We start from the raw sequence: 576,716 nt of genomic DNA, 5'->3' as shown, positions 1-576,716 counted from the left end.
GGATTTGAGGGAAGATCTCGCTGTTTGGGACGTCTTCTTGAGTGAGTTTAATGGGAAGGCTATTTGGATGGACGAGGCGGTGGCTAGCATCGATATGGAGTTTTATACTGATGCTGCTGGGGGCGTGGGTTACGGGGCTTTCTTCCAGGGTCGGTGGAGCGCGGCCTCTTGGCCCGCGGCTTGGACGGCCTCTGGGCTTTGCAAGAATCTGGTGTTCCTGGAACTCTTTCCAGTTGTGGTGGCCGTGGAACTCTGGGGGGATTTGCTGCGGAATAAGAGGGTTCGGCTTCATTGTGATAACATGGGCGTGGTGTTGGCCATTAACAATGTTTCTGCTTCCTCCCCCCCTGTGTTACGTTTGCTGCGGCATCTCGTGTTGCGCTGCCTGCAGTTGAACATGTTTTTGACGGCTGCCCATATCCCTGGCGTGGACAATTCCATAGCGGATGCTTTGTCTCGACAGCTGTGGTCGCGGTTCCGGGAGCTGGCGCCGGGAGCGTCGCAGGAGGGTCTGGCTTGCCCACCTTGGCTTTGGACCATGGGGGACGTCGCACGTTGATGTTGCTGCAGCGGTCCCTGGCTCCCTCTACTTGGACGGCCTACCAGAGGGCTTGGTCGGTGTGGGATGCGTTCCTGGCTTCGGCTGGCGACTCGTCTTCAACTGAAGGAAGAGTGTTGGCTATGTTGAGGTATCTGGGTGAGGCCTTTGAACAAGGTGTGTCGGTGTCCAGGGTCAATCAGCTGATAGCCGCGGTGTCCTTCAGGTGCAAGTTGGTTGGTGACGCTGATTTTTGTAAAGAATTTCTTGTTCGGCAGGCGCTTCGGGGTTTTCGGAAGGGTTTTCGGACGCGGGATACGCGTAGGCCGGTGACTTTTTCTATTCTGGGTCAGCTCTGTGGCCGTTTGGTTTTGGTTTGTACGGATCTCTATGAACAGGTGTTGTTTCGGGCGGCTTTTGTGGTGGCCTTTTTTGGGGCGACCCGCATTAGTGAGTTGGTCAGCCCGTCGCGAGTCCTGAGCGGTGGACTTCGTCTTGAGGATGTGTGTGTGGGTCGTGACGACGTTCGTCTGGTTATCAGGCGATCTAAAACCGATCAGTCGGGCAGGGGTTTTGCTGTCGTGCTGCGCAAGTTGGTCGGTTCTGACCTCTGTCCTGTGGATTGCTTGGTTCAATTTTTGCGGTTACGTCCGCAGGTCCCGGGCCCCCTTTTTGTTCACGCTGACGGCTCCTTTTTGTCCCGGTTTCAATTTGTGGCCGTTTTCCGTAAGGGTTTATTGGGTCTGGGCCTGTCTCCTGGGGAATTTGCCTCTCATTCCTTCCGTATTGGGGCCGCTACGGAGGCGGCTAGGTGGGGTCTTCCAGAGGCGACGATTATGAGATTGGGGCGTTGGGGTTCTGCTCGCTATCGCTCTTATGTTCGGCCTTCGTTGGTTTAGTGGTTTCTTGCTCTGATGTTTGTTGTTACTTTCTCGCTCTTTTTCAGATCGTGTGCGTTGCCGTGTCTGGATTTTCGGGCACTCCTTCGTCTACTGGGCTGAAAAGAGGGCTGCGGTGCGGGTTCAGGGTACTCAGCTGGGTCTCCCGCTCAGTGATGCTCAGGTTCGCTGGTTTGGGTTTCGGGGCAAGTCTTGGGATTTTGTTCTGTCGGAGTTTTATGCTCGGGCTGCCGTTGGTTCGCCCCCTCATGTTTTAGTGTTGCATGGGGGGGTAACGATCTTTGCGTGGTTCCTTTGCGGGTGTTAGTTCGGAATATTAAGTGCGACTTGCTGCGGTTGTGGACCCGTTTCCCTGGGCTAGTGGTGGTTTGGTCCCATATCGCCCCTCGGCTGTTTTGGAGGGGGGCAAAATCTCTTCAGGGCGTCAACAGGGCGCGGGTGAAGGTTAATAAATCTATTTCCCGTTTTGTGTCCAGGTTTGGGGGGATAGTTGTGCCCCACCCGGATCTTGAGGGTGATAATTCGTCTTTGTTTCGGCCGGATGGTGTTCATCTGACGGATATAGGTTCTGATATTTGGTTGCTGGATGTTCGTTTCGGTTTGGAGAAGGCGGTTGCTGTGTGGAGGAGCCACTGCATTCAAGTAGGTTCGAATGCATTGGCCGTGGCGGGGAACTGAGGTTCCGGTTGGCTGTTTTTAGGATACTTATTCGTGGTACCTGGTTATAATTGGGTGGTTTCTCATCCGAGGTATGGGAACCGTGTTTATTTGTCACGTTTTGTGGGCGTTTCCCACGGGCACGGTCCCAAGGGAATGAGGGGGCCGTTGTGCTTATGCCACGTGCTGGTGCGGTTTACGGCTCGTGGTTGGGGTGCACGGCAAAAGTTGGTGGCAGCTCCCGGCGGAGGTGGAGCTGTCTGGAAAGGATGTCGGTTTATCCTTAAGGGGTGTGGTAGTAACCTCCATGGGGTGAAGTGTGGTAGTAGGGGTGGAGGGACCCTAAGTCATGGAGGTTACAATGTTACAAAGTTGTGTACGTTTTAAAATTCAAATAAAGTTTTATGTGTCACAGTGATTTTACAATAAATAAAGCTGTGGCCTTTTCAAAATCCATTTGGTTGTCCGTCTCATTTATTTTATGGTACAATACATTATGTTTTAAACCCGTTAGCATGACCCACAAGCTGGCAAGTGCTCGGATCAAGTAGGCCCCGGAGACACCACAAAATAGCAGGAGGGGCCCCATGATCCGGCCTTGATTATTGTAAGGGTCAGGCTTGACCTCAGATTGGCCCTAGGCAGATCAAGTGGGCGTGTGGCCACTTGGCTATTTAAGGAAGGCCAGGGGTCGTGGCCTTCCACTTTTTAAAATTTTGGAAGCAGTGAAGAAGTTTTTCCCTCCCGCCCGCCCTACTGTTGGTGTGTTGTTTCCGGTTTGTGTCCTTGTGGTGGGGGCACGTGGGGCAGCTTGACTTCATTGGCGGGGAACTGAGGTTCCGGTTGGCTGTTTTTAGGATACTTATTCGTGGTACCTGGTTATAATTGGGTGGTTTCTCATCCGAGGTATGGGAACCGTGTTTATTTGTCACGTTTTGTGGGCGTTTCCCACGGGCACGGTCCCAAGGGAATGAGGGGGCCGTTGTGCTTATGCCACGTGCTGGTGCGGTTTACGGCTCGTGGTTGGGGTGCACGGCAAAAGTTGGTGGCAGCTCCCGGCGGAGGTGGAGCTGTCTGGAAAGGATGTCGGTTTATCCTTAAGGGGTGTGGTAGTAACCTCCATGGGGTGAAGTGTGGTAGTAGGGGTGGAGGGACCCTAAGTCATGGAGGTTACAATGTTACAAAGTTGTGTACGTTTTAAAATTCAAATAAAGTTTTATGTGTCACAGTGATTTTACAATAAATAAAGCTGTGGCCTTTTCAAAATCCATTTGGTTGTCCATCTCATTTATTTTATGGTACAATACATTATGTTTTAAACCCGTTAGCATGACCCACAAGCTGGCAAGTGCTCGGATCACGTCCCCACTAAGCCACATCGGTTTCAATTTGTTTCTTTTATATTTGTTTCCTAGTGATACATACTGAGAAGTGTACCCTGCTAATATTTGTTTGAAAACACTCAATTTTTCCTCAGTATTTTTATCCCTGAAGAGTTTTTGCCAGTCAATAAGTTGTAAAGCTGCCATTATCTTATTGAAATTGGCCTTCGTTAAAAATACGTTTTAGTATTCCCCATGGGCAATTTCTTTTTTGAGTTTATTTCAAAAGACACCATATTGTGATCACTATTACCCAAGTGCTCCCACACTTGAATGTTAGACACAAGATCAACATTGTTTGTTATCACCAGATCCAAACAAGTATCCTTTCTAGTTGGTGCTTGTACCAGTTGTGGCATGAAGGTGTCATTTAACAGGTTCAAAAGCCTGAATCCTCTTGCAGAACTACTAGTCCCTCTATCCCAATTTTTGTATCTGGGTAATTAAAATCTCCAATAATTAACGTGTTACCCAGATGTGCAGCTTTCTCAATTTGCTCTAACAGCTGCTCTTCCCCCTCATTATTAACATTAGGTGGTTTATAACATATCCCAACCAGTATTTATTTTCCTTTTTTTTTGCCCCAAGTTGATATCTACCCATAAAGCTTCCACAGATCCCTTGTCGCCTTCAGGATGCTTAATATTTGACTTTAGCTCGTTGTTAACATATAAGCATACTCCTCCTCCCTTCCTGCTTTTTCTGTCCTTCCTATATAACGTATAACCTTTTAAGTTAACTGCCCAGTCATGGGTCTCATCCCACCATGTTTCTGTTATACCTATTATATCATATTGCTTAGTGTATGCTATTGCCTATAGTTCTCCCATTTTGTTATTTAGGCTCCTTGCATTAGCAAGCATACATTTAATATTACCCTGAGTCTCTTGGATTTTATGAAACTTTTTTTATTGATACATACCTCCTTGTTCTGATCTAAAGCCCCTTTCCTTTCTGCGCTATCTCCATTTTCAAGATCTCTGCCCCCCCCCACCACCACTAGTTTAAAAACCCCTCCAGCCTTCTAGCCATCCTCTCCCCTAGCACAGCAGACCCTCTTCCGTTTAGGTGCAATCCATCACTGCTATAAAGATTGTAACCAAGCGCAAAATCAGCCCAGTGCTCTAGAAAGCCAAAACCCTTCCTACACCATGACTTTAGCCACGCATTTACCTCCCTGATCTCCCGCTGCCTTTCTACTGTTGCGCGTGGAACAGGTAATATTTCTGAAAATACTACCTTGGAGGTCCTTTTCTTCAGTTTATCTCCTAATTCCCTGAAATCATTCTTTAGGACCTTCCATTTTCCACTGACTTTGTCATTGGTACCGAAATGGACCATGACAGCCGGGTTTTCCCCAGCCCCTCCCAATGTTCTGTAGCATGTCTGAGAGTATGTGTGCAGCTTTAGTTCAAGTAACTGGAGCTAGAAATGTGCTAGCATGAAGGTCACATAGATGGGTGTTGTTAAGTCAGAGGTATGCGTAATGCTCTCAAACATCAAGGTACTTAAGTATCCAGTTTTCTCCCCTTTGGAACCTTAGTCTTTCTAGGCAAGTAGATTTTGCGTTACACCATGTTAGGGGTGTCAGAATAGTGTCATATACAATAGAAATAGGGCTTCTTACCTACATGGTTGCTGGCCCAGATGAGTCGGTTACTGAGATGGTTTTGTACTCAGCTTTATGAGCTAAGAAATATATTTTTTTCCTTTTTACCTTTCCTTTCAGCCTTTTGAAAGATGTCTTTCTCCATATGCTGGAAAAGGAGGAAAGTTAGGTACAGGGCAAGAGTGTCAAAGGGCAGGTATGTAACACCAAAGGAATATTTGGATATTTTGTATGACACATTCACAATATGTTCGAGCATCATTTTTCATGCTCTAAAGTGAACAATGAGGAAACAAAAGGAAAGGGTAGAAGAGGAAAAGGACAGAAGGAGAGAGGGGTCAACTTCAAAGTCTTGTACCTAGGCTTAGGTGTAAGCCTAATTTTTTTAAATCTATTCACACCACCGAAGCAAGAACGGAGGAGTGGCCAGCGTATCTGGACATCACCCAGGCTTCCCACTTTTTTCATATGTATGATATGCCATATTTTTTGTAAAATCTAGGCATATATCTGAAGGATTGTTTTCCATTTTTGGCAATACACACTGACCATCATGCAAATTTGGTGTATTCGTTTATTGATATGTGCTGGTACTAAAGGTGGTCTGTGGTTTCTGTTGAGAAGGGCTGTCCAGAGGTCAGGAGCAAGGGTATAACAATTGGTTAACAAGACTAAGATAGGAAGTGGAGATGACATGTTTAACAGAGGGTGCCCTAACACATGATTAAAGTATGAAGTGTAATGGTATGGTGAGGTAGGACCCCAGATGGCGGAGTGGGCCAGGCCAAACAGGAACCAGAAAGTCAGAGAACCAACTGGGTCAGACAGGTAATCAGGATAAGCCAAATCAGAATCCAGAGACGAGGTCAACAAGCCGAATCAATACCAGACGAGCAGGAATCAGGAGCCGAATCAGGAGACAGGAACGAGGTCAACAAGCCAAGTCAAACCGGAGCAGTCAGTAACAATCTAATGCGCAAGCAAATAGCAAAAATACACCAACCAAGGGTGACCCAGAAGAGGAAGTCCAGGTTTAAATAGGGACAGGAGGAGGTGTGTCCTGCATTAAGGAGGTCACCCGAGGTTATAAGAACGTGTAATATTGTGTTTTGACCACACGGTGGCGCTGTGCTACCTGTTTGCCGCATGGTCGCTGCCCGGGAAGCCGGCCGAGGAGGAAGCGTTGCGGGACCGGAGAGGCAGGTAAGTCCTTACATGAAGTGTGGAAGCCCCCCTTCACGGAGAAGTTGGAGCTACAGTGCAATAGATACAGTAATTGGTGGGAGCGCTTAAGGAGCTAAATATTTAAAAGTATATTGTTGCAACATCCATTGTTATACGATGTTACACTATATATGCGAACATTGTTTGGAAATTGTTTTTATGGCATATGTTTATTTCTAGATACATTGTTTATTTCAGATTTTTTAATTGTTTTAGTTTTAAAGATACTGCCTTGTACTTTTTACATTTTTATATGTACTATTGTTCTACTGTCTGAGTTTAAATATTTAACTCCTTAAGCGCTCCCACCAATTACTGTTTCTATATTTGTTTTATTGTGTGCATAGAGAAGCCACATAATTGGTGTTTTGAGGCCCAAGAAAAACCCTCTCTCTTCTTTCACCTACTATGCAACGCAATAGGCCAGCAGATCTTTTTAAGCTTTCTATAAAACCATTTTGTAAAGTGTTCTTAAAACATACAACTTGGGCAAGGTCCCCATCTTGACAGAGGCTTTTCTTCCCATCCAAAAGAGTTAAAAAAGAACACTTTTCCAACTCATATTTTACTGATTTCCATACTGCCTGGAAATTGTCCAATGATTTTCCTGGTTTTCTAACGCATATTGATGTAATGTGATGGGATTGAGAGTAGCTCAGTAGACAAAAAAAAAAGTCATACATGCGACACCTGAAGCCACAATTTAGTAGCACTAACCCTTTTTAATAAGATGTGCAGATAGAAATAGAGTAAATAACACAAAACCTTTACTTTTCCTCTCATTGATTTCTGGGCCTAGAGAGTTTTGTCCTCTGAAGTGACTACAAATCCAACATCCCAACACAAGCATCAGGACAGGCTCTGCCACACCGACACCCCAACACAGGCTCTGTCACACCAACACCCAAAACACATACCAGGACAGGCTCTGTCACACCAACCCACACACACCAGGCACTGACACCCACATCTAAACAGGCTAAGCTACAATTTAAAATATAAAAAAGTATTTTTCACACTGCTTTGTTGTTGTCCCCCCCTTTTGTGTTTTTGGCCCCTTGTGTATTGCCCCCAGCCAGCACGTTGTGTATTAATCCCCCAGCAGCCCCATTTGTGTATTTATGCCACCAGCCCAGATAAAATGCTGCCCTGCAGTATGAGAAAACGTATATCTGACTAGTTGGTTCCTTCCATGAGTCTATACATCCACAATACTACAGGACAGCATTTTATATGGGCTGGTCAGCAATATGTAAAAGTTTTATGTGTCCTGGAAAACATGGCCAATGTGGTCACTGTAATGCCCCCACAACCTTGTGTATTACCCCCAGTTAGCCCCACATTGTATGTTTATCCCACCACCCAGCCACCTTTAGTATTGATTTATGTGATTGGGCTTCCCAACAGAGGAACCTATTAAATAATCCACTTAAATGAGTTTAAGTATTAGTTAATTTCCACACATATTGTGGTGTCGTTTGTAAATCCTGCGCAGCACTTTATTTCTTTGTTTTATGTATTATCTTATTTTTTACACACTTGTGGTCAGTGTGCTGGTTCTGCAAGGTATTATACTTGTTTAAGTCGTGTCATTCCACCAGATATCAGGCATTTTTATCTTAAGCGCTGAATATCACTCTTTTCTTTTCATTCACTTGGGGCACCAATGCACCCTATTTATAAATTGTCTTGGTGGTGGCAGCATTATTTTGAAATTAGTTATATCATTATAGTTAATAGTGGGTGGTATTAAGGGTGGATATTTTTATCACTATTTCCGGTCTAGGGCAGACAGATAGTGAATTTTAACCCTTTTACCACCAGAACCAAGTCACACGCACGCTTGGAGTAGGGTGCTTTCGTGACATCCTGTACCCTGGGATAGATAGGAAGATAAATATAGATGTTCCCATTACTTTAAATTATAGCTGGGTAAGAAAATGAAAAAAATATAAATCGACATTGGGAGATCTTAAAGACAGATCCAAACTTGGATGATCTTCTAGGGCCACGTCCAAAAAGAAGAATTTTTCAGGAAGCACCAAAAATTAAAAATAAGTTGGCGAGGAGTTTACTAAAAGGTGCCTTTCGGAGATGTGGGTGTTGCTTAGCATGTAGAACCACCATGGGGAGGAATGCTGAGATGCCCTGTGGCTTCCAATATGTTGGACGGACTACCAGAGCCTTACACATCAGTATAGAAGAACACCTTAGAAACATAAAGAAGGGTTATGATAAACATACAGTATCCCTTCAATTTTCCACACACCACAAAAACAATCGACAATTATTGAAAAAATAGGACAGTTGGAGATGAAATGGATTTTTAATTTAAAAACTCTTCTGCCTGATGGTTTAGCCAATGATTTGGAACTATTTCATTTTTTGTAACTTCCAGATCTTCTTTCCTGTCTTTTATGGTGTTTTGTCTTTAAATAACAATAAAGAACCTCCCTTGCATATTATATTGTTTTTAATATTTCCTTATTTTAAATTCATTTCTGTATTTAAAAACATAATTCAGCATTTATACAGATTTTTAATATGGATATTTGTTTTACCTATTTATGTTTTTACATGAACTGAGAACAAGTTAAAGAGAGGCACTTTCACTTTATAAGTCATTATATACTAATTGGAAACTGCACTACACTACTTATGTCACTCCAAGGAGGACTTTTTAAAGAACAGACCTGCAGTAGAAGACGGAACCTACCTGATACGCACTTGAAGAAGCTGAAGAAGCCACGGGGGGACTGATAATCGCCTTTAGCGGGACACCTCTAAATGGATTAGTTATAGGGTCACAGTGAAAAAAACGTGACATCTCCAATGTAAGATAAAAAAAACTTAACTTACCGTATTTGCTCAATTATTAGACAACCCTGATTATAAAATGACCCCCAAAAATTCCAATATTAATTTAGGAAAAAAAGCCTGAATATAAGACTATCCTTGTCAGGCTCCATCCAGGCTGCGGAGCTGCTTCCTTTTAGTCCCCCCCATCTCGCTAGAGTTCCCCCCTTGCTGTAGTCCATTCCTGGATTTCCTTATGCTCTGACCTGTACTTTTGATTCCTTGATTCCAGTTCTGCTCTTTGCTTCAGCTCTGTTTACTTTATAAGGTGTTATGTTGGTCTCAGTCTGCAGTCTAAATGTATGTCCTTCTCTGTTCTGTGTGTAGATTTAATGTTTAGTTTCAGTTTATTAGGGATTCAGTAGGCAGAGTTTAGCGTTAGGACCCACCGAATATTGGATTACTTTGGCGTAGTGGTGGGCTAAGCATACTATGGCCGTATGATGTGACGGAATCTCAAATTGTTATCTCATAGTCCCAGGCTAGTTCCTGACACATGGCCACAGGCAAAAGGCCAGGAGTTTGCAGAGTGGAGACTGCAGTGCTTTCAGCCATTTCTGCCTGGACTTTGTTTTTCTGTTATTCTGGTTCCAGTGTTCTGTCAGCTCTTGCAAGAGTTGGCTTCCTCATTCCTGTTCAGTTAATCTTATTCCTGTCTTGGAGGAGGTCCAACCCCTGTTATTTAGTGGACTTGCACCTTGACCAGTGAGTCCGTACGTAGTAAATCAAGCCAGCAAAGCAGTAGTGCTGGTTGCCAGTGGTCTCTCTTTAAAGTGGCTTCAAGAGATTCCCCAGGCAATGCTACAGTTCCATCGTTTTTGATTTCCACAACCAACCCAGCATGTTCCTGTCTGGAAGTCTCCTTATGGTGGAAAGAACCTTCACTATGACCAGGGAATCCGTACGTGGTGAATCCATCCAGCAAAGCGGTAGTCTGCTCATTCGGAGGGAGATACTGTCAGGCTCCATCCAGGCTGCAGAGCTGCTTCCTTTTAGCTCCCCCCATCTCACTAGAGTTCCGCCTGTCTCGCTAGAGTTCCCCCTTGCTGTAATCCATTCCTGGATTTCCTTATGCTCTGACCTGTACTTCTGATTCCTTGATTCCAGTTCTGCTCTTTGCTTCAGCTCTGCTTCCTTTATAAGGTGTGCCCCACCCATTTGTTATGTTTGCCTCAGTCTGCAGTCTATAGGTATGTTTTTATGTATGTACCTATGCCCTATCATAGGGTTTAGAGTTAAGACCCACCGAATATTGGAGTACTTTGGCTTAGTGGTGGGCTAAGCATACTATGGCCATATGATGTGACGGAATCTCCAATTGTTATCTTATATTCCTAGGCTAGTCCTGTATTAATGTTTGTCTGTCTCTTATGTACCTTTGTCCTGTTTTCCCTGTATTATCTGAGGATTTCGGTTCCTCTCCCCATGCCCTAGTTTAAGATATCCTATCCTTGCTTAAAGGAAAATCGCCCGAGAATGTCAGCTCCTCACTCCATCCCCTGTGTTCCTTGCCTTGTTCCCTGTCCTTTGTTGTGTCCTGTACCATGTATGTCTGGTCTGTTATGTTCCTTGCTCCATCCCCCTTGCTTGCTATGTTTCTCATGTACTCTGCTTAGCTTCCCTACTCTCAGCCTGCAGCATCCTGTAGAGGTATGTCTCATGCCTGCTCCAGGGTGCCCAGAGGATATCACTTTGTTTTGTTCTGGACAACATCCGCTGCTATGTCAGGGCGCTGGTATGTGGCTGCACAACCCTAGGTGCTCAACACATTGGAGAGTGCAGTAGCCCTGCACCAGACCCTGTCCAACTCCGCAATAACTCCTGAACACCATCTTTGGACGCTGTGGGTCATTACAGTTGTCTGTATGGACCCAGTTCCTGACAATCCTACAGGAAAAAAAAAAGTTTTACTAGTAAATATTAATTCACATGTAAACAATTTTTTCATATTTAATAAAAACTATGATTTAAAAAAAGTTATTTTGTTTTTATTTCCTTTTATTTGCCATAGTTATGCATATCTGCCCCCCAGAAATGCCTTATACCCACTATTTGCCACTCTGCCTTCCTAATAAGCCACTCTGCCCCAGAAATGCCTTTTAACCCCCTTTTTGTTACTCTGCCCCAGATGTGCTTTATACACCCATATATGCCACTCTGCCTCCCTGACATGCATTTTAACCACCTATTTGCCAATCCCCCTCAGATATGCCTTATACACCCCTATATGCCACTTTGCCTCCCTGATATGCCTTTTAACCCCCTATATGCCACTCTGACACCAGAAAACCATTTAACCCCCCATGCCACTCGTACCCCCCGACTTACCAGTGCATCCCTTTACTTGTGACCCGTGCTTCAGACTCCCTGGTGTCTAGTGGGTCAGCCGGTGGAGGTCTGTGTGATGCAGACCTCTGCAGCTGCCAGCCAGTACTTCCGCCGGGGCTTCTATGACTGAGCTCCAGCATTACTTCCGGGGGAAGTGCCGGCAGCGGGAGAGGTTGTCTGTGCGCATCCCGCAAATGTTCACTGGCTGCGGGATACGCACAGAAAACCTCTGCTGCCACTTCTGTCAGGGCTTCTATGGTGGAGCACCGGAAGGTCATGTGATGCAGGTGCTCCGTCATAGAAGCCCTAGTGGAAGCTCCAGAAGATCAAATTTACGGTTTAGAAACATCCCGGAGAGCATAAATTAATCCATGCTTAGAGACCTTTTGACAAATATAGCAAACAGTAGTGATGGTAGTGCAAGGTTTAGAAGATAGCAACTCAAAAAACACACGTGGAATGACCCCCTATTCCACAAAGTGACAAAGTGCAAACATATATTCTGGCGCATTCGCATATATAAAATATATATGTCTGTATATAGAAATAGATAGTGTATATATATCCTACAGAGTGTGTACTCACAATTTAAACGGAGCCTTTAAAAAAAGCGCACCTGAAAAACACACGACTGTGCCCTTAAGGCGGCACTTCACCTAAACGTCTTTCTGTGGTTTCTGACAAATATGTTTAAGTAGACAATACTAGAATTAGATGAATATCACTACTCAATGGAACGGGCCCATAGATTATACAGGCCGCCTAATATTCCAGACTCGCTTCCTAGAGATATACTCTGTCAGTTGATGCCGAAAAAGGCTTTTGACAGAGTCAGGTTGAGATTCCTTAGTACCATGTTGGAGATTATGGGTCTACAGGGTTGGATACATCAGGCTATAATGTCACTCTATAAATGCTAGAACAGTAGGAGCTAACATCTGCTCTGAGTGGTTCAATTTAAGAAATGGGACAATGCAGGGTTGTCCTTTTTCTCCTATTCTATATATCATTTCAGTTGAGCCACTTGCAATTAATATAAGAAATATATATATGCTGATGACGTTCTTATTACGCTGACCAACCCTGTGGATTCATTAAGACAATTTATGGAGAAAACAGACCTCAACTGTAAATTACCAAATTACAAAATGAATATTAATAAAACAACCATACTAGATCTAAATTTGGATAAAGAGACCAAGAACTGGATGAAAACAAATATAATTTTGTATGGGCTAAGAGAGACTTGAAATACTTGGGATTAAAATATCAAAATATATACATAGGATGATAGAGATTGATTTTTTGTCATTAATGAGAAATACTAATAGTTCACTAAAAGACTGGAGGAAGGTAGAACTAACCTCGCAAGGTAAAATTAATGTAAAATAAATGTAAAATAATTAATGTAAAATAAATGTAAAATAATGTAAAATAAATGTGTCGGATTCCACAATGATCCATAGGCTAGAAAAATCTCCAAAGAAAAAACCTTGTTTAACACCTTAAGGACCGGGCTCATTTTTCGTTTTGTACACTGTGGGACCGAGGCTGTTTTGACACTTTTGTGGTGCTTGTGTTCAGCTGTAATTTTCTCCTCACCCATTTAGTGTACCCACATAAGTTATATATTTGTTTTTTTCAGGACAAGATGGCTTTCTTCAGATACCATTATTTTGATCGTACCATCTTATTTACTATAAAAAAAATAAAATAAACATGGTGAAAAATTGAAAAAAACCACATTTTATGACTTTTATTTGAAAAATCTTTTACTCACCTAAAAAAGCAAGTAAAAAAACTAGCTAAATAGATTTTACTACTTGTCCTGAGTTTAGAAATACCCAATGTTTTTATGTTTTTTTGCTGTTTTTTTGTAAGTTATAGGGCAATAAGTACAAGCAGCGTTTTATGATTTCCAAATCTTTTTTCACAAATCTGGTCAGTCTGCCTCCATCTCCTCTTTGGAATATCTTTGAAGCGGGTTAACTCAATTTAACCCATTCAAACCATATATTTTTGAAAACTAGACACCCCAGGGTATTCCAAATGCTGTTATTTTAACCCTTTCCATGCACCAATTATAGAACTACACTTTGTCAAACTTTGTAATAGTAATTTTTTTTATTTTTTTTTCACACAAATTGTACTTTAGTTATAGATATACAGGTTCTGGTATATGTCACTGTCAAACAACCCCCCAATATGTGTTCAGGAACATCTCCTGAGTGCAGTGATACCTGACATGCATGGGTTTGTCGGGTTGTTTGAGATTTAAAATGCCACATTTGGGAAGTGCGCTTTTTTTCTCCATTTTGGTCAGTGTGTACCTATGCCCTATCTTTGAGCTCGGCCACTCCAATTTACCCCATCAGCCATTTTTTTTTATATATTAGACACCCCTTGGGTATTTGAAGTGCTTTTATTTTAACTCTTTGTTGAGATTTTTGAGAAATTTTAGCACTTGCTCAAAATAATAAACTTTATTTTTTTATTTTATTTTATTTCTTTAATACTTTTTTTATATTTTTTTTACACATTTTGCTGGTACTGGATGGTTCATCAAGTGACATCACTGCATAATTATTTTTAAATGTTAGCACATTTTTTTTTCCATTTTTTTTTTCCATTTTTTTATGAATATTTTACTAATCACATAGTGATTAGAAAGCTGGGTTCCATTGACTTGCTTGGTTGAATGCAGTACCTGTATTCAACCTGCAAGTGGAGCCAGAGTTCTCTAGAGGGTCTGGAGACCATCTAGCGAACTCTTTCTTCTTTATTGTTTTTTTTCCCGGGCCGCCGCCATCTTGCTGATGGCGAAGATCACCGGCAGCTGCGGCTGTGACCGCTCTCCGGAGCGGTCACAGCCCATCCAAAGGTAAGTGTTTGGTGTCGTTGGATGCCTCCTGATTGAGGCATTCCAGCGAAACCATTTAAGTTTGATCGCCTCCTAAACGCTTTTAAAACGGGCGTCCGCCGCCATACAATGTATGGCGGCTGTTGACGCCCCGGGGAGGGGCCAGACATGGCCCCCGATGCCGATCTCGGCGTTACTGAATGCCTCGACATTGTTGATCACTTTCTAAGCTTATTTAATTTTTTGACGGTTCAGGATCGTCAAAGGTCATTTAGTGGTCATATTTCTAATATAAGAGAAATAGTGATATCTTTATTACTGCCCTGATTATTATCAATTTTTGGTTGCTGAGTGGACTGGAAATGAATTGTGTGTTAGACTAATAATAACAATTCATATTGATAACTATCGATAATATACTGTATTTGAATTGATTTATTTTTGACATGTTTTAAGAATTTTGTGTTTTATATTATGCACTGTGTGACTCATATAGATATTTTATAAATTGTGTTTACAATAAATAATATTTTATTGACTATTGTGGCGATGTCTATTTAATTCGAATTATAATTTTCGGCGATCTGAAAGAATTTAGGATCGGAGATAAAATATAGGGTATCTCCTTAAATTAATATTGTGGATGTGGTACTACAATATTTGGTAGCGTCGTTATTTTGTGTGTGTGACGAAATATTGGTTTTGCCTATTTTGTCTCATTAATATCCCTAACAATATATCATCCCAAAGTGGATTTATCTTTTTCAGATGATCAATTTGAAAGTATCAGAACATTGGTTCAATTCCAAAATAATGCCCCAGCGGGGACAAGGGTAAGTTACAACTACAAATAAACCAATCCCGTTCCCGGGATCAAAAAATACCCTTATTATAACCCCACCCTAAAACATAACTTTTATTAATATGTTTATTAAAAGGTATAACCAAAAAAAGATTTTTAAAAACACCAGTGTCACCAGTCCTACCATAAAAGGTATACGTCACTGTAACATAAGCTGTGTAACACTAATATTAGGTCATACATACTATTGATGGCTGCAGTCCTAACAACAAAAAAAATTAAATTATGACCAGTGACAGAGGCTAATTAAAAACTCAGACAAGTAGCCCCCCTGACATGTTTCGCTCCTCAGAGCTTCATCAGAGGTCTGGGCTAATGGCTTCCAAAATGGAGACTGTTTAGCCTTATATCTCCTTTGTTAGTGACATCACGGATTCGGGGAGGGAACAATCATATCCAATGGTTACCGATGTATTAGATGTGTTGCCAGATCCAGCCAATTGCTTTAAAGGTGACTAAGCATGACATCACCCACATAGTCCAATAGAATTCCATATACATGATGGGCAGTGGTTCTCTCCAATTCCCAAAGGTGAGCAGTCAAAGAAATTGACTGACAGTTATTCTCACCAATCATTGATGTTCCTTTCCACTCAGAACCACTCCTATTACTAGATCTCCTACCCATTGTAATTCTTATTGCTGGGCAGCACAGTGGCTCAGTGGCCTATACCGTTGCCCTGCAACACTGGGGTCCAGGGTTCAAATCAGTGGCCTATACCGTTGCCCTGCAAGGACACCAAAATCCATAAAGGCACCATATCCAAAAACACCTGTGCAAATTTACATCATTTTGGCATATTTACCATACATAGTTATACGCATCACAATTGAATAATTCCCTTGCCAAATATCCCTATCACAATGTAATTCTCCATAATATGGTCATACCTCCATATAAAGTAAGTAAATCATTATCAGATAATCAATATTACAAATCAGAGCCCTATTATTTAGAATCTACAAATAGACTGAGAAGAAGAAACCTTCATTTAAACCTAGAGGACTCTCCATGAAGACAAGGTAGACAATGGTTCCCCACAAGTGATACGGTGCATTGGAACTTATGACTTCTACTCTACTGAGGTGTCAATGATTTTTAAGAGGCACTGGAGATTACTGACCATTGATCCAGACCTAAAAGATGTAATCGGAAATAGACCAATGATTACATATAGACGTGGCCCTAATCTTAAAGACATGCTTGTACATAGTCATTTTATGACTGATAAAAAAGAGAAAGGAACATGGTTGAAATCCCAACTGGTTGGTTCACATTCATGTGGTAACTGTAGCTTTTGCAAATATCTACCTACTGTAAAAACATTTCGGAATCCCGTGGATGGCAGGAATTATGAAGTCAGACAATTCATAAATCTTAAAAGTAAGGGAATTGTATATGCTGCTAAATGTAGCTGTGATAAATTGTACATAGGGAAAACCATCCAGGAGTTCTGTAGACGTATATCCCAACATCTGGGCACAATTAGGAGGAAAGAAGAAACATCTTTGGCCCGTCATGTTAATTTTTTCCATGGTGGAGATCTAGAGTCTCTGAGGTTTTGGGGTATCTCTCAACCTAAACTTGGTCCACGAAAAGGGAATCTGGATCGATTACTATTAAAAGAGGAAGCCAAGTGGATCTATAGACTCAAAAGTTTGAGTCCTCTAGGGTTAAATGAAGGTTTCTCCTTCTCAGCCTATTTGTAGATTCTAAATAATAGGACTCTGATTTGTAATATTGATTATCTGATAATGATTTACTTACTTTATATGGAGGAATGACCATATTATGGAGACTTACATTGTGATAGGGATATTTGGGAAGGGAATTATTCAATTGTGATGTGTATAACTATGTACGGTAAATATGCCAAAATGATGTGAATTTGCACTGGTGTCCTTGGTGGGATTTGAACCCTGGACCCCAGTGCTGCAGGGCAACGGTATAGGCCACTGAGCCACTGTGCTGGCCAGCAATTTGCATTGGTGAACCGGGTGTAATGTGAATAATAAGAATTACAATGGGTAGGAGATCTAGTAATAGGAGTGGTTCTGAGTGGAAAGGAACATCAATGATTGGTGAGAATAACTGTCAGTCAATTTCTTTGACTGCTCACCTTTGGGAATTGGAGAGAACCACTGCCCATCATGTATATGGAATTCTATTGGACTATGTGGGTGATGTCATGCTTAGTCACCTTTAAAGCAATTGGCTGGATCTGGCAACACATCTAATACATCGGTAACCATTGGATATGATTGTTCCCTCCCCGAATCCGTGATGTCACGAACAAAGGAGATATAAGGCTAAACAGTCTCCATTTTGGAAGCCATTAGCCCAGACCTCTGATGAAGCTCTGAGGAGTGAAACATGTCAGGGGGGGCTACTTGTCTGAATTTTTTAATTTAATTATTTCTGTTGTTAGGACTGCAGCCATCAACAGTATGTATGACCTAATATTAGTGTTACACAGCTTATGTTACAGTGACGTATACCTTTTATGGTAGGACTGGTGACACGTGTGTTTTTAAAAATCTTTCTTTGGTTATACCTTTTAATAAACATATTAATAAAAGTTATGTTTTAGGGTGGGGTTATAATAAGGGTATTTTTTGATCCGGGGAACGGGATTGGTTTATTTGTAGTCAGAACATTGGTTGAATCTAATCCAAAGTAGTTTTACATCTTTCATTTGAAGAGATAAAAAACCTCGTCTTAAACAGAGCCTCTTAGCCAAAAGACAACTGAAGGAGGGATAGTGTCATGGAGCTGGCTAGTCCAATTGAATACCTCCTCTTACTTGTGCTACCTTATCCTGAGACAACACACTTTGCCCGGTTCTCCAGTCACTAGCCGAGACTCAGTGTACGGTAAAACCAAAACAAAGACTGATTTATTTCTCACACACAGGGCTGGATATATCCAGCAAAACACACATTAACATAATCAAGATATTGGGATACAAACCGCCCCCTTAATCTGCCTCCCAGAGACAACAGGGGCAGTAACGGGATTAACAATACAATAGAGTCCCAACCTCCACTATCTATTGCTGGCCAAAACCCGTTCCAGGGATGGCCAGGGGTAAAGGTCTGTAGTGGTGGAACTGGGGGAAGCAACATAATAATGCACCATGGGGTGGAGGGGTCTGATATTAAATTAAATCAATGGTGGTCAGACCCTGCTTGGAGATAATTCCCTCAGAAAGTGCTGGGATGATATACTGCTGGGGGTAGCCACAGAAGTCTTTACAAACCCAGGGCCCATATTCAATAGGGAGGAGGCTGGCAGTCAGGCCTCTCCAGTGGTCCCAGTAATGGAGGATTCGGTCGCATTTCTCCCCCTTCCGAATGGGACTGAGCCAGAAGGAGACCCCAAACGGGTTGACTCCATAGTCAGTCAGTTCACTTGGCCCACCAATGCCCTCCCAAAATTGGTGGTCCTGCTGCTGCTGGAGAGATGGGCCGGCTGCGCCATCTCCCGGGTACCGCTGGGGAGTGATGCCTCCTGCATCCCCTCCCTGGTGCTCCTGCTGCCGTTAGGGAGGGAGGTCAGGTTCCTCCGCTCCCGGAATTAGGTTCTGCCTGGGGAGATGGATCAGCTGTTCCACCATCCTGCTTCTGCTGGGAAGGCGGGTCGGCTGCTGTATCTCCCTGAATTGCTGCAGCTTTGGTAGGTGCTGGGCAGAGGCCAGCGATACTCTGCCCTGTTGCCAGTGCTTCAGCTAGGGTTAGGGAATCTTCTGGGTCGGCCTGCCGCTGGGGAGGGAGGACCGGTTCCTCCGCTCTCCGACTGGTGAGATGGGCTGGACTGTCACATCTCTCGGTTCCTCCCACTGCCGCTGGGGAGGAAAGACAAGTACCTCCGCTCCCCGACATGTGAGCTGCCACTGGGGAGATGGGCCGGCTGCCGCATCTCCCTGGATCCCTGTAGCCATTGCAGGTGTGGGGCAGAAGCCAGCTGCACTCTGCCCTGTTGCCAGCTCTTCAGCTAGAGCTAAGGGATCTGGGCAGATCTGGGCAAGACCGCAGTCTTATCCACCCCTCTTGGGTTAACATCCTCAGACAAAAAAATCTAATAAATACCCAGTCTCTGGATCCGGTTGTGGAGCACAGTCACACAGCTCCAGTATCGGATCAGGGCTCCCTACCCATTATCCCTCAGAGGTGGAGACCCCAGTCTCATTCACGCCTCCCGGGTCAACATCCTCTGATGAATAATCAATAAAATCCATGGACACTGGGGCATTAAGTTAAACACGGTCGAACAGTTTTTTATATGCCTTCTCCAGTTCCCATTCCCATGCAACTAAAAAGTGTAGATCACCTCCCAGTCCGAGTGCAGCTAGGAGTCCAACTCTCTGAGATCCTGGATGTCCTCAATCCGCCACTTCGCTGTACTGCCAAAGCCCGGATCCTTCTGGAGACTGTCCCATATTAATCCCAGGCCGCCAAAGTCATTGCCCTCCGTGGGCTCTGTACTTGGCTGTGCTGCGTACCACCACAAAGCCCGACAGCCATCATCCAACCTTACCTCTTTCTGGACCGGCACCTCCAGCTCAGACACCCTCTCCTCTTTGGGCTGCTTCCCTAAAAAAGGCATTAGCATCTTCCGCTGGAGCCAGAACTTTTCCTGGAGCCAGTAACCTTTCAAAGGTTAGGAGGTTCTTACCCTGGTAGTCCTGTTCCCATTGAAAAGCCTCCAACCAGAGATGCTGACGAATACAATCCCTCCACAGCAGCTCATCCACTGCCGATAAAGGTCCACCGAGTTTTGTCCATGCCTCCTGCACACGCCGTCTGAACTCCACTTCCAGAGCTGAGAATCCTGGCATCGCTCCTTCTCTGCCCGCAGAGTGATCAATCCCGGTGGTGGTTTGGATGTCCCGCTTGCAAGGAAGCATCCCGCCGCTTGCCACCAATGTCACGGATCTGGCTAGTCTGACCGACTACCTCTTCTTACTTGTCCTCCCTTAGCCTGGGACAACACACTTTACCCGGTTCCCCAGTCACTAGCCGAGACTCAGTGTAGGGTAAAACCAAAACAAAGACTGATTTATTTCTCACACACAGGGCTGGATATATTCAGGGAAGCAGGAAAGTGTTAACTGGAATATTCAGGGAAGCAGGGAACAAACCACTGAGTTGCTTTCAGGAACACTAAACAACAACTGAGTCCCAGAAGCTCCCTAATACCTGCCCAGTTTCCGGGATGCGGTCCCTTTAAGAGAACCGGCTTTCGCGCATGCGCGAAGCCTGCAGACCGCGTTGCTGGAGGACACGTCGAGCAGCGAGTACACGGCTGCACAGGTAAGTATAGTTCGTAGCAGCGACCAATTCGCTTGCACTGACCTTTAACTCCTGACGGTGAAACTCTGCCTGGGGAGACCATTAATCTCCATGCTCCATGAGTTAAAGGTCCGTACGAGCGACTATTGGTCACCGGCAGGGAGCTCCTCTGGGAAATCCTACTGGCGAAACTGGCCTGGGGGAGACCATTGGTCTCTCTGCTCCAAGAGTTAAAGGTCTGTATGAGTGACTCTATTGGACCAATAAAACCACATCCTCTCGTGTTCCTCCTCCCGACCAGCACTGAACCACCAACTCGGACGTCCTCCACTCTGGCATACAAGCCCTCTGCTGGTGACCAATAGGCCTGGGGACACCATTGGTCTCCATACTCCAAGAGTTAAAGGTCTGTATGAGTGACTCTATTGGTCACACTCCAGATGGACAGACCCCCTTGAGAAGCCCATAATATTAAGATTGCCTCTAACAGCCTCTAAGAATGGCTCTAGCACAAGGACAAAGAGCATGGGGGATAAGAGACCATTGGGAAAGCACACCATTCATCCTGACCCTAGCCAAGGGCCTAGAATACAGCGCAGACCAAGCATGTGCGGGCCAAAACCCAAACCCCTGAGCACATCCATCATAAAAGACCAGTCGAGCCGATCAAATGCCTTTTCGGGATCCGTTGAGAGGAGGAGAGCCTCAGACCCAGATTGTTTAATCAAGTGAATTATATTAACAGCCCGAATGGTCCCATCTAGGGCTGCAACTAACGATTATTTTAATAATCGATTAGTTGGCCGATTATTTTTTCGATTAATCAATTAATTGGATAAAAAATTAATTTTTTTTTCAATTTAAAATAATGTAATAAAAAACGTACAATTTACACTTTCATCTCTTTATCACAATGGCCTCTCTCTATTCACCTTCTTATTTTACTGACATAATAATAAAAGCTACAAGAACCCAAACACAGTGTTTCTCAAACTAGGTTTTAATACAAAGTTATTAGTAAATATTAATTCATATGTTAACTATTTTTCAGATTTAATAAAAACTATGAGAAAAAAGCCTTGTTTAAATTTTTTTTATTTACCAAACTGCCCCCGGTTATGCACATCTGACCCCCAGCTTGCCACTGTGCCCCCATATATGCCTTATACCTCTTATATGCCAGTGATATGCCACTGAGCCCCCTGATATACCTTTTACACCCAGATATGTTTTATACCCCCCTGATATGCCTAATATCGATATGCCTTATACCCCCTATATGCCCTGAAATTCATAATACCCCCCATACACCACTATAACTCACCCATACACCACTCTGGCTCCTCCCCCTCCCATATACCTCTGGCTCCTCCCCCTCCCATACACCACTCTGGCTCCTGCCCCTCCCATACACCACTCTGGCTCCTGCCCCTCCCATACACCACTCTGCCTCCTCCCCCTCCCATACATCACTTTGGCTCCTCCCCCTCCCATACTCCACTCTGCCTCCTCCCCCCTCACATACTCTACTCTGCCTCCTCCCACCTGCCATACTCCACTCTGCCTTCTCCCCCCTCCCATACACCACTCTGCCTCCTCCCCCTCCCATATCCAACTTTGCCCCTCCCATACTCCACTCTGCCTCCTCCCCCCTCCCATACATCACTCTGGCTCCTCCCCCTCCCATACATCACTTTGACTCCTCCCCCTCCCATACTCCACTCTGCCTCCTGTCAGCCACGGAGGTTCACAAGACACCAGGGAGCCGGGTAGAGAGGCAGAGTGCCGTATGGGAGGGGGAGGAGCCAGAGTGGTGTATGGGAGGGGGAGGAGCCAGAGTGGTGTATGGGAGGGTGGCTCCCATACACCCCTCTGACTCCTCCCCCCTCCCATACACCGCTCTACCTCTCTACCCGGCTCCGTTACTGACAGGAACTTTCACTGCAGCTTCATAGAAGCCTCAGCGTAAGTGAAGGTGAGTAACGGAGGCTGTCTGTGCGATGCAGACCCCCACCGGCTGACAGAGAGGATGATCCTCTGTCAGCCGGTGGGGGTCTGTACGATGCGCACAGACAGCCTCCGTTACTGCCCTTCACTTACGCTGAGGCTTCTATGAAGTCAGTAACGGAACCGGGTAGAGAGGCAGAGTGATGTATGGGAGGGGGGAGGAGTCAGAGGGGTGTATGGGAGGGGGAGAGAGACGGAAGTGAGAGACCGGCCGACAGTGAGGGGAATCCAGGTCCCCTGCAGCGTTGCGGGGGATCTGGATTCTAGTGTTATAATCCGATCTCTGTTTGAGGTCGGATTATAATTTTTATAATCGATAAAAATCGATTCGATTAATCGATAATGAAAATCGTTGACGATTTTCATTATCGATTATTATCGATTTTATCGATTAGTTGTTTCAGCCCTAGTCCCATCCCTACATTCCAGTCCCGGGACAACGTCAACGTTTAATAAAGAGATGGGCTGATAACTCCCACATAATTCAGCGTCTTTCCCCTCTTTGGGTATCACCGATATCGTGGTAGCAAGGGCATGAGGATGGAAAGAGTCTCCCTCAAGGATGGAGTTAAAAACCCCCGTCAAATGGTCTCCCAATATATTGAAAAACCTCCTGTAGTACACCAGCGAGAGCCCATCAGGTCCTGGGCATTTACCCATCTTGGTGAGCTTAAGAGCCCTCTCCATCTCCTCACACGAGATCGGAGCCTCTAATGACTGAGAGTCCTCTAAGGATAACTTACATGACAGATGCTTGGACAGGTAATGATCAATAGCTAATTATGATCTGAAACACTCATCTGACAGGCATGCGTAGGGGAATGGTTATAAAGATCTGAATAGAAAGCAACAAATTCCTGAGCAATCTCCAACAGGAGGAGGCGCGTAGTCCCATCCGAACAGCGGATCATAGGAATGTAGGAGTGCTGGCGCCTCTTAACCATTGCCCTAGCCAAGAACTTCCCCAGTTTGTTCCCATGCTCCTAGTATAGTGCCTTGAGTCTAGTATAGTGCCTCTGAGCCTGATCATTAAGTAAAGTAGCTAGCTCACCCTGGAGGGCAGTCAGCCTGGAGAAGTCATCGTCTCCAAATTCTCGATATCGGTATATAAATCACTCAACCTCTGAGCATGAAACCGCTTCCTCTCCGACCCTAACCTAACCAGATGGCCTCTGACCACACATTTATGCATCCCCCAAACCCGTCAGACCAGGTGATAGAGCCATAATGGGCACTCGTCAAGCAAGACAAGCTATAATGGGGAAGAAACAGATAATCAATACGTGTGTATCGCCTGTGAGGGACAGAAAATAAGCTATAATCTCTGTCCGTGGGATGCAGAGCTCTCCAGCAATCAACCAACTGCACCTCCATCAACAGGGCTCGTATCTTTCGCGTCACAGAGGGATGAGTCTGGGAAACTCCAGCAGAGGAGTCTAACCCCAGATGTTGGGCAACATTGAGGTCTCCCCCAAATACAAGAGACCCCTCTTGAAAATCTTGCAAGCGCCGCAGCGCCTTGGAAAGCCAAATTGGGTACGTACACATTAGCAAAGGTATACATTACACCCGCCACTCTCCCCTTAACAAAAATAAATCTACTGTCAATATCAGCCAAATGGGTAACCTCAGACAATGGGAAATGCTTAGAAATCAGTATGGCCACCCCCTTTAGAGACAGGGTTAGAGCTATAAAAGTTGAGAGGCAAATTGCTACTTAGGGTGAGTGGTGCCTCGAAAATGGGTTTCCTGAATGAAAGCTACAGACACATGGTGGCGTTGTATATCACAACGTAACACATGGCGTTTTTCTGGTACATTGAGACCTTTAGCGTTAAAGGAGAGCACTGCGAAATCCCCAGGCTGATAGGCCATGATCACCAAACCCAAAAGGGAAAGGAGAAAAGAAAGAACAGGATATTAAAAAGTAAAAAAGGGGGGCTTAGGAACACAAAAAACACACCAACAGACACACTCAGACGCTCCTGCTCACACCTAGGGGGGGATAGGGAGGGAGGAGACAATGGAGAGGAGAGGAGGGGAGGGGAAGAGGGAGGAAAACAGAGACAGAAATGGGGAAGAGCAAAGGACAAGAAAAACCAAACAAATACCAACGGCGTCAGCCACTATCTAGAGAGCACGCCGCGTAGGCCAAGGAAGCTCCCGGACATCCCTACCGGCACAACAAGGACACCAACGGTAGGCGGCGGATAGCAGCCTAGGAAGACCAAACTGTGAATTCAAAAAATTAATAAACAAACTCAAAACTGGATGCGTACACCAGCGCCGGGCAACCTAGCACGAAAGGATGGGATCCTAAGAGCTCGGAACCTGGAACATATAATTCCAGGTGTTTTACCCCTTTACGTTTCAGGGAAGAACATATAGGTGTCTTTTTATATTTCCGAGTGAATCTAAGCGAACAAGGAAAGGAGATTAACGCCCTCAGGGGACGTCGCAACCCAGGAGAGCACAAGCACTTGTAACAACTCAAAATAGATACAGTGGGGCAAAAAAGTATTTAGTCAGCTACCGATTGTGCAAGTTCTCCCACTTAAAAAGGTGAGAGAGGCCTGTAATTTTCACCATAGATACACTTCAACTAAGAGAGACAGAATGGGGGGAAAGAATACAGGAAATCACATTGTAGGATTTCTAATGAATTCATTGGTAAATTCCTCGGTAAAATAAGTATTTGGTCACCTACAAACAAGCAAGATATCTGGCTCTCACAGACCTGTAACGTCTTCTTTAAGAGTCTCCTCTGTCCTCCACTCGTTACCTGTATTAATGGCACCAGTTTGAACTTCTTATCAGTATAAAAGACAACTGTCCACAACCTCAAACCCCACTATGGCCTAGACCAAAGAGCTGTCGAAGGACGCCAGAAACAAAATTGTAGACCTGCACCAGGCTGGGAACACTGAATCTGCAATAGGCAAGCAGCTTGGTGTGAAGAAATCAACTGTGGGAGCAATTATTCGAAAATGGAAGACATACAGGACCACTGATACTCCTCGATCTGGGGATCCACGCAAGATCTCACCCCGTGGTGTCAAAATGATCTCAAGAACGGTGAGCAAAAATCCCAGAACCACACGGGGGGACCTAGTGAATGACCTGCAGAGAGCTGGGACCAAAGTAACAAAGGCTACCATCAGTAACACACTACGCCGCCAGGGACTCAAATCATGTAGTGGCAGACGTGTCCCCCTGCTTAAGCCAGTGCATGTCCGGGCCCGTCTGAAGTTTGCTAGAGAGCATTTGGATGATCCAGAAGAGGATTGGGCGACTGTCGTGTTTGGAGGAGAAAGAATGCTGAGTTGCATCCAAAGAACACCATACCTACGGTGAAGCATTGGGGTGGAAACATCATGCTTTGGGGCTGTTTTTCTGCAAAGGGACCAGGACGACTGATCCGTGTAAAGGAAAGAATGAATGGGGCCATGTATCGTGAGATTTTGAGTGAAAACCTCCTTCCATCAGCAAGGGCACTGAAGATGAAACATGGCTGGGTCTTTCAGCATGACAATGATCCCAAACACACCACCCGGGCAACGAAGGAGTGGCTTCCTAAGAAAGCATTTCAAAGTCCTGGAGTGGCCTAGCCAGTCTCCAGATCTCAACCCCATAGAAAAACTTTGGAGGGAGTTGAAAGTCTGTGTTGCCCAGCGACAGCCCCAAAACATCACTGCTCTTGAGGAGATCTGCATAGAGGAATGGTCCAAAATACTAGCAACAGTGTGTGAAAACCTTGTGAAGACTTACAGAAAACGTTTGACCTCTGTCATTGCCAACAAAGAGTATATAACAAAGTATTGATATGAACTTTTGTTATTGACCAAATACTTATTTTCCACCATAATTTGCAAATAAATTCTTTAAAAATCAGACAATGTGATTTATGGACTTTGTTGTCTCATTCTGTCTCTCATAGTTGAAGTGTACCTATGGTGAAAATTACAGGCCTCTCTCATCTTTGTAAGTGGGAGAACTTGCACAAATTGGTGGCTGACTAAACATTTTTTGCCCCACTTTTTCAACATGGAAAATTGTACAAGCATCTCAGCCCAGTAGTAAATTGGCTATGCAGATAAACTAAAACAATTTTGTAGCCACGCTTACTACTTGACACAAATAAATGAGGGGACCTTTCTGCAAGCACCGTCAGAACCTGTGACCATTGATTTGTAGCTTAAATGCTCATGGTTTCCTTTTTTTGACAGTGTCCCACTCCTGAGAAAGGCGTCTTGATGTGGTAGGCAAGGTTGCTTGGGTACATGGCTCACCCTGTGTGTGATCTAGAAGAATGAAGCATCTGGTGACTCTCTTCTGGGTTTTAGATGACCGAGGTGATCCCATCTTTATTGATGATGAACTTTCTGAGGAATCCCCATCTATATGGAGCCACATAAATTTGTGTAGAGACCTTGTTATATCAACAAATTGACATCTGGCTTTCATGGTAGATAGTGAGAGGTCTGCAAAGAGCAGCAAATTTAAGGTGTTCTGGGAGGTCTGCTTTTTCATGATTGTGTCTTTGATTTCATAGTAGTGAACCATAGTGATGACAATCGTGGGATATTTGACTGGAGACCCAGTGGTCTAGTCAGGCAATTTGTTCTCTCTAGCCTAATGTCTTGTTTGGAGGTGCCAAACAAAAGATGAGCAAATCAGGCCCGCACAAAGCTGGCCAGCTCCTCCGCCAGTTTCCTCAGAGATGCCACAAATGAGTATATTGTTACGCCTGGATCTATCCTCCTGGTCTGGTATTTTAATTTTCAACATGGCTATCTCCGTCTGGAGTTCTATCTATGAGTCAGCTATTAAATTATGTGCTGTTACAGACTCACTCATCTTGTTTTCTAGTTGGTCTGTTCTTTCTCCCAGCTCTTGTGTATCAAGTGTCGGAGTTAAAGGGATGTCTTGCATATCCTGTTTAAGAGCAGCTCTCCTTTCTTGAAATAAAGCTTTTTTTAAGTGCTTTATTACAAAGCATAAAACAGTAAAACAAACAGGTACAGTTGTATAAATTGACAAGATCAGTGGTAAATACAATTTAGAACCTTTGCGTTTAACCTAACCTTGACACCTTAGAATTACACACTAATTATGTGATGATTATTTTAATGTTTGGTTAGTATTCTTTTAGCTTAGATGCCCCAATTCTTTCATGACTCAAATTTACTACTAATGGAAGAAAATTGCTTCAGTACGCCACTTTACATTTTACATTTGCTTATAACTTGATTTTTTAAAATTTTTGTCCATGTTGGAAGTTTAGTGGTTTTCCGCTGAAAACAGGGCCGACGCTACCTATAGGCAAGGTAGGTGCCATCCTAGAACCCAGATCTGCATGGGGGTGCCTCCTGTGTGGTGGATTGGATGGGCAGTCCAGTCCTCTGCAAAGGAGGAACCCCACATAGATCCGCCAGACGAGCAGGGTCGGTTGGGGAGATCATGGATCTCCCTCCAAGCGGCCGTCAATAAATGGAGCGCAGGCTCTAAGACTGGCTGAGGCTTTCTGAGGTAGGGGCATGTATGTTAGTGTGTGCCTGTATGTAAGTGTCTGTCTGGGTATGTTAGTGTCTGCCTGTATGTTACTGCCTGCCTGTGTATGTTAGTATGTGCCTGTGTATGTATGTTAGTCTGTCTGGGCATGTTCGTGTCTGTCTGCTTGAGTATGCATGTAAGTGTCTGTCTAGGTACGTATGTTAGCGTCTGCCTGGTTATTTTATTGTGTGTGTGTCTGTATGTTAGTGTGTCTGTGTATTTATGCTAGTGTCTGTGTATGCATGTGTGTCCACCTGATTATGCATGTGTGTTTGCCTGGGTATGTTTGGGTCTGCCTATGGGCCCTGGCCTTCTAAAGACTTCTGTGTGTTGGTACATGGGGGCAGTTTCTACTGATTTTCCTATTGGGGTGGCTGTGCTGGTCTACCCAGGCAGCATCAGTGCCCCCGCAATCACCACAATTGTGGCGACGTGGGGGCAGTTTGTTTGCACGATGTAACTCCGTGTTTAATTAAAAAAATTCTGACCCTTAAGTATGTAAGCATTTCTGGGTAAATTGTATTCTTTGTAAAAAAAAAAATTGTAAAAAGTATGGAAGGTTTTTTATAGACTTGCGCATTCGTCTTCGGGCGAACATGAAAACGAGCACGAAGAGGCCGGTTTTTTGTTCGTTCCGAAGACACGCCGAAGAGAATACAGTGCCGGCAAACGTAGGAGAAGACGAAGACTCACAACCACGAAGAATCGAAGATTCTTCGTGATCGTCTTCGTTTTTGCCGCGCAGCCGCCAAAATTTCAAACAGGAGTGAGCTGATCTCGTCTGTCCAATCAGCTCACTCTTGTGACGTCACGCTAAGGGTCTCGTCCAATGCCTGTGCTGCTGTTTTTTGAATTCTGAAGGCGCCTTTATAAGACCAGAGCTTGCCTGAGAGATCCATTCATTTTTCGCTGTGACTGCTTTGGCAACACTGCTGTGCTGCATCCGAGCGTTACAGAGAGAGATTGTTCTGTTCTGTGTGAGACTGGTAAGCCTTAGCCTGCCATTTCTCACAGTGTACTTCATCCTCACTTCAGTGCTACTTAATATAATTAATAATAATAATTTGATTAATTTAATTTTTTTTATTTAATTTGTCATCAACTGTAGTGTAAGTGCTGTTGAGTTGACAGTGCACCCAGTGCCTCAGTGGCACTGGGGTGCCCTTGCCCTGGGCTGGCACTAGTGCCTATTGCCTGTCCTGCTTAAATAAATTAAATAGAATTTATAAATAATAATTTAATAGAATCTATAATTTAATAGTTCATTATTATATATATATATATATTTGTCATATATATATATATATATATATATATTCTATAGTATACTAGTGTAGAGTGTACTGTAGACATTCATCTACTAGTGTCTAATTTAAAATCAGTAATATTAATTAATATAATTAATAATTGAATTCATTATAAAATTATATATATATTTGTCAGTTATAGTTAGTAATAGTATACTAGTGTAGAGTGTACTGTAGACATTCAAGACATCTACTAGTGTCTAATCTAAAATCAGTAATATCAATAATTCTATAAATCTTTCTTGTCTTAATAGTTAATTAAATTAGCTATAAATAAAAGTAATAATATTAAATAATTACTACTAGCGTATAGTTCAGCTAATCTTATTAGTACTGGTGCTGCAGCTCTATAGTTTGTGCTTTGTTTTAGCAACAGCAAGAGACCAAGTCAATTTTTCTTAATTAATCTTTCATTTTATTTCATTTGTTTTGCTCACCTCAGTCCATCAGTGAAGTGAACTTGTTGGGCTAGTGAGTGCAGCCGCATAAGTGCTGTGTTTTTTTTTTGATCAGCAAGCAGTGACGTTAACTGTTTTGCAAAGATTTTCTCATTTATTTTACATTTTATTTCAATTTTATTAAAAGTACCCTTAGTGTTTTGCTCACCTCAGTCCATCAGTGAAGTGAACTTGTTGGGCTAGTGAGTGCAGCCAGCAGTGAAGCTAACTGTTTTGCTGTGACATTTTATTTTATTTCTAATTCTTTTCAAGAAAAATTGACTGTGACGAGCTGTACTAAGCAAAGCTTCAAGCTACTAGCTGTAGTACTAAAATAATTCTAATCTTCTTTAATCTTAATCTATAATATATTATAAATAATATATAACAATATAAATTCTAATTCATAATCTATAATATAAGTAATTCTAATTCTAAATTCTAATTCATAATCTATATTCTTCTATCTATAATACATAATATATAAGTAAATTATTTCTAATCTATTAATATTATATAACTTAATATTAATTAATAAATCATATACTGAATCTGATTTAACCTCACTTTAGCTTAGTGGGTTTGAGAGCGTCTGCCTAGAGGTAGACTTATAGTAAGGAAATATAGCTTTAGGCTAGCATAGTAGTAGGCAAAGCTCTTAGGCCCGTGTAAATTCAAATTAAAAATAAAATACTGCTAGTTATTAAATAGTTAATCTTGAGTTAATAATTTAAATAACTTTAGCACTTTGGCAGATTGCACACAGCACAGTGCAGTAGTGCATAGTTTTACTTTTTAAGCAGTAGCACTGAAGAGAACTTCCTCTAATTTTTTGTCTTTAATTCGTTTTTCCTTTTTTTTTATTTTTATTTATTTTTATTTTTTTTATAGTTTTTTAAACACTACACTACACTACACACACAACACAAAATTTGAAATGGATCCTCCTTTTGGGACTAAGGAGGGACAAGCTCCATCTACCACCGCCACCACCAGCACCACCACCAGCACCACCACCAGTTCTAAGATGCAGCCTTTGCGTCAGTCTAGTCGGCCAAGTAGGCCAAGCTCTCGCTTATCATTTGGGGAAGCATTGCTTGAAGGATCATCAAGTAAAGGAAAGGCACCAAAAGCAGGCAGTAGTAGTGCGGCTAGGCCCACAAGCTCTATGTTTTTTTACGGAAAGCCTAAAGCACCAGAAGCACGTTCAAAGTTAAAGGGTAGCACAAGTAGTACCAGCCCAGTGACTAAAAAGAAGTGCCTTTTGCCCCAAGCAGCATCTTCCCCATCCACCAGCAGCATGCAAGGTACCAAGCAGAGCCAAATTAGCAGCAAGACTCAGAGGGGTCCCAAACCAAAGCGATCTCATTCCTTTGTAGGGAAAACCACCACCACCACCACCCCCACCTCTACCGCCTCTACCACCACTAGTGCTGCGCCTACTGTTCCCACTGGTACCGCCACGCCATGTCCTCCTAGTACCTCTAGCAAGCCACCAAGTCCTTACAAAATTTTTGTAAAGACAGTTAGAGAGAGGGCTACACATAGTGGAACTCCACCTAGCGAGGTAGCAGAGGAGCCTGAGACTGAGAGGCCAAGTGCAGAGTCTATTCTTCCTGCTCGCACTACTACTAGTCACGAGTCTCACGACGATATCAGTCTTAGCTCCAGCCTAGCAGGAATTCCATTCGATCTGGCTAATGAAGAGCTAGACTATGAGCCAGAGGAAGTAGAGGAGATGAGTGGTCAGGAATCAGATTCCTCAGGGAGCAGTGTCCAAATGACTAGTGCACAATTTTCCCCTGAGCCTCCACCTTCTCCGCTACGATCATCACCACCACCACCACCACCAGCAGCAGCAGCAAAACCTAGCAAATCTAAAGCAATTAGCAGTCCCACTATGGCCAGTACTGTTACCACCAGTCCCACCACCACTAGTTCTGCCTCTGTTCATCCACCCCGAGCAGTAGGAGCAGCACCCAAGGCACACTCCAAGGCTATGCGCGCCCCAATTTGGGAGCACTTTGAAAATGTTGAAGAAGGGCGCTATGGAAAGTGCAAACATTGTGGGAAGCTAATAAGCAGAGGGAAAGTGTCTGGCCATTTTACCAGTGCTAGCATGAAGCATCACCTCAGCACTCAACACAACGCTGTGCTATTGGGGAAAGATGCAGAGGGAAAACTTAGTGCAGGCAGCATAGCTGGTGGCCGTGGAAAAACCCCAACAGCTTCTTCTTCTGAGCCAATAGCAGCAGCAGCAGCAGCAGCAGCAGCAGCAACTAGTGCTGGCAGCCAGAGACCAAGGCAGGTTGGAGCACTGCATGTCCAGCCCACCCTTGAACAATTTGTGGCATTCCAATCCAAAAGGTCAATGCCCAAACAGCAGGCCAATAAAGTAACGCGACTGATTGGTCAGTTCATTGCTGTTGGAGGGGCATCCTTCTCTATGATCGAAGGGGAGCCTTTCAAACAATTGATGGCGGCTGTGGCTCCACAATATACAGTTCCGTCACGTTCCACTTTCAGCAGGAACATTGTCCCCTCATTGTATCGGTCCTGTGTTGCAGCAGTGAAAGAGGAGCTTTCCAAGGCTGCTGGTCAGTCTGTTCATTTCACTACAGATTTGTGGAGTGCACCTAGCGGCCAGCATGCCTTTCTTTCTTTGACAGCACACTGGTGGCAGCCCGGTGTGTCTAAGGAAGCTGCTGCAGCAGGCTACCGATCTTTCCTTCTCCATGCAGAAGTGATGGATGAAAAGCACACTTCCCAAAACATTCTGCATGCGATGAGGAAAATGTTTAGCCTTTGGGTGGGAGCAGAGGCGGGCACCAATGTTGAAGTTGGTTTTGTGGTAACTGACGGAGGTGCCAATATGGTGAAAGCGCTGTGAGATGGTCATATTGTTGGTGTGCGCTGTGCAGCCCACATCATCCATCTTGTAGTGAAGGCAGCAATGTCAGAAGGAACTAATGTGGCAGCAGTAGTTCTGTCCCGCTGCAGAAAGATCGCTGGGCACTTTCACCATAGTGTTAAGGCTAGCCAACTTTTGAGGGAAGAGCAAGAGAGGTCAGGTCTTCCCGTACACTGCCTACGTCAGGATGTCAGTACACGGTGGAACTCCACGTTAGACATGCTCGAGAGGATTTTGGAGCAGCAGAGGGCAATCCATAATCTTGCCTCAGAGCACAATATTGCGATTACCTCTCCATTGAATAGGGAGGATTGGACAGTGATCGCCCAGCTAGTGGCAGTCCTTAAACCATTCAGGGATGCCACAGAAAATTTAAGCTCAAACACTGCCAGTCTGGCCCAGGTAATCCCAGTGTTCTCCCATCTAGGCAGCAAGATGGATGTGTTCCTTGGAAACCGTGAGGCTGTTCAAGGTGGCACTCTACATCCTGACATAGCAGCCATAGTCAGGAAGCTGAAGGATCTGCTAAGTACACCTTCGCAAACGAATGGAAGAGAGTCCCGAAATGATGCTAGCGTGCCTTTGCGATCCAAGAATTAAGGGAAAGCTAGCTTTGAAATGTAATGTTCTCAGTAGCTACCGGGAGCAATTGGTCAACAAGGTGCGTGACTGGCAGCGTAAAATGGGAATGCTGTCCGAGGAGGGAGAGGTGCAGGAGGAGGAAGAGATGATGTGGTCTGCTACTCCTAGCAGCAGCATCAGCAGCAGTGCCACAAGCAGCACAACACAGCTGAGTGGAGCAGCTGCGTTTTGGGAAGAGGCACTTGGGAGTATAGTTGGACCATCTGACAGAGCTAGCAGCAGAAAGGAGAGTAGTGCTGCTGAAATGGTCAAACTTTACCTCTGTGAAGTTCCTTCTGCGCCTAATGTTGATCCTCTTAGCTACTGGGATGAAAAGAAGAGTGTGTGACCTGCACTCTCATGGGTTGCGCAGCAGCTACTATCATGTCCGCCAACCACTGTTCAAAGTGAGCGCGTGTTTTCTATGACTGGAAACATACACAGCGCTCACGCATGGCACCTCATCTGATGGAGCAGATTGCCTTCCTTAAATTCAATCTGCCCAAGTTGGGTTACCCAGCTCTTAGCTTGGAAAGTTAATTTTTTTTATCTGTAATGTTTAAGGTAGTTTCTCCCCCTGGTTGCACGTGTTTGCGGTGTGGCAACGTCTGCTACCTCCGCCGGTGTAGCCAATTTACGCTAGGGCCTAGTGTCTGAGTTCTGGAAGTCCGCTCCCAAACGCCATGGACTGACAGACTTTCATGCTTTGCCCTGGGGTGAAACAGGTGAGCGGGTCGTCAATTGCCCACTCATTCACCTTTTTCCTTTTCCAACGGTGCTGCTGGTGGTGGTGCCAGCATCTTTTGCCAGTTCGCTTCCTGGCTGAAATCATGCCTCAAATGTCCCTAATGGAGAGGGTAGTTTCTCCCCCTGGTTGCACTTGCTGCGGTGTGGCAATGCCTGCTACCTCCGCCGGTGTAGCCAATTTACGCTAGGGCCTAGTGTCTGAGTTCTGGAAGTCTGCTCCCAAACGCCAAGGACTGACAGTCTTTGGATGCTTTGCCCTGGGGTGAAACAGGTGAGCGGGTCGTCAATTGCCCACTCATTCGCCTTTTCCAATGCTGCTGCTGCTGCTGCTGGTGGTGCCAGCGTCTCTTCTCTGCCAGTTCGCTTTCTGGCTAGTGTCATGCCTTAAATGTCCCTAATGGAAAGGGTAGTTTCTCCCCCCCTGGTTGCACTTGCTGCGGTGTGGCAACGCCTGCTACCTCCGCCAATGTAGCCAGCTTACGCTAGGGCGTTGTGTCTGAGTTCTGGAAGTCCGCTCCCAAACGCCAAGGACTGACAGTTTTTGGATGCTTTGCCCTGGGGTGAAACAGGTGAGCGGGTCGTCAATTGCCCACTCATTCGCCTTTTCCAATGCTGCTGCTGCTGCTGGTGGTGGTGCCAGCGTCTCTTCTCTGCCAGTTCGCTTCCTGGCTAGTGTCATGCCTTAAATGTCCCTAATGGAGAGGGTAGTTTCTCCCCCCCTGGTTGCACTTGCTGCGGTGTGGCAACGCCTGCTACCTCCGCCAATGTAGCCAGCTTACGCTAGGGCCTAGTGTCTGAGCTCTGGAAGTCTGCTGCCAAACGTCTAGGACTGACAGTGTTTGGATGCTTTGCTCTGGGGTGGAACAGGTGAGCGGGTCGCCAATTGCCCACTCATTCGCCTTACCCAATTCTGCTGCTGCTGCTGCTGGTGGTGGTGCCAGCGTCTCTTCTCTGCCAGTTCGCTTCCTGGCTAGTGTCATGCCTTAAATGTCCCTAATGGTAAGGGCAGTTTCTCCCCCCTGGCTGCGTCTGTTTGCGGTGTGGCAACGCCTGCTACCTCCGCCGGAGTGGCCAGCTTACGCTAGGGCCTAGTGTCTGAGCTCTGGAAGTCCGCTGCCAAACGTCTAGGACTGACAGTGTTTGGGTGCTTTGCCCTGGGGTGAAACAGGTGAGTGGGTCGCCAATTGCCCACTCATTCGCCTTTCCCAATTCTGCTGCTGCTGCTGGTGGTGGTGCCAGCGTCTCTTCGATGCCAGTTCGCTTCCTGGCTAGTGTCATGCCTCAAATGTCTCTAATGGTAAGGGCAGTTTCTCCCCCCTGGCTGCGTCTGTTTGCGGTGTGGCAACGCCTGCTACCTCCGCCGGAGTGGCCAGCTTACGCTAGGGCCTTGTGTCTGAGCTCTGGAAGTCCGCTGCCAAACGTCTAGGACTGACAGTGTTTGGATGCTTTGCTCTGGGGTGAAACAGGTGAGTGGGTCGCCAATTGCCCACTCATTCGCCTTTCCCATTTCCATTTCATTATTTTCCTTCTGATACACAACCAACCAAACATAACACACACAATAACACAAATAACACAGTGACATAACACATAACACACATAACACATATAACACAGTGACAAGTGACAACACACATAACACACATAACACATACACGTACAATGCAAAAATCACAAGGACCTTTCCTCTTGTTATTTGTCCTGGCCTTCATTTCTACACTCACTAGCATTAACGCTATAACTCACACTTCATACTATAACATTTTTCCATCCACATACCTGCCAACAGACCCAACTTTTTCAGGGACAGTCCTGCTTTTTTCCAGTCCTGTCCCATCTAATTTAGCTAAACTAGGTATGCAAATACACGTTGGTAGTTATAGCTCGGTAGGTAGCACTAGTATAAACATTAAATAAATATAATAAAGTACTAAATAATAAATCTAACTTTAAAATACATTTAAATAAACCCCTAATTTTTTTTTAAAACCCATTAAAATTAAATTATTATTTAGACATAATACATCTTTAACCAAAGCAGTGCACTGCTACTAATCTTAAACATAACCGTACATTAACCCTAAGCTATTTTTTAGTTCTTGTCCAACATTTTTCCATCCGCATACCTGCCAACACACCCAAGATTTTGGTGGACAGTCCTGCTTTTTTCCAGTCCTGTCCAGTAAAAGTTGGGTTGTTGCAAAGTATGCCATTGTAAATAGGTAGCAAATGTTAGGCATGTATTACAAGTGGTCCAAAATCAATTTAAAAATGTAAAATAATCCCTATTCTTTTATTAAACATCTATGGATGTGTGATTGTGTATGATAAACGGAGGCCAAGTTCCTTGGAGCATTTGTCTCTAGGTCATTTTGTGTACAGTACACCTCAGTACGTGTGTGCAACTCTATTGGTCGTTTCGGCAGGGGGCTGGCCTGCCATCAACGAATGAAGTGCGTTCTGCAATTCACTAGTTGATGCCAGACCAGCCCCCTGCCGAAACGACCAATAGAGTTGCACACACGTTCCTTCACGGCAGCTGCTGCTGCTCCGATGTGTTGTTAACCCCGTATTAACCCCTGCAAGGCAACCGGGAAGGAAACGAAGATTAAACGAGCACGAAGAATGTCCGCGAATATTCGCCCGAAGAGAAGACAGGAACGGGCGAATATTCGCGGAATACGAAGGTTTTTTCCCCCCCGAAGACGAGCACGAAGACGAACACGAAGAGCCCCCTGGTGCCCAAGTCTAGTTTTTTATGTCTTTTTTATTTACCAAATCCATTATTGCCTTTATTCCATTTAGCATTTGGATACTCCACAGTAAATGTTATCTGTGAAATAATTTGTGTTCTATTAGTTAGATAATTTATATCAGTTGTTTTTTAGACGCCAACAGATCCTTTTGCAAGTAGACTTATCACATTTCAATTCCAAAATTATAGTGTTGTTGTCACGATCTCTCCCTCGGTGTCGGGTGCTCGCGTACGCAGGACCGCTCGCGAGCAGCCACTACCAGGGGTGACGGGTATCCCTCTCGACGCGGGCGGTCGAGTCCTCGATTGCCGGCGTCGAGGAGTCTTGGTCTCTCCCCCAGTGGCGAGTGCTCTGTTGTCTCATCGAGGTTTGAAGGTGGGATCTGGGGACAGTGCTGCCGTCCGGCATCATGATGCCCGACGGAGCACTGATCCCCAGTATACGGTACTTACCCGCTCCCGGTCCAGTGGCGTTCCTCCTGTCTGTATCGATGGGGACGCGGCTAGACGGGTCCGGAGGCGGAGTTCTGGGAGATTGCCCAGAACTGTGATGACGCGGTCCAGGGGGCGGAGCTTGTAAGGGCGCCAAGTTTAAAAAAACAGGAACTGCTTCATTCTGTACCCTGTTGTGGTCTGAGTATCCAGAGCTGCTGCTGCTGTTATTATTGCTTTAGTTTTTGACCCTTGCCTGCCTGACGATTCTGTACCTTATCCTGCTTATCCTGGTTACCAGTTTTTTGGCTCGTCTGTTTACCCGCTTTGTTACCGACCTGGCTCGTCTGATTACCCGCTCTGTTACTGACCTTGCTCGTCTGATTATCCGCTCTGTTACTGTCCTGGCTCGTCTGATTACCTGCTCTGTTACTGACCCGGCCATCCTGTGCACGTTACCGGAATTAACCCCGGCTCAGCTCCTATTGCCTACCGGCTCCGGCTGTCGGGGCTTCTGCACCTTGCCCACCAACTCGGCCCTTAATTATCCACCTGCATCAGGCCTCCTCACTGTTGGAATCATCCCAGCCTCCACTCCCTGTCTCTAAGGGTCTCCCTTGGTGAGGGGTTTCGGAGCAGAAGAACTTCTGCGGTGAGTGCCTTAGTGTTCGTGGTCATGACATAACAACAGGGTCATGGATCCCACTGAGTTGGGCAAGGTGTTATCTGCGCAAGGTCAACTGTTGGAGTCCCATGAATCAAGATTCAAGGATATGCAAGACACCCTTGATCAAATGGCCCGGGCTATGCAGGTCCTAGTTCTTCGCTCTGATCCGGGTACTGGAGGACCAGTTCCCACGCCCGCCTCCGCTATGGCTGAATCTTCGGCATCGGCTGCCGCCTTCGGGTCATTTGCTGTTCCTGTTAAATTACCTGCTCCTAACAGATACAACGGAGATCCAGATTCCTGTCGGGGGTTTTTGAATCAATGTCTCATCCAGTTTGAACTTTCTCCTCATATGTTTTCGTCTGAAAAGGCTAAAGTGGGCTATGTGATATCTCTACTGACCGGGAAGGCCTTGGCGTGGGCTTCTCCAGTATGGGAGAGGGATTCTCCTTTGATTTATAATTGTAGTTCCTTCATGTCTGCCTTCCGCAAGACCTTTGACGTTCTCGGCAAAGCTGCTACTGCCTCGCTTTCTCTGCTTCATGTTTTTCAAGGATCTCGTTCGGTAGCAGAATTTGCCATTGAATTCAAGACTATAGCAGCTGAAGTTAATTGGACTAACGAAGCTCTTATAGCAGCCTTTTATGACGGTCTTTCGGAGAGATTAAAAGATGAACTTTCTACTAGAGATCAACCTAATGATTTGGAGGACTTTATAGCTTTGGCCCTACGTTTAGATAATAGGATCAGAGAAAGACGATCCCAAAAGGCCAGAAATTTTGAACAAGTGTTCTACCGTTCTCCTTCATATGTTCCTCCTTCGGCAAATACTACTCCTAATACCTTGGTGGAAGAACCTATGCAGCTAAACTTACTCCGGAAGAAAAGACCCGGCGTAGAAATGAGGGGCTCTGTTTATACTGTGGACTGAGGGGCCACTTCATTCGTTCATGTAAAAAGAGGCCGGAAAACTGAAGGAGCATTGTCTGGGTGAAGCTTCTCCTGCTCCTTCTAAAGACTGTTTACTTATCCCGGTATCTTTAGAATGGAATAATATAAAGATTTCCACGCTGGCCATGATTGACTCTGGGGCCGCTGGCTCCTTTATTGACCAAGCGTTTGCCCGTCTTCACAAGATTCCGCTCCTCCAAGTGACTCCTCCTATTGCTATTACGGCTATTGATGGCAGGCCTCTGCACCCCTCCTGTATTACGCTGCAAATTCTCCACTTCTGCTTTCAGTTGGATTGTTGCATCAAGAATCTATTCGGTTTCATGTTATCTCCTCTCCTAGATGTCAGGTCGTGCTGGGTCTCCCGTGGCTTCGTATTCATGATCCTTCTATCGGCTGGCAGTCGGGAGATATTCTAGCTTGGAGTCCTAACTGTGCTCATTCCTGCCTCTCCTCTGTAACAATCAAGAATACCACCGTTTCCTCTATTTCTCCCTCCTCTGTGCCTTGGATTTACCATGCATATATGGATGTTTTTCATAAAAAACAAGCGGAGGTTCTACCTCCCCACCGTCCATATGACTGTCCTATAGATCTTCTTCCGGGCATAATTCCCCCGAGAGGACGTACATACCCATTGTCGTTGCCGGAAAAAGGTTTTATTAGGAAATCTACTTCCCCTGCGGGGGCCGGATTTTTTTTCATATCCAAAAAAGACGGGGGTTGAGACCTTGTATAGACTATCGCGGATTGAATCTAATTACGATTAAGAATAAATATCCCTTGCCCCTCATTCCAGAACTATTCGATAGACTCAGGGGCTCAGTTGTTTTCACGAAACTCGATCTCAGAGGGGCTTATAATTTGATTCGTATACAAGCGGTGTTTCAAGAATTTATTAATGACATTTTCAGAGACATTTCGTTACAATTCGTAATTGTTTATTTGGATGATATACTGATTCACTCTCCTGATTTGCCCTCCCATCGCAATCATGTTCGCATTGTGCTCCAGCGGTTACGTCAAAATCATTTGTACGCTAAAATAAAAAAATGCGTTTTTGAGGTCCCTAAGGTGTCATTTTTGGGCTACATTATTTCGAACTCTGGTTTTGAAATGGACCCACTAAAACTCTCGGCCATTTCTGAGTGGCCTCAGCCGCAGGCCTTGAAACCTCTTCAAAGATTTCTAGGATTTGCCAATTACTACAGGAAGTTCATTCATAATTTCTCTAAGATTGTCGCGCCACTCACGTCTATGACTAAGAAAGGGGCCGACTGTCTTATTTGGTCCGAAGAGGCGATCCAAGCATTTTCTTTTTTGAAACAAGCATTTGCTTCTGCGTCAGTTTTGAGACATCCTGATGTTACTAAACCATTCGTGATTGAAGTTGATGCTTCCGAAGTGGGGGTCGGGGCAGTATTATCTCAAAGGAAGGAATTTACGGATAAACTTCATCCCTGTGCTTACTTTTCTAAAAAAATTCTCCACGGCGGAATCTCATTATGATGTTGGGAATCGAGAACTTTTGGGCATTATCATGTCCCTTCATGAATGGAGACACCTACTTGAGGGGGCCAGAAACCCTATCACAATTCTAACGGATCATAAGAATTTGAGTAGAGCTAGACGGCTCAACCCTCGGCAAGCTAGATGGTCGCTTTTTCTCTCCAGATTCCAATTTATAATTTCTTTTCGCCCAAGTTCTAAGAACATTAAAGCGGATGCTCTTTCTAGGCAATTTGACGTTGTTTCTAATACCAAACCAACTCCGGAACCCATCCTTGCTCCTTCACAGATCGTTGCTTCCATCACTACTCGGGTGACATCGCCATTAGTTTCTCGGATTCTTCTGCAGCAGTCCAAAGCTCCAGTTCACAGTAGATGGCCAGTGAATACCTTATTTGTTCCTATTGCTGATAGAGAGGAGGTGTTGCTTTGGGCCCACTCGTCCTTGCCTTCAGGACACCCTTGTGCACGACGTACTAAAGAAATTATTGAACGTCAGTTTTAGTGGCCTACCATGAATAAAGACTGTAAGGAATTTGTAGCTGCCTGTATTTCTTGCACTACTGCTAAAAGTACCCATTCAAAACCTATGGGGTTACTTCATCCTTTGCCAATCCCTTCATGCCCATGGACACACCTGGCTATGGATTTTATCGTGGAGCTATCACCATCTCAGGGTTACACTGTTATTTTGGTCGTCGTAGATCGATTTTCTAAAATGTGTCATTTTGTTCCTCTTAAAAAGTTACCTTCCGCTCCAGAACTTGTGCCAGTTTTTGTTCGGGAGATTATTCGTCTTCATGGCATTCCTCAGCAAATTGTATCGGATAGGGGAGTCCAATTTACTGCTTTATTTTGGAGAACCTTTTGTAACACCTTAGGTATATCCCTAGCATTTTCTTCAGCGTACCATCTTCAGACTGATGGCATTACGGAGCGGGTCAACCAATCCTTAGAACAATTCCTAAGATTATTTGTGGGGGATCATCAAGATGATTGGTCTCAGTTACTACCCTGGGCTGAATTTGCCAAGAATAATTCGAGGCATGAAGCCTCCCGCGTTTCGCTGTTTTTCTGTAATTATGGTTTTCACCCTACGGTGTTACCCGGCTCTTTTAAATCGTCCTCTGTCCCTGCAGTTGATTATTATGTTTCTAAGTTGCCCCCTGTGTTTAGCTCTGTCAAAGGCAGCTCAGATGTATAGGCGCCAAGCTAATCAACATCGTCGGTTGGCACCTTCCTATGCTATTGGTTATAGAGTATGGCTATCCACTAGAAACATTAAACTTAAGGTCCCCTCCATGAAGCTAGCCCCCAGGTACATTGGTCCGTTCCGTATTGACCGTAAGATTAATCCGGTTACTTACCAGTTACGTCTTCCCCCTTCTCTTCGGATTCCTCGTTCTTTTCACGTTTCTTTACTCAAACCTCTGGTATGTAATAGATTCTCTAAATATACTCCCAGTCCTCAGTCCGTCGTTGTAGATTCGCAGGAAGAATATGAGATCCAAGCCATTATTGACGCTAAAAGAATTCGTAATTCATTACGTTTCCTAGTTCATTGGAAAGGTTTTGGTCCTGAGGAGAGATCATGGATCTCTCATAAAGATCTTCATGCTCCCACGTTGCTCAAACGTTTTTATAAGAAATTTCCTCATAAACCCGGGAATTGTCGGCCTACGGCCGGCCCTCGAGAGGGGGGTACTGTCACGATCTCTCCCTCGGTGTCGGGTGCTCGCGTATGCAGGACTGCTCGCGAGCAGCCGCTACCAGGGGTGACGGGTATCCCTCTCGACGCGGGCGGTCGAGTCCTCGATTGCCGGCGTCGAGGAGTCTTGGTCTCTCCCCCGGTGGCGAGTGCTCGTGGGCGGAGAACCGCTCGCAAGCGCCCGGTTCCGGGGGTCACTGTTGTCTCCCGCGATGCTGACGATCGGGTTTCCAATCTTCGGCATCGAGGTTTGAAGGTGGGATCTGGGGACAGTGCTGCCGTCCGACATCATGATGCCCGACGGAGCACTGATCCCCAGTATACGGTACTTACCCGCTCCCGGTCCAGTGGCGTTCCTCCTGTCTGTATTGAGGGGGGCGTGGCTGGACGGGTCCGGAGGCGGAGTTCTGGGAGATTGCCCAGAACTGTGATGACGCGGTCCAGGGGGCGGAGCTTGTAAGGGCGCCAAGTTTAAAAACCTAGGAACTGCTTCATTCTGTACCCTGTTGTGGTCTGAGTATCCAGAGCTGCTGCTGCTGTTATTATTGCTTTAGTTTTTGACCCTTGCCTGCCTGACGATTCTGTACCTTATCCTGCTTATCCTGGTTACCAGTTTTTTGGCTCGTCTGATTACCCGCTTTGTTACCGACCTGGCTCGTCTGATTACCCGCTCTGTTACCGACCTGGCTCGTCTGATTATCCGCTCTGTTACTGACCTGGCTCGTCTGATTACCTGCTCTGTTACCGACCCGGACATCCTGTGCACATTACCGGAATTAACCCCGGCTCAGCTCCTATTGCCTACCGGCTCCGGCTGTCGGGGCTTTTGCACCTTGCACACCAACTCGGCCCTTAATTTATCCACCTGCATCAGGCCTCCTCAGTGTTGGAATCATCCCAGCCTCCACTCCCTGTCTCTAAGGGTCTCCCTTGGTGAGGGGTTTCGGAGCAGAAGAACTTCTGCGCTGAGTGCCTTAGTGTTCGTGGTCGTGGTCGTGACAGTTGTGATCTGACAATGTGACCTCCTAAATAAGGACCCAGGAATAAGTTTAATTTTAAGTATAATGTACTTTAGAAAAAAGGGCATTAGAAATAGTCCAGTGATACAAGTCTACTTCTAAGACCTGTTTAGAGCTATGGACACACATTTGGAAAATCAAAATATTACCACAGAAAGATTGCAGACTATTCCAAAGAGATGTTATGGTTAACTTTCAGTAATTTCACTTTAAAGATCAAATACTCAAGGCTAACAAAGTTAAATACTTTGATCGAAAAACAAGACAGCGAAAGTGAAAAACCTTTAGTCCTTAAGTTTACAAATTAAAAACAGCCTTAGGCATTACCTCCTTAACAACCTGGAAAAAAGGTCAGTAAAAGACCAATGATGTGCCTGACAATTACCGTATTTGCTCGATTATAAGACGACCCTGCTTATAAAACGACCCCCCAAATCTGAATATTAATTTAGGAAAAAAAGAAAAAGCCTGAATATAAGACGACCCTATAGGAAAAAAGTTTTACCAGTAAATGTTAATTCATGTAAACTATTTTTTTTAATGAAAGCTATGATTGAGAAAAATATTTTGGTTTTATTTCCTTCTATTTTCCAACCTGCCCCCCCCCAGTTATGCACATCTGCCCCAGAAATGCCTTATACCCCCTATATGCCACTGTGCCCCATGATATGCCTTTTAACCCTATATGCCACTGTGCCCCATATGCCTTTTGACCCCCTATGTGCCACTCTGCCTCCAGAAATGCCTTATACCCCTATATGCCACTCTGGCATTAAGGGGGTTAAAAGGCATATTATGGGGCAAAGTGGCATATAGGGAGGTTTAAGGCATTTCAGGAGGCAGAGTGGCATATAGAGAGTTAAAAAGGCATTTCTGGAGGCACAGTGGCATTAAGGGGGTTAAAAGGCATTTCATAGAACACTCTGTCTCCAGAAATGCCTTATGCCCCCCATTTAACACTCCCCCCCCCAAACTTACCGGTGCTTCTGACTTCCCTGTCATGTAGCCGGGGCAGTGTGTAGTTGTCTACGCGATTCGCGTACACAACTTACGCTGAAGCCGGAAGGAGGTGTGGCTAGCAGCGGGGGTTGTCTGCGTCCATCGCGCAGACGTTCCCCGACTGTCAGAGAGAATTCCCCGCACCGGTGCGGGAACTCTGATCTCTGACAGCCGGGGAAGGTCTGCGCGATGGACGCAGACAACCCTCGCTGTTAGCCACACCTCCTTCCGGCTGCAGCGTAAGTTGTCAATGCGAATCGCGTAGACATCTACACGCTGCCCCGGCTACACAACGGGGACTCAGAAGCACTGGTAAGTGGGGCAAGGGGGGGTAGACAGGATGATCCAGGTCCCCTGCAGCTGCGGGGGATCTGGATCTTAGTCGTCTCATAGTCATTTGATGTCTGATTATAAGACGACCCCGATTATAAGACGAGGGGTATTTTTCAGAGCATTTGCTCTGAAAAAAAACTTGTCTTATAATCGAGCAAATACGGTTATTACATTTAATGAGCTTAATCAAAGAATGCTTTCTTTGCTCAGTGTTGCTGCAATTCATTCAGCCTCGTGCAATCACTCTCTGGAGAGCTCACAGATGCCATATTCAATATGGCCGCTGTCTGATTTAAAAAAGCTTAGCACATAGGGACAGGATAACCAGATGTAAAAAGTCCAATTTGAAAAATGTAATTGCGCATGTCCCAAATGTGGCCCTTTAGCCCCCAAACAACCCGACAAGGATGCATGGGTAGTATCACTGTATTAAGATGTCGCTGAACATATATTGGGGTGTTTTAGACAGTGACACATGGGAACAGATATAAATTCATACCTCAACTACAATGAGTGTGAAACAAGCACAAACAAATACTACTTCAAATGTTAAAAAAGGCTGGAGGTAGAATTAGTGCCGGGAAAGTGTTAATATACCAGTGTTTGAAATTTCCTGGGGTGTCTACTTTTGAAAAATATATGGTTTGATGGGAGTAATTAACCTGACCTGTGTGAAACATGTCCCAAATAGGACATGGGGACTGGATTACCAGATTTGATTTATAACAGGGGTTTCCAAACTTTTTTTCGAAGAGTGCCAGATTTGATGAAGTGAACATGTGCAAGGGCCGACCATTTTGCCTGACATTCTTTGAACCATTAAAATTAAATGCAAATGAACTATTTTATGTTTTAATGAAAACGGCATACTTTTCATTTTGTGACTTGGATGACAACTCTAAACAGGTGTTAAACCACTCTGCCTTTAATATAAAAAACCCAGGAAGCTGAAATATGTAAGGAACATTGTAAAGTACATTACACAAAGTAATAAAGGTTGTCTGTCAACTTTTAAGTTAAAAAAATGTGAACAGGAACATAAGTATATATGTGTTCAAATATATTTATAACTGATTTAGACCAACTGACATTAACTGAGATTTTACAATGTATTCATCTCAATTGAAAAAAAACTTGCCTGCACTAATGTGAAGGGTGAAACTGAGATCTGAACTGCAGCACATAGACTAGGTCATCAGATAATGGAATTGTAGCACAGTCACGCACAGTCAGGGGTTAACGAAGGGTATGACAGCTTGCTACCGCAGATTCCTATTTGCTCCCTTGTCTGCTTTATACATGTATCCTGAGTGCACAGCCCTGTCTGTCTGTCAGTGTGTTGTCTGTGCAGTTACTGCTACCTGTCAAGGTGTTTGGTAGGCAGAAGTTTTTTTTCTTCTTCAATAGCCCTTAACCCCTTCGTGACAAAGGCTGATTTTACTTTTTGTACCCTTCGTGACAATGGCCGTTTTAACATTTCTGCGCTGCTCGTGTTTAGTTGTAATTTTCTTCTTTCCCGTTTACTGAACCCACACACATTAGATATTGTTTTTTTCAGGACAAGAAGGGCTTTCTTTAGATGACATTGTTTTGATTGTATCATATTATTTACTATTAAAAAAAGTATAAAATATGGTGAAAAATTTAGAAAAAAATGACTGTTTCTAACTTTTAGTTGAAAAATCTTTTACTCATCTATAAAAGGTAATGAAAAAACCTGCTAAATAGATTCTACTATTTGTCCTGAGTTTAGAAATACCCAATGTTTTTATGTTTTTTTGCTTTTTTCTACACATTATGGGGCAAAAAGTACAGGTAGCGTTTTGCTATTTCAAAGCCTTTTTTTCCAAATCTGGTAATTCTTCCCCCCATGTGCCATTTCGGGTATCTTTGAAGCCGGCCAATGCAATTTACCCCATCAAGTCATATATTTTTGAAAACTAGACAGCCCAGGGTATTCCAAGTGCTAGTATTTTAACCCTTTCCAAGCACTAATTCTACCATCAGCCTTTGTCAAACTTTATGGTAGTCATTTTTTTTGCATTTGTTTTTTCACACACTTTACTTTAGGTATGAATAAACAGGTTCTGGTATATGTCACTATCATAAAACACCCCAATATGTGTTTAGCAACATCTCCTGAGTACAGCGATACCTCACATGAATGATTTTGCCTGGGTGTTTGGGGGCAAAAGGGCCACATTTAGGGCATGCGCATTTTCAATGTTGAACTTTGGCATTTGGGGATCCACTGCCCATGCCCTATTTGGCACATCTTTGAGCCGGGCCATTTCAGTGTAACCAATAAAGCCATATATTTTTGAAAACTAGACACCCCAGGGTATTTCAAATGCTAGTATTTTAACTCTTTCCATGCACCATATCTACCACCAGTCTTTGTCAAACTTTGTGGTAGTCATTTTTTTGCATTTGTTTTGTCACACACATTTTACTTCAGGTATGAATTTAAAAGTTCTCGTATATGTCACTATCACAAAACACCCCAATATGTGTTCAGCAACATCTCCTGAGCGCAGTGATACCCCACATGAATGATTTTGCCTGGCTGGTTGGGGGCAAAAGGGCCACATTTGGAGCGTGCACATTTTTCAATGTGGAACTTTGGCATTTGGGGATCCACTGCCCATGCCCTATTTGGTACATCTTTGAGCCGGGCCATTTCAGTGTGCCCAATAAAGCCATATATTTTTGAAAACTAGACACCCCAGGGTATTTTAAATGCTGGTATTTTAACTCTTTGCATGCACAAATTTTACCACCAGCATTTTTTCAAAGTTTGCAGTAGTATTTTTGTGTGTGTATTTTTCCCACACACACCTACTTTATGTATGAATTTACAGCTCCTGGTATATGCCGCTGTCACATGACACCCCAATATCTGTTCAGCAACATCTCCTGAGTACAGTGATACCCCACATGCATGGGTTTGTCATTTTTGGGGGGAACTAAAAGGCCACATTTGGTAAATGTGCATTTTTCTAATTGGAAAGTAGATGTGTGGCCATCCTTCCCCCCCGTGTTAATTGGGACATTGTTGAATCCGGCCAATTCAATTTACCCCATCAAATCATACATTTTTTAAAAGTAGACACCCCATGGGCATTTAATATGCCAGTATTTTAACTCTTTCCATGCGAGAATTGTTTTAAGCTAATGTGCTAATTTTAGGACTTGCTCACAAAAATATATATTTTATTTTTTTTTTGCCTTTTTTAAAACATTTTTAAGATTTTTTTTCAACTTGAAGGTTCCCCTGATAGTGACATCAGAGGGAAATTATTTTTACATTTTACTGTTTTTTTACTATTTTTTTCTAATGATTATTAATTTTATTTTTAATTTATTTTTTTCTAATCACACTGTGATTAGAAAGCTGAGCTCCATTGACTTGCATGGTTGAATGCAGTACCTGTATTCAACCTGCAAGTGGAGCCAGAGTTCTCTAGAGGGTCAGGAGACCGTCTAGCGAACTTTTTCGTCTTTATTATTTTTTTTCCCGGGTCGCCGCCATCTTGCTGATCACAGCGGTCACAGTCCATCAAGAGGTAAGTGTTTGGTGTCGCTGGATGCCTCCTGATCGAGGCATTCCAGCGACACCATTTAAGTTTAGGAGGTGATCGTTGATCGCCTCCTAAACGCTTTTAAAACGGGCGTCCGCCGCCATACATTGTATGGCGGATGTTGACGCCCCGGGGAGGGGCCAGACATGGCCCCTGATTCCGATGATGGCGTTGCTGAATGCCTCGAGGTCGAGGCATTACAGCAACGCCGTTTGGGTAAAAAAAATCGATCACGGATCGATTTTTTTTTACCCGTTGTAACAAATGACGGTCCTGGCACGTCATTTGTTGTTAACGACATGATTTTCCGTGACGTGCCCGGACCGGCAATTGTCATCAAGGGGTTAATCGTCGCCCTTGTGGCTGTGTGTGGAGGCGCAGGGAGAAGGAAAGCCCAAATCTCGCGACGTCCGAGATCTCGCGAGATTTGGGCTTTCCGTCTCCCTGCGCCGGCTGATGACGTCAAGTCCCGCAGCAAGAGATCCCAGGAGTCCTGAGCGGCGCTCTGGGACTAACTGGGGGGGCCGTAAGATCTATATTTGGACAACTTATCGGTAGGGCCTTATCAGTCCAGAACACGGGCCGCAATTGGCCCGCGGAACGGACTTTGGACATGCCTGCCTTATAACTTAACAAAAAAACATACAAACATTGGATATTTCTAAACTCATGACAAAAAAGTGTAATCTTTTTTTCCAATTAGCTTTTGTAGATAAGCAAATCATTTTTTCAAAGAAAAGGTGTTTTTTCCCAAGGTTTCCTTATTTTTTTGTTTTATAGGAACTCAGATATGATTACGAAATGGCATCTGAAGAAAGCCCTTCTTGTTCTTAAACAGTCCCGGTTGCGCAGGGTACAAAAAGAAAAACACAGCCCAGTTCTTAAGCGGTTAAGAATCTTTAAGTGTAGCCCTTGCTTCGCAATTAAAGAGATATAGAGCGTTACGTTTAATAACTGCCATAAATTCCATCTGTTACCTATATAAAGTTATTCAACGTATCCTGTAATGTTGAAGGAACAAACGGCACGACACCTCCGTTTCCGTGAAGGCAGTGATACGAAACAGGAAGTGACGGGATGGCCGTTACAGTATAGCGGCCGTTATGGCGGATAACGATCTCTCTTCCTCGCGTTGGCGGTAACCTTTGCAGATTCCAGTGCAGAGGAAGCACTGAAGTGAGGTACGGCCGTTAGAAAGGCGGGTATAGCCTTAGTTAATGGGTAAAATCTGCTGCTAATGCCGTCTATTCATCTTATTCTTCTCATCTTAATATTTCGTCTGCGCCCAGTGCAACTTTTGCCCTTTCGCTTTATTTCCACTGGCCCGGAATCTTGCCACCTACGTCCCTCTCTGCCCGAATCCGTGCGCTTTATCTTGACCCGTCCTGGTTGTCGCCACTAAGACATTTACGGTTTCTTGTTAGCTGTTGTCGCCTTCAAGATGACGTGCACCTGCTGCACAAATGGCGCCTCGCATCCTCCTTATTTTCATAATGTCCTGTCCTCTTTAAGCACGTCGGTTAAACGACGTGCAAGATTCTACAAGTATATTTCCCTTTTTTATTATAGCAAGATTTAGGTAAATCGTATTGATACCTGTAATAGTTAACTAGGCTTTAAAATGTACTTTCACTTTATCTGTAGCTTATTGAGTGAACTACATTATCTGGAATGATGACGTATAGAGTAAGATCTTTAGTATCTGTAGCTGATTTAGACCCCTCAAATTGCAACACAATCCTGAACTTGTCTTCATATTCACTAAATTTGTTTAAAATGCTCCTGTAGTGTATTAATATGTTGTGTATGCTACAATCACGCCTCGGTCCTAGTAGGGTCATACATTTCCATTGGCTGAATTACTGACTGGAAAGAGAGGTATTGGTAAAACCTTGTCTCAAAATATTATATTTGTAAATAAAACAACTTTATTTTATCAGAAATAAATATGCATACCAGAAAAAATATTGGGGGTGCGGGATAAGGGTGATATATTTAAGGTGTTTGGCTTCTGTTCCTGGACCTGAAGTTTTGCAGGTGTTCTGTAAAAGCTCAGATATAATATGCACTAGTCACCCCTTTTCAAGATTCCTGAAGTGGGGGTGAGGGGGATGATAGAAGAATGCAATTGTTTATGATGCATTACAGCATTATCCCTTGTGAACCATTGTGCAGCTGCTAACCCCTTCAGTGACATAATCACAGCGTTGATCGGGGACAAAGTCGCAATCTGTGCTGTGCTCCTATTGAATGAGTTAGAAAATACAAATATTCAATAGCACTGACCTGAAAATAAAAAGTGCTTTGCAGCAGATGACCCCTCCTCCCATTAGTGTGAGCGGAGAGAGAGAGGTGTAAGCTGGGTCATTGGGTAAAATAAAATAACAAAACATACACACGATAAATAATTATTTTTAGTACATAACTGATTTCAATAATCAGAGATCAGGTAGTAATCAGTCAGTGACTAATGTAAGTGACACGTTTAGGCCACTGAAAAGTGATCGGGTAGTGGTTAGATTTATTTTGCGATATTTTTAACAGCTGTTAACCTATTAGGTTATGGGATCAATGACTGTTTAGGTCACTGCTCATTGATAAGTGTTACCCATTAGCCAGTGGTATGCTGGTAAAAAAATAAATACATGCATGGGCAGTCTTTTTAAACCTTCAGCAATAGTAGGGTATGTTCCCTCTCCAGAAATACTTCCAGCAATATACCATAGGCTGCCTGCTTTTAAGTATATGCTTGTGGGTTTTGGTTTTTTTTGCTTATGGTTAGTTACAAACCCTGTATACTATATAAAACAATTCCTATCGAAAGGACAATGTCTATCTTCCGATATCTGCCAGCAATATATAGACATTCAATAATGAATTCGGGGTAATCCCAAAACCAGAACATTTTTTGTTTAATTTTTTTTATATTTATACTAAACGTTGGACTGTTTATCAAAAGAAACCCTTGTTTAACCTTAGAATAAAAAATACTCTGCCCCCCCCCAGATATGCTTTATACCCCCAGATATGCCACTCTGACCCCCTAGATATGCTTTATACCCCCAGATATGCCACTCTGACCCCCCAGATATGCTTTATGCCCACCTGCTCCCCCAGATATGCTTTATGCCCTCTAGAAGTGCCAATCTGCTTCCTAGAAGTGCCCCCCAACTTACCAATGCACCACAGACAACCTCTGCTGCCGGCACTTCTATGCTGGAGACGAATAGGCTGAAGTGCCGACAGCAGAGGTTGTCTACGCAGAGGTTGATGAACATCTGCGCAATACGCGTAGGCCACCTTCGCTGCTGCAACTTCTATGGTGGAGCACCGGAAGGTTATGTCATGCTGGTGCGCCACCATAGAAGCCCCGGCGGAAGTTCCGGCAGTGGAGGTTGTCTACGTGCAGACGTCCACGGCTGCCAGAGAAGAGGATCCAGGTACCCTGCTGCACGTATCTGGATCCTAATCCTGCTGCTTACCCGTAGCAGGGCTAAATGAAAAAAATCCAAAAACACGCATCGGGCGATACGAACTGCGCATCCCTGCGCTAAACCCCTAATATAGGCCGCACCCCCCTTTTAAGACCAAAAGTGGGGCCTATATTCGGGCCAATACGGTATATAATTTTATGCTGGTAGCGGTACCCACTAGTTATTGGTGCTATTTAACAGGTTTCTGTGTCTCATCTCATAAACCCAAAAGAACATTGGGAACTTGACTATAAGTCAGCAGTGAGTTAATTCTGTGCTGATTGCACAAACAGAATGGACAAATCGGAGCAACCCTTAATAGCAGCAACGGTCAACCACTGCTGTGTTTACACCCAGTACAAAGGTCAACATGGGACTGCTAGAGGCAAACGCCAGAGCTTTTACCTTGGAGAAGGATTTTCAGGAGTTCAAGGCAACAGTAAGTATATAACGGCTACTTGCAGTGCATGTTAACTATTTGCAAGTTTGTTTCTAACTGTCTGAGTTTGACCCAAGGTCAACAGTCTGTGTCTATTTTTAGGTTGATTTAAGTTTAAGTGCTTGTGTGAATCAGTGGCATTAAAATGGATTTCTGATTCCACTGGTGGTCACCTGTTGAGCTTGTCATTTCGCTGTCCTCTTGGTATACGTCTAGTGTGAGATTTTCTGTTTCCCATGTACTAAGCACAGTTTGTCATTGACCTTGAACTGACCTTATCATTTCATAGAATTCACATTATTTTGTCTGACCTCAGCAGTGTTCCTCCTCTTACAATAGACAGTTACTTTAGGGCTTAACCTTAGAGGGAAAATGGACTGTATTGAGTTGTATTGTTAATGTACAGGGTTACCAATTTCTTTAGGTCTGTTTTATAAATCAGTACATTCTAGCACTCTTTCAGTGGCTGTGATTATCTCAAAATATTTCACTCTACCGTTGCATATTAAACTAAATACTTTTGAGTTCAAGTTTATTACCAGACTGATGGTACTATTGAGTTCTGAGTTTTGTTGCTTTGGAGACTTTAAGTACTTAACTAATGCAACTCAAGTTGTTTCTGTGAATAAACTAGTTGCTTTACTTTTCATAGCAATTGCTATAGGTTGTTTTAAGTTCACAGTTCAAGTCATTTGCTTTTGTAAGGCATCTGCTATGGCCTGAGATGCCAGGTCAACCTCAGGTGCAGAACAATCCTTGCAATATTCTTAGAGCCTTCATGGCAGGGACAAGTACTATGTTACTAGATCAACAGAGAGTGTCTAGGTCACAAGCCAGATGTTTAGTAACTTTTAATCAGTCACAGAGGAAGAATAATATAATGCAAAACCCAGCCTGGAAGAAGAAATGTAATCGAGAACATTGGTGATCAAAAATGCAAACTGCACTGTTCCAGCTCTGGAAGCTAAAAAAAATTAAATTTTGGAGATGGATGATTATTTTTATTTTTTTTTATTTTTTCATTTTCCTCCTTTTCCCCCATCTCATGGACAGATAATCTTGAGTGTTAAGAGTCATGTGGGACCAGCTCTAGTTAAATAATTTGAAGTGCCCTGGGGGGGAGCCATCCTCATGTCACTTATGGACCAAAGCATTGCAGTAGAGCCCTGCGCGGGACTGTTTTTTTTTTTGTTTTTTTTTTTAAATCCCGCCTGCTCCCGTAACATATGTGTCCAATCCCGCCTACCCCCTTACCTGAACTGCAGATTTCCCACGCACTCCCGCAAGGCTGCCTTTGCGTTGCTCGTACACAGCGTCCCTTCTCTTGTCCCGCCCAGGAACCGTGGAGTTACGTGAAGTGATGTAAATTCGCGTGACTCTGCTGGGTTCCGGCGCGGAACAAGAGAAAAGACGCTGTGTGCGAGCAACGCAAAGGCAGCCTTGTGGGTACATTGTCTGACCCCCCGCAACACCTGAAAAAGTGCCTGCAAGGTTTTTGACGGAATCCGCATCCCGATGCAGTCCTCAACATTGCACTTCTGGAACATCCCTAGAGAAGTGCTTTCTCATGTAAAGCGGAGAAAGAAAAACATCTATTTGCTTTTCTCATTGATGCTCCTGATCATGCAACAAACTGCATTTAACTTTTTAACACCTTGCTGCTTGAGAACAGAGACCTATCATGTAAGCTGACCTCCTATGACCCCTCCCACCAGATTAATTCATGTGAAGATGAATAAATAAAGCTGTATGATGCTATACATTTTCATAGTACAATTGATATTATGAAAATATGCCTGCAAAACCTTCTGTACATAATAAATCATATCAACCTTTGGCTCCTTTTCTTTTTCTTTTCTTTTATTTTATTGATTTGATTTGTATTTAATAAATTACAAAAATGAAAGAAACTGCTGATGGGACAATCTGCTATTACCTAATATCTCTTTATCGTAAGTGGTTCGCTTTCCTTTATTTTTCTGGCCAGTGGCTGGCTGCAGATTTCTCTGCAAGGGCAGTAGCAGCAGGAGGCGCAAGCCCTCAGAGACTCTATTAGCTTAAGTATTATGTTAAAATTAAGCTGTTAAATGGGAACACCTGCAATGTGCCAGCAAGGAGGACATGGGTAAGGAAATATATTAAAGTCTGTGTGTATATATTTATTTATTTAACTTGTTCTGATTTTTCAGTAAAAGAGTGCCATTTGGCCAGAAGGCTCATGCAGCTCATAGCCCTGCACTGATCACACAATTAGGCATGAGTTCAGAAATGAATGTTAAATGACAGTTTTGCATTCCCAAAAGCAAATATTTCAACAAAGATTTTGAATCCACTGTTTAACCTTTTTTCAAGTGTGGCGTATAACATGGCACAAAGGTATCATCCTAGGAACAGGGAATGCTGCTGACTCATTATGGAAAGTAGAATGCTGTTTTCATCAGAGTGTACCCTTGATGGTCGCATCTTATGCGCTTGTCATTAACCAGGAACAGTAGCCTGACCTCTGGAGAAATACTGGGACATAACAAGAGCCCCAACTCAATAGTAAATCATTTTCAGATTAAAATAAAAGCACACACATATCTTTGTGTATTTGTTTAATTTAAAATAAATTGAGATTTTTTGTGGGTCGTAACCAGAACGAGGAGAGTCTTGAAAGGTGTAGTTCACAAAAGTAGATGGGGAAAAAAGGTGGTATGTATTCCTAGATTGTGCTTCTTAGGAGTTGGGTATTAAACCTCCAATGTTGAGTGTCTAATGTATACAAATTTTAGGGCAAGACAGGAGGCTTCCTATTTTGCATATCTTCCTTTACTCTTACCGACAGCAGCAAAGAAAGAGTAAACATAACACTGGTAACAACCAATAAAAAAAACAAGGTATGGCAGCATATAAACCCTAAGACACTCCTAATCTTCCTCTTTCTTTGCTGCTCACCGTAGCTACAGGTCAGATCATTTGTTTATGATTCTTTCTGCTTGGTATTTATTGTCTAATTATATACATGGTAAATATGTGTGTGTATATATATAGATAGATAGATATATGTATACACACATATATTTATATAGTTTTGCTTGTTATGCATATTTTGGTGCTTATTTTCTGTCTATTTTATTTATAGTTATTTTATTGTTATACTTATATTCATTTATAATTCTTTGTATGTCTTTGGTGTAGGGGTCTTTGCCCCGTTTTGGTTCTTGGGCCCTTGGTCCGTTCCTCCCAGTGTCTTTTCTGTTTTCCACTTTTCTGAGTGTGGTAGTTCTGTTACCTCTGCCACATGTGCTCTTTTTCCTGTAGCCGTCTTGGTTTCTATATTTCATTAGATTTGACATGCTGCAATTTATACACTGTGAATTGTGTGTTACAGGTTTAATCCTGCCTTTGATTGAGGTGAGCCCTCTATATTCCATGTGCCCAGGGTGTTTGTCTATTTGGAGGTGAGCAAAACGTTTTGAATAACATCTGTTGTTTCTGAGAGTGGCAGTTCTTTTACCTCTGCCGCCTGTGCTCTCTTTCTCTGGCGGCCATCTTGGTTTCTATACTTCATTAGTTTTTTACATACTGCAATGTATACACTGAGAATTGTGTGTTACAGGTTTAATCCTGTCTTGATTGAGGCGAGCCCTCTATATTCCCTGTGGCCAGGGTGTCTGTCTATTGGGAGATGAGCCCTCCATATTTTAAAACATTCACTGTTTATAGCTTATAAACTGTCATGGGCCAGCATGCATTGCATCCTTCATCAGTAATAATGGATGCCTATATCCAGGGTAAGCCCCTGTGTGTCTTTTAGGGCAGGGCTCGACAAATCCCAGGTCGCCATGGCGACAGAGAATTTTGTCCTGGCGCCTAGGTTTTGTCAGCCTCTTACATCCATAAAAAAATGTGGATGTAAGAGGCTGAGTAACCACACGGGGGCGCTGCTGCTGCTGTCTGCCCAGGAGTCTGGGCAGACAGCACAGCCACTCAGAGCCCGCCCCCGAGCCTGAGATCACTCCCACGGAGTGATCCTGTAGGCTGAAACCGCCGTTGCTGCAAAACCAGCAATCGTGTTTTCAGCTGCCACAGGCAGCTTCAGGGAAGGGGGTTGTGTGTTGATTGGGTCCCCACACAAGTGTGGGGACCTGACCCAACACCCCCTGCTGCCTGATCGCTCCATGAGAGCGACAGCGCAGCGTTAACCCCTTCAATGCCGCGATCGCGGCATTTAGGGGTTAATTCCCATTTTGTACGGGGCTCTGCTGCTGGTGGTCTGCCTGGAAGCCCAGGCAGACCAGCAACAGCAAAAACGAGCCCCCACAAGCCCTTTGATTCCTGTAGGCATGGAAGCCTACAGCAGTCATCAGACTCCCCTCCCTGCAATGGCTGGTCTATAGACCAGCAATTGAGTCCCAGCTGCCAGAGGCAGCTTCAGGGACAGGGGAGAAGGTTCTTTGGTCTCCACATGAGTGTGGACACCAGCCCCAACACCCCCCTGCTGCCTGATCGCTCCATGAGAGCGACAGTGCAGCGTTAACCCCTTCAATGCCACACTTGTGTATGACACATTCGTGGCATTGCAGGGGTTAACATTTTTCCCCACACGCTTGTGGGGACTAAATATCAGTCAATGCTGTGCTCCAATGGAACATCAGCATCGAAAGAGTTAAAAAAAAAAAAACAAAAAAAAATACAGCACTGACCTGAAAGTCCAGGGTGCTTCCAGGTCAAACGCTGTGAGTTTAGTAAGTGGGCTGATGATGATCCGATCACTCCTAACCAACTGTTAGTTTAAAAAAATCCTGGCTCCTAACTTTTTTACCTGGCGCCTAGATTCACAACAAATTTGTCAAGCCCTGTTTTAGGGTGAGCCCCTATTATATATAATTCTCCCAGCCTCCTTTTGTGTACCATGTCTCAGGATGATACTCCCAACCAGGATACCTTTATGGCGTGGCTGGAGTCTAAATTCTCCAATTCTGTGGAGACTTTTCTTTCTAAGATGTCTGCCTTTATACCCTAGTCTGCCCAGACTCTCCCTCCTGCACCTGTGGCCCCTGCCAGTATGGATTCTGACCCCGAGAAATCTGAGGAGGCAGGCCACACTAAGCGCCCTTGGAAGGGTAATAGTGCCTCTGCTGGTGAAGGCAAGGCCCCAGCAAAGCACCCAAAAACCTCTGCCACCTCCCTGTCCTCTGGATAAGAGCGTCCTTTTCAACTCCCACTGTCTATAGTGGATGAGTGGCAGGCAGACTCTGCGGATGAGTCAGAGGTTTCCGTTAACCTGGCTTCGTCCAGGACCATGGACTCGCGCTTCTTCCGTGAGTGTCTGGTGGATGAGCCCCACCATGCTGAACCCCATTACTCTGAGAGCATCCATCACCCCCCATTTGGCTTCTACCTCGATGGACCGGCCCGATCCTTGACCCAACTGGCTCCTCTTTATTTGGTGCCACCCCAGGGCCGCTGAGTGGGCTCCACCAGAGTATATTGCACTATACTTACACAAGTGGTTGCGCAGACCCTTTCTTAAGGAGGCGCGCAACAAGCTGGCCTCTCAAATCCTCTCCCTGGCTGACCGAGCGTTCCTGCAGGCCACTCCTTTGGATCCTAAATTTATCTGGGAGTAGGCCTTGCGTGTGATCTGCCTAATAGGCACCGCCAATGTAGCTGTGGCCACGGAATGGATGACCCCCGTCTGGCAAAGCTGGGTTCGACGGGTCTCGTTGCGGCAGTGGTTTGGCAACGGTCTGCGGTTTGGGGACGCTTTTGTGAAGAAGCTTAACAGACATGTGTCCCTGATGACCTCATGAAACAAGGCGAGGTTCTCCATGAGAAAGGTGTTTCAGACTGGCCCTCGTTTTTCCCGCGGGGCCGGGTTGCTAGCCGCTCATCCTATCAAGGCTCAAGGGCTTTCCAGCAGGCACAGCCGGCCTATCGTGGTTCCTTCCAGCACCGCTCTTTAACACCTAAAGGAGGAAGTAGAGGCAGTTTTCCCCAGGGTCGCTCTGGATTCGGTAATTCCAAATGTTTCTTGTCTTTTGTCCCCTCCACAGGTTGCGGGCAGGATCTTGCATTTTTTTCCCACAACTGTGATTGGATTACTTTAGACTCCTGGGTCCTCCAGACGGTGCGCGGGTCTCCCCGCCACTCCAGGTCCGGAAACGTTCCGGCGAGTTTTGCCCGGCCATCAACCTGGCAGCCATTCCGCTGGGGCAGACAAGTATGGCAGCTCAAATTGCTCCCATTCGGTCTGTTCTGCCCCCTGGTGCTTCACGAAGCTCCTACAGCTGGTGATGGCTTTCTTCTGATCTCAAGGTATTTGATGTATTGTTTATCTTGACGATATCCTTTTTTCCAGCTGTCGGGACACCCTTAGGGGTCAGATGGTTTTCATGGTTCAGACGCTTCATCAATTGGGTTTTCATTGTCAACGCACTCGAATCTGAGCTAAACCCCAGCCAGTGCATCCTGTTGGGTTTCAAAATAGACTCCAGGGCAGCGATGTTGCAGCTTCCAAGGACAAAGATTGTTGCCATCCAGAAAAAGATCTGCACCCTGCTCAAGGAGGACACCTACTCCCTTCGCTTACTCGCGCGCGTGTGGTGGTCTACTCGTGTCTTCCATTCAGGCGATCTTCCCGGGTCCTCTATGCTACCATGTACTTCACCGCCTTAAGGTTCGACATCTACGCAGGTTGCCATTGTATGATCAGCCGGTCCACCTCACCCCAGAAGTACACTTGGAATGGGCGAGCAGTTTTTGGTTCCCATCCAGATTTCGTCTTGGAGTCCGGTGCCAGCACGCTGGGCTGGGGAGCAGCTGCCCTCATGGAGGTGACCGGTGGACGTCAGAGGGGGAGTTCCCTTCACATAAATTGCTTGGAACTGATTGCAGGATCAGGATCCTGGCGAAGGACTGGTCCGATTGCTGTGTTCTTCGGATGGACAAGGTCTTGCGGTCCGGTACATCAGTCCTTTGGGGGGCACCCGCTCTCAGCGCCTCACAGAACTGACGAAGGACATTTTCAAGTTCTGTCTGGATCTCAACATCACCCTGCAGGTGGAATATCTCCCGGAGGTGGAGAACCTCATGGTGCCCTAGTTTTCAAGGCACTGGAGGGAAATAAGTGACTGGAGGCTTCACAGACAGCCAAGGGTAATTCACTACCTTCGGTGAGCTGGAGGGTCCCTGGTTCTAGTAACTTCGCTCTGGCACGCACAGCCATGGTTCCTGGCGCTGCTTGGAATGTTGATCCAGGATCCCCAGGCTTTTCCTTTTTTTTTCCGTCTATCCTTTCAGACCCAGAAGGACAGGCTCATCCCTGCATATTGGGGGGTCGATCGTCGCTGGTGGCTTGGACGATTTCGGGGGTCCCCGAGCGGACTCTGGTTTATCAGGAGACAGCTCATTCCTTGCTCAGGGAGTCCTAGGCACCAGGAAGTCTTACCAGTCAGCTTGGAGTAGCTGGTCTGCTTGGTGTGTGGCACAACAAGTGGATCACCATTTGGCCCCAGTAGCGCTCATCCTCAATTTTTTGGGCGATCTTTTTTGAAAAGGTAAGTCATATCGAACCATTAACGTTTTCCGTTGGGTGATCTCTTTGGCCATTAAGGTTGCGCAGGTGAGTCGGTGCGGAGAGAGCTCCCTTGCTTTGTCAGTTGTTAAAGGACATCTGCCTGTCTAATCCTCTGGCTGCTCGCTATGATTCCTTGTGGGATGTCGCAGTGGTTCTGGACTTCTTCCAGTCTTGGCCGGACGACCAGTGTCTTTCGAACAGCTGTCAACTAAACTTTCACTGCTGTTATGCCTTTTATCGTTTCACAGAGTCTCTTCTATGGGGGGATTCTTTTTCGAGTCCATAGGAGAACTACGTCCCTTTCTACATCTGCGTCCTATCCGTATTGTTTGAGGATCTTAACCTATGTGTCGCCAGGTGTGTTCGTACTTTTGATCTCGTATGTCAAGCCTTTGCGGCAGTTTTCTGTTCCTACGTTAGCCAGGTGGATCCATTGGCTTCTTTCCTTGGCGAGCTCTTTTCGGGCTCATTCAGGGTGATATTTTGCGGGCGGCAACTTCCACCTCTTGTACCATCTATTTTCCCCCATTGTCTTTGGCGTTAAAACTGCAAAATAGGAAGCCTCCTGTCTTGCCTTAAAACTCTAAATTATTCTAGCCTTGGTGCCTGAATAATTGTAATTTTAATAAAGACAGGAGGCGAGTATTCCCCCCCCCCCTTCCCTTTTTGGCTCTGGGCTTGGGGTGAGTATGGTTTTGGTATTATGTTCATCTATTTGTTGCCTGTTTGCGTTATGGCTATGGGATTGTTTCGTTTAATGTTTTTCCCTTAACATCTGTCTAGGGATACGGTCCTGTTATGTTTTCTCTCTTATTTTCCAGCTTAATCACCAATCGTCTGGCTGCTGGTTTCCTGTTGGAGTGTTCTCTGGTTGCCACTCTTCGATGGTTGATGTTCCGGTCTAGTTCCCATTGGCTGGGCTGTTTCTCTGCATTCCAGGAGCATGTTCGAAGTGTTCGGGTCCGGTTCTCAGCTACCGAAAGAGGAAGATTAGGGGTGTCTTAGGGTTTATGTGCTGCTATACCTTGTTTTTTATTGGTTGTTACCAGTGTTATGTTAACTCTTTCTTTGCTGCTCTCGGTGAGAGTAAAGGAAGATATGCAAAATACTCGCCTCCTGTCTTTATTAAAATTACAATTATTTAGGCACCAAGGCTAGAATAATTTAGAATTAGTCAACTACCTATATCTAAGGGGGACATAACTTGTACATGCATACAGTGCTGTTACAATGCCTTGCATTATTTCTACAGTCGGTATACTGGTTTGTAATGGTAGCCATAAACATGCAAAAAAAAGGATAACCCCCAAATTATATAGTTATGGAAAGAAAACTACTCAAGGCTTTTGGTAGGAACATTAAGGCTCTTGCTATGGAGTAATTTGACCAATTGCTGTCAAAGTTAGCCGTTATTAATGCTCTATTTTTCCAAAAAGAAGCTTTTAGTTTGGGTAATATTTTTTTTCGCAGGTTATGTAGAAGTGCAACAAAACTGACCAATTCAGCAGCACCAAGTTACAGAAATATGCCACATGTATAGGTTATTGTATAGTTTTTTTGGGAGCATAGCAAACTGCATAACATTTGCGTCTCGCTACGTGATGGCACACAGCATAGAACAGGGTAAAACAATATAAAATAAAGCGTTAAAAGAGCCAATATACTAAATAAATACCATCTAGGTAAAAAAGGAATGAGGAATGATGAGGGTCTGAGCCTTTACATCATGAAAAAGAGGCAGACTAGAAGGGCCGAATTTGTCAAATTTTCACACCTTTTTGCTCTTGTGCTGCACTTCTATGGCTGATGGTAATAGAGTTGCAGGCCACAAAATGTCATCTGTGAAATTGAATTCTGCCAGACAATTTTACCAATGTATTAGCCCACTGATCCAGCTATAGATCAGCTGGCAACCTGCTGACACACTTGTCAATAAGAAAAGTTGAAGGGAGCTTGGTGAAGTAAAGACCTCTGATAGAACTGTTTGTAGACTGTATACCAGTATCACTGCTAATATCCTGCAGGATAGTTTAGGTGGCGCAACATTATTGATACATCAACAACTACTATGTAGTGTTGCCTGCATAAACGTGATCTGCAAGGAAGAAGTCAACATGTGATTGCAAAGTCCAGTAAGGTTAAGTTTGAACTCCAGCTACAATCACCAAACATTTGGATAAAAAAACAATTTGAAGAAAAAAGCAACCTTTTGTTATACATAGTTATGATTTTGGGCAGCCCACTGCAAGCTTAAACATCAACAAATGTAGAAAGTTAATGTCATGCTGGCAAGAAAAAGAACTGACACTGAAAAGAGGTTCCAAACATGAGATTTTGGAATGGTTTTCACAGTCCCCAGACTTAATATCATTCATTTGTAGGTAAATCTAAAAGTTAATTTTAACAATATATTTTTTTTGAACTGGAAGTTAATTAGAATAGAATAATTATTTGGATGCTGTAATTTCTAACAAATAAGGATTTACAAAGAATTAAATGATAGGGTGACCAATATTTGTACGAGATATATTTTCTGTTTTTAGTCGCCAAATAAAAAATTAAAATATGGAATTTAAACCCTATTTTATAAATATATGTTGTGAACTGTCTCTAATATCTTTGTCTTGTATTGGTTATCTGCAACTGTACTTCCTATAATATCAAGGGCTTTTAGGAAACATTTAATATCCGTTACTTTTTATTATTAGTCATGTGGGAAATAGTGGGGTTAACGGTACAACTCTTACTCTTTTTTTACTTATTCAATCCTCAATTTGATGCCAATGATATAATTTTTGCAAGATATTGTTTTGGTAGTATAGTGTAATAGAAAATGTAAGCATTTTGTGAGATTAAAACCTTAATAAATTAGAGCTGGCTTAATAAGAATTCCTTGATGGTTCTTACCATCTTCAGAATGGATAAAAACACTCAAGCAACGCATATATGGTTGTTAGAACGCTGTAGTCCCTTACCAGGTGCACTGCTCTTCAACATTCCGTGAGGCAGTTGTAGTTCAAGGATGTAGGAAACCCATAGAGGTGCAAAGAAGCAAATTGATCTAGTGACTAAAGTAAACTCCAAGTACCCACTTGTTTAACCCCTTCGTGACAAAGGCTGATTTTACTTTTTGTACCCTTCGTGACAATGGCCGTTTTAACATTTCTGCGCTGCTCGTGTTTAGCTGTAATTTTCTTCTTTCCCGTTTACTGAACCCACACACATTAGATATTGTTTTTTTCAGGACAAGAAGGGCTTTCTTTAGATGACATTGTTTTGATTGTATCATATTATTTACTATTAAAAAAAGTATAAAATATGGTGAAAAATTTAGAAAAAAAATGACTTTCTAACTTTTAGTTGAAAAATCTTTTACTCGTCTATAAAAGGTAATAAAAAAACCTGCTAAATAGATTCTACTATTTTGTCCTGAGTTTAGAAATACCCAATCTTTTTATGTTTTTTTGCTTTTTTCTACACATTATGGAGCAATAAGTACAGGTAGCGTTTTGCTATTTCAAAGCCATTTTTTCCAAATCTGGTAATTCTTCCCCCCATGTGCCATTTCGTGTATCTTTGAAGCCGGCCAATGCAATTTACCCCATCAAATCATATATTTTTGAAAACTAGACATTCCAGGGTATTCCAAATGCTAGTATTTTAACCCTTTCCAAGCACTTATTCTACCATCAGCCTTTGTCAAACTTTATGGTAGTAATTTTTTTGCATTTGTTTTTTCACACACATTTTACTTTAGGTATGAATAAACAGGTTCTGGTATATGTGTTTAGCAACATCTCCTGAGTACAGCGATACCTCACATGAATGATTTTGCCTGGCTGTTTGGGGGCAAAAGGGCCACATTTGGGGCATGCACATTTTTCAATGTTGAACTTTTGGCATTTGGGGATCCACTGCCCATGCCCAATTTGGTACATCTTTGAGCCGGGCCATTTCAGTGTGCCCAATAAAGCTATATATTTTTGAAAACTAGACACCCCAGGGTATTTCAAATGCTAGTATTTTAACTCTTTCCATGCACCATATCTACCACCAGTCTTTGTCAAACTTTGTGGTAGTCATTTTTTTGCATTTGTTTTGTCACACACATTTTACTTCAGGTATGAATTTCAAAGTTTGCAGTATTTTTCCCACACACACCTACTTTATGTATGAATTTACAGCTCCTGGTATATGCCACTGTCACACGACACCCCAATATGTGTTCAGCAACATCTCCTGAGTACAGTGATACCCCACATGCATGGGTTTGTCATTTTTGGGGGGAACTAAAAGGCCACATTTGGTACGTGTGCATTTTTCTAATTGGAAATTAGATGTGTGGCCATCCTTCCCCCCCCGTGTTAATTGGGACCTTGTTGAACCCGGCCAATTCAATTTACCCCATCAAATCATACATTTTTTAAAAGTAGACACCCCATGGGCATTTAATATGCCAGTATTTTAACTCTTTCCATGCGAGAATTGTTTTAAGCTAATGTGCTAATTTTAGGACTTGCTCACAAATATATTTTTTATATATATATTTAAAAATTTTTTTGCCTTTTTTAAAACATTTTTAAGATTTTTTTTTCAACTTGAAGGTTCCCCTGATAGTGACATCAGAGGGAAATTATTTTTACATTTTACTGGTTTTTTACTATTTTTTTTCTAATGATTATTAATTTTTTTTTATTTTTTATTTATTTTTTTCTAATCACACTGTGATTAGAAAGCTGAGCTCCATTGACTTGCATGGTTGAATGCAGTACCTGTATTCAACCTGCAAGTGGAGCCAGAGTTCTCTAGAGGGTCAGGAGACCGTCTAGCGAACTTTTTCGTCTTTATTATTTTTTTTCCCCGGGTCGCCGCCATCTTGCTGATGGCGAAGCTCACCGGCAGCTGCGGCTCACAGTCCATCAAGAGGTAAGTGTTTGGTGTCGCTGGATGCCTCCTGATCGAGGCATTCCAGCGACACCATTTAAGTTTAGGAGGTGATCGTTGATCGCCTCCTAAACGCTTTTAAAACGGGCGTCCGCCGCCATACATTGTATGGCGGATGTTGACGCCCCGGGGAGGGGCCAAACATGGCCCCTGATTCGGATCATGGCGTTGCTGAATGCCTCGAGGTCCAGGGCAGAGGACGATCAGGACTAGATTAAGCACATGTATACGAAAGGGCAAAACCCCCTTCCCAAAGGAAACTCATCTCTCCATCAAGAGAAACTCATTTACATATAGTGCCAAACTCTGCTGCCTTTGAGCCAGAGGGCCGCCAGAAAGATTAGGTAAACACCAAGAAACCAAGGAGCAAAATATCAGGTTTGCTACTAAGCCTGAAGTATTTCAGTCCCCAATATCAATCAGTTGGGCCTACATGCTTATAAGGGAGAGTTGTTAGCTGATTGTGTGCCCTGGGTAAGAATTTTCATGGCACATTTTATTTGGCTGTGATTCACAGGAGGTAAACCCCAGGGCCTTTTGTAGGGGTTCTGAATCTACCTGTGAACCTCACCAAGGGCCAGCATCACTTGAAACATAGCAAATAAATTGTCCTAATTAAAGTAATTAAATCCCTCTACCCAAGCCCCATTCCCAGCTTGCACATCTTAAAGGGGAAGTCCCATGGCAATTTTGTTTTTCTTTTGACTATTAAATGTAGTGCTGTATACATTAATGTGATTTTATTTCATTCTGTTCCACTTAACTTACTTTACCTGCAGACCAGGAGTCTGCCATTGTAGGTAGGAATGTGATATTTTAAATTTAATTTTGATGACACAATGAAGTCTGTTCCTCCGTTGACTTTAATTAGCCAAAGTGCCCATCTTAGTGATTAACAATAAGCCATTCTGTTGTTTGAAATTGAATCTTATAACTAGTCAGGGTGTTTGTCTAGTAGATTGGGTTAATATAACTTAAGTTCATTTACAAATGACTAATATGCAGTAGTCCGATGGTAAACAGAATAACCTCCAAATGTCTTCTAGCTACCATCGTAGGACAGCCATATTGCAGGAGATCTTACATTGCTTCAACATAGATGTGAGTGGGTACAAACCCCTTTATGTTTGTAGGGCAAAATCAACTACATCCTGGCACAAGACCACCAATTGCCTCTCAAAGTCCTAGCTCCTGGAGGCCCTTGCCCTCACCATAACCATCTTATTAAGCAAAAAGCTGTAGAAGTAGCAAATTACATCGGTTTTACAAAAGAAAACACCAGTTTACCTGCAGAGATTATGATATGGCCCAATCAGTCAAATCATTAAATAATGAATTAACAAAACACACATAGTAATTTTAATAAATATGTATTTTCTTTTAATCAAAAAAGTCATCAATTCACTATAACTCCAATGAAACAAAATAAACATAATGAGGGACCTTAGAGATCAGTAACTAGCAAATCCCTCGATTGGAGTATCAGGCAGAGGACATGTCAGGGTTCTGTCTATTACCCTCATGCCTACCTGCAGCCACTAGTGACCACCCTTCCTCCTAATTATTCTGGGGAGCTGAGCCACTTTACCTGGATTTTGAGCCCTGGCCTGAAATACCTGCTCTGCCCTCCAGTCTGGGACTGCATTACAGTGTTAGCAGCCTACTGCTGTGTTCTGAGGAAAAAAAACCAAAAAACTTTTAATGCATACGAAAAAGACTTATAATCATAGTCCCTCTGCTAGATATAAAGGACCTAACACAAAAGAGCAAAGTGAATATTGCAAGATGAACTGATGACCGTTAAGGCAATTAAAAAGCACCAAAGAAAATCCTCTTTCCCTTACATAATAAAGCACATTCCAGTGCTGCAGGAGCATATAAGGGTAATCCTTGCTGCCCAGAAGCATATATCAAAAATATTTCTTAGACTGGCCATGCAGAAAAAGTGTATATCCGATAAGAGGCGAATATCTACCACCGGACATCTGCGATCTGCGCAAATGCTCTTGGTTGTGAAAGACCTTAAGAATGGTCAGTGAAAATTAGCCGCCAGCAAGACTAACGGTTTTGAGAGATGTAATCGTTTGCACAGTTAAAAAAGGGACTCTTATACTCAATATGTTAAATTGTCGATGTGTTCTAAAGATTATATTTTTTGGTATGGACAGGTTCTTTTATGAGTTTACCAAAGCTCTGAACAATAACAGCATTGGGCTCAAATGAGTTAATGTTTTTCAACCTATGTATCTTTGTTGAAACAGAAAGTAAAATAGAGACCAATTTATATCAGAAGCTAACAAGCTGTCTTCTATCATGGTCAGGTAACCATCCACCACAATTTAAATATAGCATTCCTTTTGGCCAATACTTAAGGGCCAGACTTTGGAATACATTCAAAAAGAAGCTGATACTCTATGCTACATGTTTAAATTCACAGGCTAAAAAAATGATCAAATACCTTAAACCGTACCGGAGAGCATTGGATTAAAATCAGACTAAAAAAATCCTGACTCAAAAGCCGAGGACACCAAATGGAACTCAGGTCATTCATTGAAACATTTCTATTTTGCAATGCTACTGGCCCATTCCACAGTCAGAACCACTGTTGGAAGGTCGCTTATGCCAGTTTACACTATATTGACAAAAGTATCTTGTTTTTGTATTTTTCTTGACATGTCTGTTCCTTTACAGCCAATCAGCTCAGCAACAACTCAACTATTCAAGAAAACACAGGAACTAGGGTGCATAAAAAAATGGCAGTGGTGCTCTGGATTGATAAATCAAAATGTAAAACATTTGGATTTAGCAAAAGGCAGTTTGCCAGATGACAGGAGAGTAGTACAAGAATGAGTGTTTACATGGAACAGTGAAACATGGTGGAGGTTTCTTGCAAGTTTGGGGCTGCATTTCTGCAATTGGATTTGGAGATTTGTCTCCTCAATGCTGAGACATACAGACAGATACTTATCCATCAGGCATCTGATTGTCCCCAATCTTATTCTGCAGCATTAAAATGCCACCAAGCATACAGCCAAAAAACTAGCTTCAGTGTAAATAAGAACTTAGAGCCCTGGAAGTGATGGTATGACCCCCACAGAGCTCATTGAGTCTGTCTGGGATTACATGAAGAGAGAGAGAAGCAACTGAGGCTGCCTAAATTCACAAAATAACTGATTAGTTCTCCAAGATGTTTGGAGCAACCTACCTGCGAAGTTCCCTAAAAAGCTGTGTAAAAGTATACCTAGAACACACAATGCTGTTTTGAAGGCAAAGGGTGGTTACACAACATTGATTTTATTTCTATTTTTCTTCTGTTCACTTACTTAGAATTTTGTTAAATGATAAAAAATATTAACGTAAATTTTTGGAAGCATTCTTTATACCTTTTTTTCCCAACATACAGTGGCAGTACGATGGGTACTGTTCTTTTCTCGGGACAAGATGCATCTAAAGATAACAAAAACAATTAAGTGCCCCGGAACCCCTCCTCCTTACCCATAAAAACCGGGGCCGAACCGGAGGTAGACAGTTCTTTTCTTGTCCCTTTCAGGGACGGACAGGGTGTATCGTCGGTCCGGACAGGGTGTATCGTCGGTCCGGACAGGAGTTCGGCATCTCGTCAGCTGGTGAGGCGCACGGGTTGCTGCCTGGGGGTCTTCGTTGTCTCCGATTGCTCCCCGGGTGGTGAGCAGAGAGAGGCTTCCCTCCGTAGCGGTCCTCGTTACGGAGGATGTAATGGTGTCTTCCTTTCTGAGCAAGGAAGTGGGAGCATGCGCAGTTTAGGTGGAACGCACGCCCGGGTGGCGTTGCGTTCCACTGAAGATCCGATCGCGCTACTGAGCATGCGCGAATCGGATCTTCCGGAGGGCGGCAATTTTAAAATTGCATTTAAGCACTTTTGCCTGTCTGACTGCTGGAGCTTTCGTCAGTACAGTGCAGCCGTGTCACCAGCCCCCCCACACGGTTCAGAGGAGGTTAGGGTAAGATATTTTCTTTATCTTGGCTCTCTCCTATCCTCTTCCCTCCTAAAAAAAAATTAATTTCTTTTAATATACATTTTTTTCTTTTCATCAGATGTCTAGTCTGTTACCATCAGAGAATCCGGATAAGGATAAAAGACCTGCTTCCGCTCCCAAAAAGGCCACTTCCAAAGCTAAGCATTTGTCATGTGCTGAATGTGCTACTCCACTGCCGGATGGCTGCAGGAAAAAGGTGTGCAACGCCTGCTCTGCTGACCAGCTTGCTGCTGAGAAGCGCAAAGACCTTCAATCTTTCCTCGGGTGGTTCCAGGGTGGCGCAAACTTTTGAAGCATTTCAATTTTCGGCAGCTCAATCTCAGGAGAGAGTCAAGTTGGATTCCACACACAAGCGCAAGAGATCCAGGTCTTCCTCTCATTCAGACCTTTCCTCGGGTGAGGTCTCCCGGTCCTCTAGTTCTTCTAGTGATAGTTCGGAGGAAGAGATGGTTTTCCCCTCCCAGGATCTCCGTAAATTCACCAAGGAGGTGACTCGTATGCTCCTAGTAGGTGATGTGGGGAAGGTTAAAGGTTTTCCTGTACTCCCTAAAGTGGATGACCTTATCGCCAGGGAATGGAAGCACCCTGAAAAAAGAGCCTTCATTTCTAAACGCTTTAAGCAGTTGTTCAGGCTTCAGGGGGAATATTCTTGGGAAGATCCCCCCAAAGTGGACATACAAGTGTCCCAGCTCTCCAAAAAGACTACTCTCCCTATCGGTGAAGTGTCCGGGCTCAAAGACCCTATGGACAGGAGAGCAGAGACTTCATGCAGGCGTGTGTTCCAGGCGGCAGGAGCTCAATGCAAGGTGGCGGTGTCTAGTGCTGCAGTAGCTAGGGCCCAGCACATGTGGCTTCATCTTTTGCAAGATCGTCTTGCGGATGATGCTGATTCTGAGATTAATAGACTGTTGAAGAATTTAAAGCTTTCCAACGATTTTTTTGTGGATTCAGCTCAGGAGTCCCTTAAGCTCTCAGCCAAGAACATGGCCTTGTCGTCTGTGTCACGCAGAGCCCTTTGGTTACGGTCCTGGACGGCGGATTCAGCTTCTAAATCTGCTCTTTGTGACTTACCTTTAGAGAGTAAGAAGTTGTTTGGTGCTCCGTTGGAGGATCTTATTAAGCAGATTTCGGATACAAAAAGAGCTTTGCCTCAGGATCGAAGGCCAAGGTGGAACCGCAGATATCCTTATAGGAACCCGAGACCCGTTTTCCAATCCTCCAGATCTCAGAATTTTCGTGGGCCATTAGGAGATAAAAAATTCCAAGATCGGCCGAAAAAGCAGGATAAAAGAGTTCTGACTGCAAGGTGGGAGGACGCCTACGACACTTCAGCCTATCCTGGGAACAGACCACACAAGATCCGTGGGTTCGTCAGATTATTTCAGAGGGTTACAGGATAGAGTTCATTCAGCCTCCGGTCCGCCAGTTCCTGATTTCGTCCTACCCTTTGGAAAGGAAAAATTGGACTCTTTTTTCCGAAAGCATGAAGCTTCTGGGAAAAGCGGTGATAGAGAAGGTTCCTGTTCGCCAAAGATTTAAGGAGTATATTCCCGGTTGTTTCTGGTACCAAAGCCGGATGGCTCCTTGCATCCGGTTCTGGACCTGAAGTCAGTAAACCGCTGTATCCCCTACCAGCATTTCCGGATGGAGAGTATCACCTCAGTCACTCAGGTGCTAAAAAAGGGAGATTTGATGGTCACCTTAGACCTGAAAGACGCTTATCTTCATGTACCGATAACCGAAGCGTCCAGAAAGTTTCTGAGGTTTGCTTTGCGCATCAATCACAGGGTGCATCATTTCCAGTTCAAGGCCCTTCCATTCGGTCTGGCATCAGCCCCAAGGGTTTTTACAAAGATCCTTTGTCCTTTGACAGCTCATCTCAGAGAACGAGATATCTCGATAATTCCTTACCTGGACGATTGGCTGATCATGGCGGCCTCCCGGGAGAAACTTTTGTCAGACCTTTCCGCAACTATGAAGTTCCTAGAACTCCACGGCTGGTTAATCAACAAGAAAAAATCTTGCCTCATTCCCGCTTCCAGGACTCTTTTTCTGGGGTTTTTTGTGGACTCAATGTCCCTTTGCGTTTATCTTCCGCGTTCCAAACGCCTCAAGATAAAACAAGAGATCTCGTCGCTGCAAAGAAATCCGATTTGCTCTGTCAGGAAGGCTATGAGCGTTCTGGGTCTTCTCACCGCTGCCATCCCGGCGGTTCTTTGGGCAAGGTGTCAGCTTCGTCCTTTGCAATGGCAGATCCTCGCGAACTGGTCCAGGCAAGAAGAAGATCTGGAAACGTCCTTCACTATAAGTGGCCAGGTTCTCTCCCAGTTGAATTGGTGGAAGCAGTCGTCCCATCTCGCCAGAGGACTCTCTTTCCGTCCCAGAAGTTGGATTATTATCGCCACGGATGCCTCCGGCCGAGGATGGGGAGCCCATTTTCGAAGAGGAGATTGGGCTCCAGTAGATGCTGTCCGCTCGTCAAATTTCCTAGAGCTAAAAGCAATTCTTCAGGCTCTCCTGGCCTTCAGGTCATTGATAGAGGGTCAAGCTGTCAAGATCCAATCAGACAACGCAGCGGCCGTCGCATATATCAACAAGCAGGGCGGCACGCGGATCCGGAGTCTTCAGATCCTGTGCGCAGTTATTATGGAGTGGTCCCAACTTCATTTGACGGATATTTCGGCGACGCACATCAGAGGCCGCTACAATTTAATCGCGGACGATTTAAGCAGAGCAAAATGGTCACAGACAGAATGGTCTTTGACCCCTCAAACCTTCTCCACTCTGGTGTCACTCTTCGGTCTTCCGGAAGTGGATTTGATGGCGACTCGCAAGAACCGCAAGGTCCCGGTGTTCGCGTCCCTCAACCGATGGGATCTTCCTCGATTTTTGGACGGTCTTTCCATGGTGTGGCATTTCCGGTTGGCCTACATCTTCCCGCCAGTGGCATTGATTCCTCGCGTTCTGCTGAAAATCCGAAACGACAAGGCCAGGGTCTTGGCCATCCTTCCATACTGGCCCAACAGGGGTTGGTTTGTCCTCCTCCGGCAGTTGACCGTCACCTTTTGGGAGCTTCCTATTTCTCCACATCTTCTCGAGAACATCGACCTTCGTCCGGAACTTCTCAAGATGTTCCGTTTGACAGCCTGGCTGTTGCAAGGCTGATCTTGAGTGACCGGGGTTTGAACGAGGACGTCGCAGACTTTCTGTTGACTTCAGTCAGGAGTTCAAAATTTATTTTCGGGTATGGACCAAGTTCCTCCGATGGTGCACCGCTAGGCACCTTCCCATTTTTCCTCCTGCCATCAATTCCGTCATTTGTTTCTTACGGGAAGGTCTGACTTTGGGCCTTAGTGTCTCGACCCTTAAAGGGCAGATCTCGGCCCTTAGTCATTTTTTTCTTTCAGATCTGGCCTCTCACGTACTTATTAGACGTTTTTTCAAGGCCGCTACTATTCGCCGTCCTCCTAGGAGGTCCTTGTTTCCATCATGGGATCTTGCCATTGTGCTTCGAGCCTTGTGTTCAGCTCCCTTTGAACCTCTGGAGGAGGTTTCCATGAAGTTTCTTTCGCTGAAAACAGTTTTTTTTAGTGGCTATTACCTCGGCTAGGAGAGTTGGGGAAATCCAGGCGCTGTCGTCCTCTCCGGCATTCACGATTTTTCATGACGATAAAGTTGTTCTCCATGTTAAACCTTCTTTTCTCCCTAAGGTCATTTCCCGGTCCAGTCTTAGTCAGCCCTTGGTTCTTCCTACTTTTTTTCCGTGTCCTTCTTCTCCTGATGAATTGATTTGGCACACGTAAGATGTCAAGAGGGCTTTGGAGATTTATATTGCTCGTACCTCCTCCATCCGTTCTTCAGACCAGCTCTTTATCAAATTTTTTGGGCGGTCGGCCGGGACGGGAGTTTCTAAAGCTTCCATTTCTCGTTGGCTGGTGGACGCCATCCGCATGGCTTACCACTCTAGTGGTCTCACTCTACAATGGCCCATCAGGGCACATTCCACTCGGGCTATGGCGGCCTCCTGGGCTGAAAAAGCTGCAGCTTCTCCTGAGGACATTTGTACGGCTTCTACCTGGTCCTCATTTTCCACTTTCGTGCACCATTATCGGCTAGACATCTTTTCCTCCTCTGCGGCGGATTTTGGGCTTAAGGTGCTCCAGGCGGTGATCTCCAGATATGGCCCCCCCCATTTCTGGGATCTTGCTACATCCCATCGTACTGCCACTGTATGTTGGGAAAAACGGAAATTTTTACTCACCGTAAATTCCTTTTTCCTTAATACAGTGGCAGTACCAGTTTCCCTCCCTTATGTAATAAATTATGTTTGGCAAGCTATTTGGTGTCTGTCTTGTTACTTACTGTCTACCTCCGGTTCGGCCCCGGTTTTTATGGGTAAGGAGGAAGGGTTCCGGGGCACTTAATTGTTTTTGTTATCTTTAGATGCATCTTGTCCCGAGAAAAGAACAGTACCCATCGTACTGCCACTGTATTAAGGAAAAAGGAATTTACGGTGAGTAAAAATTTCCGGTTTTTTTTCCTACCTACCTACAACTTGTGCACAGTATTGTAGGGTGCAATCCTGAAATCTGTAAGAGTGCATTGGTAGTGTGTATCCATGCCTCCAAGGGACATGGACCTGATGGTTCTTTTTTCTGTTTTCTATCCTCTTCTTACTTTATAGCTCCCTGCAGAAATTGTAATACGTTATGCGAACAATCAGACCTCTATGCTGTTTCACTACCATGAAATATCCCAATATGAACAGTATAGTATTAAATATTGCCCTTTTTTTCCAACAGCCCCTTTTATTGTATATATCTTATTGTTTTAAAGTATGTGGCGTTAGGTTTCAAAGATATTGTCATGTTTTAATTCATTTATAGATGAAAAAATCTGTTGAAAGTCATTTGCTAACACAATGTTTTCATCAAATAGCCTATTCTTTGCAACTTGCAATTTATGTTTACTTTAAAATGCTATGGCTTTTGTGTAACATATATATATATATATATATATATATATATATATATATATATATATATATATATATATATAATGTAACTTATCGTGTCCAAGGAAAGGTAAAATAGAATAGTTTGCTTATTAAGATGAAATTCATTTTATTTACTAAGCACTAAGCTGTGATGAGATGAAACATTTGCAACTCTGGTAAACATCTTCTTTGAGAAGAATCAACTTGACCCTTCTTAATGTACAGAAGAAAATATATTCTTTTTAATCTCACTTCAACTCAGTATTTAGTAAATAAAAATCTTTATTCAATTACCCTTACTAACTGAAGTTGATTAGTATGGGTAATTGTTCTTGAGATCACTATAGCAACGCCACTATTGTATCCCATTTTCCTGTTTTCTCCTAACTGTCAGTTTACAAATTTCCATGGAAACCTGGAAGCTGACATTTGTTTGTCCATTAGATTAAATAAATGTTAACACCCAGAATGAAATAGAGTTGCTTACTATGTGGTCCTGGGATGAGGTTTTGTCTTGGAAGGAGGTGAGTTAAGTTTTTTTAAATAAGTTTTTTCCTTTTGATTTTCTTGGGTTTAAATTAATTTCAGTTATTTTAGTGTCTTGTAACACCATTCTTGTTGTGTTCTTTTTTTAAAGTTAGGGTGTTTGGTAAAAACAAATGCTGCTAAAAATCTAGCAATTTCACTGTCCTCCCATGTATATAATCATAAAAATGGCTGTTCTCAGATTTTGTTTTAACATATATATTTGAATAAAATAATCTGGAATGTTGCATAAAATAATCTGGAATGTGAAATATTATTAGCATGAGTGAAAGAAAGCATCATGTCGCAAATATATTGTTTTTTTATAGCCCAAAATCCATAAACCATACTCCATATAATAAGAACATGCAGTTTACTTATATTGTGAAATAGTTCTATTTAACAAGTGTGATTGTAAATGTAACGTTTTTATGTTTTGCCTACTTGATATTTTTTTAAATCGTTGGATGTCACAAAAAAACTGCGTTTATGTAACTCCAAAATGTTTTTTTAATGATTAATTAACCTTTCTAAAGTTAAACTTGAAAGCTATTCCCTTAAAATCATTATTTATTTACAACAATGTCTACACTCGATTTCTGATCCATTTGGACAAAATGTGTTTTTCTTTTAACCCCTTAACGACAATTGCCGGTCCTGGCACGACACGGAAAAGCATGTGCTTTACGACAATTGACGTGCCAGGACCGGCACGTCTTTAAACGGGTGCAGAAAGCTTTCTGCACCCAAAAAACGTTGCTGAATGCCTCGACCTCGAGGCATTCAGCAACGCCGCTATCGGAACGAAGGGGCCATCTCTGGCCCCTCCACGGGGCGTCAACATCCGCCATACTTTGTATGGCGGCGGACGCCCGTATTAAAAGCGTTTAGGAGGCGATCGCCGATCGCCTCCTAAACTTAAATGGTGTCGCTGGAATGCCTCGATCAGGAGGCATCCAGCGACACCAAACACTTACCTTTCGATGGGCTGTGACCGCTCCGGAGAGCGGTCACAGCCGCAGCTGCCGATGATCTTCGCCATCAAGCAAGATGGCCGCTGCCCTGTAACAGGAACAAACAAATTTTAAAAGTTCGCTAGACGGTCCAGACCATCTAGAGAACTTTGGCTCCACTTGCAGGTTGAATACAGGTACTGCATTCACCATGCAAGTCAATGGAAGCCAGCTTTCTAATCACAGTGTGATTAGTAAAAATAAATTAAAAAATAAAATAAAATTTATAATAATTAGAAAAAAAATAGTAAAAAACTAGTAAAATGTAGAAATCATTTCCCACTGATGTCACTGTCAGGGGAACCTCCAAGTTGAAAAAAAATGTTAAAATTTTTTTTTTAAAAAGACAAAAAATATATATATATATATATAAAAAATATATTTTTGTGAGCAAGTCCTAAAATTAGCATATTAGCTTAAAACAATTCTCGCATTGAAAGAGTTAAAATACTGGCATATTAAATGCCCGTGGGGTGTCTACTTTTAAAAAAGGTATGATTTGATGGGGTAAATTGAATTGGCCAGGTTCAACAACGTCCCAATTAACACCGGGGGAAGGATGGCCACACACCTAATTTCCAATTAGAAAAATGCACACGTACCAAATGTGGCCTTTTAGTTCCCACAAAAATGACACACCCATGCATGTGGGATATCACTGCACTCAGGAGATGTTGCTGAACACATTATGGGGTGTCGTGTGACAGCGGCATATACCAGGAGCTGTAAATTCATACATAAAGTAGGTGTGTGTGGGAAAAATACACACACAAAAATACTACTGCAAACTTTGAAAACATGCTGGTGGTAAAATGTGTGCATGCAAAGAGTTAAAATACCAGCATTTAAAATACCCTGTGGTGTCTAGTTTTGAAAAATATATGGTTTTGTTGGGCACACTGAAATGGCCCGGCTCAAAGATGTACCAAATAGGGCATGGGCAGTGGATCCCCAAATGCCAAAGTTCAACATTGAAAAATGCGCATGCCCCAAATGTGGCCCTTTTGCCCCCAAACAGCCAGGCAAAATCATTCATGTGAGGTATCGCTGTACTCAGGAGATGTTGCTGAACACATATTGGGGTGTTTTGTGATAGTGACATAAACGAGAACCTTTTAATTCATACCTGAAGTAAAATGTGTGTGACAAAACAAATGCAAAAAAATGACTACCACAAAGTTTGACAAAAACTGGTGGTAGATATGGTGCATGGAAAGAGTTAAAATACTAGCATTTGGAATACCCTGGGCTGTCTAGTTTTCAAAAATATATGATTTGATGGGGTAAATTGCATTGGCCGGGTTCAAAGATACCTGAAATGGCACATGAGGGGAAGAATTACCAGATTTGGAAAAAATGGCTTTGAAATAGCAAAACGCTACCTGTACTTATTGCCCCATAATGGGTAGAAAAAAGCAAAAAAACATAAAAACATTGGGTATTTCTAAACTCAGGACAAATAGTAGAATCCATTTAGCAGGTTTTTTCATTACCTTTTATAGATGAGTAAAAGATTTTTCAACTAAAAGTTAGAAACAGTCATTTTTTCTAAATTTTTCACCATATTTTATACTTTTTTTAGTAGTAAATAATATGATACAATCAAAACAATGTCATCTAAAGAAAGCCCTTCTTGTCCTGAAAAAAACAATATCTAATGTGTGTGGGTTCAGTAAACGGGAAAGAAGAAAATTACAACTAAACACGAGCAGCGCAGAAATGTTAAAACGGCCATTGTCACGAAGGGTACAAAAAGTAAAATCAGCCTTTGTCACGAAGGGGTTAAAAACAAGTGATTCAATGTATATTAGACTTTTAAGTTTTAAATAGGTATCACATGTTGATTGGCATTTTTAAGTAGATTTTAGGAAGCGTTTCAACAAGTTATGCACCTTAACCTCACCTACAAGAATCTTTCAGTTTATATATATGTGTTTACACAGTGTATTCTAATGGTTATATTTTAAAATCTCCACTTAATTTTTTAGAGTTACTTTACTACTTAGATGTGCTTATTGGGGTGTTCTGTTGAATCTTTTTATTTTCATTAATTTCTTTATTGTCCATTGCTAAATTTAACAATGATTGCTGCATCAACATCTTGCATTGTCATTAATTATGCTAGTTAATAATGCCAGCCCTCTGCCTGTTTAAAATTGGTTCTCAATTCACTCTTAATCCACCAGAGAGCACTATTGCTGTTAATTACGGTAGTTACGCTTGTATGGTAACATTCGACTTGTGTCAAAGTTACACTGGTAGTTATGCTTTTGGTATATGTATATATTTACTAGGTGTTCAGCACCACGCCCTGCTATATTTTTCCATAACATTAATATGATTGTATGTAATATACATATTTATTGGATGCATAAGAGTCTGGTATGTACAACTAGGCAATTCATCTCATACTCATGGCACGTCCTACCTTGCTCCCTGAGTAAAAACATTAAGCAAAAAATGTTTTTGGTTTTTTTTCTTTTCTTATATTGTCTTAGGCGGTCATCTCATATGTGAGGAAGCATTATAAATTTCATAATTATTTTTACAATTATTATTATTTTTCCCAAGCACCATACGGTAACCAACTAAACTTGTTTACTAGCTCCACAGTTTGATTCTTTCACAACCATACATGTTTGCCAGTAACTATAGTTTTCCATTTGTATTGAGCAGATTTAAACAAAGGTTAGGCAAAAGACACGCTACTGACAAGATTTAGCTTTTCAGTGTTAATAACACCGTTGTTAATAACACTGTTTTTGTAACAATATTACAAAAAAACGAGGTGAAAACAAAATGTAAAAAACCAACACAGGAAAATAAAATATTTTTTTAGTCATACATATGAACTGATTAAAAAAAGTGCTAATATAAATGTAAGTACTCTATACCAGAACTTTACTCTGTAATTCTCTTTAAAATATCATGTATTCCAGAAAATACATTCACTTCAAGCTAAGTACTAAACTCCACACTTATTTGCACACAAGATGAAGATTTGGTATTATTTTCAAATATTTTAACCGAAACTCCTCTGATAATTCCTATTTTAATCTGTTCTTATACTTTCTTAGTTTATTAAATTTTTATATTTGTGTACAATGTAATGTTCCTTTCCCCCTATAAAAAACTCCTATAGCCACCCCACTCTAGTAGTTACTGAGACCATGTTATGTTCCAATTCACCCATTTTCTACCTGGGATTGTGAGTAAAGAAAAATGTCATGTTAGCTATCATGTGTATTGTTTATACACGTTAATAAGGACAAACCGTCTGTTTTTCCGACTAACATGACATAGTGAATTTTAAAAGTCAACAAATATGAGATTAAAAACTCATTATAATATTACAATGTCTCTTGTTCCCTCTCCCAGGAAACGGCAATGGATTTACCATGTGGACGGAGCTTCATGCAGGTTCTTTGTGAAAAATACAGCCCAGAGAATTTTCCATACCGAAGAGGCCCGGGGGCTGGAGTACATGTTCCCCCAGGACCACATGTGTCTCCAATGAAAGGTATAAATAAATAAAATAAAGGCAGAAAATATTTATATACACAGTTTTCCAGGTATAGCCTTCATATTTGTTGAGTATGTCCAATGTCTAAGTTACATTGGTTTATAATTAATAGATATCATATCTAGTGGTGATATAAAAGAAACAATCGTCCATCTAGGGTGCCTTTTTATTAATATTTGTTACCTAGTAATTCATAAACCAATCTTAACATCTCAAGCTTTCTTCAATTGAAGAAGTGTGTTTACCATACCCTACTTCCTCTGGAAGTGTTCCAGCTAAAATTATGCTTTATGCATTTCTATGAGTTTAAAAGAAGGGCCTGCTTCTCCTAAACAAAATGACTTATAAGTTGTGAGGGTTTAACAAATATGGAAAAGTAGAATTATGGTTTAACAAAGATGGTAAAATGGAAAAAATACATTTGACCCTTAGGTTTTCAAAACCTGAAGAGGTTACCCAAACTTTACATCATTTGAAATTGAGATGGACAAAAGATAAAGATTCAAGTATATTTAGGATTCTCTGTTACATTTCTCAGCAGAAAGCCTGATGAAGTTGAAAATAATCCGTACCAGAAAATAAAAGATAAGAAACCATAACTTTTGACTGAAAGTTAGCTACAATATCAACGTAGCTAAATTATTATATAATTGCAGTATTGCAAGGGTTAACAGCAGTTACCTTGAAGTAAAAGATGCTTCCTGGTCAGTTGCTCAATGATGCGAAGAGGAGGGGTCATCTGCTGCAGAATATAACATTCTGCAGCAGATGACCCCTCCTCAGAGAGAGGGGTCATCCTGGGCATAATGCAAAAAATGTTTTTATTATTTATTATTATTATTACATTTTTATTACATAACATCACATTGTTTGATTTTTAGATATTTTTGTGACCACCCAGTTAAGGATGACTTGCTGCATTAACTAATATATTTAACTTCATCCAGTTTTTCCTACTTGAAACTAACACTTTTTTAATTTGCATAGGATGACAGTGTAGCTTCCTTTTCACAGCAAAGCAGTGAATATTTACCTCTATTTTCTGATCTTTCAGACCGACTTAATCTTCCCAGTGTCCTGGTCCTCAACAGCTGTGGTATTAGCTATGCTGGAGAAGAGAGTGAGATTGCTGCATTCTGCTCTCATGTATCAGAGCTGGATCTTTCTGATAATAAACTTGATGACTGGCAGGAGGTGAGAATGCCTAAAGGATTGTTATTTACACCTTATATGTGTACAGTGGAAACAATCATCTAAGATTATAGTTCTCAGGATCTGCATGAATATTGTGGTCTTTGTAAAGGTGGAGTAACAGGAAATTGATTTACATATGCTAGTTTTGCCTCTTTTGGGCACAAATCTAACCTTACATTGCAAGTAGTGAAATAGTTCCTTACTTTTAAACTAAATATCTTCAAAAAGGTAAAACAGAATGCTTAAAAACAAAATGTACAAGCTAAATGCTGTTTTAATAAATTACATCATATGTGTTAACAGCTGTGAGGCTGGCAAACCAAACTATTGTTATTTCACACAAAAGTTAAAAAACAGACATAATGGCAAGTACATACATAAGTTTTGAGGCGTGGCTGTGGCTCTGTGTTGGGTCAGAAGTAGGCTAGTGCCCATCCTAAATACATCACAGGCTTAATGCACATAGGGAAAAAAATTGAAGAATTACATTTATTTGGAGTTATATGGGGTGGGTCTTAGGTGTCCATGTCACGTGTTAGGTTTCTATGAATAAGGGAGTTTTTAGTAATAATCCAAATCATCTATTCTTGTGTTATCTTCTAATCTTCTATTTTTTTTAAATCTTCTTGGTAATTAGGAGCAATTATTGCCCACTCTAGACCAGAATACAAAAATAGTTTAGTTCTAAGAAGATTTTTTAAAATATAATCAAAAATATAATCAAATATGTAATCACTATTTAATGTATGTAAACAGGGGTTTGAGTTTGCGCAACACCTTTCATCTTTATTCCATTTAGTATATTGATCATTGGAAGAGGTACTATTCATGCTATAAGCGGAAGTATGTTTTATTTAGTATTACATTGAGCATGATAAGGTGGACCACACTTTTAACTAAGTCCCTTTTTTATTTTGCTTATCAAAACCAGGTAAGCAAGATTGTGTCCAATGTTCCCCAGTTGCAGTTCCTGAATTTGAGCTCAAATCCTCTGCATCTGTCAGTTCTCGGCCGGGCTAGTGCTGTAACATTCTCTGGTATCCGTAAGCTGGTCCTCAATAATTGCAAAGCATCATGGGAAACAGTACACACACTGCTGATGGAGATCCCAGAGTAAGCATACAATTATTGTGGGTGAGATGGGAATTTTAGTGTACCATGGGATGGCTTTTTCAATCACGCTGACAGACACAAACAAATCCATTGCAGGCATATTTTGGGGAAAAGTAGGCAGAACACATATTCATATTTGCAGAACTTCTGTACGTGTTGTGAGTTAATTTGCACATTAGAATTTTTAGTTTATTTATTGCACACCGACATGTCGATTACTGCATACCATCACTCATTTCATTATAAGCAGGAGAGAGTCTTGACTGTTAAATGTCTACATCCAAAACAATAAAAAATGATTTACCTAAATGTCTACATGCACCATTTATTAAGCTTTGACTTATGGGGAAACTTGTCTTGGGTCTGTATCAGGGTATCCTACTTAAGAATGTTATCGTGATTGTACACTGTTAGGATTAGTAACCTATTCAAGTCTTGTAATAAATTGTATATGTAAATAGACTGAGTAGACGAGTGAGACTTGTATTCTCTCTTTCAGATTGGAAGAACTGTTCTTGTGCCTTAATGATTATAAAACAGTGTTATGTTCATCTGTTTGCTTCCGATCCCTAAAGCTGCTCCATATAACTGACAATAACCTCCAAGACTGGTCAGAGGTCCGCAAGTTGGGAATAATGTTTCCATGTCTGGATACCCTTGTTCTTGCAAATAACAACATCTCAGCCATCGATGATTCTGAAGACTCTCTACCACGACTCTTTCCAAACCTCCGATCAATAAGTCTCCATAAATCTGGTGAGCTATAGGTAGTGATAACTTGACACTAATTAATATGTATAGCTGTTGCAACAGTAATGTTTCAGCCCCAATCAGTATACAACTATTTATAAAGTGAATTTTTTGTTTTGGTGCACATACTGCACCTAAAAATTTTTTGACTTTTGAATCGTTCGCTAGTCTTCTTCAAAATGTTGTTTATCTACATTACTGTGTTTTCGTTTTAGGTTTGCATTGTTGGGAAGACATTGAAAAATTAAACTTTCTACCAAAACTTGAAGAAATAAGGTTATTAGGTATTCCTTTGGTTGAGCCATATAGTACAGAGGAGCGCAGGAAATTAGTAATAGCAAGGTATGTTGTGCAAAACACACACATCAAAAATTTGATGTTTTTATCTGGTCCCTTCTACACTACACACCTTTTCACAAACAACAATAGGAACAAGACAAACTTTTTTCATTGACTTTAATATTAAGTTAAAAATATTTAAAATATTTAAAAATATTAAGGCTAATAAAGTGGTGGCATTGAAATGTCCCCAACTCTCCTTTTAATTATTCTTTTGAACAAGGTAAAACTAATAAATATACCACTGGTTAACATTTCCATACTGTTTAAAATCAATTCCTATGAGATACATCTAGTGTTTCATCTTGCATCATGGAACCTCTTCTTTTTTCTGTAGTTATATCAAGTCAACCGCTGCAAAATATCTGAATATTTAACTAATACATATTTAGCAAACAAAGACCATGTGAAGTGCTTAAGATCACAATAGCATGCTGTACCTGGTGCCATGCTTCTTTCAGAGGTGGAACGCCGGGAGATAACATCTTTAATAAATTTTTTGCACTATACACAGGTTTATGTGCATATTCTAACAGATGGTTTCACTTTGATTTTAAATAAAATAAGGACTGTTGATCCTGCTGTGTCAGCATGATCTTGACTAAACCAATATATATATTTTTTTTTATTTGTGAGTGTCCATAATGGCCAAGATTAGTTGCCTTAGAATAGTGCAGTATTTCCCCATTTTAGAAAAATTTGGGGTCTAAAAATTGGGTGCGTCCTATACAGTGGTGGTAGATTTTTTAATTTTTTTTTTTTTACTAGAAAGGGGACCTGCTGCTTACCTGTTTTGCTCAGCAGCGTCTCTTGATCCGTCACGGCGAAACAGGCACCCAGTGGAGTCACGTGAATGCGCATCGCATCACATGACTCCGCTCAGTTCCTGTTCCTGCTTGAGCAACGCAGAGGGAAACAGCGGGCCCCCACGGAAGTCTGCTTTAAAATTAAGGTGCGTCTTATACTTGAGGAAATACGGTAATCATGGCTAAATACAGGTTTCTTAGCAGGTTAGTGTGACTGTACCTCGAACAAGACAATGGCTAATAGTCTTACTTGAGCATATTTGTCAAGTTAGTTAATCTTGGCCTGTGCTCAATATTATGAGATACATTTATCCCCCAGTAATAATCTACATATTTCAATATAGGACTCAATTTGGTTACATGGAATAAAATTATCTCTGGAAATTAAATACCCTTTCTCCCATGCAGCACAACAGAAAAATCTGAGCCAAAATACATTGATATAAGTTTATCAAATATTTATTTTCAGACACAAAGAATGTGTGTGTTATATACAGTCTGCTTTTTTAACATGTGCATAACATTTTCTTGTAAAACTGATGTGTAAAGCAGTGGAAATTATAGGTTTACAAATCCAACTCGGTTCATTGATCTAATGGCAAAACAGTCTTATCTGTATAGGCCCACGGTATTATGAAGGCAAACATTTATTAATTGTGCATATTATTGTCAAACCTGTCTCTGCTAAGCAAAATTGATCATGTACAAATCATGAAAGTAAAGGCTGATTAATATACATTCTTCTTTAGCTCTTTCTAATTAGTGCCTGCCTTGGATAATATCAAAACATTTAAGCATTTTGGCAAAGAGATCTGAGAAAGAAAGCATATTGGTTTCATTAAAGACAGATAAGCACATTCTCTTCTCCTTCAGTTTTGTTGCAGTTTAACGGTGGCCTAGCTAATCTTTTCCTCTCATGTGAACTCCTAGATTGCGGTCTGTTTCTAAACTGAATGGCAGTGTTGTCACAGAGGGTGAAAGAGAAGACTCAGAGAGATTCTTCCTGCGTTACTATATGAATCTCCCAAAGGAAGACGTTCCATTAAGGTGAGACCTTGAACAAAAGGCTAATGAAAGCGAGAGCAAATGATATCAGTAGAGACTGATGCCTAGACACAATTTACTTTCTTGGGTTGAGGGAATGCTCCATAGTGTATGGAAAAAAGATCTCATATTGGTCAGGTGGTATAATAGTGACTATTGTAGTCATCTCATATCTTATCCTTCAGTCAGAGTGATCAAATCCAGGAAGCCTGTTAACTTATACCATTTAATTAGATGCATACTGATGAAAGATGTCAGTCTTGTTATGTATAGGTCTGGTTACTTAGTTGCTTCCTCTATAAGGGATTGACAGCCATTGAACTGCTTAAAATTTTAATTTAGATGGCTGTTGTGAAATAATACAATGTTTTTTCAGAATTAATCATAAGCACAATTTTAAGTGAAGGCAAAAGCTAGGTAATGCTTTCAGTCAATAAAGATCAGCATAAGACAGAAATCAGAGATGTTTTATAGTTGTAGCTTAATCACAGGTTAGACAAATTTTTCACTAAGTAGAACTTACCTTTAAATGTCACAAAAAATGGATGTTGTCACTTGGTCCCAAAGACGATACATTGTGTTGCATTTTTGTGATACATTTTAGTAGACAATGTTCCGAGCAAGATGAAAAGTTACACAACAATCAATTAACTGTTTTAACCCCTTCAGTACCGGGACGTACCTGGTACTTCCTGGTTAACAGTCACTGGTAGACCGGGACGTACCAGGTACGTCTCCTCCAAAAAACGCCCCCACAATCGCGGTGATCGTGGGGGCGCTGCTGCTGCTGTCTGCCCAGGACTCCTGGGCAGACAGCACAGCCTGTCTAAGACCGCCCCCAAGCCTACGATCGCTCCCACGGAGTGATTTTGTAGGCAGAGACAGAGATTGCAGAAAAATCTGCAATCGCGGTTTCAGCTGCCACATGCAGCTTCAGGGAAGCGGGGGGGGTGTTGAATGGGTCACCACACAAGTGTGGGGACCTGATCCAACACCCCCCTGCTGCCTGATCGCTCCATGAGAGTGTCAGTGCAGCGTTAACCCCTTCAATGCCGCGATCGCGGCATTGAAGGGGTTAATTCCCGTTTTGTAGGGGGCTCTGCTGCTGGTGGTCTGCCTGGAAGCCCAGGCAGACCAGCAACAGCAAAACCGACCCCCCAGAAGTCCTCTGATCAGTCCTGTAGGACTGATCAGAGAGACTCCTCCCCTACAATCTCCAGTCTATTGGAGATTGTGTACCAGCTGCCAGAGGCAGCTTCAGGGACAGGGAGACAGGGTTCTTTGGTCTCATGTGGAGACCAGACCCCCCCACCCTTCCTCAGTTAACCCCTACCCCACCTCTTCCTCAATTAACCCCTTCAATGCTGCGATTGTGTATGACCCCCATCGCAGCATTGCAGGGGTTAATATTAGTCCCCACAAGCTTGTGGGGACTAAATATCAGTCAATGCTGTGCTTCAATGGAGCATCAGCATTGAAAGAGTTAAAAAAAAAATTGTAAAAAAAAATAATAATAATAATAAAAATAAATTAAAAAAATTAATAAAATAATAATAATAAAAAAAAATAACAGCACTGACCTGAAAGTCCAGGGTGCTTCCAGGTCAAATGCTGGGCTGGGCTGATCAGATCGCTCCTGGCCAATAGGAGTGATCGGATCATTATGGCAGCCCACGGATGACCCTGCTCTACAAAGAGAGAGGGGTCATCTAGGGTAATTATGAAAAAACACAAATTTTTAATAAATGAAATAATCATAATTATTACCTGATCACTTGTCGGTGACATTTTAAGTCACTGATTATTGATCGGTCTCCCTGATTGATGTCAGCGGCCTAAACCTGTCACTTACAAGTAATCTGATGAAAAAAAATATTTAAAAAAATGTAAATGCGCATGTTCCAGTTTTGCCCCGATAGCTTCCTCAAAAAATGCATGAACCATGCATGTGAGGTCTTGTTGGAATCAGGGGATCTTGGTGAACAAAATGTGGTGTTTTCTTCCACTGTTGCACTTATGGTGTGCAAGAAATTCAGTGCAACATTGAAATGTATGCGTTAAAAAAGCAGTAAAATAATTTCCCTGTGAAGTTTGGCAGACATAAGTGAAGAAATGGCTAGCTGAAAACTGTCAAAACTACCCTAGTTGAACACCTTGACTTGTCTACTGTTCATAAATATATACTTTTATGGGGTAATTTACAGTGGGGGGCTTCTAAAATGTCCCAAATGGGATATGGGCCCAGGAAACCAATTTCTGAAAATTCCAAATGTGAAAAACGAAAATGCGCATGTTCCAGTTTTGCCCTCATAGCTTCCTCAAAAAATGCATGAACCATGCATGTGAGGCCTTGTTGGAACCAGGGGATGTTGGTGAACACAATTTGGTGTTTTTTTCTGCAGTTGCACATATTCTATACAAAATATAATATGAAATCTAAAGCAACATTGCAACATATGCAAAAAACAAAAAAAAATATAAAAATACCTCAAAATTTGGCAGCAATTGGCGATAAAATCCCTGTTTGAAAAGTGTCAAAATGACCCTAGTTGTACACCTTGACTTATCTACTTTTCCTAAACATATAATTTTGGGGGGATAATCAGCATCTGTGACAACTATTGCAATTATTAGACTACCATGCCAAATTTGAAAAAAATAACATTTCAAAAACGTGATGCATGCCTTGCAATATTTGCCCTATACTGGTCAAAATAGATAAAAATCCTGGCCATGTTGGGTGGTTTCCAAATCAGGACAACTTAATGAATATACTTGGGATAATTTTTTCCCATTGGTTCAATGTGTGTACAATTTGTATGTATACAAAACTGTAAAAAAATGCGTTTTTTTCATTTTTTCCCCACTTTTTCCAGTTTATTTCAAACAAAACAATGTACTACCCAGCTTAATATGGTTTCAAATGAAAGCCCTACTTGTGCTGAAAAAAAACAATATATGATTTGTGTGGGTGCACCAATTGATAAGAGAGAAATTACAGTTGAAGGAAGACACAAAAACGGCTCCGGTCCTTTAGCGACACGTTAGTATCAAAATCCCGGTCCTGAAGGGGTTAAAGCATTCAAATCATCTGTATTCCAGTGCAAAATAAACAAGCTGGAATATGTTCTCTGTAAAATAGCCAAAAGCCAAGAAACGAGATATTTTTCGGATGTATGTAAAAGTAATTTTAATTGAAATATTAAAGCAAATTGAAAATGAAAAAAAGCTCTAGTTTTTTGCATGTTGTATCCAATGTGTTTCCCCTTTATACCCCTGAGGTTGTGAAGTTTAGCAAAACGTGTTTGGTATGCAGCATGACAGCTATAGGGTATCCCTTCCAAATCCTGCATTTTACAGTTACAATAGGTAACCTAGGCATTGTTGTTTGCAAATTAAAATAAGAAATATACTTGTATTAGAACCCCGACATAAATGTATGCTATGGAAGCAGGTGGTTGGCAAGAGGGTTTCAAAATACAAAACCAATTAATATGCACATTTTGTCATTTATATCTTATTGTTTAAAGTAAAATAATCTTATTGTAAATCAAATATCTTCACAGGAATTAAAAGCTGGTACTTAATGTCTGTGCACAAAATATTTGAACTTTTGGCCCTTTCAATGCCATCCAGATATTTCAGAGGCAGATCAAGGTCAGGTGGGGCCCTGGGGCAATACTGTTACAAAGGGACCCCTCCAAAATAATTTGTTTATATATACACAGTACTGTTCAAAAGTTTTAGGCAGGTGTGAGAAATTCTGTTGAGCAAGAATACTTTCAAAAAAGACATATAAATAGTTTGTTTTCATTATTAAACAAAAGTCAAAGTAAGTGAACAGAGGAAAAATCTAAATCCAATCAATATTTAGTGTGACCATCCTTTGTCTTCAAAACAGCATTCCCAGGAATCCTAATTAGGGGACAGGGAGGGAACCACAGAACATGGGGACTATCATGCAAAGCAAGAACACACTCACTCCACCCCCCACATCTACATTTAGGACCCCCTCCCAGCTTGCCTATCTTTGTTGGCTAAGGAGGAGGCTCATCCCTGTTGGTCTAGAGGCTGGTCTGTTCTGTTGCTCCCTCCCAGTCATAACATTCGACCTGCATCTGAGCACCAGGAAATGATGTCATATCGCTCAGCATATGCTGATGGCCACACTTACTTCTATCAGTCCCTGCATGTACAGTTGATTGAGGGACTGATCAGTGGGGTGAGAGAGGGCCTGCCGGCTCAACAGTATACTTGGCCCAGGGGACAAATGCCGCTTCAGGCATGTAGTGAAAGAAATACCTAGTCCATGGGAATAGGTATTATTGGCACTTTCAATTACAGGGTCTATCCATTATTCCATTTTGGATGACAACACTCAGCCAAGCACAGTGCTCGATGACAATTGTAGTGGTCTAAATATGTTGAGGAAATGCAATGAGTGCGTAGAGCAAAATAGTATTTGATAAAATGAAGTGGCATATAAATGGGAAAACATGCAGATGAAGGCATTTTACAGATAGTCATGGCAGTGGAAAAGGGCACCCAAAAGTCACTTTTCATCAGCGATGTTACTATTTCATGGGTGTGGTTTTGAAGGGAGGAATATATAATAGGTAGTAGACCTAAATATGCTTGACTCATGTATTAGCCAGAGGGTAACTTCTTGCTTGATGCAACTGCAAAACAAGTGCGACCAGCAAAGATTTCCGTGGCGCTGTAATGATTGTAAACAAATGTTTGCTTTCATTGTATTAGCTTCATTGTTGGTGTCTATACGCTATGTGAACATAATATTTGTGGACAATTTTGATGTCTTGTCTCCAATCTGGTTTTGTTTAGAGGCACAAAATGGTGCTTTTCGCATAACAACTAGCACTTACATAGATCTGTACTTCACAAGGCTCTTGTTGTCCTATTTATAGTATGTGGGGAAAGTGCACTTTGCAAATGATATGACCTCTAATAAGATGCAAATCCCTGCATACAACTGATAAGATAAGTAAGATTTGTCTACTTCTATTAAATGGCCCTTAATATGACAAATGCATTTACTTTTAATGAAGCCTCTTTGTCAACTTAATTTCTTGACACTCATAGTTCGGTATGATGCACAGAACAATTAGCTAAAAATGGCAATAATAATAATGATAAGGCCTGCAACCATAGGGCAGGGCGGCATGAGGTTGTGGGGGCAAATAAAGGTCACTGTTATAATAGCTAAGTATAGGCTGTGGGGTCATTGAAGGGTCAGGTAATTCAATAAAAAAAAATAAAAAAATGTGAAGCTTATATAATTTTGTTTGCGTTTGCGCATGCGCTAGCGCTTTGCCGCGTTTTTTAAGTGTCGCGTGCGGCCGCGTGCCTGCCTCGCGGGTGCTTTGCGCGGCGCAATGGGCGGGAAAATCACCTATAAATAGGTGGTTTTTGACGGACTAATTTCACTTACCTGGCTTTCAGCGGAGCCGATACTGCACTGACCTCTGAGTCTGGTGAGCAGTGGCGAAGCTGACAAGCTGAAGAAGCGATGGAGCAATTAATGAAGATGCTGCAGGAACGGGTTGCCGAGCAGGGAGGAGAGGAATGGCTTCGCGGTTGTCTTCAAGCTTCTTCATTTGAAGACGTGATGGTTCCTGCTAATCCGAGCGGAGCTGAAGACGAAGTGGCTGAGGAGGAGCCGGAGGAAGCTTTTATACCGGCGAAGGTCCCGCAAGATGGCGCTCTCTCGCGGGATAACGCCGGGTCAGTGGAAACAGCTGATCGGGTCATGGTTACGTCGGACAGACGTTGCAGACCCGGAAGAAGAGTGTCTGACTCCGTTCAGATGAAGAAAAGGCCCGCTTCTCGGGTGAAGGAGGTGGCAAAAAGATCCAAGTCCGTGCAGGACCCGGGTGAGGGCTGCAGCAGCCATACGAGCAGCCGGGGCAGGCGTCTGTCACAGGCTGTTCCAGCTGCTGCAGAACATCTTGAGTCTGGACGAAGAGATGAAGGCAGAGCTGGTGAATCTGGTGAGTCTTTTGGTTTGCCTGACAATTCTTTTAATGATGCTGTTTCAGCTTTAATGGTTATTTTAAAGGGTTTGCAAAAACAAAGTCCAGCTCAGGCTTGGGTGCAGAATGACAATGTTGGTCGGAGTGACAATGTTGGTATAAGGAGTAGTGTAGTTCATGAAGCCTGCATGAAGGAAGTTATGTCATGTGAGGTTTCTCCTTTGGGTTTTCATTTAAGTAAAAGTGTTAAAGAGAAAATTTGGAACAATGAATATTTGGACATTTTATCGTTATTACCTGCGTCAAAGGATTTTTTAATGAAGCAAGATAAGGATGAGGACCGGCGTAGGCCGGTAGTGAGATCTTTTAACAATTGGCTACAGGCGTTTTGTATATTTTCAAGTGTCTATTGCGAGAAGCATAAGGACAGCAGTGCAGGTCTTTTTCAACATCTTGATGCGGTTTTAGAGGCTTACAAAAATTTTGGAGGCTTAGCGTGGTTTCATTATGACGAGACTTTTAGACAAAAAATGTCTGTTCACAAAAATTTGAAATGGGGGATGAAGGATGTAGGCTCGTGGGTAAGCATTATGCTACCACAGAAAAATGTTAGCAGTTTTAGGTCAATGAGTAATGTGTCACAACCTAATAGACAGAAAGGTTTTTGTTGGTCCTTTAATGAGAGTCAATGTAAGTGGCCCAATACTTGCAAGTTTAAACATGAATGTTCTGTTTGTTCGGGTAATCACCCGGCTTTCCGTTGTTTTCGCAAAAATTTGTTCCATGCAGGAAAAGACCTTCCAAAAGGCAATGACGCCGGTGAGGGTAGCAAGTCTGCTCCCCTTTTTAGGCAGATATCCAAACCGACAGATAGCTAAATTGCTTTATGGTGGTTTTAATGAGGGTTTTCAGATTCCTATCTATGATAAGGAAGGTACTGTTTGGGTTGATAATTTGAAGTCAGTTAAGTTGAATGAAGATGTAGTAAGAGATAAAATAGGTAAAGAGTTGCGTTTAGGTAGGATTGAGGGTCCTTTCACTGAGCCTCCATTCTCTGGCTTTCGTTTATCACCGCTTGGTCTAGTACCCAAAAAAGAACCTGGTACTTTTAGGTTAATTCATCATTTATCATTTCCGCATGGTAGTTCCTTAAATGATGAAATAATAAAAGAAGATTTTTCTGTACATTACGCGTCTTTTGATGATGCTCTTAGATGGGTTAGATTGATGGGCAAAAATGCATTGTTGGCTAAAGTTGATATAGAAGCGGCTTTCAGGTTGCTTCCTATACATCCCAATTGTTTTCGTTCCTTAGGTTTCCAATTTAATAGTTTATTTTACTTCGATAAATGTTTGCCGATGGGTTGCGCAGTATCTTGTTTTTATTTTGAGGCGTTTTCAACATTTTTAGAGTGGGTTTTTAAGGATGTTTCAGGTTTTGAATCAGTGGTACATTATTTGGATGATTTTTTATTTATTGGTAAAGCAGAGTCTGATGATTGTTTGTTTATGCTTAATACGTTTTTACAGTTAACTGATAGTTTTGGCGTCCCGTTAGCTAGAGATAAGACTGTTTTTCCGGCTACAGAATTGCAATTCTTAGGAATTGTGATTGATACTGGAAATATGTGCTTTAGGCTGCCTGATGATAAGATTAAGAAGTTGAGATGGTTTGTTGCTAAGGTTTTAAGTAGTCATAAGTTGAAGGTTAAGGAATTTCAGTCATTGTTAGGGATGTTTAATTTTGCTTCCAGGGTGATGCCGATGGGTAGGGTTTTCTCTAGGCATATTGCGAGAGCTATTTCAGGGAAAAAGATGCCTCATCATAGGGTCCGGATCACTAAACAGATAAAAGAGGATCTTAAAATCTGGGATTTGTTTTTGAGTGATTTTAACGGTTCTGCTATTTGGCAGGAAGATTTTGTGGATAGTGATGCTATGGAATTTTATACTGACGCTGCGGGAGCTACGGGTTTTGGAATATTTTGGAGTGGGCATTGGGCAGTTGCTGAGTGGCCGATCACGTGGGTGGAAGCTGGTTGGACTAAGAATATGGTTTTATTAGAATTATTTCCAGTTGTAGTGGCATTTGTAATATGGTCTCAACATTGGGTTAATCGGCGGATTCTGCTTCACTGTGATAATATGGGTGTGGTTTGGGTGGTTAATACTTTGAGGGCTAAATCGAGCCCCGTAATTAATTTATTGAGACATTTAGTGTATTTATGTTTAAAAGGTAACATATGGCTTAAAGCTAAACATATTCCTGGTAGTAGGAACGTTTTAGCTGATGCACTGTCTCGTTTTAATTTTAAGCTGTTCAGGACGTTGGCACCGCAAGCGGACAGAGACGGTCTTGTAATTCCGGAGTCGGTTTGGGATCTAACTTCACCCTGCTGAGTGATCTGTTGGTGAAATCTGTATCAAAAAATACATGGGAGATTTATTCCAAGGCTTGGAAGGCTTGGACGGTTTTTGTTCAACAAAGGGATTTGGATATTTTTGAAGGGAGTGTGGATGGAGCTTTATCGTTTGTGCTTAGTTTGATTGATAAGGGTACTGCTAAGTCTAGTATAGATAGACATTTATTCGGTGTAGCTTTCTTTTTTAAATTAGCTGGTAAGCAGCACTCATTTCGTGATTTCATTATTAAGCAGGTGCTTAAGGGTTATAGTAATTACACTAGGAGGCCTGATAACAGGAGACCTTTGTCATCCAAGGTTTTACAAAGTCTGATAAGTATTTTGTATAGAATTTGTTGGGATGAATTTGAATGCGTTTTGTTTAAAACAGCTTTTGTGGTGGCCTTTTTCGGAGCGTTTAGAATTAGTGAATTGGTGGCACATAATAAGTTTGGCGGATCTGGGTTGCGGGATAGAGATGTTATTTGTGATGTGAATTTGAAATTGTTTGTCAGGGCTTCTAAAACAGACAAGGATACCAAGGGTTGTTGGGTTATATTAAATAGGTTGGTGGGTTCGGATATTTGTCCTGTTAGAGCTGCAGAGGTTTTTAATGAAGTGCGGCCTGAGGTTAGAGGAAATTGGTTGGTGCACCGGTCTGGGTTACCCTTAACTAGGTTCCAATTTAGAAGGGTTTTGGAGTTAGGTTTAAAGGAATTGGGTTTAGCTAATGAAAGATTTACGTCACATTCTTTCAGGATTGGTGCCGCTACTGAAGCTGCTTTACTAGGTTTAGACCATTCAATTATTAAGAGGTTGGGGAGGTGGCAATCTGACCGTTTTAAAATATATGTTAGGCCAAATTTATTATAAAGTGTTATATTTTTTAGCTGGTTAACTCTACATTTTTTGCAGGTCGAGCAACTTTTATAGTTTGGATTGTTGGTCATTCTTTCGTATTTTGGGCACAAAGAAGAGCAGCTGCAAGAAGCTATGGAGAGAATTTAGGTTTTGATAAGAATGATATTGTTATTTATTGGTTGGGGGTAAGAGGTTTAAGGGTTAATAATTTGAAAGATTGTCTAGAAGAAGGTATTGCGCATTTTCCATGGCCCAATGCAATTATCATACATTGTGGTGGTAATGACATGGGTACAATGAAGTCATTAGAATTAATTATGTGTTGTAAAAGTTTAATGTTATGTTTAAAAGAATTCTTTCAGGATGTTTTATTGGTTTGGTCTGAGGTTATTCCACGCCTTCTGTGGCTAAAGAGGCCAGAATTAAAGGCGTTGGAAAGGGTACGTCGTAAGTTCAACAGAGCAATGCAAAAATTTATGATTTTGGAAGGTAGTTTTTCTTTTCGACATGCAGATTTGGAAGGAGGGTGTCTGGGTTTTTATAGACAGGATGGCATTCATCTGTCTGATATTGGAAATGATATCTTTAATGTTGACTTGCAGTGTATGGTTGAACAGGCCGTGGTGTGGGGTAGGGCCTCAAATGGTCGTTAGGGCCCATTTGAGGCGGATGGGTGAACTGTAAGTTTAAGTTATGCCGGCTGGCTTTTATGGCGGTTGGCAAGATTAAGTGATTTAAGTAGGTTGCTCTGGGCTTGTGCCAAGGGCTTATTATGTTGTTACAATGGTTGCAAATCAGTTCGCTACATTTGAAGTTGTATGTTTGTTAAACTAAATAAAAGCCACGGCCTGTTTCATCCAAGCATGGTGTTTGTGTTTTATTTATATAGGAATAGTTTATTTTGGTTATATATATATGGTTAATGTCCCTTACAACCTCATGATAAGGCCTGCAACCATAGGGCAGGGCGGCATGAGGTTGTGGGGGCAAATAAAGGTCACTGTTATAATAGCTAAGTATAGGCTGTGGGGTCATTGAAGGGTCAGGTAATTCAATAAAAAAAAATAAAAAAATGTGAAGCTTATATAATTTTGTTTGCGTTTGCGCATGCGCTAGCGCTTTGCCGCGTTTTTTAAGTGTCGCGTGCGGCCGCGTGCCTGCCTCGCGGGTGCTTTGCGCGGCGCAATGGGCGGGAAAATCACCTATAAATAGGTGGTTTTTGACGGACTAATTTCACTTACCTGGCTTTCAGCGGAGCCGATACTGCACTGACCTCTGAGTCTGGTGAGCAGTGGCGAAGCTGACAAGCTGAAGAAGCGATGGAGCAATTAATGAAGATGCGCCCTCCCACCCTCCCTGTATTTTATCCTCTTCTTTGTCGTGGCTTTTGTCGGGGTATAGTTATCCTATAGCTTTAGGGTGAACTGTAAGTTTAAGTTATGCCGGCTGGCTTTTATGGCGGTTGGCAAGATTAAGTGATTTAAGTAGGTTGCTCTGGGCTTGTGCCAAGGGCTTATTATGTTGTTACAATGGTTGCAAATCAGTTCGCTACATTTGAAGTTGTATGTTTGTTAAACTAAATAAAAGCCACGGCCTGTTTCATCCAAGCATGGTGTTTGTGTTTTATTTATATAGGAATAGTTTATTTTGGTTATATATATATGGTTAATGTCCCTTACAACCTCATGCAGAGGTAGTCTGAGTATACCTTAAGTGTTAATGTAGTTTTTTTATTTTAGAGATTACCAGGGTGCATGTTAACAAAGACCTAAATACAGTCTTTGCTCACATCGTTTATTCAATAGGATGGGAATCTGCTTCTAAATAATATGCAGCTTTGGTCTGAACCTCTACACAGAGACCAACCTCTCAGCCATCAATGAATCCTTTGTTTGGAGCTTTCCATCTGTACAATGTGAAAAGGAGACACCGAGAAGACTTGTGCAGCCATTAATGGTTGAGTCTTTCCAGTTCACAGAACCAGTGTGCTTTCCCTGGCTGCCTTTTTCTCAGGTTACAGGTTACTGGGCTGTTCTCCCCTGTGCATCGTCAAATTACTGTGCTGAACATTTCAAGGTCTGCCACATACCACACATTTACCAATTTCTAACAATTTCAGCTTAAACAAGTTTATTATATATTATGAATAATAGAGATGTCAAGGGTAGGTTTATCAATATAAGTATGTAATAGTACATACAAGCTTTTCTGTGATCATTTTCAGTATGATTTATCTTTTGTATATCCCATATGTTGTGTGACATTATCAATGGAAAAAAGGTTTAAAGATAGCACCCTTATTATTTTCACAGCATTATTTAATGCCTTTATATGAAATAGACTCTCTTCTATTGTTTGTATTTCTTCCAGTAAGTTCCAACTTTTGTTTCATAATCTTCTTCTACTTTGACATTTTACTTCAATGTACTAGCTTTAAAGGGACATTCCAACAATATACATTTTATGATATGATAGCCAAGTGTTTCCATTACATTTTTGTGCTGCCCCTTGCAAATGCATGGGGGAATTTTGCAGAATCCACTCATATGCATTTGCCTTTCCGCCACCTCCGGCTATTTGCCATGCTGGACATGAGGTTAGGTTTGTCATGTAGGATCTCTTGACAGGTGATACACTTGCCGCCAGTCAGTTCCAGCATTGGCTCAGCATGTGTTGCAGGGGACTCTGACAAGACTCCCATGCACATATGTACAAACCACTCACATGATGTTAGAGCTGTAAGCAGTCAGTGGCGTGAATCTTTAGACCAAGGGGGCACATTCTGCTTCGTTCTGGAGCTGCCTCTTCTCTCCAAGATAAGTAACCCCTTTTTTTGCGGGCAAAATAAATATGTCTGGGCCTGCTTCAATACATAACATTTAAAAATGTTTATTTGTTAACAAGCTGTTAATTATGGAAGGAGGCATTGGGAGTTTTATTCAAAAATTGATGTTTTAAAATAGGGCATTACATGACAATAAATGACTTGTCATTCTTCTATACTAAGGAGATTCAAGTAGCTTATAAAGGTGACATCATACTTTTACACAAGGAGCTGCTTTGTTGTTAACATTCCTACATTTAAGATAAATCATCAGGGAAATACTAAGCAGATAGTCATCTGCCAAATAAATGTCCTAACAGTTTAACCTCCAGAACTTAAAAAGGCTAATATAAGGTTTCCCTATGTTTCCTATTGTTCTGGATTCTGCAGTATAAATTGTATCTTATAAATTAGTAGCACTGAAACATACTTAGTATTTGCCAAGTGGTAGTAAATATTATAATTGTAAATAAAGGTGATATCAGCAGTCTTAAGTCTTAAAATGTGGGAAAAAGTATAGTTTGCATGAAACAATTTTACTAGACTTTATGTATCGTAATGCTTCAGTAAAGCTTTTCTTATCCAGATGCATGTGTTTCTAAAAAATATTTTAGTATTTTATATAATATGTATATCTGTGTGATTCACACAAAAAAATGCAATGAAAGATAATATGCAAGACACTATACAACTCTGCAGGGTTTATTTATTGAAGGTGAGTTGTAATTTCAGTTAAAAAACTTTATCAAGAGCGGCCTCAGGCAAATTTTTCTTTAAAAAAGCCTGAGCTGGCCCTGCATAATGCATTGTTCAGTGAGTTGCATTTTAGGAGGTCTCATTCATTTAACTATGCACCATACTGAACCAACCAAGCTCTTGTTACAGGAAAAGCTCGCTGATTTGGCCTTTCATAATGGATAGTACTATCAGAAAGCTGAAATGTTTAAGCTCCCACTTTAGCTAATAAAGGTTTGCTTCAGATATCTCCCTGCTAATGTGAGCATTATGGACTTATCTTAGTTTGGTCCACTTTACTTTATTGTACATTTTACTGGCTGATTTAGTTTGTATCATTTTACATTCTGAAATCTGAAAAACAATGCAACCCAGAATTTTCTTATGAAGCATAGGAAAATAGATGGAAGGATACAGAAGTTTGTGATGTTGAATTGGTGATTACATTAAGCAGATTTCTACAGTAAATGAGAAACCTGCCTGCATAAAACTTGTGTGTACTCTTTGAATGTTTGGATATTTAAAATTTCTTGTAACCAGGAGGCTGGACCAGTTCTCTGTGTTTTTAAATTTTTAGCAAGTTTGTAATATTTAGGATCTCAACATTATATACAGCTTACACTTTACAAAAAGAAACTGATACATGATTTTAGGGCTGAAACAACGAATCGATAAAATCGATAATAATCGATAACAGAAATCGTTGTCGACGATTTCCGTTATCGATTAATCGAGTGATCGATTCGTTGTTGGAGCACTCGGCTCCTTTTACTTACCTCCGCGAGCGTTCCCCGCTTCCGCTACACGCGCCTTTTTTTAGTTGCGGTTCGCTCTGTGCGAGTGGCTCCGTTCGCACAGAGTGATTCGCTCTGTGCGAGTGGCTCCGTTCGCACAGAGCGATTCGCTCTGTGCGAGTGGCTCCGTTCGCACAGAGCGATTCGCTCTGTGCGAGTGGCTCCGTTCGCACAGAGCGATTCGCTCTGTGCGAGTGGCTCCGTTCGCACAGAGCGGTTCGCTCTGTGCGAGTGGCTCCGTTCGCACAGAGCGGTTCGCTCTGTGCGAGTGGCTCCATTCCCACAGAGCGGTTCGCTCTGTGCGAGTGGCTCCGTTCGCACAGAGCGGTTCGCTCTGTGCGAGTGGCTCCATTCGCACAGAGCGAACCGCTCTGTGCGAGTGGCTCCATTCGCACAGAGCGAACCGCTCTGTGCGAGTGGCTCCATTCGCACAGAGCGATTCGCGGGGGTGGGGGTGGGGTTTCAGGGGATGCAGGGCAGAGTGGGGGTGGGGGGGCAGGCCAGGGTAGGAGACTGAGTGCAGGGTGGGGGTGGGGATGCAGGGCAGGGTGTGAGTGTGGGGGCAGGGCAGGAGACTGGGTGCAGGGCAGAGTGGGGGTGCAGGGCAGAGTTGGAGACTGGGTGCAGGGCAGAGTGTGAGTGTGGGTGCAGAGCAGAGTGGGTGCAGGGTGTGAGTGTGGGGGCAGGGCAGAATGTGGGGGCAGGGCTGGGTGCAGGGCAGAGTTGGAGACTGGGTGCAGGGGCACAGTGCAAAGTGCTGGGTGCAAAGTGCCAGGGCTGGGTGCAAAGTGCCAGGGCTGGGTGCAAAGTGCTGGGTGCAAAGTGCCGGGTGCAAAGTGCTGGGTGCAAAGTGCCAGGGCTGGGTGCAAAGTGCCAGGGCTGGGTGCAAAGTGCCGGGTGCAAAGTGCCAGGGCTGGGTGCAAAGTGCCAGGGCTGGGTGCAAAGTTCTGGGTGCAAAGTGCCAGGGCTGGGTGCAAAGTGCTGGGTGCAAAGTTCTGGGTGCAAAGTGCCAGGGCTGGGGCAAAGTGCCAGGGCTGGGGCAAAGTGCCAGGGCTGGGTGCAAAGTGCCAGGGCTGGGTGCAAAGTGCCAGGGCTGGGTGCAAAGTGCCAGGGCTGGGTGCAAAGTGCTGGGTGCAAAGTGCCAGGGCTGGGTGCAAAGTGCCGGGTGCAAAGTGCTGGGTGCAAAGTGCCAGGGCTGGGTGCAAAGTTCTGGGTGCAAAGTGCCAGGGCTGGGTGCAAAGTGCCGGGTGCAAAGTGCTGGGTGCAAAGTGCCAGGGCTGGGTGCAAAGTTCTGGGTGCAAAGTGCCAGGGCTGGGTGCAAAGTGCTGGGTGCAAAGTTCTGGGTGCAAAGTGCCAGGGCTGGGGCAAAGTGCCGGGTGCAAAGTGCCAGGGGTGGGGCAAAGTGCTGGGTGCAAAGTGCCAGGGCTGGGTGCAAAGTGCCGGGTGCAAAGTTTCTTGAACAGTAATAGTCCACCTCTTTTCAGAATGTTTGGGGTTATTTTGTTTCATAAATATTGTGTTTGGGTTTTTGTACTTTGAAAATATTGTTTTTTTATTACATCATAACAAAATAAGAATGTTAATGTAAATTTTAAGTTGTTTTTTAACATCCAGTTCATTAAATTATTTTAAATAAACAAAAAATTTGCATATTGTTTTTTTTATCCGATTAATCGATTAATCGAAAAAATAATCGGCCAACTAATCGATTATTAAAATAATCGTTAGTTGCAGCCCTACATGATTTTCTTTTTCCAATTCAAAGTCAGGTTTTCATAATTGTTTAGTTTTAAGGTTAAAAAAAAAAAAAGCTAAAACATATTTCCTCATTATTCTCCAGCATTCAGCAAATTAAATCATCAAAGTAACAGATTTGTTTTCTGATAAATCATAACCAGCCTTTAGTATATTTGTCAAATATATGACTTTTTTCTCCTTTTAATGTTTTCATTTTTCTAGATATCAGGAGCTGGTTGCAAAGTATGGAAAACTGGAACCTTTGGCAGAAGTTGACCTTAGGCCACAGTGTAGAGCAAATGTTGATATTCACTTTGCCGAAAAGGTGGAAAGAATGAGCATTCGAGTAGACCAAACTGTTGCCGAGTTCAAGAAGCAGCTTAAGACTTTGGTGCCGCTATCTAGAAACAACATGCGGGTCTATTATTTAGCCCATGAAGCTCCTTTTGGGCCAGAGGAGATGAAATTAAGTACACGGGCCTTACATTCATACAACGTTCGTGATGGAGATAAATTTTACATAGAACCCAAAATTAAATGATCATGCCTGCTTACTCTTATATGAACATAACAATATGTATATTATACCTGTAATTTGTTTCAATTGCTTTTATATATAAACCTGCACCTTGGCCCCAGTAGTGCACATTTCATTTATTTTAACTAATTTCTTTATACAAACTAGCACCTTGGGCTCACTACTGAGCAGTATACTACTAGGACTGCATTTGGTGTTTAATGGGGTAAAAAAATGTATACAGACCATTCTCCTTACTTGACGAATGAAAGGGTACATTCAATCCATAATAAATGTCTCTCTATACGTGAAAACGAAGTTGGATGACTCAGGCCATATGCAGCAGTGGTTAGCAAATGTTTTGCTATTCAGTACTGTAACCACTGGACTAGCAAATGCAGAATGCTAGAATGTGAATTTTGACCTTCAGTCAAAAATTCAGATTTTATTGTAAGGGATTATTTACTCTTAAATTGATGGATAAACAAGTCTTATTAAGTATTTTTATTTTAGCATTTATAATGCTACTTTAGGACTATATATGCATATTGATTTTATGTAACATACACTCTTACCATTTCTCTCAGTGTTTAAATGAAAGTTATATTTTCACATACATATCTGAAGTACCTTAAGATATTGTAAACCATGAAAAGGGAGGTGTTGTCACAGTTTAATAAAGTACAGCGCCAGACATGTCAATCACAAATTAACAGTGCAACTTGTAATGCTTTAAAATGAGTGCAAAAAAGACTAATAATAATCATAAAAATTTACTCTACAAAGATTGGCTTGATATATTAAAATACTTTTTTGTTAATACCATTTTTGTCTTTTGATTATATACGTAAGTTAGCTTTAAAGTGGCTTTCTTTGGAAGGATCTCAAGGTTTATCTGTTGAGGCACAGGCAAAGTTCCCTTTTACTTATCCTCCTAATGTCCCTTTATCCCATTCTGAACTCTTACATTCCTTTTTTTTTATTTTGTTATATTTTTTGTAATCATGGTGAAAAGAGGTTCACTAGTGAAAATTAATCATTTAATCTTTTTTGTCAGGTTCTGGTTTTTTTTTCCCAGCTTAACAAAAACTAAAAACAGCAACACTTGGAATTAAGCATTTTCAACTCTCATTTCACTCTAAGAGGTCAAAGATATAAGTTCCTAACTTGTTGAAGACAAACAGTGTGATTGAAAAGCACAACAAAAAAAATAACAGATTTACTTGAAAACCAGTGAGCCATTGACCTTAGCATGCTGCAAAAATTCCATAACAGGAATTAAAGATGGGTGTAAGAGTCCTCGCTCTGGCACTCAACATAAACAGAAGCCCGATTCATCTTGCTATTTTAATGTCTAAATGTATCTTTAAATATAGAAGGAGCCTAAAGTTCTGCCTGCTTTAATTGGCCACTATAACATATCTCCAAAAGTTTCAAGTAAATAAAACAAAGTGTGCCATAATTTTGAACTACACTATGTCCAAAGCAGCCGTTTTCAGTCCCATTTGGGAACTCTGATCTCTGACAGCCGGGGAAGGTCTGCGCGATGACAGACAACCCCCGCTTCTAGCCACACCTCCTTCGTGCTGCAGCGGAAGTTGTCTACGCGAATCGCGTAGACATCTACAGGCTGCCCCAGCTACACACCGGGGACTCAGAAGTGCTGGTAAGTGGGGCGGGGGGGGACAGGAGGGTCCAGGTCCCCTGTAGCTGCCGGGGATCTGGATCTTAGTCGTCTCATAGTCAGACCTATTTGAGGTCTGATTATAAGACGAGGGGTATTTTTCAGAGCATTTGCTCTGAAAAAAAACCCTTGTCTTTTAATCGAGCAAATACGGTAATTTGTTGGCTTTAAAGTACTAGGGCAACTTTATCATCCCTGGTCTGGCCCTAGCCATGTTGCATATGTAAAATCTATGTAGTTAAGGTAATGTTTCTCCAAACAAATGCATTTAACATGAAGCAGTAAGAAAATATGGGTTTTTTATGCAAAATCGAAATAAAAAAAATTAGAAGGCATTTTGTATTCTGTGATTGCCATGCCGCTAAAGAGCAATAATATTCACACATAGAAAAAGGCCACAATTAGCTCATGAATATTTTGATAAATAATGTTTTAATAACATATAGAGTGGACTTGGTGTATATAGCTGGAAATAAAATCATCAGAATTTGTTTACTTTGTTCAGGTAACATCCTTTGGATATGTAACTTTGAGTAGTTATTAATAGCATTAGGCAAGGTAAGTAGTTTTGGAGGGTAGAATTGGAACCTACATTCATATTAAGATCAATTTATAATTATTGGAAAACCTGGTAGATTTCTTTAAAATATTAGCTCATTATTCACCAACGTAAGCTGACTAGCAATTCAATTTCATAACACTAAGCGGTTGTAATGCTACATTTCTACAAAACAGGCACCTAACACAAAGGAAGTAATATTATGTCCTCAAATATCTTTAATTGGTAAGGAAAACCCCCAGGCCACATTGCTAGGTCCTCACAGATAGTAACAAAGCAAAACCCTATATACGGTATATATACAGCTTTGTATGTTTCTGATTACAGAGCAAACATTAGAATGGGAAACTCCAGCCATCATATGCACTTTAATGCATGTGATAACTGTGTGGACCCTTTACATTTTCTTGCAAAAGCATGTTGGTATTCTGCAAAATCCCTTCATCCGCATTTTCCCCTTTCACCACTTCTCAGCTAAATACTGTGCAAGAGATTTATTTGGCCAAACACGTCTCCCTGCACTTGATTTACTTACCTCTAGTCAGCTTCAGCGATCTCTTTTTGCTGAGGGCATGGTCTGTTTAGACCTCCTTGCCTTTGTGCAGCCATGGAGAAGGAGGGTGGCTAAAGAACTGCCACTTTTGTGACATGTCAGTGGCTTTTTTATTTTATTTTTTAAAGAACATAAAAAAACATTTTAGCAGATTTGCCGGCTACACCCTTCTCAACAGAAGGCAGACCAAAATCTAGATGTAAATTGGACCCCTCTGACAGAGACCTGGCTCTCACATAGTATCTTCAGGAAGGGTAATTTCTTAGTGAGGGTCATGCACCTGCCTTTCCATTTTGACAAGCGGAGCGGAACGTGGTATGGAGTTGGAACCCGGCAAAGAAGAGGGCCCATCTGGCTTGTCTGGGGCACAGTCTACGTGCCTTTTCAAAGTATTCAAGATTATGACGGTCTGTGAATATGGTGACTGAGTGATGAGCCCCCTCTAGCAGATGCCCCCCACTCTTGTAAGGCCATTCTGATGATCAGTATTTCATGATCACCTACACTATAGTTGAATTTAGCAGGGTTGAAGCCTTTCAAATAAAATGACACAAGGTGGAGTTCTTTGTCCCTTTGTTGAGCTAAAACAGCTGCTACTGCAGTTTCTGAGGCATCCAGGTCCATAAAGATCCAGTAAGATGAGCACAGATACACTAGTAAATCTTTGTTTCAGATCCTCAAATGCTTGTGGAGCATGAGTTGTCTATGAGAAGGGAGCATTCTTTTTTGTATGATCCAGGACAGGGCCGGCCCTACAATGGAGCCGAGTGGGGCAATTGAAGCGGAAGAGAGAGACCCTTTACAAAAAAAATACTGCAGTTTTTTGGACATGAAAAAACTGCAATACTGCACTTTTACTGCAGTATTACTTCACATTTACTGCACTTTTACTGCATTTGTACTTCACTGTACTGCAGTTGTACTGCAGTTATTTTTGTACGGAAGTACAAATGCAATAATAACTTTGAAGTACAACTGTAGGTTTGCAGTATAAAAAAAAAAGTGCAGTAAATGTGCAGTAATACTGCAGTAAAAGTGCAGTAATACTGCAGTAAAAGTGCAGTATTGCAGTTTTTTCATGTCCAAAAAACTGCAGTATTACTTCAGAAAAAACTGCAGTAATTTTTCGTAAGGGGAGGGGCGCTGAGTGGTTTTCGCTTACCCGGTTGGCGCCCCTTTCTCTCCTCTGCGAGCCCTCCAGCTCGGTCTTGGTGCCGGCTTGTAATGCTGTGCGCCGAAAGTGACGTCAATTTCCGGCGCTCAGCATTACAAGCTGGCACCGTGGCAGAGCAGGGAGACTCGCCGCAGGACTGTTTAACGGTAAGTACAAAGGGGGAGGGTAGATAATGGCGTTGGCGAAGTTTAAAGTGCCGGCGTCACCAGGGGGGGGGCGACATTTTAAACTTCGCCCCTGACGGTATTAAGTCTTGGGCCGGCCCTGATCCTGGAGAAGCCATAGTGTAAGGATGAAATATATGCAGAGTCCGGTTTGCAGGAAGAGGCACTGAAGATTTTTCATGGAGCACCATTTATGCAATCGTGCCCGGAAACAAGCTGAGATCGGGGGTATCAGAGAGGTAGCAGTCCGTTGAGCGAGCCGAGGTCAGGGTATCCAGAAAATAAGCAGAGTTGTTTAGCAATCCGGGGTCAATAACGATAAGCAAGTGACCAGCAGCAGGTTTTAAATGTTCCCGGGCTGGATGACATCACTGGGAGCGCGCGCCGCAGACAGCCTCCCGATAGCAGAAAAAGGGGCGCCGGCCAGATGAGTGAGGACCGACCTGCGGGTATTCCGGTGAGTGGCTGCGGGTCGGATGCTGACAGATCCCCTCCTAAGGCGAGACCTCCAGATATGCAAAGGGCCAGGATGATCAGGATGTCTTGAATGGAAGGCATGAACCAATGCAGGAGCATGCACATCTTTCGCCAGTTCCCATGATCTATCCACTGCCGCATAGCCCTTCCAGTGAATGAGATACTGTAACTTTTTTTGTTTATTCTAGAATCCAATACCTCCTCCACCTCATATTCTTCTGCGCCGTCCAAAACAATATGTTCCGGTGGGGAGATCTATCTTCCCGGAAACCGATTTTCAACCCGTGGTTTTAATAAAGAGACATGGAACACTGGGTGAATTTTCATGGTGCATGGGAGACATAGCATGATGGCTAACGGGGAAATTATCTCGCAGATGGAATAAGGAACGACAAATCTCGGTCCCAACTTCCTTGTGGGACCGGATACTTTAAGATGTCTAGTGGATAGCCATACTTTGTCCCCAACTTGATACATAGGTGCTGGAGATCGGTGCGAATCCGCAAACCATTTGTAGCATTTTAATGTGTTATGAATCTTTGTGTAAGTATGTGTGAGATTGCGTAGATGTTCTGTGACGGAGGGAATGGTACTGAGGATAGGGGATCCCGGAAGCATAGAGGGGTGGTATCCGTAGCAGGCAAAAAATGGAGACATCTTAACAGAACTATGAATATGGGTATTATAGGCAAATTCAGCAAGAGGAAGAAACAGCCCAATCATCCTGCAAGTATTGTTCCAAGGTTTGGTTTATACACTCGGTTTGACCATTCTTTTGTGGATGAAAGGCAGTAGAGAGGCAACGTTGAACATGGAGTTCCTGACAAAAAGCCTTCCAGAAATTAGAGGTTAATTGCTTCCTCTAATTTTTCTTAGGTGGTGTGGGCAGAAAATTTCTGTTGTGCAAAAATTTTCCCAGAGCCAAAATTTTGTGCGCACAATATGCTTCTACAGTCCATATAAAGTGCAGTTGGTGGAGCTGCAAAAAAATCACATTGCAAGGGAGTGGAGCTATATATTTCTAACCCTTTTGACTCCATGGTCTATTTTAAAGGTGAAATTCTCACTGCAAAAGTTAATTATGAGCGAATCACGAGCGGGGGCTCCAGGCTGCATAAAGGATCAATATATATATATATATATTTATTTATTTTTATTGGGAAAGACTGTTGTTCGCAGGGGGGGAACCTAGAGTGGCACCCCCACACACACTTTAAAACTGCATAGTTCTGTCGTTAGGCAACCATTGACAGGGGTACAGCATAACACCTATCACTATATACTGAGGCACACATTGACAGTGGGGCAGCATAACACCTATCACTATATACTGAGGCACGCACTGACGGTGGTACAGCATAACACCTATCACTATATACGAGGCACAACACTTATCACTATACATTGAGCCAGACATTGCCAATAATGCAGCATAACCCCTATCACTATATACTAAGCCAAACATTGATGTGGTGTAGGCCTACCGCTTCAGTGTCTGGCTTAGTATATAGGGATGCACCGAAATGAAAATTCTGGACCGAAACCGAAAATTCAGCATTCACTTGACCGAAACCGAAAACAACCCCCCCTTTTAAAAAAACAACCCACTTTATTAAAAGTAACACACCAAAATTGGACAAAAAAATCAACAACAATATTATATATAACAGCAATCACACTCCTATCATGCCCAGGCAGCCAGTACATGCTGGGCATCATATGAATGTGATTACAGTTTCCCTATGCCATGCTATCCCCCCTCCAACTTACACATCCATGCTATCACACACAGACTCATTCACAAACATTCAGCATAAACTACAGCATAACACCCATCACTCTCACACACTTACTAATCCACTGTCACTTAATGTTTTCCTACCTTTCCTCTGTTAGTTACTGTTAGTTCCTCTTCGTTCTTCCTCTTGACTCTTCTTCTGTGTCCTGTCCTTCCGGTGCAGTGAAGGCAGTGGGCGTGGCTTCAGTGCTGTGCGCCGGGATATGACATCAAATTCAGATGCACAGCATCAGTTGCCGTGCTCATCGCAAGGGAGCAGGATCGGAGGCCTGCATTAACAGACCTCCCGCTCCCTTGATTGATTTTAAGCTGGTTGGAGGGAGATCCTTGATCTCCCCAACTGAGCTTGCTCCTCCAGCGGTGGACATTACTGTCTGTCTCTAGAGAAGTGCCAGCGTGGTGCCACCCCCCTGATGAGCGGCACCCTGGAAAGACTGCCCGCCCCCCCAGCTCCCCGTTAGGTACACTACTGGTTGTGTGCACAATTTTAGGACGTGTACGCGCTCTCTAAAAGTTATGTGCGCGCGCACAAGCGCGTCGGCTTTACCATTGCGGGATCCTGGGCGATATGTGATGTGCAACTGAAATGGTGAGAAGAAGAGTGCCCATCTGGCCTGCCTGGGCTGCAGATGTTTGGCTGTACACAGATATTCCAGATTTTTATGGTCAGTAAAGACAGTGACGGGGTGAATCGCTCCTTCTAACAGATGTCTCCACTCCTCCAAAGCCAACTTAATTGCCAATAATTCTCGTTCTCGTACATCGTAGTTATGTTCAGGTGGAGTTAGAGTCTGGGAGAAAGCCACTGGGTGTAGTTGACCATCATTCTCTTGGCGTTGAGATAAAATAGCTTTAACAGCCGAGTGAGAGGCATCAACCTCCAAAATGTATGGAGAATAGGGGGGGGTAGTAAATTTTCTCTTTAATGTTTCGAATGCTACCTGAGTGGCCGGAGTCCAATGGAAGGCAGAGTGTTTGGACGTAAGCGCAGTGATTGGTTGGACAACATTAGAAAAGTCTCTTATGAATCTCCGATAAAAGTTAGCAAATCCCACGAAGCCTTGGACCCCCTTACATCAGTGGGCAGAGGCCATTGTAAAATAGCTGACACCTTTTTAGGATCCATCTTGACACATTTGGGGAATAGAATAAATCCCCAAAACTCCACAGTAGAGGCCTCAAATACACGTCTCAGTTTTGGCATATAACTGATGTTGTCTCAGACGGTTAAGTACTATTTGTACATGCTCTCGGTGAGTGATCAAGGAGGAGAAATAAATGAGAATATCGTCCAGGTAAATAATAACAAATTTATTCAGAATATCCTGAAATATATAATTTATGAAATGCTGAAATGTGGCAGGTGCATTGCAAAGTCCAAATGGCATGACCAAATATTGCAAATGACCATATCGAGATCTGAAGGCCGTCTTTCATTTGTCCCCACTACTTATTCTCATGAGATTATAGGCGCCTCGTAAATAAATTTTTGTGAATACTTGAGCTGTGCGTCATGATTCATCAGTTCAGAGATCAACGGAAGAGGATAACGATTCTTAATAGTTATATTGTTTAATTCTCTGTAGTCTTTGCACGGGCATAACTCCCCACCCTTCTTTTTGACAAAGAAGATGCCGGCCCCCGCAGGGGAAGTAGAAGGCCGTATAAAACCCTTTGGCCAGATTCTCATCAATATAGTCTTTGAGGGTGGAAAGTTCAGGTTCAGAGAGAGGATAAATCCTCCTGAAATGAATGGACTCTCCAGGAAGAAGATCAATCGGGCAATCATACGGGCGATGAGGAGGCAACATATCGGCTTTATTCTTTTCGAATACATCCAGAAATTGATGATCCCGCGAGGAATGATGGTGGATAAGGTATAATGAGCAGTTAGACACAACGTTGGAGAGGATAGACATTTATTGGTACAAAATGTTGAAGGAAAGGCTAAAGTCCTTGATGAAGGGGTTATGTTTACGAAGCCCATTATGACAGGAAACGTGGGTGCTGGGACTATGTCAAATTGAAGAAATTCTTGATGTCTGTCACCGATGAAAACTATTAATGGAATGGTCTCATGGGTGAGGGGGCTGCCATCGACCAATTGGATATGGATAGGGTTTGTTTTCACTTGCGTAGGAATCACCCAGGTTTTGGCTAGATCCACATACAAAAAACACCCACTGCCTCCAGAATCATTAATAGCAGACAGGCAGATAGGCCCGTTATTCCAGTGCAAGGAAATAAGGATGGATAAGTGGGGTGTACAAACTTGGGGTGATATAAGTCTTTTTTGGCTATGGATGGGAGAGAACTTACCATCATAATGACGGTGACAGTTGCGGCAGTCCTTAAATGCATATCCTGGTTTACCACAATAGAGGCACACGTTCAGTGATCTGCGTCTTGTCTTCTCCTCAGGTGTCAAGTGACCTCTTACAAGGCCAATCTGCATAGGTTCCTCGGTAGAAGCAGGTGGCGGTGGAGGCTGAAATGATGCCAAGAAGCGGGGGAAAAATGGAGTGGAAGACGTGGACCCCATTCGGCCTTTCTTTGTCTCAGGCGGCGGTCAATCTGGGTAGCCAGGTGGGTAAGTTCATCTAAGGAGTTGGGAATACCGACGCGTGCCAACTCATCTTTCATTGCATCAGATAACCCTAGACGGAATTGATCCAGTAATGCAGATTCATTCCACGTGGTCTCAAGAGATATGCGGCGGATTCTGTGATGTATTGCTCCACAGGACGGCGTCCTTGTATAAGGGCCCGTAGGTTAGAAGTAGAGGTGGACACTCTGAATGGATCCTCGTACGTGGAGTCCAGAGTTTGCCGAAATTATGCCCAAGACTCCAGGACTGGACTCTGGGTATGCAGCAAATGATGAGCCCATAGCTGTGTTCCTCCCTGAACAGAGATATCACTGTATGGATCCTGACGTAGTCAGTGGCATACGTTTGTGGCAGGCTGTGGCAGAAAATTTGTCAGGGAGAACCACTTGAGGTTCTAGAGCCGCGGCCCCCTCCTGGTATGTTAACAGGTGGATTACCCGAAGCCGAAGGAGCCGACTGGAGGAGTTGAATTAAGCAACCTGCTGAGTGAGAGCGGATATAGCGTCATATAAGCCTGCGGGCTCCATGGGTGACTTGGTATAATGTAAGGAACGAAATATATGCAGAGTCCGGTATGCAGGAAGACGCATTGAAGATTTTTCAAGGGGCACCGTTTATACAATCGTGCCCAAAAACAAGCCGAGGCCGGGGGTATCAGAGAAGTAGCAGTCCGTTGAGCAAGCCGAGGTCAGGGTATCCAGAAATAAATCAGAGTCCGTAAAACAAGCCAGGATCAGGATATCCTGAAAATAAGCAGAGTCTTTAGCAATCCGGGGTCAATAACGATAAGCAGAATACAAATGCAGGAACTAACAGATGAAAGATGCCAAGTGACCAGCAGCAGGAGCTGCTGGGTTTTAAATGTTCCCGGGCTGGATGACGTCATCGGGAGCGTGTGCCACAGACCACTTCGCGAGGACCGACCCGCGGGTATTCCAGTGAGTGTCTGCAGGTCGGTTGCTGACACATAGATGCCACCACACAGGAATCCAACATGTCACATAACATGTAATTGAGGAAATGTTGGAACATGGCTGGGGCATTGCAAAGACCAGGTATTCAAAGTGGCCATATCTGTTTCGGAAGGCACGCTCATCCTTTTTTTGTGTTCTGACAAGGTTGGAAGCCACAAGAGGTCAATTTTCGTATATATTTGAACAACACAAAGATGGTCCATCGGGTCAGGTATCAGAGGGAATGGGTATTTTTTTTATGGTGATATTATTTTGTTCCCTGACATCCACACGGTGATGGAGGCCTTCATCCTTTTTTCCACACAAAAATATGCCTGCTCCTACAGGCAATGTAGAAGGCCAAAAAAGCCTACACAGAGGCTGTCATTGAGGTATTCCTTTAGAGTGGCTAGTTCAGTCTCGGAGAGTGAGAATATCCTACCAAACAGTATGACTGCTCCCAGTAGTAGATCAATGGGCAGTCTATAGTGTCTGTTAGGTGGTAGTTATTTGGATTATTTTTTGTCAAATATGTATTTAAAGTGCTAATAGTTTGTAGGTATCAGTTGTGATCGAAGTTTCTTATGTGTACTTGCAGGAATGAACTAGACAATGTTGACGAGAGTAATGGAAGGGAAAAAAGTAACTCCTACCATGGACAATTTAATTACTGGATCGTGATTGTTGAAGCCAAAGTACTCGCAGGGTAAAGGTAAAGAGATATGATTAGACCAAATTGAAGCGTATAATTTTATGTTAAAGTAAGAGTTTCTGAAGGGACTGGTACAAACTGTATGGGATCACCTTCTACCAAGTGTACCTCCAAAGAATGAGTCTTAAATTGAGTAAGAATTCAAAAAGAATTAAGCAGAGAGATGTCCTCACGCCATGGATGGTTTCTTCTGTAGCGGCTGATGGTGCGGCCTGGACAGTTGAGTGAATAGACAGGGCTGGATGAATAGACGGTCTGGTTGCTATGGCTTATGCCAACCGATATTCCTGAAGTCTCTGGTCCATCTGAGTTTTTTGAACCAGGTACTTCCACACGAGCCAGTTCATATTTTTAAAGTCTTGGACAGATACAAGTAGAACTGATGGAGCAAAACTGGTTCATCCCGTCTTCCGCGAATATTCGCCCGTTCGTGTATTCTCTTCGGGCGAATATTCGTGGACATTCTTCGTGTTCGTTTTTTTCTTCGTTTTTTTTTCCGGTTTTGTAGAAGGGATTTATACGGGGTTAACGCGGTATGGACTACGCAGCAGCTTGTATGAGCAACTCTATTGGTCGCCAGCAGGTGTACCCTTCGTGTACGTTTTCATGTTCGCCCGAATACGAATGCACAAGTCTAGTAATCATTGATGTCAAGAGGCCACCCCTTAAGCATGCTGTATGGAAAATATTGTTTCATATTCAAGACAATGTACAAATTGACTTCTGAAATGTGTTAAAATACCTTATATCAGTATTGCCAGTATTTTTCAACAATAATGTCGGTACTAGCAATAATTTAAAATCCTGCTTTAGGAATCCTGATGTTTTATATATGTGTAAAACAATTCTGCAACTTAGGGTCTAAACTGCACAAATAAACAATTTGACTATGTTATTACATTATTTTTTATAAAATACAAGTACTTCCACAGTGTTAAGTAGCTGTGCGGTAAATAAAATGGATTACCAAAGACAGAATAAGGTGTATTTAATCATCTTGTATTCTTAGAGCTAGCAAAAATAGTGCAAATGCCTGTTTAGAGGGGGGGGGGGGATTTAGCAGACTATTTCAAAGTTCTATACTTCCTTTCTTATAAAATGAGATGAAAAAAGATAGAAATCAATTTGCTAGATTGTTTTTGCACAAAAAGACATCTATGCAAAATTGACTTGCTCATTTAAATGCAAAGTCAACGTCCTTTGTTTACTGTTTTAAACTGATGCTAATTTAGTAATTTAATAGGACCCATTTTTTTATTGGATAAAGGTGAAAGAGTTTTCTCTTTTGTGTCCTGTAGTTGAAAGTAGTTCTGGTCAGAAAGAGTAAAAGACCAGTCCAAGGAGTTGACATTTTCATCGGAATTCTTTTTTTAAAGAGGTAAGATTTCAGGGAAACAATCTCACTCCAATTTCACAGCCCAAAAAACCAAACTATTGTTAGTTTAACTTAATCAATAGGAATAAACTAGATGCCTGCTCCTCTCTCAGATACCTCTTCTTATACCATCAATCTGAACATTTCATTTTGGGGCAAGGGCCACTGGAATTGATTTTATTTCCAAAAACTTCATGCTGAAGAACAGAAGACTGGAACTGAAAACTTTATATAGTTAAAGGTTATGTTTTCGGCAATCAAGTCTATTCACAGTCAGGTTTGTAATTTTCAAATTATGTGAAGGATTAATTAAAAATATATATACCTAAATATATGTGTTTATTTAAATATATATATTGATATAGATATCTGTGTTATTTATTTGTTGTCTCTGTAAGATTGTAAGTGATTTAAACAAATTTTGTGTTTTTAAAGAAAAATGTATCAGGAATTTAATATTGTTTCACAAAAATATCACACACCAACTTTATTTGAGTACAGATTGTCATCGCACCTCAACCATGTTATGGCTGCACAGAACATTTAGTAACAAGACCAGAGTTAAATGTAGGCATGATTTAAATTACTATAAATGAAGTGAATATGAAGAAGGAGCTGCTTGTATGTTGATGATTCCCTTTAAGAATATGTTATAAGGAATGGTTCTGATTAATATTGAACAGGTACAGTAAAATCATTGTGACAAGACTGTTGGGTGAGGATGCAGAAAGAATAAACAACTTTGTATAATCAGGTATGGTTTGAAATTCTTATGTTTGAAATTCTTTATCTTTGTATATTATAAAGTAAATTTTATAGTTTATGCTGAACTACTATGTACATATCATAAGTAGTGCAAATGTCGAATTACTGCTCTATATTTTGACTGCAATTGTATAGTTCTAGCTTACAAACCTGTCTGTTTAGTCAGATATTGATTGATTATGTGTAAAACCTGAATGTCTTTTATTCCAGTTTGGTTTATATGAACTATTTGGTTTATATGCACTTCTAGGCTTTATTAATCTTTTTTTATCTTGACACTTGACACTTGGCACTACAGTGTTCCCCAGACTTTTTTCTAGCACCACTAAAATTAGTAGCATATTTTACAACCAGGTGTTTCTAATATAGTATATTATTGTACTGTATTAGCTGTAGAAAGAAAAAAAACCTTTATTGACTAACTGAAGTATAATAGATTGCAAGACTACCTAGGTCTCTTCTCTTTATGCATATTCTTGAACGTTTGTAATTTATTATATTTCAGTTAGCCAATACAAGTATCAAATTATTAAAGGTACTTCTAAAATACATTTTATTTCCTAATATACAGCAAATAGTAAGTGTGTCCTAGCAACACATCACTTATCACCCTATTGCTGACAGAATTACTCAAATGAATATATAGGTGACAGTATTAGACACTATTAGAATAACAGAGCAGATTGGATCCAAGGCATGTGTGTGTATTTATATATATTTTTAAATAGGGAATGTATACAGTATTTATTGCTGTAAACAAACAAATGTATGAATACAAAAAGTAGTGACTTATTAAGTAATTAGGTAATTGTTTAGCTGGAGACAACAAAAGCTTATTTTGTTGCTCATAGGCCCAGACAGTTAAAAAAGTATCTATTGTCTGGCTCTCAAAGAATGGTTCAAAAGCAGAGCCAGACAAAGTCTTCTAGTCTTATGATCACACGACAACTTAACCAATTATAGTTTGTTAATAGCTTTTTTCACACATAATATAATTTTTTATGATGTAATATACAACATATAAAAAATGGTAGGGATGAATGTAAACACTAGGGATGTACCCTGAAGGTTTTAAGCAGGGCTGGACTGGGGATGACAAGCGGCCAGCATGTCAAGTCGGAGGGCGCACACTGCAACACCTGATTTTTCATTTCTATTAATCAGTCAAATACCGTATTTGTTCGATTATAAGACAAGGTTTTTTCCAGAGCAAATCGGGGGTGGTCTTATAATCAGACCTCAACTATGTCTGACTATGAGACTAAGATCCAGATCCCCCGAAGCGATGCAGGGGACCTGGATCTTCCTATCTCCCCCCCCCATCCACACACACTTACCGGTACTTCTGAGTCCCCGGTACTTAGTCCGGGCAGCGTGTAGAGCTCTACACGATTCGTGTACACAACTTCCACTGCAGCCGGGAGGAGGTGCGGTTTGCAGCGGGGGTTGTCTGCGTCTATCTCGCAGACCTTCCCCGGCTGTCAGAGATCAGAGTTCCCCGTGATCTCTGACAGCCGGGGAAGGTCTGCGCGATGGACGCAGACAACCCCCGCTGTTAACCGCACCTCCTCCCGGCTGCAGTGGAAGTTGTCTACGGGAATCACGTAGAGCTCTACACGCTGCCCGGACTACGCACCGGGCACTCAGAAGCTCCGGTAAGTTTGGAGGAGGGAGGGAGTGTTAAATGGGAGGCATAAGACATTTCTGGAGGAAGAGTGCTCTGTGAAATGCCTTTTAGCCCCCTTAATGCCACTCTGCCTCCAGAAATGCCTTTTAACCCTCTATACGCCACTCTGCCTCCTGAAATGCCTTATACCTCCCTATATGCCACTCTGCCATATAGGGGTATAAGGCAATTCTGGAGGCATAGTGGCACATAGGGGGTCAAAAAGCATATCATGGGGCAGAGTGGCATTTAGAGGATTAAAAGGCATATCATGGGGCATAGTGGCATATAGCGGGTATAAGGCATTTCTGGGGCAGAGTGGCAAGCCAGGGGGCAGAGTGGCAAGCCAGGGGGCAGATGTGCATAACTGGGGGGCAGGTTGAAAAAAAAAGGAAATACAATTTTCTCAATCATAGCTTTTATTAAAAAAAAAATTGTTCACATAGTTTACATGAATTAAATGTACTGGTAAAACTTTTTTCCTATAGGGTCATCTTATATTCAGGCTTTTTCTTTTTTTCATAAATTAATATTCAGATTTTGGGGGGTCGTCTTATAATTGAGCAAATACGGTAAATCAATGATTCCCTATGGCCTTCAAAATTAGTTTCTGACAAATAAAATAACTTCCACTAAGTTTACCCTTTTTACATTTGTAACCCTAGGAATATATTCACTGGAAATTTGCAGGATAGACACACTGTTTAACTTCCTGGTATCAGGGTTGCTTTTAGTATTATAGTGGTGTTGGCACCAAGTCAAACAAGGTACCACTAAATGAAGAAGGACCAGTTAGAGAGATCTATAAACTCAATGCTGCCTGTGTAGCATTTGTTGGAAAAATTCTGAGATATGAGGTCACATATTGGTGCTTAGCATCACCAGCATGCATATTGTGAGAGCAAGCTGTGGTGTTAGTGTCTGGTCTTGCACAGACTATGTTTCTCTGCTCCGTGTTATTTTTGTTTCAGATGCTACAAGCCGATTGACAGGGAGACAATAGATCACAACTGGTCCTGATCCATGCATACACCTAGTAGTGGTGCCTATTACCCAATGTTTCTATGTATATGGGGGCAGCTTTGAGTTTCACATTCTCGTGATGGGCTGAACTAGCTTTGCATAATGCAATTGCAAATATTTCTTCATATTCACCCTCACTGTGGACTATGCATAAGTTATAAAAGCTGTAGTGAAAGCTATTCTTTTGAATTTTCATGTCAAAGTAGTCATAAAATCTCTTGCTAGGACAGATTGAGTACAAATTCATAAAATTGAGAGATAAAGTTGAGAGCTTTCCTGAAGTGAACATCTCAGAATACTGTGATTTCCCCCTTCACTAAGTACTACAATTGGTGGTACCAATGAAAAACCACAGATTGTAAATTTACTAAACCTTTAGGCTTTATGGTAGAATACCAAAGAAACTGTCCACTTTTTAAAGCAAAACAAATTTAATTTATTAAAACTGTGTAGAGCTTGTTCTTTTTGTTTTGCAATTAAAGTAATTCTGTTGGACATATATGTTTTAAGAGACTATTGTACATGAAAGCTGAGATCTATAACCCAAAGGGGCACAACTAAACTAATTTCCTGTCCTAAAGTTAACTCCCCTTCTATTAACTGCATCCAACAAAGTCTGCCGGAATCAATCAGCTGCCACCAAAGAGGACAATTACATTTAAAAAAGGTAAAAATGATCTAATGGGGAGCAATGCTGATGCAAATCCTAGGAACAGCAATTTAAATTTGCTGCTGTCCAGTATGCACATAAATTGTGTTTATAATACAAATATTTATTTTAAACTCTAGACCATATTGCAAAGGGTTATATAGTGTACCAATCACTTAAATGTAATATATGGGAAATTTAATGGATCTGCTTTAACATGAATTAATCTGAGATCAACTATTATACATGTAGTTTGCAAATTTTAAATTGTGTTTTTTAAAATCCCTTAATACATACCAATTATAGTGTATAATGCTATGGAATCTGCTGGTACTTAATACATTTTATATAATGTAGAGGGTGTTATATGTAGAAATATAGTGAAGTGAAAGGGACAGTTAAATGTCCTCAACAGCCCCTCTAAAGAAGAATGCATATTAAATTACTCTGTGTATACTTAATTTGACTGCACTGTATCCAAGGTAAATTATCTGTTTGTACTAAAAAGGAAAGTAGTCTTGGATTCCTCTAGATATTTTCTTTGCTTCTCTAAGTGCCTTAATCTGATTTTATCAGTAGATGACTTGGCTCATGGTGAAATTATGTAAATGAACTGTGTGGCTAAAGTTAGACAACATGAGAATTGTTATCCAGGGTGCAGGTCACTGAGTTTCTTTCCTTTATAGCCTCTAGTAGACTTCTTCATTAGGATTTGTCCAAATTTTAGTTTTAATAAAATTGACACAAATGTCTGAAAACAGGGAGGGACCCCCAACTAAACAAATGCAAAAGAAGCAGCAAACCCATAATTTTAATTTGCACTTTGTTAAAAATGCTCTCTCATGCTCGTTGTCTGTGTCTCCCTACCTTCTCGCTTGGCCACATGTGCTTGTCTCTTTTTTCCAAAGCTCTGCTCCTTCTTTTGCCTCTTCTTGTTCTCTTCTTTTTTGGTCAGCTTCTCCCTGGTGTCAGCTCTGTTAACGAGACAAAAGGGCCCAGCCTCCGCGCACACCTTCTCCCCTGATTGGAGGAACAAGGGAGAGGCTGTTCCTGTGGTGCGCCCTTTGGCTCAGCTCTCTTGCGGTAGTACCTCCAATCGAGTCCCTTACGCGGAAACACTCCGGGAGGCCCAGTTAATGGAGCTGATACTTGAGGGAAGCTGACCAAGAAAGAAGAAAAGAGAAGACACAGAGCAGTGCTTAAGTAGACAGAGACACATAAGTGGTTAGTGGAGAAGGTAGGGAGACATTGAGAGAGAGAGCTTGACAGAAAATGAATGAGATTGTGAGATTATGAATTAGAGTATAAGAAACTGAGAGGGAGCTTGAGAGAGTGTGAGAGAGTATGATTCACAAAATGTTTTGGTTCCGAATGGAAGAAGCCCTCCAAATTTCTCAAAAAATAAACAAAAAATGTGTCCAAATTGTTCTTCGCCACAAGTCTATTCTCTAGATTAAAGAATTTGCATAATTTAATTAATGTCATGCTAATGCTAGGATACATGATGACATCCTTGCAAGTTTCATATGTCTTTACTAGACTTGTGCTTAGGAATCTACATTGATTAGGACAACATTTTTGTTTCAGTTTTGCCACAATTCTTTTTTCGGACAACAAATGTCTTTTTCTGACCAAATTAGGAGGCCTTTTTTTATACAAAATTTGAGGAACATTTCCAAAGGAGGAAGTCCCTGACACCTTCTGGATTTGCCTTTCAATTATAGAAGCAGCATCTCATAGTTTAGGAAGAGATCTGCACTGCAGTACTGCCAGCAACAGCAGTATTGCACCAGTAGGGACACATATCCAACTGCATGCTATGGGATTGAATTTCTCCATAAATTAGACCATTTTCATAATGTTATCCCTCAAAGTAAGAAGGTGATAATCAGACAGCATTGAACTGATTCCTCAGAGTAAGGAAAGACACAGAGCTGCAGCAGCAACAGAGGCAGAGCGGTTCCAGGGCAGGCACGGGCAGTCAGAAACACCCAGCCACATGGTACAACACTACAATTTCCCCAATGTTGAAAAAACAAAACAAGAATTGATCATCCCTGAGTAATGAAGGAAGCAGAGGAAAGCAGTGGTAAGGCATGTGGCTTGGGCAGGCAATGGTACATTTAACCCCTTGATGCAAAACTGACTTTCCCCAATAAACAACAAAATATTGGGAGAAGAAGGAGACAAAAGATAATTTGCAGTAGGACACTGGGCCTAGGCAGGCAGACAGTCACACCCAGTTACCTAGTACATGACTGAATTTCCACAATATATGAAAATAATCAAGCTGATCCCACAGAGTAAGAAAGGAGATAGAGCAACAATCAGGGCCGGCCCAAGGCAAAATGCCGCCTGGGGTGAATTTTAAAATGCCGCCCCCCCTTATCTACCCTTCCTCTCCCCCCCCTGCCCCCCCCATTATCTACCCTTCCTCTCCCCCCCCCCCCTTGTACTTACCTTTCAGCAGTCCTGCGGAGATCTTCCGGCACTCAGCATTACAAGCCGGCACCGAGACTGAACAGGGAGACTCGCCACAGAGGAGAGAGAGAGAGGGGCGCCGAGCGGGTACTGACAGCTTGGTACGCGAAAACCACTCGCGCCCCTTTCTCTCTTTCGCTTAAAAAAAAAAAAAAAAAAGGGCTTGGGGCGGCAAAGTGCCGCCCCTTCAAAAGTGCCGCCTGGAGCGGTTGCCCCACTTGGCTCCATTGTCGGGCCGGCCCTGGCAACAATACTAGAACCTCATTCACTTTGAATATTGAGTGTTGGGTAATCTAATTTGTGCAGGTGTGGGGAGAATTGTGTTTTCTGGGGTTGAGTAGTTTCTTGTCACAGAGAAAACATCTTGGTTTGGAGACTAGTGGGTTAGCATCAAAGCCGCTTCTTGGACCAATAAGGAGATGCCCGAATAGCTAACATCTTTCTGGTCTCAATAACTTCAAGGTAGGCTTTAACAATTTCAGAGATGTTAGTCTGACTTTGGGGAGTTTGGGTGATATCCACCAAAGTATCATTGGCCTTTGCCCAAATGGCTGCTGCTCTGGTGGATCTAGTGCTGCTTCTCTGCATTTGTAAAAAAGATTGGTAATTCAACATGTGGGTGGCTCTACTGCCACTACTGCTGGGAATTTCCATTTCTGATTCATGCATCTCTCTTTTTGTGCTGTATCTCGTGCACCCTATGTGACAACATATACCTTAAAATTTTAAAATTATTTTAAGGGCCAAATTGCCCTTAACCCTTGGGACACAGAGGGTGGCCAGAATGTACCCTGGGGTATCCTTGATGGCGGTCTGTCAGCATCTATATCAGCCTCCTGATCAGGATTCAATCTCGACATGTTATCTATTGCCCAGGAATATCTCATTTAGTTCCAGGAAGTGAAGTCCAATCAACTGCACCAGCATCTTCCTATGAGCTGCCAAAATGTGAGCTGATGTGTGCTGCTCATCCATAACTTCAGCATTGAGTAGGCATGATCTATAACCTAGGTTTTTTATTCCTGCTCCCCTTCTGACCCAGTTCCACCTCCCCTGTCACCCTGTGTGCCTTCATCAGTTACAGTGGTACTGTCCTCCAAATATTTTGGCAGCAACCAGTGTGCTGTCAGTAAAAGAAAAGCATGCTGTGCACTAGTGGCGCTCCATATGCCAGAGGTGAAGTAGATGTTTTCTCCTTCTGCCTTGGACAACTCATCCTTCAACAATGACACTGAAAACAGGTAAAATAATTGCACTACAGTCCTGTGCTGAAGATGGTGCAACTAGGGAGGTGGTAGTTGGAAGCAAGGTCCTCAAGCAGCCCCCTGAAGTTCTCCCCTTAATCATGGAGGAGGAAGCAGTTATACCATCTTATTTGACATGACCCTCGAAGGGAAAGCCCCAAAGTGTCCTAAGGTAGATTGGTGGAGTGGATCTCTCTGCCCCATCTGTCTCTGGGAATTAGTCACAGTCAAGAAGTCAACCGCCTCATCACGTCCTTTGCTCTGGGAAAGTGGTAGTAGTGCCAGTGGATGTAGGGGGGTCTGTGGTATAGCTATGCTGTTGCTTCTGCAGAGTGGAAAAAGCAACACATTTAACAGAGAAACTGTTACCGGAAGACTTTCCCACATCTGGCTCATAATCTAAATCCAGGTAAAACAAGTAAAACACACTATGTGCAAGCAGTCAAATGCCTAATTTTGTCACAAATAGAAACTAAAAATGTTTCTAAAATGTAAGAAAAAAACCCCATGGAAACATCAATCACAGCCATAACCACTTATTTGGCTACTTCTACCTATCAGTCATTGATAGGTACCCTCCTACACAGTCCTTCTTTATCTCATCAAAAGGCACCGAAACAGCTTGTAATGGCACCTGCATGTAGCAAACGAATGACATTTGGGGACTACGTTGCTTTAGAAAGAGTAATGCTGTTGCATTTGTTATATCTCTTTCACTATGTGATATAGATGGCAATGAGGAGAGCTTGTTGCTTATGTGATTATGTTATATAACCATGTGTACTCTTGTATACATAACAAATATTTTCATGTCTCTGTTTTACCCTTGTTGTCATGGCTCTCATAGAAAGTTACTTTCATAACATAGAAATCAGCTCATCTTTAGTTACAAATGAAAACTAAAATTTTACATAATTTTAACTCTAAGGGAGTGTTGTTACTACTCCTTAATTAAAGTTTATTGCAATGTTTAAAAACTTTAATAACACAGATTTATTGTTCCAGAATGAACTGTCCGTCTCTGTTAGGAGTCTGGTGTACTCTTATCTTTCTGCAAGGTTGGTATTCCTCTAAAATACTCACTTGAGAAATAAATCTATGGGTATTTTAGATAAATAAATGTTGATATTTATCTATTCTTCCCACAGCTCAGTCCAAGGAAATATTATACCCCTTCTGGCAGAATGATACAAAAACACCAAAGGTCGATGATGGAAGCTCAGCTGAAATTAAATTGTCTATTCCTTTTATATTCTTTGGAGTTCCTTATAGAGCACTATATGTAAGTAGTTTACTTAACTGACATTTGAAGTAGCTAAATATTGGGACATCTCATTTTCTTATTTCTTTTAATTGTTGGGCGAACAATTTGTTATGGATGTAGGTGGCAAACATTTTGTTACCAAGGATATAACAAAGACATTTACAGGAGCACAATCTTATATACACAATATGTTGATGGTATTTTGAGGCTTGTCGATATTATGAGCTGGTGGATGTTAGAGACCTTGAGCTGCCCCACCTTTCGTTTGAGGATGCCCCACAGATGCTCAATAGGGTTTAGGTCTGGAGACATGCTTGGCCAGTCCATCACCTTTACCCTCAGCTTCTTTAGCAAGGCAGTGGTCGTCTTGGAGATGTGTTTGGGGGAGAAAATTAACAGAATTTGCAAGAATGTGATAAAATAAGTTGATTTCACCAACCCATCAGAAGAAAACTGTGCAATATTGAGGCTATCATAGGAAACATATTTCTATTTGCCAAACTAGAAATCAGCATCAGTGTATCATACCTGGCCTTGAACAAAAACATTGAGGAGAGAAACAGAAGTGGTACCATTGCTAATCCAATATTAATTATCGAAATGATCTCTAACTTTTTCTTAAAGGTATCTGCAGATAGCATCTAGCCATATAGCTCCTTCAATAATTGCCATTTCTTCACTAAGACTCTTACCATTGTTGATTTTGAAACCCCCATTTGTTCTAGCCTTAAAAATTGTCCTATTGTTTATTTGTTTTATGTACTAACATATTTTTGTCTGGTTAATTCATAATATAGATAGCTTGTGAATCAATATATAGAAGTGATAACCTACTTCACTTTTCTGGTCTAGTGGAATTCATTAATGAACAAGTCTATCCTTGCCTTGCTTTAGCTCACAATGGGGACCAACCCATGATTTTGTGTAATCTCGGCTATAGGGTAATGTGAGGTAGTAGAACTCAACTGCAATAACCATCTAAAATGAAGACTGATCTAAGAGATCAGAGGAAAAAAGAATAGGAAGAGAAAAGTCATATAAATACACTAATATGCTTGAAATGAGAAACATGTCAGTGATTAAAGAGGAGCCTAACTGGTGTTAAAAACTGGGTTTGATATCAAGCAAGGTGGCATGAAAATAATATAATTACATGATATCTTTACATAGAAAGACTCCATTCAATAGTGTATATTCTTAAATCAACTGAACAATGAATTTTTGCTATTCTGTTTATTTTCCATTTTGAATAATCTTGCTGTTTTATTACTTAATGCTTACAGGTTAACAACAATGGAGTGATTTCATTTAATGTTCTTGTCAGCCAGTTCACTCCAGAAGCATTCCCTCTGTCAGATGGTCGTGCTTTTATTGCGCCATTCTGGGCTGATGTTCATAATGGAATAAGAGGGGAGATCTACTACAGGGAGACCACAGACCCTGATATTCTAAAGAAAACATCCAAGGAAATCAGGAAGCACTTCAAAAATGTGCTGTTTTTCTCAGCAACCTGGGTTTTTATTGTCACATGGGATGAAGTTACCTTCTATGGAGGAAGCAGTACTACTCCTGTAAGGCCACCATTATCTATAATTTACTTAATTTATATTCAAACATTTGAGAGCAAATGTTAATGGTTAATTACAGTTTAATTACAGTTTTTGACAGAAAAAATTAAAGGCAGTTTTTCAAAATCAAATGAACCAAAAACGTTTATTGCAGAGGATATACATATTTAATATCTGCCATTCATGCATAAAGCTTGCTACTTATTTCCGCCCATGAGTTTTAATTATTTGATCTTATGGGTTGACATTCTACCAGGAATAATGAACCTTTTTCATTTAAAATTTGTCACTTTGTATTTTTTTTATGAGTTACGTTGCATGATATGTGTGGTTTGTTGTAATTATGCCCTTGCTTTTTTCTCCCTTATTTGGGGCTATTTTTGCTAAAAGTGATATTTCATTACTTATAAATCCTGCTTTCTTTGGGGTTTTTTGCCCTTCTGCATCTCAGTTCCTGTACTTTTCTGTTTCTTTTAAGGAGTTGCCAAACCTCTGTTGGTTTCATTACCCCACAAGTAGTTTTGGATGGCAGTAGATTATTTGGTACATTATATGTTGTAATAATTGAGGGGGGGGGCTGCTGCTTATCAGTTAAAGTTTCCATATAATTTGTATAATTCTGTAAATAAAAATACTTTAGATTTTATACTTCAAATACTTCAAGTACCTGAAATACTTGTTTTCGTACTTAGTGCTTTCACTTACTATGGTGAATTGTAACTAAATACAGCCTTAGAAACATTATTCCTTATGCTAGCAAATGTCTAAAATGTTAAAATCATTTAAATGTTTGCTTTGTTTGGTATTTGGAAATGCTAAATTGTCATGAAAAAAGGCCATTAATGGGTTGTTGCCATAAACAAAATAAACTAAAGCAAAAAGATTATGAGGAGAACCAATGTACTCCAAAAATAGTGTGTGCTAAATAAGTAAATCTCTTAAAAATACTTCCCTTTTGTTTTCTCACAACTCCCGCCTTAAAAACACCCCTCTCCAGGTGTTGTGAAGTATAGGTTAAATTTCAATAGGGGGCGCTCATGTAAGAAAAACAGACAAAACATCAACAATAGTGTAGACTGTTCAGACGATACAGTGTTAATTATATTGCGTTAGTTGCACTCACAATAGTTCTGAAGATTTGCGTGTATTTCTCATTCCCCTCTCATAGCAGGATTAAACGTCACTGAAGAGAGAGAGAGAGAGAGATAGAGAGAGAGAGAAAAGGCATAACCAATACTGTGATACTGTTTGCAAAAGCTTGTGAATAAGGTAGTAAATGGTTGCACTCCTGTGAGTGTGACCATTTACTACCTTATTTACAAGCTTTTGTAAGCTGTACATGATGGCTGGAGTCAGGCCCGGCCCTGCCATGGAGCAGAGTGGGGCAATTGCCCCAGGCGGCACTTCTGAAGAGGTTGCACTTTGCCGCCCCAAGTGGAGGAGAGGGGCACCGAGTGGTTTTCGCTTATCAAGTTTTCAGTACCTCTAGCTCGGTCTCGTTGCCGGCTTGTAACGCTGAGCGCCGGAATATGATGTCATTTCCGGTGCTCAGCAGTGAAGCAGCATGCACCGCTGTGGAGCAGGGAGACTCTGCATAGTAAGTGAAGTGCAAAGGTAGGGGTCGAATAGGGTAGATAATAGGGAGGGAGGGGGGTAGATAATGAGAAGGTAGGGGGAGGAAGGGTAGATAATGAGCAGTGGCGTCGGCGACACTATGTCTTGGGCCGGCCCTGGCTGGAGTGTCCATTTAATGTTTATTTAAAACAGAACATCCGCTCCACCCTGCAGGACAGGAATGGACGCAAAGTAAGAGGCACAGGATGGATCTTTGCTTCTTGAAAGCGATATTTGGCAAGGGTCTTTTTATTATTATTTCATTTTACTGAGCACTAGCTTGTGTTAGGGGTGTATAACCAGGTTCTATACTACCCTAGGTGGATTTATAACCCTCTGCCTCTAAGAAAAAGTTGCATGCACTTGCACACAATTTGTATGTTAATTAATATACACATTTTTGTGTAAGTGTTAGCATGCAAGTGCATGTGACTGAAATTTAAGACAGTAACCTAAACAAATTTGTACATATAGTTAAACCTGATCATTAATAATTTTTGCTTTATAGTTTTATTTATTTAAGTGTAATGAAAGATGTCTTTCTTACTGAGTCCATAAGCAATACAATATATTTAAGAAGTGAATGAGTAGAATAGAACCCCAATGGCATCCTTTCAGATGGCCATTGTAATAATTAGGATTAATTCCTTAAACCTAAAGAAATAATAATTTGATGCGGTGGTTAGTTCACTGAGTGTTGAGTTATATCGTTGTTTTCATTTTGTTGTTTCGGATTTGGGGGAGTCCTGCTCAAGGAACCAAGAATTTGAGTGCTGCCTGACATGAAGATAATTAATGAAATAAGTTTTTGTGTTTGTATGATTATATAGGTCAGTGTATATGTAACAAGAGCACTTAAAAGAAAGATTGATTATTTTTATCATATTCTTCTAAAGGTGTGGCAAGTATTTATTTTGTGTTTTCTTTGTGTTTTCGAAACGTAGCTATACCTAGGTTTCTTGAGAACATATATTTAAATATCTGTGAGAATTATCCAACCTTCTCTTGAGATAATATAAATCATGCCCACAGATGCATTGTACTTTGGCCATATAGATATAATCACTGTTTTTCATATACAATTTAATTGTGCATTAATTATATGATACATACAGCCTAACAAACATCTCTTTGTTAATTGTTTTATTATCATATCATCTTCCTGATCTGTGCTTTCCCATATTGGAATGTAACCTGCCAATCAAGAATAAATGATAAGCGACAAAAATGCTCACAATGCTTTAATTACATTGTCAGGTGAATACCTTTCAAGCTCTGCTGATATCAGATGGAATATCAAGCTTTGCTATGTTCAATTATGCAGAGATCACTTGGACAACAGGGACGGCAAGTGGAGGAGACCCTCTTACTGGTCTTGGTGGAGTAATGGCTCAGGTAAGCAAACCCTTATCTCTATGAAAAAGAAAAAGAATCCTAAAGGGAAAGAAAATCCCAGGAGAGAGTTAGTTCTGAAAACTGAGACCAGGCAAATATACTAAGGGTCAGCCTTAGACACTCAGATCCCCTGTTAAAGTTCATAATGTTTAATATTTGTTTTTTATTAACTTTGTTTTTACAGTAAAACTTTTTTTTCATATAAAACGCAGTGCATTGTGATATATATCATGACACGCAATAAAAGTTCCACTCTGAGGAGTCTTGTTTGTCCCTTCCATCCTTATCTATTGCTTCCTGAGGGAAGATGAATCCCAGAGGTGTGGTTGTTGCCTCTTTGGGACGAAACTTTGTTTGCGGAATACTAATGCCCTGTCGTCCTGTACATTAGTATCCTCCTCTTGTGGTAGATAAGTTGACGGTTTGCCGTAAAGTGGTGTTTTACATATGCAGTATCCTGTGTGTTGTTCTTTAATTTGGAGCATTGAGTTACATTGTGTGACATCACCGAAACCATGTGTTACAATTCACTGCATATAAATACAGAGATAGTTATTATCTTTTTTGTAATGCATAAACTAATAACATTAACACGAAAAGGAAAAAAGGAGAAACATAAATGAGCAACAAAACATATACTTAGAGGTCTTTGGGAGTCTGAATCTGTCCCACGATTAACTTTTTTAAAGATCTTTAAACCCCAGGGGTCTCTTATGTAACTAGTAACTACAATTATTGATTATTATTGTTATTATCCTTTTTTCAGCCCTCCCCATGCCTTTGCCTGCTGATCACATAAACAGTGAACAGCAGCAGAGGATCATCTCTGTAGACTCCGTACAGACCTTATAGGATCTATTTTATATAGAAGGCTCTGTACTGTGGGAAATGAACGTTGGAACTTCCTTTCAATGTAAAAGCACTTAGTGTGAGTGTGTTTCATTATATTTGTCATGCTAAAAGAAGGAAATCAGGCTATAAGGGACAAATCCTACTCATTGTGACCGCAGGACTGAAAATGTTAAAGTAAACAGGCAGCTTAATGAGCCACTTTAGCATCTTGGGGCCACCTTTTAATATTATACCCAGGCAAAACCAGCCTAATATGTCCCCCACTACTTTGACTAATCATGGTTTATTGTAGCTTCAATTGGTGGCAGGGCCTCTGCTGCTGGGAGCCTGGAGACCCACGCAGACCAGCAGCAGCAGCAGCAGCCAATGGGATGCAACATTACATTACATTATATTTATTTATAAAGCGCCGACCGATATTGCAGCACTGTTACATTCATTAGAACAATTTATAAACACATACAATAACACATACAATAACAAACTGGTGCAAAGGAGAAGATGGCCCTTGCGAGCTTACAATCTAGTCGGTGGTTGAGGGGAGTGAGACAATAGGAGAGGACTGCTTGGATGGGGATGAGTTGATCTGGTTGTGATGATGTGTTGAAGCTATTTGTTCCGATGGCTTTGATTAGGAGGATGGTTGGGAGCACTGTAAAGGAATGTTTTATGCTTCCCTGAGGGTTTTCAGAGAGGTTTTGAAAGTCACGTACGAGACAGAAAGTCTGACGGAACGGGGAAGGGAATTCCACAGGAGGGGAACGGCACGGGTGAAATCCTGAATACGGGAGTGAGAAGAGGTAACAACAGTAGAAGAAAGCCGCAGGTCGTGAGAGGAGGGAAGAGGGTGGGTAGGGGTGTATTTGGATAGGAGGATAGAGATGTAAGGGGGTGCTGAGGGCTCTATAGGTCAGGGTTAGAAGTTTAAATTTGATTCTGAAGGGTATGGGGAGCCAATTAAGTGATTGGCATAGTGGAGCAGCAGATGAGGAGCGGCGGCAGAGAAAGATTAATCTAGCTGCAGTGTTGAGGATAGATTGAAGCGGTGAAAGGCGGGAGAGGGGGAGACCGGTTAGTAGGCAGTTGCAATAATCCAGGCGGGATATCACAAGGGAGTGGATTAGTAATTTGGTGGTGTCTTGCGTGAGGAAAGGGCGGATTTGGGAGATGTTTTTCAGGTGGAGGCGGCAGGATTTGGTGAGGGACTAGATGTGAGGGATGAAGGAGAGAGCAGAGTCGAGGGTGACACCAAGGCAGCGAACCTGGTCAATTGGTTGGGCAGTGGAGTTATCAACGGTAATAGAGAAGTCAGGAAAAGTGGACATAGCAGATGGCGGGATTACATTAAATTCGATATTAGAGATGTTGAGCTTTAGGTAACAGGACGCCGTCCATGATGCAATTCCTGATAGACAGTAAGTGAGGCGAGTTAGAAGAGAATTAGACAATGTGCATGTGACCAGCTCCCTGAGCCATTCACGTAGCCAATATGATAGCTGCTTCATTACCCTTTTAAAGAGTTAGCCACAGTCTTTAGAGTTAGAGGGACTTATCCTACTGCACAGCAAAAAAGGATACAAATTCATAAAAATAAAAAAATAATGTACATGCATGTTCAAATAACATAACTTTCCATGGCATATGGGATGTTTCTCAAACCATCACACATACCTAGATATACTTCTACACTGGTTATGTTTAATATTTTTATCTACACTGGTTATGTATACTATTTTTGGGGTGAAAGTCAAGAAACTTTTTTTTCCTAAAAATGGCACTTTTTAATATTTTTTCATACCAGATGTTGGTGTCTCTATATGTGATTAGTTTCTAAAAAACGTACGTGTCCTAACAAAAATATAAAATGTGTATGTTAAACTAAATGAGAAAGAGGGAAATTATGCTTAAAAACAAGCAGGGATAAAACAAGCACTCCTAAAGTGCAAATAAAAAATACTCCTAGCTCTTAGGGGGTTAAGATGGCACCACACAGATGCCATGTGTGAAATCTTCCCCACAGAGCACTCCACTAAGGCAGTCCTTGAAAATATTACAACCAGCAAACAAATATGCCAAGCCCCACTGAGAATTAAACCAGCAACCTGTGATTTTGTAGGTACTCAACCTAACCACTAGGCCAACAGATGGCTTTCGGGTTTCTGGTCTCTGCCTCCCTATTGACATTGGCTTTAGGCCAGACTATGTCATACCAGCAGGTCTAGTGGTTAGGTACAGTACCTAACAGAGTACGAGGTTGCTGGTTTAATCCCCAGTGGGGCCTGACAAGTGTGTGATTTTATATTTGCATAAAATTTCACTACAGAAAAATATTACCAACATTTTCATAGGGCAACTATTTTGCCTTTGCATTTTGTATTTAAAGGCAATTCAATGTATGTTTCTATTAATTAATCTAACTTAATCAATGACTGATAACAACATACATGATGTCACAAGTGATAGCAGAAATTATGTTACTCATTACATTGCTGATAAAACTTGATGTCACACAATTTTTTTATGAGAGTAAATGAACCCACTTTTGATGTCAAAAAGTAGATGAACCTTAAAATAGTAATCTATGTTCTCTAAAAATGTAATAATCATAGGAGGTCTCGCATTTCACAATTTAAATGAAACTGACACATTTTCCAAGACCCAGATGATAAGTGAAGAGAGCAAAATGGGGGTTATAACACCATAAAGACTTGTCACCTGTATAGTATAAACACTGTTTAAAAGGCATATGTTGCTTTGAAATGTTTGAATTTTGTAAATTTTTGTAACTTTGTTGCTTGTTTTATATCTGTGCAGAAACTAGGCTTCAAAGATGTCTGGGGCTAAAGCCCAAACTAGCATATTGTAAGGCCATGCTTTGTGCCAGGTGTTTTTCAGCTAACAAGAATATATTAATTTGTTTCAATTTTACACAACATATTAACAAGGAGACTAACAATATACATTGTAGCAGAATGCTTCTTGGAAGGTAAACTTCCTGGGAAAAAAAATACACAAATAAAACTTCAACTAAAAAAAACCAGAAAATGGTTAGAATCTAACTTCTAACATAGCTCTCGAGATTTTGTCAATGTCTAACTGGATATGTAGCGGTTGATGACTACATTTATGTTTTAATTTCATACTGATATTCTATCGGTGCATTTGCATTGTTAGGTTTGATATATCAATTTTAACATTTATTTGATTATTTGCCCTTCAAAACACAGAGATTGAATTGCGTAAGACTTACATCAATTGGCCTGCATGAAATCAATTGTCTTGAGTGAGCATATGTGTAAAAGAAAATAACAAACATGTCTTTTACTATCCTGTGCAGAGTAGATCTTTTATCCCCTTGACAAAAATGTTTTTTTGCCAAAACATTGGGTAAACATCTGCCTGTATTAACGGTTGTCCTTGAATGCTTATTGTTTATTGCTTATGGTATCTCTATATACTACTCATTATTTACCGTATTTGCCCGATTATAAGACGACCCCCCCAAAATCTGAATATTAATTTAGGGGGAAAAAAAGAAAAAGCCTGAATATAAGACGACCAAATGTTAATTCATGTAAACTATGTAAACTATTTTTTTTAATAAAAGCTATGATTGAGAAAAATATTTCCTTTTATTTTCCAACCTGCCCCCCAGTTATGCACATCTGCCCCCAGGCTTGCCACTCTGCCCCAGAAATGCCTTATACTCCCTATATGCCACTGTGCCCCAGGATATGCCTTTTAATCCTCTAAATGCCACTGTGCCCCATGAAATGCCTTTTAACCCTCTATAGGCCACTGTGCCCCATGATATGCCTTTTAACCCTCTATAGGCCACTGTGCCCCATGATATGCCTTTTAACCCTCTATAGGCCACTGTGCCCCATGATATGCCTTTAACCCTCTATAGGCCACTGTGCCCCATGATATGCCTTTTGACCACCTATGTGCCACTCTGCCTCCAGAAATGCCTTATACCCCTATATGCCACTCTGGCATTTAGGGGGTTAAAAGGCATATTATGGGACAGAGTGGCAGATAGGGAGGTATAAGGCATTTCAGGAGGCAGATGGCGTATAGAGGGTTAAAAGGCATTTCTGGAGGCAGAGTGGCATTAAGGGGGTTAAAAGGCATTTCATAGAGCACTCTGCCTACAGAAATGCCTAATCCCCCCCCATTTAACACCCCCCCCAAACAAAACTTACCGGTGCTTCTGACTCCCGGTGTGTTGTCTGGGCAGCAGGTAAGCGTCTATGCGATTCGCATAGGCAACTTCCGCTGCAGCCGGAAGGAGGTGAAATGGATTTGTATCATTTTATTTACACAACATGCCTACCAATACAAAATGTTTTTTATTGTGAGACAAACCATAAATACGACAAAAAAACAGAAGACGTAACTCCTCCAAGGTCAATACTTTGTAGTGCCACCGTTTGCAGCAATTACAGCTGCAAGTCTCTTGAGTGGCTAAATATACCAAGCTTATGTAGAGAAACTTGGTATATTTAGACACTGGGATTTTTGCCCATTATTCAAGGCAAAACTGCTCTGATAAACATACTGCAATCCTGAATGAAAGGTAAGATCAAGGATTGATTAAGATTTCAGTATTTAAAGCAGGAGAAAACAGACAGACCAGATGAAGCAAATGGTTCTTATCTGCCATCAAATTCTATGTTTCTATAATTCAAGAACAATCTTCCATATAGTTGATTCTATATGTATTATATTTATTAGCCTATAAAAATAAAATTATGTGAACATTTGTTTTCCATTTTTCAGGCTGGATTTAATGGTGGAAATAGCACCAATTTCTTCAGTGTACCTGGTTCCAGGTCTCCTGAAATAGTCAATATTGAAGAAACTACAAATGTAAATGTTCCTGGACGTTGGCTTTTCAAAATAGATGGGAAAGAGATTGACCCAGCTAATGGTTGCAGCTTAAAAGGTAAAAAATCTTGCTTTGTGACAACTTGGTATATGATGTGAAGCGGTATGGTGTCAAGGTATGCAAGGCTTATAAGTAGTAATGCAACAATTTAATTGAATTAAGCAGGTATTACACTTCTGTTGAAAACCATGATCATAAAGTGAAAAAAACTATTGTAATTCTTCCAATCCATAAGGTATCTGGAGAATAAATGTTTTTATTAAAAAGTTTTAATTAAAAAAACAATCATATCTTTCTAGTTTTATTTTGTTTCATAATGCCATCTAATTTTTATCAGGGCAATTCTTACGTCAAGGAGAGCTGTTTTGGGAAAATGGAAATTGCTCAACAAGATGTCGTTGTCTGGATTTTAACAACGAGATATCGTGTCAAGAATTTGTTTGTGGACCGTATGAAGTCTGTGAACCAAAGGATAATTTTTTCCAGTGTCTTTCTGTAGAGAGCAGCACCTGTGTGGTTTTTGGAGACCCTCATTACCACACTTTTGATGGACTTCTCTTCCATTTCCAGGGATCTTGTTCTTATCTCCTTGCTAGGAATTGTTGGCCTGGAAGTCCGCTTCCATTTTTCACAGTAGAAGCTAAAAATGAAAACCGTGGGGGGTCATCCGTATCATGGATAAAGGAAATTACTTTAGAGGTCTATTCTCATACTATTGTTATTCCCAAAAATAGTTTTGCAAAAGTTAAGGTGAGAATCTTAATATGGTTTTTGTTACAATTGCTATTTGTTCTTGCTGCTGCAGTTTACAGATGAAACATTTTCTGTGGTTCTACTTAAAATAGTTTGCACATCACTAGGATGTTCATTTGTTCTGTTCTTAACCCATGAACCAGCTAGAATGTACTAGAATATGAGTACATGGAGTCAGCTGACTAACCAGGTTCATCAACTGAACCCTTCATATCAACAACACTCAACATTTCTTGCAGACCAGTTAGAGAAGCAAAAACAGGTCCCTGAAAAAACACAAATACATGATATCTCAAATACCCTTGAATATTATGATAAGTTCTCTCATAGTATCCATTTTTTCACAGCTAAAAATGAAAATCATAGGGGTCACAGCTAAAGGAATCAGTTTACACATATATTCTCATAATTATTTTTCCCAATCATAGTTTTAGAAAAGTTAAGATGAGAATCTGTATATGATTTTCAATGGCTGGTGAATATTTTGTGTAACTTGAAAACTAGCATTTTTATTTGAAGATGAACTTTGAGATTGTAAAGTCGTTTGAGCAGGGTGCGCCTCACCTTTTGTCCCTAAACCCATTGAAAACAATGCAATGTACATGTACAGGCTTTGTCATTAAGGGTTAATAATAAGAAAACGCAATCCTCCTAAATGTTAATTGACTTTAAACAAAGATAAAAATGAGAGAGAGACACTATGGTTAATTATAAAATCAAATTATCTAAGAAGGTAGATTTCCAGGGGCTACTGAGTATTTTTTTTCTCTAAAAAGGTAAGCCAGATAAGTTTGGGGACCTCTGATTCTCTTGTTATAAATAATTGCGTTATTAATTATTTTATTACTGTTCATAGTAATCTGCTATTTAGGTCAACTATTTACCATAGTTGCAAAAAAAAGTATGTGAACCCCTTGGAATTACCTGGATTGGGATTGTTTACATGGTATCTTCAATGAAAATTTATAGTTGTTTGTATGTTTTTAGTTAAAGCAGACTGTTTGTCTATTGTTATGACTTTAAATATCAGATCAAATTTATTGACCAATATATACAGAAATCTAGGTAATTCCAAAGGGTTTCTATTCGTTTTCTGGAGCTCTTAAATTAAAATATGGACAAATGGAGAATATTATTCTTACTGCATTTTGCTGTAATTTTTTTACCAATTTATTCTTTATTTTGTTACCACGTAAGAAAATGAGTTTGAGTCATAGAATATCCCCCCAAAATTGCAGTCTACTAAATGATTATTAACATGCACTAACAGCATAAGAGAAGTCTGAAATTCAGATTATTACATACAAATTCCGTTTTGAATGTGAAGAAAAAATGTTGATTGGGATTATTATTACCGTATTGTTTTTTTCTTGTAGCTTGTCAGTTACTTATAATTTGTTATGTACATAGTTTATGTAACCTAGATTCTAAAGTTTGACGTGTGAAATAGCAATAGCAATAGCACCAGTTAGTACACAATATTTATTTTGTGGCTAATAAATGTTTTTCTATCTTCTCAAAGGTAAATGATTTGATATTTTCCCTCCCAATAACTCTGGACTATGGAGCCATCAAAATATATCAAAGTGGATTATCAACAGCTGTGGAAACAGATTTTGGCCTATTGGTGATGTTTGATGGGGAGCATTATGCTTCAATATCAGTGCCTGGGACCTACATTAACTCTACTTGTGGCATGTGTGGCAATTATAACAAGAATCCTCAGGATGACACACTCCGGTCAGATGGGAGACCAGCTATGTCCGTTTTAGATTTAGGAGAGAGTTGGAGAGTGTACCATCCAGACTGGAGGTGCTCTTCTGGGTGTCTAGACAACTGCAGTTTATGTGATGCATCTTTGGAATCACTGTACTTTTCCACAGAATACTGTGGTTTTATAAACATGACTGGTGGCCCACTATGGGAATGCAGTACTGTTGTGGATCCTACTGCCTTTGTCCACAGCTGTGTTTATGATCTTTGTGGTGCCAAGGACAATGGCACAAACCTTTGTCAAGCTATCCAGGCATATGCACTTGTTTGTCAAGCTCTAGGAATTCCACTAGGTGATTGGAGGACTCAGACTGGCTGTGGTAAGTCATTTAGACAATACTACAACAGGGTATACGATATTTTATATATCTGTATGTATAATATATTTGAGAACAGGGCTGGCTCTCAGGAGGCATGCCAATGGGGAAGAGGTTCTACGCAGAAGGGCTGATTCAATGGAGAACCTTAATCCCCCAACTAGCCAAAGAAGGTAGCCCCACCATAAACTATAGGTTGTTTTAATAAACACATCTTTCTATATTAAGAGTTGTAAATGCAACAGTTCTAATTTGCATGTATATTAATTATACATATGGCATTGTTGTTGTGGGAAGAATTTATCATTCCTGCAGATGCCAATGACTCAAAAGCAAGATGACTGTTAGCAACAACTTTGTTCAGCATTTGTGTATAATATAGAATAGAAATATAGCTGCATAGATCAGTGTATAATTAAATGTATAAAGGGCAGCAAAGAAAAAAAACCTTTACTCTGAAATTGCTTCAATTTATCCATTAGGATGACTTTTGTGTATATGAGAATTTTAAATTAACAAAAAAGTAATAATGAATCATGGACCCCTTTGCAACCAATGATGTACCAAAGGTACTCTAGGGATCTTTTCGTGATGTACCTGGTTGCCATTGGTTCTGAAAGGGTTAATGTTCCTTTGGTAAATTGGTTTGGAGAGTTGTTGTTAATGGAAAGTTCTCTGGTTAGACATATGTGGTAAGTAGAGTATCTTAGCGTTCTGTCCTTCACCCACTTTTATTAATTTTTTTTATAATATTGCAGTGGGCATTAAAAGGCACATCTCTGCTTCAGGACAAGACACGCAATTAGTTCTGGTAATATAGTCTAAACTAGACATTATATCCATAGAAAGAGGTTTGATTAAATCTATACAAAGAGGTTTGATTAAATCTATACAAAGAGGTTTGATTAAATTGGAGGACTAGGCAACCATCTAGATGTATTATTGGAAAATGCAAAGTTATGCATCTTGAAAAAATAGATGAGTACATTATATTTTAATTTGGGTTTTATGAAAAAAAGTGATTTAATGTAAAGGATTTAGGAATGACTGTGGACAATAAAATTTGCAACAGTGTGCAATAGGCAACGGCCTATAAGATATATAAAAAGAGGTATTGAATAAAAAATATAATTTTGCCTGTTAATGTAAGCCTTAGATATGCAATGCTATTCTGGGTGCCTGCATTTAAAAATGACATTACAAAACTTGAAAAGTGCAGAGGCGGACTCAAATATGAATTACCAAAATCAAAAAGAAAGGCTAGACATAATGTATTTCTTTTTACTAAAAAAAGGCATCTTTATAGAAGTTTATTTAACATTATACAATTATACTTGGGGACAATACAACTCTCTTTTTTCGAAGACTAAGAATTACTTCATTCTTAGTTTTTTTAGTACTAAGAATTATCCATTCAGACTTGAACAATGGAATCGTCTACAGCAGCACAACGGGTTCTAAGCAGTAAGAATAAAGATGTGGAATTCACTAACTGAGGTTATGCTATCAAATTAAATTAATGCCTTTAAATATGGGCTGATTAACAGATAAGAATATACATGTAAATAAAGGTTATTAAGAAAATGATGACTTATGGTGTGTTGAATCAGTGAGACATTAGAAGGAATGCTTTTAATGAATATTTAGTGAGTTAGTAGTCAACTAGAAACCCCAAATCATTTTAAGTGATGACTTTTGCAGTTTTACTCTACTTAGTCCATAACAGATATTTGTTTTTTATTACTCAAATACATTTACAATTCTGGAAAAATCAAATTTTTCCACAACACTTACATATCATCAACTCAGTTGATAACCTATGCAATTTCGTGTCTGAAAAATATTTTTTTTTATTTCTTTGGCCTCTTCTTGGTTCACTAAATACATGTTAAAATGCAAAGGACCCATGAGACACCTTGCTTTTTACAACAATAACATCAGAACCAATTATGTTCATCATTCATTGACCAATAAACTTCTTGTATCTGTAAGCAAATGTAATTTTCTGCAAATATGCTCACAGACTGTGCCTTTGTTGTCTTGTTCTGTTTAGATTTCTTTTTTAATTCATCCCCATTGGACCATGATCACCATGGGAAACTCCAGCAGTGGCTCTCCTTTTAAGTATGCCCTACCTATATTTTCCTACTTCCTGTCATCATCCCTATATTTCTCAATCCCTCCCTATGCTGTTTTGAAATACTCCATTAGGAGACCTGTCAGGTTTTACTATTTTGGGTTCAAGCTGCTTTATTTCTGTCAGATCTTCTCCTCTCTCCATCTAACAGCATGCTGCCTCATGAACCTAGTTCATAAAACCTTTATCATAGTGCTTGGCCGCCATCTAATTGTGAACCCAAATACAGAGTTAAGCCGCACTAAAGTTTTGAATAAGCTTACAGGGCCCTCTAGATGGAAATTATGATGACGGGGTGTAATGGATCTCAGCAGAAAATGAGACTAGAAGCCAGGTTAATAAAAAAGCATTAAACTTTAATGTCCTTTTTGTGCAATCATAACCAGTGGCGACTCTAGAAACAATATATAGGGGGGGCACACAAGATACCATAGTCAAACTGGGGGGGCATTCATAATTTCCAAAAGTAATGTGCTATGGACATATTTTCCACTAAATGATTTCAGGGCCTTGAACGTTTTGTCCCCTGAAGTCACTACAACTTCAGGAGGCCATTTTATCTCTGGATAAATATAAATTAAATAATTCCTACTGTAAGTTAAGTGCCAGGAAACAGATGACCAAACACACACACACCAACACAGGCTCTGTCACACCGACACCCAGACACACACACCAGGACAGGCTCTGCAACACCGACAACCAAACACACACACCAGGACAGGCTCTGCCACACAGACACCCACACACATCAGGACAGGATCTGCCACACCCACATCCAAACACACACACCAGGACAGGCTCTGACACACTGACACCCAAACACACACCCTAGGACAGGCTCTGCCACACTGACAACCGAACACACACCAGGACAGGCTCTGCCACACCAACACCCGAACACACACCTGGACACGCTCTGCCACACCAACACCTATACACACACACCCGAGGACAGGCTCTGCTACTCTGATAACCAAAAACACACAAACAGCAGGACACAATCTACGTCACAGACGTCTACATCAGGATGGATTTTTCACACTGCATTGTCGTTTATACCCCCCTTAGTGTTTTTGCCCCTTGCGTATTGATGCCCCTGCTTCCCATATATATTAATATTAGCCCCAGTTGCCGATAGCAGGTATAGATCAACACATTAACACACAAACCAAGCTTTGCATGTACAGATCAACTGAAATTCACTTGTGATCTCAGCACTGAAGGTATATATCAAATGAACAGAATCAGACATACAAATCCTGTATTTGCAGGTATACAATAGTATATGAAACGTAGCATTGCAGGTATAGATCAAATAAATACATGGAAACAGCATTGCAGGTATTAATCAACTGAATAAGACATACAAACACTGTATTTGCAGGTATACATAAATAATGTATGAAAATATATAGATATGGATCTACAGAATAACGCAAAAACCGAGCTTTGCAGGTATAGATCAATTGGAATTCACTTAAAAACACATCATTAAAAGGTATATTTAAAACCCCCTAAATTACAGGCATAGATCACAGGTTGCACACCCCAAAGCCAGCCCTGGTGTCCACACTGCCCACACAGCAATCACACTCCTATCATACCCAGGCAACCAGTAACTGCTGGTACCTAGGCATGATAGGACTGTGCTTGCTATCATTGCTGTTAGCAATCACACTGGTCAGCCAGTACATGCTGGTACAGGGTGGCTGTAAGTGATGTGTAGACCCCATACTGCTGGCAGCATCAATACACAAGGGGGGCAGCTAGCTAGGTTTCAGCATGTACTGGCTGACTTGGCATGATAGGAGTGTAATTGCTAACAGCAATCACAGTCCCATCATGCCTAGGTTCCAGCACTTACACATCCATGCTATCACACACACACACTCATTCATTCATATACTCATTCATTCACAGATTAATTCCCTCAATCACGCATACTCATTCAAACACCCTCCCCACCCCCTTACCTGCACTGCAGCTCCTCGATGCCGCTCACAGACTTCAGCAGATACTGAACTTACTGGTACTGCACAGAGGAAGCAGGACTGGAGCAGAGTCATGTGATGTCACGTGAACTCTGCTAGGTTCCGCTTCCTCTATGCAGTACAGAAGACCCTCCCACAGGTAAGTAGCAGGGCTCGAGGTGCGGCCCGCGTAAGATCGGTTGCCCTGGCTGCCGATCTTACGCGGGCCGCACCCTCTCTCTCCTCAGCATTAAAAAAAAAAGACGGGATTTAAAGTTGCATTGCGACTTTATTCCAAATTCGGCAGGGGGGCAACAGGGGGGGCAAGGATTAACCTAGGGGGGGGCAATTGCCCCCCCTTGCCCCCCTGTAGCGACGCCACTGATCATAACACAGTAATTATATGTACGTAGTCCAAAGAACTTAAATTTTACCTGAAAGAATGGTGTCCGCATTCTAACCCTCAGACTGCCATGTGTCTCCTGCGGGTTATATTTGGTTCTTAATCGACAGCGTTACACCTATGTTTTAATACTGTAACAACTAGTAACCCAGGAATACTCAGTTCATTGGTAATATTAGACATATACCATATGGATCATATGAATATGAAACTTATGGCATTTGTTTTTGCAAAATGCCCTATCCTTACCCAAAGAAACCAGATGACTTGTGTACCATGTTGATATTTTTAAATATGTACATTTGGGTATCAAGTTAATAAATACACATACTTAATTGCATCTCTTCTTTGACAACTATTCTTCACTGCCCATATTTGTTTGCTTAAATAATTACAAATACAGATTTCATAGTGAAAAAAATATCCTTGGTGATAAAACGCAGTGCTTTTATACAGTATGTAGTTTAACACTGATAAATGTAATCTCATTTTGTTGCAATAAACTTCCTTTATCTGCAGGCCTGCAGACTACCATTGTTGTCAGTTGAGATATTTTAGATGGCTTTCCCTATGCAGTCACCACATTGAGCTGATTTTTATGGATCATGTATGTAATTCCTCCATAGACATTCATAATTAGCCAGAATGCCTGTCTGGATTATTTTGATTAACTGTGTTTGTTTTGTAGATTGGTTTTAAATAACACTACTAGAACACATATAACTGGATAATATCCAGCTGCCTGAAAAAATTGTGTTATGAATAAAGAATGCACAAATTTATTTTTCATATACTGCTAGTACTAAAACATTGGTGAGAGTTCCCCTTTAAGGGTTAAGGGTGTTATATTTACCAAAATATCATCTAGTTTTGATACTCTAAATTGAGAGCTCTCCGCATTAGTTTGATGTCCTCATTGACGTTTCTGTTTTGTAAAGTGAATCTATTCACTAAATGTTTATCATTCTTTTATTTATTATACACAATTAAATCTACATGTGAATAATTTCTACAGTCAATAAGTTCAATTTGTTATTTTATGTATAGACATACCATAATGGGGGTTTATCTTGTCAGCATAATAATAAAACAGTACTGATAGATAAGGATCAGTTGTTCACTCCAAATAACATCCCCCTAATATGTCCAAAAAGTGATACTTTTAGGTTAAAATGTATCTTAATGGGACGCTAGAATAAATGAGTTCTCATCAAGGACTCTGAAATGAGCTATCCACTAATTTTCATCTAGATATCTTTGTATTATCTGCAAAAAAAATGAACGGGAGCTCTTCTTCCGAGTACAAAATTTAAGCTTTATTTTTCTTTAAGCATAAAATAGTAGGGAATAATACTCACAAGCACATTAGTTATGGCAGCTTGTGAGTATTACTCAGTTTTTTTCAAAGTTCTTTTTTTTTGTATGCATATTTTGAAGGAGATACACTATGATGGTTTCCAATGGTGATGTCCTATGGAGTATAGGAGGTGTGTGTTACAACATTTGGAATGCAAATAGACAGTGTGCTTTTGGCATAGGAAAGATAAAGGCAGGTTTTCAACTACAGTGCCATTGAGTTTAAATCCTAGTATGAATTGTTTTTTTTCTAAAGATTGTCTTAAATGTAATTAATGTGTATAATGTAATTTTATTTTCTTTTTTTCCCTGCAGCATCAGCTGTTCAGTGCCCAGAGTTCAGCCAGTACTCGGTATGCACCAGCAGTTGCCCAGCCACCTGTTCTGATCTTACAGCCCCCTTCTTCTGTAGCAACCCTTGTACAGAAGGTTGTGAGTGTGATGAAGGTTATGTTTTCAGTGCAGATTTGTGCGTCCCATTAAGTAAATGTGGTTGTGAGATGGATGGCAAGTACTATGTGGCAGGTGATTCATTCTGGGCAAGTGCAGACTGTACTGTGGAATGCTGGTGTGAAGATGGTGGAGATGTGTCATGCTTTAACACAACCTGCAGTGAGGGTGAGATATGTTCTGTGGAAAATGGATACCAGGGATGCTATCCTAAAAGGGAAAGTGTTTGCCTGGTTAGCCAGAGTCAAGTGATAAGCACATTTGACTCAGTAACTTTTCCCTTCCCCCTGGATTATTCTTATACTTTACTAAAAACATGCTCAGAGAGAGCCGAATTCATTGAAGTTGACATCAGCAAGAAGAAACCAGACTCAAATGCCAACTGGCTAAGACCTTTGCGAATCCAAGTGGCCAAGCAAGAGATTAGAATTGGTGGGGCCAGCACTTCTGAGATTAAGGTAAGAACTGTACCATCTGTTGATGCTATTCAAACCCTGGTGTAAGAGCTCCAAGAGAACTTTGAATTAATGCGTAGGTGAGCACGCCCATAGGGATTGTAAACTTGCGAGCAGGGCTCTCTCCACCAAATGTATCGGTTTGTCTTAGTCTGTCAATTCTTGTCTTGTCATATCCCTTGAATTTATGTATTGTATTAAGCGCTGCGTAAACTGTTGGTGCTATATAAATAAAAGATAATAATAATAATGTGAAATCCATAGAAAGACAAATAAGGTAGCAAACAAACCACAAATGTTAACATACATAAATCATAGTACGTTATAGTCAAGACAATGATAATATGAACAATAGCATATTATAACAAAATATTTTCTAGTGAAACATGCGTATTTTCACTTTTGATGTTCATATGTGTTTTACATTTATTGTTAAACTCACTTTAAGTATTTTATAAAAATTTATTTTTCAGGTAAATGGATTTGAAGTTGAATTGCCCTTCTATTTGCCATCTGGTGACTTAGAAATTTACCGTAACAGAAATGGAACAGTGATTGAATCTGAGGGTCAGGTTAAAATCCAATATTCTGACCAGGGCCTGATTCAAATAACACTTTCTACTCTTTACTATAATTGCACTGGGGGCCTTTGTGGCTACTTTAATGGGAATGAGGAAGATGAGTTCTGCTTCCCAAATGGAAAATGCACAGATAATGTGGCAGTGTTTTTGGAAAGCTGGACCACATTTGATGAAATATGCAATGGAGAATGCGGAGATTTACTAAAAGCATGCAATAATGACTCTGAACTGCTAAAATATTACAAAAGCCGGTCCAAATGTGGAATAATTAATGATCCTAGCAACAGTTCATTTCTAGACTGCCATGCTGTAGTTAATGTATCTGCCTACTATAGGACCTGCCTTTTCCTCCTATGTCAAAGTGGAGGAAACCAGACGGAACTTTGTGATTCAGTCAGTCGCTATGCAATGGCTTGTCAAAATGCTGCAGTAGATGTTGGTCAGTGGAGGAGTCAACATTTTTGCCGTAAGTAATTGCATTTTAGTTTTGTCTGTTGTCATAGGCCTGCTATAATAAAAGTAAAACATGGAATGATGTTGACAACAGAAACTGGACAAAATAAAACATGATGTTCCCATATATGTAAAAAAGAAAACACGTTGACACATGGAACACTAATATAATTGTTTACAGATTTGCTAAATTAATTTGTGTGATACGTCAAGTTTTAATTAAAATACGGTACTTAAATAGAAGACAATTTTAAACATACAGTAAGCTTATGTTTTGCAAAATGTATAGTATTCTTACTAATAAAAATGCAACAGAAGGGCTTACAGTAAGACTGCCAAAGGATTTGCTGTATAATATATATATTATATGTAAAGAAAAATCATATAAGCGTAAAAAAACACGCGAAACACTCCACCAAATTATAAAATACAAATTGATTAATGTGTTAATAGTGCAGCAGGTACACCTGAGATAAATCTCCACAATTATCTTGGTCACTGAATCCAGGAAATTAATAGTGATAGATGAGATAAATAAATCAGATAGATGTACAAAAATGTAACAAGTATTGTCCTTGCATATGTCTTGTTTAAAGAAAGAACTTCACTCGCAGCCACAATAGTGTTAAACCATGAAAGAAAGAGAAAAAAAGGACACGGATAGTGTAGTATGTTAGGTTAGTGTTTAATAATAGAATATTAATATTATTACAGTAATATTAATAATATTGATATTAGATAAACGCTAAGCTAACATACAACACTATTCCTGCTCTTTTGTTCTCTTTCTTTCATGTTTAACACTATTGTGGCTGCAAGTGAGATTTCTTCAAATAATCAAAGTGGTTTATTACATATTGATGTTTCAGTCTCAACAGAGACTTTGAACTTTTATCAAGATCTCTCTGAGACGTTGAAACGTTGATATGTCATAAACCACATTCTTTGATTATTTTGTATAGAAATCCATATGAGTGCCTATTTATTTGGATTTATATACATTATTGGCATACACCACCAGGGTTTGTGAATCATATGCTAAGTCTGTGGAGTGCAGAAGTCATATATATATATATATATATATATATATATACTCACATCAATATTATATGATCTCACATTAATATAATGCATTGGTTATCTAGAAATTATAATAGATAAGTAGTTAAGCTGGCACAATTATAAATTAGGTTATTACCTAAAAAAATAACTATTAATAATGTAAGCAGCATTGTGGTATTTCAATCTGAAAAGGTTCATCTATAAAAAAGATTCACTGCAGATGTTTGTCTTGTAAGTACTTCTGAAAAAGTGCTTAGAGCATGTGAAGATGTAAGGTAAAGAACGTTACATGCAACACTTATATGGCTTTCTCTTTCTCTTTATTAGCACTGGAGTGTCCTGAAAATAGCCACTTCGAAGAATGCATAACATGTTCTGAAGCTTGTGATACACTTGCCTCAGGTCCTGTGTGTGTTGATAGCTGCACTGAGGGATGCCGTTGTGATGAAGGATTTGCCTTGCAGGGTACTTTGTGCATCCCAAAGAGTGAATGTGGCTGCAATTTTGATGGTCACCAAGTTTCCACCAATGAGACGTTCTGGGTTGACATGGATTGTAAATCACTTTGTTACTGTAATGGGTCAGACAACAGTGTATACTGTGAAAGCTCCCCTTGCAAGGATGATGAATACTGTATGGAAGTCAATGGCTTGTATTACTGCCAACCACGTACAGATGCATCATGCATTGTCTCAGGGTATGGTCACTATCTGACTTTCGATGGCTTTCCGTTTGATTTCCAAAGCAGTTGCTCTCTAATCCTCTGCACTACAAAGAATAACTTCAAGGCAGATTCCTTCCCCAAATTTACTGTAACTGCAAAAAATGAAGACAGAGACCCATCTTTGGCATTGTGGGTAAAGCAAGTGGAAGTAGAAGTTTTTAATTACAATATTGTCATCTATCGGGCATACAAGCACACTGTTTTGGTGAGTATATGCACACGTACATAAATATATATATGTGCGTGATATGTGGTTTACCTTCTTTCAACCTATAATGTTATAGGGCAAATAACACATTAACTATCATGTGTATAATATAATGCATTCTTAGAAAGTGATGTTGTATTTGTTCTACATAACCAAAATCTGTTGCATCACACTAAGGTAAATCTCCATTCACTACATTTATATTTACTAAATACTAAATATGCAGAATGAAGAGCCCACTCAACCATTCATTTAGGAGAAAGTATCTGTAATGGGATTTAAAGGTTCTAGTATTTGGGAAAACATGGTCTTTATATATACAAAAACCAAAGTCATTAGGGAAAATGGACAAAGGACGAATTGTTCCAGTTATTATTGGACATCATTAGCTTTGAAGGTGGCATGTGTATGTCCAATTACTTGAACAGAACAACGAAAATATAGTAATAACAATTTAACAATAACGCATGTATGAAAAAGACAAGTGTTCTGCTACAGTATCCAAATGTCTCAAATCTTGCCATCGGTTACATGATATGTGTTAAACCCTAAATTAAACAATAAAATAAATTATCAAATTATTTTACGTGTATCAATTTAAAGGAATAGCCTTGACCAATGCTAAAGATTCACTTCTAGATAATGAAAGCCACTTTTATTGGAAAGGAAGTAATCAACACACATTCTAAATAAGCAACAATAACAAGCTTGTACAATCACATCATTAGACAAGAGCAATATTAATTGTTTAAATCACCATTAGATACACAGCTAAAATAAACAATAATGAATATAATAATCAACATAGGCCATTACAAATAGAAAGATTAATGACCAATAACACTGATATGCATAGTTATATAGACTAGATAAAGTTCAGCTTTTCATTGGTAGCTGAATTTTTTTGCATTACAGGTCTTAAGTGCACAAAAGATCTATTTTCTATATTTTTTAAAAACCTTTCTTACATGACAAATACAGAATTGTGATACATGATTATGTTTCTCTCAAATATTAGTTGAATGAAAGAATAATATATCAGACATTAATCTCCATGGTCCCCTGTTGTGGTCGTGGCCTGTTTTATGCAAAATTATGCTAATATTTAAATACACAATTTAGACAAAACACATCTAACAATACAACAATAAATCTGATTCAGGAATACAGTTAAATTATGTAAAGACGAATACCAACAGATGTTATGATGTATAATGATATACTTTATTAATACCTCTAGCGGTAAAAACAATATATCGAAAAAAGGTTACCATAACAAAGTTACAGACAGTCAGCAATTATATTCTAATAACATTGTAATAACATATGTACTTAACTTCAGAGAGTATCAGCATATCAAATCACTCCTTTGGTGTTCAGTTTCCAAAATGGCTCTAGATACCAGGATCATATAGAAGACTTTAAAGGATTCTTTCAGTAGTTGTTTTCTAATTCTTAGTTACAATACTAGGCACTTAACTAGTCCTAGCTTCTTGGCACTTAACTAGCCCAAGATGGAAGAGCAGCTTTCTATTTCATACTTTTTCTCTGGCAAACTTTCACAGCTCCCTTAGCTTCTGCCATGCTGCTTCCTTCCTGTCCTTCCAGTCTCCTCTGCTCCTCCCCCTTCTTCCTGGAGTTCCTGATATCCCATTGTTCCTGGCATAGCCCACATGGCTTTTCATGTAGGTAGCCATTATCTATGGTCTTAGATAAACAATAGATGTACACATCACTCACTCTCTAGTGCTACCTGGTGGTAGAGGTAAGGCACTTCTTAAACAATAGAACTAATTGGTATTGTAATGTATGCCACAGTTAGAGTGGTTTATCCAAAGGGAGATACAGATATTGCGTCTGTGACGTGAATCACTAATAATGGACGATGCAATCCATATCCACAACAGTCCCCTAAATAACACAATAGCAAATTTCTGTTATATAATTATAAAGTCACAGCATTCCCACTCCCACATACTGTATATTACTTAAAAACACATTTCTTGAAGAAGCCAAAGACACCCCACCTACCTTTCTATGTAGCATGCGGTAAATACAGATCTTTTTTTCTCAACTTTTTTATGTCCTATTTGGGCATTTGTGAGGATAAATGCTGCCTGCTGGGGAACAACAACAAAATTAGTATTGTATGTCTCCTTAGCACATAGATACCCTTACTTGGCTTACTAGATGGACCACTACAACTCTAACAGAAACCTAGGATTGGTGATGATCGAGTCACTCGTATTGCTCTGTAGCCCATTACCGATTGGCTCTGGGGTATTTTTAAAGTATAAAGAGGTTGGTGTTAAGTTATACACTTGTATGAAATTGAACAATCTGAGTGCTGAGTGCTGCTTCAACAGAAAGAGGCAAAACTCCACACTAGACCCATAAACCAACCAGAATAAACAAAAAGGAGTATCTGTGTAAACACACATCCAAAAATGTGTCAAATACTTTTTGACACTTTTTTTATTTAGAACTGGTTATAGGCCTCATCTGCCAGCCAACAATATGTATGTACTGTTTAAATTATAGGAAACAACCATACCTGGGAACTTGTGGGCTTCGGCTGCCGGGACCCTACCCTGACATCGGGAAACACCCCCATTTTAAGGGGAAATGGGTGGGGAGTGGGGTGTGTCAGGACCCTGCTCCCGTGACCTGGAGGGTTCGGGTGTCGTCCCGGAGAAGCTGTGCTTCTCTCTGAGTTTTCCGGGCGAAACCTTGAAACTCAGCAGCTCCTCTTACATTTAGGCATTAAGTTGGCAGACTTTGTTGTAGAGGATAATTTAAAGTGTTTTGTTAATAGGTAAGTAGTATAATCTATGAGAACTTCCATGAAAACCTCTTCATTAGTTTTTTCTAACTTCTCCAGTGAAAAGCCATTAAAGGATTTAGGCTGCCATTAGTATCTGCAAAACCTTTTCTGTCATGTTGTTTTCAGAAGTCACAAAAATTATTTATAGTTACAATGAAAAAAATAAATGTGTATATATAAAAAGTCAAATGCGTGTTAAATGCACTATGAGTTTAGAGGCTGTACTTGTGTTTTGAGTAGGATGACTTATACTTCATAGTGTGAAATACCAACTTGCTTTTGTCTGTAAGGAAAGTTCCCAGATACAACTGAGTATACATATGAGGGTCTCAATGCTTCTTACCTGTAATGTGACAATTTTACAGCTAGGAATGTTGGTGTGAACAATTTCACTTTTGTACTTATATTCCTAGTTGCAAACAGATTTATGAAAGGAATGCATTTCTAAGGTAAGTGCATGTGTGCATTAAAATATTAGATGTCATTTACCATGACTTTCTAAACATATCATTTTAAAACAATTGTCTCTTGAAGATTTTTTTTTCCCCTGATGGCAGAATTCGAAGTAGCTTAATTAGGGTTTTCTTTGCCTTTTGGATCAAGAATAGGAAGGTTAGGTAGAAGGGTTGCGCTTGATGGACTTAGGTCTTTTTTCAACCTTATAAACTATGTAACTATGTAAGTAAAATAAAAAGTAAAGTAAATAGAAATAAATTTGGTGGATGCAACGGTCCTAATGGTCATAATAAGCAGAAATATGTACACATATGGTCTTTAAATATAGCTATATAGTAAAATTATTATTTTTTAATGCTGCTGTTAGTTTCCATGTAGTTTAAGATTAATCTCTCTATGTTCTCTTTTTGTGCAAGGTGAACAATGAAAGACTATACCTGCCTTTGAAGTTGGGCCATGGAAAGGTTAATATTTTTGCATTTGGCTTTCACATTGTTGTAGAAACAGAATTTGGACTAAAGGTGGTCTATGACTGGAAAACATTCCTATCTGTGACCATCCCACGGCATATGCAAAACAGCACGTATGGCCTATGTGGGAGGTACAATGGAAATCTTGAGGACGACTTACAGACATCCAGTGGTTTCATTAGCATAGATGTCAATGAGTTTGGCCACAGTTGGGTGAAGAGAGATACATTTTGTCAGGTTGGTTGTGGAGATAGATGTCCAACATGCACTAAAGTTGATGGATTTTGGAAAGCTCAACAGCTCTGCAGCTTTATCCCAAACAGAAACAGTGTTTTTGCAAAGTGCCACAGCAAAGTAAATCCCAGTTTCTTCTACAAGAACTGCCTGTTTGATTCATGTATTGATGGAGGTGTTGTGCAGACTCCCTGTAGCTGGTTACAGAACTATGCAAGTACATGCCAGACTCAAGGAATTGCTGTTACTGGATGGAGAAACTTCACATCCTGCTGTAAGTCTCTATCTTTTGTATTCTTTTAAAGCTGTATAAGCATTTGTAGGAGAAAAAAAAACCAATAAAACTTGGTTAGAGTTAATCTTATTTAGTGAAGCAGAGAGGGATAGTAACTTATTGGTCCCCCACCACACTTGAGATCCCCATTTGCTTTATTTATCCCTAATATTATGCTTTTTTGTTTGGTGAAAGTTAAGGACATGCGAGTTATAGGTTATCTTACATCATTTTGACAGCAACATATAGCTGCATGACCTCACATTAACACAAAATCATTTTTTCTCTTGCCATTGTTTGCCAGATATATGTATTTTATTGCTTGTTTTTGTCTGCGTATGCCAAACTAGCTTGTTTTGTTGTACTCAAAACCTTTTCTGTAAATATTATTTAACAACCACTTGCATTTGAATATATATATATATTATATATATATATATATATATATATATATATATATATATATATATATATATAACGTCTACAGTGAGAAAGATTATTCAAATGTCGAAAGCATGTCCAGTAGTGGACGTCCCAGCAAATTCACCCCAAGGTCAAACTATGCAATGCTCAGAGAAACCCAAAAATTACATCTCAGACTCTACAGGACTCACTTAGCATGTTACATGTTAAAGTTCATGACAGTACAATTAGAAAAAGACTGAACAAGTATGGTTTGTTTGGAAGGGTTGCCAGGAGAAAGCCTCTTCTCTAAAAAGAACATGGCAGAACGGCTTAGGTTTGCAAAGTTGCATCTGAACAAACCATAAGACTTCTGGAACAATGTCCTTTGGGCAGTTGAGACTAAAGTGAAGATGTTTGCCCAAAATGCACAGCACCACAATTGGTGAAAACCAAACACAACATATCAGCACAAAAAAACTCATACCAACTGTTAAACAGGGTTGTGGAGGGGTGATGATTTGGACTTGTTTTGAAGCCACAGGACCTGGGAACCTTGCAGTTGTCGACCCTGAACTCCTCTGTATACCAAAGTACTGATTATAAGACGACCCCCTCAAATTTTGAATATTAATTTAGAAAAAAAGAAAAAGCCTGAATATAAGCCTACCTTAAGAAAAAAAGTTTTATTAGTAAATATTAAATTACATGTAAACAATTTTCTCATATTTAATAAAAACTATGACTGAGAAAAATTATTTTTGTTTTTATTTCCTTTTATTTGCTAACCTGCCCCAGTTATGCACATCTGCCCCCAGATATGCCTTATATCCCTATATGCCACTCTGCCTCCCAGATATGCCTTTTAACCCCCTATTTGCCACTCTCCCCAGATATGCCTTATACACCCTTATATGCCACTCTGCCTCCCTGATATTCCTTTTAACCCCCTATATGCCACTCTGCCCCCTGAAATCCCTTATTACCCCCTCATATGCCACTCTTACCCCCCCCCCGCGACTTACCCATGCATCCCTAGACTTGTCTCTCGTGCTTCAGATTCCCTGGTGTCTAGTGGAGGCAGCCGGTGGAGACGTCCACTGGCTCCCAGAGAGGAGGATCTGGATCTTAGTCTTGTAGTCAGACCTCTATTTGAGGTCTGATTATAACATGACCTCGAATATAAGACAACGGGTATTTTTCAAAGCATTTGTTTTGGCTTTATTTTTGGTGAAAAAATAATGACATGGTGTAATATGTCATGTGTTGTTGTTCTAAGGTTGTATTTACCTAAGTTACCTTAGATCTGCTAATGAATAGATGATTATTATGATTTCCTATTATGTAAAACCATAGAATTCAAAGAGGGTGTACTTTCTTTTTAACACAACTCTGTGACGGAGACCCGCACTCTGATTGAATAGCTCTGCAGTAGAAATCTTCCTTGCCATGAATGCTCAGTTGCTCAAGGGTTTATCCTCCCAAGGATCACCCCCAAGGGTTTTGAGGGTGATCTTGAGAGAGCAGTCAATCCTGGGGTACCAATGGAGAGCTCAGGTCCGAGGATGTTATGGTCCAAAAACCGACTTGAACCGAACTTGGGAACCTGAGCGACAGCGGCGAACACGTCCACGAGTTCCATAGCCGTGGCTGTGTATACCCCGGTCCTAAAGATTGGTAATAAAACCAGGGTTCCCAAATGAGCTCCATCTCTGTAACCACCACCGAGTGTTGTCCACCATGAGCATAGTGTAACCCCAAAAGAACAACGTGATGGGACAAAGGTCCGCGGCAATGCAGTTCCAATTGTCGACAGGCATTGGCTTGGTTCCTAGCTGCCGTACAGTCTCATGAGTTTGTGGCTAGGTCCCGGTCAAGTGCATCGAGCATTCGCTGGCTTGTAGAACCCCCATAACCTGCTAGTTCATGGGTGTGTGGTTAGGGCAGACTAAACGGGTTTCCTGTTCACCCTGTGTCCCTCAATGAACACAGGGTTACTTAGGCATAAGAGGGGACTGGGCAGGCAGGTAAGCAGCCTCAGGGGCTTACCGTGACATATTCTATATACGGTATACGGTTATGTTTATGTGTCTACCTGGGAAAAGTAAAGATGTTACAAAAATGCCATAAAACAGTATTCACAAGTTCTATATTATAATTTCTTCCTTATCTCGTTTTCGACAACCACACTTTACAAAAACATGTTTTCTTCTGTACGTTATCATCCAAAAAAATTACATTAAAAATATAAATACTGTTATATATTACAGTGTCTGAGGGTTATGTAATTTGATTGATATATTTGTTAATAAGCATTATTCTGACACTCTAGTTAGTGTGTTTCTGTTTGTGATACACTTTGTGTAACATCTTAAGTGTAATCTTTGTGTAATTGCAGATGTGACCTGTCCTCCCTACAGTCACTATGATAGCTGTGTGAGTGTGTGCCAGCCAAGATGTGCCGCCATCCGACTGAAAAGTGATTGTAATCACTACTGTGTGGAGGGTTGCCAGTGTGACCCAGGATATGTACTAAATGGAAAGAGTTGCATTCTACCTCACAACTGTGGTTGTTATGCTGATGGCAAATACTATGAGGCAAGGCTTTTTACAGCTTTTCATATAAACTAATGTTTAGTTTTGTTTTTTTTTCTTCAACCATGGCAGTTGGAATACTAGAGAATAATAGGAGAACTGGAGAAAAACCATACTACAAAAAGTAGCAAAAGAAACAACATTCATAAAGTGGAGGGAGTCAGATTAACAATCCCATTGATTTTTTTTTTCATTTTTTCTAGTTGTATAGAAATATAGTTTTTTGTTATCAATAGATTTTAATCATTGCATTCGCTTAATATATTTATTAGATAGACAACTACATGCATAGTTTATGAACGTTCCATACTTATTACAATTCATACAACTTTTGTTATCCATTGTATTATAAAGACTTTTTTTATCTTCGTAGCCCAAACAGTTGTTCTGGAACAGTGACTGTACCAGGCGTTGCAGATGTTTTGGACGAAACCTCATCCAATGTGACCCACGACACTGCAAATCAGATGAGGAGTGTGCACTCAGAAATGGAGTACGGGGCTGCTTCAGTAAGAAGAGCTCTTACTGTATTGCTGCAGGAGGAGGTGTCTTTCGGACGTTTGATGGAGCTTTTCTTCGTTTCCCAGCTAACTGTGCCTTTGTATTGTCCACAATTTGCCAGAAACTCCCAGATATTTCCTTTCAGCTCATCATCAACTTTGATAAGTGGTCCTCTCCCAATTTGACTGTCATCTCACCTGTTTACTTTTATATAAACGAAGAGCAAATCCTTATTAATGACCGCAATACTGTGAAGGTTAGATTTTTCATAAATTATTTTTCTTCTGTTTATTTCAGTTTATATAACATGTACAATGTGCAGAAATGGTAAGTTCTATCCATTAACACAAATACAATACAGTAAGTATCAAAGAAAAAACTAGCTTCACCTCAAAATATGTATTTTGCATTGAAATCCATGGTCTCACATCACCAAAAAAAAGGAACTAATGCAAATGTTTGCATTATGTTCATTTTCATCTGAACTGGCGAACAGGGTTTACCTGTCACAAAAGATATGTGCCATTGAAATAAAAGGTAACAACTGGACAGCTTTTCTTACCTTAGGGTATGAAGTTGGCAGATTCTTTTATAGAGGGAGAATTAAACCCTTCAGTGTCAATGTATAGTTGGTTTTTTATATATATATATTTTCTCAGTATTTAAAACTCATTAGCTTTCCAAATATCTAACTTGAAATACATTCATCATGTTAGAAGATATGTCATTAAAGTTTAACTTATTTCCTAATATTTTATTATATAAGGTATAGCAAATTACGTATTATTTACATACATGCATTCTATTAGCACTTAACTGGCTTTATTCTGGAGACGTAATTCAGTATATGCGCCCACCTAAACAAAGCCGTATTAACTTCCTAAGGACTAAATACATTTAGAACTGTAGGGTACCTTTGATAACTTGTTTTAACTCATTACTTCCTCCCTTCTCCTTAAGTTTAACCATATATACACTATATGGGCAAAAGTATTGGGACACCTAACCATTACACCAACACAGACTTTTATGACATTGCATTCTAAATACAATGACATTAATATGTAGTTGACACCCCCCCCCTTGCAGCTATAACAGCTTCAACAGTTCTGGGAAGGCTTTCCAGAGTGTTTGGGGATTTTTTCCCATTCATCCAGTAGAGCATTTGTGAGGTCAGGCACTGATGTTTGATGAGAAGGCCTGGTGCACAATCTCTGTTCCAGTTTATCCCAAAGGTGTTCAATTGGGTTGAGGTCAGGGCTCTGTGTGGACCAGTCGAGTTCTTCCACACCAAACTCATCTAACCATGTCTTCATGTACCTTGCTTTGTGGACTGGGGCACAGTCATGCTGGAATAGAAAAGGGTCTTTCCCACACTGTTCCTACAAAGCTGGAAGCATAGCATTGTCCAAAATGTCTAGGTATGCTGTTTTACTTGTTACTAAGAGAAAAGGGAAGCCACTGTGGTACTCCACAGATGTGGCACAAATATTGATAGATATAAGAATTTATATCTGTGGGACCCCAGCTGACCTTGCACATCACCCAGCACAGCTTGTACTGTATGCTCTGCAGTGCAGACTAATACAGAAATTTCACTGCAGCATGCAAGCAGCAAGTGGGGGGCATTGACACCAGGGCCATGAGGCAATTTGCCCCATTGTTAACCGCCCCTGCTCCAAGAGTGGTCACATGCATGGAAATGACTGTGATTGGCTTTTGATACTTTGCCTGTGCTTGCCAGCAGGAACAGCAAATTCCCACCACTATAGTTTAAAAAGTATGTGGTTTGCCTTTTAAGCTTTTACATGCATGGGAAGGCCTCTGACTGACTGTTGCTAGTGTGCTTGCAACAGCGGTCCTATCTCCAACTGCGGTGAGAATTTGCTGTGATCTGTGAAAGTAGCAGTAATACTATATTCTTGGCTTTAAGTGTCAATTTTGTATCCTCCTTCCTTCAAAAGTTAAGAGAGCATACCCTGAATAAAGCTAACTTAAGCTTCTCATATTTGTCTTAAATGCATGTATGTAGAACTGTCAGCCTTCCCTTAGTAAATCCTCATTTATAGTTATAGTTTATGGTAGCTGGAGTGCAAACATGGATTTCATGGTCTCTTCAAATGCAGTATATCAAAATTCCCATCAAGCTAATTTAGGCACTAGCGTGGTAGAATGTTCCTTACTGCCTAACATTTATTCTTAGGAAACCATTACATCAGGTAAAGCAACATGCATTATTGAAACAGAAAACATGAGGAGCAACCAGGACAAATGGGTCTGAGGTTCATAATGGGACTGCATGGAGCTGTGCAATTATAGTCCTAGACAACCTTATGTTCTCATTAATTGGGTGTTTTTAACACTTAAATGTAGTTGATATATAAATGCCTTCCAACCCCATCTCAATGCAATTACAGTTTTCTAAATACATAAAGGTAACACGCTGCCTACTATCACCTTGCGTGTAATTCAGCATTGTGCACATGTCTCTTTCTTAGTAACATAGTAACATAGTTCATAAGGTTGAAAAAAGACCAAAGTCTATCAAGTTCAACCTATATACCTATTGTGTGCCTACTGTGTTGATCCAGAGGAAGGCAAAAAACCCTTATGAACCAGATGCCAATTGCCCCATGCCAGGGGGAATCAGAATAAATCCCTGGATCATGTTCTGTCCCTATTAATCTAATATCCATAACTTGTAATATTATTGCTTTCAAGAAACACTTTTGAACTCTTTTATTGAGTTTACCATTCCCACTTCCTCTGGCAGAGAGTTCCATAATCTCACCCCTCTTACTGTAAAAAAACCTCTGTCTGTACTGGTGTAGAAACCTTCTTTCCTCCAGCCGTAGAGGATGTCCCCTTGTTATAGATACAGTCCTTGGTATAAATAGGTCCTGGGAGTGATCTCTGTACTGCCCCTTATATATTTATACATAGTTATTAAGTCCCCCCTTAGCCGTCTTTTTTCCAAACTAAATAACCCTAATTCGGATAATCTTTCTGGGTACTGTAGCCCTCCCATTCCCCTTATTACTCTGGTTGCCCGTCTTTGAACCCTCTCCGGCTCCACTATATCTTTCTTGTACACTGGTGCCCAGTACTGTACACAGTATTCCATGTGTGGTCTGACTAGTGACTTGTACAGTGGTAGAATTATTTCCTTGTCGTGGGCATCTATGCCCCTTTTGATGCACCCCATGATTTTATTTGCCTTAGCAGCAGCTGCCTGACACTGGTCGCTACAGGTAAATTTACTGTTAACTAAAACTCCTAAATGCTTTTCCATGTCAGTTGTCCCCAGTGTTTTCCCATTTAATACATGTTCCCAGCCTGGATTTTTCTTCCCCATGTGCATAACCTTACATTTATCTGTGTTGAACCTCATCTGCCACATCCCACCCCAAGCCTACAACCTATGCAGATTCATTTGTAATCGTGCACTGTCCTCTATTGTGTTAACCACGTTACAGAGCTTAGTATCGTCTGCAAAGATTGATACTTTACTATACAATCCCTCTACAAGGTCATTAATAAATACATTAAAAAGAATTGGACCCAAAACTGACCCCTGTGGTACCCAACTAGTAACAGTCACCCACTCAGCGTAAGTACCATTAATAACCACCCCCTGTTTGCTATCACTGAGCCAGTTACTTACCCACATACACACATTTTCCCCCAGCCCAAGCATTCTCATTTTATGTACCAGCCTTTTATGTGGCACCGTATCAAATGCTTTGGAAAAATCAAGATATATGACATCCAGCGATTCTTTTTGAAGGTCTTCAAAAATAAGATGTTGGATAGTTTACATTTTTCGTTTTGCTCTTTAAATTCTATTGGCAGTAAGATTTGTTGAATTTTGCACTAGCTTTCATAAAAGTAGAATATTGGAATATTGGACAACGATTAAATGGTGGTATAATGTTTTTCTTAATCACTTATTGTATAACTTAATTGTTTTTACCCTAGGTAAATGGTACACAAGTTACTGTCCCATTTGTCACTGGATTGTCAACTAAGATTTACAGCATGGAAGGATTTTTGGTGATAGACACTAGTCCAGACATTCAAATTCATTATAATGGTTTCAACGTTATCAAAATCAGCATCAGTGAGAGACTTCAAAACAAAGTTTGTGGTCTTTGTGGCAATTTTAATGGAGATTTAACTGATGATTATGTGACACTTCGTGGAAAACCAGTAGTGAGCAGTGTTGTGTTAGCACAGAGCTGGAAAACCAATGGAATGCAAAAGAGGTAACTAAAAAGGGAGGATAATCTGTTAATGATCGAGAATAGAAACTTCATTCGATTCTAAATTTTTTTGAGAATATACAGTTGTTTTACAAATAAAAAACAACATATTTGACCACTATCTCTAACACTGAATTCAACTTACTTCCTTGGATCACACATGAGAGATTGGAAAGTATAGAGTGAACTTTATCATGATATAAAAATTGACCAAATCTGATCAACAGCCCTGTCATTTAGTTGCTTGGTGTACTGGGCAATGAGTCCACTTACAAATAGCAGTATCAAAGAAAACATGTTTTTTAAGTTACATATTATTGACACATTATTGTCGTAATTCTTGATGCCCATGAATTAACTTGCAGTTTAACAAACTGCTATATATAAACAGACAGAACTCAGAGGAACTCATCCCATTCACATTTGCTGCCACCATGGCCAAAACAACTTGGTGGTAGACATGGGGTTAAATGTGTAGATTTTAGGGTGCATGCTTCATTACACCAGTAAGCAAGTCTGAAATGGTAACAAATTCTGATAATGGCCATTTGTTTTCCAGCTGTAATGAGTTGCAGTATTCACAATATGCTTCCACGTGTGATAATGTCCAAATCCAGAAGCTCCAGAGTGATGGATACTGCTTAAAGCTTACAGATATGAAGGGATTTTTTCAGCCATGTTATGGACTACTTGACCCTGTTCCGTTCTATGAGTCTTGTTTCCTGGATGGTTGCTACAATAACAAAAAGTTCCAGCTATGTGGCTCTTTAGCTGCATATGGAGAAGCTTGCAGATCGTTTGGTATTCTCAGCACTGAATGGATTGAGAAGGAGAATTGCTGTAAGTTTTTTCATTTGTTTGTGTGCATGTGTACATAGATTCCATAATTCTACTACCACAACATGCTTTTATTCCAGTATTTCAGAAAAACAAAATACAAAATATACAAAATACACAATTCCCACTAATAAAAGTAAAAAAAAAAAAAGATATTTGTTCTTGAACACAGAAAATCAATAATTCTATATATGCCATTGGAGTAGAATAAATGTTATTATGGTGGAAAAATAAAAAAAAGGAAAACATGCTACACGATCAGTGGGACTGCAAACACAATAACATTAACCCACGTGACATATTACACACAATCGACCTAGGTCCCTGAATAATATGTTAGAATACAACTGATATAGTTGTGTGTATGATATTATAGAATGTTTGAAAGTATCTAATCAGTAGGACTGTATATGGTGATATATAAGGAAGTCTTCATAGAAGATATATTAAACATTGATAAGTGTTATCACCTACAAACTGTGAATAATATGATACACTTTTCTCACAGCGGATAATATTTGAAAAACTTTACATAACAAACAACAGTATTATTGTGTCATCTACTCGGTCTCTGACATTATCTCTTGATGTAATAATCAATATTAACCCCTTAACGTCCATTGCCGGGTCAGGCACGTCATGCAAAATGGTCACTTAACGACCTATGACACGTCATGAGACTTAAACAAGCTTAGCCCATTTTAAAAGCGTTTAGGAGGCGATCAACGATCACCTCCTAAACTTCAATGGAGGCATCCAGCGACACCAATGACAGATGTAGCTTCGACTCACGGGCCAGGCTCGGCTCAGCTGCTCAATTAAATAAAACACCAACTCACAAGATGGGTTTGAAAAGGCCACAGCCGTTTTATTTAACAGTCATTGTCCTGTAAAACCTGAAATAATAAACATAGATGCGTTAACAGAGACAATGACGTAACCAAAACCAACCTAGCTTGCCAAGTTATCCAGGTACCAAACCACACACCAATTTTGGGAGGGGACATACCAGGATGCCCCAACCCGGACCTGAGGTTCCGTGCACCACTCCTTGCAAGGAACCTCCCACCGGTTATGACCACCAATGATCATACCACCACATTAACCCCTTGGATACCTGGCAAGCTACCGCCATGAGCCCATCCCTTGACACCTCAAGCCGGATGGGCTCCCCCCACAAAAGAAAACTTGGCCCGTTCAAAACCCACCGCCACTCAGTGAAATTAAGAAATTTGTGCCAAATGCCTACAAAAACCTATCCAGCACCACAAACCAGCCCATCCACCTTTGCTGCCTCTGGACAAAGCACACCAGCAGCGTAACCATGACGCCCAGGCAATGCTCAATACCCCTCTAACTCACGTAAGGTGCTAACAACAGGCACGGCACCTGTACAAACCAAATCAACCGTCTCACGGTGACCAACCCTCACATCAGCAACATAAATGAACAAACTCATAACTGAACAAGTTTTGTAATGTTGAGCCACCAAGGTCCAACAACCCACACCAAAATTTCCATGCCACAAGCACCAAACCCTCTGGGTAACCCAGCTGCACAAGCGCTATGCCCAACTGCGGCCCCCACTGACGGGCTCAGTTCTCCAACCACAGTTCCGCCACACCCCCAAAACTAGTGAATGCCGATAGGTGACCCCCACAAACCGGCACCCCCCTAGCAAGAAGAAGAACAAACACAATCATACTCATAACCAAAATTGTGTAATGGCAACCAAACCACCACCAAAAACTCCATCACCAAGCACCAAAACCCCTGGGAGACCCAGCTGCAAACCGCTATACCTAACTGCGGTCCCCGTCGGGGTCATTACTCTTGAGAATGGCTGATAACCTGCCTACCAAAAGAGGCCCGAAGAAAAAACCCACAGAGGGGAGAAGCAACCCGAGCCCCCCCCCCCCCCGACCACCAGCCTCAAACACCATTTGCATAGTGAGGCGGCCAAGCAGACCGAGCCAACATCCATCCTGATGTACCCAGAAGAACACAATCCGCTGATATAACCCCCAAAAGCCCATCCACATGGCATCGTCGGGCACAGTAGATGATCCCGATGATCATCGGGCACAGTAGGCCCACCAAGACATCCGGTAATTTATGACCATAACCGCACCAGCACTATTGCACATCAACGTCCAAAGCAAAATTAGACAGTGAAACCTCATTAACTGCCTCCCACAAATCCCAATGGGGGGGGGGAGATAGGAACGCCCACCACTTGATCCCACATCCACAAACTAAGGAGCGCATCACCCAGCCCTAACCCATAGACCTGGGAAAGGGTCGTCTCTGCCAGGAACCATCTGAACATGGCTACGTGGGCCTCCCACTGAATATACTGCCACCACAAACAATCCCACCAATGCCAATATTTGTGACCTCGGGAGTCCACTATACTGCCAGGCAAGGCAAGCACCCGAATGGTGCACCCCCAACTCCATCTGCCGAGGCCACTTCCCATGAAGCAAGAACAAGAATCAGCGATACTTCTATGCAACACCCGAACGAAACATGCACCCCCCAAGCACAAAAAACATCCACCAAAGCCCCAACCATAAGAACCAAAGTGCCCTTCCTCCGATATAGCTCCATCAAAACCACCCTACCAATACCCCTGACAACTACCCAAAAAACAGGGCCACACTAAGCAGAACGGTTCAAAGAAAACAAGGAGAGGGTGTATATATCCCAGACCTCAGGCCATACTAACATGAACCAATGGCCCCCTGGACAACCCCATCACCAATTGTCCCAAACACTTCCCCGCAGTCTTTGGAGCAAGAGCTCACTGACCAGCAAGTCAGCTCTCAGCACCTGCTTCACCCCACCTCACACATAGTTACCCGAATCAGAGCCCTCCAGCTCCCGAAAAGCCAAACCAAATCAAGACCAGGGAAATTTAACAAACCTATGCACCAGCAAGTTTCCAAGTAAGTGCACGAAAACCGAAGGAACCCAGAAAAGACATTGAACACCACCACCCCTCCCCAAAGATGGCGACCTCTTAGACGTACCAGAAGCAGATCAAAATCAGACAGCGGCACCCAAAACAGGAGACTCGCCCCGCAGTCCCACTAAATCACCTTGGGCCATGTAGTACATACCACCCCAGCACAACCCCCAGTGTACAAACACAGCAACCGCACACGCCACAGTGTATAGCCCTAGTAGTTGCGTGCCCACAACACTGGCGTACCCCTCCTCCAACCCCAGTATATCACTGTGCAGCCCGGCCCCAGCCCGCTTGAAGTCTTCGGACAAACCGTAGACCCCATGGCCCCGGGAAATGCGGACAGGCACTCTTCCAGCAAAGCGAATCAACCATCCCAACAGAATCAGCTTCAAACCCCATGACGGAACCATTTGGTCCCCCACCGCTATCCCCTAGGCACCAACAAAACAGCTCTCTCTATGGCGACCCCCCAAAAACGTTACCCCCATACAACAAACCTGACAAACAGAGCGGATCCCTAGTCAGGAGACTCCCTCCAATACATTTCACCCCAGTCATGCTGAACCCAGTACCGGAAGGTTCAGAAAACCGCGGTACCGTAGCCCCCTTTCCTTAACCTCGTCCCATCCATGCTTCCCAGAGAAAGCCAGAAACAATTTCCCACATGCCTCTAGTCCTCCTCCTCCATCTTAACATGACCCCCAGGCTAACCGGGGACACCGTTCAGGAGACATAATCCACCTCAGAAAAAACAACCATCAACATCGCCTTCCTGCTGCAACCCTTCAACCATGCAATTTGTCACATCAACAGATAACCCTTACCCCCTCACCCCAAAACCCCAGTATGACCCTACTTGATTGCAAGCGACCTGGACAAATGCAGCTTCACACCACAACAAAGCAAGGGTTCCCTGTGTAAAGCTGCCTCTGCAACCCACTCAAGAAGCAGCTACAGGAGGGGGCAATAAAGGGGGGGGGGGAGACACAAACATTTCCAACACACCGTAACATATAAAAACATAGAAAGAGAAAGCAGATAATAACCATTAGGCCCATCCAGTCTGCCCAAACTCTGAGTACTTTCCTTAGTACCTGCCCTTATCATATATCTAACGCTGTCCTATGCCTATCCCATGCCTGGCCAAACGTTTGCACCGTATTAACATCTACCACTTCTGCTGGAAGGCTATGCCATGCATCCACTACCCTTTTCAGTAAGTAATATTTCCTGATGTTACCTTTAAACCATTGCCCCACTAGCTTATGACTATGTCCTCTTGCAGTGGTAGTACTTACTTTAAAAGAAAATCTCTCCCTTTAACTTGTTGATTCCCCTTAAGCATTTAAACGTTTCTATCATATCCCCCTGTCACGTCTGTCTACCAGGTGTCACCTCCCTCCAACCACCGATTAGACTGACAGCTCTCAAGAGCAGAGCCATGCTTTCCCCCTGCAGTGGTCCGTCAGTAACCGTGACCTAAAACCATTCCACTGCCTCCAAATAAAACATTGCTACGGAACCTGCCAGAACCACACAAACAACAGCAATGTAACCTGCAAAGAATCTCAAGCCCAGCACATCTATAAACTTCCCAGGAAATTCCCCACTATACACTCCATAGATACCACACTACAGCCCCCGAAAAAAACATCTCAGCATCAACCCACACATGTGCACCCGATGTAAATAACACGCAAAAAAGAAACCTTAATAATGGACCCCTTGGCCGTCCCGTACAGCAAGGTCGTATGATCCTGTGCCGCCGCAGAGAAATACCGCAGGAGTGGCAGCACCAAAACCACCTCCTTGGGGTGCAGATTCCCACCAACTCATCCCATCCTGATGGATGCATCAATTAGGGTGTACCTGCGTGAGTCTGTGCGAGGGATGGGGTGCTGCAGCCGGAAACCCCCCATATGCCACTTCAGGATGGAGTTTGGAAAAAAGAGGGGCCTCCCCAGCCCCCCAGCTCCACAGCCAAAACCTCCTAGCCTGGATGCCTAAACAAACCCCACGGCAGCTGCCCCAGGTAAATGCTTAGGCCTCTCTCCGGTGTCTCCCTACCTTGACATCTGCACAGGCCGCAGTGCAGGCAGCACCCGGCCGCCCTGCCAGCTTCTCGGCCTCCCTGGATGACTCCTGGAGGACCCACATCTGGGGAAACACTGCGGTAGGCCCCAGAGGCCTATACCAGGCCGAACCACCTCCTGCAACTGCCGACTCCTTGCACGCTGCGCCCCCTTTCCATCTGGGGAGCGGCCAGCAGCCACAGGACACCCAGCTGGGCCATCTGAAATCACTGCCTTCCCATGGGCCCTTCTGGCCCGCTGTGATGGAACGCTGCGAGGGCCGAAGCCTCCTCCATGCCGTTGCACTGCAAACCAGTATGCCTCTGAAGGCCCGCAAATGGGTTGCTTTGACTCCCAGGCCCGTCCTGGGCTATCTGCGTCGTCCTCTTCAGGTCTGCCTCTGCTCCGATGCTCCAACGCTGCTCCAGTCCTCATGCCAGCCTTCAGGAACAGTCCAGCTGGATCCAGCATGTGGCATAGTTGCTCCTGCAGCCACGAAGTCCAACAGCTGCTGCAGAACCTCAAATCCATACAGACACCTGCAAGGGACGAGAAGAGGGAAGAGAAAAAAGGGGGGAACAAAGAAAGAACAGACAGGCACACAAAAAAGAGCCCCAAATAAAAAGGAAAAGACTCAGACACAAAAAACACAGAAACAAGAGACAGACCCAAACACAAAATGACACAAAAAACAAAGACAGGCCAGGACACAAGAGAGAAACAGACAGCAAAGGAACACAAAAGAAACAGAAGCAAGAAACAGCCAAGGATACAAGAGAGACAACAAGAGATAGACAGGGAAAGACAAACACCACCAGGTAAGGTTAAACAAAATGGATCCTTACCCCTGTGATCACCAAACTTAAATATCCTCCTACCAAAACTCCTCCCCTAAAATCCACAATTCCTGCCTTAGCCTAGCCCTGCTCAGCACTCTGTCAGGGCCCACTCTAGTCCATTCTGGCCCCCGTGGGCTTCAATACTTACCCCAGGGCGGGCTGTGACCGCTCCGGAGAGCGGTCACAGCCGCAGCTGCACGCAGTCTTCGCCATCCGGAAAAAAAATAATGCACAGACTGACCGAAATGGGGGAAAAAAAAGTGCACTTCCAAAATGTTGCATTTTAACCCCAAACACCAGACAAACCCATACATGTGAGGTATGACTGAACTCGGGAGATGTTCCTGAACACATATTAGGGTGACACATATTGTTTGATAGTGACGTATACCTGGAGCTATAAATTTATACCCAAAGTACAATTTGTGTGAAAAAAAAATAAAAAAAATACTACCACAAAGTGTGGCAAAGGCTGGTGGTAGAATCTGATGCATGGAAAGGGTTAAATACTACCATTTTAAGTACCTTGGGGTGTCTTGTTTTCAAAAATATATGGTTTTATGAGGTAAATTGTAGTGGCCAGGCTCAAAGATAGGGCATAGGCACAGACTGACCAAAATAAGGGGAAAAAAGCGCACTTCCCAAATGTGGCCTTTTAACCTCAAACAGCAGTCAAACCCATGCATGGGTGGTATCACTGTACTCGAGAGATGTTGTTGAACACATATTAGGGTGTTGTTTGATAGTGACGTATACCTGGAGCTATAAATGTATACCCAAAGTACAATTTGTGTAAAAAAAAAAAAAAAATACTAATACAAAGTCTGGCAAAGGCTGGTGGTAGAATCTCATGCATGGAAAGGGTTAAAATACTAGCATTTGAAATACCTTGGGGTGTCTAGTTTTCAAAAATATATGGTTTGATGGGGTAAATTGAATTAGCCGGCTTCAAAGATGGTCCTATTAGGACATGGGGGCAGAATGACCAGATGTAAAAGTTCCAAGTTAAAAAATGTGCACTTCCTAAATGTGGCGTTTTACCTCCCAAACAACCCGACAAACCCATGCATGGGGGGTATGACTGTATTTGGGAGATGTTGCTGAACACATATTGGGGTGTTGTTTGAAAGTGATGTATACCAGGAGCTGTAAATCCATACCTGAAGACCAATTTTAGCGATAAAAAACACAAAATAAATGACTACCACAAAGTTTGACAAAGACTGGCATGCATGGAAAGAGTTAAAATTCTAGCATTTGAAATACCTTGGGGTGTCTTGTTTTCAAAAATATATGATTTGATGGGGTAAATTGCATTGGTTGGCTTCAAAGATACCCGAAATGGCACATGGGGGGAAGAATTACCAGATTTGGAAAAAATGGTTTTGAAATAGCAAAACGCTACTTGTACTTAATGCTCCATAACGTGCAGAAAAAAGCAAAAAAACATAAAAACATTGGGTATTTCTAAACTCAGGACAAATAGTAGAAAATATTTAGTAGTTTTTTTCATTAGCTTTTTTGGATGAGTAAAAGATTTTTGGGGTAAAAGTCAGAAAATGTGGTGTTTTTTTAAATTTTTCATCATATTTTATTATTTTTTTTATGGGAAATTAGATAATATGATTAAAACAATGGTATCTGAAGAAAGCCCTTCCTGTCCTGAAAAAAACAACATATAATTTGTGTGGGTTCACTAAATGAGTGAAGAGAAAATTACATCTAAACACGGACACCGCAAAAGTGTTAAAACAGCCTCGGTCCCAATGGTACAAAAGGTAAAACACAGCCTGGTCCTTAAGGGGTTAAACATGTTGTCTCCACATGTCCACACAACCAATGCTAAAGATTAGTCAAAATGTTATTAGTTAATTAAAAATACTTTTTCCATAGTTTAGTACTCAAAATACACAGCTAAGGGGCACATTTCAAGTAACCATCATTTCAACCCTTTAACTTATCTTCAATATCTATTTTGTAGCTACATAGAAACATCAACATTCTCTGGTTCTCTGAGTCAACACACGAATCCTCTGGGTTGCGGAAGCAGGGTCTTGACACACCCCACTCCAGTAGCGTACCTAGCGGACTGTGGTCCGCCCCGGGTGCCGCTCATCAGGGGGTGCCGCCATGCCGGTACCCCTCCAGAGGTGGGCAGTAATGTCCGCAGCTAGGGGAGCAGGATCGGTTGGGGATATCAGGGATCTCACTCTAGCTGGCTTAATGTCAATTAAGGGAGGGGGAGGTCTGTTAATGCAGACCTCCGATCGTGCTCCCTTGTGATGCGTGTGGCAACTGATGCTGTGCGTCAGGATTTGATGTCATATCCCGGCGCACAACACTAAAGCCGCGCCCACTGCCTTCTGTGGTCACTGCACCGGAAGGGAACGAAGGGGCGACGAAGAGGAGGAGGAAAAGGAGCTGTAGCAGGAAAAGTGACAGAGGAAAGGTAGGAAAACATTCAGTGAGAGTGGATTAGTAAATGTGGATTAGTAAGTGTATATGAGTATATGAATGAGTGAATGAATGTTTGTGAATGACTGTGTGTGTGATAGCATAGGGAGACTATAATCACACTCCTATCATTCCAGGTTCCAGCATGTGCTTGATAGGAGTGTGATTGCTGTTAGCAATCATATATATTAGCAGCATAGCAATTGGGTCAAAAAGTGTTGCTTCTCAGATTTTAAGTATGCATCATTCTAGTAATATGAAACAATCTGTTTAAAACTATAGGCTAGTATCAAGGCAGAATTCTAACCACAGGGATAAATTTGCATTAACTTTGTACTGCATTCATGTTCAGAGATTTGAGATCCTAATGTTACTCTTTGGAATATTTTCATCTTTAGCAGGAGTTATTGAAGACCCATGTGTTGGTACAGACTGTCCCAACAGGAGCTGTGAGGTGGACAATGGAGGAGAACTTTGTGGATGCATGGAACCACCTGCATATGGAAATGGTAGAGTCTTCCTGTTGAACTGTACTGTATGATTCTACCAGTAACTTGAAATTAATAAAAAGAAGGGACCTTTACAATGCTTTTCTGTACTTTTAACAGTAGATACATTAAAAACTGCAACAGTAAAATACAATAATTAACAAGTAATGTTAAGTAATTATTTTCTTTTATTGGCTTAACATTTATACAATCTCAAGATTAAACTTAAAAAATGAGCTTCTGGTGGTCCAGAAAAAAATAATGGGTCTGTCAAATTTCCTATTTCAGTTGAATATATAATATAATATATATAATACCTTTATATCAAATGCAGGCATTATAACAATTTAAGTTTCGTTTTTAACAATTTAACTGTTTAGCTTAAGTGATGAATATTTTTTTACCCTTTTGGGATAATATTAGATAAAATTCTCACTGGGAACTTTGCTTTATTCTGGAACAATAAATCTGTGTACTTGGGAGAGTGTGTATTTTTTCAGTGCTTGGACAAATTTTATATATGTAAATATTCAAATACTGTGCAAACATTCTGGAAATTTGATAATTTGTGTATTCACTGAATTTCTAGACACGCATGACATTATTGATGCAGAGGTGACTTGCAAAGCTGCCCAGATGGAGGTGTCCATCTCTAAATGCAAACTATTTCAGCTTGGCTTTGAAAGAGAAGGTGTGCGAATCAATGACAGGCACTGCCCAGGAATTGAGGGTGAAGATTTCATTTCTTTTCAGATAAACAACACCAAAGGAAACTGTGGAAATATTGTTCAGGTAAGTATCAATTAATGAAAATATACCTTTTGATTGCCAGCTTTTTATTTTGGTGATAGCTGTTGCTGCAAGGTTTTGTGGTTAATAAAATAATTAATGCATCATACTATTCCATTCTTTTAATAAAGTCTCACATGGGTTTGTTTCTGCTAAAGAAGTGTATGCTTATTATCAGTTGTGGGACTAAGCATGCATACATACTTAGTATGAACTGTAGTTTATAGTAGAACTGTATTTTATTCGTGGAAACCAAATTGTAAATTTATACCATTCCAAAATAATAGATGTTAGGCACTGTAAACACTAGAGATAGAAAGTCACATCTGGGAGCCATTTAAGCGGGGTCTATTCTTTGTATGTGACAATGATTACAGCAGTCCTGTTTTAATTGCAACAGTACAGACATGTGATTTTCGCAATAGTACATATAATATGAGCAGAGCTAGATGTGCCATGAATACATCCCCAGGGCCAAACCTCTCCTGGTCCACTCATATATTTCACAGTATATACTATTACTTGGTTTATTGGATTGAAATAACAACTAGACTTGGGCGCCGGCCAACTGTTCGTGTTCCTCTTCGCGGGGACAAAAATCTTAATTTTCCACGAATATTCGCCGGTTCCTGTCCAGATTCCTGGCTGACAGGGTGGAATCCTTATTCATTTTGTAGGTGTCATTTCTGCGACAGCCTCTAGAGGGCGCCTGTCTGTACAGAGCACCGTGTAGACTAATGAGCTGACTTAAATAGCTAATTCCTCCTCTATTGGGTCCCTTTGCATTGCAGTTTAGCAGCCTATTGTTCTGGCTCTGTACCAGGCCCTGAATCGTTCCTGGCATCCTGCTTCTGACCCGGCTTAATATTGACCACTTTCCTGCATACTGTATCTGACTTTTCTGAGCCCAGCCGCACAGAGCGGGCCCATGCCAGTTAAGCTGCATAGAGTGGCTTCCTGCCGTGTGCCCTGCCTGAAGGGCTCTCAAGTCATGTGCCCTGCCCGAAAGGGCTTCTAAGTCATTTGCCCTGCCTGAAAGGGCTTCCAAGTCATGTGCCCTGCACGAAGGGCTTCCAAGTCATGTGCCTTGCTCGAAGGGCTTCCAAGTTGCGTGCCCTGCCAGAGGGCTTCCTTCCGTGTGCTCTGCCAGTGGGCTTCCTGCCATGTGCCTTGGCAGAGGGCTTCCTGCTGTGTGCCCTGGGAAAGGGCTTCCTGCTTTGTGCCCTGCCAGTGGGCTTCCTGCCATGTACCCTGCCAGAGGGCTCCTTGCTGTGTGTACAGACTTACAGCCTGTACTTTCCTGTCATCCAGCTTCTCCAATACAGGCCACATTATACTATTCAGCCTGTGGTGTGTTTCATTTCACCTGTTTGAATCATCCTTCTAGTTATAATGCATCGTGGGGTACAAACTGAGCCTCTGGTATCCTCTGCGACTGGGGTCCTACCTGACCTGCTTACTTGAGTCTTGACAGTTCCTGTGTTCGGTTTGGGAGAATATTCATGTACATTTTTGTGTTCGTTTTTTTTCTTCGTTTTTTGTAGCCGGGGGTTAACACGGTACGCACTCTGGCCAGATGAGCCCCCTGCTGGCAACCAATAGAGTTGTTCGTACAGACTTATAAAATCCTGGTGCCGCAACTTAGCCAGGGGAGACCATGGCCTCTTGGAGCAGGGAGACCATGGCCTCCCCAGGCCAAGTTCCGCCGTCAGGAGTTAAAGAGCTATGTGGGGAACCTGGCAGGGAACCTGGCCTGTCTCCCCGCTCCAAGAGTTAAAGGTCTTTAACTCCTGACGGCGAACCTACGGATTTCCGTTGGTTCGCCATCAGGAGTTAAAGGACCATAAGAACAACTTTATTGGTGCCGGCATGGGCCTCCTCTGGCATCAACCAATTGGGCCCCTGCAAGCGAGCAATAGAGTCGCTTGGCCGGCCCTTTAACTCCTGACTGCTAACCTACATATTTCCGCTCCCGTTAACCCCTGCGATGCTGCGTAGATAATGAAGGCTAGATGGGGAAGGGACTAGGGAGATTAGTAAACGAAGGTGAACACGAAGATTCTTTGTGTTGTGTGTCTTCGTCTTCGTATACGCTTTGCCACCGCCATGTTCGTATGTTCAGTATTCAGGGCTGAACAATGAAAACGCACCCTTCGTGTTCGTTTTCATGTTCGCCCGAGTATGAATGCACAAGTCTAATAACAGCAGCATTTTATCATGGTTTCCACTTTCCAGGTTTATACCTCACTTTGTCAATTTTAATGGAATACTACAACAAATGCATTTTTGTTCTTTTCTTTGCAGTCTAATGGCACTCACATAATGTACAAAAACACAGTGTGGATAGAAAGTGCAAACAACACTGGTAACATAATTACACGAGATCGGACCATCAATGTGGAGTTCTCATGTGCATATGAACTGGATATCAAGATCTCATTGGATTCTGTTATAAGGCCAATGCTAAGGTAAATTGATCTAAATATCTTTATTATTTGTTTTGCATTTAGTTTGTATTTTCATGTGTATGGGCACATTAAAGATCCATTTTTGTTTCCATATAAATTCAGCCTCTATGAAATGTCTCTTGGAATACAGATGTAAATGCAGTAAGGCACATTTTTTTAGGTGACAGTAGACTTCCGTTGGTAATATGGTATATAAAGAAAAAGGTGAAACTGTGTTGATTTTTACTGTTATTGTCTAGAACAACCGTATGGTGAATGAAGCTTACACTTTATTAGAATTTTTGAAACGGTTAGTATAAATATGTAATTGGACAGCAAAGAAGCATTATACGGGGCACTCTTAAATAAATGTACATGTTTGATTTTTCCATCAGTTAACATAATGTACCTATATTTTCAGTGTTATTAACCTCACTGTTCCAACACAAGAGGGAAGCTTCACCACAAAGATGGCTCTCTACAAGAATGCATCTTATAAACACCCATACCGCCAAGGAGAGGTGGTGCTCACCACTCGGGATGTGCTGTTTGTTGGGGTGTTTGTGGTTGGAGCTGACTCTACTCACTTAATCCTAATCCTGAACAAATGCTATGCAACTCCTTCAAGAGACAGCAATGACAAGCTGCGATACTTCATCATCGAAGGAGGGTGGGTGTATATTTCACATTGCACTGTATATAATAACCGCCACCTAGGAGATATTTTACAGTATGTTTTTCATGAAAGGGGAATATACTATTTTTCTTATTTTCTTCGCAAAATATATATCTTCAGACATCGCTGCATTGCTTCAGTAGGATAGCTTTATACCATAAATAATCAGTGTTTTCATATGTACAGTACCTAGTTGAAGGCCATTGAAATAATGTGAGTAATTTTACTAGAGAAAAGAATGACAAAAAATACCGACTATATATACAGAGTACAGTATATAGGATTTTAAAATAAGGTAAGCCGATTTTGTCAGGGAAGATAGGATTTAGCATATGCAGTACATTATATTACAATTACTTATATAGCACCAGCAGATTCTGTAGCGCTGTTACAATCAGTGGAATAATTGAAAGTCACACATGTTAACAAACTGGAGGAGAAGAGGGCCCTGCTCTTGTGAGTTTACAATCTTGTTGTAGAGATTGATTCAAACATACCAAACATTACTATAGCTGGCACATGCACAGATTACTCCCCGTAAATAGACTATACTATGTGGATTAGGTCATATTTTAAAAGTTCTTATACGTATTTATTGATAGTAATTTGTAGTTTGTATTTTTGATGCTGCTAGTGAAAGCTAAATGTTTGCACATCTATCTTAATCAAAAGTCTTTGTTGATTAGGTGTCCAAACAACAAAGACAATACCATTGGAATAGAAGAGAATGGGATCTCTCTCACATGTCGTTTTCATGTCACAGTCTTTAAATTCATAGGGGACTATGATGAGGTTCACCTACACTGTGCTGTCTCTTTGTGTGACTCTGAAAAATACTCCTGCAAAATTGTGAGTACCAGTCTTCCATAATACTCAATAAATCAAACATTTTCCAAAATGGCGTGTATGCCTCTGGTAATGGAAAAATGTTCACAATTACCATCATCATCATCATCTTTAAATCTAAATCTTTTAGCAGAGATGTAATTTTTATAACTATTGAGGACTAATTGTAGATGATGGCTGACACTGCAGACATATGGTATGCTTATCTTCAACCAGCTAAAGCACTGGCTCATGCATGAGGGTGTAAAGAGACTCCTAGAGCAAATGCGCAGAAAGTGCTTCCATTGATTTCAATGGATTGGCTGCTTCAAGCAGCCAAAAGTGACACAAAACCTGTAGGGGCAGTGCATCATCACCACTCTGGATCTGGAGCTTATTTAGTTTAATATGCATTAAAGTTTAATATGCATTTCCCATTGACAAAACTGTTGACAGATGTAGCTTCGACTCACGGGCCAGGCTTGGCTCATTTGCTCAATTAAATAAAACACCAACACACAAGATGGGTTTGAAAAGGCCACAGCCGTTTTATTTAACAGTCATTGTCCTGTAAAACCTGAAATAATAAACATAGATGCGTTAACAGAGACAATGACGTAACCAAAACCAACCTAGCTTGCCAAGTTATCCAGGTACCATACCACACACCAATTTTGGGAGGGGACATACCAGGATGCCCCAACCCGGACCTGAGGTTCCGAGCACCACTCCTTGCAAGGAACCTCCCACCGGTTATGACCACCAATGATCATACCACCACATTAACCCCTTGGATACCTGGCAAGCTACCGCCATGAGCCCATCCATTGACACCTCAAGCCGGATGGGCTCCCCCCACAAAAGAAAGCTTGGCCCGTTCAAAACCCACCGCCACTCACAGAATCAAGAAATCTGCACCAAATGCCTACAAAAACCTATCCAGCACCACAAACCAGCCCATCCACCTTTGCTGCCTCTGGACAAAGCACACCAGCAGCGTAACCATGACGCCCAGGCAATGCTCAATACCCCTCTAACTCACGTAAGGTGCTAACAACAGGCACGGCACCTGTACAAACCAAATCAACCGTCTCACGGTGACCAACCCCCACATCAGCAACATAAATGAACAAACTCATAACTGAACAAGTTTTGTAATGTTGAGCCACCAAGGTCCAACAACCCACACCAAAATTTCCATCCCACAAGCACCAAAACCCTCCGGGTAACACAGCTGCACAAACGCTATGCCCAACTGCGGCCCCCATTGACGGGCTCAGTTCTCCAACCACAGTTCCGCCACATCCCAAAAACTAGTGAATGCCGATAGGTGACCCCCACAAACCGGCACCCCCCCCAGCAAGAAGAAGAACAAAAACAATCTTACTCATAACCAAAATTGTGTAATGGCAACCACCACCAAAAACTCCATCACCAAGCACCAAAACCCCTGGGGGACCCAGCTGCAAACCGCTATACCTAACTGCGGTCCCCGTCGGGGTCATTACTGTTGAGAATGGCTGATAACCCGCCTACCAAAAGAGGCCCGAAGAAAAAACCCACAGAGGGGAGAAGCAACCCGAGCTCCCCCCCCCACCAGCCTCAAACACCATTTGCATGGTGAGGCGGCCAAGCAGACCGAGCCAACATCCATCCTGATGTACCCGGAAGAACACAATCCGCTGATATAACCCCCAAAAGCCCATCCACATGGCATCATCGGGCACAGTAGACAAACCAAACTAGCCCACCAAGACATCCGCACCAGCACTATCGCACAGCAACGTCCAAAGCAAGATTAGACAGTGAAACCTCAGTAACCGCCTCCCACAAATCCCAATAGGGGGGGGGTAGGAACGCCCACCACTTGATCCCACATCCACAAACTAAGGAGCGCATCACCCAGCCCTAACCCATAGACCTGGGAAGGGGTCGCCCCTGCCAGGAACCACCCGAACATGGCTACGTGGGCCACCCACTGAATATACTGCCACCGCAAACAATCCCACCAATGCCAATATTTGTGACCTCGGGAGTCCACTATACTGCCAGGCAAGGCAAGCCCCCGAATGGCGTACCCCCAACTTCATCTGCCGAGGCCACTTCCAACGAAGCAAGAACAAGAATCAGCGATACTTCTATGCAACACCCGAACGAAAACAAGCACCACCAAGCACAAAAACATCCACCAAAGCCACCAACCATAAGAACCAAAGTGCCCTTCCTCCGATATAGCTCCATCAAAACCACCCTACCAATCCCCTGCCAACTCCCCAAAAAACAGGGCCAACACTAAGTGGAACGGTTCAAAGAAAACAAGGAGAGGGCAAATATATCCCAGACCTCAGGCCATACTAACATGAACCAATGGCCCCCTGGACAACCCCGTCACCAATTGTCCCAAACACTTCCTCGCAGCCTGTGCAGCAAGAGCTCACTGACCAGCAAGTCAGCTCTCAGCACCTGCTTAACCCCACCACACACAGTTCCCCGAATCAGAGCCCTCCAGCTCCCGAAAAGCCAAACCGAATCAAGACCAGGGAAATTTAACAAACCTATGCACCAGCAAGTTTCCAATCGCACAGAGTAAGTGCACGAAAAACCGAAGAACCCAGAAAAGACATTGAACACCACCACCCCTCTCCAAAGATGGTGACCTCTTAGACGTACCAGAAGCAGATCAAAATCAGACAGCGGCACCCAAAACAGGAGACTCGCCCCGCAGCCCGACTAAATCACCTTGGGCCATGTAGTACATACCCCAGCCTGCTTGAAGTCTTCGGACAAACCGTAGACTCCATGGCCCCGGGAAATGCTGACAGGCAATCTTCCTGCAACGAATCAACCATCCCAACAGAATCAGCTTCAAACCCCATGACGGAACCATTTGGTCCCCCACCGCTATCCCCTAGGCACCAACAAAACAGCTCTCTCTATGGCGACCCCACCAAAAACGTTACCCCCATACAACAAACCTGACAAACAGAGCAGATCCCTAGTCAGGAGACTACCTCCAATACATCTCACCCCAGTCATGCCGAACCCCAGTACCGAAAGTTTCAGAAAACCGCGGTACCGTAGCCCCCTTTCCTTAACCTCATCCCATCCATGCGTCCCAGAGGAAGCCAGAAACAATTTCCCTCATGCCTCTTGTCCCCCTCCTCCATCTTAACACGACCCCCAGGCTAACCGGGGACACCGTTCAGAAAAACCAACCATCAACATCGCCTTACTGCTGCAACCCTTCAACGATGCAATTTGTCACATCAACAGATAACCCTTACCCCCTCACCCCAAAACCCCAGCATGACCCTACGTGATTGCAAGCGACCTGGACAAATGCAGCTTCACACCACAACAAAGCAAGTGTTCCCTGTGTAAAGCTGCCTGTGCAACCCACTCAAGAAGCAGCTACAGGAGGGGGCAATAAAGGGGGGGGACACACAAACATTTCCAACACACCGTAACATATAAAAACTTAGAAAGTGACAGCAGATAATAACCATTAGGCCCATCCAGTCTGCCCAATCTCTGAGTACTTTCCTTAGTACCTGCCCTTATCCTATATCTAACTCTGTCCTATGCCTATCCCATGCCTGGCCAAACGTTTGCACCGTATTAACATCTACCACTTCTGCTGGAAGGCTATGCCATGCATCCACTACCCTTTCCAGTAAGTAATATTTCCTGATGGTACCTTTAAACCATTGCCCCTCTAGCTTATGAATATGTCCTCTTGCAGTGGTAGTACTTACTTTAAAAGAAAATCTCTCCCTTTAACTTGTTGATTCCCCTTAAGCATTTAAACGTTACTAACATATCCCCCCATCACGTCTGTCTACCAAGTTCCACCTCCCTCCAACCACCGATTAGACTGACAGCTCTCAAGAGCCATGCTTTCCCCATGCAGTTGTCCGTCAGTAACCGTGACCTAAAACCATTCCACTGCCTCCAAATAAAACATTGCTACGGAACCTGCCAGAACCACACAAACAAATGCAATGTAACCTGCAAAGAATCTCAAGCCCAGCACATCTATAAACTTCCCAGGAAACTCCCCACTATACACGCCATAGATACCACACTACAGCCCCCGAAAAACATCTCAGCATCAACCCACACATGTGCACCCGATGGAAATAACACGCAAAAAAGAAACCTTAATAATGGACCCCTTGGCCGTCCCGTACAGCAAGGTCGTATGATCCTGCGCCGCCGCAGAGAAACACCGCAGGAGTGGCAGCACCAAAACCACCTCCTTGGTGTGCAGATTCCCACCAACACATCCCATCCTGATGGATGCATCAATTAGGGTGTGCCTGCGTGTGTCTGTGCGAGGGATGGGGTGCTGCAGCCGGAAACCCCCTATATGCCACTTCAGGATGGAGATTGGAAAAAAGAGGGGCCTCCCCAGCCCCCCTGCTCCACAGCCAAAACCTCCTGCCCCAGGTAACTGCCTAGGCCTCTCTCCGGTGTCTCCCTACCTTGACATCTGCACAGGCTGCAGTGCAGGCTGCACCCGGCCGTCCTGCCAGCTTCTCTGCCTCCCTGGACGACTCCTGGAGGACCCACATCTGGGGAAACACTGCGGTAGGCCTCAGAGGCCTATACCAGGCCGAACCACCTCCTGCAACTGTTGACTCCTTGCCCCCTTTTCCATATGGGGAGCGGCCAGCAGCCACAGGACACCCAGCTGGGCCATCTGAAATCACTGCCTTCCCATGGGCCCTTCTGGCCCGCTGTGATGGAACGCTGCGAGGGCCAAAGCCTCCTCCATGCCGTTGCACTGCACACTAGTATGCCTCTGAAGGCCTGCAAATGGGTTGCTTTGACTCCCAGGCCCCGTCCTGGGCTATCTGCGTCATCCTCCTCAGGTCTGCCTCTGCTCCTATGCTCCAACGCTGCTGCAGTCCTCCATGCCAGCCTTCAGGAACATTCCAGCCGGATCCAGCATGTGGCCTAGTCACTCCTGCAGCCACAAGGTCCAACAGCTGCTGCAGAACCTCAAATCCATACAGACACCTGCAGGGGACAAGAAGAGGGGAGAGAAAAAAGGGGGGAACAAAGAAAGAACAGACAGGCACACAAAAAAGAGCCCCAGATAAAAAGGAAAAGACTCAGACACAAAAAACACAGAAACAAGACAGACCCAAACACAAAATGACACAAAAAACAAAGACACGCCAGGACACAAGAGAGAAACAGACAGCAAAGGAACACAAAAGAAACAGCCAAGTATACAAGAGAGACAACAAGAGATAGACAGGGAAAGACAAACACCACCAGGTAAGGTTAAACAAAATGGATCCTTACCCCTGTGATCACCAAACTTAAATATCCTCCTACCAAAACTCCTCCCCTAAAATCCACAATTCCTGCCTTAGCCTAGCCCTGCTCAGCACTCTGTCAGGGCCCACTCTAGTCCATTCTGGCCCCCGTGGGCTTCAATATGATAGGTGCCAGTTAGACTAACTTACAAGGACTTTGACACATAACAAAAGAAGTATACCAAAGCAGTTGAAGAAAATCATAATCTGCATTGTTTGCCTGGACATTTTACGCCTTTTTTCTACTTTCAACTCCCTTCTCTGTCCCTCCACACCCACACCACAAACCTCTCTCACTGCCCAAGATCTTGCTACCCACTTCAAAGAGAAGATCGAGACTATTAGAAAAGACCTCTCTTCCTTACAACTCCCTCCTACACCACTCAACACCACTCTCTCCACTCCTACTATACTAACTGCCTTTTCCCCTACAACCAAAGAAGAGATAGCCACTCTTCTTTCTTCCTCTCACCCAACAACCTGTCCCCTCGACCCCATCCCTTCACACCTCACAAAGTCTCTATATCCATCCCTTGGTCCATCACTTACCCACCTATTTAATCTTTCTCTATCATCTGGAACTGTACCATCTGCCTTCAAGCATGTGCTAATCACACCAATTCTAAAGAATCCTTCCTCAGATCCCGTCTGTTTGACTAACTACCGCCCTATCTCTCTGCTTCCTTTTACCTCTAAGCTGCTTGAACGGATTGTGTACAATCGCCTCATTAACTTCCTCTCCTCTAATTCCCTCCTTGACCCTCTACAGTCTGGTTTCAAACCCCTTCACTCTACTGAAACAGCTCTAACAAAAGTCTCCAATGACTTGCTCTCTGCCAAAGCAAAAGGTCACTACTCTATTCTAATTCTACTGGATCTCTCTGCTGCTTTCGATACTGTTGATCACCACCTTCTTTTAGACTCACTTGCTTCTATAGGCATTCGAGATACAGCACTCTCCTGGATCTCCTCATATCTGTCTAACCGTTCCTTCTCTGTCAACTTCTCTGGCAAGACATCATCACCCCTTCCACTTTCGGTTGGTGTCCCCCAAGGTTCAGTCCTTGGCCCTCTGCTGTTCTCTCTTTATACTTCCTCTCTTGGCAAACTAATCAACTCATTTGGCCTCCAGTATCACCTATATGCAGATGATACCCAAATCTACCTGTCTTCTCCTGATCTCTCTCCATCTCTCCTGTCCCTTATTACCAATTGCTTGTCTGCTATTTCTTCATGGATGTCACAACACTACCTGAAACTTAATCTTTCTAAAACTGAACTCATTATCTTCCCTCCTTCCATCTCCACTCCACTACCTGAATTCTCTATCACCATTAACAACACGACTATCTCTCCTACTAACCAGGCCCGATGCCTTGGGGTCATCCTTGACTCAAACCTCTCCTTCATCCCTCACATTCAGTCCCTCGCTAGATCCTGCCGCTTGCACCTAAAAAACATCTCTCGTATCCGCCCATTCCTTACCCAAGAATCCACAAAAACCCTGGTTCATTCCCTTATCATTTCCCGTCTTGACTACTGCAACACTCTTCTGGTTGGCACTCCACTGTCTCGACTCTCTCCTCTACAGTCTATCCTAAATGCCGCTGCTAGGCTCATCTTCCTTGCACGTCGCTCCTCTTCTGCTTTCCCCCTCTGTGAAACCCTCCACTGGCTCCCAATTACCTTTAGAATTAAATTTAAGATTCTGGTACTGACATATAAGGCCATCCATAATACTGCTCCTCCGTACATTTCTGACCTCATTGGCAAATACTCTCCTACTTGATCCCTATGTTCCTCCCATGGGCTAAGGCTCTCCTCCTCACTCATCACCTCTTCCTTTTCCCGTCTACAAGATTTCACTCGAGCTGCCCCATATCTCTGGAATCCACTCCCAAGGAACCTTCAGCATTCTCCCTCCCTCCCAACATTCAAGAAACATCTAAAAACCCACTTCTTCAGAGAAGCATACCATCTTAGCTGCTAGAACTTCCTTGTCATCGATACAACCACCACAATACCTCTCACCCATTCTCTATGCCTTATGTTTGTCACCCCATTTCCCTCTAGATTGTAAGCTTGCGAGCAGGGCTCTCTCCACCAAATGTATCGGTTTGTCTTAGTCTGTCAATTCTTGTCTTGTCATATCCCTTGAATTTATGTATTGTATTAAGCTCTGCGTAAACTGTTGGCACTATATAAATAAAGGATAATAATAATAATAATAATATGATAACAATTTGGTTAAACTAGTTATACAACAGGGTAATAAGGAATAGACCTGTCCATACGGATTGCAAAGTAAACAAAATGTGCCAATTTTGGCAATCCGTACAAATCCTGAACATAAAGAGGGGGAGCCCTAACAAAGCAAATGGAAACGAAACAAAGAGCTCTGAATTTTTGTTTGAATTTTGTTGGTGCTTTAATTCTCACTTACACACTCACCCATTTTTTTATTTATACTCTTTCACATTCTCTCTCTTTCATGCTCTCTTAGAATGTCTCTCTACCTTCTCCACTGACTGCTTCCGCATTCCTGTCTCCAAGACGTGAAGCTCTGGTTCTTATCACGCATCTACTTGTTCTTCTTTCTTCTGTCATCTTTTTTCTTTCTGCTGTCAACTTCTCTGTGGACAACAGAACATTGACCTCACGGGGAACTTAAGCAAAATGTCAGAGCTTCCAGGCACACTCTTTATCCTGATTGGCGGAACAGAGGAGTTGGCTCCATCCTTTTACTGAAGTTTACGGTGAGGTTACTTCTGGGAAGAGGGTGGAGTCTCTGGGCACACCCCCTCCCAAGCTTCTCCAATCGGGGCAGAGGATCTGCCTCAGCCATTTTGTGCTAGTTCAAGGAAGGGCATGTCCGTTGAGAAGCGGACAAAAGAAAGATGTCAGAAGAACAAAAAGATTAGGAAGAAGCAGAGCTGCGCGCCATGGAGACAAGGACACAGAATCAGGCTACAGAGACGATAAGGATACTGTCGGCCAGCCCAGAGGCAGACTCCAGGCCAGCAGGAAAACCAGGGTTCTCACATTGAGTGTTATTCACTGGAGCGTCGCTATACCTCTGTGAACTAAGGAGAGGTGGAGGTCTTTGGAGCGATTGAGAAGGATATGTTCCTGCTGTCAGCTACTTACTTGATCAGCACCCGCCACAGAGGAGAGAGAGACCCCCCTCTGTCAAACAGCAGCTGCAGCAGCCGCCACAGGGGAGAGGGAGACCTTTCTCCATCAGCCAGCAGCCGCCACAGAGAAGAGGGAGACCTCCCTCTGTTACATAGTAGCCACAGCAGCCACCACAGAGAAGACGGAGACCCCCCTCCATCAGCCAGCAGCCGCTCCAACTGCCACGGAGGAGAGGGAGACTTCATGCACCCTCTATCCACCTCACAGACCTTATGATTGTCCCATTTACTTACTACCGGGAATAATGCCTCCTAGTCTATTTGTTATTTGTTCCAGGGACCTGTACCAGAATTATATAGAGGATAAATTAAAATGAGGTTTCGTTCACCGATCTACATCACCTGTAGGGGCTGGATTCTTCTTCGTACGAAAGAAGGATGGTGACTTACGTCCCTGTATAGACTACCGGGGGCTAAACAAGATCACTGGATGCAATACTTACCCCATACCTCTGATCACAGAACTTTTTTGACAGATTACGAGGTGTTACTGTATTTAAAAAATTAGACCTCCGAGTGGCGTAAAACCTCGTCTGGATTCGACCAGGTCATGAATGGAACACTCGGGCTGGTCACTATGAGTATAGGTCTTGCCTTTCCGCCTGTGTAACGCCCAGGCAGTCTTTCAAGAATTTATAAATTATTGTCTTCGACTCCACGGACTCTGCGCCAAATTAGAGAAATGCCCTTTCAAGGTGAGCAAAGTGAAGTTCCTGGGGAACCCAGAAGGGTTCTAGATGGACCCGGCTAAGTTACAAGCGATCAAAGATTGGGCTAAACTGGTAGGACTGAAACCCCTTTAACGTTTTGTATGGTTTGCCAATTACTACCAAAAGTTCATGCGGAATGACTCCAAGATTGCTGCACCCCTCCCGGCCCTGAGGCTTTCTAAAGGAGAAATTTGTTACAGCCCCAGACACCCCTATCCACGGCAACCCTTCAGGCAAGCTAGTAGCAGCTGTGCAACTACGTTGTCTAACGCCCTAATCAAACGCATCTCTGGCATGCAGGCAGGAGCTTCCTCATTCTTACCTTGAGCCAAACTATACATTCCAACAGATCTGAGGATGGAGGCTTTAAGTCTGTCCTATGGCTCTAAGACGGCAGGACATCCAGGAGTGTCACGTACTAAGGATCTTGTCTCTCAAACTTTCTGATGGCCAGATTGGAGTAAGGACAACATAGAGTACGTTAAATCCTGTATGGCTTGTGCTGCCAACAAATTGTCTAGAAGACCACCTGTCGGTCTGCTACAACCTTTTTCTCGCCCCTCTGCTCCATGGGCTCATCTAGCTATGGACTTTATTGTTGATCTGCCCAATTCCAAGGGTCATACCTTGAGCCTCATGATCATTGTTTCTCCAAAATGGCACACATGGTACTCTTGAAGAAGCTTCCCATGCTGCAGTTTCCGAGGTTTCATTCGAGATTGCGTCAGATTGAGGAACACAATTTGTGACATGCTTCTGTCCAGAGTTAACTAGAGCTCCAGGAATCTGCCTTGCCTTCTCCTCAGCTTATCATGCTCAGACCAACGGTGCAGTGGCGCGAGCTAATCAGCACCTTGAACAGTTCCTGCAGTTATTTGCCAATGATCATCAGGATGACTGAGTGAATCTCATACCCTTCGGAGAGTTTGCCCGCTATAACTCAGTACAGGAGTCCACCAGGATTACTCCTCTCTACTGCTTTTATGGCTTTCACCCGCAGGCTCCTTACCTATGTCCTCGGTTCCAGCTCTTAATACACGTCTCGCAACACTCCACTCTACCTGGTTATCTGTCCAGCTCCAGAAACAAGACACAGACAGGAGATGATCTCCTAACCTGTCCTACTTGCCGTGTGACAAAGTGTACGCCAGGTGCCTGAGACTCAAAGTTCATACCAGGAAATTCGCTCCACCTTTGGCTTGGACAGTTTACAATAGTTTTTCAAGTGAATGCTGTGGCTTACGAACTCTCCTTGTCCAGGACCCTCCGCATCCCACGGGTCTTCCATGTTTCCCTGCTCAAACCCCTGGTTTGTAACTGTTACATCGTTCGGCAACCCACTGTCAGGACCCTGGTAAGCAGGTCAGGTAGGAGCCCGGTAGCAGGGGATACAAGGGGTTCTGTTTGCACCCCACGATGCATGACGGCAGGAAGCCCACTGGCAGGGCTGACGGCAGGAAGCCCACTGGGTGAGCTGACGGCAGGAAGCCCACTGGGTGAGCTGACGGCAGGAAGCCCACTGGGTGAGCTGACGGCAGGAAGCCCACTGACAAGGCTGACTGGTACGGAGGCCCACTGGGTGGGCTGACGGGAGGAAGCCCACTGGCAGGGCTGACGGGTACGGAGACCCACTGGGTGGGCTGACGGCAGGAAGCCCACTGGCAGGGCTGACGGGTACGGAGACCCACTGGGTGGGCTGACGGCAGGAAGCCCACTGGCAGGGCTGACTGGTACGGAAGCCCACTGGCAGGGCTGACGGGTACAGAGGCCCACTGGGTGGGTTGGCAGCAGGTACAGGCAGGTAGCTCAGGAACTAGCAGGTAGCTCACGGTACAGGGCCAAAGCAGAGCGGTCCATGCACTTCAATGCAAAGGCCCTGACTACAGGGCAGGGCAGGTTAATAAAGGCAGGTCCCACTCAGGTGATCAGACCCAGCTGACCTGGTAATCTGATCCTGAGCACTGCAGAGAGAGGGAGAGGGTGGCCACTAGTGGTAGCAGCCGGACATAACGGCAAAAGTAATCATACATGGTCCGGGCTAGCAGGGTGGAATCCTGACAGATGCCCACCGCAAGGAGCAACCTCTGGGTGCTCGTAGGTCTGTGTATGGCAGTAGTGTCACCGTCTGCGGCGGGACAACCGAGTTCTGGCATGTAGCGCTTCCTCAAACACTTGCTGATCTTCACGGCATATGACAGTTCCATTGGAAGCCACTACACGGTCTGGTGGCAGCGCCTCAGGTGTGCTGGCCTGGGTGTTCCGGACCTTAGCCACTGGTGGCACAGATGCGAACGTCGCGGTAAGGACAGAAGTCGGACAAGGCAAGCATTCGCCAGGGGATAGGAATACCCCCTGTACACTGTATCCCTCTGAGTGGTGTTGACCAATACCAGGACTGGACTGGGTGGAGACAGGAATGGAGGAACGCCTACCAGCCGTTTGATCACGCAGATGTTGCTCATAAGCTTCCAGCTCCGTTCTGTGCACGATTGTCCCATTGGTTGCTAGGACATAACCAGGAGCCCCAAGGGAGTGTCTTGCGGTTTGGAGTCTCCCGTTCCTACTTCTGTGAGTGGTAGGAGTGGTGTTCCTGACCGCACAAACAGCCGGGGGGTTCATATCCATTGGTGTGTCTGATACCTCTGCCTCAGATGACATACTGTCCATATCAGACCACTCGGGGCGTCAGACAAGGTCTGGAGGTCATCTGACATTACGATGGAGGGCGTAGGATTCTCAGGTGCTGAGGACTGGTTAACCCCTGCATTACCTGTTAGTGATCGCGACAGGGAATGCTCCTGCTTTGTGACATTGCTGGCGTCATATGCAGGTTCCTGGGCATGGGGTTTCTCGATGTGGGTAGCAGACGGTTTGGCTGGTTTCAATGGACAATATGAAATCCTATGACCAGTCTCTCCACAATAATAACATAGGTTATCTACTTGCCTTCTTTGTTTTTCCTCTTTGGTGAGTGGCTCACGCTTGTAGCTCTTCTTAGGAGCCTTCTTGCTTTTGGTCTCTGTCTTGGTCTTGGTATCACCATGGTCGGGTTTTAAAACAGTCCGTACGGTTATACATATCTGGAGAAGACATTCCGCCAGCAATTCCAGTACTGCCGGTATCCCCGCGGACTCCTTGTATTGGCCTTTGCATTCTGTCAGGACCCTGGTAAGCAGGTCAGGTAGGAGCCCGGTAGCAGGGGATACAAGGGGTTCTGTTTGCACCCCACGATGCATGACGGCAGGAAGCCCACTGGCAGGGCTGACGGCAGGAAGCCCACTGGGTGAGCTGACGGCAGGAAGCCCACTGGGTGAGCTGACGGCAGGAAGCCCACTGACAAGGCTGACTGGTACGGAGGCCCACTGGGTGGGCTGACGGCAGGAAGCCCACTGGCAGGGCTGACGGGTACGGAGACCCACTGGGTGGGCTGACGGCAGGAAGCCCACTGGCAGGGCTGACGGGTACGGAGACCCACTGGGTGGGCTGACGGCAGGAAGCCCACTGGCAGGGCTGACTGGTACGGAAGCCCACTGGCAGGGCTGACGGGTACAGAGGCCCACTGGGTGGGTTGGCAGCAGGTACAGGCAGGTAGCTCAGGAACTAGCAGGTAGCTCACGGTACAGGGCCAAAGCAGAGCGGTCCATGCACTTCAATGCAAAGGCCCTGACTACAGGGCAGGGCAGGTTAATAAAGGCAGGTCCCACTCAGGTGATCAGACCCAGCTGACCTGGTAATCTGATCCTGAGCACTGCAGAGAGAGGGAGAGGGTGGCCACTAGTGGTAGCAGCCGGACATAACGGCAAAAGTAATCATACATGGTCCGGGCTAGCAGGGTGGAATCCTGACACCCACTTCCAAAACAGTTCCGGTTCAGAGGTAGATGGAACATGTTGCCCAAGCCATCCTTGGCTCCCAAAGACAGCAAGGGAGTTTACAGTACCTTGTCCACTGGAGGGGACATAGACTAGAGGAACACTCCGGCGGCACGTCTCCAGTCGATATGTGAGTTCCACTTACGGAAGCCAGCCCGCCCTGGCGAAGGTCGCCTGGTGGTCGCACCTTCGAGGAGAGGTACTGTCATCTACCTGCACGATCAGCAGCTGCAGCAGCCACCACGGAAGAGAGGGAAACCCCACCCCCATCAGCCAACAGACACAGCAACCTCAACGGAGGAGAGGGAGACCCCCCTCCGTCAGCGAGAGGGAGACCCCCCTCCATCAGCCAGCAGCAGATACCGAGGAGAGGAAGACCTCCATTCACCTCCACGTGCCCTCTGGTGGCGAGTCATGGGAATTCAGGTTCCTATACTTATAGGTTACGGTCATGCCACACACAGAAGACCGCTGTAATCCCTCAGTGGGAAGTGACATCAGACTTTTCACATATTTTGGCGATAAAACCCCGGATTGGTTTCTAGTCACTTCCCATTCTATATAAGCCCTTAATAGACATCAGACCTTGCCCTCTGATGGTCGTGCTTATACTATATAGTGTGCGTTCTGTTACAGTTTCCATTTTTCAACCTCAGCTTGACTTTGTTCATTCTGACCTCCGGATTTCTGACCTCAGCTTGTTCTTCGTTGTTCCATGATGTCTGCCACCCCGACCTTGGCTTGATCTTGACCTTGTTCCAATCCCTTCTTTGTGGTCCTACAAATCTTGCTGTGCGGGACACCTGCATGATATTTTTGAGCTTTAAAACCTTTGCTTTTTGGACATTTGGATCAAACACTGGGACTACCTGTTGATTTTATTGGTTGAACTATTTTTTTTCTTTTGCTGCTTTCACTATTTATTTTATTATTTATTAAATAATTCTATTTATCAAGTAATTTATTCATAAAATATATGTATTCATTAATATCCATATTTTTATATTTATCCTTTGGCTTTTTATAGAGATGATTTTGTAGTTGTGCATCAAGTAGTAGATTCAATTTATGACTAATTTATTCTGTTTTTATATATAGTTATTTATTCAATTATTTATACATTTTCTGAGCACCACCTTGAAGGTGGACCTACACAAGTGTGTCTGCTTTTTGCCTTGTTTTGTTGATAGTATTATTGATGTTTTTTGGTCACCATCTGATCATGTGCAGCTGCTTTGCGACATATTCTGTACTATTTTAACCTGTGGTTCTCACATGGTTATTTAATTTATTTAATGTATGATCAGTACCAATAAAGAAAAAGATTCCAGATTTGTGAGACAAATTATTTTAATGTTGATTCCTAACACAGCTAAATGATGTAATCACATATACTATAAGACCAAAAGTATGTGGACACCCCTCCTCATTTTTGTATTTAGGTGTTTCAGCCATACCCATTGCTAACAGGTATATAAAATCAAGCACATAGGCATGCCAGCTCAATGGACAAACATTGGGTGTAGAATGAGTCATACCAAAACTCTTTAAACATGGCACTGTCATATGATGCATCATTTGCCATAGGTAAGTTTATCAAATTTCTGTCCTGTTAGAACAGCCTTAAGTGCTATTGTTGTGAATTGGAAGCTTCTAGAAGTAACAGATTGGGGCTGCCTAGTACTTAAGTGTGTAGCACATCAAAATCGCCTTACTCACCACAGAGTTCCAAGCTGCCTCTAAAACCAACATCAGCAAAAACATTTTGCATCAGGAGCTTTATGAAATGAGTTTCTGAAGAGCAGCACACACGTTGAAGATCACTATGCAGAATGCGTGCTCCTATTTTTAGGCCATGTGTACTGTGTCCATCTCTTATGTGAAAAATTAATTTACAAATACATCTCCTATGTGTGTATGGACATAACATGCAGTTATTCTTATACAGTGATATTTATTGCTTCTGTGGTATTATGTGGCCAAGGCATTGACTTTGACTAAAGTTTTTTTGAGATAATGTACTACCATTGATTCCTCAAATACTCCATGCATTGTCTTAAATTATGTGTATGAGGTTGCAGGTGAAATATTTAATAGACAGTTTCTCGCAGTCCAAATAAAGCTTCATTGTTTTCTTATATGCCACAATGTTTTTACTTTTGCAGAACTGTCCACAGAATTCCAGGAGTGGCACTGATCATGTCCAGGATTCAAAGGAACAAATTATTTCTGTGGGCCCAATTAGGAGGAAACGTGAGTGATCATTATGTAATATAGAAATGATAGCATTATTTATACATCAGCCATAACATTATGACCACTGACAGGTGAAGTAAATAACACTGATAATCTTGTTATCATGGCAGTGGGTGGGATATATTAGGCAGCAAGTAAACATTTTGTCCTCAAATTTGATTTATTAGAAGCAGGAAAAATTGGCAAACATAAGAATCTAAGCAATTTTGACAAGGGCCAAATTGGAATGGCTAGATGACTGGGTCAGAGTGTCTCCAAAACTGCAGCTCTTGTGGGGTGTTCCCGGTCTACAGAGGTCAGTAGTCAAAAGTGGTCCAAGGAAAATCCTTCATGGGTGGCCAAGGATCATTGATGTATGTTGAGGACAAAGCCTGGCACGTGTGGTCAGATTCAACACACAAGCTAGTGTTGCTCAAATTGCTAAAAAAAAGTTAATGTTGGTTCAGAGCACACAATGCATTGCAGTATGTTACATATGGGGCTGCATAGCTGCAGACCAGTCAGGGTACTCATGCTGACCCCTGTCCACTACCGAAAGCACCTACAATTTGCATATGAGCAATTTGCACGTGATGGAAAGAAGGCATGCTGGCGGAGGCGGTGGGATGCTTTGGGCAATGTTCTGCTGGGAAGCCTTGGGTCCTGCCATTCGTTTGGATGTTACTTTGACACGTACCACCTACCTAAGTATTGTTGCAGATCATGTACACCCTTTCATGTCTTCATATTCACTGATGGCATTGGCCTCTTTCAGCAGGATAATGTGCCCTGCCACAAAGCAAAAACGGTTTAGAAATTATTTGAGGAATACGAGTTCAAGGTGTTGAGTTGGCCTCCAAATTACCCAGACCTCAATCCATCGAACATCCGTGGGATGTGCTGGACAAACAACTCCGATCCATGGAGGCCCCTCCTCGCAACTTACAGGACTTAAAGGATCTGCTGGTAACATCTTAGTTCCAGATACCACAGCACACCTTCAGAGGTCTACTGGAGTCCATGCCTCGATGGGTCAGGGCTGTTTTGGCAGCAAAAAGGGTACCTACACAATATTAGGCAGGTGGTCATAATGTTATGGTTGATCAGTGTTTGTTGTGTTTAGACAACTCTTTGAACATTTTCACAATAGTACAGAGCTCAAGCATTTTTTTAATAATTAAAAATTGTATCTTTCAAACCTGTGTGGCCTGGAAAGTGGTGTTCCTATTTCATGAATAGCACTAAATATCGCACATTTAAATGTGGTAGTACTTGATGTGCTAGTATGTATTAAATGTAAAATTAACACCTCTCTTTACCCTTGTCTAGGTTTAGACTGGTGTGAGGACAATGGGGGATGTGAGCAAATTTGTACAAGCAGATTAGATGGACCATTGTGTAGCTGTGTAACAGGGACACTGCAGGAGGATGGTCGAAGCTGTAGAGGTAAGCAACTTACAGATGATGAGGGTATTTTGTATTTGCTTTGCTAAGTTAAATTATGTTGACTTTTGGTTTTTATATGAAGCAAACACACAGAGCAACAAAGTCTTTCACAAATCCAGTAATACAAAGTGGTTGGTATCCTCACATTCCAAGACATAAATAACGCTGTCCCAGATATGGAAATGAAATTGGGTTAAAATATTTGCAAGACAGTATAGTGATTGCATATTTATAATATATAACTTCACAGAAACAAAAAGCATTTGTTTAGCTGCAAATCTATTCTCAAGCTGTTTTAATTTGCTTTATTTTACAGAAAGCCTCATAATAATAATAATAATAATATTATGTTCTTTTTCACAGTGACTAGTTCTTCGTCAGAACATCATGACTGGTTGGTTTCTTTTATCCTAAGTCAGATATCCATGTGGATTTTAATTTTGAAAACAAAGCAATAAAAAGATTATTTTGATGAAGTATCCAATCTCATTTTACAGGAATATATAGCACAGGGGCCAAAACTTTGCAAGTTCAAATGAGAAGAGGAATAAAATTCATATTTAATTCAATACAGTTTGTGTGATTTTTCACTTACTACATGGAAAACATGTATAATACCTTGTAAAACTATGGGAGAATGGTGACAGTTGGCAAAAATAGGAAATGTATTTCAGGTGTAAGCATTTTTGTGGTACATTTTAGGGAAAACATGCGATGGAGGCCATATGGGCCTTTTTCCATAAACATTTTCTGTTGTTTCTTTGTCCAAATTGGTATTATAATAAAATTTGTTTTGAAGTTTGTAGTTATGTGCATATTCAAGACAAACGTATAAATTATGATAAAGTTTGACAAATCATAAATTAACACAATATCAACAAATATAATGAGTTTTATGTCCCCTACTTTAGTTATTCATAAACGTAAGCCATATTTATTTAGTTAAGAGCTGGCAGCAGATGGTAATAAAAATAAATCAAAATAAATCACCGCAATTGAGGAGAAGGAACAATAGCAAATATGTTGTGTTAACTAAAGAAAGTGTGTAAAATAAATACTTAATGTGAGCTTAAGAAAATATAAAATTCTATTGAATAATAACTGACATAAACAATTTAGCATGGTATGATATACCAATAAGTTATGCAATGAGATGTGTTTTAGGGACTTTCTTCTTAGAAGTCATTTACATGGAAAAGCATGAGTAGTAATCTGTATAAACTAAATGTATGTATTTGAGCACTGATAAGGAACAATACAGTGAATTCTATAGCAGAGGCACATGGGGTTCATGCCTAAAAATAATTCTACTAATAAGGAGATGTCCACATCCCCAGTAATGTCAAGAGTCAATATATAATAGTTGGTAAACATTGTATTAGTCACAAATATGACCATATAGAACTTGAACAACAAAAGTGGATAGTGTTATGCAAGGTTAGACAAAAAAAGTGGATTTTTTTTTCATTTTAGGGATAAAAATATTTCTCCTGATTTGTGTACTTGGTTTGTATACTATGTGTGCCATAATGTGTAAATACCACTGTCACATCTGATGTTCTTTGCCACTGGTCAGACAGTGTTTGACATTAAAAATTTGTGATTGCAAACACGTTCTGACAACTGGGTTCAAGACAGTTTAAATACTTTTAAACCAAAGCAAAAATAAAATATCACACATCAAATTGTTTAAAAATGCAAAATTAATAAAAAGAACACAAAGGCCAATGTTTCATGTATTTAATTTTAAATTTGTTAAAACAAATTGATTTCTCCTCATTTTTGAAAAATACATTCACACCTTAAAGAACGATCCATTGATTTTTTTGCACCTCAAAGAACGATCTATTGATTTTAATGGTTGTATGAAAGATACCAAACATATTACAAATGGCGTTAATGAATCACCTTCATTATTCATCAGGGAAGACATAAACTGTTGAGAGTGCAGACAATTTTTGCATCTTTATTGAATAGAAACATAAATAAATGCACTCACAAACATGGTATGGCACGTTGCCCTTCTCCTTCTGCTATGGGCACCATAAGCCTGGACATTTCTCTCTCCTCCCTTCTTATCCCTCTGCAGCTAGACTTTCCCAAAAAGTATAATCCTTGTATCTACAAACTCCTTCACACACTAATTCGCTATGTTCCACTTTGCTCTCTGGAATGTCCATTCTGCATGTATTACGTTATACATTTCTATAATTTCCTGCACATAATGTCTCTAAACTCAGATATCTGACACTATGTCCTCTATCTTATGGTTGCATTCATTCCACACTCCCATACAGGAAGGGTATAAGTGTAGGCCTAATAGTTTCTCCAACTTGTACTCTTTAACCTATGAATTTGCTCCTTATCAGTATATCATAATTTCCTAGCACAACTTCAAAACTTCCTCTCTGCTGACTTCAGTACCCCAGTGAAACCTCTATGAACTCTGTGGTCTCCCCATTATTACATCTTCCTTTAGCCTCACACAGTCTAACGACCACCTTTACCAGGATGGCCACATAAGTGATGATATTTGACAATATTTTCTCAAGGCCTTGCTCAATCTTTAACTTCTCCTTTTCTGACCTGTTATCCCCATCACAAACAATACTCCTACACTATACTCATATCTCTCACTCCTGTGGCCAACCTTCCTTTGATGCTGCTTTTACCCTTAAACCTCTTTCTTTGTTTATCCTAAGATAGATTAATTTATGGAGCAGGGGTTATTTCTAGACTTGTGCATTCGTCTTCGGGCGAACATGGAAACGAACACGAAGAGTGCGTTTTCGTGTTCGTTCCGAAGACACGCCGAAGAGAAGACGGCGGCGGTAAAACGTAGGCGAAGACGAAGACACACACCACGAAGATCTTCGTGATTGTCTTCGTCTTCGTCTACCATTCCCCCCCTTCATCTTACCTTGTCTTGGCTTCGCGGCATCGCGGCAGTTCCCGGAAGTGGAAATCCGCAGGTTCGCCGTCACGGGTTACAGGGCAGTGCGAATGAGCCTATTGGTCGCCTACAGGGACCTCCTCTGGCATCAACCAATTGGTTGATGCCAGAGAAAGACCCTGCAGGTGACCAATAGGCTCACTCGCACGGTCTTTGTAGCCCCTGACAGCGAACCTATGGATTTCCGCTCCCGTTAACCCCTTCGATGCTGCGTTAACACAGCATCGAAGGGGTTAACGGGAGCAGAAATCCATAGGTTAAAGGGCCGTGCAAGCGACCAATAGGCTCACTTGCACGGCCCCTTAACCCTTTAAAAAAAAGTTAACCCCTAACTAATTGAACAGGGATGGAGACCAGTGGCATCGGCAGTGCCGATGCCACTGGTCTCCCTCCCTGTTCAATTAGTTAAATGTCCGTACGAGCGACTTTATTGGTCGCTCGTACTGACATTTAACCCGGCACAGACTAACTAATTGAACAGGGAGGGAGACCAGTGGCATCGGTCTCCCTCCCTGTTCAATTAGTTAAAGACCAGTGGCATCGGCAGGGCAAGTTGCAGCATTGGGGTTTTAAAACCCCAATGCTGCAACTTACCCTGCCGATGCCACTGGTCTCCCTCCCTGTACAGAGTTAAATGTCCGTACGAGCGACTTTATTGGTCGCTCGTACGGACATTTAACCCGGCACGGACTAACTAATTGAACAGGGAGGGAGACCAGTGGCATCGGTCTCCCTCCCTGTTCAATTAGTTAAAGACCAGTGGCATCGGCAGGGCAAGTTGCAGCATTGGGGTTTTAAAACCCCAATGCTGCAACTTACCCTGCCGATGCCACTGGTCTCCCTCCCTGTACAGAGTTAAATGTCCGTACGAGCGACTTTATTGTTCGCTCGTACGGACATTTAATTAATTGAACAGGGAGGGAGACCAGTGGGATGTGCCGGGTAAGTTGTAGCATTGGGGTTTTAAAAGTCTGCACGAGCGACCAACAGAGTCGCTCGTGCAGACTTTTAAAACCCCAATGCTGTAACTTACCCGGCAGATCCCACTGGTCTCCCTGTTCTATCAGTTAATAAATTATAGAACAGGGAGACCAGCGGGATCTGCCGGACAATTACGGCACCAGGAGTATAACAGTCTGTACGAGCGACCCTATTGGTCGCCAGCAGGGGGCTCGTCTGCCATCAACCAATGGCAGACGAGCCCCCTGCTGACGACCAATAGAGTTGCTCATACGGACATTTAAACTCCTGGCGCCAGAGCGGCTTTAACCCCGTTTTAACCCCTTAACCGGGGAAAACGAAGAAAACCCGAGCACGAAGAATGTCCGCGAATATTCGCCCGAAGAGAAGACAGGACCAGGCGAATATTCGCGGAATACGAAGTTTTTTTTTTTGCCGAAGACGAGCACGAAGACGAACACGAAGAGCCCCCTGGTGCCCAAGTCTAGTTATTTCCTTTTTTTCTCGCCCAGCCCCCTTTCCCCTTGATCGTATCATTTATAATCTTACTCAGTCTCTTTCAACTACTATAATACTATTCCAAATTAACACATTCAATCTTCTTTAAAGCATCCCATCATAATTCCCATTGTACAAATGACCACCCCAGATCCTAGCCATGAGTCTAACTATTGCTCTATCCCTCTACTCAAAGCTTTTACCGTATTTGCTCGATTTATAAGACAAGTTTTTTTTTCAGAGCAAATGCTCTGAAAAATACCCCTCGTCTTATAATCAGGGTTGTCTTATAATCAGACCTCAAATAAAGGTCTGACTATGAGACTAAGATCCAGATTCCCCACAGCGCTGCAGGGGACCTGGATCCTCCTGTGTTATGCTCCCCATTTAACACTCCCCCCCCAAACTTACTGGCGCTTGTCTCTGGTGTGTAGCCGAGGCAGCGTGTAGCCGAGGCAGCGTGTAGACGTCTACGCGATTCGCGTAGACAACTTCAGCTGCAGCCCATCGCGCAGACCGTCCCCGGCTGTCAGAGATCAGAGTTCCCCACACCGGTTTCATTGCCGGCTTCTGCTGTCAGGGGGGAGTCCAGGCTGTCAAACGACAGCCTGATCTCCCATGCAGCGGCAGGGATGTGTCCCTGCCGCTGCAAGAAGGGCTGGGGGTACCGGTATGTCCATAGGGGATTCTTGGGATGGGTTTTTTGGACGTACCGGTACGTCCATAGGTGATTGAAGGGGTTAATGTTTTATGTGTTCGGATTTGTACGAATTGCAAAATAACAGAATTTTGGTAAATTTGGTAATTCATATAAAACCCTAAAAACAGGGCCAGAACCCCCCACGAATTGGACAAATATGAAGCAAAAAGCTCAAAATTTCCATCTGAAAGTCATGGGCCCATATTCACTCTCTCACACTCTCACTCATTCTCGTTCACTCTCTCTTACTCTCTCTAAATGTTTCCCTACCCTCTCTGCCGACCACTTCTGCATCTTCTTCTTCACCTTCTATCTTTTATCTTCTCCCTTCTTTTCTATCTTCAATCTGCTATCTTCTATTTTCGTCCGCATTTCCGCAGACATAACTTGTATAGCGTGTACTTCAGCCAAAATGACGGCGATTGCAGTGACATCCTCTCCTTGATCCTCCAATCCAATCATCCAACTAATTGTTAGATACATAGTACCTGACATTGCTTTAAAACATACTATGACATGAATGCTTGTAGTACCTTGTATGCAGGAAATTAACTGACATAGTGTAGGGTAAATCTATATGTACATTTTGACTAGCAATATTTTATGAGCAGACCCTTGTGAATCCATTCAAGTACTCTATATACAGATTTAGATGCTCTATACAACAGAACATAGTGTGAAATGGCAAAGTTTCTCCAGAAATATGTATCACTTGTAAACTTGACATAACAGCGGTGTAACTACAGGGGTTGCAGGGGTCTCAACTGTAACAGGGATCATCTGTCTAGGGGGCCTGGGCGATCACTTGGTATCCTCGTGCCGCTTTAGAATTGTTCAGAACAGGCCTTTCTGGCATGGGCCAAGTTGGTCCAAGTCTAAAGGGCCCTTTCTAAACAATGTTAAACCAGCACAGGGAGTCAGAAACAAGTTGGGTCACATTACATTACATAACATGACTCCATGTTGAACGGATGCTGCTTCGCAGTATGTGAGCAGAGGACGGAAATCTGCAGGAAAGGTAAGGGGATGCAGCGGCATGGAGAGGGGTATACAATGCCCTCCACTAATAATGGCACATTATGGTAAACATGAACAAAGAATGTTGTGAAAAATTGTCTTTATTGTTGAACTCTTGTTTCAATATTGTTGAAATACACAAAAATACTCTGCTCTCATGGATGCCAAACAATTGCATTGCAGACACAACACAGGTTTATAAAAAAAATATTGAAATATATGTTTGGCACAATTATTGTCACAATAATTCATATGACTTTTCATTTCACAGGGATATAAATATTAGGTAACACATAGGCCAAATTCCCTTTCATCACAATGGGTAAGACCAGGGAATATAGCTGTGATGTACAGGAAAAGGTTGTTAAGCTTCACAAAATGTGAAGTGGCTATAACAAAATAGCAAAAGCTTTGAAAATGCCCATTTCCACCATCAGGGCAATAATTTAAAAAATCCAGTGAAAAAACAACACAAAAAGGGTTTACTGACCACACTATGGCCATCACATCCCAGTCTCCTGACTTGAACCCCATAGGAAACCTATGTGGGAGGACTACTAAAGAGAAGAGTCCACTATCGGAAGGATCTGGAGAGATTCTGTATGGAGGAATCATCTCAGATCCTATGCCATGTATTCTCCAATCTGTGTTGTGACGCACGAAGAGGGGTCCGGCGTGGCAGACCCACTCACTCCCAGGCGTTGGCGGTGCCGCGATCTCCTTCCCGGCACCGCTGTCCTCAGGACGGCCGGAACACAAATGCAAGCCCGTCCCAACAGAGACGGAGAACACGTTCCGTCTCTCGCACGCCCTCTAGTGGCACGCACGCATACAAGACCACTTCTTAAAGGCACAGTAGGCGGCATTCCCAGGTGTATAACATTATGTTCATCTTGACATCAGAGGGAGTACCCCTCCCTCCTTCCTATAAATTTGTGTCCTTTTGTATACTCAGTGCTCAGATATACTGTGCTTTCTGCGTATACACTTCAGTGCTTCCTTACTTTTGTCTCATTGTTTATTGACCCTTAACTTGCCTTAACGTGTATGAACCTTTGCTGCCTAAACCGACCTCTGCTAATCCTGACTTTGTCTACGTCTCATCCCTATCGGTACCTTGCTTTTGATTCACCCACGTCTCCAGTCTTGTATACTGGGCTCCAACTACTAAACCCGACACCTGGAGTGTGTTTGGGTGTTGGCGTGGCAGAGCCTGTCCTGGTGTGTGTGTGTCAGTGTGGCAGAGCATGTCCATATTCGTACGAAGCCAATTTTGTAAATTTGTAAGAACTTCCAAAAACAAGGAAAGTCGGTCGGCACAGAAGGGTGAGAGAGCGTGACAGGGCATGAGAGAGCTTGAGTGAGTGAGAGAAACAACGATTTCATTTATGATTGATAAAATCCCTCCGAGTTTTGTGCAAACTAAAAGGGCAGAAAACAAAAAAAATCAAACAAAAAATGTGTCTGAATTGTTTTTGGTCCATTTGCAAAAGCCTAGGGGATAGTAAATCTTTGAGTATAAAAAAGGGGAATCTCAGATTGGTTTAATGAATTAGCTTTGTTTGGCTTGTGGAATGTTTTTCTATTTCTATTGTACAAATAACAAAGTTAGGCTTAGAAGAAGGGCCTCCAAGGTAATATTTTCTGAAATACTTTTTATTTTCTACACTAAAAAGGCAGTGGTAGCTGGAGCTGGAGAATTAATGCATGGTTATAAAGGAAGGCTATGCGGTTGGCTGCAGGCACTACAGTATGGATGTGCTGCCCCTTAGTGATAATGGTGCTCCTGTAAATGGTTAGCTGTTAGAGGAGAAATTAAACTAGGATGCAGAAGGGTGATGACAGCATTAATGGGGAATCTAGTGTAGATTCATGGTAGATATTAGTCTAACACAAAAGAAAATTAGTAACCTGACATTTATGCTAACAAATTTAAGACACACAGCCACAAGGCAGCTAGGTGCAAAAAGTGGTTTATCTTAACACCAGTAGACAGTGGTCCCATTGGAAAACATAATTAGTTCATGCAGCTCAGTGGTTTGTATTTAGCAGGCTTTTTTTATACAATTATCTATATTTCTACAGGTATTTTGTGTTTACATGGGCTCATCTTATATATTTGTAATATTGAGTTATGGGCTGTATGAAGAATTGAATTGACTCTATAACTGGGTTAACTTGGTTGATTTGTGTAACGGCCCCGTGCGCAGCATGTCCCCCGAGTACCCGCGACTGGCGGGTACTCGACACTTACCTCCCCGGTCCTCCTACGTCCTCGATCCCCCTGGTGCATCGGAGCTCTACGGCACTGATGCCTCACGGTGTCCGAGCGCGGCGGTTCGTAACAACGAACCGCCACAGAGAGAAGGACGTGCGTGGTGCTGCACGCCACGCCCCCCTTCCTTTCTCATACCTTTCTCATACCCCTGTGGAGACGCCGGAATGTCTATTGGACACCGGCACGGCAGGGGGCGGGGTCTGGGGAAGCGGCACATTTAAAAGCCGAGCACTGACACTCATTCAGTGCTCGGTTGTTTTAACGGTTGAGCTCCCTAGTTACCTTTTCCTTGCTGGATACTCTCAAACCTGATACCTGTTGCCGAACCTTGCTTGCTACCTGATTACTCTCGATCCTGATACCGGTTGCCGAACCTTGCTTGCTACCTGACTACTCTCAATCCTGATACCTGTTGCCGGACCCTGCTTGTTACCTGATTACTCTCAATCCTGATACCTGTTGCCGAACCTTGCTTACTACCTGACTACTCTCGATCCTGATACCTGTTGCCGAACCTTGCTTGCTACCTGACTACTCTCAATCCTGATACCTGTTGCCGGGCCCTGCTTGTTACCTGATTCCTCTCTACTTGATACCTGTTGCCGGACCCTGCTTGTTACCTGATTACTCTAAACCTGATACCTGTTGTTGAACCTTGCCTGTTACCTGGCTATTCTCACCTGAGACCTGTTGTTGAACCTTGCCTGTTACCTGGCTACTCTCAGCCTGATACCTGTTGTCAGACCTTGCTTGCTACCCGACTGCTCTCGTCCTGATACCTGTTGTTGGACTTTGCCTACATTGGGCTATACTCCTCGCTCCTATCCCTGCGTACTGGTTTCCTCACCTGACCCCATCATAATAATTTGGTTAAATTAATTTACCAAATTGATGTTATTATTACCACCCACTTTTTCTGTACATCTATTTTTTTATTGTGAAGCCTGCAATCTTTACGTGGTTGTGTCTTGTTGAAACTATATGCCTATTTTGAGAGGAAATAATAGGATTATAGTAGATGTTATTGTAGATGTTACTTTGTATATATACAACTGTATGGGGATCATTTGTTTGTGAGTGTGCAAAACTGCGAAGATATATATAAATTTACCTTCGTGATTTTCTGCACAACATGCGTTTATGATTTTGTATGGACTAGGGGCCACAATAAAGGTATAACATTTGTTTTTATATGGACTTGGATTGTGCCTCATTTCCTTATAGAGTGCTGATGTTCTAGTGATGACCCATTGCAGAAAATAGGAGAGATAGAGACACCTATCGAGACATATATGGGGAAAAAAATAATAGAAAAGGATTCCAAGGTATATAGTATTAAAGGGGAGATGACAATTTAATTATTTTCCAATTACCCTATATCGGAAGTTGGAGCTGCTCTCTACTGTCAGTGTTGCCTTTTTAAAATTTTTCCTCAATTTCTTGTATTGTAGTGCAAATAAATATAACACATATAAATAACGTTTCAAACACAAGTCCTAGATTGCCTGCATGATAGTTGTATTATTTGTATGGGTACACTAAACATTAAAAAGATAAATCATAGTTGAACAAACATAAGGTAAAATGACGGGCAGATGGCTATGTATATATGTTTTTATGTATATATGTACGTATGTGAGCCTGGGTGTGTAATTGTGTGTTTGAGCATGGAAGTGTAATTGTGTGTGTATGAGAGCCTGAATGTGTAATTGCGAGTGTGTGTGAGCATGGATGTGTAATTGTGTGTGTGAGCATGAATGTGTAATAGTGTGTGTGAGAGCATTAATGTGTAATAGTGTGTGTGAGCATGAATGTATAATTGTGTGTGTGAGAGCATTAATGTGTAATTGTGTGTGAAAATGGATGTGTAAGTGTGTGTGAGCATGGATGGAAACGGAGATGAGATGGAGTGTGTGTTAAATAAATGTGTACTTGTGAGTATGAGTAAGTGAGTGTAATTTGTGCGTGTTTATATATGTGTGCCGGAGAGTATGTTGGAAGGGGGGAGCAAGGGGCAAAGAAGGCACAGAGGAGCTGTTTGAGGCCAGTTATGGCACAGACTAGTTGTTTGGTGCAAAGAAGGCATAAATAAGCCCTTTGGGGGCACTGACAAGCGGGGGCAAAGATGACACAAACAGGCTGGAGGTAAGGATCGCACCGATAAGTTGCTTGGGGCAAAGGCACTCACAAGTTGTTTGGAGCAAATGTGGCACTGCGGGACATGTTGCTAGGTGAAGTTGGGGGCCTCTGGGTAAGACTTGCCTGACTGCATTTTTATATTTTTTGAAAGCAGATGATTTATATATAGTAGGATTATTCATTACAGAAAATATTGCACACAACAGGTTTAAGAATGTTTCTCTTTATTTTACAGAAATTGCATAGAATTGTAGTTTTCATTAAAAAAAAGTAATCCTTGCAATACTACTACAGAAGATTTCTTGGACTCCCCAAAAGCTTGTGAATATTGTATATTTATTCTTATTCTTTTATTCAGTCACAACGAAATTTGTTTTCATACAGAAGCCTTTGTTAAGAGTTCATTAGTATTTTAATTTAATTTATTTCACTGGCAAGTCAGTGGCTAGGATCTATCACTTGAATCATAGGAAAATTTCCAAAAATCTGTAATCTGCATATAAATCAGAAGAGTAGATTAACGTGTCATAATTTCCATCATTTCTATAGTTTCAATGCATTTTGGAATATTTTACAAAACAAGCTGAACACTAACTTGGCACATCTGATCAAAAATACAATTTTAACAATGTAAGCTTTGCCTACTTTTAAACAAAATAGTCGACAAAAAAAAGGTTGGCACATTTAATTTGATTACCATATTTGCTCCATTATAAGACGACCCCCAAAATTTGAATATTAATTTAGAAAAAAAGAAAAAGCCTGAATATAAGACTACCCTATAAGAAAAAAGTTTTATTTGTAAATACTAATTCACATGTAAACTATTTTTTCATATTTAATAAAAACTATGATTCAGAAAAATGCATTTTCTTTTCTTTTTATTTGCCAACCTGACCCCCAGTTATGCACATTTTCCCCCCCGTCTTGCTATCCCCCCAGATATGCCTTATAGCCCCCCTATATGCCACTCTGCCCCCCCTGATATGCCTTAATCCCCCTATATGTCACTTAGCCACTTAGATATGCCTTATACCCCCTGTATGACACTCTGCCCCCCAGAGATGCCTTATACCCCCCTATTTGTCACTCTGCCTCCCTGATATGCCTTATTTCTCCCTTTTGCCAATCTACCACCCTGATAGGCCTTATACCCCCCTATATGTCCCCCTGATTTACCAATGCATCCCTAGACTTGTCATCTGTGCTCCTGGTATGAAGTGAGGGGCAGCTGGTGGACCTCTGCTGCTACCCGGGACTTTCACCAGGGCTTCTATGACTGAGCACTGGAAGGTCACGTCATGATGGTGCTCTTTCATAGAAGCCTAAGCGGAAGTGTAGGGTAGCAGCGGAGGTTGTTTGCGTGCATCACGCAGACGTTCACCTTCTGCCAGAGCGGAGGATCCATGTTACCTGCAGCTCTGCTGGGGATCTGGAGCTTAGTCTTGTAGTCAGACCTCTATTTGAGGTCTGAGTATAAGACGACCTCGAATATAAGACGAGGGGTATTTTTCAGAGCATCTGTTTTATAATCTAGCAAATATGGTAATTCAATTGGCCAGTATCAATGGAAAAATTTAAAGGCCTAATTGTAAAGACTTGCAACTGCAATCAGAAGAGCAGAGAAGGGGGTCAACCTACTAACATCACTTTTGTAGTTTCAATAAAATTGCATTTTTGGATATTTCTCTAAAAAAAGACTAACACTAACATGGTACATCAGATCTAAAATATGATCATAACAATGTGAACTTTATCTGCTTTAAAACTTACCAAATGGGGAGGAGGATGGCCAAAAAGCATACCAAACTACCATTTCATTGTCTGCCAGTGCATATATTGACACATTAACAAACAGACCCTTAAGGCTTGTAATTTGCTATTTTTTTTAGGATATATATTTTTTCTGTTTTAGTGTATCATGATCTTCCGCTTTTTACACATTCTGCTTTTTCTTCTTCTTCTTTTTTTTTTTTTTTTTTTTTTTTAAAGAAAGAACAACAGACACTCCTTATCGCTTCCTTTACACAAATGAAAACACAGGTTACTCTGAAACTGTGAAAGTTAAAAATGATACCAATTTGGTGAGAAGCCCCTTACTGTTACATTACATCATAATTAATAAACAAAAATAAACCATTTGGGGAAATTTTCATTTGATACTACAGATCCCTCATTTGTTACATTCTGTAAAAAGATTACATTTACAATAACATGATCTGTAAAAAAAAAAAAGTTTCCCTTTTTCACATAGTGTCTTTTCTATTCCGGCTCACTACTGTTTGTTGTTTTCTCCCATACCAAACTTTCTTCACTTTGTGCTAGGGATCCTCCAGATGGGCGGACTCGAAGACCCTGGAAGCGACGACATTCTGGACATACTCTGATATGTGTACACCCACGGGCTACAAGAGCCGCTTCCTGAGCCAGTCTCTGTGTCAATGGATCAGGACCATTGCCCCCACAAAGTTTACCATTGCTCAGTATGCTTGTATTCCGACTCCTACTTTCTTCTGAAATAATTGGCCTGGCACGGATCATACCAGCGCGCCTCCGTCGAGGCAGAAAGCTGTCTTTGCAGAGGATAATGCTGGTAAGCTCTGAAGCCATCTCTTGGCAAACAGAAACCTGAAAATTGAGCACCACTTTTAGTTTCAACAGTAAAATCAAAGATTTGCTAATAGGCATTTTATAAATACAGTCTAATAAAAGCTGTCCTAGGCATAGTCTATCTAAGCCAGAACATATAGCTCTAAATTAAAATGTATATCGTCATTTTTTTCTGCAAATTATAGGTTATAAAAAGAATTTCTACCCCAACCCAATATGATGCCAATGGTCTCTGTCAGTTGCTGCCATATTCCATACTAATTCCAACAACAATAACCTAAGTAATAGAGGTAGTAAAAATGGAACATGGAATAATTTTATGAATAATATAAGTGGGATATTATTATTATTAATAAACATGTTCAACAGTGCAACATGTATCCCAACTTTCACAGCAGGCTTCAAAACAAATAAGCCTAGTATATTACCTCAGACTCTTCAGTATTTCGCACAGTCCACAGGAACTCTAGCATAGCCATGAAAATGGCCACTATGAGGCCACATATTAATACCACAAATATGCCACCAATATTTTCCATACCTAGTCCTGTGAAATAAAGAAAGAGAAAATGTTGCACACTATGATAACTGGTGTCATATAGTTTATTTTGCATGTCATGTTACAATGTCACAATACTTAGTTGTAAGAGAACAGACAGAAACCTACAATTTAATTAGCAAATAACAGCAATTAGAACCAAAACCAAGCCTAGGGTCACTGATGCCTAGGTGCAAAAAAAATGTTGGCCCCCAAGTGGGTGTGGTAACTCCTCTCCTTAATAAAGATATCACCTCTAACCACACCCATTTTCTACGGCAACCATTCCACTCTTTGGGCCAACTGACTTCACCAAGTAACATGTCACTCACTTCCCACAGTGCCACCTTTGCCCAAGCAGTTCGTCAGTGGCATCTTTGTCCTCAAACAGCTTGCCAGTGCCATCTTTGCCCCCAAACAGCTTGTCAGTGCCATTTTGGGCTCAAACAGGTTGTCAGTGACATCTTTGCCGGGCACCCAGATTGCATTCATAGGACTTGCCCAGAACCCAGATTACACTTGTAGTACTTGCCCAACACCCACCTTTCTAACTATCTAGCCACTTTTCTTATTCATTTACCTTGCTGAAGCCTTGTGGTGGGAGCACGAGGCCTCTGTCTCGCTGATCCGTCATGGAGCTCGTGACTTCACTGATGAGCGCTGACGTCATTTTTGGGGCGCTCAGCAGTAAGAGCCAGCACTGCAACTGAGACAGAGGCCTCCCACTCCCACCATTGCGGTGGTGGCGGGAGGCGGCAGGGAGCAGAGAAGAGAGAGGCATCGAGCAGTTGCTGAAAACCACTTCGGCGAAGCCCTGATTAGAACCATCTATGTTGCTCAATTTTACTGTTTGTTATGCAACCCTTGTTTTTTGCCTTGCCTTCTGTCTAAGATAACATTATGCCTAGCTCTTAAATATTTAAACACCCTTAATATATTCCTTTTCATAGAGCAGCCTTGCTAACAAACCTCCAGTTTTTGTCAGGGACTGCGTTTTCCTATTTTTCTCTTTGGTTACATCAATTTATTATTCTCATGGTGCACCAGGCACTCAAGAGTTCCAACGTCAGGCAGACTTATTGAGACAAAAAAACTTAGATTTTTTTTGGTCACCACAGAAACAAAGAGATCTTTACCATACTCCCAGTTTCTTCAAGTTATGAGAAATAATAGTTATGCTGATAAATCCATGATACAATTATACAAGGTGGCTACTAAATTCTAACAGAGGGGTTACCCTCAAGGGGTTGTGATGACAGGAATGAGCAGTCTGCCATCCCTCCATCTATTAAATCAAAGCATAGAATTGTATTTGTAATCCTTAAGAGAGGATCAACATTGATATATGGGATCATTATCAGATAAGCCCTTTAAAGTGTTTAGGTTGGGTGACTTGTTCACATATGATACCTGCTTCTTACATCACACATCCACATACAGCCAAAATATTTCAGATTAAGTATAGGATTATATGTACTATAAAATTTGTGGTGTATATGCTCATATGTCCATGTGGGTGTTTTATATAGACAAGACATACTTTACCCTTCTAGATTGGATAAGGGGACATAGAACTGCCTATAGAGACTTACAAATGGATGAACCTGTGGCCAAGCCTTTTTAACCCCTTGACGTCAATCCACGTACATGTACGGGGTGACGATGCACTGTGTTAGTGACAATGCCCGTACATGTACGTGGTAGCGTTATTGCGGCGTTTTCATTTAATCACCGTGATCGGTGGGTTAAACTATAGACCAGTGACTGAAATCACTGTTCTGTCAATCACGCTGCCCCCTCCCCCGAGCCAGAAAAAAAAATAATATATATATATGGTAACATGTAAGAATTATTCCTTACTGTCACCAAAAAAGTGCAAATATATATATATATATATATAGTTTTTTTATGAGCAAGTCCTACAATTAGCGCTATATCTTCCCAAGAACAAGTTAAAATATTGGCATTATAAATGCCCATAGGGTGCCTAGTTTAAAAAAAATTATGATTTGATGGGGTGAATTGAATTGGCCGGCTTCAACGATGTCCCAAATATTGGACATGGGCACAGACTGACCAGATGTCTAAATGGCAAAAAAATACACACCTCACAAAGGTGGTCTTTTACCTCCCAAATAACCCAACAAACCCATGCATGTGGAGTATCACTTCACTCAGGAGATGTTGTTGAACATATATTGGTTGTTTGACATGGACATATACCAGGAGCGGTAAATTTATACCTGGAGTACAACGTGTGTGAAAAAAATACAAATAATTTTGACTACCATAAAGTTTGACAAAGGCTAGTGGTAGAATTAGTGCATGGAAAGGGTTAAAATACCGGCATTTTAAATACCTTGGGGTGTTCAAAAATATATGGTTTGATGGGGTAAATTGCATTGGCCGGCGTCAAAGATACCTGAAATAGCACATGGAGCAGAATGACCAGATTTGGGGGAAAATGGTTTTGAAATAGCAAAACGCTACTGGTACTTATTGCCCCATAACGTGCAGAAAAAAGCAAAAAAACATAAAAACATTGGGTATTTCTAAACTCAGGACAAATAGTAGAATCTATTTAGCAGGTTTTTTTTAATTAGTTTTTGCAGATGAGTAAAAGATTTTTTTAAACAACAAATCACCATATTTTATAATTTTTTATAGTAAATTAGATGATTGTACTACGAGAAAGAAATAGTCTTGTCATTAAGGGGTTAAGCAAGCGTCATCAATGATTTATAGCTATCAACCGTATGCCCCCCCCCCCATATTGGGGTGTGGTGATCAGACAAGGAAATTACTGCAAAGGGAGGCATTTTGAATCAGAACATTAGATACAGTTGCAGCCCAAGGTCTGAATAAACATATGTTGTTTATATCACCATGGTTTTCATCTATACAGATGTATTACTTTATTTTCTGCTTTTTGATATATATAATATGGACTACATTATATGATGATGCCTTTTTGTGTGGATCTGCTGGATATTGGACAGTATGATTGATAGTGGGTAGTCTCCATGGTAATCAACTAATGTAAGGGCTCAATGTCAATTATGTTGATGGATTGAAGCAGAGTGGGGGGTAGTGTGGACTCTGGCATTCGTATTATTGAACAAAGTGAGTAGGCAAGCAAGTTCTCTGCAATAAGTTAAGTTACGCAGGTTTTTTAGTCAATGATTTACATCAATGAAAAACCTAATGTTTCATGTAAGTAAGGTTTGCTTAATTGTTTTCTTAAGGGAGAAAAATGATTTATCTGGCTGCCAGAGCATATAGTTTAAAAAGTTGCTGTAAGTTTTTAGATCATTGTTGCCTAACTTGTATATACTGTATAGATTATAGTATAAGTAATAGGATTGAGACTCCTATTTCTAAGCATGTGGCACTATACTGCGCACTTAGCCAATTGGCTGCGACTCCTAGGAAAGGAGGCAGAAACCGTTAGAGGCCAAATGGTCTGAATGAGGGATTCAATTACTCTTCTTTTACTTAGTTTGATTTAATAAATTAGGGGTTAACACAGTTTACAATTAATTGTGGGTATGTACACAGTTAGTTACCTGATTATTTTAATAAATTCATTAACATGGTTGATGCATAACGGAATTTAATATAATTTATAATTAATTGGTGGTATGTATACAGTTAATTGATTCCTAAAAAATCCTTTAATTAATAATTACGTTTTTTATTCAAATTAATAATATGGCTTTAATGTATAATGGAAGAATAACTAATATTATTCTTCATTATGTGATGAATTTCTAGCCCTATGGACTAGTTGATACATTCTTTTTATTAAAAATTTTACCCCTTAATGACAATTGACGGTCCGGGCACGTCACCCGAAATCGAAGGATTAACGACAATTGACGTGCCAGGACCGTTATGACTTTAAGTGGGTGCAGAAAGCGATCTACGTTCGCTTTCTGCACCCAAATGGTGTTGCTGTAATTGAGGCATTCAGCACTAGGGCCGTGTCTGGCCCCTCCCCGGGGCCTCAATGTCCACCATACGCTGTATGGTGGTGGATGCCCGTTTCAAAAGCGTTTAGGAAATGCCTCGATCAGGCATAATAATACCGTATTGGCTCGGATATAGGCCGCCCCCGTATATAGGCCGCACCCTAAAAGTTTGGTGCTTTTTTAAAGAAAAAGTTTTTTTCTTTAAAAAAGCACCAAAAAAACATGCTGCCACTCTGTCCTCCCTCCCCGAGATATGCTGCCACTGTCCTCCCTGCCCGAGATATGCTACCACTGTCCTCCCTGCCCGAGATATGCTACCACTGTCCTCCCTGCCCGAGATATGCTGCCACTGTCCTCCCTGACTGAGATATGCTACCACTGTCCTCCTCCCTGCCCGAGATATGCTACCACTGTCCTCCTCCCTGCCCGAGATATGCTACCACTGTCCTCCTCACTTACCGGGGCAGACTCCCGGGTGTCTTGCGGGGCCGGCGGGGGACATCTACCCAATACGCGTATACAACTTCCGGTGCCGGCACTGGATGTGCCGGCACCGGAAGTTGTATACGCGTATTGCGTAGATGTCCCCCGCCGGCCCCGCAAGACACCCGGGAGTCTGCTCCGGTAAGTCGGGGGGGGGGGCAGAGGTAAAACGCACTTAGACAACCTCCCGTGCCGGCACCCCCCCGTGGGAAGTGCTGGCAGGGGAGGCTGTCTGAGCGTATCGGGGATTAGGATGCAGGTAAAAACTTAAAGTGGGGGAAAAAAGTGCAGCCTATATTCGAGCCAATATGGTAATAAGAAAAAAGTTTAAAAAAACAGTACAATGTAAAAATTATTTCACACTGATGTCACCATCAGGGGAAACCTTCAAATTCCAAATTTCTTTAAAAAAAAAAAAGGCAAAAAAATATATATATAAATATAAAAATATATTTTTGTGAGCAAGTTCTAAAATTAGCACATTAGCGTAAAACAATTCTCGCATTGAAAGAGTTAAAATTCTGGCATATTAAATGCCCATGGGGTATCTACTTTTTAAAAATGTAGGATTTGATGGGGTAAATTGAATTGGTCGGGTTCAACAATGTCCCAATTAGCACGGGGGGAAGGATGGCCAAACATCTAATTTCCAATTAGAAAAATGCACATGTCCCAAATGTGGCCTTTGAGTTCCCCCCCAAAAAACGACAAACCAATGACTACTACAAAGTTTGACAAGGACTGGCGGTAGAATTAGTGCCTGGAAAGAATCAAAATACTAGCATTTGGAATACCCTGGGCTGTCTAGTTTTCAAAAATATATGATTTGATGGGGTAAATTGCATTGGCCGGCTTCAAAGATACCCGAAATGGCACCTGGGGGGAAGAATTACCAGGTTTGGAAAAAATGGTTTTGAAATAGCAAAAAGCTACCTGTACTTATTGCCCCATAACGAGCAGAAAAAAAGCAAAAAAACATAAAAACATTGGGTATTTCTAAACTCAGGAAAAATAGTAGAATTTATTTAGCAGGTTTTTTCATTAACTTTTATAGATGAGTAAAATATTTTTCAACTAAAAGTTAGAAAAAGTAATTTTTTTCTAAATTTTTCACCATATTTTATACTTTTTTTTAATAGTAAATAATATGATACATGATGGGTACAGTAAATGGGAAAGAATAAAATTACAGCTAAACATGAGCAGCGCAGAAATGTTAAAACGGCCATTGTCACGAAGGGTACAACAAATAAAATCAGCCTTTGTCACGAAGGGGTTAAAGTATTTCACATACAAATCGATTCAAGTTTACTTTATATTTTTAAACAGATATTATATAATATAGTTTTGTCGATAGTTGTGTTGATGTTTAAATATAAGCCCGCTGCGAATACATTTATATCCAACATTTACCACTTAACATTAAGAGAGATAACACTCAACAGTCGTACTCATCCATTCGTATCCTGGGGAAAGAACTAAGAGAGATTATCGGGGTTGCTATACCAGTTATATTTATTATTATTATAATTATTATGTTTATATTGATATTACCCAGGATTGTCTCCATATGCCTATTTAAAGTTAGGCCAAACCTATGCTTAAGTATACGTCGTCATAGTTGATACATTTAATGGTATGATATGGAGATGCCCTAATTGATTGTGTGAATGTAACAACGATTTGATACTTTGTTTTGTTGGTCAATTTTTTTCCTTTTGGGTATGTACTGAACATTTAAATTACGGTTAGCCCCTGATGAAGTCATTTTCGCGAAACACGTGTTGGGTAAGCTCCCAGAGGTCTCCCATCTTTGCACCAATAGATTAGGTAGCCGACACTAAGGAACGATCGGATCACGAAGATCTGCCCGTTGATGTCCAGTATAGGGACAGAAACTTATATAGTTGGGGCAAATAATGTATTTGGAATAATTTTAATCCCAGTTTAATTTATGTGGGTCTTTCAGTATAGCATGTATGTGGGAGGTGTAGTGCATTTTTAGTTATGTTTTAACAAATATTTTTTTCATTGCATATGTTTTTTTGATATTTGATGGAAGGAGGATCTAACCTATTGATGTATTTAATTTAATTTAATTTAATAAAAGTAAATTTTTATCATATTTTTTTCTCTCTATGTTGTTGGGGCTTAGACAAACTGGGTATTTACAATGTTTTCAGGACTGTCAGATCTGTCTTTTTTTGTGGTAACAGCACAATCTTCAATACATGTTTTGTTCCAACACAACAAAAAAGTGCCTGTTGAAAGTAAATACAAATATCATAACACTTATTGTGATATATATATATATATATACATATATAGTTTTTTCAGTGGTTACTGAATCTTTTTGACACCTTTGCATTAAATCTGAACAACAAAATGAAGGCTTATGATCAGCAGCCAGTTTTAACACAAGCGAAACAATCATTAGTGGGTATTTGCCTTTTGCTCTGTGATCTTCCTCTTTTGGACATTTTCCTCCATCCCACCACTTTCGCTTGAGGTCCTCCAGACAATTGTTCTCCTGCAGCTGAAGGATAGCCAAGTCAAATTCATCACGAAAGGCAGAACCTGAAATACATGCAATTATCCAAGAAATTAATGGGTCCAACATGTCATATTATTTCATGCTCTTTCCTAAACTTAAACGTCTTGTGCTTTTTAGAAATACCTTTTTTTTAAATGTTTTCAATACTTTATTAAACAATTTACATGGCAGCTATTAGGTTACTACAAAAACTCCTGCATTAAATAAGCATAATTTCTACAACATAATCATATTCCAAGCTACTGTTATTTTGGATACAGATATAAATGCAGAAAATTGACAGTATGTAGCATCACTTACCTACTGGCATACCAATGCCATAGCCCTTAGTATCTAGAAGACCTCCGACTTGGGTAAGGTTACAGTTTCGTTGTCGATAATACTCATTCATAGTGGATTCCAGGAGGAAGGCATAGTTTGAATTCAGTACTCTAGCGATTCCCTCCTCTGTACTCTTTACAAATACACTAGGCTGTTTTGAGTGCATGTAATTCCACATTCGTTGATATGTCTGGTATCTGGAATTCTAATGAATAATGTTATAAGTACATTGCACTCTCTCATCCAGCGGGTGGCTCCAGTTCTAGAAATAAAATACTCTTTAATATAAAAAAAAACCTTGTAATCGTGGGAAATATAACTCAGGGTGTAAAGTAAGGACTAATCACATGGTACCTGTCCTGTTCACGAGGACAAATGTCTTCTGCCCCCCTGTCTCTCTGCTCCCTGCAGCCTCTTCCTGCCCTCTATCTTTATACTCACTCAACTCTGCCATGCCCTTTCCATGCTGAAGCAGAGCTAAATCCTTGCTGGTGCATGGAAGATCAGCCTGGTGTCTCCCAGCTAGGGCCACAATCTGTGGTCCCGAACTGTCAGATTGAATTTAACCATGCTCTAGCTAAGTGCTGTTAAAAAAAGGGATTTAAATGCCTGAACATTCTCATTGACATCCCCCAATGTGGCAGAAACCCCTAGCCTCTGTAGAGACTATTATTGGATCTCCTGCCTAGAACCCACGGCAGCAAGGGAGCAACTCACACCTAGGGTGTGAACTGAGGTGAAGAAGCAGCACTGAAGTAGAGTGGAATAGACAATAAGAGGAGATGAAAAGGAGTATGTGAAAATGTACGGCGTTAGTGTGTTTGTGAATGTAATTTGTTAATTTGCAAATTTATGTAAATTGTGAAAATAATTTCCACTATAAGTTATATTTATTTATCCATTTGCTGCATTTGAACCTCCTAAGGACAGAGCTGTTTAGTTTTAATTTTCTTCTCACTCATTTAGGTTTTTTCTTTAAGAAGTGCTTTTAGTATATAATCTAATTTACTATTAAAAAAATATATATATAGTGAAAAATTAAAAAAAAATCTTTTACTCATCTTCAGAAGCGAACGAAAAAAAACAAATTTGTCCTGAGATTAGAAACACCTGATGTGCTCTTTTATTTTTTTTTAAAAAAAAAATTTTAAACGCTCCTAGTAGCGACCAAACGGGGTCCCTGATTTTTTTTGTGTTGCTGAATGTCTCACAATCAAGGCACTTCAGCGACATTGGCTTAGCTTAGGAGGCACATTTTTTTAGTCGCTGGGCCCGCCATATTTGAAAGGCATATAGCCTTGCTACCCCATGGAGGTGATTTGTGAGTATACCTTTAAAAATAAATAAACAATAAGGGAAAAATGTCTATTATTTATCTGCATCTAAACATAAGACTGGGTAAGGTTTATAATTTATAATTAATTTTTATTGCAAATATTTTTTGTGGTGTGGTGTTAAACTCAACAGCAAAAAAGATTTACGTTGAGGAGATACACACAAAGTATTAATTGGAATTTCAGAAATCATTATACAAGACTGTAGTCATTAAAATTTTACCTGGAAGAAAGTCATGCTAGAACCTCCGTGGATTGTACCATACTCAATTGTAGTCTGGTCCGCCAGGTCATCGACTGACTCAATTGGCACATCCATTCGTTGCACAGTGAGGAAAGCAGCAAGATTTGCTGTATATGAAGAAATGATTATCAGGGTAAATGCCCACCTGAACAAAGAAAAAAAAAACCTCTGTTATCTATATTTTCCTTTAATTATATTTCCAATAATTCATTTACTGACTTATCATTTTAATTAACCATGTGGCTACGTAGAAGCTGTTTCTTGGAATATATAATGCATCTAAAAGAATTCAAGTCTACTTGAATACTGTCTAGTCTACTGCCAATGATGAAAAGGTATTAGGGTATGGCTTCATGTGACTATAGATGATCAGTAAAGAAAATATCTATCCCATTAGTGCCACAGACTCCATGCTCCCTCACAAAGAATACCATAGACTGGCATTGAGATATATATATATATATATATATATATATATATATATGGTAACAGAGTAAGCATTGGGCTCTGTGATGTAGGCTCCTAAGAGCGGGTATATAAAACAGATTTTCCTGTTCATTATTATATAAAGTGGTTTTGCCACCTACAAAACTTTTTATTAACCAATGCAATAAATATCATCCTATATCTTTAGATATAGTTGCATAATTGTATTAAAATCCAATGTAACCAATGCTGGACATCCATTTAAGGAAGAATATTAGAACTGCAATGTTATATTGTCTTGCAGGGAGTAAATTGTAACATTTTGTGTTTTCATCCTGTCTAGTATTTAAGTGTTGCTTTCCTGATCCCTTCACTTGTTGGGTATTTGCTGTTGTTGCCTGTGATATGAGATTTGTTTGGTGCCACTGTTGTCTGTAATATGTTCCTGTTTCCTGTTGTATGTTGATAAACATACTTTCCCTGATAAAGTGGCTAAATAAACCATGCCTAGTCCCCATAAAGTGTGTTGCATCCTGACTGACGTATCTTGACTGGTGGTATGATTGCTTTGGGAGACTTCTTCTCCACAGGAGCACTTTCACTCCAAGAACTGGAGAGCCTACTCATCTTATAGCTGGTTTTTTCTAAGAGGAAATTGGCAGTGACCAACAGGGACAGTATGGTCGCCCTGGTTTCTGTTATATCCAGCATCTCATATTTTAATGCTAACAATGAAGAATTTGTTCACGCTTAAAAATTTATATTTTTTAATTTGTTCACACTTAAACATTAGTTATTATTTCCTTAGTGCATTCCTAGTTATCTAACAGTAATATGTAATGACCAGAGCCTCTTGCCAACATAGGCACATTACAATTATCTTTGACTAAAACTGCATGTTATACAAGCTATTTCACCAACATTATTGATGAACTCAATCCTATATTTCTATATACACAACAGATTTCCTCATAATGCCAAACTCACCATACTCCACTGACACAGCGAGTAGACAGTGCTCTAGGAGCTATGGTAGATCCCTGCTGCATAAATCCTCCAACTGGAAACCAAAGGCTGTTCCCGAGAGAATATTGGTTTACTAGGAGATTGCACCGTCCCTGGGCACAAGGGTGAGGACTGTACCATTCGTATGGAGTTAGTCTAGTAAAATATTATTTATTAAAACATTTTATGTTTGTGTTTAAATATATATATACTCACACACATATATCATAATGTTAAATGATTAAACTTTCAAAAGGGAACATCTGACAATACAAAATTTCACGTTTTGCCACTGATAATTGAGCTATCTCTTACTACTAATAATAATAATATTAATATAATTACTTTATAATATTTAATATACGAATGTACTTTTTTGGAAGGGAAGAACATAGTATTTTATCTATTGCGGTAATGTATTTAATATAATAAACTGTAACTAAAACAGAGACATCACAACCAAGCTTTTAACAGCAAAAACAGTAACAAACACCAGTGACTGAATATTTTAGGATTTCTTACATGCATGCCACTATTTTCAAAGCTGAATGCATTCACCTGCAAATAATTTCAAAATGGGAGTTTTCAAAATGATTTCATAAAATTATTTTTGCTCTGCCTTTCAATTAGTAGTAGTGACTAGTAGTTTAACTGAACAGGGTTGGGCAAGTACCCTATCAGGGGATTTTTTGGCAAGTGAGTAGGGAAGACAAAAATAAGGTATGGTAGAGGGCATATTGTTATATAGAGTGGGTTTTTATAAGGGTTTGTATTGTAATGAGGGTAGGGCATTTTTTTTACAATTATTTAATTTTTATGGCATACTCTCTATTAAATTACAATGGAATACATGCAAAAACTCCCCTTTAATCACATGGATCTCTTTTGGAAAAAAAAGGAACGCCTGGATATATCATGGTGCCCTCATTCTGCTACCCTCCTACAGGAAGAATGGCAGTGAGGCCTGACTGGCATCTGCAAAGACGATCTCTGGTCTATGCTAACAAAATTACCATTGATACCAATTACCTGGTGATAGATGAGAGGCTCAGGCATGTAAATGTAATTTATTTGAGTGTATGTAACATTTATCCTGGCAGCTTAAAGTCTCTGAATATGCCCCCCCCCAACATAAGAGAACACTGTAGTCTCTCAATAGACAAGCTGATGACCGCTGCATATGTGGAGGACATTCAATGCCACCTGGGCAGACCTTAAACCCATAAAGATAAGGGACATAATGGTGCATCTTAACAGATCATCGCTTTATTACCAAGATCATACTAATACAACCTCCATAATTCCACATCAGTAGACATCATTGTGAAGAACACCTAATATCACATTTGTCAGCAGATCTGTGCTAAACAAATGTGGTGTAAAGCAACACAGACAGGAGTAGTCTATCAGCGTAATGGAGAAGAGCAGTGAAGTGTCTCTCTCTCAAAAAACACACATACAAAAATAAAGAAGCAATAAAAAGTATTTTCAACTGAAACATGGAGCCACAGTGATGTCACTATGACACATGGCAGCGAGAAAAAAAGGTTAAAATCCCTCAAACCGCTTTCCATAGAAATACAGAACAAAAGAAATGGTACCCATAAAAATAACAAAAATAAAAATGTAATGGAATATCAAAACTAAATGTAAAGAGTAGTATTGTATAGTGTGTAAGAGAAATTTTTGCCAGAGGGGTGTTGCTGAGCAATATTGGGTTTCGCATTGTCACCTACTTTTTAAGTCTATAAATATTTTTATACCAAGCGTATAAACCCCCTGCTGTGTATATTTTTTAATCATAAATCAAATAAGAAAGATATTATATATATATATATATATATATATATATAAATAATTAAAATAAAGATAAGTACTACATTATAGAATAATACCTGTTTATTCGAAGGTGGTGGTAAATTAGTTAGCTAGTGTGAGAAGAATTTGGAGGGGTAGAGGTGAGTGATAATGTACTTGTTAAAACAAAAACGAATTCACCTTTAGACAAAGTGAGGTATGTTAAATGAGAAGAATGCTTAAATAAATCAAGGAAAAGTCTTATGAAGTTCTGGTAATGTGACATGAATCCTATGTCCATACTTAATATGGTGTCCTTGGTGTTAAAATGGTCACTCATCTTTTATTACAAATCTTTTCCTGGTTTGTGTACTTTTGAAGTACTTTTATTTTGGGATCCTCAATGTACATGATTGTACAGTCTGGGTGAAGTTTCTGTTCGGTTCTCCAATGTTACATGCTGTTTTCCATTTATTGCTCTGGATTAGACTTGGGCACCAGGGGGCTCTTCGTGTTTGTCTTCGTGCTCGTCTTCGGGGAAAAAAAAATCTTGGTATTCCACGAATATTCGCCTGTTCCTGTCTTCTCTTCGGGCAAATATTCGTGGACATTTTTCATGCTCGTTTCATCTTCATTTTCCTCCAGGTTGCCTAGCAGGAGTTAATACGGGGTTAAGAACACATCGGAGCAGCAGCAGCTGCCGTGAAGGTACGTGTGTGAAACTCTATTGGTCGTTTCGGCAGGGGGCTGGTCTGGCATCAACGAATGAATTGCAGAACTGCAGAATGCACTTCATTCGTTGATGGCAGGCGAGCCCCCTGCCGAAACGACCAATAGAGTTGCACACACTTACCGAGATGTCCTGTACACAATACACATTGCCCGAAACTGAGGGCCACGTTCCTCCGAGCAGTTGTCTTGTCTGAGACCTAGACAAATGCTCCAAGGAACTTGGCCTCCTTTTTATCATACACAGTCACACATCCATAAATGTTTAATAAAAGAATAGGGATTATTTTAAATTTTTAAATCGATTTTGGACCACTTTTAATACATGCCTAACATTTGCTACCTATTTATAATGGCATACTTTGCAACAACCCAACTTTTACTGGACAGGACTGGAAAAAAGCAGGACTGTCCCCGAAAATGTTGGGTGTGTTGGCAGGTATGCGAATGGAAAAATGTTGGACAAGAACTAAAAAATAGCTTAGGGTTAATGTACGGTTATGTTTAAGATTATTAGCAGTGCACTGTTTTGGTTAAAGATGTATTATGTCTAAATAATAATTTAATTTAAATTTTAATGGGTTTATTTAATTTTATTTTAAAGTTATATTTATTATTATTTACTTTATTATATTTATTTAATGTTGTAGTGCTACCCTACCCAGCTATACCTATGTGCACTAGCATACCTAGTTTAGCTAAATTTGATGGGACAGGGAAAAAGCAGGACTGTCCCTGAAAAAGTTGGGTCTGTTGGCAGGTATGTGGATGGAAAAATGTTATAGGGTGAAGTGTCAGTTATAGCGTTAATGTAATGCTATTAGTGAGTGTAGAAGTGAAGGCCAGGGCAAATAACAGGAGGAAAGGTCCTTGTGATTTGTGCATTGTACGTGTGTGTGTTGTGTGTTATGTCACTGTGTTATTGTGTTATGTGTTGTGTGTGTTATGTTTTATGTCACTGTGTTATTTGTGTTATTGTGTGTGTTATGTTTGGTTGGTTGTGTATCAGACGGAAAAAAATGAAATGGAAATGGAAAAGGAAATGGAAAAGGCGAATGAGTGGGCAATTGGCGACCCGCTCACCTGTTTCACCCCAGAGCAAAGCACCCAAACACTGTCAGTCTTAGACGTTTGGCAGCAGACTTCCAGAGCTCAGACACTAGGCCCTAGCGTAAACTGGCCACTCCGGCGGAGGTAGCAGGCGTTGCCACACCGCAAACAGAGGCAGCCAGGGGGGAGAAACTACCATTACCATTAGGGACATTTTGGGCATGACTGTAGCCAGGAAGCGAACTGGCAGAGAAGAGACGCTGGCACCACCACCAGCAGCAACATTGGGAAAGGCAAATGAGTGGGCAATTGGCGACACGCTCACCTGTTTCACGCCAGGGCAAAGCATCCAAACACTGTCAGTCTTAGACGTTTGGCAGCAGACTTCCAGAGCTCAGGCACTAGGCCCTAGCGTAAGCTGGCCACTCCGGTGGAGGTAGCAGGCGTTGCCACACCGCAAACAGAGGCAGCCAGGGGGGAGAAACTACCCTTACCATTAGGGACATTTTGGGCATGACTCTAGCCAGGAAGCGAACTGGCAGAGAGGAGACGCTGGCACCACCACCAGCAGCAACATTGGGAAAGGCAAATGAGTGGGCAATTGGCGACCCGCTCACCTGTTTCACCCCAGGGCAAAGCATCCAAACACTGTCAGTCTTAGACGTTTGGCAGCGGACTTCCAGAGCTCAGACACTAGGCCCTAGCGTAAGCTGGCCACTCCGGCGGAGGTAGCAGGCGTTGCCACACCGCAAACAGAGGCAGCCAGGGGGGAGAAACTACCCTTACCATTAGGGACATTTGAGGCATGACACTAGCCAGGAAGCGAACTGGCAGAGAAGAGACGCTGGCACCACCACCAGCAGCAGCATTGGGAAAGGCGAATGAGTGGGCAATTGGCGACCCACTCACCTGTTTCAACCCAGGGCAAAGCACCCAAACACTGTCAGTCTTAGACGTTATACCTCCTGAGGAAGCCTTTTTACCTGGCGAAACGCGTTGAGGATTGTTTTTACTTTGAGGATTGTTTTACTTTGGACTTCATTTCGTCTTTCAAATTGTTTTATTCTACTTACATTTTTTATATTATTTACATTACTTTTTATCCCGTTCGGACAACTTTGTAAACACCTATATGGTGTAGTTGCCGACCAGGGTTTAGTAAGGGCTTGGTCCCAGATTAAATTATTTATTTATTTATTCAACCTGGTATCCTTTGATCTATTTAAGGCACACACTATCAGTTCATAAACTACTGAACATACACTATTTATAGATAGCACTTGCACTTTACCAACACCCACACTGGATCTTTGAAGAAATCTTCTCGTGGAATCCAAACAAAGCCTCCCCAGGAACTTCATCAAGAGACCGGCTCCACTCCAGGACAACAAACCAGACGAGCTTGACATCTTCCAACTAAATGTGAGTGCATTACCTTATAGCACACATACAGATTATAAAGGTATCACCCTATCAGATATCTCTTGTCTTACATACACGTGGAGCCAAGAAATCAACACATATACCGAGGAGTGGTTTTGATACACGCGCCAAAGATCCATTCACATTGTGAGTGTATTCATTGAAGTGTTGTGCCGGAGTTACATTTGTTACTGTATCACACTATTTTTTCCTTTTTTTATTTTTTTATATGAGTTATTCTGGATCGTGGGTTTGCAAGCGCCCCTAGACAGAAGTCAAATTTGTGTTCCCTTTTTCTACATTCCGTGGAGAGTGTATATAGGGCTGCAGCTAAAAACCCGATCTCAAGAAAGGAAAGTAATTTATATTTTTTTCTTTATTTTCACTTTTTGACACTTGGTTTCACATTTCTCACGTTCTAGTCTTAGACGTTTGGCAGCAGACTTCCAGAGCTCAGACACAAGGCCCTAGCGTAAGCTGGCTACACTGGCGGAGGTAGCAGGCGTTGCCACACCGCAAACAGATGCAGCCAGGGGGAGAAACTACCCTTACCATTAGGGACATTTGAAGCGTGACACTAGCCAGGAAGCGAACTGGCAGAGAAGAGACGCTGGCACCACCACCAGCAGCAGCATTGGGAAAGGCGAATGAGTGGGCAATTGGCGACCCGCTCACCTGTTTCACCCCAGAGCAAAGCATCCAAACACTGTCAGTCCTTGGCGTTTGGGAGCGGACTTCCAGAGCTCACACACAAGGCCCTAGCGTAAGCTGGCTACACTGGCGGAGGTAGCAGGCGTTGCCACACCGCAAACAGACACAGCTAGGGGGAGAAACTACCCTTACCATTAGGGACATTTGAGGCATGACACTAGCCAGGAAGCGAACTGGTAGAGAAGAGACGCTGGCACCACCACCAGCAGCAGCATTGGGAAAGGCGAATGAGTGGGCAATTGGCGACCCGCTCACCTGTTTCACCCCAGAGCAAAGCATCCAAACACTGTCAGTCTTTGGTGTTTGGGAGCGGACTTACAGAACTCAGACACAAGGCCCTAGCATAAATTAGCTACACCGGCGGAGGTAGCAGGCGTTGCCACTCCGCAGCAAGTGCAACCAGGGGAAGAAACTACCCTTACCATTAGGGACATTTGAGGCATGATTTCAGCCAGGAAGTGAACTGGCAAAAGATGCTGGCACCACCACCAGCAGCAGCGTTGGAAACGGAAAAAGGTGAATGAGTGGGCAATTGACGACCCGCTCACCTGTTTCACCCCAGGGCAAAGCATCCAAAGACTGTCAGTCCTAGACGTTTGGGAGCGGACTTCCAGAGCTCAGACAAAAGGCCCTAGCGTAAATTGGCTACACCGCAGCAAGTGCAACCAGGGGGAGAAACTACCCTTTCCATTAGGGAAAACTAAGGGAAAAAAAGCTAAGAGCTGGGTAACCCAACTTGGGCAGATTGAATTTAAGAAAGGCAATCTGCTCCATCAGATGAGGTGCCATGTGTGAGCGCTGTGGACTCAGTATGTTTCCAGTCATAGAAAACACGCGCTCACTTTGGACAGTGGTTGGCGGACATGATAGTAGCTGCTGCGCAACCCATGAGAGAGCAGGCCACACACTCTTCTTTTCATCCCAGTAGCTAAGAGGATCAACATTAGGCGCAGAAGGAACTTCGCAGAGGTAAAGTTTGACCATTTCAGCAGCACTACTCTCCTTTCTGCTGCTAGCTCTGTCAGATGGTCCAACTATACTCCCAAGTGCCTCTTCCCAAAACGCAGCTGCTCCACTCAGCTGTATTGTGCTGCTTGTGGCACTGTTGCTGATGCTGCTGCACTCTTCCTCCTCCTGCACCTCTCCCTCCTCGGAAAGCATTCCCATTTTACGCTGCCAGTCACGCAACTTGTTAACCAATTGCTCCCGGTAGCTACTGAGAACATTGAATTTCATTGCTAGCTTTCCCTTAATCCTTGGATCGCAAAGGCACACTAGCATCATTTCGGGACTTTCTTCCATACGTTTGCGAAGGCGTACTTTTAGCAGATCCTTTAGCTTCCTGACTATGGCTGCTACGTCAGGATGTAGAGTGCCACCTTGAACAGCCTCACGGTTTTCAAGGAACACATTCATCTTGCTGCCTAGATGGGAGAACACTGGGATTACCTGGGCCAGACTGGCAGTGTTTGAGTTTAAATTTTCAGTGGCATCCCTGAATGGTTTAAGGACTGCCACTAGCTAGGCGATGACTGTCCAATCCTCCCTATTCAATGGAGATGTAATCCCAAGAGGAGATGTAATGCCCTCTGCTGCTCCAAAATCCTCTCCGGCATCTCTAAAGTGGAGTTCCACCGCGTACTGACATCCTGTCGTAGGCAGGGAAGACCTGCCCTCTCTTGCTCTTCCCTCAAAAGTTGGCTAGCCTTAATACTATGGTGAAAGTGCCCAGCGATCTTTCTGCAGCGGGACAGAACTACTGCTGCTACATTAGTTCCTTCTGACATTGCTGCCTTCACTACAAGATGGATGATGTGGGCTGCACAGCGCACACCAACAATATGACCATCTCGCAGTGCTTTCACCATATTGGCACCTCTGTCAGTTACCACAAAACCAACTTCAACATTGGTGCCTGCCTCTGCTCCCACCCAAAGGCTAAACATTTTCCTCATTGCATGCAGAATATTTTCGGAAGTGTGCTTTTCATCTATCACTTCTGCATGGAGAAGGAATGATCGGTAGCCTGCTGCAGCAGCTTCCTTAGACACACCGGGCTGCCACCAGTGTGCTGTCAAAGAAAGAAAGGCATGCTGGTCGCTAGGTGCACTCCACAAATCTGTTGTGAAATGAACACACTGACCAGCAGCCTTGGAAAGCTCCTCTTTCACTGCTGAAACACAGGACCGATACAATGAGGGGACAATGTTCCTACTGAAAGTGGAACGTGATGGAACTGTATATTGTGGAGCCACAGCCGCCATCAATTGTTTGAAAGGCTCCCCTTTAATCATGGAGAAGGATGCCCTTCCAACAGCAATGAACTGACCAATAAGTCGCGTTACTTTATTGGCCTGCTGTTTGGGCATTGTTCTCTTGGAGTGGAATGTCCCAAATTCTTCCAGGGTGGGCTGGGCATGCAGTGCTCCAACCTGCCTTGGTCTCTGGCTGCCAGCACTAACTGTTGCTATTGGCTCAGAAGCATCTGTTGAGGTTTTACCACTGTCTCTGGAGATGGTACTAGTTGTTGTTGTAGTACCACGGCCACCAGCTATGCTGCCTGCACCAAGTTTTACTTCTGCATCTTTCCCCAACAGCACAGCGTTGTGTTGAGTGCTGAGGTGATGCTTCATGCTAGCACTGGTAAAATGGCCAGACACTTTCCCACTGCTTATTAGCTTCCCACAATGTTTGCACTTTCCATAGCGCCCGTCTTCAACATTTTCAAAGTGCTCCCATAGGGCGCGCATAGCCTTGGGGTGTGCCTTGGGTGCTGCTTCTACTGCTCGGGGTGGATGAACAGTGGCAGAACTAGTGGTGGTGGCACTGGTGGTACTACCAGTACTGGCCATAGTGGGACTGCTAATTGCTTTAAGTCTAGTAGATTTGGTAGGTTTTGCTGCTGCTGGTGGTGGTGATGATCACAGCAGAGAAGGTGGAGGCTCAGGGGAAAATTGTGCACTAGTCATTTGGACACTGCTCCCTGAGGAATCTGATTCCTGACCACTCATCTCCTCTACTTCCTCTGGCTCATAGTCTAGCTCTTCATTAGCAAGATCAAATGGAATTCCTGCTAGGCTGGAGCTAAGACTGATATTGTGACTAGTAGTAGTGAGAGCAGGAAGAACAGACTCTGCACTTGGCCTCTCAGTCTCAGGCTCCTCTGCTACCTCGCTAGCTGGAGTTCCGCTATGTGTAGCCATCTCTCTAACTGTCTTTACAAAAATATTGTAAGGACTTGGTGGCTTGCTAGAGGTGCTAGGAGGACATGGCGTGGCGGTACTGGGGAGAACAGTAGGCGCAGCACTAGTGGTGGTAGAGGTGGTGGTGGTTTTCCCTACAAAGGAATGAGATCGCTTTGGTTTGGGACCCCTCTGAGTCTTGCTGCTAATTTGGCTCTGCTTGGTACCTTGCATGCTGCTCGTGGATGGGGAAGATGCTGCTTGGGGCAAAAGGCACTTCTTTTTACTGACTGGGCTAGTAGAAGTACTAGTTGTGCTACCCTTTAACTTTGAACATGCTTCTGGTGCTTTAGGCTTTCCGTAAAAAAACATAGAGCTTGTGGGCCTAGCAGCCCTACTACTGCCTGCTTGTGGTGCCTTTCCTTTACTTGATGATCCTTCAAGCAATGCTTCCCCAAATGATAAGCGAGAGCTTGGCCTACTTGGCCGACTAGACTGACGCAAAGGCTGCATCTTAGAACTGGTGGTGGTGCTGGTGGTGGTGGTGGTGGTGGTGGGAGATGGAGCTTGTCCCTCCTTAGTCCCAAAAGGAGGATCCATTTCAAATTTTGTGTTGTGTGTGTAGTGTAGTGTTTAAAAAACTATAAAAAATAAAAAATAAAAAAAATTAAAAAAAGGAAAAACAAATTAAAGACAAAAAAATTAGAGGAAGTTCTCTTCAGTGCTACTGCTTAAAAAGTAAAACTATGCACAACTGTGTGTGCAATCTGCCAAAGTGTTAAAGGTTTTTAAATTATTAATTGAAGATTAACTATTTATATAACTAGCAGTATTTTAATTTGAATTTACTACTATGATAAAGCTATATTTCCTTACCTCTAGGAAGACGCTCTCATGCCCACTAAGCTAAAGTGAGGTTAAATCAGATTCAGTATATGATTTATTAATTAATATTAAGTTATATAATATTAATAGATTAGAAATAATTACTTATATTATGTATTATAGATAGAAGAATATAGATTAGGAATTAGAATTTAGAATTAGAATTATTTATATTATAGATTATGAATTACAATTTATATTATATTATATATTTATAATATATTATAGATTAAGATTAAAGAAGATTAGAATTATTTTAGTACTACAGCTAGTACCTTGAAGCTTTGCTTAGTACAGTTGTTGTCGTCACACAGTCAATCTTTCTTGAAAAGAAATTAGAATAGAAAATAAAATGTAAGAGCAAAACAGTTAGCTTCACTGCTTGCTGAACAAAAACACACAGCACTTATGCGGCTGCACTCACTAGCCCAACAAGTTCACTTCACTGATGGACTGAGGTGAGCAAAACAAATGAAATAAAATGAAATATTATTAATTAAGAAAAATTGACTTGGTCTCTTGCTGTTGCTAAAACAAAGCACAAACTAAAGAGCTGCAGCACCAGTACTAATAAGATTAGCTGAACTATAAGCTAGTAGTAATTAATTATTAATTTTATTTATAGCTAATTAACTATTAAGCTAGCTAAAATGAATTATATATTACTAATATAATGATTTTAGATTAGACACTAGTACAGGGGTGTCCAAGTTTTTTCTGCAGTGGGCAACTTAATCAGAATTGTATACGTGCGAGGGCCGCACTCATTTTTCACTGTGAGAAAATATGGCCTTTAATAAGATATGCAGATTAAAATAAAGTAAATGATACAAAACCTTTACTTTTCCTCTCACTGATTTCTGGGCCTAGAAAGTTTTGTGACTACAAATTCAGGATTCTGGATAAATAAAAATGAAATAGTTCTATTTATTTTAGGGATTCACTAAAATGAAAATTCTGGACCAAAACCGAAAATTCAGGGTTCACTTAAACGAAACCGAAAATGACCCCCCCCCTCACCTTTAAAAATAATAAAAAAAATCCCACACTTTTAATAAAAGTAAGTTACACACCAAAATTGTACAAAAAAATTATATATTATGATTGTTAACAGCAATACCCAGATTCCAGCATGTACTGGTTGGCTGGGCATTAATATATAAATTAATAGTTATTGTATTTTTTGTCCAATTTTAGTGCGTTAACACACCACAATTGGACAAAAAAAATCAACAATATGACTTGGCATGATAAGAGTGTGATTGCTAACAGCAAACACACTCTTTTTATACCCAGGCAACCAGTAAATGCTGGAACCTAGGCATGATGGGACTGTGACTGCTGTTAGCAGATTGCTGTAAGCTGTTAGCAATCACACTCCTATCATCCCAAGTCAGCCAGTACATGCTGGTAAAAGGTGGCTGTAAGTGCAGAACCCATACTGCTGGCAGCATCAATACACAAGGGGGGCAGCTAGCCAGGTTTCAGCATGTACTGGCTGACTTGGCATGATAGGAGTGTGATTGCTAACAGCAAACACACTCTTTTTATACCCATCCATTTTACACATCCATGCTATCACACACAGAAATTAATTAATTCACAGATTCATTCCCTCAATCACGCATACTCATTCAAACCCCCTCCCCCAACCCCCTTACCTGCACTACAGCTCTCGATGCCGCTCACAGACTTCAGCAGGGGGCGTGGCCTCCTGCTTCCTCTGTGCAGGACAATAGACCGATCTCACGCGGGCCGCACCTCGAGGTCCCGCGGGCCGCATGTTGGACGCCCCTGCACTAGTAGATGTCTTGAATGTCTACAGTGCACGCTACACTAGTATACTATAGTATATAATATATATATGACTGACAAATATATATAATATTATAAATTAATGTACTATTAAATTATTATATATTCTATTAAATTATTATTTATAAATTCTATTATTTAATTTATCTAACTGAAGACAGGACAGGCAGTAGGCACTAGTGCCAGCCCAGGGCAAGGGCACCCCAGTGCCACTGATGCACTGGGTGCACTGTCAACTCAACAGCACTACACAGTTGATGACAGAAGCACTGGAAAAAAATTAAATAAAAAAATGACTAAATTAATAAACGTATTAATTCAGTAGAACTGAAGTGAGGAAGAGTACACTGTGAGAAATGGCAGGCTGAGGCTTACCAGTCTCACACAGAACAGAACAATCTCTCTCTGTAACACTCGGATGAAGCACAACAGTGTTGCCAAAGCAGTCACAGCGAAAAATGAATGGATCTCTCAGGCAAGCTCTGGTCTTATAAAGGCGCTTTCAGAATTCAAAAAACAGCAGCACAGGCATTGGACGAGACCCTTAGCGTGACATCACAAGAGTGAGCTGATTGGACAGACGAGGATCAGCTCACTCCTGTTTGAAATTTTGGCGGCTGCGCAGCGAAAACGAAGACGATCTTCGATTCTTCGTGGTTGTGAGTCTTCGTCTTCGCCTACGTTTTGCCGGCACTGTATTCTGTTCTACGTTCCTTCGGAACAAACAAAAAAAACGGCCTCTTCGTGCTCGTTTTCATGTTCGCCCGAAGACGAATGCGCAAGTCTACTCTGGATTAGACTTGGGCACCAGGGGGCTCTTCGTGTTCGTCTTTGTGCTTGTCTTCGGGAAAAAAAAACTTCGTATTCCGCGAATATTCGCCTGGTCCTGTCTTCTCTTCGGGCGAATATTTGTGGAAATTCTTCGTGTTCGTTTTTTCTTCGGTTTCCCCGGTTAAGGGGTTAATACGGGGTTAAAGCCACTCTGGCTCCAGGAGTTTAAATGTCCGTATGAGCAACTCTATTGGTCGTCAGCAGGGGGCTCGTCTGCCATTGGTTGATGGCAGACGAGCCCCCTGCTGGCGACCAATAGGGTCGCTCATACAGACTGCTTAACTCCTGGTGCCGTAACTTGTCCGGCAGATCCCACTGGTCTCCCTGTTCTAGCATTTATTAACTGATAGAACAGGGAGACCAGTGGGATCTGCCAGGTAAGTTGCAGCATTGGGATTTGCTGCACAGACTCGTTCGTACAGACTTTTAGGCTCCTGGTGCTGTAACTTACCCGGCACATCCCACTGGTCTCCCTGTTCTATCAGTTAAATGTTCGTACGAGCGACCAATAAAGTCGTTCGTACGGACATTTAACTGATAGAACAGGGAGACCAGTGGGATGTGCCGGGTAAGTTGCAGCATTGGGGTTTTAAAAGTCCCAATGCTACAACTTACCCTGGCGATGCCACTGGTCTCCCTCCCTGTTCAATTAATTAAATGTCCGTACGAGCGAACAATAAAGTCGCTCGTCCGGACATTTAACTAATTGAACAGGGAGGGAGACCAGTGGCATCGGCAGGGTAAGTTGCATTTAAAACCCCAATGCTGCAACTTACCCTGCAGATGCCACTGGTCTCCCTCCCTGTTCAATTAGTTAAATGTCCGTACGAGCGACCAATAAAGTCGCTCGTACGGACATTTAACTAATTGAACAGGGAGGGAGACCAGTGGCATCTGCAGGGTAAGTTGCAGCATTGGGGTTTTAAAACGCCAATGCTGCAACTTACCCTGCAGATGCTACTGGTCTCCCTCCCTGTTCAATTAGTTAAAGACCAGTGGCATCTGCAGGGTAAGTTGCAGCATTGGGGTTTTAAAAGTCTGCACGAGTGACCAACAGAGTCGCTCGTGCAGACTTTTAAAACCCCAATGCTGCAACTTACCCTGCCGATGCCACTGGTCTCCCTCCCTGTTCAATTAATTAAATGTCCGTACGAGCGAACAATAAAGTCGCTCGTACGGACATTTAACTAATTGAACAGGGAGGGAGACCAGTGGCATCGGCAGGGTAAGTTGCATTTAAAACCCCAATGCTGCAACTTACCCGGCACATCCCACTGGTCTCCCTCCCTGTTCAATTAGTTAGTCTGTGCCGGGTTAAATGTCCGTACGAGCGACCAATAAAGTCATTTAACTAATTGAACAGGGAGGGAGACCAGTGGGATGTGCCGGGTAAGTTGCAGCATTGGGGTTTTAAAACCCCAATGCTGCAACTTACCCTGCAGATGCCACTGGAAATCCATAGGTTCGCTGTCAGGGGTAACTTACAAAGACCGTGCGAGTGAGCCTATTGGTCACCTGCAGGGTCTTCCTCCAGAGGAGGTCCCTGTAGGCGACCAATAGGCTCATTCGCACTGCCCTGTAACCCGTGACGGCGAACCTGCGGATTTCCACTTCCGGGAACTGCTGCGATGCCGCGAAGACAAGGTAAGTTAGAAGGGGGGGGAAGAATGGTAGACGAAGACGAAGACAATCACGAAGATCTTCGTGGTGTGTGTCTTCGTCTTCGTCTACGTTTTACCGCCGCCGTCTTCTTTTCGGCGTGTCTTCGGAACGAACACGAAAACGCACTCTTCATGTTCGTTTTCATGTTCGCCCGAAGACGAATGCACAAGTCTACTCTGGATCATAGACGTGACTCAGCAGTTTTCAAAGGACGTGTTTTTGTTTCAAGTTGGGTGGTTGTCTGAAAGCCAGTATAGGAGGGTTGGGGAATATTTGTTCTTAACACTACATCCTCTGTTAGTAGTTGTTGTAAGTCCCTTAAAATTTGGCTGGCTTCCTCTAGTGTTGGGATGTATGTGGCCATTAATGGGATGCATGTAGTTTTATCCTTTATGCTATATTGTATCAGGTTTTCTCATTTTTGTTTTAATTATCCTGGCTTTGTTGCCCATTTGACAACTCCGACTGCTTATTGCAGTCCTCAGTGTAAGAGCATATGTGGTGGTACATAATGGCTTGGCTGTAAATACTGTCTTGCTTGGAGTTTGATGGGAGAAAGCTGGAGCTATGAAGGTAGAGGGTTGCTGGGGAATCACATAAATCAATACTAAAGGGGAGGGTTTGCTGGAGGCAATACACAAAGGCGTGGGGGGCATTACATTAACCAATAATAAAGGTGGTGAGGGCATCAATACACAAGGGAGGGGGGCTGGCTGGGGGCATTGCCTTAACTCAATACTAAGGGGAGAGCTTGTGGGGGACATTACATACATCAATACACAAAGATGTGGGGGCATAAATTCACAAAGGGGGCTGTGAAACTCAATTTAATTTTAAGGCATGATTTCATTATGTTCTACAGGTACAATTCCCTTTGGTTTCACAGTTCCTCCCTCTAAAGAGAGAACATTTTACACACACACTGGCAGAATGGTAATGTTTGCAGAAGCAAATGTTTTGATTCCATCATGTCTAATATCCCTTACCTTTTTTTGGCCTGTTAACACGTTTGGTTTCTGGGATTTTAATAAAAATGTGATAAAAAAGAAAAATTTATAGTTATTTGGATGGCAAGTAGTGTGACTCAAGTATGTATAAGGAGTGCGTGTGGGTACATGAGATCGACCAAGCAATAAAATATATGAGGCTGGTGTCCAAATGTTTCCAGGGCTGCTCTTCATTCCCAGTCCAGCCCTGAAAGGAATGCAGCCCCTGAGACCAAAATGAAGATTTTCACCATTCAACAAGTTCCTGAAAAGGTTGAGCCCTTGGGTTTTGAGCAGCCGTGGGGCATATCGCTGACCTGGCCCCTCACGATACACTACAGCCCAGACAGAGTAGAACTAAGTCAGACAAACCAGGTTCGAGAATTAAGTGGTACATAGTCAGGAATATGGCTAAACGTCAGAACAGCTGAATCAGGCAAAAACAGGAACTAGCCAAGACCAGAATTGGACAACACAGCAAACCGGATAACGATAATAGATCAAAAAAATCTCAAGCTAGCAGCTAGACCACACAAGCTTAATGAGGATAAGGGTGTGTGCGTGTGTGGGGCCTTAGTTGAGAAAATGTCTGATAGCTAACAGTTGTCTATATATATTTTAGATGCCACTAAGGCAAAAGCACAGTCTGGGATAGGGAGGTGGTGTTTGTACCATTATAGCATGTGATCAGATGCACAGTATGCTAAAGACACAAAATCTAGGCAGAAATGCCCACATTAGGGTTGACACCTTTTGTCAAGGCATTTCTTAGACAAGTTGGGGTGTGGTCAGAAGCATAGTCAGGGTGTAACCAGGAGCATAGTTTTGTATAAAAGAGTATGTGTGAATAAGTATGAATTTATGTATGTATGTATAAATATGTGATAGCATGGATGTGGATATGTAAGTGGGGGGGACAAATATGGCACACGTGGCATTTTATGCCACGTTTAAAGTCACTGAGCTCTTTAGCACGACCCATTCTACTACCAATGTTTGTCTATGGAGATGACATGCATATGTGCTTGTTTTTATACACCTGTTAGCAATGGGTGGAGTTGAAACACCTAAACTCAATTATTAAGAGAGATGTCCACATGTGTTTTGTCATATAGTGTATGTGGTCTGCACTGAAAAATTTAATCTAGTATGAATAGATTAATGTGTCTGAATAAAAACAAATCCAGGTTTCCCTAGTTAAAAGTGTAATCTGTCTACATGGTTGTCACCTAAATCTAACTATGGCAATACCACTAAAATATGCTCAGTCCTCCAAGAAGAAAAAGGTTTCCTGACCCCTGGCACTCATGCTAATTCTAGTGTCATTGGAATATGGATTGGAAGTGGGGATTAGGGGATTAGATACATATACACTGTGGTGTTTAAATTAATGGATAGTGAAACATATTTTTAAAAACAAGGCAAATAATTGGTGTATTTTTTTCACTTTAAGCATTAGCTGGGCTAAATCCCTGCAGGTGCCTGGGAGACAACTGACAACCCCCCCCCCCCGCAAGATTATAAAATAATAGGAGCCTAAGCAGCGGCTTAATCTCTTTATATGATAGCATTACCTCAGCCTATACTGCCTCTTTTTCATCATACAATAAAGCTTGCATTAACCCATTAACGACCTTTGACTTTCCTGAACCGTCAATAAATTTAATAAGCTTAGAAAGTGATCAACGACCACTTTCCTCGCTTAAACGGCGTTGCTGTAATGACTCAATGTCAAGGCATTCAGTAATGCCGAGATCGGCATCAAGGGGCCATGTCTGGCCCCTCCCCGGGGCGTCAACATCCGCCATACACTCGCGGATGCCCGTTTTAAAAGAGTAAACTAAACTTCAATGGTGTTGTTAGATAGGGCATAGGCACAGACTGACCAAAGTTGCGGAAAAAAAGTGCACTTTCCAAATGTGGCATTTTAAATCCCAAACAACCTGACAAACCTATTCATGTGGGGTATCATTGCACTCAGGAGATGTTGCTGAACACATATTGGGATGTTGTTTGATAGTGACGCATACCAGGAGCTATGAAATCATTCCTAAAGTACAATTTGTGTGAAATAAATACAAAAAATATACTACCACAAACTTTGGCAAAGGCTGGTGGTAGAATATCATGCATGAAAAGGGTTAAAATACCAGCGTTTGAAATATCTTGGGCTGTCTAGTTTTCAAAAATATATGGTTTGATGGTGTAAATTGAATTAGCCGGCTTCAAAGATGTTCCAAAGAGGAGATAGAGGCAGAATGACCAAATTCTAAAATACTGTGTTAAAAACCTGAATTTCACATGTCCCAAAAATAGCCTTTTACCAGCCAAACAATCTGACAAACCTATGCATGTGGGGTATTACCATACTCAGGAGATCTTGCGGAACACATATTGGGGTGTTGTTTGACAGTGACATAAACCAGGACCTGTGTATTTATAACTAAATTACAATTTGTGAGAAAAAAAAATACTATTACAAAGTTTGACAAAGTATAGTTGTATAATTAGTGCATGGAAAGGGTTAAAATACCAGCATTTGAAATACCCTGGGGTGTCTAGTTTTTAAAAAATATATGGTTTGATGGGGATAAATTGAGTTAACCGGCTTCAAATATGTTCCAAAAAGAAAACGGAGGCAGAATGACCAAATTTGGAAATCATAAAACGCTACTTGTACTTTTGTAGGTGAGTAAAAGATTTTTCAAATAAAAGTCATAAAAAGGTTTTTTATAATAAATAAGATGATATGATCAAAATAATGGTATCTGAAGAAGAAGCCCATATTGTCCTGAAACAAACAATATATAACGTGTGTGGGTACACTAAATGGGTGAGGAGAAAATTACAGCTGAACACAAGGACTGCAAAAGTGTTAAAAAAAAACCCCTCTGTCCCAAAGGGTACAAAAAGAAAAAATAAGCCCGGTCCTTAAGGGGGTTAAAAAAAATATATACCCCCCTCCATTATCCCTAGAAAGTCCCCTAACATGCTACCTCCAACTATTAATCATAATAAAATAAATTATTACTGTTATTACAATGTTTGGTCACTAGATGGTACTGGTTACACAGAAGTATATACTTTAGGCTATCAAAACATCCCCGACCCAGCGAGGCATGGACTCCACTAGACCTCTGAAGGTGTGCTGTGGTATCTGGCACCAAGACATTAGCAGCAGATTTGTGATTGCTTTTTTCCCCCCAGTTTTTTGGGGGGGAAATTTTTTTTTTTTTGGATAGCCCCTCTCCAAGAGCTGAGAATATAGACTCAATTTCAAGGATATTTAACAGTTAATTATTATACAAGAGTTGTATTATTTTGGTTACAGCAATAGAATTGCAAGTACAGTAGTACTTTTCATTAGTTGCTATGAACAAATATCCACCACTTAAATTTGCCTACTGGTTACATTCCCTACTGAGCATTTTATACCGGGGTCATGCAGGTAACAGAATTGGACCCCATGAGTTATTTAACTAGACCATATGATAGTTCATTATAAATATACCTATCACTATTTGTAATTATTTAGATATATCATGTTAATGTTATCTCTGTAAAACATTTAAATTATGTTAATTTATCACAACTGCTAAATATCCACTAAATCCTTCCTCATATATTTTATGAAAAGGTGTCACTGGAGGTGGGGATCAATAGTGTTCAGTCATTCTATACTTCATATTGACCAAAGCCTAAGGAAATAAGGAAATCATTACCGAGCTACCAGAAAAAGCACACAGCTGACAGCTAAATAGGCAAGAAGCATGAAGAGCCACACTCCAGGAGAGAAGGGATCTAAGAAAGAGAAATATCCAGGCTTCCTTCCCTGTAATAAAAAAATAAGCAGGCAAATGTGATTAAATAAAAAAAAAACAACAAGAATATGTCAACTGATTTATAAATAGGATATAAAGCAATAACAGAAGTACATTTAAAATAACTGTTTAGACATTGCATTTACATTTTAACACTTTAAATCATTTAAAATGATCCATTGCATTGGACCTTCCCCGACTGTAAGAGAGGAGAGTTCCCCGCACCGGGGAATTCTCTCTGACAGTGGGAGGGTGTATGCGCGATGGACGCAGACAACCCCCGCTGCTAACCGAACCTCCTTCCGGCTGCAGCGGAAGTTGCCTACGCGAATCGCTTAGATGTCTACCCGCTGCCCGGACAACACACCGGGGAGTTAGAAGCACCGGTAAGTTTGGGGGAGGTTACCAGACAGGAGGATCCAGGTCCCCAGCAGCGCTGCAAGGGATCTGGATCTTAGTCTCATAGTCAGACCTCTATTTGAGGTCTGATTATAAGACGACCTCGATTATAAGACGAGCGTTTGCTCTGAAAAAACCCATCTTATGTACGTATGAGCAACTCTATTGGTCGTCAGCAGGGGGCTCGTACGGACATTTAACTAACTGAACAGGGAGGGAGACCAGTGGGATGTGCCGGGTAAGTTGCAGCATTGGGGTTTAAAAACCCCAATACTGCAACTTACCCTGCAGATGCCACTGGTCTTTAACTAATTAACAGGGAGGGAGACCAGTGGCATCTGCAGGGTAAGTTGCAGCATTGGGGTTTTAAAACCTCAATGCTGCAACTTACCCGACACATCCCACTGGTCTCCCTCCCTGTTCAATTAGTTAAATGTCCGTACGAGCAGACTTTATTGGTTGCTCCTACGGACATTTGACTAATTGAACAGGGAGGGAGACCAGTGGGATGTGCCGGGTAAGTTATGGCACCAGGAGTTTAACAGTCTGTACGAGCGACCCTATTGGTCGCCAGCAGGGGGCTCGTCTGCCATCAACCAATTCTGCAACTTACCCTGCAGATGCCACTGGTCTTTAACTAATTGAACAGGGAGGGAGACCAGTGGCATCTGCAGGGTAAGTTAAAGCATTGGGGTTTTAAAACCTCAATGCTGCAACTTACCCGGCACATCCCACTGGTCTCCCTCCCTGTTCAATTAGTTAAATGTCCGTACGAGCGACCAATAAAGTCGCTCGTACGGACATTTAACTAATTGAACAGGGAGGGTGACCAGTGGCATCTGCAGGGTAAGTTGCAGCATTGGGGTTTTAAATGCAACTTACCCTGCAGATGCCACTGGTCTCCCTCCCTGTTCAATTAGTTAAATGTCCGTACGAGCGACTTTATTGGTCGATGCCAATTGGTTGATGCCAGAGGAGGTCCCTGTAGGCGACCAATAGGCTCATTCACACTGCCCTGTAACCCGTGACGGCGAACCTGCGGATTTCCACTTCCGGGAACTGCCGCGATGCCGCGAAGACAAGGTAAGTTAGAGGGGGGGGAAGAATGGTAGACGAAGACGAAGACGATCTTCGTGGTGTGTGTCTTCGTCTTCGCCTGCGTTTCACCGCCGCCGTCTTCTCTTCGGGGTGTCTTCGGAAAGAACAGGAAAATGCACTCTTCGTGTTCGTTTTCATGTTCGCCCAAAGGCAAATGCACAAGTCTAGTAACCGATTCCCTTCTGTAAGTTTGTATATCCCCCAACACTTTGCATGTGCTGGCCATTAATGTGTGACATATATAACATTGTATATTTAGTCAATTACTAAAATCTGAGCGGCAAAATAAGTAATTTTGCTGAATTGGATGATTTGTGGACATGTGGACAGAGGGAGACCAAGAAAATGAAAATAAGTATATATATTAATCAAAGAAAATAGAGAACCTATGTAGTGAAATAAATGTCTAGTGGTTCTCATCCCTGAGAACCAGAATACAAGCATATTGTGTAATCTTCACAGCTGTTATTACCTTGCAATTTAATTAAGCAATCATCATATTTGCAATCACTATTATGGAGTGTAATCATGATGCAAAAAATGCCTAATTATTCCAATGAGAAAATGCAATCAAAGGTCTCACCAGATGCACACGGTACAGAATGCTGATTCCTAAGGTCATGAAAGGTTTGGAGAAATCTATCACCTTCTCTCTTTCGGCTGTGATTGTGAGACCAGCGACGGCCAAATCTGCCTTCTGTAAAGCAATAAGGAATTTTTTTCAGTACACGTCAAACAGACGTTTGACAGCAATCCTCACAGGCACCATGGAGGTGATTTATAAGGTTGTTGCAGTCATGGAAACAGGAAAGTGCATGCCAAATGAAGTGGTGGTATTGCTTCTAAAACAGAAATGCGTATAACGGCTAGTATTTCTGTTTATACATTAGTTTGCTGCTAGGTCAATCTGCAGCTATCATGCACTTGCGGTACCCATGAGTCCATAAGTCACATGTAATCATGCAGACATAGCTCTGGTAAAACATACACAGATATTAGTAAATATGCAATTGCAAACACAAATATAAACAACTTGACAAAGCTTGCATGCTGTGACTTAAAACCTAACATAGGGGTTCCAGAAGGTTCCCTTCTCTTTCCCCATACAAAAATGATCACTCTTCACACCTGTTCCATACATGGTGGCATAGTAGGTTAAAATTGTGCCCATCAATGACCACTCTCTCCACCCATCCTGTATGGAGTGGGATGGGAGGTGATTAAAAAGTATAAATAAATAAAAAAAAAAAAAAATAAAATCCATTGAGAGGGGGCAACCAAGAAACCCTTTAAGTGTCAGGAGGATAGACAGTGGAAATCACGTTCCGTCCCATTGGTACTCAATAGCACCATAGGGTGCAACCTGTGAGAGGATGATTTTACAATACCTTTACACGTCCATCTAGTTATGTTAAATTATCTTTTTAGGTGCCTTAGCCCCTGGAAAGGGGACATGCAAAGTATACCAAAAATAAAAAACAGACAAAAAGGACAATCTGCAATGGATGGACGTATAATACTTTAATCTTTTTTAATTTTACAGGTTGCACCTTCTAGGTCATAGGATGACTGTACAATGATTTCACTTTCCCACCCATTTAGATCTTGATTTTTTTCATGTTGTTTTTAAAATATGATTTTAATCTCCCCATCCTAATACATATGGGATGGGGGTGACTCTTCCAACCCACTGTGTAGTAGCTAGAAGGTGAAGGAGGTTATAGATGGCCACCATACTTATATAGAATATAATTGAATTTCCAATATCATTGCATGTTTTTTTAACCCCTCCCATCCCACTGTATATAGCATGGGTGCCCAGTACTCATATGATATATTTTTAACCCTGTAACCCCCTGCACACTGAGTAGGGGAAGTGGGCACTTTATTTATCTATATTCCTTATATTTCTTAATGAGGGGAGTTGGAGATTCCCTTTCCAAAGTAAAGTTTGCAAAACAGTTTGTTTATAACTTACATCAACTCAACTGTTCTGCAATTAAGAAAAACAAGTGAAGTTGAGCTACAGTGAAGTGTGCAGTGGGTGGTGGCAGAAGTAAGTACGTAATGTGAACTTGTGCAAACTAGTCTTGCCTCCCAAAAGATCTGCACACACATTTGACATATTAATATAATTACTACACCACATCTACATAGACATATTCAGTCTCTCGTTTTTAAACTAAAACATGGTAAGCGTGGTATGCCTTTGCAACTTGCTTTAATCAAACACACCATTTAATGTCCATATTCCACAAGCACTGACAAAAACACCACCAGATTATTTTAGTATTTTTGCTAAACCACAAAGACCCCATAGTAGCCGTAGTAAAAAGCTAGCAGTCTGTTTTATGGAATAAGTAAGCAGAGTGCACCACGAAGCACAATGTCCTATGATTATGTTGTTTTCAGGTTACTAATGGGAGACTCCAACACACTGACAAGAGATAGAAGTGAGAGTCAAGGCACAGGATGGTAGTGTCTATATCCAACTCTGCATTTCTTATATCATCTTTCCCATGGCTTCTTTCACATACACTTTAAGTACTTTGCTGCATTTCTTTTATATGCGCAACAATGCATACAACAAAAATGTTCTTTCCTGTTTCTTTTTCATTAATCCCCTTTTTGACAGCTACATAGGAGAGTAGACAGGCAAGCTATATACACGTTCTACACACCAAACACAATAAGCAAGACCACACTATGGTGTCTCTGCATAGAAGTTCTGGATTTTTAATTTGGCGCCTGATCTGCCCCACCCATTGCCATGCATCATGGATGTGTCCCCTGCCACATGCAGCAGACGCATCTCCAGCATATTCTACCTGACTGGACCGAGCTCCAGCCTGTTGGAAAGTACATTACCCCCTCCACGAGGGCCAACTTAAGGCTGAAACTTCCCAAGTTTATCCAGAAAGTCAGAATTACATTTCTTTAATAGAGCCAGGGCATACCTTTCTTCTGGACCATTTCCTTTCCAGCATAGTAGGAATTGGATAGCATTCCTGACTTTTCTGGACTCAAAAATGGCCTGAACTTTATATGCAATATGAGAATCCACTCACAGGTTTAGGATGGGGAGTTTGAGCAGAGAGACATAAAGAACATGTCAAGGAGCAAGCTTCATACAAGGAACTTTGAGTTTAGTGTTTTTGGTTGATAGCCACACTCTGCTGCCCCTGGTGCATGAAGGAGCCAGTCTCTGATGACAATAAGCTTGCCATTAGTATATTGCAAAGGCATTCCATAAGGCCTGCCAGGACTTTTCCCAGAGTGCTGGCAACTGGGTAAAAAATGGTCCACCACAGGAACTGGGATTTTGTTGGACAATTATGGCAAAGAAGAAGGCTGGTAGCCACAATTGCAAAAGAAGGAATACATTTTAGAAGCTTCTTGAGAGGCATTATTACTTGGAAATTCTGCCAACGGAAGAAGTTGGTTCAAGTTACCCTGGTGATCCCCCACGAATATCTGGAGAAACTGTTCCAACAACTGATTAGTCCTCTCCATGATCCCATTTGTTTGAGGATGATAAGCAGATGAGAATGTTGAAGATTGCCATCGCTGAAGAGAAAGTCCTCCAAAAAACAACCATAAATCATATACAACTTGTACTGGGAGACCATGAAGACAAGCGTATTTCTTTGACAAAAATAGGAACCTGTTCAGGAGCAGAGGATACATTGGGTAAAGGAATAAAATTAGATAATTCAGAAAAACAATCCACAGTGACAAGGATGACGGTGTTACCTTAAGAAGGGGGAGGTCAACAATACAATTCATGGCTAAATGGGTCCTGAGACAAGTAGGAACAGGTAACGGCTGAAGGAGTCAAGCAGGTCGGGAATGGAAGGCTTTGCTGGTGGCACAGAGAACACATGCTGCTATGAAGTCCATACAATTGGATTAAACTTCAGGACATCAAAAGTATCTGGGGATAATATCCTGGGTGTGTCAAGCACTAGGGTGTCCAGATCGTTGCACCTTTCTGTTTTGGCAACAGACATAGAGCCAGTGGGTCATTTGTTGCGGACTAGGGCATTAGACTGGAATTTCAGTATTAAATTTGATTAAATAAGACAACAACTGAGTAGTAAGGAAGACGATAAGAAATAATTATATTAGATCTAGAAACAATGACCAACAAGTTTGCCTTGGATTTAATCTTTTGGTTTTGCTAAAATACTTGTGGTCCATAAGGATGATGACTGGATTTCTCGCCCGCTCCAACGGATTTCACCATTCCTGAAGAGCCAAATTGATTCCCCAAACTTCATGATTACCCACATCATAATCTGTCTCAGGAGGTAAGAGTTCAGAAGATAACATTTGCGGTATAAGTTCAAATTGGATAAAACATTGATTCAGGAACCCCCCACAGGCACCAGGTAACAGAGAGGAGGGAACGGCTGCTGGAGTTTGCCCTAGAACAGCAGATGCTGCAAGACCAGAAGCATTTTGGGTGTACTGGGAACAGGATCAGATCTTGAAATCAATACTTGATTAAGTTGGTCAATCATGTCCTCCATGCTATTGAGCTGAGCCTCATGGGCTCCCAACATCTTGCCAAACTCAGAGTCTATGAGCCTAGTGTAATGTCACATCTTCTGTAACCTAGGAGCACACACCAGTGAAGTTCTTACGATGAATCACCCAGCAAGGGGTTGAGCCCCAAGTTAAGTGGATAGGCACTTAGATGACCCCAACACTGTGGAGGCTCAGATATTGGCAAGTATAAGAGGCACTGAGTATAGGTGGCAAAGAACGGCAGGATAGCCAGATACATGAATAGGTAGTACTACGGGTAGAATCACAGAACAGGATATACTGGATGCCAGAACGGATGGTCAGACACAGCCGGTTTCTGTACAATAAACGGGTAGTCATACAAGCAAAGGTCAGAAAGTAGTCAGGCAAGCTGAGGGTCAATACACAAACTCAACACAGCAAACACAATAAGTAGGACCACATTAGGGTTTCTGCTAAGCAGTAACAGATTTTGAAATCTGGCCCCTGATCTGCCCCTTCCCTTCTCCTCTGTTAAGGGCGTGCCTCAAGCAGCATCTACCTGATGGGACCATGCTCCAGTCTGCCGTAGGTTAAGTAGACGTCGCCTGGAGACCTCATGCCGGCTGGCAGTCTTGGCGACATGACATTTTTGGAGTAGTCTATTTTAAAACAAGGTTTACATGGAAAAAATGTTCATTTGAATTAAGGGTGTACAGGTAATTCATTTTCCATGTGCCATGACTGGTATAGAAACTACAAAATGTTCCTGACTTTTGGTGGCTAGAGAACTTATTTTTATTGCAAGTACATAGGACTGCTAAGCACCTTCCAAATCCATGCACTAGCAAGTTAGCCTACCCAGCAGGCTATTGTGCCAGGGCATGATTGGGCTCATTAGTGATGGATACATTGGAAGCACATGAATATACACTCCAAACACCTCTGTACATGGAATTGTAGAATTTTGCTGGCTTCCAGTCTTTTATTCATCTTTGATATTAGATAAAATGCTCTACTGGCAGGCACATTGATAAAGGGGCTGTTTGTCCTGAAATGTTTGTGCAGTTTTTTAATATGTAAATTACCTAACAGCAGTTGGTAAGTAGAGCATATTTATCTTTGTTTTACTTTTCACTTGCTAACAGTTAACAGTTGGTAACAGTTAACATATACTTACAGCACAAGGAAATTGTACTGTGTAGTGTGAGCATTATATTGCTATATTTTGAAGGTTATCAAGATTGGTGAACATGAAAACTGTCACAGGAAAATTACCACAGCAAATAACAGCACTGATTATTGCTTACAAGAATTAGGTACAGCTAGGTACATAGGCATGTCTTTACCTCCAGTCTTTATCCAGCTAAAAAAATCTGAGGGGATGTAGCTTTAGTGTTTTGGAGTGTTTAGTGAGTCTGGAGATCCAGTTTCGCACCTTCATACCTACCAAATAAGGTCAAGACAACCCTGCCAACAGGATCAGGTATTGTAACCAATGTCCTAAGAGAGTGACTCATCAGTGGCTATGCATTACTCAACCTTGTTGTGAAAATGGGTTTGTGTAGGCGCAGTGTGAGGGGATATGAACATAAAAAGGTGAGGGTGTCCTAACGAAACAATACCATACGATTATTCAAGCAGTTTGAAGTGGCATCCGATTTCTGACATAAAGTGGCTGGGGCACGATATGATTTCACTATTTACCTATTACATCATGGTCAAATTATTGACAAAAGGATTAAAAACATTTCTTTTACTTGTTTGCATTTGCTACGGTCTGGCAGCACCACTGGGCCTATCTCACAGATATATGCAACACTGCATATGCACGGGACGTAAAGAGTACACCACAGCAGTCTTTATTCTGGCAGGGTCCTTGATTGAACTATTTCCATTCCAATACTAACCAAGCCACCCAAAACTGTTTATCAGGTTATAAGCAAAAGGTAAATAGAATCTATAACGACTGAAGAGGGTTAAGTCAAAGGGTCAAGAACAAAAAGAACACCAGATAGGCTGCAGGTTGGTATAACATTGAAACTCCTACAGCCTCCTTCACTGCTGGTACAACAAATCTCTCCACTACCAGTGCCTGACCAGAATTGCATGGGGGGGGGGTGATCTGGGCCCCATTTAGATGTAAATACTTCCTTGCGCAACATTTTTTTTTTAATGCCAGGTCTCCAACATATTAATTTTATTAATTCTGACCAATACTTCACCATATCAGCTTCATTCACAGATACATTCTAGGTTACTTTTTTACAGCTCTATTTTTGTTGATGCCAGGTTTACCACTGTTCTAGCTTTTTCACATCAGATTTCCCACCCTGCCTCTGTCCTTACCCTGGATATTAATTCTCCCACCATGCCAGTCCAGGAGCCATTCGGCTCTGGAACGCCATAAACACCATCTGCAACCAGGCGGATTTTGTAGTTAAAGTGTAGAATATTGGCTAGCTCCTTTAGCATATCCACACAGAAACCTTCATACCGGTCATTACCCTCCAGATCTTGGTGATTGGTCTTTAACATCAAATATGGGTTTTCCTGGGAAACAAATAAGAAAATGTATTACTAGGATGTTATGGAAATTGGTGAATGCATCACCATGCATTACTGTGAACACATACTTGCATTATTGCACCTTTTTAAGACCTGCAGCTGCTGAAGGGGGTCAAAATGTTATTGCTCTTCAGTTAAAAGGTTGTACTCTCTCTCTCTCTCTTGTTGCTCCTTGCAATTCTTTCTTGTCCTTTTGCTAGTTTCCCTCCATTCGATATTCTTGTGTTTATTTCCCTTCTTTCTACTTTTTCTTTTCTCCTATTTCTTGACTTCTATTCTCTCTTATCTGCTTTCTCTTTTTCCTATCATCTCTCTCTCTCTCTTTGTGCCTCTCTCTCTGTTATTTCTCACTTCTAATTTCCTCTTTTTTCCTCTTTTCATCCATTCCTCTTTTCTTCTCTATTTCTCCTTTATCTCTTTTCTGCCCTTCCTCCAGCTAGATATGTCCGGCCGCACCTTACATTTGCATTAAAACGTAATGTGCTCCCACGCATATCACGCCCTGTGCCAACACTCAATTTCACTAAGAAAAAATGACCATGCATAGAAAGCCCAGAATGTATGAAAATGAGTATTAGCAGTGACAGTGGCTGCATAAACCAGAATGCGTATTATTGTCTAATAAAAAGGTAGACTATAAAATACATGAATATTAGTTGTAGCAAAGGCTGTAGTGACCCTATCAAAAATTGCATTGCATGGAAATATGTTATTTGTAATGAAAGATAGGGTACATATATTTGGTTCTGCATTTTACACAGCAATGTGACTTACTAGGATAGTAGTAACAATCAGGGTCCTGTTGGCAAGACTGTCCGAAATATTGAGGAGAAAATATCTCTTATCCATGGAGAGGCCATTATTGACGTGCCACTGTCCAATCTGGAAGTTTACAAAATACTTTTCTTTATACAATATAAGCAACTGAATGTTGGATCTCTAATAATTTCTGTTTTGCAATATTTTCAGCATTTTAGCACAAACAAGTGATACATCTATTACAGGGGGGAAATCAAACAAGCAAGCAATGCAAACATATTTTAATTCAACAAAGCACCTAACAATGGAAACAATGACAAGTGTGCTCATTTGATTTTATACAAACGGGTATAACAAACAATATGCTGTGAATCCCAGAAACATTGTATACTTTTTATAACATAGTACCATAGCCCATCAAATTAAAATTTCTTCTTGTACTACTGTTTATCCATAACACAGGGATTATGATGATTCCATACAAGATATTTTAATAACTTATCTTTCAAATATCCTGCTTTCCCATTAAAGCTAGATGAATGTATTTTGGGACATACCCTACAAATGAACCCCTTCATGCTGCACTGCCTTACCATTGAGGACACAGGACATAATCCTCTCCCCTGACCCTCTATGCTTTGGGTGCACAGCTGATGCTGGCTTCCCAGATGCCAGGTGGACTAGCTTCATGCCATCCGTTTTGTAACCAATCACATGCAATGAAACCTTCAATAGACAAAGGCAACCACAAGTGCCATCATGTAAATGACGTTGCCGCCACTCACAAGATGGCGTCGCCAACTGAAAAATGAATGAGTTCTAGCTCAAAGGGTTAAAATACCATGAGCTAGAACTCTCTAGCTCATGCAAGGTCTATGGAGCCCAGCTCACTAATCAGTGTGATTAGTAAAAAAAATAAATAAACAAAAATTAAAAAAATATGGTTACATGTAAAAAATAATTCCCCGCTGTCACCAAAAAATGCATATGCATATATATATATATATATATATATATATATATATATATGCATATATATATATATAATAGATAAGTCCTACAATTTGCACTATATCTTCACAAAAATCCCTGCATTTTGAAGAGTTAAAATATTGGCATTATAAATGCCCATAGGGTGCCTAGTTTTTTAAAAAGTATGATTAGATGGGATTGGCCGGCTTCAAAGATGTCCCAAATATGGGACGTAGGCACATACTGACCAGATGTCTAAATGGCAAAAAATACACACCTCACAAAGGTCTTTTACCTCCCAGATAACCCGTGCATGTGGGGCATCCCTGCTCTCAGGAGATGTTGCTGAACATATTGGGGTGTTGTTTGACAGGGACATGTACCAGGAGCGGTAAATTCATACCTGAAGTACAACATGTGTGAAAAAAATGCAAAAACATTTTTACTACCATAAAGTTTGACAAAGATTGGTGGTACAATTAGTGCATGGAAAGAGTTAAAATACCAGCATTTGAACTACCTTGGGATGTCTTGTTTTCAAAAATATATGGTTTGATGGGGTAAATTGTATTGGCCAGCTTCAATGATACCTGAAATAGCACATGGGGTAGAATGACCAGCTTTGGGCAAAAAATGGTTTTGATAGAGCAAAACGCTACTGGTACTTATTGACCCATAACGTGTAGAAAAAAGCAACAAAACATAAAAACATTGGGTATTTCTAAACTCAGGACAAATAGTAGAATCTATTTAGCAGGTTTTTCATTAGTTTTTTACAGATGAGTAAAAGATTTTTCAAAATAAAGTGAGAAAAACTAATTTTATCTTTTTTTTAATAGTAAATTAGATAATATGAAAGCCCTGTCTGTCCTGAAAAAAACTATATATAATGTGTGTGGTGCACAAAATGAGAAAGAAGAAAATTACAGCTAAACAGCAACACTGAAAAATGTTAAAAAGCCTTTGTCCCAAAATGTACTACCAGTAAGAAACTGTCTTGTCATTAAGGGGTTAATGTGTGGATGAATTGTGTGAATGAGTGAAAATGAATGAATTAATGTGTGGATGAATTGTGTGAATGAGTGAAAATGAATGACTTAATGTGTGTATGAATTGTGTGAATGAGTGAGATAATTAATGTGTGAATGTGTGAGTATGGATTAATGTTTGTATGAATTGTGTGAATGAGTGAGAGTATGAATTAATGTGTGAATGAGTTAGAGTATGCATTAATGTGTGGATGAATTGTGTGAATGAGTGAGGGAATGAATTAATTAATGTGTGGATGAATTGTGTGAATGAGTGAGAGTATGAATTAATCTGTGGAAGAACTGTGTGAAAGAGTGAGAAAATCAATGAATTTGTGAGATTGGTTTGAAGAAAGGCAAAGATGGCATAAACAGGGTGTTTAAGCCTTAGGAACCAAGATGGCACAGGCAGGGTGTTGATGGGACAAAGATGGCAAAGGACGGGCTGCTTTTGGACAAAGATGTCGTACGATGGGCTATTTGGGGACAAAGTTGGCACGTTCTATGTGTGTTATCTGGGTGCTGGTCATGTTCTATGTGGGCAGTGTGGACGCTAGGGCTGGCCTTTGGGGTGTGAAACCTTATGTTTAATGCTTTAATGCTGAGTTTTATGTGAATTCCAATTGATCTATACCTGTAAAGCTGGGTTTTTGTGTTATTCTGTTGATCTATATATTCTATGCTATGTTTCCATACATTATTTATATATATACCTGCAAATACAGGGTCTGTGTGTCTTACTGAGTTGATCAATACCTGCAGTGCTGTTTACATGTGTTTATTTGATCTATACCTGAACTACAGGGAGTAAGTAAAAGAGAGGTATGGCATAGTGAATGAGTGGACAAAGGGACTCTGGGGATGATTAGGTGGAAGAGGACCTCTTAATGTCACGGTAGGGTGAGAAAGAGGGAAGACTGCACTGACTCTCACAGTCTTTCACTAATCTATAGTCGGTGTGGTAACAGAGGGAGTGATTGCATGCTAGGCGCATGGAGCTTGGCGCAAAGAAATGCTTTCCTGGGGTCCAATTTTATACAATATATTGTTAACAGGGTCTAATCACAGCAGGATCTAATATTAATATTTATTGGCAGCAGGGGGTAATATTAATATATATCGGCAACAGGGTCCAATATTTATATATATTGGCAGCAGGGTCTAATATCTATTAGCAGCAGGGTCTAATATTAATATATATCAGCATCAGGGGCTAATATTAATATATATCGGCAGCATGGGCTAATAATAATATATATTGGTAGCAGGGTCTAATATTAAAGAATGAAAAAATGCCAGTTTAGGTGTTATTTTGAAATTCTACTTCAATCAAGGTCTTTACTTCAAAGAGATAAGTACATATTATGTAGTTACAAATACATATATAGTGTATATGTAGCGTTTTATAATTGGCCCCCTACTTTGGTCCCTGTCCCTCCGTGTGACCCCCCCTAAATATGAAAGGTGGAGATGCCACTGATGTAACTATGTAAGGGCAGGCACTGACAGACAGATTTGATCCCCCCATATTAGAAAAAATAATAAGAATTGATCCCCAGAGAAAGGAAGGGCATTGAAGTGTGTGTGTGGGGGGGGGGGTACAGGACAGGCACTGGCAGGCAGACACATCCAGCCACAAGACTAAATCCCTTTAACTATATTAGAAATAAAATGACCCCCCCCCGGAGTAAGGAAGATGCAGGGCAGAGCACAGGGCAGATACTGGCACACAGCCACAAGACTGATACTGCTCCTTTATTTCGAAAAAATAATGTTGAATAAAGCCTTTTCTTTTATTCCTGAGATGTTCATTTATTCTGACTTTTAGTTTAAGTGATGTGCATCCTATATATTGGAGTCCATATGGACACTGCAATAAATAAATTACATTAGTAGAGTGGCAAGGTAACAGTTTTTTTATATCATATTTTTGTATCTTTAGTGTGTGAAGTGAAATTCTCTACAGGGATTTTTTGTTGTTTTGCCACTTTGCAGGCATTACAGCATTTACAGCCATAAAAGCCAACTTTTGTTTTTAACATAGATTGTACTGAAGGGACTCTTTTTTTATTTCTTTTATATAACTCTTAGACAATTTGTGTTTTAAATCTGGGGTTCCCCTAAAAATAATATTTGGGATATTAGAAAACATTTTTAAAAACATCATTTTTTAATAAAATATGCCAATGTTTTTTTAATAATTTTTTTTTACTTTTTTGACGTTAAATTAAGTCTAGGATAACTGGAGGGCACTCATGATTTAGATTTTCTTTATTCTTATTTTTATATTGCAATAATTCTGACCTCTCCATAACTTCTTTTGGGGATATTTTTATCAATATCACTTTCTTTATATCCCTTTTCTGTAAACCTCTGTTTTAGAACCATGGTTTGTTCCTTTTACGTCTCCACTTCAGTGCAACTTCGCCTTAGATGTAAAAATTGGCTTTTACATACTCCCTTTAACCATGGACTATAATGGCAACTTTTTGGATCAATAAAATTATTTGCAACTACTTCCTTAAAGAAAGTTCTGGTTTTAATATTGTAATTCTCTATATATATATCCAGATCCAGAAATTGTATGTGTTCAGTGCTATAAGTAGTATTTAAAAATATATTCATATCACTATTATTTATATGATCTAGAAATTGGTTAAAATCTTCCTCTTTTCCCTTCCAAATTAAGAACAGGTCGTCTATATACCTGTAGAACAGAACCAGATTAGCCATCCAACTGTGTTCACTCCAAATAATTGTATCCTCTCATTTTGACATAGTTACATTGTTAAATAGTTATATAGGCTGAAAAAAGACATGCGTCCTTTTAGTTTAGCCTTTCCTATATCTGTTATATTGTTGCTGTTGATCCAAAAGAAGGCAAAAAAACCCAATTCGTCTCTTTCCAATTTTGCAATAACAGGGAAAAAATTCCGTCTTGACCCCAAAATGGCAGTCAGATTTTTCCTTGGATCAATAAGCTGTTTCCCCATAATTAAAGATTATATCCCTGAATATTATGTTTTTCCAAGTATTCATCCAGTTGCTGTTTAAACGTCTGTACAGACTCCGATCAAACTACCTCTGCAGGCAGAGAATTCCACATCCTTATTGTCCTTACTGTAAAAAATGATCTCCTCTGCCTTCGACTAAATCTCATTTCTTCCAGTCTAAACGCATGACCACGTGTCCTATGCATAGTCCTGTTTATGAACTGATTTCCACACAATGGTTTGTATTGGCCCCCGAATATATTTATATAATGCTATCATATCCCCTCTGAGGCACCGTTTTTCTAAACTAAACAGATTTAAATTTGTTAACCTTTCTTCATAACTATAGTGCTCCATTCCTTTTATTAATTTTGTAGCCTGCTCTGCACCCTTTCTAGTGCCATGATATCCTTCTTTAGAATAAGTGCCCAAAATTGCACAGCATATTCAAGGTGTGGCCTTACCATTGATTTATACAGAGGCAAAATTATATTTTTATCCCGCATATTGATGTCCCTTAAGTTTTTATACACCACAATACCTTACTGGCCTTAACAACTGCTGACTGATATTGCACATTGTTGCCTAGTTTGTTATCTATAACAATTCCCAAATCCTTCTCATTTTTCGTTAACCCTAATTCACTACCATTTAGGGTGTAGGTTGCTTGTGCATTCAATGCCTATTGCCAGGTCATTTATAAATATGTTGAATAAAAGTGGTCCCAGAACAGAACCTTGAGGGACACCACTTACCGCTTGTCAGGCCCCCAGCCCCTCATCATGCCCCTTACCGGGGTCTTTGGCTGGACGCCGTGCTCCGTTGCGGGGCGGACTACGTCCTCGTCCTCCGGTGCCTCCCGTGCCGGCAACCACGCGGCAGATCATCCGGCCATCACGGCCGCCAGCGGCAGTTGCTGCGAGGCGCGCCCCCACGCTGTTGCGGCCGCGCACGGCAATTACAGCAAGGCGCGCTCCCGCACAATCCCAATCTCAGGCGCCCTCTGCTGGCCGCCTCACGGTAGTGCAGGGAAGACTAAGTTAACCCCTAATTAACCCCCATGGTGGGGAATACTTATGCTCTCGGGTGTAGGTGTAACACCTGTGAGTCAGTGGGAGGAACCTGGCCTGTAGAATATAAAACCCAGCTCACCCTTCAGTCTGGGCTTAGTTATTGAGCTTCTAGTGCCTTGTGTTCTGCTCTGTGCGATTCCCCATTTATCCTGCCTTTTTGTGTTTGACCTCCTGGTATTCGACTTCGGCTTGTTTCTCGTTATTGCTCCTTCGCTGCCTGCCCTGACCCGGATTTATCACTCGGACTTTGTATTTGGCTTATTCTTTCCATCTGGTGCTACCCTGCTCTACGCTCCCTACCTTTCCAGCTAGCACCCCGACACCGCTTTTGTCCAGCTTGAAAATGTACCATTTATAACAACTCTCTGTATCTCTAAGCCAATGTTCTACCCAAGAACAAAACTTTGTATCTAGACCAATTTCCTTCAGTTTGAATACTAACCTATTGTGTGGAACCGTGTCAAACGCCTTGGCAAAATCCAAGTAGATTACATCCACTGCCGCACCCTCATCTACACTTCTACTTACTTCTTCGTAGAATGCAATTAAATTAGTTTGACAGGACCTATGTTTCATTATGTTTCAATAATACTGTTCTTCCCAATGAATTCCTGAATATTATGCTTTCAAATACTTTCCCAACCACAGAAGTTAAGCTCACAGGTCTATAATTTTCGGGCACAGAGTTTGAACCCTTTTCGAATATAGGAACCACATGTGCCTTCCTCCAATCCTCTGGTACAATTCCTGAAAGAAAAGATTAGAAACAGAGGTTCACTTATATCCTGACTAAGCTCCTTAAGTACACGTGGGTGAATACCGTCAGGCCCCGGAGCTTTGTTGACATTAACTTTTGTTAGTTGCTGCAGCACCTTGTCCTGAGCGATCCAATCACAGTTTGACTGCAAATTTGTTTCAGTAGTCCTATGTATATCCCTTGCCATAGGTTCCTCCTTAATATATACTGAGGAAAAATTGTTATTTAAAGTTTCTGCTTTTTCCTGGTCCTCCCTAACCAACATTCTCGTCTCTGTTTTTAGTGAACTTACCCTTTCATTTTTTGTTTTTTTTAGACTTTATTTACTTAAAGATTTTTTGGGGTTAGTTTTGCTCTCTTTGGCTATCACTCTCTCATTTTCTAGTTTAGCCCATCTAATCACATTTTTGCATGCTTTATTGGCTTCCTTATATCTTTTATATGTTGTAAAAGCCATTTTCTTATTTTTAATTTTCTGGTTTAGTTCCCCACTAAGCCACATTGGTTTCAATTTGTTTCTTTTATATTTATTACCTAGTGGTACATACTGAGAAGTGTACCTTGCTAATATTTGTTTGAAAATACTCAATTTTCCCTCAGTGTTTTTATCCCTAAAGAGTTTATGCCAGTTAATACACTGTAAAGCTGCCCTTATCTTATTGAAATTGGCCTTTTTAAAATGATATGCTTTAGTATTCCCCATGGGCAATTTATTTTTTGAGTTTATTTAAAAAGACACCATATTGTGATCATTATTACCCAAGTGCTCCCCCACTTGAATGTTAGACAAAATTGTTTGTTATCACCACATTCAGACAAGAATCCTTTCTAGTTGGTGCTTGTACCAGTTGTGACATGAAGGTGTCATTTAACAGGTTCAAAAACCTGAATCCCCTTGCAGAACTACTAGTCCCTCTATCCCAATTTATGTCCGGGCAATTAAAATCTCCCATAATTAACGTGTTACCCAGATGTGCAGCTTTCTTAATTTGCTCTAACAGCTGTTCTTCCTCATCATTGATAACATTAGGTGGCTTATAACATATCCCAACCAGTGGTTCATTTCCTTTTTTTGCCCCAAGCTGATATCTACCCATAAAGCTTTCACATTTCCCTTGTCGCATTCAAGATGATTAATATTAGACTTTAGCTTGTTATTAACATACAAGCATACTCCACCTCCCTTCCTGCTTGGGTCTCATCCCACCATGTTTCTGTTATGCCTATTATATCATATTGCTTAGTGTATGCTATTGCCTCTAGTTCCCCCATTTTGTTATTTAGGCTCCTTACATTAGCAAGCATACATTTAATATTATTTATGAGAATTTTTATTAATACATACCTCCTCTGTTCTGATCTTGACCCCCCCATCTCCACCCCCCTTGTTCTGATCTGAAGCCCCTCTCCTTTCTGTGCTATCCCAATTTTCTAGATCTCTGTGTCCCCCGCACCACTAGTTTAAAAACCCCTCCAACCTTCTAGCCATCCTCTCCCCCAGCACAGCAGACCCTCTTCCATTTAGGTGCTATCCATCACCGCTATAAAGATTGAACCCATGCGCAAAATTAGTCCAGTGCTCTAGAACGCCAAAACACCTACACCATGACTTTAGCCACGCATTAACCTCTCTTGTCTCCCGCTGACTTTCTACTGTTGCGCGTGGCACAGGTAGTATTTCTGAAGATACTACCTTGGAGGTCCTTTTCTTCAGTTTACCTCCTAATTCCCTGAAATTATTCTTTAGGACCTTCCATTTTCCACTGACTTTGTCATTGGTACCGATAAGGACCATGACAGCCGGGTCTTCCCCAGCCCCTCCCAATAATTCATCCACTCTGTCAACAACAGGCTGGACCCGAGAGACAGCAAACTGTCCGGTTGAGTCCATCAGAGCGGCAGATTACCAGGTCTACTCTCTTAATAATAGAGTCCCCTACCACCACAACCTGTCTAGCCTTTCTTACGCTCTCAACCCCACCCATACTAGAGACGCTGTTCCCTCGGCTGTAAGAAGGAACAGCTTCCTCCAGTACAGCTACTCCTGAGCTGATGCACCCGACATCTTCACGGGCAAATCTGTTAGGCCGCACAAGGTCAGGACTAGCTAAAGAGGTTGGCATAAAAAGGTTGGCATAGCTGGGGGCAAATTTTGTCCCCAGAGTGGCGAGTCTGGGGCAGATGTGCATACCTGGGGGGCAGGTTGGCAAATAAAAGGAAATAAGAACAAAACAATCATTTTTCTCAATCATAGTTTTATTAAAAATGAAAAAAATAGTTTACATTAATTAAAACTTTTTTCCTATAGGGTAGTCTTATATTCAGGGTCATTTTATAATCCAGTAAATATGGTAATACCCCATTTCTTACATGCCAATATAAATAAAGCATAATATAAAGTCTGTTGTCTACAAATATTCCCAAATCCTTCTCATTAGTTTTTTTTTTCTCAGGGAGATACCTTTAAAGGAAAAGTTTATTATTTTTCATTTCTTTACATTTGTCTATACTGAACTTCATTTGCCTGCCCAGCCCCCAACTCTGTCTCAATCATCCCACAGAGAATTAACATCAACTTTAGGTTGTTTTTCCCTACCTAACATTGTGTCATCAGCAAATTCTAAGACATGGCTCTCAATTTAATATGGGAGATCTCCAATAAACAAATTAAAAAGAGGAGGACACAGGACAGACCCTTGAGATAATTTTCCATTTACAACCACTCTTCCATTTACAAGCATTCTTTCAGCCAATGGCTAATCCAAGTACATAAATGTGCCTCTAAGCTTATTTCTGACAATTTATACAGTAACCTTCTTCTGTGGAACCATGAAAAATGTCTGAGCACAAATAGATCAAATAAATGTCACTCCCAGATTTATATTTGTACTGACTTCTTCAAAGAATCCTATTTGGTTGGTGTCACGGAGCTGGCTAGTCCGACCGACTACCTCCGCTGTCTTGTGCTCCCTTAGCCTGGGACAACACACTTTCCCCGGTTCCCCAGTCACTAGCCAAGACTCAGTGTAGGGTAAAACCAAACGAAGACTGATTTATTTTAGACACACAGAGCTGGATATATCCAGCAAAACACACATTAACATAAAACAAGATATTGGGACACAAACCGCCCCTTAATCTGCCTCTCAGAGACAACAGGGGCAGTAACGGGATTAACAATACAATAGGGGGGAGACTGATTTGTACAACATTAAACATCAAAGAATGGTGGTCACTCCCTGGTTGCAGATCCTGGCTGTCTGCTGGAGATAATCCCCTCAGCCAGTGATGAGATGATACTGCTGGGGGTAGCCACAGAAGCCTTTACAAACCCAGGGCCCATAGTCAATAGGGAGGAGGCTGGCAGTCAGGCTTCTCCAGTGGCCCCAGTGATGGAGGCTTCCGTCACAGTTGGTTTGACAAGACCTGTCTTTTACAACATCATGTTGACTTCTACTAATTATATTCTAATTTAAGGTGTATTCTTGAGTATATGCCTTTAACAAGCCTTCAAATAATTTTCCTGCTACAAATGTCAAGCTCACTGACCCGTAGTTGCCCTGCTGAGATTTTGATTTATTTTTTTTAAATATGGCCGCCACATCTGCCTTATGTCTATTGGCACTATACGGGAACTGAAAGAATGCCTAAAGATCAAAAATAGTGGTCTGGCCAGAATTAGGCACAGCTCCTTAAGTACCCTTGGGTGTATACCATCCAGTCCTAAAGCCTCCTCAGTGTTTAATTTCATGTTTGTTGCAATGGTTCTGTAAAAAAAGCTCAGACATCGTTTTTTCCTTAGTGTTATTAGAAGAAAAAAATATTTTTTTCCCCATCTCTCAACTTTCTCTCTATCTCTCGTCTTTCTCTCTCCTCCTCATAATCTCTCCCTTATATTTTTTCTTTATCTCTTCATTTTCTTCCTATTTCTACCCTTTCTAATATATCTTCCCTTTCTCCCAATCTCTTCCTTAAGTCTTGTGGTGGAAGCATGAGGTCTGTTACCACAGACCTGTTCCAGTGCTCCATCTTGGTGCGCATGGCTTTAGTACTGAGCGTCTAGATCATATTCTGCTCAGCATCAATAGCCAGCATGCTTCGCAAAGGAACAGTGAAAGAGATGTCTGTATGAATAGATACTTAACCATGCAGTGGGACTTGAGGACATCATAATGTTTCTTATCTACCTCTGATTCATTAGTTACCATCTATAAGCTTTTGATCAGGTTTGTCTAGAAAGAGATTAACAAACTTCACCAAAAAACCAGTTTACTACCAAATCATTCCATCTAAAAACCAAACCATTTATTCTACAATAAGCGCAGACAGTTTTTGTTTTTTGTATACATTGTACAGCCAATACACTGTTTTTGCAGCATGCTTACACCTGTTTGGTAGGCCTCGTATTATACATTTGTATTATTTGAGCCTGTGACTAGCTTAGCGCACCGACATTTTTTCTTTTCCCTGTTTGCACATATTTGAGGTTGTTGGCTCCTCATCAGTCTGGTTGCAGCTTTCTATCCAGGGGTTAATAGGGAGGAGGTTTAATTGCACCTCCCCCAACACATTAATAAGGTTTTGGTAGCAGTATAAACTGCTTTGTGTGCCCACTATGTAGGAGGTGAGAGCAGGTTCTCACCCTATTGAGAGTGTGCCTTGACGTGGTGGGTGAGCTTAATTATGCTTTGGCCAATTCATATAACCAAAACCTCTCATTTATATTATGTTTATATATATTTGTTGCCAACTTTATTAGGGTAAGAAGCGCAGACAGTTTTTGTTTTTTGTATTCTACAAAATATACAGGTCATTAAGTGCCATCAGGTTCAATCTTCAGAACCATGTGTGGTACGCAAATCACAGGTTGGTAAATCCTACTGCTTAAAACACTTGCACACACCGAATTAGTTACATATTAAACCATTGCACTAAACCCTTTTGTGACAATGGCTGATTTTTTTGTACCCTTGGTGACAATGTTTTAATATTTCTGCGGTGCTCGTGTCTACCTGTAATTTTCTTCTTTCCTGTTTACTGAACCCACACAAGGTATATATTGTTTCAGGACAAAAAGGTCTTTCTTTAGATGTCATTTTTTTTATTGTATCATATCATGTACTAGGACTTTTTCTGACTTTTACTTGAAAAATCAAGTATCTTATCTATAAAAGCTAATGAAAAAAAATGCTAAATAGATTTCTACTATTTGTCCTAAGTTTAGAAATACCCAATGTTTTTTTTTTGCTTTTTTCTGCATGTTATGGGGCAATAAGTACAAGTAGCGTTTTGCTATTTCAAAACCATTTTTTCCAAATCTGGTAATTCTGCCCCCCCTGTGTTATTTCGGGTATCTTTGAAGCTGGCCAATGCAATTTACCCCATGAAACCAAATATTTCTGAAGACTAGACACCCCAGATGTTTCAAATGCTAGTATTTCAACTCTTTCCATGCACTAATTCTACCAACAGGCTTTGTCAAACTTTGTGGTATTCTTTTTTTTTTCTCACACACTTCAGGTGTGAATTTACAGGTCCTGGTATACACTCACTGGCCACTGTATTAGGTACACCTTGCCAGAACCAGGTTCATCCACACAACTGCCGGTCACTTGATATTTTCTCTTTTTCTCTGTAAACCCTAGAGATAGTTGTGCATGAAAATCCCAGTAGATCAGCAGTTTCTGATATACTCAGACCAGCCTGTCTGGCAGCAACAACCATGCCACATTCAAATTCACTTAAATCCCCTTTCTTCCCCATTCTGATGCTCGGTTTGAACTTCAGCAAGTTGTCTTGGCCACAGCTACATGCCTAAATGCATTGAGTTGCTGCCATGTGATTGGCTGATTAGCTATTTGTGTTAACAAGCAATTGAACAGGTGTACCTAATAAAGTGGCCAATGAGTGTATGTCACTGTCACACAATACCCCAATATGTGTTCAGTAATATCTCCTGAGTACAGTAATATCCCCCATGCATGGGTTTGCCTGACTGTTTGGGGTCAAAAGGGCCACATTTGGGGCATGCACATTTTTCAGTGTTGAACTTTGACATTTGGTGATCCACTGCCCATGCCCTATTTGGTACATCTGGGAGCCTTGTTAATTCAATGTGCCCAATAAAACCATACATTTTTGAAAACTAGACACCCCAAGGTATTTCAAATGCTGATATTTTAACTCTTTCCATGCACACATTGTCTTTGTCAAACTTTGTGGGTGTCTTTGTTTTTTGTCCAATTGTGGTGTGTTACTTTTAATAAAAGTGTGGTTACACACTAAAATTGGACAAAAAATACAATGCCCAGCCAACCAGTACATGCTGGAATCTGGGTATGCCTGAGATTGCTGTTAACAATCATAATATATAATTTTTTTTGTACAATTTTGGTGTGTAACTTACTTTTATTAAAAGTGTGTGAGGGGTCACTTTCAGTTTCGGCTAAGTGAACCCTTAATTTTCGGTTTTGGTCCAGAATTTTCATTTTAGTGCATCCCTAAAATAAATAGAACTATTTTATTTTTACTTATCCAGAATCCTGAATTTGTAGGCCCAGAAATCCCAGAAATCAGTGAGAGGAAAAGTAAAGGTTTTAATCTGCATATTTTATTAAAGGCCATATTTTCTCTCAGTGAAAAATGAGTGCGGCCCGCGCACGTATACAATTCTGATGAAGTGGCCCACTGCAGAAAAAACTTGGACACCCCTGGCGTATACATTCCAATATGTGTTCAGTAATATCTCCTGAGTACAGTAATATCCCCCATGCATGGGTTTGCCTGACTGTTTGGGGTCAAAAGGGCCACATTTGGGGCATGCACATTTTTCAGTGTTGAACTTTGACATTTGGTGATCCACTGCCCATGCCCTATTTGGTACATCTGGGAGCCTGGTTAATTCAATGTCCCCAATAAAACCATACATTTTTGAAAATTAGACACCTCAAGGTATTTCAAATGCTGATATTTTAACTCTTTCCATGCACACATTGTCTTTGTCAAACTCTGTGGTAGTCTTTATGGATGGCGTATACATTCCCCCTTGATTTTGCAGGGTTATGTATGATATATATAGCCCCAGGGGGAGTATGTGTTGCACCAGATTATAATATGTTTCTATATGGGCCCCTGGGGTGGAGCATACAGAGAGTAGGACAAGCTGGTGCTCCATCCCGCAGTTTACATACACCCGGACTGACATAGGATCCAGGCTAGGAGTTTAGGCTGACTCCAATGCACTGGTCAGCTGCAAGTAATTAGCTGCACTGACCACAATAAAGCCTTACCTGTTGGAGAGAGGAAAAGAGAGAGAGTTTTTGTTTCGAATCAGCAGGGCTTGCTATGTTCAAAAGAGACCATCAAAAAGGTTGGTGAGCTTACGTTCTGTTTAGTGATGTCCGGATCATGAACGAATCGTTCATTTGATCCGGTTCTTTTTAGTGATCCGGATGAATCGGTTCAGTAGACTGAACGATTCATTTGTAGCGGTTCAGTCTGTGAATCATCTTCAGAGCACTCAGACACAGACTCTGGGGTCAGGTTACAGCTCATTAATTCACAGAGGAACGATGACTCAGAGTCAGAGACTCGTTCAATGATTCGAATGATCCGAAGACTCGAATGATCCGAAGACTCGAATGATTCGAATCTTACAGGGATCCGGATCTTACAAGGATCCGAATCTTACAGAGATTCGAATCTTACAGAGAATATTACTGATACCATACTTTTATAAATAAATACATTAATAATGTTTACACTGCCCCCAGGATTTAGATTCCCCTAAGTTTACCCCCCTTTACCTATAAGTGCACCTACAGTTAACTTTATTAAATTAATTAAATTAACCCTCAGTCATCAGCATAAAATTAACCCTTAAACCCCATCAACCATAACTGCCCCTGAAATTAACCGTAAAGATCCCATTAACCATAACAGCCCCTGAAATTAACCCTAAAGACCCCATTAACCATAACGGCCCCTGAAATTAACCCTAAATACTCCATTAACCATAACTGCCCCTAAATTAATTGCATGTACTCCAGATAAATTACCTAATAAATTGGTATGGTTGATGGGGTCTTTAGTGTTAATTTAGGGGCAGTTATGCTTAATGGGGTGTTTAGGGTTAATTTGGGGGCAGTTATGCTTAATGGGGTGTTAAGGGTTAATTTTAGGGGCAGTCATGGTTGATGGGGTGTTAAGGGTTAATTTTAGGGGCAGTCATGGTTGATGGGGTGTTAAGGGTTAATTTTAGGGGCAGACATGGTTGATGGGGTGTTTAGGGTTAATTTAATGGTGAGGGTTAATTTTATTAATTTAATAAAGTTAGCTTAAGGTGCAGTTTCAGGTAAGGGGGAATGTAAATCCTGGGGGCAGTGATTATTAATGTATTATTTATAACAGTATGGTGATATTATCTGACTGATTCGAATCCCAATGAAGGCAGAGAGTCGTTCAAAGATCCGGATCTTACAATGATCCGGATCACTGTAAGATTCGGATCCCTGTAAGATCCGAATCTTTGAACGACTCTCTGCCTTCATTGACATCACTGAGGGCAGGGGGGAGGATTCATAATGAAAGGGGTGGGGCCAATCATTACTGTGCCTGCACGGAGTTACTGGAAAACAGTAACTCCTGTGAGTCACACTGAGTGATCCGAAGATTCGGATCATGAATCGGATCATTTCAGTGAACGAATCGAAATGATCCGATTCACTTTAATGATCCGAACTTCCCATCACTAGTTCTGTTTAGCTTAGACCCTGAGTAGTGAGGGACTTCTATGTTAGTATGCGCTCAGACGAGCTAAGCTTTTGTTTATAGGGAATTTGTGTTCTATGTAATTCTGCATGCGTGGACTACAAATAAATTGTGGTTGATTACTCACTGAGACTGTGGCTTTAATACCCTAGAGGGCCATGCTGTTTGGTACCCTGTGTGGGTGCAGGATCACAATATATATATACCGTATTGGCTCTGCCCCCTCCAGATATGCTGCAACTCGAGTCTAGACTTACCAATGCAGACTCAGAAGTTATAGAACCTTCGTACTCCATCCTAAGGTTATGGGTGAGCAGCAACATTTTGGCAGTTCCTAGGAAGATGTTGATGCAGTAGATTGGGCCATTGTCAGGCACAACAGTTGAAATGTGAATGGTGGTTATTGATGGGGCAGCAAACATGGTGAAAGTGGTAAGAGATGAGTGAAGGCAAGCAAGCAGCTAATGGAGGAGCAACCAGGCAGGCCTACCCCAACACTGTCCACATGAGGATATAGTCACCCACATTAAGGAGTGGATCCTAAATCAGCAGCTGGCTCTTCATTCCATGTCCTCTGAGCAGAGCATTGGGGTGTCCAGCCCATTGGGCAGAGGGGAATGGGCATTAATGGGGCAGGTGGTGGTGGTCCTGAAGTCATTTAGGTATGTGACTGAAGGCTTAAGCCAGAGCACTGCCACTTTGGGCCAGGTCATCTCCTTACTTATCTACCTTGAACAACACATGCATGACTTGTGAACAAAATTAAATCTTTCTAGGTGAAAGTTTAGAACTGGAGGTTGCCAAACTGATCAGTACAAAAGGAGCATGCTAAGCTGAGAGATGTAGGTGTTGGAAATGGAAATTCTCAGCAGCAGTGGCAGTAGAGCCAGCCACATGTCCCATTCCCAATCCCCTGCAGCCATGCAGAGCAGCTGCACTAGACCCACTGGAGCATTACCCATTTGGGCAGTGCTTCATGATACATGGTACTAGTTTCACCCAAGCTGACCAAATTCAGAGTAGTGCCACTGTAAGGGTGAAAGCCTATCTTGAGGAGCAGTCACCACCTCCTAGTACCAACCTTCTAGGTTATTAGGGCCAGAAAGCTGTTGTCTGGCCAGGCCTCTCTTTAGTGGCCCAGCAGTTGCTTTCTTGCCAAGCCACTAGTGTTCAAAGCGAGAGGCAACAGACTGAACCCCAGAGAACACAGATCTTCCCACACATGGTTGAGCAGATAGCTTTCTTGAAAGGCAATTGCCTACTCAATATTCAAACTAGCTGCTGCACCGCCTTGACTGTCCTTACTCTGGGGGAACCTTTTTAAAAATTAAAAAAAATCTATAATGAAAGGTGAGTCCAGAGGGTGTCAGGAACCTCCCCCTTTGTGAGCAGCTCCCAAACGTTGTTTGTAATAAAAAATACCCCCGAATTTCACACCAAAAACGAAACAAAAAAGTGATTACTAATGAATGACAAAGGGCTGTTAATACTCTTTAGGTCCTAAGCAATCTAACCAATCAGTGTTGCTGACATGCCTCAATATCGAGGCATTCAGCAACTGAACCCCCCCTAACCCGATCGACTTGTGATTGCTCCGAAGGGCAACCACAAGCATCATCGGTGAGTAAGATTGCTGCCACTCACAAGATAGCGGCTTCAACTGAAACACTTTTGAGTTCACTGAGGGTGTATCCAGAAATTCAAAAAAATGCACACCTCTCAAAGGTGGCCTTTTATCTCTCAAATAACCCGACAAACCCATGCATGGGGGTATCACTGTACTTAGGAGATGTTGCTGAACGCATATTGGGGTGTTATATAGGAAAGGGGGCAGAATTTTCAACATGTCAAAATTCCAATTTGAAAAATGCACACCTCCCAAATGTGGCCTGTTATTAAATTTGAAAAGTAGCTTAATTGGGGGTTTTTGGAACAAAAGCAGGAAGGATAGGTAGAACTTAGGTCTTATTTCAACCTAAATTACTATGTTACTATATTCAGCAACATCTTCTGAGTAAAGTGATACCACCCATGCATTGGCTTGTTAAGTTGTTTGGGGGTAAAAGGCCACATTTGGGCCATGTGCATTTTAGTTTTTCAATTTGAAATTTTGACATCTGTCATTCTGCTTCCATGTCTTACTTGGAACATCCTTGCAGTCGGCCTATTCAATTTATCCCAATGAAACAATATTTTTTTGAAAACTAGAAAGCCCAGGGTGTTTCAAAAGTGGTCTCTGAACTCTACGCCAACATTCCTCCATGCTATATGAATGGGGCATTTAAACACAATACAAATAATTTTAAAAAAAAATATACATTTATATTTCTAAACTCCCAATCTAAAACTAACCTACTTATCCCAACTAATTGCCCACTTAACTAATAAAATGAAAACAAAAAAAGAGAAAAACATATGAGCAGTAAAATGTACTGATCAGAGCAATCTGAGCAATAGCATGGGGTTAAATTAAAATATTTTTTTTAAAAGAAAGCTTTTAAATTGAAAAAACCCAGGGAAAAAATATTTTAAAAAATAGTGTAAAAGAACACGGATCACTATTTATTACTGTGGTCAAGGAGGGATGGGAATGGTTAAAATAAGTTGTATACATTTTTAATAAAGTGTATCTATACCTGTGCTTCTGTCACTCTCTGTACTTCACGATCAGCGTGAGAGGCATGATTGGTTAATCAAGTGTTAACTCCTCATAAGGACTCCAAAACGGTAACATTTTTTAAAACTTAAATATTGTAATATTTTTTTTACATGTACATGACAAGTTTAGGCAACTGACAATGATTGCTGAACTCACCAATATTAAGTGACCTAAAGTGTCATTATCAGGTAGTAATTGATAAAAATTATGTATTACAAAACAATAAAAACTGTATTTTTATTTGTGTATTGTATTGTATTTTTATTTGTATTTGTGTTGTGCTGAACTGGCTGCCACAAAAAGCTCCTGCATGACGCTGCCAGTCAGCATTGAAGCATTAAAACATTCTCTGAGGAAAGGTCACTTTCTAAAGGAGCTAAAGGCAGTTGGGGAGATTTGTGGGCAGCTCACACATAGAACTCAACCGTTTACTGTGCTCACCGCATCGCACACTTTGTCTGCAACAAACTTACAGCTGTACACGATCTCTATATTTGTAACTGTTTCATCCTCATTTGCTGGAAAGAAATCTGTGTCTTCTCACACTACCTCTACTGCTGCTCTGTTTCAATATAAGGGACAAAGAGTGGTACAACTTCAAAGTAGACAAAGTTTTGATTGAGAGGGCGGATCAATCAAGTGTGCTAGCACATGGACCTTACAACCCAGGAGTGGATTGTGACAAAATAGTGACACAGAGGACATTTTTTATAGTGACATCATGACCCAAATCATCTTTGCAATGGCTCTAGTTACATGCATTTTCCATTTATTTGCTAACATTTAACCCCATTGAAAACAATGCATTTTGTACGGGCTTTGTCATTAAGGGGTTAATTAAATCTTCATTCCTACCATAATTTTAATTACTCATGATGTTTCTTACATGGCACCCTAAGCACTCTCCTTGCCAGCAGCCATCTTCAACTAATATGTCTTGTCACTTCTATAAAAGTTTTTGATGTCTTCTTGTACTTCTGAGTAACTACTTGCCCAGGGTTAAACACTTTTGTCTTTACTGTGTAAGAATTGTTATATATACCGTATTGGCCCGAATATAGGCCACACTCCCCCCCACACACTTTAAGTCTTTAAAGTGGGGGTGCGGCCTATATTCGGGGTCTAGCGCCCGACGCCCGGGACATGCAGTTCCGGGCGCCGGGTAGGCAGCAGGGTTAGGATACAGATCCCCCGCATCGGTGCAGGGGACCCGTATCCTACTCTCTGATATGCTCAGACAGCCTCCCCTGCCAGGAATTCCCACGAGGGGGCCTATATTCGGGTGCGGCCTATAAACGAGCCAATACGGTATTTCTCACCCTTTACATGATTAACCTTATCAGTTGATCGATTTCAGGTATTTCTGCGAGAAATGTAACAAGCATCAGTTGAACTAATATCTTTTAAGTCATTTTTCTGTGCAGTTTACTGCAACTGTGACAATATTCAATAAAGATGAGTTTTGTCAGTTATGAAAATGTATTTGCCTGGGTTTCATCCCAGAAATCTATTCAATCATCTTCATTTGTGAAAACCTTTTTTAAACTATTCCAAGGTTTATTGACTCCTAAATGTTTTTTTGTGGTACCACAATTTTTAAGGGAATCTGTGACATGTTAATGCACAGATATTAGCTAAGGTAATATATAAAATAGAAGGCAATGATATGCAAATATTAAGTAAAGTACAACATTCATTTTAATAAAGTCATACATTGCAACCATACATATTTCTGTTATCCAGTTCCCACTATCTCTTACCTCCTGAAACCCTAGTTTTGTATACTGCAATATCTTCAGATCGTAGTTTGACCTTTGACCTTTGCTACTGAATTCCACATGGCCAGTTAGACCTTCCAACTCTACCTGTGCAAGAGAAAGAAAATCACAGAAAACCTCTGACAGCTATGTGTTGTGCAACACAATACAGAAATACAGACTTTGATGGCAGAACCATTTGGTGTATCTCACCTGCCTATTTTACTTCATGTTAAGAATCAGATCTTTAGGGCCAGACTGGAGCGGCATATAGGGGTAGAAGGCATTTCTGAAGGCAGAGTGACATATAGGGGGTATAAGGCATTTCTAGAGGCAGAGTGGCATATAGGGGATAAAAGGCATATCATGGGGCAGAGTGGCATATAGGAGGGTATAAAGCATATCAGGGAGGCAGTGTGGCATATAGGGGGGTATAAGGTATTTCTGGGGGCAGAGTGGCAAGCCTGGGGGAAGATGTGCATAACTGGGGGGGGGGCAGGTTGGCCAATAAAAGGAAATAAAAATAAAAATATATTTTTTTCTCAATCACAGCTTTTATTAAATATGAAAAAAATTGTTTACATGAATTAATAAAAAAATAAAAGTTTCTTACAAGAAAATCGTGAAAAATAATGATCACTGTTTTGTTCCACTGAATAAAATTTAACTTTTTAATCTAAATGACCTTAATCAGTCCTTGATCTTGTTTTATATTTAGGATAGCTTTATACCTTAATTCCCTCATTGTATTAGCTCTTACTGCTTTTCCTGGAAGGATGCTCCACTTGTCTATCACCCTTTCAAATTTAAATATATTATTATATTAGTAATAATAAATAAGTTATATCCCATAAAAATCAAATGTGGTCACAACGGATCTGAGTAACTGATGGAACAGCATTATGATATGATGTTGTGCACCAGTAACTGTATTGCCTACTACTTAACTTAGTGGAGAAAAGGAAACAGTTTTCAAATGATTTTACTGATTTGTAACACTCCTCAGATTAACAAAAAGACTGATGTCTAGTACATTGTTAATTTGATAATTTTCATTGAGAAGGAAGCAGGTAAATATGCAAAATTAGCAGTTTTTTCAGCTTGGGTCACCAAATGTCTCTGTTTTTTACAAAACACCTTGCTGAACTAAAGTAAAATAAACCCAATGAAGTTGCATTTATGAAAGCCAAGGGCATAACCCTAGGAATCTTAGATATTAGGGCAAGTGATTTTATACACCTTTGTAAAACAAACGCTTTAACACCAGAGTGAAATAATCACACTAATTCTCACCATTCTCAGGTAGTTCATGAGGCTGGTCCCATGCGGCCAGATCTGAGCAGACCCACACGAAAGAGGTTTAACACCAATCTCCTGGCTCCGGTTCAATTCCTGCACTGCGCTCACAACACTATAAACCGCATCAAAAAGCAGGGCTGCTGAGAGCTACAGAGATTGGTGGAAAATATTAGGTTAGAGTATTAAATAACAAATGTATATAAATTGAATTGAAAAAGTATGGAGGACAAAGGAAGTTTGGACCACAATAAATAATAATAGGAATGTATCTTTTACCGGATAATGGCATTTTAAGAATGTCCTGCATGAATGTGCTTGCTGATCCGGGACAAAACCTTATGTTGGCAGCACCCCCTACCAGCTCAAAATCCTGTGCAGCAACAAGTGCTACACTAAAGTTGGAGACATACAAATTATAGTCAGTTAAACAGAATAAATTAAACACTACTACTTTTGACTGTGGTCACACACATTAGTGAATGATTTATTAAATGTAACATAAAAGGAGAGCAAAGATCATATACCGAGAGGGGATAGAGCGAATTTTACAATAAGTTAATGAAGGAAAAAAAATGTTATACAAAGTGACAGGAGAAATGTTACAAACTAATAAAAAAAATATGAAAGAAAATCTAGAAACTAGAATTAAAAACACTGTTATAAAAATTGGTTTAAGAAAAGGTGGTTGTATTTATAAAAAGTAAAGAAAAAAGTAAATGAGAGTTATACATGGGAGGATAGGAGGATATACATGGGAGAATATTGACATTTTCCAGTTTTTTCCTTTATTTCTTTTTTCCATATCCCAAGAAATCTTAAAAGCCTCTTCCTCTTTATTATATTTTTTAAATATATATATTTGAAATATATACATGTACAGAACAGAATTTATCAACTTAAAAATAGATAAGAGATTACATAAATATAAATCCCACATGCTACCTATAGTTCTTCCATTTGAAATCAATGAGAAGATATATTGCATTAGTTACCCAAGTCTGTCTTATTAGATAATGTAACACACATACCGTCCTACGAAAAACAACATTCACCCTCTTTGAATTATATGGTTTTACATATCAGAACATAAAAACATCTGTTCCTTAGTGTGGTGACATAACAAGTATTGTCAATGTGTTTGCCAGCTAAATTATGTGTATTACATGTGTCTTTTGATATGTTAATGAGGGCTCCAGTGATCTCACAAGCAATTCAATATGCTTGTTGAATGCAAAATCTTAGTTCAGTCTGTCTCTGCCCACCATCCTGCATGGATGCTATTTCAAAACCTTCAAGGCATGAACTCCACTAGATATGCTGTGGTATCTGGCACCAAGAGGTTACCAGCAGATCCTTTAAGTCCTGGACCAAACTTGTTTGCCCAGCACATCCTACAGATGCTCAATTGGATTGAGACCTGGGATTGGATTGAGACCAATATGTGTTCAGTAACATCTCCTGAGCGCAGTGATACCCCACATGCATGGGTTTGTTGGGTTATTTGGGAGGTTGAACGGGCTGGTCTGAGTATTTCAGAAACTGCTGATATACTGGGATTTTCACAAAGAGTAAATATCTCTGAGCGGCAGTTGTGTAGATGAAAATGCCTTGTTGATGTCAGAGGTGAATGGGCAGACTGGTTCAAGGTGACAGAAAGGCAACAGTAACTTAAACAACCACTCCTTACAACCAAGGTATGCAAACTACCATCTCTGAATGCACAACACGTCAAACCTTGAAGCAGATGGGCTACAGCAGCAGAAGACCACACTGGGTGCCACTCCTGTCAGATAAGAACAGGAAACTGGGGTTAAAATTTGCACAGGCTTACCAAAATTGGACAATGGAACATTGGAAGAACGAAAGTCTGATGAGTCTCGATTCCAGCTATGACAATCAGATGGCAGGGTCAGACTTAAACAACATGAAAGCATGGATCCATCCTGTCTTGTATCAACGGTTCAGGCTGGTGGTGGTGTGGGGGACATTTTCTTGGCACACTTTGGGCCCCTTAGTACCCAATGAGCATTGTTTAAATGTGGAAGTCTACCTGAGTATTGTTTCTGACCATGTCCATCCCTTTATGACCACAGTGTACCCATCTTTTGATGGCTACTTCCAGCAGGATAATGCACCATGTCACAAAGCTCATATTATCTCAAACAGGTTTCTTCAACATGACAATAAATTCACTGTACTCCAATGGCCTCTACAGTCGCCAGATCTCAATCCAATAGAGCACCTTTGGCATGTGGTGGAACGGGAGATTTGCATCATGGACGAGCAGCCGACAAATCTGCAGCAACTGCATGATGCCATCATGTCGATACGGACCAAAATCTCTGACAAATGTTTCCAGCACCTTGTAGAAAGTATGCCATGGAGAATGAAGGCAGTTCTGAAGGAAAAAGGGGGTCCAACCTGGTATTAGCAAGATGTATCTAATAAAGTGGCCATTGAGTGTAGATTTTCATTAACTCTTTACCGTCAATAAACAAAATGATCCCTTAAAAGCTGTATTTTGTGTTTACGCATGTTGTCTTTGTCTTCTATTAGTTGAATGATTTGAAAGATTTAAATGTGAAAAAAGGTAAAACAGCACTGTAGAGGTGAAGTGAAGCAGTTAAAGCTCCCTTTAGTGAATACATTCGTATGGGATGACTACTTTTCAAGTATTTGAATTAATTAATCTAGTCCAATGAAACATGGCAACTGCATTTAACTAAATTGGTGCTTCTGCTCAGTTATTACTGTATTTTACAGATTGTATATACTATAAGCATACCTGGGAACTCCAGCTACCCAGAGTCCTCATTTACAGGATGCGGGCAGGAAGTTCCACTGATGTCCATGGGTGGTTCTGCTGATGTTGCGGGTAGTCCCACCGACATCTCGCATGGTCTCCCTGACAGTGGTTGGACCTGCTGATACCTTGGTCCTTTGGGCAAATTCACCTGAAGAAGCTTCTGCCTTCCTGAACGACATGATCCAAGACGACTGAGACTATTTTAGCAGACTGATCTATCTGTTTTCTTGCTCCTCTTTTCTTCCGTTATTCTTCCAGGCTTTAATGCTTGGGGTTTAAGTTCTTAAGATCCCTGGAGCTTTTCGGAGCTCTATCTCAGTTAATCGTCCTTCTACATTTAATTAGACTATGCTGGGGGGGTTGATCCTCTTTGATTATCCTTATTGAACTAATTTTCTGTGTAGGAGTTTTTCTTTTATTGTTTGACAGTTCTATGTTTTGTTTGCTCCGTTTGAGTTCCTGATTTTTATTGAATGATTCTTTGCACTTTTCACTCCTTAGGTTATAAGTGGTGATGGTGGGGAGCAATCCTTTTGTAACACAATCCACATTAAGATTTGAAACGTTATACTTGTTTGTGGTAAGTATACCAGTATAAAATATCTGTTACATATTAATTCCTTTGTTTCACAAAAAAGTAGTAAGTGTGGATTCATCCCCTTTATCGAATGGGAAGTGCTTGTGTCTATGTTAAGCATACAGGTTCTTTTCTCTCTAAAGACTGATTGTACCAGGTTCACCAAGAGAGCTGTAGTAACTCCCAGAGATCACCCAGATGTATTCTCCTGTTGTCTCCGAAATCACTTCCAGCACCAGTCAGCTTGCACACCTTAGAACCCTGCTATGAGTACCCAATAAGTAGACACAACTACCTTGAATTGAGTACAGCAAGAATGGATTTTATTGGTGTAAAACATAGCCTCATATATCCACAGAATTGTATTACCATAGATAAACAGATACATGTATACAACCCAACCTTTAATTCCCCTGGAAGCAATCCTGTTAATGGGATTAGCTGAACAACGGAGTTCCTACCTGTGCTATCTTTGTTTGGCAGCCAGGCTGGAGCCATCTCTGAGTACCTTGGGAGGCCTGTATAACAGGTCATTCTGTCACACTGCTTATTTACCCTTTTCACAAATAAAAAACTTAAACATGTAATTCGGAGCACACAGAGTTGAAGATAGCAGTCACCGATAGGGCTTCCACCTCTCCAAGCCAAAAGTTTGAAGAGATTTCTGGTTTTAAAATAAACATGGAAAAATCAGAGGCTTTGTGGTTGTCAGCATGCCCATATGTTCAGCCTTTTAAATGGGTCTCTTATATTAAGCATTTGGAAATCATATTTCTTAGTGATCCAATGTGTTTACATGATGTAAATCTTAATCCTTCCATTACATGCCTCACATCCTTTACATTTTATTAGGTACAGTAAACCTTATCAAGATGGCCTTGTTTCCATGTTTTCTGTACAAACTGAACACGGTACCACTTATATTGAAAAGGTCTGATCTTGATAGAATTCACAAGGTTTTTAGCCACATTATTTAGAGATGGAAAAGCACAAAATAAGTTTTCATAAATTAACCCAACCAAAAAATTGACTGGTAGAGCCAAAGAGCAGACGTCGGATAATAGACAAGTAGCATAGTCCAGTAAGCAAGCCGGGTCAGTAGTCAGTAAGTCACAATAGGGGCCAGAGGCATGCCATAGGCAAGAATAATCAACAAATACTTGATTCTAGACTACAAAGCGGAAAGTTGGAACATCTTGTTCACTGAAAAGGCTATAGTGATGCTGACAGTTCCTGGGAACCCATACCAAATACCCATGCTCTGCCAAAATCTGTGCCTTACATCTTTTGCTTCAAAAGGGTTCTGTAAGGTACGTACTTCACGGCTTCTCCCTCCTGTACATCCATGGAGGGGGATCCAGTCCTTCCTGGCTTGCAATTGGCATTCTAATTCACTCCAAAGGTCAGAGCCCTGTGCAGGCCACTCAAATTCCTCTACACGAAATGTGTCAAACCATGTCTTTATAAACAGTCTTGTTGAAACAGGAAATGGCCTTTCCCAAACTGGTACCACAAAGTTGGAAGCATAGAGTTGACTAAAATGCCTTTTGTATGTTGTAGCAGTAACATTACCATTCACTGGAACTAAGGGGCCCAAACCCTACCCAGAGCAGCCAGTGGTTTTATTCTGCGGGGAACCTTTTAACAGTGTTGCCCAGGGCCCCATCTGAGCTTTATTAAAATATGACGCCTAATTTACATTTCAAAAGGAAAATCAAATGATCTCAGTACCAGTACCTTTTCCTACAAATAATGCAAATTATTGAAAAAAAGATTTTATATAATACAATTGCATACCATGCACTTACATAATATGTAATATTCCAATTGCATCAAAATGCACTTCAGAAGTGGTCCCTGCTAGCTCTCTCTCGAGAACTGGACTGGACCGCCCCTGGAGGAGCATGGCCAGTTGGGAAGATCTCTCCCAAAGCATGCCAGAATCCAGAATATGATGATATATCCTGGTGCTCAACACACTGTGATGGAGTACTGAAACAGAGTTCTGCAAGAGCAAAAATGGAGAGATAATGAGAAAGATGAGGGATGGGGAATAGGGGAAAAGATTACGAAAAAAAGAAAGATAATGAATAAGAGGCGAAATAGGGAGAAAGTGGCGTGATCAAGAGAAAAAGAGAGATAAGGCGAAAAGAAAGAGATAATGAGATGGGGAGAAATTATGAGAAAGGTGAGAGGGAGAGAGTGTGTTTGTGTCTTGAAAGTGTTCCTAGGGCAAGTATGTCTATGGGCAAGCATGTAGATGCAAGTGCAAGTGTGAATGTGGGTGTGTATGCATGTGTGTATGGGCACACATTTGCAAAGGAAGTGTACAGTATATGTGTGTATTTTGACAGTATCCATTACTGTTACTGCTTTGACCTAAATGGTATAGAATGATTCACTTTAACACTTTTGAATCAAGGGGAAATATTTAGTATTGTTTTAGATAAGGAAAAATAGCGTCTATAAAGTATCCGCCATGAACCATGTCCATGCCTATCCCTAGTCAGGGGTCACACAAACTCACGACGTTGACCTCCCGGCACTCAGACTCTAAAGAGTACATGGGAGACTGAGAGGAGCCCTAACTGAGAGTAGACCTAATGATCTAAGAGGAACCACTGTGGGTGCAATCCGGGTGCTGGGTAAATCCCTGATCCCTGGCCTCCTACAAGCCATAACTCTGCCTCTTTTTGCCTTAACTAATTTTTTTCTAGTTCACCTCTCTCTTTGTTCTCTTGTAGCGTTACTGTTCTATATTCTCTAATGCATCCAAACACATAGCTCTAATTACTGCTACAAGAGAGCTACTACTTTTCACCCCTCTTTTTGTTTCAATTACCCATACTACTTCCTTAGAGGTAGTGGGTCCCTCAATTCAAAAATGAATAGTTTGCACCAAAGACTTTGCCTTTGCAATGACTCAGTAAAAGGCAGTCATCACTATTGGCAGACATGTTGCAGTAGAATAAAGCAGAAGCGTTTAAATTCACATTCCCCACCTTCCTTGTGTGCCCCACAACAAAACAAGTTTTAAAAATCAAGCTTGCTTGATTGCAAATTGGAAAAAATGACCACCTGCCAGATGAACTGGGTGGATTTCTATACTTGGCTTTGTTTGAGAGGTCCCAATGGATGTCAAAGTACAAAATAAAAATTAGGACCCCCCCCACCAAAAAAGTCTAGCTCAACCTTTTGTATCTAGAATGCATGTAGTGTGTTCACTCACATAACACATTCACTAATCATTGATAAACCTACTCTTCTATAGAGCTGGCATTCTCCTGTCCCTCCATCTACCAGCATTTTTTCTAGAACAACAGTTTTATGGCTGTTGACCAAGCCAGCTACTAGCCCATTTACCACCAAAAAACATACAGACTTTCTTATTACTGGGTTATTGTTAAATGAATCTATAACACCGGGCTTTTTATTATACTTTTAAGTATTATTAGAAAATAAATAAAACATTAGAGGCTTGTCCACAGCCTGGCACAGGCTAAATACCACTAAATACGACCATTATTAAAAGAAAAATATACATAGTAAATGTTACCATGAGCTAAAATTATCAACCTCCTGGCACTCAAAAGGTGCTTCGATGGACATTATGAACTTCTTACCTGGAAGACTTACCTCCAGATCTGGAAGGCTGTGTATGGTTCTGAGCCTCTCCAAAGGTTAAACTTTCAATTGAACCCCTTGTATACCCTGAACCATGAGAATTTCTATATTTGTAACCTCTTCCCTACTTTGCTACTGCAAAGCCAGTTTTTCAACTTGCACTTGCATTTTAATGAATAGACCTTTAATTAAATTGACCAGAATTATTTAAAAACAAGAAAAAGGAAGGAAGTAGAAGTAGAAATGGACTGAAAACAACTGGTAACTGATTCACATAAAATATAACATTGTATTAAAACAATAATGCTGTTAGAGGTAAGTAGACAACTTTAAAAATTTAACCTCCCACAATGCATTCTTAACAAACAATGCCCTAGTGGGTAGCCTTGGTGGCCAAGTAGTTTATATCTGCATCGGCAATGGACGCATGTGGTAGGTCGAATGCTAGAGACATATTTTGCCTAGAACTGCAGTATGCCTAAGGCCAGATATAGGTAGATGTTTTCATCTAGTGTCAATAATCGGAGTTACACATAAATCCAAGCTTGATTATGAACATTAAGAAAATAATACAACTTTGTATTGTTGAGAGAGACAAATTCCTTGTTAGTCATAAACAAAATGACAAAAATCATAGAACCATGTAGATGTGTATTATGACAGCCAATGAATTTCTTGATAAATCTATTAGCACTTACTGCAGGACCAGTGAAAGGACTGTGGTCGCAATTCTCTTCCCAGGATTCCTGAAGAATGTGCACAAATTTCTTGAAATAGTTGTGTGATTGATTAAACATAGAGAAAGTCAAGATGTTCACACGTTCATCCAAGTGGCTGTCAAATCGTTGTAGAGAAAACTCCTACATTTTAACAGTGGTCAAGAGACAAAAACAGAAGGTAATTTTCACCATTTTATCTTGTAGCATTTATTATAAAGGACCTTGCATTTGTACATTGCACAAAACATTTATGTTTATCACAATTCCTTTTAGGATCTCAAGATCTAGTTTTAGGGCTGTGGTCAATATAACTTAATCTCATAATTAATAATATAATTTTTGTTAATCGGTGTGTTTGGAAATATTTTTTTCAAATGTTTGCCTCAGGGCAGCTGACATCTCTCTCTCAAAATGTCAGGGCCAGCATTATCTTTACCAGGTATAAGAATTTCCTAATCAAGTTCTTTCCCATATCCTCAAACACCCTTTACAAAGTCTTTCAGATCAACAACTAACAATTTTGCAACATAATTGAGAGGAGAAACCATCCGGTCATAAAAAGGATTTTAAGATATATTTTTACATGGTATACACATAAGGTGGGTTTATAGGGGTTACATCAGGGATAGGCACTAAAATACTACTAAATAGTTCCCTTGGTTTAAAAATGTGTAAAATTGTATCATTCCTTTTCCTTTAAAAAGGTCAAGACACACGCATGTACACTTTCCCTTACGCGCTCCTGCCCATATACACGTTTTCATGCTTACACACAAATACCCTAGCATATGCTTGTCTATACAGACACATGCGTATTTGCTATAACACAGACAGACATGCCCTAACAATCACTTTATTTCAGTGTTCCCTCACATTATGCACCAGTTATTGGTGCAATCACAGCTCAGCACCGAGGCAGAGCATACTATGAGGAAGCACTGAAGTAAAGGCCTGTATGAGCAGACTGTGCACACTGTTCAATGATCTCCACAACTGGAAGGGTGATGGACACCTTGACAACTACTGGTTTACTCTCCAGATGCATGGTACTCTCATGCACCACCAGAATCATGTCGATGGAGGATGTATTGAATTAACTCTAGTTTCAAAAATGTTTTTTAAAACATTCATTTCTTCTTCATATATTATAAATTCTAGGGAGTTATGCTTAATTGTGCAATTGCAGATAAGGAAACAGTTGTGATTCTCACCTGCAACATGAAAGTTGTGATTCTCACCTGCAACTTGCACAACTTAAAGTTGCATGCACTTGCAAACAACTCATATATTACAAGGCTGGTCAGACAAGTTAACCCTCAACTTGAAATTTTAGCAAATACACCTTAGAGCACTCTCTTTCTCTTTTCTACTTATTTTTATGTTTCAATGTGTTAAAAGTCATGTGGTGTAATAAAAATCCTTACTAAATATTATATTACAATTTATATATATATATATATATATATATATATATATATATATATATTTCAGCCCGTGGAAACTCCTGGGAATATATGGAATTTTCCAGTGAGCCAATATACTTGTTTTTTATACATTTCTTCATCTGTTCTACTTTATATATATATATATATATATATATATATATATATATATATATATATATTTAGCCAAAGGTAAGTAAAATTGTCAATATACTGTACCTGCCCCACAATTTTTTTTAAATATAGAAATTTTTATTATTCTTTAAGGTATAAAATTAATAATATTAAATAAAGGGAAGTAAAAACAGTTTTCCAATATCAAGAAGAAAATTCATACATTCATACATTCATAGATCTCAATGATCATATGCAGATTGTATCATAATAAATACATTTCATATACATTATTTTATTTCATAGAGTGATCTATTTAACATTCATACAGGTTTCGGGGAACTAATCATTCCCAAGAATTAATGGGATATATGGGCTGTCAAGGAGGAGAGGGGGGGAAGAGAAAATGCCAAGGAAATTAACTTTGTTTGAATAAAGAGAGATTGTTAATTTAACCCCTTCGTGACAAAGGCTGATTTTACTTTTTGTACCCTTCGTGACAATGGCTGTTTTATCGTTTCTGCGGTGTTTGTGTTTAGCTGTAATTTTCTCTTAACCCATTTACTAAACCCACACAAGTTATATATTGTTTTTTTCAGGACAAGAAGGGCTTTCTTCAGACACCAAAATTTTTTTCATATGATGTAATTTCCTATAATAAAAATAATAAAATATGACGAAAAATTGAAAAAAAAACAAATTTTCTCACTTTTATTTGAAAAATCTTTTATTCATCATAAAAAACTACTGAAAAAACCTGCTAAATAGATTCTACTATTTGTCCCGAGTTTAGAAATACCCAATGTTTTTATATTTTTTTGCTTTCTTCTACACGTTATGGGGCAATAAGTACAAGTAGCGTTTTGCTAATTCAAAACCATTTTTCTCTGAATCTGGTAATTCTGTCTCTATGTGGTATTTGGGGCATCTTTGAAGCCAGCAAATTAAATTTACCCCACCAAACCATATATTTTTGAAAACTAGACACCCCAGGGTATTTTAGATGCTGATAGTTTAACCCTTTCCATGCACTAATCCTACCACCAACCCTTGTCAAAGTTTGGGATAGTAATTGTTTTTGGTGTTTTTTTCACATACTTTGTACTTCAGGTGTGAAATTACAGCTCCTGGTATATGTTGCGGTCACACAACACCCAGATATGTGTCCAGCAACATCTCCTGAGTACATTGATACCCCACATGCATGGGTTTGTCAGATTGTTTGGGGGCAAAAGGGCCACGTTTGGAACATGAGCAATTCAAATTCAGTAGGAATTTTACATCTGGGTAAAGAAAAATGCTTGTACCCAACTATCAGTAGGGACAGGTTACAAGAAAGCCTGGCCTATCTCCAAGAAGGGATTTGATCTAGCACCTTAAGTGGTCCCTCATGCCACGGAATGGACACAGGGGTCACTTGACAGTGCAAATAAAAACGCTTAAAAATGGTGGAGCAAATAAAAGCTAAAAAACAGTAAATGTAACAAAAAATTTAAAAAAAATACAAAAATGGAGCAGGAACAAAAAAAAAATTAAAAATGGGAAACTGTGTGATACAGCTTGAAGCAGTCACCGACACAGAGTGCAGGTTTTCCAGGGCAATCTGGACAGTAAAATGTGGTGTCCTTTCTTTGCCCCCTGCTGTAGCATACCCTGCATCTCTTTTGGGGATTCTGCTTCTTTGCTGTAGGGGGGATTTTAAAAATAAAATGGGTAGCCCCAATTCTGTTGGTTCCCATCACTACTTGGGGACCAGGTGCATCACGGTACAAGATACCTGAAATTACTTCGAGCTGAAACTGCAAAAAAGACAGCTTCAGCCCAGTGTCTGCTTTTTTGTGCAGCAAAAAAGCGTTATAGGTTGCAATTTGCATTAGATAAATTGCAACCTTCTTGTACCAGGCCTTTGTCTTCCTCATAATGAGGTAGGGCTGTAGGAGTTGATCTGACAGATCAACTCCACCCATGTGCTTGTTATAGGCCCTGATGCACACTGGCTTTGTAGTGACCCCAGCTCTGCCACGGACAGAAACCTCCACGGTTCTCTCATCGTGGATGGTGCTCAGCATGCACACCTCTTTTCTGTCCTTGAACTTCAATGCCAAAAGCTCCTCTTGGCGTAGAGCTGAGGTCTCCCCCTTTCCTAGCCGGGTTCGTACCAGGCGTTGTGGGAAACCCAAGCGGTTCTTTTTTATAGAACCGCAAGCTACCGTATCGAAACAATACAGCAGCTTGAACAAAGGGACGCTTGTATAGAAGTTATCTACATACAAGTGGTAGCCTTTGTTCATAAGGGGGAATATTAGGTCCCAAACAATCTTGGCACTGGTGCCCAGATGATCTGGGCAACCTGGAGGGTCAAGGTAGCTATCCTTACCCTTGTATACCCGGAAGGCATGAGTATATCCTGTCTCGCTCTCGCAGAGCTTATACACCTTCACTCCATACCTGGAGCGCTTGGAAGGAATATACTGCTTGAATCCCAACCTTCCTTTATATTTCATTAGGGATTCATCCACGCAGATATTCTTTCCAGGTGTATAAACCTCTGGAAACCTGGCAGCGAGATGGGTAATCAGGGGGCGGATTTTGTACAGCCTATCAAACTGGGGGTCCTCCTTAGGGGGGCACAGGCTGTTGTCGCTAAAATGCATGAAACGAAGAATCATTTCATACCTTTGCCTAGTTATAGTTTGGGCAAAAATGGGGGTACTAAAGATGGGGCTGGTGCTCCAGTAGGAGCGGATGGAGGGCTTTTTTATAATGCCCATTAACATTGTGAGTGCCCAGAATTTAAGAAATTCTGGCACGTCAATGGGAGTCCATGGCTGTTTTGCCCAAAAAGAATTAGGGCTAGCAGCACGGTGCTGCTGGGCATAAATGTTTGTTTGTGTGACAATGTCTCCCAAGACATAGTCTCCCAAAAAAACCTGCACAAATTGCAGTGGAGTGAATCCTGTAACATCAATATTGATGCCAGGAATTCCAGAAAAAGGAGGGATAGCTGGCTTGTACCTATTAGGCGCTACCCATGCCTCTGGTGCACTGCCACGACTACGTGTGGTAGGCGTCCTAACAGCCACAGATACATCACTAGATGTATCTGTGAACTGACCAACGTCAAAATCTGACGCTGTATCAGTGGCCTCAGAATCTGTGGCCAAAAAGGCATACGCCTCCTCAGCCGTATACCGCTGCATGGTAAGAATTGCAGCAAAAATAGTGGGGAAGGAAAGGGTTAATGGCTATAATAAAAAATAAAAAAAAACCTAAAAAAAAGTAAAAAAACATGTAAAAAAAAAAAAAAAACCAAAAACAATTGCCACTATGCAAGATCACTGTTTATGCAGTGATCAATGGCAATGAAGGGGTTAATATTATATGGGTGGCTCTTATAAGAGCCTTTGGATCAATATATATATATTTTTATTAGGGAATACCTGAAATACCAGAACACACCGATCTGTCTCTCTCCCTCACTAGAAGCAAGTGAAGGAGGGGGGCAGATCCAATACTGATCAAAGGCAATGTTTAGAAAACATTGCCTTTGATTTATCAAATCATGATCACTCTTATGAGTGATCTGACCACTAGGGGTGTTATTCACTGGATGTCCATGACATCCAGCAACACCCCCCCGATGATGTCAGCAGGCTCCGCCCCCCGGCTTGATGGGCGCCGCCATCTTGAAACACCGCGTGTGTTTCGAAGACACCGGCACCGGGAAGGTAAGTTGAGCATTTAGGAAGCGATCGCGAGTCGCTTCCTTTGCTAAACAGGTGTTGCAAAGATGCCTCGATACTGAGGCATCTTAGCAACACCAGCTAAGCAAAGGAAGCGACTCGCGATCGCTTCCTAAACCCGTTTTTCGGCGGCGGGCGCCGCCATGTTTGAAAGACGTGCAGTCTTTCAAACATGTTTTTTTTTTGCTCCTAGGAGCGATCGGGGGGGGCGGGAATGTTTTTTTTGGTGTTGCTCAATGCCTCGATGTCGAGGCATTAGAGCAACACCGTTTGAGTGAAAAAATCGATCACGGATCGATTTTTTCACCCGTTTAAAGACGTGCCGGTCCTGGCACGTCAATTGTCATAATCGTCACGATTTTCAGTGACGTGCCCGGACCGGCAATTGTCACGAAGGGGTTAAAGACCTGGAGTGCTGACCATCTTTTGAAAGTGCTTTATATGGAAACTGCTGGTTACTAGCACCAGGCTTGGGAAACTTGGAAAGGTGTGCAATGGACTTTGTGAGTAAATGGTAAGTAAATATATATATAAATATATACACAGTGCAAAAGATCTCAAAAAGCAGCACTTGATGGGGCAAAAGATTGAGAAAACATTTGAGAAACAAAGTCACGGACATCTACCAGTCTGGAAATGGTTACATGATCCGAAGCACACAATCAATTCCATATCTGAATAGCTCAAATGAACAATGTGAAGGTTTTGGAGTTGTTTAGTCAAAGTCCTTAGTTGAATCCAATTCAGGTGTTGTGGCATGAACTTAGAAAAAAGGAGTTCATTCTGGAAAACCATCTAATGTGGCTGAATTTAAACAATTCTGCCAGGAAATATGGCCCCAAATTCCTGTGAAGTAAAAAACTAGTTGTCAGTTATGGCAAATGTTTGATTGCAGTTGTTGCCGCCAAGAGTGGCACTACCAATTATTAGGTTTAGGTCATTGCAACAGTGCATTTTGTGTTTGATGTATTTCTGCACCCTAGAAGACTGTGTGATTAAGGTGATCCTGGTATAAAGGGTACAATACCAGAGGTACATTTGTCACAATATACAATTATACAATGATAAATACCTGAAATGTTAAGTAACAATTTTATGAAACACACAATGCGTGAAACAAAGTAATATACAAATTATATAATATATACTTGTTGGTTTTCAGTAAAAGGTAGCAACCCTAATGAATAAACATTGTTTCTGAGGTGGGGCCACTACAACCACATATTTCTCCCTGTCATACCAATTATATTAATTGTGTTATACCATCCCTCCATTTCCTAAAAAAATGAACATAAATTTTATTCTTATTTATACGCACATTGCTGTATAGACATAGTTTTGTAAATACATTCCTCATATGCTTAAACAGAAACTTGATAAGATGCCACACAAATATATCTTAGAAGTTTTGTTATCTGTTTCTATCATTGAGCTAGGCTGGGTTTTTTTTTATACTGCTTATTTTTTTATGGACAAGACTGCAAGTAGAAGCAGAAAATAGGCGTTTGAGTGACCTATATTTTTTTCCAAAAAAATAAAATTTTATTGTAAAAAAAACAGATACAGATCTAATACTTTTATATTTGTGGTGCATAGTAGCACAGCAAATAAAATTATAATTAAGTGCTTACTACTGTAGAACCAGAAATGTAATCTCTTCTTCCATACATTCCCTCAGTTTGTATCCCTTCCCAGGGGGATTAAATATATACACTTATACACTTTTGTCTTTCTCAGTGTGATTGGGTTTTTCATGTTATTTAACTGAATCAAAAAGTGCAGTTCATTCTTATATATAACGCATAGATATTGCAGACAGAAATGTAGGATTTTTTTAACAAAAGAAAAATAGCAAAGGCCTTTACAGTTATATAAGAATAAATATCATTACAATTCAGCTGATCATGCTATCCACCTCTGTCTGTATATTTATCTACTGAACAGCCATGTTGGCATTAGTAAAATTATGCATTTTTAAATGCAAAGATCACAAGAGCAGGATCTTTTTTTTTTTTTTTTACATATAGATATATTATGTTTTGATCTGACTATATAGTGCGTTACTAGGCATGTATTCAAGAGATCGCATGACGTTACTTGAGATTCCCTTTCTTTTTTTTTTACAATTTTTCAGAATGTATTAATTTGTTCAGCACCGACTCTATTGATTGCCTGATTGGTATCACTCAACCATTTTGGTACCGATCGTATTGGCCCCTTGATTGTCTTTAACTAAACTATCAAATATAGACCTAACTACTTAATTTATTTTGTCATATTAGGCCTGTACGAGGCTATTTGAGGTTCTCTTTTCCTCATAACTGTATAATGTAAAAACGTGTTTAGCGCTGTTTGTCATCAGTCAAATTTAGGGGTTTTTCCTTTTTTTTCTCTTTTTTTTTTATTATTTATTTATTTATTTTTCCCCTCCACCCACGTAAACTGCGACATCAGGTCGGCTTCGACCATATCGATTAGTATCAGACATATTCAGTTATGACTTGGAGTGTATTATGTTGAGAGTTGAGACCCATTAATTATGTTAAGTTGATGTTTTCTGGTCCATATATTGTTATATTGTACAAGGACCCGACCATACAGAACGTTAGGTCGTGTTGTTGCTTCTATGAAGCAATCTGAACCTCTTTTTCTCTACGAACCTTATAATGTGTTAACCTCTTTGGTACCGATCATATTCACTTCTCGCCTGTTTTTAGCCAAACTGTGAAATTTAGATCTGATTTTTTTTTACATATAGTTAGATTATGTTTTGATCTGTCTATATAGCGCATTACTAGGCATGTATTCAAGAGATCGCATGATGTTACTTGAGATTCCATTTTTTTCATAATTGTATAAAGTAACAACACGCCCACTACCGATTATTCTGATCCCTATTGGCAAACTCAGATCCTTTTTTCTTTTCTTTTTTTTTTTCTTTCTCCTCTTCTTTTTGTATCTTAAATGCATAACTTAATTATTCTGACTGTAATAATATCTACCTACATTCTCCTCTCTTCCCTCCTCCCTACATAACTCCTGTGGTGGCTACAGGAAATTTTAGGGTTAGCAACATAATAAGTTTGCTTGAACTCTAAAGACGATGTATGTATGTTTTGAGTGTTTTGTAAAAATGTGGTATGAAAGAGGGAGGAGAGAAACAATAGGGGGCAATATATCACGTTTTTTCTATTTTTACCTATGACCATTAGGGTTCTTACCCTAAACGCCCAGGGATTAAATTCTCCGCAAAAAAGAAGAGCTCTGTTTAAAATGCTTCAAAACAATAACACAGATCTTGCCTTTATTCAAGAGACTCACTGGATTAAACCGCATACCTCCTTTTGAAAATTTAATAAGTACCCCCATGTTTATTCAGCCAATTTGGAAGGCGTTAAGAAAAAAAGGGGGGTGGCTATAATCTTTTCCAATAAACTTAAAATCGATCTTATCCATGAGGAGGCAGATCCTAACGGACGCTTCTTGATATTGATAGTCAAAATTAATGATATTAAGTTTACGTTAGTTAATGTTTATGCCCCAAATGGGATTTCTGCTAGTTTTTTTGATAAAATTATCATTAAAATCGATTCCCTTCAGATGGGTATTCTCTTACTAGGGGGAGATTTTAATTCTGTCCAGGACCCTAAGCTAGACCGTAGCCATTCTAAACACCCCTCTAATAAAAGCACAAATGCTTTTTATGGGATTCAAGATTTTTTACTCTCTGTTCGACTGCTGGCGTACTATGTACCCATTGGAGAGAGACTATACCTTTTTTTCAAATATGCATCAAACGTATTCGTGAATAGATTTTTTCCTGACAAAAGCAAACTCCTTGAAAATGGTGAAAGATTCCAGGATAGGGAACATCACTTATTCGGATCATGCGTTGGTCTTCTTAGAGATTACCAACAACCCTGATTATAAAAAAGGAAATAAGTGGAGACTAAACGAATCTTTATTGAGAAATACATCAATTTTAGAAGAATTGTCACAGGAGGCCTGGCTTTTCTGTCAGGTAAATGACAATGGTGAAGTAACAGATCCTACTCTCTGGTGCGCATTTAAGGCATACATGAGGGGAATACTGATAAAAATAGGTACTCGAGAGAGAGGAAACGGAGGGGTTCTACATTGACAGAACTTCACATAAAACTAGCTAAGTTAGAGAGAATTAACAAAAATAAGTGACCTCCCTATGCTCCATCAGATAAAAATTATTAGAAAAGAAATAGTAACTAAAGAACAGGAAAAAATTAATTGGATGCTACTGCAACTACGTCAGAAGTGGTACTATTCTAGCAACAGAGTTGGAAAACTACTATCTAATAAACTCAAAACCAAATATAAATCTGAAACTATCAAAGAGATTATAGTCGGAAACAATCACTATCTTACGCCAAAAACAATCTCTAATGCTTTTGCTAAATATTATAAATCTTTATATAATTTATCCGAGCCTTTACACTCGGATCTGGCAATTAATCTTTTCTTACAGAAACTAAATCTTCCAAAAATTTCAGCTCCACAAATACAATCCTTAAATCAACCCTTTTCACTACTAGAAATAAATAAGTCTATAAAAGATATGAAATTAGGAAAGGCACCTGGTCCAGATGGTTTTTCTTCTTATTTTTACACATCACTACAACAAATAATCACCCCGCTTCTACTGTGAGTGTTCTCCTCTTTCTTTCTAAATGCGCAACCATCGACAGAACTTCTTCAAGCGGCAATAACTCCAATTCTCAAGGAAGGCAAGGACTCAAGCTCAACACTAAATTATAGACCTATCTCTTTAATTAATCTAGACATTAAAATCTACTCGAAAATATTAGCACAGAGACTAAAACAAGTGATACCATCTATTTGTTGAAGGCAGAAGCCCAATGGACAATACCCGTAAGATCTTAAATCTTATACATAAGACTAATTCTCTTCGAATTAAAGCAGCTTTTCTGGCGCTTGACGCCGAAAAAGCTTTTGACCGGGTAAACTGGAGATATCTTAATGCTGTGCTTACAAATTACAGTATCGAGGGAGCATTTAGGAACTATGTCATGAGCCTTTATACCAACCCAACTGCTAAAGTGGTTGGCCACCTATTGGACTCAGACTGGTTCCCCATAATAAATGGAACCCGTCAGGGATTTCCACTAGCCCCTCTACTGTACATTCTTAGCATAGAGCCTTTTGTGGAACTAGTAAGACAGTCTCCCAACGTATCTGGCATACAAACTAATTCAGAGTCATATAAGATTTCTCTCTATGCAGATGATGTCATCCTATCAATGACGAATTTAACTCTCTCTCTCCCTGCACGTTTTAAAGCAATAGATCAATATGGTTCATTCTCCAATTATAAAATTAATCTTGGTAAAACTCAAGTTATTACGACTTGCTTTACGCAGGACGAAATAATTGAGCTTGGGTCCTTGTTCCCACTGGATTGGAATTCTCAAGCTATAGACTACCTTGGAATCAATATCACAAAAGAGCTCCCTCTACTTATTAATTTCAATTATAAAAAATTAATTGAAAACATAAAAGTACAATTCTCAAGGTGAAAAAATGTAGAAATTTCTTGGCTTGGTCGAACACATCTTATAAATGGATATCTAATCCCTAAAATCCTTTATTTCTTTAGGACAATTCCCTGATCATTGATCAATTCATTTGGCAGCAGAAAAGACCGAGAATAACATATAACATCTTAACTAAAAAAACAAATAGGGGGGGAATATTTTATAAACTCCACGAAGCCACAATGTTGACTCACTATCTAGCTTGGGATATAAAATCCAATAATTCTCCAAGATGGCTACGTTAAGAGGAAGCAGATATCAGGAATGGTGAATTATATTTATTGTTTTGGGCTGATACATTTCGTTTGAAAGATATAAAAACCTTGAATCCCCATAATTCATGACACACTTAAAACATTGCTTAAACTTAAGCGAACTACGGGGATAAATAGATCTCTTATGCCCTCTACTCCTATTGAGGCTATTCGCTATTTTATTAGGGACATAGACCTGACTAGGTGGCAAGGATGCGGCATCTCCTGTATTGGAAATCTGTTAAATCATGACGCTATTATGCCCTTTCCCCAGATCTGCAAATCCTTCTTCCTACCATCATCTGAATTATTCTCTTTTTTGAGGATAAAGAATCTTATTAATCAAGTAGGAATCGATAGGAATCCCGAACTAGAACACTGGTTGACAATATATAAAAAAAAGAAACAAATCTCAAGCTCAACTTTACTCTTATTATCTTTGCAAAAAGATGAGAAGGATCCACCTATCCTGAGGTGGGAAAGTGATCTGGGTATTGATTTCTCTTTGGAACAATGGCGTCAGGCCTTTGTACTTACAAAAAAACATGTCCATTCAATAAACCTAATAGAGACTTATATTAAGATAACCTATAGATGGTATCTGGTTCCAACTAGACTCAACAAAATTAGTAGTACACACTCAAATAGTTGGTGGCGCTGTCTCACCTATATTGGCACATTTGCCCATATATGGTGGGAGTGCCCGCAATTAATAATTTTAAGAAACAACCTTTTGCAACTGATTAGATCACTTTTCCACTTTCGGGATCAATTAGATCCACAGATGTTCTTGTTCCATCTGGGACTTGAGAAATTCCGCCCAAACCACAGAATTCTAATTATGCATATCTTTATGGCTGCGAAGATATGTATAGCTAGACACTGGAGACAAGCTGGTCTATTTAGCTGGGAAATAATTATTAACCAATTACACCATCAGTATTTAATGGAAAGATGATACTTTCTTAAAATCAATAGGATTGATAAGTTTGATAATATTTGGCTACTTTGGAAACAATTCCGGGCTATTGAACTAGATAGCAGAAATCCTATTTGAGGCCTAACTTTTCTTTTTTCTTATATAATATTCCTGGGCGACTGTTATTTAACTTAAGATCAAAAGCTTGCTCCTATACTGTTTCTCACTTACTCCCATTTGTAACTGACTGATGTATGAATGTTATATGTGGTCTTGTGACTGGCACTTGGTTGCCAAACTTATAGTTTATATCAAGAATATACTGTAATTGACTTCTCTTTCTTTCTCTTACGGTTGGGCCAGAAGATTATCTGCTTGTCCATAAATATTCTAAATATATAATATATTGAAGTATCAAACATTGAATTGAATAAACGACCAGATTATCTGTTTGTTCGGAATTTGTGATTAAAACTTCCTTTCTTATTGTTAAAAACAATTAAGAACCTTACTATGTTTATAATATGGAATTGACACTGTACCTACCGATGTATTCTAAACTTGAGAATAAAATGTTTGAAAATGTAAATAAAAAAAAAAAAAAGAGCAGGATCTTCTTCTTTTGTACCAGTATGTCTTAAGGTGTATTAACATTATCATTTCAAGTTTTATTTGTTAAATATGTTCCCTGTTCCTAACACTACTTAATCTGCTGGTGCTTTATAAATAAAATTTATGTAATATTATTTATTAAGTACTCCACAAAGACAATGTAAATATACAATTTAAAAAACACGCTTGGGTCTATTCGCTAAGAAGTCTAGTGTTAAGGGTTAACATAGCTGATCAGACTCCACTAAAATTACATGCCCTTGCCCTTGTCTTCTAAAGGGAACATGTCTACTGGAGAAACAGAATTAGCCATACACATTTTCCATATTTTGGTAGTCTTCTCATCAAAAGAAAACACCTTTAATAACTTTGTCAATTTAATGAAAATAGCGAATTTCAAAGTGGAAAATGCTGCAACAGAATGCCGAGAGACATGTTATGTTTCATGATTAAACGCAGGTGAACCAACCCTAACATTTAAAATCATACTCATAACCATATTTTAAGTGAATATAATTGTGTTTCTTTCTAGGCAAATGTAGGTAAAACATTAGCTGCTGTTATTCAGTGTATGCTATTGACCCAGAAATCTCTGAAATAAATAAATATTTTAATATGGTAATACGGAGAATAAATGCATCCAAACTAGCAACTTTTACCTTCAATCTGTAACAACGTTTGCTTGTTATGGTACAAGAAACACTGGTGCAGGGTTGAACTTTTGTACCCAGATTCAATTTTGGTAGTAAAAGTATTGTATGTAATAAAGTAGAAGTTGATACTACCACCACTTGCCTACCAATTCAATCACAGCCACATGTCAAGAACAAGTAGCTGAATGTGGGCTATCAGAGGCATACATAAAGTATTTTGCACCTAGGGCGGATCCCATATTTGGCACCCCCCTGTCAGCCCACTGTCCAAACAGTAACTTACATCCACACTCCACACTGGCACAGATTGTTACTCACTGTCTCACATTTGCCCACATACACAGGGGAGGGCTGGCAGCCTAAGGCTTGGGGGGCAAGTCAAGTGGCCCATTGTGCCACCGAATCAGCCCATCTTTTCCTGATTTTCTAACGCATATTGATTATAAAAATACAAATATGATTCAAATGTGGTTTAACATAAATAAATGTAATAGCAACAAAGGATGGTGTAAATGTCCCCCATGATACTGGCTGAGAATTATGGGATGTATAGTACACAGCAGCAGGGAAAGTGTTTTTAAGGCTAATATGAGTACCCTACCAGGATCAAGTGGGCCCATACACTCTCAAATATTAATTCCCTGGAAGAGTTGATTGGGGACAGAGCTGACACTGGAGAGCTGACATTGTGGGCTGAAAGGGGACAGAGGTGATACTGGGAGGGGCTGATTGGAGACAGAGGTGACACTAGGGAGCTGAATGGGGACAGCAATGGCATGGGGGGCTTAAAGGGGACAGAGGTGACACTGGAGAGCTGAATGGGGACAGTAATGACATGGGGGGCTGAATGGGTACAGAGGTGACACTGGAGAGCTGAATGGTGGCAGTAATGACATGGGGGGCTGAATGGGTACAGAGGTGACACTGGAGAGCTGAATGGGGACAGTAATGACATGGGGGGCTGAATGGGGACAGAGGTGACAGTGGGGAGCTGAATGGGGATAGTAATGAGACTGGTAGGGGCTGATTGTGGACAGAGGTGACACCGGGAGGGTATGATTGGGGACACAGGTAACACTGGGGAGCTGAATGTGGACAGCAATGACATGGGGGTGCTGAATGCAGACAAAGGTGACACTGGGAGGGGCTGATTGGGGACAGAGGTGACACTGGAGAGCTGAATGGGGACAGCAATGACATGGGGAGCTGAAAGGGGACAGAGGTGACACTGGGAGGGACTGATTGGGGACGGAGGTGACACTACCGTTTTTTGTTTTGGTTTTTTTAACGAATACAAAAAAATATATAATTTGTATAAAAATAGATTGGTTTAATAACCTTGTACTTCTTCCACTTCTTCGTGTAGACCTCCGTCCCCTGGTAGCTGCAGACTGACGTTTTCTACGTCGTGTCACTGACATCCGGTGCTCCAGCAGTCTGAGTGCGAGGGGGCGGAGCTGTCACCCCTGACGCTGCTCCCATCACTATGCGGCCAATCTAATCTAAACGGCCGATGCGTGCTGCTGATGCCGCCGGCTGGAGCTTCTTTAATACTTTGACACCCAGCGGCCGTTTAGATTAGTTTTCGGGAGGCCTGGGGGGCAATTGCCCCCCCCGGCCAAGCCCACCCCTGCACATACACATATGCACTAACCACATTTACACCCTACACACTCATGTTAACGCATATTCCCTTTCACATATACTTACACATTAATTCACATTCATGCTCACGCAAACAAGCTTCCACATACCTTCATGCCCCACTCATACTTATACATACAATTATACATGCATATGCCTCCCTCCTTTCCTCAATCACCCCCTTACTTCAAGCTCAGTTTTCCCTCTGGATGTGAGTAGCTTAATGTTTATTCCTGTATTCCTTGGTCTGGTCCAAAACTGCTGGTCTGATGAGCCCGACCCTGAGTGTTACTGTGGCACACCCTTGGTGAGCGGCATCCAGGGTTAGCCACCACCCTTAAATACACCACTGGTTACCATGCTTCTTCTCTGTTAGCATCTAGCTTCAAAACAGCTTACAACTGCAATCCACTCCCTTGTCATATTGCGCCTGGATTATTGCAACTCCCTACTAACTGGTCTCCCTCTCACCTACCTTTCACTGTCCCTCATCTGCCACTTCCTTTTGCCAAAGGCTCCACTGGCTACCCATACCCTTTAACGTATTCAAGTAGTCAAATTCAAATCCCTGACTTAAACCCTTACAAAAAAATTACTGCGGTTTTTCTGAAGTAATACTGCAGTTTTTTGGACATGAAAAAACTGCAATACTGCACTTTTACTGCAGTATTACTGCACATTTACTGCAGTTTTACTGCATTTGTACTTCACTGTACTGCACTTTTACTGCAGTATTACTGCACATTTACCTTTTTTTAATATTGCAAACCTACAGTTGTACTTCAATGTACTGCAGCTTTATTGCATTTGTACTTCCGTACAAAAATAACTGAAGTAAAACTGCAGTACAGTGAAGTACAAATGCAGTAAAACTGCAGTAAATGTGCAGTAATACTGCAGTAAAAGTGCAGTATTGCAGTTTTTTCATGTCCAAAAAACTGCAATATTACTTCAGAAAAACTGCAGTAATTTTTTCGTAAGGGAAGAGCCCTTAACAACTCCGCACCCTGACCATTACACCAACAGGAACATTCCTAATGTTACATTCTAAATACATAGGCATTAATATGTAGTTGCCCCCCCCCCCTGCAGCTATAACAGCTTCCACTCTTTTTGGAAGGCTAAAAATTACTGCAGTTTTTCTGAAGTAATACTGCAGTTTTTTGGACATGAAAAAACTGCAATACTGCACTTTTACTGCAGCATTACTGCACATTTACTGCAGTTTTACTGCATTTGTACTTCACTGTACTGCAGTTTTACTGCAGTTATTTTTGTACGGAAGTACAAATGCAATAAAGCTGCAGTACATTGAAGTACAACTGCAGTAAAACTGCAGTAAATGTGCAGTATTACTTCAGAAAAACTGCAGTAATTTTTTCGTAAGGGATTTCCACAACATTTTCTAGTGTTTTTGTGGGAATTTTGTCCCATTCATCCAGTAGAGCATTTGTGAGGTCAGGCACTGATGTTAGAGGAGATGTTCAAGGGGTTGAGTACAGGGCTCTGTGCCAGCTAGTCAAGTTCTTCCAACAATGCCTGAAAAACAGCCCCATGTTTTATCCCTCCTCCATTAAACTTTACAGTAGGCACAATGCACTCTCACCTATTAGACTAGTTCATCACAGTGCCAAAAATAGAAGCATGATTCGTCACTCCGCAGAACATTTTCCACTGCTTCAGTCAAGTGGAAGTGTGCGTTACATCACTCAATCTGATGCTTAGCATTGTACTTGATGATTTGAGGCTTGCATGCAGCTGCTTAGCCATGGAAACCATTCCACGAAGTTCCCACCACATAGTTTTTGTGCTGATATTAATACCAGTGGTAGTTTGAAACTCTTAAGCTATGTAATCAGCAGAGCGTTTGCGGCTTTTACGCACAATGATTATCAGCAATTGGTGATCCCGCTTTGTGACTTTATTTGGTCTTCCGCTGAGTTGCTGCTGTTCCTATATGCTTCCACTTTCTAATAATACCACTAAAAGTTGACCCTGGAATATCTAGCAGGGATTACATTTCACGGACTGACTTATTGCAAAGGCAGCAACCTATCACTGTAACAAACTTGAATTCACTGAGCTCTTCAGTTACCCATTTTTTAACAAATATTTGTAAATGCAGGCTGCATGGCTAAGTGCTTTATTTTAGACACCTGTGGCAATGGGTCTGATTGAACCACCTGAATAATTAAGAGGTGTATGCCAATACTTGTGTCCATATAGTGTATATCTACATTCCATTCCAAATACCTCCTAACCACCCTCTTCGTTCCTCTTATGACGTCTCTCTTCTACCATCATTACCTCTTCTCACTCTCACGACCAGGATTTTACCTGTGCTGTACCCCTTCCCTGGAATTTCCGTCCCCATTCTGTCAGATTTTCTCCATCATATGCAAATTTCAAAAGCTCTCTGAAAACCCACCACTTTCAAGAAGCATACAACTTTCCTTAGAACACTCTCAGTCAGCATCAAGTCTAACCCATCGGAACAACCAACAACCCTGACAGCTCATCCTGACTTGACCAACTCAACTGCATCCAATCAGTCCTCTCCTACTCTTTCACTTCAACCACAACGGACTATATTGTAAACTGACAAGAACAGGGCCCTCCTCTCCTTTGTACCAGCTTGATATCGTTTGTGATATAAATGTATCCTACTGACTCTGATTGTAAACACCTATGCAATCTGCTGGCACTATATAACTAAATGTAATATTATGCTTTAAAACATTATCTACAACATTATCCAGGGGCGTACCTAAAGTATTTGGCACCTGGGGTGGATCCTGTATGTGGCACCCCCCCACACACATACACACTTTAATACTGCATAGCTTCTATCGTTAGGCAAACATTGACAGGGGTACAGAATACCTGTTATCATTAAATACTAAGGCAGACCGTCAGGCCCCATCCAGGCTGCAGTGCTGCCACGAGGCAGTGCCGCAGCGTCACCGGGAGACCCGCAGGCAGGATTAGAACTCCTGCCCGACGGTTCCCGCGACGAGGGATCCCTGACTCTTCGTGGCGCACGGTCCTGGGACCGTGTGACCACGCTGTCCAGAGGCTGGCGGACGGGAACCGCGTTCCGGGGTGGCAGACCCCGTGGTGAGGTACGTGGTCCCCGTCGGGTCTGACACTCTGTCCCCCTTGCTAGCTATGTTTCTCCTGTGCTCTGCTCAGCTTCCCTACTCCCAGCCTGAAGCATCCTGCCCATTTCTATGTTCTGTTATGTCTCATACCTCCTCCAGGTTATTACTTTGTTTTGAACTGGACAACATCTGCTGCTATGTCAAGGTGCTGGTATGTGGCTGCACAACCCTGGGTGCTCGACGCCCTGGAGGGTGCAGTCGCTCTGCATCAGGCCCTGACCACTCCACTTCTGCACAATAAGCCCTGCACACCATCTTTGGGGCGCTCTGGGTCATGGTAGCCGTCTGACCACAGACCCGGGGCCTTACACAGACATTGATGGGGGTACAGCATAACTGCTATCATTATATACTGAGGCATGCACTGACGGTGGTACATCATAACACCTATCACTATATACTAAGGCACATATTGACGGTGGTACAGCATAACACCTGTCACTATATACTGAGGCACACACTGACAGTGGTTCAGCATAACACCTATCACTATATACTGAGGCAAACATTGATGGGGGTACAGCATAATCCCTATCACTCTACATTAAGCCAGACATTGACAATAATACAGCATAACCCTTATCACTATATACTAAGCCAAACATTGATGTGGTGTAGGCCTACCACTTCAGTGTCTGGCTTAGTATATAGCAGGGATGCACCGAAATGAAAATTCTGGATCGAAACCGAAAATCCAGCATTCACTTGGCCAAAACAGAAAATTATCCCCCACACCTTTAAAAAAAAAAACACTTTTATTAAAAGTAAGTAACACACCAAAATTAAAAAAACAACAACAATATATATATATATATATATATAATTGTTAACAGCAATCACAATCCTATCATGTATATATATATATATATATATATATTAATATTGTTATTTAATTTTTCTGTCCAATTTTGGAGTGTTACTTACTTTTAATAAAAGTGTGCTTAACACACAAAAATTGGACAATAAAATCAACAATATTATATATATATATATATACACACACCGTATTTGCTCGATTATAAGACGACCCCCCAAAATCTGAATATTAATTTATGAGAAAAAAAAAGAAAAAGCCTGAATATAAGACGACCCTATAGGAAAAAAGTATTACCAGTAAATGTTAATAATGTAAACTATGTGAAAAAAATTTTTTTAATAAAAGCTATGATTGAGAAAAATATTTTGTTTTTATTTCCTTTTTTTTTCAACCTGCCCCACCAGTTATGCACATCTGCCCTCTGGCTTGCCACTCTGCCCCAGAAATGCCTTATACCCCCTATATGCCACTGTGCCCCATGATATGCTTTTTAACCCTCTAAATTCCACTGTGCCCCATTATATGCATTTTGATCCCCTATGTGCCACTCTGCCTCCAGAATTGCCTTATACCCCTATATGCCACTCTGGCATTTAGGGGGTTAAAAGGCATATTATGGGGCAGAGTGGCATATATGGAGGTATAAGGCATTTCAGGAGGCAAACATTGATGGGGGTACAGCATAATCCCTATCACTCTACATTAAGCCAGACATTGACAATAATACAGCATAACCCTTATCACTATATACTAAGCCAAACATTGATGTGGTGTAGGCCTACCACTTCAGTGTCTGGCTTAGTATATAGCAGGGATGCACCGAAATGAAAATTCTGGATCGAAACCGAAAATCCAGCATTCACTTGGCCAAAACAGAAAATTATCCCCCACACCTTTAAAAAAAAAAACACTTTTATTAAAAGTAAGTAACACACCAAAATTAAAAAAACAACAACAATATATATATATATATATATATAATTGTTAACAGCAATCACAATCCTATCATGTATATATATATATATATATATATATTAATATTGTTATTTAATTTTTCTGTCCAATTTTGGAGTGTTACTTACTTTTAATAAAAGTGTGCTTAACACACAAAAATTGGACAATAAAATCAACAATATTATATATATATATATATACACACACCGTATTTGCTCGATTATAAGACGACCCCCCAAAATCTGAATATTAATTTATGAGAAAAAAAAAGAAAAAGCCTGAATATAAGACGACCCTATAGGAAAAAAGTATTACCAGTAAATGTTAATAATGTAAACTATGTGAAAAAAATTTTTTTAATAAAAGCTATGATTGAGAAAAATATTTTGTTTTTATTTCCTTTTTTTTTCAACCTGCCCCACCAGTTATGCACATCTGCCCTCTGGCTTGCCACTCTGCCCCAGAAATGCCTTATACCCCCTATATGCCACTGTGCCCCATGATATGCTTTTTAACCCTCTAAATTCCACTGTGCCCCATTATATGCATTTTGATCCCCTATGTGCCACTCTGCCTCCAGAATTGCCTTATACCCCTATATGCCACTCTGGCATTTAGGGGGTTAAAAGGCATATTATGGGGCAGAGTGGCATATATGGAGGTATAAGGCATTTCAGGAGGCAGAGTGGCGTATAGAGGGTTAAAAGGCATTTCTGGAGGCAGAGTGGCATTAAGGGGGTTAAAAGGCATTTCATAGAGCACTCTGCCTCCAGAAATGCCTTATCCTCCCAATTTAACACCCTCCACGGGGAATTCTGATCTCTGACAGCCGGGGAAGGTCTGCGCGATGGACGCAGACAACCCCCGCTGCTAACCGCACCTCCTCCCGGCTGCAGTGGAAGTTGTCTACGCGAATCGCGTAGAGCTCTACACGTTGCCCGGACTAAGCACCGGGGACTCAGAAGTACCGGTAAGTGGGGGGGGGGGGGAGAAGACAGGAGGATCCAGGTCCACTGCATCGCTGCGGTCTCATAGTCAGACCTAGTTGAGGTCTGATTAAAAGACGACCCGATTATAAGACGAGGGGTATTTTTCAGAGTATTTGCTCTGGAAAAAACCTCGTCTTATAATCGAGCAAATACGGTAATTGCTAACAGCAATCACACACCTATTATGCCCAGGCAGCCAGAACAGTAGCTTACCTAGCGGGGGACAGCACCCCCCTGATGAGTGGCACCCGGGGTGTACTGTCCCCCGCTAGGTAAGCTACTGACATCTACTGTTTAAAAGACATTATGTGAATTGAAAACATATTTTATCTATATAAGCAAAAAGACAAAGTAATATTGTGTACGTTAGTGGGGTTTTTTTTTATCAACAATAGCAAAATTTTACACAATTCGTTTTCCTATGAAACTCCAAATGTTCTACATATATATAATAAAAAAAGAAAATATAGTGAACCTTTTTTATGGCCCTTTAATATTGATGATATTATGATTCTTTAACATAAAGAATCATAAAGAATGTAGTTTAACATAAAGACACACATCTCCCCTTCCCCAATTCCACTGTCGCTCCTGAACAGTGTATAGCCTTTTAAAACTGTCCAGTCATGGGATTAGTTCTCCCATTTTGTTAGCCAGGCTTCTTGCATTGGATAGTACACAATTTAGTTTGCCATCAGTTATTTTCTTATGAAAACAATCTGCATCAGGTGCAACCTTATTCTTTATGCTACTACTATCCTTAACCTTACTAACCACCCTTCTATCTACACAAATATCCTCCCCTCCTGGTATGAATGCTGTATCTGGGATATCTACAACAGCATAAGTCATATTTATGGATACCTCACCCATTACTTTGCTCTGGCCATTTAAATGTTCTGTATTTATGGAACAAAAGGTAACCTTTGGGCTGAGTACAGCTCCATTTTTATTGTCCATAACATCAGTCACCTGCCTACAATCTAAGCTTCCCATCCCCCCTTCTCCACCCTCCTTGGTTCTATCTAAGGTATTTACTCCCTCTGTTTACTTCCTATCCTATTTAATGACCTTGGTCCCCCCCCATTACCAAGTTTAAATAGCCCTCCAATCTTCCGGCCATCCTATCCCCTAGCACAGCAGATTCTCTTGCATTCAGGTGTAATCTGTCACGACTATAAAGATTGTACCCAAGTGCAAAAACAGCCCAGAACTCAAAACCCTCCTTCTTACACCAAGTCTTCAGCCACGCACTAACCTCCCTGATCGCATTCTGTCTTCCTGCCGTTGCGTGTGGCACAGGTAATATTTCGGAAAATATTACCTTGGAGGTCCTTTTCTTAAATCCCCGCCGGATCCTCTCCAGCCAATAATCTGTCCACACAATCAGCAACATGCCGAACCCGAGCACCCAGAAGACAGCAAACTGTCTGGTTGATGCGATCCTTGACACAGATTACTGTGTCTGCCTTCCTAATAATGGAATCCCCTACCACCACAACCTGTCTAGCCTTTCCCGCTTTATGTATTCCTTCCTTACCAGAGGGGCTGTTCCCTCGGCTGTTAGAAGGAACAGCTTCCTCTAATGTGGTCATTTCTGAGCCGACACTCCTAGCATCTTCACTCAAGCTGACAAATCTGTTGCGATAGACAAACTTAGGGCTGGTCACCCTCTTCCTCTTTCCACCCCCACCCCCCCATAGCCACGTCTACCTCCTCTTTTCCAGTTTGTCAGTCCTCCCCATTGTTGCATACATGTGGCATACTGTGCACTGAGATAGGCTGACAAGCTTCCTATCGCTCATTATATATATACAAAAACAGTACAGTCACTAAAGGAAAAAAATAAATATATATATATATATATATATATATATAAATATAAATATATATTCACCCACAATCACATTGTACACGTATACAGTATTGCCTTCAAATTCCTGTAAAGCTCAAATTCCTGAGTGCTCCAATTATTATTATTATTATTATCTTTTATTTATATAGCGCCAACAATTTACGCAGCGCTTAATACAATACATATATTCAAGGGGTCTGACAAGACGAGAATTGACAGACTAAGACAAACCGATACATTAGGTGGAGAGAGCCCTGCTCGCAGGCTTACAATCTTGAGGGAATGGGGTGACAAACATAAGGCACAGAGAAAGGGTCTCACCTAGTGTAGTGTGTGGGGTATCAGTGACGGGTGAGAGGTAGTGTGGGGGGTGTCACAATTCCTACTTAAACCGCACTAATTGAATTGCAGACTTTAATTACCATTGAGCTTTTAACAGATGAATCTCCACACAGGTGTACTGACGCCTCCCTTAAATAATTCAATGGTGAAAACCAACACGGGGGGGAAAAAAGAAAACGTTAGTGGAGAGGTTTGTGGCAGTGTCTCTTACACTCGGTATGATTGGGTTGGGACGAGAGCTTATCAAGGCTCTATTAAGTATATAGGCAAACCTGTCTATTCCTGCACAACACAAAATACTAAACGATCAAAAATTGAGTCCCTTACAGTCTGTCAGTTGAAATTGACCAAACAACCATTTTGGTGTGTTTATGCAACATTACAGCTAAATGTATTACACATTTAAGGAGGGAAAAAGTATAACGTTGCAAACATGGTTCGATAATCCCAATTATCTTTGAGTTCTGTTCTCTTTCTATAAAAAAATGCCTTGGCTAGGACAGCTAGCCCTGTAGCTACGATCACTTCTACCGCAGGAAATGTACACAGGCAATCAAAAAAAGAAAAATTGTGGGACTATGCACATCACTGTTAGAAATGTAACACGAGCATGTATTATTATTACAAGTAATAACAGTTTATAAACAGTCACATAAATTTGCTAGCCTCAGTGACAACTTTCAAGCAAATTGTAAATATAACCATGTTTCTTTGTTGGTCCTTTAAGTCATCTATAGCACTAACATTACATAGATGTTTTTCTCTCTTTTTCTTCCAGCTTGATTGCATGGACGGAGTTCTGTGGCTCATTCCTTTTCTTCCATGTGGCTTTTTCTTCTATGTGACCTTTTTCCTGTTTTGGTTTGATCTGCGTTATGGTTGGGGACATTTGATCTTATATGTTCTGGTTGACAACATTGACTTTGCTGTTTTGGTGAGAGTAAAGAAGGGAATGCAAAATACTCACCTCCTGTCTTTTTATTAAAATTTTAATTCAGTAACGAAGGATGGAATAATTTTTTATTGTACGTCCCATTTCCAATAAAAAAAATTCTTTGGCAATTGAGTCCTTCAATAAGTTAAATTTAAACAGAACCGGATACAGGTAGGAAGAGTCAGTGACATAAAATAGAAGTAGAAATAGAAGGCATTTTTAACAACTTAACTTTGCTCTGTTCAAAGATGGTGCTCAGATAGTGGCTATGAGAAGATCATGGTACTGTCTCAAGATCTGGCTCAGGAAAGTACCGTATTTGTTTGATTATAAGACAACCCTGATTATAAGACGATCCCCCCAAAAGTTAGAAGAAAAAAAAAGCCTGAATATAAGACTACCCTATAGGAAAAAAAACGTTTTATTAGTAAATTTTAATTAAAATGTAAACTATTTTTTAATATTTAATAAAAACTATGATTGAGAAAAATGCAGTTTTTGCTTTTATTTCCTTTTATTTGCAAACCTGCCCCCCAGTTAAGCACATCTGCCCCACGGCTTGCTACTCTGCCCCCCAGATATGCCGTATACCCCACCCTATATGCCACTCTGCCCTCCTTGATATGCCTTATACCCTCTATATGGCACTCTGCCTCCCTGATATGCTGTATACCCCCAATATGCCATTCTGCCTCCCTCACATGACTTATACCCCATATTTACCACTCTGCCCCTCCAATATGCCTTATACCCCTTATTAGAATATTCTTTGTCTTGGATATCTAAACTTCTCCAGTGATCAAACAGCAATCAATACCACAGCTTCTATGTCTTATTAAGCAGGTTTATTTAATAACAAATTATCAATACATACAGTACCGATGCTGGAACAGATGGTGATAAAAGGTACTGTAGGCTCAATATTCTTGATGAGATGAAGGTGAGAGCACAGAAAGAGCGTAGAAAGAAAGATACCTTGTCCTTGTAATCATGCCTATTTATACCCCTTTACATTTGGTTAGGGTATACGTTAAGGAATCCTATTGGAGCAGTCATAGGATACACTGGCATTCCACAGAAGACCCTCTAAGCTACGTCACATAATTGATACCACATGTTCCTAGCACTCAAGTTGCATTCAGGCCTAAAATGTGCAGAACAAAATAAACGTATAAAAAATGATTTCTTACACCCCTATATGCCAATCTGCCCCCCCCAGGTATGCCCTATACCCCCTATATGCCCCCTGACTTACTGATGCATCTCCAGACTTGCCCCCTGTGCACCAGTTTGTTATAAGATGACCTTGAATATAAGACGAGGGGTATTTTTTAGAGCATTTGCGCTGAAAAAACCTTGTCTTATAATCGAGCAAAGTTCAAGCGCTACCTTGAACTTTGTGCACAAAGAGTCAGGTCAAAAATTCTGTCTTGTATTTTGACTTCCAGTGAGGCATCTCAAGCATAACCAAGTATGCTATCCAGCCAAGTACTTAGGAATCATTGTTTAATGTCCAATCTCCAATTTTAGTAAATTCCAACCAACAAAGCTGGTTTCCCATAATGGGTTTTCCTGGTGGACAAATGGGGAGAATGGAGAGGTCATTTCAAACTATTCCAGTTTCTTCCACAGCAACATGCCTGCCTAATGCCACTGCTCGGCACTCAGTCCTCACAAAACTGAATTCTTAGAAAGTGTACATTCTAATGGATAATAAAGCAGCAATTTCCCAAAAACATGTGCTCCTACCATACTCGTGATTTCTTACAGTTATTACTGCAAAAACAGCTGTGTTTCCCTAAATTTGAACTCTGGCTTCTTATGAACATTCAGCAGAAACACACACGTATAAGAGCTTTAGACTTATTGATTTTGCTTTAAATTAAATTAATAGAATTCATAGATTTGCAGCATGATAGGACTGTTATCTAGCATAGATACATAACATTTTACATCTAAATCAGTGGTTCTTGAACTTTTTCTCAAGGGCCATTAACAATCCAGGTTTTATGTATATCTCTAAACTCAAGAAACCTCTAAATCCTGTTGATGATCTTTGAGTGCAGTTTTGATAACCACCGATTTATGTAATCTCAACCTCTGTTATGTCTGACCAATGTATTCTATCATAATTATTAGACTTGGGCGCCGGCCAACTCTTCATGTTCGTCTTTGTGGGGGAAAAAATCTTCGTATTACGTGAATATTCGCTCGTTCCTGTGTTCGGTTCGGGCGAATATTCGTGTACATTCTTCGTGTTCATTTTTTTGTTTTTTCTGTTTTTTGTAGAAGGGGGACTACGCAGCAGCTTTGGCGCCAGGATTTTAAATGTCTGTATGAGCGACTCTATTGGTCGCCTGCAGGGGCCTCCTCTGCCATCAACCAATGAAGTACACCTGTAATTCATTGGTTGATGCCAGACGAGCCCCCTGCTGGCGACCAATAGAGTCGCTCGTACCGACTTTTAAAATCCTGGTCCAGCAACTTGGCTATGTTTTACCGCCGCTTTCTTGGCTTCTTCTTTTTTTCGGGACGAAGAACGAAAACGCACTCTTCGTGTTTGTTTTCATGTTCGCCCGAACACGAATGCACAAGTCTAATAATTATCATGATACATTATTAATACCTTATTTCTTCCATCTAATGAAAGATAAAAGGCCTGAGGAGACTGAGGCTCATGTATCTGACATTGCTTTTTTATATATGCTTTAAATATTTTGTAGTAGCAAAACATTCATGTTCACTTCCAAACATCTTATCTTAAATGTAAGGTAAGACTATTTATAATGTACTTGGGGGCAGGGGGGCAATTGCCCCCACGACGGTCCAGTTCTTTAAACAGGGTCAGACTTTTTTGGGCCAACCTGCTATGGGAGGTGGGAGTACAAAGAGGGCACGTAACATGCAGTTATGTGAGCCACATTCAAGATTCAAATATCTGCAGACGGAACAGCGGATGGAGAAATCTTCACAGTTACAAGCTTAGGGTCATAACCTACTGCTGCAAACACAGGTGGCAGTATGGTAAGTAGAATTAAAAATAATTCTGCTAAAGAGAGTAGATTCACCTATGGGAGAAAATGGTGGCCACAATAGAATCAGTAGGTATAACACCAGAACAGACAGAAGTAGAATCTACAAATTGGCGAGAGAGAGGGCATCAGCCTTCACATTTTTAGAGCTGGGGCAACAGGTGATGATGAAATTAAAACGGGAGAAGAAGAGTGCCCATCTTGCCAAATGTGGATTTTAACATTTAGCAGATTCCAAATACAATAAGGTCTTATGATAAGTTATGATAGTGGTTGTTTCTGGTGCCCCCTTCAATTAGTGTCGCCACTTATTTGCTAATAATCTCGGTTGCCAGCATCAAAATTCATTTCAGTAGAAGAGAATGTCTTTGTGAAAAAGGAACAGATGTGTGTTTTAGCAGTAGAAGGATCTCTTTGAGACAAGACGGCCCCTGCACCAATCTCCGAAGCATCCAAGCATTCAAGAATAAAGGCACCAGTAGGGTCTGGATGCTTAAGAATAGGAGCAGACAAAAAATGCATTCTTTAAAAGACAAAATTTCTTCTCTGCCCCAGTTGTCCCGAGTACAGGATTGGCAACTTTTTTAGTAAGGGCAACAATAGGTGCCACATCTATAGCAATTAGCAGATCACAGAAATCTTTGAATAGCCTTCAGACCCAGGAGAACTCTACCAAACAGAATGCATTGTTTCTGCTATAAGGATTGGTGAAGGGAGGATAATGGTCTGGGGCAGTTTTTCAGGATTTGGGCTAGGCCCTTGTCCCTGGATGGTCTCGTGCTACTCTCGGCTGGGACACTCCTCCGAGGTAGAGGGTTCACAGGCAGCTTCTCGACAGACCACGCTCCTGCCAGCTTGACTGCATCTTGAGTGAGGGGGCATGCGTGTGACATCATTGACTCCAGATGACCTTTTATAACCTTTCCTGACCGCATTTTCACCCTGGACTGCCAATATTAACTCAGAATCTTCATTTACTGATCACCCTCAGTTTGTGTACTACTCCTGTGCTGTTCCAGAGCTGCTTTGGTGAACATATTAATTTTGACCTGGCTAGTCTTGACCCTGCTCTCAGTATACAATTCGGCTGGACGTGACCTCTCTGATACTTACCCAGCTATGTATTGACCTCGCTTACTGTTAGTGATTTGGATTCGGTTGCTGATCCTGGTTCCTGATTTCCTTCAGGACTTCTAACCATCCAGCTGTCCTCGCTGACCTTCTTCTTTCATCATCAGGGGATACTACTACTACTACATTCATTACAGCCCCTTAGTTTCAAATGAAAGGTAATGTCAATGCTACATACAAAAACATTTAGGCATTTGTATGGTTCTAACTTTTGTCGCACCAATTTGGAGAAAGCTCTTCCATGTTCTAGCATGACTGTGCCCCTTTGGACAAGGCTAGGCCCATAAAGACATGGTTTGATGAGTCTAGTGTGAGCTCAAGTGAACTGCACAAAGCCCTGACATTAAATCCATTGATTTTCCTCCTTTTTCACATGAAGTATTCAGCATCCTGGTTCCGGAAGTCGGTTCTCCGCCACCTCCTTACATCGGCGAAAGCGCTGGTCCCCCTGCTCCGCCTACTATTAGGGAGTGGATTCTCCGGGTGGAACAGACACGGGTATTGGAGGAGTTACACCTCTCGGCGATCGGGGCGGTTGAGAGATACCAGAAAACATGGTACTACTGGCTGGACTTTGTGTCTGGACCCCTGGCTCGTTCTCTGCTTGCCTGAACCCTTTGCTTATATCGTCTCGATGGCTCTACTGGTCTTCTCTTTTTTCTCTCTTTTTCTCTCACCCTCTCTCTTTCTTCACCCTTTCCCCCTTTAATTTACTTATATTTTATTTATTTATTTTTCTCCTTTTTTTTCCCCTTCCCCTCTCCCCCTTCTTTCCTCTCCCCTCTTTCTTCCCTCTCCCCTGTTCTCCCTTCATCCTCCCCCCTTCATCCCCTCCCCTATCCTCCTCTCTATCCCCTTTTCTGTCCCTCCCCTTATCCCCATCCCCTACCCTTGATATTTGCCACCACTGCCCCATGATCAGGCTCCATTGATCCATAGCGCCGATGTACCCTATTCAGTATTGTGCGGGTCCTTTTTCCTATGTGCTATCGGACCTATACCTTATCACATGATCCGTTTACATCGTCAAGGTGACCTCACTGGTTGTTATTTCCACATTTTTTTCTTTTCTTCACACCTGACCATTACCCGTTACACACCGTCGCTACTGCTCCGCGTTCGGACGGCGCTGTTACATGATATTCATGGGTGCGGCTGCTCTCGTCCGTGTGCGACTTCTCTCCTCTGTGCAATGAGCTTTCTTAATTGCTACATACTCTACCGGACTTATGCCTGGTCCCGTGGCTCGTTGCTACCACAGGTGTCATCTCATGCTCGATGATGTGTTAGGAGATACTGATGTCATGCACTGCAATGTAACCTGTTCCTCCCTTTTTTCCTTTCTGTATCCCTCCCCAACCATTTGAAAAATAATAAAATTTGATTTACCCTAAATCCATTAAACACATCTGAGATTAATTGGAGTGCCGATTGCGAGCTAGGCCTTCTCAATCAACATTAGTGCATGCTTTTTTGGCAGATTGGACACCAATGTCCACAGACACACAAATCTTGTGGAAAGCCAGAAGAGTGGAGCCTATTAATGTTGCAAAGGGGAGACCAACCCCATATGACTGTCCATGGTTTTGGAATGGCATGTCCAATAAGCTCAAATGACTGCAATGGTCAGACGTCCACATTTTTTTCCATCAAATAGTGTGTGTGTTAGCATGAGCGTACATGTTGATGTAAGTGTGGGAGTATGTAAGGAAATATGTGTGTACATTACTGGGGGGGTGAAGTTGGCTGTATCGGTGTTGGACAATCCTGCAGCACCATATTGTCTTAATATAACATGCCATTTTGGCATACAAATTTTTTTATTACTTGTTAATACACTTTTTACTGTGTTACTTAACCTTGTCTGAGCAGCAGACTCCTTACTTTTGGTTTCTGTAATTGTTCTTAATTTATGTGATACACTACTTGCAATTCCCTGTCTACCCATTGTACAGTGCTGCTGAATATGATGGCATTATATATTAAAATAACAATAATATACTTACCAGACTGGTAAAGATATATGTATAATAAGCAGACACCATTCCCAGCTCAGCTGCCTGAAAAGGAAGAGAAAAAAAAGAAAATGAAAAACTATAGTAAAATCAACTAAATATATTAATGAAGTTTCTTTGCTTATTGTTCAGAGAGCAAAACCATCATTTTCTTTACAATTTCTTTATCTGAGCAGACATCATGTATGACTCTTCATAATAATACACAATATTTCTGTGCGACAATCATGCAATAATACATTGTTGATTTTTTTTATTTATTTTTTTAAGTTGGTGTTACATGTGCCACTTTAATAGTGATAACTGCCAAACATTTCCATCACAGTTGTGGCTTGTTCACACTTGCTTAATGTTCACAGGGGATCAAATATGATGATGGGTGAATTAATTCATTGCACAAGGGGAAAGTGTAGCGATATGGCTACGCTACTTCATAATTTTAATGTATCATAGTTTGCAACAATGAACAAATAATTGAAGAGTCAGATATGCAATGGAAACATCACTTAGTTTTGGTCTATCACAAATAAAGTCACTCAGCATCCCAGTAGTTATGTGAGGTGTATTTAATTTAGCAACAAGGGCCTATTGACTAAGAGGTCAAGTGGTCAGTCGAGTTAAGGGTTACCTCCACCGATCAAACTAAATTTCAGTTGCAAGCCCTCAAATTGTAACAGCTTGCAGACTTACAAACTTCCAAGCTGTTTGCAGTGCCTTCTCAACACATGGGCACACTGGGCAGTTTCACCATGGAGCCCCTAGCACAGTAGTGTATCTATAGGGGGGCAAGTAGGCTGGTCTTTGGGCCGCAGCTAGGTACTTGTGAGATTGTGATCTTCCCAACCAGCCCTCTTCATTGAGGCACTCAGTGACACTGAAAACCCACCATGCTAGCATTTGAAATATCCACGTGGTGTCTAGTTTTCAAAACTGTATGGTCTAATTGGGGTAAATTTAAATGCCCCAAACTACACATGGGGGCAGGATGACCAGTAGGGTGACCACATTTTATTTCTGCCATTCAGGGACACACTATGAAGCGCATGAGATTACACATACAGGTATATATATATATATTAAGCGCTGCGTAAACTGTTGGCGCTATATAAATAAAGGATAATAATAATAATAATATATATATGTGTGTGTTAGACATGCATTTTTAACTACGTAATATGTACTGATCACTTTGAAGTAAAGACCATGATTGAAATATGATTTCAAAATTACAGCTGAACTGGCAGTTAGTTTTCATTCTATAATATTAGACCCTGCTGCCGATATATATTAATATTAGACCCTGTTGCCAATTCATTATATATTGAAAAAATTGGGCCCTGCTCCACGCTCCCTAGCATGCATTCACTCCCTTCGCTCCTGCACCAAAAAAAATATTTGCCACACTGAATCAGAATCAGAATCAAATCCTGTATTTGCAGGCACACAATAATAATGTATGGAAACATAGCATTGCAGGTATAGATGAACGGGACACAGAAATTGAGCACTGCAGGTATAGATCAATTGGAAATCATATGTAAACTCAGCACTGAGGGTATAGATCAAATAAATGACACATGGAAACAGCACTGCAGGTATTGATCAACTGAATAAGACATACAAACCCTGTATTTGCAGGTATATAAATAATGTATGGAGACATAGCATAGCAGATATGGATCAAGAGAATACACAAACCCAGCACTGCAGGTATAAATCAACTGGAAATATCATTAAAAAATCAGCATTAAACCACCTAAATTACAGGCACAGGTCACACACCCCAAAGCCAACCCTGGCGTCCACATTGCCCACATAGATCCTGACCAGCACCCAGATAACACACATAGGACTTGCCATCTTTGTCCCCAAACAGCTCAGCATGAGTCAACTTTGTCCCCAAACAGCCCGGGCTGTACCATGTTTGTCCTACAAACACCCTGCCTGTGCCATCTTGGTCCCCAAGGCTCAAACACCCTGCTTGTGCCATGTTTGCCTTTCCAAAATTCAAATATACATCTATGATACAAGCAAACACTTTTAGAGTCACTCACAAATTCACACTTTTATTCACTTAATGAATTCACATAATCATTTATTCTCTCACTCATTTACACAAATCATTTACACAAATCATTTACACATATTCATTAATGTATTCTCACAAAATCATTAATTCATACTCTCACTCATTTAGACGATTCATCCACACATTCATTCATACTCTCACTCATTCTCTCCCCCACTTCTCACTATCTACCCCCTCTCCCCCACTTCTCACTATCTACCCCTCTCCCTCCCTTCTTACTATCTATCCCTCTCCCTCCCTTCTCACTATCTACCCCTCTCACTATCTGCCCCTCTCCCTCCCTTCTCACTATCTACCCCTCTCCCTCCCTTCTCACTATCTACTCTCCCCCCCTTTGAAGTTCACTTACCTTGTAGAGGTCCTCCGGTGGGAGCGCGAGGCCTCTGTCTCCCTGCTCTGCCACAGTGCTTGCTGCTTCACTGCTGAGCGCCGGTATATGACCTCATATTCCGGCGCTCAGCATGAAATGCCGGCACCGCGACCGAGCTAGAGGCCTTGCGGAGGAGACCGAGGGGCGCAGAGCAGTTGCCGAAAATTTCATGAGCAACCGCTGGGCGCCCCTCTCTCTCCTCCACGTCAGAAAAAGAAAAAAAGAAAAAAAAAGGAATGGCGTTTCATGCTGATCGCCGGGAATATGATGTCAGATTCTGGCGCTCAGCTGTGAAGCACGCACCGCGGCAGAGCAGGAAGACGGATGCCTCCCACCACAGGACTCCGGCAACAAGGTAAGTAAGGATAATGAGAAGTAGGGAGAGGGGGTAGATAGTGAGAAGGGGGAGAGGGGGGTAGTGAGAAGGGGCAGAGGTGGTAGATAGTGAGAATGGGCAGAGGGGAGGAAGGCAGTGAGAAGGGGCAGAGGTGGTAGATAGTGAGAAGGGTCAGAGGGGGAAGGCAGTGAAAAGGGGCAGAGGGGGGGGTGATAAGGGGCAGTGCTGGTAGATAGTGAGAAGGGGCAGAGGGGGGAAGGCAGTGAGAAGGGGCAGAGGTGGTAGATAGTGAGAAGGGTCAGAGGGGATAGATAGTGAGAAAGGGGGAGAGGGGTTATATAGTGAGAAAGGGCGAGAGGGGGTACATATTGAGAAGTGGGGAAGGAGGTACATAGGGAGAAAGGGGGGAAGGCAGTGAGAAGGGGGAGAGGGGGTACATAGTGATAAGGGGGTACATAGTGATAAGGGGGTACATAGTGAGAAGGAGGGGACAGATGGGGAGAGGGGCAGTGTAAATGCGTATGAGAATGAATTAATTAATGTGTAGATGAATTGTGTGAATGGGTATAAGAATGATTGAATAAATGTGTGGATTAATTTTGTGAATGCGTACGAGAACTAATGAATGTGTGGATGAATTGCTTGAATGATTTGTGAGACTGCATTAATGAATATGTGTAAATGATTTGTGTGAATGAGTGAGTAATTGTGTAAGTGTTTGTGTCTATCATGAATGTTTAGGTGATTTGGGGAAATGCAAAGATGGCACAGGAAGGGTGGGCTGTTTGCCGACAAAGATGTCTTACACTGGGCTGTTAGGGGACAAAGTTGGCTCAGGCTGGGCTGTAATATGTGTGTAATTGTCAGGGTCCACATTTCGCTGCCTGAACAATGGCTGAATCATACTGCAGGCATTTCATCTGCTACCACTAGTGGCCACCCTCCTCCCTCTGGGGTGCTCAGAAGCTCATTATCAGGTACAGCTGCACCTAAGTACCTGAGTGAAGCCCTGCCTTTATAAGACCTGCCCTGCCCTTCAGTCAGGGCCTTGGCATTGACGTTTAAGGACTGCTTTGCTCTAAGCCCGTGATTGAGCCTGTTCCTGTTCCTGTTCCTGTTCCTGTTCCCGTTCCCGTGCCTGAGCCTGTGTGTGTGTGTCTATGAAACTCCCTTTAGTAGCAAAATAAAATGTACAGAATATATTAGTCATTAATAAATCTGTCCTTTTTTCCCCAACCCAATAATTAAATATACTGTTCATATTAAATACGAGTGTTATTGCTTTCCAGTAGATTTAATTTACTCCTTTAACAAGCTTCCAGTTCATGTAATTGAATACACTATAATAACCTTAAAAGGTATCCACAAATATTAGCACCAATTTTGCTCTCATGTAGAGATTCATTTTCTAAAACTAAACAATCTCTTATCCCATGACCTCCATGGATATTTTAATATTCCATCCATAAAAGGAAGAGAGGAGAAGCTTTCTCTCCTTCAGGATATTTCAAAAAGATATCTGCACCTGCACATGTATACATCTAGTATGCAACATCTTCATGCTATTTTTTTTTTACTTTGTAGACATGTACAATATCTGGCAGAGAGTCTTTGCTGTCACTGTGGAAGAATTTTGTCCCACTGTTCTCTGTTTTAATGCTGTGTTAGCGTTGAATGAGATGTAACAAAATGTTCAACCAAAATGTTCCACTTTTTATTTTACTCATCAGTCCACAGAATAGTATCCCAAAAGTCTTGGGGGGTCATCAAAATGTTTTTGGAAAATGTGAGATGAGCTTTTGTATTCTTTTTGATAGGCTAGCCATTCCCGGGAAGGTTCCCCACTGTTCCGATTTTCTTTCCATTTGGAGATAATGGATCTCACCATGGTTTGAGCCTTAGAAATAGCTTTATAACCTGTTCCAGACTGATAGATTTCAACGACTTTGTTTCTCATCTGAATTTCTTTAGATCATGGCATTACGTGGTGCTTTTTGAGACCTTTTAGCCTACCTCTCCTTAATTGTTTAGATTGTACAGGGCTGGCAGTAATCACGCCTGGTGTGTTTAGTGAAATGAAACCCAGTTAGCAATTAACTTTGGTTAATTGGTTGATTTCGTAACTAAGTGGGCAATTACCTTTTCACATAGGGCCAGATAGGGTTGAATAGCTTTTTTCCTTCTATACATGAAATCATCATTTAAAAGCTGCACTTTGAATTTAATCTTGTTATCTTTGTCTAATATGAAAATTAGCTTGATGATTTGAAACATAGTAAATTTAAAAATGTTGAAATCGTGAAGGGGCAAATACACTGTACATGTTAAGTAAGAGGTGGTGACTCTTCATTACTGTAAAGGTGGTTGTTGCTATTTAATAAATATTACACAGATATATCTATATTTAAATTTCCTATACATATGTATGCAAAACAATATTGACATTAATATGATCATGATGTGTAGGTTTTTAAACACACACGTAAACGCTCTACATTGTAAATGCTGGACACATCCTCATTGCGAACCTAATCGGTAATTATTTTAATCTAAGTTGGCCGCTTTGCGGTTTGCTTTGATTTGCTTAGAGATGCAGTGAGCACTTGTTTCTTGGCAATGTGGCCTAGGAGTTGAATATTTTACTAGCAAGTAACTATTTAGAGTGCAGTTTTTGTTTGTCTAAAAGTCTGAAGTTAGACTTGAATCATGCCTGCTAAGCCTTCAGCTAAATTCAACTAAGAGCCTAGGAGTTGAAACTGTTAATTTCAGCTTTGGATCTGAGTGCTCATGACAACTGTGAGTGTGTTTTTCTAATTTATAGGTGTTAAGTGTTATTGTTTATTTTTTTTTAGTTTATTTGTACAGTTCTTTGTTGCAAATATGTAACAACAATAAGGTACAGTGATTTTGGTTTCCCAAATACCAGTACACAATTCATAACCAAACATGAGCTTTTATGTTATATTTGTCTTACATCTGTGTCGCCTGAAAGGTGAGGAGATATGTAAGTGAGGAAAAGTGGAAGAGTAAAAGGTATGGGAAAAGCAATGAAGAGGAGAGGGACAGTGTGTCTAGTCTAATTAATCCATCTGTCTTTACTGTTTAGTTTGGTGTTTTAGGAGAATATGGGGTTTGTACTGTTTTTGTTTTGAAAAAAAAGAAAAATATGTCATTGCACACTTATAGTGCAGAGAAAGTATACCCCATCCTAACGTCTCATACAGAAAGAGGGAATGCTCTATTTGATTTTGCCATCATAATAGCATCTGATGACAACACACTGGGAGCATCAAATATTGAGCAAATAACTGGCACTTCCAACAGATGACCCAGCTGGGTACCAAGGAACACAGGGGTCTTTAACCCCTTCAGTCCCCTATGAACATACTGGTACATCCAAAAAATGCATCCCAAGAATCCCCTATGGATGTACCGGTACGTCCTGCCCTTCTTGCAGCGGCAGGGACACATGTATTTGAAAAGTTAAAAAATATTGAGTTGCTACATTATACCTATTTAGGAGGGAAGTAATGTATTATTGGCACTATATGCTTCCCCGGGGAAGCAGAGATATGGTTGATCGATAGACTGAAAAATAGGGCTAAGAGTAAAATGGTGGACAGTTCTGAGTTTGACCACTACAACAAATTTAAATTAAGTGATGATGTTGGAGAAGATAATATAGAAAAGTATTATTTTTATAACAGCCAGGAGAATAGCTACCATGAAGCATACTGTACCTAGGCTACAGAAATACCTAGACAGACTAGCAAACTCATGAAACAATCTTGTTGACAGCACTATTCAGCTGGTTGTACTTTTCAACATTTAATCGCATTTTATACATAAATCCATTGAGGTGGTAAAGAATGCAGTAAACAGGGGAACGGGTAGTGTAAACTGTAAACTGGATTACTATTTCAGAACTGTTTACTTCAGGTACTCAGATAGGACATGTAGCAGATTGTGTATATAGTTTATTGTGAAGGTGTAGAAATTGAACCAGCAATCCTGGCAAAATGGGGAAAATGGAGTTGCATTAGGGAAGAAGAAATGAAAATTACACAAAAAAACTTTAGAAGCGTATATTGAATTCAGTGAACTAATCCTATAAAAAACGTTATGGGTTATTGGAACACAATACCTACTTCTGATTGCTTCTGTGAATTAAAAGTGAAATTGTGCTTAAGTTTTAAAAAAAAGAAGAATATGATGACAACAATGGGCAACACATAATAAGAAAAACATTTAAAACAGAATAAAATAGGGTGGTACATTTGGAAAACAAAGACATGTTGAATAAAGAAGCAAATTATTATATACATTAATATATGTTTACCAATGCAAGCAGTTTATTTTAGAGTTGAAGGAAACTGGAGGTTCAAATTACATTTTAAAAGAATAAAACCAATGCTGAAATGTGGTGTAATGATTTTATCTTACTCAATAGACAAAATGAACTCTTGAGTGCCTGGAGCCTTTATTTGTCTATTGGATTTATTAGGGAACTGGCCCTTCCTGGCACAGTTAAGCACCTGGGTTCTCTTGGAGTGTGTGGATTCCTCATCCTGGTTATTCATTTATCTTACTCAAAACAGTGCTTTTGTACACTTCAAGAGTTAAGTCAAATAATACAATCTAGCTAATTATTCTTATTAGGCTGACTTAAGAAGAGGACAATGGGCAAGTGGACAAGTTTGAGAATAATTGTAACCTCATTTGAGTAGGTACATCCCCCATTTTGTTTATTAAGTCCAAATTGCCATATGTTGTACTACATGTCCTGTTTACCCATGTTACTGCATGCTAGGATGGCACTGTAAAAATCAGGTCTTGATGCAGTTGTATGAGGGTACTTCATCATCTTAGTGGAGTTAAAGAGTGATCATAAATACAAATATACCAGTAGTATATGATGCTAAGCTAGGCAATATAATAGTGAAACCACAATTTTAGCACCTATAACCTTTGTGTCATGAACAAAGTGAATTATTATTCTTATTAGGTGACTAATTTAAGAAGAGGACCGGGGCAAGTGGACAAATTTGAGAATAATTATAAATTCAATTGAGTTGGGTATCCAATTACATGAGACAGCTGAGCCTTGTTACCTGAGTTTAGCCCTGCCCTTTATATACCAGTCCTGCCCTTTATATACCTGCTCTGCCCTTCAGTCTGGGCTTTTGCATTTTTTTGGCTTTGGTCCCTGTTAGTCTGCTTGCAGCTAAAGATCTGTTTACTTGTTCTTATTTCCTGTGTATGACCTTGGCTACGTTCTTGATCCGGGGTCTTGTGTACCAGACCCCAGCATGTCCAAGACTTACCAAGTCGGGTTCCCTGCCTGTAGCCCTCACTACAGTTCCCCTGTCCTCGCTATAGTTCCCCTGTCCTCGCTAAAGTTTTCCTGTCCTCGCTACAGTTTTCCTGTCCTCGCTACAGTTCCCCTGCCAGTGGGCTTCCTGCCGTGTGCCCTGCCAGTGGGTCTCCAGTTCCAGGCTTGTCCGGCAAGACTTTCCAGTCCATGTGTTACGATTAACTGTATCCTGTTTAATGCTTTATTCCACTGTATATACCAGTCCTGTTCCTGATCATCCAGCTTTCATCTATACAATCTATTCTTGTATACCGGCCTGGTGTGAGACTGTTATCTCTTGTCTGTACTTACCTGCCTGTCAATATGCATCTCTGAGTACAGACAGAGCCTCAGATTTCCCCTGTAACTGGGCTCCTAGTTTCTCCAAGCTTCAAATAAATCTCCAAGCACTTCTTCAAATTCAGGTGTTGGAAAGAGCTGGGCAGAATGCAGAGAGAAAAATTATTGTGCTCTTTAATGGACAAGGATATAACCACTTTATCTGTGAAACCGCAAAAAAAGAGTCCAGCATGAGAAAAAACTGTAATTCTTCAGTTCTTCAAATAGCAAAAATATGGTCATGAAAGTTAGAAAACATAAGGATACTTTCTGGAGAGGCTCAAGCGGGAAACCAACAAATGGTGACATATCAGATTCAAGCCCCAAGGGGGAACTGTAGGTGTTACTGAGTGCAACTTCACCCAGAAGCATACCCACTCTGCTTGTTGATAAAAATTACTACAATGTGGGTGTCTGACAGTGGACAGCCTTTCCCTAAAGTACTGTAGATGTTTCCAGTGGTGTAGAATCCTCCAAAATACCACGAGCTCTAGGTAGCTGACTGAAAATATTTGTTCATGAGGCCAACTTCCTTTAACAGACAGGCCAAATAGCAACGCTTAATAATGCAGAAGTACAATGTGCTGGCCAGCTAAGGACATGGAGATAAGCATCATTGAGGTCTCCAGAAAGCATGAAAGCTGGGGATAGAATATCCAGTATTGAGTTTACAGTTTCCATTTTGAAATAAATCTGAGAAAGGACTGCATTAATGAAGGCCTTTGAGAGCGCTGCGCATGTTGCGTGGGCCGCGCAAACTAATCGAGGCCGTGCGGGCCGGGGCCTGACACGTACACTAAACCTTATAGTCACATGCTTAATTGCCCTTACACACACATAACTTCACTAACATTCCATATTTCATTCACATTAACATACTCTCTCCCCCTCTTGCTTTTCTTTCTCTCTCTCAATCTTCCCTTCTTTTTATCCCCCTCTCTCTTTTCCATTTCTTCTCATCTCTTACCCTTCTCTCTTTTTCTGGTGGTCCTATGATAGGAGCATGAGGTTTCTTCCTGTAGACCTTTATTTCAGTGCTTTGTGATGTGTATGGCTTCAGTACTGAGCGCCAGAATATGACATCACATGCCAGTGATTAGCAACAACTGCTGGGGCACAGTGCACTGAAACACAAGTCTGTGTGGACAGACCTTATGATTTCTACATTGCGGCCTGGTTAGAAGGAGATGAATGATCTACCTAATCAGCCCTGCTATTCAAGGCAGGCCGTTCTGTCTGCCTTTGGAGTGAATCCTTTGCCGGGAGTGTGCATGACCATATACCATTCCTCCACCCAGAGACTGCAGAAATTCCCAGCTCTGTTAAATAACTACTTCACCATTCTTTCACCTTTTAATACTAGAACATGTCACTAAGTTGTCACATAAGCAATCAAAACAATTTAAATAAAATGAATGATTTTTTGTACCAAACCTCTGAATCTAATGCATGTTGGGACCTGGTTTCCATTTAAGTAATGGTAACAGATTTAGCTAAGAGGAGATCTTGCAGTTCAGACCACACAAAAATCTTATAACAGAGGAAATTAAGTAAATTTTCTTTCAGATAATCATAATGTTTCAAAACACTTTTCAAGGTAAAATAATCCATGTTCATGAGAGGATTAATAGCCTTTTAATGCTTCAGATCAAATGGGAAGTTGGGACAGCATATTAATCACAAAGGATAAAAAAAAAATATTTGCCCTCTAAACACATATTGGGTCTGACTTAATGAGCTCTGTTAAAGAAAGTCTGAAAACTAGACAGTTTGGTATTCAAAGACATGTTACAAAAGCATTAAGCCGCTGTTAAATCGTGACCATGGTTAATAAAAAAAATGCCCAAAGAAAATAAACTCTAAATCCAATCGATGGTCTTTGGCACATATAAGTGTCTCTAAAAGGATACATTGTCACATATACTTTTCAAATCAACACAGTTCATGGCTACATGTATGCAGGTCTAAAAGGAACATACACACTACTGGAAAGCTTGACATCTGCACAATGTACCATACCATACAAAGACAATGCCATTTAAGCCTGTCACTACTAGTACAAAAAAAAATCTAAACAAAAGACCAGGCTACAAGGCCCCAAAAACCTACAAAAACAACACCATGACTTGTACATCAAAACACAACATGCATATTATTTGAACAGGTAACTCACTGAGAACAGCCTGCTAAACCATGTAAATGTATTCTTTCCTGCAACATGATGCATCATATCATTTCATGACACTGCAACAAATCATAAAACAATTGACGCCCATTATCTTTAAGAGCTCATCACATAACTGACTGCCCATTTCTGGAAACACACAGATATTGTGGGTTAATTGGTCTTGAACCATCCATAAAATCTATATGGCAGAAGCTATGGAGCTGTATATAGATGGGCAGCTACAGGGAATATTATTATAGGGGACAGTGGATAGACAGGATATTACAAGTAGCATATAACATAACAATTTGACTTACAGAACAACGGGTGAGGAGGGCCCTGCTCAAACAAGCTTACAATCTAGAGACTTCTTTACAAGCAGGTGCTTGTTAGTTCAACATATAAAAATAAGTAAATAACAGTGGTTATATTTCTTGTTTCGTGCTAACCAACACATTGTATTTAGAAATTATCCCCAAAACTTTGAAGATACCTAGAATGAAGAGAAGCATTCAGATTGTTGATTATAATCTTGCATTAGGGTGGCTATTATGATACGCTTAACTTCCAACATTCCTGGACAACTAAGGGTTCTTTGCTAAAAAGTTGAAACGTCAGTCGAGTTAAGGGTTAACTGGAGTGACCAATTCTACTGAGGTTGCAGCCCTTTTATGCTAACACTTGCACTCATTTTGTGAGTGTGGGAATCATAATATTTGCCCTTGAGGAGGTATGTGATGTCAACTGCAACTCGCAAAATTTACAGTTGAATGCACTTACATAAATTAAAAACCAACTTGTTTAATGGTGAACACAAGAGTTACTCTGCAAGTTATAGAATGCAAGTGGTTTTCTTGAGGGAGTCAACACCTTTGTGTCTTATTTATTATACGTAACTCTATAAGACAACATACATAATGTGGATTCATACTAATAAATAACTACACATGTCATTTGAAAGACATGTCCTGTAGATATGTAGAGAGCTTCAAAGGACCTACCTTCATCAAAATGGTGTGAGACATTGATGCATTAGCATGGACAATAATGGTGCTTGTCTTATCATCACGAATCTCTTTCAGAAGTGGTGTCGGGTCCCAGTTGTCATCAAGCATTCGTACAGAGAGACAATCCTTGGAGATGAGAAATTGGCGCAGAAGCTTCTCTAGGTTCAGGAGACCTGCAAAGAATAATAGTGTGAAACAAATATATATGGATATACATACAGTCATATAGTTATATTTTCTTCTAGAAGGCCTACAGCTGAAATTAACCATGATGCTGAATGATTGCACTACTTTTTTGTGCATGATGGACTACACTGGATTATGTATACTATACTACTGAATGTCAGTTTTGGGATTCTGCATTACTTAAATCCCACCGAGAAATGTTCCAGGGGCTCAAAAATGAGAAGACTCCAGGCCCAGAAGGCTTTTCTGCAAACATTTTGTAAAATACTAGGGGAGAGGATGGCTAGGGCAATTGAGGATCTTTTAAACTAGGTTCTGGGGGGGGGAGGATAAAGATAGAAATGAAGTGCTAGCTAGAGTAGACTGGGAAGGGGGTCTAGCTATGGGAAAAGGGGGTGAGAGCATTGGCGGGGTTAGCTCAGACAATATGGTGTTGCATAGTACAAAACCTGCTGTCAAGAATTATTTGTCAACCGTTACACCAGAAATGGGTAGTAACCTTAAATGTCTTTTAGCAAATGTGAGAAGCTTGGCAAACAAAATGGGTGAGCTGGAAATATTGGTAAGTAATGAACAATATGACTTGATCGGTATCACGGAAACGTGGTGGGATGATACATATGACTGGTCAGTAAACTTACAAGGATATTCACTTTTTAGAAGGGACAGAGTAAATAGAAAAGGGGGAGGGATTTGTTTATATGCAAACCCTAAACTAAAGCCCAGTATTAAGGAAGATGTGCATGATGACAATAGTAATGTGGAGACACTGTGGGTAGAGATTAACCTAGATAGTAGAAAGAGTCACACACTACTTGTGGGTGTATGCTACAAGCCACCCAACATTATTAATGAGGGGGAAGATCAGCTGCTATTTCAAATTGAAAAGGCTGCAAATAGGAATGAAGTTTTAATCATGGGAGATTTTAATTACCCAGATATAAATTGGAATAGTGAAACTTGTTCCACTAAGGGCAGCAAGTTTCTGAACTTGCTTAATGACCAATTTATGTCGCAATTAGAAGAGACCCCAACCAGAATGGATGCCTGTCTAGATCTGGTAATAACTAACAATGACGAACTTATCTCAAACATTAAAGTAAGAGAACACTTGGGGAAAAGTGACCATAACATGGTTTCATTTGAGATTAATTCCAAAAAGCAAATGGGTAACTGCTCTACCAAAACATTTCATTTCAAAAGGGCAAACTTTGATAGGCTAAGGTCAACCATGGAATATATAGACTGGGATGGATTGTTCTCTGGTTTAAACACAGAGGACAAATGGAATACCTTTAAGCACACATTGCAAAGTTACACATCCCAATATATACCTATGCGAAACAAATACAAAAGAAACAAATCAAAACCAATGTGGCTTACCTGGAAAGTAAAACAGGAAATAAATAAACTGGCATTTAAGCATTATAAAAGCGAGGGGTCGGAAGTATCATTTATGGCATACAAAGATGCCAACAATGCCTGCAAAAAGGCTATTAAAATGGCTAAACTAGAAAATGAGAAATTTATTACCAGGGAAAGTAAAACCAATCCCAAGAAATTTTTTAAGTATGTAAATGGAAAAAAGTTAAAGGTAGAGAATGTTGGTACGTTATTATCTGAAACTGGAAAGTTGGTTAGTGAGGACAGAGAGAAAGCCGACATCTTAAATGCTTTTTTTTCTTCTGTTTATTCCAAGGAAGAGCCAGTGACGGAGCCCCTGCTGGCTAATTTTAAGGAACCGTTGCAGCAAACATGGGATTGGCTGACACAAGAAAAAGTACTCGAGCAATTAAATAATGTTAAGGTAGACAAGGCCCCTGGACCGGATGGTATACACCCAAGGGTACTGAAGGAGTTAAGTTAGGGATTCTTTCGGCTCGGGCATAGTTCCATTAGATTGGCGCAAGGCAGATGTTGGATCAAAATCTCAACCGGGCAATTACAGGCCAGTAAGCTTAACATCGGTAGTGGGGAAATTATTTGAAGGGTTGCTAAAGGTATACATTCAAGATCGTATCTTGATCCATAATCCAATCAGTAAAACTCAACATGGATTTGTGAAAGACCGGTCTTGTCAAACCAACCTATTAGCATTCTATGAAGAAGTTAGTAAAAATATAGACCTGGGTGTGGCTGTAGATGTGATTTTATCTGGACTTTGCTAAGGTATTTGATACGGTCCCGCATAAAAGGCTACTCTATAAATTAACAGAAATAGGCTTAGGGGCAAATGTCTGTATGTGGATAAGAAATTGGCTAAAAGATAGAATGCAGAGGGTTTGTTGTGAATGGATGTTTCTCAGCCTGTACGCAGGTATTAAGTGGAGTGCCTCAGGGGTCTGTCCTCGGTCCTCTTCTTTTTAATTTATTTATAAATGATCTCCCAAGCTGCATTGAGAGCCATGTTACAGTTTTTGCTGATGACACAAAATTAGGCCCGGTAATTCAGCCTAATCTTGATGTTTCTTCTTTGCAGGAAGATTTAGACAGAGTTGGGGACTGGGCATGCAAGTGGCAGATGAGGTTCAATATAGAGAAATGCAAAGTTATGCATTATGGTAAAAATAATAAAAATGCGACCTATTCTTTAAATGGAATATCCTTGGGGGAAACTACCAGTGAGAAGGATTTAGAAATAACGGTTAACAACAGATTTGACAACAGTGCGCAATGCTAGCAAGCAGCTGCGAGGGGCAATAAGGTTTTGGCATGCATAAAAAGAGGTATTGATTCAAGGGAGGAGGATATCATCTTGCCTCTTTACAAGTCATTGGTAAGACCTCACGTTGAATATGGGGTACAATTCTGGGCACCGGTCCTCAAAAAGGACATTATGGAATTAGAAAAAGTGCAAAGGAGGGCTATGAAATTAATAAGGGGATTGGGTGATACTAGTTATGAAGAGAGACTAAAAAAGTTAAAAATATATACGCTAGAAAAACAGCGTCTCAGAGGGGATATGATAACATTATGTAAATATATGCAGGACCAATATAAAGAGCTCTTCAGTGACCTGTTCATTAACAGAAATATACAAAGAACAAGAGGTCACCCTCTGAGACTGGAAGAGCGCAGGTTTCATAGACGACAAGGAAGGGATTCTTTACAGTGAGGACAACAAAGGTATGGAATTCACTTGCAAAGGAGGTAGTGTAATCCAATACATTAGATGCCTTCAAAACGGGCCTCGATATTTTCTTAGAAAGGCATGACATACAGGGATATAAATAGAATAACATTAATATTTAAGAGCTTCTTGATCCAAGGAGAAATCCGATTGCCTCTTGGAGTCAAGAAGGAATTTTTCCCCCTGATGGCAGAATTCGAAGTAGCTTAATTAGGGTTTTTTTGCCTTCTTTTGGATCAAGAATAGGAAGGTTAGGTAGAAGGGTTGAACTTGATGGACTTAGGTCTTTTTTCAACCTTACAAACTATGTTACTATGTTACTATGTTACTTTGGCCCCATATCTTAAAACACTTTGAAGGACCTATCCAATGACAGGCTTTAGAGGCCATTTGGATACGTACCTCAGAATTTAGCTCTACCCTTTCAACATTAGCCAGCCTTGATGCAGAAAAAACATTTGACATATTGAAATTCTAACACTATGGTGCCTCGTTTCTTAAACTTATAAGGAAATTGTACGCTACAACGTTGACGTATATAAATATTAATGGTCTGGACTCAGGGGATGTAGCAATGCAGACGGTTGTCTGACAGGGTTGCCCCTTATCTGCGCTGTTATTTTACATGGCCTTGGACCCGTTAATATGATGCCTATCGGATTCATCCACCTTTCCGGGTTTTGTCCTGGGATGTAAAAGTCAGGGTTATCTGCATTTGCAGATGACTTACTGCTCTATATCACTAACCAACAAACCAATATATCCAAGGCCCTATCCCTTATTGCTCGATGGGGTGTTGTAACTGGTTTCACCATTAATCTTTCCAAAACAAAGGCAATGCTAAAAGCCCCCTCTATATCGCCTACATAGCATCATTGTACTTGTTTAATATGCCTTCTGTATTGGCCAAAATAAAATTGAAACTGGTTCTTTGGGAAAAACCTAATCTTGCTTACTTAATCCACTTCCCTAGACTGTGGTACTGCTTTCCAATATTACAAGCTTAGCTTAGTCCTTATGACTAACTCAGACTTGAAACTTTTTAGACAAACTCTTCACGTCATTTGGTCAGGGAAGGAAGCAAAATGTTGTCTCATTAGATTGCAAAGAACAAAACATTTTCTTGGGCTAAACTAACCTTGTCCCAAAGATTACAATATGGCAGCACTTGATAGATATGCAGTTAATTGGGTGAAGGGTAGAAATTTTTATACAGATTTGTATTCAGAACAAGTTACCCACCCAAATGTCTCTTTGTTTGTCTTTACTGCACATGCCTGTTAATCTAGGGCTGGATTCTAAACAATCCTTTGCTATTTTTAAGCTTAAATCCTGGAAACTCTGCTTGCAACTAAATTTGGAATTTTCTCCGTTTAAACCTAGGTTGAATGATCCAAACTTCCAGGAAGAGCAGGTAACAGGTCTTTTTGTCCATTGACATAAACTACCTACAATAGATCTGTTACTGAACAGAAACACCCAAACAGCTCTCACATTTTATTCAAGACAGCTTCCCTATGGTACCGCTGTCCATATTTGTTTATGTGCAGGAACTAATCTATGCAACAACACAAGTTCGGCAGTTTGCGATATGTTGATCCATAGAAATGGGTATGGCATGTACTCTACGGCAATAGTATACCAGCTGCTTAGGGAGGAGAAATATCAGCCTTCATTGGTGGAAGGTGCACTTAAATGGCTTACCCACATGCGTCACCTTGAAATTGACAATATTTATGAGGCCACTTTCTCGTCCTGCAAAGTTATTCCAGCAGTCATATATACAGATATGGCCCTAAAGAAAGCTCATTATTCCTATCATTCCCTGCCTAGGCTGTACAAGATGGGCCATGCTACTACTAATTAATGCCATAAATGTGGTGCTGCGGGAGCAGATCTTTATCACTGATTTTGGCAATGCCCATTGGTACAAACCTTTTGGAAAGATAAGCTGACTTACAGGGCCGGACTGGGACTGATAGCAGCCCTGGAAAAATTTGGAGACAAGCCCCATATAGTTTATCTCACGGTCAAGCTCTTATACCCACACGCACCCGCGTCACACTATTCGGCATTCTTTTTATCTCATTATTTGTATTAAAATGCCAGAAAGCAAAAGTGTTAAAAGGCCCTAATAAATTAAATACATTACACATAATGGGATCAAAACATTTGCTACTGCGAACATTTTTAGATGAAAAAGTTCCATTTTATTCAGTGGAACAAAACACTGATCACATTATTCTTCACGATATTCTGGTAAGAAACTTTTATTTCTTTATTAATTCATGTAGACTATTTTTTTCCATATTTAATAAAAGCTATGATTGAAACATCAATTTTTTTTCCCTTTCATTTGACAACCTATCCCCGAGTTATGCACCTCTGCCCCCAGGCTTGCCACTCTGCCCCCCTGATATGCCTTCTAACCCCCTATATGCCACTCTGCCTCCAGAAATGCCTTATACCCCCTATATGCCACTCTGTTCCAAGATATGCCTTCTAACCCCCTATATGCCACTCTGTCATATAGGGGGTTAAAAGGCATATCATGGTATAGAGTGGCATATAGGGGGTATAAGGCATTCTGGAGGCAGAGTGGCATAAAGGGGGTTAAAAGGCATATCATGGGGTCTCCAGAAAAGCCTTATGCCCCCCTATATGCCACTCTGCCTCCCCGATATGCTTTATACCCTCCTATATGCCACTCTGCCCCATAATATGCCTTTTAATACCCTATATGCCACTCTGCCTCCAGAAATGCCTTTTACTCCCTGTCACTCTGCCTCCAGAAATGCCTTATACCCCCATATGCCACTCTGCCTCCCTGATATGCCTCAACCCTCCTATATTCCCCTCTGCCCCGTGATATGCCTTTTAACCCCCTTTTTGCCACTCTACCTCCAGATATGCCTTTTGACCCCCTATACGTCACTCTGCATCCAGAAATGCCTTATACCCCTATATGCCACTCTGTCCCATGATATGCCTTCTAACCCCCTATATGCCACTCTGCCATATAGATGGTTAAAAGGGATATCATGGGACAGAGTGGCATATAGGGGGTATAAGGCATTTCTGGAGGCAGAGTGGCATAAAGGGGGTTAAAAGGCATATCATGGGGCACTCTGCCTCCAGAAAAGCCTTATACCCCCCCTATATGCCACTCTACCTCCCTGATATGCCTCAACCCTCCTATATGCCCCTCTGCCCCGTGATATGCCTTTTAACCCCCTTTTTGCCACTCTACCTCCAGATATGCCTTTTGACCCCCTATATGTCACTCTGCATACAGAAATGCCTTATACCCCTATATGCCACTCTGTCCCATGATATGCCTTCTAACCCCCTATATGCCACTCTGCCATATAGGGGGTTAAAAGGCATATCATGGGACAGAGTGGCATATAGGGGGGGTATAAGGCATTTCTGGAGGCAGAGTGGCATGAAGGGGGTTAAAAGGCATATCATGGGGCACTCTGCCTCCAGAAAAGCCTTATGCCCCCTATATGCCACTCTGCCTCCCCGATACGCTTTATATCCTCCTATATGCTCCTCTGCCCCATGATATGCCTTTTGACCCCCTATATGTCACTCTGCATCCAGAAATGCCTTATACCCCTATATGCAACTCTGGCATATAAGGGGTTAAAAGGCATATCATGGGACAGAGTGGCATATAGGGGGGTATAAGGCATTTCTGGAGGCAGAGTGGCATATAGGGGGACACACTTACATACACACACATGCCGATTTTATTTGTTTTTAACAAATACAAAAAAATATTATACAGTACAAAAAATACATTGGTTTACTGACCTTCTACTTCTCTTGACTTCCGTCCTCTGGTAGCTGCACACTGTTCTCCTCTATGCTGACAGGATGTCACTGACCTGACATCCGGTGCTGCAGCAGTGTAAGGCACCTACCTGGCAGATGCTGGGAGGTTCCGCTCTGTCCTCCCGGCAGAAACGCCAGCACCATTCCCTGCTACATGAAGCAGCCGCTCACACGCGCGGCCGCTTCATGAATATTTATGCGGCTGACCGCCGCCTGGATTCCGCCACGTCGCTATGGCGACGGTGGACGCAGCTACGTCAGAGACGCCGGGGAACGCCTCCCCGGGCTATTTAAACTTCTCTCACACATCCACCGGTGCTCAGTTGTACTGGTGCTTCCGTACTTATTGAGCCCCCTCCTGTGTTACATTATTGTTTGTGTTACTCCTGGTATCTTGACCCTGGTCTGCTCAACGGCTATCGTGAACTTCTGGTATCCTGACCCTGGCTATCCTAACGACTCTGAGTACCTCTGGCATCCTGACCCTGGTCTGCTAAACGGCTTTCGTATATTTCTGGCATCCTGACCTCGGCTATCCTTACGGCTCCTGTGTACTTCTGGCATCCTGACCCCGGCTATCCTAACGACTCTGAGAACCTCCGGTATCCTGACCCTGGTCTGCTTAACGGCTCCGTCCAGATCACCCGTGCTTACAGCTACACTGCCAAGTGTCCTGTTATCCTCCTCAGGCCCCTTGTGCGTGTCCTGTACTGAGCAAGCGTGTTCCTTTCCTGCATCCTGGATTCCTTCCGGTAAGACGATCCTCACAAGCAGTCTGAGTGCGAGCGGGCGGAGCTTTCACCCCTCACGCTGCTCCCATCACTATGCAGCCATCAGACTGCTGGGAATGTAATCTAAACGGCCGATGCGTGCTGATGCCGCCGGCCGGAGCTACTTTAACACTTTTTTTTTATTTATATGGTAAGCTGGATCGGCTTGCCATATAAAGTAAAAAAAAAAGTATTAAAGCAGAGCCGGCCGGCGGCATCAGCACGCATCGGCCGTTTAGATTACATTCCCAGCAGTCTGATGGCCGCATAGTGATGGGAGCAGCGTGAGGGGTGAAAGGTCAGTGCGAGGGGGCGGAGCTTTCACCCCTCACGCTGCTCCCATCACTAGACGGCCATCGCACACGGCTGCTGGGTGCTGATGCCGGCCGGCCGCATCAGCACCCAGCGGCCGCTTTGATTAGATTTCAGGCAGCCTGGGGGGCAATTGCCCCCCTGCCCAGCCCGCCCCTGGCGCCGAGGGAGGCCTTCAATGCCATTTGCAGCTGCTCAGCGCCTGTCTTCAGGGTTAGTCTGCCGGCCGCCCAGCCCACGGACCTGCCGGCCCACCGGGAAATTTCCCGGTATCCCGGTGGGCCAGTCCGGCCCTGCTGACTTACTGTAAGAGACTAGGTATTTTGACAGACGAGTTTATGCCAGAACTGGTAATTCTAGGTGTGATCTCTGATACCTATAGGGGTAGTAAACTAAAACTGCGTAATTGTATGACAGCTGCTAGAAAAACTGAACTTTTGCAGCATCTTTATTCAAACACAACATTTATGATATTTGGCGTACACAACACCCAGGAGAGACAGACTACAATTTCTATTCGGCAGCACATAGATCTTATTCATGCATAGATTCCTTTTTACACCAGGTCTATCCCTGGACAGATGCTAATCCTCAAAGATTGGAAATACCTTATTTGCTTGATTACAAGAGGACTCTGATTATAAGACGATTCCCCAAAATCTGAATATTAATTTAGGAAAAAAAGAAAAAGCCTGAATATAAGACGACCCTATAGGAAAAAAGTTTTACTAGTAAATGTTAATTCAGGTAAACTATGTAAACTGGTTCTTTTTAATACAAGATTAAATATTTTTTTGTTTTTATTTCCCTTTATATTTCCTTTTATTTTCCAACCTGCCCTCCAGTTATGCACATCTGACCCCAGGCTTGCCACTCTGCCCCAGAAATGCCTTATACCCCCTATATGCCACTGTGCCCCATGATATGCCCTTTAACCATCTAAATGCCACTATGCCCCATGATATGCCTTTTAACCCTCTATATGCCACTGTGCCACATATAATGCCCATGATATCAAGATGTTGAAGAACATCTTGATAATGCCTGAGAGTCATCAAGGCAAAGGGGTGCCCCCAACGATAGGGGATATGAAGCCTCTGTAACGCCAATGTTAAAAGGTCGCAGAGCTCACCTGTAGGGTCAGGTCTGAAAGATCGTTGAAAAAGGACACCTGGTGCCCATGCAGCAACCAGGTGCCTACCTTCCTCGCACGAGCCATTATGATTTCTTTCAACCTGAAGTCCGTAAGGTGGCAGATGATGTCCCTGGGTTGGAGAGCAGGGTATGCCCTATCTACCGGCACAATGTTGTCAGCTGAGCGGCCTAAAAGACCGTTAAACACCTCAGACACAAGCGCCATGACGTCCTCAAAGGTATCCCGCTCAGGGATCCCTTGGAGACGGATATTCAGCCGGCGGCCTCTGTTATCCATGTCTTCAATCCGACGACAGAGTTCCCGCAGGTAACGTGTGTGTTCATCACTCACCTGTTGAGCTTGAGTGTTGGTGTGGTCGTCAATGCCTCTAGGGCCAGGACCCTCTTTTCCAGGGTGGACAAATCCACATGAAGCGCTGAGACCTCATCTCAATGAGCAAAGAAAAATCCGATATCCACGGCGAGGATGAAAAGAGCGGATGAGAAGCAGATGGTGAGCGCGCCGCCAGGGTGGGATCATTAGCAGAGGATATACTTGCCAGAGAGGCAACCTCGTGGTCATCAGAGGCTTGGGAGGCCAAGTCTGCAGGGGTCCGAAAATATTCTCGGGGAGAATGCAAGGATGAACGAGGGCGATCTCCCAGTGTAGAAGGGTCCGGGGCTGTCTTTTTGGAGCAGCCCATGCTGCAATAATAATATAGAAAGCTATGAAATTTGCGAGCGGCGGCGGAGCAGTCAGCTTATGCAGCCATCTTTCTCGGTGATTGGGCAGGCCCCCGTGCCCTTTTCAATGAGTGTCTCTGTCAAGGTCCACACAACAGACCCCGCCGCAGCAACTCACCTAAATACCTGCTTCTTGCAGGTACCAAATCCAGCACGGCGTCCGGTCCTCTCCTCTTCCGTGGCTGCAGCTAGAGGGCGTGCGCGCTAGAGTGATGTCATGGGCGGCAAATTTAAAACGAGCACTGAGCAATGCCAAGGTTTAGACATTAATGGCTGTGTGTTATTTTGAGGGGACAGCATATTTACAGTTATACAGGCTTTACACCCACTACTTTACATTGTAGCAGAGTATCAATTCTTCAGTGTTGTCACATGAAAAGATATAATAAAATATTTACAATAATGTGAGGGGTATACTCACTTTTGTGAGATACTGTATTTTGCTCAAATCCAAGGAATGATAGAAAACAACTGCTTCCTTCTCTGGATCTACATAAATGTTTAAAGATCTACCTGGAGAGAACAACTTCCTGGAGAAGATCAACCAACCTGTTTGTGGCCTTCGCTGGACCTAGAAAAGGGTGAGCAGTTTCCAGAGCTTCAATCGCTCTATGAATAATTTTTCGCTGTACCAGAAGCCTACAAGGCAGCGAAAGAGCCTCCCCAGGGACATTATCCTCACTCCACAAGGGCATTTTGGGCAGAAGCAGCAGGGGGTATCGATGGATCAGATCCGCATAGCAACGGTATGGAAGAGTGTTAACACATTCATTAAGCGCTCCTGACTCCAGACTTCCTTTTTGGATGATGCTAAATTCGGAAGAAGAGTTTTGCAGTCCGCGATTTTTAATCCCGTCCTGTACCTGTTTTACATCTAATACATGCATCTAATACATGCTACCGGAAGTGAACTACAAAGAGTAAATTCTTACCTGAGAATTTTCTTTTCTTGGCCACTTCCGGTAGCAAGATAATTTGTCCCTTCCTAATAAGATTTTTTTAAAAATTTTCATTGATTTAGTCTATTCACTATGGAAGAGGGGAGGTTTCCAGAGTTTTATTTCCTGCCCTACCTGCATAGGTGGAGTCTTCTCCTAGTGTATTACTAGAAGTGACCAAGAACAGAAATTCCCAGGTAAGTATTTCATAAACATTTATTGCTAATCTTTTGCCTTCTCTGTGGTAGAGATATACTTCAGAATCTACTCTCTTGGGGTTTCCTCAGTGTGCTGTAGCCAAATTTTTAAGAGCTTTTTCTAAACTCTGTGTCACGACCATCCCAGGATTCCCACCTCTATGATCTCTCTCACTGGAGTACTAGCAACGGGTAACCCTGGGGCATAGTCATGAACCGGTTATCGGTGGCCGCTGCCAGCATGTGGTTCCAAGTAGCGTGCTCCACTTCAAAAATTTAAAGGGCAACACCTTGCTTGAAGTGCACTTTCTTCTCCTTATACCTATATCTAGAAAAAAAAGTATTGGGACACCTGACCATTACACAAACGGGGACTTTGATGACATTGCATTCTAAATACATATACATTAATATGAAGTCGGTCCCTCCTTTACAGCTATAACAGCTTCCACTCTTCTGGGATGGATTTCCACAAGATTTTGAACTGTTTCTGTGGGAATTTTTCAACATTCATCCAGTAGAGGTCAGGCACTGATGATAGATGAGAAGGCCTGGCTTGGAGACTCCATTCCAGTTTGTCCCAAAGGTGTTTGATGGGGTAGAGGTTAGGGCTTTGTGCAGGCCAGTTAAGTTCTTCCACACCAAACTCATCCAATCATATGTTTATTGACCTTGCTTTGTGCACCACTAAATCGACAAAAGTATTGGGACACACCTCTTAATGATTAAAATGATTAAAAGAGTTTAGGCAAGGCCTAGTGAAGGGAGATCCTAATGTTTTAGCAAGACATTTTGTACAATGCTATACTCCCAAATTTGTGGGAACAGCTCGGGGAAAACCTTTTCTTACTCTAACATGATTATGGATGTTGCTTTATGCACTGGGGCACAAAGACATGGTTGGATGAGCTCGACCATCGAATGAGCTTTCAAAAAAATCAAAGTAAGAAATAAGAATGCCAGACTGGACAAAAACAACTACAGATGTACAATAAATGAACCATCAACATAATACAGAAAGGGAATAAAACATGATGAGTGTGAAAAACATAAAAAATCAGTAGTATCACACACAACTTAAATTTGTCTTAATGAGATCCAACAGGTTGTTTGACTTTACAATTTTCCCCATACACTTTTCTATTTTCTAGACTGGTCAATACAGATTTAAGTATATGATGCTTTCTGTGTAATTATAGAAGACCATCTACTTTATGGCAAAAGTTTAGTGTTTGCATGAAAGAACTTGCTAATACTTACACTCTGCTTTGGCACAAATGAGACAAGCAGTAGTGCTATTGAAGAAGTGAAGTAGAGCTGCCACAGCTGCACTGATGTCTGTGTTGCTGGGATGAAGATTTAAGGTGGTGAATCTCTGGAACTGAAATCTTAAGACTTCTTCGGGGTTGACTTTTATATGTGGCACCTGAATAAAATAGTACAGAGTGAATAGTGTAAACAAAAAACACAATAATGGATAATGGTGGAAAAGGATGAAGGATAGATATAAAAAGTGCGGAGAGCAGAGAACATAAAACAGAGAGCAAAAAGGTACATGGATGGAAGAAGTGAAGATTCTTTAGGCAATGCAGGTCTGTAGGGAAACATATATATATATATATATATATATATATATATATATATATATATATATACTGCATACTAATTTTTAAATATTATCACATTTTTATAAAAAAAATAGCTCTGGATATAGTGAGTCCTGTGGTGGGTTTTCAGTGTCGCTGAATGCCTCGCTATCATTGATTGTTTCCTAAGCTCTTCCAATACAGTGTATGGCGAAAGTTGACTCCCCCCCCCCACATGGGGCCCCTGCTGCCGATCTCGGTGTTGCTGAATGCCTCCACATCGAGACATAACAGCAGCACCATTTAAGTGAATAAAGCGATCATAGACAGTACTGACTGTAAGAACATGTCGCTGAGGAGCAGTATTCCCTCTAAGCTGTGCGCTTGTGCGCGCGCACATAACTTTTTGAGGGAGCGCAAACGTCCTAACATTGTGCGCACAGTACAGGGGAGCTGGGGGGGGCGGGCAGTCCGTCCAGGGTGACGCTGGCACTCCTCCAGAGACGGACAGTAATGTCCGCCGCTGGAGGAGCAAGCTCGGTTGGGGAGATCAAAAATCTCACCCCAACCGGCTTAAAATCAATCAAGGGAGTGGGAGGTCTGTTAATGCAGACCTCCGATCCTGCTCCCTTGCGATGCGCGCGGCAACCGATGCTGTGCGTCAAGATTTGATGTCAGATCCCGGCGCACAGCACTGAAGCCACGCCCACCATCTTCACTGCACTGGAAGGACAGGACACAGAAGAAGAAGAAAAGGCAAGAGGAAGAACGAAGAGGAGGAGGAAAAGTAACAGAGGAAAGGTAGGAAAACATTAAGTGAGATTAGTAAGTGTGTGAGAGTGATGGGTGTTATGCTGTAGTTTGGATGTGTAAGTGGGGGGGGATAGCATGGCATAGGGAGGCTGTAATCACATTAATATGATGCCCAGGTTCCAGCATGTACTGGCTGCCTGGACATGATAGGAGTGTGATTGCTGTTAGCAATTATATATATATACATATACATATATATAATATTGTTGTTGTTTTTTTTGTCCAATTTTGTATATAGTGATAGGTGTTATGCTGCCCCATCGTCAATGTTTGCCTCAGTATATAATGATAGCAGTTATGCTGTACCACCGTTAATGAGTGCCTCAGTATATAACAACAGTTATGCTGCACCACTGTCAATATTTGGCTCAGTATATAATGATAGCAGTTATGTTGCAACACCGTCAATGTCTGCCTCAGTATATAGTGATAGGTGTTATGCTGTACCCCAGTCAATGTGTGCCTCAGTATATAGTGATAGGTGTTATGCTGTACCCCTGTCAATGGTTGCCTAACGTTTTTCCCAATAAAAAAAAATTATATATATATATACACACATATATATATACACACACACATATATATATATGTATGTATATATATGTATATATATATATATATATATATATATATATATATATATATATTGATCCTTTATGCAGCCCAGAGCCCCCGCTCGTGATTCACTCATAATTAACTTTTGCGGTGAGAATTTCACCTTTAAAATAGACCATGGAGTCAAAAGGGTGGGAAATATATAGCTCCCCCCCTTGCAATGTGATTTTTTTGGGGAAAAATTTTGCACAACAGAAATTTTCTGCGCACACCACCCAAGAAAAATTAAAGGGAACATTGCTGAGGAGTATCCTTCAGTTTTTGCCTGCTATACATTGGGGCTTATAACTGTTTGTGGGAGCTCTGGAATGTAGGTGCCAAGATAGCATTATCTCTGTTGGATGACATTTGCTTGATGTCAGTTTTCACTTTGAGGGCAGAAGAAATATTTTGAGGTTTGATAGGACAGAAACCTATGTATTGGCCCTTCTCCCACAATACAATCAATGATTCTGGTTCCTCCATGTAGCCCATTTTTCAGCAGAGAGAGCCTCTAGGTGCATGATTGTACAGCACATTATGGTACCAAGGCAGGGAGAGGATGCAAGTGTAGCCCTGAATTTGTTGGGGACCTTGACTGTGGGCTTGGTTGCTACTGGTATTTTATGCAGAAGGTCTTGAGCAGAAGCCACCCTGCATCTAACGTCCTGTGAGTTGTAGGTGTTTCCCTTCCTTGATCAATTATTAAAAGTTCCCTTTTTGTACTCTATATGAGTGGTCAGCGGGATTACCTGCTGCAGATGCAGGGATATAGGAAAATGTGTCCCTGCAGTCTCCACAGTAAGGCTGGAAGATTTTGCTATGACTGCAGTTACCGGGTCTGGTAAGAGTCTCTGCAGGGACAGGTTGGGGATCAGAACCCTGCATGGGGAAGGCAAGTGTAGATGTACCTGGATGCAGACAGCTGTCTGCTGCAACAATAGCCTTCCTAGGCACCCTCTACAGGAACAGGACTGACAACAGACTGGGGAACTGTCTGACGGCAGCAGGCGGACTGGGGAACTGTCTGATGGCAGCAGGTGGACTGGGAAACCGTCTGACGGCAGCAGGCGGACTGGGGAACTGTCTGATGGCAGCAGGTGAACTGGGGAACCGTCTGACGGCAGCAGGCGGACTGGGGAACCAACAGGTGGCAGCAGGTGGACTGGGGAACCGTATGACGGTGGCAGGCGGACTGGGGAGCCGGCAGGCTGCAGCAGGCGGACTGGGGAACCGGCAGGCGGCAGCAGGCGGACTGGGGAGACGGCAGGCAGAAGCAGGCAGACTGGGGAACCGGCAGGCGGCAGGAGGCAGATTGGGGAACTGGCAGACAAGGTCAGGCAAGCCTAGGTCGTACCCAATAAGATCAAGTAGTGAGGGACGACACAGAGGCATAAACTAAGAACAGTCCAAGGTCAACTCTTGTCATCATAGCAGCTCTAAGTCCCCCACACTTCTCTAGCCACAAAACGAGCACCTCCATCCATCAAAATATGTGAGCAATGGGTTTTATCTATCTAGTATAAAGCAACTAGTATGTCAAGGAAAACTACATTTTTTTTCAGGTTAATAATTAAATATAAAGGGTCACTACTAAAAGCTGGATATGGATGAAGTTTTAAGTATATTTCCATTGAATGAATCTTGATTTTACCTCTTCAGTCTCTACATACTGCTGTAATATTTGATAAAGACATTTGGTGGATTTTAGATTCAGAAAAGAAATCTAAGGTATATGCTGATTTGTAGCATTGTAGAACTAATTATTAGATTTTGAGAGAGAATTATTTTAAAGGGCCTAAAGGTGCACTAATTCTTGTTAGTGAGGCAGATTTATAAGTATCTACTGTAAGATCTGGAAAAGATGTTGACAATATATGTAAGGAATTGGTGGGCAATGAAAAGCCTTATGAAAGGCTTATATATATAAACAGTATATTTGAATGCAATGGATTCAAATATACTGTTTACAGCGGGGTCTAGACATTCTGACATTTCATTTTTAAATATGCATTATCCACCTTGATATTTTTGAGTGTAAGGAGCCTAGAGTATTTGCCACCAGGGCGGATCCTGTATATGTCACCCCTCTCCACCTTAAAATGCAAAGATACCCACAAAAAATTTATATTGGCAAAAAATAGAAATCTGAAAAAATAAATTATGAACTTATTTAATTTATTGATAAGTTTAAATAAATACCATTTACTGAACAGATATGGTACAGCATAACACATCACTATACACTGAGCTAGGCATTGACGGTAGTGCAGCATTACTCTCATCACTATATATTAAGCCAGACATTGACGTGGTAGGCCTCTGCCCCTGAAACAGCCTCATTCATTAATTTACCCATTCAGACTCTCGCACCCCCTTACCGCTCCTGCAGAGCTCCACAGGGATAACCTGCAGGCCCATGTTAGGCTGCCATGGGGCAGCAAAGACATCTGCTCAGCCATCCCCTGGCACACTGGGCATCCCCCAAATGAGTGTCAACCAGGGTGGATCCCCCAGGTATGCTACATAACTATATTTCTTGTGTCAATGGGTACATGGCACTTGGGAGATTATTTAAGTTGTACTGCAGTAGTATGCAACCAGTTCTCTGAAGGTCTGTGCCTAACTTTGTGTTTCTCTGCTGCTTGCATTTAACCTGCTCCATCCTGTTACTCTGTTTGTTGCCTACCTGCTACAAGTAAGCACCTTGCTTCTTTTCTCCTGTTTTGGTTTAGGTGTTATGTTTTTAGTTTAGGGTAAGTCTTAGGACTTGCCTGATGTAAAGTGCTGGCACTTATGATAAACTAAACTTATTATGTGTTTTCATTAGTGTTAGGTCCTATAGCTGGCCTGTGTTATTCTTTCCTGTCTTTGTTTTGTGCTTGCAATGTTTGCCATGCACACCTGTCACCTGGATCCACCTACTCACCTGCACCACTAGACCAAGCCTAAATGTGGACCCTGCAGGCATGGCTTACATTTATCTTTGTCTCTGTACTTGATGCCTCCTACTATGTATCCTTCTACATTCTGGATTCCGTCTCTCGCAACACCAGGTCACTTGTAAGTCAAGTACTCTACTTTTTTCTACTTTAGAGTATGAGCTTGTCCCTGTATGACCTTAACGTTGGGTCAAAATTTTATTTTTTTCCCACCACAATATAGACTATGGCTGCAACAACTAATAGATATAATCGTTAATGAAAATCATTGCCAACGAATTTCTTTATTGATTAGTTGAATCTATTTTATCTATTATAGGATGAGGGGTTTTTCAGAGCAAATACACTCAGATCCAGATACCCTGCAGCGCTGCAGGGGTCCTGGATCATCCTCTCTGACAGCCGTGGGGGGTGTCTGTGCAATGCACGCAAACAACCTCCGCTACTGTCCTCCACTTCCGCCGTGGCTTCTATGATGGAGCACCAGCGTGACCATCCGGTGCTCCACCATAGAAGCCCCGGCGGAAGTATCGGCCAGCACCGCGGAGGTGATCTGCGCGCATTGCGCAACGTTCGCCTGCTGCCAGAGAGGAGGATCTGCCGCAGCGCTGCAGGGAACCTGAATCATTCTCTCTGGCAGCCGGTGGCCGTCTGTGCGATGCGCGCAGACATCCTCTGCTACTGCCAGCACTTCCACTGGGGCTTTTATGATGGAGCACCGGTGTCACATGACCTTCCGGTGCTCAGCCACAGAAGCTCCAGCGAAAGTGCCGGCCAGAAGCAAAGGTTGTCTACGCACAGTGGTGTGGGGGGGGGGGCATATCAAGGGCACAATGGTATAAAAGGGGTTATAAGGCATATTTGGGGGGCACAGTGGCATATTTGGGGGCGGAGGGGCATATCTAGGGGTATAAGGCATATCTGGGGGGCATATCAAGGGCACGGTGGTATATAGGGGGTTATAAGGCATATTTTGGGAGGCACAGTGGCATTAATGGGAAATAAGGCATATCAGGGGGGCAGAGTGGCATATCAGGGGTTTATAAGGCATATCGGGGGGCACAGTGGCATATATTGGGGGCAGATTGGCATATCTGGGGGTATAAGGCATATCGGGGGCAGATTGGCATATCTGAGGGTATAAGGCACATCTGGGGGCAGAGTGGCATATCAGGGGATATAAGGCATATGTGGGGAGGGCGGAGTGGCATATCTGGGGGTATAAGGCATATGTGGGGAGGGCAGAGTGACATATCTGGGGGTATGTGGTATATCTGGGGGTATAAGGCAGTGTGGCAAGCCTGGGCTCAAATGTGCATAACTGGGGTGGCAGGTTTGGAAATAAAAACAATATATGCATTTTTCTCAAAGTTTTTTTTATTCCGCTGTTTGTTTTTAACATCCTGTTTGTTTCTGAAATTATTTTAAATAAATGAAAAATGTACATTTATTTTTTTATCCGATTAATCGAAAAAAAACAGCCAACTAATCGATTATGAAAATTAGATTATTAGAAGCAGCCCTAATACAGACATTTGTTTTTTCTTGGGCTGATGGGATTTGAGTTTCTTTTGTAAGTGTACTAATGAAACACAACCCAGGTGTTTGAGGAAATGCCTTGGGGTTTTAAATTAAAAAAGCCCTCACAATAAGCAATTATTAAATCAAAAGCATTGGGGGGGGTCATTTTGCTGCAATGCAAAGTATGACAATAAATTGTCTTTAATTGGTTTGTCTGCAAATCTGTGCAGCTTTTAAAATCTCCCCAACAATCTAATTTCTGTACTAATAGCACATTTGCACTACTTGTAGAATGGGAAATAAGCTGCCAATACTACAGCCAGGCTGACACTGAGTTTCTGTCTAACACTGTCTAACTGTAATGCCTATCTAACACGGACTGACACTGTGGAATCTAACTCTCATCTGTTTCACCCTACTTCATGCCAGGATTGTCTTGGCTACTTCTATCTATCAATCACTTATTCTGTATCCTCCCACATACAATCCCTTCCCACATTTCCTGCCAAAATAGGTTGTAATGGCAACAAAACAAATGAACAAAATTATAACTAATATTGACAGGTTTCACATTCCCTCTTTGGTTTTGTTGGAGATTCCACCTTTTTTTCGGGAAATTGTATGAATACATGAACTACACAAAATATGTTAAATTTAAAGTTCATATGAATCCAAATGCACAAGAACCGTTAATTTAACAGCTAATGAATCATACAACTGTATGTATGTGAATTGACCCATGGGTATTTTGCAACAATTTTCTGGGTTTTCATTAATTTGCGGTGCCTAACATTGTGCTCACTCGCTGTCTTACACAATCACAAGATCATTGTGTCGTCTTGTGTAAATATAAATGGTACATTGGAAATTTGTGGTCTGGAAAACACAAAAAACAGTAGAAGCATATAAAAATTCTGCCTGTGAGGAAACTCTGGTCCAGGGATGAGGAAGATACTGTTTTACATCATAATATATTTTATGTTTTGTCTAGCTGGTTTGACGGTAAGTAGGCTACTTACAACAAGTTATTATAAAAATAAAGAATGACAGAGTATAATTAAAACAGAGGATCATAACAAGTCAGAAAAAACAAAGCGCAGGGAAATGTTTAAAAGAATAAGAGGGATATGCAATAATATTTTATATGAAGAAATTTAGAAAAATAAAAAAGAAGAAATATGATATATTAAACCATGATGTCATAGCAGTTTATTGAATAACAGATTGGGGTACAATGAGTGTATGCGTTTACACAACCTGGCTAGTGAGGTCTAACCTCCTTCTCTCCACAGATGTTGCTTATGATGGAGCTTGATGATGGGCTAAAAGATGGGCCCAGGACACCCAAAACTCCTTTGGGGAGGATCTGGCACACTGCAATAAAGTGGTAAAGAACATTTACTGGAAACAGAGATACATGCTAGCATGCACTGCCTCTCCCACACACTTTCACATTCATGCTTGCTCACTCACACTCAAACATACACACTTATGCTTACACAGACTTAAACATAGATTCTAACTATATACACTCATCCCTAATCATCTTACTCCCTCACTGTCTCTCACCAACTTACCTCACATGCAGCTCAGTTTTCTTTCTGGGTACCTGCACAGTGCACAAGTAGATTTGCCCCTGAACCTCAACATATTTTGCCAATTTTTACTTAAAAAGCTTCAATGGAAGGTCATTCAATGGTCAATGTACATTTTCAACATAAGGAAAATTGTAAACCATATTTGGGAAAAAACATGAAAAATAATACAGGACAAGGGCCTTATCTATAAAATGCTCAGCGGATTTAAAATGTTTGTATGCTGACAGGCACCTTATTTTTTATGCAAGCAAATTAAAAGCGCATTGCATGAGGTCCTAAGATTAATGTATATGCAAATAAGAGTCCAGAGCTAACATATTTGCATAGTTACCTCCCACTTTAAAGAAGTGGACAAGCAGAGAATTGGAGCAGCACAAACTGACACAGGGCCAAGCCACGTGTAAACCCCGCTGGCTGTACCCTCAACATAAGAAAAGCCCTTGCAAACATCTGTGCTTGTGGTAACGAAAATAACCAATGGGAGGTGGGTCTACATTGGTTTGCGCAAACAATAGCACTCTCCGCTATTTGTGTGAGGAACAAAAGGCTGTACAAAAGAAATTGTCGCAATCTCTCCCTCGGTGTCGGGTGCTCGCGTACGTAGGACCGCTCGCGAGCAGCCGCTACCGGGGGTGACGGGTATCCCTCTCGACGCGGGCCGTCGAGTCCTCGATCGCCGGCGTCGAGGAGTCTTGGTCTCTCCCCCGGTGGCGAGTGCTCGCGGGCGGAGGACCGCTCGCGAGCGCCCGGCTCCGGGGGTTACTGTTGTCTCCAGCGATGCTGACGATCGGGTTTCCGATCGTCGGCATCGAGGTTTGAAGGTGGGATTTGGGGACAGTGATGCCGTCCGGCATCATGATGCCCGATGGAGCACTGATCCCCAGTATACGGTACTTACCCGTTCCCGGTCCAGTGGCGTTCCTCCTGTCTGTATTGATGGGGGCGCGGCTGGATGGGTCCGGAGGCGGAGTTCTGGGAGATTGCCCAGAACTATGATGACGCGGTCCAGGGGGCGGAGCTTGTAAGGGCGCCAAGTTTAAAAACCCAGGAACTGCTTCATTCTGTACCCTGTTGTGGTCTGAGTATCCTGAGCTGCTGCTGCTGTTATTATTGCTTTAGTTTTTGACCCTTGCCTGCCTGACGATTCTTTTGCCTGATGATTCTGTACCTTATCCTGCTTATCCTGGTTACCAGTTTTTTGGCTCGTCTGATTACCCGCTTTGTTACCGACCTGGCTCGCCTGATTACCCGCTCTGTTACCGACCTGGCTCGTCTGATTACCTGCTCTGTTACCGACCCGGCCATCCTGTGCACGTTACCGGAATTAACCCCGGCTCAGCTCCTATTGCCTACCGGCTCCGGCTGCCGGGGCTTCTGCACCTTGCACACCAACTCGGCCCTTAATTTATCCACCTGCATCAGGCCTCCTCACTGTTGGAATCATCCAAGCCTTCACTCCCTGTCTCTAAGGGTCTCCCTTGGTGAGGGGTTTCGGAGCAGAAGAACTTCTGCGGTGAGTGCCTTGGTGTTCGTGGTCGCGACAGAAATATTATTTTTTTACATTGAAACAACTCTGATTGTCCACTAACTTATTTAGTGCACCCACACACTATATATTGGGGGTTTTTTCAGCAAAGTAGGGCTTTCTTTTGAAAAAATAATTATATATCAACAATCATTTAGTATGAAAAATGAGGGAAAAAAAGGAAAAATGTTCAGTTTCACCAAACTATACATTATCAGTGCAAATGGGGAAAAAACACCAAAAGTGTATTTAAGTATTTGTCCTGTTTTTGAAAACACCACATATGCCTGGTATTTTAATTTATTTGGGCACTTACAGGGTTAAATATGAATGACGCACATCGCTGTTTCTAAACAAGATCTTTTAAAAGATGTGGTATGCTTGGAGTTACACTGCAAAAGCCACCAGAAAAAGAAAAACTGCTAAACAAAAGTATATATTTTTTGAAAGGTGACATCCCAAAGTATTTTACTAGGGGCAAATTAACACTTTTGATTTAACAATTTTAGCGCCAGTCTGTCCTAAACATTGCAGTAAAGTTAAATTTTTTTCATTTTTAACAAACCCATTTTATCCAAACACAGTATTTCAGTAAATGGTTTTCCCTTGGTACATGAAATTACTAAAACAACGTGTGATTTGTATTCAGAAACACCCCCTGAGTACAGGAATGCCCTATATGCACGGATAGGTCATGTCTTTGACACTGCGTGTTCAAAATTGGAGCATGCGCATTACAGTTTTCAAACATGGAATTTTGACAGATCAGTTTGTTGGGTCCATGTCTCATTTGAGACATGGTAGATGTCCCATATTTCATTGTAACCCCCTAAAACTATATATTTCCAAAAACTAGACATCTCAGTGAATCTAGTTAGGGGCATATTGGCCTTTAGCTGATTCCACACCAGCGTTTTCCAAAATGATTTTAACAAAAAAGAAAACATTTTTCAGATCCACTTTTGGGTTTCACCGTGTTTATTTGAAAGAACAAAAAAGGTCTTGATTTGTGTTTAGTAACACCCCTGAGCACAGCAATACCCCATATACATGAATAAGTCATATTTCTCAGACATTGCATAGTCAAAACTGGAACATGTGCATTTCAGTTTTCAAACTTCTGTATAGCTATCAGATCATTTGTAAGTGACAAGTTTAGGCCACTGACGTTGATCCTGGCAGATGTTAACGTCGCACTATCGCTCATGCAGCAGGGGAGTGCTGTGGCAGGTTCCCACACTCGTGTGGGGACCCCAGCAACACACAGCCCCCTTCCTTCGTATTGAGCCTGCAGAATTGCTCCCGTGGATCACAGAACCGATGAGCCAACTTGGGGTACGTCACCGGATGCAAAGGGGTTAATAGTGTCTGGACCCTTGTCTGGTAACTGATATTTGCACTAGCACACACTTGCATACTTACACATACACACTAAGATTTAAATGAAAAATGTCATTATAAATGCTTTTGGTTATTACAGGGGAATCGCTACACTGAATAGATAGATTTTTCTGTACCATTCATTAAGTTATATTAATAATTCTAAGCCACTAAACAAAATACTATAAAAGAGTAAAACTATTGTATTGAGAAACAGAGTGAGTACTTACTAGTTTCTGCAGTCTCGTATTCACTATCTCTTAAGAGCTCAAAAATGTCCACTTCCAACTTGGCTTTCCCCTGCCGTTCTGGTGCCTGGTTTATTCTGTCTTTAGCCAATGTTATGGAAAGTCTTTCTCCTCTGCTGCATTCCATAGGGTCATCCAAAATTGCAGCTGTTAAAACAATGCAAAAAAAAAATCTATCATTAGTAGTCCCCATTGCCCGCATATGTGAAATAAGGCAACTCAAAGAGGAACTCACAGAACCCTTCCAACGTTTTTAATAAATAGCATGTAAGAAGGCCGCATATTACTGAGTATTGAAATATATACATTTACATAGGGTGCTGAATAATGTATACATAAAAAAGTGAAAAGGCAATATGAAAAATTATACTGGGTTATGTTTCCATCCAGCAACTTTGCCGTATAGTCTGTTGTAGTAGCTATAAAAGTGGTCACAGTGAAATTGTGTTTCTGGACCAAAATATCAAGCTCTACGTACTGTATATTTTATTTGATCTAAATTACTGGGAGTGTTTAGTATATGCTTGTCTGTCCATGTTTTGTGTGTCATTTTTAAAGGGTCTAAAGAAAGGATTCTACTGTTATGTCAGAAAGGCAGCTTCAGGCTCATACTGATAAACCTAATTATATAATTCACTTAGACTAACACCTCTTTAAATGAGGTTTAAAATACTTCAATCCTTTTGTTAATTGCTTCACACAAAATACTGGATTAATCCCTCCACACATTTTTTTAAATTGTCTTCCCCCTCCTTCATCAAAAACTCTTTAGCCATGGTTAGAAACTCAAATTAACAAGATTATTATCCACTTCAGTTTCATTCCATGGCAGTTCCTTCTTTGTTTTTTTAAGCTATAATTTTGGATATTAGATATAATTTTCTTTTTCCTGTTATCATTCTTTAAGGAAGATCTGTATATCTCATTTTTGACATAAATAATTGAATTTAGTAAAACTGCCTATAGCTTGTAATTTTTATACACAATCAGTGTAAATGTTTTGGAGATATTTAGTTTAAAAGTTCACCTAATGGAAGGTCAGATTGGTGGCAGCTTGTAGTAGAGCCATCATCATCTAATTACAAATTACATTTAACTTTCCAACAATCAGCATCTTAATAAGGATAGGAGGTGTAAATGAAGAATGTAGGTCCCTAGAAAAGGAAGACATATTGAGGTTGAAATACTAAAAAAAGCACAGCAAGCAATTCAATGACCTGACTATACTGCATACAATGATTGTACATTTACAATACAATCTCACAGAAAACTCTACATTCAAGCTATAGAAAAGCCTACCCTCCAAGCTATTCAATGAGGTACGCAGTTTGTATGATCACTAAAATGGATACATTATTGCATATACATTTGAGACTAAATGTCTGAAATATATATATGCATTTCATATATATACATTTCAATATATAGATTTTAGACTAAAATCTTTTGTCTAACCTCCTAACTAAAAGTCTAACTAAAGTCAAAGTAGGCAACATACAAGAGAAACACATTGCATTTGCACAGTCAAGAAAAATGAAATCGCAGCAAGCATTTTGACTCCCTGTTTCATGTTATGTGCACAATAGACATGTTTCCAATCTAATCTGGGAACCCAGCCAACCCATACTACAATGGTGTACTTTCTAATTAATGTCAATTGAAGAATATAATGGATGCTGGATCCAGATGTTAGGAAAATTATTAGGACTGCATTTTTACATTGACTGGCAGGGGCTAGATTGTATTATTTTGTGTGCTTTTGTCATCTTTTACATTTGCATGTGTATTAATAATGACTCACTGTCTAGTCTACATTTATGTGTTATTTCCATAATTCCTTTACTGATGTTTATTTACTATTGTTGTCTATGTCATTAGATTAATTGCCAACGTTGCCTGTATAATCCCTTCCCATTTTGTTATTTGTAAGTTATTCTTGTTTCTTGTTGGATGGCAATTCCATTTCCCTTGTTTTTCCTTTTAAAGTGGCTATATAATTGCGCCTACTCCCAATAAAGTGTGTTTGCTTGTTTCCTGACTGGTGGTACAATTCTTTTGAGAGACTTTTTCCCAAGAGGAGCACTTTTAGTTTGAGAATGTGTGCCGCTACCCATCTTGTAGCTGGCTTACGCTACAAGGAAGGCAGCAATGGTGTTGTCCTGGCAGATCCCTTGGTTTCGGTTACAAAGTCTACTACTCACAGAACTTCAGAGTTGTTTTGTATATTTCCTTTGATCTCATTCTCAGTCTCCCTGGTAAAAAGCTCCACCTAGTAAATAGCCACATTCAAGCCTAATAACCTCAATAAGACGAGCCAGGCACGACACAAAGACCCGACCTGCTCTCAGGGGCCCAAAACACACATTTTATCAATAAAAGATATAGGAACCTTAAATATCGATCCCTCTGTAGGGTAAAAACAATGTATTATTTTTGGCGCTTAATACACACTTTTAGTACCATATGTTGCACTTGATTTCTTGCTCTGTTTTGTTAAAAATATTTGTATATATCCCTGGGGTGGAAAGGGAGTGGGGCGTGCCAGGCCCCTATTCCCCTGACCCGGAAGATTTGGGTGTTGACCAGGACAAACAGAGAAGTGGCACTTCTCCTGGAGTTCCCAGAAATGTTTATGACCCTCAACTAAAATTGCGCATTAGTTCAGAGCTGAAAGCAACGTCGGGGCGGTCCTGGCCGCGTCCCGCAAGGGTAGCCGGAGTGAAGAAGTTCTCAGGTATGAACAGCTGATGTATTGTTCGAAGGTTTAATTAGTTCTTTGGGTCTGACCATTGGTTTGCAGATGAAAGGCAGTGGTTAAACAGCAGGGATTCCTTAGTGGGGATGAAATGTGTCATCTTAGAAAGCCTATCAACTACCACCACCAGAACCCACTACAACCAGCGGGACCAGCCACTGACATCTGTGGGCAGTCCCGCATGGGAAGGCTTCGGGTAGCCGGAGCTCAGAGGAAAGGTATGGTCTGAGACTAGGTGATGTCAAGAATCAGTGAGAACAGAGGTGAGTGGACCAAATTAAATACCACAGTTTCATGATGCTGTGGGACCAATCTTTACCGGGAAAGGAATGGTCTCAGTATTAAGACCAGAGAAGACAAGATAACTATAAAGGTCTGGATTTTGGACAACTGGTACAGAGAGGATGGACAGATGAAACATCAGCTGAAAGAGAAGTAGACTTAAGGTTCCGCTTCAAAGACATAAAAAGTGCTAAAGTGGCTGGTGTTGATAATAGGCATTTTAGAGGGTAAACCTGAAGCAGAAAACGTGTTATCTTTACATGAGGATGAACAGGACAGGAACGTAAATAATGTCCAGATTTCCCATAAAAAAACTACTTCCCCTTCTGGAAGTATCAGGAATAAATTCTATCCTCTCTCGATTATCAGAATACATAGATATTTTTTTGCAACCATGTGTAAATTAAACTAAATTATATTTAAAAGACATCACTCACGTTTTAAATGAACTACAAAATATCAAGTGGCAAGAGAAATTATTTTTGGTGTCTTGTTATGTGAAATCATTATACACCCTAATCAGACATGATATAGGATGCCAAGCAGCTAGATTATTTTTGGAAAGTAAAAATGTCCTTTCCATTCAACTGATAAACTTTATCATTGAAGGTATTATGATGATATTAGAAAAAAATTTCAAGATCTTTTTTATTTACAGAAAAAAGAAACAGCAATGGGCACAACATTTGCTCCCAGTTACACCAATTTATTTATGGCTTATCTTGAGCATCTATTTATTTTTAATGACGGTAACTGGGAAAGGAATCTTATACTATATAAACGCTATATTGACGATGCCCTTCTTGTATGGAGTGGTACCGAGGAGGAACTACTTTTTTTCTGAAACATATTAATGCAAACATATGGGGACTGGAATTTACTTCAGAGATTAGCAAGAGTCAAATTAACTTTTTAGATTTAAAAGTATAAATTTGTGAGAATAAAATAGAAACATGTATATTTTTTAAAAAGGTGGACACAAACAGCTGTCACGACCGAGGCACGGGCTGTGGAGGCAAAAAGGCACTATCACAGGCAAGGGTGTAGTGCCAAATGAGGGTTTAAATATCCCTCCAAGAATACAGATCCTCCTACCCTCCTAATTAGGGGGAGGAGGAAAAATGATAAATGTCACTTTAAGGAGTGACATGAATATTCATGAGTTTAGCCGTTCGCACATGCCTTGATCTCGGCGGAGACGCGCGTTTTGAAGGAAGACGGACCTGGCGGCAGCTCACCGCAACGGAACGAGCAGGGAGCCAAACGCGCGGACTGCGTTTCGGCGTCCCTGCTCGCGGCGACGCAGACACAACGGAGGAGGTAACAACAGCTTTATTGAAACATCTAGCTGCCATTTTCAACCTTGGATTCAAAATATATAGATACCCTAGATACACAGATGGCAAGGATATGATTCTAAAAAAAATTTTATTATTATAACAGAAGTTAAACTAACAGATAGGGAAAAAACTTATGAAGTCAAAAGTAAAAGAAGAAAGAGCTATAAAAAATGAGCTTCCCATGATCGTCGTTAATGCAAATTATAAACAAGTACGTAGGATCTTACAAACTCATTGGCCGATACTCTTGAAAGACAAAGAATTAAATAAAATACTCACTCCCTCTCCTAGGATAGTTTTTAGAGGAGCACCAAATTTAAGAAAAACGTTAGTGAAGAGCTATATAAAAGAAACATTTTTTAAATGATGTAAAAGGTTTTATTCGCTGTGGGAAATGTGTTCAATTGCTCAATTTTTATAAAGTTTCTAGTTATATATATATATATATATATACATATATATATACATATATATATATATGACTATACTGTATAAGTTATGCCTTCCAAAATATACTCTAATTGAAGAGGCTTTAATATGGTATCTCTCCCTAAAATAGATATAACTGCCTCACAACCAAGATTATGTTCAATTGTTGTGTATTAAGAACTTACATTACTTGTTACAAGAATACAGCAATATGTAATATCTCTAATAGGTTGCAACATATCTGTTTTATCTGAGATATGAAGGTTGTGCATTGACAAACAGTTGGAATAATATATCTATATATTCAAATACTCTCGCCGTAATAGAGAGAATTGTGTGGAACATTTTTATGTATTTTTGGCAGAAAATATTATACCAGAGTGTACGGATGGTTAATGTTAAAATAATTATATTCTGTATTAGATAACATTCCTGTTAGTTTGTCCTTGTCTATATATTTTACAATTTTCTTTTTATACTCCAAAATGGGGTCTTCGGTAAGGACATTGCTCAAGGTTATCGCACGAAAAATTATCTGCTTTCTCAAAATAATATTGTCTTAATATACTGACAGCACCCATCTTTTTCTGCTGATTTCACAATTATACCTTTTTATTACCTTTATAAATCTTTTAGGGCCTTTTATCAGAGGAGGACTGTCAGCCTAAGGCCTGGGGGGCAAGTCTAGTCAAGTGACCCATTGCACCAACGCCCACATGCATGCCCATCTTTTCCTGATTCTCTAACGCATATTGACGTACTCTGGATCTAGATCTTAGTTTTGTAGTCAGACCTCTATTTGAGGTCTGATTATAAGACAACCGTGAATATAAGACGAGGCATATTTTTCAGAGCATTTAGGACATTGAAACTCCACTTCTAAACTCAAGATTCTACATTTAGATGTAAGCAGACATCTATGGTTTTGCTTATCAGGACATAATAACAATGAAATGTTCCTTAGCAGGTCTACAAATTAGGTAAATACAACCTAGGTAAATACAAAATGGAAAAGCCATGCATGAAAAACCAAGTACACCTTATTCAATAGCTTGTAGAACCACCTTTAGCAGCAATAACTTAAAGTAATTGTTTTCTGTATGACTGGAGTCTGGGTCATTGCAACACCTTATTTTCTTTTTCAGCCATTTTGTTGTAGATTTGCTGGTGTGTTCAGGATCATTGTCCTGTTACATGACCCAATATCTGCCAAGCTATAACTGTCAGACAGACAACCTCACATTTTACTCTTTGGATTCTTTAGAATTCTTTGGTATACAGAGAAGTTTCTGGTCAAATGGGTGCAAGGTTCCCAGGTTCTGTGGCTGTAAAACAAGCCCAAATCATCATTGGTATGAGGTGTTTGTGCTGGCATTCTATGCATTACAGCCAAACATCTCCACTTTGGTCTCCTCTATCCAAAGGACTTTGTTCCAGAAGTCTTATGGTTTCTTCAGATGCACCTTTGCAAACCTAAGCCGTGCTGCCATGTTCTTTTTAGAGAGAAGAGGCTTTCTCCTGGCAACCCTTCCAAAGAAACCACGCTTGTTCAGTTTTTTTTCTAATTGCACTGTCATGACCTTTTATTTAACATGCTAACGGAGGCCAGTAGAGTCTGGGACGCAATTCTTGGGTCTTTTGCAATTTCTCTGAGCATTGCATGATCTGACCTTGGGGTTAATTTGCTGGGACGTCCACACCAGGGAAGACTGGCAACTGTCCTGAATGTTTTTCACTTTTCAGTAATCATTCTCACTGTAGAATGATGGACTTTACATTGTTAGGGAATGGCCTTATAACCCTTCCCAGATTGATGGGCAGCAACAATTGCTTTTCTAAGATCATTGTTGATGTCTTTCCTCCTTGGCATTGTGTTAAAATACACCTAAATGCTCCAGACCAGCAAACTGCTAAAGCTTTGGCTTTATATAGGTGGTCACACATGCTGATGATAAATTAATGAAGAGCATTTCATTAGCAGCAGCTGTCTGCTACTTAGCATCTAAATTCCTATGGAAGTAGTAAAGATGCACTTAGTTTTTCACATATGGCTTCTCCATTTTGGCTTTATTTTCGTTACATAAATCATGACACTGTGTGATATGTTATATGTTGCTGTTCACCTGCTTATATATTTACATTATTGTTAGAGCTGCTAAGGAACAGATGATGATTTTGTCCTGATATGTAAAACAATTTAAAGAGGATGTATTTTCTTTTTCACACAACTATAGATCAATATTCATAAAGGAAAACTATTCCTTTTTCATTTTTGAAGTGTGCGCAGCACTTGGCTCTGGTCATCATTATTTGAATTTCTATTTTAACACTGTGTGGGATGTGTTATATTGTTTGCAGCACTTTTTAAGTGAAAATTCCTGGTTTAAGTATTTAGCAACATGAGGTAAATAGCTTTGCGATTATTTACATCATTTTTAAAAAGTCTAAACTATTTCTGCATTAAAAAGAAGCCTCTTTAAACAATTCTAATAGTTTCATGGGATTCATACAAAGTAAGCAGTATTGATGTGTGAAATAAATGAGAACAATTTGTCACTGTTAAAACAATTACATATGACACTTACATTAATTGTAAAACATCATATTTATGATTCAACCCACTGAACCACAATATATCAAATGTGTTAATCTACCACACATCTTTTCCTTGTAAAAATTACATTCTACTTCCATCCCCTCTTATCCTTGGTAGAAAATCAGTGACCTAGAATGTTTGCCTAATTAGGTTTTATATATGTCTTTGTTGAAATGTGAAATATGTGAGTAGCAGAATGTATTTATCTTCTTAATAATGTTAGCTTGATATAAAAATTTGACTGTATCTGTTGCATGAACAATGTCAAAAAGGTCCATTCACTAAGAAGTCAAGTAGTTATTCGAGTTAATTTAGGTTTCATGCCCTAGCGTGCTAACTCTCACAAAACAACCCATATATAATAATGTAAAGTATACTTTTGTGAGTTTCAGTTGAAGGCACGCAAGTTCATTGAAAACGTGGGTCTCTTTGCTTCAAACTTCTCACAATATAATTAATAAGAAAAACATAAGTATTTCAAAGAAACTGAGTCCCAAGGACTCCCTGTTAACCGAGGGGAGCATTGTCCCCTCTTCTTCCTCACTGTACACAGTAGGGTGAAAAATAATAAGAAAGACTGAGGCCCAATTATATTTCCTCTGGAAGCTTAGATCGTTGCTCTGAAGAGGCATATTAAAATACTGACAATCTTGAGAAGAGTTTCTTGCCCATTTAAGTGAGCATGTTTGTAAAGCAGACTCAGATGCGGGATTGTTGAAAAAAACTGTTCTCCCTAACAGCCGGGAGAGCAGCTCATCTGGTGTACAGGGGATCCAGAAAAAAATGGAAGACCAGGCAGGTTATATTAATCCCTGCTAAAAAAAATGAAGAAAAAACAAATACGAATATTCGCCCGAAAAGACCACGGGAATGGGTGAATATTCGTGGAATATGAAGGTTTTTTTTCACGAGGACGAACAAGAAGGCTTTGCCAGCGCCCAAGTCTAATAAGTGTAAAATAATGCACTTAGGGTTTAAAAACGCAAGGGCAGAGAATAGAATATTTGATACTTTCCTAATCTCAACATCCAAGGAAAGGGATTTAGGAGTTATTTCAGGGGACTTAATGGTAGGTAGGCAATGCAATATAGCAGCAGGAAATGCTAGCAGAATACTTGATTGTACAGGCAGAGGAATTATATGGGACTTTATACTCATTCAGCGTGAACCGTGTACCAATATTGATCAGGAGTGTTATATTATTATATGTTTTACTATATATTTTTTGGTATTTTTTTCTGTCTATTATTTTTGTGGTAATCAAGCAACTGAGTCTAGCCACAAGGGCCCTGTGGTTTTTCAGACTGACAGTTGTGATTTTATTAAAAGTGGTTTTTATACTGTCACATATATTTCTAGATTTTTCTTATTTCCCTAAACTGCTATTTCCAAATGTCATTGTGGTTTACTGAGGACTGATGCAATTGTTTTAGTATTTTTCCATAGGCAGAGGAATTAGCAATAGAAGGAGGGAGTTGTTCATGCTGTTGTACAGAGCATTGGTGAGACCTCATTTGGAGTTTTGTGTACGGTACTGGAGGGTATATAGATACTTCAGAGAAGGGCTACTAAACTGGTTCGTGGGTTGCAGCATACAATTTACCAGGAAAGGTTATAGGATCTTAACATATATAGCCTGGAAGACATGACAAGGAGGATACTTGAAGGGAATCAACACAATAAAGGAAATACTACCACAGCAACAGGACATAGTATTAAGCTAGAGGGGCAAACGTTTAAAAGTAATATCAGGAAATATTACTTTACTGAAATGGTAGTGGATACACAGAATAACCTTCCAGCAGAAACGCTGGAGATTAATACAGTTTATGTAAGCAATGGATAGGCAGAAGGCTACGCTAGATATAAGATAAGGCCAGGGACTAAGGAAGGTATTTGGAGGTTGGACAGACTAGATGGGCTGAATGGTTCTTATCTGCAGTCACTTTCTATGTCTTTTTTTTATATCCCCTTACCAATTTAAGTGCAGTAAGATGCACTGGAGTCCATGCAAAATAACAGTGGTATATTATGGGGCACTTAAAATAAATAAACCAAATTACCTGGTTAGCATTTAGGCTTAAAGGATGGGGGGACACTTTCAAGGAAATGTAACAAGAAAGGACAGAAATGTCCCCTGAAAAAGAAACATCTGGTCACCCTAACTTTACAGAATTATGCAAGCTAGGCGGAGGTCATGTCCCTGGCATAGGGCTTCATTCCCTAAATAATAAGTTATAAGTAAGTTCATCTCACCATATTCTATATTGCATGAAGAACAAACTCAGCAGAACATTGGTTGGTGCTACATACAATACATAAATAATGTGATGAGATGGAATTTTTCATTAGCTCAAGGCTCAATAAATATTAGGATGTGTGCACACTTCTAGCAGCTAAATTATGAATTGTTTGGACCAGATCAGAATATTAACACAAATTACATTTACATTTGAGGGGAAAAAAGCTGTATTTGTTTTTGGCTGCAAAAAAACTTATCTTTTTGTTTAGCAACCTGGCTTTCAGTCTCCTTCTAAGCAAGACAAAGATGGATAGAGATCTATTTGAAATCTCTCTGTTAGCTTTTGTATCACTGAGCCTCCTAAGATGAGGGAAAACCTTTTATTAACTGTTTTTGTCTCTCTGATATCCCATGCAATGATTACACTGTGATCAAGAAGCAGGACTCCATAACCCTCCATTGCTGGTCACAGTACCTATGATTAGCCAACAGAGAGAGTAATCTACGACCCCAGCAGGGTCTGCCAGACCCTCATTGGCCTCTACTCCCCTGTTACGTTTTCCTGTCAGGGGACAGCATTGACACCTGTTGGAAGAGAATGTCCATTTGCATAATCGGGCATTCAAACAGATGGCAGTAAATGTTAGACCAAGCCTGTCATCAGGATGCCAGCAATTATGCTCATGCTGACAGTGGACAGCCCAGGCTGTTCTTACACCAGAGGAATGCTAAAGTTGGTCACATGACTCTGGCAGTAGGGCAGCAGAAGAGCAGCACCTCACGTGGAGAGTGTGAGAGGAAGTAAAAACAGGGCTCTTAATGAGGTAAGGGGGAAGGGGAGATGTGTAAGCTCCAGTGATGATGGGAGGGAGTGAGAGTGTGTGCATCTCCACAGATCAGTCTGCATCTCCTTGTTGTGGAACTGCTCTGAAGAGGCCAGAATAATGCAATGAAGAGCTTCCAGTGACGTCCTCAACCCTGATTGGAGGGTCGGGGTAAAGGATGATACAGGAACCTTCACTATTTTGCCCTACGATAAGCCTGTATAAACTTCTGCCAAAATGGCAGAGCTTCTGGTGACGTCCTCTCCCCTGATCCTGTCCTTTTTGGACACTAGATCATATTAGATTGCAGTGATTCATTAGTATTACAAGATTTCTCAAGGGCTGCCCCTATCTTCTGGAATGCCCTCCCCCAGCTTATCCATATCTCCCTCTGCCTTCGGCCCTTCATAAATTCCCTCAAGACCCACTTGAGGATCAGGGGGAGAGAAAAAAAAATCTGAAGCTTTGTTCGCCAGGAGGTTATGTCCTCAGAGATGCGAATGAAGAAAGAAGAGGGAAAAGAAAGAATAGAGAAAAGAGAAGATAGAAGAGAAGAGAAAGAAGAACAAGAAGATGCAGAGCAAGATGATGCGAGACACAGACGCGGAAGTGGTCGGCAGAGAAGGCAGGGAGACATTCTGAGAACATGAGAAAATAAATGAAAGAAAATGAAATCTGAGAGAGTTAACGTGAGTATCAACAAATTTTGTTGCTGAAATAAAAAATGACCCCCAATTTTCTTACGAAGCGAACCGACAGGAAACGGAACTCAATGAGTAAAATAAGAACCGAAAATTTGCCTTTTTATGTATCCAAAACTATAGCGTTTATTTAAAATACAAATAATACAATAAATATGAGACACATTTGTAATTAAAAACATTGATTGGCATCCACAGGAGTTCTTCAACGTAAGTATGTATATACTGGTTACATATAACTAAAACATAAATATATAACAATATATATGGTTTATAAAAATATATAAACAAACATAAATATGTAATATATATAAAAATGCATTTAGCCAATGGCAATAAAAAAACCTCAAATATATTATTTTTCAATCATTTCCATGCAACTTGCAAACACATTAAACATAAAATGTAAAATGAAATGATATTTCCATAAAATTATTGCATTTTGTAAAATTTGTTATAAACTGCTTCTATGGTCATAAAAGAGATTGTAATAGCATTAAAAAAATGGTGTTGATATTGGATTGAGCTAATCATATTATCTTCTCAGTCAGACCCCCTCCAAAAAATTGAATCATTTAAATAGTTTTATGTAAAAAGTGTTGCATTCTTATGCTCGATCTCTTATGGTTTCAAGGGGTAGCACATTGTATCCAGTGATGAGGGAAGCAGACCTGCTGTCCTCTGCCCTAGGCAGTGTTCCTTGGCGCAGTTATGGAATATATCACATCGTGATCAGTTGTGCAGTTACGGAAAAGGCTACATTCTTGAGTTGCACGCTGTGTGATTGAGCTGCAGTTGGCGGGGGCATGTCCTCCACTAGATTGTAAGCTCCTTTGAGCAGGGCCATCCTTACCTGTTGTTTCTGTAAGTCATATTGTTATGTTACATACTACTTGTTATGTCCTGTCTACCCATTGCACAGCGCTACAAAATTTGATGGCGCTATATAAAACAATAAATAATAATAACACTGCCCGATGGCATGTCCTCATTGGTGGAGATCCTGACAATTCTGCAGAAGAGGTGTTACTGACAATCTTGATCTGCAGGAGGTGGTGGAGGTCACTATATAAACTCACCCTTCCTTCTATGCTCGAGTATTGCTAAGCTGTGATGTTTGCCTCTATATAGTCACAATTCGCTCTGTGTCCTTGCTACAGCTCCAGACTGTGGGACCCTGAGATTTTGCCCCTTCACCCTGAGACCTTGAGATTAGGGAAAAAACTTGGGGTCAAACCCTGAGAGTATGTTATCACCACACTAGAATATAAAACTGACTAGAGTGCCAGCATCAAGTGTTTCTTGCTATTTTTTTTAAGAATATGTGGCTCCAATTTCTTACTAAAAAAAAATATTCCTTAAAAACAGAGATGGTATTTTGTTTAAAAAGAAATTAGATATGTAATCCATGCTTCAATATTAATGGACACATTTATTGTATTTTGTTACTTACCTGCCACCACGCAAGAGAGGGAGACCCCCCCTCTCCTCTTTGCCGCAACAACAACCGCCACAGAGGCGGGGGAGACCCCCCTCCACCGTACCACTAACACCACAACAACAGCCGCCATTGAGAAAAGGGAGACCCCCTCCACCGCGTGACTACTGCTACAGCAGCAGCGGCTATGAAGGAGAGGGAGACCCCCCTCCTCCTCTTGTCCACCGCTGCAGTCTGCTGAAGAGCCGGGCAGGAGAGGAAGACCTCCTTCTGTGCGGCAACCTGTTTCTGCCTTTATGATGGGAGATTATGCCGCTCTCAAGATGGACGCAAATCCTGACACCGGAAGTGATGTTTGTACTGTTTTGGCGGCAAATTTGAACATGCACTTCCGGTTGCTGCTTAAACACCTCAGTTTGGAGTATCCTTGCCTTCTGATGGTCGTCTATGCCTAGTGCTAGTTCCTCAGAGTGCGTTTGATATTTAGTCCTTTGTGTTTGACCTCGGCTTTGCTTCTCGACCACGTGTATTCTCTAGCATCCTGATCTTGGCGTGTGTACACGTTTATCCTGTTTTCCGGAATCCTGACCTTGGCTTGTTGAACGTTACCGTACCCTTGAGTCCTACCTGACGTCGGTGTGCTGTTGCGTGAAATATTTGATCAAATATCAAACTTTTGGTTATTTATTAAAAAGGGCAGTTATTTATTAGAAAGGGCAGATTTAAGAACTATAACAATGCCATCCCGAAAAAGAAAAAATATATACTTGGCCAGTTTTGCAAAATTCATCAGTATTTGTAAAATCATTAATATATTGTGGGTTACCATTGGCCAATAACACTATTAAGTAGGTAGTGATAAAAAATATGAGGAATGTGTCTTCCACTTGAATACTGTTCTGCTTATGAACTGGTGTGTACAAATAATGCATAATTATTACCTATTGTATTTTGCCCATAAGTTATGTTTACTTATCTGTAAGTAGTCTTACTGGGTATCTTTTTTGATGTAATTAAATCCTACCTTCTCTTAAATTCTGTGAGCTGAATTGGACGCTCTGGATTTCAGCATAGGGGAGGAAACTGGCATTCTGAGTGAGAGTGCCCTGTGTATTTTAGGTTGCTTAACCCCTTCGTGACAATGGTTTATTTTATTTTTTGTACGGTGCTCGTGTTAAGCTGTAATTTTCTTCTTTCCCGTTTACTGAACCCACCAGTTATATATTGTGTTTTTCAGGACATGAAGGGCTTTTTTTTTTATTTCATTATTTTGATTGTATCATATAATTTACTATAAAAAAAAGTATAAAACATGGGGAAAAATTTAGAATTTACTTAAAAAATCTTTTAGTCATCTATAAAAACGAATGAAAAAAACTGCTAAATAGATTCTACTGTTTGTCGTGAGTTTAGAAATACCCTATGTTTTTATGTTTTTTTATCTTCTGCACGTTAGGGGGCAATAAGTACAAGTAGTGTTTTGCTTTTTCACAACCATTTTTTTTTAATCTGGTAATTCTGCCCCATGTGCTATTTTGGGTATCTTTGAAGCCAGTCAATGCAATTTACCCCATCAAACCTTCTATTTTTGAAGACTAGACATCCCAGGTATTTCATATGCTAGTAGTTTAACTCTTTCCATGCACTAATTTGACCACCAGTCTTTGTCAAACCTTGTATGAAGTTACAGGTTCTGGTATAGGTCACTGTCACACAACACCCCAATATGTATTCAGTAACATCTCCTGAGTAGAGTGATATCACCCATGCATGGGTTCACCTGGCTGTTTGGGGACAAAAAGGCCACATTTGGGGCACATGAATTTTTCAATGTTGAACTTTGAGATTTGGTGATCCCGTGCCCATGACCTATTTGGTACATCTTTGAGCCTGGCCAATTCATTATGCTCAATAAAATCATATATTTTTGAAAACTAGACACCCCGGGGTATTTCAAATGCTGGCATTTGTAATGCATTTTAATTTTATGACTCCTGAGCCCAGTCACAACAGGGTTAATTAGCTAAGTATATAGCTTGTAACTTAGGCAACAGATGTCAACATATACAGATCGCTGTGCCGAATAGATAAGGAAACTCACAAGCACATAAGAACAACATGGCGAAGGACCTCTGTTTAGGGTGCCTGGCCAGCACCATAAGTTAGAGGGCCAGCCTGCGTCACAGAAAAGAAGCCACCTAGAGTTAACACCACAACGTAAAGACACTTGTCCCTGGAAGATTCTGGAAAGTCCCCACAACGGCTAATAAAAACCCACGGCTGCAACCACAAACTTTGAAACCTCACCTGTGGTGTTTGCAAGAGCGTGCACGGGCAGCCCAGGACGGATCCAGGGATTCTTGCATCCAAGACAAGTGGCTCTTCGAAAAGACTGTTCTGAGGGGTTTCCCAGTCCCTGTTGAGTTGCGAGTTAATCAGCTAGACGAGTGATAACTACTTGGCTTGGTGATGTATTACTGTTTTGACATTTTACACTATAGTATTGATTGTACTAATATTGATTGATTGCTTAACTCCTTTTACACACACAAGTTTGCATACACAACTATTTTCTATCTCTTGTAGTAAGAGTTCTATATTAATATTTTGCTTGATCAAATTGCTGTGTGTTGTGCTGTCATTCCGTATCCTCATTGATTGGGCAAAACAGTATTTTAACTCTTTCCATGCACATATTTTACCACCAGCCTTTGTGTAAATTTGCAGTATTATTTTTTGTGTGTATTTTTCCTGAAACTGAAACTGTGCACACACAAAATAACACTGTAGACTTACACCCTACACACACTCGCTTATTCTAGCACCCCACACAATCTAGCATTGTATACAAACACAAATAAAGTTTAATAAAAGTTCAGGCGCTACACAAACAAAAATTATATATACGTATAAAGTAAGTGAAAATTAAAATATATTATAACAGGTGCTGCAAACACTTAAGTATTACCCCTTTCTACCAAAGTACAAAAAAAAAATTCAATAGTGTTGCGCAAAAACATTTATGCCAATTTAGAAGGCAAAATATAAAGTGATTATATATAATATAATGTGACACAAACAAAATGTATAAAAAATATATATTAAAGAAACAATACTTATATTTTTCGTTTCTGTGTTCTGTCTCTTTTTTTTCAATTTCTCAGTTGTGGTTTTTCTCACAGTGTTTCAATGTATACAAGAAAAAAAAAAGGAAAAATAACATAGTGTTTTCCATAAAGGCAATAAATTTGTATCAAATATTTCGAATGCGGTAACCCACTCACATTGATGAGAGCATTATAGTTTGCTCTGACTTTCTGGGCGTAAAATGAGCGGTTCCACCCGCCAAAGAAATTATATGGGCTTCCGAAACTCCTTCCCGTAGAAAGCAATCGGTCCACACGATAACGCTGCAAGGCGAAAACCAATTGTCGGTCCACACAATATCACCACGGAACGAAGCAAAGAGGCAAAAAATAAGGTGTACAGATATTTAATTCGTTTACAAAAAAAGTGCGGTATGCTCACATTTAAGGTCTCTTTGTCGGGTCTCTCTCTCTCCAAACGGACAACTTCCGAATGTAACAAAATAATAATGAAAAACAGCACGCAAACGCGTTTCGCCTTAATCAGGCTTTCTCAATGCTGTGCCGGCTTTCTCCCTTCATCCTCTTAAATACTTCCTTCTGTGTGGTTAGTTAATTGGCTCTGATCTCATTCAAGTTGTGTGTGGTATCAATTAACTCAATTAAATCATTATCAGTTGCAACATTGTATCCAAAGAGTTGTTACAAATGTGTGTGGTATCAATTAACTTAATTGGATCATTATCAGTTGCAACATTGTATCCAAAACCTTGTTACAAAATAGAACATTGCGAGGGTATAACCCGTATTAACCCTAAATTGTACAGAATGTACACGCAATTAAATACATACATGCACTTTACATATATATAAAAAAATATTTTTAACACCTATTTTAATCACAAAGATAACATATATATTAATTGAAAAACAGACTTTAATTAGAAATGTATAATCAATTATGTAGTAAAGTGCATGACAAATATTTTTGATCTGTATATTATATATAGATCAGAAACTAAAACATTAAAAACAATATACAAAAAATATTAAATCGTAACATGATATATTTTAAATGTTACATACATATACTGTATCAAATGTACAAATAAGAGAAGTCATACAGTTTACATTTCAGTTAAAAAACATTTATCTACATACGTTTTAAGAGATATACATATTAGGTTAAGACAATTTTATATACAGAGAATAAACAAATACACAATGCATGAAGATGGATGTGCAGACATAAAGATATATATAAATATCCATAAAAATATATATAAAATATATATAAAAAAATATATAAAAAATATATGAAAAAATATATAAATATACAAAAAATATATACAAAATATAAAAATAAAAATACACTATATAAAAATATGTATAAAAATATATATATGTATACAAAATACTTGTGTATTTGTATGTACAAAAAATACATGTCACAGTCTGCATATATGTAGACTAATTTAAAAGGATATGGAGCTATAGATTCCACCTGAAGAAAAAGAAAAAAATATGTGTGTAAATGAAACACAACAATTTTTTAATCTAAAAAATTAAATAAATCAAAATCCTGGTTTAATCCTTTAGGGTCTAAGGTTTTGAGATCAAAAACCCATTTCATCTCTGTTTGTCCTGTTTTCTTTATATAGTCTCCTCCTCTCCAATCTCTAGTTACAATCTGAATTCCCATATACATAAGATTTTTTGGGTCACCATCATGATATTTAGCAAAGTGTAATGGTACAGAGTGGTTAGCTTTTTTAGTTTTAATAGCTCTAACACGTTCATCTAGCCTCTTGTGTAATAGACGAATAGTCCTTCCAATATATTGTAAACCACAAGGGCATTGTAATAAGTAAATTATCCCTTTAGTGTGGCATGTTATTAATTGTTTAATTTCGTAAGATCGCTTTGTAACATTTGATTTAAAACTTGTAACTACATCATTGCTTTTAGAGCCTGTGTCTCGGCATGTGGTACAATAACCACATTTAAAAAAACCTTTTTGTTTATTCAGAAAGTGTTCATTATGATTATTAGATTGTTGTGATCGAGTAAAACTTGATGTTAAATCACAGCCTAAATTTGGTGCACCGCTAAATATAATTTTCGGATTTATTGGTAAAATTTGTTTTAAGTCATTATCTTGAAGTAAAAGAGGCCAGTGGTGAGTTATTATTTTCTTTAGATCTTTATGACATTTGTGGAAATTTAACAAGGTTTTGGATACAATGTTGCAACTGATAATGATCCAATTAAGTTAATTGATACCACACACATTTGTAACAACTCTTTGGATACAATGTTGCAACTGATAATTCAATTGAGTTAATTGATACCACACACAACCTGAATGAGATAAGAGCCAATTAACTAACCACACGGAAGGAAGTATTTAAGAGGATGAAGGGAGAAAGCCGGCACACCATTCAGAAAGCCTGATTAAGGCGAAACGCGTCTGCATGCCGGTTTTCGTTATTTTGTTACATTCGGAAGTTGTCCGCTTGGAGAGAGAGACCCGACAAAGAGACCTTAAATGTGAGTATGCCGCACTTTTTTTTTGTAAACGAATTAAATATCTGTACACCTTATTTTTTGTATCTTTGCTTCGTTCCGTGGTGATATCGTGTGAACCGACAATTGGTTTTCGCCTTGCGGCGTTACCGTGTGGACCGATTGCTTTCTACGGGAAGGAGTTTCGGAAGCCCATATAATTTTTTTGGCGGGTGGAACCGCTCATTTTACGCCCAGAAAGTCAGAGCAAACTATAATGCTCTCATCAATGTGAGTGGGTTACCGCATTCGAAATATTTGATACAAATTTATTGCCTTTATGGAAAACACTATGTTATTTTTCCTTTTTTTTTTCTTGTATACATTGAAACACTGGGAGAAAAACCACAACTGAGAAATTGAAAAAAAAGAGACAGAACACAGAAACGAAAAATATAAGTATTGTTTCTTTAATATATATTTTTTATACATTTTGTTTGTGTCACATTATATTATATATAATCACTTTATATTTTGCCTTCTAAATTGGCATAAATATTTTTGCACAACACTATTGAATTTTTATTTTGTATACAAACACACATACACACTTGCCCTTATGCAAACATACTGGCTCACATTTGCCTTTGCAGCCACATGCTTACTAGCTGCCCTTGGACACACAAACACACTCTTTCCCCTTTCTCATTACCTCTCCCCTATTATTTTATCTCTCTTTTTTCTCCTTATCTATACTACTCTTTATCTATACCTACCTATCTCTTTATCTCACCATCTCTCTTATTTATCATTATTCCTTCCCTTTCTGTTTCTCACCTTTATATTTATTGTTTCTCCTTTTTATATGTCTCCCTTTATGCCCATCTCTTAACTTTCTCCCTCCCTTTTTTCCTTCTTCAATCTTGTGGTGAGAGCATGTGGTCTGTTACTTAAGACCTCTACTTCAGTGCTCCCTTCAGTGTTGATCTGAGGGGACAGACCTCATGCTCCCTTTGGTTCGGGCCGGTTAGAGGGAAATCCATGCTCTCCCCAACTGGCCCTGCTCCTCTGGCAGCCAGTACGCCGCAGATACCTACAACTGCTGATTTTCCAGGACATGTCCTGGGACAGTTAAAGTATATTTGGGACAGGTGTAGGTGGGCACCATACTCCTACCCCAGTTTAGGAATGAAAATGCTTAGTAGAAATATTGGGGTTGGAACAGTTTTTCAAATTACTTGCATTAATCTCCTGTCACATCCAAGCGTTGAGGATTGATTTCATCCCAGCAAGTAATACACATCTCACAAGTCTTTGGTATGCATGTGTGCATCTACTTTTGTTTGTCTAATAACTGCCTGTATTAGTGGCTGATAAATTGTTTTCCCCTTCCTGAAATGTCATCTGTGCAGCTAGATTGTTTACCCAAAATGTATTTAACGGGTACTTTATGTGCTGAGTATTACATTATTGCTAATGACCGAAAATCTAATTCATATGGTGAAGTTATGTTCAAATTTAACCCCTTCGTGACAAAGGCTGATTCTATTTTTTGTACCCTTCGTGACAATGGCTGTTTTATCGTTTCTGCGGTGTTTGTGTTTAGCTGTAGTTTTCTCTTAACCCATTTACTAAACCCACACAAGTTATATATTGTTTTTTTCAGGACAAGAAGGGCTTTCTTCAGACACCATAATTTTTTTCATATGATGTAATTTCCTATAATAAAAATAATAAAATATGACGAAAAATTGAAAAAATAAACACATTTTCTCACTTTTATTTGAAAAATCTTTTATTCATCATAAAAAACTACTGAAAAAACCTGCTAAATAGATTCTACTATTTGTCCCGAGTTTAGAAATACCCAATGTTTTTATGTTTTTTTGCTTTCTTCTACACGTTATGGGGCAATAAGTACAAGTAGAGTTTTGCTAATTCAAAACCATTTTTCTCTGAATCTGGTAATTCTGTCTCTATGTGGTATTTGGGGCATCTTTGAAGCCAGCAAATTAAATTTACCCCACCAAACCATATATTTTTGAAAACTAGACACCCCAGGGTATTTTAGATGCTGATAGTTTAACCCTTTCCATGCACAAATCCTACCACCAACCCTTGTCAAAGTTTGTGATAGTAATTGTTTTTGGTGTTTTTTTCACATACTTTGTACTTCAGGTGTGAAATTACAGCTCCTGGTATATGTTGCTGTCACACAACACCCCGATATGTGTTCAGCAACATCTCCTGAGTACATTGATACCCCACATGCATGGGTTTGTCAGATTGTTTGGGGGCAAAAGGGCCACATTTGGAACATGAGCAATTCAAATTCAGTAGGAATTTTACATCTGGGTAAAGAAAAATGCTTGTACCCAACTATCAGTAGGGACAGGTTACAAGAAAGCCTGGCCTATCTCCAAGAAGGGATTTGATCTAGCACCTTAAGTGGTCCCTCATGCCACGGAATGGACACAGGGTTCACTTGACAGTGCAAATAAAAACGCTTAAAAATGGAGGAGCAAATAAAAGCTAAAAAACTGTAAATGTAACAAAAAAAAAAAAAAATACAAAAATGGAGCAGGAACAAAAAAAAATCAAAAATGGGAAACTGTGTGATACAGCTTGAAGCAGTCACCGACACAGAGTGCAGGTTTTCCAGGGCAATCTGGACAGTAAAATGTGGTGTCCTTTCTTTGCCCCCTGCTGTAGCATACCCTGCATCTCTTTTGGGGATTCTGCTTCTTTGCTGTAGGGGGGATTTTAAAAATAAAATGGGTAGCCCCAATTCTGTTGGTTCCCATCACTACTTGGGGACCAGGTGCATCACGGTACAAGATACCTGAAATTACTTCGAGCTGAAACTGCAAAAAAGACAGCTTCAGCCCAGTGTCTGCTTTTTTGTGCAGCAAAAAAGCGTTATAGGTTGCAATTTGCATTAGGTAAATTGCAACCTTCTTGTACCAGGCCTTTGTCTTCCTCATAATGAGGTAGGGCTGTAGGAGTTGATCTGACAGATCAACTCCACCCATGTGCTTGTTATAGGCCCTGATGCACACTGGCTTTGTAGTGACCCCAGCTCTGCCACGGACAGAAACCTCCACGGTTCTTTCATCGTGGATGGTGCTCAGCATGCACACCTCTTTTCTGTCCCTGAACTTCAATGCCAAAAGCTCCTCTTGGCGTAGAGCTGAGGTCTCCCCCTTTCCTAGCCGGGTTCGTACCAGGTGTTGTGGGAAACCCAAGCGGTTCTTTTTTATAGTACCGCAAGCTACCGTATCGAAACAATACAGCAGCTTGAACAAAGGGACGCTTGTATAGAAGTTATCTACATACAAGTGGTAGCCTTTGTTCATAAGGGGGAATATTAGGTCCCAAACAATCTTGGCACTGGTGCCCAGATGGTCTGGGCAACCTGGAGGGTCAAGGTAGCTATCCTTACCCTCGTATACCCGGAAGGCATGAGTATATCCTGTCTCGCTCTCGCAGAGCTTATACACCTTCACTCCATACCTAGAGCGCTTGGAAGGAATATACTGCTTGAATCCCAACCTTCCTTTATATTTCATCAGGGATTCATCCACACAGATATCCCTTCCAGGTGTATAAACCTCTGGAAACCTGGCAGCGAGATGGGTAATCAGGGGGCGGATTTTGTAGAGCCTATCAAACTGGGGGTGCTCCTTAGGGGGGCACAGGCTGTTGTCGCTAAAGTGCATGAAACGAAGAATCATTTCATACCTTTGCCTAGTTATAGTTTGGGCATAAATGGGGGTACTAAAGATGGGGCTGGTGCTCCAGTAGGAGCGGATGGAGGGCTTTTTTATAATGCCCATTAACATTGTGAGTGCCCAGAATTTAAGAAATTCTGGCACGTCAATGGGAGTCCATGGCTGTTTTGCCCAAAAAGAATTAGGGCTAGCAGCACGGTGCTGCTGGGCATAAATGTTTGTTTGTGTGACAATGTCTCCCAAGACATCGTCTCCCAAAAAAACCTGCACAAATTGCAGTGGAGTGAATCCTGTAACATCAATATTGATGCCAGGAATTCCAGAAAAAGGAGGGATAGCTGGCTTGTACCTATTAGGCGCTACCCATGCCTCTGGTGCACTGCCACGACTACGTGTGGCAGGCGTCCTAACAGCCACAGATACATCACTAGATGTATCTGTGAACTGACCAACGTCAAAATCTGACGCTGTATCAGTGGCCTCAGAATCTGTGGCCAAAAAGGCATACGCCTCCTCAGCCGTATACCGCTGCATGGTAACAATTGCAGCAAAAATAGTGGGGAAGGAAAGGGTTAATGGCTATAATAAAAACTAAAAAAAACCACTAAAAAAAGTAAAAAAAAATGTAAAAAAAAAAAAAAACCCAAAAACAATTGCCACTATGCAAGATCACTGTTTATGCAGTGATCAATGGCAATGAAGGGGTTAATATTATATGGGTGGCTCTTATAAGAGCCTTTGGATCAATATATATATATTTTTTTATTAGAGAATACCTGAAATACCAGAAAACACACCGATCTGTCTCTCTCCCTCACTAGAAACAAGTGAAGGAGGGAGGCAGATCCAATACTGATCAAAGGCAATGTTTAGAAAACATTGCCTTTGATTTAGCAAATCATGATCACTCTTATGAGTGATCTGACCACTAGGGGTGTTATTCACTGGATGTCCATGACATCCAGCAACACCCCCCCCCGATGATGACAGCAGGCTCCGCCCCCCGGCTTCATGGGCGCCGCCATCTTGAAACACCGCGTGTGTTTCGAAGACGCCGGCACCGGGAAGGTAAGTTGAGCATTTAGGAAGCGATCGCGAGTCGCTTCCTTTGCTAAACAGGTGTTGCAAAGATGCCTCGATACTGAGGCATCTTAGCAACACCAGCTAAGCAAAGGAAGCGACTCGCGATCGCTTCCTAAACCCGTTTTTCGGCGGCGGGCGCCGCCATGTTTGAAAGACTTGCAGTCTTTCAAACATGTTTTTTTATTTGCTCCTAGGAGCGATCGGGGGGGGCCGGGAATGTTTTTTTTGGTGTTGCTCAATGCCTCGATGTCGAGGCATTAGAGCAACACCGTTTGAGTGAAAAAATCGATCACGGATCGATTTTTTCACCCGTTTAAAGACGTGCCGGTCCTGGCACGTCAATTGTCATAATCGTCACGATTTTCTGTGACGTGCCCGGACCGGCAATTGTCATCAAGGGGTTAATCTGAATTATAAATACATTTTAAAATTTTCTCCTTGTATTTTTAGGGTATTTAGATTCAATGACTCTTTTGCAAGTTAGTTGCTTGTAGTTTTCATGTAGTTAAATGTTACATAAATTATTCATTCAATCCAACAAAATATCTAAATTGCTATACTGCATCAATATTCAGTGTAAAGAACTTTTACTATTACATTATGTCAATTAATTTTAAGTTGAGCATAATTGTGGTACCTAATAATAAAAGTATAATATTATACATGTTTGTAAGTTACCAATGCTCTTGGTCTGATATAATTATTGAAGCTGATATATATACTTCTATTAAAATAAATAATGCATGATGTCCTCATTAACCCCTTAATGACAAAGCCCGTACATGTACGGGCTCAAAATGCATTGTTTTCAATGGGTATAGGGACCACCCATTGTCCTTAAGGGGTTAATATCCACTACTCTCCTATCACAACCAGTCTCATACTGAACACAATGAATGGTTTGCCATTAAAAAATCTTTGCAAACCATCAAGCTCTGATTACATCTCACGAAAACACATGACGTTTCTTCCTAGTAACACTACATCCAATAGCAAACTATGTGACATGTCATTTTGTGTATGTGAATCTGACATTTGGCCTCTGCTGACCTTATACCATTAAATCATAAGAATTTCCATATACTGCCTATTACAGCTCTGATACAGATTTCCTTAAATTAATCAAAAACCTAATCTGTCCTAAAAGCTGTAATAATGATACCAAAATGTGGCATCTTTTAACCCAATTAAGGCCAGAAAACATGAATATTAGAACTCATTTATTTGTTTCATACACATGATAGCTGAGTGCCCATTTCTAATGTTTTGCGGGCCCCCTTGCAAATGCAGAATCATCCCATGTGCATTTCCCATCCCCAGATACTAGGTTTTCAGGAGATGAATTCTGTCTGTGCCCAGATGATGTATTTATCACCACTCATCTTCAATGCATGCATAGAAAATGTTCCCATAGATTTCAATAGCAATGCTTTACTGAAATGATTAACTGCTTCAATTATTGGCACAAACAAAGGACAACTGAGGGGGTATTTTAGCAAGTGCAACTCCTCCTAAAGGTAATGATGAAGGTTTTTAAGTAGGTACTTACAAAATTAAGGTGCCTACAAAATGTTTTAACGTTGCATTTAACAATGTTTGGAGCTTAAATGGGCAAATGACCTGTTTCCCTGCGGCAATACAACATCAGCCGAATCCCTGCAACCAGGAACTTCAAAAAAAGGCTGGAATGCACAAATAATGTATCTGTGTTGAAAAGTAGTGAGCTTACCCCACACAAGAGCTTCAAAAGAGTGTAAACATGTAATAAAATATATTTCTGCTAAGAAAAGACTGGGGTTGATTCCTAACTATAATGCACATTAGATCAGAAACTCCAGCATTGTTTGGGGTCTTCTCACATCATTCCAGAAAAGGAAGCTGTTTCTTCAAAATGGACTTGAAGAAACTCTGCCAAAGCATCTGACTTCTGATCCTGTCAAAACCCAGACAAGGAGGTCAGGGAGGAGCCTCGCTGCAGGGAATACAGTCGAGTCTGTCTCTACTCCTCGATGTATAACTGAATGGTACTAGACAGGACAGGATGGTTGGTACAGACAGGGCTGGATGGTACAGACAGGACTGGGCTAAGACTGGGCCAGGACTGAGATTTTGTCAGATAGGAGCCCTCAGACAGGCTACCTGGCTGGAAATACAAATGGAAGAGGGTAGGTAGCAAAGCTGCATCAGGAAGAAATGACACGAGACACTGGAACCCTTCCCCCAGCTTGTTGAGCCCCCAGGTTAGTGGTTGCAGGTCCTGCTAGATAAAAGACACAACTAGCAGCAACAGATCAGGGTCACAACATTCACACAATGAAAAGGCCCCATTTGCAGAAAGTAGTAGCTACTTATAGGGCAGGATTGCAAAAGAAATGGTTGTTAATAGGGATGCACCAATACCATTTTTGGAGACCGAGTACAAGTAGCAATACTTTTTGTCAAGTACTCACCGATACCGATTACCGATACTTTTTTTTAATGCCATGTGATATATTTTCACATGTCTGGCAGCTGTGATGACCTCCCATGCAAAACGGAGCGACACTGACACTCTGGGATCAGCCAGTGAATCAGCATTGGTATAGGAGCTGGGTGACAAGCGAGCGCCACTTGACTGACACTGACTGCGGCAACGTACGCTCGCTCAGTGATCAGGGCCGGACTGGGAATGAAAAGCAGCTCTGGAAACATTTGGAGACCAGCCCTATATAGTTTATCTCGCGGTTGAGCTCTTATACCCACACGCACCCCTAATACTAACCCGAGTCACACTATTTGCCATACAAATAACTATAAAACATTATTTTTATCACATTATTTGTATTAAAATGCCAGAAAGCAAAAGTGTTAAAAGGCCCCAATACATTAGACATAATAGAATCAAAACATTTGCTACTGCAAAAAAATTTTTATGAAAAAGTTCAATTTTATTCGGTAGAAAAAACCGTGATCACATTATTCTTCACTATATTCTTGTAAGAAACTTTTATTTCTTTATTAATTCATGTAAACAATTTTTTCATATTTAATAAAAGCTATGATTGAGAAATGTTTGTTTTTTGTTTTTATTTCCTTTTATTTGCCAACCTGCCCCCCCCAGTTATGCACATCTGCCCCAAGGCTTACCACTCTGCCCCCAAAAATGCCTTATACCCCCTATATGCCATTCTGTCTCCCTGATATGCGTTATACCCTCCTATATGCCACTCTGCCCAATGATATGCCTTTTAACCCCTTATATGCCACTCTGCCTCCAGAAATGCCTTATATCCCTATATGCCACTCTGCCTCCAGAAATCCCTTATATCCCTCTGGCATATAGGGGATTAAAAGGCATATATTGGGTCAGATTGGCACATAGGGGGGTATAAGGCATTTCTGTATCACATGTCTTTTGATATGTTAACGAGGGCACAGCTACAGTGATTCATTATGCCTGTTGAATGCAATATCTTAGTTCAGTTACTCTCTGCCCATCATCCTGCATGGATGGGCAACCGGTGGTATGCTGGGTTATGTTGGATCTTTACGTTGCAGGTTAGTCTTGGAAAGTGTTGCACTGTATGTTGGGCTGTCACTCACTTATTGTATGTTAGTGTGTTTTTGTCTCTTATTAAATATCTGTTAAAGTAGACAAACCTTTGTATTATATTTTTATATTTGGTTTAACACCACAACCCATGTAGGTGTAAAAATACTATGTGTATGGCTCGACCCTTGCGATAAGCTAGGAGAGAAGGTTTTCTGGTAATAGCAGTTACATTGCTGTTTATTTTCAGGTTGACCATCATGACTTAGCTGTTTCTGTCAAGCAAAAACCCTTATCGAAAACAGACCAAAGGGTCTGGGCGGCAGCAAACCATTCAACCAAATAAGCACATACAAAGGTCAACAAAAAGGCTCACTACATGAACAAGCATGTGCAGTTGGACTCTTTATTGAAAACACAACAAGGCACAAAATACTCTCCACACCTGTACTGTTGCAATGGCAATCCATGTCCAAGAGCAACTCAGTGAGATTCCTTAAGAGGTGCCAGACTCGATAGTACTCACACACACAGAGGACTGAAAAACGCAAACCAGAATGTTGCAGAAGATGCATTAAAGCATGACATGGCAGGGGCACCACAAATAGATTCCATAATGAGATAGATAGATAGATAGATAGATAGATAGATAGATAGATAATATTCAATACGTAATATTCTGGTTCCAGTCTGTAGGCTGCTCTGTACCAAGATATTACTGTTTAAGAAGTCAAAATCCATTGCTAGAAAGGCTATCTGTCTGTTGTCTCAGTGGTACTGAGCTTCCAGCCACCTAAGTAATATGAAATAGCTAAGCCGATGTAAAAGGGTTTCTTTTTGATGTGCGGTATTATTCTGTTTTGTAGCTTATAACAGCAATAATAAATTCATTGCCATGATGGTAATATGTCCCCACAGGATCCTTCTGATGTTCACAACATTAAAGCAAGGGCCTCTGAAAGACACCAGCTTTGTTCACTGAAATCACTTCTGCTATTCCCAGCTGCTACCAAATCCTCTTTATCAGATATATATCATATCCTTTTACCGCACATCAAACTTTCACATTCTATCTCATTTTAGCTTCAGAGAGATTCAGCTATAAGAAATCAACTCTAAAAATAACTTGTTACAACTCTATACAGCTTCTAAAACAGTCTTCTAAAGAGCTAAAGTATTCTGTGCTGTATTTGCATATATATATATATATACATATACAATATACATAGAATTAGGTAATGCAAAACAGAGTAGGAGGAAGAGTATGTTGCTCTGATGTGTAATAACTCTAAATAAATAATTTGATAACAAAAAGAAAAAGCATAAGTGAACCACAGCTGTCCTTCAAGACATTACAAGTTACTGGAGAAATTTATCAGAGCAATATTACCATTAGCCAGAGTTTGTTATGCTGAGTTTCACTAAGAGCCTTTCCAGATAACGGACAGGACCATGCAGGGATGCCCCTTATCTCCTTTAATATTTGTACTAGCCCTGGAGCCTCTTACCCTATTGAAAAAATAATCTTTGCGTATTTCGAATGCTAAAATAACATCTATGAGCTCACATGAGTGGGTCACAGGACATACACCAGGGACTGGTCTTCAGCTTTTCACATTAGATTTGAGATTAACTGGATAGGAGGAGCTGGACCATGCACAAGCGCAGAAACTTATATGAGTGTGGAAGACTCTTACATGCTTCTTAGAGGGCAGCATAACTTACAGTCATCAGATGTTTTTGTTTATTTGAGAGTTAATGACAATGATGATGCATTTCTAAAAGTTATAAGACGTTTTTTGCAACAGGCCTCGCCACACAAGCATACATTCATGAAAAACTGTGAAAAAGGTTGTCCATATAGACAGGGTTGATTGAGAGAGGGCTACCAAGTGTGTTTTTTGCTACTCAGTGTGTTTCTGTGTATAACCTGGCTTGGCTTGCTTCCCTTCTGGTTCCTGACTACTGACTTTGACTCTGACTTCACTGATTACGGTACTCCTGACCCTAGCTCATCTAATTACATCATACCTCTGGCTAGTGACCCCGGCTGGTCTCTTGGATAACGATTTTGGATCACGATATATATATATATATATACTGTGTATGTGATTGGCTTGTTGGATGAATTTGAACAATATGAGTATCATGTTCACTGGGACTCTAACATGGTTGGAAGCCATAATAAACCGTGGAATGTGTGGTTGTTATATGGACAATGGCTGGAGGAGCCAGATGAATGGGGTGTGCCTGAGTTGGGATGCATATTAAAAGAAAAAAATAGCTTTTATGGTGTGAATTTTATATCTTACCCAGGCTGTTCTCTTTGTCTGTAAAATGATAACCTCTCTTTTTAATCACCTATTTTTACTGGTTCACTGTTTAAAAAGAACATGGCATTGCACGTGTACACAAATGACACACCAAGTTCAGAGGATGGTGGGGTGGGTACAACATCAAAGTGAGGCTGGATGCATCCGTTGGTGCAAGGCAACTGTTCTGTTATAGTGACTATGTTTCTCCTCTTGTGTTTTGTTTTCCTCCCACATCTGTACTTAATAAACACACATAAAAAACCAAGGAGGTAATGAAATATATTTCTTTAAATGTATATTTGTGTAAATTTAAGCCAAAAAACATCCTTTGTGTTCCTATCCTTTCAAAGATTGATGTTTTCCATTAACCTACCAGTGATTTAATAGCTTCTATTTATCAGTGTACAAGTCATTTATCCGCACAGCATTACCATTTATACATTTAAATGGTTTATAAAAGGAATGAAAGTTAAAATATTAAAATATGTGGAAAAAATACTTCAAAGAATCTGCTTTATAACATGATTAAATGTGTTAGAGATATTGAGGTTTGTGAGTTTGCATACCAAACAGGCTTAATGCCAATATATAAAGATAATGCTATGTAAGTGTTACTTACCTGCCCCTGGCTCCCACGTTGCCGCCTCGGAGGAGAGGGAGACCCCCCTCCAACACACGACCACCGGAGCCGCCACGGAGAAGAGGGAGACCCCCCTCCAACGCACGACCCCTGGAGCCGCCACGGAGGAGAGGGAGACCCCCCTCCAACGCACGGACACCGGAGCCGCCACGGAGGAGAGGGAGACCCCCCTCCAACGCACGGCTACCACCGCTGCAGCCTCCTCGCAGGAGAGGGAGGCCGCCCTCCAACGCGGTGCCGCTTCCGCCGTCATCTGCAGGATTGCCGCGCAGGTGAGGCAGACCTCCTGGAACACGGCGTCCGGCACTCGCGCGCCCTCTAGTGGTGAACTCCCAGACTGCAGGCATTTATGAGGGGAGATTGCGCCACACTCATCATGGTGGCGATTCCCGGACATTGGTGGTGACGTCATGAGGTTTGGCGGGAGATTTGAACTTCCTCTGCGGTTCCTATTTAAACCTCCTCAGTTCTGTCTGACTTTGCCTTCTGTTGGTTGTCTATGCCTTGTGCTAGTACCCAGATAGCGTTTTCTGATTCCGTATTCCTGTGTATGATCCCGGCTTGTCTGACTTCGTTGATTTCCTGATTCCTGACCTCGGCTACGTTTACGTTTATCCTGTTTTCCTGAATCCTGACCTCGGCTCCGTTATATGACCATCCTGCTCTCCGGAAACCTGACCTCGGCTTGTTTGACCTGTTCTGTCCTGGAGTCCTACCTGACCACAGTGTCTCCTAACTACTTGTACGTGACAGTAAGTCCAAAAAAATTAATCCATACTTTTTAAGGCAAATCACTAAGCTCTAAATCAAATTTCTCCAAAAAATTATAGTTCTTACAACGAGCACTATATATATATATATATATATATAATGTCAAAAAATCAGAGTATTGCAGAGTATGCGGTGATACCTTTTTTATTGGACTAACATAATATTTAAAAGACAAGCTTTCGAGAGTTATCCTCCCTTCATCAGGTCCGAAGCAATACTAATCAACATGATAGAGGTTACAACTTAAAACAAGTGATGATATAAGATATTATGTTAGTCCAATAAAAAAGGTATCACCGCATACTCTGCAATACTCTGATTTTTTGACATTGTGTATATTGTGTATATATATATGTTGTGAGACTGTGAACCCCAGGGAGTTGATTGACATGGCATCTGGGTACAGCTGCTATGCAGATCATACATATGGGTCCCTGGGGTGGAGCAGATTCCAGAGATTCCAGAGATATGGGGCAGCCCAAGTGAAATTTTGTAGATGGGAAAAGGAAGAGATGATAAGTGAGGAGGGCCTTATCTCATGGGAAGAATGTAAGGATTGAGTAGGGGAGTATTTGCTTATGTGAGTGCAGAAGTGTATGTAGAAGCAGTGTTATGGAGGCCCTTTTATGTTAGTACCAGGATTTAAAATTTTATTCTAAAGGTAATAGGGAGCCGGGGGAGGATTTCACAGAGTGGGGAAGCAGAAGAGTGGCGTGCAAGGAAGATAAGGCTAGCAGCAGCATTTAGAACAAACTGCAGAGAAGAGAGTTGAGACGGTGGAATGCCAACTACAAGAGTGTTGCAGTAGTCAAGATGGGAAATGATAAGTGAATGAACAAGAGTTTTTGTGGATTCTTGGGTGAGGAATGGGCAGATGCGACTGAATGTGAGGGATGAAGGAGAGGCTTGAGTAAAGGATGGCCCCAATGTATCGACCTGGTAAGTAGGAGAGATAGTCATGTTGTTAATGGTGATAGAGAATTCAGGTAGTTAGAGTTGTGACATCCATTAAGAAATAGCACACAAGCAGTTGGTAATACAGGACATGAGAGACGAAGAAAGATCAGGAGAAGACGGGTAGATTTGGGTATCATCCGCAAATAGATTATACTGTGGGGGAAATGAGTTGATTAGTCTGCCAAGAGATGAAGCATAAAGAGAGAACAGCAGAGGGCTAAGGACTGAACCTTGGGGGACACCAACCAAAAGTGGAAAGGGTGATGATGTCTTGCCAGAGAAGCTGACAGAGATGAAACGTTTAGACAGATACGAGAAGATCCAGGAGAGAGTAAAATATCCCCCATGCAACAAGCGGAACCTAAAATCGTTCCGTTCCCTTGGACATATAAGTCCTATGGAGAATAATCATGTGAGATGATACAAGTAAAAGAGAAAAATTCTCACTGAAATAGCAAGTAAATAGTGCAAGTAAAATAAAAATGTGTAAGTTTAAAAATTACATAGTACCATACCATAAGAAACTATAATAGACAAAATTTGGTAGAGGCAGATAATTTTGTAGACTGCAAAGAAATATCATACATGCAATGAGTAGAACACAGGACATAATGAGATTTCATAAATGCAAGGAACATAAGTCCATAGAAAAAATATTATGCTTGATTTCATCGAGTGTCCAAAAATAGGGAAAAAGAAACATATTAATTTAGTCCCATGAGGGTATTAAGAGTCTTAATCCAAAAAGTCTTGCGTTGGATCAATAACTTGGCTCTGTCACCTCCTCTTCACAAGGGGGGGACCATATCAATGGCTACAAAGCGTAAAGAATTCAAGTGGTGTTTCTCGCTCAAAAAATGTTTAGCCACTGGCTTATCAGTTGTACCATCACGGAACGCTGTATTGATAGCTGACCAGTGTCCCCGGATCCTGTCCCGTATTGTCAAGTCTGTTTTTCCGATATAACAGAGGCCACATGGGCATTGTGATTTTATATACAACAAACTCGAATTTACAGGTGATATGATGATTAATGTCAAACTGCTTATTTGTATGTGGATATTGAAATGATTTAGTTTGAATCATGTGGCTCCAGGTAACGCAGCCACCACATTTATAGCATCCTTTTCGAGTCAGAAGTTTAGCCAACCAGTTAAGTTTCATAACAGCGAATAGGATCAGAGGAAACTACAATGTCTCTAATGCTTCTGCCTTTCGAATAGCTCATTTTCGGTCGCTTTTTGAATGATTAAGGAAGGGTTATATAGTTTGTTACCAGATTCCAGTTGGTTCTAATGCCATCAGAGATATCCTTTGAAGCCATGGTGTATCGCATATTATACATCAATCTGTCAGGGCTTCTTTCTCCGATGTTTTGAGTAGAGATATTGTCCTGGCCCATCTGATGTCATCAGAATGGGCGTGGGAAGTGCATTCATTTGGTCAACGGTCTCCAGAAATGACTGTTTGGTGCCCTTCCAAATTATTAGGCAATCATCGATGTAGCGTTTGTACAATAAGGCTTGGTCACCCAAGATGTTCATTAAGTAGTCTTCTTCAAAGCGGTGCATATATGCATTGGCAAAAGAGGGTGCCATAGATGCCCCCATAGCCGTTCCAGTGCGTTGTACGTAGAATTTATGTTCAAATTTGAAGTAGTTCAAAGAAAGAGTAAGATGTAGAAGTTCCAACAAAAACTCGACTGGCGGACCCTTATAAAGTGGATTATTGGTGATAAATTGCTTGACAGCTTGAATGCCTAAGTCATGGGGAATCACTGTGTATAGACTGGTAACGTCCAACGTCACCAGTTGAATTTCATGTGTTTTTAAGTATTTTAAGTATTTGTTTTAATGCTTGGCTATCATGCAAGTGACTCCTGGTGTTCTGGATCGCATCTTGTAGATGGTAATCTATCAATTTGCCCAATGGCTCAAGAAGTCCACCTTTTGCAGATACTATGGGTTGGCCTGGTGGCTTATGTGCATTCGTGTGGAGTTTTGATAACGTATACAATACTGGAATACGTGGAAACTCTTGAATCAGAAAACTGGCTTCATCTGGAGTCAAATAACCAGCTTCTTGCCCTCGCTGTATCACTATTTTAATCATAGCTGAAAATTTCTAAGTTGGGTTATATGTAAGTGTCTCATATGTTTCTGGATTTGAGAGTTGACTTATAACTTTATCTCTGTAGTCCACGTAGTTAGGACCGCTATCCCACCACCCTTGTCGTCGGGGCGAATCACAATCTCCGGATTGAACCCTCTGGAATGTGGTGAGAGAGATATTGTGCTTCTAAGTTTAAACGGATAACTCAAAATATCAGTCATAGTTTTTTTCTTATGAAAAAATTATTTCAGTCGTAGTTGTCGTCCAAATTTATACTGTTCAACCTGCCAGTCAAATTTCTTAATATAGTTAGTAGGTATAAAGTTCAAACCGTATGACAGCACTTCACGTTCACTTATAGAAAGGGAGCCATTAGAAAGATTAAAGACAGGAATTATCTCATTATGGATGGTTTCGTCTTTATTGGTTGGTTGCCTTTTTTGCCCTCTCCTAGGTTTCCGTCTGGAGGTTCTCCTAGGGTATCTTGGCATGTTTTTCTTGGACTCTTTATATATCCCGGTCTTTCGCCTAAAAAAGAGGCTGAAGTGGTTGTGGTATTTTCTAATCCACGACAAGCTTGGTTCGTCTTATTCGTACTATCCGTGTCTGAGGCTGAGGTCGAATCGATAGAACTTTGATCTAGTGTGAATTGGTTTGGTCTCCTGATTTTATATGGATATTGGCGGAATCTTCGAGCTGGTGGTAGATTCTCCATTTTATTACCTAACCAGCGATATACTCTGTGTCTATCATAATCTTCATTCACTTTGGAAAGCTTCTGTCTTTTAAACCTTAATAGATCACTGCGATAGGAATCCAGTTGTTGTTGTAAAGTAGTTACGGTGGTTGCATTAAATTTGGTAATAATATTCATTTGTGCGGTCTCAAAGTCTGAGAGCTGTTTGCGAACTTGATGTAATTCCTCTTGTACATCCTCCATGATGATTACCATCAGATCTAGGGAACATTTGTTAAGTAATGCTATCCATTTTCTACATACCTCGGGTTTATGTCGTCCGAGTGTGGGAATATTATGGATCCGAAATCCCCTTGGAAGCCTCTTTGCTCAATAGTAATCGGACAAAAATAGACCGTGCATATCCAGATCTATTTCTCTCATTTTTAGTCTGTTTAGCTCCTGTGATACATCTTGTTCTGTAGTTGTGGAAGGGTAATCCATATTAGTAGTCTGCCATAATACCCTGTTCTTCAGTAATTAATAGAGTCTCTGCATAGTCAAGATGGGCTCCAGCCCGTTATTCAAAGTCTTCCATCAAGTAGTACGGTCTGAATAGTAGAGGTAGAGTAAAGGGTCTCCAGAGGTGCTGTATCTTTAAGCCAAAAAAGTATATGCAAAAATGTTTGTTGCATTTATGAAATCTCAATATGTCCTGTGCTCTATCCATTGCATGTATGATATTTCTTTGCAGTCTGCAGAATTCTCTGCCTCTACCAAATTTTGTCTATTATAGTTTCTTGTGCTATGGTACTATGTATTTTTTAAACTTGCACATTTTTATTTTACTTGCACTATTTAGTTGCTATTTCACTGAGATTTTTTTCTCTTTTACTTATATATAAGTGGCATATAAGCCCTTTTCCCCATAGGACTTATATGTCCAAGGGAACTCTTTATATTGAACCAAACGACTTTAGGTTCCGCTTGTTGCATGGGGGATATTTTACTAGGTACACTCTATGTTTAACTGGGGATTTGCACATGTTGTTCTGGTGATTCCAGTCTTCATTCCCACATGATGATCGTTTGAGAGGTGGGGTAAGTCACTCCTGTTGTTTATCATATTAATCTTTGTACTGCATAAATTGTTTCACTTTGTCATACAGCACTTGTCTTGAGAAAGGACCGGAGGTGGTACAAAACGTTGGCCATGCTGATTGAAATAAATTGGTGTTAAACATCTGTGTATATTAACAGTATTTTTGAGTGTGCAGCCGCTCCCTTTGGCTTGTGTGTGTGTATATATATATATATATATATATATATTTATTTATTTATTTTTATTATTATTATTATTTTTTCTTCATACTGTATATACACCTAAACAGTCCAAATAGAAAGAGCTCTCTGGGTTTCAGTTTCTCACAGGTGACTTTTATGAAGATACCTACTCGCAGTTACAACACACTTAAGTAGTAGACATGTGCATTTGGATCAGTATAAACTTGTTTTATAAACAAAATTGCCTACTTCACTCATTTGTAGGAATCCCTGATAACAAGGAGGGACCCGATTAAACAAACAATACTGGATGACAAAAAACACAGAAATTTCTTTACGTTTCATTCATTCGTTTCTCTGCTATAGATGAGTCATGTCTCCCTCTCACACATTTTCTAGGATGGTTGACAGTAAATAAGATGTTACTTTTTCTGGGGTCAGACAGGCTTAAACAAGCTATAAGCATTTTGGCAGCATTCCATAAAGTTTAACCCCTTAATGACAATTGCCGGTTCTGGCACGGCACGGAAAAACAAGTCGATTATGACAAATGACGTGCCAGAACCGGCACGCCTTTAAACGGCACCCAAACGGCGTTGCTGTAATGCCCCTCCCCGGGGCGTCAACAACCGCCATACATTGTATGGCGGCGGACGCCCGTTTTTAAAGCGTTTAGGAGGCGATCAACGATCACCTCCTAAACTTAAATGGTGTCGCTGGAATGCCTCGATCAGGAGGCATCCAGCGACACCAAACACTTACCTCTGGATGGACTGTGACCGCTCCGGAGAGCGGTCACAGCCGCAGCTGCCGGTGATCTTCGCCATCTGCAAGATGGCGGCGGCCCGGGGAAAAAAACAATAAAGGTGAAAAAACTCTGGCTCCACTTGCAGGTTGAATACAGGTACTGCATTCAACCATGCAAGTCAATGGAGCCCAGCTTTCTAATCACAGTGTGATTAGTAAAAATAAATAAAAAAATAAAATGAAATTAATAATAATTAGAAAAAAATAGTAAAAAAAACTGTAAAATGTAAAAATAATTTCCCACTGATGTCACTATCAGGGGAACCTTCAAGTTGAAAAAAAATGTTACATTTTTTTTAAAAAAGGCAAAAAAAATAAAAAATATATATAAAAAATATATTTTTGTGAGCAAGTCCTAAAATTAGCACATTAGCTTAAAACAATTCTCGCATGGAAAGAGTTAAAATACTGGCATATTAAATGCCCATGGGGTGTCTACTTTTAAAAAATGTATGATTTGATGGGGTAAATTAAATTGGCTGGGTTCAACAATGTCCCAAATAACACGGGGGGAAGGATGGCCACACATCTAATTTCCAATTAGAAAAATGCACACGTACCAAATGGGGCCTTTTAGTTCCCCCAAAAAATGACAAACCCATGCATGTGGGGTATCACTGCGCTCAGGAGATGTTGCTGAACACATATTGGGGTGTCATGTGACAGCGGCATAAACCAGGAGCTGTAAATTCATACATAAAATAGGTGTGTGGGGGAAAAATACACACAAAAAAATACTACTGCAAAAATTCTGGTGGTAAAATGTGTACATGCAAAGAGTTAAAATACCAGCATTTAAAATACCCTGGGGTGTCTAGTTTTCAAAAATAAATGGCTTTATTGGCCACACTGAAATGGCCCGGCTCAAAGATGTACCAAATAGGGCATGGGCAGTGGATCCCCAAATGCCAAAGTTCAACATTGAAAAATGTGCATGTCCCAAATGTGGCCCTTTTGCCCCCAAACAGCCAGGCAAAATCATTCATGTGAGGTATCGCTGTACTCAGGAGATGTTGCTGAACACATATTGGGGTGTTTTGTGATAGTGACATATACCAGAACCTTTTAATTCATACCTGAAGTAAAATGTGTGTGGAAAAACAAATGCAAAAAAATGACTACCACAAAGTTTGACAAAGGCTGGTGGTAGATATGGGGCATGGAAAGAGTTAAAATACTAGCATTTGAAATACCCTGGGGTGTCTAGTTTTCAAAAATATATGGCTTTATTGGGCACACTGAAATGGCCCGGCTCAAAGATGTACCAAATAGGGCATGGGCAGTGGATCCCCAAATGCCAAAGTTCAACATTGAAAAATGCGCATGCCCCAAATGTGGCCCTTTTGCCCCCAAACAGCCAGGCAAAATCATTCATGTGAGGTATCGCTGTACTCAGGAGATGTTGCTAAACACATATTGGGGTGTTTTATGATAGTGACACATACCAGAACCTGTTTATTCCTACCTAAAGTAAAATGTGTGTGAAAAAACAAATGCAAAAAAAATTACTACCATAAAGTTTGACAAAGGCTGATGGTAGAATTAGTGCTTGAAAAGGGTTAAAATACTAGCATTTGGAATACCCTGGGCTGTCTAGTTTTCAAAAATATATGACTTGATGGGGTAAATTGCATTGGCCGGCTTCAAAGATACCCGAAATGGCACATGAGGGGAAGAATTACCAGATTTGGAAAAAATGGCTTTGAAATAGCAAAACGCTACCTGTACTTTTTGCCCCATAATGTGTAGAAAAAAGCAAAAAAACATAAAAACATTGGGTATTTCTAAACTCAGGACAAACAGTAGAATCTATTTAGCAGGTTTTTTCATTACCTTTTATAGATGAGTAAAAGATTTTTCAACTAAAAGTTAGAAACAGTCATTTTTTTCTAAATTTTCCACCATATTTTATACTTTTTTTAATAGTAAATAATATGATACAATCAAAACAATGTCATCTAAAGAAAGCCCTTCTTGTCCTGAAAAAAACAATATATAACGTGTGTGGGTTCAGTAAACGGGAAAGAAGAAAATTACAGCTAAACACGAGCAGAAATGTTAAAACGGCCATTGTCACGAAGGGTACAAAAAGTAAAATCAGCCTTTGTCACGAAGGGGTTAAAGTGGCTACACAGAGTCCAATAAATGTATCAGTTGCCACTTATTAAGTAGCAAATGCAAATTGCCTAGAAAACAAAGGATACTGTGCAAAAGGTTACATGGTGCAAAAGGTTACATACTGCAAAAGAAAAAAACGTCTATAGTTATCCTTTGCAATTTCAGACATACTGTGAAAAAATCCTATCTCAGATCACTCTAAAACTATACTTATTAATAATATATTTATACATCTTAATAAAAACAGCAACCTTCGTGACAATGGCTGTTTTATCGTTTCTGCGGTGTTTGTGTTTAGCTGTAGTTTTCTCTTAACCCATTTACTAAACCCACACAAGTTATATATTGTTTTTTTCAGGACAAGAAGGGCTTTCTTCAGACACCATAATTTTTTTCATATGATGTAATTTCCTATAATAAAAATAATAAAATATGACGAAAAATTGAAAAAAACCACATTTTCTCACTTTTATTTGAAAAATCTTTTATTCATCATAAAAAACTACTGAAAAAACCTGCTAAATAGATTCTACTATTTGTCCCGAGTTTAGAAATACCCAATGTTTTTATGTTTTTTTGCTTTCTTCTACACGTTATGGGGCAATAAGTACAAGTAGAGTTTTGCTAATTCAAAACCATTTTTCTCTGAATCTGGTAATTCTGTCTCTATGTGGTATTTGGGGCATCTTTGAAGCCAGCAAATTAAATTTACCCCACCAAACCATATATTTTTGAAAACTAGACACCCCAGGGTATTTTAGATGCTGATAGTTTAACCCTTTCCATGCACAAATCCTACCACCAACCCTTGTCAAAGTTTGTGATAGTAATTGTTTTTGGTGTTTTTTTCACATACTTTGTACTTCAGGTGTGAAATTACAGCTCCTGGTATATGTTGCTGTCACACAACACCCCGATATGTGTTCAGCAACATCTCCTGAGTACATTGATACCCCATGCATGGGTTTGTCAGATTGTTTGGGGGCAAAAGGGCCACATTTGGAACACGAGCAATTCAAATTCAGTAGGAATTTTACATCTGGGTAAAGAAAAATGCTTGTACCCAACTATCAGTAGGGACAGGTTACAAGAAAGCCTGGCCTATCTCCAAGAAGGGATTTGATCTAGCACCTTAAGTGGTCCCTCATGCCACGGAATGGACACAGGGTTCACTTGACAGTGCAAATAAAAATGCTTAAAAATGGAGGAGCAAATAAAAGCTAAAAAACTGTAAATGTAACAAAAAAAAATAAAATACAAAAATGGAGCAGGAACAAAAAAAAATTTAAAATGGGAAACTGTGTGATACAGCTTGAAGCAGTCACCGACACAGAGTGCAGGTTTTCCAGGGCAATCTGGACAGTAAAATGTAGTGTCTTTTCTTTGCCCCCTGCTGTAGCATACCCTGCATCTCTTTTGGGGATTCTGCTTCTTTGCTGTAGGGGGGATTTTAAAAATAAAATGAGTAGCCCCAATTCTGTTGGTTCCCATCACTACTTGGGGACCAGGTGCATCACGGTACAAAATACCTGAAATTACTTCGAGCTGAAACTGCAAAAAAGACAGCTTCAGCCCAGTGTCTGCTTTTTTGTGCAGCAAAAAAGCGTTATAGGTTGCAATTTGCATTAGATAAATTGCAACCTTCTTGTACCAGGCCTTTGTCTTCCTCATAATGAGGTAGGGCTGTAGGAGTTGATCTGACAGATCAACTCCACCCATGTGGTTGTTATAGGCCCTGATGCACACTGGCTTTGTAGTGACCCCAGCTCTGCCACGGACAGAAACCTCCACGGTTCTTTCATCGTGGATGGTGCTCAGCATGCACACCTCTTTTCTGTCCCTGAACTTCAATGCCAAAAGCTCCTCTTGGCGTAGAGCTGAGGTCTCCCCCTTTCCTAGCCGGGTTCGTACCAGGTGTTGTGGGAAACCCAAGCGGTTCTTTTTTATAGTACCGCAAGCTACCGTATCGAAACAATACAGCAGCTTGAACAAAGGGACGCTTGTATAGAAGTTATCTACATACAAGTGGTAGCCTTTGTTCATAAGGGGGAATATTAGGTCCCAAACAATCTTGGCCCCGGTTACCCAGATGGTCTGGGCAACCTGGAGGGTCAAGGTAGCTATCCTTACCCTCGTATACCCGGAAGGCATGAGTATATCCTGGCTCGCTCTCGCAGAGCTTATACACCTTCACTCCATACCTAGAGCGCTTGGAAGGAATATACTGCTTGAATCCCAACCTTCCTTTATATTTCATCAGGGATTCATCCACGCAGATATCCCTTCCAGGTTTATAAACCTCTGGAAACCTGGCAGCGAGATGGGTAATCAGGGGGCGGATTTTGTAGAGCCTATCAAACTGGGGGTCCTCCTTAGGGGGGCACAGGCTGTTGTCGCTAAAGTGCATGAAACGAAGAATCATTTCATACCTTTGCCTATAGTTTGGGCATAAATGGGGGTACTAAAGATGGGGCTGGTGCTCCAGTAGGAGCGGATGGAGGGCTTTTTTATAATGCCCATTAACATTGTGAGTGCCCAGAATTTAAGAAATTCTGGCACGTCAATGGGAGTCCATGGCTGTTTTGCCCAAAAAGAATTAGGGCTAGCAGCACGGTGCTGCTGGGCATAAATGTTTGTTTGTGTGACAATGTCTCCCAAGACATCGTCTCCCAAAAAAACCTGCACAAATTGCAGTGGAGTGAATCCTGTAACATCAATATTGATGCCAGGAATTCCAGAAAAAGGAGGGATAGCTGGCTTGTACCTATTAGGCGCTACCCATGCCTCTGGTGCACTGCCACGACTACGTGTGGCAGGCGTCCTAACAGCCACAGATACATCACTAGATGTATCTGTGAACTGACCAACGTCAAAATCTGACGCTGTATCAGTGGCCTCAGAATCTGTGGCCAAAAAGGCATACGCCTCCTCAGCCGTATACTGCTGCATGGTAACAATTGCAGCAAAAATAGTGGGGAAGGAAAGGGTTAATGGCTATAATAAAAACTAAAAAAAACAACTAAAAAAAGTAAAAAAAATATGTAAAAAAAAACAAAACCCAAAAACAATTGCCACTATGCAAGATCACTGTTTATGCAGTGATCAATGGCAATGAAGGGGTTAATATTATATGGGTGGCTCTTATAAGAGCCTTTGGATCAATATATATATATTTTTTTATTAGAGAATACCTGAAATACCAGAAAACACACCGATCTGTCTCTCTCCCTCACTAGAAACAAGTGAAGGAGGGAGGCAGATCCAATACTGATCAAAGGCAATGTTTAGAAAACATTGCCTTTGATTTAGCAAATCATGATCACTCTTATGAGTGATCTGACCACTAGGGGTGTTATTCACTGGATGTCCATGACATCCAGCAACACCCCCCCCGATGATGACAGCAGGCTCCGCCCCCCGGCTTGATGGGCGCCGCCATCTTGAAACACCGCGTGTGTTTCGAAGACGCCGGCACCGGGAAGGTAAGTTGAGCATTTAGGAAGCGATCGCGAGTCGCTTCCTTTGCTAAACAGGTGTTGCAAAGATGCCTCGATACTGAGGCATCTTAGCAACACCAGCTAAGCAAAGGAAGCGACTCGCGATCGCTTCCTAAACCCGTTTTTCGGCGGCGGGCGCCGTCATGTTTGAGAGACGTGCAGTCTTTCAAACATGTTTTTTTATTGGCTCCTAGGAGCGATCGGGGGGGGCCGGGAATGTTTTTTTTGGTGTTGCTCAATGCCTCGATGTCGATGTCGAGGCATTAGAGCAACACCGTTTGAGTGAAAAAATCGATCACGGATCGATTTTTTTCACCCGTTTAAAGATGTGCCGGTCCTGGCACGTCAATTGTCATAATCGTCACGATTTTCGGTGACGTGCCCGGACCGGCAATTGTCATCAAGGGGTTAAACTGGCCCTTCATAATGTATAATTATTGGACACATGTTTTGCCTAAAAACTAGGAAAGTTTGAACCAATAGCCCAGCACATATAGTTGAAACGTGATGTTAATATACTGACCTAAAATTAGGAGTTATGCTGTACCACCATCAGAATCCGGCTCAGTATATAGTGATGGGAGTTATGGTATATCACCATCAATGTCAGGCACAGTATATAGTGATGGGAGATATGCTATACCACTGTCTGTCTTGCTATAATGATAAGAAATACACTGTACCACTCTGTCTGGATCACTATATAATAATAGTTATACTGTTGTGGTGATGGTTGTGGTATACCACTGCCAGGCTCCATATATATATATTGATGGGAGTTATACTGTACCCCGTAAGGCTCAGTATATATTGGTGGGAATTATGCTGTTCCATCTTCAGTAACAAAATGTGAATACATCACTAGGTTTGGGGAAATTCTCTTAATAAACAATGCAAATTGGAACAGAGTAAACAAAACTAAACCTTTACTTTTCCTCTCACTGATTTCTGGGCCTAGAATATTTTGTCCTCTTAAGTGACTACAAATTCAGGATACTTACAAATTAAATAGTTCAACTTATTCCTACAGAAAGTGAAGTGCCAGGAAACAGATGACCGAAAACATACCAGGGCAGGCTCTGCCACAACGACACCAAGAAACACCAGGACAGACTCTGCCACACGAAACCCAAACACACACACCAGGAAAAGCTCTGCCACACTGACACCCAGACACACATACACCAGGACATGCTCTGCCACACAGACATCCAGACACACATACACCAGGACAGGCTCTGCCACACAGACATCCAGACACACATACACCAGGACAGGCTCTGCCACACAACACCCAAACACACAAACCAGGACAGGCTCTGCCACACACCGACACACAAACACACACACCAGGACAGGCTCTGCCACACCGACACACAAACACACACACCAGGACAGGCTCTGCCACACAAAACCCAAACACACACACCTGGACAGGCTCTGTCACACAACACCCAAACACACACACCAGGACAGGCTCTGCCACACACCGACACCAAAACACACACACCAAGACAGTCTCTGCCACACTGACACCAAAACACACACCAAGACAGGCTCTGCCACACCGACACACAAAGACACACACACCAGGACAGGCTCTGCCACACACCAACACCCAAACACACAGACCCGGACAGTCTCTGCCACACCTACACCAAAACACACACCATGACAGGCTCTGCCACACACCGACACCCAAACACACACACACCAGGACAGGCTCTGCCACACACCGACACCCTAACACACACACCAGGACAGGCTCTGCCACACACAAACACACAAACACACCAGGACAGGCTCTGCCACACCGACACCCAAACACACACACACCAGGACAGGCTCTGCCACACACCGACACCAAAACACACACACCAGGACAGGCTCTTCCACACACCGACACCCTAACACACACACCAGGACAGGCTGTGCCACACACCTACACCCAAACACACACACCAGGACAGGCTGTGCCACACACCTGCACCCAAACACACACACCAGGACAGACTCTGCCACACACCGACACTCAAACACACACCATGACAGGTTCTGCCACACGAAACCCAAACACACATACCAGGACAGGCTCTGCCACACACCGACACCCAAACACACACACTAGGACAGGCTCTGCCACACACCGACACCCAAACACACACACCAGGACAGGCTCTGCCACACACCGACACCCTAACACACACACACACCAGGACAGGCTCTGCCACACACCGACACCCAAACACACACACCAGGACAGGCTCTCCCACACTGACACCCAAACACACACACTAGGACAGGCTCTGCCACATGGACACCCAAACACACAACCAGGACAGGCTCTCCCACACCGACACCCAGACATACACACCAGGACAGGCTCTGCCACACCGACGCCCAAAAACACACCAGGACAGGCTCTGCCACACGACACCCAAACACACACACACCAGGACAGGCTCTGCCACACGACACCCAAACACACACACCAGGACAGGCTCTGCCACACTGAAGCATAGAAAATTTATTTTCTACACTGCTTTGTCATTAACTGCCCCTTTTGTATTTTTGCCCCTTTGTGTATTGATGCCCCAGCCAGGCCCCCTTTAGTATTGATTAATGTGTCCCCCTCACTACCTTTTGTTTCCCCTTTTGTGAAATTATGCCCCCACACTCCCCACATTAATTTATATTGATTTTATAATACCACAACCCAGCCACCCCCTTTGGTATTATTTAATTTTTGTCCCAAGGCAATTTCTCCCCCCTCTCTTGAATATGGGTCTACTTTCCTATAACTCCCAACTATGTTTTTTTAATACTTACATTTTTGTGTTTTTTTTTCCTGTGATGATCCTCTCTCCCTGTCAGGAGGAACTCTTCTGTGAGCCCACCCCTTGAACAAGGGTGTGTGCACGCTGCCCGCTTTAACTTCATTAGGCGGCCAGCAGAGGCAGCCCTACAGCCGCATGATGGCTGCTTTAAATTTTGCGGCCGCATGACGTTTCCCGGTGGGCCAGCTACCTGCCTGTACCGTGAGCTACCTGCCTGTATCGTGAGCTACCTGCCTGTACCCGCCGTCAGCCCTGCCAGTGGGCCTCCGTACCCGTCATCCCTGCCAGTGGGCCTCCGTACCCGTCAGCCCTGCCAGTGGGCCTCCGTACCCGTCAGCCCTGCCAGTGGGCTTCCTGCCGCCAGCCCTGCCAGTGGGCCTCCTGCCATCAGCCCATCCAGTGGGCCTCCGTATCCGTCAGCCCTGCCAGTGGGCATCCTGCCTAGAGACTTTCTGCCTTTACTTGCTGGTCATATCACCTATATCAATACAGTACCTTTCCACGTATACTGTTTGTGCTGTGTTTTATTGCGCCTGTCCGTACCACCCCACTTACCGTCATGCATCGTGGGGTACAAACGGAACCCTTTGTATCCCCTGCTACTGGGCTCCTACCCGACCTGCTTACCTGGGTCGTGACAGCTTTACAGAAATATATACACGCATGTTTCAACTTGTGCCCTGTAATGTCCAGAAAACCACAGAAAACCTACACATGTGGGTTATTTATGTAATCTGGAGATATGGCTGAACATCACACATACCCTGCCATCACACATACCCTGTGCAAAAAAGCCAAAGAATACTATGAAGTAACAGTGACAAAAAGCGCAGGAAATTATTTTGGTGGCCAATTTTTGCAATTATTGGTGGTCAAACAGATTAGTAGTGCCCTAATGCCCCTGATAGGATACTCTGGGTATCCTAGGGTATCTGTGGGTATTTTTCTTTGGTCCCTATAAGTGCTGGGAGAGTATGGAGATTCTACATAATCAGGACACCTGAACTGATACATTTTGAGTGTATTTCCTGTCACTTTATCTAAATTTGTAATTTTGTTCAGAGGGGAAAATCTATGAAAGATTCTGTTGTTTTTTTTCTAACTTTTACTAGTTTTCCTAAATTTTCAGTTAATTGTGTAACACTGATACATGACTTGGAAATAAGCTATATAAGCTCTGTTGAGTCAACACAGTCCTCCATAGTGGATCTCATTTTAAACCGACCCATTGAACAGTGGTCCTACAGAGAGCTTAACCCCTTCGAGACAAAGGCTGATTTTACTTTTTGTACCCTTTGTGACAATGGCCTTTTTAACATTTCTGCGCTGCTCGTGTTTAGCTGTAATTTTCTTCTTTCCCGTTTACTGAACCCACACACATTAGATATTGTTTTTTTCAGGACAAGAAGGGCTTTCTTTAGATGACATTGTTTTGATTGTATCATATTATTTACTATTAAAAGAATTATAAAATATGGTGAAAAATTTAGAAAAAAATGACTGTTTCTAACTTTTAGTTGAAAAATCTTTTACTCATCTATAAAAGGTAATGAAAAAACCTGCTAAATAGATTCTACTATTTGTCCTGAGTTTAGAAATACCCAATGTTTTTATGTTTTTTTGCTTTTTTCTACCCATTATGGGGCAATAAGTACAGGTAGCGTTTTGCTATTTCAAAGCCATTTTTTCCAAATCTGGTAATTCTTCCCCCCATGTGCCATTTCGGGTATCTTTGAACCCGGCCAATGCAATTTACCCCATCAAGTCATATATTTTTGAAAACTAGACAGCCCAGGGTATTCCAAATGCTAGTATTTTAACTCTTTCCATGCACCATATCTACCACCAGTCTTTGTCAAACTTTATGGTAGTCATTTTTTTGCATTTGTTTTGTCATACACATTTTACTTCAGGTATGAATTAAAATGTTCTAGTTTATGTCACTATCACAAAACACCCCAATATGTGTTCAGCAACATCTCCTGAGCGCAGCGATACCCCACATGAATGATTTTGCCTGGCTGTTTGGGGGCAAAAGGGCCACATTTGGGGCATGCGCTTTTTTCAATGTTGAACTTTGGCATTTGGGATCCACTGCCCATGCCCTATTTGGTACATCTTTGAGCCAGGCCATTTCAGTGTGCCCAACAAAACCATATATTTTTCAAAACTAGACACCACAGGGTATTTTAAATGCTGGTATTTTAACTCTTTGCATGCACATATTTTACCACCAGCATTTTTTCAAAGTTTGCAGTAATATTTTTGTGTGTGTATTTTTCCCACACACACCTACTTTATGTATGAATTTACAGCTCCTGGTATATGCCGCTGTCACACGACACCCCATAATGTGTTCAGCAACATCTCCTGAGTGCAGTGATACCCCACATGCATGGGTGTGTCATTTTTTGGGGGAACTAAAAGGCCACATTTGGTACGTGTGCATTTTTCTAATTGGAAATTAGATGTGTGGCCATCCTTCCCCCCGTGTTAATTGGGACGTTGTTGAACCTGGCCCATTCAATTTACCCCATCAAATCATACATTTTTTAAAAGTAGACACCCCACGGGCATTTAATATGCCAGTATTTTAACTCTTTCCATGCGAGAATTGTTTTAAGCTAATATGCTAATTTTAGGACTTGCTCACAAAAATATATTTTTTATATATATATATATATTTTTTTTTATTTTATTTTTTTTAAATTAACATTTTTTTTCAACTTGGAGGTTCCCCTGATAGTGACATCAGTGGGAAATGATTTTTACATTTTACTGTTTTTTTACTATTTTTTTCTAATTATTATTAATTTTATTTTATTTTTTAATTTATTTTTACTAATCACACTGTGATTAGAAAGCTGGGCTCCATTGACTTGCATGGTGAATGCAGTACCTGTATTCAACCTGCAAGTGGAGCCAAAGTTCTCTAGATGGTCTGGACTATCTAGCGAACTTTTAAAATTTGTGGTTCCTGTTACAGGACGGCGGCCATCTTCCTTGATGGCGAAGATTGCCGGCAGCTGCGGCTGTGACCACTCTCCGGAGCGGTCACAGCCCATCAAAAGGTTAGTGTTTGGTGTCGCTGGATGCCTCCTGATCGAGGCATTCCAGCGACACCATTTAAGTTTAGGAGGCGATCGTCGATCGCCTCCTAAACGCTTTTAAAACGGGCGTCCGCCGCCATACAAAGTATGGCGGATGTTGACGCCCCGTGGAGGGGCCAGAGATGGCCCCTTCGTGCCGATCGCGGCGTTGCTGAATGCCTCGAGGTCGAGGCATTCAGCAACGCTTTTTGGGTGCAGAAAGCGATAGTAGATCGCTTTCTGCACCCGTTTAAAGACGTGCCGGTCCTGGCACGTCAATTGTCGTAAAGCACATGCTTTTCCGTGCCGTGCCAGGACCGGCAATTGTCATTAAGGGGTTAATCACCCAAACGTGCAACTGGATGCTTGATATGTGGTGGGGGGCAGCTGCTGCCCTAACATAGTTGCCCTAGACTAGAATATGCTACTGCTTGCAAAGTGGCATTGCTCTTCCCTGGAAAAAAATGGTTATGGTTACAGATCATGGCACAATAGTAAATAGTGATATTTGCAATGAGCATGAAGGGTAAACACAGAAAAGAGAAACACCTTCAATTTCAGAACTAAATAATAGCTGTGTACATTCTAAAAACAATAAAGGGTTATACAAACAACAGGAAACACCCGACATCATCAGTAGAATCAATGATAAAAACATTTTCAATTATACAGGCATCATCTCTGTATTAGTTATGGGTAAATCTCATTTATACGCTCTTAGAATTCTTGACAAAATAAAAGTAGCAAGGAAAGAAGCTCTTACAAAACAAAGAGGTCAACTGAAAAGGTTTGACTGCAAAGAATAAAATCTAAACTTAAACAAGCTTTCTAGATTTTTTTATTTGGTCTAAAGCCTGATATTGATTTTAGCAAATAACAATTGCAACTTGGGGTAATTAATAAAGTTGGTATGAGGTAGGGTCATGTGACTCTGTGATAAACATGTAGTTGCTGGCACGCAATGTTACCAATGGGGGTCAAGAGGCCAATGGGGGCGCTTGGTTCTGCCTGCCAAAAGGGTACTAGCCCTTCCCTGAACAAGGATATAGTAAAGTATGAGAAACCACACTGAATGCTATGGACATTACTTTGAGTAAATATCTACTAAGTATTAGAACTGAATTACAATGCAGCATTACAATAAAATTTGTCTGACTTGTGTTCTACAACAAAATACAAGAGATATCGACAGACTGAGTTCAGTACAATATTCAAGCCAGCTGCATCTAGTTTAAAGGTAGTAACACCAGGTAGAAATCTGGATGTAAATGCTTTCACAGCTAAACATATTCACATCTTAACCACAAGCAAAATATAGGTGAGGACTAATGTTATATAACATAACTTTCTTCTACTTACCAATCCTTAGGGGGTGTGGGGTGCCAGCAGACTTCATCAGCCCCAGCAAATGGAGCACCAAAAGCACCAATACATGGGGCATCTTCCACAAAAAGTCATTGAGCCCTGTGATTGTCTGGGCATGACATAATTCTGTACAGATATAAAAATAATAAACAAACAATAGTAAACATATAACCCATTTCACTCATTTGGAGCACACTTTAGACTTGAAGTTTGGAATTTTCAGAATTTTTCTAGGTGCACATTGGCATGCTTTATGTCACAGTTCCCAATCAGCAACATACAATGTTGGTGGTTTAACAAAATTATGTTTTTTCTTACATTTAATGGTTATGTTATTAATACATGTACCCCAAAAATCTACTTTACATTCAGCTACATCACAGTGGTTTCCTGACACTTATTGAGAGGTTTTGTCTGGGGAGTGGTCATAGATGTGGCCATGGGTATGGGTTACATGTGACAGTTAAATGTTTAGTTTATGAGAGAAGAGGGAGTCAAAGGAGTGAAGGTATACTCCTGAGCTGTAAGGTATACCTGGAGAAGTCTGGAAAAAATTGTATCCCTGGTATGAAACTGGACATTCTCTCTCTATATATATAAAGGTGTGTGTGTATATATATATATATATATATATATATATATGTATATATATGTATGTATATAATGTCTGGATGATTCGAGTATATTTTCATTGTAATTAAAATGGTTAAGAATAACATTGCCCTGTTCTTTGCCACCTTGCAATAGCTGTTGCATTATTTATCATGAAAAACTTACACTCCTCAGGGCAGACCTCAGATTGAAGCATCCATCCTGCTAGGCTCTATTTCACAGTTGAAAACATGACATAATTCAGAATACAGTTACCTCCTGATAAGTAATGGTTTTCATAGGGTCTGATAATATAACCATTTGGTTACTAGGGTTAGCAAAAAATAAAAAAAATGTGTGATGGATTATTAATATGTCAAGAGTTCAGAGTCTCTTTATTGATGTTTCCAGGTACATGGCTATGTTCAAAGAACTCCCCCCCGTAAATCATTCTTTAACATTGCCACAGACATGCCTAACACATCTATCATTCTGGATGTCTAGAAAATTATATTGCCAAGCTACAATAAAACCAAATCATATAAAATGCATTTTGCCAGATAACATCAGGGCATTTTGCATCAATTCAGAAAAATAATTATAAAGAAAGGTATATTGGAGATTCCCAGAAGTGAACAGCCCATAGTTAGTCTACTATTTATATTGTGCAAATTCATCAGATTAGATGTTCATGTAATATCACTAACAGCTTCTATTTTAAGCAAAGAAAGATGTCGGATTCTAAGGGTGCTTGCTATTAAAGCAATTATTTGTATGATACTGGCAGATTCAGAGACTTTCTCCATCTGTTTGTGGGCAAAGACCATAATGAATAACAATTATTGTTATTAAACACAAAATAGCCAAATCAAAGAAGTAATTTCACTAGTGACAAAATTTATATTTTTAATGAATCGTTCACAGTTTACAGACACAAAAGACAGCTTTTTATTGTTTTGTACAACTTAAAAACATGACAATTTATGTGACTAATTTTATGTGATTTACTTTTTATAGGAGCACTAATGACATACTAACTATATTTAAGACTACAATTACATTATTTGAATGATTAATAATGATAAAGTATCAATCAAATAATCAACTTACAATAACTTTGCACTTGTACTGGAATAATATTCTAAATTTAATGTAATTAATTGCACAATTAGTAAAACAAGATACCGTATTTGCTCGAAAAATACCCTTTGTCTTATAATCAAGGTCGTCTTCTAATCAGATCTCAAATAGAGGTCTTATTATGAGACTAAGATCCAGATCCCCCACAGCGCTGCAGGGGACCTGGCTCCTCCTGTCTGGTAACCTGACGGCACTTCCACTGGGGCTTCTATCATCGAGCTCTGGCGAAAGCGTTGCAGCAGCGGAGGTTGTCTATGCGCATACCGCATACCTTCCCCGGCTGCCAGAGAAGAGAATTCCCCACAGCCTGAGACATGCCCTAGCCCCTAGAAAGTGGTGGAGGGAATATGATCAGGTAAGGGGAGTACCCTTCCCTTATACTTTTTTTGTTGGTTTGGGGTTATCCTCAATCCTATTATGCTTTACTTTATCCCAAAGCTTAGGGGCTGAAAAGACATTATCTCTCTACCCTACTGCAGATGGGCTAAGGGCCAAATTTCCAAATGCAAAGACTAAACCTAAAGATTATGCCTAAAGTGCCCCATGAGTAATACAAAAGGGATAACAAAGTATGTATTAGTATTTATGCTCAGTCCTATCCATGATCCAATTAATTTGACCAAAATCATCCCACAGTTCAATTTCCAGCATACCCTGAACATTTTATGGGGAATTGGCCACACAAAGAAGGCAGTTTTTCATATGTTGATTATGGGTTTCGGTAATCAAAGGCAGGCTCCAAAAACACAATATCACAAAAAACGTCAGTCTAATGTATACAAAGGGCATCACTATTTCTTCTTCAGAAAGCAGTTCACTGGTTTACACATCACTTAAAAGACAATCTAACATTTTCTCAGCAGTCTCAGATATGGAACACTTAGATCATTATTGCTTTACTTTATCTAAGCCATCTCTATTACAAAGATAATTTTGTGTTGGCAGATGTGATACATAAAAGAGTAGAAAGGCATCCCACAGCCTGAATGATTAACATTCAATAAATACAAATATATTCTTAATTCCACGCGCATCTAGCAGAAGCAAAGAGAGCAGGGATATAATGTTAGTTATTATTTTGGTATTTAGTTTTGGAACACATACAAGTCAGTAATACCGTATTTGCTCGATTATAAGACGAGGTTTTTGCAAATGCTCTGAAAAATACCCCTCATCTTCTAATCGGGGTCGTCTTATAATCAGACCTCAAATAGAGGTCTGACTATGAGACTAAGATCCAGATCCCCCGCACCGCTGCAGAGGACCTGGATCCTTCTGTCTCCCCCCCCATTTAACACTCCCCCCCCACCCCACACACACTTACCGGTGCTTCCAATTTCCTGCTGTATACCGGGGAAGAGGGTTGACGTCCACGCGATCCGCGTAGACAACTTCCGCTGCAGCCGGATGGAGGTGTGGCTAGCAGCGGGGGTTGTCTGTGTCCATCGCGCAGACCTTCCCCGACTGTCAGAGATCAGAGTTCCCCGCACCGGAAATTGGAAGCACCGGTTAGTGTGTGTGTGTGGGGGGGAGTGTTAAATGGGGGCATAGGGCATTTCTGGAGGCAGAGTGCTCTATGAAATGCCTTTTAACCCCCTGAACGCCACTCTGCCTCCTGAAATGCCTTATACCTCCCTATATGCCACTCTGCCCCATAATATGCCTTTTAACCCCCTAAATGCCAGAGTGGCATATAGGGGTATAAGGCATTTCTAGAGGCAGAGTGGCACATAGGGGGTTAAAAGGCATATCATGGGGCACAGTGGCATATAGAGGGTTAAAAGGCATATCATGGGCCACAGTGCCATACTGGAGTGGCAAGCCTGGGGCAGATGTGCGTAACTGGGGGGCAGGTTGGAAAATACAAGGAAATAAAAACAAAAAAATATTTTTCTCAATCATAGCTTTTATTAAAAAATTTAATAGTTTACATGAATTAACATTTACTGGTAAAACTTTTTTCCTATAGGGTGGTCTTATATTCAGGCTTTTTCTTTTTTTCCTAAATTAATATTCAGATTTTGGGGGTTGTCTTATAATCAGGGTCGTCTTATAATCGAGCAAATACGGTAATAATACAGAAACATATTGCTTACAGCTGAATACATGATTAGTACAAGTACCGAACAAGACATATTCTAGTGCATAGCAGAAAAATGTAGGCCTATTTTTTATTAGTTCCTGGAAATTGATTAAGAAATACATTTGTGATATTTTTGACATACCCTAGTTTCTAGACACTAGACTTCTCACTCTCTCTTTTCCCTGTATCTGCTTTATTTATAGCGTATACTCATTGTTAGTCACTTTCCATTCTAATTACCAAATAGTTATCTAATTATTGGATTTGTTGTTAAATTAAAAGTTTGTGGACTTTAAAGCTGTATTTGGTTTCAATGTGATCACCTGGGAACGCAAACTGACATGTAAGCCTCTGAGGTTTTGGTGCTGATGTTGGAGGAAATTAATTTGGTTCATTTTTGCATAATAGAATATTGAGTAAATAACTTTAAAGAGATCTTTCAGAAAATATTATTAAAAAAAAAAAGATGTATTTTGAAAACAAATACAAGTATGAATAAAGTGTGTGCTCTGCTGCTGCAAGCCACTGCATGCCCTTTTTGAGGCAGAGAGTGTTAGTTGATATTTAAGTGTGGTTCTTTCTTAAACAAAACTTTAGTTAGACCATGCCTAAAATATTCTTAACATTGTCTGTAATGGCACAAGTTAGCTACAATTTTAGCTCTCTTGAGCAGGGCCTTTATTTAGGACAATTTATTAAATTGTCAACTGTTCTTAGCTGAGCTAGTCTGAAACATCCTTCTTTGAAAACATCTTTTTCTCCCTAGAGTTCTCCCTATAACCAAGAGCTTAGTCTGTGGACAGAATTATTTTCTCACCATGCCTAGAGGAATACCAACCACACCTCTCCAACAAGAACCATGGAGGCTTATATGTAGATATGGGTAGTTAGCTCCTATGTAGTTGTAGACCACTGGATAGGATTAGTGTTATATGTTGATGGCTGTCTTCCCTCTGTAATGTCACTAGCTGGCTAAAATGTGAGACTCCCCATTGTTTTTTTTACCAGCTTCATTATTATAAAAATAAGACAATACATTATCATAGCATTACAAAGGTACATGAGATTAAAACAAAATCATAAATAATCAAACTGAAAGAGTATAAAAAGTAGCAGGATTTCATTAAGCTTAGCTGGTGGACTCACTGCCATAACAGAGGCCCTCATAGCCCCTGTATTGGGGGCTGTCCAGGGGAAGCTCTCAACCCCCTCCAGGAGAGCCATGCTAAATCTCAGCACTGAGTCTGAACACTGAGATATAATCTCATTCCCAGCACTGATACATAACCAGTATGCGAGGGAGCAGAAAACTCTTGCTGGCCAGTGCACAACAAAAGTAGGAGGGTGGGAAGCGATTGGGGGGCGTGTTTTTACATAAGTATGTTAGTGTGTATAATTAAGTATGTTAGTGTGTGTATGTTTAAGTAAGTGTGTTAGTATGAGTTTAAGTATGTTACTGTGTGTGCGTGTGTAAATATGATACTGTGTGTATAAGTATGCTGGTGTGTGTTAGTTTGGTATTGTGTGTAAGCATGTAATTGTGTATGTGTTGGAGGCGCTTAGAAGCCCTTGCATTTTTATGTTACTTCATTGAGTTGACTGCTCCAACAAAAGCGCCTTCATGGGGTGTGTGATGCAGAAGCCAATTCTTAAGCACCGACAGTTTCAACCAGCTTTACCCAGGCTGCCCATATATTACTTTAGGAATGCAGTATCTTAGAATATGAAATCTGCTCAGTGAAGTGGAATGGAGTTAAGTGAAGGAGCATATTTGATAATTGCTTGCTGCTATTCCATTATAAAAGAATGGCTTTGTTTAATTATAATAATAATAATTAGTGTTATTAATATTATTATTATGAAACAAGACAAAGCTAGACAATCAGGTGAAATCCTTTACCATTAGAATGATCTATCAGCATGAGGATGTTCTTAATGATAACAAGCACTTGTAACACATTAACTTAATATAGCATGAATGATCTTATTGACTTTACAGTTCTTTAATGAGGCATTTATAAGTGTAATTAGAGGTATAAAGAACATTATTCTTAGGGGATCTATTATAGTTTATTTAAGATAACTTTAACTAGCATTTGTTAAAAGAACACATGCTCTAGTCAATAGTCCTTATCATGAGTAATTGTAACATGCTAAATATTAGGAAGATGCATGTCAGTGTAAATCTCAGCATAGGCATTTACAAGGAAAACAGATACACATTCATTCTTGAATCATTATTTTATTATTTTGTATTTATATAGCACCAACAATGTAAGCAGTACCATTAACAATACACACATTCAAAGGGTTTCATAAAACTAGCATTGCCATGCTAAGACAAACTAATACATCAAATAAAGTGAAGATATAATATTAAATCCAGTATTCCTAAAAAGGAGGATATGAATTGCTGGGGTTTGACTTCTCTTGTATCTCAAAATTAAATGTTTATATGTCTGTTTGAATGGTATTAAAAAAATGCCCCCTGAATCTCCTCATAACATGTAGAGTATTTCTGTTGCAGGACTTCTTATCTTATCCACAATTGAGTTTTATTTTAAGATTTGGAAACAACCAAAGCTATGCCACTATATATTCCGATTAGAATGCCTAAATTAAGAGCACCCTTGGGAATATAATTGGGGGACACTGAGCCCTCTAGGCAACATACATGTGATGGAACCCTCCATCACTGGGGCCACTGGAGAAGCCTGACAGCCAGCCTATTGACTATGGGCCCTGACTTTGTAAAGACTTCTGTATCTACCCCCAGAAGTATATCATCCCATCACTTGCTGAGGGGATTATCTCTGGCAGACAGGATTTTAAAGGTCTGTACGAGCAACTCTATTGGTCGCTGACAGGGGCCTCCTCTGCCATCAACCATTGAAGTACACCTGCCTTTCATTGGTTGTTCGCAGACAAGCCCCCTGCTGGAGACCAATAGAGTCGTTCGTACAGACTTTTAAAATCCTGGTGTCTCGACTTGTCCATAGGAGACCACTGGTCTCCCCTCTCCAAGAATTTAAGGTCTGTACGAACGACCAATAGGGTCGCTCGTACGGACCTTTAACTCTTGGTGCGGGGAGACCATGGTCTCCCCAGGCCATGTTCGGCTGTCAGGAGTTAAAGGGCCATGCGATCGACTCTATTGGTCGCCTGCAGAGGCCTCCTCTGGCATCAACCAATTGCACCCTGCAGGTGACCAACAGAGTCACTTGCACGGCCCTTTAACTCCTCACGGGGAACTTGGCCTGTCTCCCCGCTCCAAGAGTTAAAGGTCTTTAACTCCTATGGCGAACCTACGTATTTCCGCTCCCGTTAGCTACGCAGAATCGCAGGGGTTAACAGGAGCGGAAATCCATAGGTTCGCCTTCAGGAGTTAAATGACCATAAGAATGACTTTACTGGTCATAATGACTTTTCCTCCATGTGGTCCGTCTGAGAGACCAATTGATGAAGGTCTGATTTGATCTCGGAGAGCATATCTTAATCTTTGTGGTCATTTAGACCTGCATACTGTCAAACATCTGTTTTAGCAAATGGGTAGTAATTGGGGCATCAAGAGCCATTTCGGCCTCTTCTTTCATCTCAGGCTGGGAAGCTGGGAGAGAGGAATCTTGGGAGTTGGAGGTAGGTTTCAACCCTTTGGAGAAATATTCCGGTAGCTTGTTCAAGGAACGCTTAGGCTGTTAAGACATTTCTGCATTAAATTGTTTGGTGGAATAAAAGAAGTTGTCTCATAAAGAAAATAAATAATATAATAAGAAAAATACTTGTTTGAGATGCTTTATCACTAGAGTTTGAGCCAGAGCTCTCAGCTCACACATCCATCCGGTTCGCCTGCCAGGCCGCGTCCTCTAGTAAATGCTTATTTAAACTGTCAAAGGCATTTGGGGTATTAAATTGATATACAGTAAAACATAATTCAATCAAATAAGATAATGAGGTCCCTGATAGCGGATGACTAAAATGTAGAAGAAGAGAAAACAAAATAAAAAAATAATTAAATGTACTTCTCAGGTACTACTTGGGGTAGATTTGTTTTACATGTGTTAATACACTTGTGGCAGCTAATAGGGAAGAAGTTACATAGTACAAAAAAGAACTACAATTTTGTTTAAATGCTCCAAAACTGCTCAAAACATTAAGACATAAACAGGAAAAGCTAATTTTTATGATCCATCTACCTATATATCTCCTCGCAAAAAAGCCAGTGATTAACAATGACTAAGTATACTCATAATTTGTCAAAGCAGGGACAACCTAGGTGCCTACTTGAGGCCTGAGGTACTTCTGAGACTTTGGCATGTGTGGGAGTATTATATATATATATATATATATATATATATATATATATACTGTTTGAAAAAGACTGTACACTCTCTTAAAATTCTATGTTTTTTTCATATCAGAACATAATAACAATCATTTGCTTCTTAGCAGGTCTAAAAATGATTGCAACTTGTCATGATTAATCTAACAAAAATTGAATATTCAATAAAGCATACTAGACTGGACTGTGGAAGAAAAGCCGCCTTGACACTTTAAAGCCAGCAGCCATGAAATGTGGTTGGCTGGATATGCATGGCCACCTGCTACACTCTTACAATTGTGCAGCATGTGGCACCAGATCTGCCTTGTGAGCAGCTGCAAAGCTAAGTGACCTGTGTCTTCTGGTACTGCCTCACTGAAATAAATATATAGGAGAAAGAGAGATTGTATATTTTGCAAATTATTTGGAGTTGTTTTTTTCATGTGCATGTTTTTGATTATTCTTTCCTTGAAATAACCTATGTATGTATCAGCTAAAAAAAAATTTGACATACTTTTGATTATCACATTCTTGACTAACAATGTAAAAATTAAAAAAAATGTGTACCTCCTAAGAGACATAAGACTTGATATAAGGGAGAATCGCAGCAACAGCATGTAATGCTGCACAGTTAACATGGCACTGACTGCAATCAAATGACACAACAGATTAATAGGTGCAGTTCAGTTTTTAAAATTATATTCTGTGCCAGAATTATATTTTGTGCCATTTTTCATTTTCACAAATACACTTGCATATGTATGTGTGCATGTAGAATATTTATAAGAGGTTAAAAGGTGAAGGTGTAGGAAAATAAATCTAAGAAACTGAATGTATATTTACCTTACATTTTGGAAATAGGTACTACAAAATAGCTTGCAATTTGATCTAAAACATAGCCTGAGATTTTATTATTCCATTTCCAGTACTTGAGAATCACCTTTTCAACCCGTTAGGTAAATGTTGTTTTTATAGTGCTGTAACTGTTTATATTACAATTGATACTTGATATTGTACTGATTTCCAAAAAAAACCACAGAATATGATGCTGTCCTGCATTCCATCCCAATTTGCATTGGAAAGTAATTTCAGAATAATGATTTATTAATTGTATTTTAGCAAGAAAATATATTGGCAAAATCTTCAGCTATGCATTAGAGTTACATGTCTGATGAAGCTTTTGGCCATGAATACTAATCAAAGTATACTCCTGGGGCTCCTCTTTAAACCTTTGTATTAGCCTCAGGCTTCCACAAGGAAAAACACTTTACAATGCTTTGTAAAATCTGAATTAAATATAAATGTGAAAATAAATAGAGGAAACATTAACTTTAGTATGTGCATTTTATAAACTATGATACAACAAAGAGCCAAAACTAGAAAACATCTGATAGGCTTTTAATAATTGCAGCAGTGTATTTGGGTATTTAAATGTTAGAAGGATGTATATTGCCTACATACATTAACCCCTTAAGGACCAGGCTGTGTTTTACCTTTTGTACCATTGGGACAGAGGCTGTTTTAACACTTTTGCGGTGTACGTATTTAGATGTAATTTTCTCCTCACTCATTTAGTGAACCCACACAAATTATATGTTGTTTTTTTCAGGACCAGAAGGGCTTTCTTCAGATACCATTGTTTTGATCATATTATCTAATTTCCCATAAAAAAAAATAAAAAAATATGAAAAATTTAAAAAAAACCCCACATTTTCTCACTTTTACCCCAAAAATCTTTTACTCGTCCAAAAAAGCTAATGAAAAAAACTACTAAATATATTCTACTATTTGTCCTGAGTTTAGAAATACCCAATGTTTTTATGTTTTTTTGCTTTTGTTATGGAGCATTAAGTACAAGTAGCGTTTTGCTATTTCAAAACCATTCTTTCCAAATCTGGTAATTCTTCCCCCCATGTTCTATTTCGGGTATCTTTGAAGCCGGCCAACGCAATTTACCACATCAAGTCATATATTTTTGAAAACTAGACACCCCAAGGTATTTCAAATGCTATAATTTTAACTCTTTCCATGCACTAATTCTACCACCAGTCTTTGTCACACTTTGTGGTAGTAATTTATTTTGTGTTTATCGCTAAAATTGCTCTTCAGGTATGGATTTACAGCTCCTGGTATACAACACTTTCAAACAACACCCCAATATGTGTTCAGCAACATCTCCCGAGTACAGTCATACCCCCCATGCATGGGTTTGTAGGGTTGTTTGGGAGGTAAAACGCCACATTTAGGAAGTGCACATTTTTTAACTTGGAACTTTTACATCTGGTCATTCTGCCCCCATGTCCTAATAGGACCATCTTTGAAGCCGGCTAATTCAATTTATACCATATATACCATATATTTTTGAAAACTAGACACCCCAAGGTATTTCAAATGCTAGTATTTTAACCCTTTCCATGTATGAGATTCTACCACCAGCCTTTGCCACACTTTGTGGTAGTATTTTTTGGGGTATTTTTTTCACACAAATTGTACTTTGGGTATAAATTTATAGCTCCAGGTATACGTCAATATCAAACAACACCCCAATCTGTGTTCAGGAACATCTCCTGAGTACAGTCATACCCCACATGTATGGGTTTGTCTGGTGTTTGGGGTTAAAATGCCACATTTTGGAAGTGCGCTTTTTTTCCCCCCATTTTGGTCAGTCTGTGCCTATGCCATATCTTTGAGCCCGGCCACTCCAATTTATCCCATCAAACCATTCATTTCTTTAAATTAGACACCCCTTGGGTATTTGAAATGCTTTTATTTAAATTTTTCCATGTCAGGATTTTTGGGAAGATATAACGCTAATTTTAGCACTTGCTCATAATAATAAACCTTATTTTTTTATTTTATTCTTTTTGGACTTTTTTTTTACATTTTGCTGGAACTGGATAGTTCCTCTGATGCATAATAATTTTTAAATGTTACCATGTTTTTTTTCCCTTTTTAATTTGATTTTTTTTTTTCTTCAATATTTTACTAATCACATAGTGATTAGAAAGCTGGGCTCCATTGACTTGCATGGTTGAATGCAGTACCTGCATTCAACCTGCAAGTGGAGCCAGAGTTCTCTAGAGGGTCTGGAGACCATCTAGCAAACTTTTTCAACTTTATTATTTTTTTTACAGGGCGGCCGCCATCTTGCGGATGGTGAAGATCACCGACAGCGGCGGCTGTGACCGCTCTCCGGAGCTGGGGTAAGTGTTTAAGCAACGATCACCTCCTAAATGCTTTTATAACGGGCGTCCGATGCCCTGGGGAGGGGCCAGACATGGCCCATGATGCTGATCTCGGTGTTGCTGAATGCCTCGACATCGAGGCATTACAGCAACACCGTTTAAGCTTAGAAAGTGATCGTTGATCACTTTCTAAGCTTGTTTAAGTCTCATGACCCGGAAATGGACGTTAAGGGGTTAATCATTCAAAACATACTGCTGACTTGGAACCTCTGTTCATGTCAAACTCCGTCTTCACGTCTCTAAATAAAGCACAGTCGTCCAGGAAGCGCGTGTTCCACAGAGGGGTCGTGCCGCCAGCAGAGTCGCCTTTGGCTCCAGACCCCGTTTTCCTCATGCCTCGTCAACCTACCGGTCCCAAGACCGCACCCCGTTTGGTCGTGGCTCCACCAGAGGCAGAGGTTCCTCCACCTTTCGAGGGAAGACGCCTGTAGGTAAGAGTTTGTCCTCTTTTTCCCCTTATTCCTGTTGCGGGACGGCTGGCTCATTTCTCCCAGGCTTGGGCCGCCCTCACCTCCGACCCCTGGGTCCTCGAGACAGTGTCGGATTTTCGCATAGAATTTGTTTCCCCTCCACGTCAGGTTTCCCCTCCCTTTTCCCCCCGTCTAGCGTGCGACGCTCGGGCCCTTGTCGATTCGGAACTGTCCTCCCTACGCGTGAAGGGTGCCATAGAACGGGCCCCCGGTCCTCCCTGTTTTCTGAGCAATATATTTCTTGTGCGGAACAAATCGGGAGACTTCCGCCCAGTTATCAATCTCCACTCCCTAAACTCGCTAGTCATTTATCGCCATTTCAAAATGGAAGGTATACACCTTCTACGGGATCTCCTCTACGGGGTTGGACTTGAAGGACGCCTATCTTACGGTTCCAGTCCACCCGGAGGACCGGAGATATTTCCAATTTCATTGGCAGGGCCTCCTATGGCAGTTCATGTGCTTCCAGTTCGGCGCCATGGTGCTTCACGAAGCTGCTGAAGCCGGTGTTGGAGTCTCTTCACGCTCGCGGCGTGCGATGCATAGTCTACCTAGACGATGTACTCCTCATGGCCTCCGACAGGGACTCCCTGATCTGGGACACAGTCCGGACAGTCCTCCTGTTCCAGGACCTCGGTTTTATCATCAACGAGGAAAAGTCGGTCCTAGTCCCTACCCAGTCGGTCCAGTTCCTGGGTTTCACCGTGGACTCTGTTTCGGCGGTACTCCGGTTGCCGCGGGACAAGGTCTTGGCCATCAAGAAGGAGACCCGGAGACTGCTCCGGTCTCCGATGGTGTCCCTCAGGGCCCTCGCTCGTGTGATCGGTCTGCTCTCGGTCTCTATTCAGGCCATCTTTCCCGGACCTCTCCACTACCGGAATCTCCAGAGGTTGAAGACCCGTCATCTTCGCGTTGCTTCGACCACCTCGTCCCGTTGTCCGACGAGGCGCGTTTGGAACTTCGTTGGTGGCTGTCACACATGGATGCCTGGAACGGTCGGGCCATTTTCGGCTCGGTTCCAGATCTCGTCCCGGAGTCGGACGCCAGCCTGCTTGGCTGGGGTGCGGCATGCGGGGAGACAGCGACGGGGGGTCTCTGGTCCGACGAGGAGCGTGCTTTCCACATCAACTGTTTGGAACTGATTGCGGGTTCCTTCGCCGTCCGCAGCTTAACCTAACAGGTCACCCATTGCTCCCTTGTTCTGCGCATGGACAACGTGTCTGCAGTACGGTATATCAACAGGTTGGGAGGTACGCGGTCGAGGCTCCTTACGGAGCTCACCAAGGACCTCTACCAGTACTGTCTGGACAATTGCCTGTCCATTTGGGCGGAATATCTGCCCGGGAAGGAGAATCTAGTGGCAGATTGGTTCTCTCGCCACTGGAGGGACGCCAGCGATTGGCGTCTCCTTCGGGAGGTGTTACTGGCTCTGGATCGAGCCAGGGGTCTTTTCATCTGGACCTCTTCACGTCCAGAATAAATCGCCAGACCGACGCCTTTTTCAGCTGGTTGCCGGATCCACTCTCCCTGGCGGCAGATGCCTTCCTGCAGGTCTGGCCCTGTCGGGGCGCCTACGCGTTCCCGCCATTCTCTATGATCCTGACCACTCTCCACTGCCTCAGCAACGGGTTACGGTTCTGGTGATCACGCCATTGTGGCGCACACAGCCGTGGTTCCCGCTGCTGTTGGAGTTGTCTTGCGACGATCCCCTACTCCTTCCCGCCTCTCCGGATCTGCTTCTGGACCCGGAGGGGAACCCCCATCCCCTCATTCTTCAGGATCACCTATCGTTGGTGGCCTGGCTGGTTTCCGGGAATCCTGGGATGTGTCGGGACTGTCGTCGGGGGCTAGAGACCTTCTCTGGGGCTCCTGGGCCGCTGGAACTCGTAAGTCCTATCTCCAAGCCTGGAATGTGTGGTGTCGCTGGTGTGTGGAACATGGTTGTGATCCCATTACGGCCCCTGTAGTTGCCATGTTGAATTTTTTTGCGCACCTTTACTCTCAGGGTAAGTCGTATCGGACCATTAACCTGTTCCGGTCGGCTATCTCCGCCGCCCACGTTCCTGTGGTGGCCCAGGGCATAGGTAGGGACCCTTCGGTGTGTCGCCTCCTCCGCGGGATCCGGCTAGCGCACCCCCCTTCTGCCCGGTACTCTTCTTTCTGGAACGTCTTGCGGGTCCTGGACTTTATCGAGGCTTGGCCGGATAATGTCCGCCTTTCCTTTTGTCAGCTTTCGGCTAAAGCTGCTTTGTTGTTGTGTTTGGTTTCCTTTCGGCAGGTGGCTGATATTCGGGCATTCGATGTTGACTCATTTTCCTTTTCCCCTGTCGGTGTGTCGATCTCCATCTCTAGGAGAACTAAATCTCATTCAGCTTCGGTTTCCTACCCTTATTTCCCCGACAGACCCAAGCTCTGTGTGGCGCAGTGTATTCTAGCTTACCTTGCGGCCTCTCATCCGTTCCCCGTTTCTTCTTCGGGTCCCCTCTTTATTTTTTATGTGCGCCCGTTTCGGCCAGTCTCCTCTCCTACTTTGGCCAGATGGATCCGCTGGATCCTTGGCCTGGCTGGCATTGAGGCTTCGTTTGGGGCTCACTCAGTGCGAGGCGGCGCTGCTTCGGCGGCCTTGTCCCTTGGGAGTTCTCTCTCGGACATCCTGTCTGCAGCAGACTGGTCTCGCGAGTTAAAATTGCAAAATATGAAGCCTCCTGTCTTGTGGTAAAATTAGGGATTAATCTAGCCTTGGTGCTGTATTAATCTAAATTTTATTAAAGACAGGAGGCGAGTATTTTCCCTCCCTTTCCTTTTTCCCTCCCTGTGTTTTGGGGGTTCTTTTGCTGTGTCTTTGCTGTGATTTTACATGCTGTTTTGTTCCAGGTGTGACCAGATTGTTCGCCTGGTATTGTCATGTCCTCTCTATCTTCCAGGTCGCTCTTCGGCTTTTTGAGTGGTTCTGGTCCGTGTTTCCTGCCTACCTGTGGGTGTTCCAACTGTTCTGAGGTTGTGGTTCCAGTCTTCAGTTCTGCGTTTGTTTGGCCTACCTGTTCGGCGCCACTGCAAAGAAAGAGGAGTTGTTGCTGGGTGCTTGGACTGTTATAGGGTCCTGTCATTTTTGATTGGTTGTGTCTTATGTTTGTTGTTAACTCCTTTGTTGCTGGAGGTTATCACTAAAGAAGGATAATGCAAAATACTTGCCTCCTGTCTTTAATAAATAGGTTATTATAGGTTAATACAGCACCAAGGCTAGATTAATCCCTAATTACCCTGCCTAATTTTGTGTCATCAGCAAACACTGTGACAGAACCGTATCAAATGCCTTAGCAAAGTCCAGATAAATTACATCTACAGCCACACCCAGATCTATATTTTTACTAACCCCTTCATAGAATGCTAATTAGGGTGACCACATGTCCCGGATTGCCCCAGAACAATCCCGCAATGGGACTTTAAGTCCCGGGTCCCGGGCAGCCTCAGTCCCGGAGAATGAAATAATGTGTGTATGAATTGTGTTAATGAGTGAGAGTATGAATTAATGTCTGGATGAATTGTCTAAATGAGTGAGAGTATGAATTAAGCCCTTCGATACCGGGACGTACCTGATACGCCATGGTTACATGGTAGCTGCAGACCGGGACGTACCAGATACCTCATCTCAAACAAAATGCCCCCACGTTACCACAATCGTGGTGATCACAGGCAGCTTCAGGGAAGGGGGTTGCTTGTTGATTGGGTCCCCACACAAGTGTGGGGACCTGACACAACATCCCCCTGCTGCCTAATCGCTCCATGAGAGCGTCAGTGCAGCGTTAACCCCCTTCAATGCCGCTATTGTGGCATTTTAGGGGTTAATACCCATTTTGTACTGGGCAGACCAGCAACAGCAAAAATGAGCCCCCACAAGCCCTTTGGTCACTCCTACAGGAGTGATCAAAGAGACTCCTCCCTGCAATCTCTGGTCTACTGGAGATTGTGTGCCAGCTGCCAGAGGCAGCTTCAGGGACATGGAGAAAGGGTTCTGCGGCCTCCACATAAGTGTGGAGACCAGCCCCCACCCCCTCCCTTGCTCAATTAACCCCTTCAATGCTGCAAATGTGTATGAGCCCATCGCAGCATTGCAGGGGTTAATATTAGTCCCCACAAGCCCCCCTAGGTTTTGTAGGGTTTGGTTTGATATGTAGCCCCAGGGGGGGTATGTGTTGTGCCACGTAACATTATTAGTATATATGGACCCCTTGGGTGGAGCAGATGAAGAGTAGGACTGACCGGTTCTCCAACCCACAGTTTACATACACTTGGAGTGTAAGAGAATTCAGGCCAGGAGTTCAAGCTGGCACCAAAGCACTGGTCATCTGCAGTGACTGCAATAAAGCCTTGCCTGATTACCAGAAAAGAGAGGTTTTTGTTTGAGGGCTGGAAGCAGCAAGGCTGGTGAGCCTACATTTTCTTTAGTTTAGACCCTGGTTAGTGAGGGACATATATGTTATTAACTTCTCAGATGAGCTAGGCTTTTGTTTGTAGGGTGTTTTTTGGATGTATGATTCTGTTAATAACTGTGGACGTGGATTAATAATAAACTGTGGCTGATTAATTCACCAAGACTGTGGCTTTAATACTTCTAAGGACTTGGTACCCTGTGTGGGTAAATTTGTTAACCCCTTAAGGACGATTGGCGTTCCCTAAACCCTTTGAAAACAATGCATTCTGAGCCGTACATGTACGGGCTTTGTCATTAAGTGGTTAAAATAATTTAATAAACAAACAGGATCTTAAAAACAAACAGCAGAATAAAAAAAACTGAGAAAAATTAATTTTGTGTTTTTATTTCCCAACCTGCCCCCCAAGTTTGAGCCCAGGCTTGCCACACTGCCTCCCAGATATGCCTTATACCCCCAGATATGCCACTCTGCCCCCCAAATATGCCTTATGCCCCCTATATGCCAATGTGCCCCTGATATGCCTTTTAGCCCCCAATATGGCACTCTGCCCCTTCAGATATGCCTTATAATAGCTTTGCCTCTGTGTGTTTGATCGTGATCACCTGGATTTTGACCTATTTGGCTTGGACTTTGACTTCTCTTCTGGATCATCCCCTGGTACCACCCTACTGACCCCCTCTGTAGTCTGCACATGGTCTGCAAACCCCTTGGTGACCCAAAACTAGTGTCTACAGAGAAACCCAAAGGCTAAGGTAGACAACCATCTGCAACTGGACACGGCAACACTCATCTGTCTTGAGCACAGTCCCAAGTCCTCTGGACATGGACTACCACCTGACCCGTCACCTGGCACCTGACAACTGCCTAGTCCCACATTATGTTGATAGAATGTATGTTGCCACTTTCTAGCCAACTCTCAGAGAGATGTTGCATGGCAGGTAGTGCATGAATGCTTGCCTACTAGGCAATTTCAGCACAGGAGAGGTCTTGGTACCACAGCTAAGTGCCCCAGAGATCAGTGTGTACAAGATCAGACAGTGTGGCATATATTTTGAAACAGTTTTTATGCGCAACACATATGGAAAAAGGCAGGACTGTTTTTAAAATGCATTTGTGGCCTTAGGTTTTTAAACTAATATTTGTTTTATATGGCCTTTGTATGCCGTGTATTTTATGGATTATGATAAATTGTATAAAAGAAGCAATTTTATATTGGAATATTTTATTGCTTAAGAAAGAATATATACATCATTCTATTTATCTTTAGATGGATTTAAGCGACATGTACATACACTTTTTAAAAGATTGTAAAGGCATAGGTTTAATGAAAGAAGAGACTTTGGTGCCTTAATACGTGGAACATTTTACTTGAAGTAGACTTATCATTCCAAAGACTGGTTTTATGTATTTATTGTAAAGTCCTAATTTTATGTAAAAATGTTTTAATTCATTTAAAATATTCCATTATATCATTTAACATGTTTTAGATGTATGTATTAATTTATTGTACTGTTGCATATAGCTAATAAAATATTCTTGTAAATTCTTGTTTTGGATTTGACCCATGCACTAGCTTTACCTCTTTGTACTGCGTTTGATTGTGATCACCTGGATTGTGACCTATTTGGCTTGGACTTCGGCTTCTCTGCTGGATCATCTCCTGGTACTGTGCTCCAGACCTTCCAGCCTTACAGACCCCTTGGTGACCCAAAGCTAGTGTCTACAGATGAAGTCAAAGAGAAAAGCAAAGGCTGAGGTAAATAGCCATCTGCAACTGGACATAGCAACAACTTGAGCGCAGTCCCAAGGCTGATCGGGCCCGTGACAATCGCCTAGTCCCACATTATTAACTAAAATCCATTTAATACAATTAAAATTAGTCTGTAATGAAAATGAATGTATCTGTGTTGAATGGTTGCTTGGTAACGTAAGTAAAACTCCTCCTCACCTGTTGTCTCTGTTAGTCAATTTGTGATATTACATGCTACTTGTTATGTCTTGCCTACCCATTGTACAGCGCTATGGAATTTGATGGCGCTATATAAAACAATAAATAATAATAATAATAAAACATGTATTCTAAAGAACAATTCCTATGACAAACAAAACAAGGTTTCAATGCAAACATTTTAAAGAGACACAGGTGATGTCACATGAATAAACAATTGCTCAGTCTTGTTAAATAAACAAGACTGAGCAATAAGCACAGGCCTGATGCCTCCTTTTTACTGTTAGCCTTACAATGATCTTGTCCCAAATACATTCTTGCCCCAAAGGCAACTTATCCAAAATCTAAATTTACCAAAATTAGCAAGGAACAGTGGCGTCGGCAGGGGGGGGCCAGAGGGGGCCATGGCCCCCCCTACATCATGCTGTGCCCCCCGGTGTGCCCCCCCAATTGAAACGCCGTCTTTTTTTTTTTTTTTTAATAGACCCGGAGGAGAGAGTGAGAGGCGCCGAGCGGTTGCTGAGGAATAAGTTCTCAGCAACTGTTCGGCGCCTCTCACTCTTCTCCGCGACCGCGAGGCCTCTTCCTGGTTCGCAGTGCCGGCATTTCAAGCCGAGCGCTGGTATATGTCGTCATATCCGGCGCCCAGCAGTGAAGCCGGCAGAACCAGGGATACAGAGACCTCGCGATCTCACCGCTGGACAAGCCCAAGGTAAGTGAACTTCAAAGGGGGGGTTAGAAAGTTAGGAGGGGGTTAGAGAGAAGAGGTAGATAGGAAGTGAGAAGGGGTAGATAAGGATAGATTGGGAGGGAGAGGGGGTAGATTGGGAGGGAGATGGGGGTGGATGGGATACATTGGGAGGGAGAGGGGGGTACATAGGATAGATTGGGAGGCAGATGTGGTAGATAGAGAGGCAGATGTGGTAGATAGGGAGGGAGATGTGGTAGATAGGATAGATTGGGAGGGAGAGGGGGTAGATAGGATAGATTGGGAGGGAGAGGGGGTAGATAGGATAGATTGGGAGGGAGAGGTCTTTATGGGACAAAAACGGCGTACGTTCAGCTGTTTGGGGACAAAGTTGACATAATGTGTAACTTAGGTGCTGGTCAGGTTCTATATGGGCAGTGTGGACACCAGGGCTGGCTTTGGGGTGTGTGACCAGTGATCTATGCCTGTAATTTAGGGGGTTTTATCTATACCTTTAATGCAGAGTTTATATGTAATTTCCAATTGATTTATATCTGCAAAGCTGGGTTTTGTGTCATTCTGTTCATCTGTATCGGCTATATTTCCATACATTATTAATGTTTACCTGCAAACATAGGATTTGCATGTCTTATTCAGTTGATCAATACCTGGAGTGCTGTTTCCATGTGTTGATTATTTGATCTAAACCTTCAGTGCTGAGTGTACATGTGATTTCCAGTTGATATATACCTGCAATGCTGGGTTTGTGTGTTCTGTTGGTTTATACCTGCAATGCTATGTTTCCATACATTATTTATGTATACCTGCAAATACAAGTTTTTTTTTAATCTCATTCAGTTGCATGTGCTGTTTCCATGTGTTGTTTATTTGATCTATACCTGAACTACAGGGTGTAAGTAAAAGAGCGCTATGGTTTAGTGAATGAGGGGATAAAGGGACTCTGGGGATGATTACAGGGGAGAGGACCTCTCAATGTCACGGTGCAGTCAGAAGGAGGGAACACTGCACTGACTCTCACTGTCTTCCCCTGATCTGCAGTCAGTGTGGCAAATATATTGGCAGCAGGGTCTAATATTAATATATATTGGCTGCAGGGGCTAATATTAATATATATCGGAAGCTGGGACTAATGTTTATATATATCAGCAGCAGGGGCTAATATTAATATATATTGTCTGCAGGGCCTATTATCAATAAATATTGACTGCAGGGGCTAATATTTATATATATTGGCTGCAGGGACTAATACTATATATCGGCAGTAGGGGCTAATATTAATATATGTTGGCAGCAGGGTATAATTTCTATGTATATCGGCAGCAGGGTATAATATAAGTATGTATCCGCAGCAGGGGCTAATATTAATATATATCCGCAGCAGGGGTTAATATTAATATATATCGGAAGCAGGGTCTAATATTTATATATATTGTCAGCAGGGGCTAATATTAAAGAATGAAAAATAACTGTCACTTAAGCTGTTATTTTGAAATCATATTTTAATCACAGTCTTTACTTCAAAGAGATAAGTGCATATTATGTAGTTAAAAATGCACGTCTAACGTGTGTGTGTGTGTGTATATATATATATATTAGGGCTGAAACAACGAATCGATAAAATCGATAATAATCGATAACGGAAATCGTTGTCGACGATTTCCGTTATCGATTAATCGAGTGATCGATTCGTTGTTGGCTCCTTTTACTTACCTCCGCGAGCGTTCCCTGCTTCCGCTACACGCTCTGCACTGCGTGACGGATGTGACGCGTTCCGGAGGTAAGTATTCTTCATGTCTGTGCGAATCACTCTGTGCGAGTGGCTCCGTTCGCACAGAGAGGTTCGCTCTGTGCGAGTGGCTCCGTTCGCACAGAGCGGTTCGCTCTGTGCGAGTGGCTCCGTTCGCACAGAGCGGTTCGCTCTGTGCGAGTGGCTCCGTTCGCACAGAGCGGTTCGCTCTGTGCGAGTGGCTCCATTCGCACAGAGCGGTTCGTGGGGGTGGGGGTGGGGTTTCAGGGGATGCAGGGCAGAGTGGGGGTGGGGGGGCAGGCCAGGGTAGGAGACTGAGTGCAGGGCAGAGTGGGGGTGGGGGTGCAGGGCAGAGTGGGGGTGGGGATGCAGGGCAGGGTGTGAGTGTGGGGGCAGGGCAGGAGACTGGGTGCAGGGCAGAGTGGGGGTGGGGGTGCAGGGCAGAGTGGGAGACTGGGTGCAGGGCAGAGTGGGGGTGTGGATGCAGGGCAGGGTGTGAGTGTGGGTGCAGGGCAGAGTGGGTGCAGGGTGTGAGTGTGGGGGCAGGGTGTGAGTGTGGGGGCAGGGCAGAATGTGGGGGCAGGGCTGGGTGCAGGGCAGAGTTGGAGACTGGGTGCAGGGGCACAGTGCAAAGTGCTGGGTGCAAAGTGCCAGGGCTGGGGCAAAGTGCTGAGTGCTGGGTGCAAAGTGCCAGGGCTGGGTGCAAAGTGCCGGGTGCAAAGTGCTGGGTGCAAAGTGCTGGGTGCAAAGTGCCAGGGCTGGGTGCAAAGTGCCGGGTGCAAAGTACTGGGTGCAAAGTGCCAGGGGTGGGGCAAAGTGCTGGGTGCAAAGTGCCAGGGCTGGGTGCAAAGTGCTGGGTGCAAAGTGCTGGGTGCAAAGTGCAAAGTACCAGGGCTGGGGCAAAGTTTCTTGAACAGTAATAGTCCACCTCTTTTCAGAATGTTTGGGGTTATTTTGTTTCATAAATATTGTGTTTGGGTTTTTGTACTTTGAAAATATTGTTTTTTTATTACATCATAACAAAATAAGAATGTTAATGTAAATTTTAAGTTGTTTTTTAACATCCAGTTCATTAAATTATTTTAAATAAACAAAAAATTTGCATATTTTTTTTTTATCCGATTAATCGATTAATCGAAAAAATAATCGGCCAACTAATCGATTATTAAAATAATCGTTAGTTGCAGCCCTAATATATATATTATATATAGTGTATATGTACCGTTTTATAATTGGCCCCCCTACTTTGGTCCCTGGCCCCCCATGTGCCCCCCCTAAATATGAAACCTGGAGACGCCACTGGCAAGGAATGTACTCATATGGATCAATATACAACTATAGAATGAGCAGAAAAATGGACCAGTAGAAATATTCAGCCCTACTTGTGTAGCCACTGCTAATCAGATCATTGACAAAGTTCTATCTTTTCCCACTGCTAGGCATTTGGCCTTGAACACATGAGCAAGGTTCTAAAATTCTGGAATATATAGGATTTGACACCCCCTTGATAATGTTAGTTACATCACTGTTAAAGGATGTATTTTTCTTGCTGTATATGTACAACCTAGAAGATAACTTGTGGATGTGTTTTTTATGGCTGGTGCAACATACCAATGCAGGCAGCATAGCAGAACAAGGTTAATAAATGGTCCCTGTAAGAACCAGACCTGAACTGTGTGAATAAGTTTCAAAGTTAGAATACACATTAATAGGTGGTTGGTGTGTCTCTGTATCTAATATTAAATACAATCTGTGAAATATGTTACTCCAACAGAACACTTCCTAGGAAATCTCTACAAATATTTGTTGTGTGAAACAAGAATGTCATGTTCTCTAATTTAAAGGCCATGCCTTGTATCCTTCCAGCTGTTCATTTTTGGGTGACCTTTTTCTAAAAAGCAAACTTTGCCTAAAATATCAAGTTTGCTGTGCTAAAATGTTCATGATTAAACATTTGAGGTACATTTTGATGTTATAATGTTTTTATAATGCTATTATGTTGTCAAATTGCATCTAGCAGCAAGGCACAGGCCTGGTTTCCTGGTCTGTTTTTGAATATCCAGGACTGTTGGCATCTACAATTAATATCAACAACAGAATACATGTATTTACAACCTGAACCTCAAATAGCTTGAGCTTTAATCAGTATGGTATTTAGGTCCAGGTCTAAGGCATTCGATACTCTGTTCTATGAACCTGAAGGAGGAGCAAGTCATAGGTATCTGCACTGGAAAATGTTTATATTTATGGATAGATGGCATGTTGCCCCTCAGTCACACCAAAGAAAATACATCACTGGCTCAAAAGTAATATACATTGAAATTACAATGCCTAATGTAGAAGCCTAAAACTATCAACTAGAATTTACTATACAGTATCATAATTTTTTATGTTGGGATTATAATAGTGATTTTTTCAGGTCTGTGGTGAATACAATGCCATCAAGTGACCTCAGAAGAAAAAAAAGAGAACAAGCAAAATGCATTTACTGAATAAAATAATAACGAAATAAAATAGTGGGTGCTTACATGTCGTAGGCTTATTAATGGACTACTAAAGTTTGATGAAATATTATATTTGAACATATAATGTATTGTCTATGCAAATGTATGCATGGTAGTTTATCGTTATATAGTGTTTATATCCTATATTTAAAGGAGCCAATTGTATCACATAGCTTAAAATATAGATGGTATATTTGAAGCTGGGTGAATTTATGTGTGTGGCAATATCTGTTCTGTTGTTAAAGGGTGAGTTTTTCTTAAGGCTAGGTTTCCACTTGGTTTTTTATTTTGCAAAAACGCCCATAATAACGCCAATTCAGCCACACGGCGTTTTATTAGTGAAAAAACGTTGCGGCCAGATGTTAGCTGTTCTTCAATAGGAAATCGCACAATGCCATATCCACTTGGCGTTTTTCTGTTTGGCGTTTTTTCAGTCCTCTTTGGCGTTTTACTGCTTTTTTGGGCTCTGTGGCAGTTTTTCAAAATCGCAGCATGTTGACACTCTGGCGTTTTTTGCAAGGAAATCTTGGCGTTTTTCTCCAATAGAAGTGTATTGGAGAGAAAAACAGCCATGTGGGTTTTGCCTTGGCGTTTTTTATGGCGTTTTTTTCCACTGTTTCAATGCAGAGGATGGACCCACTGTGTGTCCTACGAGAAATAGGCTGGAAACAGTTTCACACAAAACAAAGTTCATATTGAATTTTACACCATTTGGAACAAACATGCCATTACAAACAAACACACCCAACTGGATCCTGCGTGCCAAAAGCAACAGCAAACAATTTGCACCATCATTTGGTGCCAATCATCCTAGAGGAGCAGACATTCGGAATAAAGCATGCCTTACAAACCACAGAAAAGAGACAAAAGGGTCCGCTGGGGCGTGTTTAAGTAGAACTCTACCAAGAAAATGACATCAGGAGGGGGCAGATACTTGCCATTTATCCTAATCCCTTTTAGCTGTGTGAAAATTCTAACGTGTAAAGGCTGGAAAAACTGCCTAAGGTCAAAAAAGCAATTTCCATAGAAATGCTAAAACACCAGAAAAAACTCCAGAAAAAACACCAAAACGCAGGAAAATGCAGTGGCAGTTTTCTTGGCGTTTTTCCTGGTGTTTTTCATCAAGAAAATAACGCAGGGCAAAAACCCAAGTGGAAACCTAGCCTCAGGGATCAGAAAAATCTAAGTCAGCAGAGTTTCATTAACAAGTCCTGTCTGTTTCATCCACTGGCAGGTACTGTCGGTCTCTTGGGTCTAATGCTCAATGTGCAGGAATGAAGAAGGGACTTTAAGGCCATGCTATCCAGATAAGTAAACAAATGAGCCATTACACTGACAGTAAAAAGGGACTAAGGGTCTCTGAAGGGCACATCACTTGAAACTGCAGGAAAGGGGAAGGATGGTGTCATTAAATACTGCAAATGAAGCCATTACAGGAAAAATATCTCATATGACAGTAACTTTAACTTCACTTGGGGATAGATGGCAATCTAAAAAATCCAACATTTGTCTGTTCACAAAAGAATGATGAGGCTCTTCTGCCCAGCATCCCGTCAACTCTTATAGCCATTGTGAATGAGACTCTCCGGCCTTGCAACCTTCCATCTTGAGCTACCACATGGGATGGGGTTTTTCAATATTGTGTCCCTCTGTCTTGGGCTGCAGCTGTGGATGAAGTCTTCCTGACTCACATCTCTCTATCTTGGGCTACTGCTGGGCATGTCCTATATCCTGATACCCCTAACTAGCGCTATGGCCATATAGTGTGACGAGATCCCCAATATTTTTGACTTTTTTTTGAATGGTATTCACTGGGCATTAGCTGAATTCTTGCTTTGTTTTGTGTACTTATTGGTCCTTATTCTAACAGCAATCTAAATTTTTATGCTTTTTAGGTTGTATGCTCCTCTATTTTTGTATATATAGATCCTATGGAATCAGAAACGGCTAAAGTAGTGTACAAGAGAGAAGTTGCAAAAGTTGGACAGACATAAGGAATGAATAGGACACTCTCTATGGTTCCACTTATTTTCCCTGCTCAGGTCACCAGCATCCTGTCCATGCTTTCTTACGCTGGTGCGCTATCTCAATTCTAATTTTTGAAGATGCCTCGGCTCATGAGTACATTTTGTTTAACTGATATGGTTATACTCCTTCTTCATGCTGCTTATGAAAGTAGACCATCATGGCAGATAAGAGGTGAATGGGAGCCAGCAAAATAACTAGCTCTTCAAATATTGCTTCCATATCATAAATTAAAAAAACATGAACATTTCATCTAATTTCTGTAATCTTTGTGTTTACTGAACAAATTAAATTATAACTGTTCCACTAACATGCTTCATTACCCACATACATAGAAATTACAGAGAAGACATAAATTATCTAGTCAGAACAATCATGCTGCCTTATTTAGATCAGCCTCTGTTTAAGCATTGTGGTAGGTAAAAATGGATCTTTCACAGAGAAAGATTTATGCACTGTATGCACAGCATTAACCCCTTGCATCTGGTGACATACCAGGTACGCCATGTACAAGTGGGCTCTCCTCCAGGAGTGATCAAAGAGGCTCCTCCCCACAATCGCCGGTTTACCCTGCCAGAAGCAGCTTCAGGGACAAGGTTTCTTCGGTCTCCACATGAGTGGGGAGACCATCCCCAACCCTCCTCTGCTGCCCGATCGCTCTATTAAGAGTTCTATCCCCTTCATGCATGGGTTAATATTTGTCCCCACAACCTTGTGGGGACTAAATACCAGTCAATTAAAACGCCCCTAGTAAAATATACTTTCTTTTTCTGGCTGCTATTGAGGTGCAACCAGCATACCACATTTTAAAAAAAAAATCTTGTTTAGAAACAGTGATGCGTGTCATTCATATTTAACCCTGCAAGTGCCAAAACAAATGAAAAAAACAGACATATGCGGTGTTTCCAAAAACAGGACAAATACCTAAATATACTTTTTTCCATTTGTACTGATTATATGGAGTTTGTAAAGGTGAAACTTTTAAAATATTTACTTTTTTTCCTAATTTTCCCCACATTTTTAGATATTTTTCATAGTAATTGATGGTTTATATAATTATTATTTCAAAAGAAAGACCAACTTGTGCTGAAAACAATAATAATATAACATATAATGTGTAGAGGCGCACTAAACGTGTTAAGGGGCAATCAGAGTTGAATAAAGTCATAGCAAAAGCACAAAAACTGTTCTGGTCATTTAGTGCAAAAATTGTAAAAAAAAAGAAAAAAAAAAAGGTACACTAAAAATACATAAATATTTACAAATATTTATTAGAAGTAAGAAATCCCCAAGCTGTTGTTTTTTTTCCTTGCTGCAGCGTGTTTTTCCTGCCGTTAAGTGTTCATTTCTGCCACAACAAATGCTGCAAACTTGCATTTTTTTGCCATTTAATTGCTGACTTTAAAATGTGGAGAGGAAGAACTACACGTATCTGCCAGTTCCATACACCAATCATTTGTTTTACCTGTAGGGTACAGTGTACAGTATATTTCTCCAGAATAACACAAACAGGGTTCCTTAAAATTGCTAATTCTACCTGTGCATGTGTTGTTGCAAACACTGTAAACTATTAAGCAAAAACAGCCAGACTACTGTACACACATCAATGTGTGAATTGTAGAATTTACCAGAGAACTACACAGACACAAAACCAACAATATCGGGGCGCATGTACATAAAGGGAAAAACAAAAATAACATGCAATAGTGTAATACAGTCGAATAATGTGTATTGGAAAATCTGTAAAGTGGATGCGCTCACAAACAAAAGTAATCAGAAAAGCTCCTCAAGGGTTAAAGTTGAACATTTGAGGAAGTGTTTGTTGAGCAGCAGCAGTACAGATATTGGGAAGTATTTGTTTATAGTATTTTTACACGTGATTGGTGTTTATTCTTAATTTCTTTGGAACTACACAGACACAGACTGACTCAAACACAAATTAATTAACACATGGTAGAGTGAAAATATGCACGTACATATGCTGCTAAACAGAAAGCAGATTGACTAAGCAGAACTCAGGGATATCTGTGGCACAATGACTCAGAATAACATATTGCTCTACAGCAAACAGCAGTCTCAGATGCATGAAACATATGGATAAATAACATGAAACATAAATATTATATACAGTATATATATATATATATATAGAACAATTTCCAGGGACATTTAGCAGCACAGCTAAAATTTACCACACACACTGCCCCATAGCAAATGCTCTGAAGAATACTCCTCGTTTTATAATCCGACCTCAAATAGCGCTGCAGGGGACCCGGCTCCTCCTCTCTAACAGCCAGTGGGGGCTGTCTGTGTGATGAACCCGATGCTTCTGTTCATTCACAGCAGTTACTACTTCCCGGTCCCTCCCTGCAGTCACTCTGACGGTTGGCCCCGCCCTTTATTTCCCAGCCCCTCCCTGCAGTCACACTGATTGGCCCCGCCCCTTCCCTTATAGTGTCCACACTGCTCAGCAACTCATCTAACAGTAAGTATAAAATTAATATTTGGGCTGAAAGTTAGGGGAGGTGGGGGTTAATTTAGGGGCAGTTATGGTTAATGGGGTTTTTAGAGTTAATTTAATGTTAATTTAATCTAAATCTGGGGAGAACAGAGTGGCATATCTGTGGGTATAAGGCATACTGGGGTATAAGGCATATCAGGGGGAACAGTGGCATATCAGGGGATATAAGGCATATAGGGTATATAAGGCATTTGTGGGGAGGGGGGAGTGGCATATCTGGGGGTATAAGGCATATGTGGGGAGGGCAGAGTGGCATATCTGGGGGTATGTGGCATATCTGGGGGTATGTGGCATATCTGGATCATGCACAAGCAGCCCATACATGCTACATGCTGTTTCCCTCTGCGTTGCTCGAACTCTGAGTGAACTTCTCTTGTCCCGCCGAGGTGGAACAGGAACGGAGCGGAGTCATGTGATGTACATTCACGTGACTCCAATGGGTTCCTGTGTCGCCTCAACGGAACAAGAGACGTTGCTGAGCAACACAGAGGTAAGCAGGGCCCCTGCGGATGATCATTTTCGGTAAAAAAATTTATGTACAATCATTGTATAACACGCACCCAGTTTTTAGACGCCAAATTTTTCTAAAAAAGGTGCGTCTTATACATGGCGAAATACGGTACATCCTTTGAATTCTATGGTTTTACTATTCCTTAGCAGGTCTAAAAAATAGGTAATTATAATCTTAACACGACATATTAAACTGTGTCATGATTTATTCAACAAAAATAAAGCCAAAACGGAAAAGCATTGTTTGAAAAACTAAGTACACCCGTACTCCTTCCATAGTAATTAAGATGCTAAGTAGCAGGCAGGTGCTGCTAATCAAATGCCTTTTATTAATTGATCATCAGCAAGTGTGACCATCTCTATAAGCCAAAGTTTTAGCAGTTTGGTGGTCTGGAGCATTCAGGCATTTGTTAACACAATGCCAAGGAGGAAAGACATCAGCAATGATCTTAGAGAAGCAACTGTTGCTGCCTGTCAAATTGGAAAGGGCTATAAGACCTGAACAATTTAAAGTCCATCATTCTACAATATCACAAATAAAGTAGCTCAGCACTCCAGTAGTTAAGTGAGTTAAGTGAGGTGTATTTAATTCAGCAACAAGGGAAACATTTTGACCTACGGTCTTTATCGATGGCTCGATAAAGACTGTAAGGTTGAAAGGTTGCCCTTGTTGCTGAATTAAATACACCTTACTTAACTACTGGAGTGCTGAGCGACTTTATTTGTAATATGTTAAATGTTAACATTCATGACAGTACAATTACAAAAATATATCAGCAGATCAACATAAACAACTCATCAAAGAGTCAATTGTAAGGCAATCTATCCGACAGCTAAAGCTTGGCTGAAATTGGGTCATGTAAGAGGACAGTGTTCTCAAGCACACCAGCAACTCTAAAAAGCATAGAATCAATATTTTGCAATGGGCCAAAGTCCAGATCTCAACTCAACTGAAATGATGTGGCGGGACCTCAAGAGAGCTGTGCATAAACAAATACCTGCAAACTCCAATAAGAAGAAGCAACTTTGTCAAGAAGAGTGGGTAAAAATTCCACCACAATGATGTTAGAGACTGATAAAATTGTGCAGAAAATGATTACTTCAAATTATTGCTGCTAAAAAAGGTTCTATAAGAAAAATAAGGTATGGCACCCAAGAGATTTGGAAGAAAGCCTGACAAGAGACATGGATACAGGATACCAAAACTGACAGTCAATTTACAGCTATGAAAAGCTTTGGAGTAAAGGTGAAAAAGGTTATTCCCTTCAAATTAAATTGTCACGATCGGATTTCTTTCTTTCCATAGCAACCAACACTTATTAAAATGGATCTTTTCCTAATAAAATTGGATAACATTTTATTTTTTTATAATACTAACAGCAATGTTTAGTCTAAGCCTGTATGCAGGGTGTTTTTTTGGGCTAAAAAAGAAAAAGCTACAAAAATTATAACATTAGTGAACATATTTAAATTATATATATACAATGGGGCAAAAAAGTATTTAGTCAGCCACCAATTGTGCAAGTTCTCCCACTTACAAAGATGAGAGAGGTCTGTAATTTTTACCATAGGTACACTTCAACTATGAGAGACAGAATGAGACAACAAAGTCCATAAATCACATTGTCTGATTTTTAAAGAATTTATTTGCAAATTATGGTGGAAAATAAGTATTTGGTCAATAACAAAAGTTCATATCAATACAGTTATATACCCTTTGTTGGCAATGATAGAGGTCAAACCTTTTCTGTAAGTCTTCACAAGGTTTTCACACACTGTTGCTGGTATTTTGGACCATTCCTCCATGCAGATCTCCTCTGGAGCAGTGATGTTTTGGGGCTGTCGCTGGGCAACACGGACTTTCAACTCCCGCCAAAGGTTTTCTATGGGGTTGAGATCTGGAGACTAGGCCACTCCAGGACCTTGAAACGCTTCTTACGAAGCCACTCCTTTGTTGCCCGGGCGGTGTGTTTGGGATCATTGTCATGCTGAAAGACCCAGCCACGTTTCATCTTCAATGCCCTTGCTGATGGAATGAGGTTTTCATTCAAAATCTCACGATACATGGCCCCATTCATTCTTTCCTTTTCCTGGTCCCAAAGCATGATGTTTCCACACCCTTGCTTCACCGTAGGTATGGTGTTCTTTGGATGCAACTCAGCATTCTTTCTCCTCCAAACACGACGAGTTGAGTTTCTACCAGAAAGTTCTACCATGGTTTCATCTGACCATATGACATTCGCCCAATCCTCTTCTGGATCATCCAAATGCTCTCTAGCAAACTTCAGACGGGCCCGGACATGTACTGGCTTAAGCAAGGGGACACGTCTGGCACTGCATGATTTGAGTCCCTGGCGGCGTAGTGTGTTACTAATGGTAGCCTTTGTTACTTTGGTTCCAGCTCTCTGCAGGTCATTCACTAGGTCCCCCCGTGTGGTTCTGGGATTTTTGCTTACCGTTCTTGTGATCATTTTGACACCACGGGGTGAGATCTTGCGTGGCGCCCCAGATCGAGGGAGATTATCAGTGGTCCCGTATGTCTTCCATTTTCGAATAATTGCTCCCACAGTTGATTTCTTCACACCAAGCTGCTTCCTATTGCAGATTCAGTCTTTCCAGCCTGTTGCAGGTCTACAATTTTGTTTCTGTTGTCCTTCGACAGCTCTTTGGTCTTGGCCATAGTGGAGTTTGGAGTGTGACTGTTTGAGCTTGTGGACAGGTGTCTTTTAAACTGATAACAAGTTCAAACAGGTGCCATTAATACAGGTAACGAGTGGAGGACTGAGGAGACTCTTAAAGAAGATGTTACAGGTCTGTGAGAGACAGATATCTTGCTTGTTTGTGTAGGTGACCAAATACTTATTTTACCGAGGAATTGACCAATGAATTCATTAGAAATCCTACAATGTGATTTCCTGTATTCTTTCCCCCCATTCTGTCTCTCATACATGAAGTGTACCTATGGTGAAAATTACAGGCCTTTCTCATCTTTGTAAGGGGGAAAACTTGCACAATTGGTGGCTGACTAAATACTTTTTTGCCCCACTGTATACGGTGGCAGTACAATTTAAGACGTTTAAATTTAAGTTTATTAACCTCTTCGGACAATGGCTGATTTTATTTTTTGTGCCGTTAGTGACAATGGCTATTTTAACTTTTTTGCGGTGCTCACATTTAGCAGTAATTTTCTTCTTTCCCATTTACTAAACCCACACAAGTTATATATTGTTTTTTTCAGGACAAAAAGGGCTTTCTTTAGATGTCATTATTTTTATTGTATCATATCATTTACTAAAACAAAAAAACAAAAAAGTATAAAATATGGTGACTTTTACTTGAAAAATATTTTACTCATCTGTAAAAACTAATGGAAAAAACTGCTTAATAGATTCTACTATTTGCACTGAGTTTAGAAATACCCAATATTTTTATGGTTTTTTGCATGTTATGGGGCAATAATTGCAAGCAGCGTTTTGCTATTTCAAAACCATTTTTTCCCCATGTGCTATTTCAGGTATCTTTGAAGCCGGCCAATGCAATTTACTGTCACGCTCTTCCCAGGCTGCGGAGCTGTGGTCCATTTCTGGATTTCTGTATGTTCTGTCCTGAACCTCTAATTCCTTGATTCCAGTCTTGCTCTTTGCTTCAGCTCCTGTTTCCTTTATAACGTATGCCCCACGTGTGTGTTCTGTTTGTCTCAGTCTGCAGTCTAAAGGTATGTCTCTCTGATATGTGTTTAGATTCCATGTTCAGTTTATTAGTACTTCCGTAGGCAGGCTTTAGCGTTAGGACCCACCGTCATTGGAGTACTTTGGCGTAGTGGTGGGCTAAGCATACTATGGCCATAAGATGTGACGGAATCTCCAATAGTTATTATACAGTCCTAGGCTAGTTCCTGTATTTATGTGTGTCAGTCTGTGATGTAACCTGTGGGGTGTCCTGTCGGGGTGTCCTGTCGTGTATCCCTGGTAGAGGGGTGTCCTGTCTTGTAACCCCAGTATAGGGGTGTCCTGTCTTGTAACCCCAGTAGAGGGGTGTCCTGTCTTGTAACCCCGGTAGAGGGGTGTCCTGTCTTGTAACACCGGTAGAGGGGTGTCCTGTCTTGTAACACCGGTAGAGGGGTGTCCTGTCCTGTTCATGTCAGATCTTGAGTATTCCTTGTCTTGTTCCCTGTATTATGTATATCTTGTCTGGTTATGGTTCTTGCTTGGTCTCCCTGACCCTTGCTCGCTATGTTTCTCCTGTACTCTGCTTAGCTTCCCTACTCCCAGCCTGCAGCATCCTGCACATGATTCAAGTCTCATGCCTGCTCAAGGGTGCCTGCAGGATATCTCCAAGTTCTGGAAAGCCCAGACTCTATTTAGCAGTCTGGGCGGCATGTGGTTGTGGGGATAGTGGGGTCAAGTTAAGGTCAGGCTGGTTTCCAGCTTAGGTAGGGCTAGAAAATTCTGGATGCGCTCGTGCCGCTTAGTTGGCCGCGCCCCTTTGTGTTCAAGGGTGTCGCGTGCCACTTAGTTTAACCGCGCTTTTGCGTTTCTGAGGAGGAAGTGGTCTCGCGCTGCGCTCGCGCTGCGCTAAGGGCGGGAATTTGCCCTATAAATAGGGCGTCTGAGGTGAGAGGTTCAGACCTGCGGCGAACCGCTAAGCTGACTGCACTGACCTCTTGGAGCGTCTGGTGAGCGGCGGCATAGCGGGAGAGCCAAGGGTTGAAGAATGGAAGAACTTCTGCTGAGGCTGCGGGAGAGAGCTGCAATCAAGGGAGAAGAATGGCTGCGTCGTTGTCTGGATGCGGCTGCTGACGACGAAGACGTCCAACGCGGTTGGCTGGGAGGCGAGTTGGAGGTGTTCACCGAGGCGGAGACCAGGGATGAAGTGACAGCAGTGGAAGTGTCGCGAGAAGAGAGTTGGGACCCGGAAGAAGGTTCCTCGCGAGATTTTCTATCTACATCGCGGGATTTCATAAGAAACTCGCGTGATCTACACCAGGAAGTGTTTGAAGCACCCGGTCCATGCAGGAAGAGCTCTAGACTGGCGTCTAGGCAGAAGAGGGCAAGATCCGGCTCCCCAAGGAAGAGAGAAGGCAAGAAGAAGCACCTGCAGCAACCAGTGGAGCAGAGTTCCGGCAGCAGTCAGCAGAATAGGCGGCAGGTGCCGGCATCAGTGGACGCTGTCAAGCTGCTGGAAGCACCTGAGGTACCACAAACTGACGGCAGGGCTGGTACTGGTGAGTGCACTAATTTTACTATGAATAAGCTTGGGTTTTGGAAGCTTATAGGAACTTTGGCGGATTATCATGGTTTAACTACGATGAGATTTTCCGGCAAAAGCTAGCGGTGCATAAAAACCTTCAGTGGGGGATGAAAGATGTGGGGACGTGGGTTAGTGTCATGCTTCCTCAAAAAAGTGTTGGTAGCTATAAATCACAAGGGGTTAATGCGCAACAGTTGCGTCAGAAAGGTGTATGCTGGTCCTTTAATGATTCACAGTGTAAGTGGCCTAATTCGTGTAGGTTTAGGCACGAATGTACTATTTGTGCTGGTAGTCATCCTGCAGTTAAGTGTTTTCGTAGGAATCAAGGAAAAGATCAGTTTCCAAAAGGCGGAGACGCCAGTGAGGCTGTTAAATCTGCTCCCCTTTTTAAACATGTATCCAAACAAGCGGATGGCTAAGCTTTTACATGAAGGTTTTAAATTTGGTTTTAACATTCCTGTTTTCAAAGGGAATGATTTATGCTGGGTTAATAATCTGAAATCGGTGGAGGGTAATTTGAAGGTGGTTGAAGAAAAGATTATTAAGGAAATTTCGCTGGGGCGAGTTGCGGGCCCTTTTCAAGTTCCTCCATTTAACAGTTTTAGGTTATCACCTTTGGGTTTGGTTCCAAAGAAGGAACAGGGGTCTTTCAGACTAATTCACCACCTTTCATTCCCGAGAGGTGGTTCTCTTAACGATGAAATTTGCTTAGATGATTTTCCTGTTCGTTATGCAAGCTTTGATGATGCCTTGATGTGGGTGAGACAGTGTGGGAAAAATGCTTTACTGGCTAAAATAGATATTGAAGCTGCATTTCGGCTGTTACCTATTAACCCATTGTGTTTTCCTTCCTTAGGTTTTCATTTTAATGGGAAATTTTATTTTGACAAATGTTTGCCTATGGGGTGTTCCCTGTCATGTTTTTATTTTGAAGCTTTTGCATGTTTTTTAGAATGGGTGGTTAAAAAAGTTGCAGGTTTGGATTCTGTTGTTCATTATTTAGACGATTTCTTGTTTATAGGTAAGGCGGATAGTTTGGATTGTTTGAATCTTTTGAATTCTTTCTTTGTTTTAGCGGAATTTTTTGGTATTCCGTTAGCACAGGATAAAACAGTATTTCCGACTACATCTTTATTATTCTTAGGTATTGAGATCGACACGGTTAAGATGTTATTTAGGTTACCTAGTGCTAAATTGGTTAAGTTACGTGCTATGATTAATGTAGTTTTAGCGTCTCAGAAAGTTACAGTTAAATGTTTCCAATCGTTACTTGGCCTATTGAACTTTGCAGCTAGGATTATCCCTATGGGTAGGGTTTTTTCCAGACAGATGGCTAAAGCTATTGCTGGGAAGAAGGTTGGATATCATAGGGTTAGAGTTACTAGGCAGGTAAAAGAGGATTTGTTAATATGGAAGCTATTTCTTAAGAAGTTTAATGGTGCAGCCATATGGCAACAGGATTTTATCACTAATGTGGATTTAGAGTTTTTCACGGATGCAGCGGGCTCATCTGGTTTCGGTATTTTTTGGCAGGGGCGGTGGGCCGTTGCTGAATGGCCTATTGATTGGCATAGAGCGGGTTGGACTAAGAATTTAGTTTTGTTAGAATTATTTCCGGTAGTGGTTGCTTTGTTATTTTGGGGGCAAGCATGAAGTAACAGAAGGATTCTTTTGAACTGTGATAATATGGGGGTGGTATGGGTGGTTAACACTCTAAGGGCTAAATCTTTGCCAGTGATAAGTTTATTAAGGCGTTTAGTTTATTTGTGTTTTATTCATAATATTTGGTTGAAAGCGAAACATGTTCCGGGTAGAAGCAATAAGATTGCTGATGCTCTTTCGCGCTTTGATTTCAAGCTGTTCAGGGAGCTGGTACCCGAGGCAGAGGAGGAAGGGCTGCAGGTTCCACCGAGCATATGGCATTTGACTTCTCCCAGATAAGTAATTTACTTGCCAGTTCGTTATCAAAAGGCACTTGGGACAGCTATAGGAGGTCTTGGCGTTTGTGGTCAAATTTTGTGCAATCCTGTAAAGTGGATTTGTTAGATAATAGTTTAGACGTGGCTTTAGGTTTTGTTTTGGATTTAATTCATAAGGAGGTTTCGCGTTCGTTCATAGACAGATGTTTGTTGGGTGTTTCTTTTTTCTTTAATTTAGCAGGTAAAAAGCACGTTTTTAAGGATTTTTTAGTAAAACAAATTTTGAAAGGTTATGGGTTCAGACATAGGATTCCGGACTCAAGAAGGCCTATCTCTTATGATTTGCTTCAGGATTTAGTAATTATGACGGATCATATTTGCTGGAACAGTTTTGAGGCATGTTTATTCAAGACAGCTTTTACTATTGCCTTTTTTGGGGCTTTTAGGTTAAGTGAGCTGGTGGCTAATAATAAAAAGGGTGGTTCAGGGTTATTAAGGACTGATGTTTCTTGTGGGGTTTGTTTAAAAATGTTTTTAAGGTCTTCCAAAACGGACAAGAGGGGTAAAGGCTGTTGGATAGTATTACAACGGGTTAATGGTCAAGGGGTTTGCCCTGTGAGGGCGGCTGAGGCTTTTATGGCTCAGCGCCCTCATGTTGCGGGTAACTGGCTGGTTCATGGTTCAGGGCATCCGCTTACAAGATTCCAATTTAACAGTGTTTTAAAAAAATGTTTGTTCGCTTTGGGTCTGGGGTCTGAACATTATTCTTCTCATTCTTTTAGAATCGGAGCAGCTACTGAAGCTGCTAGGTTAGGGCTTGATTCTTCCGTTATTAGAAGGATTGGGAGATGGGAATCAGACCGTTTTAAAATATATGTCAGACCAGAATTGTTGTGAATTGTGGCTAACATTTTTCTTTTTCAGGTCATTCTCCTAAAATAGTCTGGATCATTGGACACTCCTTTGTTTTCTGGGCTCAAAGAAGAGCGGAAATCAGAAAAGGAGGATACAACCTCGGTTTCGATGATAACATTGTTAAAATTTTTTGGTTAGGCATTCGTGGGTTAGGGATTTGCCAGCTTTACAGTATTTTATGCGAATACAGCTCTATTTTTCCACGCCCTGATGTTATTATCATTCATTGCGGAGGTAATGATTTGGGCAAAGTGAAATCGTTGGATCTGTTGAATGTGTTTAAAGAGTTAATTATGGGTTTAAAAAATATGTTTATGAAGGTTTGTGTCGTCTGGTCGGAAATTGTACCAAGATTGGTATGGTCTGACAGACCGGAATTTAAAGCTTTAGAGAGGGTTAGGCGCAAGCTGAATAGAGCTATGCAGAAGTTCATGCAATTGGAGGGGGGTTTTAGCTTTAGGCATAGGGACTTGGAGGGTTGTTGTAATGGGTTTTATCGGAACGATGGGGTTCACCTATCGGATATTGGAAACGATATATTTAATTTAAATTTGCAATTAATGGTTGAACAGGCCGTGGGTTTTATGGGGTGGGCCGTGAATTCTTGTTGATAATTCACGGCTGGTGGGCAAACCAGTGGTATGGTGTGACTGTCCTGGCTTTAGGGGCGGATGGTCTTTAAGTATTTGTTATGGTGGCACTCTGGGGCTTGGGCCAAGAGTGTATCATGGTTATAAGGTTTATGTTATTAAGTATTTGGTTTATGTTACAATGTAAGCTAAATAAAAGACCACGGCCTGTTTTCTCCAGTTCTTGTTTTCAGTGTCTTTATTTATTGTCGGTGCGTTTGAGTAACGTATTTGTTTTACACATATCCCTTACAATCACATGGAAAGCCCAGACTCTATTTAGCAGTCTGGGCGGCATGTGGTTGTGGGGATAGTGGGGTCAAGTTAAGGTCAGGCTGGTTTCCAGCTTAGGTAGGGCTAGAAAATTCTGGATGCGCTCGTGCCGCTTAGTTGGCCGCGCCCCTTTGTGTTCAAGGGTGTCGCGTGCCACTTAGTTTAACCACGCTTTTGCGTTTCTGAGGAGAAAGTGGTCTCGCGCTGCGCTCGCGCTGCGCTAAGGGCGGGAATTTGCCCTATGAATAGGGCGTCTGAGGTGAGAGGTTCAGACCTGCGGCGAACCGCTAAGCTGACTGCACTGACCTCTTGGAGCGTCTGGTGAGCGGCGGCATAGCGGGAGAGCCAAGGGTTGAAGAATGGAAGAACTTCTGCTGAGGCGCCCGCCCTCCCACCCTATGTTTAAAAAAAAAAAAAAAAAAAAAAAAAAAAAAAAAAACATAATATAATAATCTATGTCGTGGCTTTTATTGGGGTTAAGGTTGCCCCCCCCTTTTTTGGGGGCGAACCAGTGGTATGGTGTGACTGTCCTGGCTTTAGGGGCGGATGGTCTTTAAGTATTTGTTATGGTGGCACTCTGGGGCTTGGGCCAAGAGTGTATCATGGTTATAAGGTTTATGTTATTAAGTATTTGGTTTATGTTACAATGTAAGCTAAATAAAAGACCACGGCCTGTTTTCTCCAGTTCTTGTTTTCAGTGTCTTTATTTATTGTCGGTGCGTTTGAGTAACGTATTTGTTTTACACATATCCCTTACAATCACATGTTCTGTCATCATCCGCTGCTATGTCAGGGCGCTGGTATGTGGCTGCAGAACCCTAGATGCCCACCGGGAGAGTGCTGCCGCCCTGCACCAGGCCCTGTCCAACTCCGCTACTGCACCGTAACTCGAAAAACAGCAACATTTTAGGCATTCACATTTTTCAATGTTGAAAACATGTTTGGTGATCCTCTGCCCATGCCATATTTGGTACATCTTTGAGCCTGGCCACCCCAGGGTGCTTTAAATGCTGGTATTTTAACTGTTTAAACATTTTACCACCAGCCTTTGTCAAAGTTTGCAGTAGTATTTTTTCATGTGATCGCCTCCTAAACTCTTGTAAAATGGGCATCCGCCACCATACAGTGTATGACGGATGTTGACACCCTCGGGGAAGGGCCAGACATGGCCCCTGATGCTGATCTTGGTGTTGCTAAATGCATTACAGCAACACTGTTTGGGTGGGACTATAGATTGCTTTCTACACCCGTCTAAAGTCATGGCGGTGCTGGACCTTCAATTGTTGTCAAGGAGTTAAGCAACAACATTTTACCTGTATCATATACATTTTACAGTATATGGACTAAAGTATTGGGACACCTGGCCCTTATACCAACAGGGACTTCTATGACGTCGCACTCTAAATACATAGATATTACGTAGTTGGCCCCCCACTCTTCGCAGCTATAACAGCTTCCACACTTCTGGGAAGGCTTCCACAAGATTTTGGAGTATTCTGCCCATTCATCCAGTAGAGAATTGGTGAGGTCAGGCAGTGATGTTGGACGAGAAGCCCTAGCACATCCCCAAAGGTGCTCGATGGAGCTGAGACAGGGCTGTGTGCAGGGCAGTCCACACCAAACTCATCCAACCATGTCTTTATGGACCTTGTGTATGTGGGTCAACATTCAATCTTTGTCCCCAGACTTTTTGTAGCAAAAAAAGGTGATAGCAATTGAAAATTGCATATCTGCGATGGCCAACATCACTTTTAGTTTAGGAGCTCTGGCTTTAGCAACAGAGCAGAGATTTAGCAACATATTTTATGTGAGTTTTGTGACCTATTAAGAACTATTTATGTAACAAGAGTAATGTATTTTGTTAACAGATCATACTTGATATTTTTCTCTGTTCATATGCATACTATTGTCATTTTTAGGGTTGTACCCGCAAAACTACTAAACATTACAAGCGGTTTGGAGGGACGCGCAAAAGAATGTGTGTCCTAAAAAGTGACCACCACACTTCTGCAGAGACACCTGGGACACTATAAACTGCTAAAACACAAATTTATTTGTCTGTTTTGAGAGGGGAAGCCGCAGCCTAGCCAAGGGGTGAAATTCCTAGTATTCACTTAAATAAACTTACGTCCAACTAGGGGAAACAGAAGATCCCTGATTTTCACTTTAAACAGTTAAAATACCAGCATTTAAAGCTTACAAGACTCTTAGGTCTCTCCCTCAAGCATATTAACCCTTTGTGACCCTCAGGACATACTATTACATCCTCACAAACAAGCTGCTGGTTCACAGTGAAGAAAGCTGCCGGGTAATCAAGGCATTCGCCAATTACTCAATCCTGACCCCCTCAGTCACAGGGATCACATGCTCTCCCTGCCTTTTTCTTCTTCCCTGTATCATCCAGCCCCCTTTTTATTTGAATACAAAAATACAGATGTTAAGCTTTAGTTTGGTAGGTAGACTGAATATGGGGATAGTGTAGCAATTTTTAGTGTATGGTTAAGTTTGGTGGGTAGAGGGAATTTTGGGATTGCATAGACGATTTTAGTGTTAGAGAGGGACACATTTAAAAAAATTCTAAAAAAACCCCCCATTTTTTTACATTATTTACATAATGTCATGCTTTCATACAGCAAAGTTAGCATTTGCCTTCCTGGCATGTGAGAGCAGCAGTGCTCTAGTAGATGAAGGCATTACTAGTAGCATCTGATGATACCACCTTAACGGTATCAGATGTTAACCAAATAGCTGATACTTTCACTGACTCTGTTGCCCTCTTTCACCTCCAAAAATAAGGAGCACAGATTCCATGGTTTATAATGAAATCTGAATACCACTGAAAATGGTGTTCCTTGAAATTACACCATTTCAAGCCATGCCATTGTAATATTAATGGCTATGAGACAATTAATTTTGTCCAAAATATAGTCTTGGATACAAATAGGTATGCCACACAATATCACACTATTCTAGGCTCACCCTACTATAAACTCTGGCAACCCACTGATCTAAAAGAGATGAAAAAATGTGGGTACTAACCCTATTGATGGGGATTATAAAGAAGCCAAGCCGGGGTGTAACTAGAAACCACAGGGCCCTGGTGTGAAAATTGCCCCAGGGCCCCCCAACTTCACAGGTGGCCTGTGCAATCATTGCCCCCAAACAACTTGTCTGTGTTTTCTTTGCCCCTTGTTCCCCCTTCCGACACTCTGGCACATATATATGTAAACACACACAAATTACACACACTTACTGATACTCACTAACACACACATACACAGTCATTCTAACACACACTCCATCTCACCTACTTACACATCCATACTCTCACACACACACAAATACACATCCATACTCTCACACACACAAGTACACATCCATGCTCACATACATATATACACAAACGCATATACATACATCCCACCTCCCTCCCACTCCTGCTTATCTATGACCACTCCTGCAGCTTTCCGTCCAGCAGCTGTGCGGGTTTCACCATGGGGTCACGTGATGTAACATGACCCCGTTCCTGTCTCCCCGTTCTGGTTCAAAATACTTTACAAAGGGCCTTTTCTAAACTATTTTAAACCTGTCACGAGCGCCGCGGCTCCTACCTCCGCCGCTGTCACGCGCGGCACGGCTCCTACCTCTGCCGCTGTCACGCGCGCCACGGCTCCCATCGCTGCCGCTCACGCGACGCCGGCAACCCCGCCTTCGTCTCCTCCTCCGCTCGTCTGCGCCGCTGCTCCACCGCGGACGCACGCTGGCATCACGTCCCGGCCTCAATGCCCTCAGTTGCGCATGCCCGGCCGCTTCGCCACGGCGATGCGGTCTCCATGGCACCCGGACCCGGACGTCATGACGGCCGGTGCTGGTCCGGACGGCACGCGATGCACGCATCGGCGAGGCCCGTGACGTGAGTACCTATTTCCTATAAATGCTGCAGTCATTGCTCCAACAATGTATTAAATGTCCACTTTTTGCCACTGTGGTATTTCCTGTTTAATGCTAATTTGTTAATTTGCATTAGTGGGTCTTTCAAATGGGTGAAATTAGAACTTGCAAGCTTTCTGCTGCCCGATCGCCTGTAACAGCTGCCGGCACGAATGGCGGAAAACTGCTACAGGTTTAAATGCCCGATCGCGTGATGCACCATGTTTCTCACTCTTCTCACATGCTGAAACACAAATCATCAAAAAAAAGTGTTAGTGTTTGGTTTTTTTTAACAATAAAAAAATAATTAAAGTAATACAATAAATAGTAATAAAAAAATAAACAATAAAGTGAGCTAAGTGATGTCATTGTGACATCACTGATACTAATAACATGTTTAAGAGGTCCCTAACAGCGCAATTTAAAAAAAAAATACAATACAATATATATATATATATATATATATATATATATATATATATATATATATATATATAAAAGATAATAAATTTACAATCCCATTGCCCTACAATCCCATTGCCCTAACACAACATCTAAAAAGGTATAACCCTCCTGCTCCCATTCACAACCCCCAAACCTGTTAAGCCGTAAGTATAAAAAAAATACTACCCTATAGGGTACTAAATGTAAGGGATGGATAAGGCCCTCTAGAAAAAAAAAAATAAGGATGGGGTAAATAAAAGCGCAGGAAATAATTTCTGCTGCCACCTTCTTGACAGTGATTGGTGGCCAAATAGCTGCATGAAGAATGCCCAAATACCCCTGATAAGATAGTCTGGGTCGTCTGCTTTACAGAAATATATACATTTGTGGGTATTTTTGGTTTTTGTTTAAAATTTGAATTGTAATCCCATCATACCTAATGTAAAAATTATATGAATAATGTACACCCTATAGTATGTGCTGGGAAAGTATGGAAATTCTATATAAATTAGGTATTTCTGAAATCAGGACACCTGAATTGATAAACTTGGAGGGGATTTGCCAGCACTTAACCTATTTTTGTGAGGATTTAGAGGGGAAAATATATAAAAAAAATTGGGGTTTTTTTTCTAATTTTCGCTAGTTTTTACTAGCTACCCAAAGTGCCAGTTACAAGAGAAATCTCAGATATCCTTTCATAGTGATGGTGGCTACAAAGGTAGGCTCAGGGAGCTCTGCCCTGGTACAAGCCTAGGCAACACCTGTCATTTGCTCTTCTACAGGACTCTAGATATTGTGGTGTTCTAGGAATTCATTCTTGATTCTTAGCAAAGTCCACAAGAATGCCAAAATGTCCATGTTTGCCATGATACCACTCAAAAACAAAGTGTGATTTGGTGACGAAATCATCCAGCTTTGAAGACTCCAAGAATGCAAACAAGCTAATATGTTTAAAAAAAACCTTTTTCATATTACAATATTATTTTATATGATCAGAAATATGCAAATAATTTGGGAGCATCTCCTACAAACGTATAACTGTTGGTGTTCAAGTAGCAATTTACAGGAGCAGCTGCTGAAAGCAGTATGAAAATCAAATCAAGGAGAAGGCAGGCAGTAGATGCAGACAGGAATGCAAAGATTCAGTCAGAGAGATACATAGAATAAACTCAGAGCTCTTCCAGCAGCATTTGCAAAACACTCATGTCTACAGTAAACTGAAAAGGACCGTGTAATTTAATTTAATTACAATCCAGGCTGCTAGATGGAGTCAACTAAAAAGCCAGAATGTTCAGTAGTTTTGTGACAGCATTGATATAAAATAATTTGAAAACTTTCTTTTGTAATTAATTTATGTATGCTTTGGCAATGTCTGTTTTTAATTCTAGAGTAGTCTTTGTAAAAATAAAATAATATGGTAAATTAAATCATGAGCTTTTTTGGATATTTCTAAACCACAGATAATTACTAAAATTACGTTGGTTGGAAAACCTTTTCTTACCACAAACCTGTAACAATCTAATGTGTTGACTGAAATTTGGCGTCACCATGATAATTTATATAAGAAAAAAATGGGAGCTACTCAGAGAATGGTTAATTCAACTAGTACACATGTGCATACTTACAAACATTTAGGGTTTTGTGAACAAACTTCTAAAAATGAATAAAATTGACTCCTACACATCCTTACATAACTTGCAAGGGGTATAAACAATAAAAATATTATTTTTGCTTGCGTCCAGGGAACATGTATATGGTCTAATTGTTATTTACAGCTGGGTCCTGAAATATTTTGACGCTGACCCAAGATTTGTAATTTTGGGCTGTTTACACAAAATAAATTCAATTTACAGTTAAATAATTGAAATGAGCTTAAAATGCAGTCTCTTAGCTTTAAGTTAATGATATTCACTGTAGGGTTTAGGAATTACAGGTCTTTAATATGTAGCTCACTCTTTTTTAAGGGAACAAATGTAATTGGGCAATTGACGCGAGCACTGTTTCATTGACAGGTGTTTATTCATTCTTTATTTTAGGGCTGCAACAACTAATCGATAAAATCGATAATAATCGATAATGAAAATCGTTGCCAACGAATTTCATTATCGATTAGTTGAATCGATTTTTATCGATTATAAAATGAGGGTTTTTTCAGAGCAAACACTCTGAAAAATACCCCTCATTATATAATCCGTTTAGTCTGACACACAGCAGCAGCTCGTATTTACCAGTCCCTCCCTGTAATCACTGTGACAACTGGCCCCGCCCCCTTCCTTCTCCCAGAAGGCCAGAACCACATGGCTGTGAGACTCATCTAACTGTAAGTATAAAATTAATATTTGGGCTGCTGAAAGTTAGGGGAGGTGGGGGTTATTTAGGGGCAGTTATGGTTAATGGGGTGTTTAGGGTTAATTTAGGGGAAGTTATGGTTAATGGGGTGTTTAGGGGCAGCTATGGTTAATGGGGTGTTTAGGGTTAATATAGGAGCAGCTGTGGTTAATGGGGTGTTTGGGGTTAATTTGAGGCAGTTGTGGTTAATGGGGTGTTTAGGGTTAATTTAGGGGCTGTTGTGGTTGATGGGGGTCTTTAGGGTTAATTTAGGGTAGTTGTATTTGATGGGGTATTTAGAGTTAATTTAGGGGTAGTTGTGTTTGATGGGGTATTTAGAGTTAATTTAGGGGTAGTTATGGTTAATGGGGTGTTTAGTGTTAATTTAATGATGAGGACTGAGGGTTAATTTAATAAAGTTAACTTAAGGCGCAGTTAGAGGTAAAGGGGGGCAGACTAAGGGGAATCTAAATCCTGGGGGCAGTGAAGATTAACCCAGTACTTATTTATAAAAGTATGGTGTCAGTGTGATGCGAACAGGTCTGTGACTCTGAGGGGACTATGAGGTATCTGGGGGGTATAAGGCATATCTGGGGAGGATGGAGAGACATATCTGGGGGTATAAGGCATATACGATATATAAGGCATATGTGGGGAGGGCAGCGTGGCATGTCTGGGAGGCGTGTGGCATGTCTGGGGAGGATGGAGTGGTGTATCGGGGTATAAGGCGTATCAGGCACAGTGGCATATGTGGGGGGTAGAGTGGAGTGGAATATGTGAGAGGCAGCGTGGAGTGGAATATGTGGGAGGCAGCGTGGCATATGTGGGAGGCAGCGTGGAGTGGTATATGTGGGAGGCAGCGTGGCATATGTGGGAGGCAGCGTGGAGTGGCATGTCTGGGAGGCAGCGTGGCAAGCCTGGGCTCAAATGTGCATGTGGGAGGCAGCGTGGCATATGTGGGAGGCAGGGTGGAGTGGAATATGTGGGAGGCAGCGTGGAGTGGTATATGTGGGAGGCAGCGTGGAGTGGCAAATGTGGGAGGCAGCGTGGCATATGTGGGAGGCAGCGTGGAGTGGTATATGTGGGAGGCAGCGTGGAGTGGTATATGTGGGAGGCAGTGTGGAGTGGCATGTCTGGGAGGCAGCGTGGCATGTCTGGGAGGCAGCGTGGCATGTCTGGGAGGCAGCGTGGCAAGCCTGGGCTCAAATGTGCATAAATTGGGGGGGCTGGTTGGGAAATAAAGACAAGAAATGCATTTTATCAGTTTTTTTTTTTATTCTGCTGTTTGTATTTAACATCATTTGTTTATTAAATTATTTTAAATAAATGAAAAATGTCCATTCATTTTTTTATCCGATTAATCGAAAAAATAATCGGCCAACTAATCGATTATGAAAATAATCGTTAGTTGCAGCCCTACTTTATTTCTTCATAAATTAAGGTAAAGGTCTGAAATTGATTTGAGGCGTGGAATTCACTTTTGGAAGCTATTGCTCTGAACCCACAACATGGAGTTAAAGGAGCTCACAATGCAAGTGAAATAGGCCATCCTTAGGCTGCAAAAAAAAATCCATCAGAGAGATAGCAAGAACATCAAGAGTGGCCAAATCAACAGTTTTGAGAAAAAAGGATGCACTTGTGAGCTTTGCAACCTGAAAAGGGCCTGGATGTCTATGGAAGAAAGGTTAACTAAGTTAAATCTGTTTAGTTTAGAAAAACGGCGCCTCCGAGGGGATATGATAGCATTATATACATTTTTAGGGGGCCAATACAAACCACAAATAGTCTGGAAACCTATTTGTAAACAGGACTATGCATAGGACACGGTCGCGCATTTAGACTGGAAGAAAGGGTTTTTTACGGTAAGGACAATAAGGATGTGGAATTCTCTGCCTGCAGAGGTAGTTTTATCAGAGTCTGTACAGATATTTAAACAACTGGATGAATACTTGGAAAAACATAATATTCAGGGATATCATTTTTAAATTATGGGGAAACGGCTTATTGATCCAAGGAGAGATCTGACTGCCATTCTGGGGTCAAGAAGGAATTTTTGCCCCCTAGTTTGTTGCAAAATTGGAAAAAGCCACTATTTTCCTTCTTTTGGATCAATAGCAATTAAAAGATATGGAAAAAGCTGAACTTGATGGATGCATGTCTTTTCTCAGCCTATATAACTATGTAACTATGTATACTTCCAGCAGGATACTCCACCATGTCACAAAGCTCACATCATCTTAAACTGGTTTCCTGAACACGAAAATGAGTTCACTGTATGCCAGTGGCCTCCACCGTCACCAGATCTCAATCCAATAGAGCACCTTTGAGACATTCGCATCATGGATGTGCAGCCGACAAATCTGCAGCAACTGCGTGATGCCATCATGTGCATATGAACCAAAATCTCAGAGGAATGTTTCCAGCAACTTGTAGAAAGTATTCCTTGAAGAATGAAGGCAGTTCTGAAGGTGTACCTAATAAAGTGGCTAATGTGTGTATTTCCGCACACAGGCTTTAGTTGATGGGAGTACACAGAGCCATAGCTAGCTCCTTTTGCGCCTGAGGCAAGAATGAAAAATTGTGCCCCCCAGTTATTTCTTTAACAGAGGTTATTTTATTTACACACACCTGCCCATAAACACATGTATATACATACACTACACTTACTCACTGCCCTTACACACACCTGCCCATAAACACACAAATACACATACACTGTCCTTACACAAGCCTGTACATACACTCCCCTGCCTTTACACACACATATACACACACACCAGCTTACAAACGCACAAATACTTACACTCTCACACACACACAGAGCCCATACACATACACTGCCCATAAACACACACTAGCTTACAAACACACAAGCTTACAAACACACACACATATACACTCCCCATCTCTTACTTTTACCATCTTCCATCATCTTCCATCCTGTCATGGGAGCGGGAGGTCTGTGACTCCAGCCCTCTGCTTTAGTGCTCCCTCATCACAATGCACCGGCTATTGATGCAGAGCGCCAGGGTGACATCATATCCTGGTGCTCTGCATCATTTGCTGGCACGTAGTGATTAGGGAGCAGGAAGCCGAGGTCTCAAGTGACAGATCTCGCGCTCCCTAATGTTGGGCCGGTTAGAGGGTGCACCCGATGAGCAGGGCTGGTTGGGGAGAGCACAATCGTGCAGGTGCCTCCGCACTCCCCTGAAGACCAGCCCAGGAGAGGTGGCCTCTCTGCTCGCCGCCTCCCCTATTGATATGCTACTGTTTTTCATGGTGAATCAGATCTCCTCTTAGACATCTCTTTTCAAGTGAAAACAAGTTCAGTTTGTCTACTCTTTCTTCATAATTAAAATTCTCTATTACTTTAATTAACTTTGTAGCTCGCTTCTCCAGATCTATAAGATGCTTCTTAAAAACTGGTGCCCAAAATTGCACAGCATATTCAAGGTGAGGCCTCACCATTGCTTTATAAATTTGTAAAATGATATTTTCATCTCGTGATTTAATACTCCTCTTTATGAATGCCAATACCTTACTGGCTTTTGCAACTACTGACTGGCACTGCACTTTGTTGCTAAGTCTATGGTCTCCAATTATACCTAAGTCCTTCTCATTTTCAGCTTTTCCCAATGCAATGCCCAAAGTGCATTACCTTACACTTATCTATATTGAATCTCATCTGCCACTTATTTGCCCAGTCCCCTAGTTTATCCAAATAATTCTGAAGAGAAGCTACATCCTGGTCAGACTTTATAACCTTACCTAATGTTGTGTCATCAGCAAACACAGACAAGTGACGTCCAATATCTATTACAAGAGAACTGGACCCAAGACAGAACCCTGAGAAACCCCACTTACCAGTTGTCCAGCCTGAGAATTTACCATTAACAACAACTCTTTGCACACTGTCACTAAGCTAATTTCTAATACAAACACAGGCATTTTCTCCAAGACCTATTTGTCCTAGCTTATTCAATAACCGCTGGTGTGGAAAAGACATCTACAGCAATACCCTAATCTATACATTTACTCACAACATCATAAAATGCAATTAAATTGGTCTGACATGATCTGTTCTTCACAAAACCGTGCTGACTCCTACTGATAATATCATTGTTCACAAAATATTCCTGTATGCGATCTCTTAATAAACTCTAAAGCAATTTCCCCACCACAGATGTTAAGCTTACAGTTCTGTAGTTCCCAGGCTCAGATTTGGATCCTTTTTTAAGAATGGGAACCACATCTGCTTTATGCCAGTCCTTTGGTACTATTCCTGACTGGAAAGAATCTTTGAAAATCAAACAGTGGTCTGGCTATTTCTTGACTAACTTCCCGTGGTATCCTTGGGTGAATCCCATCTGGCCCTGGAGCTTTGTCTACTTTAAGTTTATTTAATTGTTTAGAAACTTTATCTTGAGTCAGCCATTACCACGATTGATTTAAGGTTTCTGTAGTGCTGAATTGCCTGAATCAGCAGGTAATGTCTCTTCTTTGTTATATACAGAGGGGAAAAAGGCATTTAGTATTGCTGCCTTTTCCTGATCCTTACTAATTAGCTTACCATCTCCAGATTTCAAAACACCTACATTGTCACGTCTAAATTTTGTGGCATTAATGTACTTAAAAACTCTTTTCGGATTTGTTTTGGTCTCCTTGGAATCATCTTTTCATTGTTAAATTTAGCTAGTCTTATAGTCCTTTTGCAAGCTCTTTTGGCATCCTTATACTTGACATTTGATGCCACTGAGCCCTCTGACTTGTACAGTTTAAATGCCAATTTCTTTGTTCGCATTACCCAACACTTTTATTCATCCACATTGGTTTTAGTTTCTTTCTTGTGGATTTACTTCCTAACGGTACGTTTAGAAATAGATTTTTGAAGTGTGAGTTTAAATTCACTCCACTTGTCTTCTGTATATCTTTTGGACAACGAGGTCATCCCAATGAATTATCTGCAAGCATGTCCTTAACTTGTTTAAATTAGCTTTTTTTAAAGTTTAGTGTCTTGGTGTCAGTTACAGCAGTATGCTTTTTACTATTAATTTCAAACTGCACCATATTATGATCACTACTTCCCAATTGCTCCCGTACTTGAAAACAGCTCCAGGTTGTTCGTTAATAGAAGATCCAAATAAGCCCCCTTTCTAGTAGGTGCCTCTACAAACTGAGACATGTAGTTGTCATGCAACAAATTCAAAAATCTCGTCCCTTTCACTGAATTACTAGCCCCAATATACCAGTCAATGTCAGGGTAATTAATCCCCCATGACTAGAACATTACCCTGCTGTGCAGCTTTTTCAAATTGTAAAAAAAGCTGATCTTCCATATCCTGGTCACTGTTACCCCTTTTATTCCTATTATTCCTCACTACTTTGCTCTGGCCATTTAAGTGTTCTGTATTTATGGAACAAAAGGTAACCTTTGAGCCGAGTACAGCTCCATTGTTGTTATTATTTATAACATCAGTCACCTGCCTACAATCTGAGCCCCCCCCTTCTCCACCCTCCTTGGTTCTATCTAAGACTGCATCTCCCATAGTCCTCAGTCAGCCCCTTAGCTGAAAGAGCATTATGGGAGATCTAGTCCTGCAGCAGCTGGTTTGAAGCCCCTGATCTAAGGTATACTCCTTCTGTTTACTTCCTATCCTATTTAATGTCCTTACCACCCCCCAAGCACAGCAGACCACCTTACATTCAGGTGCAATCCGTCATGACTATAAAGATTGTACACAAGTGCAAAAACAGCCCAATGCTCTAAGAACCCAAAACCCTCCTTCTTACACCAAGTCTTCAGCCGCGCAAGACTTCATCCTGGGGAGGTAAGATAGCAAGTGGCAGCTTCCATCACACTATAGAAACAGTTTCTTCGTGATCACTTGTAGCGATCATAGAGAGAGGACTCGTTAGTGCCACCATGTATGACATATATTGTTAATGCACAAAAGATTAATTTGCTTTTGAAATACTGTACTCTTTGTCACAAATGGCTGTTTTAACATTTCTGCGTTGCTTGTGTTTAGCTGCAATTTACTTCTCTCATTTCTTTACCCAAGCAAATTATATTTTTTTATTTTCAGGACAAGAACTTTCTTTAGATACTATTATTTTGATCATATCCTATAATGTTTTATAAAAAAAATATGGTGAAAAATGTCAAACAAAAATCTGAACCTCTAAAAATGTACTGTTCACAATGATCAATGACAAGGAGGGGTTAAGACCAAAGAAATGGCTCTGATATGAGCTATTTGGTTGATATATTTCATTAAATTTATAGTGAACAGACAGATTCTCTCTCTCTCTCACTAATCAGAAGGCAGATCCATACTAAAAACATTGCCTTTGACTGGGCAAATGGAAATCCCTCTCCTGAGCAATCACACGGTTAGCCAGCATCTCATTGGATTTTGCTGGCATCCAGCAACATCCCCTGAGCGGAGCTCTTGCCAGCAGTAAGGGAAGTATGTTGCCTTTCAATATGGCGAATGTGATTGGTACAGAAAGCGATCACACATCGGTCCTACATATTTTTTTGTGTGTCATGAATGCCTCGAAATTGCAGCAACAATGGCTGAATGAAGGAAGCAATTGTTGATCACTTTATAAGCTCATTTCTCCGCATGACATACCATGCACGTCAGTTGTCATTAACTGTATGTTTTTCCGTGATGTAACGGGCACATCAATTGTCAAATAGGAGTTAAAGAAGAACATTCACCATTTTTTATGATTATATTAAAAAATCAGTTTTCAAAACCATTGGGCTACTTTCTTTTATAAAACAATTTGACATATATCAGCATATCAGTCATTTGTATGTGATCGTATGCTCCTGATTTGCCGAGTCCCTCACTGTGTATGTGACTGTGTGTGCATGTGATTGTGTTTGTCTGACTGTGTGTGTGTATAATGTCTGGTAATAGAGAAGTTAATTCACTGAAACTGTTCATGTCTGGTAATAGAGGGGTTCATTGTCTGAAATTACACATATCTGGTAATAGACTAGATGTATATTAGAATATAAATATATTAAATTTGAAATCAACATGGGTCCCATGGTTTCCTAAAAATTTATATAATATAAAATGTATTTTATGTGTTTGTGGTGGTATGTGAATCAGTATGTATGTGAGATATATACACCTGTGTGTGTGATCTAATCCGCTCCTTAATGGAAAAAATAAAATGTGACCACCCTAATTACCTTCTGGTAAAAAAACAGAATGAATAATGAATAATAAAGTCTAGAGTGGAAAGTATTTTATTGGGCAAGTAGGACTTCGATATCCATAAACTTTAAGCTTAGTGTGGTGCTTTAGAACGGAAAGTCACGGGGTCTATAGATAAGGAAAATTTATTGGAAAAAATAAAATAAAACCAGGTTTATTCCAACGTTTAACTATGTTACTGTATTATTATCAACTTAAGTGCCAAAAACGTACCCAGTGCTGTACAATTTAATTGCGGCAGTTAACACAAATATACATTAATATATACAGACACATCAGGAGTTGCGAACTGTATTACTTACCCTTTTTAAGGAGTACTAATGCAAGATTATTGATCAGACCGGGAGCTTAATTACACTAAGCACATGGAAAATTATAACGTATTAGACTTAAACTTTAATTGTTGAAGATTTAACATAAGAAATCTAGGTAAAATAAAAAGCATTGCTATTGCTACTAGAGGCTTTTGGAAATGCTGAATGAAAACTAGATGCGGAAAAACTAATTAGACAAAAAGATTTAGTAGACTTATTAATATCACATAATACATAAATTGTTCTAGGAAGAAAGCATTTGGGAAATAATGATTATGAAAGGGTTTTGCTTCAGATTGCCTTGTAGGAGCAATATTATTTGGAAGCAACTGGAACATTTAATTTTAGTGAATCTAATTTTATATTTCTAATGGATGAAGCATATCAGTTGTGATGTAACCTTTTCAAAACTAAGAACTTCAAAGATTAGCTTCAGAATATTACATACCAGCTGATATTTAAATGCTAAAGACCCTTCTAAATTAACTTATAACTACCTTTACTTTATGATTTTGTTTGCAATTAATTCAATAACTTTGATATTTTATTTTAAAGTAAGGGAATATTTTACTTTAGGAAAGCTAAAATTCATGACTAGAAATGGCAGAATCAGTGTATCAATCAATTTCTATATCATATGTCCTATATATCAACAATAGTGTCAGTAGCTGTGGCTGACACAGAGGTAGGCATCACCAAACTTTGTGACAGATTGTCATACTCTGTATCTTGGGTGCTGCTACAGTAGTCATCTAGTTCTCTGTATTGTGACAGGGTGAAAGATGGCTTCTATGTAAGCAGGAGATTGGAAAGAGCAGTTTATTCCAGTGACTATTGGGTTAACTGCTGGTCCAATTAAAACAGGTGCCCCAGGTTTAAATCTACACTGAGATAAATGCAGGGTGGAGGAAACAGCCTCTCTCTCTCTCTGACTGAGAACAGCCCACTGCATTTTGTCCGCATCTTGGAAGGAACAGGAGGTGTGCTTGAGCTCCAGGGTGCTACAAGGTGGGCTGGAAACCAGCGGGCCAGTTCTGTGTTAGTCAGGGAAGACTACTGTTTAGTAAGTCACCTAAATAGTTGGTGCAATAAAAGCCTGGAAACATATTGGGTCTCCTGCTGTTCTAGAAGTGTCCTAAAAGGTACTTTACTACAATATGTACATATCATTTTGTTTCTCTGTATTTAATCACTTAATGACTCCTTTGATGTACTATTACATCCTATAAAACACGGTATGAGGGCCACATCATATATTTAATACACTTTTACTGGCCAAAAAAGAGAAGTGTGACAATTACAAACAAAGGATGGCATGCTTACACTGGGAAATGAAATATAATGAGCAACTTCCAATCTTCTGGAAATACTCCTGTTCATAACAACTAGGAGATGATATATCAAGGCATTTCAGCAAGGGAAACAATCTTTCAATATGGCGCTGCCCTTCTCCAGACAAGAGCTTCAGAAGCGATCAATGACTTCTCCCAGTGTTCAGGGAATCGGGAATATCCAATGATGTTCTTTGACATATTCATTAGCAAAATGATTGATCACTTCAAAGCCAGTGATCTTGCACAGCAGCACTTTTTTTTGATGTCCATTTTATTTAGGAATTTATTTTTTATGTAATCTATTTGTTATTTAGATAAATTAAACAATTATTTATTTTATTAGATATTGTGACCGTGGGCAGGGCATGGTGGTTAAAGGTGTCTGTATTTCACAGACAATATAGCAATACAATGTGTTGTGTGATTACCAAAGAGAGAGAATTTTGTTAGTCAATAAAGGATATTTTGTAATTTAGTTTGGTTCCTGTGGTGGAGCATTTTAAAGAAAATGGAGGGCCAGTGCTCCACGCCGTAGTTTACTTGCAGGAGGTGAGGCGTCCAGTCCAGAGTTCTTGATATCCTCAGTGGCGTCTCCAGCTTTCATATTTAGGGGGGCACATGGGGGGGCAATTATAAAACGCTACATGTATATGTAATTATAAAACGCTACATGTATATTTTATACACACCCTAGGTGTGTGTGTATAAAAAAAAAATATATATAACTGTGCGCTTACCTCTCGCCACAGGTGCCTAATATGAAGTTAAAGGTGTTGACCTTTAACTTTTGTTAACCTTTTGTTCACCGCGCCACCCAATGCCAGTGCCTCAGCACTTCGTCCCACGTCTTAAAAGGGGTGGGATGAAGAGCTGAGGCACGGCCATTGGGCGGCGCCTCTTTCTGACCCTACCATGGCGTTGAAAGGTCCTCTCCCCCGTAATCATCCCCAGAGTCTTTGTACCCTCATTCAATAAGCCACACCTCTATTTTACTTTCTCCCTGTAGTTCAGGTATAGATCAAATAAACACATGTAAACAGCACATGCATGTATAGATCAACTGAATAAGACATAAAAACCCTGTATTTGCAGGTACACATAAATAATGTATGGAAACATAGCATAACAGGTATAGATCAACAGAACACACAAACCCAGCACTGCAGGTATTTATCAGCTGGAAATCACATGTAAACTCAGTACTGAAGGAATAGATCAAATAAACATATGGAAACAACACTGCAGGTATTGATCAACGTAATAAGACATACAAACCCTGTAGTTGCAGATATATATAAAAATTGTATGGAAACATAGCATAGCAGACATAAATCAACAGAATAACAAAAAAAAAGCTTTGCAGGTATAGATCACTTGAAATGCACATAAAAAGCATTAAAGGTATAGATAAATGACATACATAGGACTTGCCATCTGTGTCCCGAACGTCCCAGCATGAGTCAACTTTGTCCCATAAACATGCTACCTGTGCCATCTTTGTCCCATAAACACCCTGCTTGTGCCATCTTTGATACACACACTTTTACACTCACTAATTCACACTTTCATTCACAATAATTTATTCTCTCACTCTTTCACACAAAGCATTTACACATATTAATTAATGCATTCTCACAAATTCATTGATTCTGTCACTCGTTCACACAATTCATCCATGGCTCCCCCTTGCCGACGCCACTGGATATCCCAGGTAGTTAATCACCTGTTGGCAATGTGCAGCAGGAGTCTACTACAAAATTTCCCTGTGAAGCCATCCTGCCTCACCTTGCCATCCCTCTTCACCCTCTGCTAAACCCAGCCAGTACCTCAAGATCTGCATGTATGCCTTCGCTGTTTTATTAGGCAGAGAAGCCCAAGGCATCTCTGACAAGTCCACAAAGCGAGGGTCTATAAATAATGCAGCGAGAAAGACCCATGGGGGATGCATTTGGAGCCACCACCCATACCTCTCAAGCTGTAGGAAGGAGAAAAACATCTGTGGACCCTCCGTCTTTTTTTTTTATTTTTTTTATTATTGCCAGCAGGACCATAAACCTCTGGAGAGGTGTCCCTGAAATCTTCAGCAACCTAGCACAGTCATCCTTGCCAGAGGGACCCAGAAAGCAATGATGTTTCAGCCCCCAGCCATTCCAAAAATATATAAAAAACTCAGTGATAGCAGGAGATTAGACAACCCATGGGCAAACACATATAATAAAGATAATCACCTTTAAAGTGCATGCTCACCAAGTGAAATGATGGATGAACAGGTAGCAGCCAAAGGCCAACTCGGTTTCCCATTTTGCGAACAGGTTAGACTGAACTGCTTCCCGAACCAGCTAAAGAGCTTTGTCAAACGAAGTGTACAGCACCCTACCAACGGCCTTGTTGATCCCATCGTTCATCAACGTTCCTGACGGGAACAACAGATGATGGATCAGGCGGAATTCACAAAGTTCCTTTCCGAGTATCAAACCCTAAATGGGAGATTTGAGATTATGGGGGAATTAAAAAGGCCAGCAATCCTGCCTGCAACAAATTCCTTTTTTTTTTTTTTTTTTTTCTCATACTACGACCTTATTTAAACAAACCGAATGTACATTTTCTGAAAACATGGGAAACCTAGAAGGCAATCAAAAATTCACAGCTGAAACCATCTTCCAATAACCCTCCAATGACCTGCTCCTCATAGCGCCTGACCCCATGGTAGTATCCTTTGGACACACACTGGCATCTTCGACCTTACCAGTCTCTTCCCTACTGCTCCTTTTGCTTTTTGAAAGCATCTCACCACCAGGTTAGCCCCCACAATGCTAACACTCATACTTAAATCTGCAGAAGCTGTACAATCTGCAGTGGCTTTCGTTATAGAGCCAGCAGACCCCTTTTTACCTCTGGAAAGGACACTAAGCCAGACAATGTCATCAATAGAAGCCACAAGTTTACATCCTTCATGTCAAAGCAAAGCCCCAACATAACCGCCATATCTTGGCAAAATTGCTGGTCATACTTAAACTAGATCTTGTAAAACCCCACACTAAATCCATATATGCAAATAAGGACAGACTATGCTCCGGGGAACTTTTCACACACAATTCCTGCAAAGGCAGCAAATACCTGCAACCAGGTATCTTCCTAGGCTTATCTACCATTTCCTTATCCTGTGGGACCTCCATTATCTTATCTCTAAGCTCTGCCAAAATATGCACACCAACTGGCGTCCGCTCACGTACCACGGCCCGAGTAACAGACTGCCTTTCTAAAAACCAGGAAACTGCACTGTCCCAGAACATGCTTCTTGAGAGGTACCTGTCAACTGGGAGGAAACCCCCCTGACAATCCTATGACAACCTATCCACTACCCTCCTCAGCAAGTATAAAATAATGGCACTACCTGCACCTCCTTGCCCCAAAGCTACCCCAGGCCCTTATATTCACTAGGTCTAATGCAGAACCGTGGCTGCTGTATAGCTGGCAGAGGGTTGAGCATCCACAGGGATGTCGTCTGCCATTGAGAGATAGTCAGAGGAGGGGCGCTGTGAGGGTTCAGCCATCTGGCTACCCCCACCCTTGCCTGTCCTCTCCCAGACGTAAATGTGCGTGCACAGATTCCAGTGCTGTGGGTGAGCTTGGGACTGCGCATGCTCCTGGAGTGTCTGTTAGCCATCCGTGGTCAAGCTGGAAGCCGCCAGCCCTCTCCTGCTGTGGGAGGTTCATTCCTTCCTACCACCCCACTGCAGCAGCCTGGACCAGAAATAGTGATAAAAATATCCACCCTTAACACCACCCACAATTAACTATAATTATATAACTAATATAACGCTGCCACCACCAAGACAATTTATAAATGGAGTGCTTGGTACCCCAAACTAATTAGACTAAAAACCGACACAGTAGACTTTAACACAATAATTACCAATAAAAACGGTCTCATCAGGTAACGTGAGTCTTTATGAGACAAAGGCAGAACTTAATAAAGGAATATTTATTATGAACAAAAATAGTCACCGTGCATACAAAAAAAACTAGATGATAAACAGATTTACACCAAACAGATAAAAATAAAAAGGAGAAATTACAGAAAACCTAACTACTCACTTGAATGGTAAACTAACAGTTTTTCTGTCTGTAGGGGTCCGGCAAGGAAAGATTGCGACTTACTCAAACTTAGAACTTGGTCCCTAGTAAGCACACTGATCAATTTCTTTATTAACTTTATACCTTTTCCAGTTCATCTTGAGTTTCCAAACCGGCAAGGAGGTGGTATAAGCGGAGGGAAGGTGTACCATAAGTGATCTCCCCCTTGTGTTGTGGAAACATGAGTCAAAAAAACGTACTTTCATTTTATCGTCCCTCCTGTGCTCGCTACAGCAATAATTCATAATTTACAAGAAATTCATAAATGCGTTAAGTCCATAGATATGTCACACTTGCTACTTATGACTGAACATCACAGACTTCACAATTCCTTCCGAAAAGTTTAAGTTGCGCCGCTATATTTGTATTCTATTTGTAGGGTGCGCTTTCCCTGTTCTAGGTATGCACAAAAGGAGGTATGATTATGAATATATGGGTTATTATTGACGTATGTGTTGGATATGACCTGGATATGAAATGGTTTTCTTGACTGCTAGTGGTCACTTAGCACAGGGCTCGACAAATCCCAGGCGCCAGGTGGACTCAGAATTTTGTCTAGGTGTTTGTCAGCCTGTGATCGCGGGGGGCGCTGCTGCTGCTGTCTGCCCAGGAGTCTGGGCAGACAGCACAGCCGCTCAGGGCCCGCCCCCGAGCCTGAGATCACTCCCATGGAGTGATTCTGTAGGCTGAAAACGCGGTTGCGCACACACAAGTGTGGGGACCTGACACAACATCCCCCTGCTGCCTGATCACTCCAGGAGAGCGAAAGTGCAGCGTTAACCCCTTCAATGCCGCTTTTTTTTTTTAACCATTTTAGTGGTTAATTCCCCTTTTGTAAGGGCTCTGCTACTGGTGGTCTGCCTGGAAGCCCAGGCAGGCCAGCAACAGCAAAAACGAGGCCCCCACAAGCCCTGTGATGACTCCTGTAGGCATGGAAGCCTACAGCAGTCATCAGAGGCTCCCCCCTGCAATGGCTGGTCTACAGATCAGCAATTGCGTCCCAGCTGCCAGAGGAAGATTCAGGGACAGGGGGAGAGGGTTCTTCGGTCTCCACATGAGTGTGGAGGCCAGCCCCAACCCTCCCCTGCTGCCTGAGAGCGACAGTGCAGCGTTAACCCCTTCAATGCCACAATTGTGTATGACACATTCCTGGCATTGCAGGGGTTAACATTTGTCCCCACAAGCTTGTGGGGACTAAATATCAGTCAATGCTGTGCTCCAATGGAACATCAGCATTGAAAGCGTAACCCCCCCCCAAAAAAAAAAACAACAAAAACCAGCAATGACCTGAAAGTCCAGGGTGCTTCCAGGTCAAATGATGTGAGTTTAGTAAGTGGGCTGATAATGATCAGATCACTCCTAACCAACTGTTAGTTTAAAAAAAAATCCTGGCTCCTAACTTTTTTAGCTGGTGCCTAGATTCACAACAAATTTGTCAAGCCCTGACTTAGCATATCAAAGAATCCGGTATCTATGAGGGGAGACAGGCATATGGTGAATTACTTGGTCAGTCTACATTTGAACCCCTCCTCTAACCTTTCACACCTTGCAGAGGGCCCTGGTTGGAGTCCGAGCTTCAAAAGACAAATATACAATCGAATTAACCCCTCTCATACTGAAATTGTCCATACCATCTCTACCGGGTAGCAAGTCCATGTACATACTACACAAGTTGGTGTGACACCTATTTATGCAATGCAAGAACCATCAAGTTTAAGTGCTAACAGAACATGAATGAGGTACTCTAATCATTTGCCTAGGGCCTGGTGAACTACATGGGAGCTTGCCATGCAGAACCATTTAGGAGGGGAGCAGGCAGCATAGCCAGTTGTGGCAGGACCAAGAGAGACTAGGTGTCAGCATGTACCTGTGGTCGGTTTATGGAAAACCAATGTAGTCTGTCCAGCAGTTTCCTGAAGCCAGGCTTTGGTCTACCTGCAGTGATCCTGCAATGGGAGGAAGCAGTTCAAAAGCAACTAACTGAAAAGCCTTAAAGGAGCTTTAACTCATTCTCCTTCCATGTGGTTCCCTATATAAACTGCTGACAGGTGCCAAGTTGTTTGTAGTCTACTCTAGCAACTCGGCGTTCTATACTCCTGGCCTCTGCGCCCTGCATACTGTCCCTAGTTGTGCTATCCTAGTCCCTTTCCTTGTTAACCATTCCTATTCAGATTGCTCTGTGTATTACCTTTGGCTTGGCTGATCTACTTTGCTCATGTCTGGAACTACCTGGACCGTCTGTTTTTGAAAACTTATCCGGCTTACTCCTGACTTCACTTTCCGTACCTACTATGGTTTGAGCTTCTGTGCATGACTTTGGCCTGCCCATTTTAACTCCTATTGGCTAATGCTTGTCTGGTCTGCCTTTGGACATGGTTCTCTGGCTCTAAGGTTTCCTGCCATCAGATTCTTCAGGATCCAGTCTGCTCCACATCTTGCCTTTGCCCACCTGGGTTGGCTTTGTTCTTCCTTGACACACCTTGGTTGTGCATGGCAGTGATTATTTCTGCATTTCGGTTTGTGTATTTCTTTGGCCCAGACCAGGTAGGCCTTGCAACAGCAACATGTGTTTTAACCTATGTGGACGGATAGACCTCTACGACTACTCACACTCTCCTCCGTCATTCCCAAGAAGAAGAGCCTACGCCTATCTGTCATCAATAGGCGCTGTATGTATATATACTATGTATTATAAAGTAACTTATTTGGGAAAACTTAGAAGCTATGGTTGCAAGTGCTCTTTGGTCACGCAAACATTTAGATATTTACACAAAAAGGAATATCTAACACAAGTGATCAGTGGTTACAGATTTTCTTTTTTTTTTTACTTTCAATTTTTTTTATGGAATTTCAGCTGACATTTTTGGCCTCTGTATTATTGCTGCAGATATCCAGGAGGCTTCCAGGTTTAGAGGGCAGAGGTAGGAGAGAGCTAGAGGATCACGGGTGGGTAAGTACTCATGTTAAACATAACATAGGTTTATGATAAAGCTTTACCTTAAGGACAGAGATGTGTTTTTTTTGTACGCCTTGTGACAATCGTTTTAACATTTATGTGGCACTCATGTTTAGCTGTAATTTTCTTCTCTCATGCTTGGGTTTGTCCAGTTGTTGAATAAAAGGCAACATTTAGGTGGCACTCATGTTTAGCTGTAATTTTCTTCTCTCATGCTTGGGTTTGTCCAGTTGTTGAATAAAAGGCAACATTTAGGTGGCATGAATTTCAATTTGACATTGGAATTTTGACATCTGGCCATACTGCGTCCATATCCTATTTGGGACATCCTTGATTGCTTTCTAAACCCATTTAACCTTAGGACGTGCCAGAAACGTCAATTGTCGCACCGTTCCAGGTCGGAAAGGCTTTTTCTAAACTATTTTGAACTGACACGGGGAGACAGGAACATATTGTGGTCACCTTACGTCACATGACCCTGTGGGGAAACAGCCTGCTCGCACAGTGTGGGAGCAGCAAGACAGAAAACTGTTAGAGAAGTGAGAGGTAAGTGGTTTGAGATGGAGTGTGTGTTAGAATGAATGTGTACATGTATGTAACGAGAATAAGTAAGTGTGTGTAAAGTGTGTTTCCATATGTGTGTTGGAAATGGGGGCAAGGGGCAATTTCCCACCCTTGCACTTTGGTTTCTAGTTAAGCCCCTGAGTGTATCCTCCACCTCATCAGAGTCCTAGTGCACTGGTAGTTGTGGTGAGGACTGCTAAGAGAGACTGTATTGTTTGCAAGTAAACAAATCCTGTTCTCCTTGCCCCTCAAATATCATAAAAAACCTAGGAGTACTTGCTAGGGAACAAAAAAATATAGTTTGTATTCTAACAAAACTACTGTATTTGCTCGATTAAAAGACGAGCAAGCTCTGAAAAATACCCCTCGTCTTATATTCGAATATTCTGTATTCAAATAGAGGTCTGACTACAAGACTAAGATCCAGATCCCTGGCAGCGCTGCAGGAGACCTGGATCCTCCTCTCTGACAGCTGGTGGACGTCTGCAAGATGTGCGCAGACAACCTCCACTGCTGCCGGCACTTCTACCGGGGCTTCTATGACGGAGCGCTGGCGTGACATGACCTTCTGAATTTGGAGCACTGGAAGTACCAGCCAGAAGCAGCGGAGGTTGTCTATGCGCATCACACAGACGTTCACCGGCTGCCAGAGAGGAGGATCCCACGCAGCGCTGCAGGGGATCTGGATCTTCCCTCCCTGGCAGCCGGTGAATGTCTGCATGATATGTGCAGACAACCTCCGCTGCTACCCAACAGTTCCGCTGGGGCTTCTATGACGGAGCACAGGCGTGGCATGACCTTCAGGTGCTCAGTCATAGAAGCCCCGGCGGAAGTCCGGGGTAGCAGCGACGGTTGTCTGGGGGCATATAGGAGGCATAAGGCATATTGGGGGGCAGATTGGCAACTAGGAGGGAATAAGGCATATCTGGGGGGCAGAGTGGTAAATAGGGGAGTATAAGGCACATCAGGGGGGCAGAGTGGCAAATCGGGGGCGCTATAAGGCATATCAGGAAGGCAGGGTGGCATATAGGGGGGGAATAAGGCATATCTGGGGGGTAGACTAGCAAGCCGTGGGGCAGATGTGCATAACTGGGGGCAGGTTGGCAAATAAAAGGAAATAAAAACAAATAATAGTTTTTATTAGAAATGAAAAAATAGTTTACATGTGAATTAATATTTACTAGTAAAACATATTTTCTTATAGGGTAGTCTTATATTCAGGCTTTTTATTCCCCCCCCCCTAAATTAATATTCAAATTTGGGGGGGGGTCATCTTATAACCAAGCAAATACAGTATTTAGTTAGGTCCATCTCACTTTATCTTTTGTTTTTCAATGGTTTAATCTAGTTTCTGCTTATTCAGAGATAAAACTGATGTGGATGATTTTGATGGAAAAAAATTTCAACAAATTAAAAGTATCACAATTTATACCAGTATACTACTATGAGGCAAAACACATCACAGACAAATCAGCAGGCCTCTTTCTTCTGCAGATGAAGCCTCACGCTTCCATATATTTTATGGAAGTCTCTTAAAAGTGCAAGATCAGTCAACGGGAAGAAACCTTTCTTTAGTGATTACTTTCAGCAATTGCAAACCAGATGACCCCAAGATCCAAGATGGTTTCTACATCTGTCCTAAATAACTGACACTCAAGGTGTAAAGACTGAGCCATTTAGTTTAACCACAAGGCAGTACAATAAGTAAATTGAGGATTGTGCTAAGATAACAGAGCAAAACATACAGTATACTGTACAAATGAAAATTCACCTGTGAGAAAAAGATATATAAAAACTAGGACTGAAAAGAAAAAAACAGCAAACTTTCAATGTGATACCAGTAATATAGGTCTATGACAGGGACGTCCAACGTGTGGCCCGTGGCCCAAATGCGGCCAGACTTAGAGGTGGGCCGGCAAACCTCACTCAAAGCGGCCGCCCGGCTACGAAGTTCAAAGCAGCCGTGGTGTGGCTGAAAGACCGCCTCTGCCGGCCACTTTAACTTTAATTAAGCAGAGGCGGCTTTGAACTTCGTGGCCGCTTTAAACACGTGAAGTTCGAGGGGGCGGGCTCACAGAAGGTGTTCCTTGATGCAAGGAGAGGGTCATAACATCGGAGGAGAGCAGGAGAAAAAAAAAAAAAAATGTATTACCAAATATACCAAAATGTATTACCAAAATAGTTAGGGCTTATAGGAAAGCGGTCCCATATTAAAGGGGGGGTGGCTGGGTTATGGCATTACAAAATAAATATAAACAGGGGTATGTGTGGCTGGGGGTAATACACATGGCAGTGGGGCATCAATAGATGAGGGTGGTTGGGATGGGGGAATCAATACACAATTGGGGGCAATACACAAGGTTGTGGGGGGGACACAATCAATAGTAAAGGGGGCCTGGCTGGGGCATCAATACACAAGGGGGCAAAAATACAAAAGGGGCAGTTAATGACAAAGCAGTGTAGAAAATTAAAATGTTTATGCTTCAGTGTTGCAGACCCTGTCCTGGTGTGTGTGTGTGTCTGGGTGTCAGAGGTTTGGTGTGTGTCTGGGTGTCAGTGTGGGAGAGCCTGTCCTGATGTGTGTGTCGGTGTGGCAGAGCCTGTCCTGTGTGTTTGGGTGTTGGTGTGGCAGACCCCATCCTGGGGTGTGTGTGTCTGGGTGTCGGTGTGGCAGACCCCATCCTGGTGTGTGTGTGTCTGGGTGTCGGTGTGGCAGACCCCATCCTGGTGTGTGTGTGTGTTTGGGTATTGGTGTGGCAGAGCCTGTCCTGGTGTGTGTGTGTTGGTGTGTCGGTGTGGCAGAGCCTGTCCTGGTGTGTGTGTCGGTGTGGCAGAGCCTATCCTGGCGTGTGTGTGTTTGGGTATTGGTGTGGCAGAGCCTGTCCTGGTGTGTGTTTGGTCATCTGTTTCCTGGCACTCTGTTCACTACAGGAGTAAATACAACTATATAATTTTTACTTATCCAGAGATAAAATGCCCTCCTGAATTTGTAGTCACTTCAGAGGACAAAACTTCCTTGGCCCAGACATCAGTGAGAGGAAAAGTAAAGGTTTTGTGTTATTTACTCTGTTTCAATCTGCATATTTTATTAAAAAGGATTAGTGGCACCAAATTGTGGCTTCAGGTGTCCTGTGTATGATAACTTTTTTTAGTGTACTAATTATTTAGAGTCCCACCACTTAAGATTCTATCTTGTATTATCGGCCGAGCACTGATGTCATCTTTACGCAGTATACATTGATGCTGATGAGTTAAGATTCTGTCTATTTTATTTATTTCCATAAAATGGCCACCAAAATCCTCAGCACCAGGCCCGTGATGCTCTCAATCCGGCCCTGCTTCCAGTGTGCGTCAGTCATCTTAAATCCAGCTTGTACCTACAGTGTGTTCCAGACTTTATTTGGCTAAACTTGTTTTAAATGGTTTGTGGACTGACTTTGTTTTACTGTTTAAATAATTTAGTATTGATAGAATGACATAAAAGTTGAGTAAAAAAAAATTCCACTGCTTTTTTCATTATCACCAAATTAACTCTGTATTAATATGCATTATAAAGCTAAAAGGCCATATTTTCTCACTGAAAAATGAGTGCGGCCCACGCACACATACGTTTCTGATGAAGTGGCCCACTGCAGAAAAAACTTGGACGCCCCTGGTAATGGGCCCTCTTGTTACACTGTTGCCCCGCGTCCCATCTGATCTCGATCAGCCCCTGGCCAAGTGGTGCCTCAAGTGGTAAAGTCCATGTAGCATAAGCAAAATAAAGACTAGACATTCAAACATTAACAACTAATTTCCTAGGCTGGAAGGTGAAGCAGTAGACTTGCATTGAGATTTAGATGATAATAAACTACTGGTGTCAAATCAACATTTGTAGGAACAAAGTCACTCTGATGTCAGTGTGAAGGTCATGCGGGACTTTCAGGTACAAGAAGGGAAGCTTAAGTGCCAATGATAAAAATGTCTGTTCAGTTTAAAGTTATTCAAGAATAAAAAAAATTGCAGGGGATACAATTGGTATAAAATGCCAGGTAACAGCAACCAACATTGTTTCTGTGATAAGGAAACATTCTGTTAACTCACATATACCGGTAATATTACAGCCTCTGCAAGGCTTGTTTTTAACACGGAAAATGATACTTATGCATCTATGTATAAGTAGGTTTGCACCTGTAGTCTTTTAGTGGCATTACAGGCAATACTGGTATCCTAAGGAAGCATTGAGTTAATATGCTATACATAACTTATAAAGCTCCATTTTTAACATAATATCCACATAATAATATTAATGATAATAAATATTATTATTAATATAAATCTTTCATTTCTTGAATAGCTAATACACAGTTACTAGTCAACTTTATATGTCAAATTCTGTTAACTTATAATTAAATGTTTCTAAACTATGGTACCTCTGCTTGTATATATTTAAATAAATATATTTGTATTAAAATATACATCTTATACATCCACCTTGCACATGTGGTGGCAATATGAAGTCAACTACAGAGCCTTCTATGAACACCAAGGAGTGAACTCTATTTACATTAGCAATATATGATATAAACTGCAATTTCATTTGGTGCAACATACACTCTGTGTACTTGCTTTACACAAAAGGATACAGACAGGTCACACATCAAAGCACGTCATGGATATGCATAGAGAGACATGCTGGTGCAGTCACCCTAGCAACTAGTTCCCGCTAATTGTACTTAACACTTTGCATAAGTACTGTATGTCCTGCTTGCACGTACACATATTGAATTCAAAGTGATTGCTAGGACATTACATTTGATAGCTAATAACAATCGTGCTGTTCTTAGACATACACAGACAGTGGAGCTTTGTACAGACAGAATATAGCGCCGCTTAATACCAAAGCCGACTGTATTCAACCAATCTGAATATTTTAGTAGCAAAGCCTGCAATGCATTGCAAGGCGCCATCTCATCTCCCCGTTCGGGCTCCCTTTAGCAGATTTCTGCATCACGTTTGATTGTAGTCTGTAAATCCTTGCTATACAACATGAAATAATAACGGTATCCAGAGGTTACGTTTCTGTTCAAATCCGTCAGAGCTCGATCACAGCACAGCCCCACGCCATCCAAAATGGTTTTGTCAAGGTACATTTAGTTTAGAACGTGTGCATTCATATGTAGGTATGTGTATTTACATGTGTGTGGCGGAAAAATGCAAGCTTTCCACCAGCACACAAACATTACAATCTAAATGAATTAACCCCTTCCTGCTGCTACTCTAGTAATCGCTACCTACCAGCGATGGCCGTTTCAAACCTAAGGTCAGTTACAGAGGAATATAGAGTAATATACACCATACCGAACGGCTGTGAGAGAATTACTTTAAATACATATTATTCACAATGCAGTATGCGATATATATATATATATATAGATATATATATAGATATATATATATACTACCTTATTGCACGGCTCTTTGCAGAAGTCATTGCATGATTCCCCCCCCCCCCCCGCCGAGAAAGTGATGCTAGGATCCCACCTGCTCTCAGGGTCTTCTCTGCAGCGATATCTTATGAGAGATTGTGGTGGCGCTTCGGGGGGAGCAGTCCCTGTCTTCCCTTTCCTTCTCTTCCATGCTTCATTCTGCCTGTGGTGTCAAGTCCCAGACGCCGCTTTGTAAATGCAGTGCCTGCCTCATATGGTATGGATGCAGATAGGAGAAGCCGAGAGTGGTGGTGACTGCAAAAGAGAGCAGCAAGATCCAAAAAAAAACAAGCGACCGTGGGGAGGGGATTAGAGCTATTTGGAGGCGGGAGAGATGGAGAACCAGAGAGAGGAGGGAAGAAGGAGAAACAGAGGAGGGAGAAGTAGTAGAGTCAGGTGGTGGAAGAACTTGCCATAGAAATTGAAATAATGAGAAGGAAAAGTTTAACCAAACTGATTAAAAGGACAGAGAGGTCTCTATTATTACTAATGGGACATAAATGTCCCTGAGAGCCTCACCAAAGAAGAATGTGCAAACATCAAAATGCATTGTTTGAAAGTTAATAATGAAATAAATCCACTTACTAGGGAGATCATTACATTTATTTATATAGCGCCAGCAGACTCCATAGCACTGTTACAATCACTGGAGTAATTTCAAGTCACACACAATAGCAAACTAGTACAAAGAGAGAAGAGGGCCCTGCTCTTGTGAACTTACAATCTAGTCCGTGGTTGAGGAAGAAGTGAAACAGTAGGAGACGGTTGGGGATGCGTTGATAGGGTTCGGAAGATCTGTTGTTGTCCTACTGGGCTGCATCAGGACAGGAGGAGGTGGAGTGTCCGGAGTGTATCTGTAAGCTGTAGAGGACTGCATCGGGTGCTGCAGGCCGGAGCGGGCGATCAGACACTATACCTGCAGTTCCCAGTAATCCTGCGCACTCCCGCAAGGGTCTCTTGTTCCGCCCAGGAATCCAGTGGAGAATTTACGGTGCGTGGGGGAGGCAGTACATTGTGAGTAAGTCAGATAGGAGAGCGAATGTAGTTTGGAAGTGCCTCTTCCAAACTACTTTTGCTCTTAAGGTAGTATGGTCCATAAGGTAGGTCCTGACTCCTTGCGTCCAAAGTTCATGCTCCTCATCTAGTCTGCTGAAGGCTGGTTCCTTTCCAACCCTCTTCTGTCCCCCCTGACCTGACGTTGCGTGGATGTGACAAGCCATGGCTGTGGCAGGAGATTAGAGAGCAACTTGAGGGCACAGAGACATTGTAAAGAAGCGAGAAGATACCGCCAACTGATGTGTAAGACTAGTGAATTCAAATCTTCTTCCCAAAGATTGACCTTCAAGTGGACAGAAGAGGGTTGGAAGGGAACTGGCCTTCAGCAAACCAGATGAGGAGCATGAACTTTGGACGCAGGGAGTCAGGACCTACCTTATGGACCATACTACCTTAAATGCACCAAGTACTGCAATGTTTCTATGGAAATGTAGGAATCCATAGTGGTCCGGACCTCATATTCTTCTTGATCATCAACTAAGACTGGTCCAGGAGGAGGAACAGTAGAGTGGTTGAAGACCATGGGATTTAGTAGGGAAACATAAGATACCTTGTGGATTTTCAGAGTTTAGACGAAGTGATGGTTCATACAACAGGGTTGATCTTAAATTTGATCCTAAATGGGCTAATTTATCTTGGAGCAAATTCCAGGATGATGCTTTCTGGTTGACCGCTTGCCATCGACAGAGAGAATAGAGACCACTTATCAGAATGACTGTCGTGTGATTAAGCAGCCACTGTTGAATTGTACTATTTGTTTGTTCACAATATGAATGTCCAAAGAGGATATGTCTTACAAAGGGAAGGGTGGAGAAATACTGATGGGATGGTGTGCAAAATTACAATACACAGTACTGAGTGGAGTCATAAGGTGTGTTCTTCTTTGAAAACTCTGCCCAATGTAGTAGATCAGCCCAATCAGTCTTGGTGATCAAAAATATATAAAGGATGATAGTGATCCAAGGCCTGATTGACACATTCAGGAATTTCATTAGCGACGTTTTATGGCTCTCTGCTTGTAAAGGATGTTGTGTCAGGATCCCCCGGTCAAGAGGTAGAAGCTTGAATCTATGATTCAATTAGACTTGTGCATGAGACCCAAAATAATTTTGAATAATTGTTTTTTTGTTTCGTTTTTGGCTCATTCATTTTTAGTTGGGAAACTTTAGTTTTAGAGTGATCTGAGGTAGGATTTTTCCAGTATACATATATGACAATGGTTAATTATAGCTTTTTTGCTGTACATAACCTCTTGCACCCTGGCCTTGACTATAAGACTAAGATCCAGATCCCCCGCAGCGCTGCAGGGGACCTGGATCCTCCTCTCTGGTAACCTCCGCTGCAGCCGGCACTTCCTCTGGGTGCTTCTGTGACGGAGCGCCGGTGTGACATGACTTTCCGGTGCTCCATCATAGAAGCCCCGGCGGATGTACCGTCAGTGTCGAGCGGCTGCCCCAGGGAGTCTGAAGTACGAGGAAAGAGTCATTGGTAAGTGGGGGGGGGCAGAGTGGCATATGGGGGGACATAAGGCATTCCTGTAGGCATATAGGGGGTTAAAAGGCATTTCTGGGGGGCAGAGTGGTATAATGGGGGTTAAAAGGCATATCATCGAGGCAGAGTGGCATATAGGCAGGTTGTGACGGGACGCCCTGTAACCCGACTGGGTACACCCGTCAGCTGTTCTTTGCTTCCTCCCAGAACCTCAAGGGTTAACCACTTCCAGTGCCAGACGATACTGCGAGGAAGGGATCAGAAACCGGCTCTATACGCTCAATGTAGCAGCACCGTAGCCCGCCGAGACGTAGCCAAATACAGCATTTCATTAAAACAAGCTTAGAAAGTGATCTACGGTCACTTTCTTCGCTTAAACGGTGTTGCTGTAATGCCTCAATGTCGAGGCATTCAGCAACACCGATGTCTGGCCCCTTCCCGGGGCGTCAACATCCGCCAAACACTGTATGGCGGCAGACATCCGTTTTAAAAGAGTTTAGGAGGTGATCAGTGATGGTTGATGGTGTCGCTGAAATGCCTCGATCACGAGGCATTTAGCGACACCGAACACTCACCCCAGGAAGTGCTGTGACCGCTCATGCCAGAGGACTTAAGCCAGAGCACTGCTTCTTTGGGCCAAGTCATCCCTTTACTTACCTACCTTGAACAACACATGCATGAGTTGCTGGAACAAAACAATGCCTTTTCAGGCGAAAGTTTAGGCATTAAAGATTGGAGGTTGAGAATCTGATCAGCAGCAGTGGCAGTAGTGCCAGCCCCATGTCCCATTCCCAATCCCTTGCATCCACGCAGAACAGCTGCACTAGACCCACCGTAGCATCACTCATCACTAGCAGCAGCCCTTGATACTTCCGTGGGTATTAGTACCACCCAAGCTCCCCAAAGACAGAGTAGCACCTCTGAAATAGCGAAAGCCTATCTTGAGGAACTGCCACTACCTTCTGGTCCTGACGTTATTATCTTGCTTCACAGGGCTGCATGTTTCTGTCATCTGCCAGTGCCTGCCTGCCCAGGCTCAGTGCCCTACTACTACTGATGTTGCTGCACCTCTTCCACCATCCTTTTTTTTTTTTTTTCTATACATTCCTGGCTCTTATCATCTGCCATTGCCTGCCTGCCCGCCCAGGCCCAGTGCTCTATTACTATGGCTGCTGGTGCTGCACCTCTTTGACCATCCTTACTCTGGTGGAACCTTTTTTTTTAATGTCTATAATGTTGAGGAAATCCAGTCCTGCTCCACAGGGCTGCATGCGCCTATCATCTGCCAGTTTCTGCCTGCCTGGGCCTGCTCTACTACTCCAGCTGCTATACCTCTTTGACCATCCTTACTCTGGGGGAACCTTTTTTTTAAAAATTCTATAATGAAAGGTGAGTCTAGAAGGTGTCAGGGACCTCCTGCTTTGTGAACGCCACTCGAATATTGTTCCAGAAGAAAAAAGACCCATCATTGCGTCCGAGCCAAACAGCAGGGAAACTTGTGCCTGAAAAGGGAATGGGAGAAAAAGCACGGAAGTGATTTTGGTTGTTGTTCACAACTATAATATACACTCACTGGCCACTTTATTAGGTACACCTTTTCAATTGCTCGTTAACACAAATAGCTAATCAGCCAATCACATGGCAGCAATTCAATGCATTTAGACATATAGGTGTGGTCAAGACAACTTGCTGAAGTTCAAGCCGAGCATCAGAATAGGGAGATAAGGGGATTAAAGTGACTTTGAACGTGGCACGGTTGTTGGTGCCAGACGGGCTGGTCTGAGTATTTTAGAAACTGCTAATCTACTGGGATTTTCACGCACAACCATCTCTAGTGTTTACAAAGTATGGTCCTAAAAAAAAGAAAATACCCTGTGAGCAGCAGTTGTGTGGACAAAAATACCTTGATGATGTCAGAGGTCAGAGGAGAATGGGCAGACTGGTTCGAGATGACAGGAAGGCAACAGTAACGCAAATAACCACTCCTTACAAACAAGTTTATGCAGAATACCATCTCTGAAACCACAACACGTCGAACCTTGAAGCAGATGGGCTACACAGGCAGAAGACCACACCGGGTGCCACTCCTGTCAGCTAAGAACAGGAAACTGAGGCTACAATTCACACAGGCTCACCAAACTTGGACAATGGAAGACTGGAAGAACATTCCTGGTCTGATGAGTCTCAATTCCAGCTGTGACAGGGCCAGACTTTTGCTTAAACAAAATGAAAGCATGGATCCATCCTGCCTTGTATCATCGGTTCAGGCTGGTGGTGGTGGTGGTGGTGGTGTAATGGTGTCGGGGACTTTTTCTTGGCACACTGTGAGCCCTTTATTACCAATTGAGCATCTTTTAATGCAACAGCCTACCTGAGTATTATTGCTGACCATGCCCATCCCTTTATGACCACAGTGTACCCATCTTCTGATGGCTACTTCCAGCAACATAATGCACCATGTCACAAAGCTCACATCATCTCAAACTGGTTTCTTGAACATGACAATGAGTTCACTGTACTCCAATGTCCTCCACAGTCACCATACCTCAATCCAATAGAGCACCTTTGGGATGTGGTGGAACGGGATATTTGCATCATGGATGTGCAGCCGACGAATCTTCAGCAACTGCGTGATGCCATCATGTCCATAAAGACCTTTTAGAAAGTATGCCAAGAAGAATGAAGGCAGCACTGAAGGTAAAAAAAGTACTAGCAAGGTGTACAGAATAAAGTAGTCAGTGAGTGAGTGTGTGTGTGTGTGTGTGTATATACCGTATTTGCTCGATTATAAGACGAGGTTTTTTTCAGAGCAAATGCTCTGAAAAATACCCCTCGTCTTATAATCAAGGTCGTCTTATAATCAGACCTCAAAAAAAATGTTCGCTGGGGCCAGGCTGCTTACCGGTGCTTTGGTCGCAAGCAGCAGGAGAACAGGAAGCTAGAAGAGTGTCACATTACTCTGCCTCCCCCCTCCTTCCTCTGGGGGCGGGGCCAGAGAATTTGCTTGCACAGCCGGGCCCCTGCAGAAGTCCTTGAGTGAGAGATCTGCAGTTCAGGTAAGGGGGTGGGGGAGGGTTTTTGAGCAAGTATGTGTGATTAATGGAATGAATGAGTATTTAAATGTTTGTGAATGAGTGTGTGATAGCATGGATGTGTAAGGGTGGTGGTGGTGGTAGTAGCATGGCATAGGGAGGCTGTACTCACACTCCTATCATCCCCAGGTTCCAGCATGTACTGGCTGCCTTGGCTTGATAGGAGTGTGATTGCTGTTAGCAGTTATATATATACCTCCAGAAATGCCTTTTAACCCCCTATATGCCACTCTGCCCCATGATATGCCTTTTAACCCCTTATATGCCACTCTGGCATATAGGGGGTTAAAATGCATATCATGGGGCAGAGTGGCATATAGGGGGTTAAAAGGCACATCATGGGGCAGAGTTGCAAATAGGGGATATAAGGCATTTCTGGGGGCAGAGTGGCAACCCTGGGGGCAGATGTGCATAACTGGGGGGGCAGGTTGGCAAATAAAAGGAAATAAAAAAAAAATATATATATTTTTCTCAATCATAGCTTTTATTAAATATCAAAAAATTGTTTACATGAATTAATATTTACTAGTAAAACTTTTTTTCCTATAGGGTAGTCTTATATTCAGGCTTTTTGTTTTTTCCTAAATTAATATTTAGATTTTGGGGGGGTCGTCTTATAATCAGGGTCGTCTTATAACCGAGCAAATACGGTATATATATATATATATATATATATATATATATATATATATATATATATATATATATATATATATATATATATACACACACACACACACATATATATATATACACACACACACACTACCTTTCACAAGTTTGGGGTCACTTAGAAAAGTTGTTGGTTTTGCAAGAAAAGCTAATTTTGTTTATTGAAAACATTAAATTGATTAGAAATACAATGTAGACATTGTTAATGTTGTAAATGACTATTGTCCTATTGACTATTTTGTCCTCACAGCCCTTGTATTGCTACATCAACATGACCGGCAATAGATACTGTGATATCTAGGGATGAAAAATACTAGTTCTATCTTCACAGCAGGAAGGTCTGGTGTGGATACATTACTGCTAGTTCCCAAGACCCACAACCGAGGGCTACCATAAAGCCCACGAAGCAAGCGAAAACTAAGCAAAAAGCTCAGAATTTTGTTCTTTAAGTCAGTGACCCTTTTACTCAGACTCATTCTCGTTCACTCTCTCTCTAAATGTTTTCCTATATTCCCTAACCACCACTGCTTCGGCATCTTCCTGTTCTTCTTCTCCTGTCTTCTATCTTCATGTTCGATTGGAGGATTGGACATAACCTGATGCAAATTTCTGCCAAAATGATAGCACTTCTGGTGATGTCCTCTTCCCTGATCCTCCATTTGGGGATAGATGTCACCATGATTTTGGTGGAAGTTCACCTTAGGGCCCCGCAACTTTGGTGAAAGTTCATGCTAGGTTATGCCTGATCCTCCAGAGGACTAACAAACTTCTGCTTTCTGGGACATCCTACCCCCCCTTGGAGGTTCGGGTGAGAGGACATCACTGGAAGCACAGCCATTTTGCTGGAATTTCGCACCGGGTTATGTCCGGAGAGATATGGACGAAGACCGAAGATGCAAGAGAGAAAATAAAGAACAAGAAGATGTGGAAGTGGTCAGTAGAGAAGTAAAAAAAAAACTAAAAAAAAAAAAAAACTTGAGAAAGCATGAGAGAATGAATGTCAGTGCCAGGCAACAAATTAAAAATGCCCCCCGATTCTCATTAGAATGTAATTTCATTACCCAAAAACAAATGAGCCAAGAACGGAAAAATTGGTATGAATCAACTTTTGGTCCATGTGCACCTGTCTAGTATGGGCATGGAGTCATGAACAATTAGAGGAGATGATTAGAGTGCCCTACCACATGCCGTACGACCTCAGCTGCAGGGCTTATTGCTCTTGAGTCAAGACCGTCTATGTTCCCTATTATATTATACACATATTTTAGAAAAAAACTACCCAATATGCATTCAGCAGGGAAATGTATCAACTTGTTTTGCACAGGATCTACATAATTATTCCTTTTCAATGTTGCTCACATGTCGTTAAGTGTTTTGTTGATCAGTTTGGGTAAAAAAAATCTAATTCGATATGATAATGCTGACCTTGCCATAGACTGCCAACAATTTTAACTTCCATGAAACTAAGTTTCAATATAGATATCTCCCGAACAATTACCCAATACAATTGTATTGGTTGACAAACATTTTGGCCAGGAAAGGCATTCAGCTGTACACATTATAATTTCAACAGTGAGGACAGCGAGGGGAGTCAAAGAAATTGTTTTCCCTTTCAGGGCAGAACTAGCTAAATGGTTTTTGTGTACCTTGCAAACAGTATTGATTCAGATGAAGGTACACAAATGGAAAGAATTAAATTAATCGGGTCTATTCACTAAGTTGTAAGGAGAGCTCTGGCTCAACTCCTTGATATCACTATACAATGATCAGCCATAACATTATGACCACCTGCCTAATATTGGGCAACACATCAACTTTTTAGACAAAAAGTTCGCTTGCTGCATATTATATTCTAACAACTGACAGTTGCCATGATAAGATTATCAGTGTTATTCACTTCACATGTCAGTGGTCATAATCCTATGGCTGATCGGTGTTTATTATGAAGGTCCAACCCCAGTGAGCTTCTGCTGCAGGTGTTTGGTTGGCCTTGTGCAATGTATAACTGAATCCGGGAGATTAACTGATTACATTTTGCATTAAAACAGGGCCCACTCAACCCCTTTTTTTGCTTGAGAAACTTGCCAGCGTTGGCCCTTCACAATTTTTAAGTAAAGAGGTTGAACGCAAAGCTCTCCTGCCATCTCACACTTTATTGAATAGTCCCCAACAGACATGTGTTTTTCCAGCTTTAATAGCTATGTAATAGAGCAAATAGAAAGATAAAAAAAAAAAAAAGAAATCATGGCTATATGGCTCCTGGAATTTGCCCAGCCCTGCTAAGCGCTATATTTATTCACAAATTGAATACTAGTTTTACAATTTTGGGAACACATTATTTTCAGAATATATCAAAGTAAAGAAGCTCTGAGTTAATTAGAAGACATGTACCTAGCAGTTATTTTTCTAGCAAAAGATGTAACGGTGTGTTTATTCTTAGCAAAATACAAAATCACACATTTTTCATTAAAGTAGATGTATTTTTCAAGGGAATGAATCAAAAGAACTAGAGATTGTGTAAGCTTATTTAATATCATAATATTACTCCCCCAACCTCCCCAAAAATATCTTTAAATGAGAGATATTTTATTACAGATACATACAACCTTTTAGGCTATAATGCATAGAAAGCTATGTCACATACATACATACATCTGGACAATTTTATCATTTAGACAACCATCCATTATTATAAAAATCCAGGATATAAATGTTAAGAATTTTCTTGCAAAGAATACTCACAAATCTTGGTTTTAGCTGCTGTTGTTAACAATACATTACTGATGTACACAGTGAATATTGTGAATTTTGTTTTTAAATATTAAAAAATATCAGGATGCATAAATCTCCCTTTAATGTGAAAACACAGCTAAGTAAGCTGCGGATCACCGGTCCCATGAGTGCAAAGACTTGTGCTAGTCCATTTTCCAATCATTCTAGTCCCGCTACGTCAGCATCTAATTGGCTACAGAACCCAGAGCGCCATCTTTTGTGCTAGCTAAAGTAGTGTGTGTATACAATGTTAATTTACTAGTGTATTGATTAAGATAGTTAAACATGATATTGGCTGTTAGTAATTTGCACAATGAGAGCTGGAGGACATGGCAGCATCCCTGTATGAATATGTTTGAAACTTATGTTTTACATTAACTGGTGCAAAAGCATCATAACTAAACCATCACAGACACTAACACATGATTGTAGCTTCGCATAATCTGTTAGCCTGCAATGCTGCTTTTTGCATGGGCACCAAACATGCAGCAGCTCTCTGGCTGACAACACCACACTCAATTTGCAAGAAGGCTTCAGGCAGAAAAACTATAAAAGTTCAATAAATGGCACATAATTTGTTTTGTGCTATGAAAAAATGGAGCAAATAGACATTTTATGGTCCCCAAATAACTTGTTAAGCAGAAACATTTGAGACTGCTGGCGTTGCAGCTGCGCTCCTGCAAAAACAGTCTGGTAGTAGCATAACAGTCAGTAGTACAGAGGGTGGTGGCAGTGTTGAACAAGATATTAGCTGGTAGATGCGGAACAGCAGGTGTGATAAATTGCCTTTAGATTTCTTGCCAGCCTAAGTATCGTATGTTGCGTGGAAAGAGGTACAAACTATTGCCTAAATCATGGCACTGTCAAAGCAAACGGAGTTGAGCAATCACACAACTATTTTACTGGCCTAAGATTAATTTCTGGTGCAAACTAGAAAGCTGCAGTGCCTGGATTGCTCCCCACTGTTATCAGAAATTTTTCCCTGTGTGCTGAATGATAAGCATGTAGATATAATCTTGTTGACTGGCAAAAACATGCTTATTGAAAACTGACCTACCCGTACAACAAGAGCAAAATCCAAAGGGACAAACATGATCAACCACCTCTGCAAAACCTAGCCTGAGTATATGCGCTTGTTTCAGTCAAATCCTTGTAGGAAAAGAGTTACTGTTAGCATGGCCCACCTAAACTAGGAAGAGATTAGAACAGTGTTTGCAACAATAAAACAAATAAAATAAAACATGCCTTGCATCAAATAAATAAATTTCTAATTCTTTTTTCACCTCTTACAAGGCTACATATTTTTTTTATATCCTATACACACACATCTGAACATTTGGTGTGAATCCTGTGCTGGGTAGTAAGCTGTATTGTGTTGCCGCGGGCTGAAGATATCCACGTTGGGAGGTGCGCAAGTACATTCCTCCAAACAGCTTCGATTCCACAAATCAGGGCGTAGATTGATTTAACCTTTATCGGTATGTAGCACTGCAATATCTATACAACAAAGACACAAAAAGGGTTATGTTTAGAAATTCTTCCATGCGACATATATAGAGTAACTGATTCAAGATACCCCAACTCAACTTTTGTCTGATATATTAGCTCTTTTAGAAACATTTTAGGAGTCAGCTATTTAGAATAACAACCACCATTTTGTGGTTATTGGTTGATTTAACCAATAAAAAAAAAATGCTTGTCCTTTTTAACCTTAAGAGTTAATTGCTCAGCTAGATATGTGGAATTTTGGTAGTTTTGTTATAGGTAGATTTAGACATTTTATGTGAAAGAAAAAATCTAGGCATTAAATACATTTGTTCAAATGCATAATTTCCTGCTCATAGAGATTGGATCATTTTCTTTAGGTAGCACGGCTAGTCTGCAATTTGCAGTACAGAGGTAGCCCTTGCTTACTGTGTTTTTTCTCCAACACATGTCTTTTTAGTAACAAAAGAAATGTTGTATAGGTTAATACGAGTTGTTATCCAATTGGGACTTTACAAAAAGACATGTGGCTTGTTTATTTGGTACATGTTGTAGGAAGCACCCTTACATTAAGCTTTCTGTATGCCATCATTAGATAATTGACCTGTCAACATAATGACTTGTCCAGGAAGACACAAGAGACAGAACGCCAAAAATGCTTAAACATACCTGAATCTCCTGCTTCAGATAGGTCTTTAACAGTGAGTCTGTCATGTAGAGCACTGTAACGTCCTTCTAGTCCCTGCAAGAGATCAAAGTTAAAAACATGCCCATATGAAATATAGGCTCTCTAAGCTTGTATCCATATTTTTCATTTTACAAATATTAATACAGAATCAATATTAACTTTGTAATATATCACAACCATAGAGTTGATTCATATATCTAGTATAAGTGACATATGGTTTAAGATCTAACAGGACAGATGCACTAGCTCAACGGAGCAATTAACGAAACTATAATTTCTAATGAACACATACCTACTGAAGGCAACTGGTGCCGCACAAAGAAACAACCAAAGCAGGGGTGTCAAACCCAACTGGGGTAAGGGCCAGTGTGGATCTACACAAAATTGAGGGCCGCACATTTGTAAATAATATTGGTAATCAAATGAACGCTTTGTCAGCGCACAAAGGAAGATTTACTAGCCGATGTGTAGAGGCTCTCATCAAGAGAATGAGGAGTGCAGAGGTGTCCTGGAGAAGGTTTAAAGGGCCAAATGTGTCCCACACAAAAATACACATTTTGTCACAATAACATGTAATATACACTAAAGTAAAAATGCTTGACTCTGACAAGGAGATGTGCATGATCCACAAAACTGCAGTGAAAATGCCAAGGTGTAGCACCAGAAAAACAATAAATTGGGACATGTTGCATTAAAGCACAGAGAGAAACGTGCATGTGAACCCAATGGTGCGACTGAACCTCTGTGTAGACTAAACTATGCATTCAAATTCACCAACTTTGTTTAACATATCATAAAAGTAGATGGTTTATTTAAAGTCTACTTTTTAAGAAGGTTCTATACTTCTTAGCATGGTTATGACAAGGCTGCCTCTTGAATATACATCAAATCTGTATTTTTACCAAATGACTTCTAGGATGTCAAGTGATTTCAACATTGGGTTTGTTTGGCTTCCCAATAAAAATACTAAAGTAAAATAATGGCCTTAAACTCTGTCACTGTAACCTGAAAATATCACCTCAGGATGTGCTTTGATAGTCTTGGTCACAGAAACCTGTAATATGTGTAAATGTATACTGCACAGTACTTAAAACGGACATCTCTGCAGAACCAGCCATGGCCTTGCCACTAATGAATCAATACGTTTACTGTTTCATTGTAACCGTGTGTGCCGTATTTGCTCGATTATAAGACTAGGTTTTTTTTCCCAGAGCAAATGCTCTGAAAAATATCCCTCATCTTATATTCAAGGTAGTCTTCTAATCAGACCTCAAATAGAGATCTGACTACAAGACTAAGATCCTGATCCCCCGACGTCTGTGCGATGCATGCAGACAGACATTTCAGAGAAAAGGAGCTGGTGACATAACAGACAATGGATGTGAGCATTAGGAGAATAGGATAAAATTAAGTGTGCTATACGCATAGTGATCATAGCAAGTCTGTGGTAGATTGATTATACATAGGGTGCATATCAAAGAAAGGGAAAAAAAGATCTAGTTTTGTATTTATGGTGCTCACCCTCAAATGATGGAGATCTGACTCAATTTTTGAGATGTAACCGAGCATCTGGCTAAACACCTCAGAAGACCACACAGGCCAAAGGTGCTCATTAAGTTGCGACTCTAGCCTGTCTGCACCATGTGAAGATGGTAGATCGTCAGGAAAACGGCACTGCGTGTGGAAGTCAGAAATGGTAAATTCGTCATCTGTTGAGCTCTCCTGAACCCTCTCATAATCATCCAGGATAAGGTATTTTCCTGCAATCAAAGTAAGCACTGGATTATGTTTAGAACACAAACATCAGTGTAGGCATTTCAAGTTTAGATTACCCACTCACCTGAACTTTGTAATTGTGTTCCTTCTGTGTGTTTTTCTTTTCTCTTATCCCCTTCTTTATTGGGTTCCAGAGCATCAAAGAACTCTTCGCCTCCATCATCTTTGACCGGCCCAAATAACCCTGTGCTACTCAATTCACATTGTATGTCTACATCTGGCTGCTGCAGGGGTGCCACATCACTTAAATAATGGACTCTGCTTCCCCCTTGTTGGTAATTCTGGCTTGATAAATGCTGTATGGTCTCACTCTGTAGTGGCTGGTCCCTTAACTTTCTACTGCAAAAGCAGTGGAAGTTTTCAGCTTCTTCCTTTTGAAGGAGCATCAGCTGCTGCACCAGCAACTGTTTCAGTAATCTAACTGCAAAAGAAACAAATGGAAGTCTAACCAACAAGCAAAGCAGTATCTTACACATATTCATACATTGATTTTTCATTGGGGCTTCTGAAGGCTATGTTTCGTAAGCGCTGCTGCCATAAACACAATTTATATTTACTTACATTTCTGTAATTCAATGTCTCCAAGGACAAGAATATACTAAAAGTAGTAGTAAATGTCTGTTGCTTTGTAAGCTTTTGACACCCTTTTATTTACTCCAAGAGTGAACGCCTATCCTTTAACCCCTTGATGACAAGTGCTAGGCATATCACATAATACAGAAGAGGTACCTGGCACCTTATGGGGTTTATACAAGAAACCTCAAAAGTTGTTGCAGCAATATTGGAGCATTCAGGAACATGAAAAAAATAGGGAGTAATGAAATTCACCCTAATTAAAGACTGCAAATCTTTCAAACATGGAGGTGCCCTGCTACTGGAAAGTAGGAAGTAATCCAACAGTGTTGCTAAAATGCCTTGATTCAAATGGTGGTACTTTAACTCTTTCCATGTACTAATTCTACCACCAGCCTTTGTCACAAGTTTGTGGTAGTATTTTTTTTGTAAGTAAAGTAATACCACAAACTTTGACTATGCCAGCTGTAGAATCAGTGATTGGAAAGTGTTAAAATGCCACCATCTGAAATACCCTGAAGTGTCTATTTTTAATGGGAGTTTGATGGGAGTAAATTCAATAGGCTGGGTTCAAAGATGTCAGAAATAGGACAAGGTCGCAGGATAAAATGCACATGTCCCAAAACAACCAAACTAATGGGTGGTTATCAGTGTACTCAGGAGGTGTTGTTTCTTAGTAACCCTTAAACCCCTTAAGGACAGAGCTGTTTTTTATTTTTTGTACCCTTCATGACAATGGATGTTTTAAGATTTACGCTGTGCTCATGTTTAGTTGTAATTTTCTTCTCTCATGTACTGTACCCACACAGGTTATATATTGTTTATTCAAGAAGGGCTTTTTTTCCCCGCACTTTTATATTTTCATTGCAAACGGTAAAAGCGGGAAGAGTAGTAATTGGTCGTGTCTTAGCAGTTCTGTCTGGCAAGCCAGCTGCCCTTGCAGTTTAGTAGAGTTTTTTACTTTGGGGTGAAGATGGCTGAGAAACTTATGAATTGGACCAAAGAGGAACAGCATTCTGTTATATGCTTTTTGTGGGCAGAAGGTATGCCGGGAGTACAAATCTTTGCATGTGTGTAGGGCTGCAGCAACTAATCGATAATAATCGATAATGAAAATCGTTGCCAATGAATTTCATTATCGATTTTTATTGATTATAAAATTAGGGGTTTTTCAGAGCAAATGTTTTGAAACATTAAGTTCTACTTACCGAGAGCTTCTTTTCCCTGCCAATCCCTGGTGACACTGATGAGAGAGACTCCTCCTCCGTATCTGAGATAGGGCAGGACTCAAAAGGTTAAAAGGCCCCTCCCTCCTAGCACCCTCAGTGAATATCAAAGACCACACAGGAAAACAGAACTGCTGCAAAAAAAAAACATTTATTGAAAGGAAGGGAGGGAACCAAACGTGTCACCAGGGATTGGCAGGGAAAAGAAGCTCTCGGTAAGTAGAACTTAATGTTTCCCTGCCATCCCAGGTGACACTGATGAGAAATATAACAAAGAAGAAGGGTGGGAAACAAAGAACCTCAGGGGGAAAGAACAGCCCCAAGAACCGTACGACCGAACAGCGCATCCTCCTGCGCCATCTGATCGAGTCTATAATGTCGTACAAAAGTACTTAGTAGCTGTCTTGCAGATGTGTTCAGGCGAGACGAGACATCGTTCAGCCCATGAAGTGGAAACTGCGCGGGTAGAGTGGGCACGAATCCCGGGAGGGGGAACCCCGCCAGCTGCGGTATAAGCCAAGCTGATAGTTGACACAATCCATTTTGCCATTGTACGCTTAGAAATGCTAAGACCTCTACTGGGACCAGAAGAGGCTATAAACAAACTAGAAGATTTGCGCAGAGGCTGCGTACGTTCCAGATAAATTGAAATACATCTTTTTAAGTCCAAAGTATGCAGCGCTTCTTCCTCCGCCGATTGAGGGGACGAGAAGAACGTAGGCAACACAATTTCTTGGTCCCTGTGAAAAGCCGTCTGAACTTTGGGTGAGAATTCTGGGGGCAAAGCGAGGATGACCTTATCCGGAAAAACCCGCAGGAACGGTTCCTTCATCGAAAGGGCCTGGAGTTCACCAATACGCCTCGCAGAGGTAATGGCCACCAGGAAGGCCGTCTTCAGAGACAACAGGTGTAGGGAAACTGATTGAAGAGGCTCAAAAGGTGGTAACATGAGCCTGCGAAGGACCAGGTTCAGGTCCCAGGGCACCATCTTGGAGACAGGGCGAGGACGAATACGCACCATAGCCTTGGAAAAAAGCCTGATGACTGGAACAGAAATCAAGTTGAAGCCAAGTAAAGCACTTATGGCAGCAATCTGGACCTTGATGGTAGAAGGCTGAAGTCCATGGTCAAACCCCATTTGTAAAAATTCCAGAATGGCAGCCGGAGAACTGTCTGAAGGACGAATTTTCCTGGATCCACACCAGCTACAAAACTTCCACACTTTAATGTATCTGAGGGATGTGACCTTCTTACGACTGTGAAGAAGAGTTTCCGTAACTGACTCAGAGAAGCCGTTCAACCTCCAAGCCGTCAGCTGAAATACCGCAGGATTTGGATGAAGGAACTGACCCTGGTGAAGCAGGTCTTTCCAGGCCGGGAGCCGTAGGGGCGGTGCGTGGCTGAGTGCGACTAAGCCCGCGTACCAGACACGTTTGGGCCAGTCTGGGGCTACTAGTATAACAGACGCCCGGTCGGCCTTGATCTTCTGCAGAACCTTGGATATTAGAGGAAATGGAGGGAAAACATAGGCGAGGCTGAAACTCAAAGTCTGGGCGAAGGCATCCACCGCCAGTGGCTGGTCCTGAGGATTGAGAGAAAAGAATGCTGGAACTTTAGCATTGTCCCTGGAGGCCATAAGATCTAATTCGGGCATTCCCCACCGTTGGACAATCATGTGGAAGGCTGCAGGATGCAAAGCCCATTCGTTGTTTTGAACGGAAGTCCTGCTCAGAAAATCGGCTTGGGAATTCAAAGCCCCCTGTAGGTGAACCGCGGACAAAGTCATTCGACGTGATTCTGCCCAAAAGGAAATCCTGAGAGCTAGGCGCAGCAGGCGAGGACTTCTCGTACCACCCTGCTTGTTGATGTAGGCGACTACCGCCCGATTGTCAGAACGAAGCAGGATGTTCTTGCCGAAGAGCTGCTTTTCCCAGTGATGTAGGGCATTCTCCACCGCCAGCAGCTCCAGGCAGTTTGAGGGAAGGAGCTGAGTGGCAGGCGACCAGAGACCTTGAACAAAGCTGTCCCGATAAGTGGCTCCCCAGCCTGTTCTGCTCGCGTCCGTGGTAAGGAGCTCCTTGGATGACCAGGCCCATCGTCTTCCCGAGGCCAGAGTGTCTCGTAGGAGCCACCAGGAGAGGGATGCCTTGACATGCGGAGGAAGACGAACCAGTCTGTCCAGGGCGAAAGGGTTCTCCTCCAGCAGATGAAGAATATGGTTCTGAAGGACCCTCATGTGAGCCAGGGCCCAGGGAACGGCATACCTTGCTGAAGTCATCTTGCCGAGAAGAGACATACATAGCCTTAGTGGACTTTTGCGCGCAGAAAGCACCTTGCAGGTTAGGGAATAAATACCGTGGGTCTTGCTTGAAGGAAGAAAAGCTTTTCCCTCGCAGGAATCCAGGCGAAGGCCGAGGAACACCAATTGTTGAGCAGGAACTAAGTTGGACTTCTCCCAATTTAGAATCCAGCCGAGATCCTGAAGCGTATGGACCACCCGGGAAAGGTGAGACTGAAGGAGAGCTGCTGAATGAGTGTGAATCAGCCAATCGTCCAGGTAAGGGATAACCGAAATGCCCTGGCATCTGAAATGGGCCACCACCACTGCAAGGAGTTTTGTAAACACTCTGGGGGCTGGAGACAGTCCAAATGGAAGGGCCTGAAATTGAAAATGTCTGATTCTTGAGCCCCAAGGAATAGCTATCCGCAGAAACCGTTGATGGGAGGGGTGCATATGGACATGAAGATACGCATCCTTTAGGTCTATGGAGACCATGAAGTCTTGAAGGTTTAGAGAGTCCAGGGCCGATCATACGGTCTCCATCTTGAACCTTATGAAACGAAGGTGACGGTTCAGGAAACGCAGGTCTATAATGTGACGAAACCCCTTTGGTGTTTTTGGAACCAAAAAGACACGAGAATAAATCCCTTGACCCTGTTCCTGCAGGGGCACGGGAATAAGGACTTCTGTATCTACAAACTGTTGGACGGCAGACAACAGGAATCCCCGCTGTTCCAGGTTCTGAGGAAGGTGGGAAATAAAAAACTGGTCTGTAGGCTTGCTCTCGAATTGTAGTCGATAACCCTGGTTATGATGGATCTCACCCAGGAATCTTGGGTGATGAAGAATAGTCTGTGAAATGCCGAAGTCTTCCTCCCACCGGGATGCATGCCGAGTCATGCAAAACCTTTGGGGTCCTGGGCCGCTTTGGGGAAGGCAAACCTGTCATGTCTACCCCTTTCACGAAGAAATCTGCCCCGGAAGGCATGTTCCCTTGCAGGGCGATAGAAACCGGAACCATAGCCCCTGGACTGGCCTGGAAAGTATGGAGGAAAGGACTGCCGCCTCCTGGCAGCAGTTCTGCGTTGTGGCATCCAATGTTTATCACCAGTCGTCTTCTCAAGCAGGGACTCCAGCTCCTCGCCAAACAGAGACCCTCCTTTAAAAGGGATATTAAGCAGTCTGTTCTTTGGGGCATTGTCAGCCCCCCAGGCTTTAAGCCATAAGGCCCGTCTGGCCGCCACCGAAAGTGCAGAGGCCCTGGCTGACATCCTGACATTTTCAATTGAGGCATCGCAGAGAAAATCCACAGCCAACTTGATAGCAGCAATGTTCTTGAGGATAGTCTCTCTAGGCGTTTTTGCTGCAACATCCTCCTCGATCTGCGACAGCCAGATTTTTACAGCTCGAGACACTGAGGCAGATGCTATGCCAGGTTTAAAAGCAGCAGTGGAAGCTTCAAAAGATTTCTTAACGGCCGCTTCAGCCTTCTTTTCCATTAGATCCGAAAAATGAGAGCCATCCTCCAGCGGCAAGGCAGTCTTTCTGGAAACTTTCATCACCGCGGTGTCAACCAGCGGGGTTGCACAAAATTTGGCAAAGTCCTCCTCAAACAGAAAAAGGCGTTTCACCCGCCTGGACAGGTTAACTCTCCTCTCTGGATGGTTCCATTCCTGCTTAATGATGTCGGATAAAGCAGGGTGTACAGGAAAAGCAGGTGACTGCTTGGAGAAGCCGGAAAAGAAGTGATCCCTCTTAGGTGTCGCTGTATCCTCCAAGTTCATGGCAGACTTTACAGCAGAAACGAGAGTATCAATTTTTTCCACCGGGAACAAAAAGGAGCTTTCCTCACGGATTTCACCTTCCTCTGAAGAATACTCCTCCAGCTCAGGGTAATCGAACTCTGAGTCAGAAAACTGCTGGTAACCCAGGAGAGATGGTTCCCGTACTGCCGGAAGATGGGAAGGAGCAGGAACTGACTGACGAAAGGCAGAAAAGGTGGACTGCATCTCTTCCTTAAGCCAGGCTAAAAACTCTCTCCCACCAGAGGCTTCATAATCCGCCACGGACTTTAAACAGGCGGAACAGAGCTTTTTCTTAGAATCCTGCAGAGGCCTGTGACAACCAGAACACTGCGCATGCTTGGTTTTAGCTAAAGCCTTTTTAGGCCACTCCTCAACAGAGGGAGGCTCAGAATTATCTGGAGCAGACATAATCAGACAGAATGCAACAGCACTGTTAGAAAAATATATAACAATCCATTCTCAACTCACCATACCGCTTAAATAGCTCCAAACCAGGCTGCAAGCTGCAACAGCAGCAAATTTGGCGCCAAAATTTTGAATTTGACATGAAAACGAGGCTAGGAACGCATACCGGACATGCCTAGCAATCCTAGCCGGAAGAAGCAGAGACGCCATCTTAAAAAACGCTGAGACACCGGACCGCGGCGTCTAAGAATGCAGAATGCACCGGCAGAAGAGAAAGCAGCGGGAGCTGAGGGAAGGAAGCCGGACGGACCACCGCACAGCCGAGGTGAGTATGCGCGGGGCAGCACGGCACCAGCCATCCGGCTACGGTGCAGGAATACCCCCACCCGGGGGGCTTAGCCCTAAGGAGAACCGGCTCAACCTAGAGCCGTATAAAAACAACAAACGGGAGACGAGTCCTCCCTACCTGATGTAGGGCAGGAAAAAACACTGAGGGTGCTAGGAGGGGAGGGGCCTTTTAACCTTTTGAGTCCTGCCCTATCTCAGGTACAGAGGAGGAGTCTCTCTCATCAGTGTCACCTGGGATGGCAGGGAAAAATACACCTCGTTTTATAATCCGTTTCAGTCTGACTCACAGCAGTTACTACTTACTAGTCCCTCCCTGCAGTCACTGCTGATTGGCTCTAAGGAAGTACAGGGAGAAAGAAAGGGGCGGGCCAATCGGCAGTGACTGCAGGGAGGGACAGGGAGAAAGAAAGAGGGAGGGACAGGGAGAAAGGGGAAGGGGTGGGACCAAACTGCCAATTGGCCCTGCCCATTTCCTATAGCCTCCACATGGCTCAGAACTCATCTGAGTATAAAATTAATATTTGGGCTGCTGAAAGTTAGGGGAGGTGGGGGTTATTTTAGGGGCAGTTATAGTTAATGGGGTCTTCAGGGTTAATTTAGGGGCAGTTGTGGTTGATGGGGTCTTTAGGTTAATTTAGGGGCAGTTGTGGTTGATGGGGTCTTTAGGTTAATTTAGGGGCAGTTGTGGTTGACGGGGTCTTTAGGGTTAATTTAGGGGCAGTTGTGGTTGATGGGGTCTTTAGGGTTAATTTAGGGGAGGTTGTGGTTGATGGGGTCTTCTCTTCAGGATTAATTAAATGCTGAGGACTGAGGGTTAATTTAATTAATTTAATAAAGTTAACTTAAGGTAACCCTTGAACCCGGCTTAAAATCACTCAAGTGAGCCGGAGGTCTGTTAAAGACCTCCGATATCGCTCCCTTGCGATCTGCGCGGCAACAGCTGCTGTGCGCCGGGATTTGTTGTCAGATCCCGGCGCACAACACTGAAGCCGCGCCCACTGAACCGGAAGAAGACAGAAGAACTGAAGAAGAGGAGCGAAGAGGAGGAAAAGAAGCTGTAAGGAGAAAAGAGGAAAGGTAGGAAAGCATTCAGTGAGTGAGAGTGGATTGGTATGTGTGTGGATTGGTGTGTGTGTGTGTGGATTGGTGTGTGTGTGTGTGTGGATTGGTGTGTGTGTGTGGATTGGTGTGTGTGTGTGGATTGGTATGCATGTGGATTGGTATATGTGTGTGTTAGTGTATGTGTGGATTGGTGTATGTCTGGATTGGTGTGTGTGCGGATTGGTAAGTGTGTGAGAGTGATGGGTGTTATGCTGTACCATTTCCAATGTATTTTTCATTATATAAATATGCTCTAGTACATCATAACTCCCATCACTCTATACTGTTCCATACAGTGGCAGAGCTGGGAGACAGAGGCCTTGCACCCCCACCGCAGGACTCCTGAAAGGTAAGTGAACTTCAAAGGGGGAGAGGGTAGATCCGCCCCAGGTGCCAAATACTCTAGGTACGCCCCTGATATAAGGCATACTGGGGTATATAAGGCATACTGGGGTATATAAGGGATACTTATATATATATATATATATATATATATATATATTTGTGTGGGTACAGTCAATGAGAAACAAGAAAAATACAGCTAAACACTACAGAAATGGTAAAACAGCCATTGTCAAAAAGGGTACAAAAAAACCAACATCCTGTCATGGGGATAAAATGATAAATTGCAAAAATATAAACACTAAAAGCCTATTATGACTCAGACACAAGGGAAACCACTTCCAAGCAAACTTAGATTCCACTCAGTACCTACAACATGAACACTAACCCCTAAAGGATGGAGGCAGTCTTAAATTGGCAGTTAGCGAGAAGAAAAGCTACACAGCCTTACAGCGTCTGAACAGCTACAGGTGATCACAAAAAGAAACCCTAGCACCCTTGGGGCCAAGGGGTTATGCTTCCAAAACATATGTCTCGAGTGTTAAGTGCCAGTTTTACATACTATTACATCCACAAGTATTAAGCGATAACGCACCTGTATGACAGAAGACAGAAAAGCTTGGTTGGGCAAAGTAACCCTTTCTACTTACGGTTTCTGAGTGCATCCAGGGCACGGTGATGTTCTGTGTGAACAGGATAAGGGTTGTTGGTGGCCTCCGCTTGGTGCAGATTCTTTCTAAATGAGTCGTGCGTTGCAGGTTTTAAAAAGTAATTTCCAGGATTTGGAGGTAAAGTATCAGGCAAAACTGCGACCTCTCCATGTGTGTTTTTGTCTGTGCCAAACAGAAGAGCCCAAAATCAATTCTCCATCCACCCGTAAGTACATCCTCCAGGTAAGCAAGATCTCCATGCCTTTAACATTTTTTTTTATTATAAACTAGACACTAGTACACTCACCTGAACTGAGCAAAACAGAGGGATTATCTTCAATATGTTCCGTTACAACTTTAGGCTGTTCTCCGCCTTCTTGTTCATCACTATAAGCAAGAAGAAAAAGGTGGTGATCAATCCGTTAACAGGCCAAAAGCAGTTTGTCTCTCACTAATCCATGCTTTTATGTTCCACCCTGCCACTACGTTACTGCGTACATTGCTACATAACCATGCTATACATTCCCTATCTCCCTTCCCACGATAGCATAATGTTACTTTTTTTTTTTTTTTTAAAGCACCTTATTTACTACATGCTATATTAATTTCTATAAGAACAGTTAGGCAACTACATTTATGCATATATCTTCCAAATGCATACAATATGGGCATAAAACAATTACAAAATGCCCATATTTTAGCTTCACAAATGGGAGTGTAGGAAGAAGGAAATGTGATAATTATTTAACTTAATATACCGGAACGTAAGACAATATCTACGACCATCAGTTTGTTCTCACACTTACAATAGCGGGCAATAGCATAATTCCCTGTCTGCCCCACACCACTTTATTTAACTCTACTTACTCGCTGGTGATTCCAGATGGGGCAGTTGGTAGGGGAATTATTGGTCTATGATCCTCCACTTTCCACGTGTCAGCCATTTTTGTGATGAGGTCCTGCCAACTGAGTTAAGGAGAGAGTGTGGTGTTCTTCATAAATGTATGTTTCTTACTACACTACCAAATAACTTATAGTTTTGCATATTCCCTTAGATACGGTGTGAACACTAGACATGTTATATGGCAAACAATACAGTTAAAAAAATATTTAACAATACAAAGCATACTTGGGCAAAGTGTCATAAAATCCAAATATGATTAATCAAGTTTTCATGCATCATTTAGAACCTCAAAGGTTTTGGAAATTTCTGCAAAAGGTCTGCTTTAAAATTACTTCAAATAACCAATTTTGCATTCTGTTTTCAAAGGAAAATAAACCAATTGCATCAAAAGTTGAGTTTTTGAGAGCTGTTGAGACCTCACCACAATACCAGTTTGATTTTCACTATCAAAATAGATATTTTATGGTGGCCTTACATCCAACAAACGTATATTTTGTGATATTTCCCCCACAAAGTACTGTTACATGTGCATGCAGTATATATACAATAATAATTCGCTGGTAGTACCGTCTACCCGTCATATCACAACCAGCTGTTCCATCAGCACGGGCTCATGATTGAAACCCTATATATATATATATATATATATATATATATATATATATATATATATTATCTAGAGCTGTATCAATGAAGGTAAATGCATCACATTTTAAGGCAGAGCAATTGTATTATTACATTCTTACAAAAATGAAAACACGTACAAAGTCTTATCATTTAGAAGATGGTAGATATTGGACTCCAAAAAAACATCTGATTTTAGTTCTTTGGAGGAAACAACTTACATGTTTTTTTCCGAAACTGTGTTTGCAATCAGCTCATAAATCTGAGCCCCGTTTTCAGAAATGGAAATTACAAACAGGGCCTTGTTATCTGTGAAACATGGAAGGAGATAAAATAGAAAGAAAGGAAGAAAAGGGGAAAATAATAAACCATGTTTTAATAATTTAATAAAGACAACAAAAGGAGGTCATGTATTGAAAAGTATAAAAACTATATCTGGTGCAGTGCATCAAATGTTAAACCATGGCAACCAATTTAATGGTCCAATCAGCAGGAGAACTCCACTGGTTGCTATGGTAATAATTCCAATAGCAAATCATAGCAATTTTTCAGCTATAAGGCACATTTTTTTTTATATGTGACCCATAGTCTTCAAAGATAAAGTCATATCTCAAACACGCTCTGCTGTAAATCAAATTCGTTTTTACAATGAGCTCTGGATGACAAACAGAATACTGAAATAGCATACACATTTAACACTCAAAAATGCAAAGTTACGCATTAAGGAATTCAAATCAACTTAGTGTGCATAATAGTCTTAAAACATAGCACAGACTTTCTTCATTAAGCTGTGATAGTAGATCAGGATAAACCAGGATACCCGATTAATAGCCGTTTCTTTTGCGTTCATTTTGTATTTCACAAATATCCATACATCTTATATTTGTTATTTTATTCTGTACCTATTTAACTCAATGTAACTTACCCCTTGCTCTGTTAACAACAGATTTTTATTTACTATGCTGTATAATGGCCGCTTAGATATTTCTCATTAAGCAGACAATAGAACTTATCCTAATCACAAGCTTTCATTGTGTATACGATCAGAACCGACTGAATTCGTTATAGCCTGCACGGTGGCAACACCTAAGATTAATGCATAAGTATACATTCTTATGGTTTTATAACAGGTAATATCCGTGGCAAGTTTCAGGGAAGGTTTCAAGTGCCATAGAAAATTACATTTAATTTATTTCTTAGCTCTTATATACAGAGTAAAGATAATATGGGTTATTTACTAAAGCAGCAGCTTGCTCACCAACTTACACCAACTCATATGCATTATAAATGTAATCATCTCCTGCAAAAAAATCTGCGCTGCCCCTGCTTAATTCATTTATTAATCTGCAGTGGTCGCCTACACTTACATTTTGAAATATTTGCATTCCATTGCTTGACACAGCCTTTTGAAGTAGTGGCATGTGAAGTGCTAACAGGAATAAAAAAAAATACTGTTCCAAAAAAAAAAAAAAGTGAATTGTGTAGTTTATGATATAAACGTTTCATTTGTCCTCTGTGTTCTTGTTGAGTGTATGTTAAGTTTGAAATCAAAGGCAGCACTTTCCACATATATGTATGGGAGTCTACTAGACACTAGAAGCATCAATCTTATTTAGCCAGTATAATCTTCTGTGGATAGTTGGTTACCCAGGTAATCCTCCAGTCAGACTCGATGAAATGGCTTGTAAATGCAAGGAAAAGGGGTTTATAGCCAAAATCCTTAGGGCATCCCTTGCAGGTAAATCAATGGTGATACAAAGAAGAAAACATTTGTAAATAAACTTTTCAGTATCCTACTACAAAAGAGTCCTACAAAATAGGTGCATTTTATTGCTTCAGCCATTCAACATTTATCCAAGGACAATTCCATAACAGCCCATAAAATAACTAATCAATTGTGACATAGCTCCCTCTTTCCCTGAAAGAAGGGTTCATCTGGCCCTATTAATGCCTAGTTCAATCAACGAGGTGACTTTCGAGAAATTTCAAGGCATACAAGGCATATCAAACTATTGTTGGAGCAGAAGCTCACTAAGCCCCCTTACACGGATAACCCTTCATATCTCCAGTAAGCCTTTTAATCGTGTTCTCAGGGAAGAGTTTGTACATGGATTTTATAATGGACAGTGGTTAAAGAACAAAGGTTATTAAACATGTTCAGTAACCATGTGGTTTATTTCTTTAATGATCAGTGTGTATTAGGACATCCAGGAAAATTCACTAACATCTATAAATGCCCATTCTCCAAAAGCTATTATCTGAGGTGTGTGAGACACACACCCTGGATACAAGGCATTTTAGGCAGGAGCGGCATTATCTTGCATAAGGTACATTGGTTACAATTTGCTGAAAAAGGACACCAGGTGGATGAACCTCTTGGACTTTGAGATAAGGTTTTGATTATATATATCTATACATACACATTATATATTACAGTGCGCTCCACAAATATTGGCAGCCTTGGTAAATATGAGCATATTTTTCATAATATGAAAAATTGCATATTGTTTAACCTTTTGATCCTTTCTTCAAAAAAATACACAAAATACTAAAAATGGATATCAAACATTTACAAACAGAACACTGGTTTATATAAAAATTTTGTTTAAAAAAAAAGTGCGGCATAATTATGGGTACCTCTTTAGTCAATACTTTGTGCTACCTCCTTTTGGCAAGATAACACCCTTCAGCAGTCTTCTGCTATAATGCCTGACGAGAGTGGAGAATACATTCTGAGACCATTCATCCATACATAATCTCTCCAGATCCTTCAAATTTCAAGGTCGACTCTGGCGGACTCTCCTCTACATTTCACCCTACAAGTTTGCTACGGGGTACAATGGTCATGGTAGGACCTTGATTTTGTGGTCAGTAAACCAATTTTGTGTTGATTTTGATGTATGTATTCGATCCTTGACCTGCTGGAAGATCCAACCGTGGGCCATTGTAAGCTTTCTAGCAGAGGTAGTCAGGTAATATCTGTTGATATTTCATAGACTCCATGATGCCATGTATCCTAACAAAATGTCCAGTTCCTCTGGCAGAAAAACGGCTCCAAAACAAAGAGCCACCACCATATTTAACCGTGTGCATGAGGTACTTTTCCATATGGCTACCTTCCTGTGTTCGTCAAACCCACCCCCCACCTGGTGTTTCTTGTCAAAAAGCTCTATTTTGGTTTCATCTGACCATAGAACTCAATCCCATTTGAAGTTCCAGCAGTGTCTGGAGACTGCTGAGTTTGTTTTTGGATGACAGTAAAGGCTTTTTTCTTGAAAGCCTTCCAAACAACTAGGTGATGTTGGCTTGTGATTTTGGAGAAAACCCAAAACCTGACTAACTTCTGCAATTCTCTATCTGTGATCCTTGGATATTTTTGGGCCACTTGAACCATCCTCTTCACGGTGCATTGAGACAATATAGGCACATGTACTCTTAACATTTCAATTTGACTGGAACTTCTTAATTATTGCTCTGATGGTGGAAATGGGCATTTTCAATTCTTTTGCCATTTTCTTATAGCCAATTTCCATTTTGTGAAGCTCAACATCCTTTTGCCGCATATCAAAGCTATATTCCTTGGTCTTACCCAGTTTGATGAATGACAAAGGGAATTTGGACTATGTGTTATCTAATATTTATAGCCCTCTTAAACAGGAAGTCATGGTTGAACAATATCCTGGTCACCCCTACGTACTAAAAATTAAAAAAAATATCAAGGTGAATATACTTTAAATATATTCTTCTCATATGAATTCATAGGGTGCCAATAATTATACCACACATATTGTTTATACAATTTATTTTTCTACATTTGGGGATTTTGCTGAATAGGTTAGGTTAATTGAGAAATGTATATATATTGCAATATTTTGTGATCCAGCATTCAGCTGGTTTGGTGTCTACATGGGAAGTCACTTGGGGTTATGATTTGTCTAATTATTCTTATATTCTGCTCTTGTTGAGTAGTAATTCATTTTTAATTGATACCTGATTTTAATTGAATTGATTTTATTTGCTGTATGCCTTTACTTCATGACTTTCCTACAGGTGATATGGTTTCTATTTTGAGGAGTTAATTTTTCCTAGTTAATAATACTTTTTATTTTAAAATCATTACATCATATTGCTGGAGTCATGCCCACATGATAATCTAGGTGTCTCTTTATAGCAGTGTTGAATGTTTTTCTTTTTTCCCCAAAAAAGTTTTCATCCAGAAAACATGCATATACAGTATCTCACAAAAGTGGGTACACCCAGCACGTTTGTAAATATTTTATTATAAATTTTCATGTGACAACACTGAAGAAATGACACTCTGCTACAATGTAAAGTCAGAAACATAGAAAGTGACGGCAGATAAGAACCAGTAGGCCCATCCAGTTTGCCCAACCTCTGAGTACTTTGATTTAGTACTTGCCCTTATCCTATATCTAGCTTGGCCTTATGCCTATCCCATGCTTGCTTAAATGACTTTACTGTATTAACATCTACCACTTCTGCTGGAAGGCTATTCCATGCGTCCACTACCCTTTCCGTAAAGTAATATTTTCTGATGTTACCATTAAACCTTTGCCCCTCTAGTTTATGGTTATGTCCTCTTGTTGTGGTAGTATTTTTCCTTTTAAATAAACTCTCTTCCTTTACCTTGTTGATTCCCTTTAAGTATTTAAATGTTTCTATCATATCCCCCTTGTCACGTCTTTTTTCCAGGCTATATAGGTTAAGATCCTTTAACCTGTCCTGGTAGGGTTTATCTTGTAATCCATAAACCATTTTAGTAGCCCTTCTCTGCACTGTCTCCAACATTTCTATATCCTTCTGGAGATACGGTCTCCAGTACTGTACACAATACTCCAAGTGAGGTCTAAGTGTACAGCCTGTAAAACTTTTTGTCCCCTCAAAATAACTTTTATAATAAAAGTGTTGCTGCATTTTGTTTACTCGAGTATGATTATGCCCCTATGTACCTCTAATTTGGTTTAATGGTGTTATGTATTGATGTGCTGTCATGGACATGGAAATCTGAAACAATGGAAATAGACTGATGTGGCTTCTGTTCCTCGCAGATGCAACATCATGTTCTCTCAAGATTTTTTTGTGTTCTATGACACCTTGATTGTATATGTCATTCACAACTGTCAGCTTAGCACACTGAGAAAGTGGTAGAATGCCCCAAACTACTTGGGTTTTAAGATAGCTCAGCACAGACATGTACAAAGCTTACGGGTCTTTATGCTTTGTTTTTTTTGAAGCAGACCAATGATAACAACATTCTTTGTAAAATGTCAACAGGATAATATAGACTGACTTTTTCTTTTTTCAATTGTAGAAAAGGTGTTACGGGTCCTACCTGTTGCCACTGGCCGTACTAACACCGTGTTAAGTTTGATGATTGGACTGAATATATGTTTGCTGTCTGCGGCAGATGCAAGGATTTTGCTATAACACCTCAGGATCAACTTGTCATCTTGTCTCTGAAGCAAAACCAGAATGTCTTCCAATAGTAGTGTATATAGTTCTGTGGAGGACACAAAACAATGTAGCTCAACTACCAATCAAATTAATTGAAAACATACATCATTCTACAATAAAGAGCTAATAAGAATGAATAGAAGGTATGATCCCTCAAAACCATCAGGGATGGAGACCAACAATAACATGTTAATGTATTTTAATACATGGAAGATTACATTATACACACTTTTAAATTGTGTTTACTTATGTATCAATCTAGATCTGTGAAGACACATTACATACCTGTGTGTTCAAATGAAAGGCCAGTGAAATCACACAGGGAAACCATGTTTATGCTTCTTGAAGCTGTTTGCCCCCAATATCATCATACACTTATGTTACATGCTGTAATAGTACAGGGCAGAGGGTCTGGGGGGAAATTGCCAGTCTCTGGACACTGTTGGCATTAATATTAGCTGACATTAAAGCATATTTTTCAGGAAGAGGTAGGAATTAGAAACATTAAAGTTTGAAAATCACAATATAGAGAAATTTGAGCTATATAACAAAATGGGAGGGGGAAAAAGATCATAGAGAAGCGACCTGATCTACAGACAAAACCTCTAAACCGTGCTATCTGGCAACGATGTGCAGGCTTTTCCCGACTTGCTGCCTTTTACATCTTCTAAAGAAAATTGAATTGGCCGGCTTCAAAAAGAGGTCATGGGTGCACATGGGTGCACGATGAAGCTGAAATGCGCATGTCTCAAATAACCTGACAAGCCTATGCATGGGTGGTATTCACTTTATATTGCTGAACACAAATGGGGGTATTTTCTTGTAGCATCACACAGGAGACTGTGAAAATGAAAGTGAAAATGTTTTTGTTTTTTTAATTATGTTTCCATTTTTATATGTATTTTTAATGTAGGTATACATATATATATGCATCTGGTAGCCAAAGGAAGCTCTAATTGTCCTTTTAAAAATAACTTGTAAGAGAGGAAAATTATATTTAAACATCCACATATCAAAAATGGAAATAATTGCTCTGGCCATTGACCCAGGAGAATCCCTGGTCCTTAAGGGATTAAAGTATGCTATGAAAAATCATTTAATGATACTAAAACAAGTTTCACAACTTCAAGTAATGTAGTCATACTTACATATAAACATTATACAGTTTAATATACCACAGCTGGCTTATTCTTCAATATACATATGCAGAGTGGCTTTGGGAACACACAAACGTATATTTGTTAATCTTCAAAGACAGAGAAAGAAATTCTGAGGGGACAGAGGCTTTTAGTATGCGAGAATGAATGTGCTTAGGAGACAGGTGTTTCACTCCCCCATCTCTATTAGCTGTAAGGAATATTACATTTAGCTTGCTCTTATTTTCTTCAAACTAGCATTCATAGTTTTTCATTGAAAATACCAGCCAGAATGAAAGGAAATATATCCTACATGACGTAACTTTGGATCAGGATCAAGTCTTAAATGGAGATTGTCTCAAGAATAAAGTAATGAAGAAAATGGTTAAAAAAAGCAAAGGAAAAACAGATAATTCAATTACAGACAATACTTGCACTATAAGATACATTATATAAATTATACAGCAGAAACATATAAAATGCTGACTTACATGCATAGCAAATCCAAATTCCAATTGTTTCCATATAATAGAGTGAAAAAGTAATGTGAATAATCCCTCTCCCCCTTAAGGGGCAAAAGGCGAAGATGAGTGAGGACAAAGCGAAAACGCTGAACCGCTGAATATTTCTGTTAAGTTTATTATACGAATGAGGTGCCAGTGGTAGGAAACATAAATATAACCTCACTATCACTAGATAATAGGCCGACTTAAGAATATATATGTGTATATATGTGTGTATATGTGTGTGTATATGTACGTACACACACACACATATATACACACGTTAACACTGGGTCCTTCTCACACAGGGGAGTTGATGAGTGATACAGAGGAAGACAACAAAGTGAATAGTAGACTTGGGCACCAGGGGGCTCTTCGTGTTCGTCTTCGGGGGAAAAAAAATCTGCGTATTCCGCGAATATTCGCCCGTTCCCGTCTTCTCTTCAGGCGAATATTCGTGGACATTCTTCGTGTTCGGTTTTTCTTCGTTTCCCCGGTTAAGGGGTTAATACGGGGTTAACGCAGCTCTGGCGCCAGGAGTTTAAATGTACGAGCCCCCTGCTGGCGACTAATAGGGTCGCTCGTACAGACTTAACTCCTGGTGCCGTAACTTACCCGGCACACCCCACTGGTCTCCCTCCCTGTTCAATTAGTTAAATGTCCGTATGAGCGACCAATAAAGTCGCTCGTACGGACATTTAACTAATCGAACAGGGAGGAGACCAGTGGGATGAGCCTATTGGTCACCTGCAGGGTCTTCCTCTGGCATCAACCAATTGGTTGAGGACAGAGGAGGTCCCTGTAGGCAACCAATAGGCTCATTCGCACTGCCCTATAACCTGTGACGGCGAACCTGCGGATTTCCACTTCAGGGAACTGCCGCGATGACAAGGTAAGTTCGTTTTCATGTTCGCCCGAAGACGAATGCACAAGTCTAGTGAATAGTTTTCTTCTGATTATACTAATTAGGTGCCAGTGATAGGAAACAATAAATATAACCTAATTCAAACCAGATAATTGGCTGACACAAGAAGAAATCAAGTGGTTAACTAGGCAGAATTTAAATTAATAAGGCACCAGGGCAGTTTGGAATTCACCCAAAGGCTCTTTGGGAATTCATCTGTAAGACTACTGCAAGGTCCCTATAGTTAATATTCAACAGCTCTATGTTTTCTGAAGCAGTGCCACAGGACTGGAGAAATGCTAATGTGATCCTGATATTTAAAAAGCAGTAATAAACACCACCTGGAAACTACACAGCACGAAGTTTAACATCAGATGTGGTTACATCACTTGAAATACTAATCAAACATACTATGATTGATCATACTATAGCAAGCAAAGGTATCAATCAGGCCCGGACTGGCCATCGGGCCCGGTGGCGGCAGGGGCGGATTGACGTAGGGGCTGATGGAGCTGCACCTACCTTAAAATAGGCCCAGTCAGGACCGGACTGACTGGGCCTATGCAGCCGTCCTTACCGCAGGGCAAAAGGGGCACAGATGCCACAGGCAAGCTGTTTTGGGGGCAAACATGCCACAGGCAAGCTGTTTTGGGGGCAGCTACCATCACATAAATCAATACCAAAGTGAAACCGTCCGTGGAAACCCTCCGGATGCGGGTGTCAGAGGTCAGAGCTCCGTGCGGCCGTTCAAGTTTTGCCCACACCAAACTCAACCATGTCTTTATGGACCTTGCTTTGTGCGCTGGGGCACAGTCATGCTGGAATAGAATACGGCCTTCCCCAAACTGTTCACACAACGTTGGAAGCATAGCATTGTCCAAGATGTCTTGGTAATGCTGAAGGGGTTATGATGTTGTTGTATCTTTAGATTACAAAAAATTAGGACAATGCAAAACGGAGGACTGTCTTTGCTATTACATGAATGCATAATTCAACCATGTTTATTATTGTCAAGCTCATCTTACCAATTGTCTTGTCACGATTCACCTTCCATGTCAAAGGACCTTCATGGATCATCTTCCTCTTTGTCAAATCCAAGTTCTATTCACAAGACATATACAAATATAATTATTAAAACTCATACCTGCTCAGAAAAGGGATCTCATAGAAATCTACATTTAACTAATGACGTACACTTAAAATGAGCTGAAGCATGACAAAAATATTAAGAAAACCTCCACTTTCATCAATACTTTGCTATATTAATCTGCATTCAAAGCAGCAAATATATATATATATATAATTTGAATGTCTTACTTAATTATGTCATTGTAAAAGACCAGATGTGTTTATTTGATAGCCCAATACCTTTGCCTCCACCTGGTCTTTCTAAACAATTGCCAGAAAACATTTCAGATTAAAAAGTCTTAGTGTGCTCCAGTAACAGTCCTATGTTCTCATGTGGTTTTAAATTGTGCAGGGCGTTAAGAAATACTACTGTCCACAAAACCTCTCTTCCAGTGGATGGCGATAATCCCCAAATCCTGGGGGTAAATATCTTGAGGCTTGGGTGAATTTAATTACCTAAAACACCATGAGGTGGTGGTCAAGTGTAATACAGAACGATACCCAGTCAAATGAAAAGATGAACCTGCTTTTTAAATAATAATAAAATACCCGCTTGTGCCTGGAAGCAGTAGAGGCACTAAACAAATATCAGGTCACACCAAAATATAACCTGGCAAAAGTCCTACTAGCAACAGGCAAGATAATTTATAATATAAAAAGAACAATTAAAAAAAAAAAAGAGAGAATAGAAGTTAATAAAATCCCAGTCCAGCCTTCACGTGGCCCCTAGAGTCTCCATCCTTCTCCAGTCCGGTCATAACCCTTGCAGCCTGTGAGCTCTGGACTAACAAGGGGGACAGGGAGACACTAGCAGAGAGTAGCCACTTCTACAGCAGGTATGTGTATTACCGGATTAGCACCCAGACAGAAAGGGTGCGTGGGTTTAGTGCACCCAGACTAGCAGTTCAGCCGTCTCCTTCACCCGTTTCTTTTTCCGTCCATATCGCAATGACTAGTGTGCTCAGGCACAGGCTGCGCAGGAGCTTGTACCCTGCAGGTGAGAGATCTGCATCCCCCAACAATGAAGCGTCTTAAAGTACAGTAGCCAACAGCAACTCTAGGTCAGTTTAGAGGACCTTAAGTGTCATCTTTTTCACCCCTGTATTAATGTGGTATATGTAGCATTATGATGTGACCTAAATTAGTTTTGCTAATTGTAATCTGCAGTAAACATTGTTTTCTTTTACTTTAGGAAACACTCCAGACACCGTTGTGCTCCTTGCAAATGCATGGTTTGATTCTGCAATATTGGCCCCCCATGGGATATAGGATACTACCCGCCACGTTGGCGCTAAATGCAACAGTAAGGGAAAATGGCTTTCCAGATGTCACAGACTTGCTCAGACATCAATTTTCAAGGAAGATGACCAGGTGCAGTATATTATATATATATATATATATATATATATATATATATATATATATATATACACACAACACAAAAGTAAAATAATCAGGTAATGTGATTCTTGGGCAACGCACAAAACATGGAGCAAATCGTTTTAAGCAATTTTTCAGTTGATTTCTCCTAACTCAGCACTTTGTCTTGGGACTGCTTCTGTTGTACATTAATAAACATGTCCTTTCGCATTCCCGACTAGTACAGGACAAGGAATATGGAACTTACTCTCAGCTCATCAATCATGGGATACTCCCCAGGCTTTAAACAAGACAGGTCAAGTCGGTGTTGATAATCCTCTAATTTCTGCAAATAGAATAAGACAATATTGTTTGGAACATTTCATTAACATTTTGACACTCGCTAGCACGACAGAAAATGGGAAAAAGATTGGATTTAGGAGCAATTTCATTGTTATGTAAGGAATTGATACACCCATCCTATAAACATGGGCCCATGCTTGTAGCCATTACTTATCTTTGCTGTAATTAATGACATCATAAACCTCCCAATAACCAGTGAAATCATCTTTAACATCTCTGGTGTAAAAATTCTGAAGTGCAGAATAAACAAGTAATATGCAGCAGGCTTACCAGTTTATTTTCAACAGCCTGATTTACATGATTTAAAATCCGTCTACAATGTTCTGCTGCTCTTTTAACCTTCTCCTTCTCATCTGAGCGATCTAAAATAAATAAAAATCTCATATGGTCACTAGAGCATGATTGCGTTACAACAACTGATTACCCAGGTATTGTAAAGAAAGTCTACATAGGCTCAGAAAAAAAAAGTAACTAAAAGATTATAAATGAACCCAGCACTGGAATACGTACATACTTACGTTTCATTTAAAATGCAAATTGTTAAGATTCATATTTTTATAGCATCTGCCGAATAGAGTCTAGTAATTACACACGCACACTGCCCAAAAGGTAGTCCAAAAAGCATTACACAATGCTTGAAAGTGTCTTTTTTTTATTATAACGTTGAAAAAACACAGCTTTTGATTATTTTTATTTTTTGTTCAGTCACAATTACCCTTGACAATGACCTGGCAGGTTGTAGCTTTGACAATTCAAGTAAATTGGTGAAATCTGAGCTAACCCTTTCCCTCCCACTCTGGCACCATATACAGTATCTCACAAAAGTGAGTACACCCCTCACATTTTATTATATCTTTTCACGTGACAACACTGATGAAATGACACTCTGCTACAATGTAAAGTAGTGAGTGTACAGACTGTATAATAGCGTAAATTTGTTGTCCCCTCAACACACAGCCATTAATGTCTAAACCTTGGCAACAAAAGTGAGTACCACCCCCAAGTGAAAATGTCCAAATTGGGCCCAATTAGCCACCCCCCCCCAGTGCCATGTGACTCAGTGTTACAAGGTCTCAGGTGTGAATGGGGAGCAGGTGTGTTAAATTTGGTGTTACCGCTCTCATACTGGTCACTGGAAATTCAACATGGCACCTCATTGCAAAGAACTCTCTGAGGATCTGAAAAAAAAGTGTTGCTCTATGGCAAGACCATACAGCGGTTTCACAGGACAGCTCAGAACAGGCCTTGCCATGGTCGACCAAAGAAGTTGAGTGCATGTGCTGAGCGTCATATCCAGAGGTTGTCTTTGAGAAATAGACGTATGAGTGCTGCCAGCATTGCTGCAGAGGTTGAAGGGAGTCAGCCTGTCAAATTGGTCTGGATGGCTGTCGTCCCAGAAGGAAGCCTCTTCTAAAGATTATGCACAAGAAAGCCCGCAAACAGTTTGCTGAAGACAAGCAGACTAAGGACATGGATTACTGGAACCATGTCCTGTGGTCTGACGAGACCAACAAACTTATTTGGTTCAGATGGTGTCAAACGTGTGTGGCGACAACCAGGTGAGGAGTACAAAGACAAGTGTGTCTTGCCTACAGTCAAGCATGGTGGTGGGAGTGTCATGGTCTGGGCCTGCATGAGTGCTGCCGGCACTGGGAAGCTACAGTTCATTGAGGGAACCATGAATGCCAACATATACTGTGACATACTGAAGCAGAGCATGATCCCTTCTCTTCGGAGACTGGGCCGCAAGGCAGTATTCCAACGTGATTACGACCCCAAACACACCTCCAAGACGACCACTGCCTTGCTAAAGGCTGAGGGTAAAGGGCTGGCCAAGCACGTCTCCAGACCTAAACCCTATTTAGCATCTGTGGGGCATCCTCAAACGGAAGGTGGGGGAGTGCAAGGTCTCTTACATCCACCAGCTCCGTGATGTCGTCATGGAGGAGTGGAAGAGGACTCCAGTGGCAACCTGTGAAGCTCTGGTGAAGGCAGTGCTGGAAAATAATGGTGGCCACACAAAATATTGACCTTTTTGGTCACACCAAATTTAACACACCTGCTCCCCATTCACACCTGAGACCTTGTAACAAGGGCTGCAACTAACGATTATTTTAAATAATCGATTAGTTGGCTGATTATTTTTTCGATTAATCGGATAAAAAAATGCAATTTTTTTAAATTTAAAATAATGTAATAAAAAACATACAATTTACACTTTCATCTCTTTATTGTAATTACCTCTCTCTCTATTCACCTTCTTATTTTACTGACATAATAATAAAAGCTACAAGAACCCAAACACAGTGTTTCTCAAACTAGGTTTTAATACAAAGTTATTAGTAAATATTAATTCATATGTTAACTATTTTTCATATTTAATAAAAACTATGAGAAAAAAGCCTTGTTTATATTTTCTTTTCTTTACCAAACTGCCCCCAGTTATGCACATCTGACCCCCAGCTTGCCACTCTTCCCCCATATATGCCTTATACCTCCTATATGTCAGAGATTCTACTGTGCCCCCTGATATGAACTGTGCCCCCGGTATGCCTTATACTCCTTATATGCCAGTGATATGCAACTGAGCCCCCTCATTTACCTTTTACCCCCAGATATGTCTTATGCCCCCATTTATGCCTTATACCTTCCTATATGCCACTGTGCACCCTGATATGCCACTCCACCCCCCCATAAATGACCTGCACCACCCTGAAAGTCATTATACTCTCTGATTCACCACTCTGCCTCCCGGAGATATGTCACTCTGAAAGTCATTATACCCCCCATGCACCACTCTACCTCCCCCTATACCACACTAACTCCCCCAGATATGCCATTCTGCCTCCCTGAAATTCATTATACCCCCCATACACCACTATAACTCTCCCATACGCCACCGCGCCTCCTCCCCCCTCCCATACGCCACTCCGCCTCCTCCCCCTCCCATACGCCACCCCGCCTCCTCCCCCCCCATACGCCACCCCGCCTCCTCCCCCCTCCCATACTCCACTTTGACCCCTCCCCCTCCCATACACCACTTTGCCCCCTCCCATACACCACTTTGCCCCCTCCCATACACCACTTTGCCCCCTCCCATACACCACTTTGCCCCCTCCCATACACCACGTTGCCTCCTCCCCCCTCCCATACACCGCTTTGCCTCCTCCCCCCTGCCATACACCGCTTTGCCTCCTCCCCCCTCCCATACACCGCTTTGCCGCCTCCCCCCTCCCATACACCAATTTGCCGCCTCCCCCCTCCCATACACCACTCTGCCGCCTCCCCCTCCCATACACCACTCTGCCGCCTCCCCCCTCCCATACACCACTCTGCCTCCTCCCCCCTCCCATACACCACTCTGCCTCCTCCCCCCTCCCATACACCACTCTGCCTCCTCCCCCCTCCCATACACCACTCTGCCTCCTCCCCCCTCCCATACACCACTCTGCCTCCTCCCCTCCCATACTCCACTCTGCCTCCTCTCCCCTCCCATACTCCACTCTGCCTCCTCTCCCCTCCCATACTCCACTTGGCCCCCTCCCATACTCCACTTTGCCCTCTCCCCCTCCCATACTCCACTTTGCCCCCTCCCATACTCCACTTTGCCCCCTCCCCTCACATACTCCACTTTGCCCCCTCCCCTCCCACACTCCCCTTTGGCCCCTCCCATACTCCACTCTGCCCCCTCCCATACACCGCTTTGCCCCCTCCCATACACCACGTTGCCTCCTCCCCCTCCCATACACCACGTTGCCTCCTCCCCCCTCCCATACACCACTTTGCCTCCTCCCCCCTCCCATACACCACTTTGCCTCCTCCCCCCTCCCATACACCACTTTGCTTCCTCCCCCCTCCCATACACCACTTTGCTTCCTCCCCCCTCCCATACACCACTTTGCCTCCTCCCCCCTCCCATACACCACTTTGCCTCCTCCCCCTCCCATACACCACTCTGCCTCCCCCCCCTCCCATACACCGCTCTGCCTCCTCCTCCCCCCCTCCCATACACCCCTCTGAGTCTTCCCCCTACCATACACCACTCTGCCTTTCTCCCGACTCCCTGGTGTTTTGTGAACCTCCGTTGCTGATAGGCACTTTCACTGCAGCTTCATAGAAGCCTCAGCGTAAGTGAAGGGCAGTAACGGAGGCTGTAAAATCTTTTACTCATCTATGAAAGGTAATGAAAAAACCTGCTAAATAGATTCTACTATTTGTCCTGAGTTTAGAATGTTTTTTGCTTTTTTCTACACGTTATGGGGCAATAAGTACAGTATTTTTTCCAAATCTGGCAATTCTTCCCCCCATGTGCCATTTCGGGTATCTTTGAAGCCGGGCAATGCAATTTACCCCATCAAATCATATATTTTTGAAAACTAGACACCCCAGGGTATTTCAAATGCTAGTATATATGCACCATATCTACCACCAGTCTTTGTCAAACTTTGTGGTAGTCATTTTTTTGCATTTGTTTTTTCACACACATTTTACTTCAGGTATGAATAAACAGGTTCTGGTATATGTCACTATCATAAAACACCCCAATATGTGTTCAGCAACATCTCCTGAGTACAGCGATACCTCACATGAATGATTTTGCCTGGCTGTTTGGGGGGAAAAAATGGCCACATTTGTGGTATGCGCATTTTTTAACGTTGAACTTTGGCATTTGGGGATCCACTTCCCATGCCCTATTTGGTACATCTTTGAGCCGGGCCATTTCAGTGTGCCCAATAAAACCATATATTTTTTAAATCTAGACACCCCGGGGTATTTTAACTCTTTGCATGCACACATTTTGCCACCAGCATTTTTTCAAAGTTTGCAGAAGTATTTTTTTGTGTGTATTTTTCCCCCACACACCTACTTTTTGTATGAATTTACAGCTCCTGGTATATGCCGCTGTCACACAACACCCCAATATGTGTTCAGCAACATCTCCTGACTACAGTGATACCCGACATGCATGGGTTTGTCGTTTTTTTGGGGAACTAAAAGGCCACATTTGGGACGTGTGCATTTTTCTAATTGGAAATTAGATGTGTGGCCATCCTTCCCCTGTGTTAATTGGGACATTGTTGAACCCGGCCAATTCAATTTACCCCATCGGATCATACATTTTTTAAAAGACACCCCATGGGCATTTAATATGCCAGTATTTTAACTCTTTACATGCGAGAATTGATTTAAGCTAATGTGCTAATTTTAGGACTTGCTCACAAAAATATATTTTTTATATATATATATTTTTAATTTTTTTTGCCTTAAAAAAAAATTAAATATTTTTCATCTTGAAGGTTACATCAGTGGGAAATTATTTTCACATTTTACTGTTTTTTTAACTATTTTTTTTCTAATTATTATTAATTTTATTTTATTTTTTTATTTATTTTTACTAATCACACTGTGATTAGAAAGCTGGGCTCCATTGACTTGCATGGTTGAATGCAGTACCTGTATTCAACCTGCAAGTGGAGCCAGAGTTCTCTAGAGGGTCTGGAGACCATCTAGCGAACTTTTTCATCTTTATTATTTTTTTTCCCTGGGCGGCCGCCATCTTGCGGATGGCGAAGATCACTTGCAGCGGCGGCTGTGACCGCTCTCCAGAGCGGTCACAGTCCATCCTGGGGTAAGTGTTTGGTTTCGCTGAATGCCTCCTGATCGAGGCATTCCAGCGACACCATTTAAGTTTAGGAGGTGATCGTTGATCGCCTCCTAAACGCTTTTAAAACGGGCGTCTGCCGCCATACAATGTATGGCGGATGTTGACGCCCCGGAGAGGGGCCAGACATGGCCCCTAAGTGCCGATCGTGGCGTTGCTGAATACCTCGAGGTCGAGGCATTACAGCAACACCGTTTGGGTGCGGAAAGCGAACGTAGATCGCTTTCTGCACCGGTTTTAAGTCATGACGGTCCTGGCACGTCAATTGTCATTAACCGTTCGTTTTCAGGTGACGTGCCCGGACCGTCAACTGCCATTAAGGGGTTAAAGACATTCAGTTTAATCATTAACCTGATGGAAGCTGAGATCTGTGTCTTGGAGCGGAGGGGCCTGTTCTGAGCTACTCTCCCATCTCCACATCCATCCTTAATAACAAACTATACTTACAGCGGTACGTTTTCATTTTCATTCACCTCCTGGCTGAAAGCAGAAAGCACACCTGCGAATGCTCTGTACCATTTCAGCTCTAGTCAATGGGTGCTGAACTCACACTGAAGTAAACGGGAGTAGTGGCATGCAATCACATGTATGCTTGCCGAACACAGATATTCAGGAAACATACATATTTGTATGCTGCAGCTAATCTAATTGATTTCAACTGGAATGCTACGGAACCGGAAGTGTGTTTAAGTACGTCTCCTTCATAGGCGTCCAGGCTCCATTGGAGACAGCTAGGGCAAGAGCTGAGACAGAAGTTTGCTTTTCTAAATAAAAAGGCTGTTATGAAAACAAGAGAGACATACAACAACAAATGGAAATTCACATTAATCCTTGAAAACACCAGAGAGAAAAAAGTAGGAAAGCCAAAGAGCAGGAGACTTATCTGTTATGAACTACTAGGACAATACCTGAATACTTGGCAATGTTATCCAGCAAAAGTGGGTATTTGGTTAGTCTCTGCATTTCAGTGGGAATAATATCTTTTAGCTGCAGACGCCTGCATAGTGGATTACTTTCAGCATCCTGGAGAGAGAAAAAAAAATTATTATTATTGCTATTCAGATTGTGATTACCGACAGATCATTTCTCCTGCATGAACACAAGTAATTAACGTCCTCAGATACATTTTAGTTTATATGCCTTCACTAATTAAAATCTGAGGCAGGTCAAGTAACCTTTAACATGAAGATTCCAGCAATCCCCTAATTAGTGCTTACCAATTTAACACCCAAGGTCATAAAGATAAAATATGTCTGAAAACCCTGTTAATTCCATTGCAATACATACATTATCTGTATGGGGCCATGAAACATATAATGAGGTATGTTCCCATTCCTTGTAAGTAAATAAAAAGACAAACACTAATGCATGTTTAATCTTATCAGCACATATTTATGCAGCCCCATGAACAGAATCTATCTCCAGTCCTTGAAAGTAACAATAAATTTATAATGTTACTCAAGGTGGAAGCATAACATCCGACATAAAACCATACATGAATGCAGCATGGAAGTAAACCAGTTATGATTTTATTGTTATATTTAACCCCTTAATGACAATTGCCGGTCCTGGCACGGCACGGAAAAGCATGTGCTTTACGACAATTGACGTGCCAGGACCGGCACGTCTTTAAACGGGTGCAGAAAGCGATCTACTATCGCTTTCTGCACCCAAAAAGCGTTGCTGAATGCCTCGACCTCGAGGCATTCAGCAACGCCGCGATCGGCACGAAGGGGCCATCTCTGGCCCCTCCACGGGGCGTCAACATCCGCCATACTTTGTATGGCGGCGGACGCCCGTTTTAAAAGCGTTTAGGAGGCGATCGACGATCGCCTCCTAAACTTAAATGGTGTCGCTGGAATGCCTCGATCAGGAGGCATCCAGCGACACCAAACACTAACCTTTTGATGGGCTGTGACCGCTCCGGAGAGCGGTCACAGCCGCAGCTGCCGGCAATCTTCGCCATCAAGGAAGATGGCCGCCGTCCTGTAACAGGAACCACAAATTTTAAAAGTTCGCTAGATAGTCCAGACCATCTAGAGAACTTTGGCTCCACTTGCAGGTTGAATACAGGTACTGCATTCACCATGCAAGTCAATGGAGCCCAGCTTTCTAATCACAGTGTGATTAGTAAAAATAAATTAAAAAATAAAATAAAATTAATAATAATTAGAAAAAAATAGTAAAAAAAACAGTAAAATGTAAAAATCATTTCCCACTGATGTCACTATCAGGGGAACCTCCAAGTTGAAAAAAAATGTTAAATTTTTTTTAAAAAAAAATAAAAAAAAAATATATATATATATATAAAATATATTTTTGTGAGCAAGTCCTAAAATTAGCATATTAGCTTAAAACAATTCTCGCATGGAAAGAGTTAAAATACTGGCATATTAAATGCCCGTGGGGTGTCTACTTTTAAAAAATGTATGATTTGATGGGGTAAATTGAATGGGCCAGGTTCAACAACGTCCCAATTAACACGGGGGGAAGGATGGCCACACATCTAATTTCCAATTAGAAAAATGCACACGTACCAAATGTGGCCTTTTAGTTCCCCCAAAAAATGACACACCCATGCATGTGGGGTATCACTGCACTCAGGAGATGTTGCTGAACACATTATGGGGTGTCGTGTGACAGCGGCATATACCAGGAGCTGTAAATTCATACATAAAGTAGGTGTGTGTGGGAAAAATACACACACAAAAATATTACTGCAAACTTTGAAAAAATGCTGGTGGTAAAATATGTGCATGCAAAGAGTTAAAATACCAGCATTTAAAATACCCTGTGGTGTCTAGTTTTGAAAAATCTATGGTTTTGTTGGGCACACTGAAATGGCCTGGCTCAAAGATGTACCAAATAGGGCATGGGCAGTGGATCCCAAATGCCAAAGTTCAACATTGAAAAAAGCGCATGCCCCAAATGTGGCCCTTTTGCCCCAAAACAGCCAGGCAAAATCATTCATGTGAGGTATCGCTGTACTCAGGAGATGTTGCTGAACACATATTGGGGTGTTTTGTGATAGTGACATATACGAGAACATTTTAATTCATACCTGAATTAAAATGTGTGTGGAAAACCAAATGCAAAAAAATGACTACCACAAAGTTTGACAAAGACTGGTGGTAGATATGGTGCATGGAAAGAGTTAAAATACTAGCATTTGAAATACCCTGGGGTGTCTAGTTTTCAAAAATATATGGGTTTATTGGGCACACTGAAATGGCCCGGCTCAAAGATGTACCAAATAGGGCATGGGCAGTGGATCCCCAAATGCCAAAGTTCAACATTGAAAAATGCGCATGCCCCAAATGTGGCCCTTTTGCCCCCAAACAGCCAGGCAAAATCATTCATGTGGGGTATCGCTGCGCTCAGGAGATGTTGCTGAACACATATTGGGGTGTTTTGTGATAGTGACATAAACTAGAACATTTTAATTCATACCTGAAGTAAAATGTGTATGACAAAACAAATGCAAAAAAATGACTACCATAAAGTTTGACAAAGACTGGTGGTAGATATGGTGCATGGAAAGAGTTAAAATACTAGCATTTGGAATACCCTGGGCTGTCTAGTTTTCAAAAATATATGACTTGATGGGGTAAATTGCATTGGCCGGGTTCAAAGATACCCGAAATGGCACATGGGGGGAAGAATTACCAGATTTGGAAAAAATGGCTTTGAAATAGCAAAACGCTAACCTGTACTTATTGCCCCATAATGGGTAGAAAAAAGCAAAAAAACATAAAAACATTGGGTATTTCTAAACTCAGGACAAATAGTAGAATCTATTTAGCAGGTTTTTTCATTACCTTTTATAGATGAGTAAAAGATTTTTCAACTAAAAGTTAGAAACAGTCATTTTTTTCTACATTTTTCACCATATTTTATAATTTTTTTAATAGTAAATAATATGATACAATCAAAACAATGTCATCTAAAGAAAGCCCTTCTTGTCCTGAAAAAAACAATATCTAATGTGTGTGGGTTCAGTAAACGGGAAAGAAGAAAATTACAGCTAAACACAAGCAGCGCAGAAATGTTAAAAAGGCCATTGTCACAAAGGGTACAAAAAGTAAAATCAGCCTTTGTCTCGAAGGGGTTAATTGGCATGTTAATAAACATTAGCCTGTATCAGTAGAGATTGCTCATAATCTTGCAGTTGTTCGGCATATCTAACACCACAAGCATATTATTGACTTTACGGATAATTTCTCGAGAAAGTCATTGTGACCTTCTACTTGTTCATTGACTGTATGCAACATACATTTCTCCAATATACCTAGGAGGTGAAGCAATGGCAATGAGGAGTCCTTTTAATAAGATATAGCTCTAGACGACGTATCCAATGGTACAGCAATAAGACATCCATCACAGTTTTTAATTCTTATGAAGACAAACAAGACAAAGGTTTGGTCTCAAACAATTGATTGCTTTGGATAAACTTTACGATCAAGGGGTATGAAGAAGAAAAAAGTACTCCCACTTGTCCTAGCAGTGAAGACTTAAATCGGTTTTGAAAACTCAGTGTTTGGAATAATAGCAAAAAAGGGATCCAGGCCTGTCAGTACACCATCTGTAGAACCTTCTTGAATTACCGCATTTGCTCGATTATAAGACAATTTTCTTTCCAGAGCAAATGCTCTGAAAATTAACCATCGTCTTATATTTGAGGTCGTCTTCTAGAGGTCTGACTACAAGACTAAGATCCAGATCCCCCGCAGCGCTGCAGGGAACCTGGATCCTCCCCTGTGGCAGCCTGTGCGATGTGCGCAGACAACCTCCGCTGCTGCTGGCACTTCCTCTGTGGCTTCTATGACCGAGCGACGGCATCACATGTCCAAGGAGCTCTCCAAACAGGCCAGGGATAAAGTTGTTGAGAAGTAAGGGCTGGTGTAAAAAAAAAAAAAAAAAAAAAAAAAATTTCCTTCGGACCACCATTAGATCCATTATTAGGAAATGGAAATAATATGGCACCACAACAGGTTTAAGGGGAACCATTTCAATGTCTTGGAATGGCCTAGTCAAAGCCATAATTCAATCCTATTGAGAATCGGTGGTATGATTCAGATTGCACCAGTGAAACCCATCCAACTTGAAGGAGCTGGAGCATTTTGCCTTGAAGCATGGGGATAGATGTACTAAGCTTATAGAGGCGCACCCCAAGAGACATGCAGCTGTAATTGCTGCAACATGTAACTCTACAAAGTACTGATTTGGGGGGAGGGGGTGAATAGGTATACATCCTTAATTTTTCTGTACCTTTTTTATTCTCTTTTTATTCTTGTTTCACAATAAAAAAAGTATAGGCTTTTGGTCTAAATCAAATGATACAAATGCTCCAATATGACAGGTTTTTTAAAAAGAAAATCATAGTAAACTTTATATAAACACCTATTTGATTTAAAAGTCTTACTAAACTTTTTTGAATTCTTCTTAATCAGGCACTTACAACTCATGATTTAGTACTTACCTTTGAGTGTAAAGGTAATAAAAACACACAAAAAAAAATAAAATTTAACTTAGTTCAACTCACTTGCACAAACGTCAGGAACCTGGAATCTTTCTTTTGGCGAGATTTAATCATGTCTAAGGCAAAGGGCTGGTTACTGCAAAAGGTGGCCACTGCTTGCTTCAATTTCTCCTCTTCAGCTCCACTAAACTAAGGACATAGAAGTAATAAACCGTAAGGACATTTCTGTAGGTATGCCAGATGTGCACGTTGTATACGGATATCAAGCTAACTTACCCAACTTAGCACGTCATCACCAATATGATCAATTACAGAGGTTTCATATCGTTTCTTGACCGCTTTCATCTGTTCATTTAATGCAACTGGGAAAGATGGAGAGAGCTTATTGCTCGGATTGCTTTTTATCAAGAGCAAAAGAAATGTAAATAGTTGAGGCTACTGTCTCTGTTAACACAATGCAACATTAATATAACCTTTGATGCTGCCAAACAGAGGATACCATATAACCCCTTAGTCGAAGACATTTACACTTTAAAAAAACCCCACGGCTGGAACATACAGTTCCATCGCAGGGAAGGTGATTTTTTTAAATCTATATCATTTAGACCTGTATCCTCCTCTCTGGCAGCCACTAAACGTCTTTGCGATGCGTGCAGACAACCTCCGCTGCTGCTGGCACTTCCGCTGGGGCTTCTATAATGGAGCGCCGGCATAGAAGCCCTGGAAGTGGCGAGCAGCAGCAGAGGTTTGTCTATGCGCTTCGTGAAGACGGCCACCAGCTGCCTCCGCTAGACACCAGGGAGTCTGGGGAAGCATTGGTAAGTTGGGGGGGGGGGGCAGAGTGGCATATCTGGGGGACATAAAGCATACCTGGGGGCAGCTTGGAATATCTGGAGGGCAGAGTGGCATATCTATAAGTAAGGTGCATTATGAATTAAGGGGGGGGGCCTTAAAACGGCTATTGGTTTTCCAAATTTCTGTTTGTAAATAACCTTTGCTGACTAACTGCGTAATACATCCCAAAAATGTTAAAATACATGTATTCCTGCGTATTAGGTTAAATACGGTTTTACCATTCCACTTTTAGATTTCGTTTTTTGGGACAGAAATGTAAGTTCCTAATTTATTCATAACTACGGTACTAGGCTTATAAGGTACTGTACTTGTAATATGACTAAACTTATTGTATTACCGCTTTATTATACTGGAAATCGTAAGGTACATCTGTTAGAGCTAAAATATACATATGCATACGTTTAAATGTTGTTAATGAAGTAATTTGTAATCGTCAATTTGTTTGTGTAGATGTGGGAGACTTTCCCTTTAACACTAACCATGAAGTTGTAGAATCTCTTCCAAATTTGAGAAAATACTGTGGGTTTCTGCAGGTGTCAGAAGATTTTCACGGATCGCACGTTGCCGAAACACTTGGTCCAAGACATTAAGAGTTCGAACGTGCGTCCGCTCTGTGTAAAACAGCTCTGCAAAAAGGGAAAAGACAAGACTTGCGAGATCTGCTTTAAGATATCAAATATATATTTCTGTACTAGTAACAAAAAGAGTTAGGAAGCAGATCTGAATGTCTTAACCAACTGAAAGTAACAATTGTTTTGGAATATTATATGTTAAGTAAGCAACAAACATTGCCACATCCGCTACCAAAAAGGTGATGGGCACTGATGCTCACCATGTATAACTTCTTGCTGCTTGATTTCATGTGGTTTCAGACCCAGGAGGATCTCTCTGCTCACCAGCTGCTGCCAGTTGGGAGGACCCTCACTTTGACCCTCGACAACCACACTGTCCAGCCTGCGTGCAGAAAAGAGCAAAGTCAATAAGGACATCAAACCACGAACTTCATAAAACGAGTAGAGGAAACCTAATCAGAATGCCAGGACTGTGGTTGGCGTAGGCATGCTATAGAATCCTAGGAGTATTTCAGATAGATAGACAAAACGATATGCATGATATTTGTAGAAATTACAACTTAAACATAATATACTTTCTCTATGCTACGCTCTCTGAGAGGTAGGTTATAATATATAGGGTAACAAGTGAAGTGAAGTGCGAACTATAAATTGAGGAATCTACAATAATCTCTAATAAACTCATATTTACCCCCATTTAATTTTATAAAGACTTGCATGTCTGCAATACAAGTTATTACAATTACTGATGTGTCAAACTAGATATACATCCTTTACTTCCTCTCAAACCCACAATTTTCAGGCTACGTTTTAGGAAGCTGTCCTCTAGCTGCAGTCCTTTATAGCCTAAGAAGAACCTAATCATTTTTTAAATCAATCTGCAATTGAATGTATACCACATGCAGCTTTGCCTATTTGGCTTGCATCTCAAGAAAAAGATGTAGCTTGTGCTTGTTTTTTTGCTCGTAAATTGGCATAGTTGTTTTGAAGACTAATCATTTAACCTCACATAAGTTATGCTAAACATGCAACCTGGGTCAGAGCCAGCACAGTAGGTACTGGAGATATAGAAACTTATCCTCTCTATAGTGAAAACCGAGATGTAAATAATCCTATTTAATGTGTGGGGTTCTAATGTTAAATTGTCACTCGGCACATACGATCTGCCCAGCAAACACATTGTAAACCGAGACTGGCTATTAGGATTAGGCACCGTGGAAAATAACTCATGTGATAGCCAGAGAGTATAAATACATAGACTCCCTTCATTTCATCTGTCAGCTTTTTTAAAACATAAATACGTATATCTACTGATAGTCTGTATGTAAACGTATTGCACAAATAGGATAGGTGGACGTCTGTCATATGACAACTATTCACAATTGGCTCTATGCATTCTATTGGTTTAAGTAGAGGTAACATGACCGCTATTTAACGTATATAGGTAGTGGATGGTTTCTTGTTCAATATTGCATTATTACTACAAAGACCATAAGCCCCTGAGTAAGTTAGTTTACACTAAAGAAGCATATAGGGATTGCCTCTTCTTGCTACAAATAATTAAGGACTTTACATTCTTCACAATTCTATATCAGTGCTGACTGGAGGAACAACGCTCCCCCACTACTCCATCCATGTTGGTGTGCGGCCCAATTTTCGTCCGCATGGGTGTATGCCAAAAATTTTCCACAATTCTTAAAGCATCAGCAACTTGAGCTTTTTGGATTAAATAACATAAGGATCTCTTTAAGGCACTTCATCCCTACATGTTCCTGGGTCCCTTCTGTGAGCACAAGGAGAATGAGAATCACGATTGGGGCAAAAACGTGAGATGGATCTTGGTTTAAATAAGCAGTTGAGCATTTCTATTTATAAGGAATGCTTTTTTTTTTTTATTAACACAAATTTTTATTAAATTATATTTTTTATACCATATTTAGAAAAACATTTTTGCACTATTTTGTTTTCTTTTTTATATTTATATAATCCCCCAAGTTTCCTGCATAAGCCAGTATTGTGGTGCCTTTTCCTGGCTCACCAATATATTTTTATTTTCGTTTTGTATATTTGTGGTTTCTAACGTATGTACTATAGAAAATTTTTTGCTGATAACATAATACAAATAATAAGGATCTCTAGTAGTATATCTAATGTAAAGGCTAATTAAATATCTGTTTTACAAATTGGAGTGCACAATTTCATTTGTAATTGACCTATCTTTCAGATATATTTTGAGATAAACATGCTAAAAATATATATAAAAAATCCAGTACAATATTGCAGCTTGGAGTAGCACTGTATAATTTTTTATTACATCTGAAATACTCTACCGTAATAAACATACTCACTTTCTAAAAGGCTTTGGCGTCCCAAGTTCACTACATCTGAAACAAAAATAGGCGTGGGGGAAGTAATAAGTGATCTAACAAATTATATTAATGCAATACATTTTTAAAAGTGGAGCCCACTTACCCGTCAGTGTCCCCAACATCTTCTGGAAGAAGGTCCAGTGGAGAGGATGGGAAATCAAATATGGTGCCAGACATGCGAGAAGCCCCATCACATGAGTCAGAAGACATTCCTTCCCCTGAGATCTTCAGAACTGGGGAGAATGGTAGAAATGGGTAACAAAAGTTTTCTTCTTGGATTGCAAAAAGGATAGAGGACCAATTCAGTAAAGTACTCACATCCTTCCACCTCCTTGCCCTCTTCTGGAGAACTGAATCCTGCCAGCTTGGAACCTGTGGAGTTCTGGGCAAGAGAGATATCGGGGACCTCCACTGACCCACCACTGCTGCGCAACCTTCCACTTTCTACTGGCTCAGGACTACTAGATGAAGAGGTGGATAAGTGCTTGTGATACCGCTGTCTCTGCATGTCCATAGCCCTGGAAACTGTATTAAACATTAATAAGCTTTGAATAAATGGTATATTATACCAGTAGAACCAGTAAAGCTATGACACTTTAGAAAAATGATGTATCTTCCCTTAGTTTATATAGCCTCATAATAAATTATATACATAGCTGGAGAATAAAAAGTGAATGATGACTCTCAACCACTTCCAGGTCAAGACATTTTGTGCTTCTCATTGTACTACACCACATGTTAAGTAATAAGCTATCAATACCTACAATCCACTTCCCTATTTAATAATGAGGATCGCCCATGTCAACCATGAAATAAATATCATAAAGGGCACACTTGGTAACTAACCTCACAACAGTGGAACAAAGTCTTCCACTTAGAATCCAAAGGCCAAAAAGGTTCAGATGGAGGTTGAAAAAATCCACACTTACTTGCAGTGCTATCTTGTCTACTGGGTCTTCGTGGAGGTCCTAATATGCTGGAAAAACCTCTCCGCTTCCCCTTTTCCTCTCCTTCTTTATCCTTCTTCATACTTTGCTATAAACAGGAAAAATAACGTGAAGGGAAAAAGCCCTTTCGACCTACAATATGGAGTCAGTATAAAAAAAAGTATAACAGATTTTTTAGTTTCTATTTAAACTTTTTGTTCTACACATTTCTATGACGATGTTTTGGGGATTTTCAGGTACACATTTAAGCAGAAAAAGGTGGATTTTTCTGCCCTGACCTAGGACAAAAATAGTCAACCATGCATGTACGGCATAGCCAAAAATGTTATATACAATACATATATTTCTCTCACCCGCAAACTGGGCATGTGTACAATTTCTTTTAGATCCAGAACTCATTACAGGTGCTGTGTTCATAAAGTACGGACAATGATGAATTATAGACAGATAATTCGTTTTCTGCTAATCACTTTTCATTAATGAAATGATTCACCTCTCCACTGGACAAGGCACATAAATCCAATTAAATTGTCACAGCGGACATGACCACGTGCATCTGCAAATGGCTACTGTGTACCTTGATTTTAGGTAGGAACCCAATCCGTCCACGCTTTTGTTCTAGACTCCGTGATTCTTTAACTTTAACACCCAGAAGTTTCATATAGGTTAAAATCACATACTGTATAGTGTTGCTACAAGGATTAAGTGAGAGGAAAAAAAAACCATGAAATGTATTATTAAATCAAATTAATCAGTCACTGGCAATATTTCTGTGATAAGCGACATGAAGAACAGTGTATTATTTACCTTTTTTCTTCTTCAGGTGGCTGTGATGCCAACCTGCAAAACAAAGTACGTCATAAAATAAAATTAATCTTACAGAGATAACACTGACAACTCGCTACATATAAATACTTGAATCCTTGGGACACAAGACATAACCACTGATTGGAAAGAGAAAGAAAAACTAGAGATAGTAAGATGGATTTATTACAGAAAAGGCTTCAACAAAATGAAAGATTTTATTGTGCACGTCAGTAAATTAAGCCTCAATGCACCAGGGGGGCCAATGGTGTAAATGGTGTAAAAATGGTGTAAGGCACAAAATGTGAGAACATGCATTAGCAACATCCTTTCAGAAGAAATTACAATATTTGGGAAGACTTCAGGGCCACTTACAAAACCTCCTCAATTTTCTGTAGAATAGTTTCGGCAAACACTCTTTCCCTTTCTGATGCATTGCGATCTCTTAAGCGCTCCACACCAAGTTTGGCTAGCTCTCCTTCTGCCAAGGTGAGTCCCATGCTACGCTTCTGCCTGAAGTGTGACGAGAATTCCTACAGTTAGATCAGTAAACAAATGTGTTCTATGATTATGAGTTGCAAAGATAAACTGGATTACCTGAAATCCTCTAGATGCCTTTGTACTTCAGGATAAAGTTTGTCCTGCACAGTTAGGACATACTGCCGTTGCAGATCTTCAGGAATTAGTTCTGGACGTCTCTTTTCTGTTAAAAAGCATAATTGACCGTATTACGGGACTAACTAGAGGTTTTTTTTGTATGGAATCGGGAGCATTTGAAATGAATGGGAGTTTTAAATAGACTTTTCTATTTAACGACATGGCCCTGCATGTGCAAGAGCACAGAAGAGCTCAGCTTGCATATAATTTCCACCATCAGGGTTCTTCATAAAGTTGTTTGAAGTAATCTTATCACCTCAGTAATCAGAATGAATGTTTCTTTGGTTGACAACTTTTAAATCGCTGGACAAGAGATACTCTTTATAAATAACTAGGGCTGCAACTAACGATTATTTTAATAATCGATTAGTTGGCCGATAATTTTTTCGATTAATCGGATAAATTTTTTTTAATTTTTTTTCAATTTAAAATAATGTAATAAAAAACGTACAATTTACATTTTCATCTCTTTATCACAATGGCCTCTCTCTATTCACCTTCTTCTTTTACTGACATAATAATAAAAGCTACAAGAACCCAAACACAGTGTTTCTCAAACTAGGTTTTAATACAAAGTTATTAGTAAATATTAATTCATATGTTAACTATTTTTCATATTTAATAAAAACTATGAGAAAAAAGCCTTGTTTAAATTTTTTTTAATTTACCAAACTGCCCCAATTATGCACATCTGACCCCCAGCTTGCCACTCTGCCCCCATATATGCCTTATACCTCTTATATGCCAGTGATATGCAACTGAGCCCCCTGATATACCTTTTACCCCCAGATATGTTTTATGCCCCCCTGATATGCCTAATATCGATATGCCTTATACCCCCTATATGCCCTGAAATTCATAATACCCCCCATACACCACTATAACTCACCCATACACCACTCTGGCTCCTCCCCCTCCCATACACCACTCTGGCTCCTCCCATACACCACTCTGGCTCCTCCCCCCTCCCATACACCCCTCTGGCTCCTGCCCCTCCCATACACCACTCTGGCTCCTGCCCCTCCCATACACCACTCTGGCTCCTGCCCCTCCCATACACCACTCTGGCTCCTGCCCCTCCCATACACCACTCTGGCTCCTGCCCCTCCCATACTCCACTCTGGCTCCTCCCCCCCTCCCATACATCACTTTGCCTCCTCCCCCTCCCATACTCCACTCTGGCTCCTGCCCCTCCCATACTCCACTCTGCCTCCTCCCCCTCCCATACACCACTCTGCCTCCTCCCCCCTCCCATACTCCACTCTGCCTCCTCCCCCTCCCATACTCCACTCTGCCTCCTCCCCCTCCCATACATCACTTTGCCTCCTCCCCCCTCCCATACTCCACTCTGGCTCCTCCCCCTCCCATACACCACTTTGGCTCCTCCCCCTCCCATACATCACTTTGCCTCCTCCCCCCTCCTATACTCCACTCTGCCTCCTCCCCCTCCCATACTCCACTCTGCCTCCTCCCCCTCCCATACTCCACTCTGCCTCCTCCCCCTCCCATACTCCACTCTGCCTCCTCCCCCTCCCATACTCCACTCTGCCTCCTCCCCCCTCCCATACTCCACTCTGCCTCCTGTCAGCCACGGAGGTTCACAAGACACCAGAGAGCCGGGTAGAGAGGCAGAGTGCCGTATGGGAGGGGGAGGAGCCAGAGTGGTGTATGGGAGGGTGGCTCCCATACACCCCTCTGACTCCTCCCCCTCCCATACACCGATCTGCCTCTCTACCCGGCTCCGTTACTGACAGGAACTTTCACTGCAGCTTCATAGAAGCCTCAGCGTAAGTGAAGGTGAGTAACGGAGGCTGTCTGTGCGATGCAGACCCCCACCGGCTGACAGAGAGGATGATCCTCTGTCAGCCGGTGGGGGTCTAAACGATGCGCACAGACAGCCTCCGTTACTGTCCTTCACTTACGCTGAGGCTTCTATGAAGTCAGTAACGGAGCCGGGTAGAGAGGCAGAGTGATGTATGGGAGGGGGGAGGAGTCAGAGGGGTGTATGGGAGGGGGAGAGAGACGGAAGTGAGAGACCGGCCGACAGTGAGGGGAATCCAGGTCCCCTGCAGCGTTGCGGGGGATCTGGATTCTAGTGTTATAATCCGATCTCTGTTTGAGGTCGGATTATAATTTTTATAATCGATAAAAATCGATTCGATTAATCGATAACGAAAATCGTTGACAACGATTTTCATTATCGATTTTATCGATTAGTTGTTTCAGCCCTATAAATAACTACAACAGTTTCTAGTGGCAACACGAAAATCTGCCATCTCTGGAAAAAATTCAAGGGTAATGGCTGGATACCAAACATTTAAGTCTGTGACCGGAAACAGAAAATAAGTTTTCACTGTCTGGGGGGCTTCCAGTTTTTTAGTTAATGCAGCTACAGGCTTAATCAACAAGAATAGCCTAATAACATACTAACCACCGCTTGACAGATTTAACCCACAAGATCAAGAAATAAAAGTTTGCCTATGGTACCTTGTTTAATAGAGTATAAATCTCGGAAATATCTTGTATACACCACACATATCATAACATGCATCCGTTTATTTCTTATTATCTCAACATTTACCTAGGTCAATAGCGAGATCTTCTGGGACAGGAACACGAAGATTCTGTAACAGAGCTCACAGAATTTAAAAAAAAAACAAAAAAAAAAAACCACATTTAACAAATGAACATTTCTTACAATATTTTTCAGAATAGACGACGTGGCAAAAAATACTAGACATACTACGCCTTTATGTTTCCTAAATACTTATGTGATATCACATAAGTAACGTGGTCTGTTTACTTACCGCCGTTCGCTCTAAAAAGAACTGGTAGAATTCCATAAATATCCGACGTGTCTCTTTGGGGTTAGTTTGCTGGTAGAAGTCTGCGTACAGGTAGCAAAGCTGGGAACAGGTACATTCAGACAACTAGTTATCACTGAACTGTGGAAGGTATAGAATACTTGAATCTGAGATTTGAGAGTGTACAATGTCACTTACCAAGGATGCAGGATCAAACTGGGAAACCACGTGGTGTAGAAATACAGCCAAATGAGCTGGGTGGGATTTCAGAACATCCATGCTCTGGAAAAAGTTATACTGTCCATTCACCTGCTGGATTTTAAACAAATCATGTCAGTTTTTGTCCCATCCGTAATATCTCCATGTCAGATTACTCACAGCCTGCAATTATGTGCCACAAAAAGACCGCTCGAGTTTGAAAAGTTTAGTGCGGTAGTTGATAGGGGATGTTTTGTGCACACAAAATTAAATGTATTACATTTTTTCTTTGTTTTCTACATTATAATATTTGCCGATGAGAAATGCTGCTTGATTGCTTACTCAGCATGTACGTAGACTATCTCCAGATTTCTAACACTGAATATGCTCTTTTGTGCCGCTGATATGAATTGTGGGAGAGAAAGAACACAAAATAAATTCATCACGACTTACAAACGTTGCTCCCTCCTCCAGTTATCCCCTTTTTTGTTTTCGATGCCGTCTCTTACCTGCTCTTGATCAGCATCAAAATCATCATCTTCAGCACCAATGATTGTGTGTGCAATGCTAGTGGATGGGCTTCCCATGGTAGACTGAGAATCCTGAAGTAAATTAAGAGAAAATGTTTAATCATAGCTTCCATAGACAGTTGCTATTTAATGTTTTACATTTTTCTGTGTCTGGGGTTTATTCCTCTTCTATGTTATCGTTCCTCAGTTTTTGAACCCTGCTGCAGTGCGACCCTTTTTCTATAGGCCACCCCTTACTCCCACTTGTTCGGGTCTAAGAAGACCCCTGCTGACTTCCCCTTGATATTCTGTATTCAAAGATGAAGGTAACATAGTAACTGGTTACTCAGTTTTCTCCGAGCATCAACCATGCCATTATTTGTATATTAATCCCCTAGTCTGTTTTGTGGATGTGGATTTCACAAGCAAATTACATTTGCTAAAATATATCTGATTTAAAGGAAAAAAAATCTGATTTAAAATTCATTTAAAAAATAAATAAATCATGCTTTGTTTCCTGGCCATTAAGTTGTGAAAGGGTTAAGGTACCAGAGAAAGCAACTGCAAGAAATAACAATGAAATATAAGCACTAGGGCTGCAACAACTAATCGATAAAATCGATAATAATCGATAATGGAATTCGTTGCCAACGAATTTCATTATCGATTAGTTGAATCGATTATTATCGATTATAAAATGAGGGTTTTTTCAGAGCAAACGCTCTGAAAAATACCCCTCATTATATAATCCGTTTAGTCTGACTCACAGCAGCAGCTCCTACTTACCAGCCCCTCCCTGTAATCACTGTGACAACTGGCCCCGCCCCCTTCCTTCTCCCAGAAGGCCAGAACCACATGGCTGTGACACTCATCTAACTGAGTATAAAATTAATATTTGGGCTACTGAAAGTTAGGGGAGGTGGGGGTTAATTTAGGGGCAGTTATGGTTAATGGGGTGTTTAGGGGCAGCTGTGGTTAATAGGGTGTTTGGGGTTAATTTGAGGCAGTTGTGGTTAATGGTATGTTTAGGGTTAATTTAGGGGCTGTTGTGGTTGACAGGGTCTTTAGGGTTAATTTAGGGGATGCTGTGGTTAATGGGGTGTTTAGGGTTAATTTAGGGGTAGTTATGGTTAATGGGGTGTTTAGGGTTAATTTAATGATGAGGACTGAGGGTTAATTAGATTAATTTAATAAAGTTAACTTAAGGTGCAGTTAGAGATAAAGGGGGGCCAAACTAAGGGGAATCTAAATCCTGGGGGCAGTGAAGATTAACCCAGTACTTATTTAAAAAAGTATGGTGTCAGCGTGCTGTGAACGGGTCTGTGACTCTATGAGGGGACTATGAGATATCGGGGGGGTATAAGGCATATCAGGGGAGGACGGAGTGACATATCTGGGGGTATAAGGCATATACATTATATAAGGCATATGTGGGGAGGGCAGTGTGGCATGTCTGGGGAGGACGGAGTGGTGTATCAGGGTGTATAAGGCATATCTGGGGCCACAGTGGCATATCTGGGGGTAGACTGGAGTGGCATATGTGGGGAGGTAGTGTGGCATGTCTGGGGAGGATGGAGTGGTGTATCAGGGGGTATAAGGCGTATCAGGCACAGTGGCATATGTGGGGGTGGAGTGGTATATGTGGGAGGCAGCGTGGAGTGGCATATGTGGGAGGCAGCGTGGAGTGGCATATGTGGGAGGCAGCGTGGAGTGGCATATGTGGGAGGCAGCGTGGAGTGGCATATGTGGGAGGCAGAGTGGTATATGTGGGAGGCAGCGTGGAGTGGCATATGTGGGAGGCAGCGTGGAATGGCATATGTGGGAGGCAGCGTGGAGTGGCATATGTGGGAGGCAGCGTGGAGTGGCATATGTGGGAGGCAGCGTGGAGTGGCATATGTGGGAGGCAGCGTGGAGTGGCGTATGTGGGAGGCAGCGTGGAGTGGCGTATGTGGGAGGCAGCGTGGAATGGTATATGTGGGAGGCAGCGTGGAATGGCATATGTGGGAGGCAGCGTGGAGTGGTATATGTGGGAGGCAGCGTGGAGTGGTATATGTGGGAGGCAGCGTGGAGTGGTATATGTGGGAAGCAGCGTGGAGTGGCATATGTGGGAGGCAGCGTGGAGTGGTATATGTGGGAAGCAGCGTGGAGTGGCATATGTGGGAGGCAGCGTGGAGTGGCATATGTGGGAGGCAGCGTGGAGTGGCATATGTGGGAGGCAGCGTGGAGTGGCATATGTGGGGGGCAGCGTGGAGTGGCATATGTGGGGGGCAGCGTGGAGTGGCATATGTGGGGGGCAGCGTGGAGTGGCATATGTGGGAGGCAGCGTGGAGTGGCATATGTAGGGGGCAGCGTGGCAAGCCTGGGCTCAAATGTGCATAAATGGGGGGGGCTGGTTGGGAAATAAAGACAAGAAATGTATTTTATCAAAGTTTTTTTTTATTCTGCTGTTTGTATTTACCATCATTTGTTTATTAAATTATTTTAAATAAATGAAAAATTTACATTCATTTTTTTTATCCGATTAATCGATTAATCGAAAAAATAATCGGCCAACTAATCGATTATGAAAATAATCGTTAGTTGCAGCCCTAATAAGCACAAGCATCGAATGTACTTGGTAAAGGAATTAATATTAGGAAGCTGTAAGGCATAAAGTGTTATAAAAAACATACTATATCTTGAAGTTCACTTTTCTCTGGACTTTCTTCCAAGAACCTTTTTTCTAGTAGTCTGCTGTGGAGGCTCTGCAGAGAGAGAAGGAATTGAACAAATCACACTGCAAACTACAGAAGCACAAACGATGTATGGAGGATGACTAACTAAAAGTACCTAAAACATGTGCTTTTTGGGGAAGGGGTTATTTACTAAAGGGAGACTTGAAAAGGGCCAACAACAGTGAGTTTCTGCTACAGGAAGACCTTGGTTGACCCTGGATAATGTATTGTTAAATCACTGAGAATTCTCAAAAGTCTCCCCAGATTTACTCCATCTAATCCATTCCCTGCTTGAATGTATCCAACATCATAGCATTCTTCTAAAGGTTCTTATCACCTTAAAATAATCTGCAAGCAATCAAAGCTATTTCATATAATCAGGAAGCTTGGTGGTGATCCACTTGTTTTAAACAAAAAACAAATATATATATATATTATTGATGATGCTGTACTATGTTTTTATCATTTGCAGATAATCTTGTACGGAGCTGCTCACCAAACGCAACATTTACAGAGGCAGCTCTGGGAGAAAGACCTCGAAGATAGACTACATATTTCTGGTACAATAGTGAGAGCAACAGATCAAATGAAACTACAAAAACAGAACAATTATCTCTGATGATTTAAACATGCAATGTAGCAAAGCCGTTCGAAACGCAAGCAGGATCCCAGGTTGCATAATGAGACTTTATAGAAAAGAGGTATTCAAACCTGTTTAGAGATCTCTGTCAGACCACGCCTAGGGTATTGCGTGCAATGTTGAAAAATTATATAGATATTACCGAGATTAGGCATTTTTAAAGGATAAAAGTTATCAGGAAAGAAAGGAGCCCGTTTTCACTAAATAACATGGTGAAAGCAGGAATATCACAAAACTATTCAAAAGTATAACAGTTAACAAAAACAAGACAGAACTAGTAGAAACAATAGAACAGCTAATTGTCCAAAATTACAGTGTATGAAAAAACATTTTATAGTCAGATAGTTAATAAACAAGGATGACTATGGGTAAAAGTGGCCAAAATTTACATACATAAACATTAGCTTGAGCTACATGTGACAGGTGTATGGTAATTTTAAAAATGAGACAAGGTCGAGTACATTTGTGCTTTTACAGACTTGTAAAATTGTCCAAAGCGCCCTCAAATTGTATGTTCTATGAGTAAGAAACAGGTTCTGGCTAATATTTTTAAAACTAGTTTATCTGAAAAGGAATGTCCCAAACGTTGTCTTGATCATAAAATCCAGCGCTGCATGCAGTAATACAGGCTACCACTGACAAAATAATTTGCTTCAATAAACTGTTTTGTTTTTTTTTCTGGAGAACTGGTGGCTGCCTTTGTCATCACTCATGAATGACTTTCCATGCACAAACACCACACTGAGCAGATTCATTTAATAACAATGCTTATGCCTTTCCTCTGCTTGTCAAAGAGTCAGGCCGGATAGTCAAGACTGAGAAATTCTATTTTTTACCATAAGGCTGTACGATACGGAGTTAGGGTGTTTGTCAAGTAGATTAGGCCAAGGCAACATAAAGCTGTTGGAAAACATGCAAAACTAGAACTGTTTGGAAAACGTATTTTAACCCCTTAAGGACCGGGCTCATTTTTCGTTTTGTACCCTGTGGGACCGAGGCTGTTTTGACACTTTTGTGGTGCTTGTGTTCAGCTGTAATTTTCTCCTCACCCATTTAGTGTACCCACATAAGTTATATATTGTTTTTTTCAGGACAAGATGGGCTTTCTTCAGATACCATTATTTTGATCGTATCATCTTATTTACTATAAAAAAAATAAAAAAAATAAAAAAAACATGGTGCAAAATTGAAAAAAAAACACATTTTATGACTTTTATTTGAAAAATCTTTTACTCACCTAAAAAAGCAAGTAAAAAAACTAGCTAAATAGATTCTACTACTTGTCCTGAGTTTAGAAATACCCAATGTTTTTATGTTTTTTTGCTGTTTTTTGTAAGTTATAGGGCAATAAGTACAAGCAGCGTTTTATGATTTCCAAATCTTTTTTAACAAATCTGGTCAGTCTGCCTCCATCTCCTCTTTGGAACATCTTTGAAGCCGGTTAACTCAGTTTAACCCATTCAAACCATATATTTTTGAAAACTAGACACCCCAGGGTATTCCAAATGCTGTTATTTTAACCCTTTCCATGCACCAATTATACAACTACACTTTGTCAAACTTTGTAATAGTAATTTTTTTTTTATTTTTTTTCCACACAAATTGTACTTTAGTTATAGATATACAGGTGCTGGTATATGTCACTGTCAAACAACCCCCCAATATGTGTTCAGCAACATCTCCTGAGTACAGCGATACCCCACATGCATGGGTTTGTCAGATTGTTTGGCTGGTAAAAGGCTACTTTTGGGGCATGCGTAATTCAGGTGGTCATTTGGTCATTGTGCCTCCCTCTCCTCTTTGGAATATCTTTGAAGCCGGTTAACTCAATTTAACCCATTCAAACCATATATTTTTGAAAACTAGACACCCCAGGGTATTCCAAATGCTGTTATTTTAACCCTTTCCATGCACCAATTATAGAACTACACTTTGTCAAACTTTGTAATAGTAATTTTTTTTATTTTTTTTTCACACAAATTGTACTTTAGTTATAGATATACAGGTCCTGGTATATGCCACTGTCAAACAACACGCCAATGTGTGTTCAGGAACATCTCCTGAGTGCAGTGATACCCGACATGCATGGGTTTGTCGGGTTGTTTCAGATTTAAAATGCCACATTTGGGAAGTGCGCTTTTTTTCTCCATTTTGGTCAGTCTGTACCTATGCCCTATCTTTGAGCTAGGCCACTCCAATTTACCCCATCAGCCATTTTTTTTTATATATTAGACACCCCTTGGGTATTTGAAGTGCTTTTATTTTAACTCTTTGTTGAGATTTTTGAGAAATTTTAGCACTTGCTCAAAATAATAAACTTTATTTTTTAATTTAATTTTATTTTTTTAATACTTTTTTTATATTTTTTTATAATGTATGGCGGCTGTTGACGCCCCGGGGAGGGGCCAGACATGGCCCCCGATGCCGATCTCGGCCTTGCTGAATGCCTCGACATCGAGGCATTGCAGCAAGGCCGTTTAAGCGAAGAAAGTGATCCTTGATCACTTTCTAAGCTTATTTAATTTTTTGACGGTTCAGGACCGTCAAAGGTCATTTAGTGACCTTCTTGTTATGACGGTCCTGAACCGGCAAAGGTCGCGAAGGGGTTAATCTAATTCTACAAAACTTCCAACCCAGAAGAAAGCATATCCTTACATGGGACTTCACCTCTCCATATTATGTGGAGCCTTTTGAGCACACGTGCTCATACACTGTTACAGGTCTAAAGCTTCTGTCTATATATTAATATGGCATATTGTTTATTGCTATGCTGTAGGAGCATAAAATGAAACCGAAAAAAATACATAAATACTCACATCTGCTGTATCGCTGTTTGGACGGGACCCATCCCCGCTGCTGTATTCAGTGCGTACCAGTAGATCACCAAGCTCTGCATCCAGCTCATTGATCTGTAAGAAGTCTGAGCCATGCTAGCAAAATAAAAAAATATATCTCAGCAAAAAGAAAAAAATAAGCACTGGCAGAACATCGTTTGTATGTACTAAGAATCCAATACTGATGATTAAGTTTAAGGGGTAAGGCATGGGTGTGTTTAATATTAAAAAAAATAAAAAATTTATATTTATATATATATACATACATACACACACACACATATACATATAGACACATATACACACACATCTCTCTAAAATACTAAGACTACAGACAGTTCACATATTGCAGTTATATATATTATATATATATATATATACACACACACACACACTGTAAAATGCTGCCCTGCAGTATGTGTTAATTCTTTGGTTATACGTTCATCATTTCATACAGCAGTACTTATTTGTTCCCTTATCAATTCTCCCATATTAATTATAATTAGTACTTTGAAATGAATAACAATAACAGATTATTAACCCTCTACAGCAGGGCCTTCTTCTCACATTGTACCAGAATGCTGTAATGTTTTAATCAGTGCTCCAAAATCTAAATGTACTCCTCAATACTGACATGTATAGAAACCCCAAAGGTCTAACAGATTTACCCAATAATAACACAAGAAACTAGGGCTGAAACAACTAATCGATAAAATCGATAATGAAAATCGTTGTCAACGATTTTCATTATGGATTAATCGAATCGATTTTTATCGATTATAAAAAGAGGTTTTTTTCAGAGCAAATGCTCTGAAAAACTCCTCTCCTTATATAATCCGACCTCAAACAGAGATCGGATTATAACACTAGAATCCAGATCCCCGCAACGCTGCAGGGGACCTGGATTCCCCTCACTGTCGGCCGGTCTCTCACTTCCGTCTCTCTCCCCCCTCCCATACACCCCTCAGACTCCTCCCCCTCCCATACATCACTCTGCCTCTCTCCCGACTCCGTTACTGACAGGCACTTTCACTGCAGCTTCATAGAAGCCTCAGCGTAAGTGAAGGGCAGTAACGGAGGCTGTGCAGACCCCCACCAGCTGACAGAGGATCATCCTCTCTGTCAGCCGGTGGGGGTCTGCATCGCACAGACAGCCTCCGTTACTCACCATCACTTACGCTGAGGCTTCTATGAAGCTGCAGTGAAAGTGCCTGTCAGTAACGGAGCCGGGTAGAGTCAGAGCGGTGTATGGGAGGTGGGAGGAGTCAGAGGGGTGTATGGAAGCCACCATCCCATATACCACTCTGGCTCCTCCCCCTCCCACACGGCAGTCTGCCTCTCTACCTGGCTCCCTGGTGTCTTGTGAACCTCCGTTGCTGACAGGAGGCAGAGTGGAGTATGGGAGGGGGGAGGAGGCAGAGTGGAGTATGGGAGGGGGGAGGAGGCAGAGTGGAGTATGGGGGGGGGGCCAGAGTGGTGTATGGGAGGGGGAGGAGCCAGAGTGGTGTATGGGAGGGGGAGGAGCCAGAGTGGTGTATGGGAGGGGGAGGAGGCAGAGTGTTGTATGGGAGGGGGCGGAGGCAGAGTGGTGTATGGGTGTGTTATAGTGGTGTATGGGGGTATTATGAATTTCAGGGCATATAGGGGGTATAAGGCATATCGATATTAGGCATAATATCAGACGTGCATAACCGGGGGCAGTTTGGTAAATAAAAAAAAAATGTAAACAAGGCTTTTTTCTCATAGTTTTTATTAAATATGAAAAATAGTTAACATATGAATTAATATTTACTAATAACTTTGTATTAAAACCTAGTTTGAGAAACACTGTGTTTGGGTTCTTGTAGCTCTTATTATTATGTCAGTAAAATAAGAAGGTGAATAGAGAGAGGCCACTGCAATAAAGAGATGAAAGTGTAAATTGTACGTTTATTACATTATTTTAAATTGAAAAACAATTGAATTTTTTATCCGATTAACCCCTTCAGGACCGGGATTTTGATACTAACGTGTCGCTAAAGGACCGGAGCCGTTTTTGTGTTTTTGCCATGTCTTTCTTCAACTGTAATTTCTCTCTTATCAATTGGTGCACCCACACAAATCATATATTGTTTTTTTCAGCACAAGTAGGGCTTTCATTTGAAACCATAGTAAGCTGGGTAGTACATTGTTTTGTTTGAAAAACACTGGAAAAAGTGGGGAAAAAATGGAAAAAAACGCTTTTACAGTTTTGTATACATACAAATTGTACACACATTAACCCCTTAACGTCCATTGCCGGGTCAGGCACGTCATGCAAAACGGTCACTTAACGACCTATGACGTGCCTGACACGTCATCAGACTTAAACAAGCTTAGAAAGTGATCAATGATCACTTTCTAAGCTTAAACGGTGTTGCTGTAATGCCTCGATGTCGAGGCATTCAGCAACACCGAGATCGGCATGATGGGCCATGTCTGGCCCCTCCCCGGGGCGTCAACAGCCGCCATACATTGTATGGCGGCGGACGCCCGTTTTAAAAGCGTTTAGGAGGCGATCAACGATCACCTCCTAAACTTCAATGGTGTCGCTGGAATGCCTCGATCAGGAGGCATCCAGCGACACCAAACACTTACCTCTTGATGGACTGTGACCGCTCCGGAGAGCGGTCACAGCCGCAGCTGCACGCAGTCTTCACCATCCGCAAGATGGCGGCGGCCCGGGAAAAAAAATAATAAAGTTGAAAAAGTTCGCTAGACGGTCTCCTGACCTTCTAGAGAACTCTGGCTCCACTTGCTGGTTGAATACAGGTACTGCATTCAACCATACAAGTCAATGGAGGCCAGCTTTCTAATCACTATGTGATTAGTAAAATATTTAAAAAAAAAAAGAAAAAAAAAAAAAAAAGAAAAAGCTTAAAAAAAAACATGGTAACATTTAAAAATTATTATGCTTTAGAGGAACTATCCAGTTCCAGCAAAATGTAAAAAAAAAGTCCAAAAAGAGTAAAATAAATAAAATAAAAAAATAAAGTTTATTATTATGAGCAAGTGCTAAAATTAGCGCTGTATCTTCCCAAAAATCCTGACGTGGAAAAATTTAAATAAAAGCATTTCAAATACCCAAGGGGTGTCTAATTTAAAAAAATGAATGGTTTGATGGGGTAAATTGGAGTGGCCGGGCTCAAAGATAGGGCATAGGCACAGACTGACCGAAATGGGGGAAAAAAAAAAAGGGCACTTCCAAAATGTGGCATTTTAACCTCAAACACCAGACAAACCCATACATGTGGGGTATGAATGAACTCGAGAGATGTTATTGAACACATATTAGGGTGTTGTTTGATAGTGACGTATACCTGGAGCTATAAATGTATACCCAAAGTACAATTTGTGTAAAAAAAAAATACCAAAAAAATACTAACACAAAGTGTGGCAAAGGCTGGTGGTAGAATCTCATGCATGGAAAGGGTTAAAATACTAGCATTTGAAATACCTTGGGGTGTCTAGTTTTCAAAAATATATGATTTGATGGGGTAAATTGCATTGGCCGGCTTCAAAGATACCCGAAATGGCACATGGGGGGAAGAATTACCAGATTTGGAAAAAATGGTTTTGAAATAGCAAAACGCTACCTGTACTTAAATGCTCCATAACGTGCAGAAAAAAGCAAAAAAACATAAAAACATTGGGTATTTCTAAACTCAGGACAAATAGTAGAATATATTTAGTAGGTTTTTTCATTAGCTTTTTTGGATGAGTAAAAGATTTTTGGGGTAAAAGTCAGAAAATGTGGTTTTTTTTTACATTTTTCATCATATTTTATTATTTTTTTTATGGGAAATTAGATAATATGATTAAAACAATGGTATCTGAAGAAAGCCCTTCTTGTCCTGAAAAAAACAACATATAATTTGTGTGGGTTCACTAAATGAGTGAAGAGAAAATTACATCTAAACACGAACACCGCAAAAGTATTAAAACAGCCTCGGTCCCAATGGTACAATAGGTAAAACACAGCCTGGTCCTTAAGGGGTTAAACCAATGGGAAAAAATTATCCCAAATATATTCATTAACTTGTCCTGATTTGGAAACCACCCAACATGGCCAGGATTTTTATCTATTTTGACCAGTATAGGGCAAATATTGCAAGGCATGCATCACGTTTTTGAAATGTAATTTTTTTCAAATTTGGCATGGTAGTCTAATAACTGCAATAGTTGTCACAGATAATGATTACCCCCCCAAAATTATATGTTTATGAACAGTAGATAAGTCAAGGTGTACAACTAGGGTCATTTTGACACTTTTCAAACAGGGATTTTATCGCCAATTGCTGCCAAATTTTTAGGTATTTTTAAATTTTTTGGGTTTTTTTTGCATATGTTGCAATGTTGCTTTAGATTTTATATTATATTTTGTATAGAATATGTGCAACTGCAGAACAAAACACCAAATTGTGTTCACCAACATCCCCCGGTTCCAACAAGGCCTCACATGCATGGTTCATGCATTTTTTGAGGAAGCTATGAGGGCAAAACTGGAACATGCGCATTTTCGTTTTCACATTTGGAATTTTCAGAAATTGGTTTCCTGGGCCCATATCCCATTTGGGACATTTTGGAAGCCCCCTGCTGTAAATTACCCCATAAAAGTATATATTTATGAACAGAAGCCAAGTCAAGGTGTTCAACTAGGGTAGTTTTGACAGTTTTCAGCCAGCCATTTCTTCACTGATGTCTGCCAAACTTCACAGGGAAATTATTTTATTGCGTTTTTAACGCATACATTTCAATGTTGCAATTTATTTCTTGCACAGCATATGTGTAACACTGGAAAAAAACCACCACATTTTGTTCACCATCACCCCCCGGTTCCAACAAGGCCTCACATGCATGGTTCATGTATTTTTTGAGGAAGCTATGAGGGCAAAACTGGAACATGTGCATTTACATTTTTTTAAATATTTTTTTATCAGATTACTTGTAAGTGACAGGTTTAGGCCGCTGACATCAATCAGGGAGACCGATCAATAATCAGCGACTTAAAATGTCACCGACAAGTGATCAGGTAATAATTATGATTTTTTCATTTATTAATATTTTGGGTTTTTTCATAATTACCCTAGATGACCCCTCTCTCTTTGTAGAGCAGGGTCATCCGTGGGCTGCCATAATGATCCGATCACTCCTATTGGCCAGGAGCGATCTGATCAGCCCAGCATTTGACCTGGAAGCACCCTGGACTTTCAGGTCAGTGCTGTTATTTTTTTTAATTATTATTATTATTTTATTAATTTTTTTTTATTTTATTTTTTTTTTAATTATTATTTTTTACATTATTTTTTTTAACTCTTTCAATGCTGATGCTCCATTGAAGCACAGCATTGATTGATATTTAGTCCCCACAAGCTTGTGGGGACTAATATTAACCCCTGCAATGCTGCAATGGGGGTCATACACAATCGCAGCATTGAAGGGGTTAATTGAGGAAGGGTGGGGGTGGGGGTGGGGGTGGGTCTGGTCTCCACACTCATGTGGAGACCAAAGAACCCTGTCTCCCTGTCCCTGAAGCTGCCTCTGGCAGCTGGGACACAATCTCCAATAGACTGGAGATTGTAGGGGAGGAGTCTCTCTGATCAGTCCTACAGGACTGATCAGAGGACTTCTGGGGGCTCGTTTTTGCTGTTGCTGGTCTGCCTGGGCTTCCAGGCAGACCACCAGCAGCAGAACCCACTAAAAAACAGGAATTAACCCCTCCAATGCCGCGATCGCGGCATTGAATGCCGCGATCGCGGCATTGAATGCCGCGATTGCGGCATTGAAGGGGTTAACGCTGCACTGACGCTCTCATGGAGCGATCAGGCAGCAGGGGGGTGTTGGATCAGGTCCCCACACTTGTGTGGGGACCCATTCAATACCCCCCCCTTCCCTGAAGCTGCCTGTGGCAGCTGAAACCGCGATTGCAGATTTTTCTGCAATCGCTGTTTCTGCCTACAAAATCACTCCATGGGAGTGATCGTGGGCTTGGGGGCGGGCTTAGACAGGCAGCGCCCCCACGATCACCGCGATTGTGGTGATGTGGGGGTGTTTTTTGGAGGAGACGTACCTGGTACGTCCCGGTCTACCGGTGACTGTTAACCAGGAAGTACCAGGTACGTCCCGGTACTGAAGGGGTTAATCGAAAAATTAATCGACCAACTAATCGATTATTAAAATAATCGTTAGTTGCAGCCCTACAAGAAACATATTTCAACTGCTCTAATAAACTTTTACCTTACCAAAGTAAGAGCAGTTTCATCTTAAAATAAATAAGTCAGTGTTAGTTTGCAATGCAATATTCCAGTACGTTATTTGAGTAAAATGACGGACTTACTAAGGGATCACCCTGTAAGCAAATAAAAAACATCAAGTTGACAATGGTTTCAGTTCAACGAGCTGACTAAAAGGAAATCTGCAACAACGGTCATAAAAACACTGCCGTAAGCAACTCAATGACCTGACTAAACAGCCGTACATTTTATGGTATGGACACACAGACTATGCTGCAATCAAACCATAGAACCCTCGCCCTGAAAGCTATTCAGCAATGTGCAGTTTGTAAGAAGACTAAAATTGATACATGTACATGTGCATTTCAGGCCATGAAAGGGGTTCGTCCTACCTCCACTAGACCTGACTAAACACAGTACAAGAAATAATAAAACATACTGCACAACAAATGAAATGAAATCATATCCTACTCTGTGAGAATGGCAATACCACATAACCATCAACAAGTATAAGTCTGCGAACTGCAGTAATCAACGTCATTACGTAGCCTTCCTTTCATCTCGTTGGTGGTTCAGTGGTTTTGATGTTCTCACAGCTCATGTTGTGGTGACGCGGTCGTTTTGGTGGAGAACACTCGTTATTGTACATGTAGTCAGGAACACTGAATTGCTCCACACATTCGTCTACAGATTAGGAGCGCATTGTGTGAACTGTGTAAAGGCCACCACAAACAAATTCTTTAACCCCTTGATGACAATTGCCGGTCCGGGCACGTCATGGAAATTCATGTCGATAACGACAAATGACGTGCCAGGACCGGCACGTCATTAAACGGGTGCAGAAAGCGATCTATTTTCGCTTTCTGCACCGAAACGGCGTTGCTGTAATGCCTCGACCTCGAGGCATTCAGCAACGCCATCGGCACAAAATATCACAAAGTTTGACAAAGACTGGTGGTAGATATGGTGCATGGAAAGAGTTAAAATACTAGCATTTGAAATACCCTGGGGTGTCTAGTTTTCAAAAATATATAGCTTTATTGGGCACACTGAAATGGCCCGGCTCAATGTGATGTACCAAATAGGGCATGGGCAGTGGATCCCCAAATGCCAAAGTTCAACATTGAAAAATGTGCATGCCCCAAATGTGGCCCTTTTGCCCCCAAACAGCCAGGCAAAATCATTCATGTGAGGTATCGCTGTACTCAGGAGATGTTGCTAAACACATATTGGGGTGTTTTTTGATAGTGACATATACCAGAACCTGTTTATTTATACCTAAAGTAAAATGTGTGTGAAAAAACAAATGCAAAAAAATTACTACCATAAAGTTTGACAAAGGCTGATGGTAGAATAAGTGCTTGGAAAGGGTTAAAATACCAGCATTTGGAATACCCTGGGCTGTCTAGTTTTCAAAAATATATGACTTGATGGGGTAAATTGCATTGGCCGGCTTCAAAGATCCCAGAAATGGCACATGGGGGGGAGAATTACCAGATTTGGAAAAAATGGCTTTGAAATAGCAAAACGCTACCTGTACTTATTGCTCCATAACGTGCAGAAAAAAGCAAAAAAACATAAAAACATTGGGTATTTCTAAACTCAGGACAAATAGTAGAATCTATTTAGCAGGTTTTTTTATTACCTTTTATAGATGAGTAAAATATTTTTCAACTAAAAGTTAGAAACAGTCATTTTTTTCTAAATGTTTCACCATATTTTATACTTTTTTTAATAGTAAATAATATGATACAATCAAAACAATGTCATCTAAAGAAAGCCCTTCTTGTCCTGAAAAAAACAATATCTAATGTGTGTGGGTTCAGTAAACGGGAAAGAAGAAAATTACAGCTAAACACGAGCAGCGCAGAAATGTTAAAACGGCCATTGTCACGAAGGGTACAAAAAGTAAAATCAGCCTTTGTCACGAAGGGGTTAATAGTTCACCAAGTGAACAGAATGTTATAGAGTATGATAAATTTGGTTTATTAATGAAAATTTGGTTTATTAAGTGGAAAAATTAAATCAGTTGCAAAAATGTTTATACAAGCATTTTTCCTCACTCATACTGCGCTAACCAGAACTGGTTTGTAATTCAGATCTAAATCTGATTGATGCGAAGGACTTCGTAAGGAACAAAAACAGCAAATAAAACAATAAAACAAGTTTCACCAGCTGTGGAAACCATTTACTGTTCTTGTACAACCTGCACATTCATGTATATTTTTGGCATGTGACATAACTGCAAAATGCAGAGCCCTCCTCTACACGCGCATGGCACAGCAGATAAAAAACATTCAGCTAATATAGCTTGCCCATTTTTTAAATGGCTATGAATATCCCAAACCTTATTTGCTCCTTGGTCTTGTCTATTCATGATATCCACATACGTTTCCTGTGCAAGATTAAATTCCCTCCCTGTAGTAACGTCTACATTTCCTACTGGAATGCTGATGTACCCTATCACTCTGGTTATAGAATATGGTCTCTTGTCCTAATATTCCTTCTTGCTTTGTTGATTCCCTTCATAATAATAAAATATAGTGTTGTGCAAGAAGATATTATTTTATTATTGTGAGTGGTATTTAGGGGTTATACCTTAAGTGTTTGCAGCACTGGTTATAACATTTATTCACCATATATATTTTTTTTAGCGCCTGATCTTTATTTCAATTATGATTCCCTTCATAAGCACAGACACATCTACATTAATACCCGAAGCCATATAAATACCTGTAGCGACCCCCTGGCTTTCAGTAGCTGTTCCTGTAGCTGGGAAATGTGCTTTTTAATGTCTTGAATCTCCTTGGACAGTCTCTTAGATGGTGAATTGCTGTACTCTTCTTGAGAGGCCTAAAATAAAAGATGAAAGTAGAACTAGGATAGGAGAACATAAAAGAAGACTGCAACGCCTTTCATAGTTACACAAGCATACATACTTGAAGCTGTTCTTGCTCCTTTTGAAGCATCTTCTTCAGTATGTCCATCTTCTGGCTGTGTACAATGTTGTTATCCTCCTAACATGAAAATGTATAAAAAACACAATTCAAACCAGTCTAAATAGTGTAACAATCAAATGAGCCGGTCAACAAACCAATCATGTATAGATTAAGCTTAGAAATAATGTATCAAGATAGCAAGTAACATAATTCTACCTAACGTAATGCCAGACAAATCCCAGAATTGCATAGTAACGCAGATTTAGCTTTATAAACAACTGGTAGCACCTGGTACCCGTGCATAAAGCACTACAAAACCCTACGATCGTAAAGCAGACATTGTTGTAATAAATACACAAAGTCAAGAAATCATGCAAAAGCAAAATGGTGTAATTTTGTTTCCGGTTTGTAGGAAACGAAGCCCAACACAACACAACACAGAGAACAAAAACTGAATAAATGGAATCTAAACAAATCACAAAGTTCATTAAAAAAAGTTCAACTGCTTTCTACAAATTCACCCTGGACACTTACCCCTACAAGAACAGGGCTGGTTATTCTGTCAAGATGCCCTGTAGTCCCAGGGGAGTGGGGGGGCATGATGTGATCCACCTCAGAATCAGAAAGTGGGATCTGAGGAGATCCTGGGGGACGACCTTGAACTGTAAGGGCTACATAGGAGCCAGCTGCGGGTGACAAGAGAATACACATGGTCTATACACATCCCAAAAATGTTTTTTTTATATATATACACTTCCTTTCATCCAAGATGAAAGTCACTGATTTTCTTTTTACTTAAAAAATATGTAATTTTCTTTTAATATTTCAAAAACAGACCTAAGCCAATTAACAAGACAGTAAGAACTACTGTACCTACAAGTGTTGTTACTCTGAAATATACATAATTCTTAAATGACTGTTAGGGCCCCCTTTTTGCACAAGCTGGGGTTAAATACACTTACACTTTATGAGCTTGACCACTTCTAGATGATTAGAGTGTATGACAAGTGTCCCATTAACCTAAAAGAAATTTGAAGCGTTAAAAAAAAATAAATAATAATAATAAAAAAATAATATATATATATATATATATATATATATATATATATATATATGCATCTTTTAAAGTACATCCATATGAAGGCAAATAAACCATGGGAAATAAAAAAATAAAAACCCTCCCCTTAAAAACACAAAAGGATAAACATTTATATAAATATAATTTCATGCTTCAATAAAAAAAAAGGATTAATCATCTTCTGACTACAACCACAATCACACTCAGCCAGAATATAAAATAGAGGTGAAAACTTAACAAAATTATTTACTTTTATTCATTTTTACTATTTGGCTTGAAATTCATGGGGGCATTTTTACTACAATTGTATGTTACATGATGCATGGCATTAACTAGGTATCTATAAATGGCTTAACTTGACCTTCCATATCAGGTATATACACACAGATATATATATATATATATATACACACACACACACACATACGGAGATTTCTATTGTTAAAAGGTTGTCACGTAAACGCAAAACTACAAAATTAGTCCAGGCTTTTCACAGGGAAAAACATGTCTCTGACACTCAGAGGGTTGATTAATATTTTAACCTTGATTATCCGATCTCCTGTCTGAACTCCAGCACGCATGGCAGCTCCATCTAAAAACACAAACATCGGCCAGTGAAATTAAATTACACTCACAACCTACTAAATACATCAACCGAGAACTACTATTTCATGTATTAGTCCTTTTAGTTTCTCAGTGTCAAGTGCTAGCTTTGTAGGACAAGAATACGGATCTCTAAACAGGGGTGGTTCATAATTACAGCAGCCTTATTAGAACTCCCATTTCCTTTATGATTCCCCATTGTTAGAAAGGACACGTACTAAGGCCCCTTATTTTGATTTCAATCGACCTTCAGTATTGAGACATTTTAAAGTGAGTTGATGCATAATTCCCTTTTATTTACATAAACTTTACAAATGCTCCACCAGAGACATTTACATGAGATTTAAGAGTCAGACGCTGAGGCAACAATAACAGCATATAGTAAATAACGTGTCCACCTAGCTGCAGCGAACTAACCAGCATTGTCCAAAGTGATATTTTAACGTTATTTGCTGGATCTTAACATCAAGCTTAACAACCAAGCTCAATAAAATGATATAAAGGATACCATTTGATCTTGTAAATAGTTGCTTAAAATATATAGTTTTCTCTTATTGGAAACAAATTGCTGCCACTTATGACTTACCTTCCTTGACAGACTGAACAAAGACAGGGTTGTCTCCGCTTACTGTCAAACCAAAGCCATTCTCATCTCTTTGGATTATCACGCAGCGCTGAACTAAACCTAGGAGAAAAGGAGGGTGAAAAAGAATCACTACACTGAACTGGTACATTTATAAAAAGCAGAAACAAAATGTGCTTTTTAGTACATGTCAAAGCCAAAATTAGCGTGGTAAATACAGTTTACAGGTAAAGGACTTTACCAAGCTGTGTAACAGAGATTAAAGTGATTGTGAGCTGCTCAAGACTTTGTGGACCTGGCAGACTAGATGGGTCAAATAGCTCTCATCCACTGTAGACACTGTCGTTTTGTGTCATTTCATATGGCAAGTAGTTTTCTGTTACAACTTCTTGGCTAGCAAATATAATTGACTGCTTATTATAAAAAAGAAACACTGCCAATGAGTAATTCCTCATCCAGAAAACAAATAACACCTTTCAGAGCTGTGTGATGCATCTGCAGCAGTTTAGTATTTCTCCATAATGATGGACTCGGACTGGTGATGTAGAGCGAGTCTATGCTGGCACATCCCATATCCACATCACGACTTTAGTACAAAATGAGCAGTTGTAAGCGATAAAGTCCTAAACTCTGTAGTTCTAAATGGTGGTGATTGTTCGAATGGATGCAAGAGTAAAGTCTTCCGTTAGTTTACAAAAGAGACTGATGAAACATCCTCTACACCTACGTACAACATGAAAAGAGACCTGAAGGGACAGTTAAGTGCATTCAAACGAAATATAAATTAATAAGTATTTTGTAATAATAATTTTGAAATAAGAAAAGTGCCTCTTCTGGTTTTGGGCTAGTTTTCATTAGAGTTCTTCTCTGGAATCTTGCATAAGCCAGTGCTGAAGCTGGCCAGAGGCAAGTATTTTGCGGGAGGGCATTTCTGCGCAGACAAATAGCTGTGGGCAAGAAAATAAAGCAAATACATTCCGTAGAATTCATCTATGCATTCGCATGCCAAGCAGTAAAAAACAGGATGCACATGGAAAGGAATTCCGTTTTTCCTTTCGATCTCTGGCAGCACCAGCAAAGACATATACAAACTGTATCAGGGTGGGAAGAGTACATAAAAAAAGTACAGACTATAAAACTTTTCTGCCGAACACGGAGTCCTCAGCAGAGGACAGATCAAGACACAGGTAGCCAAATTGCAGCTCTCGATCAGGGTACACCACCAATTCAGCACAGGAAGTAGCCATGGAATGGGCTCTGAGAGAACTATAGGTAATGCCATACCTTCAATAGTATAATCTTCCTGAATCGTCTAAATAATACATGGACGGATGGAACACTTTCAGAACCTTTCTGGCTCCTGCAAACAAATTAGCATATTTGCAAAATGGTGCAGTATACAGCCATCTCCTCATGCCCAAGGAGTGCACTACATTGTCATCCAAAAAGGCACATGAAGATAAAGCTTGTAATTCGCTGACTCTTCTGCAGAACTGACAGTCTGCAAACTGCAGTAATCAATGTAATTACGTAGCTTTCCTTTCATCTCGTTGGTGGTTAAGTGGTTTTGATGTTCTCACAGTTTATGTTGTGGTCCTTTTGGTTGAGAACACGTGTTATTGTACATGTAGTCAGGAACACTGAATTGCTCAACACATTCGTCTACAGATTAGGAGCGCATGAAGATAAAGCTTGTAATTCGCTTCCACAGACCTGACTGCCACCAAAACACAGTCTTCAAGGCAAGGTAGCAAAGAGAAGCTGAGGTGAAAGGCTCTAAGGAGAAAAAGTGAGATGTCTAAGGGCAATAGACAAGTCCCAAGAAGACTTCACTCTAAGGTCTGAGGTCTCTGTCAAAAAAAAACTACAATAAATCTCTGTACCCAGGGTTATGGTGGTCAAAAGGAAATTCCAATGAAAAACTTAAAACCATTATATGCACCTTAATGGTAGCTGGAGATAATCCCTAACAAAATCAGAGAGAAGAAACTCCAGGGCCTTTTTAGTAAATGTTTTCCTGTCCTTTAACATAACATCCACTGCTCTAGGAGTGTCTATGTTCTTCGCCTTTTGGTTCTGGACTGCAGGATCAGACTGATACATTGATGGAGATATGAAACCTCCCCATTGGAAGAAAAGCATGTTGTCAAATGGTGTCCACCATAGTACCCAGAAAATACATATCCTCTGCTGTTGGGACTGGAACCAGGATCTTCTTTGCTTCCAAAACTTTACTAACGTCCCACAATAGTTCAAGTCTGGATGAATGAGCTGGAAGCAAAGACACCACAAATTTTCTGTGAGGCATCTGGTTGAATGTGTAACCCAGGCGAACAAGACGCAGAACTCATTAGTGATGTTTTCCCAGGTTGATCTGTGATAAAGAAGCAGTTTTCCTACAGGAGACCCAGTGTCAGGATTTTGAAAAAGGTTGGCTGAAGTCCTCTGGCTCAGTTCCTAATAAACGTCCCTTCCCGGTTTGTACTTGTAGTCTCTGACTTTCCTTCAATGGACGAAAGGAACTAAATTTAAATTAAGGTGGCTGTTTTTGTTGAAGCAGCCAGAATTTGTCTCCTGAAATAAAAAAAAAAAAAAAAAAAAAAAAAAAAAGGAAAGGAATGCCACAGACCCGAACATTTAAGGTTCGCCTGATGTCCTCATTACTACTTGCAGTCATAACCTCACTGAGCGGGCAACAGAAGCTGCAGCTATGCCAGGATGGTTACCAGTCGTAGTTGCTTTAAATTATTCCCTGATTGCTCCCTCTGCCACCCTATCAGGTCAGAAAAGTGTGCTGGATACTCCAGGGGAATTAATATAAAATATAAATAAATATAAATTAATATTTAAGAACTTTGTAATAATTATTTTTGAAGAAGAAATTTATTTTATTTTATGTTATAGGTACAGAAGGTGAGTTCCAAAGAGACATAAGAGACAAGCGTATCATAGTGGGTTTAAGATATACATACATGCTGAGGAGCCCATAGAAAGGTTATACAGAGGCATAATAACAAAACAGGATTAGCCATTGACGTCGGACATGGCGCCATGAAGCATAATATCGTCAGGGCCATGATGCACAATGTATGAGGGCCACCAATACTGAAAATCTGGTGGGTCCAGAACAGAACCCGATACAGACAGTGGAAAACACCTATGAAAAGAGAAAGAAAGGAAGGTGGGGGAGGAACAAACAAGAAAAAGAGAAAAAGAAAGAAAGAAAAAAAAGAAAGGAAAAAAAAAAAAAGGGGGGGGGGAGGATTAGGAGGGGCAAAGCCATCCGGCCACGGCCAACAGAACAAAGCGGAACCTCCCATGGCCAGCTCTCTCAAATCCACGAGACAGTTGCACGTGATGAATCGAACTTCTCCAACCACGGGCCCCAGGTGGCGAGGAATAAATTATTCTTTATTTATATAGCGCCAACAGTTTACGCAGCGCTTAATACAATACATAAATTCAAGGGATATGACAAGACAAGAATTGACAGACTAAGACAAACCGATACATTTGGTGGAGAGAGCCCTGCTCGCAAGCTTACAATCTAAATGGGAGGTGTCATGGAGAAAAGCCATGATCTTCTCCAGCTTTAGCATAATCCATATTTTAGCCTCAATTTCGGGAATTGAGGGAGCACCCGACTTCCAGACCTTGGCAATAGCGAGGCGAACCGCTATACAAATACGAAAGATGTCCAAGGCTCTGGTCGCAGAGACTCCCCAAGAGCCTCACTCAGCATACTGAAGAAGTGGGCCCAGAGCGGCGTAAGCTTGGGGCATGTCCACCATATATGTAAAGGTGTTCCGTCTTTATCACAGCCTCTAAAGCAGGTAGGAGAGTATGTCGGAAACATATGATAGAGTCGTGAGAGCGTGAGGTGCCAGCGGGACAGGACTTTAAAGCAGTTTTCCTGCAAGAGAGTGCAAGCAGTGACCTTCCAGACATTTTCATATATCTCCCACCAGTGGGAGTTTGACCCAGGTCGGTTTCCCATTTCCGTTCGAAAGGCGGTGGTCTCGAAAATTTGATCCCCAGGATGTGAAGATATAGTTGGGAAATGGCTCCACTCGGTTTATGAGACGGACAGCTCGCTTTTTCGTAAAACGTAGGTGCATGGCCAGGATGGCGCTTAAGAAATTGTTGGAGATAATGGGAGAGCTGATGATAGCGGAAGAGAAGAACTTTGTAATAATTATTTTAACCTTAAAGAAGGAAAGAAAAATGTACTTTTGTGAACAAGTCCTAAAATAGGCACTGTACCTTCCCAAAAATCCTGGCATTAAAATATTACTATTTGAAAAATATATGGTTTCATGTGGTAAACTGAATTAGTCAGCTTTAAAGGATAAGGACATAGGCCCAGGATAATCAGACGTCAAAATTTAAATTGAAAAACGCACACCTCCCAAATGTGGCCTTTAAGCCAGCAAACAATGCGACAAACCTATCACTATGCTTAGGAGATGTTGCTGAACACGTATTGGGGTGTTTGACAGTGACATATACCAGGAGTGGTAAATTCATACCGGAACAGAGTATGTATGGGACGAAAAATTACTTCTACAAAGTTTGACAAAGTATAGTAGTAGCATTAGTGCATGGGAAGAGTTAAAATACTAGCACTGAAATACCCCGGGGTGTCTAGTTTTCAGACACATATGGTTTGATGGGGTTCAAAGATGGCTTCAAAGATGTCCCAAATAGGAGAATGGTCAGTTTTGAAATAGCAATATGCTACTTGTACTTAATGTACTACAATTTGCACAAATAAAGCAAAAAAAAGAAAAACCATTGGGTATTTCTAAACTCAAGACAAATATTTGAATCTACTTTTTTCATTAGCTTTTGTAAAGAAGTATAAAATGTTTCACATAAAATTCAGAAAAAGTTCCTTTTTCAACCATATTTCTTGTCATGAAAAAAGAAATATATCACTTGTGAGGGTACACAAAATGAGAAAGAAGAAAATTACAGATAAATATGAGCACCCCAGAAATGTTAAAACAGCTATTGTTACGAAAAAAATAAAAAAAACTGCTCTGTCCTTATGGTGTCAATAAGGTCAATCTTGCAGTGGGTATTAAAAGCCATTGTGTCAGTGCTTGCAGATGACATACATTAAGTAAGGTAACAGTCTGAACTTCCCTGCAAGAAGATCTGGTCAAATTGGTAACATACAAATATATTGCCAGTAAACAGGAGCTAACTGCATAATTATATAGCAATATATTGCTTTACATAAAAAAAGAATAACCAAATAACCCCACTTACACTTCTGAAGACATTATTATTATTAAATAACAACTAAACGCCCTATATGCGACACGTTTTAGTCCCACTGTAAACCATTCTCAAGCAGGCGTTATGCCATAGGGGTTGGTAAGGTTTATTCCTTAATATTATATTATTAATAATATAATATTGGGTTCTATTACATTTATTCACCTGGATGATTATATAGCACTGTGCCGTGGAATTTTATAAAACTAGGTTATGCCAGTTTTAACAATCAATATGTCGCTGCACTGTGGAGGAATTTTGGCCCCCTCCTCCATTCAGAATGCCGCAAAAAAAGTAAAAACAAATGAATAAAAAAAAAAAAAAAAAAAGAAGATGTACACTGTTCCACAAGCTGCCGCCCAGTGTGTGACTTAACAGATATATGAGGCATTGCTGCGACTGTAAACCAATGGAGCAATACACAAAGAGCATCGTAGGCTGTACCAACCCAAATCCTATCTGTTCCTCTGGAAGTAGATTTACAAGCACACAGTAACTGCACAAACAAGACACAGAGTGTAGCTCCTGATACTAATCTTTGTAGTGGAAGAATTTTCATTTATATGTTGTGACAGCCATAAGTACAAGACAGGAACACAAACCTAGGGGGAAAATTGTATGTATCAGAAGCAGGGATCTGATCAGCCGTGAATATGTATATTCTTCCCGCTCATGTCATAACTTCACTGACAAGATCTTTCCACCTACCCTTATAGTTAATCTCAGAGGAACATGCCTTGCTCAATGACGGTGCAGTTTCCAAGTTTATCAGAGGCATGTTGTGTGGGATTGGGATATTTTTTACAGTACCAGTTAGTACAGAGGCAAAGTATATAAACCAACAAAATATCTTAGAGAGTACAAGATCACAACATGTCGACTGCTGCAAATAATTACTCAATCACAATGTCACAAATCCTCAGATAGTCTAGGAGCAAAATACCAAGCACTACAGTATAAACCAACTACTATGTCATAAATGCATATGTAACATGTGTAGCTATAAGCCAAATAAATAGCAACTTCATGATTTATTCTTTTTTTGGCACGAGTATTCCCCTTCCCATGATCCGCTATATATGAAAATAGTTTTCACAACATGAAAGCCTCTTGGATATTAGAACACGGTACTGGCTGCGTCACATGTGATGCAGAGCGTAACCTAATCACATAAAAAACATGCGGCATCAAATGTCACATATTTGCAACAATACTCTGGCTTTGTGTAATGCAATTTTGATATAGGATCAGGCTGGCGGTAACCACCCCTCAGCCCGACTAGGAATTGCGATACCCAACTGTAGCGGACACGGGATCTACGGCAGCTTAATTATACTAGGAAAACAGGAACGAAGGACATCCATGTACGTTTTCCTGCTCTTCTGCTACAAGTAACAAAAAACTACTGTGTACTCACATTGCTACGTACCCCACAGAAAACACAAATACGCTACCTACAGAAAAAACACAAAAAGTGCAAACTATTTCTCCTTCAAATTGAAACAATACAAAGTACTTTTGCTTGAAAAGACTGAATAATTATCTTGAAGTAGAAGCTATTATAATGCTTACACTGACCTATCAACTTAAATTCACACTATGCAAGAGCTATGATATATCCCTGCATCAGGATCGCTGACTAGCTTTAAAACAGCACACTCGACATACAACAGTTACAAATTGGGAGCCCCCAACGTACAGCTAAAACTACACATTATACACAAGTGACACAATCATATTACTTGTCATTAATTATTTAGGCTGCAATTCCAAAATAAATAGTGATTTAGTGTGACATCAGGGACACACTAGATAAGCCATCAAATTCTATTGTATGTTTCTATCTATCCTTAACAACCAGGAGTTTTTTTTCTGTTTGTCTAGTCAGCACCATCACTCCTAACCTAACGGAGAATAATAAACAGAACGAAAAATTAGCAATATGACACACATACACAGTCCACCATAAACATAACTGCCAAAGGCCCCCAGTTTTCAGTGACAGGTCTTTGTTTTGACTTCCTGTCCAGCTGTGTTCAAGAACGTCATCTCTTAAAGGATAACAAAAAAGTTATGTTGATTCTATAGTATGCAATGGTTACTGGTTCTGTACCAATGTGTTGTTCTACTGCCCATGATTGGCAGCCACAAACACCCAATAATAAATACAGTGACCTCAAGTGCCCCCAGAAACAGACAAGCACCCTGCAATCTAGTGAAAGGAACAATAAAGTACTTTAGTTCACAATAACACTTCAAGTGAACACATCCAGCTTGTGTTTGTTTTTCCCTATGCAACCCACAAACACAAATGCATAGAGTTTACTTTGTTTACTTTTAGTTTTAGAGGGGTAAAGATACCCCAAGTAAGGCAGAGATGGAGACATTGTGTTCGTAAAGGGCAATGCTTCGCTATCCGGTTTGTTTTGGTCTAGCAACAAACTCCTAACCTGCAGTACTGTGTGGCCTTTCTTCCACTGGTTAAAGGAGGAGCATTGGGGCTACAGTCAGCTTTCACATATCGCATACTACTGCCACTTAGTGCCCGAGGCCTACTTACCGGCGGGTGGGCCTGATCGCATAGGGGAAACACGGGGTGAACATGCCACTTCACGAGACCAAGAAAGCTCCAGCATCCAACAACTTCAGCGAAATACGTCGGGAGAACTGCGTCATCATCTGTGGACCACGGCTTCATCTGCCGGGGACGCGCACCTAGACTCGCGTCATCTACAGGAAGGGCAGGCGCTGCTGGATATCGCGCAATGGGAGATGGGAAATCAGTAGATTCCGGAAGTTAGAGCGGGGTTGAAGCTGTGTTGGTTGCGTGTGTAAGAAGCGGGCGTTCTGTGAATGGAACCTTAGCTGTGTCGGGCATACATACAAACATACACACTCGGCGTGGGTAGTGAATACGCTGTACAAATTTGTGTCCTTGCAGAATTTGTACAGAATTTCAAACTGGGATTTGATCAGCATTTCCTATTTTATCGGAGTACCAAAGTAAAGCGTTACTGAGGCATCTTGAAATTGTTTGATAGATGCTCAAGAACGGTGTACTAAAAGATGTGTATAGAAAAGAGGCAAAATATATGATAAAAACATAAAATAAATCAGGACAGAATTAAGGACATGGTCCACTTTTAAATTTTCAGTGGTAGGGTGGATAACGGCAGATTGGATCTTTGCTTCCTAAAATACTGCTGAACCATCCCTGTCCCAATTCAGGTGTCATGCTTTAATAGATGACGAAAAAACTTCATGCACTTTCTAAATGTTACAGAGGGTCATAGAGTCTCGAAGCAGAGACAATGTCTCTGAACTCGTATGGGGGTCCTAGGAGTCCCATTGCGGTTAGACTTGTTGCTAGGACGGAAGTGTTATCCCAAACATCCCTGCTACACTCTACTAGGGGCAACTAGCCTGGGTAGACCTGGAGAATTCAATGGCCCACCCCAATAACCTTACTACTAGGCTTGGGCACCAGAGGAAAAAATATTCTCGATGACGTTCGTATGTTTTCGTCTCCTTTCCGTACGAAATGTGTCCAGCGTTTTCATTTTTGGAAATCCCATTCGCCCATCCAAGTTGCCATGGAAGAACAAAATAAACGCGTAGAAGTTAAATTAAAGTGGTGAGATTCTCCTCCTCTTACTGTAATTAAAATGACAGTCATGGCAACAAAGGAAAGAACAAAGATTTTGAAACACTTGAATTCAATAATTAAGAGGTGTCCCTTTACTTTTGTCCTTATAGTGTATCTTCAAGTCAAGCATTACTTGTCCCAGTCAATGGACTGGCTGAAGATGCCAAAACCAGATAAATTACTATACATGGCTAAGTGGGAGATGTGGGGTTTTCAGATTAGGAATAGGGATAAATCAGCAGCATGTTATCTAGCTTTTCCAACCACATGAAAACACTTAAAGGTTATTTAGAATGTACCTGGTCCCACATAAGTTATCTAGGATGTTTCCAGTCAATTTATGTTACATACTACTTGTTATGTCCTGTCTACCACGCTATGGAATTTGATGGCGCTATATAAAACAATAAATAACAATTGGTAAATTTTTAATACAGTATGTCTATTTCCACATTACATATACATGAAACACCAAAACAGACTTAGAAGGCCAAGACAAAAACATGAACTATGAGAGGGAAAGAAATATAACATTTGGGGTATCGGGGATGGTGATGAGATGGATTCACCTTATGTTAAACACTGTGCTGCTGCCAATTCACTGTAAACACACGTTACGCTGCCTTGTCTACTATATATGAAACCGTGGAATGTATAGAATACGGTGACCATATGTCCCCGGATTGAGGACACTGTCTCCGGATGCAGGGTAGGATTAATGTTCGCTTCCGCAGGGAAGCAGGAACCCAGCGGATTCGCATGACTTTATATCACATCACATGACTCCGCTCCGTTCCTGCTCTCCCTAGGAGGGCAAGAGAAGTTCGCACGGAGTGCAAGCAACACAGACGGAAGCAGCAGTCCTTGCGGAAGCCTGCAATACTTACTTTTAATAAAAGTGTGGTTATTTTTTTTTTTACAGGAGGGGGGGTCATTTTCGGCCAAGTGAATGCAGAATTTTTGGTTTCGGTCCAGAATTTTAATTTCGGTGCATCCCTAGTGTAGGTGTGGCAGAGCCTGTCCTGGTGTGTGTGTGTGTGCATGTTTGGGTGTCGATGTGACAGAGCCTATCCTGGTGTGTGTTTGTGTGTCGCTGTGGCAGAGCCTGTCCTGGTTTGTGTATTCGGTCATCTGTTTCCTGGCACTTTACTTACTGTATGAATAAATTGAATTATTTAAATTTTACTTATCCAGAGATAAAACGCCCTCCTGAATTTGTAGTCACTTCAGAGGACAAAACTTTCTAGGCCCAGAAATCAGTGAGAGGAAAAGTAAAGGTTTTGTGTTATTTACTCTATTTCAATCTGCATATTTTATTGAAAAGGATTAGTGGCAGTAAATTGTGTGTACTGATTACTCCCGATCCCATCACATAAGATAATTCTATCCTATATTATCTGCCGAGCACTGATATCATCTTTATTCAGTACACACAGATGCTCAAGAGTTTAGATTCTGTCCGAAAGATTCTAAGAAGTATTTTTTTATCTCATGGACAAAATGTGAGAAATAACGTGTATATCATACAATCACTTCATAAACACCAAATACACTGCATATATAGTTTGAAGAAAATATACTTGTTTGTTTTTTTTAATGTTTTTTTTGCCAATTAAAATTTCATTTTAAAAATCTGGTCACCTTAGTATAGAAACATAAGGCCATCTTAGGCTGGAGATTTTACAGCATTTAAAATAGAAATAAATGAGTAACTAAATTGATTAAGTGGTTGTGATCTGCAACCAAATGAAACTGACACCATCAGATCCTTGTATAGATGCATGATCACACATATTTTAATAAGGAAAGCAGGGACGCAGCACTATATTTCCTGATCGTGTGTAGTCAGCTAAAATGAAACCAGAATTATAAGATGAAAAAAATTATTATGGGACCATGTGGTGTTAATATGACATATTCTCTGGCTATCCTATACATACAAAATCTGTGAGACCTATAAAGAACACAAGAAAATCTCTCCCAAATGCGAAAAGAATAAATATTTGTACCCACTAGAAATGTAGAATAAAAATATAATAGATATATAAACAAGTTTTCTAACCCCCCAATCCAAAAGAATAAAAAAAGCGTGGTACGAGGCTTGTTTGATCAGCTGTGCAGAACTGTCTTTCCCTTTACAATGCACTGCCAGGAAGCTGGAATCAGGATCATGTGATGCAACATCATGTGACCCTTTAGTTAAAGTATAGTAGCTCTTGCATATTCAGGGAATTTGTCAGGCCCTGGAGTAGTATGTAACAGAGCATTGAGCCGTCCCTAGACAATTCCCTTGGCTCATCACAATAAAAATTCTGGTTAAATGGCACAATGTCTTGATTGGAAGCCAAAGCACCAGTACTCCCTCCAAACTGCTGGACGCAGAGAGAGATACTATGAATGCGACACTTCAGAGAGAAACAATCTCCCTCTACAGACTCCAATGAACACTCCATCACAGTTGGGAGCATGAACCTGTGTTGAAGCTTACCTTAAAAAGAAAACTTATAAAACTTGCAGGACATCCTACAGAAAGACATTTTTGTATATAATTTGTATGTATTCTGTTTGCACTTTTCTGTGGAACAGAGTAGTGTACCATTTTAGGGATCCAGGATCTCTGAAAACCTTGTGAAGTCACCAGCAGGGATTTTGTCCTATTTTTAATTATTGAACACTGATATTAAGCTTTAAGTTTCTAGCCGATTGGGTAAGCCTGATTTTATGTAGCATTGCCCACCCAGTCAAAACTGTGTTTGTTCAGAGATGAGAGCGTTTGTTCATCAGCTGCTCCCTTGATGTCAACAATACTTTGCAGAATTTTTCCTCACTGGCTGCTCCAGCAACATCATCACCGCTAACTGCCCCAATACCTGACTTGAATATAGCCAAAGTAGCTTTAAATGCCCTTTTAGCTGCACCCGTTCAGATCAATCACATATGAAAATTGATGACTGGCCCCATTGGCATAATTTCTCTTCTAGAAACTAAGTCACTTCTCTGGAGTTCGCCACTGCTCCAAAATGAGCGCTTGGAAGGCTTCATGGACAGGGAATGTTCAAGAAATCGTGAAGGAATAAGTCAAGCTTAATGCAAACTTTCTTTTCTTCTTCAATCTCTAAAGCCAGCGCTAACTGCTCCAATCACCTTTATGACCAAATTATCCACTCAGAAGCCTCTTCTGATACTTCCCCCTCCTTAGATAAGGAAGGTGCCTCCACCGATACTGTTACCAGCTCAGTGTCAGGCGCAGACAAACATGGTTTCCTCTGGGAAGTAAACCTTACTGAAGAGATGCAGGTTGAGAAAACCTGCCTGATGAATACCTTAACTGCAAGGCAGGAACACCGCCTGCCAAAACCTCTAGTGTCCTCAAGGCCAAAAACCACGACGGGAAAGATGCCATTAAGTCTGCCAGTCAGATACAGGATCTTCTCAGGGACCCATAAAACAAACCCTAAGAGAAGACTGGTCCACCATGGACCCATTGATGCACGCTAGAATGTCTGGTAAGGATGCAGGGCTTAATAGCATGTTTCGTTTGAATGTCTGCATAGGTTCAGGATATATAATTAAGTCGCTGGCTCTGAACTACAAAAAAAAGTACTTTTACACTGACATATTTAAAAGGCTCCTGTGAGACATCATCATGATGTCACCAGATGTATAGTAACATAGTAACATAGTTCATAAGGTTGAAAAAAGACCAAAGTCCATCAAGTTCAACCTATATACATATTGTGTCCCTACTGTGTTGATCCAGAGGAAGGCAAAAAAACCCTTATGAAGCAGATGCCAATTGCCCCATACCAGGGGGAAAATTCCTTCCCGACTCCAAATATGGCAATCAGAATAAATCCCTGGATCAACGTTCTGTCCCTATTAATCTAATATCCATAACTTGTAATATTATTGCTTTCAATACACGTCCAGGCTCCTTTTGAACTCTTTTATTGAGTTTGCCATAACCACTTCCTCTGGCAGAGAGTTCCATAATCTCACCGCTCTTACTGTAAAGAACCCCCGTCTGTGCTGGTGTAGAAACCTTCTTTCCTCCAACCGTAGAGGATGTCCCCTTGTTATAGATACAGTCCTGGGTATAAATAGGTCCTGGGAGTGATCTCTGTACTGTCCCCTTATATATTTATACATAGTTATTAAATCCCCCCTAAGCCGTCTTTTTTCCAAACTAAATAACCCTAATTCTGATAATCTTTCTGGGTACTGTAGTCCTCCCATTCCCCTTATTACTCTGGTTGCCCGTCTTTGAACCCTCTCCAGCTCCACTATATCTTTCTTGTACACTGGTGCCCAGTACTGTACACAGTATTCCATGTGTGGTCTGACTAGTGACTTGTACAGTGGTAGAATTATTTCCTTGTCGTGGGCATCTATGCCCCTTTTGATGCACCCCATGATTTTATTTGCCTTAGCAGCAGCTGCCTGACACTGGTCGCTACAGGTAAATTTACTGTTAACTAAAACTCCTAAGTCCTTTTCCATGTCAGTCGTCCCCAGTGTTTTCCCATTTAATACATATTCCCAGCCTGGATTTTTCTTCCCCATGTGCATAACCTTACATTTATCTGTTTTGAACCTCATCTGCCACATCCCAGCCCAAGCCTCCAACCTATGCAGATCCATTTGTAATCGTGCACTGTCCTCTATTGTGTTAACCACGTTACAGAGCTTAGTATCGTCTGCAAAGATTGATACTTTACTATACAATCCCTCTACAAGGTCATTAATAAATATATTAAAAAGAATAGGACCCAAAACTGACCCCTGTGGTACCCCACTAGCAACAGTAACCCACTCAGAGTATGTACCATTAATAACCACCCTCTGTTTCCTATCACTGAGCCAGTTACTTACCCACATACACACATTCTCCCCCAGCCCAAGCATTCTCATTTTATGTACCAGCCTTTTATGTGGCACCGTATCAAATGCTTTGGAAAAATCAAGATATACGACATCCAGCGATTCACCCCGATCCAGTCTTGAGCTCACCTCCTCATAAAAGCTGATCAGGTTAGTTTGACAGGACCGATCCCTTGTAAACCCATGCTGATATGGAGTCATACACTTATTTTCATTGAGATACTCCAAAATAGCATCTCTTAGGAAACCCTCAAACAGTTTACACACAACAGAAGTTAAACTAACAGGCCTATAATTCCCCGGGTTACTTTTTGTCCCCTTTTTGAATATTGGCACAACATTTGCTATGCGCCAGTCCTGGGGAACAGACCCTGTCACTATAGAGTCCTTGAATATTAGAAATAGGGGTCTGTCTATTACATTACTTAACTCCCTTTGAACGCGGGGGTGAATGCCATCTGGACCTGGTGATTTGTCTATTTTGATTTTTTTTAGGCGGCACTGCACTTCTTCCTGGGTTAGACAGGCGACATGTACTGGGGCAGTTATCTCATCCTGCTGTATATTACCTGGCATTTCATTTTCCTCTGTGAATACAGCAGAGAAGAATATATTTAATAGATTAGCTTTTTCCTGATCCCCGTCTATAACTTCTCCCTCATTACTTTTTAAGGGGCCAACGCTTTCATTTTTAACCTTTTTACTATTTATATAGTTAAAGAACATTTTGGGGTTTGTCTTACTCTCTTTGGCAATGAGTCTTTCTGTCTCCACTTTTGCTGCTTTTATCTGATTTTTACATATTTTATTTTTTTCCCGATAGCTTTTTAGTGCTTCCTCACTGCCTTCCTGTTTTAGTAGCTTAAATGCCTTTTTTTTGCCATTTATTACCCCCTTTACATTTTTATTTATCCACATTGGTTTTCTCTTGTTCCTGACTCTTTTATTCCCATACGGTATGTACCTTTCACAGTAAGAATTTAAGATATCCTTAAAAATCTCCCATTGAGTGTCTGTACTCTTGTTTTTGAGGACATTTTCCCAATTTACAGTGTTAAGGGCTTCTCTTAGTTGATCAAACTTTGCCTTCCTAAAGTTCATGGTTCTTGTGGCTCCTCTAAGAGTTCCCTTATTGAAGGACAAGTTATAATGTATCATATTGTGATCACTATTTCCTAGATGCCCCCTGACCTGCACATTAGTTACTCTGTCAGGTCTGTTGGTTAATATTAAGTCCAGTAGGGCGCCCCCTCTGGTCGGGTCCTGTACCATTTGGGACAGATAATTATCCTTACTTATAGTCAGAAACCGGTTTCCTTTATGAGATTCACAGGTCTCTGTTTCCCAGTTTATGTCGGGATAGTTAAAGTCCCCCATAATAACCACCTCATTGTGATTTGCTGCCTTGTTTATTTGCTTTAATAATTGATCTTCTGCTGCTTCCATTATATTTGGTGGCTTATAGCAAACCCCGATCAGTATTTTATTTTTTTTCTTTCCATATATTTCTACCCATAATGACTCCACATTATCATTTCCCTCACATATATTCTCCCGCAGTGTGGCCTTTAGGCTGGACTTTACATAAAGGCAAACTCCTCCCCCTTTTAGTTTTTTCCGATCCTTCCTGAATAGACTATAACCCTGTATGTTAACCGCCCAGTCATAGCTATCATCCAACCATGTCTCTGTTATACCCACTATGTCATAGTTTTCTTCAGACATTATTAACTCCAGTTCGTCAGTTTTATTGGTCAGACTTCTGGCATTAGTAAGCATACAATTTAGAGGTGTATGGTTTTTTTCCCTATGAAGCCTATCCCTATTGACTATTCTAACCCCTCCCTCCGCTCCACCCCCAGGTACATTTATAAGCCCCAGCTTTCTATCTACACTATCTTCCCCTTCTATATTGTAGTTTCCCTCCCCCCCTTTACCTAGTTTAAACACTCCTCCACCCTTCTGGCCATCTTCTCCCCGAGCACAGCTGCACCCTCCCCATTGAGGTGCAGCCCGTCCCTACTGTAGAGCCTGTATCCGACAGAGAAGTCGGCCCAGTTCTCCATGAACCCAAACCCCTCCTTCCTACACCAGCTTCTGAGCCACTTGTTTAGCTCCCTAATCTCCCGCTGCCTCTCTGGTGTGGCACGTGGTACAGGTAATATTTCAGAAAATACTACCTTGGAGGTCCTTGCCTTAAGCTTGCTACCTAAGTCCCTGAAATCATTTTTAAGGACACTCCGCCTACCTCTCACTTTGTCATTGGTACCAATGTGCACCATGACTGCTGGGTCTTCTCCAGCCCCCCCCAGTAATCTGTCAACCCGATCCGCGATGTGCCGAACGCGAGCGCCAGGCAGACAACACACTGTTCGGCGATCCCGGTCTTTGTGACAGATCGCCCTGTCTGTCCCCCTAATAATTGAGTCCCCCACTACCAGCACCTGTCTGGCCTGCCCTGCGCTCCTCCTTCCCTCCTTACTGGAGCAGACACCCCTCTGGTGGTCAGAGGCAGTGACTTGCTGCAGTACTGCTAACTCTGAACTAACATCCCCCTCATCTGCCAACCGGGCAAACTTGTTGGGGTGTGCTAGATCAGGACTAGCCTCCCTGGCGCTTTTCCCCCTACCCCGCCTTCTAACTGTAACCCAGCTAGCTGCCTGACTGTCCTGTACCTCCATCCCGCTATCCTCCCCCACCTCTACCCCCGAGAGAGCTTGCTCAGTGAGCAGCAGACTCCTCTCCAAGTTGTCAATAGATCTCAGTGTTGCCAGTTGCTCCTCTAGACTCAGGATTTGTGCTTCCAAATGAGCAACCCGCACACATCTCGCACAGCAATATGCACCCTCGAAGCGCTGATCAAGGATTGCATACATTGAGCAAGATGTACACCTGACCGCATTGTCAAACATGGAGGACATCTTGGCAATGGGGATAGCTCAAATAACTGGCAAAAACAGACAGTAAGGTGCAATATATATATATATAAATATATGGAATCACAAGGATGTATACTTTACCCTCCTTCTTGCTTTTTAACTAAAAGTTAAGTTAAAAGAGAGATCACTGTGAATAGCAGTGCAAATGTCTTGTACATTTAACAGTATGAGCAAGCTTTTTGTGGTTTAAAACTCCTATCACCTTAAAGAGCAAAACATTTGCATACTTGTTTCAAGCACATTTTTGGGATTTATATTGTTATTTTTTCTGTGCCTAAACTGCATTATAGTGTGTACTGTCACCTACAGGGCGGTTTTTGCAGTCTACCAGTGTACAACCGCATCTAATAAATACATTTATTAAGGGAGATGGCAACTTTTAAGACTAATGGTAACTATTAGACCTGGGCACCAGGGAGGTCTTCGTGCTCGTCTTCGTGGGGGGAAAAAATCTTCATATTCCGCGCAAATTCGCCCGTTCCTGTCTTCTCTTCGGGCGAATATTGGTGGACATTCTTCGTGTTCGTTTTTTCTGGTTTTGCATAAGGGGTTAATACGGGGGTAAACACGGTTCAGACTACGCAGAAGCTCTGGCGTCAGGAGTTTAGATGCCCGTATGAGCTACTCTATTGGTCGCCAGCAGGGGGCTCATCTGCCATCAACCAATGGTTGATGGCAGACAAGCCCCCTGCTGGCGACAAATAGAGTAGCTCGTACAGACTTTTAAAATCCTGGTGCCGTAACTTGACCAGCAGAGACCACTGGTATCCCTGCTCTATCAGTTAAATGACCATACAAGCGACTTTATTGGTCATTTGTACAGACTTTTAACTGTTGCAGCAGGGAGACCAGTGGTCAGGTTGCACCTTAAGGAGTCAAGGGGCCGTGCGAGTGAGCCTATTGGTCGCTTGCACGGCCCTTTAACCTACGGATTTCCGATCCCGTTATCTAACGCAGCATCGCAGGGGTTAACGGGAGTGGAAATCCGTAGGTTCGCTGTCAGGAGTTAAAAAGGCCGTGCGAGTGAGCCTATTGGTCGCCAAAGACGAATGCACAAGTCTAGTAACTATTTGGTTTAACGTTTATCTGGAAATAATTAGGAAAAGGTTTTGTAATGGGATGCAGTTTTCTTTAAACCATGTATTTATGTCTAGCCTGACTTGTCCTTGAAAAAAAAATCTAGGTTTCTCTGGGTAAGTGTAAACTCATTATAAAATCATCCCCTAAGTATACCTACATCAAAACTACAAACAAAATAAAAATGCCCTGATAAAATGTCTTCCACCCCTGGCACTCAAAGGGTTGAAAGAGTCCTTAATTCATTGCTACTATCCTGGCACCAGCTGAATGTGTGTCGTTTCACCACTGAGTGGTTTTTATTCTAGCCTGTCCATAGGCCCCTGTACTTGTCCCTTCTCCTTTTTCCTACATTCTGTTTGCCTCCCTTTTCCTGCCCGCATTAACCCTTCGTGACAATGGCTGTTTGAACATTTCGGCGGTGCTCGTGTTATATATTGGGGTTTTTTCAGGACAAGAAGGACTTTCCATACATGTCATTTTGTTAATAGTGTCATTTAATTTACCATAACAAAATTATAAAATATGGTGACAAATTGAGAAAAAAAATTACTTTTTCTGACTTTTACTTGAAAAATGTTTTACTCATCTATAAAACCTGCTAAGTAGATTCTACTATTTCTCCTGAGTTTAGAAATACCCATGTTTTTTGCTTTTTTCTGCATGTTATATAGCAATATTTACAGGCAGTGTTTTGCTTTTTCAAACTAATTTTTTTCAAAGCTGGTAATTCTGCCCCATGTTCTTTTAGAAACATCTTTGAAGCCGGCCAATGCAATTTACCCCATCAAATCATATATTTTTGAAAACTAGACACCCCAGGGTATTTCAAATGCTAGTATTTCATCTCTTTCCATTGACTAATTCTAACACCAGTCTTTGTCAAAGTTTGCTGTAGTATTTTTTGTGTGTTTTCTTCCCACACACATTCTACATTAGGTATGAATTTACAACTCCTTGTATACGTCACTGTCTAACAACATCCTAATATGTGTTCATCAGCATCTCCTGAGTACAGTGCTACCCCTCACGCATGTGTTTGTTGGGTTGTTTGGGGGCCAACAGGCCGCATTTGAGACATGTGCATTGTTCAAATTGTGGTAATCCTCCCCGTGTGTTTTTTGGTACATTGTTGAACCCGGCCAATTAAATTTACCCCATCCAGTCATATATTTTTTCAAACTACACACCCCATGGGCATTAAACATGCCGGTAGTTTAACTCTTTCCATGCGAGAATTGTTTGTGAAGATATAGTGCTAATTTTAGGACTTGCTCATAAATAAACATATATATATATATAATTTATTATTATTATTTTTTACTTTTTATTTTTTGGAACTGGAAGGTTCCCCTGATGGTGATATCATTAGTGGAGATTTATTTTTATGTGTTGCCATTTTTTAACTACTTTTATTTTTTTTCTTCTTTTTATTTTTTTTTAGAATTTCACTGCAGGGACATGTTAGTGAATATTTATCCCAGGTACCAAGACTTAATTTTCACTCATTGTTAGTATGTATTAATGAATGCAAATGTTATATGAACAAATGAAACATTTCTGATTCAATTTATACCCCTTTTGGAAGACCATATACTTTGGTTATGGCATTGATCATAATCCACTGTAGTATCTTTAGTACACTATAAACAAAATACTTTAAATTTATTATCCATATGGTTTACAAAAGCAACAAGGTACAAATGGGCTACACATCTATATTTTACATACTTATTTTACAGTTCTGTACATGGACTTTTAAGTATTTGTTGAAACTCTAAGAGGAAATCAATTCATTTATAATAATCCAGATGCATTGATGCATGCTGATAATTATATAAAGTATATAAACTAGTAGGCTTTTTCTGTTCTTTTTTCTTATTCATCTTAAGAACTGTTTCATAATTATCTTAAGAACTGAATATATTCACACAAAACAGATGTTTCATTCCTGTTTTAAGAGAGCTTAACTAGCGCTTCAGGAGCCAAATAAAGAATATGTTATGCCACCCATGTAGTTAAAGCACTCCATAATGTTTAACAGCAATCATTGATAACTCAACATTTAAAATATTATCAGTACATGCAACAATAAAATAACGTTTCAAAGTTAAAATAATTTACTGGACACAAGTCCAACCGAACCCTGTTGCTTCAGACTGAATTGGCTAAGCTTGTTTCTGTCTTTGACATTGAAACAGTGTATATTGTAAGTTAAAGATTGTCACTTAAAATAAACAAAATCACATCTAGAAAAAAAGCAAAAGGACATCAAGCTGTCTCTCCTGCTATATAATGGCAGTTGTAGTGTTTCTCTGTGGGCATAATAGAAGCAGCAAATATTTCCTTGGAATTGTCCATTATATAAATAACCATTAGGCTAGTTCTTTGGTTTCAAGTTCAGGTTAGCTTATGTTTAAATTCCACTGCATCATAGCTAAAGCCTTCATTGGCCCACTGGAGCTGGTTTGCAATAAAGTTTCTTCTTAGTGCTTGGAAATTTAGTCGTGTGAGTCAGACATAGTAAGGAAACCGTAAAGTTCCTGCTTAGATTAAAAGAATAACTGCTCAGTGGAGGTATGTTGGGTGATTCCATCGATACCAAGATCTGCATAAAAAGAGAAGAATAATGTGCAAGTTACCATTGGGGAAGACAATTAAATGGGACCTGTATGTGCAAAATAATAATAAAATAGGTACTTTCTGTGGCTGTTTTTAGAGCTAAAGCTTTTTTTGTACAATATTTTCCATTATTATTTTTGAATTTTGCACTTGCTGTTCTCTTTGTTGTTTTAGTCTATTATTAGTGTATCTTTAGCGCTAAAACCTGACCATTTCTTACTTTTTAAAAAAAACATGATAATGTATAATTAATATATTTGAAATGTCTCAATTTTTTGCTAATGCACATCCATGCTATCCCTATAATTGTTCTTGAATGAGTTCAGGTAATATTTTATTTCTGTTATGGCAAACTCATGATTATAGTTCTATAGAGTATTTAGATGAACTTACCCAGAAGAGCTGTAGCTGGATGTGTTCATAGATGGTTTTGAGTTATTTATAGATATCCCTGGACTGCTGGGGTGGACACAATTTGGGGATGATGGTCTACTGGAGCTCCCAGGTGAACATGATGATGTCACTATAATACAAGAAGCTGGTTAGTGACCTAAAGGAACCAGTTCCATTTCAATATACAGTGCCTGTCCAATTTCAAAGTTCTTTACAAAGGGCCGGTCCAAATCCAAGCCAGTCCAAAATCATTTAGAGGTAAGAGCTGATGGTGGGGGGGAGTATTTATCAAGTAATGTATGTAAGTTAGTTAGAATGACAGTGTATGTATAAGGGTGTTTGTGTGTCAGCATGTATGTGTAAGCAGGGGCGTAACTAGACGCCTCAGGGCCCGGGTGCGAGAATCTGTTAAGGGCCCCCCCACCCCCTCACCCCCCCCCAAAAAACATGATTTTTACCCAACAATTTTTTTTCAACTAATTCAACAAATTCAATTTTCATATTGAATCATATCTGTAAAAAAATCAAAGAAAAAGGGGCGCATGTACAAAGGGCATAATCCAGGGGTGTCCAAGTTTTTTCTGCAGTGGGCCACTTCATCAGAATTGTATACGTGCGCGGGCCGCACTCATTTTTCACTGTGACAAAAAATATGGCCTTTAATAAAATATGCAGATTAAAATAAAGTAAAATGACACAAAACCTTTACTCTTCCTCTCACTGATTTCTGGGCCTTGAAAGTTTTGCGACTACAAATTCAGGATTCCCTAGATTTATTCTAGGGATGAACTAAAATGAAAATTCTGGACCAAAACATTCAGGGTTCACTTAGCCAAAACTGAAAATGACCCCCACCTTTAAAAATAATAATAAAAACTCACATGTTTAATAAAAGTAGGTAACACACAATTGGACAAAATTAGCAATATGACTTGGCATGATAGGAGTGTGATTGCTAACAGCAATCACACTCCTATCATACCCAGGCAACCAGTAAATGCTGGTACCTAGGCATGATGGGACTGTGCTCGCTGTGATTGCTGTTAGCAATCACACTCCTATCATGCCAAGTCAGCCAGTACATGCTGGTACAGGGTGGCTGTAAGTGATGTGCAGACCCCATACTGCTGGCAGTATCACTACACAAGGGGGGCAGCTAGCTAGGTTTCAGCATGTACTGGCTGACTTGGCATGATAGGAGTGTGATTGCTAACAGTAGTCACAGTCCCATCATGCCTAGGTTCCAGCACTTACACATCCATCCAGTAAATGCTGGAACCTAGGCATGATGGGACTCTGATTGCTATTAGCAATCGCACTCCTATCATGCCAAGTCAGCCAATACACGCTGGTACAGGATGGCTGTAAGTGATGTGCAGACCCCATACTGCTGGCAGCATCAATACACAAGGGGGGCAGCTAGCCAGGTTTCAGCATGTACTGGCTGACTTGGCATGATAGGAGTGTGATTGCTAACAGCAATCACAGTCCCATCATGCCTAGGTTCCAGCACTTACACATCCATGCTATCACACACACACACTCATTTATTCATATAATCATTAATTCACAGATTCATTCCCTCAATCACACACACTCATTCAAACACCCTCCCCACCCCCTTACCTGCACTGCATCTCCCTTCGATGCCGCTCACAGACTTCAGCAGGGGGCGCGGCCTCCCTCTGCCTTCTCTGCTAAAGCACAGAGGAAGTAGGATGTCACGTGAACTCCGCTTCCTCTGTGCTGTCCAGAAGACCCTCCCACAAGTAAGTAGCAGGGCTTGAGGTGCGGCTCGTGTAAGATCGGTTGCCCTGGCTGCCGATCTTACGCGGGCCGCACCTCGAGGTCTCGCGGGCCGCATTTGGCCCGCGGGCCGCATGTTGGACGCCCCTGCCTTATTTAAAAAAAAAAAAAAAACTTAAAAAAGATTTCGGGCGGCCCCTTGGCTTGGGCCCCCCTGCCGCCGGGCCCGGTCGCAGTCGCGACCCCTGCGACCCCGGTAGATCCGCCACTGTGTGTAAGGGTATATGTGTGTGCATGTAGGTGTAAGGGTTTGTTATGACAATGAATATGTATGTGAGCATGAATGTGTGTGTAAACGTTTGTGTGTGTGTGTGAGGGAGTGTATGTTAGCATGAGTGTGTAAGTGCGTGTTGAGTAGGAGTGTACAGGATACATATGTTGGCCAGTGCATATGTGGGAGGCTTTACTTGCCCCTAGGGCAAATTATAAAATCAGTAGTTTTAAACCTGACCAGTAAAAGGGACAAATAAGCTGAATAGTTTGTAGCACATGCATGCATACAGATAATTGTAAACTTGAACCATAAAATAATGTAATAAGGTATCATGATTAACATTGTGTGTTCACAGTGTATTGTCTATAAATTTCAAGGGTTAATAGGAGACCACTGTAATGCTGTTCTTGTCTTTCTAGTGATTTTTTTTCTTTCTTGTAAACTTCTTACCTGTACTATGCACTGGAGTGATAGCCAAAGAGCCCAGAGAGCCAGATGTTGGCACCTGCTATAACACAAGATAATGTCAATGAATATTGTGTATGCCACAGCCAACACTGGAACTTTGGAAGAGTAATTAGTCATGTCATATGTAGTATACACATTTAGAACACCTTCATGACATTCCATGCCGACAAAAGTATGCATGCATGGAACATCATGAAAAAATTAGCTTTAGAAGAGACCCTCCTGACAACTCTGACTCTTCTTGCAGGTTGAATACAGGTACTGCATTCAACCATGCAAATCAATGGAGCCTAGCTTTCCAATCACAATGCGATTAGTAAAATAAATAAAAAAAAAGAAGAAGAAGAAGGAAAAAAATTGTTTAAAAAAAAAATAGGTAACATGTAAAAATAATTCTTCCACCGATGTCACCATCAGGGGAATCTTCCAGTTCCAAATTTTTTTAAAAAAAAAAGGTCAAATATATATAAAATAAGCATTATATCTTCCAACAATTCTCGCATGGAAAGAGTTAAAATACTGGCATGTTAAATTCCTATGGGGTATCTACTTTTTTCTTTAAAAAGTGTGATTTGATGGGGTAAATTGAATTGGCCATGTTCAGCAATGTCCCAATTAACACAGGGGGCAGGATGACCACATGTCAAATTTCCAATTTGAAAATGCACCCATGCATGGAGGGTATACCTGTACTCAGGAGATGTTGCTGAACACATAGTGGGGTGTTGTGTGAAAGTGACATATACCAGGAGCTGTAAATTCATACCTAAATTACAACATGTGTGGGAAAATACACACGAAAAAATACTACTGCAAACTTTGACAAAGGCTGGTGGTAAAATTTGTGCATGGGAAAGGTTAAATTCCAGCATTTGAAATATCCTGGGGTGTCTAGTTTTCAGAAATATATTGTTTTATTGTGCATATTGAATTGGCCAGGATCAAAGATGTACCAAATAGGGCATGGGCACAGGATCACCAAATGTCAAAGTTCAACATTGAAAAATCTGCATACCCCAAATGTGGCCCTTTTGCCTCTAAACAGCCAGGCAATCACTGTACTCAGGAGATGTTGCTGAACACATATTGGGGTGTTGTGTGACACTGACATATACCAGGAGCTGTAAATTCATACCTGAAGTAAAATGTGTGTGAAAAAAACGCAAAAAATGACTACCACAAAGTTTGACAAGAGTGAAGGTACTAGCATTTGGGATGTCTAGTCTTCACAAATATATGCAAACAGGGAAAATAAAAAATGTTGGTGCGCTAATATAATATAATATATCAAAAATATATGGTTTGGTTGGGTAAATTGCTTTGGCCGGCTTCAAAGATGTTCCAAATAGCACATGGGGGCAGAATTACACAATGGTTTTTAAAAAGCAAAACGCTACTTGTAATTATTGCCCCATAACGTGCAGAAAAAAAAAGGGTAATTCTAATCTCAGAACAAATAGTAGAATCTATTTAGCAGTTTTTTTCATTCGTTTTTATAGGTGAGTTGAAGATTTTTCAGGTAAAAATCAGCAAAAGTCCTTTTTTCCCCTAAATTTTTCACTATATTTTATATTTTTTTAATAGTAAATAATACAATCCAAATAATGAATAAAGAAAGCCCTTGTCTTGAAAAAAAAAACAAAATATATCGTATTGGCTCGGATATAGGCTGCACCCGAATATAGGCCGCACCCTAAAAGTTTGGTGCTTTTTTAAAGAAAAAGTTTTGTAAAAGATATGCTGCCACTCTCCCCCCACCCCGAGATATGCTGCCACTCTGCCGCCCCCCAATTTACCAGAGCAGACTCCCGGGTGTCTTGCAGGGGGGGGGGAGTTGTACGCGTATTGCGTAGATGTCCCCCGCCGGCCCCGCAAGACACCCGGGAGTCTGCTCTGGTAAGTCTTGGGGGCAGAGGTAAAACGCATCGTGCGGACGTTCACCGGCTGCGGCGATGCGCGTAAACAACCTCCGCTGCCGGCACGTCTGCACGATGTGCTTTAATAATCTCCCTTGCCGGGACTCCCCCCGTGGGAATTCCCGGCAAGGGAGATCTTAAAGCACATCGTGCAGACGTGCCGGCAGCGGAGGTTGTTTACGCGCTTCACCGCAGCCGGTGAACGTCTGCACGATGCGCTTAGACATTCTCCCGTGGCTGGGAGGGGAGGCTGTCTGAGCATATCGGAGAGTAGGGTACATGTCCCCTGCACCGCTGCGGGGGATCTGTATCCTAACCCTGCTGCCTCCTGGGTGCTAGACCCCGAATACAGGCCGCACCCCCACTTTAAAGACTTAAAGTGGGGGAAAAAAGTGCGGCCTATATTCGGGCCAATACGGTAACTTGGGGTTTAGTAAATGGGAAAGAAGAAAATTACAGCTACATGAGCACCGCAGAAATGTTAAAACAACCAGCCATTGTCACAAAGGTGTTAATGTTTTTCAATGACCTTTGCTTCCTTCTATCTTAAAAGGAAAGGCCCACCAACTTGTTTTTACTTCAAATATAAATTTATTTTCAAAAATACAGTGCTGTTTTCTTGTTTTAACCCAGTTTCAGTTTTTGCATAATGATTTCAGACAGCTGCAAAATAGATATTTGTATGTGTTCTGAGCTCTGTTGTCTTAGCCCAATCCGCTAGACAAAAACTTCTCTTCTTTTTATACTACTTGTTGTAAAGAAGACAGTAACTCATTGTTAGTCACCCAGCCACCCAATCTAACTATTGACAGTCTTTGTAGGAAGATCTTTTCCATAAATAATCAGCTCAGTGTGGTGTTTGTACAGGGAAAGACTCCCACTGTATACAGCACTGTATTTTATGCTTAAGTAGCAAAATATATTTTTTTTTGTGAGACCTCCCACTTTGGCCACTACCACTGGTCCCCCTATATTGTCTGTAACAATAGTTATGTGAATTAACTTAACCGAATAACCATCAAGATCACGTTTCTGAGTTCTTAAACATTATTTGCACTGGCCTAGCAGTAACACACTCAAATGCTGTTGGAACTATGCTCAACCTTATTCATGGTTTTTTTACTTATTTAGCACAATTTTTCAGATTTTCTAGTACAAAGCTAAACACCAGACCTCTGTCGTTGGACCTCAGTAGCCTTTTTCCTGGTGGTAGAGATTTTCACTTCTACTTCATCACCATACATTTCTACTCTAACATAGCCATGTTGCTCAAAACAGAAAGCTTTATGAAGTGCATTAGAATAAATGTGCATTATTGTACAAAATGATACCAGATGAGTAAAACATTTAAACGTGTTATTTTCTATTTTTGGTGTTTGAAGTTGTGTTATGTATAAAATGTATAACATCCAATGGTGAATGGTTTAGCAGCGCAGAGTCTGCTGCTACAAAAGAACGTATAGTGCATTTAGATTAATGGGACAATGTAGCACTTTCCATTCACCACAATAACCCAATGTTCATAAGATGAAATAGTTTTACTTAGAATACCATGGTTGTCAGTTTGTGGGTAATTTGCAATATATCTGTGCAGGTTTAGACATTCACATACTGTTAGAAGCATGAATCTAAATTTGCTAATATCGTTAATTCATAAAAATGTCCAAAAACATGGAAAGTAATAAAAAATTTTGTTTGTATTTTGTTGTTTTTTTTCACAATCACTCATACTCTCTCACATGCTCTCTCTCAATGTCTTCTTACCTTCTCCGCCAACTGCTTTAATGTCCCCATCTTCTTTTCAGCAGCTCAGCAACTTGTCTTGCCTCTTTCTCTGGCCTTGTTCTTCTGTTTTGTATTCTTTCTTGGTCCGCTTCTTCCCGTTATGCACTTAACCAGGCCTCCCAGAGTGCTTCTGCAAAAGGGCAGAAGCACTCCAGCCTTCCCCCTGATTGGAGGAATGGGGAAGAAGCTGTCCCCATGGTGAAGTACTCCAAAAGTCCAGAATAATGTAGACTTATCCGCGGAGAAAAAGAAGTGTTTCTGCAGCTCTTTTTCTCCACGAATCTGGGAAGCGCTCAGGGAGGTGTGGTTATCAGAGTGGATTGCAGGGAGAAGAGGACCGAGGAAGAAAACAGAAGAAGGGAAGAGCAAGAAGAGGCAAGACAACAAGCAGATCTGCAGTAAAAGAGGGTTGGGACACTACGTGATTGGTGGAGAAGTTAGGGCGACATTTGAGAGCGAATGTGAGAGCGTGTAAGAGATTGAATGGTGATGAATTACATTTTGTTTCCATGTTTAAAAAGCCCTTAAAATTTCATCTGAACCAAAAGTCCAGTAAATTAAATTTATTGTCCAAAAACAAATGGAGAAAAAAAAAATCGTCTGAATTGTTTTTGGCCCGTGTGTTTAATGCCCAACAAATTGCATGATCCTAAAATCTCACCATTCTTGAGCTATACATTGGCGATTTCAGGGGCATGTTAATTGGGCAGTTGATTCTTTTTTCCTTCTGGCGACGATTACAAAACCAAACCCGTACTACTTCTTTCTCCATTACAAGCTGCTCTGCTATCATACTGATCTCCTCTGAAGTAGGCTTTGGATTCTGCAAAAAAATGAGATATTCTTTGTTGTCTCATTAATCAAATTAGAACATTACGCCATACCACAGGACAGGTATTTAAATTTAGCACTACTGAATTAAATCATGTAGAATTAGTAGCCAGTGTTTCTGGAAGCTATCACATTATTATTATTATTAGGAAGGTCTAATCCCTGTGAGCTTTTATTGCAGAAGAGCATGGCTGGTCTTGTCTAATGAATGACTAAATCAGCAAGCTTCTTCTAAAGTTTCCTTTATTCCATTCAGTAATGCATTAGGCAGAGAAAAGTCAGATCTGGCCCTTTATAGTAAAGTGAAAACTATCCCCCATCCTGTCATAATTTATACAAGGGACTTTCAAAAAGTTTCCACACTTTTTTTTTAACCTCTACTTATTTCAAATTAAATTCCTTAAAAAATAAATGACATCACTTTTCTACATAGTCACCTTCCTTTGCCCTGCAATTTTCCCAACTTTGTAATGCCATCAGGAAAAAAACATCTAAGCGCTTGCGCTTATGCTCCTCTGTCAGCTGCTTAGGCACCCACCTGGCACGAACTTTACTGAACTTAAGGCTGTCATGAATCAGGGCATAGGCAGATCCAACACTCACATTCAGCTTTCCTGCCACCTCTTCAACACATGTGAAGATGAATTTGTGCTCCCAGCATACCTTCTGCCCTCAAAAAGCATATGACAGAACGCTGCTCCTCTTTGGTGCAATGTATATGTTTTGCAGCCATCTTCACCCCAGGGTGAAAACTCTTATACTTAACTGGAAGGGCAGCCAGCTTGCCAGACAGAACTAGTCACATGACACGCTAAGACACGACCAATTACTACTCCTCCCGCCTTCAACATTTCAAGCGAAAATATAAGTGCGGAAACTTTTTGAACGTCCCTTGTATATTCCTGGTCCAAACATTATAGATTTCTGTAAATACACAAACAATCGTTACTTACATCCTGAAACCTTTTCTCTAAAGTCAGGCGTATGTTGGTTTCGATACTGGTCCGTTTCTTCCTCTTACGCCCAAACATCTCAGTTAACTGGGGGTAGGTGGTATTAGGGGTCAAAGAAGAATCCGATGGGGCAGATTCTTAATAATAAAAAAAAAGTAAAAATGATGTTTTATGCATTTCGTAATGGAAATGTGACTTGTTTGGTTGAATTCTGTTCAATAAATAGAAAATATATTTCCATTATCTATATACTACTAAAAGTTATTGTGTATCCGATTTTAATTTCTCACTTCACTATTCATTATGAAGGCCCCACGCTAGCTGGTTACTCCAGCTAAGAGTCTGAGCTGTCACTGCATAATGCATAGTTCAATGGATGAGGCAACTTTGAAGAAATCTCACTGATTTAACTATACATTACATTGGGCCAGAAACCTTTATAACATATAGTAACATCATATAGCTGAAACACAACTCTTCTGTCAACCCTCCTTTTAGTGAATAAACAGAATTATGTGTCAGGTAAGTGCTTTATTTTATTTATTTATTTTCATTTTGGAAAAAATGCATGTTAAAGTACTTTATTATTCTATAGTAGGGGTGTCAGCGACATTAGATTGATGCTTTACTGGATTTTTTTTCTTTTCCTGGTAATTATGAGAATGTGAGTAGATCTGATCATAAGACTGTTCATCAAAAAACTATGGATCATAGGGTTTCTTCTCAAGACTTTTAGGTTTGGTCATGAAATTCACAATCTGAGTTGATGGCAGAAATGAATTTGCATACAGGAATTATAATGGGACACAATTCTTCTCATTCTAGGAGCAATCACACCTCTGAACAACAAATAACAACCAAGTTTAATGATAAAATGTTCAATAATCTGTCATTACTCAGAACGATCCTGGCACTTTTCATTCTACTATGAAACACAGATGCAGAAGAAGACTTTGTGTCCTTTTGAACCATTCTTGCGATCAAAAAGCATGTTCTCAAACTTTTGAATTAAATATTTCATACTTTAAGAGCATAAACATGTGCAAGATATTTAATGTCAGCTGAATATACTGCTTACCTGCATCACTTAACCATTTCTCCAGCAGTGGTTTTAACTTGCACATGTTTTTAAAGCTAAGGTTAAGAGCTTCAAATCGTGATATGGTTGTCTGGCTGAAGTCATTTCCATAGAGCTTTCCCATAGCCAAGCCGACATCACCCTGGTATTAACACAAATATGTTTAATCATATCATTCACGATATGGAGTGACCATACATTGGCAAAACACATTTAAAAGTTTAATCTTTACATCTCGTCTGTATTTATTGTTCTGCGTTTCACACATTTCATTTGTACTCACAGGAGCTCATCAGTCATGAAAATAGAACAGGTGACAAAGCTCAGTCTGTGAACATATGTATTACATATTACCATTTGTATTACATTTTACCATTTGTAGTGGTAATCTTAATAGGAATATTTAAAACTATCACACAGTAACTGAGGATTCTAGTTATTTACATATATACATTACATCCAGTGTTCCCTCTAAGCTGTGCGCTTGTGCGCGCGCACATAGCTTTTTAAGAGAGCGCACATGTCCAAAAATTGTGCGCACAATAGTTTTTCCCAAAAAAAGAAAAAAATATAAATTTTTTTGAAACTTTATGCGGCGCGGATATTGTGCGCACAAAATTTTTGCTCTGTGAAAATTTTTGCACAAGATACATTTTCTACGCACGCCAACTAAGAAAAATTAGATGGAACATTGATTTCATCATGTGAGCTTTTTCTTACCTGTGTGAATCCCAGCTTAATCCGTCTTTGTTTGAAAGTCTTGGCAAACTTTTCTAGCTCTTCTAAGTCACTAGGCTCGTCAAGGGAGACTGACAAATGTTTTGGAACATGCAGATGTTGTGACATTTCTAGATGAGGTTCTAGGGAAGACGCTGGATGTCCAGGACGTCCCACTGCCTGTGTAAGTAAGCATAATTGCCCTATTCCATTAATAATTATTTTTCCAATTTCGTTTTGTTGCATCTAATACAAATGTAACAAAAGCTGTTATTGGGTTAAATGGGTACAGTCGGGTGTTATCTCCCATTAAGCAAATGACACATTTACCAATAGGACTAGTTTTAAGGGCTAAACTAGATGCAAAAAAAATCCATACCCCAAATGTTTCTGCCGCTATACTACCCATGTCCCAATGACAGAGGGTTCAATCACTATAGAAAGAAAGAGTTGGCAGGACAGTTTTGTTTCAAGTTACTGACATTACATTATGAAGGGCCAACCTCAGTGAGTTTTTTCTTATGAATATCTTGGACGACCCTGTTAAATTAGTTAAATATACTTAAATTACATTGCTTGTAAATCACCTCTCTGATTGAACTATGCATTATCCATGGCCAGCTCAGCCATTCCTGTAGTGAAATTAGCCAGGAATACATAGTGAATTCAAGGACTTCATGTTGTTTTTAGAATATGAGGGCATAGAGAGATCATTATCGGTATACTTTAAAGTTAGGATTGCCTGTAATGTTAATCTGGTACCAAGAAATAAAACTATGGGATTATTTAAAATGTATATTGCAGGAAGAGCATTTACCTGGGAAGCCAATCCTAATCCAGACTGTGACTGTAGGAGTCCAGATTGTTGCTGAGGGAGAGAGAGGAGATTGGGTTGTAGGATACCTAAAGAAATAAGAAAACATTCATTTCATGCCTTTTCAGTAGTAGACTGCATTTGACAAAATGCTATGTAATTAAGATTATAGATTTTGCTAAAAGGGGCACTAAAATCCACTAAAATAAAGGTTGAAACCAAAATTACCAAAAGCATATATCCTTTAAATATATTAAATTAATATATTGAAAGTTATGCGATACATGACAAATCAGCCCTCTCATAAAGATTTCGATTTTTTAAACTAATAAAATATGGTAAATATATTTTAAAACAGCAATACGCATGTTAGCTGTTTAAAGAGGTTTGACATTTGTGGTACAGGTTAAAAATATCAATATTATTCTTCCAGTACAATTTTTTGAAGTTAGAATTTTTTGTCTGCTGTAGTTGCGGCTAACTTAATTTAGAAAAATTGTACATATTAATACAGCCTATCCTTCCCATATATTTATTGTCAGATTACTGCCCCAAGTTTTTTGCATGTTGAACGACTGGTAGTTGTGTTTCTATCTGAGTCAGTGGTAGAATATCCTCTGAAAGGTTGAACTTTAGTAATAATGGCATGATAAAAAAAACAAACATATTGCTTTGTTTCAGGCCATCTTAACAGTTAGCATATAGACTAAGCTATATAACTAATATGTTAACAAAACTGCTTAACTGTATGACAATTTATATGCTTTTTATATGTTGCTTTTAGGGATCTCAAATGTACTAAACAGGTTAACCACAAGGAGGCAGTGCAGCTCATAATACATGGGCAGCACTTTTATTTAAATGAAATCTCGTGTGGGATGTGGGAAGAAAAAAGTTTACAGAGGAATGTTTTATTTTAAAAACATAATGATGTTTTTGACAATTATGTAACTATTGACAACTCAACATTGAGTTATTGCTATGTGGGCAAGTGTTTTGGTTAGCAGTTATGTGTATTATTGGTAATTGATCTGTCTGGTTTGGCTGAATGATATCCTATTGAGAAATAACCAGTTCTGAATGCACTCATTGCTTAAAAACTATGAAAAGAGTAATGTTACCTTGTTGATTTGATTGTGACTGTGAAAGCAGAAACTGGGAGGCAGACTGCAGGTGACTAGGGACTAGTACCAATTGCTGGAGAGGATGTAAAGTTGTCATGTCCTGCACCAAGATAAAACAAATAACATAGCCTCATGAGTAATGCATTGCTATTATCAACTCAATTCTTATAGTAGAACATGGGGAAAATGGAGCTTTACAATAAAATGTTGTAGAGGGGAAAAATACAAATACTGACATATGAAAATGCCTTTTACGTTTGTTGTGTAACATTTTGTTTTAGGGAATTGTTCCTATAATGAATTTGTTATAGTTCGTACCCCTGGCATCTGCCCTCCACTCAACATGGATCCCTGGGAGATGTGACATGGTCGATGAGGAATTCCAGATTGCAGGGTCTCACTGAAGTCTTCTGTTTTAATCTATAGTACAGGTAAATAAAACCATTAAACTTGGTGTACATACATTTGATCCATGGAGTGTAAGAGTAACATCAGTGGTAACTAGACAGATGGAAAGTACTGATCCAGCAAGTTAGCGTGCTTGTTGTAACATTGCTTGCATGCAGTAAGTGAGCTATTCATTTCTGAATCTACAAACTATGAGATTATTGACTTTTTTTCTCAGCTTCATAAAACTATTTTTAATAACATAAAATGTATTTTCTTGCGTTTTTGTAAATCTATTATAAGTACATAATTACTAAAATAGTAATTAATGGAAATGTAGATAAATATATAGATATAGATTGTGGAATAGACTAAAACCTTAATTACCTAAGATATTAAAGTGCACATAAAATGTTTCACAATTCCTTAAACTACTGTTTATTCTTTATTATATATAGAGAGAGAATGAGAGAGAAATAAAATTCTCCGAATTTAACACCATGGGATCCCATTAATAATATGGCAATGTGGATGCAATTTATGAGGTCATGTGCGATCATTTCATAATAGATGATGTTATGCAAAATGCACATGAGAGCATGGAGATGAAGTTAGAGATGTTATCATGCATTTCCTGGTTTTATGCAGTTGATGAAAGCTTAAATCTTTGAGCGGCAGCTATGGTACATGTGTTACAAAGTGGGCCTAGCATGTCAAGCTTTTATCTCATAGGTGGTAGCACTTCCCACAATCTCTTTAATGGAGTTTCCCCTCTCTGATCATGTTACACGTGTGCATTTGAAGTTCCTTTTGTTACATAATTTTACATAATTTGTGCATTAGCAAGAATGTCCATATTTGAGGAGGAACCTCCAATGAAGCAAACAAAATTAAATGAGCAACGTGCAAGTATTTATTATAAAATTTGTTTTAGAGGAAGAGAAAGGGAGATATTGCATCAAATTTAGTTTTGAATCAATTTTGCTCAAATACTGTCAATATTCCTGGTTCCATATAAACAAGGGAAGCTCAAGCCTCTATAGCAGGGGCATCCAACGTGCGGCCCACCGGACTTCGAGTTGTGGCCCACGTGAGCAGGGCCGGACTGGCCCAGCCGCCTCCGCCGATCGCTTAATGATTTTGAAGCGGCTGGTGTGCAGATACCATACCCCCCAGTGCCTTAGTGAGGCTCTTTCCCCAGTGCCTTAGTGAGGCTCTTCGCCCAGTGCCTTAGTGAGGCTCTTCGCCCCACCCCTTTGAAGACGTGATGTAACACTCAAGGGGGCGGGCTCACACGGAAGAGTTCCTCATGACAGGGAGAAGAGCACTCTGCGGAGGAAGGAAGCCAGCAAGTAAGTATTTAAAAAAAATACTTAGTGATAGATAGAAGAGGACCCATATTCAAAGGGGGGCTGCGTTGGGGCAACAATTAAATAATACAAAAAGGGGGCAGCTGATGGTTATAATCACACAACAGGGTGGTTGGGGCATCACATAAATCAATACAAAAAGGGGGGTGGCTGTTTACAATACACATGGGTAATGGGGCATTACATTAACCATTACAAAAGGAGGTGGGGGCATCAATACACAGAGGGAGGGAGGCTGGCCGAGGGCATTACATAAAAATCAATACACAAGGGTGTGGGGGCAAAAATGCACAAAGGGAGCTGACTGGGGGCACAAATACACATGGGGTAATACACAAGGGTGTGGGGGGAGTAAATTGATAATAAAGGGGGGCCTGGCTGGGACATCAATACACAAGGGGGCAAACAACAAAGCAGTGTAGGAAGCATTTTTTATGCTTTGTGTAGCTTAACCCATCCTGATGCGGGTGCCGGTGTGGCAGAGCCTGTCCTGATGTGTGTGTTTGGGTGTCGGTGTGGCAGAGCCTGTCTTGGTTTATGTGTATCGCTGTGGCAGAGCCTGTCCTGGTACGTGTGTTTGGTTGTCGATGTGGCAGAGCCTGTCCTGGTGTGTGTGGGTTTGGGTGTTGGTGTGGCAGAGCCTGTCCTGGTGTGTGTGTTTGGGTGTTGGTCTGGCAGAGCCTGTCCTGGTGTGTGTTTGGGTGTTGGTGTGAGAGATCCTGTCTTGGTGTGTGTGTTTGCGTGTCGGTGTGTCAGAGTATGTCCTGTGTGTGTTTGGTCATCTGTTTCCTGGTACTTTACTTACTGTAGGAGTAAATATAACTATTTAATTTTTACTTATCCAGAGATAAAAAACCCTCCTGAATTTGTAGTCACTTCAGAGGACAAAAATGTCAAGGTCCACTTTGTTTTTCATTATCGCCAAATTAATCCTGAATTATTATGCATTATAAAGCTAAAAGGCCATATTTTCAGGCCCACACACACATACATTTCTGATGAAGTGACCCACTGCAGAAAAAACTCGGGAGCTGTAGCATAGTGGGGCCCGCTTCGCCTCACACGAAAATAAAAGCACACAAAAAAACTCTGATATAAACAATGTCCATATAAAAGCAAATTGTCTTGATTTGTGTTCTTGGGCCGTAGATGTGAGAGCAAGAAAACCTGACAGGACCAGGCTAAATGCTTGACGCATTTTGCATAATTTGTGTTTATTCCAAAACAGCAGGGAAACAACCTACTTAACAAACTAACTCAGTAAACATATAAAAGGAAAATAAAATAATGATAATAAAAAAAACATTTAAATGGACCCCAGAGATGTAACATGACATGTTTACCGGAATCCCAGGAATCCCACTCATGTTGCACTGCTCTCTGAAATGAGAAAACGCTAAAAAAAACAACAAACAAAACAAGATATTAAAAAGCCTTGGTACACTGCCCGGGTCAGGCCATGCCAAAGATAACTATGTTGCTGTATAATTGTCGAGTACAATTTATGCAAAAGCGAGGAAGGGTTAAAGAAACAACTGCCATGGTCCTGAAGTTTAAAATATCCAACAAGAAGGGCTGAGCTGACCTGGAACAATGCACAGTTCTACCCCACGTGAGTATCTCAATGACCACTATTCATTGTGAATGGACCAAACAATTATCTTCAAAATGATTTCTCATGTAAAAAAAAAATTTGCTTGCCTGCTAAAAAAATTACAACCTTTTGAGCTATAAACAAACTTCTTACCAAATCTGACATATTATCCACAATTAAATTTTTTTGCAGCAGTCAAAGGTTATGGGCAAACAGGGTAAATCGCCAGTGCCCACAACTGGAGCTTATGTGGCTAGCAAAGCACTATTGACATCTACTGTGAAGAACATTTGTATTAATGCAATATCAGTCATCTTTGCCATTGTACCACTGTATTATTTTTGTATAAAATTGTCACATTGCTTATTATTATTATAATAAATAATGATTGATTACTTAGCCACACAACCTGACTGCTATTTTCAGACATGAGTGAAGACATGTTCTGGGATAATGCCATTTACATGCAAACATATTAAAAAGGTGCCCCTGTGCATCAGAGTCAGGATCTCAAAATTTTGTTCTTTTCTTTAAATACCGTATATCTACTGGAGCTACAACTGTGACTTTTCTAATATATGTATTTACAGTCCTTAATCCTCAGAAATGGATTTATGGATCCACCGTGCTTCACAAGTTCTTATGTATTACTGTAGGGCTGCAACTAACGATTATTTTCATAATCGATTAGTTGGCCGATTATTTTTTCGATTAATCGATTAATCGGATAAAAAAATGAATGTACATTTTTCATTTATTTAAAATAATTTAATAAACAAATTATGTTAAATACAAATGCAGAATAATAAAAAAAAACTGATAAAATGCATTTCTTGTCTTTATTTCCCAACCAGCCCCCCCAATTTATGCACATTTGAGCACAGGCTTGCCACGCTGCCTCCCAGACATGCCACTCCACGCTGCCTCCCACATATGCCACTCCACACTGCCTCCCACATATACCACTCCACGCTGCCTCCCACATATACCACTCCACGCTGCCTCCCACATATACCACTCCACGCTGCCTCCCACATATTCCACTCCACGCTGCCTCCCACATATTCCACTCCACCCTGCCTCCCACATATGCCACGCTGCCTCCCACATGCACATTTGAGCCCAGGCTTACCACGCTGCCTCCCAGACATGCCACTCCACGCTGCCTCCCACATATGCCACGCTGCCTCCCACATATACCATGCTGCCTCCCACATGTGCCACTCCACGCTGCCTCCCACATGTGCCACTCCACGCTGCCTCCCACATGTGCCACTCCACGCTGCCTCCCACATATTCCACTCCATGCTGCCTCCCACATATACCACGCTGCCTCCCACATATTCCACTCCACTCTGCCTCTCACATATTCCACTCCACTCTACCCCCACATATGCCACTGTGCCTGATACGCCTTATACCCCCTGATACACCACTCCATCCTCCCCAGACATGCCACACTGCCTCCCAGACATGCTACGCTGCCCTCCCCACATATGCCTTATATATCGTATATGCCTTATACCCCCAGATATGTCACTCCATCCTCCCCAGATATGCCTTATACCCCCCAGATATCTCATAGTCCCCTCAGAGTCACAGACCTGTTCGCATCACACTGACACCATACTTTTATAAATAAGTACTGGGTTAATCACTTCAGACCTCGCTTTACTGCTCCCTCATTACTACACGCATGCTATTGCTGCAGAGCGCAGGGATGACGTCATATCACCCGCGCTCGACATTATTAAAGAAATTTATGTATATAATCTCTGATTTTAACGTACGCAGATATTCAAATCCTTATATGAAATGGGGGCATTCTATTCTGGCATAAAACAGGTTAAAACTAATATTCGACTATGTTTACCAACAAGTTTTAATGTTGCACCCACCCCCACCTGCCCCTTAAGCAATTCATTAGCAGTAATTCATCAAGCAGGACAGGACTTGGTGAAATGATTCTGCTTTAGGGGATAACTCCCTCTGTGCATTTCCTTGTACGAGAGTTTCCGGAAGAGTAGTAGGGCCAAAAAAAACAAAAAAAGAGTACAGGAGAACTACAAATGAAGAGAGGTTCTTTGAGAAATTCAGCACTTGTATACCCATTTTACCACCACTGATGCTATTTTACCAAATGTAAATGCAATGTTTATTGTAAAGATTTAAAACATGGATCATTTATTGTTTGTTGAATTAAGTTAAATCTTAACGTCATTACAAAAGGTATCTTTCCTTATTTAAGTTTTATTATATTTGTGCTTAAGTATTTTTTACTTAGTTATTTATGAACATCCATAGGCAGGAGCACAGTGAGATTTTTTCCCCAATGGTTTCAGAATAAGAAATTGCAAGAGCATTGCTACAGTTTTGATCATATGACCCAAACATCTGCAAGTATCTGTAGGAAAGATCTGATTGCTTCCCTATGTACACAGCTTTCTGCTGCTGAGAAAACAGCAAAAGGTTAAAGGAACAAAGATTCCCAAATTGATGACTGCTTCTAGCCTCTTAGGCTCTGCGGAGTGTTTCTGTGTGACTTCAACCCTTTTGGTGTGATGGGGCATTAACTAGCTTAGTAAGACAGCATGCTTTTGCTGTGGACTGGTGCAGTAAATGTTTAATGCTGAACCCAGCTGCTAGGGAGAAGGCATCAGAAGCATTTGATAATGCTTTTTTAAGGCCTATGCATGCGTGCGCACCATCATGTTCATGATACACCTGACAGTTCTGCCAGCCAGGAAGCAACCAGAAGTCACGGGGAAAATAAATGAGCAGTGTTTACAAGAAGTGAAGCCCTGCTTGTTTAGCACAAAAGCAATTTAGATTCTGTTAAATTAATTTTTGTTTTCATATACTGTATTTATTGTTTTTGTATATCTCTGGATAGTGGGTCTTTTTGGAATTTTTAGAGTAATCACATTGTTCTTGAAACTATTACTAAGCTACACTTCCTATTGGATCACATTTCATAAAAAAACATATAGCCAAATAAACGCCATTTTATATGTAGCCCAACCCTGTCGTTAGGCATGCAAAGGACAAAAAGAGCAGAAAAAAATGAAAAACAGGTTTAAAATATATTTGCAGACACTTTAATAATCAGAAAAAGAGCTGCTTAACTGCCTATTGATGAATTGTTATGTCCTGAAATAATTAGCACAAAGACCACTAGGATATAATAGTACATTCTTGCTATTTTTCATCAGTGGGCACAATGCATTGCAGTCTACAAGCCCAAGTGAAATAATGCTTGAAGCCATTGAGTGTTTGAATACTTGAATAAAAGTTATGCTATTGCCTTCCACTGGTGTCAAAAGTGATACCTTGGGAAGGTTAGAAAAGTGAAGTTACATTGCAGGGTTTGTACAGATCCTTCTAGGGTCTCTGATGATCCGTGTTGCTTATCACACATGCTGTGATTGGCATATTAGGGTTTTCTGCTTACACCACACAAGAAGATCAGAGTTTCTTCATTTAAGGGGCAGTCTGCTATCCCACAAATGAAGAATTCATACAGAAGTATTTTGTAAGTAGTTTTTTTGCACCATTTTATTTGTTATTTTGTTCTCTCCTCTAATCATCATTTTACAGTAAGCAATTTGCATGATACTTATCGACTGGTATTTGGTGTATTACCTCATGTGTGATGTTAGGACAGATTATATTGCTACATTGCTGTGGTGGGGAAATAGCTCTGCCAGTACATGGGAGATCAGGCTGTTGTAGGCAGTGTCAGTGCCTACATTCCCCCAAAAATGAATAAATGAGAGGTGTTCCAAGAGGATCTATCCAGTCCCAGCCCCTCTGACGACTCTCCTGCTGGATGATTGCTGGTATAATGATCATTGTGTGATCATCTGTTGTGGGGATTAAACTGTGATTCTCCATCTTCAAAAAAATATTCTTAAAAATTGTATTTCTTGAAAAGTAATAGAAATTTACTATAATATTAAAAAAACAATGATTAGGCTCAGGGATGTCATTGTGACATTGTTTGCGATACTAATGCATTAGTAGAGAGATCCTTAATGTTTATGAAGACCCAGAGGAGATATTCAGTCAAATAAAATATATGAAAAAAAGAATAAGTGAAGAAAATGAAAAGTTAAAAATGGGAAAATAAAAGGGCCAAATAGCTTGTACCAATCCCAATAGCAATATAAAATTAAAAAAACTCTCTTTGCTACCACCAAACGAAACGTTAAAACAATATGTGTAGCAAGTATGTGTATGGGTAGTATTACTGGAGTTGGGGATTCTGCATAAACTGGAATTTTATGTGCATTTTTTGTAAGAATACACATTTTTTATTTTTTTATTCATACTAACTGATACACTATAGATATAAAACTGCTATGAAACGAAAATCATATTTGTCCTTGGGAAAATAATACACAATGTGTCTGGGTACACTCAACATAGAAAAAGTTAATTGTGGTTAAACAAACATATGAAAAAATATTTTTAGGGTTAAATATTCTGAGAGTGATAATAGGTGCAATTTTATTTTATGTTGAATGTATTAATAAACATATTAATACATTCCCTGACCTGACTTCAAGCCATTCTGTAGTGGCAGCAGTCAAGCCACTTATGAGACGTGCTTTGGGAGAGGCAAAACGGCAGGTTCGAGAACTGTATCAGGCATGGTATCAGGAGAACGGAGACAGATGTCCAATGAAGAAACATAAAGCGAAAGGTGTAGACATGCTGCCGTAGAGAGAGAGGTAATTGTAAACCGAGGAGCAGCAAAGAGTTTAGCCAATGTGGTACAAACGAAGAGACTAACTAGCTTTATGGACACCTATATCTTCTGTCTACATATGTAAGCAAATGTATCACAATCTCGCTCCCACCTCTTCTTTACTCCACTAAACCTAGACTCACCCATGCCACTCTAGCACCATAATCTGACACCACACACTAACACCATATACCGACACATGTACTCATGCTAACAACATACAGTAGCATGAGTGCACACACACATGCTAACACACTCATTCTAACACCATACACTTACACAACCATATGCACACACACAAACACATATACTAACACACATCACGCTCTGTCCCTCTCCCGTCATCAGTGCGGCTTGCCAGCTTCTACTGTCTGTCTCTCTGTTACTTGAGCCCTTTCTTCACTGCTGCTCACGCTCCGCATACAAGCTGCCGCACTGCTTCTGCCCTATAAGCGTGGGGTCATTGGGTGCTTTGGTCATCAGACTCCTGGGTGTCATGCACCTGCCTTAGCACACCTCTACCAGTCACTCAAGAGCTACCCAGTAGTAGCCAGTAGCTATGTGAATAAACACAATTGTTATAAAATCTTATTTTTATAGGACTGCATCACATATGAGTATAACTTTATGTGCCACACCACAAATGTATTTATTTATTTTCAAAATGTATTTGTTCTATAGCTTGCTATGGTTATGTCAATATTTATCTCCTTGGCTAGTATTGTCTATCAAATATAAGGAGTTCACACTTTAAAACAAACCAATTTTGCCAGCAGCACAATAGCCTACTGAAAAGGTTTAAGTGCTAACCAAATCAGATTGACAGAAATACTTTGCAGAGGGGTTTACTCGCTACTCATTAGTGGAAATATTTTTGAAACTACCGGTATATTCAAAAAATGTAACCATGATTAAATTACACTATAGTAACAATGTAGACATGTAAGGGACACACAAGAATTAATTGTTCCACTTAAATGTTACACAAATGAATCCTATTTTTCAATGACATTAATCATTGTTGTGTATCCTCCATCAACCTAAGAATTTAAAATAATTGAGACTGTGTCTGAACATGCCTCTGTTTCAACATGATCATGAAAAGATAAAGTGAGTAGGATTAATGCACAGAAATCTTGATCTGACACCCTGTTCAACGGGTGTGCTCAGTATTACATATATGATACATTAACCCAGTTGTACCTGGGTAAAGATCAGATAAAAGGAAAAGAAACAGAAATGGAAGCAAAAGAGATGGCTCGTCATCGGAATATGAATCATTAATGTTGGTCAATTTTTAATTTGTGAGGAATAATCCATAATAATAGCATCATATGGAACATCTATGGGATAAATAAGCATGTGAATACAATGATAAATGGTGTAATCTAACAATAAATATAAAGGGAATAGAGATTACTGTTTAAAAATATGACTTTCTGAGCATAGAAAGGAAAGTAATGAAAGAACATTAACCTCTTTCGAGTGGAAGATATTTTAAGAGAGTGGAGGTGAACATGCAAATCTCAAAAACAAGACGTTAAGATCACTGCCCCATGGTATGCAAGTAAAATATATATATATATATATATATATAACACAATTAACCAGAGTCTTACCTGCCTGTTGAAGTCCAGTGTGTCCCTCTCTCCACCTAAAAAAAGAAAATATTTTTACATCTCAGACACGTGCTAAATTATACTGTCAGATTAATTTTATGCATTTATCTGTCTGTCTGGTTCTGGTATTTACATATACCGTATTGGTTCAATTATAGGCCGCACCCTAAAAGTTAGGTGCTTTTTTAAAGAAAAATGTTTCTTAGTAAAAAACCACTTAGTGGAATAGATATGCTGCCCACCCCAGATATGCTGCCACTCTGCCCCCCGAGATATGCTGTCACTCTGTTGTCGTTCCCCCGAGATATGCTGCCACTCTGCCCCCAAGATGTGCCCCCCCCCTAGACTTACCAAAGCAGACTCTCGGGTGTCTTGCGGGGCCGGCGGGAGACATCTGCGCAATACGCGTAGACAACTTCCGGTGCCGGCACTTCTGCCGTGGGAAGTGCCGGCAAGGGAGATTGTTAAAGCGCATCGTGCAGACGTTCACCTACTCATCAGAGTTTGTGGGTTTAGCAATATATGGTGTTTTTTAAATGGCATTTGCTAGGTATACACTGATTTCTTGCTTTGTTTTATGTACTTTTTTGTTGTTATCATTCCATTGTACCATGGAATTTGAATGTGTATGCCTTCTATGCTTTTTTAGGTTGTGTGCTTCCCTTTCTGTATATTTTTTGCTGTGCGTATTTGCAGGTTCTGTCCAAACCTTAGGGTTGAGCACCCCCACCTTCCACAATAGTTTTTTTTTTTTTTATGGATGTTTGCTGGGCATTGGCTGACTTCTTGCTTTGTTTTGGTACAGTCAGTTTCTATAATTTTTAATCATATATTTAGTGATAGTAAATACTAGATGCTCAATTATTAGACATTTATAAAAAGGCAGATAATACATATACTTCCAGATACTGAAAAGGTTTCATTTTTTTGAGTCTGGGGGTAAATTAAGTCTTGTCCACTCCCTCAGCAATCAAAAGGTTTAAAAAAAGCATGTGCTTACATATGTCTTTAAAGAAACACCCTTCTCAAAATAAATATTTTATCCCCACCTATGTGCTGTTGGATGGTGCATTAATAAACTGGGTTGGAGACATTTATGTTACCCTACATACTTTCATTCCTTTGGCACAGATGCTAGGGATTCCCAGTCCTTGGCGTTGATAATGTTTTTGCTTCCCAATCTTTTCCCTATGATAAAATGGGACTGAAGGTGCCAAGCCCACAGTACTACTAGCATGTCCTTGTCCTGCATTCTAAAATGGAGTGCACTCTAAAAGAAGATTTAATTTCATTTATTCAGAAAATTCAGGATACTGTATGTATAATCCATAAAAAAATAAATAATAATAAAGCAGTAAACCTTAGTAAAATGCTCATATATTTGACAACACAGCACCAACCATTAATACATTGATGGGAAACAAAGAAGAAGCCTCAGTAATCATCTGCATTGGGGTCATTGTTTTACTCAAACCTTTCCTTTATCCCTCACATTCAGTTCTTCGCCAAATCCTGCTGCTGGCACCTAAAAACATCTCTCACATCTGCCCATTCCTCACCCGAGAAGCTACAAAAATCATTGTTCATTTCTTTACTATTTCCTGCCTCAACTATCGCTACTCTGTTCTAGTTGGAGTTCCTCAGTTTCAACTCTCTCTGCAATATATTCAAAATGCTTTAATATGCTCCTGGGATGCTTATCTTCTTCGCTTGATGCTCTTATTCCCCACTCTGTAAAGATGTTCCTCTCTCTCCTTATTACCTCAGAAATTAAATTTAAAATCCTTGCACTAACATATAAAGTCCTCCATATTGCTTATCATTACATTTCTAACATTACATTTATAACAACATACTCCCCAACTCGATCCTGACATTCTTCCTGTGGGCTAAGACTTTCCTCCTCACTTATAACCTCCTCCTTTTTCCACTTACACAACTTTGCTCATGCTGCCCCATACCTCTGGAACTCACTTCCACCTAACCTCCAGCTTTTACCCTCCCTTTCAATATTCAAGAGAAATCTCAATACCCACTTCAGAGAAGCATACCATCTTTGTAGCTAGATGTCATCTACCACTAACACAACTCCCACACTACCTCTCCCCCATCTATATACCTTATCTTTCTTCTCTCCCCATTCCCTCTGGATTGTAAGCTTGCGAGCAAGGCCCTCTTTACCTAATGTATCAGTTTGTCTTAGTCTGTCAATTCGAGTCTTGTCATTCCTCTTCAATATATGTATTTGTATGAGTGTATGTGTTGGTGCTGTATACATAAAAGATGATAATAATAATGACAATAACAAAAACGTTAAACAGTTCCAGAGGTGCAAAAAAAGAGTTGAATTGTTGCAGGACTGACACCTGGTGATGTGAGAGATAGAATATAATGGAAAGGGGTATCCAAAAAATCCATTGTCTGAAGGTACAAGGAGAAGGGATCGGGGATTAATCATCCGCCTCAAAACTGTCAATGACTCTATGCTGAACAGACCCCGGAGAACAGGTGTGCATGGATCTTCTGGCATTAAACTGTTTGGGTGATTGTATGGTTCCTTAAAGTGTTAAACCGGCCTTTGAAGTTATTCTTCTTATACGTAAATGTGCTATTAGTTACTAGCTGTGCATGTGCCTGTATTGCTTTAAGTACAATGTACAAAGCCCTGTGTTCTGTGAGAGTTGAGCAGCCTATTTGCATAACCTACTGATTTCCATATTACCTTCTGGTCATAAGGGACACATTTCCATAACTGAGGCTCACAATTTTTATGGCTGAGAAAAGCAGTTTGTTTAAAATTCAAATCAGTCCCATTATGTCTCCTGTATAAGAAATGACAAAGAGGGGAGGCTTTTGTTCAACTTGTAATAAAGACAACCACCTGCTCTGACTAAACCAACACTTGTATACAGGTGTGTGATATTACTGAGTAAAACATGTTAGCAAAAAGAAAGTGCTATGTATTGTTAAATAAATGTCTTGATGCCATAAAGAAGCATTACAATTTATACTATTCAGGATATATTTTTTTTCATCTTTATCGCGTGCATGGAGCCTGTGGACACATAGTATAAACATGCTCACATGGTGTTTTCTATTATTAATCAAAATCGACTCTCCATAACATCTAAAAGGCGTGCTCATACTTTTGTAGAAGGTATGTTTTTGGCAACCTGGCCACTTGCTCTTTATGGTATATTTATTTTATACGTGTTTGACATGCAAATGCCCTGCGGATATAAAAAGTGTGTGGTTACATAATTAGCATATGGCCATATTGAAGTAATTTTTGAAATTACCCTACAAACTTCATGGCAGTATCTTCTTACCTAGGCAACAGAATGTTCTTCTTATCCAAGCTAAGTCCATGCCCAAAACCTTCTCAGGACTCATTTTTATAACACTTAAGGTGAATCAGGTTATTTTATGGTAACCCCATCCTGCCATCATGTAACCAATCACTGTTACCTATTTATTCATATGGCTCAAGGCCACCTATCAGCACAGTTCATTCTTTCATCGTAGTCGACCTCCTCTGGTACAGGTCTTCACGATACTAATCCCTCACAGTGTTTGTGCTCTTTAACAACACCAATGTCAGGAATACAGCATCATATATCAGTATTATGAAGCAGCATGGACATGATGGTGGCATAATATTACAGGAGTGTTGGCCAGAAAATACTTAATTTTCCATTCACTGTTGCAATAGGGATAGGAATTATGATTAGGACTAGCCCACAATGTGAGATGGGGAAATTGCCTGTTCTGATTCTCCAAACAGGGCCGATCTTAGGCAACATTTCTTACAGATGCAGGGCTCAGCGGAGTCATGTAACGTGATATTAGGTGATCCTCCACCTCCACTGTCAATAACAGAGTAGTCCCTCAGTAGGCCGCAGATAATTCTGCAGCAGTCATGGATTGTCCTGCTACCTCCTCAACACCAGGGGGTTACTGGCAAACCATAAAGCGTCTTTATACAGATTGTTAGACGAAAAGTATCGTTAACGGCACCCTCTGTGTGTGTTCCTGGAAAAAGCTTGGAAAGTATAAGCACTGATACTGCAGTATTGATTGGTCAATGTAGTAGAAACCTTGCTGGGTCACTGATGACCCCCCTTGTAGATGCAAAGACTTTATAGGCACCTTAGAGTCAACAAGAGAATCTGTACTTGTGTTCCAAAAAAATTAATGAAATTAACAAAATGAAGTCCCCAAACATATTGTATCCTCTCCCAGTAGAAGTAACTCTGTTTAACACTCCCAGACATTAAAAAACTAAGTTTGAGCATGTAAGGTACTTTTGGACTTGGAGGACGTTGTCTGTGTTTGTTTAGAAATGACCATCTATCTCGTGGAACATATCCTAAACAAAATTGAGAAAAAATGGTATCTTATCAATATTTTTATGGTTTCAAGTGAACACTGCTTGAACACAGGAGATATATTCATGAATTAATTACTTACAATCCTAAATTCATCTAACCCACATGTTTTTATATGCATTTGTTAACATCCAACATCTCACCATTTCTTTTTTTTTCTTTTTTTTTTTTAACTACTGCTCTCCTCTATCCCAGACACAGACTTAATAAAAATGACAGTTGAAGTTCCCCAGCAGCTTCAGAGTAACCCGTTTTCTGTGTCCTGTTTACACGCGCTTGAGAAAACATATTGTCCTTGTTACATCAGTATCAGGTGAAATTAAACAAACATCTCTTATAGCTGAAATAATGAGACAACAAAAACAAAAAGAAAACATTACCTTATGACAAATATGTAATGTAGGCTTAAATTATATCTTATACTATAAAATGTACATGCATATTTGTGTATACCGATTATATATCTTTTTTTAAATAAACATACCTTATTGACAGTAACATAAATAACTTAACTGCAATTATTGGTGTATATTTGCATAATATTACAATTAGCTGTTCCATTCAGGGTGGACATTGCTACTGACCAAACTAACTCAGAAATGTATCTTTCACATTTAATAATAGTGATAATGGTTATTAATAGTAAACTTGGTTATAACCATATCCATATAATTTTCAGAATCCACAAAAATGGCCTTGAAGAACAATGGCCTTGTCTAATTGTCCCTCACCTACCAATACCTTAAGCCAATGGAAACTGGATGGCAGGGACAGTGTTTCTTAGACAGCAATGACAATAGGTGGATGTTATTTAAACTTATTTTTCACCAAAACAATCACCGAAAGAAGATATTATTATTATTGTCTTGTATATATGGCTCCAACAATTACCTCAGTACTTCTTACAGTACATACAGCAAAGGTGTAGGACAAAATTAGGACAGGCTAAGATGAAATGTAATATTAGGTAAAGAGGGCCCTGCTCACAAGTTTACAATCTAGAGGGTTATACCCTATGATAGGAAGCACTCCATGAGAAAACCACAAAAAGAAAGCGCACTGCTTAGTACTGTATTATGTGAGCAATCACTTTAAAGAGCGGTACTCGAAGAAATCTCCTACTTTTCCTGATATTTCTCAGTTCTAAGGGTTCCCTGCACAATGGAGACAGATCATGGAAAATTAATCAATGAGCAAAAAGGTAGCTGTGGATGAGAACCTAAAGCTGTTTTTGCCCTGTGGTAACATACCTTCTAAGTGCTCCTCTTAAGCACCAAAACATCTCCATAATGTCCATTATTCATCTGCAAAGTCTTTTTTTTCTAGGAGCTCAGAGGAGATTATTCGATAAAGGGAGCAATAATGGGGGAGTTTGCAGAAGAGTTGGTTTCAGCAACCTCCCTTCACTGTTCACAAGTTTCCATACAGCAGGAACGACTGAGTTTGTCCTTCCTAATGTATAATTTAATGGTTGAGGAAAATAAGGAAATCTGATTTAACTAAACAGTGTACAAGGCAAACAAAGCTCTTCCTGCAGGAGAAGCTCACCAAGGTTGGAAATTCATAATCTATGGTGAGGTTTTTTTTTTTTACTTAAGTGATATACATGATTTTATCTCATTCACTATTCATTATAAAGGGCAACACTGGGGAGTTTTTCCACCAACAAGGACTGAGCTGGCCCTGTCTACACATTGCACAGGGGCATGCAATCTCTTCCTGCATCAGAAGCTCACTGGGGTTGGCTCTTCTTGATATATAACAAAGTCAAGCAGCTGAAACAGTTCTATTTTTAGTGAATTTATCCTAGAATGTTTGATTGGTATAAGAGTAACAGTGTTCTACAGTCCTATCATTTACATCAATGCGGGGATAATCCTATGGTTTCAACTTTCAAAGAAACATTGCTTGTCCTATACCTCAGGAGCTCCCCTCCTTTTCAAAGCTTTTCTAGCTAGATGCCTTTGGTAGCCACCTAGGTTGCCTTTATTGTGGGGCCAGGACTATTAATAAGTGCACACGAACGTGTTAATCAATTATATTCTGTACATAAAATATAATTTTCTAAATGCCTCACTCAATTATACCAATAGCTATGAATAGGTCAAAAAAGTCACATAAAGTATTGTGATAGATCTGCCCCTTAACCTTGCCTCTAATAACAAAGTGTCACACCACATAGAATTGGATCATCATTTCTGAGTCCTTCCGCTCTACTCTCGTGAATATAATGATTTAACAAGGACTAAGTACAAGCCAACCAGCCTCATCTACCAGATATACAGGAATCTAACATGCCCCTCTATGTACACAAAGATGCAAGGGGGAGAATCATTTTAGCCATCTTAGCTTCAACTAACTCTAGGCCCCTCCTGATGCAGTCCTGACCAGCTGTGCATGAATATAATAGCAAAAGTGGCAACCATAGCTGATGGTGTACTGAACATCGAGAGCTGCATGTTTATATCAGTCTAATAATGTACAGATTTCAGGATCAAATTTATTCATAACTTTTAATGCCAGTGTTTAACCTATTCCATACCTAAACCCCTCACAACCTTACTTATGCTAATAACTAGGATGACCCCAAACTGATAATTTAATTGTATGGGGTAGCAAAAACTTGATATCATGCAGAAATGCAGAACACAATATTAAAACTTTTCCGGTTTTGCAGGACACAATCCAACTTCAATGTAAAAACAAATGGAACTTGGAAACATAATTTTCAACATCAAAACTTTGAATCTGTAGGTACAGTAAGTGTGAAGGAGAGCTTCTTAGGTTATATCAGTTATATCAGCATTTCACTAATGGGAAGGTAACAGAAAGGCTGCTCTTTCCCCTTCAACGCAATTCTTTAACCATGTCAATTTTTCCATAATATTTGCTATAACTCTTAATCGGTGCAAAAGCAGGTGGTGATGGTTTTGTCATTAATGCTGAAAAAACAATTAATGTTTTTATATAAGTAACCTTTTCCATGGTAGGTATTCAGAAACATTTTTCCCTCCAGGGAGGTTAGAGCATTTTTTTGTAATTTACCATAATTATATGAAGGTGAAAACTAAAAATAACAGAATATGTTTCTTGACCTCCTCTTTGCATATTTATTAAATATTCTGTATGTAGTTGTACATACATGTTGGATACAGGGTCCATGTAGTTGACAGTATAAAGCATATCGCATTGTAAGAAAACATAAACTGTTAAATGCCATAATTATACCAATTAACCACAATATAGAGATTAAACATGTTGTTACCACAAGTATGACAAATATATATATATATATGTGTGAAACTATACAGCCGTAGGGAGATGTTCTGTTCATATATTGTTAAATCTTGTGTATGGGTCTCTGGAGTGGAGCATTTGGAAAGCTGGATGCCCAACCTGGGTTTGCAAGATCAAATCCAGAACTAATGAAGCCTACATCAGGCACAAGTGCTGGAGATTAAAAACCCCTGGAGCCTGACAATCAACGAGACAAAGTTCCCCCGCAAAAGAACTCCAACTGCTTGGACCCGAGTGTACTGTGTGGGGGAGGTTTCCAGAGCCTGACTTAGCGAGGTCTGAAGGAATGTGATGTAAGTAGTTAGGCTGGTCAGTTTGGACCAGCAAAGTACAACCAGAGATGGATCCAATGGGAGCTAGGCTTTCATTTTATTATATTGTTTTGGGGTGTTGGATTTGAGCACTTGCAAATAAATCAGTAAAGTTTGCTAAAAATTGGTGTTCCTGAGCCTTATTGTCCTAAAAGGCCATGCGTAAGATCCCTAAAAGTGACATTTCTGACCCTCAGCTAATAGGATTTGTCTCTATATATATATATATATGTATATATATATTACTCTTCCCAGCGTTTTTAATGGTTGTCTGTGTCATACTGGTGTGCATGGATCAGTCTTAGAGTAACACCAAAGGTTAATACGTCCTTGCCTTTTACCATGAAAGCTGTTGCTTGGCTGCCAATTGGGCATTGGACTGATCAGAGTCATTCTGTCTTCCAAGAATGAACTCTTTGGGTGTAATTGTAAAACGAGGCTTAAGTTTTTGTTCTGAGATAGCGAACATGGATCATGTTTGGCAGCACTGCAGAAAGGGGAAGGGAGAGAGAACATCACAATGTGTCTGGGGGTTTACATATCCCATGAGTAGGTTGGATGTTGTAAGTCTGTATATGTGCTCTCTTTTGTAGTCACAGCAGCGGAAGAGTCCTCTGGTGCGGCCAGCGTTGAATGGTTGGTACATGGAGGCTGCCCCTGAATTGGCTTGTGGAGGTGGGCGGCTAAGTAGTCATGTTTTTCCCCCCACATAAATACACTTAGCTTTGTAACTAAATACCAATTTGCTAAAGTTCTTTTTACATTATAATAGATATGCAACTGAAGCGCCAGAAAGACCTTCTCTAATGCTATCCAACCGGACCACTCTACCAATACTGGCAAAATAATTGCTAAGAGTTACAAAATTTTATGTTAAAGTGTGGCATTTGCCACTAACTACAGATTATAATAACAAGAACGAAGACTATATGTAACCAAATTACACACAGCCAAGGCTAACAATACAGAGGGATAAAATTACTCTTTAGTCATCAAATAGACGTTTTGATGACACTTTATTCTAAAGGGTATCACAAATGTTATGAGCACTTCCTAGTATTTCTGCTATATGTGTGTAAATAGTCTATGTAAAGGGAAAACAGAACAGTGATTAATTTAAGGTATTACTTAAGAGTTTGTTAGAATTTTTAAATCCTGTTGTAGTGAATGACCCAGAGGGGTCTATTCACTAAAGGTAGAGCAGTGATTTTAACTCTCTCTCTTCACTATTCATTATAAAGGATCGACACTGACAAGTTTTTCTAAATTGAAGGCCTGAGATGACCCTGTATTATGCATAATTTAGTGGGTGAAGAGACCTTGAATAAATATGATTTATGTAACCAAACATTATACAGAGCCAGATAAACTTTTCCCGCACTGGGGTCCAGTCTTTGTAATGTTTAATGAAGTCAAGTAATGAAACTCTCCTGCAAGCTATCCCTTTAGTTTATAAACCCCATTGAGTTGGAACCCCTCAAACTGTCTTCCAAGCCAGAGTTGGAGCTAGCTAGTTGTCAGGATACCTGTGAATTTCCCAGGGTAAGCTACCGGTAAGTCTTTCTTTATGAGAGCAGTGCTCCACTTGGAGATTCCAAGTCAAACCTGGACAGTTCTCAGGTATGGCGGTGTATACAGAGCATGCACTCTGATAACCAGGAGATGTGTTCGGCTGAACGCATCTCCAGCAAGCCAAGTACCTGATGAGCGAGAGCAAACGCACAAGGGGAATTTTAATAAAATGTTTCATAATTGACATTAGATGTCATCTGTCCATTTTACCATGTTAGACACAATGTAACCACACTTTAAATATTATAAAACCAGCTGTCTATGATCCAAACATACATACTGTATATTGTAAATTGTCTCTTTATTTCCAAAATGATAAAGTACCACAGGCCTCCTTTTTTTATAAGGGATGTATCTTTGGGATTCAGATCTCTTTGTCCCTCTTTCCTCGTGAGTTGTCGCTTTTTTTTTGGAGGAGCTCAGTATGTTTGGTAGATTTTTCACAGGGTTCTACAACCCTAAAGTCACAGTAACATTGTGTATAAACAGAATAGTGTGTTTATAAATGAGTCCGTGAAAGGGTATTTTTTTTTCTAAATGACTCACTCAACAAGTCACATAAGAAGCCTGGAAAATTCCAATGAACAGGCTATGCTTCTGACTAAACCCTCTAAAACAATGTGTTACTCTTTGGTCGTTTAAAATGTTGGTAAGCATGAAACGAAAGGTGCCGTCGCCAATCGGAACTGAACTGCCGATGACTGAAAAGCAGTCAAGCCAGCAGTAGTCAAGATCAGCCTAAATTTTTTATCACATATTTAGAGGACTAAAATCAGGCAATATATATATATATATATATATATATATATAATATTGTAACTCATACAGAATGGCACAGTTACTGTAAAATGTCACTTCTTTGCATACTTCATGAATGTGTTATCATGGATGTGCAAAACATGACATACTTTTTGTTTCCTACCAACATTGGGATATTTGCACACCAAATACAAGGAGATCCTCAGGTTTGTAGAAACTATCTTTATATAATAATATTGTTATTTTCTCTGACAGCAGTTCCACATGCCCCCTGGTTTCATTCCTTTTCTTTAGTACATCACCTACCCCTACCATTCAGATCCATTTGTGCAGACAACACATTATGCCATCCTCACATTAAACAGTTGGAGAAAGTTTGAGAAATACAGTTTCTCGGCATCCCAAGTACCACTCAGGACAAATCAAAACTACTATTAACTATGCAATATGCCAATTTGATCCTATGTGTAGAAGTTTTTACTGTTCAATAGAAAAAAAGGTACACATGAGTTATGTGTTATGCAATAAAACTATTCAAAAGAAGTCAAACAGTAAAGCAAGTTGAAATGGAAAAAAAAATAAAAATTCTAGGGGTATTTTGAAAATCAGTCTTTTAGACTACTACGTCATATCTCATTTATTTTATTGAAGCATCAAGTTCAGAAGATCCACTGTGAAAAAAGTGACAAAATTATTCCATTTAAGGGACATGGTGGACATCAGGTCCCCTATCGTCTCTCCTCGGGGGCCACACTCCCCAAAGGGATGTGACGAAAAAAGGCCTGCAAGAGGGCTGGATCTTCTTGGTTCTTGCTGGGAAAGACCACTAAAATTATTGTTGGAAGGAGGGGCAACCTTACCCCTTCCTCACCAGAAAAACTGGGACCTTTTTTAAGGGAACTCTGTTCTACCTTGGTCTTTTCATTGATTCAACAATTCGGAAATCATACATGCTGTTCAATTAGCAAAAAAAAAAAAAAACACGTGCAAAAAACATGCAATCGTAAGATAATCTAAATAGTGCTCCATACGAAGTGTCATAATGAGCATTATCCTTTTATGGGTTATTTTGTCATGAATATAATAAATATATCTATCTATCTATCTATCTATCTATCTATCTATATATATATATATATAATAAACATAGTGACTCTTTTGTGTGCAGTATAGGGTAGTATATATATAGTCACAAGGTTAAGGTGAATGGGTCTCATATACTATTTTTGATAGATATGTAAATCATTCATGGTAAATATTGTGCAACAAACTTACAAGTCTGAGTAAAGGGGAGCTTCTCCATTCTCATATGGAAATCCACCTCTGCACTAAAGAATCATTTGCATATGATGTCATGTTTGAGATGTCACATCCGAAGGTTTTACCATGGTTTATACACAATTTCCTACTCGTATATGATTTCCAGCAATTCCACAGGTACATGAGCCAGCATAATGTCCAGGGCCTCTTATATAAGTTCTTATAACCTAATCCTCTATTTGTTTTACATTTTATGTGGAGTTATTAAGAACCAAATTCCACTGCAATAAAAAGTTTCATCTTGTTGCATTAAGTGTGGAGTATGTGGGTGTGCAAGGATCCCAGCAGCATTCTACTCAGTGAGGATCAAGTTGGCCATTAAAATTGAGATAAAGTTTTACCAATTAATGTTTGCTAAATTCAGCATTCTATATATTTGCCAGGAAGTAGGCTGGCACAATGTAATGATTGCTCTTACTGTATGGTGTAACATGTTTATTTAAAACATCATTGAACATATGATTAGCCAGATCATATATGTAATAACCAGTAGAAATGCTGGAATTCATAATAATTATTTTTCCTTTTACATAAAACGTATATGAGAGTTTGTTTTTTTTAAAGCTTAGGAGTCATCAGTGCCTTAGCAACCCTAAATGACACGATATATTTCCCCCAAAAATGTAGTTTCAACAATGTGCATCCAAATTGCCCTAATGCGCCCCTACATTTCTTGCCAGACTGCATCCAGCACACATATATACAGTTTGGTTTAAAGACATATGCCATAAAAATTGCTAAAATTTTACTTTGTGAATACCAACAAATTCAGTCAATACGTTTTCAATAATTTTTAATCTAATTTTGTAATCGGATGTATCATACTATTCCAGATATGAAATCTGTAAGAGCGTTATTTCATACTTGATACTGCTAAAACACTCTTTAATTTTACTGTTAAATAAACCGTTTTAATCGTTTGGTCAAATATATAACAATATCATATATCGTTTATAGATCACTTTTAATTATATTCTTTTTGGAAGTCTCTTTCTTACCAATGTCAAGTTGTTGCTGTTCCTCTGTGGAATCCGGCTCTCTGCTCATGTTGATATCTAATAAGAGTTAAAAAAAAGTTGGAAAATAGCATTATAATAAATATAATTAGACTTTCAAGTTTCACAGAACACAGCATATTATCATATTCAACAGGTGGGAGGTGGCTGCCATCATCCTAACTCTACAGATGCATTCATCTATCAGTAGATATGCTTTCTCCCTTGATCTATACTTTACTGACCGCTTTGTCTCACCCAGGTTTCTTGCTCCTGGTGATCACCTCAAGAACTAGCTAGATATGAGTCTTCCAATTTCTGTTATTTCTTAAACCAGGTTAAATTATGTTTCTGCTATGTTAAGACTAAACCCAAAGTCGCTAAACGCCTCTGGATCTCGCAGCTCATTTGTTTGTCAGAAGACAAAAAATGTTATCGATATGCTCACCTGATCTTCTCCTTGGCACCCTCAAAGGTCTATTCTGCGTAGTAAATTATAAGCTAGTAGCTCAGGGTAGTAGCTTTGCAGTGTTTTGAGTTTCTCCTTTTCAGGTGAGGCTCCAAACACAAGAATGAGTTGGCGAGAAGGAATATTTTATACAAATGATGCTGACCCCCTGAGAGCATTTTAACC

The 576,716-nt window shown here is 41.0% G+C and overlaps 5 protein-coding genes and 3 non-coding genes across 8 annotated transcripts; 2 read left to right on the top strand and 6 right to left on the bottom strand.

Moving 5' to 3' along the window:
* Positions 1-78,401: 78,401 nt before the first annotated feature.
* LOC149298086 (tubulin-specific chaperone cofactor E-like protein) lies at positions 78,402-99,667 on the top strand. The gene is made up of 7 exons (XM_089487932.1): positions 78,402-78,534; positions 79,592-79,731; positions 80,663-80,844; positions 81,344-81,600; positions 81,810-81,936; positions 83,670-83,786; positions 99,349-99,667. Exons 1-7 carry the CDS (start codon positions 78,402-78,404, stop codon positions 99,665-99,667), a joined length of 1,275 nt encoding a protein of 424 aa, XP_089344058.1.
* Positions 99,668-119,509: 19,842 nt separating this feature from the next.
* LOC149298085 (alpha-tectorin-like) lies at positions 119,510-187,415 on the top strand. The gene is made up of 23 exons (XM_089487975.1): positions 119,510-119,525; positions 120,677-120,810; positions 122,076-122,363; positions 125,232-125,369; positions 131,004-131,169; positions 131,450-131,862; positions 133,388-133,958; positions 140,140-140,732; positions 141,203-141,776; positions 143,153-143,754; positions 147,454-148,015; positions 150,816-151,015; positions 151,386-151,769; positions 155,492-155,778; positions 156,335-156,615; positions 165,347-165,457; positions 166,026-166,228; positions 168,530-168,693; positions 169,094-169,342; positions 170,035-170,197; positions 185,442-185,529; positions 186,841-186,957; positions 187,321-187,415. Exons 1-23 carry the CDS (start codon positions 119,510-119,512, stop codon positions 187,413-187,415), a joined length of 6,399 nt encoding a protein of 2,132 aa, XP_089344101.1.
* Positions 187,416-199,764: 12,349 nt separating this feature from the next.
* LOC149298082 (glutamate receptor ionotropic, kainate 4-like) lies at positions 199,765-367,840 on the bottom strand. The gene is made up of 19 exons (XM_089487973.1): positions 367,624-367,840; positions 333,547-333,711; positions 330,090-330,187; positions 322,618-322,783; positions 310,101-310,279; positions 298,436-298,489; positions 268,225-268,386; positions 260,514-260,666; positions 259,224-259,328; positions 239,228-239,335; positions 238,235-238,438; positions 231,960-232,073; positions 229,781-229,890; positions 210,971-211,144; positions 209,537-209,702; positions 207,959-208,184; positions 207,553-207,681; positions 200,541-200,659; positions 199,765-200,130 (listed from the first exon to the last, which is right to left on the bottom strand). Exons 1-19 carry the CDS (start codon positions 367,838-367,840, stop codon positions 199,765-199,767), a joined length of 3,015 nt encoding a protein of 1,004 aa, XP_089344099.1.
* On the bottom strand, positions 271,101-271,230 carry LOC149298084 (small nucleolar RNA SNORA35). Its single transcript, XR_016272468.1, has one exon. It is a non-coding gene; the product is annotated as a small nucleolar RNA SNORA35 (small nucleolar RNA).
* LOC149298083 (small nucleolar RNA SNORA35) lies at positions 354,130-354,259 on the bottom strand. Its single transcript, XR_016272465.1, has one exon. It is a non-coding gene; the product is annotated as a small nucleolar RNA SNORA35 (small nucleolar RNA).
* A 5,000-nt stretch (positions 367,841-372,840) lies between the features above and the next one.
* LOC149298081 (small nucleolar RNA SNORA35) lies at positions 372,841-372,970 on the bottom strand. Its single transcript, XR_016272464.1, has one exon. It is a non-coding gene; the product is annotated as a small nucleolar RNA SNORA35 (small nucleolar RNA).
* Positions 372,971-466,524: 93,554 nt separating this feature from the next.
* LOC149298080 (rho guanine nucleotide exchange factor 12-like) lies at positions 466,525-522,719 on the bottom strand. The gene is made up of 34 exons (XM_089487972.1): positions 522,704-522,719; positions 521,177-521,275; positions 520,530-520,579; positions 519,872-519,929; positions 519,444-519,595; positions 518,910-518,987; positions 518,704-518,823; positions 509,702-509,815; positions 506,204-506,275; positions 503,532-503,624; positions 503,023-503,136; positions 502,828-502,926; positions 502,602-502,644; positions 499,961-500,066; positions 499,739-499,876; positions 499,367-499,399; positions 499,137-499,251; positions 498,542-498,647; positions 497,931-498,137; positions 497,716-497,845; positions 497,592-497,627; positions 495,504-495,625; positions 495,151-495,297; positions 494,093-494,178; positions 493,880-494,005; positions 489,246-489,360; positions 482,946-483,037; positions 482,581-482,658; positions 480,851-480,926; positions 477,161-477,328; positions 472,029-472,116; positions 471,147-471,245; positions 470,587-470,666; positions 466,525-467,828 (listed from the first exon to the last, which is right to left on the bottom strand). Exons 1-34 carry the CDS (start codon positions 522,717-522,719, stop codon positions 466,525-466,527), a joined length of 4,560 nt encoding a protein of 1,519 aa, XP_089344098.1.
* Positions 522,720-541,567: 18,848 nt separating this feature from the next.
* Positions 541,568-576,134, bottom strand: LOC149298079 (POU domain, class 2, transcription factor 3L-like). Its single transcript, XM_089487971.1, has 12 exons — positions 576,086-576,134; positions 563,441-563,475; positions 554,039-554,140; positions 553,718-553,820; positions 552,600-552,685; positions 551,786-551,962; positions 551,066-551,207; positions 549,988-550,124; positions 548,865-549,026; positions 544,485-544,539; positions 542,015-542,144; positions 541,568-541,607 (listed from the first exon to the last, which is right to left on the bottom strand). The coding sequence occupies exons 1-12, from the start codon at positions 576,132-576,134 to the stop codon at positions 541,568-541,570; spliced, it is 1,218 nt and encodes a 405-aa protein (XP_089344097.1).
* Positions 576,135-576,716: the final 582 nt, after the last annotated feature.

Source organism: Sceloporus occidentalis, unplaced genomic scaffold (assembly GCF_023333645.1).
Source record: "Sceloporus occidentalis isolate IW3139 unplaced genomic scaffold, rSceOcc1.0.p SCAF_35, whole genome shotgun sequence".
NCBI lineage: Eukaryota > Metazoa > Chordata > Lepidosauria > Squamata > Phrynosomatidae > Sceloporus > Sceloporus occidentalis.
This window is presented reverse-complemented; position numbering and strand designations above follow the sequence as displayed.

Coding starts and splice junctions, on each gene's coding strand:
- LOC149298079 (XM_089487971.1), bottom strand. CDS start 576,134: ATGAGCAGAGAGCCGGATTCCACAGAGGAACAGCAACAACTTGACATT. Junction 563,476..576,085: donor ACAGCAACAACTTGACATTG/GTAAGAAAGAGA, acceptor TTCTTTTTTTAG/GTGGAGAGAGGGACACACTG. Junction 541,608..542,014: donor TCCAGCTACAGCTCTTCTGG/GTAAGTTCATCT, acceptor CTTTTTATGCAG/ATCTTGGTATCGATGGAATC.
- LOC149298086 (XM_089487932.1), top strand. CDS start 78,402: ATGGATTTACCATGTGGACGGAGCTTCATGCAGGTTCTTTGTGAAAAA. Junction 78,535..79,591: donor ACATGTGTCTCCAATGAAAG/GTATAAATAAAT, acceptor CTGATCTTTCAG/ACCGACTTAATCTTCCCAGT. Junction 81,601..81,809: donor AATAAGTCTCCATAAATCTG/GTGAGCTATAGG, acceptor TTTTCGTTTTAG/GTTTGCATTGTTGGGAAGAC.
- LOC149298085 (XM_089487975.1), top strand. Junction 125,370..131,003: donor TTGGTGGAGTAATGGCTCAG/GTAAGCAAACCC, acceptor TCCATTTTTCAG/GCTGGATTTAATGGTGGAAA. Junction 131,863..133,387: donor ATAGTTTTGCAAAAGTTAAG/GTGAGAATCTTA, acceptor ATCTTCTCAAAG/GTAAATGATTTGATATTTTC.
- LOC149298082 (XM_089487973.1), bottom strand. CDS start 367,840: ATGGAGGATGTACAAGAGGAATTACATCAAGTTCGCAAACAGCTCTCA. Junction 322,784..330,089: donor ACATCTGTGGAGAGAAGGAG/GTTAGACCTCAC, acceptor TATTTTATTCAG/GTGCCACATATAAAAGTCAA. Junction 208,185..209,536: donor CTAGCATGACTTTCTTCCAG/GTAAAATTTTAA, acceptor ATTATTCATTAG/AATTCCAGATACCAGACATA.
- LOC149298080 (XM_089487972.1), bottom strand. Junction 518,824..518,909: donor AGGAGCAAGAACAGCTTCAA/GTATGTATGCTT, acceptor CTTTTATTTTAG/GCCTCTCAAGAAGAGTACAG. Junction 500,067..502,601: donor AGATCTCGCTATTGACCTAG/GTAAATGTTGAG, acceptor GCTTTTTAACAG/AAAAGAGACGTCCAGAACTA.